The sequence below is a fragment of the Mercenaria mercenaria genome, chromosome 8 (genome assembly GCF_021730395.1).
Source record: "Mercenaria mercenaria strain notata chromosome 8, MADL_Memer_1, whole genome shotgun sequence".
Classification (NCBI taxonomy): Eukaryota; Metazoa; Mollusca; class Bivalvia; order Venerida; family Veneridae; genus Mercenaria; species Mercenaria mercenaria.
In genome coordinates, this window is record NC_069368.1 from 3,626,263 (window position 1) to 4,192,416 (window position 566,154).

Here is a 566,154-nt window from a genome sequence, read left to right on the forward strand (position 1 = left end):
CATTATATATTTCAATGAACTGTCCTAGTGCCCTAGTTTTACCTCAGGTGACTCTGTTTCAAATTTATTTTAGATTTCATTGAAACAGACAGAATTTTGTGAATATAAGGTAGAAAATGTGAACTCTATGACTTGACCTAGTGACCTACTTTTTGATACCAGATGACCTAGAAATCATGATCTGTTGATATGTATATATGATATATAATTTTTATTACTTATGAATTTATGCCTAAATAAATCTGAAATAGCTGAATCATACTTAATGATTTTTTATTAATAATTCATATGTACATACCATCTAGCAACAAAGTCACATAATGCTGCTGAAAACTTTTCCTCTGGCAATGTAGGTGACTTCTGCAATGTAAGAAAACACAGTCATGAAAAATACATAGTTTTCCTAATTTAAACTCATCTTCTTTTCTGGAGAGCATGACAAAATCTTAAAACCTGAACAAATTTGAGCATATAATTCACAACTAGATCCCAAAATGTGCTGAAAACGGGTTCTGTAAAAAAAACAGCATTAATGAAAGGTTTGTTTCCATTGTTTGTGATGTCTTTTCTGACAGTACTTTAACTCTTTTATAACTAATTATAACCTAACATGTGTTTATTTTATTGAATCCTTACCATTATTACTCTCTCCACAAGTAACAGGATACTAAAAGACAGTATCAAGAATCACCAGATTTATTTCTGGGTGTGTCGGGTGGGGATGGGGGCTGAAATATGAGGGAAGGGGATTCTGCAGTACCTTTTTTATCTCCGTGGAGATGGGGTGGGGGTGGCTGATGGGATACTAAGAGATGACATCAAGAAACACAAGTAGCTTAAAGAAACATGACAACCATAGTGACCCAAAGTTGCTCACATGACCTTGACTATTTGTGTTTGAAAGTGAACCATGAATGGTAACATGTATGTACATACCTCTTCAAGAATTGTATTGCACAGCCTTAATACCTGAAAGAAAATATGGGAAGGTTAAATAACTTGAAAATTTATTCCAGCAAATAGTAAAGTGAGATTAAACAAGACTAATGCCTAGCCTATCAATAAACATCAAATATACATGAAGGACAATGCCAGTAGTGGACGGCAGGCAATGTTCTTTTTCATGATGTAATGAAATGAACTGTACCTTTTATTTCATATGCTCAGTTACAACTGGACTGTTATGGCAGGGTGATCTGGACTATTTGTTCCTCGAGGAAGGGCAGCTTGTTATCAAAATAATCAAATGAATTCAATAATTTTAATTACAACTGAAACAAGGAGCTGCATTCAATGAATGCTTGCTGCCCCCAGTGGCATCCTTGTCAATACAAAGCAACCTTAGTCCAAAACGAGGTCAAGTTCAAGGTCAAACTGAGGTCAGGTGATGTCTGAAGATGAGGAATGGTCACAGGTAACATCTGCATTAGTATCAATTCATTCTTGTAAGGGGTATTGATGCTAGACGAAATGGTCCCATTTCGTTAACCAAGAGATGGCCCATATAAAGCAACCTAAGTCCAAAATGAGGTCAAGGTCAAACTGAGGTCAGGTGATGTCTGAAGATGAGGAATGGTCACAGGTTACATCTGCATTAGCATCAAGTCATTCTAGTAAGGGGTATTGATGCTAGACGAAACGGTCCCATTTGGTTAACCTCGTATGGACGGACGGACGGACAGAGGAACGGACAGGACAATCACTATATGCCTCCCGCATCAGTAGATGCCGGGGGCATAAAAAGAACCAGGGTTCCTATGCTAAAATGGTGTCAGACTTTGAGGAGAGAAAATTTAAACTCATTTAATGCCACTGTATGCATTAACTGCAATGATGTGGCTGGTTTCTATGAATGGAAAATTATACATTCATATTTTGATAAGATGTAGGTGTGCAAAAGATACTAAACTGGTTTTCTATCAGTATCACAATAAAAGTTACTTTCTATTCATGTGGTATGCAACTGTAATTCAATTATTTACAGATTTATTCAATGTATTCTGGGCTGTATTTATTTGTAAGTCTGTGAATTGTACAAACTGTCCCACCAACAAAATGTGACAGGGGAGTAAACATGTAATATTGAGTTCAGTAATTAAAACTTGTACTTTATATCAACTACATTAGAACTGATTTATGATTTTTACATCTTATAAAATTTCCGTTTCAAATAAATGATATAATTATGATTTAAAACTGGTGGCATGCCTCTTTAAAGATTCAGTACTTTGTTAAAATAACTTACATTAACATTTCCCTCTTCCAGCATCTGCAATTTAAACGAGAAATAGTTTATAATCATTGTTCAGAAATTATTTCAAGTACAGGTAAGTTAACTTCAAAAGCTAGTCTATTTTAACAATAAAACATCAACAGCATGGAAATTTAAAAATACTGTTCAAATGAATAACAATTGTTTTTTAACTTAAATTATAAAGGTATTTCATATACCCTGTATAATAAAGTAGAAAAAGTTGCTAAGTTCAGGATGTAGTGAAATACATGCTGTATTTGCAACAGAAAACTTGTACAATGTATGTATATGATGAACGTATTTCTCGGACTCAGTGTTGCACAACAGGGGCAGCAGTCTTGTAAAAAGGTTGTACAAGTTGACTGAACATGTCGTACAATCAATACAGTATATACAAGTATATATTTATATTTTGTTGTTACTTACTTTGTCAAAAGGAAACTCTCCAGCTGCAAGCTGTAAATAAAATCAGATAAATAAATTGAAAATTTCTCTATCACATACGAACCATTTTCATGCACACAAAATTTTATATAAAACATGTAAATCTGGGAATTTCAAACCAGTACTAAATATCTGTACACAAAGTTTGATATAAAATATGTAAATCAAGGTAACTAGTATTAAATTATCTTCAACTCGCTTATCTCAATATTCCAGTTATCTCAAAAACATTTTCAAGTCCCGTCACAAATATACATGCACAAAATATCAGTCAAATTATGGTTATTTCAAGGTAAAATCCTTGATCACTTGGAATTCCAGATACCGAGTTTCATCTGTATTTGTGCACAAACTTTGACATGAAATGTGTAAATCTGGGCAACCAGTTTTAATAATAAATATTTGTAAACACCTACCATATGTAAATTAAGGGTCTTTAACATTTCAAAAATGCTAGTGTTATTTAATTCAAATTAACGTTTTTGTACTTGATAAGAATACTTTACAAAGTTTCATATTCACATAGGCTTTTGTAATATTGAAATTACTTTGAGTGCTATTTTTTTTTTTTTTTTGAAATGAGCATCTTACGTGATGCTTTTGGAACTTAATGTAATAATATTAGCTTTTTTATTGTTATTTCATGCCATTATTTGGGGAAAGTAATATTCATTGCATCCTCTAGTACACTACAGTCTGTGGCTATATGTTTATTCTGGGAATTAATTTTATATTTCTAGTTAGTGATCAAATGGCCTACCAAACAACAGACAGCCAGACAGACAAACCAAAGATGACAAAAACAAAATACCACCACTTTTTTCAACTGATTGTTTCCAAAATGATTTCTGTATCAAAAGATATTAAAGGAAGACAATTTGGGAAATTTTCAAAAGTGAAAAAGGGGATTCATATCAGAGTTAATGGACCTGATTATGTTAACTTATCTTTTGCGCCTAAAAGCCTGCTGCAAGTTTGAAAATGATATCTTTATAGATTCCAGAGATATCATAGGAAAATACATTGGGATGGGATGGGATGGAAAGAGATAGAACAAGGTACTTCCTATATGGTCACAAAACCTAAGTTTAGTTGGGTATAATTACGCATGTAGTAAATTTCACAAACAGAGAATCTATCAGTGTGTAGAAAACATTACCTCATACAGTGTAACGCCCAAACTCCAGACTTCAGATGGTGCACCATAATGCTCAGCTTTTATTCTCTCTGGCTGCAAGTCATGACATAAACAACTGTAGTCAAGGTCTTATATATTGCTTTATGGAATTTGTTTAAAGGTTACAATGACAAACCACCATATCATTGCTTATATGATTTAAAGTCATGGTTATATCCTGTATAAAACGTTCAGAAGTTTTACAATAGGTGCCCTTCAGGCATTATATACGGCAAGTGCTAGTGTGTGACAACCAACTTTCTACAAGTCTTTCTGGCAAAAAAAAAAAACAACTTAAAAAGAAACACTCATATGTAATGAGATGAGCAAGAGTTTCAAAAACAACCATATGTAATTCTGTTCATAAACCTGTTTAAAACCATCATGAGATAGTTTGCATACATTTATATATTCAATTTAACATTAGATAGTTGCTGCAGAAAATAAGTGTTAAAAAGAAAAAGTAACTTACTGCCATATATGCATTTGTTCCAACATGACTTTTTGTAATTGATTCAACAAGCTGAAATTAAAAATCAAACAAATATCAAAATATTACGAGACTCAAATACCGGTATATCATAACAACAAGAGAAGTCTCATGACAACATTCTCCACTATTACAAGGCTTGTCAATAGTTTTGGACTTTCTATCAAAGAATAGGTATAAGATATTGGACTTTATAAAAACTTTAACCAACATTAAAATGGGGCATAAATCTTGAAATTTGGTAGGAAGAGTACAAATGAACACAGTCACTATGAGCAAGTACAGCAAGTTCTGGTCAAATATCTTAAGAAATGAAGTAGATATTGGACTTCATAAAAAACCTTAACCCAAGTGGATGTTGACAAGTGCAATAGCCCTTCCTACTCTTTGAATACTAAAGTTAAAACTAAAAGCTAGGACACTGCTAGATTAACATTATTATACTTCATTATAGGGGGCATGCCTTCTGAGTTACTGTAACATTTTTCAATTTAGAGAGTAATTTCTGTAAATAAGAGATTATATTAAGTGGAAGAACGTGACAGAGAGAGTTCTAGGCAGTGTTTATGACATGTTGTCTGTCAAATATATAGAAAAGCAGTCATGCAGTAAAAACTAATATAAAACTGACTTTAATTGAAAATTACATCAAACCCATCTTAACAACTTGTTAATAATGATATAAAATATTAAGATTTTTTAAAATTGACAGAACCCATGTCCCTTTCAGTTTGTGTTCAGACCTTTTTAATTTATAATTTACACAACTCTAAGTTGAAAATTTACTCTAGTTTGAAGAAGTTTTAAACTTTTTTGTGTCACTCTCATTAGTGCACTTCCTACAAAGTATCAGTGATCACCATGGTATTCAGACCAGGACTTTCAGTAGGAAGGTGGCAACTCTTTTCCACAAACTGCATTGTCTACTTTTCAATAAATAAAAATAATTAAAACCCATAAGAGATTTTTGACTTGACAAAATTAGACACATCTGACAAAAGCATACAACAAAATAGCTTATAAACTTACTTGAGTACTGACTCCAAAATCACATAATTTAACATAACCATCTGTGTTGACTAGAATATTTGAGGGTTTAATGTCTGAAATATACAAATGAAAGTGGTATTTTTTAAACATTATTCATTGTAGAAAGCATCGTATCATACCACAGTGAAAGTCAAACTTTGTTTACTCAAACTTGGATAATTCCAACATCACTCTTCACTTGAACTCTTATCAGGTCCCGGCCAGATCCCTATATTGCTAGATGGCTGAACATTGCTGATAATTCAAACAAATTCTGCCAGTTCTTTTGAGTTAAAGAGAACTAAGTTTGACTGTACTGCTGAATATTTTTTTTATTTTTGGTGATAAATATTACAAGAGGGCCCTGACGCCCTGAACAGCTCAACTAACCTAGTTCTTAATTATTATAACACCTTAAAACTGCAAACAATCTGACAAAGTTTCATGAAGATCAAACAAAAATAAGGCTTCTATAGAATGTTTACAAGGATTTTCTATAACTTGACCTAATTACCTACTTTTTTTATCTCAGGCAACTATGTCCTGATCTTGACCTAGATTTCATAGAGACAAACATTTCGACAAAGTTTAAAAAGATCAAATAGAAAATGTGGTCTCCAGAGTGTTAACAAGGTATTTCTATGATTTAATCTAGTGACCTATTTTTTAACTCTGGTAAAAATGTTTTAAATCTGAACCAGACTTCATAGAGACAAACATTTCGACAAAGTTTAAAAAGATCAAATAGAAAATGTGGTTTCCAGAGTGTTAACAAGGTATTTCTATGATTTAATCTAGTGACTTTTTGTTTAACTCTGGTAAAAATGTTTTAAATCTGAACCAGACTTCATAGAGACAAACATTTCGACAAAGTTTAAAAAGATCAAATGGAAAATGTGGTCTCCAGAGTGTTAACAAGGTATTTCTATGATTTAATCTAGTGACCTATTTTTTAACTCTGGTAAAAATGTTTTAAATCTGAACCAGACTTCATAGAGACAAATATTCTAGGAAAGTTTTAAAAGATCAAACAGAAACTGTGGCCTCTTAAGCAGAAAATGTGACCTCTTGAGTTTTATTGAAAAGGTTTTTCTACTATCTGACCTGGTGAATTGTTTTTGAATTTAAGTTACCTAGTTTTGACCTTGTCCTAGATTTCACAGACAGAAACATACCAACAAAGTTTCATAAAGGTAAGTTACAAAAGCTGGCCTCAAGAGTGTTAACAAGGTACCCAAGATGATCCTGTTACAAAAACATCCAAGACTTTACTAAGGGTAATACCCTGACCTAGTTTCATGAAGACTGGGCTACAATTATAACCTCTAGAATGTTAACAGTAAAACTTGAGGACACATGACGAACAACGCACATCACACAACAATGGACAACGGACACAATGTAATCACAATAGCTCACCATTAACACTTCGTACTCAGATGAGCATATAACAAATAAACCAAACAGTTAAAAGTCAAATACTAGTAGTTGACAAAAACATCTTACAATATCATGAAGTTTTGACATGCTCAAAACGAAGACTCTCAACTGACTCTGATGGTGCTTTGGTAAATATGTTTAAGTTATACTCATTTTCTATATTGGTAAATAAAGCAAGATTATTTTGCTAACAGAAATTTCATTTTGGCATGACTGGCCTTCTTCAGCAGACTGAATAGGTTGACTATGTAAGAATAATGACATATTTGCCATTTTAATATCAAAAATGAATGGTGTAGAAAATGGGTTTCTTTCAGAAAAGAAGAAACACACAAACCTCTATGTAATATTTTGAGACTCCACATGTATATAAGACCTTGGACCATATTGACAGCCATACGACCAAGTATTGGTTCAGGTATCTGACCATAGTTGTCTAACGACCCACCTTAAATAAACAGGTAGTGTCTGTTATTTAAAGAGAAAGCAAAAATTTGTTATGAAAAGGCGGATCAGTAGATATCTAATCTCCATGACTTCTGATATTTGAAGATTTTAAAATGACAACTTGGACAGGACTAAATTTGAACAAATTCAAGAAAGCTGTTTAACATCAAATATGTTTAAAACCTGCAAAGTGGTTCACAGGAGAAATTTGTTTGACTAAGGTTTAGCAGATATATGAAAAGACACAGTGTGATCTGAATAGCTTGTTTTACTATGGTGAATAATGTATATATTCAGAGATTAAAGCTGAGTTTATTATTTAGTTCCATTTTATTTTTGATTTTATTATTATTCTTCAATAGCATGCAAAACTCAGAACAAAGATGATAAAACTGAAAATCTATATGTACCAGAATATATTAAAACATAATGAAACTATATTACCATCCATGAATTCTGTACAAATAGAGATCCTATTCTCTATAAAGAAAGCACCATAGAATCCAATGATTGATGGTGAATGGCACTGTAAGTAAAAACAATATATAAATTAAGCATGAATTACCATCCTTTCAATGACAACTACACATGTCTTTCTAAATACAGAGAATTGGATATTTCAAACCATTCACATAAAGAAAATAATAATAATTAAAAACATTGATATCATAACCAGACTATACTTATTATTACAATAGTAAGGCTAGAGAAAATAAATTTTTCCAAACTGAAAGGATCTTAAGTGTTGGTAAGGGACATCAAATTCTACAGGTAATGGGCCATCACTCAAAAATGTTTGTGTCCAGGTCTAAGTTTCACGTGAAGAAGTCAACTAAAGATTCATGTATATTTATTTTTAGCTCTAGTGACCCTTTAAATGGACCAAATGCCCTCATCTGCAAAGATTTGGGTGATGACCATAAATTGATAATGCAGATCAAATCTGATGAAAATCCAAGAAGCGGTTCATGACAATAGGTCATTTATAGATATTTCTTGTTTTTAAGTTTTAATAGCCTCTAAAAGGGTCAAAGCACAATTGAACAAATTTGGGATATGACCTGATAATGATGTTTAAGACCAAGTTTGTTAAAAAACAAATTGGCAGTTCTAGAGAAGTTGTTTAAAGGAATTTCTACTTAGCTCTAGTATCCCCTACAAACCCCAAGAGTTCCCATCTGAATAAAAAAACTGGGTAAACTTTTTTTCTATTAGTAGCTCTTGCAGCCCCTAAAAGGGGCCAAGCACCTCCATTTGAAAAAATTTGGAAGTAAACCTTATAATGGAGCTATAGATCAAGTTTGAGGAAGATTTATCATGCCAGTCACAAGAAGAAGTCATTTAAACGTTTTCTATTTTTAGCTCTGGTGGCCATAGTTTTCTTATAATGGTGCTATAGACCAATTTCAATGAAAGTCGTTTAAAGGTTTTCTGTTTTTAACTCTAGCAGCCATAGCTTTCTTTTGTTAATTTAAAATTCATTCAGGTGATAATTATGTCACTTTTTTTGGTATTTTTTTAATGGAACTGGGAAAAATGGATTATAGAGTCTATATGACAATGTCAGAGAATTGGACAATATTCAGTCCCATGGAAAAGGTCGGCAATTCATCTTTCTAACTTGTTTGCTGAATATGTCACTTAATAATGTCAAGAAACACCAAACACGGTCCCTGCTATTTCAGATTTTGTGACAAGGAACAGTTCTCGTTCATGAAATTATGATCATCACTAAAAAATATAGAAATTGGCAGGTTTCAATTAAAGTCGATAGGAAGACACTTATTTTTATTTTGCCCAAGTAGAAGTTGTTTCACAGTTTTTCCAGTTTTAGCACTAGTGTCCCAGAGTCGGTCAAGATGAGCAATTTGATCTAATTTGCAAGAAGAGGACCATGCCAGGAAACTTCATGTTACATTCAATTCATGTGAGCTAAAATTGGTAAAAAAGGAATGAAAAAAAAAAAAGGACATAATCATCAATGCATAATTATGAAAGTTACCTTATATAAAATTTCTAACTCTAGAAGAATTTTCTTCTGTACTTCTATATCAACATCTAGCTGTATAATCTGAAATGTTCAATTAAAAAAATATAAGCAGCATATCAATGGATAATCATTGGAAAGCTAAACAATAACACTAAAAGGAAATGTTCCTTAAAAAATATTTTCTTTTAAAGTCAATTGAACAGAATGCCACATGGTCATATTCTAGCTCAATATAAGAAAGAAGCCTAATTCAGCTGCACATCTGCATTAGTTTACACAAAGGGTGGTGCTTGACTTGAGTGTGTGTGTGTTCGGGTTTAATGTCTTTTTCAACAATTTTTCAGTCATATAAATGATGGTCCAGCTGTGTAGCTTACTCTCACACATGAAACAATTAAGCCAAACAGTAAGATGTTCCATAAAAACATTACACATTTCGATACTAATGACAAACTTACCTTTACTGCCATAAGTCGCTGAGTTGGAATATGGAAAGCTCTACAATATAGAAATATTGCAAAAATTATTATAACGAAATAACCCGCTATTAACAATTTTAAAAGGACTTCAAAGTTGGGCTCCTCAATGCTTTCTGGTTTTGCCACTTGTAAGCATCAAAGACAAGTTAGAGTGATTATTATATGGCCAGGCAGTTTATTCTCCTTACAAATGAGTGAGGAAAGAATGAAATTTTTTCAATCAGAGCTGACCTTTACTTGCCTGAAAGAAAGCAGGTGCACCTGTCTAGATAATTAAGATAGTATCTGAATGTAACTTGTAAAGTTTATGGCAACAAGATGAAGGATGTTTTATAAAACATTACTAGATAAAAATCCAGTCTTCCATGTTCAAGGGAGCACCCACCCAGCTTTTCCTACATTTCTATAACATTAGGGAGAGGTAAGAAATTTGGTAATCCATGGTAAGCAGACTTTTGCTTCCAACATTCTTAATTGTTGGGTTTAACGTCGCACTGACACAATTATAGGTCATATGGCAACCTTCCAGCTTTTATGGTGGAGAAAGACCCCAGGTGCCCCTTTGTTCCTTATTTCATCACGAGCGGGCACCTAAGTAGAACCACCTCACATGAAGAATTCAATGCCCAAAGTGAGGGCTCAAACCCACATCAATGAGGAGCAAGTGATTTGAAGTCGGCGACCACAGAGGCCCCCTTATGATATAATATCATGATCACCACCTGAATAGGAAGGATATTTAGTTTGTTGACAAATGCTGTGTTAGTGGTAAGAAATACATCTAGAATACTGTCTTGTCTAGTGTTTTCAGCAACCATTTAAGGCAAGTTATGAACAAAGAATCGTTCTGTACAAATAATAATAGTGGTTCTAAAACTTATTTGATAACAATTTATAAACTTCAAGGGTGATATTGAACTCAACACCATCTTTACAGTAACTGAATGTCACAGATTGACTTTTCAGAGATAGAAAAACTGTATAAATGATCAATGGATCCTTGTTGAAACACTTACTTGTAGACATGTCCCCCATTGCCACTACCAATGAGAGCAATTTGTTGTAAATCATCTGCTGTCATCCTTCCACAAGTTAGTATTTCTTTAATGTTTTCTGCCCTACTTTGGTTCCCAGCTCCATAATGGCCAGGACTCACTTGATGCATTTGTATGGAACCAGGACTGGTTCTCTGCTGACTGGGACTAATATTTTGCATATGCGGAGAACCAGACAGCTGTTGCCCAGGATGGAGTGTATGAGGATGGGAAGAAGTATTTAGGTTAGGAGGGGAACCAGCCATCTGACTGAAGCCCCTGGCACTAAGCTCCATTGGTTCCTCACTGTGTTCCATAGGCTGATCACCTGTGGTCTCCTTTTGTAGACTGAAATAAAATATATTCCCTAAACTATATGTATTTCAAAATGTACACTTACCTCGATACCATTTTAATAAGGTATGACAGTCTACATCTTAGCAGGAAACGAGCTTTGGCTATAGAAACCTTCAAATGTTTGTACAAAATTTCTCCTTCCTATCTTCATGATCTTGTTAGCTTTAAAAATGATTCTTATTCTTTCAGGTATGTAAATACTTTACTAGTACCAACTGTAAAATCCACTACCTATGGTAAGAAGTCGTTCAGGTATGAGGCAGTGCAGGTGTGGAACAGCCTCCCGAATGAAATCAGACAGGTGGATAACTTCAAAGAGTTCAGGAGACTGATCCGCACCTGGGCTGGACCATCCTGTAAATGCTCCCTGTGTATGTAGTTTGTTTAGTTTGCTTGTTTTTTGTATCATTTCTAAATGCCTGCTTGTGTTTATTTTTTGTAATACCCAGCTTGTTTTAGTTGTCTTTTAATTTTTGCTTTATTTGATCCGCACCTGGACTGGACCTTTCTGTAAAAGCTCCTTATGTATGTAGTTTGTCTTTAATTTGCTTGTTTTTTTTTGTATCATTTCTGAATGCTTGCTTGTGATTCTGTTGTATTACCCAGCTTGCTTTTAGTTGTCTTTCAATTTTGCTTCATTTTGTATTTGTGTTTTAGTTTTTAGCCATACTATGTAATGTTTACTTACTTTGCCTTAGATGTCTTAAACTATCAGTTATTTTGTGTTGTTTTATATAACTTTTGTGCTGCCATTATATGCCTTTGTACACTATCTTTGCTGAAACCTAGTCTTAATATGTATCCTTTTGTGATTTTTTCATATAGCTTCTCCTAACATAGTTTTTATGATATGTGTTTTACCTGCATGATCTCTCTTTAAATGTGCTCTTTAACTTAATTGTTTTTATGTGCTAAATATTTCTTTTACAGGTATTTATGTTTTTCTCGTTTTGTTGTTGCATGACTTTGTTTTTGTCGGAAAATAGCTGTCTAGCTAATGTTTCTTTGTTTATACTACCCGACTTAAAATAAAGCTTCTTGTATCTTGTATCTTGTACATGCATACATTACAATACATTATGATAAATATTTTTGTAAAACAGAAATAAAATCTAACTAGCTCACCATACTTTGACTTTTGACCTTGCATCAGTTTGGTAAAAATCAATGAAATGATTTATAAGTTGTTTTATGGGTTTTTTTTTCTATTTTAACCCTTATCATGTTGGATCCAACTGATTCTGCCTTTGCAACCAATGCAGATCATGATCAGCCTGCACATCCATGCAGTCTGATCATGATCTGCAGTTTGCTATTCAGTTGGAACATTTATGGTATACACCCCTTTTAACAGTTAATGCTACTGTCCAAAATGAATGATGGACCAGTACATTATAGAAATTTAGCAGGGTAAAGGTTAAGTCATTTCTACTTTCAGTTCTGGCAGCCCCTAAACGCAGTCAGTTCAAACTGAAATGTTCTATGACCAAGTTCAGTGAAGATCCATCAAGCAGTTCATGAGATGTTGTTCAAAATTTGTTTCATATCTTTAAGGCATGACCTCCAGATGGTACAGCAAAAACAAACAAAAAAGATTTTTTTAAATGTCAGAAAATTATTGGATTACTTCTTTAGAAATTCACATTCACTGACAGATTATAAGTTATGGAAACACATACAAATTTGTTATATCTATTAACTTTTGAATCAAAATTGAAAAGTGTTTGTAATCAGGTACCAGAGATACACTGCCTTAATTATAAAACTTTATATTTGACAATTGTTAAGTACATATTCCTCGGAGGTGCATTAGTCAAGACTGCAGGAAAAATTTTATTGCCATGATGACCATCGTTCGATTCAAAACCTGGACATTTTTGTCCTTGATTTGGCATTTTTAAAGATAGTTTAGAAACAACAAAGTGCCATCGCTCATCCGTCAGTGCTGGACAATATGCAAGAAAAGAGTTACAGTTCTTGGCCTTCTTACTCATCTTAATTGATGAGAAGTTTCAAAGCTATAGTAAGTATTCAAGAAAAGGTGAACTTAAACAAAAAACAACCAAGAAATACTGATTTTCCAGGAAAAAAAGGCCCATAATTCTGACAAAATGTAAGAGAGAGTTATGGTTCCAAAATACAAAGCTGAACCATGAGCTCAATACCACAGACCATGTTTTCTGTAATTCTGATCAACACATTTACCACAAGCGACCATGATAGCCCTAGATTGCTCATGCGAGTTTCAGAGCTTAAAACAGGCTAGACCTCTCTTACGTCTATAATTTGTATATTATATTTACATGTAACCTATGTTTGAACAGAATGCCATATAAAATATGCAGATACCTACCTTTTAGCTTGAAACTGCTGAACATTTGTTCTAGGAGTTTTAGAACCTTTCTGTGTTTTAATCTGAAAGCAAGAATGAAAATATCACAATACATGCCTGCCCCAGCAAACTTACCTTGATTCTCAAGTACTACATTTACTACCAGGGGTGTTTCAGAAAGTTTCAGGACAAGTGCCGTAACATTCTTATTTTTTAATATTTTTACACAATTCTTTAAACATACATAACTCCATATACCTTTTGCTCATTCTTAGAAGCAAATTTACAAAATTAAAAATAGCACGCTGATTATTATTACTACAGCAACATTAGGTAAATGTGAGCAGGGCAACTAAATGTATAAATAATTGCAGAAAGTCTATGTCGTAATGTCGGACACAATACACATATCAAATTTTCTTAAAATATTCCCCAGAGTACTTCACACACACTTCTCGTGTCTGTGAACCTAAGATTTAAAGCAGCTGTTGAAGTTTTCTGTTGGTATTCTACTGATACACTCCCAAACAACAATTGGTTTACATTTCCAGTGAAGGAAGCGATCACAACAGGAGTGCTTTTAAAAACAATTTTAAGGAAGGTCTCACTTAACTTCTGTCACATTTGTCATGCTAGTAAACATGACTGGCCTCTGGAATTTATTCCAGTTATACCTCTCATCCATTACCAGGGCTTGGATCATGGCACAGTCTGAAGCAGACATTTCAATGCCTTACAAGCTACAGTGATTTACTAAGTTAAGAACATACCCTCAGATCAAATCTATTTCTGTCTTTTGGTGTCTTTCCAACTGAAATATAAGAATAATTTGTTTGCCTCTAAATTTGTCTTATTTATGTTCAAGAAAATTGTATCAAAGAATATGATATTTTTTTTGCTCATAAATTATGAAAAACAAGCAAATATTTATTAAAATTATCAGTACTGTTTTGTTTTCCAACACAAATTTAATGTTTCAAGTAAAAATTAAACTGAACCTTGCAAAGTAGTATATACAAGGTATTTCTGTAGTTTCCTGTTTTTTAGGATTCAGTTAACCCTTATCATGCTGTACCGGATTGATTCTGCCTTTGCGACTAGCTTAGGTAATGATAAGCAAGATCTGTTCAGTCTGATCAAGATCTGCACTGTTCGCTACTCAGTCAGTATCTTTTTGGTAAGCACCCTTTTTAACAGTTAATGGTACTGTCCAAATTGAAAGATGGACAAGTTCATTATAGAAATTTAGCAGGGTAAGGGTTAATGAGAAACCATTGTATGACATTTTGTCCTCTTTGTGGAAATAATTCAACGAAAATTCAAAATGTTCCCATTGTCAAATGTTGTTTTCTTAGAAAGGAATAGTGAGATACATTGCAATAGGTTTATTCAAGGTTCTACTGTTTTATTTTGTTCACTGTGTGGAGTATACACAATATCTGATGGCATTCACTCCATGACCCTTCAACTACTTTATTTAGTAGATTTCATAGAGACAAACATTCTGACAATATTTTATGCAAAGCAGACAAAGTTTCTGACAAACCATTAACCATGTTTTTTTTTCAATGATTAGAACTAGTGACATAGTTTTTCAATCATGTGACCAAGTCATATAATCTTTTCTTTCCAAAACAGGTGTATAAGAACATAACTGGAGCACTTGTCAGACTGGAACATTTAACAACCGTTCCTATGAATGCTTGGGGAAAAGCCCTTTCCCTGAAATGACCATTACAATGTAGTAGTGTTATCCTTTCTCCACAGTATGCACATAGATTTTTCTTTTCCATTCTATATAAAGATCACACAAACTCTAACAATATTCAAATGCAAGGTCAACCTATATCATACTCATCAAATGAGAAATTATTAGGAATTCATGTTGATGAACACCTAAACTGGAAATGTCAAGTTGAACAAACCCTAAAAAAATGCAATACCAATTTATATCTTCTCTTACGTATAAAACAATACCTAAGCTTACATTCTCGAAAGTTATTTTACAATGCCTACATTCTACCACACCTAGATTATTGCTGTACCATTTGGGGGAACTGTAATGATGAGCTATTAAAAACTGTTCTAAAATTCCAAAAGCGTGCTGCAAGAATTATTCTCGACAAAGATTTCAATGCTCCATCATCAGAATTATTTCTTGAACTGAAATGGATGACATTTCCTGACAGAATAAAATACAAAAAAGCTATCCTAGTATATAAATCAATAAATATGCAATCGCCGGACTATCTTACTTCAAAATTTAACCACAACCAAAACCAAACATGTGATCGTGAACTTAGATCAAATCAAAACAATGAACTAAAGGTACCAAAACCAAGAATAGAATTTTTTCGTAAATCTTTGAGCTACTCTGGACCCACAATCTGGAATAACATACCCAATCATATACGCTCATCTGATACTCTTGCAAAATTCAAACAATCCTATCTTCAATGGCACTTTTCTCACCCAAAATTACCATCAGAAAATACTGCCTACCAAATTCTTTAAGTTTCTACATGTACAGACTTTTAATGTAAGTCATTAACTTTACTTAGAATATTTTTGTCTGTTTATACATGTATATAATTTTATTTCAGTTCATATTGCTTTTTTTGTAATTGTAGTTATGGATTATATCTCATAACAGTTGCTGTCATGTTCTGTAAAATTTTCTCTTATTATTGTTTATAATCATGTTTATTGTACTTGTACATATTTATACAGTGGACCATATTGTAAATTGGCTCTGCCAAATATGTCATCCACTATAAATAAAGTCGTTACTTACTTACTTACTTACTTACTTACTATAGTAGCTCCGATTTTGGAAAGATTTCTTACCTGACTCCCATTCCGTGCAAATATCGCCATTCAATTTACCACTATTTAGTGTTTCTTTTACCACACACTACTTATTTTTTACCATAAAATATGGCTGAACACAGTTCCCTTCATAAAAAGGTAATTAAGCTGCAGAAAACTTCTCTAAAGTATACTCTATCTTTGGTGCAAGGGTAGAATGCCTATTCTTGTAGGTAAATATTAAATATTTATATAATCTCACCTCTTGGATAAATAACTAACGGTTCCATCAGGCCTCTTTGGATATCCTCCTCAGTGAGTTCACACATATACTACAAAAAGTACAAGAAGGCTATATTGGCTTTAAGTCACTCACCTGACCGTGACTGTTTGACCTTGAGCATATGTCATGAATGATAACATCTGTGCCACCATTTAAAAAATTTGGGAGCAAACCTTATTATGATGCTACAGACCCAAGTTCACTGAAGATCCATTAAGTGGTTCATGGGACGAAGTTGTTTAAAGGTATTTCTATTTTTAGCTCTGGCGGCCCCCAAGAAGCCAAGCAAACCTGAATGGGGTAAATGGCAGGATGCTATTGACCAAGTTTGGTGAAATTCTGACCAGCAGCTTCAAGGAAGATGGTTAAAGTAAAAATGTTGACACAAGATAATTGACAATAAATGCTGGACCATCCACCTACATATATACTACATGTATTCACCCCAATTACCCTCAACAAAGTTCAGATGAGCTAAAAGTCTGATATACTTGAAAATGTCTAAAAGAAATGCTATGAAGTGAGTAGTTTTTATATGAAAGATATAGTACAGCTGGATTTAGTGGTGTTCAGCCCCATGAGCATATTACAGATTATTAAAGATCATATTACCATCTTACACACTATCACAAGCGTTTAAAGAATGTGCTACCATCTTTAACACTAATATGTGCATTTTAAAACTGCATTACCATCTTTAGAACTATTAAGTGCATTTTAAAACTGTGTTACCATCTTACATACTATTATTAGCAAAAGACTGTCACCATCTTACACATTATTATGAGTATTCAGACAGTGTCAACACTTCATACACTAGTATGAGCATTTAAAGACAGTGTTACCATCTAATAAACTATTAAAACATTTTGAGATTATGTTACCATCTGAAACATAGCTTTCAGTTCTTCATCGCTCCTGACTGTAATCTTCTCACCATCTTCATCAATGTCTGAAATATACATGTACATACTGTTAAATTGTACTACATTTGAGACAGTATCATCAAAATTGAGGAACCACTACTGAATTTTCTAAGTTTTCCCCAGAACTTTATTACTAGACACTCCAACGTTCTACAAAAGCTGTGGGTGAGTAGAAGTTACATGTAAGTATTTTGTTAAAAAATAAAACCAAGTGGGCTAAAACACATGTAAGTCGCTCACCTGACCTTAACCATTTGACCTTGAATACATGTACAGCACACTGAATCATGAGTTTAGCATATAAAAACATAAAAAGGGTCAAGTGCCCCCATTTTAAAAAAATTTGGGAAAAAAAACCCCTCAAAAATGATTCCATATACCAAGTTTGATGAAGATCCATCAAGTTGGTTATGAGAAGTTAATGATTTTTTTTATTTTAAGCTCTACCTATCCCTAAAAGGGGCCAGTGCCTCCGTTTGAAGCAGGACCTTACAATGATGCCATAGACCAAGTTTGATGGAGATCCATCAAATGTTTCATGAGAAGTTATTAAAATGTTTTTTTTTCTATTTTTAACTGAAGTGGCCCCTTCAAGGGACCAAATTCCCCCATTTGAACAAAACTGAGAGAGGACCTTATAATATTAGAGCTGCTTTTGAGAAAAGCGCATGTCTCCAACAACTGCCTAATCACCTGAATAGTAGTATATGAGTCAACCATGCACCAAGATATCAACTGCCTAATCATCTGACATGTTTAGGTCTTGAGGCATAAATGACTGCTATACTGTATAATCATTTAATTTTGCGGGCACAAAATTTCGTGGTTTTGGTTACAACGGCAATTTTGTGGGGATATGAATTTGTGGATTTCAACTTTTGAACATAATTTGAATGGGAATTTTACTTGTTTGTTGGGATTAAATTTCGTGGATTGACTTAACCAAGAAAGCAACAAAAATTAGTCCCCCACAAATATTAATGACTTCACAGTTATACTATTCACATGATTAGTAGTATATGAATCATTTCAATGAGCGATTTTCGGTACTTCAAGGGTCATAATTCTGAAAAGCCTGGACCGACTTGGCTAGCAACGACTTTGGTCAAGGACTTATTGTCAAACACATTTTGTTCAAGTTTGGTGAAAATCTGATAAGAACTGTTCGACTTAGAGCGCAGACAATATGTGTGACAGACAGACAGACACACGGACACACAGACAGGAGTAAATCAATATGTCTCCCACACCAGTGTGAGATGGGAGACACAATCATGCTACAAACAAAGTTTGATGAAGATCCATCAAATGGTTTATGAGAAGCAACTGTTGCTTAAAGGCTTTTTTTTCTGTTTTTAACACTAGTGGTCTCTAAAAAAATTGTTAATGCACCACATGTATTTAGATTTATCTGCACCATGATGTACCGTCCAAATTTCTCCAACCAAAAAAAAAAATCATTCTAATCTGATCTTTATCATAAGGTATGAGCTTATCTACATCTACTGTGTACTGCCCAACAATCAATAATCATATTATTACACATATATTCATGTAAATCACTTATTTTTTCCCATATGAATTCAGGAATGAACTTTGCAAAAGTTAAACTTACACTGAAATGCTGTTGTTGTGGTCCCTGGTAAAATTTTCGAAATCACTTCCTGTAAATTAAAGAAATAAATTTTAACAAGGGCTGTATGTATACACAAAATTATGCATCCTATGATAGCATGTTAAAAAAAATGACTGGGTGTTTGTTTTCAGTCTCAAGAATGTTAATTGTCACCTTAACTTTTGAACCCAGAAAACAACCAAGGTTATCTACTTACCGCGATATCAAATTTCCCACTTGAACACCTCAATCTCCCACTTTGGAATGCAAAAACTCCCACTTGGCATTCAGAAAAAGTTGGGATGTCTGACAATGTATTTGTAATGATTACATCTCTGATAATGAATTTATGTTGACATTAAAGCATAAAATTTCCTCACTGACATTTTTAATGTATATTTTGTGTTTTGTTTCTGCAATTTAGTCATTTTTAGTGTCATTGGCAGTCTATTGTGTACTGAAACCAGTGTCATGGTTAATATCTCCTCGCACCTGTCGCATCATATTTCCGAAGATTTAAGTCTCTTATTTAAAAATATGAGTTATAATCAGCCGGATGACAACTATAAAATATCAGATCATAAAATAAGTCATCCCGATATGCCAAATGAGTAAGCTAATATATCTAGTAATTCTAGTTCTAGTGGATACTCCCAATCAACTAAAATTAAGACGGGAAGGCTAATGTAATGAGTAATGTAGTGTTACTTGGCATCTGCAACGTTGTTGAGCTCAAGATCATGTGAAACACTCATGATCTAACTGAAATACACCATGTGACTTCTGATGCTGATACCAAAAGAGAGGTGCACGACAGACTCGTACAGGTGTAGAGTTTTTAGTTTTACTTCAGATTTTTTTAGGACTTGGTCAAACAAGAAGTAGTCATGCAATTAAGAAAATAAATTGATTGAAATTTTAAAAGAATTTATTCCTTTTAGTTCTCAACGTCACTTGTCACAATTGTACACTGAAAATAATTTGTAGAATAAAATACCATAGCCTGGTGAAAGGTAATTTCCTCAGGATGAACCATCCAGTCAATGTCTTGATCTTGTTCAGTTCTTATTCTTAAAGTGAACTGTGGGCTTTGGTTCATGATTGATCTTTTCTTGATTAACAGCTTGTATCAATCAAAATTCTATTTTCATTTCTTAATTTGTTTTGATTCCATGGGCGCTGCCATTTTTTTTTCACAGTGCGTTTTATCGACACGCGATGATAACTAATTGTAGGTGTTATTGACGTACCAGTACCGTACATTCATTTCCAGTCATGGGTCATCTGTAGACATGAAATTATAATTGTAGAACTTCTGTGTGTGTGTGTGTGTCAGATTTTAATTATCTTGACTTTTTTAAATATTGAAAATAGGTGCAAACAACTTAGACTCAAAGATATTTAATGATAAATGTCCGACATACCTTAAAGAAAAAATTAAAAGATGTTAGGAACAGCACCAGTATAATAATAAAGGTAGCAGTTCAAATTTTTATGTACCAACTGTAAATGGTTTTATAACTTCAACTTTTTACTATAATAGTATTTTAGACTGGAACTAATTACCACGGCATATTCAGAACACAAAAAGTAAATATGCTTTTAAAAAGAAAGTAAAGAAACATCTAATGTAAAATATGAAGTCGGCTGAGGATTCAAGTTACATCTATTTTTAAAGTGTATAATAGTCAATTGTAGACTTTATTACGATATTCCAATCCAATCGAATCCAATCGAATACAATCGAATCCTATCCTATCCCATCCCAGCCCAGCCCAGCCCAGCCCAGCCCAGACCAGACCAGCCCATCTATTTGTCATCAGGAAAACCATGTATTTAAAGTGACGGACAATAGTGAAGGTATGACAATGAAATACACACTTTTCGACAGAAATAAACTGAAATATGCTCTTACAACCTTCTATATTATAATGGAAACCTTTTCTCGTTTTCTTAAAACAATGAAATAGAGAAAAGTGAAAACTTCACAGGTCGCTCAACACGACAAAAATGAAAATGTTACAGGCTCGGTTTGATTGAGCCTGTTCATGGACTTTTTATTTCTCCTTATAGATCTTTATGACTACTGATAACGTTTAATGTATTTAACATGTTTTTTACTCTTTCAGATGCTCAGAAGCTTAGCTGGAAGCAGAAAAAAATAATCTGAAATATCTTATAGCTTACTGCTCAAATACATTTGTCAAAAAAGTACATGAAAGAATTATATTACGTTAAATAAGAAATCCGCTGCTCAAGATCACTCGTTCAATAAAATGTGTTGTTTGCGTGGTTAAGTTGGAATCCATGTTACAAAATGTAGTTATTTTATTAATTTTGGGGTATATGACAGGTTAATTTCTTGTAACGGACCTAAAACATTTTTTCTGTGCTAAACGAAGCATGACTGCCGCTCAGGAAGGTCATATTCGGATGCCTCCATATTAATGTGAGGGCATCAGGGATGTGCCTAATTATAATTGTAATTTAATTAATTATAATTAATTACAAATTTTGATCTAAGTGAAAATAATGAATAATAAAGCACAAACTAAATTAAAGTAATTGAAATTAATTAATTACTGACCTAGATTTGGGTTGTAATTTTCAATTAAATCTAATTACTTTGGCTTTTTTTACTGATCAATAGGCGTGTGAAATTTTCACAGTGAAAGTAAATAGCTGACAGGTATTGTTGTATCGACAATCAGGTGTAAGAGGTGTTAGTCCCTATTCAGTTCTCTTAAGTGTGATCACTGGGTGAGCATAAATAGTCACTAAACCTAATAATTAGTAATGTACAGAAAAACTGATATTGAAACTTATTCTGTTGTGGTATTACCTTTGTGAGTTGCAGGATACTGTCTCATATGAATGTCAATGTGTACATTTGCTGATACGAACTGAATGACTGAATTTCAATATGTTTTCTTGCTGACATTTGCTGATATTAACATGCATGTAAAAAGTAAATTATTTGATTTGCTGTTTTTATGCACATTTTGTCAAAAAAAGCTTTGAATTGTAAATAATTATGTTGAATAATAAAAATTGTTTTGCAAATGACTGAATTGTAAGAGATAAAATAATTAATTATAATTAATTACTTTTGGCAAAATAATTGGAATTAATTAATTATTTTTGAAAATAATTAGGCACATTCCTGGAAGGCATATAGCGTTGCTGCTGTCTGTACTTTCGTACGTCCGTCCGTACGTCCCGAAAGTTTGTGTGTCCAACTCCTACCACGCTATCAGCCTGATTTGCTTCAAACATTCACAGATTAACAAACTTTATGTGCAGATGACCATACAGGAAGAAACTTTTGCTGTGACTATTTTTACCTCAGTTATGCCCCTTTACACTTTTCCTATAAAGAATATAAAGAAAAATTGTGTGTCCAACTTCTAAAATACTATTGAAAGTATATGCTTGCTTCAAACTTTCACAGACGAACAAGCTTGATGTGCAGATGACCGTTTAGGAAGGAACTTAATTTTGCTGTGACTATTTTTACCGGTATAAAAAACATTTATGTTGGAGCATACTATAAACCACATGAACTTGACGAACTATCATTGTCTGAACTGTGGTCATCCTTAAGTAAAATCCCGAAGGATAGCATAATATGGCTCCTCGGAGACTTCAACATGCCTGATATCAACTGGGTCAATGAAACACTCAAACCAAATTGTAAAAATAGAAGTCTCTATGAAGATTTTATGGAAAAACTGTCCCACCTAAATTTGGAACAGATGGTAAAAGTCCCAACCAGGTTGTCCAATACCCTTGACCTCTTCCTTACCTCCCACCCATCCCATGTCCACCTCGTCAAGACACTTCCCGGCCTTGCAACCTCTGACCATGATATAGTATTTCATGAGGTCAAAATAAACAGAGGGCGACCTATCCAGCCAAAGAGACTAATAAAACAATATCGGAAAACTAACTGGGAGGCGATCAGATCTGACATGCGCTCATTTAGTAGTAGTTTTATTAGTAAGGCCTATACAAACCCTGATGAGGCTTGGAACTCATTTAAGGACAGCCTAAATGAATCTTGTATCAAGCATATCCCTACTAAAATATCCAAATCCCGTGCCGACTTGCCTTGGTTAACTCCCAGAATTATCAGGCTTATCCACAAGCGTGATAAACTCTATCACAAACTCAACAAATCCCCAAATCAAGCTAAGAACCTGAAACTGAAGTCCCTAAAATCCTACATACAAAGGCAAATAAGAGCCTCCTACTGGTCATACATGGAAAACGTCATCTTTAGCCATGATTCCCAACCTGGTAGAAATAAGAAATTCTATAGCTACATCAAACATAACAAAAAAGAAAATGTCGGCATAGCTCCACTCAAATCAGATGGTTTCACCCATACTGATCCTGTCACTAAAGCAAACATCCTTAATAAGCAATTTGAATCAGTTTTCTCCCCACCTAAGCCCCTAAGCCTTAAACATTTGTGCTCCAAACTGTTAACATCCCCTTCCTCCCTAATGGACCAAATAAATGTGACTCCAGAGGGTGTTGACAAGCTCCTTCTTGGCCTATCCCCACATAAGCGTCGGGGCCAGACGAAATATCCCCCCGTGTTCTCAAGGAACTTCATCAAGAAATCGCCCCCGTCCTTTGCCACATCTTCAATTTATCCCTAAATACAGGCATTGTCCCTCAAGACTGGAAAAAGGCAACAGTTGCACCAGTCTTTAAAAAGGTCTCAAATCAAAACCAGCAACTATCGACCAATCTCTCTGACCTGTATTGCATCCAAACTCCTTGAGCACATCGTGGTTTCAAATCTTATGTCCTTCTTTGACAAACACAATATTATCAGCCAGTTCCAGCATGGTTTCAGGTCGGGTCATAGTTGCGAAACTCAGCTTATTAATTTTACCCAGGAACTTTATAGTAATTTAGAACAAGGCCAACAAACTGACGTCATCGTAATGGATTTTTCTAAGGCATTTGACAAAGTTGACCATTTGAGGCTAATTTACAAGTTACAATCCCTAGGTGTTAGTCCCCAAATAACTAATTGGGTCAAATCTTTCCTCTCTAATCGTACCCAGAAGGTCGCAGTTGAAGGTCACCTGTCCAGCGAACTTCCAGTCCTGTCTGGAGTTCCACAGGGGTCTGTCCTTGGGCCTTGCCTTTTCCTTGTATACATTAACGACCTGCCTGACTCAGTCAAATGTAAAACCCGTATGTTTGCAGATGACACCATCGTTTACCTCACTGTCAAATCAAATAATGATAGCATAGCCCTTCAAGAAGATCTCCATAAATTAGAAACATGGGAAAGAGTCTGGCAAATGGAATTTAACCCCGACAAATGTGAAGTCCTTAGAGTAAGTAGGAAGAGAAATCCCTTTATATATCCCTACAGGTTACATAATACAGAGTTAAAGTCCACCTCATCAGCTAAATACCTAGGAGTAACTATCTCCAATGACTTGAACTGGTCACTACACATAGAAAACATAACTTCTAAGGCAACCTCTTCCCTTCGATTTATTCAGAGAAATGTCAAGACAGATAACATAAAGGTCAAAGAAGCTGCATACACCACCTATGTCCGCCCACAGCTAGAATACTGTTCAACTGTGTGGCATCCCTGGCAGAAAACCCTCACCCATAAACTTGAACGAGTCCAAAGGTCAGCAGCTAGGTATGTTATGAATGATTACAACTATACAAGCAGTGTAACTGAAATGTTGAAATCCTTAGAATGGAAAACTCTCCAGTACCGTAGGTTAAACTGTTCATTACTTTTGTTTTACAAAGTAAGGACCCAGACCGTTGCTATTGACCAAGGTTACTTGTCCCCCATTAGAAACCTGAACTACTTGATCCCTTATTCCAGCACTCAATACTTTGCTAACTCTTATTTCCCTAGAACCATCCGTCTCTGGAACTCCCTCCCCACATCAGTCAAAGCTAGCCCCAGCCTCAGTATCTTTACAGAGAGGCTGGCGGCGGTCACTATGTAATTCTTCCATTCTGTCCTATTTTAACTGTAGCATACTGTCCTTTTATCTTTTACTTTTAATACTGTAATATACTAAATTTCTTTAACAACTGTTTCTCTGACAGCGCCGACCAGTCATAATCGGAAATCGATTGTTGGTTGTAACGATGTAGATGTAGATGTAGATGTGATGGCCCTTTGATATTTTCTATATAGAATATAAAGACAAATTTTGACTGTCCAACTTTTCAAACGCTATTGAAAGGATATGGTTGAAAGTTGCACAGATGAAGGATCTTCGTGTGAAGATAACCATAAATAATGGACATTTTTCTTATCAATGTTTTTTTTTTTTTTTTTAGAAATACGGCCCTTTCTTTATTTCACAAAATGGTCATAGTAAAGAAATCTGGTGTGTTCAACTCTTCATACACTTATTGAAGGAATGGATTCAAAGTTGCACAGATTCACAACTTTATCTGAATACAATTTGCTTCAAACTTTTAGTCAAACATTCTCTATGTGAAGATGGTCTTTACTAAAAACTTCGCTATTTAGAGGATGGCACAATATGTGGTGGCAACCATGTCCAATGGACAAAATTCTCGTTTTATTGAGATATACAGACATTAAACAGAAAGAATGTCGAATATCTGTTTAAGTTGTTACATCATTAAAAGATAAATAAATTGACACATTTTTCAAATGATGAAAGATTCATTTGATTTTTAAGGTGCGAAACACTAATGACGTAAGTTCAAACGTTCACACGGTGGTGTCAAATGTTGAACTCTAGAACAGCACCCTGTCCAGTATGATATAGGTGAGCCTCTCATAGCGAAATCAATGGATTATGTATGTTTTTTTCACTACATAACAGAGGCAAATTTTCGGCTACTTTAAAATTATAAAGCATATATTTCACAATTCAATAACGGCCTCCGCACAACGTAAAATTCCGCTCCGGATTTCACATACCGGGTTTTATCCTCATAAGCTATTTTCACGCGGATTAAATATTATGCGCCGTCCTAATATGGCGGCTAAAGCAGCAGTCGCACTGAAATTAAAAGCATATTTACACCAGAAAACAAAATTTTGAAGTAATAACATCAGGTGTAAAACAAAATTTTGGAGTAATAACATCAGTTTATCATATAACTTAGTTACATGCAACTTCTGTACTGTTAATTTACATGTGCTAATGAGATAATCTTTCTATTACGATGTCTTACAAACGTCTGATGACCATAAATGGAGGCTGAACACCACTAAATCCGGCTTTTCTTTATTTCATATAAAAATTCACTTATTTTATAATATTTTTTTAAAAATGTTCTGGCATATCAGATTTTCAGAGACATGTAATCCCATAATGAACTAGCCTTACTCATTTGACTTATCGGGATCACAGGCACGGGTCCAGTGTATATTTTTTTTGTTTAATATAAAAAAATCTGGTTTTTTTTCACACAAATATACTTTATATATGTTAGTCAAATAAAAAAAAAAATTGATGACAAAAAATACGGTCACAGTATTATATACATTGAAAAGATGAACTATACGAGCGTAACGCTATGGGAAATACTAAACTGACTCCAGAAATTGCTTTGAAATATACAATACAAGTCTCTAGGAGCGAAATATTTCAAATATCCCCCACGATTTCAGCTGCCAAACGAAGTGATAAAAACCAGGAACATGTCCGCTGTTCGGATTGAAATCACCGGGGATAACTGAAATATTTCCCTCGTAGAGATTTGTACTGTTTATTTCAAAGCAATTTATGGGGTCAGTTAAGTTTTTATGGAAGGCTTTAAATGTTTCGAAGGTGCAATCATGCAGGTAGCGGCTGCAAGTGTATAAACTCCGATTTTGAAATGTTCTACAAGTTTGCCGAGTAGCTTCCCATAGCGTTACTGTTGGAACTGCTGAAGGAACTTGATATGAGTAAAGCAATGGACCCAGATGATATTCATCCATTTGTTTTAAAGAGTTTGGCTGATATATTTGTTAAACCACTGATTATAATATTTAAACATTATGAAACTGGAACTATCCCCAAAGCATGGTAGGATGCAAGAATTTCACCAATATTTTTCGTCTTTTGGGATTAAGGGGAATATTCTCAAATGGATTCAAGACTTTTAATACAATAGAAGACTATGTGTATCAGTTAAAACTATTTATTTGATGGACACCTGTGAGTTAAAGGGAGTACATCAACCTGGAGAAGAGTTTGTAATGGGGTGCCCCAGGGCAGTGTGCTTGGGCCAGTGCTTTTTATTATGAATGTGAATGATGTCAAAGGGAATGTAAAATCCAGCATTAAGATTTTTGCTGATGACACTAAGATTTATGCAAGTGAATCAGATATAATCCAGGATGACCTTAATTCTGTCATGAAATGGGCTGAAACATGGGAATTGAAATTTAGTGTTGAAAAGTGCAAAGTAAATCCATTGTAGGCATGCAACTCCTCAAAACAGGTATAAAATGTGTGTGTGTTCGAGATTAATGTTTTTTTCAACAATTTTTCAGTCATATAAACGATGGTGTCTACTTGTAGCAGTGAGCACAATGCCCAACTTTATAGTGCTGCCTCACTGGAATATCACGCCGTAGACACGTGGCATGATACCCCACCCAGTCACATTATACTGACACTGGGCTGACCAGTCCTAGCACTATCCCCTTAATGCTGAGCGCCAAGCGAAGAAGCTGCTAGTATCATTTTTTACGTCTATAGTATGACGCGGCCGGGGATCGAACCCACGACCTCCCGCACTCGAAGCGGACGCTCTGCCACTAGGCTACTGAGGCGGTAGGTGTAAAATGAGTAACAACGTTATTAAAGTGGCACAGGAGGAATGTGATATTGGTGTTATGTTTGAAAGAGACATGAAGTTCAGTAACCATATTTCAACAAAAATCAATGAAGCAAACAGCATATTAGCCCAGATCAGCAAGTGTTTGGAATTTATTGATGAATACACCTTCATGGAGTTGAACACTGCATTGATTTGCCCTGGTATTGAATTTGCAAATTTATGTTGTCTGGCACCCATACGTCCATTCTACAGATAGAGGAGCAACTTGGACAGCAGAAATGTCCCCACATCTGATGTTCCCAAATATAATCAGATTTGGTTTTATTTAGTTGTTTCATGCCTTTGGAGTACACATATTAAATATTTTAGTTGAACTATCGACAATTTTTCGTTATTTCATTGATTTTACAAAGATTGCTGTAAATCAGTGACAGATACATTACAGTGCGAATTTTCATTCAAAAGAATATTTTAATATAACACATAACAATATTTGTGTCCGTTATTTACATGTTCAGACTAAATACTCTTTATAGTTTTATAAGAAATGAAGTTATTTATATATTATGATTGAAAAATTAAATCAAATTGTATGAAAAAACGTAATTTACACAAACATCAGCTGTCATAAAACGCACTTCATATTGGATTATGAAATAAGATCTATATCATCAAGTAGATTAACGTACTAGAATTGATGAAGGAAATATACTATATGAACAATATAACTGTTGGTTCTTAGATATATCCGAAAATAGTCTACCCATTTCGTATAAACGTATCTGTCGCATTTTTAAATAGCTTATTTGGCATTACATTTGCTTTATATTTCATATAGTTTGATATGATTCTATTTGAAAATAAAGAAATATAACATAAAATGTTTATGTTTTGTATAGAAAAACTTTAATTTGAACATCTAACATAAAAAATAGAAATTGTAACGTATCTGTTTCATTCAACATTTATGATATCTTATTAACTCCAGATATCAATAATAAAATCGTAATCAACTATTTTCTATAACTTTAAGTTAAGGTGATGATTATTCAAACAATTCAAACATTTTTACACTTTTATAGCACAGTCGTATAACGTATCTGTTGTTTGTAACGTATCTGTTTTTAATATGTTATCTCAAGTGAAAAAATATGAAATCTGGACTGAAAGATAAGTACTTTAACTCGGATACAAAGTTAAACACATGTTCTACCACACTGTCCAGTAACATTTCTAGATAAATGCAATATAAATGTATGCTGAATGAAACACTTCGTAACGTATCTGTTAAAAACAAATTGAAACACAGTGGCAGTTGAACATCATCTTATTTTATTTTCTACAGTATGTTTATTTCGTTAATAAATAAATGTTGTTTTGATAATCATATCATTAAACATTCAAACTGTCAATAGTAGTTCCGGAACATGCATTACGCCCATGGGTATTTGAAGTGAATAGATGTTATAACGTATCTGTTGTCCAAAGTGTCGACACAAAAGGTATATGATCAATATACACATGATTGACACATACTGAAAAAGGCGATATTTTGTCCAAGATATATATCATTAACTAATCATTTGAGCATAACAGTTTAGTAATTGTCCTGATATTTAATTTTCAGTACCATGCAATTTAATTTAACCCTAGATCGCCGACATAGATTTTTGACCTTATGTGCATGTGTTTAACGTCTGATTTCGAAAATTAGTTATCTCTAGTGGACATTTCAGTGCGATTTTAGACAGTATAAAACATACCTCCTTCATTTTGAAAGCATTAAATAATGATAATACCAAGAAGTACAAAAAGTTTAACTGTGCCGACATGTTTAAATTGGAGTTGCTCCTCTATCTGTAGAATGGACGCATATTTACTCAAGGACATAGACAGTCTATATAGAAAGATTTCAAAAGAGAGCAACAAATCTTGTGCAATCTTTGAAAGACTTTACATATACAGATTGGTTGAAAAAATTGAAATTACCCAGTCTTTCTCATCGCAGATTCACGGGGGAGGAAGTGTCACACGAAAGATGGAGTTCTACTGATAACCTGTCATGTTTTCTTCTGATAACTGTTATGGAGTTCCTGGAAAACGTTACAGAGTTCGTCTGATTTCTGAATGACGTGCCAAGAAATCGTAGGAAAAAATGGTTATTATTTATCTTTAAATAGAGAGAATGGGGTGTACAACTAAAGTTTGATGATCAAGGTTGCCTGATGTCTTGTGCTATGCGTCAGAAAAAACTGTTTAGTCTAATAATCAGCGCCACTACTTTGAAAAGAAGACATTTTGAGTAAGATATCGAAATCGTTTGCACATTCATACATATTATTCTTCTTATTCACGGTCTTCATCCGTAGCGCATGCAATAGAATAATTTTAGTGCAAAGTTGCGAACATATACCACTTTCTAACAATTTTATGCCCAATTTTTCAAATGTTACGGAATTCTGGTGATAACTCTGAAGATATCACAGAGTTCTTATGATAACTTTTATTACTGCCAGGGTGTTTCTTGAGCTATGTTAAGATACTTTTTAGCTAATTTTATTATTTAAAAAGGGTGTTAACGATGTTCTAACGTAATATATTTATCCAAGGCACAGTATTGTGGTTATATAATGTACAGTATGAGTCTTTTGATCATCAAACTTTAGTAATGCAGATGACAAACCAGAACTCCACAAGACAGCAGCAAAAACATCAAAGCATAGACCATGCAGATCTGTACATGGAATGTAAGAAGAAAAGAAGTTACCTGAGTGTCGAAATAGAAGGCTGAATTTCAGTAAAAGATACTAGGTAAAGTGCAGTTTTGTAACAGGCTTGTAAAGGAACTGGGAAATATTGATAATAGAAAAAAACTTCAGTAAGAGATATTTTCAGCATGCAATAATGGCTGTTTTAGCCAGTATTTTTAGATTTACTCTTTCATATACTAACTATGCCGTCATTATAAGGTCCTCTACCAGTTTTGGTCAAATGGGAGTGCTTGATCTATTTTAGGGGTGGCTTATAGAGCCAAAACTAGAAATACCTTTATCAAACTTGGTCTGTAGCATCATTGTAAGTTCCTTCCCCAAATTTATACAAAATTGGGGTAGCCTGCCCCTTTTAGGGGACACTAGAACTAAAAACAGAAATGCCACCAAAAGGCTCCTTCTCATGAACTGCTTAATATCTTCACCAGACTTGATTCATAGCATTATTATAAGGTCATTCACCAGATTGTAGGGGCTGCTAGAGCTAAAATAAAAATACCTTTAAACGACTTCTTTTAATGAATGGCACGATGGATATTCATCAGACTTGGTATGTAGGATCATTATAAGATCCTCTCATATTTGGTTGGCCCCTTTTAAGGGTTGTTATGACTAAGAGTAAAAATACCTTTTTAATGACTACTTCTCATGAACCACTCAATAGACTTCATAAAACCTAGTCTGCAGCAATATAAGGTCCTCTAAAAAATTTATTCAATTTGGGTTGCTTGGCCCCTTTTAGGGCCAGAATGGTTAAGGTCCTCTTCTCTTCTCAGGGACTACTACTTAGGCCCATTTGGGCCTCTCGTTATATTTTTTTATTGATATGATATTATGTATCAAGATCAATCAAGCAATGTGAGTGGACACTATTTGATTCCAGTGGCGGGATTATCTTTGACAATTACAGTTTTGCTCATTTAAACATGAAATTATCACATTAGCACATAGTTCATGATCTAACATGTAATATAGAACTTTGGACAACTAACCAAAAACTGTTCAAATTTCATAAGAATAATTTAAATGATTCTGTAAAAAGATGTTTGGAATTTAAATAGGCATAGTTTAAAAAAAATGTGGTTTTGATATTCTTTTAAATTAAATATGGTCAGACACAACCATACGTAATAGTTCAGTGTTTTCATCTTGAAAACACGACGAGCCTCAACTGGCATAAAATCAACAGTTATTAAATTGTTTCAAATCAGTAACTGTCACAGATTTGTAACAATAAAAGTAATAATAATAACAATAGTAATATGAGCCGCGCCATGGGAAAACCAACATAGTGGGTATGCGACCAGCATGGATCCAGACCAGCCTGCGCATCCGCGCAGTCTGGTCAGGCTCCATGCTGTTCGCTTTTAAAGCCTATTTGAATTGGAGAAACTGTTAGCGAACAGCATGGATCCTGACCAGACTGCGCGGATGCGCAGGCTGGTCTGGATCCATGCTGGTCGCATACCCACTATGTTGGTTTTCCCATGGCGCGGCTCATATGTAGTTTCTAGAAGCCAGTAAAGGCCATTATATTGTTTCCATTTGCACTTAAATTCTAATAGTCAATAAGATAACAGTGTATTATATTACATTTAAATACCAATGTGTATATTGTCTCCTTTTACACCCTAGAAATATTAAATACCACTATTTCTTATTGATATTGCATAGGTAACAATGAAAGTACTCGTGCTTATTTAAGCATGTATAAATATGTTTATTGAAAAACAATCCAAGGGTATACATGTATGAGTGGTTGTAATCTGAGCCCCATTTCTATAGTGTCAAGTTGCATTATCCTTTCCCATACCAAATGCAGGTTTAGCTTATAAATTACAAAATCAGCAAAAAAAAAAACCCTTCAGAAATAAAAACTTTTCAGTTGAATTCTTTTAGACTAAGTCTCGCATTAGGATTCCTACTTGGTTACACCTTTGCAGTTGAACAAAAAGTAATTGTGAAATATTGTTGTGACATGAAGGAATTAAAATGAGTGGTAAGTAGCATTACTTGTTTCAAGCAGTAAATACATAATTGTATTTCTTAGTGTTATTTGTCCCCTACTGTTGGAAAACCAGTTTAGAGGACTATAGGATTGCACTTTTTCATCTGTCTGTCTGTCTGCAGTTTTATGTCCATTCCATAACTCTGTCATTCCGCAAGGGATTTTAATACTACTTGGCACAAATAATCTCCATGATAAGATGACACCTAGCCTTCTGGCTCAAAGGTCAGTGTCACACTAAGAGGTTAAGGTCAACAGGGTTTTTCCTGTCTGGTCTGTAACTCAACAAACCAAGAAGTGATTGTAATTTTACTTTGCACAAAATGTAATGTACCACATAATAAGACGATGTATCATGCACAACTTTCAGACTCTTACCTTAAAGGTCAAGGTCACACTTAGCAGTCAAATGTTAACTTGGCCTGAACAGGGTCTGTTTCGTGTCTGGTCCAGAAATCTCGACATCCATCAAGGGATTATATTACTTGGCATAAATGTTCCCCATAATGAGACTGCACGTCATGCATAACACCTAAAATCTGAGCTCAAATGTTAAGGTCGCACTTGGAGATCAAAGGTCAATAAGGGTTTTTTCCCTGTCCAGTCCTTAACTTTGTCATGCAAAACAGAATTTAAGTATCAGTTTGCACAAGATTAATAATCCTGTGGATGAGTCGACATGTCATGTCAATACCCGGACCCTTAGTTGAAAGGTCAAGGTCACACTGAGATCAAAGGCCAACAGGGCTTTTCTCCTGTCTGGTCTGTAACTCAACAATGCTTGTAAAGAGATTATACTTGGCTCAAATGTACCCTATGATAGGACGACATGTCATGCACAACACCCAGACCCCGAGCTCAAAAATCAAGGTCACACTTGGCGGTCAAGAATTGATAAGTTTTTTTTCCTGTATGGTTAATAACATCCATGAACATTACTTGGCACAAATGTTTTCTATAATGAAACAAAGTGTCTTGAGTGCACCCTTATCCTTAACTCAAATGTCAAAGTGACTGTCAGAGGTCAGACATCAATAGATTTGGCTTTTTCTTTTCTGGCCCATAACTCTTGTCATCAATTAAGGGATTAAATATTACTTGTTGAATTCTATATGATCTATAGCATGAAACTTTGTGCACTTGTTTACTATCATTAGATTAATAAGTAGGTCATGAACCATAACTTTCTGTTACATTTTATCAAAATTATGGGCCTTTTTAACTTAGAAATTCAACATTTCTTGGTTGTTTTTTGTTAAAGTTCACTTTTATAAATACTTACTATAGCTTTGAAACTTCATACATTTTTTTTTGTCAGTGACTAAGATGAGTAAGTTGGCAAAATAACAAATTGCATATATAGTATGATATTGTTAATACATCATTGTAAGATATCGGATCATAATATGTTATACTGCAGTAGAGAAAATTAGTTACCTTCCAGTAGGGGACTTTGTATTGCATGGCTATACTTCATTCACTTGTTTATAATGCCATTTTAAGTAGATAGTTAAGACTTATTTTTTTCAACAAACAAAAGTAATAGTAAATTTTTCCATGCAGCCTCTGCAAGACCTTCAGGGGAGTACGTAGCCGTTAGCCGGAACTATGTCAATGAGCAAGAAGTCGGTTTCATTTCTACACACCAGTCTAGAGACAGTCATCAGCATGAACACGTGACACTAAATGAAATAGAGCTTATTGAAAGAGTTAAGCTGACCTCAAGTGAACTAGAAGTAAATAAGTTGAGATCAAGTGGAAATTTCAATGTAAGCGATTGCATATCGTATCCAAGCGCTGAAGGGTCGCATGAACTTGAACAACAAAAGCTCATTGGTGATGAAGATGCCTCGAAACTGCAGGATATTAATGATTATGTATCAGCTGTTGACCCGGACACGGATGATGCCACAATGTTTTATGAAACACAAACTGATGAAACTACCTTGATTAAATACGCAAAATTAGCTGAAGGTGGTCTGGATGAAGAAACTAAACTTGGTAACAAGCTAATGCAACATATTATCTATATTACTGATACAAAAACAAAATCACCCCCTGAAACAGCAGAAGAAAATGAGGATGGTTTCCAGACACCAGTAAATTCGGAAACAGGTGATGCTGCAACTGACGAAGTTAAGAAACAGCTGGCAATGTGTTATCATTTGTCCGCAAAGCCAAGTATTTTTCAAAATAAGGCAGACAGAGACATAAAACAGATGAGACCATATTGTCAGGAAAATCTAGATTCTGAGGTTACTGACGAGCCTATGCAGGGAATAATCCACAGATCTGTTAAAGCAGATGAATTTGCTGTTGCAGACGAAGATCTGAGAGATCCTGATTTTGAAAGATTGATTCTCGAAGTTGTGAAGCACTTGCAAGATTGTGACCTAGATGAAATTCTGTCAATGTTTTCAGGTTTGATATATTTTCTGTTAATTAACAAATGAAATGAGTGGAAGTAGGATCATCTGGCAATATTTATCAGATATAAGCATTACCTGATTCTCGCAATTGCTTTGGAACCAAAAGTATTTTACTTATTCTTTTTTGCATTGTCGGTGTCAGATTATCTGGCCAGATTATTTAGCTAAGGACTCTTGATGCATCTGCTTCAGTATAACTTAATACCCTATTCCTGCTCTACTTACAACATGAATTGTTTAATTGGTGCTAGAGAGGAAAATGAATACATTCTAATTCTACCAATTTGAATAAGTTGGAGTCTAGTGTTTCGCTTGTTTTTTTTTTCCTGTACAGTTAGGCTTTTTTTCTTTGGTTTACGAACTGACAGGATGACACTTGGCCGTAGGTAGACTGGGAAAAAAATGCAGAAAAGATTTCTTTTTCCCATAGGAAAAGGACCTTTTATATTGGCAAGTCATGTTTACATGTATTGTTGTTGAATATAAGGATAGAAGCCATTCTTAAGCTTTAAAAAATGATCACATATACTTAAGTTTTTGATTTACAACATCAAGGAAATGTTACTAAGACATGGACTAAGATTCAAAGAAAGCTTCACTCTCATATGTACATCATAAAATATGCACAAAAATATCTGCAATTGTTACATTACTTGCTAATTCATTTCTTGTTCTGTTTATATGATTTTCAGGCAGTGGTATACTCGAAATGACTGGACTCCTGCCCCCTGCTCAGCTAATGCAGGTCCTACAGAAACATCGGCTGATAAGCCGTGATAACCTGCACCACATACAGGGCATTATCATGCGTTTGGATGATACAGATCTTTATATCAAAGCAGTACAATACATTAAACATCACAATGACATAGTCTATTTCTACCAAGACCAAGATATTCCAAGTGAGTGGATTTCATAATACACTTGTTTTAAGCTTGTTTAGCCATTTGCTGGCTATGCTTTTGGGTTACTGCTGTCGCTTTCACTTGCATGAAACATCTTTTTTGAGGTTCATTTCTTTCTTTGCTTGTTCTTTACAGTTCCAAGTCATATTGGCACAATGTTATATGGGGACTTCTCTGCTTTTATCCCTTATCATGCTAAGCATGACTCATTTTGCATTTGCAACCAGTGCAGACCAAGATGTGCAGGCTGATCTTGGTCTGCACTGTTCGCGTTTCAGTCTGTATCATTTTTTTAAGTACCCCTGTTAACAGTTAATGGTACTGTCCAAATTGAGTTCATAATAGAAATTTAGCAGGGTAAGGGTTAAAGACAGAGGTAGGTACCCATAGATGAGCATTTCATGTCTTGTATTAGTATTTTAGTATATACTGTTGTTTACTGTCAACTGGTGTAACTAGATGTGGACTTGGTGTTTTTTTTCATTTTCTGGTTCGTAATGATTATGGCGTCCATTCAGTTTTACTATGTTATTATACTGCTTAAGCCGTTGCTATGGGAACATATTTAGTTACCTCTCACATACAGTCAGTCAAACTGAGTATGCTATTACAGTGCTTGGTTGCAGTCTATGCTTTAAAAGGGTCTTCTTGCAGATTTTATTTTATTCATTTTCCATAATATATTTTCAGCAAAGGGTTTTGGGAAAGTGCAGTGTTTTATCAGTGGACGAGACTTCACTAGGCTTACAAGAGAAGATTTGGAACTTGTTCGGTTCAAGGTAGCGAGCTTAGTTTTCATGCCTGCCCACTACGTATACATAGTGGGGATCGAACCTGGCTCAAGAATCATGGTAACCCTAATGTTACTGGAGAGATATGTACAAGAACTTTCTGAAATGGCAAAGGAAGGTCTACCAGAACTGGTTCTTGTGCATGTTGATGCTATACAGATCTTTGGCAAGACTTACAGTACGACAGGTAAACATCAGTCTACATATAATGCTATTCAGCTGTTGCCATTTATACATACAGTCATTCAATCAGTTCCGACACATGTTATGCATTTTTGCTTCAAATTCTACACCTGCTATGGAAACACTTCTTTTTCTTAAACGGGATGAAAGACGATTATTTCAGCTACAATTTAAGCCCAACTTGAACAAAATTGAGCATTCAAAAGTATGCTATCTCCGTATGTAAACAGCACATCCAATTCAACTGGTTCCGTTACCTGTCAATCAGTTCCGATCTCGTATCTATTTATAGATCTTTGTGTTATCTGGGGGTCATCTTAAAGTAATTTTTAACTGTCATTTGTTATCCACGAGCCGCTCAATTCATAACATAATTTCATGTAGTAAATGTTCTGGGTGAAATAATTAAAAACATGATAGAACTAATGATTTTATAATTTTTATATATTTAACATATCAACTGCTTTTTGACTTGTAACAAACAGAAAAAACAGTACAATTAACCAACAAAGTTATATAACTTGTTCATTAAATATCATCACATATATTTAGTAGAAAAATATATTAGGGCAAAAAAGGTTATGTGCATGTTACTGTCTTGTTAAATCCTATTTCCCATAGATATTTCTCTTATATTTGTCAAAGGTTTGAATACTGATGACAACAGTAGAAAGTTTAACTGAACCTTTAATTTCTATCACCTACATTTTTGGCTATAACTTTAACAGTTCATATGCATTATTGAAAGAAGCACTTTTCTAAACATGTAATTGTACAAAGTAGATAACATGGCGTGTTTATTCATTTTTATATTACATTAAAAAAGCCATAAGCCTCTAGTAATAGCCACGATATCTTTGTCCACTCAGATTGCAGGAGTTATTGGTATAAATCTATAGTCACAGATGATACCAGTATATCCTTACCTAAAAATGCTCTGCATTCAAGGAGAAAATGGCTTCATTTCATTCATAATATACCGTAGTGGTAACGCAATATCAAGAGTAAGGTGTTGAAAGTCATTAATATAAGCTGCAATCTAAGTGGAACACATTAGTATAGACTTATTTATATTATTATAAAACATTAATTGTTTAAAAAAAAACAGCTTAAAAGACTTTGCAGTCTTAACTGCAGGACTCTACAAAGTGCTGATTTCTCTGAGCTTTTCCGTGATCTACCGAAAGTGCATCTGGCTGGCTATTGTAGCTGCAAATATAAATAATATCATACCAAGAGTTAAATGGAATATTTCAAATATAAAAAAAAATGCCAACTAGAGATATGCAATGCAGCATTGTATTTTCTTTTCAACTTGAATTTTATCTTACACATAATGTTAGTCTACTGAGCAGTTATACTGTGTGTCACATGATAACTGATGTCGTTAAAACCAGGCTACACTAATAACATAGAGGCTGAAAATATATATACACACAACTTTTCTGGTAAATGACATGACCTGGTCCTTAAGTGGTTGCTAAGTTAACATACTTTAAAAATGTGATTGGAATAATCTTATAGAGTTTATATGACTTATGATTAAAAATAGATTCTATTCTGTTCTAATCTATTCATCAGACAGCATGTTCTTTAACAGTAAATGTTAAAAGACAAAATAATACAGCACAACATAACTTCCATAAGAATATTATAATATATATTTTGCATTTGGACTGAGTTTAATGACAAAAGATATCCATTAACAGCAGAGCATGCTACAAAATAGCACTAAATACAGCGTGTGTGACAAGTAAAGATAACGTCTATACGGCCGCCAACATATATAGCACACGTGCCGGAATTGATTAGCGAGCGGCCTTTAAATGATGCTGTTTTACTCTCTTAAATGAAACTGCCAAATCATATTGACGAATGTTATCAATAGAATGAATATAAATACACAAAATGATACCAACCTTTTGGTATTTATGATTTTAGAACAAAAGAAATCGCTCTCCAACTTTCAAGCTCCTCAGAATCTCCATCGAAGAAAACGCAGCATCCATAACCTCGTTTTAAACTGCAAGTGCTTGTTGACCCAGATTTCATACAAGTTTTGTAAACATGCGTTCGTTTGGCGAGGAAATGGTTACTTTATATGACCCAATAGCAAAAATAGAGTTTTTGAACATACTCATACTGTGCCAAGCTTAATTTCTGAAAGTGTGTCAGAACTAATTGAATGCCGGAACTGATTGAATGACTGTATTTAACAGATTTGCAAATGGAAAAATGTTTTGATAATTACAAAGTATTTTGAAATTTGATTGATCGCCGTAGGTTTGAAAAATAACTTGCGCAGTGATCCTACTAACAACCCGAAACCAAGAGAAAACAGCCAGTTCTGATTATGTTGTTTATTATTTCTTCAGCAAAATTCATTGCTAAATACCCAGATTGTTTGTAATTAATGGCAACATTACCTTACTTAGCGAAATACTAAAATTGTTTGTAATAAATGGTGAGATTGGCAGATAACATCAGTTTGAATGCTTCAGTAAAAACTTGGCAGCAAACTATCACAGTTTTAGCTTATTTTACACAAAGATATAACTGTATCAACTTACATGTCGGCTACAGTGTCTTTGCGAATCAATGTCTTGGAAGTTGTCCAAACGTTCTCCAGTTATACAAGAAATAAAACACACAGCTGACGACCTCCCGCCTTTGCTCACTCCTGTCTGCTTCATACTGTATAAAGGACCAGATTGTCACAAGCTTCTTGGTCATGTGGGAATACAGTATAACCTCTAGAGAGGGAAAACCGATCAAATAATTTTGTTGTGATAGTTGTTGCTCTGGAGTTTGAATTGAATTGAATTGACAGGTACATGTACCAAAAATTTTGTTTAGACAGGAGAGAAAATACCTGCCTTTCAAAAGAGTTGCTTGATATTTAGATGTTACGTTGATATTTCTATGTGCGCATGTCCAACCGGAAGCTAACGTGATGATGTATGACGACGTTTACGACAAACTAAATGTGTTTGTATATCCATTTTTCTGAAAACAAATCATGAGCCTGTCTCCAGTCTGATGTTTTATGGTTTAATAATGCAGAAATAATGAATAAACTGCACCAGAAACGCTTCAAAACATAATTGTTGCCTTAAAATGACGTCATTGACGTCATGACGTTATGTGTCAGTTACTGCGCAAAATAAATAGCTTTTATTTTGAAAGTACGTAATTCTGTGCATTTTCTTTATTTGAACTATTTTCAAACAGTCATTATTTGCTTAAATATTTTTATGAGTCTTTTGCTCTGAATAATAATCAATATTTTGATTCTTTTATGTAGTTCTATTGAAATGTTATGTGGAATGAAAGAAAATGGATGATGGTAACCAATGTTATTTGGAATATAGTTGGGTTAAAGGTTTATAAAATACTTGTTAGGCCATTTTCAAATAAAAAGACTGGCAGTTTGATTTGTAATATCTATTTTTCAGTTTCCGTTGATAATTTGTTACTTATGTACTAAAACTAAGCTCTAAACTTGTTCAAATTTCAGTATAAAAATTGTGGTTTCTTGAATTGAATTGATGTTACCATGGAAACGAAGTCCGTGACCAATATATCTAAATGTAAAATTCAAAAGCGTTGACACTGGTCTATTTAAGGAACACAGCTTCGGCTTTTTATTTTCATTTCAACAATATTTATGAGAATAATAGCAGTATGCTGAACGATTTTTCCATGAAAAATTCCAGACGAAGGGTACTGCTGTAAGTATTTTAAGCTGTGAAATTTGTTTGAATAAACGCAGATAACATGAAAATAAGACTTACATTAGAAATAATATGTTTTAAAACTACATTAACAAAAAAGATAATTTTATTCAATATTTTTTATAAGAAATTACGACAAAAAGCAAGATATTTGTTATTTTAAACATCTCTGTTGCCATGATTACTTTAAACTTTAAGAAAAATAGGGTACCATGTAAAGTGCTTGGTATTTTGCTTATAATATTACCCAATATTCCATGTTCGTTATTAACAGAATGGCACTGAAGCCGTCGAAAACCCCGTTTTTATACATAGTTGTTTAAAAATGAGAGAAAATGCATTACCATGGAAACACGAGCCCCGCGACATATACATTTAAAGCATATATTAGAAAGCTAACGCACATACTAGTAAAATTATCAATTATGCAGACTTCTACGGATAACTAAAATACACTGAAAAGTGTTAAATATCCGTATTTTCCTTCTTCTTTCAATATAAAATACCTTTGGAGGGTCATGTTCTTCAAACCTGGATAGAAATTGAACTTGAAGGGACAGAGATAAACGAAATTGAGATTGTAGCAGTTAAAACATCATATTACACGAAATACAAAAAATTGCTGCGGTTCAACTAATTTGAATTTACTCTGGTAACAAGGTAACCTACCTCCTTAAGAAATTACAATAAATCACACTTGGGATCTTGTTATTTCGATTCTAACACAACATACTAGTATCAACAGAGTTACGCGCCTGGATCGGATAATATCACTGCACATGCATGGGTTATCTGAAAATAACCGTTGACTGATGTTCTTGTTTGTGTATATAGATTATTAAACTTTGCTTTGATATCGAACAATGTTGAAATGACTTCCACTTGAATCTGTTCTTATTTTTGTCGAGCCCGCTTGCGGAAGCGAAGACAAAGTTTGTCCAAATGGCTGTCCGGTGTATGTGCATGCATCTGTGCATGCGTCCATCCGGATTTGTATGTCTGGACCATAACTTTGACCTGCATGGAGCAATCTTGTTTATATTTGGCATGAATGTAAACCTCAGTGAGACGGAGTGTCTTGCGCAAACCCCAGGTTCCTATCTCAAAGGTCAAGGTCACACTTAGAGGTCAAAGGTCAAATTCAATAATGACATTGTCCGGAGCATTTCTTCTTCATACATGGAGGGATTTTGATGTAACTTGGCACAATTGTTCACCATCATGAGATGGAATGTCTTGCGCAAGAATCAGGTCCCTAGGACTAAGGTCAAGGTCACACTTAAGAGGTCCAAGGATACAAGAATGACAAATTTGTCCGGAGCATTTCTTCTTCATGCATGGAGGGATTTTGATGTAACTTGGCACAAATGTTCACCACCATCAGACGGAGTGTCATATGCAAGAAACAGGTCCATAGGTCTAAGGTCAAGGTCACACTTAGAGGTCAAAGGTCAGATACAAGAATGACATTGTCCGGAGCATTTCTTTTTCATGCATAGAGGGATTTGATGTAACTTGGCACAATTGTTCACCCTCATGAGATGGTGTGCGCAAAAGTCTAGAATTACTTCCCTTTGTTGATACTATAAATAGCTTATATTGTAACTTTTTTTTATTACTGGTCATAGGGAAAAATCAAGACCACTTTTCTGTAGTACAACATGCATGTTACATCCAGTTTTGAGGTGTCTTTTGACCTATCTCTACTGATAAGGATTTTTTTGTGGACTTAGAGTATTTTTTTTTTTTTTTTTAAGATTTACTTCCCTTTGTTGTTACTACTTATATTGTAACTTTTTGCAATCTTTTTTTTTATTTGGTATAAATGTTTGCCTCAATGAGACAGAGTGTCATGTGCAACTCCCAGTCCTTTTGACAGCTGACGGGCTTGACATGTTGCCCGTGGGCATCTTGTTCTGAGCAAGTAGAAAGAACAAGCAAATTCAGTGAATTTATTTCTTTTGTCAAAAAAATTGTTTTGTGAATGAGGCTGACGTGAGTATATTTTGAAAGATATTTTATTTCAAGATATACACATGCACAAGTTATGAACAAAAGTATTGTGAAACAGTTTGTTGTTTCTTATTTTTTTTTACAAAATCTAGTGGAAAAACTCAGCTCTGTAGATTGCCTCAGTTGACCCAGCTGTAAATGGCAACACGCAATAAAAATATCGAAAATTTTAAAAACACTTTTAAGACAGGAAGAAAAGGTTAGATATTTTCAGATATATAACAAGAGGAGTATTTTATACATTTTTCCTTTTCCATTCAGCTAAATTAGGCGTAAAAAAAAAAATTGTTTGTTTCCGGTATCCCGACCTACCCTAAATTTTTGGCCCGACCCTAATGTTTTTTTGGAGAATAATTTTTTCAACTTTTGAACAGAAAGTTGCAAAACTGCACTTTTTATGCTTTAAACATGGTCAGTGATGCTAGAAATCAACTTAATAATGCTCTAAAGGCATGACCCCCTTATTTGTATTCATTTTTTGACACAAAAATAATTTCCGAAAAGTCTCCCTTAAAAAAAAAATTCAAAAAAAAATAAAAAATTCCGACCTACCTACCCTGATTTTTTGAGCATGTTACTGGAAACAAAGAATTTTTTTTTTAGGCCTTATTGAAGTTAAAGAAAAAATATTATAATTAGCCCTATGAAAGTAAAAGAAGGACAGATGGAACCAGTTTACAGTCAAACTTGTACTAGCGACCATGCGTGAATAGCGACCACCTGTAGACAACGACCGGTCTCTGGTCCCCCCCGTTGAAAAATACTCATAAAAAGGCCGTGAATGGCGACCACCTTGGGACCGCGACCGGCCTGATTCATTCCTAAGGATCATTTTTGCCCCCCAATAACGACCAAGCTGGACCGTTCCGGAGTGAAAATATTTGAAACCCGCCGAATTTTTACGACTTTCGCCTTCTACCAAACATAATAATTACTGCTTGATTGAAAATTTGCAAGTTTGCAGCGGACGAATTAATACATAGAACATAAAGAAAGCAAGAAGCTGTAGAATTACTTTTTATCAGCATAATAACGGCTAACTGAGAAGTGACTCTTCCCCCCGAATAAAGACCACCTGTGAACAAAGACCACTTTTGCTTGTTCTGAAGAGTGGTCTTTGTTCACAGGTTTGACTGTATATATAAATAGGTATAAAGCAGTCAAGTGGCAATCTGAAAATTGTGTGTGAGAATATACTTTTCTACATAGATATTTCTTTAGAAAAGAAGGTAACTTAGTATGTTTGAATGTTTCAGTTTTTTTCTATCATCGTATTAGAAAAATGAAACTTAGGCCTTAATGGATGTGCTTAGGGAATGTGCTTTGTCCCTTTCTAGTATATGACAGAGCAAATAAACAGGGTTACCTTTATGTAGTGCCCAAAACTAAAAATAAAAAAAGGAAGAAAAGAAAAAGAAAAGTAAAAAACTTGATGGCAGCCATTCCAGGCTTCTTTATTATTTCATTAAAGTCTTTCTGAGAATGTTGGTTAAGTTAAGTAAAATGAAAAAAAAATGCTTGAGAATAAACTAAGCGACAAAAAGCCCATCACCAAAGCATTTTCCCGTGATTTTATTATCATGATACAATATATCATAAAAGAGAACTGTGTTCAGTATGAAATAATTGATAGCTGTGTAACCCATAGCATCACAAGAAACACTTAGTTTTAAAATAATGTTCTGAATATTACTTTATCTACATACACTTATATTTTATTTAAAGTCTGATCTGTTGAAAAAGATAAAGTTGCACTGTTTTAAAGGTAAGTAACTGCTGACTGCCAAACACTGTTAAAATATATCAGAGTTATCCTCCTGTTAAAACAGAAAGAGGAAGTAAAGGAAATTCCCCACAGATTGTAACTACGCAATTAAAACTAACAAAGGAACTTGAAGAGGTTTATAATCAATTTGCTGACATCAGACCAAAACTAAGGTATGTACTTTCACAAACTTCAAAGTTTGTTTGAATGTGATATGTTTGACAATTTCATGACAGAACGATTTTATAACATTAGGGATAATTTTGTAACAAGATGAAAGTAGTACATTAATAATTATAGCCCTAGCTATCAGGCTATATTGATTTGAAATTGAATTACGTCATATTTCACTATAAGTGCCTTGTAAGATGGCACTTTTTCGTGTGAAGGCTCAACCACTCATACTTGGTGCCAATTGAAATAAATCAATAACTGTAGAAGCTATTGTATACATTATCAAGTAAAATTGCTATAAATAGACAAGAATCAATATAACCATCTAGTCTCAAAGAGAGATATATAGTCAACAAAATTACATGTATATAGGTTACTTCAATTTATTTGCAGAATGTTTCAAGCACCAGATAATACATATACTGTGTCAGAGAGACTGTCAGAGGTTCTTGCTGATATAGGAGTGGATGAGAGAATTGTATTGAGAAGAAGAAGAACATTTATGCTGAGAGAATCTATGTATAATAGTGCAGTACAACTACTGGATAAGAATCATACAAAGTACTATTTAGGTAGCCAGTCAGAAGGAACAACTACACCAGGACTTGACTCAGACACTGACATTCTTGTATCTATCAATGGCATTATGATAGTGCAAGACTGGAGTGAGTGGCAACCTGGTGTACTTAATCTACTGATGATTCAGGATGACACTGTATCACCTGGTTACTGTTTGCTACAGTGTCTGAGAGACAATGCTCCTCTTCCATACAATGATGTACCTGATGAACACTATTTTAGAGACAGGACTGGAAGAATACTACTAAGTAATACAGTCATTTCTCCACCAGCAGCAGTAGTAGATTTTATAGGTGTAAACAATGGTCCAGCATATACAGACCCTGGACAACCGGGGACTACTGAAGTAGACAATGTTCCTGCTTTTCACTGTAATTCATGGCCTCTACAAGCTAGACAATGGTTAGACAAGCAAGGTGTAGGTCAGTGGCCTTCAGATGATATGAAGAGATACTGTAGCAACACCGGGTGTTTTGTTGTTGGAGTTGGTAGCAAGGGCAGTGAAAATGAAGAGCTTGAATGGAGAATATCAACATCTTTCGCAGAAAGGTGTTTAATGTTTAGTCTCAATATCACACAGATTCGGTGCTACGTGTTGATGAAGATGATATTAAAAACTTACATCAAGCCTCTCTATGAAGGTACCATTACCAGTTTCATGTGTAAAACAGTTATGTTCAAACTAATTGCAAATACACATTCTAATTTCTGGAGAGAAAATAACTTACTGGTTTGTCTATCATTTTGTTTATTTGCCCTATACAACAGTGTGTTGAATGAAAACTGTCCACATTTCATTATACCAGGTAACAACTTGATGGCAGGACATATTGCTCAAGAATCTAAACCTCACATTCTTGAAATACTGCAGTATATCATAAACAGTGAAGGAACGGCATTACTGAGGATCGAGTGTGATGCTCTTGGTGCTAGGCTTCAGCTGAAGTTGAATAACTTATCCTTATTCAGTAAAAGATGCTTTACTTCAGGATTCTTATTAAATACAACTGCGCAGATTATTAATGATAGTATAAGTGAATGTCTACGTTGTATTAGCAACAGCAGTAATGAAGTAGCTATACAAACATTGCTGAAGTATATTTTCAAACTTGTTATTATTTCTAACCAATGTCAAGGATTGGAGAAAAGAGTTTGTAGACTTCTTGCACCCTGTTTCTGTACAACACTGGGATCTACCCTGGCATCCCTAAACATTCAACAGTACAGCGGTATATCAGTAGAAGCTCTTACCTGGATCACACTGGGTCTGAACACAGATGTTTCATCTAGTAAACTGAAGCTAGCATCCATGTTTTACTGTATAGGGGATAGTAACAGAACAGAACTTGTGCTCAGAGATATTGAAGGAAGCTATAACCAAAACATTGTCGAGCCTATCTGTAATTGTCATTATTACATCAAACAAGCTTATAGAAGAGGATTCAATGCAATATCTGACAATCATAATGAAGAAGCTGTACAATATGCTACAGCATTCTGTGTCAGATTTCTGCCCTGTGAAACTAACTGCATTCCAACTGAGCTACAGTACGAAATGTTCAGATCTACAGAAGAGGACCTTGCTTTCAGAAGTAGAATAGACTACTGGATGGACTGGGCGGTGATGGACTCTCTCCCTTACCTGTTCTTTCTACAATACAAGACCTACAGCTATCTTGGAAGACAAGATGACAAGGAAAGAGCACTTTCCAAACTTATCAAGACCATTGAACAGGAACCAAACCTTGGTCATAGGGAAACAGCCCTAAATCTACTTGGACAGTGTATGGAACAAGAGGACCGACCAACTGATGCTTTACGTTGTTATTCTTTATCCTTAAAACTAAGGGGAAGAAACAATGTTGCCAAGATCCATATATGTAGACTTCTATCTACTATAGTAAATCACCGGGCAGGAACAATGTTTTGAAAGATAGTGTCAACTGAGTGCAAACACTTAAAATAACAAATATTTTTTCCGAAACTGACTTCTTCTCATTAATGGATTCAGAATATTGATTTACATGCCCTGTAAAGTAAGCATGGTCACTTTCAATTATATTTTGATGATTTTGTAGAAACTGGAAAACAAGATGTAAATTCTTTGTATCAAAGCAATCTAATGTAAATTACATTAATTTTGTGCTTTGTCTTAAAAGTATATTTTTTTAAGGTAAAGACAAAGATAAATATTATTTCCCATCGCTTTATGAAACAATTTAGATAAACTCTGTAGAACTTTTTAGCGACCCTATTCTAAGTACCATTTATACCTTACCCCCAGCAATTTGCTGGTATCCATTTACGAGCCCACCTGCTTAGCTCAGTTGGGAGAGCATTTGTCTATGGATTGCGGGGTCACCGGTTTGATCCCCGGGATGGGTGTATTTCTCCGTGAAGATTTGATAAAAGACATTGTGTCTGAAATCATTTGTCCTCCACCTCTAATAATTCATGTGGGGAAGTTGGTAGTTATTTGCGGAGAAAATGTTTGTATTGGTACAGAATCCAGTTACACTGGGATAGGTTAACTGCCCGTCGTTACATGACTGAAGTACTGTTGAAAAAATGATGTTAAATCCAAAACAAACAAAGGTCAGCTGAGGCAATCATAATAATGCGTCATGCCCAAGGACACACTGCAGTGAGAGTAGCCAGGCTTCGGGCATTCACCTCCTCAGGAAAGCATCTTAGCCCTCTCGACCAATGCGTCCACTGATGCATTATATTATTCTAATGTTATCACTTAGTAAGAATTTATAACATTATTCTGCAAATAATAGAATGAAATGGAACTGAATGTTGTGTTTTTGTAATGTCACAAGATGTCTGACTTCACTTTACTTTAATTATGCACATCAGATGTTTCCAACACTGAGATTAAAGTTTGTTGCAAATTTTTTTTTGTTGGTTAAACATCGCGCCGACACAATACTAGGTCATTTTGCAACGTTCTAGCTTTCACAGTGGATAAAGACCACACATGCCCCTCCAGAACCACCGACATTCTGTAAACAAGCTGGATGACATTTTCACATGATGAATTAAGCACCCCTAGTGAGGCTGAAACCCACATCGGTGTTGGGCAAGTGATTTGAAGCCAGTGATGTTAATCACCTGGCCTCAGAGGCCCCCCACTGCAAAAATGTCCCCTTGCTTGGTAAAGAGATATTCCATATTCATGAAAAAAAAAAACAACAAATATCTTTTTCTGTGCCACATCAGAAAACATTAATTTTCTCACAAGTTTCAAAATACTATTTTACGTCGGAGGGTAACAGTGTTTTATTTATTTGAACCGATCTTTTATGTTTGAAGTTATGAAGAAAAATTTACAACCAGTCTGATTCACCAATAGGGGTTAATTATGTCTCCCACCACACAGTGGTGTGGGAGACATATTGATTTACTCCAGTCTGTCTGTGTGTGTGTGTGTGTGTGTGTGTCTGTCACAAAGCTTGTCCGCACTCTAAGTCGAACATTTCTCATCCGATTTTCACCAAACTTAAACAAAATGTGTTTGACCATAAGACCTCAGCCAAGTTCGATAACTAGCTAAATCGGCCAAGACACTTCGGAATTATGGCCCTTGACAATAATTTATGAATCACCTAGATGCATAAAAATGCTGAAGTCTTCATTCTCAAACATGCACCTAAAACCATTCATCTTGTCTGCACTCTAAGTCAAACATTTCGTATCCGATCTTCACCAAACTCGAACAAAATGTGTTTGCAAATAAGACCTTGGCCAAGTTCGATAACTAGCCAAATCGGTTAAGACACTTCGGAATTATGGCCCTTGACAATAACTAATGAATCACCTAGACTCATAAAAATGCTGAAGTCTTCATTCTCAAACATGCACCAAAAACCATTCATCCAAGTCAAACATTTTTTATCCGATCTTCACCAAACTTAAACAAAATGTGTATGACCATAATTCCTCTCCCAGGTTCGATAAGTAGCAAAATTGGCATAGGCACTTCAGAATTATGGCCCTTGAATTACTGAAAATCAGCCATTTTACTCTTCAAAGGTATATTTGTTGTGACTAAACACTGACTTAGTGTTTAGATGATTAGGCAGTTGTGGGAGACATGCGCTTTTCTCAAAAGTAGCTCTAGTTCACTTTTGTCAATAGAAAATCACCTAGGTTATCATATTTTCTATCAATTTAGAAATAGATCTTTTTCTGACAAACATGACTGTGGTATTAGAAATAAACATTTCAAGGCATTAAATAATGAGAATCAGTATGTTTACATTTCAAACAGGAGATACTAAGTAAAAGAATCAGTACGTTACATTTCAAACAGGAGATACTAAGTAAAAGAATCAGTATGTTTACATTTCAAACAGGAGATACTAAGTAAAAGAGCGTAGCAGTAGCAGTAGTTTTCATAGTTGTATTTCTATGCATAATTAGCAGGTATATTTAAAACTTAAATCAAAATACTGATGCATTGAACCTTATTAATCTCCTAGTGGTTGAAAACCAGTTTCGGGGACTGTAGGAATGTGCTTTTCCGTTGTCATTCTGTTATTCTTTCTGTCCATCCACAATTTCGTGTCCAGTCCATAACTGTGTCATTCATAAAGGGATTTTAAAATCAAGTGAGAATCTAGGTGATAATTGTGTGTGAGAAGAATATTTTTCTACATAGATATATTTTTAGAAAAAGAAATTATTTATTTATTTATTTATTTATTTGGGTTTTACGGCGCACCAACACAGTATAGGTTATATGGCGCCAAACAGGAGTACAAATGTTGGTTTCACTTAGTAAGGTTGAATGTCTGAATTTTTTTTCTATCATCTTCTTAGAATAATGTAACTTGTGCATTATTGTTTGTTTTCTTTTCAAGCAAGAATAAAAACACTATTACATTTACCTATTATTATGTTATAATAAATTTGTAAGACTACTTCTGCTTGTACACTTGCTAGTCATTTGATAGAGCAAATAAATGGGGTTGCCTTTAAGTAGGGCCCAGTACTAAAATAATGACAAGGAAAGAAAAAAATCTGATGGTAGCCATTCCAGGCTTCTGTATTATTTCATTAAAGTCTTTCTGAGAATGTTGGTTAAATAAAATGAAGAAAGAAATTGCTTGAGAATTAACTATGACAAGAAGCCCATCATAGCATTTATTCACTTCATTTTATGATGATACAATATATCATAAAAGAGAACTGTGTTCAGTATAAAAATAACTGATAGCTGTGTAACCCTTAGCATCACAGCAAACACTTAGCTTTAAAAAAATGTTCTGAACATTACCTTATCTACATAGATTTATCTTCTGTTTAAAGTCTGATCTGTAGGGAAAAAAATAGTTGCACTGTTTTAAAGGTAAGTAACTGCTGACTGCCTAACAGTGTTAAAATATATCAGAGTTCTCCTGGTGTTAAAACAGAAAGAGGAAGTAAAGGATATTCCCTACAGATTGTAACTAAGCAATTAAGACCAGCAGAGTAACTTCAAGAGATAAATTACCATTTTGCTGACATCAGACCAAAACTAAGGTATGTACTTTCACAAACTTCAAAGTTTGTTTAAATGTGAAATGTTTGACAATTTCATAACAGAACATTTTATTACATTATGGATAATTTTGTAACAAAACGAAAGTACAGAGTAGTACATTAATAATTATAGCCCGAGCTATCAGGCTATAGTGTTTTGAAATTGAATTATGTCATATTCCACTATATCTAAATGCCTTGTAAGATGGCATTTTTTTCATGTGGAGGCTCAGTCACTTATTGGCCAATTGAAATAAATCAAGAACACATGTAGAAACTATCGTATAAATTATCAAGCAAAATTGCTTTAAACAAGACAAGAATCAGTATAACCATTTAGTCTCAAAGGGAGATAAGCAGTTAACAAAATTACATGTATATAGGTTACTTTAATATATTTGCAGAATGTTTCAAGCACCAGATTATACATGTACTGTGTCAGAGAGACTGTCAGAGGTTCTTGCTGATATAGGAGTGGATGAGAGAATTGTGTTGAAGAGAAGAAGAGCATATATGCAGATAGAATCTATACATAACAGTGCACTACAACTAAAGGATAAGAAGCGTACATTGTACTATTTAGGTAGTCAGTCAGAAGGAACAACTACACTGAGACTTAATTCAGACACTGACGTACTTACTTGTAAAAATAACTTTAACATAGTACAAGACAGGAGTGGCTGGCAACCTGGTGTACACAATCTCCTGATGATCCAGGATGACACTGTATCACCTGGTTACTGTTTGCTGCAACGTCTAAGAGACGATGCTCCTCTTCCTTACAATGATGTATCTAATGAACATTATTTTAGAGACAGGACTGGAAGAATATTACTAAGTAATACATTAATTCCGGCAGCATTAGCAGCAGCAGATTTTAAAGGTGTACACAATGGTCCCGCATATACAGAACCTGGACAACCTGGGGTTAGTGAGTCAGACATTGTTGTTGCTTTCCCATGTAAAACATGGCCATTACAAGCTAGACAATGGTTAGACCAGCAAGGTGTAAGTCGGTGGCTTTCAGATGATATGAAGAGATACTGTAGCAACACTGGATGTTTTGTTGTTGGAGTCGGAAGCAAGAGCAGTGAAAATGATGAGCTTGAATGGAGAATATCAACATCTTTAGCAGAAAGGTGTTTAATGTTTAATCTCAATATCACACAAATTCGGTGCTATGTGTTGATGAAGATGATACTAAAAACTTACATTAAGCCTCTCTATGAAGGTACTATAACCAGTTTCATATGTAAAACAGTTCTGTTCAAAGTAATTGCAAATACACATTCTAATTTCTGGAGAGAAAAAAACTTACTTGTTTGTCTATTATGTTGTTTATTTGTCCTATACAACAGTGTGTTGTATGAAAACTGTCCACATTTCATCATACCTGGGAACAATTTGATAGGAAGACATATTACTCAACAATCTAAACCTCACATTCTTGAAATACTTCAGTATATTATAAACAGTGAAGGAACGGCATTACTGGCAATTAAGTGTGAAGATCTTGGTGCAGGGCTCCAGCTGAAGTTGAATTATTTACTCTCATTCAATACAAGGTGCTTTGTTTCAGGATACATATTAAAAACAACTGCACAGATGGTTGATTCTAGCATAGATTTTTGTCTGGATTGTATTAGCAACAGCAGTCATGAAGAAGCTATACAAAAATTACTGGAGTACATTTTCAAACTTGTTACTATTTCTAATCGAGGTCAAGGATTGGAGAAAACAGCTTGTAGACTTCTTGGACCATGGTTCTGTACAACACTGGGATCTACCCTGGCATCCCTAAACATTCAACAGTACAGCGGTATATCAGTAGAAGCTCTTACCTGGATCTCACTGGGTCTGAACACAGATGTTTCATCTAGTAAACTGAAGCTAGCATCCATGTTTTACTGTATAGGGGATAGTAACAGAACAGAACTTGTGCTCAGAGATATTGAAGGAAGCTATGACCAAAACATTGTTGAGCCAGTTTGTTGTCATTACATCAAAAAAGCTTTTAGAAAAGGATTCCATGTAATATCTGACAATCATAATGAAGAAGCTCTACAATATGCTACAGCATTTTGTGTCAAATTTCTGCCCTGTGAAATTAACTGTGTTCCTACTGAGCTACAATACGAAATGTTCAGATCTACAGAAGAGGATCTTGCTTTCAGAGGTAGATTCGACAACTGGATGGACTGGGCAGTGGTTGATTCTCTCCCTTACCTATACTTTCTACAGTATAAGACTTACAGCTATCTTGGGAGACAAGATGACAAGGAAAGAACACTTTCCAACCTTACCAGGACCATTGAACAGGAACCAGAACTTGGTCACAAGGAAACAGCCCTTAATCTACTTGGACAGTGTATGGAACAAGAGGACCGACCAACTGACGCTTTACGTTGTTATCTATTATCCCTCAATCTAAGGAGGAGAAACAATGCTGCCAAGTTCCATATATGTAGGCTTCTATCTACTATAGTAAATCACCAGGCAGGAACAATGTTATGAAAGATAGTGTAACCTGAATGCAAAAACTTAAGATGAATATTTTGTCAGAAACTGATTTTTTTCTCATTAATGGGTTCAGAATATTGATATACATGCCCGGTACAATTAGCATGGTTTTATACATGTGCTTTTTTGTAGTATATTTCTTTATTCTAATAATATCACTTAGTAAAAATTGTATTACATTATTCTGCAGATAATAAAATGAAATAGAACTTTATGTTGTACATGTGTGTCTTTGTAATGTCACAAGATGTCTGACTTCACTTTCGTTTCTGTTTCCAACACTGAGATTAAAGTTTGTTGCAAGGTGCGTATTTCATCTATCTTATCTTGTCTTGAAAGGAAACAATTGTCACAGTTTAAAAAGCTATTTTGTTGGTTTTAACATTGTGGCAACACAATTATAGGTCATTTGGCACCTTTCTAGGTTTTACTGTGGATGAAGACAACAGTTGCCCCTCTGCATTATTTCATCATGCATGGGCACCTGGGTAGAACCACCAACCTTCCTTAAACAAGCTGGATGACTTCCTCACATGAAGAATTCAGCTCCCCGAGAGAGGCTCAAACCCACATTGGTGTTGGGCAAGTGATTTGAAGTGATTCGAACATTGGAGTTGGGCAAGTGAACCACTCAGCCACAGAGACCGCCCAGTTTAAAAAATGTCTCCTTTCTTGTTAAGAGATATTCCATATTCATGAAAAAAACAACACTTACCTATTTTTGTGCCACATCAGAAATTTTTTTTTTTCACAAGTTTCAAAATACTTTTAACTGTCAGCTTTTCATCAGACTGAAAAATACCCCCAATACACTACCCTTAAGTACAGACAAAGGGCCTGTTTTACAAATTTTAAGTTTAAAGTGGCCATAATTCCGCCACAAATTAGTGAAGTGGAACCAAAATCAAACTTGGCCTTTGCTTCATAATCACTCGCCTGTGTGACAAAAGTGAATTCCATTCATTCATTGTTTTAAAAGTTATCTAGGGAAGTGAAAATATTGCAAAATTTAAAGACAGAAAAGACGTATAATTCTGCCAAACATTGGTTTATAATTAAAATTGAACTTTGCATGTATTTTTATGATCATATCCCTGTATACTTAAATAAATTCAGTCCATTTGTCTTACATAGAGGAATTGAATGAACAACACAATTTCAAGACAAAGAGGGGCCATACTCCGCCAAAAAGTGGTGGATTATAACCAAAATTAAACTTGGTCTGTTCTTTATAATCATATGCCAAAATCAAGTTTAAGTAGAACCAAATGGAAATTGATATTTTGCAAAATATTAAGTCAAAAAGGTTTAAAGATTTTAATTCTGCCGAATATTATTGGATTTTTTTCTTGACCTGTATTTTATTAACATTTTAACTTATGTACTTGAGTTAGGTCCATGTTTTGGAAAAAAAAATTGTTCGAACATCATTAAATCATATAAAGAAAGCATTGTTTTATATGAAATTTTAGCAGCATATACAACAGTTATATTATTCTACAAACCCATTCTCAATTTACTGATATATGTATTGAATTCCGGAAAGGGATTGTATGAAGGGGCCATACTTCAATGCCTTTAAAAACTGACCATTTTTTAAAAACTGTTTTTATATGCCTGTCTCTGAAAGAGAGTATTGTGTGAACACCCGTGGCAGTGGGTGGGCAGTCGGCGTTCAAAAGCATATCTGCTCTCTGAGTAAGCCAAACAGTTATCAGCCGATCTTCACCTAAGTTTGTGGCAATGTTTATGGGCATAATATCTTACGCAAAAATCTGTAAATTTAGCCTTGTCTGCCCACTAAGTCAAACAGTTTTCAGCTGATCTTCACCAAACTTTGTGACAGTGTTTGTGGGCATAGTATTTCGGCCAAGTTTGATAATCAGCAAAATCACCCCAGGCACTCTTTGATTATGGCCCTTGAATTACTTGAAAATTGTGAATTTAGCCTTGTTTGCTCTCTAAGTCAAACACTTTTATACGATCTTCCACAAACTTATAGATAATGTTTGTCTGCATAATATCTTGGCTAAGTTCGATAACCAGCCAAATTGCCCAAGGCACTCTTGATTTATGGCCCTTGAATTACTCGAAAGAAATAGGCTAGTCAGTCAGATTTTTCCCTGGGGAAAAAAAACTGACTAGTCAGTTCTTTCCTCCTAGTAAAGTTATAAGTACTTGTTTCTTTCAGTATTATTATTAGGGATACAAGTTTCTATTCATTTTCCATTTAAATTTTAGATAAAACAGGTACTGTTTTTCATTTGAATAAACCTAGATGATTCTTTTTTGTAACTTTACTCAATGTTAAAGAAGAAATTGACTGGTCAGTTCTTGCCCCCCTAGCCAGTACTTGACCTGTCAGGTTGGGAAAGAAATTGATTGGTCAGTTCTTTCCCACCTAGCTAGTACTTGACCTGTCAGGTTGGGAAAGATATTAACTGGTCAGTTCATTCCCCCCTAGCCATATTGACCTGTCAGGTGGGGGAAGAAATTGACCAGTCAGTTTTTATCCCATAACCAGTACTTGCGTTGTTAGTTCTAAAAGTCTCGTTAGCCTAGTGGTAGAGCATCCGCATTGAATATGGGAGGTCATGGGTTCGATCTGCGGCTGTGTCATACTAAAGACTTAAAAAATAGTTCTAGTAGCTTCCTCACTTGGCGCTCAGCATTAAGAGGATAGTGCTAGGACTGGTCAACCCGGTGTCAGTATAATGTGACTGGGTGGGGTTTCATGCCATGTGTCTACGGCATGATATTCCAGTGTTAGCACTACTTAGTTGGGCATTGTGCTCACTACTACAAGTAGACACTGTCATTTATATGACTGAAAAATTGTTGAAAAAGATGTTAAACCTGAACACACACACACACACACACACTTTCCCCTCAAGCCAGTGTGGGGGAAGAAATTGACTAGTCAGTTCATTCCCCCCTAGCCAGTACTTGACCTGTCAGATGGGGGAAGAAATTCACTGGTCATTTATTTCCCCCCTAACCAGTATTTGCTCTGTTAGGTGGGGGAAAGAATTGACTAGTTAGCTTTTTCCCCATGAGAATATCAAGAGTAATCAGTTGCAATTGAGGGAAATGACTAGTGAGGGAAAAATCTGACTGGGGAAAAACTGAACGTTACACAGTGACAGTGTCCAGATGACGACTCAAGAATGCTTGGACCTAGGATCATGAAATTTAATAGGGTAGATGATCATGACCAGCAGATGAACCCTATTGATTTTGAAGTTAGTAGGTCAAAGGTCAAGGACACAATGCCCCAGAACAATTAAACAGTTTCCGGACTGTAACTTGAGAAATGCTTGGGCTTATGATCACGAAACTTGATTTTGAGATCAGTAGGTCAAAGGTCAAGGTCACAGTGACCCAGAACAGTAGAACTTTCTTATGCCAAATAACTGGAGAATGCATTTGGGCTAAGATAATATTTGATACAGTTTAATTGATTTGAAGTCAGTACATCAAACATCCAGTGCACTGTGACCAAATAATTTCTGTTCCTTGGGCATCAAGGGGCATTTTGTTTTCTATCAGCTCTTGTTTATCTAAATTGCCAGTTCAAACTATTACAACATTAAATCAAGCATTGATTTGTATTTTTAAGCAGAATAAACAACCTTTTGATTATCCCTGATATAGGTGCTCCTCTGTTGGTTGAATGGTTGCATCTGCTTGATGGCACTTTAATTTCATTGGAGTCAATTAAAAATTCAAAATCACATTATTCCTATGAAAATGAGGTATGCTTAAGATATTCTACTTTGAAGAAGTGCTAAAATCGAAGTCAGGAAACATGGTTGCAAGAGTTATCTACTCATGGAACTCAAACTTATTAGATTAGATTCAGCTTCTTCTGTCTAGGAATTGCTAAGTGATCAGTCTATATCAAACTGGATACTTATATATTGTATTTTCTTCTACGTTTAAGAGAGATTCACATCTTATACTCAAGTGATCCGCTATTGGCGAGTTGACTGTAACTTAGCGGACAACCAAAGTTGTCAAGAAGAGGCCATAACTATACAATTTTTTTTTACTGTAACTGAAATCAAAACTGGCCTGTATTTTATGATAATGATATACCTGTGTACCAAATATGGATTGAATAAATTCATCCTTTCAATACTAATTGAAGGATATATATTCATATACAAACAATTAAATCTTAAGTTATTGGAATCAGAATGCTTGTCTCTTGCACAAGAACTGTTCTGGAAAACTGGTAGGTCTACACCACATTTTACATAAAGACATGTGCTTATTAGCTCACCTGAGCACAAAGTGCTCGGGGTGAGCTATTGTGATCGCTCACCGTCCGGCGTCCGGCCGTCTGTCCATCCACATTTTCCTTTAAACAACATCTCCTCCTAAACCACCAGGCCAATTTTGATGAAACCTCACAGGGATGTTCCATGGATGGTCCTCTTTAAAAATTATTCAAAGAATTGAATTCCATACTGAACTCTGGTTGTCATGGCAACCGAAAGGAAAAACTTTAAAAATCTTCTTCTCAAAAACCAGGAGCCCTAGAGCTTAGATATTTGGTGTGAAGCATTGCCTAGTGGACCTGTACCAAATTTGTTCAAATCATGACCCCGGGGTCAAAATTGACCCCGCCCCAGGGGTCACTTGATTTTACATAGAAAAATCTTAAAAAATCTTCTTCTCGAAAACCAGAAGCCCTAGACCTTAGATATTTGACATGTAGCATTTCCTAGTGGACCTCTACTAAAATTGTTCAAATCATGACCCCTTGGTCAAAATTGACCCCGTCCCAGGGGTCACTTGATTTTACATAGGAAAATCTTCAAAAAAATTCTGAAAATAAACCAGAAGGCCTAGAACTTAGATATTTCACATATAGCATTGCCTAGTGGACCTCTACAAAATTTGTTCAAATCATGACCCCCAGGGTCAAAATTGACCCCACCCCAGGGGTCACTAGATTTTACATAGGAAAATCTTAAAAAATCTTCTTCTCAAAAAGCAGAAGCCTAGAGCTTAGATATTTGACATGTAGCATTGCCTAGTGGACCTCTACTAAAGTTGTTCAAATCATGACCCCGGGGTCAAAATTGACTCCGCCCTGGGGGTCACTTGATTTTACATATGAAAATCTTCAAAAAAATTTCTTAAAATAAACCAGAAGGCCTAGAGCTTAGATATTTCACATGTAGCATTGCCTAATGGACCTCTACAACATTTGTTGAAGTCATGACCCCCAGGGTCAAAATTGACCCCGTCCCAGGGGTCACTTGATTTTACATAGGAAAAATTTCTAAAAATAAACAAATAGGCCTAGATTTTAGATATTTGACATGTAGCATTGCCTAGTGGACTTCTACAAAATTTCTTCAAATCATGACCCTCGGGGTCAAATTGACCCCCCCCCATGGGGTTACTTGATTGTACATAGAAAAATCTTCAAAATTTTCTAAAAATAAACCAGAAGGCCTAGAGCTTAGATATTTGACATGTAGCATTGCCTAGTGGACCTCTACAAAATTTGTTCAATTCTTGACCCCCCCCCCCCCCCCCCCCCCCAGGGTCAAATTGACCCAGCCCCAGGGGTTACTTGGTTGTACATAGGGAAATCTTCATAAATTTTCTTAAAATAAAGCAGAAGGCCTAGATCTTAGATATTTGATGTGTAACATTGCCTATATTACTCTGGTGAGCGATCCAGGGTCATCATGACCCTCTTGTTTTGCATAATCCTATGATAAAACTTCTGTTACACAATAATACCGGTGCCCAGCTTGAAAGAATGAAATGTGAACACATGCAGTCATGAACATTGAACCACGATCTCAAGTTTTATTATTTTGTTATTATTCAGTGTTCCCAGAAGCCCCCAAAATGGGGATTTTCACCCCAAGAATGGTACTTTGCACCCCCAATTTTGGAGACAGCTGTTATATATCTCTTATTGAGGGGGTGAAAAAGTCCAAGAAAAACTCAGTTTTCACCCCAAACTTGAAATGCCAGTGGGAACACTGTATTATGTTTTAAAAAACTGATGTAACATGACTACTCTTAAACATAAACTTAACAAAATATTGCAGTATTTTAACAGGAAAAACACAAAACTTGAAGTTATTATATGTTTTCAGGTACAACAGCAGTAGAAAAATATCACAACAGTGGACATGCTTCTTTCATAAGTGTCTATCAACAACTGAGAGACAAGTCCAAGCGTCTCGAAGAACGAGATGAAGAAGTAACAAAACTTCAAGAGGAAGTAGAATTCATGCAGTTGGAACTGGAAACGATGGGATCGGAACTTGAAATGCTGACAGAAAAGGCAGTCCGGGAATCAGTAACAAGACGGCGCATCCAAAGCAGGCCAATAAATAAACACCCCAGGACCCGATCTTTCCCGCTAAGTTACAGGGATAAACTAGATGACAAAAAATTTGCACTAGCCTTGGAATCTGCTGTAATCACAAATACAGTACAATGTCCGGGTGATAATGATAATGTTAGAATGAGTCTGAACATCTGTAAAACAGACATAATGACACATAGCGCCCACATTAAAGACAAAGAATCGTCCGCTATAGTGTTACAGGACAAGAAACATGAAATGTTTCAACAAACAGATGACCTTATGGGAGAAATTGAAGTGATTCTTAATGAACTTGTTTGTACTAGTTGTTAAGTGAAATAAGTTCTATGATAAATGAGTTTAATATGCCCCACTTTGAAGACGGAGAGGTATTTTTGTTTTGCAGATGTCGGTCAATGTCACATGTGTCACAGAACAGCTAAACGGTTTCCAGATGATAACTCAAGAAATCTTAGGCCTAGATTCATGAAAGTTAAGAGGGAGGTTGGTCATGACCAGCAGTCTGACCCCTACTTATTTTAAGGCTAGTAGGTCAAAGGTCAAGGTCACAGTGACCCAGAACAGTTAAATGGTTTCTGGATGATAACTCAAGAACGCTTGGGCCTAGGATCATGAAAATTGATAAGGAGGTTGGTCATGACCAGCAGATGACCCCTATTGATTTTGAGGTCAGTAGGTAAAAAAGGTCAAGGTCACAGTGACCCAGAACAGTTAAACCGTTTCTGGACGATAACTTGAGAATGCTTGGGCCTAGGATGACGAAACTTCATAGGGAGGTTGATCATGACCAGCAAATGACCCCTATTGATGTTGAGGTCAGTAGGTCAAAGGTTAAGGTCACAGCGACCCAGAACAGTATGATAACTCAAGAACACTTGGGCCTAGGATCATGAAAGTTGATATGGAGGTTGATCATGACCAGCAGATGATCCCTAAGGATTTTGAGGTCAGTAGGCTAAAGGTCAAGGTCACAGTGACCAGGAACAGTTAAACCATTTCCTGATAACTTTAGAATGCTGGAGCCTGGGATCATGAAACTTAGTAGGGAGGTTAGTCATGACCAGCAGATGACCTCTATATATTTCTAGGTCAATAGGTCAAAGGTAAATGTCAGATTTACCTAGAACAGTAGAACTTTTGTGTTTAGTGACCAAATAATTTCTGTTCCTTGTGCAATTACTGAATGCATCAAGGGGGGCATTTTATGTTCTATGAGCTCTTGTTCTGGGTGATATCATCAATGCTTCAATTATCTTGTAAAACTGTGTGATGTTTGGGAGGTTGGCTGTATTATGTACCATACTTCTCATTTTATTAAACAAGAGGTTCATGATGACCCTGGATTGCCCACCTGAGTAATATGAGCCGCATGTTTCAAATGTCAAACTGATGCTAAAATGTTAAGAAAGTAGGTCAGAAGGTTACATTCATGGTCACTGAAAGTCTGTTTAAAGATCGGTGTGCAAAACTGTACCTGTCATCCAAATATCTTAAAACACAAGAATGTAGGTCAGTAGGTCAAGGTCACAGTCTGGTGTCCCCTAATTACTTTGGGTCATCAGGAAATTATAATTAAACAATCTAGGAAATATGATTTGATGATTTTTTAAATATTTTTTCCTATGTAACTCTTAATCACAAGTGACCCCAGGGTCGGGCCTGTTGTCACCCCAGGAGCATAATTTGAACAGTCTTGTTAGAAATCCACTAGAGGACCATTAGATGATGTCACATGCCAAATTTCAAGGCTTCAAGAAGATTTTTAATTTTTATGCCCCCAAAGGGAGGCATATTTGTTTTCAACTGTCCGTCTGTTCGTTCGTCACAACGTTAACTTTTTGCATGAACGCCTACTTTAACTTTTGCATGAAGGCACTTTACTGGCGAATGACTGCACCCAGGACCTTCGAACTTCACATGTGGATAGTACTTATTGAGTTCATGACCCATACTGACATTGGGGTCACAAGGTCAAAGCTCAAGGTCACAGTGGTCAATGTTAACTTTTTGTAGGAAGGCACTTCACTCGCGAACCACTGCACCCAGGACCTTCAAAACTTCACATGCGGATAGTACTTATTAAGTACATGACCCCTACTGACATTGGGGTCACTAGGTCAAAGGTCAAGGTCACAGTGGTCAGTGTTAAATTTTTGCATCAAGGCTTTTTACTCGTGAACCACTGCAGGCAGGACCTTCAAACTTTACATGCTGATAGTACTTACTGAGTACACAGCCCCTATTGACTTTGGGGTCACCAGGTCAAAGGTTAAAGTCACCAGGTCAAAGGTCAATGCGCTGCAGGGGCATTTGTCACCATTAGTGACAGTTCTTGTTTTCTTTTTGGTTGCCATAGCAACCAATTAGTGACAGCTCTTGTTTTCTTTTTGGTTGCCATAGCAACCAGAGTTCTGCATGGAATTCAGTTTTTGTTTTTAAGAATTATAATAAGATCAGGTGTAATATTTTCACTTGTGGCATAGAATTTAGAGTGAAAATGTAAGATTTGGTGTTTACAAATGAAATATACTTTTATCTTGGCAAACAAGAAACAAATTTTCAATTTTAACTTGACTATTTGAAGAGCTACTCATCTCACCCTGGCATTGGCCTCAGCATCACACCATGGTTAAAGCCTTTTGCATGCATTTACATATACTTTTAGCTATCATTAATTATTTTAAAGGCATATAGCTTTGAAAGTTATTTTTTTCCTTTTCTGGGTCAGTTACCAACCTCACTAGGTCAAGTCTCATAACTCTTGACTTGTATTTTGGCCAAATTATGCCCCCTTTTGGACTTAAAAAATTCTGTTTAAAGTTTTGTATGCAAGTTACTGTCTCCAGAACTAATGCAGATATTGAATTAAGACATCAGATTTGTCTTAGGGTTATAAAATTAGGTGATAGTATCAAATTCCTATAACTCTGACATGCATTTTGGCCAAATTGTGCCCCTTCTTAGACTAAGAAGATCCTGGTTAAAATAAAAACTCTGAAAACCAGACCCTACAAGAACCGGAATCCTCCGAAATTTGGGCGATTTTCAATGTCCCAAGTTTTTCTCTTATAAATTCAATTGAAAAAGCACTCTGAATATGGGAAACTATGAATTCTGAAACTGGATTTTTTTTCATAGCCACAAAGGAATATTATATAATAAAAAAATCCTCTGAAAACCAGACAGAACGTGTCGAACTTTATGTGTATTGTATGTTTGAATTGATTTTAAAAAACATCTCAAGCAGGTGACAATTTTTTGTTCTCCAACTAACAATTACAAATGTTACCGAAGTAGATGTAAAAAACATTTAATTGTGTGTTTGTGTTTTGTATATTAGCTATGATATGTAAGCTTATGAAGTGCAAAACATCTTCATAATCTGATAGGAAGATGTTTACTGATCTATTGTTGTACAGGTGATTTTTCATAAAATTACATTTTTTCAGAATAAGGAAAAGATAAATATTCTTATTAATTATTATATAACGATATACACATGATGCATATTCCATGATTTACAGGAGCTAGACTATTATCTCCATGATCAGAGAAGCATTTCATTATAAAGTATCATTTTAAATGTTTTTCTGATAGAAATGATTTGGTTTTAATATATAACAGAGAGATACAGTGCAGATTTAAGGAAAACCTAAAAGATATTGAACATAATACGGTCAGATGAAATAAATAAGAATATACATATATAAACCCTCTCCCAAATTTGTACAAAATTTGCTGAATACTGGAATCTTCTGAAAACTGGACTTTTGACATGCTCCAGTCAGGGTCCGGTTTTTAGGGCTTTTACTGTAGCTATTAGTTTAAGGCAACTTTAAACCTGTAACTTTGAAACTTTTTTTTTCTGGGTCAATAACCAACCTCACAGGATTAAGTCCCATAACTCTGACATGTATTTAGGGTAAATTATGCCCTCTTTTGGACTTAGAAAATTCTGGTTAAAGTTTTGCATGGAAGTGCATATAGCTATTATTTAAAGGTACATGTTGTTACATTTTGAAACTTATTACTTTCTTTTTCTGGGTCAATAACCAACCTCACAGGATCAAGTCCCATAACTTCAACATGCATTTTGAACAAATTATACCCCCTTTTAAAAAGATAAAGGAAGCCCTAGTTAAATTTTTGAATGCAAGTTACTGTCTCAAAAACTGGGACTGGATATTGAATTGAAACTTCACATGTTTCTTTGGGTTTATAAAAGAGTTCAGAGTAGTAACAATAATTTATGCTCAAACATGATAACTCTGTGCTTATGCATGATATAGATTTGTTTCAGTTTTCATAATAAATGTCTGTGATATACTTTTTTCTATTATTAATTATGAAATTGTGCCAAAATTAAATTTACACCCATTGATTTATTTTTACTGATGACATGTCTGATAAATTATGTCTCCCATGACTCCCCTGAGTTGCGGATGTATTGTTTTTCCCTTATCTGTATATCTTGATTGTCGCAAAATCTTGCCTGCAAAAGGCTTCAAAACCACTGGTTAACCAGGTTTCCAAAAAAACGTAACAGATGTCGGCAGGTGGGCTGGCGGGCCTGCTGCATCAGTTTTTGGTTTCCGCTCAATAACTTGAGTTAGGAGTGACAGATGTCAGTTAAACTTGGTATATAGGAGCTTGCATGGAGACAGAATTTGGGATTGCATATGGTCACTTGGTTTAAGGGCAAGTTCACTTTTGCGAAAAAACGGTTTCGGCTCAATAACTTTAGTTTGCATTAATGTGTTGAAATTAAACTTGGCCTGTAGGTAGCTTATAGAAATACCAAGGTTGGGATTGTATATGGGGTCATTGGCATTAAGTTCAAAGTCAGCATAACTTAATTAATCTTCACACTTAGAAAATTCCATGGCAACGCCATGGTCCCATTGAGATCCATTTTTTTTTTCTTTTTTGGTGATAAAAGATGTCATTTAAATGACACTGGGTCAAGGTCACAGTTACTAAAAAAAAATTTTATCAAACACAAAGGTTAGAAATGTATTTGGGGCACTTGTGTCAGGGTCAACGTCAATGTAACTAAAAATAGAAATATGGGGTTATAGAAATTGTTTGTTTTTTTTCACTTTGGTCATCAAAAAGCTGGTCTGAGTTTATAACTTTAAATATTAGAACTGGCTTTGGATTGTATTTTTGGTCACTGTTACTAAAAGAAAAACAGTTTATGCTCAATATCTTTAGTTAGGGTACACTTACTGTCAGTAACTTTGAGTAAAGGTAGCTTTTATCAAATAATCATAAACGTCATGAGCATTTTGCTCTTGTGAATTCATATGATCACCCTTTGTCCGTTAGTCTGCGTCAACACTTTACTTGGCCATCTCCTTTGAAACTACTGGTCAAAATTACACTCAAACTACCAAGTTTGTTTAAATCAGAACATTTGACTGCATCTGAGGGCTGCTAAACCTTAAAACAACTTTTTTTTCAAGGACCACTGAATGAATGGTCTTTGTAGAAAAAAGTTCTTTTTATGAAAATGTTATCAAAAGTGTGATTTTCCCATAGACTCTAATTAAAAAAGCTTGTGTGAGGTTAAAAGTTTTCAAATAAGTCTGGCAAAAAGTCGAGCATAAAATCTTTTCTTTTCTTTTCTTTTCTTTTCTAAGTGTTTTCTGAAGTTTTGAAAATTTAGGGTTTAAACAAATTCTAAACTGTAGAAATGTTTTTGATCTGAACATGCAGCAGAACTATCTGAATATCAGCTATAAAATCATGAAATAAGTGGTGTCAGTGTTTTAAAAATGATCCATATTTGCACAAGGGCATATCAGTATTTTAAAATGTGTTAGTCTGAAGGGTAATAGATTCTTTATCTCGAGTTTAAACAAAAAAGTTATTGCAGTTGTTGCAGTCTAGTATTTGAACTTTATATTTTAAAGCTATAGTTTACAAGAATATATTAAACAGTATTTATCCCAAAAAAATTGCCCTTATCAGTGTTTTGTATTACAGGTAACTGTTAAAAGTAAGATAGGACAGGTGTAGCACATTTCATCACATCTTATGAATTAAGGAACTCTATCAAACTTCCTTTGCTTCTAAAGGATCCTGTGATAGATATACTAACTCTTACCCTGCTAAATTTCTATAAAAAACTTGTCCATCTTTCAATTTGGACAGTATCATTAACTGTTTAAGTGGGTGCTTACCAAAATGATAGGCTGACTGAATGGCGAACAGTGAAGATCTTGATCGGACTGCACAGATGTGCAAGCTGATCATGATCTACACTGGTCGCAAAGGCAGAATCAATCGTGTACAACATGATAAGGACTAATAATGACCCTTGTTGTGGACCATAGCTTTTATTTAATCTCTCCCCCCCCCCCCTCTTGTTTTTGCCCTGTCCGTCCTTCCGTCCGTCCGTCCGTACGTCCCACTTCATTTCCGAGCAATAACTGGAGAACCATTTGACCTAGAACCTTCAAACTTCATAGGGTTGTACGGCTGCTGCAGTAGATGACCCCTATTGTTTTTGGGGTCACTCCTTCAAAGGTCAAGGTCACAGGGGCCTGAACGTTGAAAACCATTTCCGATCAATAACTAGAGAACCACTTGACCCAGAATGTTGAAACTTCATAGGATGATTGGTCATGAAGAATAGATGACCCCTATTGATTTTGGGGTCACTCCGTCAAAGGTCAAGGTCACAGGGGCCTGAACATTGAAAACCATTTCCGATCAATAACTAGAGAACCACTTGACCCAGAATGTTGAAACTTCATAGGATGATTGATCATGAAGAGTAGATGACCCCTATTGATTTTGGGGTCACTCCGTCAAAGGTCAAGGTCACAGGGGCCTGAACATTGAAAACAATTTCCGATCAATAACTAGAGAACCACTTGACCCAGAATGTTGAAACTTTATAGGATGATTGTACATGCAAAGTAGATGACCCCTATTGATTTTGGGGTCACTCCGTTAAAGGTCAAGGTCACAGGGGCCTGAACATTGAAAACCATTTCCGGTCAGTAACTTGAGAACCACTTGACCCTGAATGTTGAAACTTCATAGGATGATTGGTCATGCAGAGTAGATGACCCCTATTGATTTTGGGGTCACTCTGTTAAAGGTCAAGGTCACAGAGGCCCGAACATTGAAAACCATTTCCGGTCAGTAACTTGAGAACCACTTGACCCAGAATGATGAAACTTCATAGGATGATTGGTCATGCAGAGTAGATGACACCTAACGATTTTGGGGTCACTCTGTTAAAGGTCAAGGTCACAGGGGCTTGAACATGGAAAACCATTTCCAATCAATAACTTGAGAACCTCTTGACCCAGAATGTTGAAACTTCATAGGATGATTGTTCATGCAGAGTAAATGACCCCTATTATTTTTGGGGTCACTCCGTTAAAGGTCAAGGTCACAGGGGCCTGAACAGTGATAACCAGTTTCGATCAATAACTTGAGAACCACTTGACCCAGAATGTTGAAACTTCATAGGATGATTGAACATGCAGAGTAGATGACCCCTATTGATTTTGGGATCAGTCTATTAAAGGTCAAGGTCACAGTGGCCTGTTCATGTAAAATCATTTTTTGGAAATAACTTGAGAACCACTTGACCTAGAATGTTGAAACTTAATAGGATGATTGGACATGCAGAGTAGATGACCCCTATTTATTTTGAGGTCACTTGATCACAGGTCAAGGTCACAGGAGCCTGAACAGTGACTTGAGAACCACTAGGCCAAGAGTGTTGAAATTTAGCGGGATGACTGGACATGCCAAGTAGATGATCCCTATTGCATCCAACCATCAGTGTCTCTTTGACTTTCGCTCCTGACCCCTATTGACTTCTTGCCTATAGGACTTTGCATTGGGGGAGACATGTGCTTTTTTACAAAAGCATTTTCTAGTTCTCACCAGTGATAGGAAATGTAAGCAGCCATCCAAGGTGTAAAACAGTCTTGCTTAAGGCAAGTGGATGCTGAAGATAAGTTGAAATTAGAACAAAAAATCAGTTTGGGAAAATATACTGACTAGCTGCTTGAGGTTTCAGTTACCGCTTAATACTGGTTGCAAAGGCAGGTTTAATTGTATCAGTATATGAATACAGCGAGAAAAGAAAGACCAGTGTAACAGTCAGATTTTTCCCCTGTCAGTTTTTTCCCAGGGAGCATTCGATTCTATAAAAGAGATTTTTTGTTATAATATTCTATATTTTTTTAAGTAGTTCTGGACATTTCAAATACCCAAAGTGATGGTGTAAAATCCATAGAATACACCCTGATTCAGCATACAGATGCAACAAATAAATGGAAACCTTTGTTTTAATTGATAAAATCAGCAGCTTGTCTATATCTTTCTAAAAATTAAATATATAAATACAAATTTTGACACATGAAAAATATCCAAATTAGGTCTTTCATTAACTCAGATCTTTGATAATGGCCACATATCTGAAAAATAAGCAAAGGAAATATATATTTCATTTAAACAAATAAGTGACAATATGTAAATTAAGTTTCATTAAAATCTGCATTGTAGAAACTTTTCTGTATGCAAAATAGTCATCAAAATAATGATTTTCCCATTGGTGCTATTATGAAAACTTAATTGAGGTCTGTATTTTTTAGGTATGTCTTGCAAAAAAAACAACATATGACCCTATTTTTATTGTTAGTAGAATTTTCTTTGTATATCTTTATGTTTTGAAAATTCTTGGTTTAACCCTTATCATGCTGGACATACTTTATTCTCCCTTTGCGACCAGTGTAGATCATGATCAGCCTGCATATTCTTGCAGTCTGATCATGATCTGCACTGTTCGCTATTCAGTCAGTATCTTTTTGGTTAACACCCCTTTTAACAGTTAATGGTACTGTCCAAATTGAAAGATGGACAAGTTCATTACTGAGGTTAATCATTTCAAGCAACATGGGTTGTTATTGAAGCAGATAAAGTAGTGACCGATATATTGTATTCCTTAATATTATACATGTACAATGAACCTTGACATTTATCTATAACTGTTTGGTTAGAACGTTCTAAATTTTATACATCTGTAAACTCCTCCCTTATCAATAAATATACCTTAAACCGAGCTTAAGACTGTATCAAGATACCTGCTGTACTACTAATCCAGTGAGGTGCAAATGAAAATTACTAGATTAAATAATTCTTAGTTATGATTGCAAAACAAATAAGCAGGATTATATAACATTGCAGTAGGATTTACAGAGCATGGTGTAGAAATTGTGATACACATGCATTCAGATAGAAAAAAAGTGGAAGTTTTTCGAGATTTGAACATTTTTTTTAACTGATCATGTTGGCACTGGTGGTTGGAGGTCTAGGGATGACTGGTGTCCTGTATTTATTGCTAAATCTCTGGTGGCCTGGCTGGTACCTTGACTGGTATTATCGACGTAACAACATCAAAGTTGCCAACGGTATTGTTAATGCTTTGTCAAAAGGAAAATTTTTGATTGATATATTTGAAGATTTTGCAAAGGCTACTCCAAAGAAACCATTTATTATTTATAATGATGAGAAGTTAAGCTATGAGTACATTGACAAGAAAGCAAACCAAGCGGGTCGGGCGGCTATGGAAATTGGAATCAAGCCGGGTTCAGTTGTTGCCATCATGATGTATAACGAGCCTGGAATTGTGTGGTCATATCTAGGTGAGAAATTTCTGCTCCTTGTTTTACAATATAAGTTTGAATTTTATGTTTCTTAAAATCTCAACAAGCTGAATTTCTGTTAAGATAGGAAATAACATAGCATTTTTGCTGACCATAAATAACGTGCTCTATGCAAAGTTTATTGTACTAATTGAAGTTTTGTGTTTTTTCAACTATTACTAAATGATAGTGAAATCTTTACAGGCAGTGTAGCTTGTGACATCTAACTTATAAAATCAAACACCTGCGAATATTAAGTAAGTCTCCAACAGTACATGAACATTAAAGTAAAAAGATTTACATGTATTATTTCAGGGTTCATGAACTTATTAGGAGATTTACATGCATTATTTCAGGGTTCATGAACTTATTAGGAGATTTACATGCATTATTTCAGGGTTCATGAACTTATTACGAGATTTACATGCATTATTTCAGGGTTCATGAACTTATTACAAGATTTACATGCATTATTGCAGGGTTAATGAACTTATTACGAGATTTACATGCATTATTTCAGGGTTAATGAACTTATTACGAGATTTACATGCATTATTTCAGGGTTAATGAACTTATTAGGAGATTTACATGCATTATGACAGGGTTAATGAACTTATTAGGAGATTTACATGCATTATTTCAGGGTTCATGAACTTATTACGAGATTTACATGCATTATTTCAGGGTTCATGAACTTATTACGAGATTTACATGCATTATTTCAGGGTTAATGAACTTATTAGGAGATTTACATGCATTATGACAGGGTTCATGAATTACAAGTAGATTCACATATATTACTTTAGGGTACAAGAACATATTAGATTTTTTTTCATTTTATGACTACTAGAAGATTTATATGACGTCATCTCGGGGTACATGAAAATATTATATTTACTTTTATTATTTCAGGGTACATAAAAGTTGTATTAGATTTACTTGTATTATTTGAGGGTTCATGAATGTATTAGATTTACATGTATTATTTCAGGGTTTACTTGTGTATTATTTCAGGGTTCATGAAAGTTGGGTACCAGATTGCTTTCATCAATTTCAACCTGAGAGCCCATTCTCTGTCCCATTCTGTAAAAGCAAGTGGAGCAAAGACACTCATTATTGGAGAAGGTATGTGGAACACACATTGCACAATTTAACAATTATATACTGTATCAAGAGCTGACCAATTTCTGGACAGCAACGCTCTCATTCTTCTTAGGTTTGATATAGCAAGTTCATGGAACATTCATCCTTGTTTGGCAAAGCAATGGACCAACGATAATACAAACTGATGGACACTGGACAAACCTATAGTCTCTCAAATGGGTTTTCCAACATATAAGAGACTAAAAGAAGTGCTATGATTTACAAGAATGCTGCAAAAACAATGAGATCATAGTTGAATGTGAGAAACATTTCTATAAATGCAAGTTAACCCTTACCCTGCTAAATTTCTATAATGAGCTTGTCCATCTTTCAATTTGGACAGTACCATTAACTGTTAAAAGGAGTGCTTACGAAAGAGATACTGACTGAATGGCGAACAGTGCAAAATATGATCGGACTGCATGGATGTGCAGGCTGATCATGATTTACACTGGTCGCAAAGGCGGAATTAATCGTGTCCAGCATGTTAGGTGTTAACAGTTGAGAGGCAAAGGTTATCCTATGATTTGATTCTGATCTCATCTTCCCTGTGTTTTAAATAATGTGTGTCTGTAAAATGCCTTGAATGTTCATTTTCCGCTTTTATATCTTTTTAGGTGATGGTCTTATTGAAGCAGTAATGGACATATTACCAGAAATTCCAGATGTTACAGTGTACGTACGAGGTAAAACTGGCGAGGAAAAACCACCATCATTTATATCGTTTGACCTTGTAATGTCAAGAATGAGTACTGATCATATTGACAAGTCTGTAAGGAAACATGTGCTGCCATTTACACCAAATGTATATATCTATACATCAGGAACAACAGGTAATTTCTTTAAACAGTCATTTTGTTTTTCTAAGGACATGTGTTTGTCACTGAAGACAGTTCAGTTGACAGAATTCAAGGGGATGGGTAGAACTTGAGAAATAAAAGAGTCGTAACATTTTAAGGGATCCAAGGTATTCTCACTCGATAAGCATCTAGAAAAATAAGTTTTTTTTAGATGACATGAAAACGAAAATCTTTGAGAATCTTCTTCAAGGCCTAGGGCTTAGGAATTTGGTATGTAGTATTACATAGAGAGTTTCTACCAAGTTTGTTCATTTGAGTCAGGTGAGTGATATAGGGCCATCATGTCCCCTTGATTTTATTGTTTCTGAAAACACCTGGACATGCCAAGGGTGTGTTCCTGTGTTTAAATTACTGGAATTATATTTAAAAGGTAACTGACTTATGCTAATTGAGAAGTTTCAATGAAAACTTTAAATTAAATGAAAATGTATCCTTTGTCTGTATGTTGACTGCTTCTGCCTAAATTATGTAATGTCACCGGTAGGGTAGACTGCCTGTTTTTTCACCAGGAGGTCACAGGGTCAAATCCTGAGAGCCTAACTTAACTGTCGTCTTCATAATTACGTGCCTGTTTTGATTAACAGTCATTGAGCATAGTGACACAAGTTGTAATACAATGTTTATATCATTCAAATATTGTTGCAGCACTGATGTATTCTAACCTGTCAATTTTATTGTTTTAAGTTGTGAATATTTAGGTACAGACTGCAACATGTTCCAAGTTTTTCAGGTACTATTATTATGCCAAGGGCACAATATGCTATATTCATGTTGATTGATGTTAATTGCATTACAGTCAAACTTTGATAATTCATACACCACCCTTCTCTCGAACTTGTCGTTAGGTCCCGAAGAAATCCCTGCATAATGAATTTTGTTCGCTAACTCGAACAACCGATCACTTGAACAAATTTTGCTGGTCCCGTCAAGTTTGAGTTAACAAAGTTTGACTGTATTTTTAATACATTGATGTGATAGTTTTACACACAGGTATTTGGTAAACACTAACAGGAACCACATTGTTACTGTTCGTAGTTAAAAACTTACTATATCAGTTTGGGCACAAAATGGTCATTCATGTATTTTAATGGCACAATTAAAATGATCTATCAATAAAAACTATTTAATTAATAAGTAATTCTGATAAAACTGAAACTTAATTTGTTTTAAATCTGTCCTGAAAGTGACTAGAACAGCAATTATATGGGCATCCATATAAACTGATGTATTTAAAAACAGACCTTAACCCTTATCATGCTGAACATGATTAATTCTGCCTTTGCAACCAGTGTAGATCATGATCAGCCTGCACATCTGTGCAGTCTGATCATAATCTGCACTGTTCCCAAATCAGTCAGTATCTTTTTGGTATACCCCCATTTTAACAGTTAATGGTACTTTAAAATTGAAAGATGGACAAATTCATTATAGAAATTTAGCAGGGTAAGGGTTAATCACAATTTATGATATGTGTGACAGGATATCCAAAGCCCGCAGTCAGAAACCATCGTAGCTGTGTAGGGTCAGGCCATCGTTACTTCCACGGAATGACCAAGGACGATATACTGTATCAGACGTTACCACTTTATCATTCAGCCGCTTAACTGGTCGGCTTTGGAAAAGTTCTTACTAGTGGTATTTGAAACTGAACTGAGTTGGGGATAAAAGTGCTTTATGGTAATTTTTTGTGATTCAAAAACAAAATATTACAATAAAATTTTTAGTAATTGATGCATCTTTTAGTCTTTCAATATAAAATTCATTATATACCATAAAGTACTTTTTCAGAATCATGTGTGTAAATAATATTCAAGAAGTGCTTGTGAAACTATTATAAATGCTTATGAATACATTACTGTGAAATCATTAATATTCATGGGGGACAATTTTTCATGCATTTTATGGTTAGGTCAATCCGCAAAATTAAATCTGGATGAAAAATTAAATTCTAATTCAGTTTATCTAAAAAAAATGGAATCCACAAATTTATGTCCCAAATAACACTTTTTTTTTCCAAAACCATAAAATGTCATACCCACAAAATTAAATGATTTCATAACTTTTCTTGTGGGAGCAAATGCACTTTTGCACGATACATTTCAAAGGATTTCATCAACAAATTTTTCACTACTTTCAGACACTGGGGCATAGTTAGGACATAGTTGAAGCCATTATCAAAAGAGCTTTTTGTTCAGAAAAGTATTTTAGCAATTTTTATAACAAGTTCATCCATTTTCAATGGGCATAGAATGCTTATCTATGCTGTTTAGTCATAAGCAAAAGTGCCATTTGACCAAGTTGATAGCTTTTTAATCTGTTGTATGATCCCACTACTTTAGCTTCAAGTACTACTGATGTAAGTATCGCAAGGAATGTGACTAAAATGACCAATGTATCAAAAATGGTATGCTTGCTGGATTTTGAGGGGTGGGGGCACGTGTGGGCTTAGATCTGTCCTTTGGACAATTCTGGAAGTATTATTTTTGTAAGCTGCAGTCTGTGAGTAATAGAAAAGGGAAAAGCAAAGTGGTCTGATTGGACATTACATACTATTTATGGATAATGCTTTACATTGTGTAAGTTAACATACACCGACTTGTTGATAAACCAGAAGAAGAAGAATGACTCTTTTTCAATCTTGTGAATATAGAATCTTGCAAACAAACACAAAATTTCAGTTACCTTGCAAAAATATGTGCTTGTACAGTTCTGTTGTTCATGCTTTTTTGTCACAACAGTAACTTTGACGTGCATGAAGCAATCTCTTTTATTTGGCATGAATGGTAACCTCAATGATACAGCATTATGCAAAGACCCCAAAGGCCCTACCTCAAAGGTCAAGGTGATACTTAAGGGTCACATCATTTCAGTCAGCAATCTTATTTTAATTTAGCATCAATGTTTGCTTCAGTAAGATGGAGTCTAGTTTATAAATCCCCTACATCAAGGGTCAGTGTCATACTTAGGGGTCAGCAGTCATTTGCAGCCTTTCTGGGCTATAACCTGTGACATGCATAGCACAATCTTATTTTTGGGGGACATGCAGGTCAAAGTCACACTAGGGGGATCAAAGGTCATATAAAATCTTGTCTATGCACTGATCATAACTTCAACATGCATTTAGCAATTTTTTTGCAGATAAATAATTCTACTGGTGTAACAAAGTATTGCTATCTCATAGGTCAAGGCAACATGAAGGGGTTAAGGGTCATGTCAGATCTCGTCAGTGTGTAACTTCGACTTGTATTAGATTCTGTTTAGCTGGAATGTTTCAGTCATTAAGGCAGTGTGTCAATAAATAATAGACTCAATATATTGTTGCCTTTGTAGCATCAACATTAATTTTATTGCAGTTTTTATCCAGCAGGATTGAAGAGAATGTGCAGCAAAATTTAGATTACAAAATTTTTGTATGCTATATACATGTAGACCCAGTGTATCCAAGTGCTTTTATATATATTCAGGTCTCCCTAAGCCAGCTATTGTTCCACATGTTCGCTGTTTAGCAGCTGGCTGTTCCTTTAATGTATTTGGTATGACTGCAGACGACATCATTTATGAGCCGCTACCTATGTATCATTCTGCTGCACTTCTGGTCGGTTTCGGAAATACTGTTACAAAAGGTTAGGCGCATAATTTCAAAATTGCAAGTTAATCCCTGTAGAAGAATTTTGATTCTCAAGATATTAATCAAGTTAGAGTTATACATTTCATTCAAGGGCATCATATGTATTGTTTTAGAAAAACAGCAGTATATCTTTAAGTCAGACTCCAATAGTAATTGTTGTGGTCTGGTTGGATGATCACATTCAAAGCTTATTAAGTTACAAGTTAAGTAACTTCATTTTATCCTACTTGCAGTACCTGTTTGTTAAAAGGCACCTATCAAAACACTTCTGATAAACAGTAAATCTAGTATATAATTATACTTTGTTTCTGGGTGCTGTATTAGAGTCATGCATGTCCATTGGTCTGTTATGCGTATTCTGTTCCATTCATATCTTCCAAACAGAAGGGAAGATTTTCATAAACCTACCGATGATTGTTTTCCTTACCAAGATGTGCAGGCCGATATTGCAACCCTAGTCACTTAGGTACAAGGTCACACTTAAAGGTCAAATAGCTTGAATTCATGTGCACTCCTTAGAGTCTCAAGAATAGATTTTCATAAAACTAGCATCATTTGTTTACATAATCAAAACAATGCAGAGCACAAGACCAGGCCGCTAAGTCCATAGTCAAATACCTTTAACTGTTAGTAAGATTTTCATAAATATTCTAAGCATCAATTATTCACCTTCCTAAGAAAAAGTGCAGAGCACATGACCCAGTCATTATGTTGAAGATCAAGGTCACACTAGTAGGTCAAATATCTTAGCTTCACCGTATGTGCAGAGCACTCGGCATGGGGTCAATGAGTCAAGGTCAAAGTTATGCTTAAAGGCCATAGATTAAATAACTTGTTACGATTTGTTTCCGCTCTTCTGAACTACTACTAAGAATTTACCATCAGTAAATATTATTGTTAACCACATCCACATGACATGAAGGGTGCACAACACAGGTCACTAGGTCCAAGGTCACACAGAGGTCAAAGATTAAATAGCTTAAATTTGTGTCTGCTCCATCTATTCTAAACCACTGGAAAAATTTTCATAAAATTAGCATCAGTAAATCTCGTGAAGATAATATGCAGAGTGTATTACCCAGGTCTCTAGGTCCATGGTCAAGGTCATACTTGAAAATGAAGGTCAAAGGTCATGATTGCAACATTCTACTTTCCATGTATCAAAGCGCTGCCTTGGGTATTAATATACCTTTAATGATACCTTTAGTTTGATTTGTTTTGAGAAATATGTAGAAGTTCTGCAGAGAAGATATTGCATGGATTTAGGAGAGCAGTGATACTCTGAAAGAATATGTGCATATTTCTCAAAGCAATGAAAATACTGACATTAATGAACTTTTTCGGTAAACAACACATGTTAAAATGGCTTCACACACACAATATGAATTTTTAGCTCACCTGTCACAAAGTGAGGTGAGCTTTTGTGATCGCGCGGTGTCCGTCGTCCGTATACGTGTGTGCGTCCGTCCGTAAACTTTTGCTCGTGACCACTCTAGAGGTCACATATTTCATTGGATCTTTATGAAAGTTGGTCAGAATGTTCATCTTGATGATATCTAGGTCAAGTTCGAAACTGGGTCACGTGCCTTCAAAAACTAGGTCAGTAGGTCTAAAAATAGAAAAACCTTGTGACCTCTCTAGAGGCCATATATTTCACAAGATCTTCATGAAAATTGGTCAGAATGTTCACCTTGATGATATCTAGGTCAAGTTCAAAACTGGGTCAAGTGCCATCAAAAACTAGGTCAGTAGGGCTAAAAATAGAAAAACCTTGTGACCTCTCTAGAGGCCATATATTTCACAAGATCTTCATGAAAATTGGTCAGAACGTTCATCTTGATGATATCTAGGTCAAGTTCGAAACTGGGTCACGTGCCATCAAAAACTAGGTCAGTAGGTCAAATAATAGAAAAACCTTGTGACCTCTCTAAAGTCCATATTTTTCATGGGATCTGTATAAAAGTTGGTCAGATTGTTCATCTTGATGATATCTAGGTCAACTTTGAAACTGGGTCACGTGCGGTCAAAAACTAGGTCAGTAGGTCTAAAAATAGAAAAACCTTGTGACCTCTCTAGAGGCCATATATTTCACAAGATCTTCATGAAAATTAGTCAGAACGTTCACCTTGATGATATCTAGGTCAGATTCGAAACTGGGTCATGTGCCATCAAAAACTAGGTCAGTAGGTCAAATAATAGAAAAACCTTGTGACCTCTCTAAAGGCCATATTTTTCATGGGATCTGTATGAAAGTTGGTCTGAATGTTCGTCTTGATGATATCTAGGTCAAGTTCGAAACTGGGTCACGTGCCATCAAAAACTAGGTCAGTAGGCCAAATAATAGAAAAACCTTGTGACCTCTCTAAAGGCCATATTTTTCATGGGATCTGTATGAAAATTAGTCTGAATGTTCATCTTGATGATATCTAGGTCAAGTTCGAAACAGGGTCATGTGCGGACAAAAACTAGGTCAGCAGGTCTAAAAATAGAAAAACCTTGTGACCTCTCTAGAGGCCATACTTGTGAATGGATTTCCATTAAAATTGGTCAGAATGTTCACCTTGATGATATCTAGGTCAAGTTTGAAACTGGGTCACGTGCCTTAAAAAACTAGGTCAGTAGGTCAAATAATAGAAAAACCTTGTGACCTCTCTAGAGGCCATACTTTTCATGGGATCTGTATGAAAGTTGGTCTGAATGTTCATCTTGATGATATCTAGGTCAAGTTTGAAACTGGGTCAACTGCGGTCAAAAACTAGGTCAGTAGGTCTAAAATTATTAAACTCTTTTGACCTCTCTAGAGGCCATATTTTTCAATGGATCTTCATGAAAATTGATCTGAATGTTCACCTTGATGATGTCTAGGTCAGTTTCGAAACTGGGTCACATGCGGTCAAAAACTAGGTCAGTAGGTCTAAAATTATTAAAATCTTTTGACCTCTCTTGAGGCCATATTTTTCAATGGATCTTCATGAAAATTGATCTGAATGTTCACCTTGATGATATCTTGGTCAGTTTCGAAACTGGGTCACATGCGGTCAAAAACTAGGCCAGTAGGTATAAAAATAGAAAAACCTTGTGACCTCTCTAGAGGCCATATTTTTTATGAGATCTTCATGAAAATTAGTGAGAATGTTTACCTTGATGATATCTAGGTAAAGTTCAAAACAGGGTCACGTACCTTCGAAAACTAGGTCAATAGGTCAAATAATAGAAAAACCTTGTGACCTCTTTAGTGACCATATTTTTCAATGGATCTTTATGAAAATTGGTCAGAATTTTTATCTTGATAATATCTAGGTCAAGTTCAAAACTGGGTCACATGAGCTCAAAAACTAGGTCACTATGTCAAATAATGACGTCATACTCAAAACTGGGTCATGTGGGAAGAGGTGAGCGATTCAGGACCATCATGGTCCTCTTGTTTCATGGAGTCATCTTGATTAATTCTGTGGTATATAAGTGGAGTTTTACATAATATGTAATAAATATATATATTGCACTGCTTTATTAGATAAAGAGTTTTTTAAAATGTAAGGAAGTCTTTAAGTTGAAAGAATAATTCTATTGACATATCTTTATTAGCTTTTTTAAAGAAGAATTGTAATATATTATTCCGTACTGTTATATTTTTAAAATCTGACCATCTCTTTATTTAACTGATAGGTGCCACAATGGTTTTACGAGACAAGTTTTCAGCAACACATTTCTGGGAGGACTGTAGGAAACACGATGTTACAATTATACAATATATTGGAGAAGTCTGTAGATATCTTGTTGCTCAACCAAAGGTATTTGCGTTCGTCCAGTTAATTGCTATTTATCAGAATAAAAGATTTTTTTCTATAAATTTGAAAGAAATTTTGCAAGACAAAAGACACACAAAAGTTCTTTTGCCAAAATAACTATGTCATGGAGACATAGATATACATCTTTGGAGCATACATTTTGGGATTTCAAAGTTTTAAAGAGAAAATGAATTTAGATGTACTTATTTGATGGGACTTTATTTTTCCACTTTTCACACTAATAAAATTTGCGAAAATACTTTTTTTCAGTCCAAACTAGACGGAATACATAAGATAAAATATGCATTTGGGAATGGGCTGCGTCAAGATATCTGGGCAGAGTTTAAGAACTGGTTTAACATACCAAAGATTATAGAGTTCTATGGAGCTACAGAGTGCCCTATTGGATTATCAAACATTACAAACAAGTTAGGAGCATGTGGCCGATCATCACCATATTTGGTAATATTTCTTTTTAAGAATATGATGGATGTTTGTTATTTTCATCGTATTAAAGATAAAAATACATGACACTGTGTGCAGTATTTTCAGGAGTTGTGTAACAAGATGGAAAATTAAAGATCTGGTGTTCACACATGAAAGACGTTAAATTTTGATCTAAAACTCCTGTAAAACAAGCAAACTTTCTTTTTATTTCAGGTTTTGCAGTGGTTTTTAAGCAATTTTTGTGTATTTGACTCTTTTCAATGACAAATTATCATATATGCTTTTGTAAATCTGTAACCCTATACATTATTTCAGAGGCAGTTTACTCCATGTGCCTTTGTAAAGTTTGACCTTGAGGCACAAGCTCCACTGAGAAACAGAAATGGTTTCTGTGTACCCATTGGTCCAGGTGTGTATGCATTATACTGTACATTTAGGCATAGGCAGTTTTAAACAGCAGGTGACATATCATTATCCATTCTAATATGGCTAGCAATGCTGAAATCATCACAACTATATTGTGTTGACCTTGCATATGATATTTAGTGCCTTGATTGTATGCATTTAGAAATAGCACTTTCAAATTTGATCAATATTGTACTTGATATCGTGTTTAAACAAAATGTCACATATCATAATTGTCTTGATTAAACACACACACTGAGTGAATAATTTGCCATCATTTTGCACCCGAATGGAACTCTTTAGCAAGACGTATTACCATTTCTGGTCCTGGCATATATAAACTTGCGGGAAGAAACAGTTCTATCATATTTGGTCTAAATTTTACAATAAAAGACATACATATTGAAATCAAAATAATTTATAGCAATACTGTTTGAACAATAATACACACACCAGTTTTTATATGTCATACAAAATAATTAGCCCAACGTATAACCGCCCATCGTGTAAAAATAGTGTTAAAACAGTTTTTCTGTAATTTTTATGCCCCTGAGGCATATAGTGATTGTCCTGTCCGTCCATTCATTCGTTTGTTTGTCCGTCCGTACGAGGTTAACCAAATGGGACCGTTTCGACTAGCATCAATACCCCTTACTAGAATGACTTGATACTAATGCAGATGTAACCTGTGACCATTCCTCATCTTCACACATCACCTGACCTCAGTTTAACCTTGACCTCATTTCGGACTTAGGTTGCTTTATATGGGTCATCTCTTGGTTAACCAAATGGGACCGTTTCGTCTAGCCTCGATACCCCTTACTAGAATGACTTCATACTAATGCAGATGTAACCTGTGACCATTCCTCATCACATCACCTGACCTCAGTTTGACCTTGAACTTGACCTCGTTTTGGACTTAGGTTGCTTTGTATTGACAAGGATGCCACCGGGGGCATCAAGCGTTTATTGAACGCAGCTTCTTGTTTTCTTAGTGTTCAGAAAGCCAAGCTCACCTATTCACCATTAAACAAGGGGTTGGAAGTTGCCAGCAGTAAGTCAGAATGTAGCTATGTGACCATCATGAAATAGCAGGAACAAGGACGGATGATTCACCAACATAAATATTCTAGATCCAAATCAAGTCACTTCACTGTGACATCATTTAATATATTTGTGGGGGATTTACTTTCATAGTCGTCAACCCACACAATTTAATCCAAACTGACAAATAAAATTTTTTTCTCTATCTTGAAAAACAAGTGCTCTGGCAAAAAAGCCATTATGGCCAAAACCATGGAACTTAAAGCCAAAGAAATATAAATCATTTCACAGAATTATGTTTCAGATTTTAGCAACACTGTCAAGGTGTTCTTAAATAATTCTTTCTCTTACTGTGGACATTACATGTAATCAGTTCATTATTACACTTATAGATGAAGTAGGCCTCATGATTGTCCCACTGATAGAAGGAAAGACATCATTCCAGGGGTATCGTGGGAAGAAAGCAGATTCCGAAAAGAAGTTACTGTATGACGTGTTTCAGAAAGGAGACAAATACTTCAATACTGGGGACCTGCTTAGAGTGGATAAAGAGTATTATGTCTACTTCAGTGATAGGGTTGGCGACACATTTAGGTCAGTATAATGTCACAATCAAAGTATCCAAAGTCTGAAAGGTTAGGTGGACCTGGGTACCTACTGAGAGAAGACAGAGTACTTACTATATTTACTACAGTGAAAGGGCCGGAGACACATTTAGGTCAGTATGTCAGAATCAAAGTATTGAAATACTTAAAGGTCGGATGGACCTGGCGACTTAAGAGTACTATATTGACTTCAGTGATAGGGCTGGAGACACATTCAGGTCAGTGTAATGTTAGAGAAATGTTTTAGTAAATGTTGTCTTACATAGTAGAATACCTAGTTTAGGTGTAATTTAGAAATAATTTTATTTAACATACATGTACCATGAAACTTAATAGGATCCTAGTATTGTGTTTCTTAATAAAAGTGGAATACCTTGATTTAGCTTTGCGTTCTTTGCTTAAATGATTTGATCCTGCATTTGTGAATTTTTATGGAAATAAAATGTTTAAGCGTATGTCCTGTAATGAAAAAGTCTTGATACCTTCTATGAAATGTTTCTTACATTATTACAGATGGAAAGGAGAAAATGTATCAACAACAGAAGTGAGCAATATTCTTACGGATGTAGATTTCATACATGATGCCAACGTATATGGTGTGCTTATACCAGGTATGTCATAAATATCGCGCCACCTTACAAACTTCAAGCATTGGTAAACGTCCAGCACTGACATGTATTAACAGATAATAAAATGGTTGCAACATTGTTGTGATTGTAGAGTTCAAGTAAAGGGTTGTCATCAAGAAATAACGTGGTTCTATCTTTCCTTGTCATCACATGATACCCATTCACCAACAAACCAAATAACTAATAGTATCTTTATGCATGAGAAATATACTGGAGAAATATAAAATTTAACAAATATAAACTAGCAAAAAACTGAAATCGGCTTAAACTTAAACAACTTAATATGAATAGTGTATGGTGGGGAAGGCCGATACCATGGTATTGCATGGTTTCAGAAAAACTGTGAAATCATTATTTGTGTAGAATAATGTCAAAAAAAAAATTAAACAGTTTCGTTGTAGCTCTTTTTAGATGAGCTTCATAAAAGTTTCTGGTTACAGGTACGGATGGACGTGCAGGGATGGCAGCTTTACATTTGAATGATCAAAGTCTAACAACGTTAACTCCAGCAATGTGTGCTTCTCTATCTAAACACGTTACAGATGTACTGCCAGCCTATGCTAGACCTAAATTCATCCGAATCCAAAAAGAACTGACAATGACTTCAACATTCAAACAACAAAAAACTTCCCTTGTGAAGGAGGGGTTTGATGTAACTACAGTTACAGACCCAATTTTCTATCTCAACCCAGGAACTCATACTTACCTGCCCTTGGACCATGTAGTTTATACACAAATAATGGCAGGAAAAGTACCACTATAAGTCAAAAATAATTACTATCACAGTACAATTAGGGGTGTAACGATACGCTAGTCTCACAATAGAATACATATCATGATACAGATGCAATGATACGGTATGTATCGCGATACACATTGAGCATTTCATGTGACAAAATGAAATAGAAACAACAAAGTTCCTACACTTGGAAAGTAGATCTACTTGAAATTTTGTTTTAAAGTTATAGAAACTGTTCTGAATGATACATTTGTTTAGTTACTATCTTTAACACTGATTTTATGCAAGTTTTCATTCGCTGTTTTTACTTTTCACTATCGTGAAACAGGTCTATGATACTATATGCGTATCGCCAGACTAATGTTTCGCGATACAGTGAATTGCGATATATCGTTACACTCTTAAGTACAATACTCTGTTTGTTTATGCAGAAATAAAATATTCAAAGATGAACATACTGTATTGTCTGAACTCTTTCATGGAAGAAAACCATACAATGTCTCCTAGTTTGACAAGCACGAGTACTTCAAAATATTTTTTTTTAAGTAAATATCAACTTCTGGTTATAAATGAGAGGTAGAGGTCACTTGAAGTCTAAAGTGGTTTGAATTTAGAGTATTAAAAGTAAAGATTTCTCCTTTAAACATGGGTATCAACTCAAGTCCCCACTTGGAACTTCCAGCTGAGCCAGGTGTCATAGTTGCATCCCCAGCATATAGTCTTGATGGATTGTTGTTGGAAACCGTACCAATTTAAGAATTCACCAAGCACTGAACCCCAGTGTGGATTTCAGTAGCAACATGGGAGTGAACTATGATTGCCAGCTGTATAGCTGATGGTTGGTTGGTAGTAATGTCACTGACACAATTCCGGTATAGGCCATATGGAGACCTTTGATGTTGCACGAAAACCCTAGTGCACCTCCCTGCATAATTTCCTTACAGTCTGGCATCTGGATAGAACTGCCAACCTTCTGTATGCCAGCTGGACGGCTTCCTCCTGCAAAAAATTATACACCCACATTGCTGAAGTGCAAGTAATTTGAAGTCAGTGACCATAACCACTCAAAGGCCCCTCAAGTTGAACTAAACCACCGCACCAGTGACTCCTTTAAAAAGTAATTTTTAATCAGAATATACATCATCAAGTTTGAACCCTTCTATATACATCAACATGTACATTTTAAGTGGACTATACACATTAACATCCAGAATTTTTAAATGGAACTATATACATCATCACCTGTAGTTTTTGAACTGGACTACACATTGACATGCAGAATTTTTGTTTTGGACATCACACAAACTGTTTACAAAAAATGTATACTTCAACAAGTACTTTTTTCAAAAGGATTATACCTAAACAAGTAGATATTTCTATTTGAACTACATACATCAAGTGGATTATTTGGATCAGACTATACCTCAAAAAGTAGTGTTTTAAAAGGGAAACAATCAAAATCCCCTACACTGAAAAATGACAGGGTGTTACAAAATCCCCTTCAAACTTTTGCAGGGGGTATCATAATCCCCTCTGTGATTTTTACCTATTTCATCAAGTTCAAATACAACTATATACAATTTAAAAGTCTATTACATAAAGCACATAAATACAATGCCTTTAGCAAACATATATAATTTGGAGCACTGATATCTTTATATCTATGATGAAAATCACAGAAGGGATTATGATACCCCCTGCAAAAGTATGAAGGGGATTTTGTAACACCCAGTCATTTTTCAGTGGAGGGGATTTTGATATACACTCGTTTTAAAATGGACTATACCTCAACATAAAGATTTCTTAATTAAACTGTATACATCCACAAGTTGATGGTTGAATGAAAAACAGTATTTAAGTAGATTATTTGAATCTAACTATACAATGAGATTTTCTGATCAAACTATATACCTCAACAAGTAGATTATTAATAAATGAAATATTTTTTTGGTGTTTATGCGAAAAGAATGACAGAATAGGATCGGCAAAAAATGCTAGTGATTTATGTTTTATTTGACAATCCTATTTTGTCTTTTATTTCGCATTAACTCTGAAAAAAATTAATTCATTTCTTATATTTACATTATATTTCCTTTCCATTTGTAAATAAAATGATAATATAAATGCACACATTTTGTTGAATCAGCTTCCAGTCCATACTGTTCACCAGATGGAACACCTGTGAAGTCATCTAAGGAGCATTCTCCCTGACTATACGCAGACATCATCCTAACAGCTGCCCATTATTACTAACACCAGGCAGCATTGACATCACTTTGGCGCCTTTCCTTTTGCTGTTCATACAAACTGAATGTCATAATTTTCAATGGAAAGAATAAGGCAAATGTAAATACAGTAGATTTCCACCTAACGGGCATGCCAAAACAACGTGCACTCCTAAATTGCGGCCACTTTTTCGAAGTACAAAATAAATGTGTTCTTTATTCATTATAAATATTGACCAGTACAGCGGGCACATTGCTAATGTGGCATTGCAGCCACTTTTTTGTTGAATAAATTGCTTATTTACTATGTGCTCACTGACCATAATTACAGGCAGACAAAAAGATGGACCCAGACATCCTTTGTTTATTTAACACATTGACCTTGTTTATTTAACAGAGTGTAAATGATTTCCTGCCTCGGGCAATTTACAACAAGGTACATCAATCAGTACATGTGTATTTCAATCAGGTACACTTAATTGGTATCGCCTGGATGCTTGTTATACAAATGTAAGAGCAAATTCAAGAATTTAGAGATCCACGATGAAATGCTGAAATTATTTTGTTGTGAAAACTTTAATTGTTGAGCAATTAGCAGCAGTTATCCTCATGTATAAAGTATCATTTTAACCCTAACTGACTTTATTGAACATAAAAAATTATGACACTACATGTACATAATTGACCCAAAACATAGATTAAGATCAAACTCCACATCCAAATCAAACATATAAATGAGGGATTTTAAGTATGACACTACATAGTTATACATGTATCTAGAAACATCATTATGACCTTATAGTACAATGGTTGTTGACCGGTCAGTAACATGCGAAATCTCAAATTCACTATTAAGGCCAGACCACTATTAAGGCCACCTTTGGTCAGACGGCTGGGTGCCCTTAATAGAGAGAATCTACTGTATTATATTGGACTATACATCAAGGGGTAGATTTTTTTTAATCAGACTATGTACATCAACAAATAGATTTTCTGAATCAGACTTCACAGCAAAAAAGTAGATTTTTGGATCAGATTAAACAAGTAGGATTTTTTAAATCAGTATCTCAACAAGTAATTTTTTCAACCAGTTCAAACATCAATACGTGATTTTTTCAATCTGGCTTGTGGAATTTTTGAATGAGATTATACCTCCAGGAGATTTTTTCTCAAGGCAGTGGTCGCATAAAAGACTAACTCTTATATTCACTTTTCAATTCCATTATTTTTCTATACAAAAATACACACACAAAATCAGTTAAACTCAGATTTTCTGTCCTTGCAATTCTTCTATTAGCTTCATCACTAAAGATTGTCTGCCAGCTTCATACAGTTGCTGGAAAATGTGTCTCCTTGATCTGAAATCCAATTGCAATGTATTCATCAAATAAAATGCACCTGGAAGCATTCAAACACAGGTTGTCAGGTTTTTAAATGACCTGTGATTCTAGTCAAACACTAACCACAAACTTGCCAGTCTGTTTGTGTATCACTTATTATAAATTTGCTTGTGGTAAAAACTGCAAAAATAATGTTTTGTTGATTTCTGTTTTCAAAGAGAAAAAGCCATGCTGCATATAAACATATGGTACAGTTTTACCAGTCATTTCCATACATAAAACTGTAAAGTTCCAGTAACAATGACAGAAACGAACCTGTGCAACTGTTCAGTGTTCTCCATATCGTGTGACTTCACTGATGCCACTTTTACAATATGTTCAGGTATGTTGGCCAACCTAGCAACATTAAGGCCATAACTTCTTGCTGCCACTCCCTGCACCAACTCATATAGGAAAGTTATCTGCTCTTGGTCATCTAAAGAATAAACAATTGTATGAGAAGCAAGTCAAATGATATAGAGGGATATTTGCTACCGGTCATCTCACAGATCAAACAAAAATTACTTTGTTCAACAAAATCAAACTATTTTTTCTTCCTTCTAATGTGTTTTTAAATATCGGATTGAAGCTCTGGGTGTAGTTTGATTTGGAAAAGGACTTTCAGGAATATATCTCCACGTCATATGGAAAAATAACTTTACCTGTATTAAACAAGAGCTGTCTCCGTAGGATGACACATGCCCCCGATGGCACTTTGAATGAATAGTTATGGCCGATGTTAGAGTTTAGGACCTTTGACCTACGGAGCTGGGTCTTGCGCGCGACACATCGTCTTACTGTGTCACACATTCATGCATAGTTATTTTAAAATCCATGCATGAATGACAAAGATATGGACCAGACATGCCCATCAATGCACTATCATGAAAAATGATCTTTAACATCTAAGTGTGACCTTGACCTTTGAGCTACGGACCTGGGTCTTGCGTGTGACACGTCGTCTTATTGTGGTACACATTCATGCCAAGTAATTTGAAAATCCATCCATCGATGACAAAGATATGGACCGGACACGCCCATCAATGCACGATCCTTTAACGTCTAAGTGTGACCTTGACCTTTGAGCTACGGACCTGGGTCTTGCGCATTGCACGTCGTCTTACTGTGGTACACATTCATGCCAAGTTATTTGAAAATCCATCCATCGATGACAAAGATATGGACCGGACACGCTCATCAATGCACTATCCTTTAACGTCTAAATGTGACCTTGACCTTTGAGCTACGGACCTGGGTCTTGCGCACTGCACGTCGTCTTACTGTGGTACACATTCATGCCAAGTTATTTGAAAATCCATCCATCGATGACAATGATATGGACCGGACACGCCCATCAATGCACTATCCTTTAACGTCTAAGTGTGACCTTGACCTTTGAGCTATGGACCTGGGTCTTGCGCACTGCACGTCGTCTTACTGTGGTACACATTCATGCCAAGTTATTTGAAAATCCATCCATCGATGACAAAGATATGGACCGGACACGCCCATCAATGCACTATCCTTTAACGTCTAAGTGTGACCTTGACCTTTGAGCTATGGACCTGGGTCTTGCGCACTGCACGTCGTCTTACTGTGGTACACATTCATGCCAAGTTATTTGAAAATCCATCCATCGATGACAAAGATATGGACCGGACACGAAAATTTCGGACAGACCGACAGACTGACAGACCGACAGACGGTTCGAAAACTATATGCCTCCCTTCGGGGGCATAAAAATGTAGAACTTTTCTATTGTTCTCATTGTAAGCAAAATCGTAAAGAGAACAGTATTCTTGACAAATTCAAACGATACATCAAAATCAGAAATCTTCACAAAGGGATTTCCCTAAATATTCATAAAACTCTTATTCTATTATAAATGGCCCAACACATTTTGCAAGGTCATTTATCCAATATATTCTATCAACACCAATATTAAATACTTGATTTTACAGTAAGGTTGTTGATCACAGTGAAACACCTATCAGTCAATGGCTCGAGCATCAAGCCTAACTCGAGCAATACATATGGCCGCCAGTCATTTCTTAATATTCTTCATGTTCCAATCAGTGGAAACCTGGATGACTAATTTCATTTTGTTCATCCTTGGTGACTTCAAGCTATCAGCTTTATCTGATTAACCTTTACACTGCTATATTTCTAAAATGGACTGTTCCTTCATTCAATTTGGGCAGTACCACTAGTTATTGAAAGTGGTGTTCACTGAAAATTTACTGACTGAATAGCGAACAGTGCAGAGTATGATCAGCCTGCACCAATGTGCAGACTGTTCTTGGTCTGCACTGGTCGCAAAGGCAGAATCACTTGCCGCCAGCAGGCTAAAGTTTACAGACTTTATACCAACTTACCTGACCCTGTATTCTCGTCATTCAACAGGAATGACATGTGGTAGTTTCCCACTTTGTCTGGGTAAATTGTCTCAAACTCTGCTAATGATGGATAGTGTGTTACAAACAGGGTCATACATCTTGGCTGCAATAACAATAGAACAAAAATATGTGTGCTTAATTTAACCGTTTGTTCCAGACACATGATGAAACAAATGCTTACTTTCTACAGCTTAACTGATACTTTATTAAATTTAAAGTATAAAGTTGTCATCAGAATGCATTAAACAACAATTTCGAGTCACAGGAATACCCTTTACGAGGACTATCTGTTGTCAACAGAATACAGTGAACAAGGACTATCTGTTGTCACCAAAATAGAGTAACAAGGTTTATTTGTTGTCACCAGAATACAGTGAACAAGGACTATTTGTTGTCACCAAAATAGAGTAACAAGGTTTATCTGTTGTCAACAGAATACAGTGAACAAGGACTATCTGTTGTCACCAAAATAGAGTAACAAGGTTTATTTGTTGTCACCAGAATACAGTGAACAAGGACTATTTGTTGTCACCAAAATAGAGTAACAAGGTTTATTTGTTGTCACCAGAATACAGTGAACAAGGACTATTTGTTGTCACCAAAATAGAGTAACAAGGTTTATTTGTTGTCACCAGAATACAGTAAACAATTTCTATTTGTTGTCACCAGAATACAGTAAACAAGGACTATTTGTTCCCACCTGAATACAGTAAACAAGGACTATTTGTTCCCACCTGAATACAGTAAACAAGGACTATTTGTTCCTACCTGAATACAGTAAACAAGGACTAGCTGTTGTCACCAAAATAGAGTAACAAGGTTTATTTGTTGTCACCAGAATACAGTAAACAATTTCTATTTGTTGTCACCAGAATACAGTAAACAATTACTATTTGTTGTCACCAGAATACAGTAAACAATTACTATTTGTTGTCACCAGAATGCAGTAAACAAGGACTTTTTGTTCCCACCTGAATACAGTAAACAAGGACTATTTGTTCCCACCTGAATACAGTAAACAAGGACTAGCTGTTGTCACCAAAACAGAGTAACAAGGTTTATTTGTTGTCACCAGAATACAGTAAACAATTACTATTTGTTGTCACCAGAATACAGTAAACAATTACTATTTGTTGTCACCAGAATACAGTAAACAATTACTATTTGTTCCCACCTGAATACAGTAAACAAGGACTATCTGTTCCCACCTGAATACAGTAAACAAGGACTAGCTGTTGTCACCAAAATAGAGTAACAAGGTTTATTTGTTGTCACCAGAATACAGTAAACAATTACTATTTTTGTCACCAGAATACAGTAAACAAGGACTATTTGTTCCCACCTGAATACAGTAAACAAGGACTATTTGTTCCCACCTGAATACAGTAAACAAGGACTAGCTGTTTTCACCAAAATAGAGTAACAAGGTTTATTTGTTGTCACCAGAATACAGTAAACAATTACTATTTGTTGTCACCAGAATACAGTAAACGATTACTATTTGTTGTCACCAGAATACAGTAAACAAGGACTATTTGTTGTCACCTGAATACAGTAAACAAGGACTATTTGTTCCCACCTGAATACACTGAATACAGTAAACAAGGACTATTTGTTCCCACCTTAATACAGTAAACAAGGACTATTTGTTCCCACTTGAATACAGTAAACATGGACTGTGCTGTATAATCCAAATACAATCATTCCTTGAATTATATCAGGTCATATCAGTACTGTAGTTCAAAGTAATCAGAAAACTGTATAACCTGGTTAATAAAGAAGTTGAGCACAGCATGAGCAATGGCCACACCATCATGTGTACTTGTCCCTCTGCCAAGTTCATCCAGAATCACTAACGACCTTGATGTGGCCTTGGCCATGATATCAGCTGCTTCTTGTAACTCTACCATAAATGTACTCCGTCCATGGTAAATATCGTCTGCTGCTCCCATTCTGAAAATAGAACTTTCAACTTTAGATTCAGGTATTTTGACACTAGTAACAATGGTTTCAAACTGCTGAAAAAGAACTTTACATGTCTGAAGTGCATTGGGTGATATTGTACAGAAACTGTTCTTTAAATGGATCTTACATACTGATATAAATAAACTTTACATCTTGTGTAAAAAAGTTCTGTTTATAAAGAAACTGTACTCATTACAATATTGTTTTTTCTATACAGACGAGTAATCTCCATAGATTATCTGCCAAATTATGTCCCCAGACAATAGTTGCATTGCTAGAAAGAGTATCAACCAAATCAGTGTTGCATTAAACAGAATGCAAGCCGTGACACAACTTCTCTTTTTAGTGTACAATTTTTCTAAAAATTATTCCTTCTTAGCGTCGGTGCCATGTAGGAAAGTTGTCAGAGCCCATATTCATCAACATTTTACGTCTGAAAACAAAGACTTGGGCTTCAAAATATTTTGCAAGGAGATTACTGAAATATTTGCAGGAATTCATTCTATTGCTAGACAGCTCTGCAAAGTTTTAGAAAGTACAGACAAGCTGTAAACAATTTAAATTTACAGCAACTTGAATAATTATCATTCTTTAACATAAATGAATACAAGCCAAGAAATCATGCTAAGTTGCTGCTCAGCCATTTGCACAATGACAACCACCAATCTCATTAGTAAACTGAAATTTTCAATTTGAAAAACCTGGTTAAACAAGAGTGCCAGACTGTCACAAATTACGCCCGTCATCGAACTTAGCCTAATTCAAGGGGCATAACCCAAGTGTGCCTGGGGCGATTTAGGTGGTTATCATACTTAGCCGAGATATTATGCCCACAAACATTGTCAGTAAGTTTGGTGAAGATCGGATGAAAACTGTTCAACTTAAAGAGTGCTAAATTCGCAGTTTTTAGTAAGTCAAGGGCCATAATCGAAGAGTGCCTGGGACGATTTGGCTGGTTATCTAACCTGGGCGAGATATTATTCCTACAAACATTATCAGCAAGTTTGGTGGAGATCTGATAAAAACTGTTCGACTTAGAAAGCGAACATGCTTTGGACACGGACCGCCCGCCAGCCGCCGCCACGGGTGTTCACATAATACCCCACACTCTTTCAGAGATGGGCATACAAAAAGGGCATTCAAATCAATGTCTACAGAAATATTCCTACCTTGTGAAAATGGCATCAAGTATGCCTAGCTTTGCTGACTTGGCTGGTACGAAGGAGCCTATTTGTGCCAGCAAGGATATAACCGCCACCTGTCTGATATAACAGCTCTTTCCTCCCATATTCGGACCAGTTATGATCATCACATGTTTACCACTTGTCTAAAATATGAAAGAATTATCACAATCATTCTAAAAGTTGACTTTTGGGGCAAAAATATACGTTTGTTTCAGAAAAAAAGCTATCATATAGCCTTTATTTACATGCTGACACAATCAACTAGAGATTGTTTTGTCAAAAAAAATGGATGTCTCCCACCACTTACCATGCATAAATTGCAAAATGCCACAAATTAAGGGCCATAACTCCAAGAAAATCGTTGACCCATAACATTCCAACAATGTACCAGGGGTTGGCAATGGTAACTCCTATGAATTTTGGTGGAATTCCATCCAGTTGTATAAGGTTTGGTGAAAATCTGCCCCACGGTGTGAGAAGTTGCCAAAATATCATACAATTTGACAAATAAAGGACTGTAATTCCCTCTAACAAGAGCTGTCCATTAGACAGCCAATGCTTGACTATTCCCATTGTTGTCCCAGAAGCAGGAATATTACCTTAAATGTTAAAATATCTATAGAGTTTCAATTCAATATCTGCATTAGTTTTGGAGATAGTAACTTGCACACAAAACTTTAAGTCCAAAAGGGGGCATCATTTGGCCAAAATGCATGTCAAGACTTATGAGGCTTGACCCAGTTAGGTTGGTAATTGACCTAGAAAAAGAAAAAATAATTTTCAAAGCTATATGCCTTTAAATGATGGCTGTATGTACTTGCGTGCAAAACTTTAACCAAGGTGTGACGCCGAAGCCAGGGTGAGTTAAAAATCACTAAATCAGAACATTGTCAATAATATGCATAATAAGGCTTGGTACTGAACACTCCTGTAAGTCTGGTAGAAATCTGGCCAATAATATGAGAGGTGGCCAAAACATCATAAAGCTTGATGAATCCAGGGTCATAACTCTGCTCTGAATCGCTGAACCAGAAAATGCTGATGATATGAACAACTAGGCTTGGCAATGATCACTTCTGATAAGTTTGGTGTAAATCTTTACAGTGGTGTCGCAGGAGTTTCATGGACAAACTTTGTAACAGACAGACAGCACTTAATCAGTACGTCTCTCTCACTACATGTGGAAGACAAAATAAATTGAAGTTTATTGAATACTTATTAACATCACATTTAGAAGTCAGGTATTGGGGTAAAAATGCCTCAAAATTTAATATTGGGTAAAAAAATCAACAGGTGCTCTGGAGTGATCATCACTTACCCCAGATTGGTTACAATAAGCATAGAAAGTTATTACCTAATTAGTCCCCTACTGGTAGAAAACCATGATGAGATGGCGTGTCATGCGAAAGACCCGGACCCCTGGCTCAAAGGTCAAGGTCACAATTAGAGGTCAAAGGTCAACAGGGCTTTTTTCCTGTCCGGTCCATAACTCTGCCATCCATGAAGGGATTTTAATATTACTTGGCACAAATATACTTCATAATAAGACGATGTGTCATGCACAACTTTCAGACCCCTAGCTCAAAGGTCAAGGTCACACTTGGCAGTCAAATGTTTGCATGTCATAAACAGGGTCTGTTTCGTGTTTGGTCCATAACTCTGTCATTCATTAAGGGATTTTAATATTACTTGGCACAAATATTTCCCATGATGAGGTGATGTGTCATGCACAAAACCCGGACCCCTAGCTCAAAGGTCAAGGTCATAATTTGCGGTCAAAGGTCAACAGGGCTTTTTTCCTGTCTGGTCAATAACTCCAACAGGATGTGAAATTACCGAGACAGTCGTCATTGGCGACTTATTGTTTTCACAGCACAGCTCTTGGATAACAAACAGGATATGAATTAACACTGAGACAGGTATCACTGGCAACATATTTTTTTTCACCTAGCAGCTTTTGTATAACAGGCTGTGGACTTATACTGAGACAGGTATCACTGGCAACATATTTTTTCCACCAGCAGCTCTTGTATAACAGGATATGAACTTACATTGAGACATGTATCATTGGCAACATATTGTTTGTTTTCATTCAGCAGCTCTTGTATGACAGGATGACGTCCACCTTCTATATTCACACATACTTCATCTGCAACAATTTCTGGCCTGAAAATTAACAACTTAGTCTTTTTTATCACGTTTGAAAAAAAAAACATGGCTGTATTTGAGTATTAAACAATTCTGAGGATGCTCAGTTTCTGGACTACTTTTAAGTTCAATTTAAACCTATTCATTTCACATAGATTATACTGGAAGTCCTCAATACATATGCTAATTCTGACTACTGCTTCCAGGGTTTCATACCAGTTCTCACACCTTAGAAATGGATCGAGGGTGACCATCAAATTCCATCCATACCAGAACTTGAACCAATGACCTGCTGACTAAAAGTCTAACACAACTATTGCATCAATGAGCCTCCCTAGCCCTCGAACTACACTTACTATTTGGTTTAATTTTTTAAGCATTTGTATCATCTGTTTTTTTTTCCCGAACATAACAAACTGAAATACCTGACATATCCATGTTGCTGAGCAACTGTTGCAAACGACAACAAACAATCAAGAGTGGAGAGAAGATATACAGCCTTTCTGTATTGTTGGTACCTCTCAGAGAATGAACTAGAAATAAACAAATTTACATGCTTGAATGGAATTCTTCCAATGTGACCGCCATATGTGGTTACACACAAATTAATGATGATAACACTTTGAGAATGTTCACAGTATGTGTGTACTTTTCATATAATTCAACTATCTAAAAGTGTCATTTCAGAAATAAGTTAATAGTTTCTGCTAGTTTGCTTTTACCATGCTAAATTTCTATAATGAACTTGTCCATATTCCAATTTGGACAGTACTATTAGCTGTTAAAAGGGGTACTTACCAAAAAGTTACTGAATGACAGATATGCAGGTGGATCATGATCTACACTGGTAGCAAAGGCAGAATCAATTGTGTCCAGCATGATAAGGGCTAAAGTATTTTTGGACTCTTCTAATCTTATATTTTGAATAATACAGAATCATGGGAAAAATATATTAATAAACATTTAGCACCTAAATGAACAACAATAAAAGTTTTATAATAATAAACATACTCCAGGAACTGTATCCAAGCGTTGTTTGATTCTATCACGAGTTTCTCCCTATACTGCTGTAGAAGTTTGTATTTCTCCACTATAAATGGTGTGTGAAATCTGCTCACAGCCTTTGTACTGAAAATATATCGGGAATTAGTCAAATCATCTTTCACTAAGAATAGAAAAAAAAGAATTTCTTTGTACCTTGAGGAAATGGAATTTTGAATATTTTATGATTTCACACACAAAAGTGCTAAACTGTTGTAATGTACATCCGTCAGAGAAAGTTGATTTTGATTTTAAAATACTCTACCTGTTGAGCAGACACTGTCATATTTTGTAATTTTAACTAATTCAAGGCAATAACTCTACAGATACTTACCAAAACTGACTGATTATCGAACTTGCAATAGATTAATACAGTTACACATTTTGTATAAGTATGGTTGAGATCAAAGTAAAACTATTCTAGTAAATGAGGAGACACTTCTCCCTGTCAGCTTCCCTTGACAGCAACAAAATATCTCCCCACCCAAGATGAAGTCCATGGTCAAGGGGGGATAATAAATTTTAATCACTGCAAAAACATAATCCCACATTTCTCAATCCTGCTAGATTAATCTAGTTCTTGATTGGACAGAAGGGAAAAGGAATTTTCTATGAATGCCTGAGAATGTCACATGATGTTTGTGTAAAAAAAAAAAAGCAAAAACTTGTGATCCTGAACACGTCAAAAAAAAGGCAATATACAATTTTATGCATTTTGTAAAATAGTGATGTGCACTGTTTAGCCCAAGATGACATTAAAATGTAAACTAAAGTAATACAAAAATAAAACTAACTAGAAAATGCTTTTGTAAAAAAGCGCATGTCTCCCCCAATGCAAAGTCCTATAGGCAAGAAGTCAATAGGGGTCAGGAGCGAAAGTCAGAGACACTGATGGTTGGCTGCAATAGGGATCATCTACTTGGCATGTCCAGTCATCCCGCTAAATTTCAACACTCGTGGCCTAGTGGTTCTCAAGTCACTGTTCAGGCTCCTGTGACCCTGACCTTTGATCAAGTGACCTCAAAATAAATAGGGGTCATGTACTCTGCATGTCCAATCATCCTATTAAGTTTCAACATTGTAGGTCAAGTGGTTCTCAAGTTATTTCCAAAAAATGATTTTACATGAACAGGCCGCTGTGACCTTGACCTTTAATAGACTGACCCCAAAATCAATAGGGGTCATCTACTCTGCATGTTCAATCATCCTATGAAGTTTCAACATTCTGGGTCAAGTGGTTCTCAAGTTATTGATCGGAACTGGTTATCAATGTTCAGGCCCCTGTGACCTTGACCTTTAACGAAGTGACCCCAAAAACAATAAGGGTCATTTACTCTGCATGAAAATCATCATATGAAGTTTCAACATTCTGTCTCGAGAGGTTCTCAAGTTATTGATTGGAAATGGTTTTCCATGTTCAGGCCCGTGGCCTTGACCTTTAACAGAGTGACCCTAAAATCGTTAGGGTTCATCTACTCTGCATGACCAATCATCCTACAAAGTTTCATCACTCTGGGTCAAGTGGTTCTCAAGTTACTGACCGGAAATGGTTTTCAATGTGCGGGCCCCTGTGACGTTGACCTTTCACAGAGTGACCCCAAAATCGTTAGGAGTCATCTACTCTTTATGACCAATCATCCTATTATGTTTCAACATTCTGGGTCAAGTGGTTCTCAAGTTACTGACCGGAAATGGTTTTCAATGTTCAGGCCCCTGTGACCTTGACCTTTAATGGAGTGACCCTAAAATCGATAGGGTCATCTACTTTGCATGTACAATCATCCTATGAAGTTTCAACCTTCTGGGTAAAGTGGTTCTCAAGTTATTGATCAGAAATGGTTTTCAATGTTCAGGCCCCTGTGACCTTGACCTTTGACGGAGTGATCCCATAATCAATAAGGGTCATCTACTCTTTATGACCAATCATCCTATCATGTTTCAACATTCTGGGTCAGGTGGTTCTCTAGTTATTGATTGGAAATGGTTTTCAATGTTCAGGCCCCTGTGACCTTGACCTTTGACGGAGTGACCCCAAAATCAATAGGGGTCATCTACTCTTCATGATCAATCATCCTATGAAGTTTCAACATTCTGGGTCAAGTGGTTCTCTAGTTATTGATCGGAAATGGTTTTTTCAATTTTTCAGGCCCCTGTGACCTTGACCTTTGACGGAGTGACCCCAAAATCAATAGGGGTCATCTACTCTTCATGACCAATCATCCTATGAAGTTTCAACATTCTGGGTCAAGTGGTTCTCTAGTTATTGATCAGAAATGGTTTTCAATGTTCAGGCCCCTGTGACCTTGATCTTTGACGGAGTGACCCCAAAATCAATAGGGGTCATCTACTTTTTATGATCAATCATCCTATGAAGTTTCAACATTCTGGGTCAAGTGGTTCTCTAGTTATTGATCGGAAATGGTTTTCAATGTTCAGGCCCCTGTGACCTTGACCTTTGACGGAGTGACCCCAAAATCAATAGGGGTCATCTACTCTTCATGACCAATCATCCTATGAAGTTTCAACATTCTGGGTCTAGTGGTTCTCTAGTTATTGATCGGAAATGGTTTTCAATGTTCAGGCCCCTGTGACCTTGACCTTTGATGGAGTGACCCAAAAAACAATAGGGGTCGTCTACTCCAGCAGCCCTACAACCCTATGAAGTTTGAAGGTTCTAGGTCAAATGGTTCTCCAGTTATTGCTCGGAAATGAAGTGTGACGTACGGACGGAAGGACGGACGGACGGACAGACGGACGGACGGACAGGGCAAAAACAATATGTCTCCTGGGGGAGACATAATTATTGGAGGTACGATAACTGTAATTACAACACAAAACCTAAAGCCCTTTTCATTGATTTTCAAGATTAGATAAAGACATGTAATTAGTAATCTAATGCATATCTATGCCTGTAAGTACCTGAGACAAGAGTTATCATTCTTTGTAAACAAATCATTTACAACATAAACAAAACTTTCATAAAGTATGTTTGTAAAATGACTTTTGGTTATTTGAGACTCTAAACTTGATTTCTATGTTTTATTTCATGTTGTTTTTTTTTCTTCGAAAACTTAAAGGTCCATATCTCTTCTTGAAAAGGTATACAACTGATGATTTAGGAGATACAGACAATGAACCTATTTCTATTTGTTGGCTTTAATTTCACACCAACAAAATTATAGGTCAATATGGCATTTTCTAGCTGTTGATAATGGAGGAAGACTCCAGGTGACCCTCCATGCATTATTTCATCACAGGCAGGCACCTGGGTAGCACAACCAACCTACATGTACCGTAAGTCAGCTGGATGAAAAAAAAAATCTGTTTGGCTTTTGAACTCAGTGACCTGGGTAATGCATGAATCTTGTCGTATGAATCTTGTCGTATTATGATGGTGATGCACATGTATGTGTAGTTATTTCAAAATCCTTTGAACAGTTGGTGATATACCCTATACCCCTTACATACTTACTATTTGGTGTTAAATGATCTTCAAACTGCCTACATCTATATGTAATTGTTGTACCCACATTGACTGCATTTTATTTGTTGACAGTTTTTTACACTAGTCTATGAACACTAGGCTATATTGCTTAAAAAGTAAAATACCCAATATTAGTTAGCTTACCTGCTAATCTTTGTCCAGTCTTTTGGTATAAGAGATATGTTACTGTTTTTTACTTCAACAAGAAACTGAAAGGTAATAAACAAGCTTTTCAAAACATAAAATTTCATTGCCTTCATACACAAAATAAAACAGTGTTCACAAGCTTTTCCTTTGATTTGATCAAGTGACCTAGTTTTTGACCACACATGACCCAGATTTTATCTCAACCTAGAGATCACCAACACAAACATTCTAAGTTTCATAAAGATTAAGTCACAACTGTGGCCTCTAGAGTGTTCACAAGCTTTCCTTTGATCTAGCCTACTGACCTAGTTTTTGACCCCACATGACCCAGTTTCGAACTTGATCTAGAGATCATCAAGACAAACATTCTGACCAAGTTTCATAAATATTGGGTCACAACTGTGGCCTCTAGAGTGTTCACAAGGCTAATGTTGACGGACGACACACAAAGCACGTCGGACAATGAACGGTCACAAGAGCTCACTTTGAGCACTTTGTGCTCTGGTGAGCTAAAAATGAATCATCTTGTCACCAACAACTGTAAAAGTATCTTATTACCTTAAAGTAATGCAGTATAAATAACATTATAATAGACCTTTCTGTGATATCAACATTGCCATAGTCAATAAAAACATCAATAGTCACCTTCAATACAGAGAGACGGGTTAGTTTAAATTCCCTTGGTTTTTGATGTGAGATACACTCAAGAATGCTCCAACTTTTTTTTAATACAGTTGACTAAATTTACTCATTGGGTGTAAATACCTCAGTTCCAAGAACTGTACAATACTCAAGGGCAGGTTGACGTACGGTCAGACGCACAGATCGCCGATGTTCTTGTATCTCCTTGGTTACCTCAGTTATCTTCTCTTTACAATTCATAACCTCGGGGAAATGTGCATCTTCAGAGAACATGTGAGTTTTATCATTTTCCCTGTCAATATCAAACAGAAGAAAAACTTTTATCAATGTTATCATGAAAATACTCAAAATTCTGTGAAACAGTTTAATAAAACATGTCTATATGAACAGTTATGTTTCTAAGTGTTGGTTAAACATGCATGTAGTTGGTGCAGCAGTTGAGATCAACTATTTCTCTTATTATTCATTCAGAGAGAAATTAAAAAGTACTTTTAATATATATTTTTTTAAAACCTAGTAGTCCCTAATATATGGGTTCCCTTTTGCCAAACATTTTAAATATAAAAAAAAATTGTTGTAAACCGTACTTTGCTGCTTTTCCATCAATCATATCAACAACTTCTTTCACATCAGACAAAAAGTTAGGGATTTCATCTATGATTTCAAGGAGTAACTTTGAAGTCACATGACAGGAAGCAGCCTCTTTCTGAAGCTGAAATTTGTCATGAACTGTCAACAATGCTTCACACATGCTGTAGAAATCTGAAGGACTACACTGAAAAGAAAATTATTCAATATTCAATATACCAAAGCAAGCAAATATTTGCTGGATGTTGTCAAAGGATGTAGATAATAATCCTTGATAGCAGATTAATCAAAATAATATATCTCAAATAGTATTATCCCATGTATAAAATAACTGTCCTTCAGATGCATAGTATTATATCACTCAGACTTCGCCCTCATGATATAATTCCTTTGGATCTGAACTCCAAACAATGAATTTATTCAATGACAAGTCACTTTTAAGGACATATTATTTCTTAACTAATGCATATTTTGTATTTAATCTTATTCATAGTCACCATCGGTAACACATTTGGTCCACTCCCAAAGACTATTGTAATTTTAATGGGAGATTAGTGCAGAAGACATTCGAATTCTGGAAGCTTCCCTAGTTTTTAAGCATGCCAGATGTAAAGCACCCATACACAAGACTTTTATCCAAATGTTAGTATTTTTGGTCTGCAGGAGAGGGAGTGGGCTTGAACTCGTGACCCTGATTTCATAGTCAAGACAGTAGTACACCTATACCACTGTGTCTGCTCTTAAGGCATAGTTTATGTTAACAGACTATTTCACTCCATTTTAATTTTAACGGCTAATTCTATCCTTAACCTTAAAAGTTCTACATTTATTTAATACATGTAAAGGTAGATATATGTTTCTTGGTTAAGACTTAGCCAAGTTGTCTGTCAAATTTCAGGTTATGTTAAGCTAATTAATGACATTTAAACCAGGTAAAATCAACAAAATTGTCTAAAACAAAGTGATGTAGTCATATGCAAGAGGCTGGTTAAACAGTGACCACAAGCCTATCCTTATATATCTGACAGAAAATAAAGCCTGTAAGATGCTTTAGAAGCATAGAACACAACAAAGTAAACTAATAGCAGCCACAGTTTGAATGAGTTTGTCCATGACAGGTAATAAATGTGCAACACCTCTACTGACCCCCTAGCAACCACTTAAGTGGATCTCTTATTTGCTGTAATGAAAATCAGTGTATACTAGTGAATTTGTCTGTTTTATGCAAATAACAACCAAGTTAACACTCAAACCTTTTTATGATAAGTAGACGCTAGGCGTCTTTCTACATCTTGTAACCGTGACAACACAGCCCTCAGTTTTTGTACGTCTGGAAAATTTCCTTCTACAATATCAGATACTGCCTCTTGACGTAATTTTATCTCACTGAAAATAAATTATTTTAAATAACCATCTGGTTCTGCAGATTTAATGAACAATAACTTCATTAAAGAATTGCATAATTATTCCAGATATTGTTCTTATTTTCAAAGGTCTCAATATTTTCCATTGTGCCATAAATACATGACGCAGCTTATTCCTGCTCCAGATATTTGCTTAGAGAGGCAAATTCATTTATTTCTCTTTTACCTCTGTCAGGTCGAGCCTCCCCTTACCTGTCAGGTCAAGCCTTCTTTAAATCATCATGCGAGAAAGTCATCAGACTGACTTACAGAAGGTCTTTGATTTTAATTAAGTGCCCGCCCGTGCCCGAGACTGTTCCAACAAGGCCACCTGGGGTCAATTTCAACCATTAAAGCTTGGAAGTTGCTATAAAACCTGTCTCAGCGCGATCAAAAGAAATGAAATCAAATGTATGTTAATGTATTGCATAATTATTAAAGATATTGTTTGTATTTTTAAAGGTTTTAATACTTTCCACTATGGCTTGTTTAGTAATTCCATGATCATAGAGGTGTAGCATTGTCTTTCTAATTGTGTATACTATACAGAAGCTGCATTACAATTAAACTTTCATCTGAGGTCTCTCTTTCAAAGCAATTTTTCCTTAAAATGAATCTTGGGTGGCCATTAGAGAAAATTATCCAGCTGGATGAGAACTGTAGGTGATTCTACTAAGGTGCTTTCCTGCCAGTGCCCGATACTATTCCTGAAGAGGCAACTTGGGGTCAACTTCCATCACTAAAGCTAGAAAGTCACCATATAAACTGAACTTTGTCAATTTGATTTTAAATTAAAAGAAATCAAATAAAATCTTTTAATTAATCAATGACATTCGTGCAAGACATCTAGCACAAACCTGTGAGATAACAAAGGCTTTGAGAGCCATCTTTTGAGCTGCCGGGCTCCAGCTGGTGTAACTGTTTGATTTATAACCCAGTACAGGGAACCATGCTCTCCTTGATTAGTTACATTGTAAAATAGTTCCAGGTTTCTCACTGTGCAACTGTCTAGCTGCATATAGGTAGTCTTGGTGGAAAACTGGCTAAAATTGCTGAAACAGAAAAATAACTTTTTAGTATTGCGAAAAGTCCAACACTTTAATTCGAAGATACAAGCGGGCCATCATGGCTTTACGTCAATCACTTGACCTTGACAACTTGACCTTGAATATATGTATGACACACTGAATCAAGAATAGTACTTTTGTGTTTAGTATCTAAGACAGGTCAAGTGCCCCCATTTGAACAAATTTGAAAGAGTATCTTAAGAGCTGCAACAGACCAAGTTTGACAAAGATCCGCCAAGCAGCTGATAGATATTTTTATCTTTGGCTCTAGTGGCCCCTATTTGAACAAAGGAAATAGAGAAACTTATAATGATGCTACCAATAATGTTTGATGAAGATCCATCAAGCCAATCATGAGAAGTTGTTTCAAGTTGTACTTTTTTGCTCTTTCACTCTAGCCAGGTATCCTCATTTTAACAAACCTGGGAAGGACCTTACAATGATCCTACAGACCAAGAATGATCAAGATCCATCAAGCAGTTCATGAGAAGAAGTTCAGGTGAGCCAAACATATTCTAGTCTATGTTAATCCTGTATTAGAACTATTTACATGCACGAGCCACCAAGTTTCACGACTTCCAGTATCAAGCACTAAAGCACTACAGAAACATTCGTTCAACAAACATGCTAACCTGTATATAAAAGCCAAATTTTAGGAGAGCAAAAAAAAATTACATTTATTTTCAGCTGATTGTATTTTAAGTTGGTCTTTGATTACTGGTAATACTACATTGCAAATGTTTAAAATAAAACTAATGGCCTTCAGAGAGCCAGGTAATCTTTGACCACAGGCAGTATTTAGCACAAGTTTAATTTCATTTAATTTAAAAGCTGTAAATGCTAACTCGGGTAACTGTCATGGTTTCTGTGAGGTTTTGAAAATTCATTATAAACTTATTAACTCATTCAAGGACTCTTGTGCAATAATGACATCATAACATTAAACATTTACAAAATGATTTTTTTTTCAGAGTTCGTGCAAAATGAACGAAAGAATAGGATCTGCAAATCCATAAATCTTGTTAACTTTGGCACCTTTCCTTTTGCGGTTCATACAAAATGAACGTCATAATTTTCAATAGAAGTAATAGGTACAGTGTATATATTTACAAATGAATGCTTAAATCATTATGGTACTACAAGAAACTACTACTGGAAAGGAAGTCATTTGTTCTATTTTCCTTTTTTTTCTTTTTTTTTGTAAAATATGGTATCTATCAATGGCTGCCAATGCAGCCAGGAATATCTGTTTCCAAGGTAACTGTTTTTGAAGTAACAAAGACACTTTACAGTTACCCCTGAGCCCGACATTCCCATACATACCTGCAACAAGTGAAAAATTCTTTCAATACATACCTAACTTCCAGGAGTATTCTGTCGAGTTTGAAATCTTGCAGGTAGAAAATGAGAGCTGACAAACAACATATTACAGGCTGAGGTAAGTTTATCACTGTCTGTATATCACTGGAATCTGACAGAGACTGTTTTATTAGTATTGCTTAAAAGGAAATTATACAAAATTAATTGTTTGTTTTCTTGTTGTCTTTTTTTTTTTTATTATTTAACGTCACACCGACAAAAGACAAAATTAATACAGGAACAAAAATGATCATTGTACAATAAATGCTAGAAATAGTAATATTTGATGTAAAAATAAGGAAAATTCAGACATTTGAAATTGCTTCTATATTGCTCTGGGAGCTTTTCATATTTTGTAGCTTTTATGTTGTTAGGTTACAAAAATTATAACATTTTCTATAAATTTACATTTCCTAAATTTATCTGCCTAAAGGTTAATTTCAACTGATAGACAGCTTCCCTATACAAGAACTTACTGATAATGTTTTCATCACATTTCTTTATTATTTAAAAAAAAAATATAGAGACAAAGAAATTTTCCAACCGTACTGTCTTTAAGCTTTAGCTTGCTGGCCGCAAATTATTTTGCCTTTGCGACCAGTGCAGACCAAGATCAGCAAGATCACGGTCTGCACTGTTCACTATTTGGTCAGTAAATTTTCCGTGAATACCCCTTTGAGTAATGAGTGGCACTGCCCTAACGGAGTGATGGACCAGTCCATTTTAGAAATATAGCGGGGTAAAGGTTATGGACAGTTTTGTTGGAAAGGTTAATTATAAACATTCTCACCAGAGGTAGAATTTTGCCGGTAGAACTCAGATACTCGTGTAAATGCTTCACTAAACCCACACACTGAAGAGTCTATTTTCTCTATTCTCATTCTATCATCTCCATGGTAACTGTAATATAAGCAAAGTGTAACTTAACAAAGAAACTAAACTACCAGTAAACGGAAAAAAATCTAATGAACCTTTATCAATTAAATTTTTACTTTTTCTTTTGTTGTAAAAGATTAAAAAATATTTTAAACATCTGAACAGAAATATTAATCTCCAAGCTTCTGCTTTTTGTTGGACCCATTACTGCTTTTCCAAAAAGTTTAGTTATATATTGTACAAGACTTAATAATCCTGAATTTCAAATGAGTAATGTCTTGTTTCTCCACAGGTGTTCCCAGATTCTCAACAAGAGGTGTCTCTTTTTCTACAAGTAAATGACAACTTCTCCATAAGAAATCGAAGTGAAAGAAAAGAAATTCAGTGTTGTTAAAATCACAAATGAATTCACCATTTATACAATTCAAACCCTTTTCATGCTGGACACGACTCTGAGACTGATTCTGCCTTTGCACCAGTGTAAAACATGATCAGCACATTCATGCAGTCTGATCATGATCTGCACTGTTCGCCATTCAGTCAGTATCTTTTTGGTATGCACCCCTTTTAACAGTTAATGGTACTGTCCAAATTGAAAGATGGACAAGTTAATTATAACAAGAGCTGTCACTAATGGTGACAAATGCCCCCGCAGCGCCTTGACTTTTGACCCGGTGAACTTGACCTTTGACCTGGTGACCCCAAAGTCAATAGGGGTCATGTACTCAATAAGTACTATTAGCATGTGAAGTTTGAAGGTCCTTGGTGCAGTGGTTCGCGAGTAAAGTGCCTTCATGCAAGAAGTTAACATTGGCCCCTGTGACCTTTGATGTGGTGACCCCAAAGTCAGTAGGGGTCGTGTACTCAATAAGTACTATCAGCAGGTGAAGTTTGAAGGTCCTGGGTGCAAAAAGTTAACATTGGCCCCTGTGACCTTGACCTTTGATGTGGTGACCCCAAAGTCAGTAGGGATCGTGTACTCTGTAAGTACTATCAGCATGTGAAGTTTGAAGGACCTGGGTGCAATGGTTCGCGAGTAAAGTGCCTTCATGCAAAAAGTTAACGTTGTGACGGACAAACGAACAAACGAACAAACTAACAGAAGGACAGTTGAAAACTAATATGCCTCCCTTCGGGGGCATAAAAATTTAGCAGGGTAAACGATAAGCGTTATATTGAAAATAATCAAGCATACTAGTCTAGTATTTGCTACCCACCATACAGTCTGAAAGCCAGTCAACAACTTTTCGGTTTCCATGGAAACATTAGAAGGTAAGATGATTTCTGCTGGCTGTATATGGGTCAGCCTGGTTTCCAGCTCAGGACGTGGACCCGTGTCATCAAAGCTGTCATATATAATATCACCAGTGGACGGCTGTACTGCCTGAAACCAACAAATTCTTTCTTTCAGATTGTTCAACTGCCAGTAATCATATACTGTGAATGTTTCAAGTGCAACTTCTATACATCATGTTATCATTAAATTATGCAAGATTTTCGAAATACGAAGATTCTGTGTAGATAAACTTACCAGTTGAGTAAAGATGGAAGCTCCATACAATTTGCAAACTGTTGTATACAGCTTGCCATTTTATGGTTTCTCTGGAGTGAAAATTTTAGCTCAACGGAAATTGGCATTACTGTGAGTTCATTTTCAAGATCAGAGTAATTATGACAAGAGCTGTCCGTAAGACAGCGCGCTCCACTATTCGGCGATTTGACAGTAAAATGAATATATGTCTCAATAAGATACCTCTACTTTTAAAAGGAAGATACACCAAGGGGCATAATTCTGTCAAGAACACAAATAAGAGTTATTGGGATTGTTATCACACAATCACACAATTTTACCCTCTAGTTTTTTTTTCAAAGGGTATTTTACTCCTACATATTTTTTCAAAAGGGTATTTTAGAATTCTAAATGGTTTTTCAGAATTCGAAATTATTTAAAAGGATAATAATAATAACTGTTTGTTTGTATAATTTTCTGATATTCATGTGCTCTGCTGAAGTGCCTTTGTCGACCAATGCTGTTTTCCTGAATATTTTTTGAGCCTTCATTCAGATAGTTTTAACATTTTGTTTACTGCATACATTACATCTTACACTACATCTTAAATTAAGTTACTGACCACTGCGATATATCAACAGCCAGTGATACTTTGACTGTCAATGTTTGTTTTTTTCAGAAACACCCACATGTATGGTGCTTCTGCTTCTTCAACAGTTACCCATAATATATCATAGATCACGTGCTTAGCGATAGGCATTGTCCAAGTCATCTCTTGTCTCACGCTTTAATATACTTGAAGAAAAAAATAACATTATGTTACGATATCGTTTGCGTTTGCTTTTATGAGATGCCATTTTTGTTTGTTGTACTCGATTACAAAAAGGATGTGCTTGATTTATGATAAAATTGGATTACGCTCTTTAATCGAGTAAAATACGTATCCCGTTTTTTCAATGCGTATCAGTACGCGTAGGTTTGATTTTAAATGCGTTTTTTGTAAATTTCAAAACATATTTACGCAAATACGCATCTTATCTGGAGCTCTGGAAAGGGGCATAATTTGGTCAAAAATACAAATCAGAGTTATGGGGATTGTTACCACACATGCAGATGATGATGATAAAGATACATTTTAAGTTTCATGTCTTTATCTTATATTGTACTAAAGTTATATCCTGAAAGCGAAGACTGCCAATAACATTAAGTATGAAAGGGGCGTAATTCTGTCAAAAATACAATAAGAGTTATGGGGATTGTAACCACACATGCAGATGATGATTATAAAGAAAAATTTTTAATTTCAAGTCATTACCTTTTAAAGTACCAAAGATATGTCTATAAACAAAGCTTTCGAAAAAATTTAACATGAAAATAATTCCAAGTATAACAACTTTGTGACCTTGACCTTGGGTATAATGGGCCCAGCCCCTGCACACACTTTGTATGCTGGACAATGTTTATGTGAACTTACAGTAAGATATAAGCAATAGTAACAAAGATATGACGGAAAAACAAAGGTTGCCGAAAAACTTTAACCTTAAAAATAACCAAAGTATAACACCTTGGAGACCTTGACCTTGGGTATAATGAGCCAAGCCCTTGACACACTTTGTTTGTATGCTGGCCAATGTTTATGTGAAGTTACAGTAAGATATAAGCAATAGTAACAAAGATATGACGGAAAAACAAAGGTTGCCGAAAAACTTTAACCTTAAAAACAACCAAAGTATAACCCCTTGGTGACCTTGACCATTGGTATAATGGGCCCAGCCCCTGCACATGCTTTGTTTGTATGCTGGACAATGTTTATGTAAAGTTACAGTAAGATATAAGCAATAGTAACAAAGATATGACAGAAAAACAAAGGTTGTCGAAAAACTTTAACCTTATAAATAACCTAAGTATAACACCTTGGTGACCTTGACCTTACATATATTGGGCCCAACCCCTGCACATACTTTGTTTGTATGATGGACAATGTTTATATGAAGTTACAGTAAGATATATGCAATAGTAACAAAGATATGACAGAAAAACAAAGGTTGCCGAAAAACTTTAACCAAGAAAGGTCACGCCAACGCCGACGCCGGGGTGAGTAGAATAGCCCCCTTATTCCCCGAATAGTGGAGCTAAAAATGTGTCCAAATCATAAAAACTCCACGCCAACAGTATTTCAGAGTGAAGATAAAATAATGTTAAATTATTTTTTAGCTCAACTATTAGAAATTCAATTGTGTCAAAAGCATGAAAATCAATCCAATTCTGAATTACATAAATATGAAAGGAAACAAAACATGAAATATGGGATAATAATAGTATTGTTTTCCATATAAAATGTACTCTAATTGTGTCCAAATCATGATTATGAAACTAGCAAAATAATTTTTTGCTCATTCTGTCTATATCCTTAAGTGCAGTTTTCTACTAAATGAATAAACTGCAAAAATAGCAAGAGCTGTTTAACGATAGCGCGTCTGACTATTTGAAGTCCTTCCACTTAATACTAGCTTACATAAAAACTTTCTAAGTTGCAAAAGGAGGAAACATTTGACAAAATGTAAGCTAGATCTCGAGTTATAAAACTTGGCAATGTGAGGTCATCCCTTGATGCAAAAGGCATGTGGAGAACCTAATAATATCTGTTCAGATAATTCCTGAGAAACCTGCTTACATGCAAACTGTCACAAAATTTCTAGGTTTAACACGAGGACCATGATGGTCCTGAATCGCTCACCTCTTCCAACATGACCAAGTTTTGTGTATGACGTCGTTTTTTCTATTATTTGACATAGTGACCTAGTTTTTGAGCTCATGTGACCCAGTTTTGAACTTGACCTAGATATTATCAAGATAAAAACTCTGACCAATTTTCAAGAAGCTCCATTGAAAAATATGGTCTCTAGAGAGGTCACAAGGTTTTTCTATTATTTGACCTATTGACCTAGTTTTCGAAGGTACGTGACCCTGTTTTGAATTTTACCTAGATATCATCAAGGTGAACATTCTCACTAATTTTCATGAAGATCTCATGAAAAATATGGCCTCTAAAGAGGTCACAAGGTTTTTCTATTTTTATACCTACTGGCCTAGTTTTTGACCGCATGTGACCCAGTTTCAAAACCTGACCTAGATATCATCAAGGTGAACATTCAGATCAATTTTCATGAAGATCCATTGAAAAATATGGCCTCCAGAGAGGTCAAAAGATTTTAATAATTTTAGACCTACTGACCTAGTTTTTGACCGCAGTTGACCCAGTTTCAAACTTGACCTAGATATCATCAAGATGAACATTCAGACCAACTTTCATACAGATCCCATGAAAAGTATGGCCTCTAGAGAGGTCAAAAGGTTTTTTTTATTATTTGACCTACTGACCTAGTTGTTTAAGGTACGTGACCCAGTTTCAAACTTGACCTAGATATTATCAAGGTGAACATTCTGACCAATTTTTATGGAGATCCATTCACAAGTATGGCCTCTAGAGAGGTCACAAGGTTTTTCTATTTTTAGACCTACTGACCTAGTTTTTGACCGCACTTGACCCAGTTTCGAACTTGGCCTAGATATCATCAAGATGAACATTCAGACGAACTTTCATACAGATCCCATGAAAAATATGGCCTTTAGAGAGGTCACAAGGTTTTTCTATTATTTGACCTACTGACCTAGTTTTTGAAGGCACGTGACCCACTTTCGAAAACTGACCTAGATATCATCAAGATGAACATTCAGACCAACTTTCATACAGATCCCATGAAAAATATGGCCTCTAGAGAGGTCACAAGGTTATTCTATTATTTGACCTACTGACCTAGTTTTTGATGGCACGTGACCCAGTTTCAAACTTGACCTAGATATCATCAAGGTGAACATTCTGACCAATTTTCATGAAGATCTCATGAAATATATGGCCTCTAGGGAGGTCACAAGGTTTTTCTATTTTTAGACCTACTGACCTAGTTTTTGACCGCATGTGACCAAGTTTCGAACTTGACCTAGATATCATCAAGATGAACATTCAGACCAACTTCCATACAGATCCCATGAAAAATGTGGCCTTTAGAGAGGTCACAAGGTTTTTCTATTATTTGACCTACTGACCTAGTTTTTGATGGCACGTGACCCAGTTTCGAACTTGACCTAGATATCATCAAGATGAACGTTCTGACCAATTTTCATGAAGATCTTGTGAAATATATGGCCTCTAGAGAGGTCACAAGGTTTTTCTATTTTTAGACCTACTGACCTAGTTTTTGATGGCACGTGACCCAGTTTCAAACTTGACCTAGATATCATCAAGGTGAACATTCTGACCAATTTTCATGAAGATCTTGTGAAATATATGGCCTCTAGAGAGGTCACAAAGTTTTTTTATTTTTAGACCTACTGACCTAGTTTTTGAAGGCACGTGACCCAGTTTCGAACTTGACCTAGATATCATCAAGATGAACATTCTGACCAACTTTCATAAAGATCCCATGAAATATATGGCCTCTAGAGTGGTCACAAAGCAAAAGTTTACGGACGGACGGACGCATGCACGCACGCACGGACAGACGGACGAAGGACATCCGCGCGATCACAAAAGCTCACCTTGTCACTTTGTGACAGGTGAGCTAAAAAGGGGCATAATTTTGAAAAAACAAAAGCCACTTATATACTGTGCGGTCAACTCATGATGCTAAATACATGTGTGGAGTTTGAAAGAAACCTGTTTTTAAATTAGTGTTTACACGCAAAACTTGTGTGATGCTGACGCCGATGAAAGGGTGACAACAATAGCTCTACTAATACTATTTGAAAATTTCTAATAGTTAACTAAAAACTAATTCAAAATATATTTGTGAAATTTATCTTCACTCTAATTTATTGTCAGTGTTTAAAACAAAGAAATAATAAGCACCAGTATCATAACTTGCTTTTTTGTGCAAGAGAGGAAGTTGTATTTGGTGAAGTGAAACTCAATTTTAGTATGAGTAGTACTTCCAGGTCACAGCCGTGTGATTTTGATGTGATTTTACAGTAAGCAAATGTGACAAGAGAAATCTCTCTTAGAAAATACATGACCCTTACTTTTCTCTTCATTTTATATCAGTTTTATCATAACTCTTTAAAATGAGGTAAGGATTTGTTCTCTGAAATGGGACTAGCTATGTTTGGTAGCTCTTTAAAAATAGTCAGTTTTATATAGAATATATAGGGAATACTATTTACTGGTGTGTGACCTATATGGTAAAGATCTTTGTTTTAAGACATCAAGAAATGGCTTCAGTAATCACTTCAGTCAAACTCACCAAGATTCCAACAGGGGTTTTCTGTTCTCCCTTTGGTGCCTCATGTTCACAGACACACATCAGATAGCTGGTTACCGTGGAAACTGGCACAGTACTGTCACCTACATCTCCAGATGTTCTGTCAACATCTTGGTCAATATTAAGATCATTAATTTTCAAAGGTATTGAAATGATAAGGTAAATATCTTGAAAACCAATTAAATACCACAACTTTTAAGCCATGTTTCAGTTACTGAATATAACATTCAGGTCTTTTAAGATAGTATATTTGAAAATAAGATTAACTTCTTGCTTAGTATGTCGGATACATATCATTTGGTTCTTAATCCCACTTTTTAATACCTCTAAGGCTCTAACTATGCATTTGTTCATTTAAGTAGATTAATTCAGAAAAAACTTTTTCATGGAAATAACATAACATAGTGCTACAGATAATAATCTAAACAGAAGCTCTACTTTGTTATGCACTAATAAAACATCATGATGTCATTCTATTATAGAATTTAATTTCCATAGGAGTTTGACTGGTGCTAAAAAGTGTAAACACAAAGATACCTTCTCCAATCATTGTAGATTTGGTATATAAAGCTGTCAGCTGTCGGGTGAATGGCGCATTTTTATTACTACCAGCTGCCTTAAGTGCTGCAGTTTCTGTCTGTTGCACAACTCCAACCTGTAGAAAACAGTTAATACAATATTCTTATATGCCTGTTTCTGTTAAAACATGCTTACACTAAAATTACGTAACAATTACCGGCAATGATGTCAGTGTTTTTGTTGTGGCATGGAAAAAAGGCTACATTAATTATTCAATCTTTTGTTTCATATAAAGGGCATATTAGAATCAAAATAATTTATAGCAAAATCATACTTTACTTAAATTATTAATACATTCAAAATTGGTTATACATCATCCGAATAATTCACTCTGGCTATGCCCTCATAAAACCATTCTGTGGACGTATAACCTCTTTTTCGTGTATGAATAATGTTAAAACACCATTTTTTTATACATTATTTCTTAAATAACCCCTTAGAAAGCAAAATCAAAGTCAAGCAATCTCTACCAGGTTCAAAACTACAAGTCTAAACAATCAGGAAAATAATAGATTTACTAGGGACTTTGTTTGAAGTACAAAAAGGCAAAGCAGACAAGATCTGTCACAGGAACAAAGAACTACAACTATAACTGGAGTAATCAATGCCCTGGATGTAGCTGGTGTTGCTGATAACAATTCTGTCAAAATTCAAGAATCTGAGGACAAACAGAGATAGAGTAAAATTTTTGAATTCATGGGATATTCCTGCCAGAGTATTGTACCTTGTGTCATATTATGTCGGTGATGAAATGAAACAACAAGTTCAAGTTTGAATAAAATCTACTTTATAATTACTCAGATGAAGTGATGTGATATATTTTAAGGAACAAGAGCTATTGTAGGACACCAATGCTTCACTATTCAACAGCTTTGTCATCGAAAAAAGGGCATAATTTTGTAAGAATACAAAGTAGAGTTATGGAACCTGTGCATTGCATGTCAGATCATCACAGTGAAAAAGTGTGTGAAGTTTCTATCCATTCTCATTGGGGTGCCAATACACAGGTGAGTCCAATCACTCTACCTATTCTTCAAATAGTCGAGCTAAAAAGGGGGCATAATTAAAGAAAAATACCAGTTGGAGTTACTGAACTTGTGTCATATGACCTAGATGATAAGGAACAACTCTTTTTAAGTTTGAATCAAGTCCATTTAGCAAAAACATAGATACAGGTGGAAGTACATCAGAACTTCAAACTTCAACCTGAAATTCTAAGTAAATCCAGTAATTAACCTTTCGCCTGCTGGCAGCAAGTGATTCTGCCTTTGCGACCAGCGCAGACCAAGATCAGCCTGCACATCCATTTAATCATAGTCTGCACTGTTCGCTGTTCAGTCAGTAAATTTTCAGTGAACACCCCTAATGAATAGTGGATAATGAATAGCATTAATGGACCAGTCCATTTCAGAAATTTAGCATGGTAAAGGTTAAAGAGATAAAGAGAAAGTGCATGAAATCAAGATTTGGACACAGATTAGGTGCAAACGCAAACACGGATAGTAAAGTAGGATAGCTCTCAATATACTTCATATAGTTGAGCTAAAAATCATCTTTAAATAAACTAAGGCATCACAACTAATTTACATTAATTTAATGAAATATTATGTATAAATTTCTTTCTCAAAGTACAGACAACATCTCATTTAAAGAAAAAATGTTTCTCTTAAGTCTAGATATCTATCCCAAACCCTTTTTCATTGCATGAGCTGAGGAAAGACTCAGACATCCAAAAATCAGTTTAACAACCTGTCTACCAGTATATACAATCTGCTTATATTACAACTGACCTTATATCCTGCTGAAACTATCCTGCTCACATGAACAAACAGTCTGTGTACGGGTATACTGGCGGTGAGGAAGTTGTGATCGTGATGAGCATAGATTTTCAACACCTTTGCAGCTATCTGAAAATGCAAAAAGATAGAGAACAGAGAACAGTTGATACCATCAACCTGAATTTAATTTCAATTTCATAAAAAGTCATAAGTCACTTGTTAACGATTTTCCTACATTTCACAAGTTACTCAACTCCCCTATATGCAATAGATGAAGATAATGAATGACCTGCAACAAAAAGTCTTAAATGGACATCCTAGAGAATAAATTATACCATTGAAGGATGAAATTTTATATCTACAGATTTTGTAGTCTGATGCCTATGACCAGGTTACAATTACATTCATGAAATAGATTTATACCTTTTATCTCTTTTTTTTATAAGTAATCAGATAATAATTTTTTCACAAAAAAAAAGCAAGAATAAATGTAAGTCCTGTATGTTCATTACAACAGCAAAACTATAAGTCTAGATGTTTTTGGTTTTTTTATATGACAGGGATTTTTTTCCTTCTTTACAAAGTACCCCTAAAAGGACCTTTTCCCAATTGAAAAATGCAATCTTTTTTCCCAATTATCATCCAAAAATTCCCCAAATGACCAAATTAAGTTTGCATTTTGATGATTGCAGAAAGAAAACTTATTTACATTGACATTCACCATGATTTAACCATTCAAACAGTTTGTTTGATGATATTTACATGGAATTAAAGGAAGAAGCATTCTAAATGATGTTATTAATTAACTATAAAAATTTCCCCGCATTCTAAATGATGTTATTAATTAACTATAAAAATTCCCAATCTGAGTAAAAACCTCGCAGTTTTTCCCAATTTATCCAGTACCGGACCTTTTCCCAAAAGGGCAAAAAAAATCACTGTATGAGCCGCGCCATAAGAAAACCAACATAGTGTGTTTGCGACCAGCATAGATCCAGACCAGCCTGCGCATCTGCACAGTCTGGTCAGGATCCATGCTGTTCACTAACAGTTCCTCCCTCTAATTCCAACAGGCTTTGAAAGCGAACAGCATGGATCCTGAAGAGACTGCGCAGAGGCACAGGCTGGTCTGGATCCATGCTGGTCGCAAACGCACTATCTTGGTTTTCTCATGGCGTGGCTCAATTATAATTATCTTTGAGCATTACCTCTGCATCTTTTCCAAAAAACCTGTACTTGTATCCACATTCAATAAACAGGACAGCATCCCTGTATTTGTCTCTAAACTCTACATACTGTTGTTCTAATGGTGTATATTTTACTGTCAAACTCCCCGAGGATTTTGACCTTGATGGTTTTTTGCCCTTATCAATTTTTACTGCGGAAAATTTACTTTTTTTTTTCACCAATGTTTCTGTTTTTTCAACATCCTGCTCTTCAGTGTCCTGAGAGATTTCATTAGTAACAATTTCCTCTACTTCTTTCAACGAACTGACATCTGACAATCTAGTAGCACTTTCTCTTTTTAACACGTTGAAATCAAAACTTTCTATATCTGCAGTTTTTGTACTATCTAGATCAACAGCAGAAAAGCTCTGCAACTTGTGCTTTACCCTTGCAATAATTGGACTGTGTTGTGGGGACCTGACATCAGGAGAGTCACTCGCCTCATCAGTTGGTTTGGCATCAAGCTTTGCTTTCTTCTTTAATGGTACTTCAAGAATCTGAATAAAATTTTCACAAGTCAACTTAAATATATTCTTATATGCATAGAAAACCTTACTACATGGCCACTTTTTGACATGCTATATAGTACAACAAAAAACAAGAGCTGTCCGTAAGACAGCCAAGCTCGACTATTCGAAATACTGTCCCAGAAGCAGGAAGATATTAACCAAAATGTTAAAATATCTAAAGAGTTTTAAGTTCAAAAGGGGACATAATTTGACCAAAATGCATGTCAGAGTTATGGGACTTGATGCTACCAGTAGTTTTATAACCCCGAAGACACATGTGAATTTTCAATTCAATATCTGCATTAGTTTTGGAGATAGTGACTTGCATGTAAAACTTTAACCAGGATTTTCTAAGTCCAAAAGGGGGCATAATTTGCTCAAAATACATCTCAGAGTTATGGAACTTGACCCAGTCAGGTTGGTAATTGACCTAGAAAAAGAAAAAATAAGTTTCAAAGCTATATGCCTTTTAGTAATAGCTGTATGTACTTGCATGCAAAACTTTAACCAGGAATTTCTTAGTCCAAAAGAGGGCATAATTTGGCCAAAATGCAGGTCAGAGTTATGGGACTTGATGCTATCAACTAGTTTTATAACCCCGAAGACACATGATAAGTTTCAATTCAGTATCTGCATTAGATTTGGAGATAGTAACTTGCATGTAGAACTTAAACCAGGATTTTCTAAGTCCAAAAGGGGGCATAATTTGCTCAAAATACATCTCAGAGGTATGGAACCCAGTGAGGTTGGTAATTGACCTAGAAAAAGAAAAAAATAAGTTTCAAAGCTATATGCCTTTAAATGATAGCTGCATGTACTCACATGCAAAACTTTAACCAAGGTGTGACGCCGACGCCAGGGTGAGTAGAATAGCTAGACTATTCTTCAAAGAATCGAACTAAAAACAACAGAATTGTCTAGAAAAAAATCCAGAGCTATTAAAAAGAATCCCCTGTCACAGATGTCACCTTCTACTAGCCTTAATTTCTTTACATAATTTAAAAAAAAAAAAAAAAAAAAAAACTGTATTAAAAGTTTTGACATTTCAATTTATTTCTGAGCATTTTCATTTTGATGGACATTTATATATCATATAACCAACATATCTCATAGCTAACTATCTGAAACGACAGCTACTTGATCTACCATTATCAAACAAAGAAAATATGTTACAGGATGCCATTACTGAATTGGCATAATCATTAATTTCAACACTTAATACAGGCTGAAAGAAGATCTTAGATTATGTCTATGGACAGAAAGGTTTTCCAAGGTTCAGGCCCTGTGACCTCGACCTTTGACTTACTGACCCCCAAAAACATTGAGGGTCATCGACTTCATAAGCCCAATCATGCCATCAAGTTTGAAGGTTCTGGATCATGTGATGCTCAAGTCACCTTGCAGAAATAGTTTTCAATGTTCAGCTCCCTGTGATGTTCACCTTTGACTTACTGACCGTAGAAGCAATATGGGTCAGCCCAATCATGCTATTAAGGCTGAAGGTTTTGGATCAAGTGTTTCTCAAGTAATTGAGTGGAAACAGTTTTCAAGATTCAAGCCTTTGTGACCTTGACCTCAAGTGGTTATCAAGTTGCTTTCAATGTTCAGCTCCCTGTGAGCTTGACCTTCGACTTACTGACCCCAAAGACAATATGGGTTATTTACTTCTTAAGCCTAATCATGCTTTCAAGTTCGAAGGTTCTGGGTCGAGTGGTTCTCAAGTTAATGAGTAGAAACTATTTTTAATGTTTAGGTCCCTGTGACCTTGACCTTTGACTTAGTACTGATACAAAAAAGGGGCTTATCTACTTCATAAGCCCAATCATGCTATCAGGTTCAAAGGTTCTGGGTCAATAGGTTCTCAATTTACATGGCGGAAACCCTTTTCAAGGTTTAGGCCTCTGTGACCTTGTCCTTTGACTTACTGACCCCAAAAACATTAGTGGTCAGCTCCCTCATAGCCCATTAATGCTTCTGGGTAAAATGGTTCTCAAGTTATTGGGCAGGAACCTTTTTTAAGGTTTAGGCCCCTGTGACCATGACCTTTGACTGACTGATCACAAAAATGATAGAGGTCATTAAGTCCAATCATGTTTCCAGGTTTGAAGGCTCTGGGTCAAGTGGTTCTCAAGTTCATCATCATCATTATCCCAAGTAATTGCCTCACTCTACAAGAGCATACTCGCAATTTGGCTAAAACTTTGTACACATGCGTAGCAGGCAGGACTGACTTGGCCCGGAGTAAAAGTGTCTCTATGTACAGCTGGACTGGCATAAAGCTATTGGTGAGTATTTACATTGGAGAAGATGCAGCATGTATAGTACATTAAGATGCCGGCCTTGTAAGCTGTACAGCCTGTCCACAGGCGCATTACTTGGCCAACATACAATGCATACACAACGCTGTAGTCTGGTATGATGGTGAATCCTTATAGTACCAGTACAGTCAAGTTTCTAGCTTGGCCCGTGTAGTAAAAGTTCTCTATGTACATTAGGGCTGTCATTGATTGGGTCTTAGGCATATCGACGATGCCGATATATCAGAAGACAAATATCGACGATACATCGATATATCGATTATTAAGTTAGATTAACAATCTATTTGTTCGTATGCATACTATATACCTTCCTGTAAATGCTATTTTTAGTTTTATTGCCTATTTTTCATATTACTGTTTGATTGTGTTGTATTTGTATTTATGAAATAAAAGAAATAAATAAAAATTAATAAAATCGTTCATTTTTATTTTGCCTTCACTTCTCTTTTGCATTTATCCAAATTTACAACTTTGTGAACTTAATAGTTTTTGAGGGTCTGAGTATTTATCTGGATAGCTTTTCCTCTCTGTAAAATATCGATTTTTGAAAATGGGAATCGATAATCGATCGACAAAAAAATATCGTTGATACATCGATATCGTTTCTATCGATGACAGCCCTAATGTACATTGTGATAAAAACTGGTAAAATGGTTGATGAAGTTTAGTTGTTGTACTGGCTGGCCAAGACCGACTTGAAGCCTTCCAGGGTTGTCTAGTCAACAGCGACTTGAGGCAGAGAGTTCCAAAGAATGACAGTAGCGGGATAGAAGCTATGCTAGTAGGTCAATGTGCGAGCTCGGATTTGGCAAAGACGTTGGTTGTGCCCTCTGCTGGATCTGGCAGGAACAAGTTATCTGATGGAAACTGTATGCTCTACCAAAAGATGGATGGGCCAACCAATATGATCAATGACGTGACCGCCAGGGGCATTTAGCAATATACCCCCACTTCTTCAAAGGGGGCATACAGGGTTCAAATTTAGCAATATTTACTACAATTGAAATTAGCTAGTGTATTTTTCGTTCCCTAGCTGAAATGAAAACTAGCTAAAGTTTAACAATAATATTCAATTATTTCTTTAGGATTTTGCTGGCCAAAAATTACTCAATAATTAATCTCTGTAAGTAACCAGTAAGAAAACAAACAAATTTTCTACAAGCTAAAACAGCTAGTCTTACCAGCTATTTTTTTTTAAAAGTGAAAGCCTTCCAAGTTAACCTCGCGTTGTTGCAGTAATGCAAGCTTCCCTAATTTTACATTACTATGTTACTTGAGGTATGATGCACGAGTTTTGTTGAAGAAATAATGTTCGTTTTCCTAAGGCCAAAATTAAAAATATGTTTGTTTGCTGTCTCCCTATCTACCCACTTAAAATGCTGTGCCCCAAAAGTTTTTATTGGACAATGCTGGTCAAATGTTGTTTTTTTTAAGTTGCGATATGTCAAGTCCCGCATCGATTTAAAGTAAGCAAAATAATAAGTAAGAAAGTTTAAATTGTATTATTTAATTTCATCCTTTTATACAACATAGACATATTTGTTTTAATTTTACAGAACAAATATTCTGTACGAAACGCTCATATATATCTACTGGTGAAAGTATAATCCCCCCACAAAAAAAAAAAAAAAAAAAAAGAAATTGCCTACCTACCTACCCAACTTTAAAATGTAGGGTCGGGAGATAGTCAAAATAATTTGACGTTCAGATTGTTTTATATTTGTGACGGGCAATCTAAACGTCAAAACTTTGAAGGACCAAATAATGGAAGTCAAATCACAGTACACAGTCATGTAAAATTATTGGTTTTATATGGCGTGTAAACACACGGTAAACGTTGACAGTGTACAGTACATACAAAGGTTTAAATAACCAGAAAATTCGTAATTTTGGATATTATTTGATAATTTTTACATAGATTAATGAGGAATTGAATCCCCTTTTGATACATTAGGTTTTATTTTAATTTATGGCCAATTCGTGAAATAATCAGTCAGGGGTGTAACTGTTTTAAGTTATGTAACCTATTTCAGTTACTTTTTCAAGCATTTTATAACCTGTATTAGTTACAAAATATAGTTAACTCAGGTAAGTTATTCAAAAAAAGTCTTTTTGCTGTTCTCACAAAGTGACCTTTAAAGTAAAACTAGTAGCAAACTGTGGTTAAACAAATTCTCTTTTAGTCTGAGCATGACCTGATAAGCATAATGGGATATTAAGAGTTTTATAGCTTTAAAACATTTGCGTAAAACTTTATCAGCCTTGCGTAAAAATGTTTACTGCATAGCTGGAAAGATAAAAGGTCAAGGATTCAGGAAATAATTGCATTAGTCTCATTCATAATGAGGAATTGGCACAGGAGGGCTTTGTAATATTTTATGATAACTGAAACAAGTTATGGAAGTTTAAGCAATAACTCAGACGGGTTATAAACTGCGATAACTTGAAACAGTTACATCCCTGACTGATAATCGGCATTTAAACCTATAGCATGTAAAACGTCAGCAGCGATGAAAATTTCATCGGAAGTTGCTTCAGCTATTTTGGTATTTCGAGTGTTTGACGTGAGTGGGGATATTGCCCATATGAAAAAAATAGGAAGTGGCTATTCTTACAGTCCCGTAGGAATAGCCTCACAGGCTATTCTTACGGCTCTCCCGTAAGAATAGCGAAAAGCCCGCAGATGTCTATTCCTACGGCTCTCCCGTACGAATTATGATTCCATTTGTGCATAAACAAACAATTTTAATACAACGAATTTATCGTAAGTGTAAAATAATTATTTAACTGAAATTTGTCTTCTAAATAAATTGGAAATTATGCAATGAATTTATCTTCAGTGTAGAATAATTATTTAACTGAAATTTGTCTTCTAAATAAATCGGAAATAATACAACGAATTTATCTTAAGTGTAAAATAATTATCAAACTGAAATTTGTCTTCTAAATAAATCGGAAAACGATTGTTGGTTGTACAAATTTACAGATGTAGATGTAAATACATACGTGATTAATATTGAAACACTAAAAACATTTACCAAGTGTTTTCAAATAAACCAGTTATTATACATTATTGATCAATGTTTTGTGTATATACATGGATTTTTTCCACATCAGTACAAATCTCTAACCACTTTAAACATGTTTATTGCACTTTAAATTTAGTTTTATACTTGACGTTTGTCACATATCAGCTTGACGTGTTTGCATCAATTCAGACTTGGCATTTTATTTGTAACACTATGACCAAATCGGTTGAAAATATATCAGTTGAATGAATTCAGTACAATGTATTGTAATAACAAGAGCTGTCTCCAAAGGATGACACATGCCCCCGATGGCACTTTGAATGAATAGTTATGGCCGATGTTAGAGTTTAGGACCTTTGACCTACGGAGCTGGGTCTTGCGCGCGACACGTCGTCTTACTGTGTCACACATTCATGCGTAGTTATTTTGAAATCCATGCATGAATGACAATGATATGGACCGGACACGCCCATCAATGCACTATCATGAAAAATGACCTTTAATGTCTAAGTGTGACATTGACCTTTGAGCTACGGACCTGGGTCTTGCGTGCAACATGTCGTCTTACTGTGGTACACATTCATGCCAAGTTATTTGAAAATCCATCCATCGATGACAAAGATATGGACCGGACACGCCCATCAATGCACTATCCTTTAACGTCTTAGTGTGACCTTGACCTTTGAGCTACGGACCTGGGTCTTGCGCGCGACACGTTGTCTTACTGTGGTACACATTCATGCCAAGTTATTTGAAAATCCATCCATCGATGACAAAGATATGGGCCGGACACGCCCCAGGGTTTTTTCTACCTAATTTGGGAACATAGCCTATACCCCCAAAATTGGGAATTTTGACGCGTAAATGTTCCAAATTGGGAAATATTTAGTCCCATAGGATATAGTAAGGATGTGTTTAAGCACTTTCTCATACACTTGTTTCACATTGTACACCCTCTTTAACATACTTCCATTACAATATTGTCCATAATTTGGTCAGTGTTTGTGCAATTTTGATGAAATTTTTTTCAGAATGTAGATTGGGAATTTTTGCACTCATTTTGGGAAAAATACATACTTTTTGACATTGGGAATATAGCCGAATAACGGCTATAAAAACGGCCAAAAAAAACCCCTGCGCCCATCAATGCACTATCCTTTAACGTCTAAGTGTGACCTTGACCTTTGAGCTACGGATCTGGGTCTTGCGCGCGACATGTTGTCTTACTGTGGTACACATTCATGCCAAGCTATTTGAAAATCCATCCATCGATGACAAAGATATGGACCGGACACGCCCATCAATGCACTATCCTTTAATGTCTAAGTGTGACCTTGACCTTTGAGCTACGGACCTGGGTCTTGCGCGCGACACATCGTCTTAGCAGGGTTCTTGTGCCGGACCTGTGATCTTTACCCTGTATATATCGGCTCTTAACCGAGTGGTGCAGAAATATCCAGCTGATCTCTATGGATACGCGGACAACCACAAGATTGCGTTAAAAATTCAAGCGGGAAATTCTCAAAATGAGACAACTGTTCTTCAACAACTCGACAGTTGTCTAAATGAAATCATAAAATGGATGACAACCTTCAAACTGAAAATGAATCAGTCTAAAACTGAAATTATTATGTATGGAACAAGACAACAGTTAGCGAAATTGGACATCACAAGTGTAAACGTTGGTGGGTGTGACGTAAAATGCGTCGATCACGTCAGAGACCTAGGTGTAACTATGACCAATACACTCAACTTTGACCATCACATTCAGAAAAAGTGTCAGATAGCTCATGTACAGTTACGAAACCTTAGGGCTATATGGAAACATCTCACACAGAAGTCAACTGAATCATTAGTGCATGGATTGGTTCATTCTCACATTGACTTCTGCAACAGTTTATTTACAGAAATTCCAGCCTACCAAATCAATAAACTACAGCGAGTCCAAAATCATGCCGCTAGAGTAGTCAAGAATGCTTCCTATGAAAAACCAAGTACCGAACTTCTGAAAGAATTACACTGGCTTCCAGTTAAGGCTAGAGTCATGTTCAAAGTTTTAGTAATAGTCTTCCGTGTCATCAATGGTACAGCGCCAGTATATCTGAGGGAAATTTTTGTACCTACTCGACAACGATACAGACTTCGCTCACAAAGTGACACTAACTTTAACATCCCTAGACGGCGAACAAAACTAGCAGACAGATCTATGGCAGTCGTTGGTCCCAAATGGTGGAACGATCTGCCTAGCTATCTGAAAAACATTCAGTCTGAAGCGAGCTTTAGATCAAAACTGAAAACACATTTATTTAGGCAGTTTTATGAACAATGAGTGTAGTCTTGTTAAAATACAAAATATTCAGAAGTGGTGTAAAACAGTATTTATATATGTCCAAATCTTTAAATCTAAGTTCTAGAATCCTGTTCATATTTTGTATGTATATATGTTAAATGTGTGTTATGTAATTGTAAAGCGCAATAGAATATTTTATAATTTTTGCGCTATATAAATGCCATGTATTTGTATTTACTGTGGTACACATTCATGCCAAGTTATTTGAAAATCCATCTATCGATGACAAAGATATGGACCGGACACGAAAATTGCGGACAGACCGACAAACCGACAGACGGTTCAAAAACTATATGCCTCCCTTCGGGGGCATAAAAAGCTGCCGTAGGAATAACCACTTGCGGGACCATAAAAAGGCATAAGAATAGCCACTTCCAAAAAAATCTAAGTAAGTCTAGAGGCAAACGAGAGTAGCATACCTGTTTTTCAGTATCTGTAATGCTATCATCTATCACAACTACACAGTCAGTTTCTGTCTCATCTCTGTCTTTTCTTTTTGTGTTTGAAGAGAAAAACTTTGAAATTGTTGTCTGAGAGTCGCTTTTATCTAGCTTTCGGGTACTGTGCGACTGCGGTGCAATTTTGTTCTTTCTAAATTTAACAAATCTGTTGGCTGACATAATGAGTAAGCGGATTCTTTCACCTAACAATAACTCACGTTTAACAGATTGTTAAACAGAATATCTAACTTATGCTGTATAATGCCTTATTTAACCGATTCAGCATTTTACAACTTCGCGGAATTTTTTAATACCGGAACCGGAAACAAATATTAGTTGTTTCTATCATCCGTAGCACACCGTACTACACACCGTGCAATGCCGTTTAGGCAGGTCACCACTAAATCCAGCTGTTCTTTTTTCCCTTGCTAGATATAACGTTTTTCAACATTTTCTAGGTTTTCAGATTTTCAGAGACTTATATCCCCGTAAAGAGCTATATCGCAACTGTAGAAAGAAAAAGCTTCAATTTGTTAAATACAACCCGCTGATGTTACTCCTGTTCGCTTTTTTCAATATCTCTTCCCAACACTTAAAGTTCCTATGCCGCAATTTTTATCTAGGATGCGATAGGGGCATGCCGATTCCAATAGAATACTACACATACATACTGAAACGCAAAAAAAAAAAAAGATTAGGACTCTTTATATTTGTTTACTTGTGACTAAATCGGCGTAGGTTTACATTTGATTTGGTAGTAATCAGCCTATAACTCCTCTTTCGGGTATTATTAACAGACGCATAGTCAGTGCAAGAGAAAGCTTTTTACAAATGTTTTGACAGTAAGATGTGAAAGTGAGACAGTGAAACTGAAGATAGTTTAAAGTGTTAGATATACAGACAAGAGTAGTGAAATTTAGGTTTAAAATACTTTGCTACAACTAATTGCATGTTACCATGTATGTGCTTGAAACATATAAATGGGGACAGGAGCACTATTGCAGACGGGAGATTAATCTTTAAGACAAAAATACTTTGGAAAAAGGAAAAGTTATAAAAATTGGAAACTGTGTGCATTTGTCTCTAGACCAGTTAATATGAAGTTGAAGGTCACTTATTCCAATCCTTCTTTGTTTCAAATAAAAAGACCACTCCAGCTCTTATTTACGTACCTTAATAGAACATCACAATTTCCTACAGCTACTTTTCATGAAAGTTCTCTCATAAATTGGCGTAAAATAGAAATGAAATAGTGTTTAGAATAGTACGTAGTGAAATGCTAGTCAGTGGTGGTCTGCCACCCTAAAAGACGCATATTTTGTCTTGTACGCATATTAAACGCCTACCTTCGGTTTCAGCGTGTAAAACTTACTTAAGAAATAATAAGTTCCCAAACGTAGTTTATCGTAGAATAACCCGAGTTTTGAGTTCTTATGCGTAAGAATATATCACGAAGGCCGTAGGCCTGAGTGATATATTGTTTCGCATAAGAACGAAAAACTCGGGTTATTCTACAATAAATCACACTTGGGAACTTATTATTTCGATTCTAACACGACATACTAGTATCAACAGTGTTAGAAAAAATGGTAACTACTTTTTACGACCGTGCTACGCACCTGGATCGGATGACGTCATTGCACGCGAGTGGTTTATTGCAGAATAACCCGAGATAGATTTTGCTCTACATGTATGTAGGTTATTTGCTGGTCGTGTTAGAATATATAATAAGTTGCTGTTCATTGTTGATCTTCTAAAGACGTTTAACACTCAATCCGGATTGATAATATGTTGAACTATTATTATAGTAATAGTATGTAGACCAAATGGAACTGAAATGTTCTAGTTGAGCATGAGTCAGAATAAAACATTTTTTAATTTCCAGAAATTGAATTATTTTTCCACTACAACAGAAGGGGAATTTTGATCTATTATAATGTTGGAACAGCTTTTGCCACCGTTGATCATTGAAGATTGCCAATTAGACCCTGTGTGTTCAATGGTAGTGTACCATGGGTTTTATGGCGGTAAACGGGCTGCCATACCTGGTTTGTTGGGACGTTATGTTGAGCTACAATACCCGGATCTTTTCGTTATTACAATTAAAGATGTTTAATTTACCTTATATTTGTTCACCAGATATGTTTTATGAACCCAATACGCCTTCTTAGACGTTTTGATTTTGTTAGATGGGGATGGATAAGCATTATATTGACGTTAAGTTCCTGTATTCTCACCAGTATTTTTCGCCACTTAAAAGCTCATGCGGAATATGTAATAACATGGTTTTAGCTGGATGGCATTCCATTTGGTATGGGTGTGCCTTGCCTTAGGTGGCACTTTTGTTTTCCGTTTCAGGCCAACGGACCAACGGTCATACTAAGCCCGCGCGCTTAGCTCAGAAGGAAGAGTGTTGGGTTACGGATCGCGGGGTCGCGAGTTCGATTCCCGGGCTGGGCGTATGTTCTCCGTGACGATTTGATAAAAGACATTGTGTCTGAAATCATTCGTCCTCCACCTCTGATAATTCATGTGGAGAACAGGTTTGTACTGGTACAGAATCCAGGAACACTGGTTAGGTTAACTGCCCGCCGCTACATGACTGAAATACTGAACATTGGAAAACGGCGTTAAACCAAAAACAAAACAAAGAACAAAAACGGTCATACTATCCCCCAAAGGCAGTGAGCTTCCGGTTCATTGACTGGATTTATTAGGTTTGATGGACTGGTATTGATTTTACGACTATATATGTAGTACAAAGTAGATTGTAAGGGGATTCTTTGTAATTTTGCTAAGCCTATTAGTAATAGATAGTGTGGCTTTCCTTATCTATCTCCACTTCTTTTCGAGCTTAGTATTTCTCTCTGTCTCCTCCTCTCTCTCCTCAGCTTGCTTGGATTATTGGGGTGTTTGGTGAAGTTAGAGCTGGGATGAGTAAGAGGCTAATCTGGCTTAAACTGTTTACAAGGTATCCAGTATAGCTTACATAGCAAATTAAGCGAGCAGGTACATCAGGGCTACAGCATAAATAACAAATACACAAATAATATCATAATTATGTGAAAAGAAGTTTAAATGAAATGGTCGATGACTGGCGTCTCGGCAGTAACCAATCACTCTGTCATCGTTTCATCAAGAAGAACTCTGTGTTTCTGTGTACGACAGCTAATCGTTCACTCAACTTCAAAAACCAGACAATGAAGGAGAAAGGGCTGGACAGAAAATTTCAGACTATACGATATTATCCAGTATGAAAAAGAAATAACTAGTAAAACTATATGACGACGGGTCAAAATTTACCAACAGACAACTTAAACATGTATATGTATCATTATTTCATGTACCACGCTGTAAAACAAAAATAAAAGACTGATCCCATATTCTATTAAAACATAATGTAACACAATATTTCAAAAGATAATTGTTAAAAAAATCGCCAGTGACACTATATTCAAAACTATATACATATATACTTCTAAATGTTATAACACGCTGTGAAATCCAGATATATAAAATACGATCTGGCATAATTCCCACCCCTGTATTACGTATAAATAAATACATAATGAAGTGATAGTCGGACTGGGTAATTAAACGCGTCATTGGTGACAATATTACTTACTAGTATCAGATAGTCCGTTGAGGACGGATTACACCAAACCGGAAGTGACTACTCAGTGTTACATGTGAAGTAGTCCAAAATGTAGTTCCATGCTATGGATGAAATCTGGTATAATGAGTGACATGAGGAGGTGACAGTTAAATTTTTGGCTTATGTTTATTGCTTATAGTATTGAGAATAGATCTAGACCATTTTCATTGTAAATTTCTTGGAATAAGTTTTATTCTTTGCGAAAAATGTCTACCTACGCGTAACTGCTAAACGGCTGTTTTCATGGGGGCATTTCTAGAGGGTGATGTTTCTCAGAACAGATTATTTTTCTTATATTCAACATAACATGTCAATATTTTTTTGTTTTTGATAAGAAGACATGTTATACTAAATGACCATATATGGTTTTCATATCATTGAAATGCTCTAAAGTGCTGAAAATGAGGTCTGAATGTTTTGTTATTAATATGAAATAAATAAGGACTTGAATTGGTAGAGTGTAACCTTGACAAGTTATCAAATCAATTTTCTAAAGTTAAGTTTCCAGTAGGGACTTTTTTTGATTTACTGGTTTGACATGTTACTACTGTTTTGAACTCGTCCAACAGAATTCAGTGTTGTACTCAACACTGTTAAATAACCTCATATTATATTTTTCATAAACTATAAACAGTGTACAAATAATATAGAAACACTCTATCATCAAGGTAGCGGTATTCTATATAGTGTTCATGGACCATGATGGTGGATTCTATATAGTGTTCATGAACCATGATGATGGATTCTATATAGTGTTCATGAACCATGATGATGGCTTCTATATAGTGTTCATGAACCATGATGGTTCTTCGTATTCATCGCTATCGTCTGCTAGCCTCTCAACTCGTAGACTTTTTGACAACAGTGACTCCTTCTCATCGTCCGAGTCGTACCCAGCAGCGTTCTCCTCGACCACGTTCTGCATATGACCGCGATGTTCTACAGAGAGCGTTAGGTCGTCACCTGCCCACGTCTGTCGTTTTCCGGAAGCAAACACCAAATAATACAGTACACCAGCTAGATGAAGGGATCCGGCGACTATGAAAACAATTTTCCAGTCGCTTGGCTTCTGTCAATAATAAAGAAAATCATGTCTAATTTAAAGTCGTTGTGGTTTTAACTTTTTCTTGTAATATAATATTTATGGCTAGGTCATACACAATTGATAGACATTAAAATGTCTAACCTGCAAAACTTACGTGTTCCAATATTTCTATGCGATGCGCGGTTATGAACTTGTTTTGCTGATTACGGTATAGTTCAGTTACCAAATTAACGTTACACAATAAAGCTAGATTAACGAAAGCCAAGGACTTCATTCTAGACTTCTAATCAGCAAGTGCGCCAAACTATAGTATTGTGGAGGCTACAGTCAAAATCGATCTTTAAATATGCTGAACAAAACAACAAACCAGACATTTGTTCTTTTGCATATAATTTGAAAATTACTAAACGTACAATTTTGAAATTTAGTCTATGCTTAAACAAATTTGCTGTTGATAAGCTCTCACAATTTCAAAAAAAAACAACAAAAAAACATTAAGCTATCATATAAATTCGTTCATTTTGAAAAGTCACAAAAATACACTAAAACATCTAGAATTTACAAACTAGCGACAAACGTTATGAGGGAAGAAAATGACAACAAAATTAATGCGTTGTCATGCCCAATCGTAAAAGAGCATTTAATATGTGTGTGAAATTTAAACATTTCCTGGTAAAAATAAAAAAATACACTTCCTTATTTCTGTATTGCGGATATTTCTAAGTTTCCAAACAGGCATCTTTCATGTGTATTTTTGTGACTTGTTGAAAATGTGCTTTGGTACTAGATCTAACGTGAATAGAATTATACGTTTGTGTAATTTAATACTATTAAAATTTTGATATGTTAATATTGATAGATCGATCTAACCGTCTCCTTAGAAATGTGCTTTTAGTATTTTTTTGATATCTGCAAAATAGCAAAATGTGGGTTAGCTCTTTAGTTCAGGTCCTCATTAAAACATAGATACATACATGTGTCCTTCCCGGCAGTTGTTCGGCTATAACGGTACTAATAACTGATCCAATGGTTCCCAGTCTGGCAATTCCTGTTAACACGCTTGCATACCTGGGGGCCAGATCCAGCGGATTCACCTGGTAACCTGTATGGAAATAATAATTATTTTCATATACTTAAACATACTATGGACTGTGCGAGAAAATTAAGCTAATTGTTATCAAATGCAAATAAACCTAATTACAAAAAAAATAATCCATAATTTCAAATGTCAAAGGTCAAGAATAGAAGAAGGACTCTTCTTGTTTTAATTATCTAATTACGTCTTTCACTAATATAGATCTACGTAAAAGCATATATTTACATACATAATTATGTTAACACACGCACGCAGTATTTATATCGTTGAATATAGATCTGTTTAAACTATGGGTAAAGATAACTAGGGATATGCCACATGTTCTGTACCTCATATGTAGTCAGTCTCACCTGATATGGCTATTCCACTGACCCCAACTCCTACACACAATATTGCTATACCCGCCCCCTTGGATAAGTGAGGTGCCAAACCTAAAGCTAGAAGGCAGCCAGATTCCACGCCAAACCCTTTAGAAATAAAGCAAGAATTCGAGGAATATACAACATTGAAGCAGTAGATATGTACAACTACACCTACTAATGCATAATACTTAAAGTAAGAACTATAAGTTTAACTATTTTTTACACCGCTGACTTACCAATTAAGAAGTTTTGGAAACTTAATTTGGTGAACCTGACAATTTTCTATACATTGTGTACATTGATTTTTATTAATTACCAATGGTTTCAGCTGTTTTCCTGGCTATTGTTGTTGATACAATTTTACGTTTGATGAGTGCGTCTACAGTAAATCCCCCACTCACCACCACTACAGTCATCATTACGTGCGGAATTGACGACCAAATCCCAATCTGAAATAATAATAATAATAAAATATTTCAATTTGCATTGTATATATTAAGATTAGCCTCTCATACACTTGCAGTGGAAACAGACAGATGGAGAAAACCAGAAAGTATCCCTTATGATGACCTATATGTACAAGGTGCAATGCACTTGAGGACGAATATCATTTTGTTATGGACTGTCAGGATTTCTTAAGCCTACAAAAACATGGTCACGAATCTTGTCAGGTTTATTGCATAATAAAACTATTCTATATTCATCAGAGGCAAACAAATAAAGCTTAGTTGGAAACCTCGGTTCATAAATAACACAATTTATTCCACTTTCATGAAAATCGAAGGATTCGGTAATGTTTACTTTATTATGTAGGTGATCTGGGAAGAAGATAGAATAAATACATCAGTATACATTTTCATAGATTTCTTCGAGTCTTAACGTCAGTGCCAATATGCAACAAACATCTGTAAAATATAAATCAGTTATTTTGCACAAACTGGATCTTTATCACTTTACATCCAGGAACAAATTATAGACCGCCGAGTCATGAAATAAAATGCCATGCCATGTATCACACAATCACATATGCCAAATCCATTATACACAAACACCAATATTTATCATAACAACACAATAGTTACTCGCCAGCTAGAATCCATTAAAAATCTTCGAATATAGGATCTGCAGTCAGGACAAAATAAATCAATTTCTACAAAAGATGCTACATATATAGCACTCAATGCAAAGATGTCAAATCTTCCATGATTTCACGGAACTGAAATGTTCAAACAAATTTTATTAAGAATGTAAGCAATAATGGCTAATATATATTTATATATATACATGTACAATAATTTTTGATGATCAAATATTGATATGCTAACCAATTTAACATAGTTATGTACATGTACCAGATATTGTCAAAATTTTTAGACATGTCTTGAGAATATATGTATTATTTTTCATTGCGAACATCAAATTCATTTTGTGCGTGGTTCAGCCTACGAACCAACTGTCCTTACAACAATGGTCAATGGTCTTGCATGTCTGAATGTGGGTCAAAACTTTCTTTTTCAGCAATGTCCTTGGTACATGTTTTAGACTACGGGTCAAAATTCTTTCGAAAATGGCTTTGTATGTGGTACAGACAATGGGTCAAAATTTCTTTCGACAATGTCTTGGTACATGCTTCAGACTACGGGTCAAAATTCTTTTCGAAAATGGCTTTGTATGTGGTACAGACAATGGGTCAAAATTCCTTTCGACAATGTCTTGGTACATGGTACAGACTACGGGTCAAAATTCCTTTCGAAAATGCCTTTGTAAAAAAATGTGGTACAGACAATCGGTCAAAATTCCTTTCGACAATGTCTTGGTACATGGTACAGACAATAGGTCAAAATTTCTTTCGACAATGTCTTGGTACATGGTACAGACAATGGGTCAAAATTTCTTTCGACAATGTCTTGGTACATGATTCAGGCTATGGGTCAAAATTCCTTTCGAGAATGACTTTGTATTTAGTACAGACAATAGGTCAAAATATTCCGGCAATGTCTTGGTACATGTTTCCAAAAAGATGCTACATTGGGCCAAAATTCCTTTCGACAATGCCTTTGTATGTGGTACAGACAATGAGTCAAAATTCTTTCAGCAAGCTGCTACATCTTCGACTTGGCAAATCATTGAAAGTACTTTATGTGGTACAACAATGTCAAATTTCCTTTTGGCGACGTCTTGGTACATGATTCAGACTTTGGTTCAAAAATCCTTTCGAAAATGTCTTTGTATGTGGTACAGACAATGGGTCAAAATACCTTTTGAAAGTACCTTTGTATGGGTACAGACAATGGGTCAAAATTTCTCGACAATGTTTTGGTACATAGTTCAGGTGATGGGTCAAAAATTTCTTTAGACAACGTCTTGGTACGTGGTAAAGGCTTTTGACCAAAATTCCTTTAGTCAGTGTTCTGGTCCACGGTCCATGCTTTTGACCAAACTTCCTGTCTTGGTTCGTTGCTACTACGCGGTTCGGACTATGGGACAAATTCCCTTTCAATAATGTTTCACATTCATTTACGCCTCCGATGATTAACAGACCGAATCACACCAAGTCTGCTATTATTTTGCTTGGTTGCGTTCTATGCTTTCTCTTCTTACAGATTTTATTAACTTTTACATCAGCTGTCTCTAAGTGCCGTGTGGCAGCTGCAACATGCCACCCCAGTGTTTTCTGGTTTGGGAATCAAGAATCGAGTGCTTTCAAGTTTACTTTAACAGAGTTCCGGTTCAGCCGGTGCTTGGGGCGTGAGGTTAGATTTTACTGGTTCGTTGCTACCATGGCAATTCACTTTATTGATATAGCACTAAAATTTCATTTATCGTCTTCTAAAAGTTTGATATATCAATAACGAAACAAAGAATGAAGGTCCAATGTAGTTACATGGATATTTGAGCCAGGCCTGGAATGGTGTCCTTCACTTCTGAACAGTTCTTTCTCCCTGTCGCTGATACCTGGACACGACGCAGGACTATCATGAATGGCACACAACCAAATGAGTGACCACAAGACTCCGACTGCACCTGGGGAGTGGAAATCAGAACGACAACACTGCATTATGCCTGCTGTTATTTCACATCTTGATATCTAACAGAATAAAACTAAATATAAAATTTCAAAAGAAAATTTATCACATTTATGTCAAGTAATTGTAACTGTTACAACTTATCAATGGCGTATACGCAATGCACATACCACTTTCTTTGGCTAAAAGTCGATATGATAATATGAAATTATATTAACTATATGTATTTACGATAAAAGAGCTTTGTAACATATCTCAGTTTCGCTATTCGTCTGATGTTGCTTACCATAAACAAAGAGGGCGGAACCCCAGCTGACCTTGCATATAAGCATCCCTGATGTGATAGCGGCCACCGCTGCACTCAGATATGCCCCTGAATAGTGAAAACAAAAGTTACTATTTCCCTACAAATACTGAACAATTTGAAAAAATAGTAATAGAAATAGTAATGTTTCACAACAGCCAAGAAGGCCAGAATGGTTAGGACGACACTGAACACTAGTGTTGGAAAACAACTTTCAAGGCGACATATTTTTTATACATTTTTTTTTCTAATTTGGTCAATTTCATCAAGGTCAAAGTATACATGCACTCACGTTTATCCGATCAGTTAATTTATAAAAATGTTTATGTAAAAATGTTTATTGGGAAGTTATCACACATGAGTTTTCTTTTTTAGAAATACATAATATGGCTATGAAAATAACACAACCCTTCGGGTGTCCTTAATATTGTTGACTATTCCTTTAGAATATTTATTCAGTTTGTAAAACTATTCCAGAGAAAAAAGTTAACCAAACATTGGTGTGTACATGTGTACGTGTGTGCGTGCGTGTGCATCATCTTACCGGAGTATGAGATCGTAACAAGGACACTTTTCTCCGATTTTGGAGCCCAGGCAGCAATAATACCATTGAAGGAAGGTACGATAGCGCCCTGCAAGAGTTAATTCATATATGATACATGTAACAGCGTTACTGTTGTACCAATATATCGTGCATGCTTTAACAAACACTCGTGAGAACGATCAATTTGTTCGAAAAGTTGTTGCTTTAAGTACTCGAATTCGCACGACAAAATGTGCATTGTATTATTTAACAAGCTTAACGTGCTACCTGTCAATAAAAGTACATGAAAATGCATAAAGTCTGGGTGACTTTCTACATCTGTTTTGTTACCAATGGATTAAATTGATAAGATAAAGCCATTCTCGTTTTATCAAATTTTGTCCTCCGCACAAACTTCAGTTTCGTGGTTATTCGAGATTTCGAGATTATTTACTATATTTCTGCTGAAAGAAGATATACAGTACTAATAAGTATACCCTCTGTTAACGACAACTCAGGAAAGCAGAATACCTCTCTACAAAGGCAGGTATGTCAGTGTTCCCCCATTAGAAAAGAATCTTAGTTAATCGGCAGCCATGTGTCATGATCAAACACACTTTCGCCTTACCAGGGGAGAATCCATCTTTACTAAGACATAGAATGAAAAACACATGTACCTATTTGGTCTTATTTGATTTACTTAAAAAATGCTTTAACGAACGGTAGGGTTGATTTACTAACAGATGTGATTGTAAAAATGTTTCTATAAAACTGGGGCATCCATTGCAGGGTGGTTAAGGTTGCTGATTTTGAATCACTTGCCCTCACCGCTGTGGATTCGAAAGCTCGCCCAAAGTGTGGATTTTTTTTTCATGTGAGGAAGCCATCCAGCTGGCTTATGGAGGGTTGGCTGTTCTATCCAAGTGCCTGTGTGTACCTGAAATATTGTCTGGAAGGGCTCCAGGAGTCTTCTTCTACCATAAAAAAGCTGGAAAGTCGCCATATGACCTGTAATTACTAGTATGTCATTTTGACTTTAAACCCAACAAAAAAAATCTGTAATATGACAGAAACATGGTTTACGCATGTCTTCTAACTTTGGTAAATGCAAATGTACTTACTTCTATAATACCCTGAAGTATCCGAATGAGGGACACAAGCCAGGACTGGTACTGTAGCGCAAACCGGATGGCAATGGTAAGAACACTTGTCAGAAATACCGCAACGCCGCAGACGCTGTAAAATTGTTATTCATTATAAGCCATCACTGTTCTAAACTTCGTAACCCAATTAAAATAAACATTAAAGATTTCTTTCAAATTTACGTTTAAGGAGCTCAGAAGCAATGATCTTCTGTAGGAGTGTAAAATGTTTTGTCAAACAAAATCCTCGCACTTCTTTATCATTGTCACTTGGTTCTAATCAGTCTGAAAATTCGGGATTTTTGCGAGAATGTTAAATTCGCCTAATATATGAATCTGGTTTACTGTAAAACTGTAAAATGATTAAGATACTTTCAATTAACTATATAAACGGTTTTGTAAGAATATTTAGGGTGCATAAACCGTTTAAAAAATGCTTTCACATGCAATTAAACTTTGACTGTTTAGAAAATATGCTTTAGAATAAAATGACGCTGTTGCTATTGATTTTTGAAAATGTTTACCGTCTCGGTGAAAATCTTGCCGCCAGAATTCCACCTGGTACCTGTGTGAAAATGGTCCCAACGAAATAATACGTCTGGAACAGGATCCTGTTTTCCGATGGCCAGTTTTGGTGAAAGTTTGTGTAACTGTTATTACAACACTGTTAGAATACAAAAAAAAATGTTCGGTGTTGTGATTATCTCCTGTTTTCTTTATTATTATTTTTTTTATATAGAATAGGAGACCAAACGTGTTATTCTTATTACTATTACTATTATCATTCTTAGTTTATACTAATTTATTTTAGCTTGATTGTGATGAAAGTGTCATGCAGTGACATAAGTGTTAACAACGGTTAAATTATTTGTTTTAAAATGTTTAAAAATAGTTGTATATTGTAAAAACTTGAATTTTGTGAATAATCTTAAAAGAACAAAAAAATGCATGCTGTAATTATAGAAATGTTTTATTTCTTACTAGATTGATAAAATCTTGCAGTGTCAAAGTAATTGCTTTTAAATGTCTGTTAATTACATTTTATTACATAATCTTTATATCTGTTTAGTAAGATAATAATCTTTTGACACGCAGACAAAGGTCCTTGGCCACGTGAAATCACGTGAAATCTCACTAGGTATCGCGGTATGCGAGATTTGTTGCTAGGGGACATGTAGGTGTCCTGCAATGTGATTGGTTAATTCAAATGTTGTCATGAACATCATAAAATATCAACGATAACAGAAATCAGAAGAGTTTTACCTACGAAATAAGAAGGACACATACTTCTGTGTTTCCTGTCGAGATATCCGACTAGATAATTACAAAGTTTTGATTACTGTAGTTGTGTTTTTAGAAATATATTGTTGTTATGTGGACATCCATATATTGTTGTTGAAAACTGAATAAAAGAAGAAACAGAATCTGGATTTTGCTAATTCCTCAATTAAGTGGACTCAAGCGAAAAATAATAAATACCCGAAAAACTGAATTTTAGCTAAAATTCCCCAAAGAAACTTTACGTGAAACACGCGCAGCGTTACAAAAGCTTCAAGCTTATTTGAACACCTATCGAGTCCGCTTCCTCGAAAACTGGTACTATTGTCATATAAGAAGGGCATGGTCGTGACCCCAGCGGTGCTTAAACCCACGACACTCTGGTGGAGCGGCCGACAGCTTAACCACTAGACCACCGCTCCCATTATTATTATTATTAGTAGTAGTAGTAGTAGTAGTATTTTTATTAATATTATTATTGTTATTGTTATTATTACTAGTAGTAGTTATTATTATTATTATTATTATTATATTAAAAAATGCGAGCACGGACAATACTATATATTGCAATACTATATTTGCAATAGTGTATTTCTCACACCAGTTTTCGAACCCTGCTTGGGATGTAGTGATTCTTTTACTCCCAAGAAACAGTTACTGTGCGGGTAGCCTTACGGTGGGTAAGCGGTTCTACCCAGGTAGCTGGAATTATGTCCGGAGGAGCTTTTACGGCCTTCCCTATTAAACCTGGAAAGTGAACATTTTCCACATGACCTTGCTGGTGTGACTTACAACTAATCAAAGCCCTGAAAGGACTGATAGCCAGTGCTTACTGAGTGATATTTCAACCGACACACCTGAAGAATCAACATTTCCTTGTGCATAGACCGGTCATAATTTGAACAATGTTGGTAGAGGTCCACTAAACAATGCTACATGCCAAATATCTAAGCTCTGTGCATTGTGGTTCAAAACAAGAAGATTCTTAAAGGTTTTCCCCATACAACTCTATGTAAAACTAAGTTTGTCTCAGGGTGGGGCCAACCCTTAATCCTAACCCTAGAGCGGAGTGATTCCGATCTTTCGAATGTGAATATAAAGTTCATAATTATTTCAGAATCTGTTTCTGCTTGTTTTTATTGTTTAAAACAGTAGTCCTCAGCAGCTCACACACTCACACAATATCAAGATTATAAAAAATAAATATGGGACTTTTTTACACGTCCTGAATATTTGTGTGATGCGGTCACATAGAAAAAGAAGGAAAACTCAAACGACACGAGGTTGAAACTTAGTAGTTGATTTAGAGCTATAGCCAGCTGCTTAAGCACTGGCTAAAAAGCAAAGATATTCATTGTTAAGTCCAAGCAATCAGGAAGTTTCATTTATTCACAGACTGTAATTCAGCCACGAACATTTATTCATGTAAAAATATGTTTTCTGATAAAGAGATGTACATTGTTTTGCCATAACAACCGCAGGTATATTTGCGTTGAATTCAAACTTCCTGGTACAGTGTAACTTCCGAAAACCGAACGACCTCCGGACCAGACTAAAAGTTCGGTTTTTGGAAGTTTCCGGAATTCGGAAGTTTGAAAGTTTGTAGACAAAGTGGATGAGGTGCATAATATTTATGTTTTCTTACACGTAGGATAAAGGAGATTATTATTTTAAAGTTTTTAATTTTACAATTTCATATAAAGAAATTAATTAGTTAATCAAATAATTAATTACAACTATTAAGGATAATAAATACATAAATAACAAATATAAGAAAAAACAACATAACTTTAGTAATAGCATTTACGAAAACATTTTCCACTTACATTTTACCATCTTTGGAGTCCCGAGTTTGTCAACATTAAATTTTAATTAATGTTGATAATGCATAGTTTAATCGATGTAACTAAATCATTTAAAACACCTGTCTTTCTTTTGTTCAAACATTAAGAAAGTTTTTAACACTAAACTGAATACAAATGAAAATAATCGCTAATTACTTCCTTACTTTTGCATCAAGTGATCATTGTGAATATATATCGTGTCAAAATCAACACGTGTCGCTAATAGATAAACAAAAGAACATGTTGACAGCGTTTTTGGATTATCAGGTGACACTTTTAATCCAGCAAATATTTTGTTGTTCGGTTTTCGGAAGTCAATTTTAGTGTTAAAATATAAATGGTGCTTCAAAAATCGTCCGGTTTTCAGAATTCGGAAGTTCCGGTTTTCAGAAGTTAAAAATATATAGAAATAAGAACAGAAAAAACGGGACCATGAGTTTCGTACGGTTTTCAAAGGTTTCCGGTTTTCAGAAGGTCCGGTTTTCGGAAGTTACACTGTATATCGGTAATTAATTGTTTTAAGTTCTTTAAAAATCAGGTTTCGTATCATATTCAGAACAATTAATCAGGCTCATTATTATTATAGTATTTCGCAATGTAGAATAAAAAGACAACACAAATAGCTGCAATACAAACTTAGGACTGCATGAAAGAGGTTTTTAACGCGAGAAATCACCTTTAATTTTATTATCCCGCCTTTAGCCTCGTCCAGCCCCAGCAAGTGCGTCACTACCATCGTAAATACTTCTCTGGATCCGATGGATATCAACATTCCTAGAAACGTCATGAACACAACCAAGTGTCGTCTGCCACACGCACAACCCATTTTTCTGTTGCCAAAGTTATTCTAGTTAACTAGCAAAAGACATAAGTCAAAATCACACGCAAGTGTTGACAAGAAACAAGTGTGGCTTGTTATAAGTATGATAAGTCCGTGAGAAAATGTAAACAGCGTCGCTCTTCAGGGCAAGTAGTACAAGTGCAATTAAGATCCGAAACTGAAAGTAGTGTTTGCAATGATTAATTTGTATTTTTCATTTTTTTTTTTTTTTTGTATTCCGGACATTTTATCATTAACATTTTATATATTGGTTGAGTATATATTAGTGACTATTGCGCCATACGGCGGAAGTCCACTTTTTATATACTTATTACATGTCTGCAAAGATAATTCATGAGTAGGATGTTTGCCACGACCCATTTCCAATGACTTCCTTTAACTTAAATAAATTTACCACTATATCCCAGTAGCAAAACACTTTGACCTAACACAAAATAAGATAAATAAAAAAGTAAAACTTACGTTTTATTTCAAATCAAAATTTGTATTTTAACATCCTTTTTATCACAGATAGCCTACTGACTGAGATGTAGTTAGTTAACTTTCATTTTCTACTTCAAGAAGGAAAGTAGACACTTGATACAAGGAAAAGGTTGACTCATGCAAAATCACTGCACACTTCTTGTTGTTTTTATCCTTTTTTATAGAATTGAAACAATGGACTATTTACTATATTTATCTTCCAAAATACGTCAATTTTTCGGGCATTTCTTCGAATCAAAGCCGGTGTAAGGCTATTGTATCCTGTGTCTTATCATTAAAGGCAACCATTCAATGACCATTGTTAGATCTATTTGATGTATATAATTCTTTATTTGTGTATTCTGGCTAAATTTCCAGTAAATGTGAAAAACACACTGATTCATTGTACAGTGGCGGGTTATCCATACCTCAGTCATTCTCCAAGAAGTGACTACGTAATTAAAGTACTCTCTACCTGACTGTACACACTTTTCCAGACGCAAAAGCCACTCAGAAAATGCATTTTCGAGAGCGCTCTTTAGGCATACTGTTTATACACTGGTACAGAGCGCTTCCAACTGCGCTGTGCGTCTCAAAGCAACACCCTTTAAGAATGATTTAATGCATGGGTTCAACCAAAAGTCACAAGAGGAGAGATCAGGGCTATATGGCGTGTAAGTAAAGACTAAGTTTAATTCCCCTTTAAGTATTCCTGTACTACGGCTGAACGACAGGCCGGGGCGTTGTTATGTAGCAGCCTTATGCTACGCGCCCCTGTCCTTTGGGCGTTTTGCTGTGTAGTGGTCGAGAACAGCAGAGAGGACGTTTTCTTTGTAAATAGTACCAGTAACACTACTGTGTTCAAGGACAGGGACTGGAGCCACAAACCCATCGGAGTCAAAGAATAGGGCATACATAACCCGTCTGACGCTTCTGCTCCGCTCAGCAATAACGGTCATCTCGTTATTTTCACCTACGCAAATTTTATTGTTTTCTTTACTATCAGGCTAAAAAGTATATCCACGTCTTATCAACTGTAACAATTTCTTTGATACTCCAAAATTCCTTGTCTTTATATCTGACGAGCAGGGCGGAAGCTTTTTCTATCATCTCCCTCTCTTGGCTCAGGGGTCGATAAATGCGATATCCAGCGTCCACAAACCTTACGCAGGTTTAGCCTTTCTTTTAAAATGTTCATTTTGTCAAAATTATAGCTCTTTTTGTAGTTCGAAAGTTTCAGTTTCTTGGTTAATATTGTTGTTTAGGTCCTTCATTTTTCAAAAGCTATAAGAGCTATAGCTTTTAAACTTTGCACACTTGTTTATTATCATTATGTGACTGTGTAGGCCAAGAACCGTCACTCTGATATGCATTTTGTCAGGATTATGGCCCTTTTTGTACTTAGAAAATTTGAGTTTCTTGGTTAAATTTGTTGTTTAGGTCCACCTTTTCTTAAAAAATGTAAAAGGTACAGCTTTGAAACTTTACACACTTGTTTATCATCAATAAATGACTACGCAGGCCAAGAACCATAACTCTAACCTGCATTTTGTCAGAATTTGGTCCTTTTTGTACTTAGAAATTGAACTATAACTCTTTTCTTACATTCTGACCAGCACTTAAAGACGAGCGATGGCACCCGTATGCTGCGCTTTTGTTGAATATGTTGTATCAAAGAGGTTTCTTTGATTAAGTAAATGCGTTTATGTTTAATTTTTATTATGTCCCAAAATATAGATGTTGCTGAAATCTACCTCCAGTAACGTGTGAAAATGCATGTGCATGTTAAACGCTATCAATGGTATAGTAGAAAATTTTCAGAGTCGACAAAGTGATAAAGGACTTTTAAAAACTGCTTGTTAAGTATTGTTACTTGACCTTTACTATTTTTGGATTTTTTTTTTTCGATAATAAAAGCGTGAAAATCTTGATTTTGGCTGTGAAGAGAGTGTACATGCATTTTTTGTCTTCGTTTTCTTCTCACGTACCGGACCCTACTAGGCCTGTGGGCAAATATATTATGACAAAATGGAATAGAATTACTGTAAGATAATTTATGATAATAATAATAATGATGATAACTGATTAATACCAAATTGGGAAAACAAATTCAAATGGGCCTAAAAAGCGACAATGCTTAACATCTAAGGATGTTCTGGCTTCTATTCTACATGAACTACATGAAAAAATGTCGGGATACTGACAGTAGATAGATAGATAGATAGATCACAGGCGCTTGAAGCTCTATCAATAAATATATGCATTACCATATCCCACCCACCTAATATACTACTTCAAGAGATCTAACCTGCACATATATTTCGTTGATAGAGCTTCAAGCACCTGTGGTTAGATAGATACAGACACTAAATAGGAAAAAGGCGCGAAAAAAAAAATGGTAGTCGCCTAATGGCAGATTCAAATAGTCCTCAGTTTTTTTTTTGCTCTGTAGAGCTATTTTTAATATTTTCTTTGCAGTTTTTTTTTTTTGCTGAAATCACATGACAGATCTATGGTTGACATGTAGGAAGCACTTTCATACTGAAATAACAGCATGACAGAATTGTTCAAGGAAACTTAGATCATACACCACCACTACAATTTGGGGTCACAATTATTACCTGATTTTGCAGTTTGTGTGTTTAATTGCATCAAACATGACCCTCACTTTTCTTTTGATTTTTATTCAGCACTGACAATATTATTCAAGAAAATATAAGTTGCAGAATTTTAAAATGGGTCCTGATGTGTGCTTCTGCCATTGGAAATATGTCAATTTTATACAGAATAAAGAAAAACAGCTATCTATCTACCCATACTGCCACGCCCGCTCTTTCCGAGTATTACGTACAGGTGTTGTAACCTATAATAGATAGAGGTAGGTATACTGAGGTAGGTAGGTAGGTAGGGTAGGTAGAGATAGGTAGGTAGGTAGAACCAGGAAGGTTTGTTTTTGGTAACAAATATACTAGTTTAAAATAACTGTTTCTAAAAACTATGTTTTGTTATGTATTTACCATATGAGCCGCGCCAGGAGAAAACCAACATAGTGGCTTTGCGATCAGCATCCGCGCAGTCTGGTCAGGATCAATGCTGTTCGCTAACGGTTTCTCTAATTGCAATAGACTTTTAAAGCGAACAGAATGGATCCTGACCAGACTGCGCAGATGCGCAGGCTGGTCTGGATCCATGCTGGTCGCAAAGCCATATTGGTTTTCTCATGGCGCGGCTCATATGTATATAAGCATTAAAATATGCTGGTCTGGATCCATGCTGCTCGCAAAGCCATGTTGGTTTTCTCATGGCGCGGCTCATATGTATATAAGCATTAAAATATGATTAAACTAGCTATTTTGGATATGCATTGGATAATATTTTGTTATTTCAGGTGTGTGATGCGTGGTTTCATCGAGAGTGCCAAGATATATCTCAGTCTGACTTCAAACAATGGAGCAATGTTGACGGTGAATTCATTTGCCAAGAATGCCGTCAGTCCGACGGGGAGTTCGACTTCCTGAGAGGGATTACACATCTAGAAAAGGTACAAAAATGGAATATTTAATGAAAACTTAGTAAATACAGTATGCAAAATATGTAAATAACGTCTACATTTATTGACTTACACGCACATATATGCTGATGAAATTAAATAATTTATATTACCCGACGACATTATAAAGTTTGGTTGGCATGGTAACAATGACTATGCATACTTAATTACGTGAATGACAATATTGACGGTATTATAAGGGATAGTCGTCTTATATTTTTTTTTTACATGTTATTTTACCAAAAGCATTATCGAGAATGTTGTTAGATGCGGCTGGCATGGTAACTAAGATTGTTCATACATGTACTTAATAACACGAATGACAATATTGTGTTGTCTAATACATTCACATTGTTTTTATTTGCAGGCGTCCAAAGGTGGTATTGAAGCCCTTAGGAAAGCTGTACTCAGGGAATCCCTTCTTCTGGGTGACGATAGGTATTTATGCGTAACACAAACACCAGATGTCAGCCTCAATAAAGATGACGTAGCTTCAAACCTACTTGAGCTGTACCACCAGATGCAAGGAACGCCTATCATACTATCGTACTTTCTTCATATTTCATACTGATATATTGTACCTACCGACATTTCTTATTCATATTTCAAGAAAATAATTTATCTGAACAAATGCTACCTTTACTTGTTAAGTGCGTATAGGTATAGTGAAAACTGTATTACAGATAATGTACTGTTTAACAATCATTGTTACTGTCTTCATTGATGTTTTGCAAATTGTTAACTGAGTTTATATAACATATACATATTTCACATTTCATTATGAAGAATATTGTACCGACATTTCTTATTCATATTTCAAGAAAATAACGTATCTGAACAATTGCTACCTTTACTCGTTAAGTGCGTATTTGTATAGTGTAAACTGTATAACAGACTGACAAATGTATTGTTTAACTATCATTGGTACTGTGCTTATATTTCATATTGATATTTTGAAAATTGTTTATGTAGTATATACATATTTCATCATAAAGAATATTGCACTTATATATACGATTTGTCGAAAATAAACTTGAAACTACCATATAATTATTAGTTTTGTTTATTGCTTAAAGAAAATTTCTTTGATAAAAGGGTTGAACAAACATTACATTGACTATTCTATGGAATGCATTAATAAAATAAGTCAATGTTTAAGGATTTATCATTGGTATTCGATTTATATATATACATTACGCCTCTACCAGTCTTACGGCCCATCATTACGTAGATATGAGCTTTAACTGCTATCTAGGTAATGTGTTTTTACCATTTATAAAATAATATTTCTCCACCATCTTACTAGAAATATGATAATCTTTATTCCATAAAGATGTTCATTGTGAAAGTATTTTATCACTAGTATTTAAATTTATCCATACATTACTCTTCTACCAGTCTTAGGGACCATCGATTACGCCGCTATATCTTTGAAGGCTACATTGATAATGTGTTTTACCATTTAAAAAACTGATATTACTGATTCATTAATGAAAGATAATTATTTATATTCCATAAAAGATGTCATTTTGCAAGTATTTGATCACTGGTAGAAACGTTATACTTGCATCACGCTGCTAGCAGTCTTACGGGCTATCATTACGTCGGTCTGAGCTTTGAAGTCTACATATGTATTTTGTTTTGCCGTTCATAAAACAATATTTCTGATCCATTATTGAGAGATAAGGATTTATCTTCTACAGAAGATGTCATTTTGTATGTTTAATATCACATTTATTTAATTCATACATACATTACGCTTCTATCAGTATTACGGGCCACCATTACGCCGACTGGAGCTTTGAATGCTATCTAGATAATGTGTTTTACCATATATAAAAAATAAAATCTTTTCAAAATATGATAGAAAATGTTTTATATGCAATAAACTATGCCACTCTTCAAGTATTTTTGCCATAATATAGAGAATAATAGGTTAGTGCCGTAGATGAGAAAGTTTATCTGGCGAGGTGGAGGAGGTTATCGGGTGAGCCGAAGGCGAACCTGATAACGTCCGGAGCCGAGCCAGATAAACTTTCTCCATCTTAGGCACTAACCTATTATTCTATTTATCTTGTCATTACTTCATTTTCCGATATTTGGCAATTTATTTTACAAAAATAAGTGTGCGACAACCGCTTTAATGACGTCATATTCGTAATGACGTGACTTATATAATGACGTGATTACCGGCAAAATCGCAATAACTTCTTCGTTTTTGAATAAAAACTCATTATTTGACCACTCATTTTCTTAGTGCGGACATTTTCAACACAATGATGATGGTTTCGTTGCAAAATTTCTTATGACAACAATATCGATCATAAGGTCACATGATCAACTGACCGTATATCACTGGTCACATGGTCAACTGACGGTATATCAAAAAAGATATACGGCACCCTTATATCGGGTCGAAAATACTGCAAGTGACAGGATAAATTAAATTTATATATACATTACGCCCCATTTTGCACCTTTATGCATCATTTTGCTACATTACTGTACATTACTGTATTAAGGCAGACCCCCTGAAAAACTGTATGACGACAGCGATTATTGTTATGTAGTCGTTCACATCATTTTAAAATGGATGCCCACATCGCTGGTAAAAGTTTTTGTTGAATTATTTCTCGAATTCTGCCGTTCAGACGAAATGTCAGTCGATCTCAGGGCATTACTTTGCAAGGTTAACGTAGTAAATGGTTGTTTCCGAACTTCTATGGACAAAGCTATTGCCAAAGACATCTATGAGAGGCATAGTTTACAGAACTTACTTGAGGTAGTGAGTCATGTTTCCAGGGACACTTCAATAAATAGAATATTTAACGAAAAATATATCGTGATACTCACAGTTCTTGTAGAAAATGGACCTGATAGCTGGATTAGGATTTTTATAGATGGTTTCAATGATTCCACTACTCAGAGTTTATGCATTAACAGTGTTCGTACAATTTCTAAAACTGCTAACGTCCAAGCAAAAACAGAAAAAGAACAAGGTTGTTTTGAAGCAGCAGATTTCACTGATGTGGGGAAAAGGGTCTGTTTAGTTCTAAATTTTCTCCAGACTCTATTGAAAAGGGTGACTTTATGTGGAAGAGGTAATAAAGAACTTGATACTTGGAGATGTTTGGTCCAGATTGGATATTTTTTATTTGGAGTTGCAGTTCAGCATGCTGTTAAAGATGTATGGACAAATTCAAGCTCAGAAACTCTGGCAAATGATAGCATCCATTTGCTTTTGGAGACATTTGGATGCCCTTCAGTTAGTGTACTGCTAGTGCTTGACACTAAACACATGTCACCTATAGATGAAGACCTGCATTACAGCGTACCAGTGAAGAAGTCAATAATTGGTAAATTGCTGCTTCAGTGGAAACCAAACCTGCAGCGTAACACTTGGAGACAGAATCCAGCTGTTTGTTCAAGTTTCTCGTGGTGTCTTCAGCAACTCAAATTCCCATATTTGAGTGATTTGATAGAGCTAGTTCTTCCCCCTTGTCTGTTGTTTGTAGATGATCATGTTGCTCAAAGCAAAGAGATGGGAACTTCTTGTCTCATTCATATCTTGCAAAATGCTACTGGTGAAGAGTTGAGATGGTATGGTCGTGCTGATGTTATTTATGAAGCGTTAAAACTTCAGATGTTCACCACTGAAGACTCGGTCCTAAAGATGACACATGAAGCCTTGCTTCTGACTTTGAAAGTGGTTGTGAAAGAGGATTCAAGTTTAGGTACCACATCCAAGTACGATGAAATATTTTCTCTTATTCTCCAGGCAGCTTCCCATGAAAACAAACTTGTATTACGAAGGATACACACTCATTCACTTCATAAATTCATTGAGTGTTTAGGTATCAATGTAGTAAAATATATGAAAAGACTGCTAGAACTTGTTGAAGAATATTTGGAAGTGAGTGATGCCCCATTTGAACAAGCTAGACTCAACACATTGAAAGCTCTGAAAAGTTTTATCAAGACTGCTTGGCCAAGAATACCTTCACATTCAGAAACAATTTTGAAAATCCTTGTGAAACTAATACATCAGTTATCATCAACCCAAACTGGAAATTCACAGACAGTAGACAGTCAGTTATTGACACTTGCAGTTGAGTGTTTGGAACTTTTGAAAGGACTTGATGAAGCATTCATTTCTCATAGCATGCAACAGCTGCAGGAACTGCCATTTTCAGAAAATGTCCATGTAGTTTTGCAACAGATTATGGCGAAGTGAAAATTATTTAAGACACGCTAACTTGACTAAGTGCTCAGATATGTTTTGCTATATTTTAAAGAACAAATGTATCCATTCAAAATTGTACCTTTTATTTTTTACAGCTTAAAGGTAATCATTCACATTTGGATCGAACACTTGAATATTTTCATTTACACAGGTTTTGTTGTCCCAGTTTTTTGGCAGCAAGTACAAGTTTTTTTATACGAGTGAAATTTTTTTGCTCATGCTTGCACTGTATTTTCAGCATAAACATTAATGCTCCAATTCATGAATGTACCAAACATGCCAGATGCCCATTTCATAACTGACTCTAGCGTATTTTGACATAAATATAAATGTTCTTGCAAAAGAAAAAAAAAAAATGCTTATAATTAAAAAGTATTTCAGCTAGATACCAAACTATACATAATAAATTCAAAAAAAGTATTTTAAAGGGCCTGTATATATACCCCCACCAAACATGTTTAGGTGTGGGGGGGGCTCTATAGGAGTCTGACAGTTTGGCATGTCCCGTCGCGTCCCGAAATCTATATGCCCGGCAGGATTTTAATTTAACCTCACATTATTATTCCTCAAGACCAGATGATGTGTTGAACACATCACCTATGCCTGAAGGTCAAAGGTCAAGGTCACAATTCAAGGTCAAAGGTTAGATATTTGGTTTTTGCTCCATAACTAGCTTCTATGTGCCTAGAAGGGTTTTATTACTAAATGGATTTAGTTCAAACTTAAAATAGTTGTTCAACATCATCACCCATATCATATGACACAAGGGTCATAACTCTTGCACCAATATTTCATAAATTATGCCCCCCTTTTTACTTAGAATTTCGGGTTAAAGTTTTGATACACTTTCACTCTATCTCAGTTATTACTAAATGGATTTGATTCAAACTTAAAGTAGATGTTCCACCTTATCACCCACATCATGTGACACAAGGTGCATAACTCTGACACCAATTTTTCATGAATTATGTCCCCTTTTACTTAGAATTTAAGGTTAATTTTGATGCATTTTCACTATATCTCAGTTATTACGAAATGCATTTGATTCAAACTTGAAGTAGTTGTTCCACATCATCACCCACATCATATGACACAAGGTGCATAACTCTTGCACCAATATTTCCAGAATTATGCCCCCTTTTTGCTTAGAATTATACTTCTATAGTGTTTTGATACACTTTATCTGTACCTCTCTTATTATTTGATATTTTTTAACACAGACTCAAGCTATTGTGTAATATTCATCCACCATTGGAGTCATTAAACACTCCAGTGACAGTTCTTGACAGATTAAAATGTTTTGGTACACAGGTGTAACATCATAAAATACAGGTAAAGTTCGACTTTGGCTACAAACCACCAATTTTTAGCTCGACTATTCAAAGAATAGTAGAGCTATTGGACTCACCCATGCGTCAGCGTCGGCATCCCGATTTGGTTAAGGTTTTGTATGTAAGCTGGTATCTCAGTAACCACTTGTGGGAATGGATTGAAACTTCGCTTATTCACTGTGACAAACTGACCTACATTGCACAGGTTCCATAACTCTATTTTGCTTTTTTACAAAATTATGCCCCTTTTTCGACTTAGAAATTCTTGGTTAAGGTTTTGTATGTAAGCTGGTATCTCGGTAACCACTTGTGGGAATGGATTGAAACTTCACATACTTATTCACTGTGATAGACTGACCTACATTGTACAGGTTCCATAACTCTATTTTGCTTTTTTACAAAAATTATGTCCCTTTTTCGACTTAGAAATTCTTGGTTAGGGTTTTGTATGTAAGCTGGTATCTCAGTACCCACTAATGGGAATGGATTGAAACTTCACACACTTGTTCACTGTCATGATCTGACATGCACTGTGTAGGTCCCATAACTCTACTTTGCTTTTTTTTTTTTAAATTATGCCCCTTTTTTGACTTAGCAGTTTTTGGTTATGTAAGCTTGTATTTCAGTATCCACTTACAGGAAAGGATTGAAACTTCAGGCACTTGTTCACTTTATGAGCTGATAAGCACTGTGAAGGTTCCATAACCCTTTTTTCCATTTTTAGAAAGTTATGCCCCTTTTTCGACTTTTGTATTCATTCAGTTGACAAGGCTGTTGAATAGTCGAGCGTTGTTGTCCTCTGACAGCTCTTGTTTTATGTAGTTATGGCCCCTTTCCAACTTAAAATTTGCCAAACTCATGGTTGCCGGACAATAACTCATGAAAGGCTTGACAGATTAAGATAAATTTTGGTACACAGGTGCAACATCACAAAATACAGGTCAAGTTCGATTTAAATTGAACCTTCTTGTGGCCATGTCTTTCCTATGGTTGCCATTCTTCTGTGACAAGATCATATTGTTGGGGTATTCGTCACTCCTGTGACAATTCTAGTTAGTTTTGTATGAGAGCCATCCTTAAGGCTGAAAGAAATTTTTAGATTGGACCATTTTTGAAAAAGATACAGCATTTTGAAATTTAAGAAAATAGCTGATTATGGAGGCAGCCATTTAAGTGTGTTTATGACCTCATTTACACTCTGCTGAATTCTTTATTTAGCAAATAACCTTTAAAATAGATCAACTTCCAATTTTTCTTGTGTGGAAGATGTAAAAACATGGTAATTTCTTTCTTTATAGCTGGAAAAGGTACAGAAATTATTTCATAGAAATAAGTATAAAATACAGTTTAGATATTTATGTAGCCTGCAGTTACCAGTATTGGTGGGGATAAGGATTTATCGCTTGTGCATTTATCTAAACATAGCTTGAATACATTGAAATGAACTTATTTTGATACATTATTAACTTGTGCATCCTCGAGAGATCCAAATTATTTAAAGCAAGCTTTCATTTTCAAATCAGAGCCTTTTTATTAACATGACCGAGCAGTATGTCTAAATGCCATCACCAGAAACAGTGTACGCATAGTCATATAGTTTTATGATATTAAAATGTTAAGTACATTGAAGTATGTCCAAAAATTAAAGTTGTCTTAAAAGCAATTCTTTCTGATCATGAAAATGAGTATATTTACAGGTATTTATAATATTTGAGTAAAGTGTTAGGTTAATTATAGCACAGGTAGTAGAAGCCACCATACAGTCTCACCGCCCGTTGCATGCAGCTGTATAAGGTGCAGATAATGGTTACATCGGCTGTAGTTACATTGTCCCAGTTGAGTGACCCCAATGAGATACAACTATTCAACTTGAATCTACCCATTTCTGGCCTAAAAACAAGATTCATTTACATCCACATATTAAAACAAATAAAGGTAAAACAAAGGAAATATACAATGAGAAATTTAGGGAATACCCTGTATGCTTATTCTGGGTAATGCATATTATTCGACTGTGCATTTATAAATTCAACAGATGTTGGAACTATGTCATACAAATTATTATTCCATTTGGTAAAAAAATGGAGGAACTGCATGGAGATTTTGTAACTGTGGTAAAAAGTATTAAGAAATTCATTAAAACTTACACATGGTATTTCAAATCACCATCATTTTCTTGCTTAATACATAAGTTTGACCCCTGTTATGTAGTAAGTTTACACAACCAGTGCAAAAACTGATGATACCATAAAACTCCCCGTTCAAATAAAGCACATGCTTAAACAAAATACACTGATTCTGGTGCCCTGTACAACAGAAATTTAATAAATCTGCCATGGAAACAAAATTGCTGCCATTTTGATGAAATATTGAAATGTTATAAGTATCTCATTTTTTTTGGCTGATTTGGAAAATTCTGTCACTTCTTTGAATAATTTAAGAAATCCGAGCAGACATAATTAACATACACACAACATTGCCTTTCCCTTAATTAGAAACATTGAACCGCACACAATGACTGATTAGCATATGACCTTTGGTCACAAGCAGAGTTTTCTCCCTTGATTATGGGTAAAAATAGGGATTTTTTTTACTGTATGTAAGTAACCTATTGAATGATTTACATGAAACTTTTACACAAATGTAGATCAGTATAGGAAGGTGGTGCACACACAGTTTTGTCAGAATCACTTCATTAACCAGAGTTATAGCCCTTTAATTATTTTACAATCCATAAATTCATACCGGTACATAAAAAGTAATCCATTGATGGATTTTCATGACATTTAATACAAATGTAGATCACAATAGGGTGGTGGTACATGCATATCTTTTATTAGGATCTCTCCAGGAACTACAGAGTTACTGCTCTTTTAATTGTTTTAAAATTCAAAAATCCCACAAAACAAAGTAACCCATTAATGGATCTTCATGAAACTATCAAATATAGATCACTATAGGGCAAAGCCTTTCCCCTTTTGTAAAATACAGGATCCAACAAACTACTTCATGTTTCTTTTGCACATAACTTGTGTATATCTGGAAATTGAATATCTTTTAAAATATAGACCCCTCATTCACAAAACAACTTATTCAGCCTTGAATACTATGTTTCACTGAAAGTGATTGTTTTAATAAGTTGTTAACAAAAGGTAGCCGGATAAAATACGCTGCCTCTGTGTTTCTGTATTGCTGAATTTAGAAATAATGTATAGAAAACCGTGTTTCAACGTTATTAATAGACGGAAAGAGGTTATACGTCCGTGGAATAATTTCACGAGCGTGTAGCCTGGGTTAGTTATTCTTGCGACTTATAACCAATTTTGAGTGTATTAATTGAGGTAAAACATGATTTTGCTATACATTATTTTGATTCTAATGTGCACTTAATCTAAAACAGTAGATAAGATATAGTAGCGTTCATTCTTGGTCGCAACAAAAACATTGACGTCATCGAACGTTAACGTGATGTCATTTAAGCGTAAGCGTGTTTTAACAGAACAAGCATATTAGAATGTTTATTTTATCTTGACACACCACTTATACTGTACTTACATTTAAGAAATTATTTAATTTATAGCAAAACAGTGCTTTATCACTATTTATACACAATGGGCGGTTATACGTCGGGCGTAATAATTTCACAAGGGCGATTCTAATATGATCTTTATTGTAAAATTTATATCAAATATAATGGAACTGTTTCTTCGCGCAAGAATGGCGCCAATAGTAGGTCTTTGTTTATACACGCCAGGACCGGAAATGGTAATACGTCTTGCGGCAGAGTTCAGTTCGGGCAGTAATAATTGCGAATTATTCAGCAAAGCGAATAACTAACTCAGTATGTGTGTAAATTAATCAACACATTTGTGCAATGTGACATTTCGTTTAAAACATGTTATTAAGTAAGGCACTATTTCTAGATGCGTACATGGCACTAAATATCACGTTGACGTGACGTCAACATAATATCGTTGTGATGATTAAAGCATTGTTAGTCATATTAGAATTGTAGATATGCGCTCTGTTTTTACTGCAGATGACATTTTTATTTAGAAATTAGTGTTAGCATGGTTAGTGTTTAACTTTTTATGTTACAATTTGCATTTAGGTTAACATTAATTTTGCATCTTATAGCATGTGAAAGAATGTTTATTTTTCAACTGTTGAGGTCAGCAATTTGTCATTTTAGGAAAAATATATAATACAAAATTTGATTTTGGTAAGATAATCATTATACAGCTGCATGTAATACATGTACATATAAATGAAGAAACAAAAAAAAGAAAAAACAAAGAAACAATAAGCTGTGTGCTATTTACATCAAACCGTTTTTAACATTATCTAGAATGCATTTTCTCATATAATTTATTTAAGTTAAAGGGACTGGCCTCCAGATCGATTGACATCAAATTTTTTTATTAGCTCACCTGTCACAAAGTGACAAGGTGAGCTTTTGTGATCGCGCAGCGTCCGTCGTCCATCCGTCCATCCGTCCGTGCGTGCGTCCGTGCGTAAACTTTTGCTTGTGACCACTCTAGAGGTCACATTTTTCATGGGGTCTTTATGAAAATTGGTCAGAATGCTTATCTTGATGATATCTAGGTCAAGTTCGAAACTGGGTCACATGCGGTCCAAAACTAGGTCAGTATTTCTAAAAATAGAAAAACCTTGTGACCTCTCTAGAGGCCATATTTTTCACAAGATCTTCATGAAAATTGGTCAGAATGTTCACCTTGATGATATCTAGGTCAAGTTTGAAACTGGGTCAAGTGGGTTCAAAAACTAGGTCAGTAGGTCTAAAAATAGAAAAACCTTGTGACCTCTCTAGAGGCCATATTTTTCGTGAGATCTTCATGAATATTGGTCAGAATGTTCACCTTGATGATATCTAGGTCAAATTCGAAACTGGGTCACATGGGGTCAAAAACTAGGTCAGTAGGTCTAAAAATAGAAAAACCTTGTGACCTCTCTAGAGGCCATATTTCTCAATGGATCTTCATGAAAGTTGGTCAGAATGTTCACCTTGATGATATCTAGGTCAAGTTCGAAACTGGGTCACTTGGGGTTAAAAACTAGGTCAGTAGTTCTAAAAATAGAAAAACCTTGTGACCTCTCTAGAGGCCATATTTTTCATGAGATCTTCATGAATATTGGTCAGAATGTACACCTTGATGATATCTAGGTCAAGTTCGAAACTGGGTCACGTGGGGTCAAAAACTAGGTCAGTAGGTCTAAAAATAGAAAAACCTTGTGACCTCTCTAGAGGCCATATTTCTCAATGGATCTTCATGAAAATTGGTCAGAATGTTTACCTTGATGATATCTAGGTCAAGTTCAAAACTGGGTCACGTGCGGTCAAAAACTAGGTCAGTAGGTCTAAAAATAGAAAAACCTTGTGACCTCTCTAGAGGCCATATTTCTCAATGGAACTTCATGAAAATTGGTCAGAATGTTTACCTTGATGATATCTAGGTCAGATTCGAAACTGGGTCAAGTGCGGTCAAAAACTAGGTCAGTAGGTCTAAAAATAGAAAAACCTTGTGACCTCTCTAGAGGCCATATTTTTCATGAGATCTTCATGAATATTGGTCAGAATGTTCGCCTTGATGATATCTAGGTCAAGTTCGAAACTGGGTCACGTGGGATCAAAAACTAGGTCAGTAGGTCGAAAAATAGAAAAACCTTGTGACCTCTCTAGAGGCCATATTTTTCATGAGATCTTCATGACAATTGGTGAGAATGTTCACCTTGATGATATCTAGGTCATGTTTAAAAGTGGGTCACGTGCCTTCAAAAACTAGGTCATTAGGTCAAATAATAGAAAAACCTTGTGACCTCTCTAGAGGCCATATTTTTCAATGGATCTTCATGAAAATTGGTCAGAATATTTTATCTTGATGATATCTAGGTCACATGTGCTCAAAAACTAGGTCACTGTGTCAAATAATAGAAATAACGACGTCATACTCAGTTCAACACTGGGTCATGTGGGGATAGGTGAGCGATTCAGGACCATCATGGTCCTCTTGTTTTTTTAGATATCTGGAAATAAATGCTATATTTCTTAAGAAGGCTTTAAAACTTAATTACTGACAAACTATATGTTACGGAAACACATGAGAATTTGCTGTTTTTACTACTTTTTAGGATGAAAATCGAAAAGTGTTTGTATCTCTTTACTCCAGGTAAACTGTCCCGATTATAAATATCAATATTTTGAAGTCATAATTCACTAATTCTGCTATAGCGCTATTGGTTATGGCGACGGGAAAATGTCTTTATTGCCGTGGCGGTCCGGGGTTCGATTCCCGACGCGGTCATCTTTTTTTCTTGATTTGGAGTTTATAAGATATTTTAGAAAGAAAATTTCATATTGTAATGTTCATAATATGACCAAACTTCAATTTCAAAGAAAGATTATTTTTAGCCAAATCTGGTGCCTTTAAGAAAGATTAGCCAGGTTGTGAGAACTCAAAATATGTGTCTGTTTAAATATTATAGGCATTGAAAGCATATAAGATGTATGTAAGACATTATTGAGATTTAACAAAAGTTAAAAACTGTATTTGTAAAAAGATGTGAAAAACTTAAGTTTGTTCATCATTTTGAAAGCAGCATAAGAGTTTACATCTTTCAAAAAACTGTTTTTGCATGTAAACAGATAATATGAATAAGGTAATACCAGATTGCCATATCAAATTAAATACACATTTTAATAATGTTGAAAAGTCTATAGGGTGTTCCAGGTAGTTTGATATGTTTCAGATATATCTGCAGCAACTTTATTACAGTCCTATATTTTGAAAGCTTATCAGTCTTGACCACATATATTTCTAAAATTAATGCCATTCTTTCTCTGAATAAATCCATGTGAAAGGTACAGCAACAACATCAACAACAACAATACATTTTGTACATAAGTAAAGTGATTCTAATACTTAATTGGTGTTTTGTCTACTTTAACTTACCTGATAGCAAAGACTTGCAGCAATAATTATGTTGGAGGGTGCTGTTGTGTGCACTGTTTATCACCATACTATTTTAACCCTTACCATGCTAAATTTCTATAATGAATTTCAAGCCATTTTCCAGTTTGGACAGTACAATTAACTGTTAAAGGGGTGCTTATCAAAAAGATACTTGCTGCATAGTGAACAGTGCAGATCATGATCAGACTGCATGGATGATCATGATCTACACTGGTCGCAAAGGCGAATCCAATTAATTGTGTCATGCATGGAAAAGGTTAATGCTTCCCTTTAGAAAAAATAGAGGTTATATTGTTCAGCTGATTGTTTTCCATCTGTCTGTCTGAAGACCATTTGGTTTCCAATTAATTACTGAAAAACACTTGAGCCACAGGTGCTTGAAGCTTTTAGATATATATGCATTATCATATCCCACCCACTTAATAAGAGATCTAACCTGCATATGTATTCCATTGATAGAGCTTCAAATACCTGTGCTTGAGCTTACAGTCATCAAACTCCAGAAGAGTATTACCTGTAATGAGTGAATTACGCATCATGTTTGGTGCATAGGTCAAAGGTCAAGGTTATCTTGGGCTAACCCGCTTAGTTCAGTAGGTAGAGTGTAGGTCTATGGATCGCGGGGTCGTGAGTTAGATCCTCGGGCGGGGCATATGTTCTCCATGACTATTTGATAAACGACATTGTGTCTGAAATCATTAGTCCTCCACTTCTGATTCATGTGGGGAAGTTGGCAGTTTCTTGCGGAGAACAGGTTTGTACTGGTACAAAATCCAGGAACACTGGTTAGGTTAACTGCCTGCAGTAACATGACAGAAATACTGTTGAAAAATGGCGTTAAACCCAAAACAAACAAAAAAAGCAATGTTATTTTGACGCTGATAGTGGTTTCTCCATAACTAGAGAATAATTGGACCTACAGTCTTTACATTAAATAGAATAATTGCCATTGGTTAGTAGAAGACCCAAAGGGATCAACAGATCAAAGGTCAAGCTCATTGACTATGAAATTGAGAAAGTTCATAAGCCAGAGAATGCAAAGGCCTACAGCTGTCAGTTTACATAAGATGATTGCTTTTTCCATCAGTAACTAAAGACCATTTTGGTATTTGTCCTTCAAACTTTATAGGATGATTGCTTTTTCAATCAGTAACTAAAGAACATTTTGGTATATGGCCTTCAAACTTTATAGGATGATTGCTTTTTCCATCAGTAACTAAAAACATTTTGGTATATGGCCTTCAAACTTTATAGGATGATTGTTTTTTTCCGTCAGTAACTAAAGAACATTGGGTATATTGCCTTCAAAATTTATAGGATGATTGCTTTTTCCATCAGTAACTTAAGAACATTTTGGTATATGGCCTTCAAACTTTATAGGATGATTGCTTTTTTCATCAGTAACTAAAGAACATTGGGTATATAGCCTTCAAAATTTATAGGATGATTGCTTTTTTCCATCAATAACTAAAGAACATTGGGTATATAGCCTTCAAACTTTATAGGATGATTGCTTTTTCCGTCAGTAACTAAAGAACATTTTGGTATATGGCCTTCAAACTTTATAGGATAATTGCTTTTTCCATCAGTAACTAAAGACCATTGGGTATATAGCCTTCAAACTTAATAGGATGATTCCTTTTTCCATCAGTAACTAAAGAACATTTAGGTATATGGCCGTCAAAATTTATAGGATGATTGCTTTTTTCCATCAATAATTAAAGAACATTGGGTATATGGCCTTCAAACTTTATAGGATGATTGCTTTTTCCATCAGTAACTAAAGAACATTTTGGTATATTGCCTTCAAACTTAATAGGATGATTGCTTTTTCCATCAGTAACTAAAGAACATTGGGTATATGGCCGTCAAAATTTATAGGATGATTGCTTTTTCCATCAGTAACTAAAGAACATTTTGGTATATGGCCTTCAAACTTTATAGGATGATTCCTTTTTCTATCAGTAACTACAGAACATTTAGGTATATGGCCGTCAAAATTTATAGGATGATTGCTTTTTTCCATCAATAACTAAAGAACATGGGGTATATAGCCTTCAAACTTTATAGGATGATTGCTTTTTCCGTCAGTAACTTAAGAACATTTTGGTATATGGCCTTCAAACTTTATAGGATGATTGCTTTTTCCATCAGTAACTAAAGAACATTGTGTATATAGCCTTCAAACTTAATAGGATGATTCCTTTTTCCATCAGTAACTAAAGAACATTTAGGTATATGGCCTTCAAAATTTATAGGATGATTGCTTTTTTCCATCAATAACTAAAGAACATTGGTTATATGGCCTTCAAACTCTATAGGATGATTGCTTTTTCCATCAGTAACTAAAGAACATTTTGGTATATTGCCTTCAAACTTAATAGGATGATTGCTTTTTCCATCAGTAACTAAAGAACATTTAGGTATATGGCCGTCAAAATTTATAGGATGATTGTTTTTTTCCATCAATAACTAAAGAACATTGGGTATATAGCCTTCAAACTTCATAGGATGATTGCTTTTTCCGTCAGTAACTCAAGAACATTTTGGTATATGGCCATCAAACTTTATAGGATGATTGCTTTTTCCGTCAGTAACTAAAGTACATTTTGGTATATGGCCTTCAAACATTATAGGATGATTGCTTTTTCCATCAGTAACTAAAGAACATTGGGTATATAGCCTTCAAACTTCATAGGATGATTGCTTTTTCCATCAGTAACTAAAGAATATTGGGCATATAGCCTTCAAACTTTAAAGGATGATTGCTTCTTCGATCGGTAACTAAAGAACATTTTGGTATATGGCCTTCAAACTTTATAAGATGATTGCTTCTTCCATCAGTAACTAAAGAACATTTGATATATAGCCTTCAAACTTCATAGGATGATTGCTTTTTCCATCAGTAACTAAAGAACATTTTGGTATATGGCCTTCAAACTTTATAGATGATTGCTTCTTCCATCGGTAACTAAAGAACATGTTGGTATATGGCCTTCAAACTTTATAGGATGATTGCTTTTCCATCAGTAACTAAAGAACATTGGGTATATAGCCTTCAAACTTTATAAGATGATTGCTTTTTCCATCAGTAACTAAAGAACATTGGGTATATAGCCTTCAAACATTATAGGATGATTGCTTTTTCCATCAGTAACTAAAGAACATTGGGTATATAGCCTTCAAACTTTATAGGATGATTGCTTTTTCCGTCAGTAACTGAAGAACATTTTGGTTTTTGTCCTTCAAACTTTATAGGATGATTGCTTTTCCGTCAGTAACTAAAGAACATTTTGGTATATGGCCTTCAAACTTTATAGGATGATTGTTTTTTCCATCGGTAACTAAAGAACATTTCGGTATATTGCCTTCAAACTTAATAATATGATTGCTTTTTCCATCAGTAACTAAAGAACATTTAGGTATATGGCCGTCAAAATTTATAGGATGATTGCTTTTTCCATCAGTAACTAAAACATTTTGGAAAATGGCCTTCAAGCTTTATAGGATGATTGTTTTTTCCATCAGTAACTAAAGAACATTTAGGTATATTGCCGTCAAAATTTATAGGATGATTGCTTTTTCCATCAGTAACTTAAGAACAGTTTGGTATATGGCCTTCAAACTTTATAGGATGATTGCTTTCTCCATCAGTAACTAAAGAACATTGGGTATATAGCCTTCAAACTTTATTGGATGATTGCTTGTTCCATCAGTAACTACCGGTAAAGAACATTTTGGTATATGTCCTTCAAATGTTATAGGATGATTGTTTTTTCCATCAGTAACTAAAGAACATTGGGTGTATAGCCTTCAAACATTATATGATGATTGCTTTTTCCGTCAGTAACTTAAGAACATTTTGGTATATGGCCTTCAAACTTTATAAGATGATTGCTTTTTCCATCAGTAACTAAAGAACATTGGGTATAGCCTTCAAACGTTATAGGATGATTGCTTTTTCCATCAGTAACTAAAGAACATTGGGTATATAGCCTTCAAACTTTATAGGATGATTGCTTTTTTCCGTCACATTTTTGTATTTGTTCTTCAAACTTTATAGGATGATTGCTTTTTCCATCAGTAACTAAAGAACATTTTAGTATATGGCCTTCAAACTTTATAGGATGATTGCTTTTTCCATCAGTAACTAAAAAACATTTTGGTATATAGCCTTCAAACTTTATAGGATGATTGCTTTTTCCATCAGTAACTAAAGAATATTGGGTATATAGCCTTCAAACTTTAATGAATGATTGCTTTTTCCCTCAGTAACTTAAGAACATTTTGGTATATGGCCTTCAAACTTTATAGGATGATTGCTTTTTCCATCAGTAACTAAAGTACATTTTGGTATATGGCCTTCAAACTTTATAGGATGATTGCTTTTTCCATCAGTAACTAAAAACATTTTGGTATATAGCCTTCAAACTTTATAGGATGATTGCTTTTTCCGTCAGTAACTTAAGAACATTTTGGTATTTGTCCTTCAAACTTTATAGGATGATTGCTTTTTCCATCAGTAACTAAAGTACATTTTGGTATATGGCCTTCAAACTTTATAGGATGATTGCTTTTTCCATCAGTAACTAAAGAACATTGGGTATATAGCCTTCAAACTTTATAGGATGATTGCTTTTTCCATCAGTAACTAAAGTACATTTTGGTATATGGCTTTCAAACTTTATAGGATGATTGCTTTTCCATCAGAAACTAAAGAACATTGGGTATATAGCCTTCAAACTTCATACGATGATTGCTTTTTCCATCAGTAACTAAAGAACATTGGGTATATAGTTTTCAAACTTTATAGGATGATTGCTTTTTCCATCAGTAACTAAAAAACATTGGGTATATAGCCTTCAAACTTTATAGGATGATTGCTTCTTCCATCGGCCATCGGTAACTAAAGAACAATTTGGTATATGGCCTTCAAACTTTATAGGATGATTGCTTTTTCCATCAGTAACTAAAGAACATTGGGTATATAGCCTTCAAACGTTACAGGATGATTGCTTTTTCCATCAGTAACTAAAGAACATTGGGTATATAGCCTTCAAACTTTATAGGATGATTGCTTTTTCCAACAGTAACTAAGGAACATTGGGTATATTGCCTTCAAACTTTATAGGATGATTGCTTTTTCCAACAGTAACTAAGGAACATTGGGTATATTGCATTCAAACTTTATAGGATGATTGCTTTTTCCACCAGTAACTAAAGAACATTGGGTATATAGCCCTCAAACTTACTAGGATGATTGCTTTTTCCATCAGTTACAAAAGAACATTGGGTATATAGCCTTCAGACTTAATAGGATGGTTGCTTTTTCCATCAGTAACTAAAAAACATTTTGGTATATAGCCTTCAAACTTTATAGGATGATTGTTTTTTCCATCAATAACTAAAGAACATTGGGTATATAGCCTTCAAACTTCATAGGATGATTGCTTTTTCCGTCAGTAACTCAAGAAAATTTTGGTATATGGCCATCAAACTTTATAGGATGATTGCTTTTTCCATCAGTAACTAAAAAACATTTTGGTATATAGCCTTCAAACTTTATAGGATGATTGTTTTTTCCATCAGTAACTAAAGAATATTGGGTATATAGCCTTCAAACTTTAATGGATGATTGCTTTTTCCGTCAGTAACTTAAGAACATTTTGTATATGGCCTTCAAACTTTATAGGATGATTGCTTTTTCCATCATTAACTAAAGTCGTTTTGGTATATGGCCTTCAAACTTTATAGGATGATTGCTTTTTCCATCAGTAACTAAAGAACATTGGGTATATAGCCTTCAAACTTTATAGGATGATTGCTTTTTCCATCAGTAACTAAAGTACATTTTGGTATATGGCTTTCAAACTTTATAGGATGATTGCTTTTCCATCAGTAACTAAAGAACATTGGGTATATAGCCTTCAAACTTCATACGATGATTGCTTTTTCCATCAGTAACTAAAGAACATTGGGTATATAGCCTTCAAACTTTATAGGATGATTGCTTTTTCCATCAGTAACTAAAGAACATTGGGTATATAGCCTTCGAACTTTATAGGATGATTGCTTTTTCCATCAGTAACTAAAGAACATTGGGTATATAGTTTTCAAACTTTATAGGATGATTGCTTTTTCCATCAGTAACTAAAGAACATTGGGTATATAGCCTCCAAACTTTATAAGATGATTGCTTCTTCCATCGGCCATCGGTAACTAAAGAACAATTTGGTATATGGCCTTCAAACTTTATAGGATGATTGCTTTTTCCATCAGTAACTAAAGAACATTGGGTATATAGCCTTCAAACGTTATAGGATGATTGCTTTTTCCATCAGTAACTAAAGAACATTGGGTATATAGCCTTCAAACTTTATAGGATGATTGCTTTTTCCAACAGTAACTAAGGAACATTGGGTATATGGCCTTCAAACTTTATAGGATGATTGCTTTTTCCAACAGTAACTAAGGAACATTGGGTATATTGCCTTCAAACTTTATAGGATGATTGCTTTTTCCAACAGTAACTAAAGAACATTGGGTATATAGCCCTCAAACTTACTAGGATGATTGCTTTTTCCATCAGTTACAAAAGAACATTGGGTATATAGCCTTCAGACTTAATAGGATGGTTGCTTTTTCCATCAGTAACTAAAGAACATTGGGTATATAGCCTTCAAACTTTATAGGATGTTTGCTTTTCTAGCTCACCTGAGCAAGTCCGGCGTCTGTCAGTCGTCCGTCAACATTTAGCTTGTGTATGCGATAGAGGCTGTATTTTTCAATTGATCTATATGAAATTTTGTCAGAAAGATAACCTTGATGGAATCTAGGCCAAGTTCGAAAATGGGTCATCTGGGTTCAAAAACTAGGTCAGTAGGTCAAATCAAAGAAACACCTTGTGTATGCGATAGAGGCTGTATTTTTCAGTTGATCTTCATGAATTTTTGTCAGAATGATAACCTTGATGAAGTCTAGGCCAAAGTCGAAAATAGGTCATCTGGGGTCAAAAACTAGGTCACTAGGTCAAAGCAAAGAAAAACCTTTTGTATGCGATAGAGGCTGTATTTTTCAATTGATCTTCATGAATTTTGGTCAGAATGATTGCCTTGATGAAATCTAGGTCAAGTTTGAATATCTGGGTTCAAAAACTAGAAAAACCTTGTGTATGCGATAGAGACTGTATCTTTCAATCGATCTTCATTGAAATTTGGTCAGAATGATAGCCTTGATGAAATCAAGGTAAGTTTGATTATGGAATCTAGGTCAAGTTTGAATATCTGAGTTCAAAAACTAGGTCAAATCAAAGCAAAACCTTGTGTATGCAATAGCGGCTGCATTTTACACCGGATCTTCATGAAATTTGATCAGAATGTTTGGATGAAATCTAGGTCGAATTTGAATATGGGTCATCTAGAGTCAAAAACTAGGTCACCTGGTCAGATTAAAGAAAAACCTTGTGTACGCAATAGGAGCTGCTTTTTACACTGGATATTCATAGAATTTAGTCAGAATGATTGCCTTGATAAAATCTAGGTCAAGTTTGAATGTGGGTTATCTGTGGTCAAATACTAGGTCACTAGGTTCAATCAAAGAAAAACCTTGTGTATGCAATAGAGACTGTATCTTTCAATCGATCTTCATTGAAATTTGGTCAGAATGATAGCCTTGATGAAATCAAGGTAAGTTTGATTATGGGTCATCTGGCGTCAAAAACTAGGTCGCTAGGACAAATCAAAGAAAAACGTTCTGTATGCAGTAGAGGCTGTATTTTTTTCAATTGAGGTTCATGAAATTTAGTCAGAATGATTACCTTTATGAAATCTAGGTCAGTTTCGAATATTGGTCATCTGAGGTCAAAAACTAGGTCAAATCAAAGAAAAACCTTGTGTATGCAATAGGGACTGCATTTCGCACCGGATCTTCATGAAATTAAGTCAGAGTGGTTGCCTTGATGAAATCGAGGTCATGTTTGAATATGGGTAATCTTGGGTCAAAAACCAGGTCACTAGGTCAAATCAATTAAAAACTTTGGGTATGCAACAGGGACTGCATTTTACACCTGATCATCATGAAATTTGATCAGAATGTTTGTCTAGATTAAATCTAGGTCAAGTTCGAATATGGATCATCTGGGGTCAAAAACTAGGTCACCTGGTCAAATCAAAGAAAACACTTTTGTATGCAATAGGGACAGCATGTGGCCAAAAAACTAGGTCATTAGGTCAAATCAAAGAAAATTCTCGTTTGAGACCACATTTTTGGTCCAATCTTAATGAAAATTGGTCAGAATATTCGTTTTCATGAGATCACTAGGTCAAATATGTTTACACTGTTGTGGTATGTTTCTCTGGTGAGCGACCTAGGGCCATTTTGGCCCTCTTGTTTTTTCATCAGTTACTAAAGAACATTGAGTAAATGCCTTCAAACTTTATAGGATGATTGCTTATTCCATCAGTAACTAAAGAACATTGGGTATATAGCCTTCAAACGTTATAGGATGATTGCTTTTTCCATCAGTTACTAAAGAACATTGTGTAAATGCCTTTCATACTAGGATGTTAGCCTGTGGTCAGTAGATAACCCCTATTGGTGTGATGGTTAGGACACATTAACATGGGCACTATAAACAGTTTCAAATCACTATGGTTAATGCTTAGGGATTTAGCTGTCTTAACTGTATAGGATGACTGCATGTGTTCAGCAAATGACCCCAGATGTTTTATGAGTCAGTGACCTTGACACTGAAAATTTTACTCCTTTGAAGGATATTGCAAAAATGTTTTCTAGTATGAAAAGACATGCAGAAAATAATTTTGTCATGTTGATTCAAGGTCAAGTTTAGGAGATTAAGTCAGATAGGCAAGTGTTCATGTCTGCTGTCAATCATTTGAACCAAAAAAAGGAATTTCAAATAATTTGGTCCAAATGCTTGCCATTTTGAGATATTGCGCAATACATATCTCCCAGTCATGTCAGTTAAATGTCTTTTGGTGAGATGTGTTCAAGGTCATTTGGTGAGATTAAAATGTGTCTTTCCTGTATCTTTTAATTTATTTGAAAGGTTTTCAAATAACTTCTGTTCATGTTCGGTAATGGTCCTATGGTGAGTACATACTTTAGCTTTTAGCTTGACTATTCAAATTTTTCAAATAGTAGAGCTATTGTTGTCACCCTTTCGACTACATCCACATCACAAAAGCTTTGCATGTAAGCAGGTTTTTCTTAAACTACTAGGTCTAATGCTTTCAAACTTCACACATGTATTTGGCATCATGATATGACCTCACAGGACAAGTAATATAAGTCTAACTTTTATTTTGCAAAATTAAAAAATATGCCCCATTTTAACTTAGAATTTCAGGTTAAAGTTTTGCATATAAGCAGGTTTCTAAAAAGCTACAAGATCAGATGTTTTCAAACATCACATATATATTTCGCATCTTAAGATGACCTCAAGGGACAAGTATTATAACTCTAGCTTTTAATTTGTCAATATTATGCCACCTTATAACTTAGAATTTCAGGTTAAAGTTTTACATGTAAGCAGGTTTCTAAAACACTTAAAAAGCAAATGCTTTAAAACTTCACATATGTGTTGGGCATCATCAGATGACCTCAAGTGACAAGTAACATAACTCTAGCTTTTATTTTGTCAAAATTTGTCCCTTTTTAGCTAAGAATTTCCGGTTGAAGTTTTGCTTGTAAGTAGGTTTCTCAAACACTGCAAGGCCAAGTGGTTTCAAACTTCACATATGTCTTTGGAATCATCAGATGTACTTATGGGACAAGTAACATAACTCTAGATTTATTTTGTCAAAATGTCAAAATTCTAATCCTTTTTAACTTGGAATTTTAGATTAATGTTTAGCACGTTGGCATGTTTTTTCAAAATCTACTTGGCAACATGCTTTGAAACTTCACATGTGTCTTTATCATCATGAGCTGACCTTATGGGGCAAGTTACATATATAGCTCTTAACTTGTATTTTGATGAAATTATTCCCATTTCTAACTCAGAAATTTTGGTTAAAGATTTGCATGTAAACAGGTTTGTCGAACATTACCAAGCCGATTAATTTCGAACTTCACACATGACCTTGGCATTATGAGATGACCTCATGAGGCAGCTTACATAACTCTAGCTTTAATTTTATTAAAATTATGCCCCTTTTTAACATAGAAATTTTGTTAAAGTTTTGCATGTAAGCATGTTTCTTAGGAATTTTTGACCACAGTCATGACCACACTGGTTAGGCAAAACGACAGTCCTCGCGTTGTTACGTCAGACCGAGCGTATTTGACCGCCAAGGCTCGAGAAAAAATGGCGAATTCAGATAAGGATATTCAGGTGAGGCATATTTCCACACTGGTTAGGCAAAACGACAGTCCTCGCGTTGTTACGTCAGACCGAGCGTATTTGATCGCCAAGGCTCGAGAAAAAATGGCGAATTTTGACACCAATGGTTAAGTAAGGCTTATTTTCTTCCTTCTATTTTCACTTGTATGCACGTTCTAGTTAAATGACTAGTCTTACGGAATATCCACACCATCTGTCCATACGCCGAAATATTCTATATTATTCTATATTACTAGAAAACGAATAGTTTCGTAGTAAAACGCAACAAAGTTTGTTGTGTGATGTTCAAATGACAAACAGACATGTAAAATTGGACACAATTTATCATCGCATTATCAATATCAACGTAATCCAGCCATCTTCGGGTACCTAAACACTCTATATATAAGAGTAATGTTGCTAACGAAATAATTTTTGACGAAGGTATTTCTTATGCCGTTTAAACGCACTTTTTAAAATGCAACGTTAGGAGATACCGATCGCAATACACCGTTGATGTTCGAGAACCACTTTCGTAAATGATTTTTACCTAAAACAAACGCCAAATACTTATCCTTTAACGCCGAAGTCTGAATCCTTTATTCTTCTACTGCATTTCTGTATGTAGAACTTTTTTTTACATCAACCTTACGAGTTTTGTTCTTATTACTCCGGTCCTTTAGCTGCGGTGTTTCTGTATGTATGTATTTACCGGTACTAGAGGGCATAGATGTTTCACATTTCATCGTCTCTTGCAAAAAAGCCCAGTCAAACGAAATCTTTTATTTTACTTGGTTTGCAAATGATCTTCTTTTAGATTTTATTAATACTTTACTAATAAACTATAGTAAACTAAAACGTGTCATCATGACAATGTACGTCGTCCTTCTAATTATAAGAAATAATATTTTTGTTAATCAGTAAAGAAAACTGACTTTTGACAGAATTCTATCACAAATCCAAAAGCTTGACTTTTTCTTTAGCGTGCCTGGGCAAAAAAACAAACAAACAAAAAACACCAAAAAAAATATTTATACATGTCATTCATATCCGAATGTTAGTAATTTTAGTTTGAGACCCAAGTTTCGAATTCATTTTCCCTAGTTTCTTGTTACCTCTTGACCATTGCATCCGCTCTCGCTGTTGTGATATTTTAAGTCGAGGAAGGTACTACTGTCAAGGTAAAGCTAGTGGAACAACAGTAGTTCTAACAAGAAGGTAAAATTCCATGATGGGCATATTAATTGTTCATGCAAGAAAAAGCTGGAAGCAAGAACGTGACTTAAGGCGTAAAACATTAAAACTAAAGTCATTAAAGTGAAATGACAGTCACAAACGCTTTGCTTTATATTTTCAGATTTGTGCCATTGCTTAGCAGATCCATGCAGGGGAACGAAATCGCCTGTTCTGTATGTGTCACGAATTACATTACCGTAAAACAAATGATAAAACACACGTATGTGTTACAGCCTAGTGACAGTGTTAAACATTTGATGATACATGTTGACGAAATAATCGGAAAACATGTTCTCAAGAAAAGACAAACTTGAACGGCAGAAACGACTACATCAATTCAAGTCAACGTGTTGCAGGTGTTCTATGCGGGTATTACGTAAACGTACCCAGTTTGTGGTCGCAATTTCATGGAAAATAGGTGTCGGGATCATTGCAGATGTGTGCATTCATATGCAGAACGACTTGGATACAAGAATGGTATGCGATAAGCAGTTCTTGCATAAAGGACCTCTTACTCTGTAAGAAAATAAACCGCTGACGGAGAAAAGTGAACTTTAAGAAAAAGTGGATTACTATATAATATTATAGTTTACACGTTTTTCTGTAGACTGCATAAAGGCGATAGGAAATCCCTTGATTATACAGTTTGTTATCCGTTCATTACTTTTATTTCCTCACATTTGAGTAGAATTGTTAGTCTAGCTCACTTCTCTTATGAAATAATTGCACCTACCAAGAAAACATATTTTGTGGTTTTGTGCCATATAAATAATTATAAGCTTACAATATAAATCTTTAGAAAAATGTAATATCTTTGTAATTTGATATCATTTGGACAATGAATTTATGTGCATCAGCCCAGATCTTACGTCATTTTTTATTTAATAAGCCTAAAGATGATTCCACGTTTAGCCTCACCCAAGGTCAGGGTCAGTATGATATTTTCAGTATTATTTCATACACGAATCTTTAAATGGCCGACTAATATTCCATGCAAGTATCTATCCTTGTATATCATTCAGTACGCCGAAAACTTTCACTTTCTATGCTCAAGATTAATTATAAGTAGTCAAATTTGTGAAAGTCTTTTTCTTGTTAAGCATTTAATTTTTGGATTCAATATTACGATGTTTTTCTCAAGTATATGATAAAAGAATATCAAATTCATGTACACGGCAGTTGTTTAAGTGTTTTGATAATAAACAGTTTGATATAAGGTTATTGGAATTAACCAGGCCGTACTAGTACGTAGGACAACTGAATTCAAAGTTTCGCCCGCTTAGCTCAATAGGGAGAGCAAAGATGTACGGATCGCGAGATCGTGAGATCGATCCCCGGTGAGTGTAAGTTCATGACATTTGATTGTTAAAGGATAAGTACATATTTGGCGTTTGTTTTAGGTAAAAATCATTTACGAAAGTGGTTCTCGAACATCAACGGTGTATTGTGATCGGTATCCCCTAAAGTTGCATTTTAAAAAGTGCGTTTAAACGGTATAAAGAATACATTCGTCAAAATAAGTTCTGTAGCAACCCATTACAGATGTATATAGTGTCTTCAGGTACCAGAAGATGGCTGGATTACGTTGATATTGATAAACAGAGGACAAAGTGTGAACAATTTTACATGTTTCATCGCCACTAGAACGTCACTCGCTAAACTTTGTTGCGTTTTACTCCGAAATTATTCTGTTTCTAGTAATATAAAATATTTCGGCGAATGGAGATATGGTTTGGATATTCCGTAAGACTGGTCATTTAAGTAAATTGTGCATACGATGGAAAATACAAGGGAAGAAACATGCCTCACCTGAATATCCTTATCTGAATTCGCCATTTTTTCTCGAGCCTTGGCGGTCAAATACGCTCGGTCTGACGTAACAACGCGAGGACTGTCGTTTTGCCTAACCAGTGTGAATATACCAACATATCGATATATATAACCAAATATGTAAATCTTTCGACGATAAACAGTCTATGTGTATGGTTTTCTGTGACATTTCGAAAGCTTTCGATAGAGTTTGGCACAAAGGTCTTTTATTCAAACTTCGCCAATACGGTATTTCTGGAAATATTATTAAATGGATCTCAAGCTATCTTAGTAACCGCACTCAAAAAGTATTTGTCGGCTCTACTTTTTCTAATGAAAAAGTTTTAGAATCAGGCGTTCCACCAACTGATTTAGACTCTAACTCGTACTTCTTAAGAAATAACTCGGACTTTGTAACGCTACCTAGACGCCTAGAAATATACTCAAAATCTGTAATACCATCAGCGATAAAACTGTGGGACGAACAAGATCAAAATATCCGCGAAATAGATACACTCGTAGACATCAAACAAAAATTGAAAGTGGTACACAAACCCCCTACTGTACCAACATTCTTCCTTAGTGGAAACCGAGCTGAACAGGTCCATCACGCCCGTATTAGAAATAATTGTAGTAATTTACATGCAGACTTATTCAATACTCACCTAAACGACACTCCAAAATGTAACTGCGGTCACAATTTCGAAAATGCTGAACACTATTTCTTCCGATGCCGCTTATTTGCTGACCAAAGAATAATATTATTTCGTAATACACGACCGTTTCATCCCATAAATACTAACAAATTATTATTTGGAATAAGTAGTCGTACTGATGAAGAAAATGTTAGACTATTTGCAGAAGTTCAAAAATTTATGAAGAATACTAAACGTTTTTACTAAAGTTTTACTACTGCAGCCCCTATGTTATTTCCGATGTAGATGATGGGCTAACGGGTTGGTTGGGTTGGTGCGGGTGCCGACTGTCGAACAATGAAGAGGAATCGTCTCTTCTTTTTTCTCTTACTAGATGTCTGATTATTTTTCAATCATTAAAATAAATTATTTTTTCTGTGTGAAACAATGATGTGTAGATCTATCTAATCTCTAATATCTAATTAATTTCCTCATCTTCTTTACAGTCATTTTCCCTCCGTTTTCTCACTTCTTTGATAAGAAATTAATAAGTTTTAAAGCATATTCTTTTTTTTTTCATCCATAGTTGAAAAGTTATTATATAGACATATAATCTATCACTTTGATTACAGAGCTGTTAATTTGACTTCATGTGGAACGGGCCGTTTGCTGATGTTGATATAACTCGTGGCCCAATCCATTTGTATATGCACCGGTGTCTGAAGCTCAGTCAATAAAATATATATGCAGGTTAGATCTCTTGAAGAGATCGTAGATCTCTGAAAGAGATCCAGGTTGGCAACTTCACGGCTCGATTCAATTTTTAAACGGCGATTTTGAAGGCAAATGACGTTGGAATTATGGCTATGACACACCATTCCAAAGAGAAAGAAATAAATTTCATAGTATATTAGGTGGGTGGGGTATAGTAATGCATATATCTATTGATAGAGCTTCAAGCGCCTGTGGTATATGTTACTTTTGTGTTCATACTATTGTATATATGCCTAATAACAAATACAATAAAATATTATTGAATTAAACTAAACTCAGACAATCTGTCATTTTGCTTGGTTGCATTCTGTGTGTCTTAAATATCACGATTTATATTTTTATTAGTAATTTGAAAATAAAAATTATTCAGAAAAAAATGAATGGGGACTTTGTCCACCTTGGTCAAACTGAGTTGTGGGATTTTGTTTGTATTCATGATCTCTGTCTTTCTTTAGAAGGATGATCCCTGTCTTTCTTTAGAAGGAGTTAGATACACTGAAGAAGTTTATCACCGAGGTCACCAGACTGAGTATATCATTATAGTTCTTCATAACTAAAACGCTTTGATTTTGAGCCTGACTAGTGGATTTGTTTTTATTAAAACTTTATTTGTAGTTGCATATAATGCCCATGTGTGATTTCTCCAGAAGAATGTATGTCAATTCAGGTTTTGGCGGACGGATAATGCAAGACACTCCAATTCCTGAAGCTTAGTTATTAAACTTGCATTGTATAAACCTAACTACACTTGAATCGAGAAGAGACTGCATATATTTAGTGGTTTAGAACCCAACACTGATTTTAGTGGTTTCTGGCCTTTATGAAATAGCTACCTCCCTTGGATACTCATCATACCGGCGCGGTAATTTGTAAACAAGTAATAATTTAGGTCTACAAAATAATGTTAAAATGAACAGACAGCATCAGGAGGTAACAAAAAAGCATTGTTAAAAGAAGCACAGGCTTAAGAGTCATTACTATTACTTTATCTTTACTTTCATCAGTCGTTTTGAGTCTTTTTTTCCTTCAAGTTCAATTTACAAAACTTCAAAACACCAAAACATTTCAAATTCAGGAAAAATCAGTGTACAACAAACAACAGGCTGACTTGATCCTTTAAAACTTTAGTTTAGTATTAATGTATTGAGCCAGGAGAAAGTCCTTTTTGAAATGCATGGTTACGACATTCATGACAAAACCCTTAAATGAATTAAGAGCTTTTGTAATCCTAAGTGTTACAAGCGGTTATTAATAAAACCCGGACCGGCCCGGCCCGGCCCAAACCACGGAAATAGCCGATTCCGATTGTACGGAAACCACCGGAAACTTACGAACGGAAGGCTAATATAATTACGAATGATATCGTGTTCATATCGACTTACATATTTAGAATTTAGTAAAAAAAAACAACACTGAACTTTATGATGCCCGCGAGGAACTTCTTTGATGAATGGGTTAAGACTGTGTTCTTTCTGGTTGCAAAAACGTCTTAATATAATTTGTAAACTTGTACACAGGAAGTCGTTATACATAGCATTGTTTTGACGAGCTTTCTAATTAGTTCCCGATATTTTGTATCGTTATCATTATATACTATTTTATAATTACGTTTCGTCCAAAAAATTGTTATATTTCGAAGAAAGGATATCCTCTCGGGCATCAAAGAGTTTTTGTTTCACCTGTGCATTCCCAAAGCCTAAATAATTCTTTGTGTCCGGTAACATGCCTAAAAATAGTTAGTAAACAGGCAGGGGGTTTTTTTATGATACTTTTTTGTTCAATGAGACTTTACAGAAATTATTTTTCTGTCAAAAAAAGAAAGAAAATGAATACGAATAATTTCTAATATCACTGACAATTTTTAAAGAATAGAATGAACACTTTTTATTAAAAAGTTTTAAAAAATCTCAAAGACCATAAAACATTTGGGGTCATGTAAAAAATTTAGGATAGGTCGGGATACCGATTACGCACGAAGAATGCAGCGTTGAATATTGAAAAATTTTACACACGGTACCCCATATTTTTAAAATATTCCTGTATAAATATATAGAAACAAATTGTGAGATAGGTTTGTTCACGCAGTATTCTGAGTATCTCCTGAACTTAGTCGACTGAATTGACGTACGATGAAAGTCACACATTGAATATATTGTGGTACATTGCAGTTTTTGGCATAGTCTTTGTACTTTCAATATTCGATTTCATATTCGGCAGGTTGCTATGATGTTTTAACATCTTTTTTTTTTCTCTTTTTTTTCAAGTTTGCAAGTAATCTCTGAATAAACTGACTTACTTAAGTTATATTCAAATTAGTTCAAAACTATATAGAGTAGAATCGAGATACAAAGTTTACCATTTTTTCATTTTTGTACAGATGTCTCGTAATCCGGAGGTCGCGGGGTCGGATCCTGTCAGCGGATTTTGACCGTAACTCCAACAGTCCCTTCTTTCGGTGAGAGTACTGGTTAGTGTCCAGGAAGCAGTCATCGAGTGTATTTCACATTAGTTGGTGAACCAAAACTCGACGCGAAAAAGAAATCTTTTAAATGGGAACAAAATTACCATTTAACTGCACTCAATATATAGAACGAATCACAATGTTTCGTGAAAAAAGACCAAGTAAAAACTTGTTAAGGTTCGTTTGGATATTTACCAATGCTCTACACTTTCAGATTATGCATTTAGATACTTCAAGATTAAACTTCAATGGTTAGACATATCTTGCAAAACTTTGCAATTTATTTAGGTTGATTTGATATATTATTGTATACAGAATACCCTTTCAGTCAGTTTGCTAGTGCTCGGCATTTTTGATACATAACAACAGAAGAATCGTTTGAGCCCGCTAATCATAATTTACAAATAAGTCTGGAAAAAGAAAAAGAAAACTTTGAATGGATGGTGTTTTTCAAATCTCACAAATTTCTTCATTAAGATTTTTTTTGTAAATTTATCAATATCACAGTGTACTGCAGACGATTTATTCTAACATTGCTTACTTTACTATGGTCACGTGACCACACCGGAATGTGAACTGTATTTGGATCTATATTGAGCAGCTTTAATGCTGTCGCATTCTGAGACCCTACGTTTTGTTAGTTTTTTCATTGGTAGAACCAAGCCTATGTAACTATGCAAATTAAACTGTTGCTTTTTTATATACAGAGTAACTGTACGATAGTTTGCAGTTTTTTACGAAGGATCTGAGTGTAATTCTCCAGCTTAAAATGGGTTGTTAAACGACCCATGTGTGGCCAAATCCATAAAGCATCTCAGAAAAGTTTTAACCTTACATATTTTTTCAACTTTACGGTAAAGAAAGTGTAATGAGCGGGATTTTCCAAAAACAAGTTGCATCCTTCATAACTTGTTTAAATAATAGTAAAAGTTGATCTTCACCCGATATTACATTGTATTGAAAGATAAAATTCGTACTTCTTACGCAAATCGCGTCGAGAAATCACATTTTCGCTCAACCCTAAATATAAATTGTTGTGACATTTCTGTTTTTACGAAGATTAATTTATTTTTTGGGTTGTCCATTATATCCAAAAAGTAATTATGTTTCATTTGGTATACCGGGTCCATTATATGTTTTCAAACGGAAATGACTAAGTAGTGTGTTCTTTTTTCACAAATACAATTATGATAAAAAAAATGAATTGTAATATGAGCGAAAAATAAACAGGGGTCTCCTTCTTCGATTTCGCGGTATTGTCTTAATCTTCTCTTACCCTATTTTCACGCGCAGCTATTGCACACTCAATTTTTACGTACAAATGCTTGTATCTAAGAGAAAAATAAGTTAATCACCAAAACAAGTTTACAACAGCATAAACTTCGTTTAAATTATATTCTTATTTTGTTAGCCATTTTCGATTTCTTTCCGATCTTTATTGTTACGCGTGTATACCTGAATACATGTTACACACAAAAGCGGCGTAATGAAAAACATAATATAGTACTTCTTATTAAACATTTTACTGATCGTTCGCCACTCAGTATGTATCTTTTATTTTCTGAAAATGTTCCTGAAATGTTTTTGGATGAAATAAAATTATAAAGTGACTACCAGGTTCATTTTCATGCTGCGGTGCTAGGAAAATTTTGACTGTGCATATCAAAGTCCCGACCAACTTAAAAGTCAGAGTTAGCCGGGAAGAATAATTTCCTATTGTGGCCTTTTAGGATTTTAAGCCCATTTTCGTCAACATTTTATTATACATTTACATTTTAAATACTAAACACTTTCTCTACTGTAACTTACAATTGTCGCATTGAAAAATATTAGTCACGGATAGAGTTATTTCGAGGGATCACCCTCTCAGGAATACATTATTTATTTTATTATACCGAAAAATTAATGAAATGATTTATTTAACATTAAAAAGTTATTACTTACTAAATAATGAAGACAGAATTAAGGAGGCTTTACTAGTAAGCACTTAGAAATTGTCGCGACTTTGCTGTATAAAAATACTTTTTGATAGATATAGTCTTGAGGTTACATAACGCTGTATTTATGGGCATACTTCAACAAAATCAGCAGCAGTAACATTCGAAAAACGGCAATAACTACGGAACATATAATGAGAGCACTTATTTTCTTAGTATTTAGTAGTTAGTTAATTTCCAATCTGATGGTGACAGTTTCAGTTTAATATTTGATGAAAAATTGTTTTCAAAATGTTGCATGTAGAACAAATCATTCAAAAGCAGAAACGAAAAATAGGCCGGTTCACACATGTATGAACACAAGATAAAGTAATTTAATCCTATGTATAAATAAGTGCATCGTCTTTTAATCAGTACGAAAGTATCGATTTTACATAGGGAGACATGAAAATGTAATGTCACATGCGCAGAAAAACAAATAGCGTTGTTGCGCATGCGATATGAAATTAGTTTTTTTTATCATTAAATCTATATTTATAGTCCTTTCCATTGTTCTAGATGTAGTCACATGTTCAACGATAAAAAGTCGTATTTTCTCGAAGGCGGAGCCAAACACACGTATTGACCTCCAGCTGTGACGTCCACACGTTATGCGACGTCGTATACAATTAACCACGAAAGATGACCTAAGGTTGCAGACATTTGTATCTAATGTTTATACTTATGAGTAGGCTGGATTTAATAATAAAACAATTGTCGCCTTTTATGTGTGGTAGATATGTGGATTTATCGACCTGTTAAAGCGATATCAAGTCGATAAATTCGCCCGAGGTTGATGTTGCTTTTATCAGGCCGATAAATCCACATAATGAGCCACGCCATGAGAAAACCAACATTGTCTATTGCGATTAGAGAAACCGTTAGCAAACAGCATGGATCCTGACCAGACTGCGCGGATGTTGGTTTTCTCATGGCGCGGCTCATATCGACCTCACCAAAAGGCAATTATTGTATAATATCACATGCGCAGAAATTGAAAATAACGATTTTGCGCACGAGATATAAAAACGCTTGTAAATAAGATATATTATTCAAGTTAAACTAATGGGAAAATTGCATTGGACATTGTGTGGGGTATAATACTTTAACATCTGAATTGCACACATTTGTAATCCATGCTTTGAAATGTTCATTTTAAAAAACAAAAAGTTAACATTATGTGAATAGTTGTATAAGCATAGGCTGAAATAGTTCGTAGTCCGACCAGACCGGGTTTTCTTTTTAATTCTGTGTTAAAAAGATATGCTAGTATTATTTCAAATATAAAAGAAAGAAATAAAAAATTAAATAATCCAAAAACAAAAGAAAAACGTTAGCAGTAAATTGTTAAAACACGAAAGTTCATTGCTATCACTACCCTCCCATTTCCATATTACATATTTACCTCTTTTTTTATTGTTGTGTTTTAAACAGACTGAGCGGGCATGTTTCGGGGTGGGGGTCCGGTTTGAAACTTTGCGACCGATCTTTCATATTCTATACTCAAGTTCATTCATTTCTACAACTTACTGTAACTCCGGGTATCATCTCCATACATATCACCCGGTTTTGTTTAAAGCTAAATCATATGATTTATCATTTGAGCAACATTTTATGATATTTTTTTTCAGTTTTCTTGTATTTCAGGAACAAAGACTTATTACATAGAGTTATACCTCTTCTGGAAATGTTTACTTTGATACTTTTTATGAAATTTTGTAATTGTCTCCCTTTAATATGAAAAAATGTAAAAAGTGGACTATTTTTTTAGCTTTTGATATAATTTATAGTTTTATATTCAAATTTGAATACTTCAACAACCTGAAACAAATGGCAAGTATGAAAACAGCGCATAGCTTCGAAGTTCATCTATTTTCGATCTGTCTTGGTCCGAGATAGGCAAAAGGAGTATAATAATAATTTCATAAACTTACATTTCTAATTAATTTTCGCAAAATGTGTACTTATCAATGCAAATCTTTGACAACCTTAAAATAAGAGTGTTTATATTCATATGTTCCCTAAGGCAATATATTTTTATTAAATTAATACTTAATATGCTAAAACGCTATCTTGGTCGGGCAACCAAATTTCATAAATACTTCCAGTGCACGGTATAGACCCTTCCGCTGTACTACACAACCTAGTGTCACATCGTTAGGTGTGAAATAACGACGCACCATTAACTAGCCTGTCCAGTTCTGTTGAGTGAAAGTATCCTGCAAACTGCTATCTCGTGTCTGTACGGTACCGACTGCTGAACGTATTACTTCTTTGATTGAATGTGATTCAAATATCTTGTTATTTTAGGTCTTTGCTTATGTCAAGTGCAATACTTCATCAAACATACGTATCATCAATATTAAATACTTTGCTTCTACTTTTGTAATAATAAAATAAAATATACATAAATTTGCCTTGATTAAGATGACGGTATTACCATTCGTAATTATATTAGCCTTCCGTCCGTAAATTTTCGGTGGTTTCCGTACAATCGGAATCGGCTATTTCCGTGGTTTGGGCCGGGCCGGGCCGGTCCGGGTTTTATTAATAACCGTTACAAGCTCAGAGCCCATACCTGTCTCTTCTGGAGTTCTACAGGGGTCTGTGCTTGGGCCCCTGCTTTTCCTAGCTTACATATGACCTCCCACGAAATACCATGTCCAAAGTGTTGTGCGTCTATTTGTAGTCCAAGTAATAGGACGTTTCGGAACAGCGTGATTTTTGATCAGGGCCAGCAAAATCAATTGTCCCAGTTGTCAGAGTCATACATTCGTGGGTCCGTACAACTGAATTTTTGCATTTTGTTTGTCCATGGACAAGTGAAAATTGAGCATCTGCTTCCTAAAATTTGATTGAAATTCCAATTCAGACTCTCAACAGTCAGGGGTGTAAATGTTTTAAGTTATGTAACCTATTTCAGTTACTTTTTCAAGTGTAGGCGTAATAGTTATAAAATATAGTTAACTCGGGTAAGTTATTCAAAAAAAGTCTTTTTGCTGTTCTCACAAAGTGACCTTTAAAGTGAAATTAGTAGCAAACTGTGGTTAATCAAATTCTCTTTTAGTCTGAGCATGACCTGATAAGCATTATGGGATATGAAGAGTTTTATAGCTTTAAAACGTCTGCATAAAACTTTATCAGCCTTGCTTAAAATTTTTTACTGCATAGCTGGAAAGATAAAAAGTCAAGGATTCAGGAAATAATTGCATTAGTCTCATTCATAATGAGGAATTGGCACAGGGCTTTGTAATATTTTATGATAACTGAAACAAGTTATGAAAGTTTAAGCAATAATACAAATGGGTTATAAACTACGATAACTTGAAACAGTTACACCCCTGACTGCTCAAAGCAATATTCAAATCACCCGATTTTTCTTTTGATCCACACTCGCTAACTGCTTACGTAAAAATACATTAAATACTCACCATTGTAATTCAAGCTCCACTTACTGCAGGTACTTGTGAGATTTTCCGGAGATATGCGAAAGCGAATCAAATTAACAGTTACAGGAAAGGCAACTGTACTCTGCCAATCAGCAATGCTGTTACGGCTCATTACCTAACTGAGTTTAATTATCGAACTAATTGTTGATAAAACTTATATGGTGATTCACCCAGGCCCTTCCTGTGACCACTTGATGTCCGTCGTCAGTCGTGCATCGTCCGTCAACAATTTCTAAAAAAATCTTCTTCTTGAAAACCACTGGGCAGAATTACACCAAACTTCACAGGAATGATCCTTGGGTGGCCCCCTTTCAAAATTGTTCGAAGAATTGAATTCCATGCAGAACTCTGGTTGCCATGGCAACCGAAAGGAAAAACTTAAAAAATCTTCTTGTCCAAAACCACAGGGCCTAGGGCTTTGATATCTGGTGTGTAGCATCATTTAGTGGTCCTCTACCAAAATTGTTCAAATTATCCCCCTAGGGTCAAATATGGCCCCACCCTGGGGGTCACATGGTTTATATAGACTTACATAGGAAAACTTTGAAAATCTTCTTGTACAAAACCACATGGCCTAGGGCTTTGATATTTGGTATGTAGCACCATCTAGTGGGCCTCTACCAAGATTGTTCAAATTATCCCCCTAGGGTCAAATGTGGCCCCGCCCCGGGGGTCCCAAGTTTTACATAGACTTATATCTATAGGGAAAGCTTTGAAAATCTTCTTGTATAAAACCACATGGCTTAGGGCTTTGATATTTGGTATGTAACATCATCTAGTGGTCCTCTACCAAGATTGTTCAAATTATCCCCTAGGGTCAAATGTGGCCACGCCCCGGGGGTCCCAAGTTTTACATAGACTTATATAGGAAAAAAAGTTTAAAAATCTTCTTGTCTGAAACCACAGCACTTAGACATTTGATATTTGGTTTGTAGCATTGTCTTATGGTCCTCAACCAAAATTGTTCAAATTTTACCCCTTGGGTGAAAAGAGGCCCTGCACTGGGGGTCCCAAGTTTTATATAGACTTATATAGGAAAAAGCTTTAAAAAATCTTCTTATTTGAAACCATACGACCTAGGCTTTTGATATTTGGTATGATGCATTGTCTAGTAGTCCTCTACCAAAATTGTTCAAATTATGCCCCTGCGGTTAAAAGAGGCCCCGCCCTGGGGTCACTTAGTTATTATGTGAGTTATATAGTAAAAATAACTGATAAATCATCTGATCCTATTTTCAAGACTGTTTAATTATAATTACCTGATGACCCCAAGTAATATGATGTCACTTGACTATGACCTTGACCTATTGACCTACTTTCTTGTTTCAATTACTTCCCTTTTATGTTACTGACCGGTAGCCTAGTGGTAAAGCGTCCGCTTCGAGTGCGGGAGGTCGTGGGTTTGATCCCCGGCCACGTCATACCAGAGACGTTAAAAATGGTACTAGTAGCTTCCTCACTTGGCGCTCAGCATTAAGAGGATAGTGCTAGGACTGGTCAGCCCGGTGTCAGTATAATGTGACTGGGTGGGGTATCATGCCACGTGTCTACGGCGTGATATTCCAGTTAGGCAGCACTATAAAGTTGGGCATTGTGCTCACTGCTACAAGTAGAAAACCTTCGTTTATATGACTGAAAAATTGTTGAAAAAGACGTTAATCCCGAACACACACATATACACTTTTATGTTACTATAAATAGCTTATTTAGTAACTTTTTTTATTATTGGCCACCGAGACCACTTTTCTGTGGTACAACATGGATGGTACCTCCAATGTTTAGGTGTATTTTGACATACCTTGTAAGATTTTTTTTTTCTTTTTGATTAAATTCTTCCCTTTGTTGTTCCTGTCCTTTGGACTTAGATATTTTTTCTGAGGACTTAGATTTATTTTTAATTTCTTCCCTTTGTTGTTCCTGTCCTTTGGACTTCATCAGTCATTTTGCTCCTATCCTCCTCTGATGTTATCCTTAGGGCATGAAACTACTGACCTGATTTGAAGATAATTGTACCCCCACAAAACGAAGTTTGAGTGGTGGGGGGGAGGGGTATATAGGAGTGAGCTTGGCGGTCAGTTGGTCCGTTGGTTTTGCATGGTTTCCAGATGATAACTCAAGAAAGGATTGACCAATTGAAATAATTTTTGGTACACAGGTGTAACATCAGAAAATACAGGTCAAGTTCGAATTTGGGGTCAGTAGGTCAAAGGTCAAGGTCACAGTGACCCTGAACAGTTAAACGGTTTCCGGATGATAACTTGAGAATGCTTGGGCCTAGGATCATAAATTATGGTATACAGGTGTAACATCATGAAATGCAGGTCAAGTTTGACTTTGAGGTCTGTAGGTTAAAGGTCAAGGTCACAGGGACTTGGAACAGTTAAATGGTTTTCGGATGATAACTTGAGAACGCTTGGGCCTAGGATCATAAATTTTGGTACACAGGTGTAACATCATGAAATGCAGGTCAAGTTCGACTTTGAGGTCTGTAGGTCAAAGATCAAGGTTACAGGGACTCGGAACAGTTAAATTGTTTTCGGATAACTTGAGAACGCTTGGGCCTAGGATCATAAATTTTGGTACACAGGTGTAACATCATGAAATCCAGGTCAAGTTCGACTTTGAGATCTGTAGGTCAAAGGTCAAGGTCACAGTGACTCTGAACAGTTAAATGGTTTCCGGATGATAACTTGAGAACGCTTGGGCCTAGGGTCATAAATTTTGGTACACAGGTGTAACATCAGAAAATACAGGTCAAGTTTAAATTTGGGGTCAGTAGGTCAAAGGTCAAGGTCACAGTGACCCTGAACAGTTAAACGGTTTCCGGATGATAACTTGAGAATGCTTGGGCCTAGGGTCATAGATTATGGTATACAGGTGTAACATCATGAAATGCAGGTCAAGTTTGACTTTGAGGTCTGTAGGTTAAAGGTCAAGGTCACAGTGACTTGGAACAGTTAAATGGTTTTCGGATGATAACTTGAGAACGTTTGGGCCTAGGATCATAAATTTTGGTACACAGGTGTAACATCATGAAATGCAGGTCAAGTTCGACTTTGAGGTCTGTAGGTCAAAGATCAAGGTCACAGGGACTCGGAACAGTTAAATGGTTTTCGGATAACTTGAGAACGCTTGGGCCTTGGATCATAAATTTTGGTACACAGGTGTAACATTATGAAATCCAGGTCCAGTTTGACTTTGAGGTCTGTAGGTCAAAGGTCAAGGTCACAGTGACTCGGAACAGTTAAATGGTTTCCGGATGATTACTTGAGAACGCTTGGGCCTAGGGTCATAAATTTTGGTACACAGGTGTAACATCATGAAATACAGGTCAAGTTTGACTTTGAGGTCTGTAGGTCAAAGGTCAAGGTCACAGTGACTCAGAACAGTTAAATGGTTTCTGGATGATAACTTGAGAACGCTTGTGCCAAGGATCATAAATTTTGGTACACAGGTGTAACATCATGAAATACAGGTCAAATTCTACTTTGAGGTCAGTAGGTCAAAGGTCAAGGTCACAGTGACTTGGAACATTTAAACGGTTTCCGGATGGTAACTTAAGAATGCTTGGGCCTAGGATCATGAAAATTGATAGGGAGGTTGGTTATGACTAGCAGATGACCCCTAATGATTTTGAGATCAGTAGGTCACAGGTCAAGGTGACAGTGACCCGGAACATTTAAACAGTTTTCGGACAATAACTTGAGAATGCTTGGGACTAGGATCAGAAAACTTAATCTGGAGGTTGGTCATGTCAAGCAGATGACCCATATTGATTTTGAGTTCCAAAGGTCAAAGGTCATTTAAACCTTTTACGGACAATAACTTGAGAACGCTTGGGCGGAGGATCATGAAACTTCATAGGGAGGTTGATCATGACTAGGAGATGACCTCTGTTGATTTTGTGGTCAGTAGGTCAAAGGTCAAGCAAGTTCGGCTTTGACATTGGCTTAGTTCTGTGATAAGGCCATATTGTGGGGGTATAATTCGTCACTTTTGTGACAACTCTAGTTTTATTTGAAGTAACTTTAAGAAAATTTCAACTATATTTTTTCATAATTCTTTTATTGATCTTGATTATGATTTTTTGACCTTCTTGTCCTTAAGTGCAATGATAACAGGTGAGCGATATAGGGCCATTTTGGCCCTCTTGTTTAAGTATACCATATGCAAAAAAAACCATAACAACATGTATTTCATTACTTCTGCATTTTCACATAATCATATAATCATCAGTATATCATATACACTACACATATGTGTGATATCCATGGTAAAATAACGACTTGTTTCGAAAATATTCAACTACATAAAGATGACGGGTGGCAGACGGTCTTTCGTCGATCAACTGATATGGAAATTGAACGCATCTTTATTTTCCACAATTTACTTTTCATTTCTATTTGAGTGAGATGCTGTTTTTGTAATGCCAAACTGGTGACTTGGTGTTTATAAGAAATAAACCCATTTCCTTACATTGGTATAGCGCAAAATATTACAAAATTGTCAGTACGGTGTTTTGAAAACAACTTTATTGAAACAATAGTCTTCTAGTTGGAAATGACATTACTAAGAAAATGAATAAAATAGAATCGACCATTTTTTCGAATCAAGGACTGAGTGAGTCTGAGACACCACCATAACTATTACTGACTGTGTATGAAACTTCTTGTTAAACTTTAAAGCTGATTTCAATACTGTTTGACTTTTTATAGCATAAGGCTTGATAGGCTGCTGGCTGTCTTAATACAGGTAAATAGATAATTAGTACATTGTACATTATTATACAAATACCAAATGTAAAAGTTTATACAAAATGTACGGACAAGTAAACTAGCAGTATGGACAAGTAAATTTTCAAAGTTACTTGTCCATGGACAAGTAAAATTATCTGAGATTTTGCCGGCCCTGTTGACTGTTGCTGTCACTGTCACGTCCAAACTAATTCTGCATACTTCTGTTAGGAAATCCCCAATGAAAACAGTTGGGAACATTTGCTGGTATTTGTAATGATTACATCTCTGATGATGAATTCATCTTGACATTAAAGCATAAACTTGCCTCACTGCAGGGGTCAAATTTAGCAACATTTTCTACTAGCTAAAAGTAGCTAGTGCCCTTTTTGTTCACTAGCTAAAATGAGAAGATACTGGTTAATAACTTTATTAATATTTTACTGCCCAAAACCTACTGATTAATTTCTGTTAGTAGCCAGTCACAAAAAAATTCTATTAGCTCAAAATAGCTAGTGCCCTTTTTTATCCACTTACAAGCTAAAGTCAAAGCCTTCCATGTTAACTTGATGCAAGCTGCAATCATGCATTATATCAGAGTTTTGTTGAACAATGAAATGTCATTTATAAACATAAATGATACATTCCTTTCATGCAGAAAAATGTACACCTGCAGAACTAACTTTATTCATTCTTTGAAGACATTTGCTTAGTATTTTATTGACTAGCTGAAATTAGCTAGTACATTCCAAGCCCACTAGGTATTCTCAAATTCCACTAGCATTTAGCTTGTATGCTTGTCTAAATTTGAACCCTGCGCTGACATTGCACTGAAACCGCATTGTTAAAAGTTCAGAACGATATTCTCGAATCCCTAGACAAAGGTGGCATCACAGTACTTGTGATGTTGGACCTGTCAGCTGCATTCAACACCATTGACCATAACACCCTTCTTCACAGACTCGAATTTAACTTTGGATTCGCTGATAAACCACTTCAGTGGGTGGCATCATATCTAACAGACTGCTACCAAACAGTATGCATCGATGGCAAACTCTCTGAACCGGTCCTTATGAAATGCAGTGTTCCTCAAGGATCTGTTCTAGTCCCAAAATTCTACATGGTGTACACAAAGCCAGTTGGGTCCATCTGTAGAAACCACGGTCTAAACCACCACTTTTATGCAGATGACTCCCAACTCTATCTGTTGTTTAAACCAGTTAACTAAGCATCAAAGGCAGCCACAATCACACGAGTTGAACAATGCCTAAAAGAAATCATCTCATGGATGAATTCAAACATGTTAAAATTGAATGCAGACAAAACTGAAGTAATTCTTTTTTCGAGTCATAAACACTCCAAACATGTTGAAAATCTAAAACTGAAAGTTGGCGAATCGAGCATAAGACAATCAAAAACTGTTCGAAACCTTGGTGCTACGCTTGATTCGAACATGCACATGGACCATCATGTTAATTCTGTGACTCGTACATGCTACGGCCAAATACGACACATTGGTCATATTCAACCATATTTGACAACTGAATTCACAAAAACCCTTATAAACTCGCTTGTGACCTCACGATTAGATTACTGCAATGCTCTTTTGTACGGCGTGCCAAAATCAACAACGAGCAAACTGCAAATTGTCCAAAACGCAGCTGCACGTCTTATTACGAAAACAACCCGTTTTGAACATATAACACCAATCCTTAAAGATTTTCATTGGCTTCAAATACAAGATACAATCAAATACAAAATTCTCATTCAAACATTCAAGGCCTTGCATGGACAGTCGCCGGTGTATATGAGAGACTAACTGGAAGTGTACGTGCCAACTAGAAATCTGAGGTCAGCAAGTGCAGCAACAATTATCCTTGTGCCACAAAAAAGTCGACTGGTTACCTATGGGGATAGAAATTTCAGGGTTGCCGCTGCAAAACTATGGAACTCTCTCCCTGTCAATCTCAGAAAAGATTCATCACTTAATTCATTCAAAAGAGCTCTCAAAACACACCTTTTCAAAATTTTCTACAACACATAGATACCAACTGTGACTGTTTCTACCCATAATAAATATGCCATTGTTATTTTGTAATACAGAACTACAGCAAGTCATTCGTCACTGACGAAGATCTGTTAACTGTACAATTCATCATGTAATAAACTAAATTGACAATTCATCTTTTATTTCATCATGTCACATTTTAAGGGTTATGACGTTCTATGTGTGTGTTTTTCGCAAGACTTGAGTTTCACTTGAAGTGTGTGGTATTTCTATCTAATACAGTATATGATGGCACCATTTACCAGGAGGTTGAACCACTATATGCAGCCCGTCTGGGCCTACCAGATGTTTAAAGCACTGGTATTGGCAATAGGGCTAAAACGACCTCAAGGGGTGGGGTGTGGTCATGGCTGTTTGTTACAGTAAGGCTGTAAATATTGTCATTGTTCATTTATGATATTGTTGTAATAACTATTATTTTTGGTTATTATGTACAACGCCATTGAATATATTATTTATAAAAAAGGCGTTTAATTAAATTGTTCAGTTTCAGTTTTTTGATTGCATATGTCATCTTTTGTTATTTTCCTACATATCTGCGATCTGTCACATGTTAATTGTAAAGCGCCTTTAAATGTATATTCCATATGAAAAGGGCGCTCAAAAATCTGGTATAATAATAATATAATAGTAGTTTTATGAATGTATATTATGTGTTTTGTTTCTGTAATTTAGTGTCATTGGCAGTCTGCTGTTTATTGAAACCTGTGTCAGGGTAGATATCTCCTCACACCTGTCACATCATATTTCCGAAGATTTAAGTCTCTTATTTAAAATTATGAATTAAATTCAACCCATTTGAAGTTCCTACATGAATTTGAATGTTTAATTTATTAAAGCAAGTAAGTCTGATCAGCATGATCAGTATATTATGACATTTTTGGATTTTTTAATGACTTTGTTTTCCTAACAGTAAAATGCAGATACGGGTAAAGCTTAGAGGGATGACAACCATAAAAAATAAGTCATCCTGATAAGCTAAATGAGTAAGGCTAGTCTATTTGCTGATGACACTGCAATATACATGTACATGTCACTTACCTCAGTCAAACAGTCAAATACCCTTTGAATTGACCTTAGAATATTAGAAAAGTGGGAGTTTGACTGGGATGTGGAATTCAGTCCTGTCAAATGTCAAGTTATCCGCGTCACAAGACGGAAACATCCTATCCCCTCACAATACTACCTGCATAATACACTTCTAGAATCTGTTACCTCAGCAAAATACCTTGGCCTGGATATCTCAAATGATCTTTCAAGGAACGCCCACATAAATAAGTCAGTCAAAAAGGCAAATCAAACTCTAGGTTTCCTCAGCAATAATACAAAGGTCAACTCAACCCTTTAAGTCCATGGCATATCAGACCCTCATCAGACCACAGCTGGAATATAGATCCGAAGTCTGGTCTCATTACACACATACCCAAATAGAACTGGTTCAGGGTCGGGCAGCATGTTGGGCTATGTCCGACTTTGGCCACACATCCAGTGTCACTGACATGCTACACATTTTAAAATGGTGCAGGCTAGATCTCACAGCATTGACTCCTGAATCTCTCTTATGTATAAAATCTCAAAACAACTGGTTGCAATCCCCATGGAAGATTATCTCATCCCTCTAACAAGGCAATCGTGCCATTATCATCCATGCACTGTCTTACAGGTTAATCTCTGTAACCACTGACTACTACAAATACTCCTTTTTTCCCAGGACTTCTGTGGAATAATCTTCCTCTTGAAATTCCCTTCCTTTCAACCCTTTTGTTAAAGTAAAAACTAAAAAGGTATGATCACACTAATAAGTCTGGACAAGAGAGGTTGTTCAAGAGTTCTAGCCATCCATGTTTGAGTGATCCGAGGTATTATTTAGAGGTTTTGCCAGATGATAAGAAAATTTTTTGTTTCAACAAAAAGTATATAGATCTATTACTTAGGGATTTGGAATTCCTGGATTTTTCAAATAGTAGAGCTTTTTAAGCACCCTTTTGTCGGTGTTTGCATGACATCACAAAAGGTTAAAGTTTTTAATGTAATTAGGTTTCTCAGAAACTACTTTGCTAAATGTTAACTTCACTTATGTCTTCAGCATCATGACATGACCTCTGAGGACAAGTTACATAACTTTAGCTTTCTTTTTGTCACAATTATGGCCCTTTCCAGCTTAGAAAATTTTGTTAAAGCTAGTATTAGATCCATGGAAGAGCTTCAAACAAGTGAGTGCGCTGTCATTAGACAGCTCTTGTTTTTATATGTAAGAAGAATAATTGCTTAACAACTATATATCATATACAGGTTCAAATATGGCTGGAGAAGATATTTGGTGACCAGTCTGTACCGTCATATGAGCTTAACCAGTTTACTGTTAGTGTGTTGTACAACTTAATGCACAGAAATGAACAGAAGGAGAAAGATTGCCAGCTCCTTATAGAGGATCTGAGACAAAAGGCAGAGGAATACAATGTAGAAAGTAGGTCTGCCAACTTATATCTGATATTTCTGGCAAACAAAATTGTGCGACATTATTAAGTTATTGAGATTGTGAAGTGTTCAAAATCTTCACAATTTATTCAGTAAACAATGGTGATGGTTTAAAAGTTCCTTAATTTAGTGTGGTTGGTCAAGGACACCCAAATTTCATTTCACTCTTGAAAAACTACTGTCAGACTTGTATTATACAGCCAGTCAAGAGAGTGACACAGTCTGTCTGCTTATAAGTTGAAGTTAATACAGTCAGGTTGAAAAGATAGCTGACTGTGGCTACTTAAGGGAAGTGGTTGCTGAATACAGGTGGCTGCTAATGCGGTTTCAACTGTGTATATATAAAGATAAAAAGAAATAGAGATGACCAATATTGATTTTCATGAGTAAAATGTAAATATAGAGTTTTAGCTCGACACTCGCCCATTTGTCGGCATCTTCGTTGGCGTTCCAATTTGGTTAAGTTTTTGTACGTGAGCTGGGATCTCAATAACCACTAGGGAATGAATTGAAACTTCACACACTTATTCACTGTGATGATCTGACTTGCAGTTCACAGTTTCATAGTTCTATTTTGCTTTTTTACAAAATCATGCCCCTTCTTATCCCCCACCGAAAGCAGAGGAATATAGTTTTGGCTTTGTCCGTCTGGAGCCATATCTAGGAAATGGTTGTTAATAAAACTTCATATACATGTTCATCACTATGTGATTATGCAGCCTGTCAAGTTTCAGTCAGATTGCCCAAGTAACACCAGAGTTATGGCCCTTAGAAGTTTCTAGTGTTAACTATATACAAAATGTAGGGTACTACAAATATGGCAATTTCTGCTTCATAACTTGTGATATATTTGACCTAGAACTATGAAACTTAAACTGAATTTAGATCACCATAATGAGGTAGTGCACACACAATTTCGTCAGGATGTCTTCAGTAACTTCAGAGTTATTGCCCTTTAACTGTTTAAATATCCACATATTTTAACAAACTAACCAGTTGGTAGAGTTTCATTAAACTTCTTCCATTTTTTTCCATGAGCATATATTGTAAACATGTGAAGTTGTGTACCTACACCCGGTCGCCCCCACCGCCTTGGTCACCCCCCTCCCCCTCCATTCCCTATTTTAAAAATTTTCAAACGTTCCATGAATATTTATCAACTTGCAGTGTTGTACCCTTCCCCCACCAGTCACCCCCCCCACCACCCCAATCATGCAGCATCCCCGCCCCCCAAACCCCAACAATTTTTTAATCTCCCGCCACACAACTGGTGGGGGGTTATAGGAATGGTCTCCGTCCTTCCTCTGTCCTTCCGTAACATTTTGTGTCTGCTCACGATCTCTTAAACCTATTGAAGGATAATTATGAAACTTGGATTAAATGATCACCTCATCAAGACGATGTGCAGAACTCATGAGTCAGCCATGTCGGTTCAAGGTCAAGGTCACAACTCAAGGTCAAAGGTTTGAGCCTTCCATTTTGTGTCTGCTCTGTATCTCCTAAACCCCATGAAGGATTTTTATCAAACTTGGGTCGAATGATCACCTCATCAAGACGATATGCAGAATTGATGAGTCAGCCATTTCGGCTCAAGGTCAAGGTCACAACTTAGAGTCAAGGGTTTGAGCCTTCCATTTTGTGTTCATTCTGTATCTCCTAAACCCCTTGAAGGATTTACATTAAACTTGGGTCAAATGATCACCTCATCAAGAACTCATGAGTCAGACATGTCAACTCAAGGTCAAGGTCACAACTCAAGGTCAAAGGTTTGAGCACACAAGTGGTGGGGGTTATAGGAATGGTCTCCGTCCTTCCTTCCGTTACATTTTGTGTCCGCTCTGTATCTCCTAAACCCCTTGAAGGATAATCAGGAAACTTGAATCAAATGATCACCTCATCAAGACGATGTGCAGAACCCATGAGTCAGCCATGTCGGCTCAAGGTTAAGGTCACAACTCAAGGTCAAAGGTTTGAGGCTACCATTTCGTGTCCGCTCAGTATCTCTTAAACCTCTTGAAGGATAATTATGAAACTTGGATTAAATGATGACCTCATCAAGACGATGTGCAGAACTCATGAGTCAGCCATGTCAGCTCAAGGTCAAGGTCACAACTCAAGATCAAAGGTTTGAGCCTTCCATTTCATGTCCACTCTGTATGTCTTAAACCCCTTTAAGGATTTTCATCAAACTTGGGTCAAATGATCACCTCATCAAGACAATGTGCAGAATTGATGAGTCAGCCGTGCCGGGTCAAGGTCAAGGTCACAACTTAGAGTCAAAGGATTGAGCCTTCCATTTTGTGTTCATTCTATATCTCCTAAACGCCTTGAAGGATTAACATTAAACTTAGGTCAAATGATCACCTCATCAAGAACTCATGAGTCAGACATGTCAACTCAAGGTCAAGGTCACAACTCAAAGTCAAAGGTTTGAGCTCTCTATCTCCTTAACCCCTTTTAGGATTTTCATGAAACTTGGGTCAAATGATCACCTCATCTAGATGATGTTCAGAATTTATGGGTCAGTCATGTCAGTTCAAGGTCAAGGTCACTGCTCAAGGTCAAAGGTTTACCCTTTCACTATCCATACCAGTGGCGGGGGATTTAGCTGTCTTTCTGACTGCCTTATTTTCTTCATTTCTTATTTTCCATCAATATTTATTATCAACAACATGAGAAGTTTTGTACTCTCGCCCGGTCATCCCCATCCCACACTCTCCCCCCCCCCCCCCCACCCCCACCAAAAAAACAACAACTTTTTAGCTCATCTGATTTTTTGAAAAAAAATGATGAGTTATTGTCATCACTTGAGCGGTTGTCGGCGTCGGCGTCGGCGTTGCCTGGTTAAGTTTTATGTTTAGGTCAGCTTTTCTCCTAAACTATCAAAGCTATTGCTTTGAAACTTGGAATACTTGTTCACCATCATAAGCTGACCCAGTATAGCAAGAAACATAACTCCATCTTGCTTTTTGCAAGATTTATGGCCCCTTTTGTACTTAGAAAATATCAGATTTCTTGGTTAAGTTTTATGTTTAGGTCAACTTTTCTCCCAAACTGTCAAAGCTATTGCTTTGAAACTTGGAATACTTGTTCACCATCATAAGCTGACCCTGTACAGCAAGAAACATAACTCCATCTTGCTTTTTGCAAGATTTATTGCCCCTTTTGGACTTAGAAAATCAGTTTTCTTGGTTAAGTTTTATGTTTAGGTCAGCTTTTATCCTAAACTATCAAAGCTATTGCTTTAAAACTTGCAACACTTGTTCACCATCATAAGTTGACCCTGTACAGCAAGAAACATAACTCCATCCTGCTTTTTGCAAGATTTATGGCCCCTTTTGGACTTAGAAAATATCAGATTTCTTGGTTAAGTTTTATGTTTAGGTCAACTTTTTCTCTTAAACTATCAAAGCTATTGCTTTGAAACTTGCAACACTTGTTCACCATCATAAGCTGACCCTGTACAGCAAGCAGCGTAACTCCATCCTGATTTTTGCAATAATTATTGCCCCTTTTGGACTTAAAAATCATTTTCTTGGTTGAGTATTATGTTTAAGTCAACTTTTCTCATAAACTATCAAAGCTATTGCTTTAAAACTTGCAACAGTTTTTCACCATCATAAGTGGACACTGTACATCAAGAAACATAACTCTATCCTGCTTTTTGCAAGAATGATGGCCCTTTTTAGACTTAGAAAATCATGGGTAGGACAATATTTCTATTACACAAAAAAAATCAGATGAGCGTCAGCACCCGCAAGGCGGTGCTCTTGTTTTAAATCTCCCATGAATATTTATCAGCATGTGAAGTTGTAACCACACCCACCCACCCCCCCATTTCTTTCTTGATTGTACTCTTTTTTAAAGGACATCTGTTCTTTTATGTCAAATGTACATGTATGTTAAACAACGACACTTGGTGCCAAACTACTGATATACTATATTTTGTTGTAGTTACACTTCACTCCATATAATTCTAAAAGTTATGCTTATTACAGTAAACATATTCCATTCAAAATAATTTCATTAGTCAGGATCAAAACGTAACATACATTTATTATGTGCACTTAAACATTTTGTTTTCTGTTAAATTGATCTTGACTAATGAAATTGTTTGTTTCTTAGTAACATTCTTAACTTTTTGCCGGATACATTTCTTTGCCATTCCTCACCACAAACCCATGTGGCAGGGGATATCAATGCATCGAATTTGCTTGTTCGACTTAGCAATTTTTGGTTATTTTTTTGTATGTAAGCTGGTATCTCAATACCCATAAATGGAAGTGGATTGAAACTTCACATACTTGACCACCGTGACAAACTGTGTTTTGTGTTTTAACAAAATAATGCCCTTTTTTAGACTTTTTTATTCATTCAGTTTACATTATTTATTGACAAGGCTGTTGAATAGTTAAACATTGCTGTCCTCTGACAGCTGTTGTTTAGTACCACATTCACATTTTAATGTAGTTGATATATAATCTGTAAACATTTTAAAAAGGACTTATTTGTTTAGATTCAATATTTTAATAGAATTTCTTTGTATTTAAGGCAGACGGATTGAGAACATTTTACAGTGTATCAACTTAACTGCAGCCAGTCTGTCACAGTCTGGACTGATGAGTTTACGCACTCTAGCAAATCTTGCATTATCCTTGCAAACCAAAGACGCTTCAGATACCAGGCAAGTATATCAAGCTAAAGTTTGCAGTATTTTATGTTCATGTGTACAGAATACTAGTATAGAATGGTTCTGTACCCCCAGAAACAGAGTAATCTGGAGAATACTGGAGTCAAGGTCAAGTGGATATGCAGTTCCTTTCTTTGGGCATATATCTGAAACTATTTAATGGGTTTTCATTATCACAGTCTGGACAGATGAGTTTATGGACTCTAGGCCAACCTTGCATTGTCACTGTAATCCATGAGTTGATGGACTCAAGGTTGGCCAAGCTAATCCATGAGTTTATAGACTGGCTCATGATGCATTATCAAGTTGTAATCCATGAGTTGATGGACTCAAGGTTGGCCTAGCTAATCCATGAGTTTATGGACTCTGGCCTATCATGCATTGTCACAGTAATCCATGAGTTGATGGACTCAAGGTTGGCCTAGCTAATCCATGAGTTTATGGACTCTAGCCCATCATGCACTGTCACTGTAACCCATGAGTTGATGGACTCAAGGTTGGCCTAGCTAATCCATAAATTTATGGACTCTAACCCATCATGCATTGTCACTGTAATCCATGAGCTGATGAACTCAAGGTTGGCATAGGCCAACCTTGCTAATCCATGAGTTTATGGACTCTGGCCCATCATGCATTGTTGCTGTAATCCATGAGTTTGTGGACTTGCCAACCTTGTATTGTTGCTGTCATCCACAGATTCTGGTACAAATTTGAACCTTGAAGCATTTCAGCCAAAAAATAAGTAGATAGGTTCAGGTAAAGGAGGAATTTTAGTATTTATATCCAATTCAATAAAGTATTTTATATTTTACAGTTTCCTGTTGGCACTGCAGCATCTTGAGGATGAGATCAGGAGAACAGAGGAATCTCGCCGAGCACAACAGAAAATTCTCAACAGTCTTGTGCAGAAAACAAAAACAGCTGTTTTGAAATACAGTGCGTTGAAGAAGTAAGTTTATACAATCTTAACCAGATCTTCTACTTTACACCCTGGCTTTGCAGTAAACTCAGTAGAAAGAGCACAAGGTCACAAACGAGGTAAGATTAATGAAAATTGTAAAATCTAATTACTTGGAAATTTAAATAGTATAAGAATCTGAATAGTATAAAAATCTGAATACTTTAAAATCTGAATAGTATGAGATTCTGAATAGTGTAAAGATCTGAATACTGTAAAATCTAAATATTGTAAAATCTGAATACTATTGTCTGAATACTGTAGAATATTTTTTAACTTTATCAAAACATAACATTCTAATGTGATGAAATGAATGTGAACTTGTGCATTCTGTAAGTACTTTTTCCTTGGTACATTATATCAGGGCACTTGAGGATTTAGAAAGAAAAAGTGTAGAGGAACAACCGGAGATGGAAAAACATGCCCGAGACACACAGTTTATCAGGGTTAAAGCTAAAGAGTACAAGTCACAAGTACAGAAGTTAGAGGTAATCATATATATCCTTTTGTCACCATAAGACAGAATTAATGAATTAAAAGTTGAGCTGTTATCTTGCATTTACAACATATTCATAATGGTGTTTTTTTTAGCTCGACTATTCAAAGAATAGGGGAGCTATCCTACTCGCCCCGGCGTCGGCTTGAGCATGAGCGTCACACATATGTTGAAGTTTGCGTACCACCCCAAATATTTTCAAAGTCCATTGAGATATTGCTTTCATATTTTGCATACTTGTTTACCATCATGACCCCAGTCTGTAAAAAGGAGGAGGCAACTCTATCAAGCAATTTGACTGAATTATGGCCCCTTTTCAACTTAGAATAAATGTTAAAGTTTGCGTACCACCCCAAATATTTTCAAAGTCCATTGAGATATTGCTTTCATATTTTGTATACTTGTTTACCATCATGACTCCAGTCTGTAAAAAGGAGGAGGCAACTCTATCAAGCATTTTGACTGAATTATGGACCCTTTTCGACTTAGAATATGCTTATTGTAATGTTAAAGTTTTACTCATTGCTTATATTATACTATCAAGCACTGAGAATAGTCGAGCGCGCTGTCCGCTGACAGCTCTTGTTCTGAAAAGTACTTAAAGATTTATTTTACTGAAGTACATTTTTGTCTATGCAGTAATTAGGAAACAATTTACCTAAAAATAAATAAGATTTTAACACATATTCTGTTAAGTGTTATAATTCAGCTACAGTTCCTTTGTAAACTTTGTATTTCATTTTCGTAGTGTGTTTTTGAAAAGAGTTTTGCAGATCCCAGTATTTATCATCATTTGTGTTTTCCTAGGGTGTTTTTTTTAGAAAAAGCAGATTTAGTGGAGCAGATTCCAGTATTTTTCATGGTCTGTATTTTTTTAGGGTGTTTTAGAAAAGAGTGGTGCAGATCCCAGTATTTATCATGGAAGTTTGGTACAAAGAGCAGAGGTAAGTGATAAATTGTTATTTACATAATTATATGATGTCTTTAAGTATATGGCCACTTAAAGGGCAAAAATTTGTTATTTCGGTTTTTGCAGCCATATAGAGACTTCATATATGGTTTGATTTGATAACAAACTTGCAAAATATCTTAATCAACTATTAATCATCTTGGATTCCATGATGAATCCGTCAGATCCAGTCATAGCTTCCAGAGTTATGGCCCTTGATTGAACTCTGAAAGAGCCAAAATTTGTTAATTTATGAACATGATAGAAGTGACAATTTACATTCGATTTTAACCACACTTACACACAACTTAATTCACAGTAAGATCTCTGTTCCTTTAGAAAACCGGCTAGATACCATCCTGGATTCTATAGTTACTGCCCCAAAAGGGGGCCTATTTTCTATTTTGGCCCTATCAGCTATATAGAGGTTTCATTTGTACTTTTATTTGAAACAAACTTGCACAGAATGTTTACCTTGATTATCTCTAGACCAGGTTCAAAACTGGGTCATGTAGGGTCAAAAACTAGTTTACCAGCTCAGGTCAAAGGAAAAGCTTAACAACCTAGAGGCTACATTTATGACCCTGTCTTCATAAACTTGGTCAGATTGTTTATCTTGATACCTAGGCCAGGTTAAAAACCACAGGTAGTTTACTGAGAATTGTATTAAAACTGAGGTATTTTGGCAGGTGTCACTGTTCATAGTCAGGACTTTCATGCTTTTTCAGTGTCAATTTAAGGTTAAAAGGTAGGACTAGAGCAGGTCTTTAACACTTTTAGGCCACATTTATGATCCTATCTTCATGAAACTTGGTCAGAATGTTTGTCGTGATGACTCCTAGGCCAAGTTCGAAACTTATTCATGTGGGGTCAAAAATTAGGTCACCCACACAAATCAAAGGAAAAGCTTGTTAACGCTCTAGAGGCCACATGTATGATCTCCCTTTTGGACTTACAAAACCGTTTTTAGCTCGACTATTCATAGAATAGTGAGCTATTGCACTCGCCCATGCGTCGGCGTCGGCGTCCGCGTCCCGATTTTGGTTAAGGTTTTGTAAGCTGGTATCTCAGTAACCACTTGTGGGAATGGATTGAAACTTCACACACTTATTCACTGTGACAAACTGACTTACATTGCACAGGTTCCATAACTCTATTTTGCTTTTTTACAAAATTATGCCCCTTTTTCGACTTAGAAATTTTTGGTTAAGGTTTTGTATGTAAGCTGGTAACTCAGTAACCACTTGTGGGAATGGATTGAAACTTCACACACTTATTCACTGTGATGAACTGATCTACATTGCACAGGTTCCATAACTCTATTTTGCTTTTTTACAAAATTATGCCCCTTTTCGACTTAGAAATTTTTGGTTAAGGTTTTGTATGTAAGCTTGTATCTCAGTACTTACTAATGGGAATGGATTGAAACTTCACATACTTGTTCACTATCATGATCTGACTTGCACTAAGCAAGTCCCATAACTCTACTCTCTTTGTTTTTTCAAAATTATGCCCCTTTTTCGACTTAGCAGTTTTTGGTTAAATTTTTGTATGTAATCTGATATATCAGTATCCACTAATTGGAATGGATTGAAACTTCACACACTTGTTCACTGTCATGATCTAACATGCACTGTGAAGGTCCCATAACTCTACTTGGCATTTTTACAAAATTATGCCCCTTTGACTTAGCAGTTTTTTGTTAAGTTTTTGTATGTAAGCTGGTATCTCAGTATCCACAAATTGGAAAGGATTGAAACTTCACACACTTGTTCACTGTCATGATATGACATGCAGTACAGAGGTTCAATACCTCTACTTTGCATTTTACAAAATTATGCCCCTTTTTCAACTTTTGTATTCATTCAATTGACAAGGCTGTTGAATAGTCTTTAGGTTTTGTATGTAAGCTGGTAACTCAGTAACCACGTGTGGGAATGGATTGAAACTTCACTAAATATTGAATTTAAACTTCACATGTTTCTTCAGGTTTATAAAACTAGGTGACAGCATCAAGTCCCATAACTCTGACATTTATTTTGCAAAATTATTTCCCAACTTCTGGTTAAAGTTTTGCATGGAAGTTACTATCTACAGAAAATAATGCACATACTGAATTGAAACTCTATAGATACTATAACACTTAGTAATATTCCTGCTTCTTGGACAATAATTTGAATAGTCAAGCATTGGCTGTCTTACAGATAGCTCTTGTTTGTTTTGTTTGTCAGTATGTTATATACTGATGTTTTTTTGTCAGTAAGTTCAAATTAATCAAATTTCGATATTCTTTAGTGATATTTCTTCTTCCGAAAGCCACAGATTGTTTAGTAAAAAACTATTTAATATGTTTTTTGTTTTGATCATTTACCCTCCTTGTTTAGTTTTATTCTACCAGTAAGAGGCTTGCCACTTTGATTAACATATCATTTGGTATCATGAGTGTAAGTTTGGAAAAAAAAAAGATTTTAAGTGCAATGATTAGTGTCTCGTCTCTGGTTTATATCCTTTTCGTAGCCATAATGTACTAATATTCTTTTCGTAGCCATAATGTACTTAAACGTATAAGCCTCTGATGGTCTTTTCACACTTGACTGTAGAGATATTTGAATGTTATGTATATTACTGGGTGGGAATCAGTATCCAGACAGAAACAGTTTCTGGACAAAGTAAATTATGATTGTATTTTGGGGTTTTTTGAGCTATCGTTTCAGCCATATCATCCAGTTACAGGGTGATATTAGCTGATTTTCGGATGTAGCAAGAGCTGAAGTTTTGGTAAGGTAAGTTTCATCAGTGTCAGCTAATGTTTAAGATACTGACAGATAAAAAACATTGAATACTTTCCAGAAACTGGTTCCTAGCCAGTAAGTGACTGCTATTACAAAATTCAAGTTAAAAAATTGGTGCTTCTTAAAATAAAACAACAAATGTCTTTCAGGATTTTGAAAAATTAAAGCAAGAAATTGTTCCTATGAAGAAGAAACTGGACAGCTACAATGGTTTACCTCCAGTAAGTTTTACTTTGTGGTATACTGAGTTTAACCTTTAGCCTGCTAAATTTCTAAAATGGACTGGCCCATCATTCAATTTGAGCAGTACCATTTATTATTCGAAGGGGCGTTCACTGAAAATTTACTGACTGAGTAGCAAACAGTGCAGACCATGATCAGCCTACACAGATGTGAAAGATGATTTTGGTCTGCACTGGTTGCAAAGGCAGCAGCAGACTAAAGGTTAAGATAATTCTGCATGTTTGATAAACCAGAAGTAATAGTGTCATGTCATTTATATGGAAAACTTAGAATAAAGCCTGGATTCGACATACAGAAATAAAAATCATTTTATGAACTTATGGCAACAGGTGAGTAACTGTATTACAATGGCAACATCACTATCTTTCTAATAGAATTAAATGAAATATTAAAACATCTGATACATTCAATGATTAAAAAATGTCTTAAAGTCAGTACCATTAACTATTAAAATGTGTGCTTACCAAAATAGCAAACAGTGCAGACCATGGTCACACTGCACAGATGTGAAGGCTGCTCTTCGTCTGCACTGGTCACAAAGGCAGAATCATTTGCTGCCACCAGGCTAAGGGTTAATAATTTGAATAATTTGTTACATATTCATGATGCAATCCAAGCACTTATTCAGTTTCTTTGCTATGTTTTCAGGATACTATTCAGGCACATAAGCGATTCTTTGCTATATTCAAGCACATATTGAGATTGTTTACTAATATTGTCTTCAGGATGCTGTTCAAGCCTTCATGAGATTATTTGTGTTATGTTTTCAGGATGCAATTTAAGCACAAATTCAGATTTTTTTGTTATGTTTACAGGATGCTCTTCAAGCCGTAAGAGATTGTTTTCTATGTTCAAGCATGTATGAGATTGTTTGCTATCTTTTCAGGATGCTATTCAAGCACATATGAGATTGGATGAAATAAAAGATAAAGTAGTGAGTAGTTTCATTGACTTTCAGTTTTTACTTTTAAATGTTTGGTAAAAAGTATGGCTTTTGTTTCACGAATAGATATCAACTGTCAAAAATCAAAGGCTGTACTGCAATAGGTGGAATTTCAGTCGCAAGACTGTCACTTTTATGGAAAAGAATACTATGAATCTATCAATATTGCAGATATACATGTACAGGGTATTATTGATGATTTAGAAAGGATTACTACAATACTATCGATAAATACTTTAGATTTTGTTGATAATGCAGCATATTATTCTGATATTATTGCAGTTGTTGGTGGTATCTCCAACTAAAAACATTCACCGCCTGGATAGCCTAGTGGTAGAGTGTCTGCTTCGAGTGCGGGAGGTCCAGGGCTCCAGATAAGATGCGTATTGGCATAAATTACGCTTTGAAATAATGCATATATGCATGTCTGATAATTTTAAAGCATATAAAAATGTATATGAAATAACAGAAATGCACGCAATGACTTTTTATTGGCATAAACAAAATCTGAATCGTCCGGATGCTTTATGTAACAGAGCACAGTTGGCATTAATTCTCCCACATTGAATGTACACACGCATTGAATGGTACTCTATAAACCTAGGTTAAACTATTTTTTACACTCAATGTATATCAAATAGTTGGGAATTAATAATGATGGTACGGTAGTTTATTTTAAAGTGGTGTCAATTTAAAATATCAACCTCCGGTGTGGAATAAACAAAAAATGTCTCTTTCTAAGAATGTATAAGTGGACAAACAAAACTGATCCCCAAAACATAGCTGAAGGTATAATGAATATCTTAAATGATGAATTGAAACTGAACTGCAAACAAATGCATGGGTGTTACACCCAATAAATATATTATAAAACTGATTTCTGGTTTTTTCACATTTATAAATTTTCAGGAGTAAAATTACTTCTAGTCAATTTCAGATTTTACCATTTTACTCACTCACAAAAAATATGTTGAGTAAATACTCATTGGCCAAAAAAATTATCTGGAGCCCTGGAGGTTGTGTGTTCGATCCCCGGCCACGTCAAACCAAAGACATGAAAAATGGTACCAGTACTTCCCTTACTTGGCACTCAGCATTAAAAGGGAGACTGGCCTCTTCTTTCTTACCCTTGTGGCAATGGATTCCATCAGGAATTTTTTTTTGCCGGCTGTATCAAATTACTATGACAACAATAAAAAGACACTTAAAATAGTAACAAAATGGGGGAAATTGATGAAAAAGTCTGTATATTTGAACAAAGCTATACATATATGCTTAAAATGTAATGACAGTTGATAGAACTGTTAGTGATAGTTCTTGCACCTTACTTTCACCATCAGTGTACACTGTCTGGACTGTATCATTATCCATTGATTTTAACTAATTTATTTTAGCTCAATTATGATGAAAGCTACAATCTCATTTAACCAATCTTGGGTCAGCTTCCTTGAAAACCAGTACTAATATGAGAAGGTGTGATCAAGAAATTTGGCTCGAACCCACAATCCACGGGTTGAGTGGCTAAAACCTTAACCATTAAATCATTTCTTGCCCTTAGTCACAGTCCATTATTATTTGGATTTAATGTTACACCTCTATTTTGTAAGAGTTCTTATCATTAGAAGAGTTGCAATCACATAATGAATGAATTAAAAGGGAGTAATTTAATTTGTCAATTTCATTATATTGTTTTGGCCCTGTCTGTCCATCCGTCACATTTCATTTCTGATCAATAACTGAAGAACCATTTGAACTAGAACCTTTAAATTTCATAGGATGGCAGGGCTTATAGAGTAGACGGCCCTATTGTTATTGGGGTCACTCCATCAAAGGCCAAGGTCACAGTTATGTTTCCAGTTCATAACTTGAAAACCTCTAGGCCCAGAATGTTGAAGTTAGTGGGCTGATTGAACATGCTAAGTAGATGATCCCTATTGCAGCCAACCATCAGTGTCTCTGTGACTTACGCTCCTGTCCCCTATTGACTTCTTGCCTATTACGACTATGCATACAGTGAGACATGCGCTTTTCTACAAAAGCAACTTCTAGTTTTTTTTGTTTTTTTTTTTTAATTATTTCAGGCCCATCTTGAAGAGGAACTTACAAAGAAAATTGATGTGATGTTAGTGTGATCTTTATGACACGTCTCGTCACAAAACTGCTCTAAACATTGAAGGAAAATATTGTAGATTTATAAATTCTCATGGTTTATCAGAGCTCTGGAGATTAGATGTTTATGAGGGTATTTTCATAACAAAGCATAAAAAATTGGACCCATGCATGCTGATTATGCATTTTAATCAGTTGAGTTTTTTTTCCAAATGAATTAAGCACAAACAAACAACATGTGTGTTTGTAAAATGCCACAAAGCAGAATACTTGTAAATGTTGAAAAACTGACTTAACTGTAAACCATTTCACATGTTTATAAGGTTAGTTATAACATGCCACCAGATATACCAAGAATGTCAAATTGTTTGGCAGTTCTTGCATTAAGAAGTAAAAATATTTGTTCAAGTAAAATTTATCAATATTGATCTATGGAAAGAACTGTATGTAGAAATGCTCTTGAAACATAGGTAGCACAGTAGAAATCAGCAGTTTTTAAAATGAAGCACTTTAGCTTTGCATTAATATATATTTATATTGTGGATTTATAAATTCTCATGGTTTATCAGAGCTCTGGAGATTAGATGTTTATGAGGGTATTTTCGTAACAAAGCGTTATTACTTTTTAGTGATTTTTATACGCCTGAAGAGATGTGTTATGTTATGGTCCCAGTGTCTGTCTGTCCGTCCGTCAGTTAGCAATTTCGTGTCAGCTCTGTAACTCTTGAACCCTTTGAAGGATTTCAAAGAAACTTGGCACAAATGTTCACCACACTGAGATGACGTGCAGAGCGAATGTTCCGGATGATAGCTTCAAGGTCAAGGTCACATTTAGGGGTCAAAGGTCATATATGACTTTAATGTGTCTGCTCTGTAACTCTTGTACTGCTTGAAGGATTTCAGAGAAACTTGGCACAAATGTTCACCACACTGAGGCGATGTACAGAGCGGACGACGCTTCAAGGTCAAGGTCACACTTAGGGGTCTAAGGTCATATAAAAATGACTGCTTTATGTATATTGCTCTGGATTGCAATGCTTTTGTTTGGCAGATCCTTTTTTTTGTTCACTTACAATAATTTATTTTGATTTACTTCCCTTCCTTGTTACTATAAATAGCTTACTTTGTAACTTACTTTATTATTGAATGTAGGGAAAAACTGAGACCACTTTTCTGTGGTACAACTTGGATGGTAACTCCAATTTTTAGCTGTATTTTGACGTACCTTTACCTGGTAAGGAGTTCTTTTTTTGGACTTAGAATTTTTTTTTGAATGTGAAGTTTCATGTATTACTGTGTGTAAGCTAGTGCATTACCCATGTGTAATTTAATGCATTACTGTTTGTAAGATTGTGCATTACCCATGTGTAATTTAATGCATTACTGTATTAATCTAGTGCATTACCCATGTGTAATTTAATGCATTACTTTGCTTAAACTAGTGCATTACCCATGTGTAATTTAATGCATTACTGTGCTTAATCTAGTGCATTACCCATGTGTAATTTAAAGCATTACTGTGTGTAAGCTAGTGCATTACCAATGTGTAATTTAATGCATTACTGTGCTTAATCTAGTGCGTTGCCCATGTGTAATTTAATGCATTACCGTGTGTAAGCTAGTGCTTTACCCATGTGTAATTTAATGCATTACTGTGTGTAAGCTAGTGCATTACCCATGTGTAATTTAATGCATTACTGTGTGTAAGCTAGTGCATTACCCATGTGTAATTTAATGCATTACTGTGCTTAATCTAGTGCATTACCCATGTGTAATTTAATGCATTACTGTGTGTAAGCTAGTGCATTACCCATGTATAATTTAATGCATTACTGTGTGTAAGCTAGTGAATTACCCATGTGTAGTTTAATGCATTACCATGCTTAATCTAGTGCATTACCCATGTGTAATTTAATGCCTTACTGTGTGTACGCTAGTGCATTACCCATGTGTAATTTAATGCATTACTGTGCTTAATCTAGTGCATTACCCATGTGTAATTTAATGCATTACTGTGTGTAAGCTAGTGAATTACTCTCATGTGTAATTTAATGCATTACTGTGCTTAATCTAGTGCATTACCCATGTGTAATTTAATGCATTTGTAATTTAATGCATCACTGTGTGTAAGATAGTGTATTACCCATGTGTAATTTAATGCATTACTAGGTTTAAGCTAGTGCATTACCCATGTGCCCATGTGTAATTTAATGCATTACTGTGTGTAAGCTTGTGCATTACCCATGTGTAATTTAATGTATTACTGTGTGTAAGCTAGTGTATTACCCATGTGTAATTTAATGCATTACTGTGCTTAATCTAGTACATTACCCATGTGTACTTTAATGCGTTTGTAATTTAATGCATTACTGTGTGTAAGCTAGTGTATTACTCATGTGTAATTTAATGCATTACTGTGTGTAAGCTAGTGCATTAACCATGTGTAATTAAATGCATTACTATGTGTTCCTACTCAACCTGGCATCAGTATCTGTTACGCATCAACATCTTGATTAAAGTTTTGATACATTTTATCTCTTTCATTATGCGCCCCTTTGAAGAAGTAGGGGTATATTGTTTTGCAGATGTTGGCCGGTCAGTCGGTCCATAGACCAATTGGTTTCCAGATGATAACTCGAGAACGCTTGGGCCTAGGATCATGAAAGTTGATAGGGAGGTTGATCATGACAAGGAGATGACACCTATAGATTTTAAGATCAGTAGGTCAAAGGTCAAGGTCACAGTGACCTGGAACAGTTAAACTGAAGCCTGCCCGCCAGCTTAGCTCAATAGGGAGAGCACAGATCTACAGATAGCGGGCCCTGGGCGAAGCTGATGTTCTCTGTGATGATTTGATGAGACACTGTCTTAAATAATTCATCCTCCACTTCTGATTCATGTGGGGAAGTGGCAGTTTCTTGTGGAGAAGAAGTTTGTACTGGTACAGAAATCCAGGAACACTGGTTAGGTTAACTGCCGGTCGTTACATAACAGAAATACTGTTGAAAAACGGTGTTAAACCCAAAACAAACAAACAGTTAAACCGTTTCAGGACGCTAACTTGAGAACGCTTGGGCCTGGGATCACGAAACTTGATAGGGAGGTTGATCATGACCAGCAGATGACCCCTTTTGATTTTGAGGTCAGTAAGTGAAGGTCACATTTTGACCCGGAACAGTAGAACCTTTTTGCTAAATAACTAGAGAATGCTTTAGTCTAAGATCACATTTGATACAGAGGTCTCTTATGACCCATAATTACTGATTCGAGGTCAGTACGTCAAACGTCCAGTGCACAGTGACCAAATAATTTCTGTTCCTTGTGCGGTCACTGTATGCATCAAGGGGTGCATTTCGTGTTCTACGAGCTCTTGTTACTTGATGGATTTGCTTTAAACTTATCAGACCAATGAGTAAAATTATGCGAAGTTAAAGTCGATTCTTAATAAGTTATGTGCTAAAATACATTTTTGTATATTGATTATTGCATGCATGTTGTATACAAACACACTTTGTATGAAATGAATTTGTTGTTATTGTTGAATAAATTTTTTACTTGAAACACATATACCATTGGCTTCAGTTCACATTGTATACATATGCCAGTAGTTGAGAAACCTGGTACACATTTTGGTGTAATGACCCAAAACCTGATGGCTCCAACTACTGTTAACTCAGAACAAATTTTGCTGGTCCCGGAGAGTTCGGGGGATCATAGTTCCGACTGTCTGACCATCTGTAGTGAAAACATGTTTGATAATGTCTCTTAGTCTCCAGTCATCATTCCCAGTGTCTTATCCCATCTCCCCACCCCCACCCCTACCCCCAATACCAACCACACACACACTACCAATATTTATTTAATAGAAACTTAAAAAAAATATTTTTACCCGCCAAAAAATATTCTTGCCCAAAAAAACACTACTGGCACTTTTTCAAAATAATTCCTTAAACATTTTCCTTGCATAACCATCTACCCAAACTGTTCAAGCAAGCAGTTTAACTAATGTGATAACTCTAGGGTCATCATGGCCCTCTCGTTCTTGTGTACCAAACTCCAAAGTATTTATCTAATTCACATCATTGACATAAACACCCTTACCCTTATCTCAGAGGTCACATTTGAGGTCGTCCCGCCCGCTTAGCTCAGTAGGTAGAGCGTCGGTCTACAGATCGTGGGGTCGTGAGTTTGATCCTCCGTGACTATTTGATAAACGACATTATATCTGAAATCATTAGTCCTCCACCTCTGATATTCATGTGGGGAAGTTGGCAGTTACTTGCGGAGAACAGGTTTGTACTGGTACAGAATCCAGGAACATTGGTTAGGTTAACTGCCCGCCGCTACATGAATGAAATACTGTTGGAAAACAGCATTAAATCCAAAACAAACAAAACCCATTTGAGGTCAAAGGTCAACAGATTTTACTAAGAGTTTAAAGTTCAAATTGTTTTATAAAAGGGACATAATTTAATGGAAATTTTCTCAAAGGACAATGCATCATGTGTAATATCATGGAGCTAATAATGTGGAACAACTATTTCAAGTTGGAATTAAATCTAATTAATAATAACTGAGATAGAGAAAAAGTACATAACAATTTGAACTTGAAACTCTCAGTAAAATCTGTTGACCTTTGACCTCAAAATGTGACCTCTGAGGTAAGGGTGTTTTATGTTGATTATATATACTAAGAATGAAAATGGAATTAGCGTTGTAATTTTCCTGTTCTCTGTTATTTGAATTAGATAAATACTTTGGAGTTTGGTACTCAAAAACTAGAGGGCCATGATAACCCTAGAATGTTCACATTAGTTACGTTGCTTGCTTGAACAAATTTGGTAGACGGTTTTGCAAGGAAAATGTTTATGGAATTATTTTGAAATAGTGCAAGTCTTTTTGTGTAAGAATATTTTCAAAAGTTTCTATTAAATAATTATGGGTAGTGCATGCGGGTTGGGGTTGGGGGGAGGTGGGAGAGACTGAGAATGACGACAGGAGACTAAGAGACAATGTCAAACATGTTTTCACTGCATACATATAGGGATAAGTAACCACACATCCCTGGTGACTTGTCACATAAAGCAGCATCGAAACTAATCATATTTGTGTTAGCAGCCTTGTAGTGAAATATTCATGCTTGTTTGTACCATTAAGAATTTAGCTGTAACTGGTCTGGTATATTGTGGTGGTGCTATCTCTAGGCAAATAATGCAAGAAGCATGAGATCATAATGGCAAATTGCAAAACACTTTCGTGCTTCTCAGTAGTAATTTTGCATTTCGCCATGATATGAATGTATTATGCGAGATAAGGATGGCAAAAAAAATTAGCAATTTACCATAGTGATCTCAGGCTTTGCCATTTAGATTTTGGTCTTTACCATTGTGATCTCGGGCTTTGTCATTCTGATTTCAGGCTTTGCCATTGTGATATCAGGCTTTGCCATTGTGATATCAGGCTTTGTCATTGTCATCTTGGGCTTTACTGATGTGATATCAGGCTTTGTCTTTGTGATATCTGGCTTTGTCATTGTTATCTCGGGCTTTCTCATTGTGATTTAAGGCTTTGACATTGTGACCGCAGGCTTTGCCATTGTGACCTCAGGTTTTGTCATCGTGATCTCTGGCTTTGCCATTGTGATCTCGGGCCTTACCATTGTGATCAAAGGCTTTTTCATTATCATCTCAGGCTTTGTCATTGTAACATTGGGCATTACCGTTGTGATCTCATGCTTTGCCATTGTGATCCCTGGCTTTGTCATTGTAATTTCAGGCTATATAATTGTGATATCTGGCTTTGGTATTGTGATCTCGGGCTTTGTCATTGTGATCTTTGGCTTTGTCATTGTGAACTCTGGCTTTGTCATTGTGATATCGGGATTTACCATTGTGATCCCCCACTTTGTCATTATGACCTCATGTTTTGTCATCGTGTTCTCAGGCTTTGTCATTATGATCTCAGACTTTGTCATTGTGATTTCTGGCTGTGTCATTGTTATCTCATTCTTTGTCATTATGATCTCAGACTTTGTCATTGTGATTTCTGGCTTTGTCATTCTTATCTCATTCTTTGTCATTGTGATCTCAGACTTTGTCATTGTTATCTCATGCTTTGTCATTGTGATCTTAGACTATATCATCGTGATTTCGTTTTACCATTCTGATCTCTGGCTTTGCCATTGTGATCTAAGGCTTTGTCATTTTGATCTCTGGCTGTACCATTGTGATCCCTGACTTTGTCGTTGTGATTTCTGGCTTTGTCATTTTGATCACTGGCCTTGCCATTGTGATCTCAGACTTTGTCATTGTGATGTATGGCTTTGTCATTATTATCTCATGCTTTGTCATTGTGATCAAAGGCTTTGTCACTGTGATCTTTGGCTGTACCATTTTGATCCCCAATTTTGTCATTGTGATCAAAAGCTTTGTCACTGTGATCTTTGGCTGTACCATTTTGATCCCCAATTTTGTCATTGTGATCAAAAGCTTTGTCACTTTGATCTTTGGCTGTACCATTGTTATCTCCCACTTTGTTATTGTGATCTTTGGCTTTTTATGCCCCCGAAGGGAGGCATATAGTTTTTGAATCGTCTGTCGGTCTCTCAGTCTGTCCGCAATTTTCGTGTCCGGTCCATATCTTTGTCATCGATGGATGGATTTTCAAATAACTTGGCATGAGTGTGTACCACAGTAAGACGACGTGTCGCGCGCAAGACCCAGGTCCGTAGCTCAAAGGTCAAGGTCACACTTAGACGTTAAAGGTCATTTTTCATGATAGTGCATTCGTGTCCGGTCCATATCTTTGTCATTCATGGATGGATTTTCAAATAACTTGGCATGAATGTGTACCACAGTAAAACGACGTGTCGCGCGCAAGACCCACATCCATAGCAGTAGTATAAGAAAGGATGGTGCGAGCGCAGTTTAATCTAATTTAACATTTAACCCTTGACCTAAACCGACCAATGCTGACCAATTTCAACAAATTTAAAACAAATTTTAACAAATTATTGTTAAAACCTATAGTAAAATATGATTAAACACTTCCACCAAATATTTGCCAAAATCCTGCCAAGTGGCAGCAATGTGGCAGTCGCTGCCAACTTGACAAACTTTTGGCAGAACGTTGACAAACACAAATTCAACCAATCAAAAGCCTGCCATTTTTTTGCCAAGTGGCAGCAATGTGACAGTGTCTGCCAACTTGGCAAACTTTTGGCAAAACTTTGGCAGATTATTTTTATTGATAAAATGTAACTTATTTGATCTTATTTTGAATTAATAACTACATTATTAGTCTTTAAATAATTTTAAATACATTTGATATAGATGAGTTTACAAAATAAAATATATTGTTTGAAAGAAAGAAGATTTACTGATAATATAAATCCTCATTATGTTACAACAAAAAACGGGAGAAAAATGATAAGGGCTACTTGTTCATCTTGTGGGAAAATGAAATCAAAGTTTGTTAAAAGTACAGGGGGTAATTTAGATATTCACAAAGCAATGTTACCTTTATTACCTAAGAAAGGTTTAACACTTCCAGGATATAATTATTGTGGGCCAGGAAATCCCCTAGATAATGGACCCCCTGTCAATGAACTGGATGCAGTATGTATGGACCATGATTTTTGCTATGACTCAAGACTAAGTAAAAGTGAATGTGATAAACAAATGCTTTCCAATTTAAATAAAACTAAATCAAAAACATTTGGAGAAAAGATTGCAAAACATTTAGTTGTGAAACCTATAATTAAAACGAAATACACACTTGGGTTGGGACAAAAACAAAAGTCAAAAAACGGGAAAAGGGGGTAGAGTATACCCCCGAAATAAATTGGAGCGATGAATTAGCAGAAGAATTACACAAACCAATTAAAAGAAAATTTAGGAAACGAAGAGTGATAGTTAATGATATGATGATACTTGGTCAGCTGATTTAGTTGACATGCAAACTTTTTCAAAATAAAATTTAAAGGAGTAAAATACTTGTTAAACCGTTATTGATTATTTAGTAAATATGCTTGGGTTATTTCCATTAAAGAATAAAACTGGAGAATCTGTTTACTGAAGCATTTGAAAAAATAATTTTAAAAGATAGAATTCAGGGACAAAAGTCCCCGAAGACTGCAAGGATTCCACAAAATTTATGGTAGATGAAGGAAAAGAATTTTATAATAAAAAGTTTGAATCATTTTTGAATAAAAATAAGATTAATATGTACCATACATTTAATGAAGGAAAGGCTGTAGTAATAGAAAGAATTAATAGAAGTTTAAAAAGAATAATGTGGAAAATATTTTACAGCAAATAATACTTATACTTATTTAGATAATTTGCAGGATATGGTTGATAAATATAACAAAACAAAACATTCTAGTATAAAAATGACACCAACCGAAGCTAGTAAAAACTTAAAATAAAGGTACTGTTTTACTTTAATTTATATGGTGATTTAAAGATACCAAAGAGTAAAGCAAATTTAAAATTGGTGATCGAGTTCGCTTAAGTAAACTTAAAAGACATTTGAAAAGGGATATACACCAAATTGGACAGAGGAAATATTTATAATTTATAAATTAATAATACAAATCCCAGAACATACACTGTTAAAGATTTAAATGATGAAATAATTCAAGGTTCATTTTATGAACAAGAACTTTTACCTACTACACAAGAAGTTTTTAGAATAGAAAAAGTTATTAGACGAGACTATAAGAAAAAAACAAGCTTTAGTAAAATGGAAGGTTATAGTGAAAAATTTAATAGTTGGGTACCATTTAGCGATCTTGAACAAATTTAATTTAGAAATAAAAAGTTAATTATATAAATGAGTAAAAAAATCTTATTTCTAATATAATGGAATAGAAACAAATAGATCAATTAATTATTCACTTAACTAAACTAGCTGCTGCTTACAGAAAAAGTTATAAATTTGTGGAGAGTAAGTACCGGGTTATATATTACAGCAGGTGTTTTTGGTTGCTCAGCTGCATTAGCACTTGTTCCAGCTATTCCTATATTTGTAGCAGTTGCTGGCGCTGTTCCATCAGTAATTACCATATTTACTAACAGACTAAAACTTGACGACAAGAAAAATTTTTTAAAATCACATCACCACAAAATAAAACAACTTATAACAAAAGCACGGATTGGAAAAGTAAATAAAGAAGAAGAGAAAAAAGTTCTTCAGGATATTTTTACAATACTATTAGAAATGCAGAAGAAAAAAAATTATTCAACACCTCTTGAAATGCATATGAAGGAATTTAAACTTAACGGATATAAAAAGTAAAAAAAGAAGAAGAGCTGTATTAAATTTTACGTGTGTTTTTTAAGAATTTTTTTCTATAAGTATATTATATATAGATGGTTAATAGAAAGGTAGATAGAATGATTATGCCAAAATTATCTAGCACTTTAGGAGAAATAATGAATCCAGATGAAAATTCATATAAGAAAGTTCTTAAAAGAAGAAATGTTATTAAATCAAAACTTGATCAAATAGTTAGCGATGAATATAAAAACCACGTCATTGATAAATTACAAAATGTTATAGATCCTTATCTTCGTAAAAGAACTTTATTTGAATGGGACTGTGGTTGTCTATTAACTGAAGAAGAAAATGCTGAAAGATTATGTGAATGTCCCAGACCAAATAAATATTCGAAACAACCTAAAAAAGTTTATTGCAACCGATTGTGACAACTAATGAAGGAAAAACATATATAAAGCTTATGCAGCATCCAAAGACCTTAATATTAATTTCAGGGTTAATAACAATGTGCTGCAAAGGAAAAAACCAAGTTAAAAGTGTGAATATCAAAAACCAGCGGAAAAAAGATATAAATTTAAATATTTTAATTCATTTTAAACTTTATTTATTTTTTATTTTTTTAATCCTTTTTTCCTTAGTGATTTTTTTTTTCTAAATATAATATATAGATGGAAATTGAGAGATCTACAAAACAATATTATAAGAAATTTGAAATTAAAATTACATATAGACAAGATCCAAAGAATCAATTATATTTAACTATAAACGACTCTTATGAAATACTTAAATCTGAACTTAAAACTTTAAAAGGTATAAAAATAACGTTGTTTTAAAAAATACACTTTTGCGAAAATGGATAAAAACTGATACAAATATAAAATCAGCTTATTTTCAATCAAAGCTTTAGAAATTATTAACACAAACGAAATAAAAAAAACTTTACATCAAGCTTTTGATGAAATAATAAATAGAATTGGTAATGGATTTTCTGAAGGAAAGTGGCTGGAGAATAGAGTCAGTTGATGCTCATTATATAAATAGATATAAGTATAGTCCATGGCTGCTTCAAGTTATTTAGAATTACCAAAACCATTACAAAATTTCAATGAAAGGATTAATAAATATAAGAATGATGATAATGAATGTTTTAGATGGTGTCATTTAGCTTATAAATTTCCTGTTGAAAAAGACCCTCATAGATTTTCAAAATATATAAAAACATATAAACGATCTTGATTATACTGGAAATTAAATTTCCTGTTTACATTAAATCAAATACCATAAAATAGAAGTTTTAAATGAAATATCATTTAATATATTTTGGTTATGAAGAAAATAGTATTTATCCATTGTACATATCAAAATATCAATACGAAGAACACTGTGACATGTTGTTAATTACTAATGATAAAATAAATGATAAAATAACTGATGATGACTGTAAACCCTCAAGAACTGTAGTCCAACATTATGTTTGGATAAAAGACTTTAATAGATTAATGTTTAACAAAACAAAACATGCAAATAAAAAACATTTTTGTAAAAGCTGTCTGCAACATTTTTCACAAGAAAGAATATTAAATGAACACCATACCAAATTGTTTAGCTATTAATGGTTATCCAAGGCGTAAAAATGCCCAAAAGAGGGAAGTAAAGTACAATTTAAAATTATCATAAAGGTTTAGCAGTACCTTTTGTAATTTATGCTGATTTTGAATCAATAACTAAAAAAGTTTTAACTGCTTTACCATCAAACTGAATCTTCATTTACTGAACCATATCAAAATCATATAGATTGTGGTTACGGCTATAAAGTTGTTTGTTGTTATGACGATAAATATACTAAACCAACCCAGATTTATAGAGGCCCTAATGCAGTTTATAAGTTTATTGAAAAAAATGCTTGAGGAAGTGGAATATTGTAAAGAAATATTTAAAGAACATTTCAACAAAGAACTAAGAATGTCTAAAAAAGATGAAAGTGAATTTAAAAAACAAAGTTTTGTCATATTTGTGAAAAAAGAATATAAACGAAAATGAAATCCTGTCCGTGATCATTGTCATATAACAGGAAAATTCAGAGGAAGTGCTCACTCAGAAATGTAATATTAATTTTAAACTAACACATAAAATTCCTGTTATTTTTCATAATTTAAGAGGTTAGACGGTCATTTTATATGCAACAAATAGGAAAATTCAAAAAAGAAATTAATGTTATTCCTAACAATATGGAAAGATATATGGCATTTATGATTTCTGACTTGGTCTTTATTGATTCATTCCAATTTATGTCTCAATCATTGGATAACTTAGTAAAAAATATTCCAGAATTTAAATACACATCAACTGAATTTAATTGTGAAAGTGTTGAATTATTAAAAACAAAAGGTGTTTATCCATATGATTACATGGATTCATTTAAAAAATTCAAAGAAACAGAATTACCTTCTAAAGAAGAGTTTTATTCAATTTTAAATGAAACACATATATCTGACAACGAATATGAACATGCTAAAAATATTTGGAAAAAATTTAAAATAAAAACAATGCGAGAATATCATGATCTATATTTAAAAACTGACGTATTACTTTTAGCTGATGTATTCGAAAATTTTAGAAAACTATGTTTGGAGTACTACAAATTAGATCCTTGTCATTATTTTAGTAGTCCTGGTTTAGCTTGGGATGCAATGTTAAAAATGACTGGAATTAAGTTAGATTTAATAACTGATATTGATATGTATCTTTTTATTGAAAAGGGACTAAGAGGAGGAATAAGTTATATTTCAAACAGATACATTAAAGCAAACAATAAATATATGAAAGATTATAATTCAAAAGAAGAAAGCAAATACATTATGTACCTTGACGCCAATAATCTTTACGGTTGGGCTATGTGTCAACCTTTGCCCTCTGGAAACTTTAATTTATATCCGAAAAACAATTTAAGAAATTAATTGCAAAAGGATAAAACTAACTTATTAGTTTGAATGTGATCTTGAATATCCAAAAGAATTACATAAAACCCACAATGATTATCCTTTAGCTCCTGAAAAAATTATTATACCAGATCAATGGCTTTCTGATTATAGTAAAAATATTAAAACAGAATTTGAAATAGGAAAAAGTAATGTAAAGAAGTTGGTTCCAACTTTAATGAAAAAACAAAATTATGTAGTTCATATAATAAAAATCTTGAACTATATACACCAATTAGGGTTAAAGTAACAAAAATACATAAAATATTAACTTTTGACGAAAGTCCTTGGTTAAAAAAGTATATTGATTTTAATACTCAAAAAAGATCTAAAGCAAAAAATTCATTTGAAAAGGACTTTTTTAAGTTAATGAACAATTCTGTATTCGGTAAGACGATGGAGAATTTACGCAAGAGGGTTAATATTAAATTAACTCATGATGAAAATATTTTATTAAAATACATAGCCAACACCTTCATTTGTTAGTTCAACGATGTTTAACTCTAACCTTTTTGGTATTCATATGAATAAAAGAAAGTTTGTTATTAAACAGACCTTGTTATGTTGGAATGTGCATTCTAGATTTATCAAAATATTTAAATGTATGATTTTCATTATAATTACATTAAAGAAAAGTACGAGAGTAATTGTAAATTATTATTCACTGACACTGATTCATTATGTTATGAAATAAAAACCAAAGATGCGTATAAAGACTTTTATAAGGACAAAGATTTATTTGATAATAGTGATTACGATAACAACTCAAAATTTTATTTCGATAATAATAAAAAAGTAATTGGAAAATTTAAAGATGAAGCTGCTGGTGTAGTAATGTTGATTTGTTGGATTAAGAAGTCAAATGTATTCTTATTATTAGAAACGAAGTTAACATTAAAAAATGTAAAAGGAATTAAAAAAACTTGTTGTTAAGAAAACAATAGTTCATAAAAATTATAAAGATACTTTGTTTAATTCAACCCAAAGTAATCACACCTTTAAAGTTATTCGTTCTGATAAACACAATCTTTCAAGTTATGTTATAAATAAAACATCTTTATCATGTTATGACGATAAAAGATATATTCTTGATAATGGTATTGATACATTAGCTTATTCTTAAATTAATTAAAGTTTTTATTAAAGTTTTTATTAAAGTTTTTATTAAATTATAGAACCATAAATTGTTAACTGAATATTCATAACGTTTAAAGAATTAATATAAAAAGCATCATCCATTTTAAATTCATTTGCATAATTAATAGAAATAGATTCATTTTTTCTATTATTTTTTACATGATAACTTTGAAGAATTACATTTTCTTTATTTTTTAATTGTAATTTAGCTTCTCCTTTATCTAATTTAATTGCATCAACAAGAATAATTAAGATGCAATTAAAATTAATTCTTACATTATTACCATTTTGAACTAAACCAGGACTAGCATTTACAGTTTTCCATTGAAATAATCCACCATCAGTATCTTGAGTATAACATGTTAAAAACAATGGAGGTTTTCTTATTAATTGCCTTTCTATTTGTTTTTCTATTTTATTTACTTTTTCATTTATATTATTGAATATTCCCATTATATTAATTATTCCAGTTAAATAAATGTCCTTTTTTATTAAAATAATTTATAATAGTTTGTTCATTTACTCTTTGATTATGAATTTTTAGTGTTTTATACAATAAATCATACAACGGTACTTTATCTTGTAACATTTTAATGAAAAATAAACAATAATATCCACAAAGCATACTTGTTTTGTCTTGATATTGAACATTGTTGTATTTTACATTTGGTATATACTGAATTACTTCTTTTGGTGGAGGAAGTCCAAATGGGTCGAAGTATATTTTACCAATATAACAAACCCAATGTGTTCCAGGACCAATAGAGTCGTCCAAATTTATAATTCCACATTCAACCTTTTCTTTTAATTTTGGTAAATTATTTCTACTAAATACACCCTAAAGTTTTTAATTTTTAATTGTTTTAACCCATTGTTCAATTTCAAAGTTAGATATTGGTTTGTTTATAAATTTTATTTTTTTTTTACTATAGGAATTCGTCTGTAAGGTCTCCGCTGTGAATCAATCTGTATACCCTGACCATGTCCCTTACCACTTAACAAAGATGTAATCAAAGGTATTCCTAGACTAGCAGCCAACATACCTAAAAAGCCACCGTCTTGTTTTTGTTTTTGTGTTAATTTAATCACTCCAGATCCTACTAGTTGCTTTCTTTGATTAGGTGTAAGATATGGTGATATATTTCTCTTATCATTAGCTACTGAAATCATACCATTTCCAAGTATTTTACTAACACCAGTACTGGCTAGCCCAGACAAAGCACCAATGCCTAGAGGGGCTAATATTTTTGGAGCTATTTTTGCTGCCATTGGAAGAATTGTTTTTCCTAACAAACCAGCCAAAGCTCCTAAAAATCCACCATTTTGACCTTGACTGGACATTTGTTTCTTTGAAATTGTAATTTCTAATCCCTTCTTATTTGCAACAGCTTTTTTAATTTGATTAATTTGTGTTTTTAGCTCGACTATTCATAGAATAGTGAGCTATTGCACTCGCCCATGCGTCGGCGTCGGCGTCCGCGTCCGCGTCCCGATTTTGGTTAAGGTTTTGTATGTAAGCTGGTATCTCAGTAACCACTTGTGGGAATGGATTGAAACTTCACACACTTATTCACTGTGACAAACTGACTTACATTGCACAGGTTCCATAACTCTATTTTGCTTTTTTACAAAATTATGCCCCTTTTTCGACTTAGAAATTTTTGGTTAAGGTTTTGTATGTAAGCTGGTAACTCAGTAACCACTTGTGGGAATGGATTGAAACTTCACACACTTATTCACTGTGATGAACTGATCTACATTGCACAGGTTCCATAACTCTATTTTGCTTTTTTACAAAATTATGCCCCTTTTTCGACTTAGAAATTTTTGGTTAAGGTTTTGTATGTAAGCTGGTATCTCAGTACTTACTAATGGGAATGGATTGAAACTTCACATACTTGTTCACTATCATGATCTGACATGCACTAAGCAAGTCCCATAACTCTACTCTCTTTTTTTTCAAAATTATGCCCCTTTTTCGACTTAGCAGTTTTTGGTTAAATTTTGTATGTAATCTGATATCTCAGTATCTACTAATTGGAATGGATTGAAACTTCACACACTTGTTCACTGTCATGATCTAACATGCACTGTGAAGGTCCCATAACTCTACTTGGCATTTTTACAAAATTATGCCCCTTTGACTTAGCAGTTTTTTGTTAAGTTTTTATATGTAAGCTGGTATCTCAGTATCCACAAATTGGAAAGGATTGAAACTTCACACACTTGTTCACTGTCATGATATGACATGCAGTACAGAGGTTCAATACCTCTACTTTGCATTTTACAAAATTATGCCCCTTTTTCAACTTTTGTATTCATTCAGTTGACAAGGCTGTTGAATAGTCGAGCGTTGCTGTCCTCCGACAGCTCTTGTTGTTAATAGTAAAGGGAAGTTTCCATGTAATTGTTCATGTTTTAATCTAAAATTATATGGAGTTTTGTTGTTGTAGGCTCGGGCTAATTTTTTTTTTTGTCCATCTGTAAGGTTAACTTTATATTCAATATAATTTGATGACATTATATACTTTATATTTATTTTAATTTATATTTATTTTATTTAAACAATAACAAGTTCATTTCCAATAGTATTTATTTCAACTGTTTCTTCATACAATACAATTGCATAAACACGAATATTAGCTGCTGGTGGAATATTTAATTTAGCTGTTAATGTATATGCTTAGGATCTTCTGTAGTTACTTCCTTTTTATATTCCAATAAGCCAGTGGGTAACTTTCTTCTGGTATTGCAAAATGCTCATGGTGTAACATAGCATGCATTGCACAAAACTATGCGTAAGGGGAAATTTGATACACATTTTTCTTTCCGTCATTAAAAAATCACTGTGTTCACAATCATGTCTAGAAAGCTCAAGTACCTCGATATAGCCAATTAGTGTGACTCTGTGGGTGGACCTTCAGGGGAGGTAACTTGAGTCACGGACTTGGCAAAAAAAGTATTATTTTTCATAACGTTTACTATCACGCCTGTTACATTTTGCAACTTTCCTGTTGAAGTATTGTCCATGTTTATTTTCTCGTTCAAATGGGTGTACAATTCAAAAGCTGATTACAGTTTATAAAGCAAACATGTTATTCCTCCACTATACATGAAGAACATTTTCTAACAGAAAAGACAAAAAACAAAGACAAACATCAAACAGGGAATGCCACGTACCAAAAACGCAGCCTACCCAAAACGAAACCCACAGCACGCAGACATACACACAAACATACTCACACACAAAGCCAACACACGAGGACAAAACGAAAAAACAAAGGAACACAGTGGGGCACCGCCTTGAAACGGTCAGTTGCAAAAACACCACTGGGGAGCTTAAACCGGTTTATCGTGCGCACCCAACCTCATTCTTACCCCCACAATGTTCCAAAGTATTCACTAGGAAATATTAACAATTACACACTAACAATTCGGCGTAACAGAAACTTACAGAAACATACATCAACTCAGTGTACAGAAACATACAACAACTCATTTACACCATTATGGAATACACTTGATGTTCGCAATTATATTAATACCAAGAATGAAATAAAAGTTTTTGGTTCGGAAACTTTTTTTCCGTTCTTTTGCGACTTAAGTTATACACACCTGAAAAAATCCACCACATCAAAGATCAAGCTACTGTGATAATAACTAATGTCATTTTTCATAAACGAAAGAAACTTACTTATTTGATGAAAAGATATGTTCTGTAGTTGGAGTAATATCTATATTGTTCTAAACAGAAAAAAAATATATTGCGTACGATCACCGTCATGCAATATTACGAAAAATCATCACAATACCACTTTATTGTTAAATTAATACTTTTTTTAATTCATGTTTTATCGATTGATTTTAATGTATGAGTCAGAATTCTCATTTGCTTATTAAACATTGAATATTTACATTGACTACACTGTTTGGGTTGGTACATATGCCTACAACATTGACAGATTGTCTAACTTCAAAAACGTGCTGCTAGGATACTCCTTAAAGCTGACATTATGGCACCCTCGGTGGACATGTTCAGGGACTTGGGGTGGCTGTCAATCACTAAACGAGTGACCTATCACATATGTTTACTAACTTATAAATTACTTGATAATATGATACCGCAATACATAAATAAATTGATCACAAATGTTTCATATTCTAACAATAGAACCTAAAGGTCGGTCACACAAACGAACATCTCAAAGTTCCTAGATCGAAAACAGCATTATATGACTCCCATACGTGATCAGAAATCAAAACTCTAAGTCAACTGAAAACAAGAGATATCTTTAAAAAAGATAAACGGCACATTTACATTAAAGACATTAGTTTGGTATATTAAAAAAAATACACAGTGGTGCTTATACATACTTTTCTTGCCCGTCCTATGAAAGCGTGCTCAAAACTGTGATATTTACTGTTAGGATTTAACCCGGGGTATTTGAGGCCCAAAATATCATTCATTTGTGTATACTGTTCATTCTTGGACATTGTAAAATTCACGAAACGTCATTCTTATATATATCCATAAAAATATTCATTATTCTCTACACATCTTTTACTGATTGTTTTTTGCTAAGTTTACCTAGTGTCACTGTTTTCGTTTTATTGGTTGAGAGATGCATGGATCAGAAAAAATAGTAACTCGTTGCCTTACCTATTATGTTGTTTTGTTTATCATGGAAGAGGAAAAGTTTAGTTTCTGTGATTTTATCTTTCTTTTAGTTTTATTATGATTGTCGATTTTATGATTGTTGTATATTTTCAGAATCTCAGCTGACTTTTCTGAAGAAAGTTTTAAAAGCTACAAACAAAATTGCCTATGCCGAGGGTTCCAGAAGGAACCTTATAATACAGTGGGAAACATTTATATTGTTCTGTACTTATTTCAGTCTGAATTATTTACCAGCAGAATTATACGTACAGTTTCTTATTTGATCATTTAAATTTACAGATAGTATTAAGAATTCTATCAATGGAGTCAGAACTATACACTTATTATTAGGATACAGTGTTGATCATTTCAATTCATTCTGTTTTGATTAATTTGTCTTTAAAGGGCATAGCGAAGTTTAATTTGCATATAATTAGAAGGGCTGAACCCATGACTCCAGATATTTTAGAAAATATTTACACGGTGTTGGATTTTTCTTGTACATATAATCTGGTATACTGTTGTTTATTCTTGTTTGCATTCTTTCTTATGACAAGAACATCAAACTGTGTTCCTACTCATACAAAACCTAACTTTTTATTTAAGATGTGGAAAGATCTGGATGTAAACTAATTGTTCTTATGAGGTAGACGAAAACCATTCAAGCGGGTGAAAAAGAATTATTGACTTCTTTGACTGTCATAAAAGATTCGGTGTGTCTAGTTAAGGCTTTCATGCATTTCCACTACTGTCCATGAACAGGCTAAATCAAACCGAGCCTGCAACATTTTCGTTTTTGTCGTGTTGAGCGACCTGTGGAGTTTCCACTTTTTCTATTTTTTTTTTCAATCAAATGGTTAATAAAGTACCAGCTTGGGAGGGGTCTCCGTTTTTTAATTTAAAGTCAGGCAAAGTTGTTTTCTATAATTTATTCCTATCAAAATTAAGGTCAGTAACCAGAGATATTGGACTTGAGCCCAAACAGTTTTAGCAACTCTAGCCTTCAGACTTGACATTCCAGCAGATCTCGTTCAGCTTATGGGAGACTGGCGTTCTAATGCGTATAAGAAGTATATTCAGTATTCTCTTCATCACAAATTTAAAGTTTCGCAATTAATAAGTCAAAATATAATCAAGCAAACATAAATAAAATATAATTTTTAAAGACAGTATGTTGTCTGACATCATCTTATAAGGAATTTCCGTCTTAACAGAGGAAATGTTTCTGTGGTCAGTTTGATGTTTCAACCTCCTGCGCAGAGATGTCTGCATAAGATGGTTTAGATACATAGGGTACTTAAAATTTGTAGAATTTTACAACTCATTTTTAATGATAGTCTAGATGAAATTTTGCTGCTATATGCAATTTCATAAAATCTATTTACTTTAATTCATGAGGAATTTCCGTCTAAATAGAGGAATTTTTTCTGTGATCATTTGGATGTTTTACCCTACTGCACAGAGAAGTCGGCATAAGATGATTAGAAGTGTACACCGATTGTTAAAGAACGCTTCATTTGAAAGTAGGCAGCGATTTTGTCAAAAAGGCAGTCGACAGTTGAAATAAACAACTTTTAAGATTGTTGTTTGATGTCTGGGATGTTTTTTTTGTACATCAGGGGATTCAATTGTAAAGTTTTTGCCACCGATTGAGAGAGTTACTGTGCCATCTTTTCCAGGAGCTACAATTGGTAAATTATCATTCTTCGTAAGCAGAAAAAAAGGGTTATATTTTCTGGTCCTTCGGGATTATTGATTTCAACTCATTTAGATATGAAGATTGAATACTGCTTAAGCCGGTGCTAGGGGGCGTGGGCAGTGTTGCATTTTCCATTACTGCTCATGAACAGACTCAATCAAACCGAGTCTGCAATCTTCACTGTTTGCTTGTTCTCGGTGCTTCCGAGGGATCTTCTTTCCCGATTTTATTAATATGTATGATAAGCAATATACGTACGTTTAATACGCATTTTGATTTGATGCTAAGCTTCAAATTAAAATACAAGTACAATAAATGAGGTTCTGTGACTTTAAAAACCTATCAAAATTGCTTGGTAAATAAATGAAGTTGTTTCACACCTAAACATTATACCATTGATATGTATACTCTTTCACTCTTCAGGTGCGTACGAAAGTCTACAAGAAGTTATCTTGTTTTTAAACTATACTGCTCTCGAACAAGATCGCCAGTAACATGCGCAGTCGCTATTGTGCGTATGCTTGTTTAAGATCAATTTAAAACTAGTGGTATATAGAGGAAAATACATCATTTGTAAATACGTTGTTGTTATGCTCGGAAATCTTGAATTATGGTTTCAATTTGTTTTATATTTTCAGTGTAAATAAAAATGTTTGAGCTTTGCACGGTATAAGACTAGTGTTGATCTCATGTGAAAAAATCGAAACAATGAAGGATATATTCACCATAGCAATCACTTTGCTATATCTAGGTAAAATATACTATATGTTCACTGACGTAATTAAATTAAATTTAAAAGACTATATCTATTAAATGAATATATATTCTGCATTATATCCTGTATATATATAAAACTGAGACATATTTGATTTTCTTTGTATTTTTATACATATTTATGCGGTCCCAAATGGAGAAACACTTCGAATATACAGTTTAAAGATCATATTTGCCATATTTATGTGAATTTCACTAAACTGGAATACTAGTTCTTTATTATTATTGTGGAATCAAAACTGTTGTGGTCAGGGAAAACTAAAAATGCGAGAAAAATAAAACATATAATTTTGAAAAAAATTTTTGACGGGTAGGGCGAATATGTTACACATACATGGCTCTTCACTGCAAACAATTTGTATTCTTTTCCATTAGTTTTTTATGATAATAATAAGTAAAATAACGGTTTCACGATACTGATTTTTGAGACAAAAAATAGTCAAAATGCCTTTATATTGAATGTTAAACAGACATACTATACTCAAAAAAAGTAAAAATGCAACGTCTTTTTTCGGCAAATATTTCATTCTTGCAACTTGTGCTTTTTATATACATTAATCTCAAATGTGGTGGTTTCTTGTGTAATATTCAAGCATGACCTTTGTGACATGTGTATGTAGAGCTCATGTTGTAATTCTTGTTCATACAGAATCAATCGAATGGAAATAAAATCGAATGATAATGGATGTAAAAGTAAAATGTGAACCACCATTTCTGCAAAATTGTCAATATAACTCGGCGCAATTTAACTCAGTTATTCGAAAAATATTTAGAGCAGGTGTATGCACCAGGCAGTCTGTGTCGCCGTCATTGATGTAACACATTGGTTAAAGTTTATGTCTAATTAATCACTGCATGTACTTGTTAAAACTTCACACAATGCTTCTTTTTCATCAGTCCTACTGAAATAAACCAGTTAGATAACCCTATATTGAACTGAATATAAATTGCATTCCTTTTTCGACATCCTTCTTTTTTAACCGTACTTACATGTACCCATGTTAAAGAACTCTTTGTTCAATTTATTCAGATTATGGCCCTTATCTGACTTAAAAATATTTAATGTTGAATGCAAGTTGTTATCCTTACCATAATAAAAATCAAATTTTAAAAAAGTAACTCGGTTCCCAGTTATGTTCCTTATCTAAACTTAGAAGTAGTGTAACAGTTGTCTAATAGTTGAGACCGCCTTGTTATTACAAGGAATCGGTAAAACCGAATGATGCTCCCGATGCATGTGCTTGCCCCAATATGGACAATAACGTATTAGAAACAAAACAAAAATGAGATAATAAAAAGAAGAAAAATGAATAAAGGGAGATGATTAAAGCAAGGGACATAGCATTAAGTGTAATTTTTGCCTCTATTAATTTGTGAAGTTTCAATGAATTGCCATTAAGTATGTTTTTTTTTGTAATTTATATGAATAGCAAGCATAAAATAGAAAAAGTGGAAACTCCACAGGTCGCTCAACACAACAAAAACGAATATGTTGCAGGCCTGGTTTGATTGAGCCTGTTCATGGACGATAGTGGAAATGCTTGCTACCGTCCACGCCCTCTAGCCCCGGGTTGAGCAGAACTCAACCTTTACACATGGTAAAAGTACAAAACACAATTTAGAGACATCCGTAGATGTGTTCATACGGCGGTGCACACGGAACCGTCAATGCTACACTAGTGTGTAGTTCCCAGTTAAAATAATGGGTTTGCCCTAAACGAGAAAACAATGAGCAGAACTAAACAAACTGGAATTTAGAAAGGGGATCTTGGGTTATGGAGCCTGCATATCACAGGAACTGCCAAAAAACAAAGTTATAAAGCAGATACCATATCCAAGGGGGGATTAAACAATACCCAAAGCTATTTTAGCACTGGCCGACTCTGAAGAGTCAGGGAATTTGATTCACGCGTTCATTTTTTTTATACAAAAACCGCTTATATGCGGGATTCTTTACAAATATAACCATCATTGATATTGAATAACAAAGTACATGTGTCCATTTCATTCTGAAATAGGCTGAACTAATTCTATTAAAACAAAACAAATTTCATAGGTCCTTGATCTTCTTTTTCTTTTTAATCAAAATAAGAGACGTTTCAAAAGTGTAAAGAGAAGTGACTATGTGGGCATCTAACGTGAGCCGTTTACTATCTGTTGGTACAAAATACAAAATGTTAAGCCCTCTGTACCTATTTCATAAACCCACTTTCCGAATGCGTATCTGGTTGCTAAATAGGCATTACGTGTTCAAAAGTCAATGTGGTTTTTCAGGTACATATTGTAGTAAAAATACTTACAATATTAAAATTTTCTTATCAGCTGTTCAATATCAGTGTGACATTTACTCTAACGGACACACTTACTCCAGTACTGGTGTCATATGAGATGTGATTTAAGTTGAAAGCCTAGTTGCACTCGACACACTGACCTCCAGGTTGATTCTAAACCATCTCTGCACAGACACAAATCACCTATCTAATTTAGGTTAAGATTAGCACTGAGTTGTCTCTTTCACTAGCTGAAATAAGTAATCAGATTGCTGTAGTGAGTAAATACCACTCGAAATAGGTTTTAGAACCAAGATGGTCCCAATGTTTAAGCATATTATAAATTTCTTTACATATAGCTGAGCAAATTATTTGATTTATTCGGGAAAATACTGCATTTGCTGATGCAAGCATGAAACTTGGCACAAATGTTCCTCTAATGGTACCCTTTCGAAAAATAAAAGTTAGCCACCTCAAAATCAAGCCATTTCGAAGAACGAGAGCCGCTTCGTATTAGCTCATCTGAGCCAAAGGCTCAGGGTGAGCTATTGTGATCGCTCACTGTCCGGCGTCCGTCCGTCCATACTTTCCTTTAAAAAACATCTCCTCCTGAACCATCAGGTCAATTTTGATGAAACTTCACAGGGATGTTCCTTGGATAGTCTTTTTTAACAATTGTTCAAAGAATAATATTCCATACAGAACTCGTGTTGTCATGGCAACCGAAAGGAAAAACTTTTAAAAAATCTTCTTGTCCAAAACCACAGGGCCTAGGGCTTTGATATTTCGTATGTAGCATCATCTAGTAGTCCTCTAGCAAGGTTGGTCAACTTATTACCCTAGGGTTAGATGGATGTTTTAGGTATGCTTTACATTTTTACATCAGTGTTTAGGTTTTGCAGTTGGCGTTTGCAATATGACTTCTTCTCTGCGATATATGACCATTTTGTGTCGATTCGCCGTAAAACCCAACTCACTCACTCACTCACTAGGGTTAGATATGGCCTCGCCCTGTGTCACATGGTTTACAAAGGGCTTACAATCATTACTGTGCAGAAACTAACGAACAGACAACAGTAGTCTGGCTACCGGCTAGATGATCTTTTTATTTTAGAAAAAAAAATAATTCTTTTATATATTCTGATTCATCAGTCTTGGCTCTGATTATCTAGTCTGGTAAACTGTGGTCAGAGCCTTGACAGATTTCTCATGATAAACCGTTAGCTGACCGATCACAAGTATGGCACACTGCAATAAATTTTTCCTGTGGATAGGGATCTTAATCAACATTTAGGTGGTCAGCACATGAGCTGAGATTTAATTTTGTGTTTCAGTTTAATCTGGCTAGTTTTAATCATACACCAAAAATCAGAAAGGTCTGAATTGCCCTCATTCTTCAATTATAATCATGTTAAAACAACAATTCCTAAATGAAAACATATGAAGTCTTATTGGTTAGATCAATAATTAATTAATAAACTAGAAGTGCATTATGTTATTTGATACCAGTAAAAAACAAAGAAACATATCAAACAGGGAATGCCACGCACCAAAAACGTAGCCTCCTCAAAACGAAACCCCCAGCACGCAGACGCGTGCACCACACACACATACACATACACCCAAAGCCAACACATAAGGACAAAACGAACAACACACACGCACACAAAGCCAACACATAAGACGAAACGAACAAAAAAAGGAACACAGTAAGTCTTATCTAATAGCACAGTACATAATAAGAAAAGTCAATTATCCTTTCATTAACAAAAGTTTGACCTACATGCTTGTAAGAACAGAATAAGTAAATATACTCAACAGTGTATCCTCAGCAGCAAGTATTGTATTGCTGAAAGTGCAAAAGATATTTTTTGTTTTAATAGAAAAATGATATTTAAGAATGATGTTAGACAGATATTGAATAATGTTGAACAGAATGATAAACTGATATTAAGTTAAAGCAGGACATAGGCAGAATGAATATTTTAACAACGGATTCAGCTAAGTATAGCAAAGGCATTAGATGTTGCAAAGCTTGCACATTTGTTACTGTGATAATTTTGATTTTTTAATAAATGAAGAAGTTTTCTATGTGTGAGAATAGAGGCACTGTATGTGTGTGACTTTTGCAAAATAGACATCAATTTATCAGATTTTAACGGCATTTTTTAACTCTGCACGTAGGTGTAAAGCCCTAATATTCCATCGAAGCTTTAGATGAAATTAGCAGAAGATGGTATAAGTGATTTAAAAACCTAGTTATTTAGTTTAAAATTCAAGACGTAACAGTATCTGTTATCATAGTTACTATTCCGTTTCAATTATGCAGTGGTATAAATTTACATATTGTTACAAATGCTGCTGCTAGTAGCTACTGCAGGCCCTGTGCACATGCAGTTTTAAAACATAATTCAGGTTGAAATTAAAATATATTTTATACAGAAAGAGTTAAATGAAGTAATTTCTTTACAGAAAATAAGAATACCATATAAAGTTGAAAAAAGTATGTGTAATATACTATACATGTATTTTATGATGTGTTTTGAATATTGTATTAAAATTTTCTAGTTTGTAAATTTCGTAATCATTCAGATTTGGTCAGTTTTTAGGGACAAAAAACATACTGCAAAACATGTTTTTGAATGTTATATCCCTATTATTGATTTTAACTGGTTTCCTGGCACTTTCTGCCTTGAAAAGGAGACTTTGGAAACAATTTTCTCCTTTTTCCAGATGTTTTCTCTAATATATTTTTTTTCCTTTTTCATGAGAGTTGTACATAATAAAGCAAAGAGAACCGAGAAAGAGAAATTCAAAGCAAACTACAAATGTATTTACAGATCATGTTTTTTATTTGAAAATAAAGAAAAATTATTTTAGAATAATGGCTTTGAAACAGATCAGTGATAGGCAGATATATTTTTCAGTTGTTTCATAAAACACCCATATCATTGTTTTGGTTGCTAGAACGTTGACAGTTTTTTCCTGTTCATTAGGAGCAGTTTCACTTCTTCCCACAGTATACATGATTTCTGTTTTGTAGAAGGTGTTAGTTCTATTCTTTAAACTCTTTCTGCCGGGTATTCTTAACCATTGTAGATTACAATCCGCATTTCTTTATTTTAGCCATAAAACATGAATTATTATATAAAATCAATCATCTGTACAACATCTTTTTTTAATAAATCATTCAAATTAAAAAACAGAATATATAATATATAAAAAGTATAAACAACACCATTAATCCACTATGTATCAATTATTCATTAGGTATTTTTCATAGTTCAATAATTTTTACCAAAGTGCTCCCTATAGTCTACAGACCAAGGGGTTGTTTATAAACATGAGTGAATGGAATAAATATCCCAGAACCACCAGGCCATGTAACACGATCATTTTCAGCTGTAATAGCTTGACCTGAGATAAAGGTCGATCTCCAGGATTCAGGAAAGGCTCAATCCACATTAAATTTTGCACAGACCGTATGTTTTGAGAAGAAAAGGGACATAATTATACAAAATTTGAATAGCCTCAGCAGTTATCTCCTATGAACTAAACGTACGGTCTTAACACAGACTAAGACAACAGGTGCTCTTACATTTGAAGAATGGTGTCCACATGCAAAGGCGAGTCCCCAGTTTTCTTTCTGGCATCTCGTGTTGTCAATGGAGCTGGTTATAGGCTCTTTAGTAAGGGCATTTCGTGAGGCAAATTTCATTCTGTACCGCCAAGCCCATTCCGTGGTAATATCTCTTTTCTTTGCCAACAACATCAACTATGCACGTTGGCTTTCTATACATTTACTTGGAAAGTCGATATCCATTCCTGTATCAAGAGTTCTGTGCAGGGAAGTTTGTCGTCTTTAAGTCTAAGCGACCATTTTCTGCAATGGCGATAGATCAAGCACACGAACAGACCAATGCAGTAATCAAGAGTGAAGGAGGTGCAATAGGTGTATCTTAAGATCAGGCATCCCTGAGAAGTTGGGCTGTAGCTCGGCCTGAGGTAAGTCGTATTGCTGCTAAATATGATTCCGTATCTGGGGGAAAAGATGCGAATGAATCTGTAAGTCATGAACAAACGGTTCAAGGACAGAGAAAATTCTTTGCGAAGGTACAGACCCTGTACGGTGTTCTGAAAAAATGGGTAATCCTTTTCAAGAAGATACGGCAGACCTACTTACATTAGATACTAAGGTTGTTGCAAAAGCTAGTGTAGCAAAGATTGTTCAAACTCATTATCAAAATGACCGAAGTCGTTTTAGGAGTTTGTAAAAGGCTTGGAAAGAGATAAAGAGAATACATTCTATGAACCAATAAAGAAGAACAAACTGGATTTCTTTGAACAGAAGCCTGAACCAGCGGCCGTAGATATAAAGAAGAAAATGTAAAAAGATGACTGCCGCTTATTTTCCAAACTCTTCATATCATGTCAATTCCGAGAATGTGATCTTCATGAATTTTTCAGACATGAAAACCAGTCCTTCCAAGTTGCTCCTGGTGACAATGGAAAACTCCATAGCTGCCAAAAGTCTCAGCTTGTATCAATTCTTGAAGCAAATATCCAAATTCCAGATACAGTACCAGAAGCTTCGAGTATCATTAATGATGGCTCAGCTTTGGTAAACTCGTTGCCACCACGGACCTCTAAGACATTCGCAGGCTATACAGCTCTTGACGTTGTCCCCAAGATACAGGCCTACACCTCTAAATATCAGAGAAATGAGTCTGACGCCATAAAATCATGAGGAAGCCGATACACAGATGTTCATGCATGCAAGATATGCTGTTGTGGAGGGTCATAAACAACTTGTTACTAAAGCTACAGACACAGATGTTGTTGTCATCGCTATTCATGTATTTTCTGAGCTGAACGATCTTGGCCTTGAACAGCTGTGGGTAGCTTTCGGACAGGAAACAATTTGAGATGGATTCCCATATATGATGTCATTCAATCAATTGGCCATGAGAAAGCAAAAGGTATTGCTTTCTTCCGTGCGTTTACAGGTTGTGATGTAGTGTCAGGTTTCCAGGGAAAAGGTAAAAAATGTTTGTCCGGAAGTGACAGATGTCGTTAAGAACCTAAGTGTATTTCGGCCAATGATATCTAATGAGGCTTCTTGAAACGTTTGTCATTTCAATGTATGACAGGTCAAGTTCTATAGCAGATATTGATGGCGTCAGACTGGACATGTTTACCCGAAAACAGAGGTCATATGATGCTGTTCCCCCAACTCAAGCACACAAAGAGTGCTGCATACCAAGCTGGTTGCATATGGCGACAGGCACTGTTTCGCTAAATGGAAGTCGAGAATCCTGCTGACTTGGGATGGGAGAAAACAAAGTGACCTTTGACAGATACTCTGGACAAAACTTCCACCAGTTGCAGGTAGCTGTAAAGAACTGACTAAATGTGCATAAAAAGAATGTTGTGGAAGGTGTTGCTATTGTTTTGGACTCCAGTGTATAGATCTATGCAACTACAAATGTGACAGCTAATTGGCCAAATGGCTTGAGAATGCCTTCCAGAGGAAACAAGTAAGGTAGATCTGCATTGTTTTACCTATGACACAAAGCAGATCGTTTGTTCTTTTTTTGTTTTTGTTTTGGGTTTATCATCGCACCGACACAACTATAGGTCATATAGATCATCGACCTTCTGTAAACTAGCTGGGTGGCTTCCGCACATTAAGAATTCAACTCCCAGAGTGAGGTTTGAACCCATAGCGGTGAGGGGCAAGTGGTTTAAAGTTAGCGACCTTAACCACTCGGCCATGGAGGCCCCGATCCTTTCTTTATCACAATTGATGTGTCAACTTGGATTGTTACAAACACATTAATTTTAAAAATGTCCGCATTTTATAAAGTTTGACTACAAGTTCTTATCAAGCAGTGACGGCCATAAAAGGACATATTAAAAAATTCCATGTAGAGACACAAAAACTTAACGTTGAAATATCTAATTTAAAAAGTGGGATAATTTTATTAAAGTTCATGTCCAACGTCAGCTCCTAAAGTCGCAGGCGAGACAAAAACTGTCCTCCAACACTCTTAATATGTTATTTGACTATAACATTAAAATTAATTTAACTGAGAATGTTAGTGTTAATGGCAAATTAGTACTTTTTACATGAAACGGCGGCCATCTTGAAAAAATTACGCCATTTTGGATTTTGAAACCAGTCTCTTGTGTATCAAAAATAGGTTTTGCACACTGAACACATCTTAAAGACAGTTTTTCCTCAAAATTGACAAAAACGTACTTGGTATAGGTCTGTTCAAGTTAAAAATCAACTTCCCGCGGCGGCCATCTTAAAAATGGCCGCCATTTTGAATTTTCAAGTGGGTAACGGTCTTCTTGAAAAAAGTAGGCTCAGACGAATACACATGCCAAATTTCATGCTTGCATCACCAAAGGCAGTGTTGTTTCACTAATCTGCCCAGATAATATTTATCTTCAGACATATTAACAATACGAATCCAAAATTTAATATATTATTTTGAAGCACAAATATTCATAGGAAACTGTGCACAGTCACCTAAAACAGCAGCATTACAAACAAACAACGGTGCAGTCATATTTCTCTTGCAAGCATATACATGAACACGTTCTACATAATCCCTGACTTCTAAACCCGCTATTTTTGAATACAACGATTTTGGTTTTATCAATGTTAATCCTCAATTTCGACTCTAAACAGTATCGATGTAAAACAGTATGCTGCCACTGTAACCCTCTTAACAGTATCAGATACTAAGGTTACATCATGAGCAAACATCAACAAGAAGATTTCAACATCATTTGGTGAAAGTTTTATAACATGAATCTCACTTCTTCTGATAACATTTATAAATAAACAAAATAGAATTGGACTAAGTTTACAAGCTTGTCTTAAACCGAGGGGGCATTTGAATGTTGTAGTACATGATGCATAACTTCTTACACATGCTTTAACGGGGTGATAAATACTTAAACTGATTTCAAGAACTACCCTATTATCAGAGTCAAATGCCTTTTTAAAGTCAACAAAAGCCACATACAACTTTTTACGCCTCATACGTTGGTATTTACTAATTATAGAATATAAAAACAAAACCATTATCAATAGTAGTGTATCCGGAACAAAAACTAGCTTTCGCTTCAGTGATTATTTTAGATGCATTACAGTAGAATATTACTCGTGTAGTCAGTACACTTATTTATTACATACTTATTCGATAAGTCCGTTCAGTTTAAATGGAACCTGAAACGTCAATATTTTTCCATATTGACGTTCAAATTTCATATCGGGCTCGGGCGACATTTGTGACGTGTCGTCACGTTTTAAAGTTCTTTAACGACTATATTTTCAATTTCACCCAGGCTTAATAACAAATTTGTATCATTTATATAATAATTTTAGGTGTAGATGCGTATGTAATAAAATGATTATTAGATATCCACTCGTTCTTTCGTGGAATAATATTGCACTCATAAAGTCGCGCAATATTTCCTCTGCAGAACTCGTGCATATTTCTCGATACAAATCTAATAACCTGTAAATACACTTTACTACAAATATCAACAGGAGCAATACCTCTATAGTTATCAGGGTAACCATTTTTATGAAACGGAATTATTTTCGACTTAGTTGATGGGAAATGACCTGATCTATGTATTGTATTAAAAAGTTTCCTTATATATGGTAAAAAGATTTCTATTCCATAAATAAAATGTTCAGCTACAAGATTTCCCATAATTGCCAGAACAGCCTCAAATACGCTATGCTATAGAACACTATATAAGGTAAGTTATTTTCTAGCAATGACAGCCCCAAAATGCTTCCGTAGATTTTACGTGTATTACTAAGTACTTCAATGTAGCTTTAATGCTGCAAGAGTTTCACAGGTGTTTTCCTACCAACACTGTTAATATTACCCCCGAGAACAAACGACGGATTAGCAGTAATGAATTTCAATGAATGAATGTACACTTCACTGTTTCAATAGCTGTTCTATTGTTCTGTCAATGCTTTAATGTTTATCAAAAATAAAGCATAGAAGGTAGATAGTATATCTACCAAATTATAGTCCGAAACACCACTTATACATCCATATATAAATTTCAATATATTTACTCCAATTTAGACTTTAAAATTCGTGAAAAATGTTCATTCTAAAAACAACCTCTGCCCGACAACATACACTACACTAGACTGGTTATTACCTTGTCATATCATTTTAGGTGGTTTGGTGAGCGGACAATTGAGAAATGAATCGAATGTTGAATACATAAACAATGAAACTACAATAACGACTTTCGACACTGAACAAACATATAGATGGATAATAGAATATCCGAATGGACCTTTTGTGAGGATCGTCTTCACAAATGTATCACTGGAAAGTAATCAGGTATAGTTGGTTAAAAAGTTTTTCTTCGAAGTATTTCATATAAAAGAAAAATTTGTTTGCAGCGGGTGGGGGGCTGTATAGGAATCACTTTGTCTCGTCCGTTCCAGTCTTGTCCCGTCCCATCTAAAGAACGAAAACAGATATAAAATTAGATAGATAGATAGATTTATTTCGATAATTGAGCAAACATAACATAGTTACAATACATGCATATAATAAAATTTATAATCACATATAAAAGTTGTCATATGAAGTAATGTGTTATGAACTATGTCAGTCACATCAATATCAAGGATGACACAAGAAAGAGAAAAAAATCTCTTATTTCCATTGTGGTCCTTGGTACCAATGGTCTGACATAGAGAGGCATGAAACATTAACATGAATATATATAAAAAAATTACCGAGTTCATTATTATAAAATAACGTATATGTTATGCATATGTAATTATAATTGCTCAATTTATGATTCTTAATTAAACGAAAGACATATGAATAAATAGACACCAATATCACATCAATATCACAGTACATTGTAAAAATATAATTTCTTAAAAAAATGCATTACAACCAGGGACTAGATAACAGAAAGAACACATAAGTTCAGCAATGAAGCTTATCGTTAAGAAAGTGGTCCTTTACCGCCCTTTTAAAACTAGATATGTTGGGCAATTGTCTTATGTGGGGAGGCAGCATGTTCCATAACTTGCAGCCCAAGTAGGAAAAAGACTTTAGGCCAAAACCTTTAACTTTCGGTGGCACAAATGACCCATTTTGGCTAGATCTAGTTTGGTATGCGTGAACAGAATCCTGTTTAACGATATGATGACCCATATAATCAGGGGATTGACCATTTTTTATTTTAAAAACATGACAAAGAGTAATTTGTTCAACTCTTCTGGAAACGGGTAACCAGTCTAGGGAAATAAAATGATGTTGTTCAATATGACATCTGTGTTCCAAGTTCAATACAAATCAGATCAATTTATTTTGTGTAACCTGTAGTTTGTCCTTCCAAGATTTTGTTAAACCAGGATACCAAAATGAACAAGCATAGTCAAAATGGCATTGAATAAGGGATAAAACCAAAAGTCTTTTAGTATGTTCATTAAGATAGGCCTTCTTTCTATAAAAAAATTTTAACCTGGCATTAGCTTTCTTAATAATGGAACTAGCCATAGATTTACCAGTTAAACTCTGATCTAAGGTTGCACCCAAGTATTTGACAGCTGAGGTAGGATTAATAATTTGACCATTACACTTTATATTAAGGTCCCTATTAGTCCTAAGTTTAGGCTTGGAACCAAATATAATAGTTTCAGTTTTACCCAGATGTAGAGACAATTTATTATCAATTAACCATTGACTAACCATTTCAAGATCTTTTGCTAGATCTTTTTCAATAGATGACTTAGTTTTACCAGAGACCATTATAGCAGAATCATCAGCATAGAGTAACAGTTTATTTTTAACCACTGCAGACATATCATTCACATAAATTAAAAACAAAAGAGGTCCTAGTATTGACCCTTGCGGAACACCACACGTAATTTTACAAGGCTTAGAAAAGGTTCCAGAGACATCTACAAGTTGTTGTCTGTCAGATAAATATGATCTGAACCAACGTAATACATCAGGGCCAAGACCAAGGCCTTCAAGTTTCATAAGAAGGATAGAATGATCCACAGTGTCAAATGCCTTCTGGAGATCAAGTAAAATCATGCCTATGAGATGACCTTTATCCATTTCAAACTTGATATAATCAGAAAGATGTATGAGACATGTATCAGTTGAAAATCCTCTTCTGAAACCAGACTGAAACTTGTACAATAAATTTTTGTCATTGAGATACTTACAATACGTTTGTAGTAAAAATACTAGGTAACATAACTCTGACTTTTGATTTGACAGAATTATCTGCAATTGTCACTTGGAAAATGTCCCAAAATTCATTGACATTTAATTCCGTATTTCTGAAACCTATTCGTGCATTTTATTGAAATTTCACACAAACGTTTGATGATTTGATTACGTAAGTTTACACTGTCCTCTGTCTTTTATTTTTACAAACTCATTCCCCCTTTGACATTCCTCCAATGGTGGGGGTAAGAGTTAAGTTGGGTACGCACATAAAGCGGTTTAAGGTAGAATGCGCCTAAGTTGCTTTATTGGGTTCCGTTTCGCCATTTTGTTTTATTAAAAAATCAGCATGTTCCTTATATTTTTTCATATTTCTGTACTTTTTTCCACTGCAAACCTTCAAACACGACCATTGACGTCCATTTTTGATGAACCGTGATTTCATGTCCGTCGGATAGCTTTCGTTAATCGTCCTGTTCATTCTGCAAGTATCGATTTGCTTGTTACTCATCATATTTTCATTAAAAAATCTTTAGAATGATGTATAATTTGTGGAGATCAGTTTAACGCTAAAGACGAAATTTACGTTACAGTGACGTCAGAGCGAAACATATATAACGTTGAGTTTTGAATAAAAAGTCTGCTTAAATCTTGTCTCATGTAAAACCCAAACGGTAGCATTTGACCAAAAACTAACATGATGAAGAAAACTTATTTTCCGTCGATTGAAGGAGTAAAATTATGTGGTCACCGTATTCATTTTCGCGTAAAATTATATACACTACCCCTACTCCCAAATCACAACATAGCTTAGTTTAGGTGTTTATCTGATATATCAATTTTCAAAAATTTAGCATTTTACCCTCTCATTAATCAGAGGCTCACTACAGACGCGAAACGAATCGTGGTACGTGAAAAAGGGGTCATTATAACTGTAAAACTGGTGCCTTTAGTGCAAAATGGTTTCAATGCAGAATGTATTACATACGCCAATAGGACAACTTTGCTTAAAATTCTGATCATGTTTTTACTTTTGAAAATAGCTTAAAATCTATTTTCTATATAATAATGATTTATTTTTCATCGTTTTCTTATTTAAAGTACCGGTAAACAAGTTTTCCGTTGTAATACACTGCTAAAATTATTATTTATGTATATGCAATTGTGTGTATAGTTCGGAGTTTTCACACTTGAAACAAAGCACAAGCATTATTATTTTAAAATATCATAGATAGATATTATACAACAGGTTCAAATATTTTCAAGTTTTCAGACGTATGACCTTTGACTTTGCCGAACCTCCACGGAAGTAAAACTTGTTTGCATATTGTTTTTCTTGATATTGTCCCTAAGCATGCACGCACAGCCCAAGGTCATACATTTTTACTTTTTCATTTCTACTTCTCCAGCCTTGTAACATCTGAGCATAGGATTAGTGGTCCGAGAGCTCACGGACTTTTATTGCAACAATTGAGGCCAAAAAAAGTTTATACATTTTTGGAAACAATATTTCATATCCTCCATGAAAACCCATTTCTTAAGTGTCAAAGCCGTGCCTATCTATATTTTGTTCACTTCTGTTTGTGATAGGGGAGGTAAAACTCATTTGTTAAAATTTAAGGGGATAGGGTAAGGTTTACGACTACCAGTTTTTTCACTGTTTAATTACAGTAACTATCTTATTGTCAGTAAATGTATATATGTCAACCAATGTCAGCAAAAAGAAATTCATATTGCAAAATAAGTGCTGAATGCCATATCTATTTTCAAAACAGTTTTAAGCACCTACCTGTATAAAATGGTTTTAATGTCTATATGCCAGGCAAAGTCAGCAGTGCAGATGTAACCCCAAAACTGCCAAGGGTAAAGTTATAGCAAAGGTCAAAGGTCACATTTATGTGAAAAATTGCATGAATAGCTTCCTGTTTGACATAAAAATGCTATTTTTAATCATTATTATTAATTACTCGTGATTTATTTTAATGTATATTTGTCCCACAACGTCAGTTATAAAGATATAGTCTGAAATCAGACAAGTTCAAATGTGATATTAAGGGTCAAAGGTCATTTTCATGTAAAAGAATGAAAAAAGACTCTTTAACTTTTCTTCTTGTTGATAATATTTCGTCAATATTAGTCAACGATATCAGTTCATTGTAATGTATAAATGTTATGCGATGTCTGCTATGCACATATAATTTCAAAACATTCAAGGTCAACCATAATATCAAAGGTCAAAGAAGTGAGTAAAATGATGCAATAATATCACCTGTTTGTAATAATTTTCATTGTTTAAAAGTATTTGTTTTGTCATTTTAGTGACTGATCGTTGTTCATTTTACTGTATCAATATCAGGCGATGTCATTGAAGAGAAAATAAGTCAAGATCAAACCTGGAATTGGAGGGCAGGGGTCACTTTTGTATAAAAAATCACAAAATTTACCATACATACTCATTACTTTGATCAAAAATAGCTTGTTGTTATAATTCACTGTTAGCAATTTATTTTAATGTATAGATGTAAAGCAAAGTCAGCAATGTAGGTCTTATTCTTATAAGTCAAAGGCAAACTTATTATCAAATGTCAAAGGTCAAATGTGTGTAAGAATTCGCAAAATAACAAGAATTTTGCAATGATTTTTCTTTATTGTGTAGGTTATTTTTGTCTGACAATATAACTGTTGAAATAATAATGAAAAATAAGTCAAGGTCAAACCTGACATTTAAGGTCAAAGGTCATTTTCATGTAAAAATTCAAAATACAGCCTTTTTAATTTCTTCTTCGTTACAAATTATCTTGTCATTTTGTTCATGGAAAATAATTTTGTCTAATGTTATTTGTAAATCAATGTCAGCAAGGCAGATCTAATTTCAAAAACAGTGATTGGTAAAGGATATCAAAAGTAAAGGTAAGATATGCGTGAAAGATCGCAAAAACAGCATTTTTGCAATACTTTTCATTGTTTAAAGGTATTTTGTCATTATTACTATCTGATGGTTATTCCTTGAAGTTTCATACATATATATATATATATATATATATGTGTATATATGTGGGTCATTGTCAACAATGAAGATATCATAAGCCATGAGTCTAGATCAGCCCTGATGTTAAAGATTAAAATTCAGTTTTGGGTAATAAATTCAAAAGGTAACACTGTTATTTTATTTCTTTATTCAAACATATCTTGTCATAACTTGATATTAATTCATTGTAATGTTAGCCTTTACTTACTTACTTCCTTCCTTACTGCCTTCCATCTTCTTATGGCCATTTTATATCTTATGATTAGATGCGGCAATGAACTGCACCGTATTCTGCAGGTCGCAGGCATCTCTCCATCGCTTGGACTCAAATAGGATGTCTGTTGGCCAAACTTTCTGGTGTGCTTCTTTCAGATAGAAACATCTCTGCGGAATGTGAAACGGTGTTTGTTCCTCTGATCCACACTGACATTTAGCTTTTTCTGCAACTCCCAGCTTCTTCATATGTTTTCTCAGGCCACAGTCTTCAGTGCACAGACGGAATACCGTTAATTAGCTGTTTAGCTTGTGTAGACAGTCCTGATATGGCAGGTAACCTCCATTTGTGTTCTTCCAATCTGACGCCAAGCTGTTCTTCCATAGAGTCTGAGCTTCTCTGTACGAAGTTGGGGCTGTATTTACTTGGTTGCTGCTTTTGCAAGTTTGTGCACAGCGTCATTTCTAGCTAGGCCCACATGTGCAGGAATCCATCGAAATGCTACATTGTTGCTCTGAGGCAGGAGATTGATGTTTTTCAACAGCTGTCTGATTAAGATGTTTGATGGAACTGCTGAGAGAGCCTGAAGAGCTGACTTTGGGTCTGTTAGGAATATATTGTCCCTTTTCTCCTCGCTCATACAGTTCGAGTGTCGCCGATGTGAGGGCTTGTATCTGGATCTGTTGTTGGAGCATCTCTTGCCGACTGGATGAGAGGGTATGAAGTAGGAGCTGTCTGAAAATTTGATGTAGGCACCACTCCCAGCTTTCTGAACTGCCTTTTCCACTGATCCATCGGCATATGCTTGGATCCAAGAGTGAGCTGGATAGCGTTGATTGATCATTTCTGGCGTAAGAGATTGTTGGTAAGCCTGATGTTGCTTTCCCTTTTCTTCTACTCTACTCCTGGTACCTCCAATCTGATCTTGGGCGCACATTCTCTGGGAACCCATTCATTTGGCTCGAGCGGCTCTGCCTCTGTGTCTAGTGCTGCTGTTTTCCCTTTTTGTAGTTCTTTGACGATATTGTTAAGACTTTGTCTTTTCAGTCTGTTCTTGGTTCTGCTCTTGTGTTTTGAGTGGAGTGGAGTCTCTTTGCCTTCTCTGCATGCACAAAAGCTTTGTACTCTCGTCTTGTCTCTTATGGCTCAGGGTTGGCTGTCTTTCCCGTGTATTTTATTGCAGTTGTCTCATTTCCCCGGGATTATCCTCACACCTGAAATTTAACGTTGTCCAGTTTATCTTTACTGGTTTTGGAAGCAGTTACACATGAGGTTGATACGTACTCTGCTATGGGCCGTACGTTGTCTGTGTAGACTTGCAGAGGATCTTTGCATTTACTCCCCAACTTGTTCCAGCCATTTTTTTCATAATGGCGAGTTTTTGAAGGCCCTCTGCTTTGACCTTTAATGTCAGATTTGACCTTGACTAATTTTTCGTTATTATTTCAAGAATGATATCATCTGTTATCTATACTTTAAAATGAATAATAATTAGTTAATAGTTTTGAAATCCCCACCCCCACACTCAAAAAAATGAAAAATCATTGCAAAAATACTGATTATTTTGGCTAATTTTCACGCGAATTTGAACTTTGACATTTAATAATAGGTTTAGCTTTGTCTTATTTGGATAAGACCTACATTCCTTACCTTGATTGACATATATACATTAAAATAAATTGCTAACAGAAAATTCTAACAAGCTCTTTTATTTTTGAATAAAGTAATGAGAAAGTATGGTAAATTTGATCTTTTACACAAAAAATGACCCCTGACCTTTAATACCAGGTTCGACCTTGACTTATTTTCTCTTCAATGACATCGTCTGACATATATACAGTACAATGAACAACGATCAGTTACTAAAATGACAAATCAAATACTTTTAAACAATAAAAGTTGTTACAAACAGGTTATATTATTGCAACATTTTACTCACTTTTTTGACCTCTGACCTTTGAAATTATGGTTGCCCTTAAATGTTTTGAAATAATATGTGCATACCAGACATCGCCTACTTTTTATACATTAAAATGAACTGATATTGTTGATTAATATCGAAGAAATATCATTAACAAGAAGAAAAGTTAAAGAGCTATTTTTTCATTCTTTTACTTGAAAATGACCTTTCACCCTTAATATCACATTTGAACTTGTCTGAATTTAGACGATGTCTTTATTACTGACATTGTGGGACATATATACATTAAAATAAATCACGAACAATTACAAATAATGATCAGAAATAGCTGTTATATTTCAAACAAGAAACTATTCATGCAATTTTTCACACAAATTTGACCTTTGACCTTTGATATAAGCTTTACCCTTGGCAGTTTTGGGGTTACCTTTGCACTGCTGACTTTGCCTGACATACAGACATTAAAACGAATTAACTTCTGTGACTAACAATGTGAATACTTATTAAAAACGTTAGAAAAAGTAAATGTAACATTTTTCATATTTTTGCATGAAAATGAACTTTGACCTTCAGTTATCAAGGTTGCCCTTGACGTTTTGCAATAAGATTTGCATTTCTTACTTTGGCTGATACATACACATTACATATATAAAGCTGAGTGACTTATCGTAACAAACTACTTTTTAAGAACAAAAATAAATTTCAAATATACCAATTTTTTGTGATTTGTACATACATTTGACCTTTGACCTTAAATATCAAGTTTGCCCTTCATTCCTTTTTGATAATTTTTTTTACTGACAATCATATAGCTACTGTAATTTAACATTGAAACAACTAGTAGACGTAAACTTTACCCTACCCCCTAAATTTTTACAAGTGAGTTTTACCTCTCCTATCACAAACATAAGTGAACAAAATATAGATAGGCACGGCTTTGACACTTAAGAAATGAGTTTACATGGAGGATATGAAATATTGTTTCCAAAAATGTATAAACTTCTTTTGGCCTCAATTGTTGCAATAAAAGTCTGTGAGCTCTCGGACCAAGTTGCCACGGGCTTGCCCGGTTAATTACATGCTCCACGCAAATATTCACTTACTTTTACGGCAGAATTATATGGTTTTACAGGTCTGGAGTTAATTTTTTTATTATTTTGAAATTTTATACCACAAACGCTGTTTGAAATAAATCATAATAGATCTTTTAACATATTTTATTAACTATCACAACAGCAATCTTTACGTGCCGTGTGGCGGCTGTAAAAAGTCTCCCCGCACTTGGATTCAGTGTTGAAATGTTTTCTGGTCCTTTGGGATCATGGAGTCCATTCAATTGATATGTAAGAGTTCCGGTTAAGCCTGTGCTAGGGGACGTGAGTGTAGTTGCATATTTCATTACCTCAAATGAACAGACTTAATCAAACCGACTGCTTAGTTAGCATTCTTTTTTTTTACAGATTTTATTATTTATTACCACTATTTTAACTTTTTCAAACAAGGTTTCGGTGGGGATTTGAATCACATTTAGTGAAAGCTCTAGTTTGTTCTGTTCTGTTTTATTCTATTCTATCTTAACCTTTTTAATCAGCACATAGAACGCTTAAAGCAGATCTGCATGTTCGGATAAATTTTATTCTATAATAAATTTGATTAAAACAATTTTTGTTAAACGGCATACTAAAAGGATGTGGCCAATACAATGAGTCATACGGTTGATTCTTGCTAATACACTGATTTGAAAAAAAAAAATGAACCTAAGTCAAGTTTTATAATGGCAGTATATAGGAATTGTTAAACAGATGTAGAGGACGTAATAACTTGAGTTTTTGCCGCTACCCGTCGCTTTAGTGATTTCTCTTACCTGGCAAAATACAAACGGTCGAGGGAAATTTTGACACGGAATAAGTCAAAGTCCGTGCTTACTTTAACATGCGCTATAGATGTCCAAACGCATTTTTGTTTTATTCAGTTTTTTAAGGATCTGTTTCACAGCGAAACCCTCATTACTTGCTTAACCCGAGAATGAATTATGGTTTGAATGTTAATAGTTCTTATTGTGTTTGTAAACTAGCTTCTCCTTTATGACGGTTTGTGACGTCCTAAATACTTAAAGATCGGAATGTTGAATCCATATACCAGCTTCTGAATTTGAATTTTAGGCCATCTCAATGAACATAACGTTAATCTGTTGTGAGGAGTGCATTTATATGCAGAAACATTATGATTCTACTAAACAAATAAGTCAAGCAGGCTTGTTAGATTTGTAAATACACAATAGAATCTAACATCGTTTGTGGTTTAATAGTTAAGGTATTATAAACTGTAGACAAACATATTTGTTAAATATTCCCAACTGCGAAATAAACACAAATGTCAAATTAAATTTCAGTATAAAATTACAAACAATGTCAAGCACTTTGTATTTTACTACAAATATATAAATAATTCATTCATTTTCTAAGAAATATTTATCTCGATATTGAGTATTGTCTATTCTAGATTGCCAATGTGTAAACTTTCTTTCGAAATATTACGTAGGATGATAGATTAACGTAGACTTACATAACACATAATCAGCTCCATATAATAATAAACAACAAACACATAAATAAAGCATAACATTTAGTCTTTAAATTTGCACAAACAAACAAAATGCAGAATATTGTAGATTGTATTGCCATTGGCAACGCAAATTTTTAAAAAATATTACCAAGTAAATGTATTTTTGCTAAAAGATGCCATACAAAACTGACGGGATTCCCTTAACATATTTATTAGAAATGTATTTTCATCGGTTAGCAACTATATAAACATGCATTTTTTCTCTCGATTGTACTGCATTAACAAATATCTAAATATGCTTGTACAACAATCGTTTAAAGAAAGTAAAAATGCATAAAAATCTTGATTATTTTCAGATTCATTTACATAGAAAATATTGAATATTATATTTTCGTATCAAATATTCTTAGTAGATTGCGTACTAACTGATTTTATTAACAATAATAAAAAATTTAACGCCAAAAACTGACAAACATGTCGTTATGTAGCAACGTCATTATGGCGGGTGGAAGAGTGCTGAATTTTTTTTAGCTCAATTCTCAAATACTGATGGCATCGTTGATGAAAAATGCCATACTAATGATGCTTAAACATTTGTGAAAATATAGAAAAAAGATAAAAATGAAGCGAAGTTATATAATACAAAGTTCAATAAACGACTGTAGTGTGTCTTCTAGCCGTAATGGCCCTCCTAAGTTCATAATGGCATTCGGGCTAAACTCATCGGGCAATTATAAGATTGTGCGTGCGTGCGTATGTGTGTTTGTGTCTTGGGAGGTGCCCTACAGTACTAGTGTTGGTTTATCTTACTTGTCTGTTTGTTTATTTGTGTCTTTTAGTTGTGTGCGTATGTGTTTGTCTGTTGTATGTGGGTGTCTGCGCTGCTGTGGTTTACTTTGTAGGGTTACTGCGTTTAAGGAACGGGGCTTTTCCTTTTGAATATTCATATTTGTCCCACTTTCCCCCTACACCCGATCCCCTTTTTTTCTACCCCTTACTCCTTCTCACCTTTTTTCTGTATTTTGCATATAATTATGCATGGCTCTATGGCAGTGTTTGGGGTGCTATGTGCTTCCGGGAAATCCACTCTTACCTTTACTTCTTAGATAATACCGATGCTTGTACGTGGTAAACATAATTTGATTAAGCATTTGCTATCAAGCAATACATGGTAATATGTTGTGATAATGCTGTGAATGCATTGCCATTGACCAATGTAATATAAATAACATAACTGTATATCCGCATTATATCTTAACTCTGAATAAAAGTATCTAGTATATATTAATTTATATCTTTTTAATACTTGTGAATTGTTCCGTAGCAAAATGTAGTTTTATTCTTAAAAAAATATTTCATTCTTCTTTTTGCAAAGACAGTACGCAAATAATTATTCTATAAAATACTTGTATGCATTCTTCCACAGTGGTTACTTTTGACTTCAACTCTGATTAACAAGATAAAGTTCAAGCTTGATACCAAAAAAATAGATTGTCTGGATTTTGCAATATACACAAAATTTTATTGGCAACTATCATGTATTGGTTCTCTGTAAAAAAAAAATAGCAAAGCTCTGTTATTGCATATTTTCTGAAAAATGGTCCTGCAGCTAACTGCCTAACATATCAAGAATCAAATTGATACTTAATTATCAATATTATGAAGCATAAAAATGTACCGGTTATATGTTATAGAAATTTGTTTAAGAGGTCCTACAGAATTCGGTCACAGACCTAGGAGTTGTTGCATGGATAATTACAGGGAAACGGCGTTCCTATATTTAGAGTTTTTGTGTGAGTTGGGTTTAACGTTACGCCAACACAATCATAGGTCATATGGCGACTTTCCAGCTTTGATTGTGGAGGAAGACCCCAGGTGCCCCTCCATGTATTATTATTTCATCATGGGCGTGCAACTGGGTAGAACCACCGCCCTTCCTTAAGCCAGCTGGATGGCTTCCTCACATGAAGAATTCAACGCTGGCCCCCGAGTGAGGTGGGACCCCACATCGGTGAGGGGCAAGTGATTTGAATTCAGCGACCTTAACCAATCAGCCACGGAGGCCCCTTTTATATTTAGAAGTTGTATATTAAAATTATTTAGTCTAAATTGAATGTACAATTATACAATTATAGTTATGAGAAAAGGTAGTAAAAGGAATAGTTTGTATATTCTGTTAAACATAGTAACCTTATCGCAGGATTGCTCCGACAAACTACTCATTAGTAAAACCCCTAACAACACAAGATCGCAAACAATTGATCATCGTTACAATGGGAGAGTATTTGTTGTTGAAACGAGTGAGACCTACTTGACCATGACCTTCTTGCCATGTCAAGTGCAAAGAAAGACGATTAGGGGGTTTCGAGCAATAATTACAAAACAAGGTAAAATATGTTTTCATGTTAAATTTCATTTACTGAAGGATGTGGTATTCCGTGTCAATATGGAAAGACCTGTTCTCTTTCGTGGCATTCTCTTTAAATAAAAGTTTTAGCAACTGAAAACATTGTATGTGCTAGACTTTATCTCTTTTTTTTTAATAAAATCTTAAAATAAATATGCCGTGATCTTGAAATTTGCTTCTCCAAATCCGTAAATGTTTATTACCGATGATTTTCTTTAAAAATGTGTTTTTAATATTAAGAGCTTGAAAAGCATGCGTCGCGTAGTTGCAAAGTTTGCGTTTACATGTCAATGCACTTCCCCTAGTATCTAAACAAATATCCAAGCTTTAAAGTAATTTATGACATGAGTAAAATAGCAGGGCATATATGAATTGACCTATTGCAGTAAGTAAACAGTTTTGTAACGATTGCAACATAGTGTAAAACTTTTCATACACCCAAAAACATCATGAGAGAGTTTTGAAATTCGGTTGAAAAAGGTTTGGCAAATAACAGTAATCTAACTTAAAGGCAGTATAACCCTATTTAAGGCGAGTTATTCTTTTAAAAGAAAAATAACGTATCCAAATTTTAAACTGTCCAAAATTTTCAGACAAATAAACTTAATCATTTGCTTTGCACTTGTCTATTTGTCTAAAACAATCGATCACCCGTAAATTATGTTGAAACTATTACAGGAACATTTCTACATTTTATCTCGAAATTGAATCGCTTTTATTGTCATAATTATTATTATCATAATTATTATTAGTTACATTGCAATATCAACAAAACACATTGCAAGTTTAGTTGTCCAAGTAAGAAAGACTGCCAAAAATCTTGTAAATAATATCGCTTTACTTACTATTGGTATTTATATAAGATGAAGCATTCATAAACAAACAAGACAGAACAGGATATATTATTCCATTTAAGACGTTCCTGCTTGTGTTGCGAAAAGTTCTGTAGAGACGTGGATGAATGAACATCATATATGTAACAGACCGACGATGATGCTCACTTCAATGTCGATATTAAACTTCCCATTTCTGCACACAGAAGAAACATGGGAGATAATTGTTGCTCGCCACCATACTATTCAATTACATTTTACTGACTTCTATATCGAATGTTTCACGGGTAAGTCACTGTAAGTTTTCAAATTTTAAATAATTATAAAGTTAGTAAGTTTGTTAACAGATTGTTGACTGATTTCTACCCTCAGCTTGTGGGAAATAAAAAAAAATAGAAAATGAATCAATTTCGACGATGGTAATCATAAATAAACGATATGTTAGACCATAGACATACGTACTATGTATGACCCAGGTAAGTGCCTTTTATATTTTTTCAGCAATAAAATTGGTCCAGTTGCAGATGTGTCTATGTCTCCGATTAGGTGACGGACTATGTTTAACATTTCTAGGTTAAACAGCTGATCAGACTTATATATCACATGCATATACATTTCCTCTGGCGACATTGCCACAATAATTCAAACACCATTGATTTTGAATGTGTTGAATCTGATTTAAGGGATTACTACATATTTTAAACTAAATACATACGACTGATGATGGTCAGTTACAATGTAAACTTTATATGCTTGAACTGTACTTCCCTGGTCTATTTCCGTCAGTCTTTCGAGTCATATCGTGTAGATGTTCACCCTATATGTATTTCTTTTCATCGAAGCTGCAGACTAATTCCTTGATGTTCAGCTCATATTACTTATGCTGTCATCTATAGCACTAACTACCCTAAAAGTATAGCCAATATGCATTGGTTCTAAACTTACCTAGTAACGTTGTAACTCTTATATCTATAGGCTGGAACTCCTTGTCTAAAAAGCTCAATAGCTCTGAGAGCATCCATCCTTCGTAACAAAGTAGTTGGAACATCTCCGCATCTAAGCTTATATACTGTCGCCTTAAGCAGTCGAATACCACAAAGGTATACCTACTTGCTCTGGCTCTAAAGATAGCCATGGTACTGTGGCACTTGAACTCTTCTTCTGTGTGACACTCGAACATCTTATATATGTCATAAGGAAATCTCGTACCGAAATAAATTATTTATTTGATAATCAACGAATCTACACTAAAATCGCTGGATACCAAATACTTTCTCGAGTGTATGCAAAAGCGTATTTATAATCACCGTCAACTCATATGGGCAACTCTTCCAGAAGACAGTAATTTTCAGTTTGAAGATAATGATCCTGCAAGATATAGATATGCTCATCCAGAATAACCATTCCAGGACACACATTTATGGGACTTATCCAAATGTTAGTAATTTTAGTTGGAGGAACGGAGACCCAAGTCACGACCCCTGGTTTCGTAGTCAAACAATGTTACAGATCATTGTGTCCGCTCTTAATGTATTCCCTGCCAACTATACTTTTATTTATACCGAAGCGATCATTTGCTATTTACAGAGGAAGAAAATCTGACTTAAGTACTTGATCTTCTAAACGAAGATCTGAGAACGACCCATTCACATACGTCTTCTGTATATTTTGGATTTCAGTATTGCTATTTTTATTTTAACCAATCAGACGACTTGTTCGAATGTCAAGGAGTAAGTAAAATATGCAGTTATTCCAGGGTTCGAACCCAGGACCCTTCGCATACAAAGCAAGTGGCCTACCGACTGAGCTAACCGGCTATCTGACACATTACGCCATAAGAATTGTAAATATCAAAAGTCAAAGCTACAGGTAGATTTGCAAAAAATTGTAAGATAAGCTCTGATTGGCTAGCGAAAGGGTCGTCAGAACGAGGCTATGAATAGGTCGTTCTCAGATCCTATGCGTAGCGTAATAGGAGATGTACTTTAGTCAGATTGCAGAGGAAGATTAGTTTAAATCAAGTAAAATATCCTATAAGCACATTTACAAATCTTTTTGAAAAATGAAAAAGTTTTAGATAGGTATCGACTTTTTTAAAACTTTATTTTCTCGGTTACACAACATATAGATACCGAACGCTAAAGCATTCGGTCGACAAGATATTCTTACCCTTTTATTTGAGTAATATATATTCTAACTCGAGTTTACAAGTAAATAAATAGTTTGGCCTCAATTTCAAACGACTTTGAATCACTTGCCCCTCACCAATGTGGGTTCGAGCTTAACTCAGGCGTTGAATTCTTCATGTGAGGAAGCCATCCGACTGGCTTACGGAAGGTCGGTGGTTCTACCTATGCCCGCTCGTGATGAAATAATGCGCCTTGGGTCTTCCTCAACCATCAAAGCTGGAAAAACGCCATATGACTTATAACTTTGTTGGTATGACGTTAAACCCAACAAAATAAATAATAAAATACAATGTCGTGTTATTCTAACATCGGGCTCTTAACAGACAACATGTAAAACAGGTCTTTACTTCGTAGGAGAAGGCGGTGTAACGGGTTTATTACATTTAGGCTTTAAAAAGACCGACAGTTAAAGATACTAACCACAATGATTTTTGCAGTGTAGACATAAAATAAAACATTTACTATAAGATGATATCGGTAATTACCGTAATCCATGGACTTGACACTTGTGATATTCCCTTCTGCCTATTGACCTCAGTGAGTAACACCTTAAAACTGCCTCAATAACCTATTTGAGCCTCCACTTTGGGTGCGGGAGGTCGTGGGTTCGATCCCCGAAAACATGAAAAATGGTACCAGTAGCTCCCTTGCTTGGCGCTAAGCATTAGAAACGAAACTGGATTCTCTTCTTTCATACCTTCGTGACGATTGATTCCATCAGGAATGAGGAGTCGAAAGTGATTAATGTAATTTGTAGAACTTGCTTTCAATCGACTTAAAATAAGTTAACTAATAACACCTTGGTCAGATCAACAAACTTGGATATGCACGTAATCACCATACAATAACTGTTCAATATTTTACAATTGAATGGTAATAGTTTGCTGGTAAAATACTAGCCCTTTCAGCTGAACAATCAAAAGCTGATATTGAAAAGATTATTGGCAGTGCAGTAGTATGCCTATAGTTGCCGAAGTTCTTGCCATGTCGGCAGTGTTGAATACAAAACAACGCTTGAAGTTTATAAATAACACAGAAGTAATTGTTAAGTAACTGAAACGCCAGCCCAGTTTGTAGTGACAACAATAACGGGTTATTCAAGTCGTAACATAGTCAACCAGATTGTAGCACATTAAGTTTTGAGCTCTTCACAGTTCATTGGAACATTTTTACATAGATTGCGCTGCAAAACCGTTTGTTCAGTTCTAAACTGGGAAGAACTATATATACCACAACATCCTTTGCACCGCTCATGCACCTCTACGTGCTATTATTTTGAGTTTGCGCTCGTACTCAGCAATACTGCTTTATACCCGTAATTACTTTGTGACTTATGGCTAGTGTGTGTGTGTTCGGGTTTAACGTCTTTTTCAACAACTTTTTCAGTCATATAAACGACAGTGTCTACTTGTAGCAGTGAGCACAGTGTCCAAGTTTATAGTGCTGTCTCACTGGAATATCACGCCGTAGACACGTGGCATGATACCCCAAACAGTCACATACTGACACCGGGCTGAGGTGTAAGGGAAGGACAAAAGTAGGTCTATTACTTCAGCTAGTCTCTTCAAGAAATATAATTTTCTCTTTAAAGGCAAAGAAAATCTCCTATATAAGTGACCCCCCCACCCTCCCAACCAATGCCAGACATCTTAATCCCTAATAAACAGGATCCTGTCTGGTCCGGTCTGATAAGGGTCCATAAAACCCCTGTAACGTGTAACTCAGAAATCATGCAATACGAGGAGACTCGTGAAAATACACAATAGAATAGTCCGGGAGAGTGCAGCTATATAATACATAGCGGTAATTGCATAAACAATTTACAGTGTTCACCTACCTTAATAACGGATAATGACGTGAATGGTGATAAATCTACAAATCTGAGACTTCTTTCATTAAATGTATGTGGACTTGTATCAAAACAAATTATACCTGAATTTTGTTCCTTAATAGACAGTTATGATGTTGTAGGGTTTCAGGAAACAAAAACTGATTCCTTGGACTCTGTATGTTTTAACAATTTTGATGTATATTTTAAACACAGAAAGCAAATTTCGAAAAGAAAGTCTGGCGGGCTATGTTTGGCAGTTAAAAATAAATTGAAAAAGTACGTATCAGTAATTGAGAACGAAAATCATTTTGTGCTATGGTTTACTGTTTCACATAAGTTTACAAATGATGGTGATATTTTATATGGTGTGGTTTATTTGCCACCTGAAAACTCAGAGTATGCAGTCGATGATCCATTTGCGGAGATTCAGGCTGACATTGATACTTTTTCTTCTCGGTATGATAAAATATGTTTGTTTGGTGATTTCAACTCACGAACTAAAACATTGCAAGACTTCATTCTTACAGATTTTGATATTTTGCATGAAAATAATCTTGATGATCTTTATTACGATTTGCAACAGCAAATGAACTATTTTTCTTGCGGTAATGTATCGCTTGAACGCAATAATGCCGATAGTGGTGTTAACAATTATGGTTATAAATTTGTTGACTTTCTACAGCGAAATGATTTTTATATTCTAAATGGAAGAACATATGGCGATACGAATGGGAGTGTTACTTGTAAAAATGTCAGCACAGTCGATTATTTTATTTGCTCAGCTATTTTGTTTCAACATGTTGAGAAATTATCCATTTTGGACTTCTGTCCGCTCTATTCAGACGCACATAATCCAGTTTGTTTGAAAATGAGTTTTACAAGTACGGAAACAATTTCTGACCATAATTTAACTAGAAATGCCAGTGTAAAACTATGGGATAGTTCTAAAACAGAATCTTTTGTTAATAATATTGACAACGATAAAATTAACGAAATATATACAGAGTTGTGTGTTTTAGAAAATGCCGAACACATCACAGAAGAAAATCTAAATATTGTGGTCACAAATATAAGTGATTTATATGTAAAAGCTGCAAGAAAAAGTTTTGGGACTACAAGTAGTGCAAGGAATATTAATGAAGCACAAAGTAAGCCCAGTTGGTTTAACCGTGATTGTAAATTGTCTAGACGTAATTTTCATAGGGCAAAATTTTTGTACAAATTAAGAAAAACTGATGAAAACAGAACTAATATGAGAAATGAAAGTAAAATGTATAAAAAAACACTTAAACGGAATTTTATGAATTTCAAAAATAAGAATATTGATAAACTGAGAAAAGTAAAAAAAGCTGATCCTAAACAATACTGGAAAGTTCTAAATGGAAAAATGAAAAATAATGTAAATGCTAATTTAAATGATTTATATAACTATTTTAAAAACTTAAATTGTGATGACAATATTGATGACGCACGTTATAATACAAATATTGAAGTAGAAAATGTTGAACAAATAAATGAAGAACTAAACAAAGATATAACTGTACAGGAAATAGAAAATGCTGTAAAATCACTGAATAACGGGAAAGCCAGTGGTTTAGACGATATTTTAAATGAACACATTAAAAATTCGTTCTCTATTATGAAAGATTTATTTGTGAAACTCTTTAATATTATCTTCCAACATGGTATTATCCCAAAAATTTGGACAATAGGAGTTATTAACCCGATATATAAAAATAAAGGTGATGTTTCTGAGCCATCAAATTACAGACCTATTACACTGTTAAGTTGTTTGGGCAAATTATTTACGGCAATATTAAATATACGTTTACAGAAGTATACACTTGACTCGGATATTATAAATATGTACCAATCTGGGTTCAGAAAGGGTTATTCTACTATTGATAATATGTTTATTTTAAATACTTTAATTGATCTGTTACGTAGACGAAAAAAGAAACTTTTCTGTGCCTTTGTGGACCTGAAAAGTGCCTTTGATACAGTATGGAGAGCAGGTCTTTGGAGTAAAATGTTTGCCTGTAATATTAATGGAAAATTTCTAAAAGTGGTGAAAAATATTTACGCCAATGCAAAGTCCTGTATTAATGTTAATGGGGAAAAGTCCAGTTTTTTCTCTTGCTCAATCGGCGTTCGTCAAGGCGAAAATTTGTCGCCTTTGCTCTTTTCTTTGTATTTAAATGATCTGTATGATTTTTTTGTAAATAGTGGTATAGCTGAAGGTATTGACTGTATGTCCAACCAACTTTATGATGATGTATTGATCTTTGTTAAACTTTTTGTTATTCTGTATGCAGATGATACTGTTATTGTGTCAGAATCAGAAAGGGATTTACAAAATGCTTTAAACATATACGCGGATTATTGCAATGAATGGAAATTAAAACTGAACACTGCTAAAACCAAAATTCTGGTATTTTCGAAGGGAAGACATATGAATTATACTTTTAGTTTTAATGGACAACAGTTAGAAATTGTTAATGAATATAAATATTTAGGTATTTTATTCAGCAGAAGTGGTTCTTTTTTCAATGCAAAAAAGTTAATTGCTAAACAAGGAACAAAGGCAATGTATAGTTTCATTAAGAAGGCAAAGTCTCTCTACCTACCTATTGACATGCAAATAGATCTTTTTAACAAAACTGTCAAACCCATTTTATTATATGGCTGTGAAATTTGGGGATTTGGTAATATTGAGGTAATTGAGAGAGTTCAGTTGAAATTTTTGAAATATATTCTTGGACTTAAGTCATCAACACCCAGTTCTATGATCTATGGTGAGACAGGTGTTAAACCGCTTAGTATAGATATTGAATCTAGAATTATTACATACTGGGCTTATTTGGTTAAACCTGTTTATCCAAAACTATCTAGTTTGTCTTACAATATTATGTTAAGTCATTTTAGGTACACAAATCCTGTTCCAATACGCATGTTTGAATGGATTAAAAATGTTAGAAATATTTTTATAAAATGCGGATTATTCAATATATGGGACACTCATGATTTTGTAAACTACACCTGGTTATCAGCCACCATTAAGCAAAAATTGTCAGATTTATTTTTAAACAAGTGGTATTCCGATGTAGATAGCTCAAGTAAATGTAAAATTTACAAATTATTTAAAACTGATTTTAAATTTGAAGACTATTAGTTAAAAACACCATCAAAATTACTGAAGTTTATGATAAAATTTAGAACTAGAAATCATAAGATGCCAGTTGAAACTGGAAGCTGGAATGCAGTTGATTATAATTTGAGAATATGTAATTTATGTAACACCAGTATAGGAGATGAGTTCCATTATTTATTTGAATGTCAGTTTTTTAGGTTAAGAAGAAGACATTTTCTTAAATCGGAATACTATACACGACCAAATGTAAACAAGATCAATAGATTAATGAATATTGCAAGTATAAATGTGTCTGAATACAATAAGCTATGCAACTTTGTAAAGGAAATTATTGCTAAATTTATGTAGATGTCACACTGAGAATATTAATGCCATATCTATTTATTTTATAGGCTACTTATAAGTTAGGCTAAGAAAAAAAAAAACGTTGTTCTCTCCCGATAATCATATATTAACTATATATTATTAATCATGTTTTCTATTATCTACTATTGTATATGATAACGATTATTTGTTTCTATGCCTTTTTGTTGCCTCACATGTTTAAGTAATATTATGTATACCTCATGTTGTCATGTATTGTGACCTGGGAGAAATAAAATGAATTGAATTGTAGACTTGACATGTAGTCCATGTCAGAGGATCATAAATTTTATTGATATGTACAGATAATTAGTTATTTCCTGTGTTTTGCATTTTATTGATTGAAATGCAGCATTTTTCAGAATATACACAATTATTTTAGTTGATAATATACTAATTGTACTTGCTCAATGCTCAGTCATGTTGAGTAATGTCCTGACCAATTAGATTATAACTCTTCCAGCAAAGCAAATTCTCACCCTTTTAGAAAATTCTCACCTTTATTTAATAAAAATTAAAATAATTATTTAAAACTGAATGAGAGAAATGACAAGTATTTTTTTATTCAATTATTATGATATTTTTATCATTTAAACAATATATGGGCACAATGGATGAACAGAATGTTTGGCTGGAGACCTTTATAATGAGACACTATGAAATGTGTTATGTGAACTGAGTTATAAGAAAACTTTTAATTGTAGAAAATTCTGTTTATAGTATAAGAATTGTGATTTGGGAATATATAGTTCCCTGTGTGTGGTCTAAATACATTTTCTTTTATTTATAATAAAATCCAGCATATAGAGATATCGTTGCTCAAAATACACATGATTTATTAGTTATAAAAGGTGTCTGAATGCATTTTCTTTTATTTTTCATAAAAATCCAGCAATAATTAGATATTATTGTAATAAAACTTGACTTTTAAAAAATAAAAATACTGTAGTATCTTCTTACTTTGTTTGTTTAGCCCTAATGTAATCAGGCTTTCTAAACTCGTTATAAAGGTGAGAACTGGTTTGCTATAAAGGTGAGAAATATCACATGCAATCTATTTACTGCACAGTAGCTATACGGTAGCTTACTATGATAAACAGAAGCTAGTCTCGCATACCAGAATCAGTGTCTTTAACATCAAAACTAGATGCCCATGGGCAACATGTCGAGCCCGCCCGCTGTCAAAAGGACTGGGAGTTGCACATGACACTCCCTGTCTCACTGAGGCAAACATTTATGCCAATTAAAAAAGAAATTGCAAAAAGTTACAATATTAGTTGTTTAAAGTAACAACAAAAGGACGTAAATCTTAAAAAAAAATTCTAAGACCACAGAAAAATTCTCACCAGTAGAGATAGGTCAAAATTTACCTGAAAATTGGATGTAACATGCATGTTGTACTACAGAAAAGTGGTCTTGATTTTTCCCTATGACCAGTAATAAAAAAGTTACGAATATAAGCTATTTATAGTAACAACAAGGGAAGTAATTCTAGGATCTTGCGCATGACACTCCATCTCTTGATGATGAACAATTGTGCCCAGTTACATCAAAATCCCTCTATGCATCAAAAAGAAATGCTCCGGACAAAGTTGTCATTCTTGTATCTAACTTTGACCTCAAAGTGTGACCTTGACCTTAGACCTAGGGACCTGGTTCTTGCGCATGACACTCCGTCTAATGGTGGTGAACATTTGTGCCAAGCGACATCAAAATCCCTCCATGCATGAAGAAGAAATGCTCCGGACAAAGTTGTCATTCTTGTATCCTTTGACCTCTAAGTGTGATCTTGACCTTAGACCTAGGGACCTGGTTCTTGCGCATGACACTCCGTCTCATGATGGTGAACAATTGTACCAAGTAACATCAAAATCATTCCATGCATGAAGAAGAAATGCTCCGGACAGTCATTTCTGAATTTGACCTTTGACCTGTAAGTGTGACCTTGACCTTTGAGATAAGAACCTGGGGTTTGCGCATGACACTCCGTTTCACTGAGGTTAACATTCATGCCAAATATAAACAAGATTGCTCCATGCATGTCAAAGTTATGGTCCAGACAAACAAATCCGGACGCACGCACGCACGCACATACACCGAACAGCCATTTGGACAACTAAGTCTTCGCATCCGCAAGCGGGCTCGACAAAAATGAACTGAAAACATGGTATCTTAATACCCTTTGTCCCTCGAGCAAGTTTGACTGTATACTATACGCCTTTCTTTATCTTTGGTATTATTCCATTTTTTTAAAATTATATATTTTGATACATAATTATTAAATGATTTTGGAACAAATGTCAATCTGGTATGACATTTCAGAATTTTGTATACACCGTATTTTCGTTTCAGGAGAAAGGTTTGCAATCAAAGAGTACACGTCGGGTGAGGAAAAGACGTTTTGCATATCAGACATTCAAAATATTGCTATAAAATCGAAGACAGAACACATTGCTGTAATATACAAAAATGACGAATATATTTCGACAGTCAGAACGGAAGGGTTTCGGCTCCAGTATTCAGCTGTAAACCATTCATTAGCATATATCACAGATAGGACGGACGTTTCACTGGGTAATATTAAAGTCTTTAATCGTTGACTTTTTCTCTCTCCGTTATGGGGCTGTAAGCGGTGCTTAAAGGCAATTGTTGTCTTTTCGGGCCGACCTTTTACCTCTAAACAACATTTGTAAATGGCAACCGTACATATCATTTGTCAGTTATGATTTCATTTTTTCAAATAAGCGATTAGATTCATAGCTTTTACATGAATTTACTTCTTTCGATGCGTAAGAAAATCTCGTTTCATTTCTTTATAGAAAGGGTTAGTTTGTTAGTTATTTTTTTAATTACCCTTTAATACATTACACAACATATGTAAGTACATAAATATTTTACTTATAAACTGTTTGGCTGGTCACCATGCTCTGTCCACTTACTGCAAAAACAGTTTACCTGAAGCAGGATATTCTCCTCCAAACCAGCAAGCAGTGAAATATCATTTTTTATATTTTACCATTGGCAGAAGACATAAAATGAAACGAATAGCTTTCTTTAAAATACTATTTTTTTCTCAGAAGTGTAAAATGGTTGCTATCTGGAGATAAAAACTAGTTCCAAACTTAGAAAACCTGGGATCTACTTTCCAGATTTTATTTACTTCACAACAGCGGGTGTTAAGTGCTGTGTCGCCCCGACTTCATCTCAGTGTTGTTATATTTTCTGGTCCTTCGGGATCATTGATTTCAACTCATTTAGATTTTAAGATTGAATACTGCTTAAGCCGGTGCCAGGGGGCGTGGGCAGTGTTGCATTTTCCATTACTGCTCATGAACAGACTCAATCAAACCAAGTCTGCAATTTGCACTGTTTGCCTTGTTTTCGGTGCTTCCGAGGGATCTACTTTCCAGATTTTATTATCTATATCAAATAATATCAAATAGTGATAGACAAACCTTGTTAATACGTCAAAACATTTACCTGAATACACGAAGCTTGGTTAGAACGTTTGCCTTTATGAATTCTATTTGAAGCTTAAACTGGCTCATCTGGCGTAGAAAAAATAGGTGAGTTGGCATTGCCTTAAACAAGTGCTATCGCCTGGTAAAGTATTTATAAAATGTTATAATATACATCTAGGTGCTATGTTAAATGTATAATAATGATATTTTTTCCAAATCTTTAAATTGCTATTATTGTAATATTCTAAACAACATTACTTCATTGAAGACTATGCAAATTTATGTAAAATAGAAAGCATTAACTGTATTTTATATCATACATATTAGATATGAATTAAATATCGATTTATGACTCTATATTTCATAAATGTGTACTTTAAAAGCCCGTTCTTTGTTAGTCAGTTCGCCAAAGCTTTCGTGTCAGGACCATAACACTATTATCTTTTACGTTTTTTAAGACTTTGCATTACATACTCGTTATAACATTACGATATTTCTCATAAGGACAACGTTTCCTAGTATTATGTTTATATGTTCCATTTTGAGTAATCTTGAGATTTAAAATAACTTGGTACCAATTATCAAATCAGGACTGTCACAACATAGCTCCAAGGTCAACATTGTCTTTCATTAAGAAGTTACAAGAAACTTTGTATAAATATTTATCAAAACATGCTTTCGAATCATTTTCCCTGCACCACTCAATCCCTCGCTTGGGGTGAAGAATTCTTTCATTAATATCTTTAGAAAATTATGTATTGACTTCTAAATTGATTTAACATAGATATTCATTTCTGCTGATTTAAAATGTGTGATCACCATCCCCACATCCACATTGATCTGTATCCACCTTTGTGTATATATATATATGTATATTTGTTCACATGTTATTACAAAATGTATGTTTTGTAATCTGTGTTTATCAAATAAAAGATCTGTTCTGTTCTGTTCTTTTCTGTATTAGGAGAAGACCGGGGTCTTCTTACACCATATAAAGCTTGAAAGACGCCATATGCCTTAAGCTCGAAAATAATGATATCAGATAATGAACAAACATGACAATATCTAGCGTTTACAGTTCAAAATGACATTTTATTTAATCTAACTTAACCAATATAGTCGATTTCTGCACATAAAGTCAATGCGATAAGTGGCCTCTGGTCGCTAGTAAAGGCCGCTGACTTCAAAACACCCGCCCCTTACCACTGTTGGTCTTAAACACTGCTTGAAATTAAATTTTTTCTTGTGTGTAAGGAAGATATCAAGCTTGCTGGCGAAATGGTAAGGGATTCTATTTAAGCACCTATCAATACATTAAATAATGTTCAGAGATTTTCTACCATCGAATTACTTAATTGTCACCTATATTGTGTTTGGCTTGAAATGAAAATAGAAAATGTTGAAACTGCACTGTTCGCTAAACACGACAAAAATGAAAATATTGTAAACCATACAAAACAAATGAAAAATGAAACCGACCTCGTCCAATGTTAGTTAAAATCAGTTCAGGTAAATTATGGCTTAGAGCAGACACGAAAATTCCCCTTTAAACCTATATAATTTTGGTCATGACATTGACCTTAAATCGACAATAACACACGTCAAAATATTTGAAAATACCAACAATAGTTGCTTGACCGAGCTGTAAAACTAACATATTAAGTAACATAGTAGACATAGTTATAATAAATACAGTACGGATTTTTTCAAATACTACCACAAAAAAAAACTTATTACAGCATCTTACTTGAAAAGAAAAATTAACAACATTTCTAGTTAAATAACTATATCCGAATATTCCCAATGCCCTAGGATTAAAAGCAGTAGAAGTTTGAATAAGTTATTCCCTTCAACAGTTTCACAAAGATTTACAACTCTAAAGCATTCTTACTTTATTTGAAAAACAACACATTCCATTTTAATGATAAAATTTACCGACAGATCAAAGGCAATGCCACTGGCATAAAATTTGCACCAAAGTAAGCTATATTAGTGATTCAAAAAATACTTGATAAAAAAGAAACTGGAAAATATTTTAGATAATATTTTTATTGTATGGCCAAAATTGAAAACGGTTACAAAAAGAACATTAATTTATTCAAGAAGAATTGAGAAAGACAAAAGCAAACAAGATAAAATTAATACCTTATGTATCAACACACAGTACGAAAAGTTTGCAACATAATTAGAGAAAATCAAAGAAAACTTAAGGATGATACTGCATTTTATTAATTATTTCACAAAATAAAGTCCTAAAAAGTACAAGACAATCAGCCAACATTACGAAACTACTAACGTCATTTATTGAGCCCAGATATAAAGAAACTTTTCTACCAGCCAACCATCATATTGCGGTATGCTCAAAATATTTACTTAAGATATTCCGAACTCGGCAGAGCCTCGTTACCTGATAAACAGTTATCTTCGAACCGGATCTACAACCAGTGAAAAAAAATGTAATAGTATCACTCCTGCAGATCCTAACGGGTGAAACCGTTTGAATTATATTGTTTTATATTACTGAATTGGATAAGGATAATTAAATATGTAAAAAAATAAATTAATCTTTTTTTTCCCGATTGAATATCCGAATTGTCAATAAATACTTTTTGGATATGGTCTTCGACAACATGAATCGTGTCAAACATCCGTAGTCCTCCGAACCAGCCGTGTAAATTGATCCTGCGCAAATCGTTTATGTTTTTCTAGTAAGAAAATGTGCCCTCATCCAAGCCCTGGTGATAAATGAGGGGCATTATTGGAGTAAAAGCCGGAGGCAAAGCATGTATACTAGCATGACAATGCGACGATAGTTTAGTGAGACGCACTTTAAAAAACTAAAACAGAAACGCTAATCACGTGACCGCTTCCTTCACCAGAAGTGTAAACCAGCTGATTGTCATAGTTTAAAGAAACACTTTGTTGGCTAACCAAACACTCACAAAACAACAGGGTTGGGAACCCCAAAAGCTGTTGCTAATGTAAAAAACAAGAGGAGGGTGTATACATGCTTTGCCTCCGGCTTTTACTCCAATAATGCCCCTCATCCATCAGCAGGGCTTAGATGAGGGCACATTATTTTCGCAAAAGCCTTCGGCTTTGCATGTATACTAGCATCTTTAAAGTTTGTCAACAAAGTTAAATAAAGAATGTAAAAACATTATATATAACATTATAAATTCATATTTTATTATTACTTATTTCAAAAACAGCTAACTGCTGTATCATTAACATTATATATTCAAAACACACAGTTCTTAATTTCACATACATTAATTTCCTTTTCAGAAGTTCACAGTTCATCGTTCATCCAATAAAACCACACGTGCAAACGATATATCAGAATTCTGCACTACCGATCTACGATAAAATTTATAAAAATTCTTATCTGATTTCCAGTCAGCTGTATCCAAAATGTACTTAAGTGAGCACTGTCCGTATGCTGCTGAAACTGATGCAGAACGAAAAGAGTGTGCCTTAAATATAGTAGTGTATGTACCCGAGAGCTCTAGTACTGTCTTCAACCATCTAGCGACAGTGCTAGTAGAAACTTTATCATATAAAACATACGATATAAATAGTTGACTAGATTTTCTAATCAACTTAGTAACGTTAATATAATGTGACAATGTATGCATAACGCATAAAGTTTCATCATCAATATGTTCAAACTTCAGTAAAAAATCATTAGATCTACCTGATCTTGATGTTTTTAACAAACCTGGAAGATAAAAAGTCACCTCTGAATTCCCATAACGAACATTGTCTAAATCCAACGACACAATAGTCTGTGCTCTTGGTGCAAAACACAAAGCTATTAAAGCTACCAACTTGAAAGTCAACATTTTCAAAGAAAGTATGCTCAAAGGAAACAAACTTTTCAAGAACTTTAAAACAACAGTAACATCCCAGGTGAACTTATATTTGGATCTAGGGGGTGTTACAATGAAAGATACCCTTCATAAATTTAGATAACAAAACTATTTAAAAACTACTAACTTCAAAAAAAAAAAAAAACAGCACGTTCTATTAAACGAAAGAATTGTACGTCTTCACCTGTCGTACGCAAAAATCAATATGACAATCAGCTGGTTTACACTTCCGGTGAAGGGAGCGGTCACGTGGTTAGCGTTTACGTTTTAGTTTTTAAAGTGCGTCTCACTGAACTATCGTCGCAATGTCATGCTAGTATACATGCAAAGCCGAAGGCTTTTGCGAAAATAATAGTTATACTTGTTATCTCTCGCAAAAAGAAACCAAGATTGGACGTTTTTAACATTCAGATGTTTACGTGTAGAGATCAACCATACTACGTTTTGCTGACGCTCACTGATTGATACATACAAGCGATAAAGTAGCATCCTGTCAAGCGTTATATGATACGTACTCATTATCATAATGCTTCCATGTTTCTAGAGATGGTACCGTATAGCGGGTTATTTCTGCGGTCAAAATATTCTGCGTTTTGGTCCAAAAAATTGATCAATATATTTTTGCTTGTTTTATTTCTGCGTTTTCACATAAATGGAAGAGGAAATTTTGCGTTTTCGATGATAAGGAGGAGGTAATTTCATGCATAATGCGTCGTCGTGAGAATGATTAGCGCGTTTAAAACAATAAACTAAATTAGTTCAGCAGAGTATATTCCAATGTTAGCGCGGTCAGATGGTGTGTATGATGAATATTTTTCTTTAGATTTAAGGGTCCCCTCAGTTCCAAAAGTTCCCGGGGTAGACAGAGAAGTGATTACATCCTTAATTTATCATTCCTAAAGCACACTCTCATCAGTCAAATCCTTTGGTCAATTATCATTTTCAGGAACAACAGATGTTTTCATCGTAAGGTATTTATTCTATCGATTTTTAAGTCCGACAAAACTTGTACAAACTACAACTGCAAACTACGGTACATCCGGTGTAAAGGTTATATAAAGGTTACTAAAGTATAGGTAGTAAGATATTCAAAAGGCACTATTAAGAACAATTCACGTGAAAATCACTCAGTTTATTTTATTCACGTTTTCTGTTGGATTAACAGTTAGCACTTTGATTGACCATCTCACTCAATTATACCTTAATCGGTAATTGGTAGATGACGACGGTAATTTTCAATAATTAGATATTGTGAACTTCGGATTACCTCTGGTAACAAAGCAAGGAAAAAAAATATGAATAAAAATGCAGATTGTTTTGCGGTTTCAATTTTTGCTTGGTAAATATTCTGCTGGAAATATTTTTGCGATTATACCGAGAGACCGAAAAAACGCAGAAATATCCCACCCTTAGAAATAACCCGCTATAAAGTATTAGTATTATTATATGAGTATGAATGGAAAATCTAAACATAAAAATGTATTCAACCCTAAAAACTGTTTTAAACACATTATTTATTTTGTTTTGCAGGTATGGTTGAACCAACTCGGATGTTTGGATATTTTACAGGTAGACTATTTTCTTTTGTGATTTTTCGTTTTACGAGATATATACACAGTTGCAAACTAAAACAAACTGCATACTATCAGAAAGTCTTTTGAATGGCGACTGATTTTGTAAGATATGGTTGTAGATATATAATATCTCGAAACATAATTGATGACGTTAACGGCTACTAAAAATAAACGTTCTTACTACTAACGTAATTATATTTGACAGTTTTTGGTTGGCGGATGAATGAAGAAAATTTCCCTGCAATTCATGATGCAAAGGTTATAGTTGAATATATCGCATCGAATTGAATGTTACCCTACTTATTGTACAAGATTAAATCTTCTTGAACTATGATCGAAACTGGATAAAAAGAAAATAAATGACACCTAAGAATCAATATTATTAGTGTCTTTTAAATTGATGTTAATACAAGTATAATCAACGCATCATATTTGTCCATTATAACTATGTTACATGATCATTAAATCATTAACAGCTTTTGATTTGGATCTGGTATTTATGCCATGTACATGTTATTATAGAAATAATATATTTGTGCTGCTGTTTTTGGAAAAAAGGTGTTAAATTCCAAAACTGCAACTCCTTCTTTTTGTGAATAATAATCCCTTAAACTGGGCGTTTCTTCGATTCAGTACAATATAAACGCCATTTGCAATCCAGACAGAATCTTGAACTGTTTATCAATGGAACGATAATTGAAAATGTAACAAGTCAAGATATTCTTGGAATCTGTGTAGATAATAATATAACGTGGAATGCACAAGTTTGCAATGTTGTGAATAAACTTAACTCAAAGGTTGCACTTTTAAAAAGAATTTCGTACTTTTTGACCGATGAAATGAAGATGTTATATTATAATGCATATATTATATCAACCATGGACTATTGCAGTACTGTATGTGGGCTTGCCCGTAAATCAGATACTGATAAAATATATCATATACAAAAGAGGGCAATTCGTGTAATAACAAAAAACATTCTCATACAAAGCCACATATTTATGGAATTCCATTCCATCAAACTTCAAGATAATCTGTTAACGTTTAAACGAAAAATTAAGGATTATTTATTACAAGATCAAAGATACTAATACTGAGTTGTTTTTTTTTTTTTTTTTTTTTTTTTTGGGGGGGGGTGTTTTTTTTTTTATTGATTGATTTATTTATTCATTTTTCCCCTCAAATCTTCATCAATTATCATGCATTTTATGTCGTATAGGGTAGCTTTTAAACTTCATGATATTGATGGATGAATGTACATGTATGCAAAATGAATTACACTGATTTATTCTCCTGGTAAAATCATTTCAAATCGAGTTTGTTTTTAAAGTGTGATTGTCGTTAAAATTGTGCTACTGATACTATTATTGTAGATATTGTGTTTTAACATTTATGTAGAAGGCCATATTGGAAATAAGTTGTATGTTTACTATGTACTCTTAATATGTCACCTTTTTAAAATAAAGTTATTATTATTATTATTATTATTCCAATCGTTACAAAAATCTAATAAGCATAATTTCATCGTGCGATATTTGTTGAAACGTTTAATATACTTATAACAAAATTTCACAAAATTGTGTACACTAGGATTGTATGCACCAGGTATAGAATACATTGCCTTCAGCTCTCATCGAGTGACTCATAACAATTGTATATCTGTACATAGAACTTTTGAAAACTGTCTGTAGTCATAGTAAATTGGGGACAGTATTACTGATGTAAGTATTGTCGAAAACGGATATGAAATTTTCCGATTTACAAACCTGATCTTTGTTCTTTATAATATTTCTATGCCACAGAGCATATTATGTTTATTTTTGAATGAATTCTAAATGCCAGTAAATCTAAACAAAATATTTCAAACCCGAAACATTTCTGTTACTTTTATTTTCTTTATAATCTAACAGTATATACTTATATTCGCTCGTTTAAACACCAAAATAAAAGTATTCTAAGTATTATAAGTGTTCTGCTTATATAAGAAATCGAAAAGGAGTAAACCGTGGAAAAAGACTGAAATGGCTATTAAGAATAGTTCAAATAACGAGGAAATGACTCCAACGGAGCAAATGTTAACACTATTTGGAACAGAAGCATGCTTATTACGAAGAGTCTGCGTGAAACGTGAAACAACAATATCTGGCAAATCCCGAAAGACGAAAGGTACCACGAAAATCATATTATAAAAGGAGCAAACCTTAGGAATAAAGAGAAAGATACATAATTCAACATAAAAATAAAATATTTTCGTGATCTTCGCGTGTCTTGTCAATGAGTTGGGCAACTGCGTAGCTTTTCATGTTTCCATCAAAACTACAATTGCCATTCAGCCAAACACCTAAGGGTTTGCATGTCAAAAAAGTAAAATAGTGATTCCTTTGGCATTAAGTCACACCGACACAATTTAAGGCCGAAATGACAACTTTCCAGCTTTTTGTGGAAAAGAAAGACTTCAGGGGCCTATCGGGCGTTTTTTCAGGAAATAACGGTCACCAAGGAAGAACGATCGACTTTCCTAAATCGGTTGGATGGCTTCTTCACAGCAGATAAAATCTACAACCCAATCGAGGTATCAAGTGGCAATTGATTTGAAGTCATCGACCTTCATCAATCGACCGAAAAGGCCTCTTAAATAGCGATGAACAAAAATTTTTGAAAAACATGCTTAAGGGATTCCACAATCAACTATCATTTTTTCTGAAAGAAGTATAGAGATGCTGTGGGATCGTCAAAGGGTAAAATTCATATGGGATGTAAGAGAAGGAGTCCAATTTATAGATACAGGAGCATTTGCAACAATAGCCGCGACCTCAAAATAATATATGTACAGGCACCTCCAATCTGACTAAAGTACTTATCCTATTACGCTACGCATAGGATCTGAGAACGACCTATTCATTGCCTCGTTCTGACGACCCTTTCGCTAGCCAATCAGAGCCTAACTTACAACATCTTGCAAATCTACCTGTAGCCTTGACTTTTGATATTTATAATTCTTATGTCATAATGTATCAGATAGCCGGTTAGCTCAGTCGGTAGGCCACTTGCTTTGTAAGTGAGGGGTCCCGGGTTCGAGCCCTGGAATGACTTCACATTTTTCTTACTCTTTGACATTCGAACAAGTCGTCTGATTGGATAAAATAAGAATAGCAATACTGGAAATCCAAAATATACAGAAGACGAATGTGAATGGGTCGTTCTCAGATCTTCGTTTAGAAGATCAAGTACTTTAGTCAGATTGCAGGCACCTCCAGTTGTTTTGATGGAAAAATTGTAAACCTTGACGACCTGATGTTAGTTATGTTATCAAAATAAGCTGTGGATCCGTTATAGCCTCAGTCAAAGATCAGTTAAAAACATGTGATTTTTTTTAATTACTTCGATGAAGTGGCGCTCAGTGAAACATAGCTTGATAGTATTTGATAAAACGCGTATTTGCGACCTCTCGAAATACAATTCAATTAAACATGTATCTTACTACGTAAAGAGACGCGGAGTTGGGGTATCTCTGATCCATATGCCATCCATTACACATCGAGGCTTCAATAAACAGTTTAATAAGGCATTGTGAAACAAAATGGAGTTATTTCGAAAAGGAGGAATATTATCTGACAATGAGAAGTAGTGTTACGGTGATTGTTGTAAAATGTCTATAATATGAAACGATCTGCTGAAATGAATAAAATGCGGAGGCAGAAAGATTTCTGGAAAATGTTCTAAAACCGTAGCAGATTCGGACGCGGCGACGTGCCAGTAGAACTTTGTTTTAATTTAAAGAATATTGCTTTTGAAAAGCAATCAGTTGAAAATGAAGAAACGGTGCAATTTGTGCAAAGTTTTGATGTCAATGAAAACTCTTCAAAATTTCTATGAATTAGACAAGCGAGTGTCGCGTGATGAAATTTTAGCGGCAGCTGGTCTTAATTTCTAAGTCGTCCGCTGGAATGACTTATTCAATAAAAGTTCCCAGAACAATGGTCTGATGGAATTATTGTCGCAGTTTATTAGAATATACCGTGATAATTCTTATAAATTACAGGGGCATAACACTGGTTACTTGTTTCGTGAAATAATTTATGACAGCTGTAATTACCAGATGCTGTCATTACAGATGCGCAGATCTGTTTCAAGTCGAATTTTGGCAAAACTGACGCTTTTTTCTTGTTAAATGAAATTAAACAGGATCATATGCGGAACTGTTCTAAGCCCTGCTTTTTTTCTAGATCTCCAAAAGGCACTGACAGAACATCTTTGTGGTTGAAAATGATAGACAGTGACATTGATGGTAAACTTAACTACTGCAAGTAATTCGAAGTTTATATATTAACATTAAATCATGTGTAAGACAATGTAATACTCTTTCAGTGGTCCTAGAATATGACGTGTGTCTATTCAAAGGAGAGATTTGCCCACCATTTCTCTTTTCTCTATTTATAAACGAACCAGCAAATGAGCTAAATCCGGGGATAATCTTTACCGAATATCGTTATATCTAATCCTTTTCGTATTAATCATGTCCGAAAGCAGTGAATTCTTCAGGGTTCAATAAACAGTTTAACAAAATAGAAAAAGTGGAAACTCCACAGGCATTATAAAACAAAATGGAATTTAACGGGAAAACGAACGTAATTGTATTTCGAAAAGGAGGAAGATTGTCTGACAATGAGAAGTGGTGTTACGGTGATGAAGAAATAGGAGTTGTAGACACTTTTAGTTATTTAGGAATGGTTCTCATCCCTTGAAGGTCATTCCGTACAACCAGACAAGGGCCTAAATGCTGTATGATCATTGTTTTACCAATATAATGTTTAACCTATTTGACTCATTTGTAACATCGGTACTCTCTTATTCCAGTAAAGTATTGGGCTTTTCAAGTGCTGACTGTATCGAACGTGTTCATAGGATAATTTTTCTGGTCAGTGAACGTGAAAAATATGATGCATAAACTTGGATTTCGCGAGGTCTGGGTTTACAACAGATCTGTTAACATTAACCTGTTTGTGCCTGTTTTAAAACAAAGGCCTTGTGGTACATTTATATCTAGCTTGAGTGAAAACAATCATGAATAAATACCATCTTTATAAATGTATAAAGAATTAAAATGAACGTTTGAAATGCCCGACTATCTTGAACTGTTAAACAGTTTAAAATATATATTTTTGTGTTATGATTAAACTCTCCGTAGTGTTAATCTGTGATCAAAAACTAGGTTAGATGAATTGAACGTATAAGAGCGATCAGAGCAACACTACAAAGCGGTTAATCGTTGAAAGATAGTATTATAGCTGAGTGCTTAAAATACCGATCAACAAGATGCTTTATATTTATTTAAATGAAAACATTATAAAAAGAAGAAGGTATTCTATATCATTAAGATTTTCATTCATACGTAGACGATTCCTTTTAACATAAAAAGATTATGATAATATTTATAATTGTATTTTATCGCATGAACGAAAAGTACGATTTAATCATATTTAGTTGTGTTTTATAACTTTGCTGTGATCAAAATACATTTGCAGATTTTGTTCAGGATAACTTTTGTGTATAAAATACACACAGTTTAAATATCTATTTTCGCAAGTCGATTATTCGAGCAGAAACCAATGCAAAAGAACAGTAGGATGAACTACCTTTCTTTAGATGAGAATTATTTACGAACTACCACGGTGCAAAATCCAAACCCTATCACAACGTGAAACCTGAAATTGTTAAACATTTTATATCTTTTATATGCATTAATTTTTTATTATAGTCTCATCTATGTACATATAATACAAGAAAATTATATATCAGCATTACACAGTCATTCAATACATTAGAATTATAAGATACTTATCCTTTTTTAGCTCACTAAGAGCCATGCTCAGGTGAGTTATTGTGATCGCTCGATGTCCGGCGTCCGTCGTCTGTCAGTCGTCTGTCAACATTTAGCTTGTGTATGCGATAGAGGCTGTATTTTTCAATAGATCTTCATGAAATTTAATCAAAATGTTTGTCTTGATAAAATCTAGGTCAGTTTCGAATATGGGTCTTCTGAGTTAAAAAACTAGGTCACCAGGTCAAATCAAAGAAAAACCTTGTATTCGCAATAGGGGCTGCATTTTACACTGGATATTCATAAAATTTAGTCAGAATGGTTGCCTCGATAATATCTAGGTCAAGTTTAAATACGGGTCATCTGAAATCAAAAACTAGGTCGCTAGGTCAAGTCAAAGAAAAACCTTGTGTATGCAGTAGGGACTGCATTTTATATTGGATCTTCATGAAATTTTATTAGAATGTTTTCCTCGATGAAATCTAGGTCAAGTTTGAATATGGGCCACCTAGGATCAAAAACTAGATCACCCAGTTAAGTCAAAGAAAAACCTTGTGTATGGCATAGTGACTGCATTTTACACTAGATGTTCATGAAATTTTATCAGAACGTTTGTCTTGATGAATTTTAGGTGGAATACAAATCGGGGTCATCTGGGGTCAAGAACTAGGTCACCCGGTAAAATCAAAGAAAAACTTTTTGGATGGAATAGGGGCTACATTTTAGGTGGGATGTTCATGAAATTTAATGAAAATGTTTGCTTTGATGAAATTTGGGTCAAGTTCAAATATGGGTCATGTTGGGTCAGAAACTAGGTCACATGGTCATATCAAAGAATAACCTTGTGTATGCAATAGGGGCTGCATTTTTTCAGTCGATCTTTATGAACTTAATCAGAATGTTTGTCTTGATAAAAGCTAGGTTGAGTTCAAATATGGGTCATGTTGGGTCAAAAAGTAGGTCACACGGTCAAATCAAGGAAATACCTTGACTATGCAAAAGGGGTCGCATTTTAAGCAGGATATTCATTAAATTTGATCAAGCTGCTCTCAGGTGAGCGACCTAGGACTATTTGATCCTCTTGTTATACTATGTCTACCACTTTTAATGTTATTAGAACGTTAAAACAAAGATGTTGTTGTTGCCAATCGTAAATCAAAATTCAGCTTACATCACTTGGAAACTAAAATGAACAATGATAAATTGCATTAAAGCCCAATCAAGAAAGAAAATCTATTTAAAATGTTATAACAGGTTTTGGCACTTAATCTACCTAACCTGGAATCACTGAGAAATATTTTCAACTTATTCGTATCTGAAATTGTTAAAACTATGTAATATATAAAAATGTATATATGTAGGTACAGCAGACACTGTTGTCATTATCAACATTTTAAGGTGTAAATAATGGCATATTATCATTGTGTCTTGTTATAAGACCGCATATCCAAGTTCAAAGACTAGTTTCACAAAAGTTCATACGTTTCATGCTACGTTCTCTATTAAAGGTGTCGTTAATTCAGTTATCATTTGTTTTAGTTTCTTTGGCGTCTAAGAATAGACGAATATTTTTAATAAATCTACATCAAAATGATGTTCACTCTACTCTTAAGTTCTAACTTGGCCTTAGTGCGCCATGGATTCCGTAGACAACGAATCGCACTTAGCAGTGGCATGAAATCATCGTGCGAATTCTAAAAATTGAATAATTCTGAATGGTAATCATTGCAGATGCCGCTTAAATGATTACGAAAAGTCAATAACATTTATGTACCAGTGTCATTGACATAAAAGAATGGCATGTTCTGCTTAAAACATTGTAGGCTGAAAACACGTGCGGCAGACGTTGAATGTTGTGACTGCAGTCTTATCTCAGATGCAAGCGTTTATTCCAATCTCTTGTTGGAAAATGAAATCATTTATCCTAATCTGTGTGATTTTAAGACCACCAATATTTGATTTTAAGTTTGGCAAGTTCAAAGCAGGGAACGGGCAATTTTGTGCAACTTTCATTTTAGACTTATTTAGTACATACTCTTACCTCTACTACTGAGGCATTTATCTTTGCAGAGATGTCTACCAAAATATATACACTTATTATAATATAAGGTGATCACTTTCGTTTTCTCCAACTACTTAACGCAAATATTTCATAACGTGTTAAAATAGAATATAACAAAAAAAAAAGAAAAATAGGAACTTGTAAGACAAAGTCATTCCTCCTGTTGGAAGAATTTGCAAGCTAAACAATGGTCAGTGCATGTGTGGAAGTCCCGATGGTATTACCCAGAGACTTGATCCAGCACATTAATAAAAAGATAATTTCTATATGCTTCCGTTTATAATTAAAGATGTGCTGGAAAACACAGCTTGCAGTAGATACTGTGCAGTGTATTGTGTATTTTCAGTCCATACAGCATTCGCTTCATATCTGCAGTATATATTCAACACAGTTTAAACATTTGAAACATAATCGACGAGTGCAAGATACTTTTGCTGTATTGCAGCATATCTGCAGTATAGTTGCAGCATAATTTAAATATTTGAAACACGGAGTTCATTTTTTTACATTTGCAATGGAACGAGTGTACAGAATAATTACAGCAGTACAGCAAATATACTTAAGATATACTTCAATATTGAAGAATACTGAAAGTGTACTGGAAATATGCTGCAATTCTGTACGTGTGCGTGCGTACGTACGTGTGTGTAGAGGTGAGGTATTGAAACATAGTGATATATAGTGATTTACATAAAACTAGATAAGAGAAATACTGCACAATTCAAGCCCAAAATGAAATGATATTTTTATACGCCCGAAGTATTATGTTATGACGCCGGTGTCCATCTTTCTGTCGTCCGTGCGTACGTTACCAATTTCGTGTCCGCTCCGTAACTCTTGAACCCCTTGAAGGATTTCAAAGAAACTTGACAGAAGTGTTCACCACATCGAGACAAGATGGAGAGCGCTTGTTCTAGATGGCTCGCTTTAAGGTCAAGGTCACACTTAGGAGTCAGATGTCATGTAACTATGTTTTGTGTCCGCTCTGTAACTCTTGAACTGCTTGAAGGATTTTTAAGAAACTTAGCATAATTGTTCACCACATCGAGACGACATGTAGAGCGCATGTTTTGGATGACTAGCTCCAAGGTCAAGGTCGCACTTAGTGGTTAAAGGTCATACATTCTTGCGTATATTGCTCCGCATTGCTGTGCTCTTGTTTTTATTTTGTGCAGTTTGATGTTTTCGTATCTGAGTTCTTACCTTTCACTACGTAAAAAAAGAAAGATAAATCTTTTTACTTTACTAATAAATCTTTATCGGCAGCTTTTACACAGGCTCTACACTATAGATTATATACATGGTAAAAAATCATTTCAGGCCTAATTACCTGACGTTCTTTTCTTTCTTGGCAAATTTTGTTATCAGTTGATAAATGCATGATACATTTTTATTGCTTAGGATCTTCATTCAAAAGACAACAGATGTCAAATGTTTTCAGTGTCCAATTGTAACACCAGTATACTTAAAAGAAACGAAGAAAGAATGGCCTACTTTGAGCCCAAAGTGTCATTCATTCTTTTTTATCTTTAGTAGTTTGATATGTTTTCGTATCTAAGTTCATACATTTTACTACGTAAAAAAAGAATGATAAATGTTTTCTTTCCTAGTTAAGTTTTTATGTCCTCTAACTAAATAATGTAACTTGCAGTTACAAAAATAATTCTACTCAATATTATTACACAGAGTGCTTTTTATAGCTATCAATTTAAGTGTGGCATATTTGTAGAGGAATAAGACAATTATTTCTGAGATTTGTGGGGCAATGAGATTTAAAATCACAGTTGAAAAAATATTTTAGACAGAAGAAACAAACATTGGTCTTACTGTAAAACCATACACAGTTCTTTGCTTAATGTTACATTATTTCAGTACAATATTTTAGGTAGTAAAATCATTTGTAAAAAAGAAATGATGTCAAGGCATTTTGTACATACAGCGCACTTTTTTCTGCCACAGTCGGTCTACTTACACCGGTTTGCAGTATCTTAAATGTACAGCTTTATTTTATTTGTTACACATTATGTTTACAAAATGCTGTCTTTATAGCGTGTTCAGAAACCTATATGAGATGTTACACAATATATCCCTGGAAAGGACCTACAAACTGGGATAATGCAAACAAGCACTGCAAGACGAACAATCTTCAGCTTGTTTCTGTACAGTCAAAATACGAAATGAAGTACATTAACTATGTTTTACGGGACTTCGTATACAACAATAAGTGGGTATCGGATACAGTGAAGAATTATACGGCACATATTGGTGAGTTAAAAAACACACATTACAAAATTTCTAACCGGCAACTTTCAACTCGAAATATTGGACTTTATTTTAAGTTCCGCCACACTCAAGTGACCAACTTTTTCCGTCCTTATAATCTTCATTAAAATCGTTCTGATAATACAGGTATACTACACGATGATAAGTTCGCAGTTTACGCCTTCACCGAATTGGGGTGTTTTCGTAACTTCAGTTGCAAACCTTTTCAGTCGTGTATCTTTTCAGTATAATTTTAAACAGATAAATAACGTATCTTACATTTTAGAAACAAAAGTATGGCTTAAACTAAACTAATATGTCAAGTACAGCTATATTAATGCAATAGATTGTGAAGACATGAAATACATTGTTTGGTCTAACATATGTCACTGTCAGTTGGTAAGTAGATACATACATTTCTCTTTTTTATGCAAATTATGTATATTTATCATCATGGAAATGCAAACGTATACACTTTTTCTGTGGCTGGCTTTAAAGAAATTATATACAGGTGAACTGTTTCAATTTATCGAAACAGTAAGAAAAGGTTATAAGCCTGCGGAATAATTTCACGAGGACGTATAACAAAGTTGTATTGTAGGGATCTATTTAAACATGATTCTGCTATTATGTCCATTCTAATATGTCTTTTATGTAAACAAGTAGACGGACTTAGGAAGTACTTTTTCATGGCACACGTATGGCACCATATTTAGCAGATCAACATGATGTCAACACATAACGTGTTTAACAGAGTCAAAATACTGGATGAAACACGTTCCGAGTGTGTAGACCTCTACTGAGTTACGTTATTTTCTGCGCCTAAAAATCGATAGTGTATATGAATTAAGTTTAACTACGTTTTGTTATATCACTGCTTGTCATGATGTTTTTTATGCCCGCACTTTGGGGGGCATATAGATTTGCCCTTGTCCGTCCGTCCTTCCGAGAATGTTGTGTCGCGCCTAGCTCCAAAAGTATTTGACGTAGAGTCACAAAACTTTACAGGAATGTTGGTCAGCATGTGTATATGCGCACCTGGGGTTTCGCGTCCGGATTCATTCAGTCATGTAGAAGTTATGGCCCCTGACTTTGTGAAAATTGGTCATTTTAGTGTTGTGTCGCTTCTAGCTCCAAAAGTTTATGGCTTAGAGTCACAAAACTTTACAGGAATGTTGGTCAGCATGTGTAGTTGTGCATCTGGGGTTTCGCGTCCGGATTCATCCAGTCATGTAGGAGTTATGCCCCTGACTTAGTAAAAAATTGGTCATTTTAATGTTGTGTCGTGCATAGCTCCAAATGTAGTTGACCTAGAGTCACCAAAGTTTACAGGAATGTTGGTCAGCATGTGCAGTTGTGCACCTGGGGTTTCGCGTCCGGATTCTTTCAGTCTTGTAGGAGTTATAGCCCCTGACTTAGTTAAACTCATGGTAGCTCCAAAAGTATTTGACCTAGAGTCGCCAAAGTTTACAGGAATGTTGGTCAGCATGTGCAGTTGTGCACCTGGGGTTTTGCGTCCGGATTCATTCAGTCGTGTAGGAGTTATGGCCCCTGACTTAGTTAAAAATTGGTCATTTTAATGTTGTGTTGTGCGTAGCTCCAAAAGTATTTGACCTAGAGTCACCAAAGTTTACAGGAATGTTGGTCAGCATGTGCAGTTGTGCACCTGGGGTTTTGCGTCCGGATTCATTCAGTCGTGTAGGAGTTATGGCCCCTGACTTAGTTAAAAATTGGTCATTTTAATGTTGTGTTGTGCGTAGCTCCAAAAGTATTTGACCTAGAGTCACCAAAGGTTACAGGAATGTTGGTCAGCATGTGCAGTTGTGCACCTGGGGTTTCGCGTCCGGATTCATTCAGTATTGTTGGAGTTATGGCCCCTGACCTGGGAAAAAATTGTCATTTTAATGTCATGTAGTGGGGGCATCTGTGTCCAATGGACACAATTCTAGTTTCTATCTTAAAAGTACTTGTTCATTAGTTATTTTCTAATTTGCTATTTTGGCTTTTGCAGCCATATAGAGACTTAATTTATGGTTTAATTTGGTACAAACTTACAAAAAATCTTGGATTCCATGATGAATCCGTCAGATCCAATCATAAGTTCCGGAGGTACGGCCCTTGATTGACCCATGAAAGAGCCAAAATTTGTTAATTTTTACCTTGTGAATACGGTAGAAGTGATATTTTCCGTTCTAATGTAACAACACTTACAGACAACTTAAGTCACAATAAGATCTCGGTTCCTTTCGAAAAACTGCTAAATTCCATCATGGCTTCTTGATTAACTGCCACTTTATGCTTTGATTTGATACAAACTTGCACAGAATGTTTATTTTGATGATCTCTAGGCCATGTTCGAAACTGGATTGTGTGGCGTCCAAAAGTAGGTCACTAGATCAAATCAAAGGAAAAGCTTGTTAACACCCTAGAGGCCACGTTTATGAGCCTATCTTCTTAAAACTTGTTCCGAATGTTTGTTTTTTTATGATTCCTATGACAAGTGTAAAAGTTAATAGGTAAGGGTAGATTTCTCGGAAGCACAGAACACTAAAAACAGTCTCAGAGCCACGCATTTGCAAAGTAGTCCCACAACAAAAAGAAGCTGTAACGGAAAAATTGAACAGACGGGATGCTTCAAAAATCCAACAAGTATATTTAAATTTTATGCAAAATATAGACAGAGGGAGAGGAAGGGGTAAGTGGTAGGAACGGGGTAGGGAAGGAGATTGTTGGAGAAAATAAAACCATATACAAAGGGAATTCTACGTTCCTAAATCACAGTTACACTACAACGTAAACCACAATAGTGCAGACATTTATGTACCAAAGATAAACACACACAACCATACCCAACTAACTTACATAGATAAAGGTGGGCACGTAAACTAACTCATAGATAAGGTGGAGTGGATTCCAAAACAAGGGAGCACTGTTGCAATGGGAAAGGATGGGGGCGATAGGGGGAGTGAGGAGAAGGAGGATAACGCTTACAACAAACAGGACAACATAAGCAACACAAAATACATTTATTTATTTGGGTTTTACGACGCACCAACACAGTACAGGTTATATGGTGCCAAACAGGACTACAAATTTTGGTTTCACATCTAATTTACATCAAAATAAAAACACGAGGTATGGAAACACAAAATACAAGACATACAGAAAATCAGTTGAAAGTAGGGGCACCGCCTTGGAACGAGTCACCAATGAAAAAAAAATGGGGGTTTAAACGTGTTAATGGGCATGCCAAACTCGCACTTACTCTATTTTCAACAAATTAGCAACACATTGTAAATAATAATCCGCTGAGAAAGGCTCTAACATTCGCGAAAAAATACCAGATCATATTAAATAAAACATAAAATTAAGGTACATCTGAGGTAACATAACACCAATGTACTCGACAACTTGTCTGAAGTCGGAGCAACAAGAGCCTAAGTTTTAAGGGCACGACTAAGAACACTGCAAGACAAAATACCACTCCCTCCGTCCATTTTATGTAGGATTTAGGAGAAAAGCATCATGGAGTCTTAGATGTGTCAGTCACCTAAACATGCACTGTGCTTCCCTATTTTCGCATCGTATCCTCTTTTGATAAATTTTTACACATTTTACAAATATCTGATTGAAATAAGGACTATAAAATTTGATTAATAATAACGATAATACTACGGTTTGGTAAACAGATTTATATGGAGTCAAAAACTAGGTCACCCGGTCAAATCAAAGGAAAAGCTTGTTAACACTCTTGAGGCCACATTTATGACCCTATCTTCATGAAACTTGGTCAGAATGTTTATCTTGATAATTCCTAAGCCAAGTTTGAAACAGCTTGTTAAAGGTCCATTACTAAGGGAAAGTGAGTAGGCAATTTTTTTCATAGCCAGTGCATAGACTTCTGCAAGACACTAAATAATGAAGATTGGCAGGTCAAAATTTACAGAAGGTCTTTGGAACTCAAAGAAATGTATGTGCATTATGTTGAAATTTCAATGAATCGACAGAATGACCCCCAGGTCTTTTTAACTTTCTTCATACTTCATAGAAAAATAATTGTACATATACTGCGATTTATTTCGAATTTCTACATACCAACTTTCATTTTCCAATAAAATGAAATAGTTTCTGTGCCTTTTAAAAGAAATTAAAATGTTCACTTTCCTTAGTATTGGACCTTTAACACTGTAGAGGCCACATTTATGACTCTACTTCATGAAACTTGGTCAGAATGTTTAACTTGATGATTCCAAGACCAAGTTTATTAGGTGAGCGATATAGGGTCATCATGACGCTCTTGTTTAGTTTTGATTCGAACATTCCAACTGGTTTAAAATGATTAGCATATTAAAATTCTGAAAACTACTGAAACATGTACTTGAAGCACATGTCCTTCCGGCACCAACCCGAGCTTTTAATAAGAATCAGTTCGAGTTAGCGTTGTCTGTTTTCATTTAATAGATACATGCGTTTGTTGTAATTGTATGTCAGAAGTGTATAATCAAATTTGATTAATAATAATGGTTTTTTGTTTAAGTTTGGGGTGGGTCACTTATTACTGTATGTCTGTAATTATGTTAATATCCAGTACTATGCAGTCAGCTTTTCAGGAGATATAACATACTTAAATGCGTCTTTTTGATACGGTGGCGACCAATAAATTCTGCCACTAGTGGTCTTCAATATATAGAAATATCTTACTAAACAACGCTGGAGTTTCATGTACTTGATAATGGATGTTTTCTCAACATAACTGTGAGATATGGATTTAATCCATGTATAATGTAATTGACCAAGTTACTAGTATCAATTGTTGAATTATACACACTCATATCGATATACAGTGACCATATTTCAATGCTATAATGGGTACAAAACGGGACTTACACTGAAGTCCCGGTTTCTAAGTTGGTATGTCCTGAATTATGCCTTATCCATGGTAGTTCTGTAGTGACGTTCAGGATAGTTTTTCGTTAGGTTAAAAAATTTCATGATGGTGGGGGTCAAAATAGTCTTCAAGACAGTAATCGTTCAGGCAGCAACAACAAAAAACGAAACAAAACACGCTGCTACCATTATGATTATAAACAGGCACTGCAAGCGCATTCATTCCATTTCAGGCAGCAATAAAATTTGAATTTAAACCTTGCATTGCTTATAGAAGGAATTATTATTTATTTTACATTTTTGTGGAATAATTCATAGGGAAATTATTGTATATTTTGAGAAAGTAGACTTCAATCGGAAATGAATTATGCAAAAATGTATAAGATGACTAAATTGATTGTTAAAATTACTATACTACCATGTATACAACCAGGTATTTCCATCCTTCCCGCTTAGCTCAAGAGCGCATTTCTACGGATCGCAGGGTTGTGAGTTCGATTCCAAGGTGAGGTGTATATGTTCTCCATGACCGTTTGATAATAGACATTGTGTCAGGAGTCATTTCCGCCTCCACCTCTGAATCATACGGAGAAATTGGCAGTTACTTGCAGGGGAGCAGGCTAGAACTGGTAGAAAATCCCGAGACACTAGTTAGGTTTACTACATGACTGAAATACTGTTGAAAAAAGATGGCGCTAAACCCCAAACAAACAAGTCTTTAAATTAAAGAAAGGTAATAATTACTCGTGTAAGAATCTAGGTCGCTGACCTCGAATCACTTGCCTCTCACTAATGTTAAATTCTTCATGTGCGGAAGATATCTAGCTGGCATACGGAAGGTCGGTGGTTCTACCCAGATACCCGCTTGTGATAAAATAATGCACAGAGGGGCACCAGGGTTCTTCCTTCACCACCAAAACTGGAACGTCGCCATATGACCTATAATTGTGCCAGTGCGATTTTAAAAACAACAAAAACAAAACAAAACTTAAGATATTTATTCGTAACTACAATGTTCCTTATTATAGAAATGACGATAGTATGTTCTAACATGTACTGTGTAGACATCAATGGGACGCCTCCATATATCGTGCGAAAGAAAGTATGTCGTTTTCCATGAAAATCCCAACTTTGTGGGTAGCCATGTCAGGCGTTTTAATAAACGTAATCAATATATTACAAGTAAACTTCTTCAGTAAGGCTACCGTTATTACAAATTGCGTAAATATTTTGCTAAATTTTACTATCGCAATTCTGATTTAGTTTTAAAATTCAATAGTAATCTGCGAAGGTATTTCTAAACCCGTTTTTTATGGGGATGTGGTTTACAAACTTCGTAAGATCTTGGGTCATGGAAATTTTCCAAATGTATTTGGTAAAATTATAAAACATTTTATTAAAAGAGGTTACGACCCAACTGTTTTGAGACGTACCGCATGTTTAGTGTTCAACCCATTTACAGTTGGACACTACGCTTCCCTCTTTGATTTTGTCTGACGGAAGAGGGGGAGGACTCTATGATAAGCAGTTTTTAAATCCCACCAGGACTGAACTGTTTTGATATCTGTCTTCTGGCCTGTTTCGTCGGGCCCTTAAGGGTGTTTCTCTTGTTGCACTGTCTTTTGAAAAGGCATTGAGTACATACGTTTTTGGTTCTTAAGGTTTGTTTTTTATGTATTTATACACGAGCATGTTAGTGTTTTACGTGCCATGCCTTTTTGTTTCCATTACGTGTGTCAAAGATTCACCTGGAGGGGATTACTTTTATTTACACAGTCCCGTGTCTTCGTCTTGTCCTTATGTGTTGGCTTTGAGTGTGTGTGTGTGTGTGTGGTGCACGCGTTTGCGTGCTGGGGGGTTCGTTTTGAGGAGGCTGCGCTTTTGGTGCGTGGCATTCCCTGTTTGATATTTTTCTTTGTTTTTTTGGAACATGGTGGGGGTAAGAGTGAGGTTGGATGCGCACCATAAACCGGTTTAAGCTCCCCAGTGGTGTTTCTGCCACTGACCGTTCCAAGGCGGTGCCCCACTGTGTTCCTTTGTTTGTTCGTTTTGTCGTCATGTGTTGGCTTTGTGTATGTGCGCGCGCGCGCGTGTGTATGTGTGTGCGTGCGTACGTGCGTGTGTGTTTGTGGTGTGCACGTTTGCGTGCTGTGGGTTTCGTTTTTGGGGAGGCTGCGTTTTTGGTGCTTGGCATTCCCTGTTTGATACTTATCTTTGTTTTTATAAGAAAATAGGCACATGACCCACATCTTTACACACATTAAATAATGAAAGAAATAAACACTTTGTACGAGAATACATCTTTCTTTGTAAGTAACATTTTATATGTATTATTTTCAATTAAATCAATATTTGTAATAAATTTATAATTAATTAAATTACAATTGTAATTAGGCACATCCCTGTTATATTTATATTATTTTGTCCACGCGGTGATCATTTTAGAGGAATAATGAAAGGTTGGTCACATGCGTGTACACAAGTACGTAACTATACTAAACGAACAGAACAGACCTTTAGGATTTCAACTGGTGAAAATGTACACTTTTTCTTTGGTTTGCTTTTATTACTCTTATCTTACGATTTATATCAACGTTAATTTTACTGGTGTGAAAATAGATATAAATTCGCAATATGAAGGTGTCGATGCGTCCAGTGGTACAGAGAAAAAAGTATACATTCCCTATTTACTTTATTGTGCCCCGTATTTTACTAATTTTGATAAAGTTATGGTTGTAATAATCATGACTCTTCCTTTCATTAACTTATAATTTTGGTCAGGCATTAATAATCATATCTTATGTACTTATGTTTAAGACGCCATTTTTGTTTCGACGCTTTATTATTTTTGACTCTTTTTTACACCCTCTCAGCCTTTTCAAATTAAAAGTTTAAATAGAAAACAAAGTTCTGATCAGATCGTAACAAATTTCTGATTTAATGCTTATTTCAGACAGAATGTCCTTGATAATAAGTTTAGTATCTTAACACTCGAAAACCAGCCATGCAAATGTTTTACAACACACCAGGTTGATTCAGAATTTTTATAAGAGTAACACTTATCCACATTCAGTGCAATAATGAAGTCAGTTTAATAGATCTTCGATATTTTCATGATTACTGACAAAGATGATGTTTCAAGTAATAAAAATGATGAAATATCATGGTGGTTCGATAGTAACTAAAAGAGATACTGCTGCGTTTTTGGTACGTGGCATTCCCTGTTTGATATTTTTTTTTTCATTATTTCACTGAATGTGCCTAAGTGTTACTCGTACAAATATTCTGATGTTTTCATATTTTCTGGTTGTAAATAATAATAAAGAAAATTATCTGAATGACTAATGTTTCAGTGTCAAGACACTAACTTTGTATATGTAACAAGAACATCTTTTGTCTGAAAAAAAAACAAAGAAAAATATCAAACAGGGAGTGCCACGCACCAAAAGCGCAGCCTCCTCAAAAGGAACCCCCCAGCACGCAAACGCGTGCACCACACACACACTCAAAGCTTACACATCAGGACAAAACGAACAACACACACACACCCAAAGCCAACACATAAGGACAAGACGAACAATAAGCATACACACACGCGCGCACACAAAGTCAACACACAAGGACAAAACGAACAAACAAAGGAACACAGGAGGGCACCGCCTTGGAACGGTCAGTGGCACTGCGGGAGAGTGTAGGCAGACCTTGACAACCCATATGCCGCTAACTTTGAAAGAAGAATGTCATGGGGGAGGCAGTCAAAGGCCTTAGATAAATCCATCAAAATAGCCGCTACATATTCATTGTTGTCAAGAGCCTGTCTCCAGTCCTCAAGCAGTCTAAGAAGAGTTGTCTGGCAACCATGACCTTTTCTAAATGCACAAAGAAGGTTATCAAAAATGTTATCAAAGTATGCTATAAGTTGTTCAGCTAATACCTTTTCAAAGATTTTGGATGGTACTGGTAAAATATTGACGGGTCTATAATTTGATTTTGTTAAAACATCATTTTTCTTAAATGGGGTGGGGAGTGGGGGGGGGGGGGGGGGGGGGGGGGGGATGAGGGTAACTTGAGCTTGCTTAAAAACAAAGAAAAATATCAAACAGGGAGTGCCACGCACCAAAAGCGCAGCCTCCTCAAAACGAACCCCCCAGCACGCAAACGCGTGCATCACACACACACACACTCAAAGCTTACACATCAGGACAAAACGAACAACACACACACACACACACTCAAAGCCAACACATAAGGACAAGACGAACAATAAGCATACGCACACGCGCGCACACAAAGTCAACACACAAGGACAAAACGAACAAACAAAGGAACACAGTGGGGCACCGCCTTGGAACGGTCAGTGGCAAAAACACCACTGGGGAGCTTAAACCGGTTTATGGTGCGCACCCAACCTCACTCTTACCCCCACCATGTTTCAAAGACATAGGACAGTGTAAATAAAAGTAATCCCCTCCAGGTGAATCTCTAACACACGTAATGGAAACAAAAAGGCATGGCATGTAAAACACAAAAATGCTCGTGTATAAATATATAAAAAGCAAACCTTAAGAACCAAAAACGTATGTACTCAATGCCTTTTCAGAAGACAGAGCAACAAGAGAAACACCCTTAAGGGCCCGACGAAACAGGCCAGAAGACAAATATCAAAACAGTTCAGTCCTGGTAGGATTTAAAAACTGCTCATCATAGAGTCCTCTCCCCTCTTCCGTCAGACGCAATCAAAGAGGGAAGCGTAGTGTCCAACTGTAAACGGGTTGAACACTAAACATGCGGTATGTCTCAAAACAGTTGGGTCGTAACCTCTTTTAATAAAATGTTTTATAATTTTACCAAATACATTTGGAAAATTACCATGACCCAAGATCTTACGAAGTTTGTAAACCACATCCCCATAAAAAACGGGTTTAGAAATACCTTCTCGCAGAAGTGTCTTTAAATTACTATTGAATTTTAAAACTAAATCAGAATTACGATGATAAAATTTAGTAAAATATTTCGCAATTTGTAATAACGGTAGCCTTGCTGAAGAAGTTTACTTGTAATATATTGATCACGTTCATTGAAATGCTTGACATGACTACACGCTCTGGCAAACCGAATTAATTGAGAAATATATACCCCATAAGATGTAGCCTGAGGTACATCCCCATCCAAATGGGGAAAATTTACAATACTAAAATTAAAATCATCCCTCTTGTCATAAATTTTGGTATGTATAATATTGTCATAGATAGAGAGATGTAAATCTAAAAATGAAGCATCAGTATCCGAATTGTTAGTTTTAATTAACTGAAGCTCCCTAGGATAAATAGTACCCACCAAATGACCAAAAAACGGATTATCCATATTAAGAATATCATCCAGATAGCGTGATGTATTATTAAATGCAGTTATAATATCTGCTTGCGTATCTGGAGAAAGGCTCAACATAAAGTCTCTTTCATAACAATATAAAAACAAATCTGCGACAAGGGGTGTACAATTTGTTCCCATGGGAATACCAACAACTTGTCTAAAAACTGCATTCCCAAACCTGATGTAAATGTTGTTCAATAAAAAGGAAAGGGCTTTACAAACTTCGTCAAAGGTCCACATAGTATAATGTTTAATAATATTGCTAGTAAAAAAAGCTTTATCAAAATTGCAAGCGATAAATGTAGCATTCTCTCTGGCAAAAGTCTTTTGAATTAGGACAGTTAATTTGTCATTTATTAGGTTATGTGGTAAAGTGGTATACAAAGTAGAAAAATCGTATGTACTGACTGTAGATATATAGGGCACTTTTCACGTGCTCGGTAATCAGCTGGCCGCTTACGCACGCCTTTTTGACATTTCACAGGATCCATACTCTTTATCAATTAGTTTTAACACTTCATTGATTCTCATTACCTGTGTGCACTCGCCGTGACGTAATTTGCTGATCAAAAAATCGTCGAGGCATGTCAACAGGGAAATTGGCGGGATTTAGCAGAAGACTCAAAGGCTAGAAGGGCACATTTTAAGGGCAGCGTGGCGGCAGTAAAAAAGGGCAGGGCGGGGCGCCCCGCTGCGTCGCTCTAGAAATAACACTATACCTGTAATTATTAATTTTGAAACCAACTTTCAGTTCTAAAAATTGTTACAATCTGATTCGATTTCAATTTTTTTAGAAGGTAGAAGAAGTGAAGATACAAAGTCAAAAATATAGAGTCGAAGAAGAAATGGCGCGCTGAATTTTAGGAACAGAATAATATAAATACTGCATTAATAGCATCGATGATAACTGCATACACGTATAATGTGACATACATTTGAGTTATTCCTCTAAAATTATCATGTTCAACCATCACCGCGTGGACACATTGACATAAATATATATTATATAATGATTTATCACCGGTATTGAAACCATTTCTTCAGATGCTGGAGAAGTAGATCGTATTTGTAAATATTACTTACAAAGTGAGATGTATTTTCGTACAAAGTATTTATTTCTTTCATTATATAATGTATGTAAAGATATGTGTCCTGTAACAGTTTTCGTAATACGAATTTTGGGCGATTTTATTAACAAAAACAATATTATGTTTTCTTTCGTATGATATAAGCAGGCGTCCCATTGATAACACGACAAATGCTAGAACACAGTCTCGTGATTTCTATAGTAAGGAACATGAAAAACTTATCATGCTGTAGTTACTAACAAACTTATCATGCTGTAGTTACTAACAAACAGCTTAAATGAGTAATTTGTATCTTTCTTTAATTCAAATACCTGGTTGTATGTTTGTTTCTGGGTTCAGCTCCATATTTCTTCAACAGTATTTTAGTCATTTAACGGCAGTCAGTTAACTTAACAAGTGTTTCTGGATTCTCTACCAGGACTAGCCTATTCTCAGCAAGTATCTGCCAACTTGTTATAATTCAGAGGAGGAGGTCGAAATTACTCCTAACACAATGGCTATCAAAGGATCGCAGGGTCGTGAGTTCGATCCCTGGGAGAGGCGTATGCTCTATGTGACGCCTTGATAATAGGCATCCTTTTTATAGTCAGAGCAAAGCTTAAATTCCATTTTATTACTGCATGAAATATGAGAAATGCATTTGCAGTCATTTTATGATTATGTTATAAATACACGCACCATTTTGGTATTTTAATATGTAAGAAGTACACATTCTAAAGTTCAGTTTTAATATTTGACCTGTCTGATACATTGAAATGACCCTTAAAATGACCATTGTATACGACAGTACCAAAATAGTCTGCAGTTAACTTATATATAAAGATTAGCATATATCTCAGGCATTAGTACACTTTGCCACCGGAGGTCACTTTTTCAGATATATAGACAGACTATAATAAATAATTATATCAATATGCATATATTTTTATCAATTTTATTAATGAAATACTTAACGGCGTTTAAACCAATTTAGGGGATTAGATGAAAATGAAAAGAGTGCAGAGCTGCCTAGAGTTTAATTATAAATGCACTTATTTGATCTTTGACCAATTATACTGTAATGAGAAACCACAGAAGGCGACAGCCACTTTTTAATTCCATGTTTGATCCCAAGGAACACTTTTATACTAATATTCGAGCATTAATAAAAATGCCATCAGAAGTCATATTTTCCTCAGATATTGGCACACTATAAACAAGTGAATGAAGTATTGCCATGCAATACAAAGTCCCCTACTGGAAGGCACCTAATTTTTTCTACTGCAGTATAACATAATGAACTGATATCTGTCAATGATGTATAAACAATATTGTACTACATATACAATATGTTATAACATTATAACAACACACTTGGATTAAAATGTGCATATATAAAAACCCACAGTTGTTTTCATATTGAATTTTTTTTGGCTGATTATAAAAATGTTATCATGTAAGTTATTTATAGTAACAACAAAGGGAAATTAATCTTTAAAAAAAAAAAAAAAAAAAAAAAAAGTTAATAATATAAGTCCACAAGAAACTCTTTACCAGGTAGAGATAGGTCAAAATACACCTAAAAATTGGATGTAACATGCATGCTGTACCACAGAAAAGTGGTCTCGATTTTTCTCTACTGCCAGTAATAAAAAAGTTACAATAAAATCTATTTATAGTAACAACAAAGGGATGTAATTCTAAAAACAAGGGTGCCTCATGGTGGTGAACATTTGGTCCAAGTTACATCAAAATCCCTCCATGCATGAAGAAGAAATGTTCCATACAAAGTCATTCTTGAATTTGACCTTTGACTTCTAAATATGACCTTGACCTTAGACCTAGGGACCTGGTTCTTGCGCATGACATGTTGTCTCATCCAGGGGAATATTTGTGCCAACTGATATCTAAATCCTGCTTTGCATGACAAAGTTATAGACCGGACAGGAAAAAAATCCTCTTGACCTTTGATCTCAAAGTGTGACCTTGACCTTTAAGCTAGGGTACTGGGTGTTGCGCATGACATGTCGTCTCATCATGGGAAACATTTGTGCCAAGTAATATTAAAATCCCTTCATGGATGGCAGAGTTATGGACGGGACAGGAAAAAAACTCTGTTGACCTTTGACCCCCAATTGTGACCTTGACCTTTGAGCTAGGGGTCCGGGATTTGCGCATGACACGTCGTCTCATCATGGGGAACACTTGTGCTAAGTAATATTAAAATCCCTTAATGAATGTCAGAGTTATGGACCGGACACGAAACAGACCCTGTTCATGCTATGTTAACATTTGACTGCTAAGTGTGACCTTGACCTTTGAGCTAGGGGTCTGAAAGTTGTGCATGACATATCGTCTTATTATGAGGTACATTTGTGCCAAGTAATATTAAAATCCCTTCATAGATGGGAGAGTTATGGACCGGACAGGAAAAAAACCTTGTTGACCTTTGACCTCCAATTGTGACCTTGACCTTTAAGCTAGGGGTCCAGGCTTTGCGCATGACACGTCGTCTCCTCATGGGGAACATTTGTGCCAAGTAATATTAAAATCTCTTCATGGATGGGAGAGTTATGGACCGGACAGGAAAAAAGCCCTGTTGACCTTTGACCTCCAATTGTGACCTTGACCTTTGAGCTAGGGGTCCGGGATTTGCGCACGACACATCATCTCATCATGGGGAACATTTGTGCCAAGTAATACTAAAATCCCTTCAAGGATGGGAGAGTTGTGGACCGGACAGGAAAAAAGCCCTGTTGACCTTTGACCTCCTATTGTGGCCTTGACCTTTGAGCTAGGGGTCTGGGTTTTGCGCATGACACGTCGTCTCATCATGGGGAACATTTGTGCCAAGTAATATTAAAATCCCTTCATGGATGACAGAGTTATGGACCGGACACGAAATTGCGGACGGACGGAATGACAGAATGACGGAATGACGGAAAGACGGAATGACGGAAAAGAGCATTCCTATAGTCCCCAAAACTGGTTTTCAACCAGTAGGGGACTAATAAAACGCGCTACTCACAGAAATATATAGGTTTCCAGAAGGTATAACTCTTATTTAGACATTCAGAAATTTAATAAAGGGAGGTCAGAAAATGAATAAATGTATAAACTTTTATTAGTAAACCGTACCTATATAAGTAAATCTTTAGATCTTATATTTAATACAATTATAACAATATGGAATAGAGAAATTTTAGGAAAAATATAGGATGAAGGAGACGTATACTTTTATATAGATAAACCTGTTTAAATTTTAAATGTAAATTTCTAATCATGATTAAAAATATTTATGTTTGCATCACGCTCCGTATAACAGAAAGGGTCACACGCTTTGCACTATACATAGGAGTGCTGAAATTGTGTAACAATAAAATGCGTATTATTCTTTGATATTATATAATTAATTCATTAATATTTAACAATAATGAAAAGCTAATACCTTATATTATAACTGGTATACTGTCATATATACTGTCAATATTAACAAAGTAATAGCATATCTAACCCCATATTTACTACTAACATCATCAGCATTTAATTAACACATAATTTGTAAAATCTGAGTGGAACAATGCACATATTAGGGATATTATTTTGTGTAGTTACCTTCGAAATATCCCCCTTTAGCTAGAACATATCGTTTCAATCTTTTAATCCAATTCTTAGAACAATTTTTATACTCATCTTTGGGGACATCTATAAGTAACTGGTAAACTGCAGACCCCAATGCACTTCTGGACCTATATCTCCTACAAGTGTTTTTTTTTTCTCAATTTCGGAAAGAGGAAAAATCGCACGGGGCTAGGTGCGGGCTGTAGGGTAGGTGCATTAAAGTTTTCAGACTTCTAAAACTGAACGACAGTTGTGAATTGTGGGCTGGAGCATTATTATGTAAAAATGGACATGCTGCAGACCAGATTTTTTTGGACGTACTTTTCTCAATTTTTTTTCAGAACCACATTCTTATAGAAGCTACCAGACATGCATTGTCATTTACACACTCGTACGTTTCTGCTCATCGGTGAGCATATGGGGGATCCAGCGAGAACTTATCTTCTTAATCTTTAAAATTGTCTTCAGAATGATGGGACAGATGCTAAAATAACAAGGATAAATATCCAACACGGAAAGCCACGTTCCAAAAACGCAGCATCCCTAAACGTAAACCCAGCACGCGGACGCTACGACCAACAAACACATCCACACAAAGTAAACGCACAAGGACAAAACGATCAAATAAAGGATCACAGTGGTGCACATAATCCCATTTTTGCCAGCTGTCTGACAGTGAAATGCGCATCTTTCTCAACGATGGACTTAATCTTATTAATGTTAGATTTGGTAACTGCAGACCTGGGTCTTCCTGAATAAGGGGCATCTTTGACTGATTCCTGACCGGAACTGAATTTTGTAAACCACCTATAAGCTGTGGAAAATGACATTTGTTTATCCCCATAAACAACTCATAACTCATCATGACACTCAATGCCAACTTAAAGTGGGCCTTTATATAACCCCTGATTTCAGCAACATTTTCTATTCGTTTTCTAACCATTTTCAATGCAGTGTCTATGAATACACCTGGAAGCAATCGAAATTGCAAATGAACTGGTTTGTGGATTCCAATTGTATTTATATGCAATGTACATTGATGAGCAGTCATCCGTTTTGTACTGGTTTTAAACAGGAAAATCTCGTGATATTCATGTTTACATGGATGTTTTTAGATACGTTTTGCATTACTCATAGTGTTCTTTACATTTTTACATGGATGTTTTTGGGTATGCTTTACATTTTTACATCAATGTTTATGCTTTACAGTTGGCGTTTGCAATATGACTTCTTCTCGACGATATATGACCGTTTTGTGTCGATTCGCCGTAAAACCCAACTCACTCACTCACTCAAGTTTACAGTGCGTTTGCAAAAGTTTACTTGTATTCACTCCATAAGACACCTAAACTGACATTTTTATTCATGCCCATTGGCTATTATATCGGATAAAGTTTGTAATAGTTAGCACAGTGGAGACTTACAATCGTAGATTCTGCATGTAGATTAAATAAAAGGGGTAATATTCTGACACACAACCGTGTGTAATTAAGGGAGAATTGAATGTCAGAAACATCCCTTGTAATATCTAGTGTAAGCTGGGCTAGGCCGGTTCATAAAAGATGGTCTAGATGACTAAAACAACATAAATGACAGTTGAAATTGATTAGTCTTCGGCGTTCGAAAACTGCATTACAGTGACACTGTTCATTCACAAAAATATATATTTTAGCAAATCAATATTAGTTTACAAATTACATAGGTAACATTAATTTGCATATCATTAAAACAATGCGGGACATGCGAGTATGATACCTTTCATCAAATCTGTTTGACTGCAGTGATTTTTCAATGAACCGGAAGTTTACCTGCTTCTTGTCTAACATACCAAATGCTCAACCGATATGCCCCTTTTGACGAGCTCACCGCAGTCGAATACTGTTCTGTTTATCAGCTGACGACCCTTTTCTTTGTAAACAGCAACATACGCATATGTGTATTATCTAGTTGTAAACAAGGCAACCTAAAAGACAGTTGAATTCCCCGCCCTGGTATGGATAGTGAAAGGGTAAACCTTTGACCTTGAGCTGTGACTTTGACCTTGAAGTGACATGGCTGACTCATGAATTCTGCACATCGTCTAGATGAGGTGATCATTTGACCCAAGTTTCATGAAAATCCTAAAAGGGGTTTAGGAGATACAGAGCTCAAACCTTTGGCCTTGAGTTGTGACCTTGACCTTCAGTTGACATGGCTGACTTATGAGTTCTTGACGATCATTTGACCCAAGTTTGATGAAAATCCTTCAAGGGGTTTAGGAGATACAAAGCGGACACAAAATGGAAGGCTCAAACCTTTGACCTTGAGTTGTGACCTTGACGTTAAACCGACATGGCTGCCTCATGAGTTCTGCACATTGTCTTGATGAGGTGATCGTTTAATCCAAGTTTCATCATTTTCCTTCCAGAGGTTGAAGAGATACAGAGCGGACGCAAAATGGTAGACTCAAACCTTTGACCTTGAGTTGTGATCTTGACCTTGAGCCGACATGGCTGACACATGAGTTCTTCACATCGTCTTGATGAGGTGATCATTTGATTCAAGTTTCATGATTATCCTTTAAGGGGTTTAAGAGATACAGAGCGGACACGAAATGGAAGGCTCAAACCTTTGACCTTGACGGAGACCATTCCTATAACCCCCACCACTTGTGGCGGGGGATTAATAAGCTGACAATTCTGACATTTACTGAGTCCAAAATATTTATCTTTGTAGTGAAAGTGTGAGTATTCATAAGAAAACATTTTAAAAGCCATACCAACTGAGATATATGTTTAGCGTCCTTGGTAGGGTAGCTGTTAAAATAAACACCATTCCTGATCATGTTAAAGCAACAATTTAGAAGGTTGAAGGTTGTATAGATTGCTAATGTGCATGAATAATATACAATGATGCATCCCTAAATAGATATTAATGTCAATCTGTACACATCAAATTTAGTTTGTAATGTTTTTATTATATACTTTGTTTGCGGTCATTTCAAAAGAAAGATGTTTTCAAAACTGCTCAAGTTTAATCTTGTCGCTTGATACTGATATATTTTGATTCAGGCCTGAGATACTACGAAAGAAATGGAGAGAAGAAATATATCTGGGAGAATACTTCACCGGTTACATTCTCTGCTTGGTATGTTACATTCTCTGCTTGGTATGTTACATTCTCTGCTTGGTATGTTAGATAGTATTCTCAAAGATTGTCTACACGAACATGTCCTTCGAAGCATCATCGTTTTTACTATATGTCGTAAAATTGTCACTGGCACCAGAATGTGAAGAAAACAACCCATCTCCATGGTATAGTATGGCAAACGTCGTTGACAAACAGACTTTGCGCAAAATTTTCTGTAACGTTGACAAAAACTTAAAACATGTGTCTCTGCGATCAGAAACATTGAAAAAAAGTATGTAGTGTATCCATTTGACGATATGTGAAACTTCGAACAATCAATAAAATGGTTAATACTTTCTACATTGACTTATTTTATATCTTGTAACCTGATCTACTGGTTTAAATTCAAAACGTAATGCCAAACGCTTTTAATTCAAGACTCTTCATAAGCATTAATATCACCAGCGTGTTTACAAGTATATATATATATATCCAATGTCAAACTATTCACTTCAGGAGACAAGGACATCCCAAAGCAGGCAAAGAATGTACTCGAACAAACTTTCTATTCTTTGAAGAAAATACCTGGGAATCCGAACATTGTACGGAGGAAAAGGTTCTGTTTATTGTGTGTATGTCACCAATTGCAGGCAAAGTGGATACAATCAGTAAGAAATAACATTTTATTCTAGTGACTATTAAAATAAGTAGATATTTATAGTTTATTAGTTTTGAATCAAGAGAGAAGCGGATGAGTTTAGTTTCGCAATATAATGCCGATAGAAAACGAGTGCATTTTTATCAATGCAAACCTATTAACGTTATAACATATATTAGTATTATTTAAATATTATGTACAATTTTGATGAAAACAGAAAAAAATAAATAAAATTTAAAAATATAACTCAACAACACACGTTAAAATGACATCATGCACCCGATCTGAAATTCAGACGTCAGTATGGAAATTATTGAGGTGTCCGGTCCTGCTGTAAATTAACGGAGAATAAAACAATAGGTTCATTGACTCTAAAGCGCTCACCTGTGTAAAAGGCTTCAAATGTGTTTGTATTAGAACAGTTAGGTTTATTCTATGTTAGCTTATATTGTATACATTTCACAAACTTGTTTGAACCTAGGGATATAATTTGAATTATTACGGTAGAAATTACAAATCTGATATCACATGGCAAATATCAAGGCCCTAGTCACATTGATTCAGATAAGAAGAATTTCAAAGTTTCTTATATTAAAGCCTATAGTAAGTACATGTCAAACACAGGGGCCTGGCCATTCTTTTTATTTTTGGGTAATCATTTGGACAAGTATGGTAAAGTGTCAAACCCTTATATCAAATGCCAAATATCAAAGCTCTAGAGAAAAGGATTTTTAAAGTCTGATAGCTAAAAAACCTACTTTTAACCAAAACGACTCATATGTTCAATGAACCGGAGCCATTTGAATAACGTTGAAAGAGGTCTACCAAGAGATCATTTGTGTAATGTTCCATCAAAATGCATTCAGTGGTTTTGTGGAAGATACTGTTTAAAGAAATCGTTGATGAAACCTGACCACGCCCTTTGGTGGCCATGTTTTTTGACAAATCAGAAAAATTTGAACAACATTCGTAGAAGGTCACATAAGAACCATTTGTATTAAATTATTATAAAATCCGACCAGCAGTTTCACACAAGAAGATTTTTAAAGTTTCCACTATATACATGAATATGGATGAAGTGACCAACCCTCTGGCGGCCATGTTTTTGACGAATCAGAATAATTTGAACAGTCTTGGTAGGGGGTCATATAAGGACAATTGGTGTAAAATTATTTTAAATTCGGGTTAGCAGTTTCACACAAGATGTTTTTTTTTATTTCCACTATATACATTCAGTGAAAAGTGACCACGCCCTCTGGCGGCCACGTTTTTTGACGAATCAAAATAAGTTAAACAGTTTCCACTATATACATATAGGGAAGATACAACGCCCCCTGGCGGCCATGTTTTTTGACGAATCGGTATTATTTGAAAATTCTTGGTAGAGGGTGACATAATGACTATTTGTGTGAAATTATTTAAAAATCGAACCATTGGTTTAAGAGATGTCGTTTGAAGATTTTTCTATTTTTAACTCTGGCGGCCTCTATGTGCAACCAAGCGGAACTGTTTGAACAATTTTGGTAGAAGACGATCCAAGAAACATTCATGCCAAGTTTCATAAAAATCCATGTAGTGGTTTTTGAGATGTCTTATAAACACAATTGTTGATGACGGACTGACGCACGACGGTCGACGGACACAGCGTGATCACAATAGTTCACCCTGAGCATTGCTCAGGTGAGATAGAAAACGAGTATATAATAATTTGAAATATCGTTGCAAAATAAATAAGCTTTGATATCTCGAACTCGCTTGTCTCGAAATGACGAAGACCTTTTGATGTCGCATCTATTTTCACAAAGGTTAATACCGGTAGGGGACTGCGTTGCAACTGCAATACTCGGTCACTTGTTTAAAACTAAAATTCAATGATAGAAAATAAAAAATCTGGAGAACAAAATAAAAATAAAAACTGAAGTAGCACGGCTCACTTGACATCTTGTGGTGCCCAGAAAATATATGCAACCGCGTTTGAAAGGTGTAAAATTCAGCTTATGAGAAAAAGCTTTTTTAATGACTTCAAACATAAGTTTTGAATATTTATATTGCTGGGTCTAGGTAATGGTGATTTGTTTCTAGATGTCAAATGTTTTAAATACTTCATTACATGTATTACGAGCTAGAAACATTAAAGTAAGAATTATAGCAAGGGAAATACATAGAATTTTATTTTTGAACTAGATTTCTAATAATGAAGTGGAGGAGCGGTGGTCTATTGGTATAAATTAGTATAAACTAATAATGAAGTCTTTGAGTATAACAACAGTTCGATCCCTTATCTATTGTTTTTAAAATAGAGAAAAGTGGAGACTTCACAGGTCGCTCAACACGACAAAAACTAAAATGTTGCAGGCTCGGTTTGATTGAGCCTGTTCAGGAATGGTAGTGGAAATGCATGCTACCGTCCACGCCCTCTAGCCCCGGGCTGAGCAGAACCCAACATTTACACATGCTATAAGTACAAAAAGCAATTTGGAGACATCCGCAGATGTATTCAAACGGCGGTGAACATGGAACCTTCAATGATACACGTGTTGAGGCATGTAATTCCATGAAGAGCGGCGTTTGGTCCCTAGATAAAATGAAAAAAAAAGGGTTTGCCCCAAACGAGAAAACAATGGGCAGAACTAAACAAACTGGAATTCAGGAAGGGGATCTGAAGTTATGGAGCCTGCGTATCACAGAAACTGTCAAAAGACAAAATTAAAAAGCAGACACCATATCCAAGTTGTGATTATACAAAAAAAAAACGAAAAATATCAAACAGGGAATGCCACGCACCAAAAACGCAGCCTCCTCAAAACGAAACCCAAGGCTATGAAAGCGGGAGTATTGGAACGACCCGGGCCGAAATGGTCACGTTGGGAAACTAAACAGTACCAATAACACGATATAAAAGTCGTGCTGAACGATCTAAGAAGATCGAAATATAACAGCCCTGATTGAATGTACTGGGAGACTTTTTACGGCCGCCACACGACACAAAGAACGCTGCTGTGATAATAAAATAGAGAAAAGTGGAAACTTCACAGGTCGCTCAACACGACAAAAACCAAAATGTTGCAGGCTCGGTTTGATTGAGCCTGTTCGTGAACGGTAGTGAAAGTGCATGCTACCGTCCACGCCCTCTAGCCCCGGGTTGAGCAGAACTCAACATTTACACATGCTAAAAGTACAAAAAGCAATTTAAAGACATCCGCAGATATATTCAAACGGCGGTAAACATTGAACCTTCAGTGATACACGTGTTGAGACATGTAATTCCATGAAGAGCGGCGTTTGGTCCCCAGATAAAATAATGGGTTTGCCCCAAACGAGAAAACAATGGGCAGAACTAAACAAACTGGAATTTAGGAAGGGGATCTGAGGTTATGGAGCCTGCGTATCACAGAAACTGTCAAAAGACAAAATTAAAAAGCAGACACCATATCCAAGGGGTGATTATACAATACCCAAGGCTATGAAAGCGGGAGAATTGGAACGACCCGGGCCGAAATAGTCACGTTGAGAAACTAAACAGTACCAATAACACGACATAAAAGTAGTGCTGAACGATCTGAGAAGATCGAAATATAACAGCCCTGATTGAATGTACGGGGAGACTTTTTACGGCCGCCACACGGCACAAACAACGCTGTTGTGATAATAAAATAGAGAAAAGTGGAAACTTCACAGGTCGCTTAACACGACAAAAACGAAAATATTGCAGGCTCGGTCGGTTTGATTGAGCCTGTTCATGAACGGTAGTGGAAATGGATGCTACCGTCCACGCCCTCTAGCCCCGGGTTGAGCAGAACTCAACATTTACACATGCTAAAAGTACAAAAAGCAATTTGGAGACATCCGCAGATGTATTCAAACGGTGGTGAACATGGAACCTTCAATGATACACGTGTGATTTTAATTTTAGTATTGTAAATTTTTCCCCATTTGGATGGGGATGTACCTCTACATCTTATGGGGTATATATTTCTCAATTAATTCGGTTTGCCAGAGCGTGTAGTCATGTCAAGCATTTCAATGAACGTAATCAATATATTACAGGTAAACTTCTTCAGCAAGGCTACCGTTATTACAAATTGCGTAAATATTTTGCTAAATTTTATTATCGTAATTCTGATTTAGTTTTAAAATTCAATAGTAATTTAAAGACACTTCTGCGAGAAGGTATTTCTAAACCCGTTTTTTATGGGGATGTGGTTTACAAACTTCGTAAGATCTTGGGTCACGGTAATTTTCCAAATGTATTTGGAAAGATTATCAAACGTTTTATTAAAAGAGGTTAGACCCAACTGTTTTGAGACATACCGCATGTTTAGTGTTCAAGCCGTTTGCAGTTGGACACTACGCTTCCCTCTTTGATTGCGTCTGACGGAAGAGGGGGAGGACTCCATGATAAGCAGTTTTTAAATCCTACCAGGACTGAACTGTTTTGATATTTGTCTTCTGGCCTGTTTCGTCGGGCCCTTAAGGGTGTTTCTCTTGTTGCTCTGTCTTCTGAAAAGGCATTGAGTACATACGTTTTTGGTTCTTAAGGTTTGTTTTTTATATATTTTATACACGAGCATTTTTGTGTTTTACATGCCAAGCCTTTTTGTTTCCATTACGTGTGTAAGAGATTCACCTGGAGGGGATTACTTTTATTTACACTGTCCCATGTCTTTGGAACATGGTGGGGGTAAGAGTGAGGTTAGGTGCACCATAAACCGGTTTAAGCTCCCCAGTGGTGTTTTTGCCACTGACCGTTCCAAGGCGGTGCCCCACTGTGTTCCTTTGTTTGTTCGTTTCGTCTTATGTGTTGGCTTTGTGTGCGTGTGTGTTGTTCGTTTTGTCCTTATATGTTTGCTTTGGGTGTGTGTGTGTGTGTGTGTGTGTGGTGCACGCGTCTGCGTGCTGGGGGTTTCGTTTTGAGGAGGCTACGTTTTTGTTGCGTGGCATTACCTGTTTGATATTTTTCTTTGTTTTTGTTTTTTTTGAGGCATGTAATTCCATGAAGAGCGGCGTTTGGTCCCCAGATAAAATAATGGGGTTGCCCCAAACGAGAAAACAATGGGTAGAACTAAACAATCTGACATTTTTACAGACTAACTGGTAATATCATACACTTTACACATCAATTTTCCGCGGCCAAGTGTTTATGGTTGAAAGTATTATATCAGTTATACTAGTAGTCTCTGTAGGTCCTTTATCATTCAGCCATGCATTGCTCTGATATTGCCATCAATAAATAACAGTATTACATTATAAAATGCACAATAACTTGATGACAGTATCAACTGCATGTCTTATTCCCATGTTCATTTTAATCTAATTTAAAATTTAACATTTTTTCTACCACAACAGCGGTTGACTCATTTAGCTCAGCGATGGAAAAAGGTGCAATGTGAATGTTCATTCTAAAATATCTGCATATTTTCTTCTTATTTTGTTATAATTTTTTATTATTTTCCTTTTTATCAAATCAAATTATAAATATTGACAACTGTTAACAAATTTAAGGTCACCTTGACTTTATGACTTATATGCAATGAATTCACTGATAATTGAATTACTTTGAAAATTTCTAATTCTTTATTTTAAAACTGTAAAACGTGTGATAAGGGACGTGGATCGTTAAAAGAAATAAATTCTTTTTGAGTTTCCATCATATTATTTACTTTATTTACATAGTTAATTATTTTCGGTACGTTTGACCTAATCTTTATCAAATCTAAAGTATAAGCTCTTCCGCGGCCGTCGTACGGCTCTCTTTTACCTAGTGCCTACGTCATAATTCACATGGTGTATTTCGTTATGCTTGAAAGATCTTGAGTAGTTCCTATGATTTTGAGGTCAACCATGTAGCGGATGCCGAGTGGAACTACTCATATTATTACATCCGCCCCTACCAAACAAGTGGTTTACCCCGGGGGAATTTCTACATAATTCGCCCTTAACAGTATTCAAAGAGCTCCCCTGGAGCAAACCAAAATACAGAAAAATTATGCTAAAAAAGTCCATAGTTAAATTCCTTCATTTATAAAACTAATGATTCCACATAATCACTATTTATGTTTAATGCACAGTTTGTCAATTCATCTCTGCGGAAATCCGTCTGCCATGCAGCAAAGAATACCTCCTCTCCTTCCAATACCCCTTAAACAACGAGGTGGAGCTCGGGCGACAGCCTGGGCAATGACCTAGGGCTGAGGCCTTGCCTCGTTCTGTTGAATGTTCGCTTGTGCAGCCGCCTCAGTTATTCGAACAGCTGTTGTTTGTACTTACTGGTGGCAAGCGGGACGAATGGCTTGCCAAATAACAACTGACTCTGTTTGTATTGCTTTGTTTGCTTCCAACAGCGGCGTCGAGCCTTGGTCAAATTTGCTGCTGGCGGCGTCTATGGCAATTCTTACCGCCAGCCCTGTTATGTCCGATGGACACCGAGAAGATCCTAAGTATTGATGGACATGATAGTGGGTTGTTAGATATGTCTTATGGGCCATGACTTCTTTACACGAATTCAACTGTTACATTATCTTTCCTGAAAAAGACCCAAAGACTCTCCTTTGAAAGGCGCTAGCTTTCCACCGCTCTGTCGATATCTGTCGTCTTATTACACCCTAAAAACGATCTGGTGACCTAACTTGGGGAGGCTGCGATTCTGGTACGTGGCATTCTCTGTTTGATATTTGTCTTTGTTTTTTGCACCTGATTGTGTCGTGCACTAGACACCAGGACAAGTTCTAAAGGTGTCCGTGAAATGATTACAACTCGAGTAAAACATGTTTTGCTACAGGTAAAAAACCTTTATATACCGTAACAGAGCAGTATTTGTTTCCGAAATTTTGTGAAGAAACGAAAAGATTTATGATGTAGGACTTTCCCATATTTACTGAATATACATGACTTACATTACAATACACAGCTTTCCTATGTCTACACGCACTTAATTCCGAATATGATAATACCTTGTTTGGCCTTTATTGATCAGAAATCCTGGCGATTCTACTTAATAATGTTAATGTTTTCTTACTTTTATGGATAGTTAATATGTACAGGTGCTAGTACAGGTACTTTTGCAGAGCAGTATACCTCGTCAGTCTGGTTTAACCTTACTATAGGCATTGAAAGTAAAATGATAATTTTGCCGTCAGCGAAGAATGTAGTACCCGTTAAGTACTGAAAGTAAATAAAATATGAAAAGTAGATTCCTTTGTAATGCCATACATCGTCAGCTCGGCTAATCAAGGACACCAATTTTGGCAAAGCCTTCTGAATTTGCTCGGGAAGAATTTGTAAGTTAATTATAACACGTGTTCAAATTTAACCCAAAGATAGTATACCTAAGCGTCTTGTAGATTAGTTAAAAGTGCTTGAGTATTTTCCAGTAGTATTCGAATTTTTTTATTACTAAACTCGATCTTGTATATGCTTCAGATATACGGCGATTCTTCATCAATCTTACGTGGTTAAGTATTGCCAAATGAAGTGATTTTAGAGTCTAACTTACTAGAACTTCAATGTTTGATTTCACGGATTAGGATTCTACTTTCATTTATTACCATGACGCTATTTTGTACTGGATGTGTAACAGAATGCTGCGTTCGTGCCATATTTTAGACTCGAGTTCTGATTTCACTAATTTCTGCTTCACTGATCAAATAACCAAGACAAAGCATCTCTTATAAATAGAATAAAAGATCTACGCGTGCGTTTTTTATGTACATTTGTACCATATACCGTATTTGTCCTACAGCATCAGTGATTTCTCGTTTCACCTGCTGCAAGTATTCTGTTTCCTCGTACAGTCCTCGAAAAGAATTACGAAAAGTTTCAAATTCTTCATTATCAGCAAGAGAGATCGAAAGTACAAAAACAAAGACAAATATCAAACAGGGAATGCCACGCAACAAAAATGCAGCCTCACTTATCAGTGATGTAAAGTTTTTCATGCCGAGTTCAAAATATCCCATAATTTGATCGATTCATCAAAATCAGTCACAAATGACAGTAGCCCCTTCGCCCTACTTCTTGAAATTTCATTAGTCATATAGGAAACATTATCTCGAATAAGTAATGTCTCGGCGGCATTTACGGCCGTCAAATACCACCTCGGACAATTGAGCATAGTAAGTACTGCCAGAATGTTTACTGTAGTAATTATTTTGTCCTGAAATGACAAGTGAAAAAAAAAACAAAAAAAAATATCAAACAGGGAACGCCACGCACCAAATACGCAGCCTCCCCAAAACGACACTTCCAGCACGCAGACGCGTGCACCACACACACACACTCAAAGCCAACACACAAGGACAAAACGAACAACACACACGCACACAAAGCCAACACACAAGGACAAAACGAACAAACAAAGGAACACAGTGGGGCACCGCCTTGGAACGGTCAGTGGCAAAAACACCACTGGGGAGCTTAAACCGGTTTATGCTGCACCTAACCTTACTCTTACCCCCACCATGTTCCAAAGACATGGGACAGTGTAAATAAAAGTAATCCCCTCCAGGTGAATGTGTTACACACGTAATGGAAACAAAAAGGCATGGCATGTAAAACACAAAAATGCTCGTGTATAAATATATAGAAACAAACCTTAAGAATTGTTTACCCAATAAAAGGATAAGTAATTGAAGCCTAATCACGGACTTCGGAAACCACTACTTAATTATCCTTATATCTGTCAAGACTGAGAACGAATATTCTCTCGCTTCTTACTCCGTCTATGTTTACTTATGTCTATAAGTACCATGTTCAATGTCAATATTCACGTCTGTTTCATCGGAAGAATCTCGCTCGACCATAGCACGTGATCTCAACCTTCTACGCAGCTCAGTTAGAGGAATATCTTCTCCAGAATCACTGTCTGAGCGTTCTCTGCAATACCTGTTTTGCCGGATGACCTTGTTCATCATTTGACGAATCTGAGTCTGAGCCAGAAGCAGATGAAATTAGAGGGGAAAAAAAACATAACGAGCTGAGCGCTACTTGGCTACTCCTTTATCTGTTAGTATTTCCAATTCATTGAGACTTGCAGGTCGGGAGATGTCCGCTATGAACCTTAGTAGTAGAACCTATAAGTATATTTATAACGGTGTAACAGGTGAAGTTTGGTCAAGTACCCGAAGGACCTGAAAATAACCGAGCCTGCAACATTTTTGTTTCTGTCGTGTTGAGCGACCTATGAAAAAAAAAAATATATCAAACAGGGAACGCCACGCACCAAACACGCAGCCTCCCCAAAACGACACCTCCAGCACGCAGACGCGTGCACCACACACACACACCCAAAGCCAACACATAAGGTCAAAACGAACAACACACACGCGCACAAAGCCAACACATAAGACGAAACGAACAAACAAAGGAACACAGTGGGGAACCGCCTTGGAACGGTCAGTGGCAAAAACACCACTGGGGAGCTTAAACCGGTTTATGGTGCACCTAACCTCACTCTTACCCCCACCATGTTCCAAAGACATGGGACAGTGTAAATAAAAGTAATCCCCTCCAGGTGAATCTCTTACACACGTAATGGAAACAAAAAGGCATGGCATGTAAAACACAAAAATGCTCGTGTATAAATATATAAAAAAACAAACCTTAAGAACCAAAAACGTATGTACTCAATGCCTTTTCAGAAGACAGAGCAACAAGAGAAACACCCTTAAGGGCCCGACGAAACAGGCCAGAAGACAAATATCAAAACAGTTCAGTCCTGGTAGGATTTAAAAACTGCTCATCATAGAGTCCTCCCCCTCTTCCGTCAGACGCAATCAAAGAGGGAAGCGTAGTGTCCAACTGTAAACGGGTTGAACACTAAACATGCGGTATGTCTTAAAACAGTTGGGTCGTAACCTCTTTTAATAAAACGTTTGATAATCTTTCCAAATACATTTGGAAAATTACCGTGACCCAAGATCTTACGAAGTTTGTAAACCACATCCCCATAAAAAACGGGTTTAGAAATACCTTCTCGCAGAAGTGTCTTTAAATTACTATTGAATTTTAAAACTAAATCAGAATTACGATGATAAAATTTAGCAAAATATTTACGCAATTTGTAATAACGGTAGCCTTGCTGAAGAAGTTTACTTGTTATATATTGATTACGTTCATTGAAATGCTTGACATGACTACACGCTCTGGCAAACCGAATTAATTGAGAAATATATACCCCATAAGATGTAGCCTGAGGTACATCCCCATCCAAATGGGGAAAATTTACAATACTAAAATTAAAATCATCCCTCTTGTCATAAATTTTGGTATGTATAAAATTGTCATAAATAGAGAGATGTGAATCTAAAAATGAAGCATCAGTATCCGAATTGTTAGTTTTAATTAACTGAAGCTCCCTAGGATAAATACAGTGTAACTTCCGAAAACCGAACGACCTCCGGACCAGCCTAAAAGTTCGGTATTTGGAAGTTTCCGGAATTCAGAGGTTTGAAAATTTGTAGGCAAAGTGGACGTGGTGCACAAGAGTTATGTTTTCTTATATGTAGGATGAAGGAGATTATTATCCTTTATAATTTTACAAGTTTATATAAAGTAATTAATTAATTGATTGATTAATTGATTAATTACAAACATTAAGGATAATCAATACATAACAAATATAAAACAAGAGCACCGCCTGCGGGTGCTGACGCTCATCTGATTTTTTTTTTGTATAATAGAAATATTGTCCTACCCATGATTTTCTAAGTCTAAAAAGGGCCATCACTCTTGCAAAAAGCAGGATAGAGTTATGTTTCTTGATGTACAGTGTCCACTTATGATGGTGAAAAACTGTTGCAAGTTTTAAAGCAATAGCTTTGATAGTTTATGAGAAAAGTTGACTTAAACATAATATTCAACCAAGAAAATGATTTTTCTAAGTCCAAAAGGGGCAATAATTATTGCAAACAGCAGGATGGAGTTATGTTGCTTGCTGTACATGGTCATCTTATGATGGTGAACAAGAGTTGCAAGTTTTAAAGCAATAGCTTTGATAGTTTAAGAGAAAAAGTTGACCTAAACATAAAACTTAACCAAGAAATCTGATATTTTCTAAGTCCAAAAGGGGCCATAAATCTTGCAAAAAGCAGGATGGAGTTATGTTTCTTGCTGTACAGGGTCAGCTTATGATGGTGAACAAGTGTTGCAAGTTTTAAAGGAATAGCTTTGATAGTTTAGGATAAAAGCTGACCTAAACATAAAACTTAACCAAGAAAACTGATTTTCTAAGTCCAAAAGGGGCAATAATTCTTGCAAAAAGCAAGATGGAGTTATGTTTCTTGATGTACAGGGTCAGCTTATGATGGTGAACAAGTATTCCAAGTTTCAAAGCAAAAGCTTTGATAGTTTAGGAGAAAAATTGACCTAAACATAAAACTTAACCAAGAAATCTGATATTTTCTAAGTACAAAAGGGGCCATAAATCTTGCAAAAAGCAAAATGGAGTTATGTTTCTTGCTATACAGGGTCAGCTTATGATGGTGAACAAGTATTCCAAGTTTCAAAGCAATAGCTTTGATAGTTTAGGAGAAAAGCTGACCTAAACATAAAACTTAACCAGGCAACGCCGACGCCGACGCCGACAACCGCTCAAGTGATGACAATAACTCATCATTTTTTTTTCAAAAAATCAGATGAGCTAAAAACAACATATCTATAATAATAGCATTTACGCATTTTCCACTTAATTTTACCATCTCTTTGAGTTCGTCAATATTTAATTTATGTTGATAATGCATATAACAGTTTAATCGATGTAACTAAATCAATTAAAACACCGGTCTTTCTTTCATTCAAGCCTCAGAAAGTTTTTCACACGTAAGATATTTAATTCATAACGTTTTCATAATTGAACACAAATGAAAGTAATCGCCGATTACTTTCTTACTTTTGCATCAAATGATCAATGTGATTATAAAGCATGTCAGAACAAACGACTGCTGCTAAAAGATAAACAAAAGAACATGTTGACAATTTGCCACGGGCATTTTTGGATTAACAGGTGACACTTTAAATCTGGCACATATTTTGCTGTTCGGTTTTCGGAAGTCAATTTTAGTGTTAAAATAAAAACGGTTTTTCAAACATCGTCCGGTTTTCAGAATTCGGAAGTTCCGGTTTTCAGAGGTAAAAAATATATAGAAATAAGAACAGAAAAAACGGGACCTTGAGTTTCGTGCGGTTTTCAAAGGTTTCCGGTTTTCAGAAGGTCCGGTTTTCGAAAGTTCCACTGTAGTACCCACCAATTCACCAAAAAACGGATTATCCATATTAAGAATATCATCTAGATAGCGTGATGTATTATTAAATGCCGTTATAATATCTGCCTGCGTATCTGGAGAGAGGCTCAACATAAAGTCTCTTTCATAACAATATAAAAACAAATCTGCGACAAGGGGTGCACAATTTGTTCCCATGGGAATACCAACAACTTGTCTTAAAACTGCATTCCCAAACCTGATATAAATGTTGTTCAATAAAAAGGAAAGGGCTTTACAAACTTCGTCACAGGTCCACATTGTATAATGTTTAATAATAATAAAATTCTTGGATGTTGAGTTCTGCTCAACCCGGGGCTAGAGGGCGTGGACGGTAGCATGCATTTCCACTGCCGTCTATGAACAGGCTCAATCAAACCGAGCCTGCAACATTTTCGTTTTTGTCGTGTTGAGCGACCTGTGAAGTTTCCACTTTTCTATTCTATTTGATTGAGCCTGTTCATGGACGGTTTTGGAAATGCATGCTACCGTCCACGCCCTGTAGCCCCGGGTTGAGCAGAACTCAACATTTACACATGCTCAAAGTACAAAAAGCAATTTAGAGACATCCGCAGATGTATTCAAACGGCGATGAACATGGAACCTTCAATGATACACGTATTGAAGCGTGTAATTCCATGAAGAGCGGCGTTTGGTTCCCAGATAAAGTAAAGGTTTGCCCCAAACGAGAAAACAATGGGCAGAACTAAACAAACTGGAATTTAGGAAGGGGATCTGAGGTTATGGAGCCTGCGTATCACAGAAACTGTCAAAAGACAAAATTAAAAAGCAGACACCATATCCAAGGGGTGATTAAACAATACCCAAAGCTATGAAAGCGGGAGTATTGGAACCACCCAGACCGAAATGGTCATGTTGAGAAACTAAACAGTACCAATAATACAACATAAAAGTCGTGCTGAACGATCTGAGAAGATCGAAATATAACAGCCCTGATTAAATGTACGGGGAGACATTTTACGGCCGCCACACGGCACAAACAACGCTGCTGTGATAATAAAATAGAGGTCCAAAAAAATGCAAGTCCAAAAAGAGGAGTAAAAACAAAGACAAATATCAAACAGGGAATGCCACGCACCAAAATCGCAGGCTCCCCGAAACGAAACCTACAGCACGCAGACGTGCACACCTCAAACACACACCCACATACACACACAAAGCCAACACACGAGGACAAAACGAACAAACAAAGGAACACCCACACATACACGCACACACACTCAAAGGCAACACATAAGGACAAAACGAACAATAAGCATACACACGCGCGCACACAGTCAACACACAAGGACAAAACAAACAAACAAAGGAACACAGTGAGGCACCGCCTTGGAACGGTCAGTGGCAAAAACACCACGTGGGAGCTTAAACCGGTTTATGGTGCGCACCCAACCTCACTCTTACCCCCACCATGTTCCAAAGACACGGGACAGTGTAAATAAAAGTAATCCCCTCCAGGTGAATCTCTTAACACACGTAATGGAAACAAAAAGGCATGGCATGTAAAACAAAAATACTCGTGTAAGAAAATATAAAAAGCAAACCTTTAGAACCAAAAACGTATGTACTCAATGCCTTTTCAGAAGACAGAGCAACAAGAGAAACACCCTTAAGGGCCCGACGAAACAGGCCAGAAGACAGATATCAAAACAGTTCAGTCCTGGTGGGATTTAAAAACTGCTAGGGGGCGTGGGCAGTGTTGCATTTTCCATTACTGCTTATGAACAGACTCAATCAAACAGAGTCTGCAATTTTCACTGTTTGCATTGTTCTCGGTGCTTCCGAGGGATCTACTTTTCAGATTATATTTATCATAGAGTCCTCCCCCTCTTCCGTCAGACACAATCAAAGAGGGAAGCGTAGTCTCCAACTGTAAACGGGTTGAACACTTAACATGCTGTATGTCTCAAAACAGCCGGGTCGTAACCTCTTTTAATAAAACGTTTTATAATTTTACCAAATATATTTGGAAAATTATCATGACCCAAGATCTTACGAAGTTTGTAAACCACTTCCCCATAAAAAACGGGTTTAGAAATACCTTCTCGCAGAAGTGTCTTTAAATTACTATTGAATTTTAAAACTAAATCAGAATTACGATAGTAAAATTTAGCAAAATATTTACGCCATTTGTTATAACGGTAGCCTTGCTGAAGAAGTTAACTACTAATATATAGATTACGTTCATTTAAATGCTACACGCTCTGGCAAAAAAGAAAAACAAAGACAAATATCGAACAGGGAATGCCAGCACCAAAAACGCATCCTCCTCAAAACGAAACCCACAGCACGCAGACGCGTGCACCACACACATACACACACACAGAATCAGAAAGCAACACATTAGGACAAAAAAGAACAAACAAAGGAACACACACACACACACACACACACACACACACACAAAGCCAACACATCAGGACAAAACGAACAAACAAAGGAACACAGTGGGGCACCGCCTTGGAACGGTCAGTGGCAAAAACACTGCTGGGGAGCTTAAACCGGTTTATGGTGTAATTGAATATAACATTTCTTACAGGTGTTTTATATTTATAACAAATAATAGGAACTTCGGAGTTTCTGAAATATTTAGGCACAGAATCAATGACACGTTTTTCACGAAATATACTGGGTACATCGATGGAGTCAATACCTTTATTGATGAAATAAATTTTAAGAAAATGTCTCTCATGGTCAGATTTGGTGTCAATATGTGGACGGAGAACATGTTGTGTGTAACTTTGAATAAGACATGATACAGTGTAAAACGGATCTGTTTGAATAACATACTGGTCCGCTTCCTCGTCCAGCAAGTCCAGGTTGGGCAGTAATTCTAGTGAGCGCAGCAAGTATTATAATTGCAGCAAGTCGAGGAACAGTAAATCCAGGAATCACAATTATTGCAGTAGTACATTACTTGGAAGATACCTGATATATTGTCACCTTTGATAGTAAACCCAAAAACTTGACACCACTATCAGCTAAAATTGTATATGTTTATAGACACTGGATGTTTTCCACTTACATCTATGGCACATTTTGCCCACGTGTATTGTGGTGTGTCGGTTTCTTGAACTGCTGGTGTGGGATTCGTTTTGAGGAGGCTGCACTTTTGATGCGTGGCACTCCCTGTTTGATATTTTTCCTTGTTTTTTTTTTTTTGGTAATTGTGTTTTTGACATATTACACAACTTGTGTTGTAAGAATTTATATGTTTATATAAGTTACTCCAGTAATACTTAGATTGAATGGCATTAAACGTTTTATTTATACCCATATGCACTAAGGTTGTGTGGTATTGTGCTATAAATGTTTGATATAGGTGTTGTGGTATACATAACCTATGAAAGGGATCAGTATTTGATATGTAGTACACAGTATTACCTTAAATCGCGTATTTTCGAACTACAGATTGTGGAGCTTGGTCATTTCTATGATATTGCTTGACCTTATTCAAGACCTTATCCTTATCTTGTTCTTCAACCATATTTAGTGACGAGTCATCATAAACAGGCTTGTTAACCTTATCTTCAAACTGGGGCTTACAGCGTGCAAAATCTTTTGGTTTGAACCTGTTTGTATTCAATGCACTTATTTGGTACATCTGACCACTGACTTCAGGATTTGCTAAGGGTGAATTATCAACCTGAGCAACAGAAGTTGGCACGCGAGAAAGAAAATTAGCGATCGATTTCCTGTGCCTGCAAGATACTCAATCTTACAACAACAATAGACAAACCCCAAATCGATACCGTACGGTTCTGCATGTGTGATTCCAACAAATATTTCAATCGCTTATGGTCACATTTAATTATACACTCTTTACTATGCAAATATATTTCAGTCGTTCATGGTCACATTTAATTATACACTATTATACTAATATGCATTATGCAAATAATGATCTAGTTTCTAAAGGGGCCTCCGTGGCCGAGTGGTTATGGTCGTTGACTTCAAACCACTTGCCCCTCATCGATGTGAGTTCGAGCCCCACTCGGGGCGTTGAATTCATCATGTGAGGAAGCCATCCAGCTTACTTACGAAAGGTCTGTGGTTCTACCCAGGTGCCCGCTCGTGATGAAATATTGCACGGAGGGGCACCTGGGGTCTTCCTCCACCATTAAAGCTGGAAAGTTGCCATATGACCTATCATGTGTCGGTGCGACGTTAAATCCAATCAAAAAAAAGTTTCTGAAGACTATGATAATTGCATAGGCCTCCATCTCAATAACAGACCTCCAACTTTGTGTATCACTTAATCTGTGTGAGAGATAATAGATATGACGTTCAACTACCTGATCTGATTTTTGGACATTTTGTGTAAGACATGCGTCTATACATTTATCACCAATTGTGTACAACGTAAATGCTAATCGTGTATCCCAAAAAGCTGTGAGAGGTAATTCAAGTAGAGCAGATTTCAAAGCTACAAATGCTTTCTGATACGCTGGTTTCCGTAGTGGAACCTCCTCCCATATTTTCATGGAAGAGCAATGACTGCTTCGGCTATCTCGGAGACTTTGGGAATAAAATAACGGTAATAACTACAAATGCCAATAAACATCCTCACTTAACGAACGTTAGTTGAAGGAGGTAAAGCTATAATCACATGTACTTTTTTGTTTCTGGTTTAATACAAACCAAGATAATTTGTATCAGAAAGCTACACATCTTAAACTTCAGCCGCAAATGATACGTGCGCAACCTATCAAATATATGAGGCAAATGCTGTTCCAATGTATCAGAGTATTTCAGAGCATTATCAAGATATCATCCAATACGCCATTGTGAAGTCACTTAACCCTTCAAGGACACGATTCATTAATTCTTGAAACATTGCGGGAACTATTGTCTACCGAAATGTCGTGACATTAAAGTGATTAAAGTGAAAGGAACATCTGTGACAGTTAAAAGCCGTCTTTTCCTTGTCACATTCATCCATAAGAATCTGTACTGACCCACTTTTTGAGTTAACATAGGTAACGAATTTTGCATTTGCAAATAAGACCAAAACGTTATCAATGTCAGAAAGCGGATATGAATTTGACTTCGTAACTTTATTCAGCTGCCTAAAATCAATACTGAAGGTTTTGTTCCATTTTTCTTATTAGCCCCTAACAACTGGAGATGACCACGCTGGCAGACATATTTCAATAATCTTACCGTCTGTGTAAATTACAAAATAGTCCTTGTAAGTTGACTTGATTTCATGATATTTGGACTTGAATATTTCAGGGTTTGTTTCAGACTCCGAGTCTGCAATTTTCAGTTTGCCTTGTTTTCGGTGCTTCCGAGGGATCTACTTTCAAGATTTTATTTCTAACGACAGTTTTCAGATCGAATAGAACTGTAGGGGCATGAAGGGTCCATGGTGATGTATCTGGAATTAAATATTCTTTATAACCATCGAATTCAAAAAAAAAAACAAAGAAAAATATCAAACAGGGAGTAGTCAGTTTCATTCATAGAAGATTTTATGCGAAATTCAAACAGCTCGATTTGTTTTGTTTTTCCTCATATGAATCGGAGTACATTTTTGTACTCTGGTTTTAAAATAATTTCATTAGCAGCATTGGATTTGCTGTTAGCTAATCTTAAAGCATATTGCAATGAAAGTTTTTCTCGGCGTGTGTAAAGAGATGGTTCCTTTGCTTCTCATATAAACTTTCAACTGGCGATGTTCGGAATGCACCGAGAGCAATACGAAGACCTTAATTAAGTATCATGCAAGGCTTTGTGAATCTCTATCAAATACCTTTTGTGATAGGCGTGTCACAAAGTGAAAATGTGCATATTTTACTATTTCAGGGTCCATAACTCTAAAAATAGGGGTCGGAGCGCAAGTTTATATCATGACTAAGACTCGCTGGAATTGTTTTGGTCACTAGTGATTCAAAAGCCTTTAGGGTCTTTTTTTTCTAGTCTAGCTAGCTAATTGTATGCGGCTCGAGACATTGTGCATGTGGGTTACTTATGTGGGCTTCTGACACAACAAGCAGTTATTTCAGACTCTGCAAAGGACGTCAATCATTTTGACCTTCTATCACTGAAAGGGTACCTATTGATAATTTAAATTTGCTGCTCAGTTAAAATATTTGCAAATGAAGATGCAAATCCAAATTTGTTCTGTCTGTACATCGTCTTTAATTTTGTTTTTTTTTTCCATGTGCCAAACATTATATACTCTACGTCGGTTGTCATTTTTAAAGACATTTCTTGCGTTTTGTTTTGTGTTTTTTGTTGTTGTTGAGTATATATTTTGTTACAGAAACGCCACATTCCCTTGCAACAAAACATGACTATGTCTAATAAAGTTGAGAATAACAGGACTGTTTTTACACATTAGTGCAGAGCTAGGGGTTCGTTTTGAGGAGGCTGCGCTTTTGGTGCGTGGCACTCCCTGTTTGATATTTTTCTTTGTTTTTCAGTTTCAAGAAAAGCACGAGACGCAATTCAAGACCAAAATAAGGAAAACATTATTTATTGACTTACAACTTAAATTACGTGCCACATTATATAGCGCCCATGTTTTGATTTCTTTTGAAATATTTGTCTTGACCTTCCTTTACTGTGAAATTATGTGTCAATATCTAAGGAAAATGTGACTCGCTTGACAGTTTTGTTAAATACGTGTAAAATAGTGATCCTTAGGATCAAACGAGGCTGGCACCTTCTAGGGTATCTCATTTCAGTATAATTGGGTCAAATGTCAAATGAGTGCATTTACAGATAAACTATGCCGTTGTACACTCGTTATATTTTATCTAACATCTAAATTGCTTTAAGTATTTGTCTGAACACTTTTAATATATATACTAGCGGAAAAAAGAAACTGTGCATGGGTATAATATGCTATAACTTAGAAGGTTTACAAGAAATCGCAAAAAAAATTTAAACATGGTTTTATCTGACCTATATTTAACACCAGCTCAGTTGATATGGTTATTGCATCTGGAGCGTCTTGGATAGATATCAGTTTTCAGAGACGTTCTCTAAACAAAGTTCAGCTCATCAATATCGTGTATGTCCACCCTTAGAATCGATACATGCTTGGCAACGACGCCTCAGTGATGCGACAAATGTGCTGAAAAATGCCTGGGGAATACCATTCCAGATTCTTACTAGCGCACGTGACAGGTCAGGTAACGTCAACGGCTGATTTTGGAGGCCACTTAAGCGACACTGCATCTGATCCCACACGTGTTCTATAGGCGACAGATCCGGTGACATTGCAGGCCAGGGCAGCACATTCACATTGTTCTGGATCAAGAAGTCGGTGACGACCCGCGCGCTGTGAGGGCGAGCGTTATCATGTTGCAGCGTGGCGTTACGTTGCTGCACAAATAGAAGGACGTGAGGCCGTATGATTTCGTCACGGTATCTGATGCCTGTAAGTGTTCCGTCTAAAACCACAAGAATTGTTCTGCCACGGGATGAGATGCCACCCCACACCATGACACTACCTCCGCCGAATGGACGTCGTTGAATCACACAAATGTCATGGAAACATTAACACCTAACACGGTACACTCTAGAACGACCATCGCTGTTGTCGAGATGAAACCTGGACTCATCCGTGAATAAAACATGTGCCCAGTCCTGTTGCGGGAAGTGTATGTGTCGTCTACACCAGGCAAAACGTGCTACACGGTGACGATGCTGGAGAACAGGACCTATGACTGGACGTCGTGGCCGTATGCCTCGTTCACGCAATTGATTACGTACCGTTCAGGGACTAATTTTTCTAAGGCCAGGAATGCTTGTAGCCGTCAAAGTAGCAGTTCTGAGTCGTTCACGGAGATGTACCACCCGGATGTACGTATCCTGGCGATTAGACGCTATGCGTGGACGTCCTGACCGATGCCGGCCTCTAGTTGTCCCACACTGTTGGTACCGTCTCCACAAGGCGTCTACAGTATTTCGGTGCACACCAAATTGTCTGGCAACGTCAATATGACGTACACCAGCTTCAATCATACCTACGGCGCGGCATCTGTCAGTTTCATTCAACCTTGGCATGGCGTATCAAAGACGTTTTTCAAAATTATCCTGGTTTTGTGTCTTACAGGTATCAACATTATGCTTTTACATAGGTTTAGGCAACAAAAAATTGACTGCTGTCCGAAAAAAAACAACGTGAAAACGAAGACAGTGGCCAGACAGACAAACTACTTGTGCAACTCATGCACTGACCTGTGTAGATGACCGAGAGGAATACACAGCTTACCTGTGTAAAGTTTCAAGCTTTAATTTATAAAATTGAGCGATACATGAACATTTTACACATGCACAGTTTCTTTTTTCCGCTAGTATAATAAAAATTATAACAATATTAAGAAAAAATTCTATGCATATTGACATATCTAAATAAAGTCTATTTATCTGACAAGAGCAGTGGCATCCGATAGCAAATTGTGTTCATGTTTGACATATTTTCATCCTTGTTTTTATCTTTATTTTTGGGTGAAATGCAGAAAAATATTTGATTCTGTCGTATCAAAGGATCATTCAGTGTCATCTTAGGGTCCCATAAATGTCAAAGGTTAAAACTGAACTTTAGTTAACGTACTTCCAACATATTAAAAACTTATGTCTCTGTGTGTGTGACCGGGTTTAAGCTCCCCAGTGGTGTTTTTGCCACTGACCGTTCCAAGGCGGTGCCCCACTGTGTTCCTTTGTTTGTTCGTTTTGTCCTTGTGTGTTGACTTTGTGTGCGCGCGTGTGTGTATGCTTATTGTTCGTCTTGTCCTTATGTGTTGGCTTTGAGTTGTGTGTGTGTGTGTGTTGTTCGTTTTGTCCTGATGTGTAAGCTTTGAGTGTGTGTGTGTGTGTGGTGCACGCGTTTGCGTGCTGGGGGGTGGTGGGGGGTTCGTTTGAGGAGGCTGCGCTTTTGGTCGTGTTTTTGTACTTTAACATTTTTATTTCTGCGAACCCCCTTTCAATTCTAGAGAAATATATTGGGTTTAATTTAAAATACTTGTATAATGTAAAATCAAAGTTTTACTAGGCATCGACCAAATGTTCATTTCATTTATTGTAACAAAATCTCTCTTTAGTTGGGGAAAAAAATAAAAACAAACTGAAACTGGTAGACTATACTGTCAGTACATCAATCATTAGCCGACTCAGGCCCTTCAGGCGTTTGATTTGTCTAGACAATATCTTGATATTCATTGACAAGAACTGCATGTCATTTACTGCATAACAATACAATCATGTGTAGCTCGGAGAGGCCGTATGTTCTCCGTGACGATATGATAAAAGACATTTGTCTTAAATCATTCGTCCCCGACTTCTGATTCATGTAGGGAAGTTGGAAGTTACTTGCGGAAAACAGGTTTGTACTGGTACAGATTCACCCAGGAACACTGGTTAGGTTTACTGCCCGCCGTTACATCACTGAAATACTGTTTAAATACGGTATTAAACCCAAAACAAACAAACAAACAAACAAACAAACAAACAAACAGACAGACAGACAGACATATTTAATAATTGCTGTTGTTATATCATTCCCCCCCTGAATATTTTGGTGCTGATATCTTTCTGTACAGGTCTGCTTTGTATCTTTCAAATCGCTGTGGTAACCATTATGAGTCTACATACCCTTTCAGTAACGTCATTTCATAGTCAAGGTCATACATTTAGATTAAATGTCTGATACGGACGACATTGAGCACGCTCTTCATATTTTTTTATGCCCAGATTTCTTCCAAAACATATTTTTGTCTATGAACTATTATTATGTATCAATTCATCCTTCCATTTAAATGAAGCCTTTTCGGAGACATGCGCTTTTTAAAAAGCAACCCCTTACTTTGTCTTCCTTTGAAGACAATTTTTACAATGTCAAAATGAACGCTATGGATGAATATAGGCTTAATACACATTTTAATATATATTTTATAAAATATAAAGATATGCATCTTTATAGAACAAAACAGTAAAAGAGTTGAGAATGTCAAAGTCTGTAAAGTAAAAGCTAATGTGGTTTGCATAAATCCACATGAACACTGACGGCAATGAAACCTATATTTTGTCTTAATAATGCTATTAAATTTACCTGATTTTCTGTACAATGTTCTATACTGTCGCAGAAAGCTAAAGCAGACGCGTACTGGCAAGAGAAACACGTTAAGGTAGACATTGCTGGAAAAGTCAGAAAAAAAATGTGTTTCAATTTGCAAGAGGACTTTTTGCATTTTATAAACAAAGAGTCGTTGATACTCTATCTCGGCCTACTGTAACAAATATAAATCAACAGATTATAAAGACAAAAGTTTGTGAGCTTTCAATCTCTTTGCGTAAAAAAGACAGACAGAAATACAGAGTAAAATTTTCCCAATGCCTTTGGTGTTATACAAAAATTAAATATTCGTATTCTGACTCTTTGACATCGTTTTCCAATCGACTTATTATAGTGTGAAATAGGGGTTAAAGGATAACAAGAATGCTCGAAAAGAAATGAAACGAATACATCAAGTATTTGCAAAAGAGTGCAAGAAATATAATTATAAACAAAACAACTAACGCACCAAGTTTCTAAGGAATTGTTCATTAAATTGTCGCAATCAAGTTTTATTTGGAACAGAAAAATGTTCCTTGCATTCTTACATGCAAGTGTTTCATATTTATCTTGCTATTCCAGGCTTCATGCTATATTATTGTAATGACTGTTTAGAACTTAAAAGAAGTATATTTTGTATCAGTATTGTTTTTAGAAAGAAACGGGATTTCAGGGCGGTGATAATGCTTTAACGTTTACAAATTACTTAAGAATTTAGCAATGTCTTAAAAGTACATTGGCATTTGTGACAACGGCCACTATCTTCCATTCAAAGTAAAAAAGAAGATTCGAAAGAATGTATACCGAAACATAATACAACTGAAATGAAATTAAATGCAGTAAAATGTCTTTAGCTACAGAAGTATTAGTCAAGTAAGTTACCGTGAACAAAAAAAAAACCAGAGTTGTCACATGAGTTACGAATTATACCCCCACAATATAGCCTTGGCACAGAACTAAGCCAATTTTAAAGCCGAACTTGCATAACCTTTCACCTACTGACCTCAAAATCAATACAATACAGGTCATCTGCTGGTCACGACCAACCTCCCTATGAAGTTTAATGATCCTCGGCCCAAGCATTCTCAAGTTATTGTCCGGAAAGGTTTTAAATGTTGTGGGTCACTCTGACCTTTGACCTCTGGAACTCAAAATTAATAAGAGTCATCTGCTGGTCATGACCAACCTCACTATGAAGTTTCATTATCCTAGTCCAAAGTATTCTGAAGTTATTGTCCGAAAACTATTTTAAATGTTCCAGGTCACTGTGACATTGACCTGTGACCTACTGACCTCAAAATCATAAGGGGTCATCAGCTGGTCATAACCAAACTCCCTATCAATTTTCATGATCCTAGGCCCAATCGTTCTCAAGTTATCATCTGGAAACTGTGACCTTGACCTTTGATCTCTAAAGTCGAACTTGACTTATATTTTATCATGTTACATCCGTGTACAAAAAAATATGATCCTAGACCCAAGAGTTCTCAAGTTATTAGCCATAAACCATGTAACTGTTCCGAGTCACTGTGACCTTGACCTTTGACCTACTGACCTCGTAGTCAAATTTGACCTGTATTTCACAATGTTACACCTGTGTACAAAATTTTATGATCTTAGGCCCAAGCGTTCTCAAGTTATCATCCGGAAACTGTTTTACTGTTCAGGATCACTGTGACCTTGACCTTTGATCTACTGACCCCAAAGTCGAACTTGACCTGTATGTTCTGATGTTACACCCTTGTTCAAAAACTTATTTAATTCGGTCAAGCCTTTCACGAGTTATCGTCCGGAAACCATGAAAACCAAAGGACCGACGGACCGACCGACAAGCTCACTCCTATATACCGCCCCACCTCCCAAACTTCGTTTTGTGGGGGTATAAAAAATTGTTTTATGTAACTAGCATGTATGAGTACACAGATGAAATGTATCGCGTTTAATATTTACTCATTTCACAGTTTGTGCCGGTATAACCAATCTGACATAAACAGCTTCCACTGTCCAAGCATGTTCCTCCATTTCGACAAATTCCTTCTAAAAAAGAAAATCACAATCTTGATTAACACAAGCCCTGTATTGGTTTTTGTTCAACAAATAAATGCCATTTTAAGGCATGTGGCGTTTCAGTATTAACAACTGCTGTAATTAAAAATTATAGAAATTATATGTTATTTCGCATTGTTTTAAATGTTCAAAAATCAAAAACAACTTCAACTCATAACAACTCATAACAAAATCATAAATATGTACAAACGACAGGAATGCATGAAAAGGATGATATATACCCAAAGATCCGTCCAAAGGTATTCATAAACTTAAATTAATTTTTGTAAAGCGAAACAGATAGAGAAAACTAGCATCGGCCAATCAATTATGATAAAAAAATCCAAACTCTTTCTTAATGTAACTCCTTGAAATAAAAACGTGTTAGATCATGATTATAGTCCATTTTCATCACATATGAACAGAACATATCCAATTTGCCATTGCTTTATGTATAGTAATAAAAACTGTAAGAAGATCCTTTGGAAAGCATAGAACACAACCAAGTAAAGATATTGTAGACACTGTTTGATCGAGTCTGTACATGAGAAGTAATGGCATATGCAACACCCTCACGCATCTACGGTGGCACAGAAGCGACACGTGTTAGTATAAAAAACATCTGCGTACGTACTAGTATAAAAAAATCTTCGAACATATAGTCCGAGCTGCGGTGGTCTAATGGATAAGGCACCTGTCCCGCAATCGGGAGGTCGAAGGTTCGAGCCCTGTCAGAGGCGGGTCTTGTTAATGAAGAGAGACCGGTTGGTGAGCCGCCAGCTAGTTAAATAATGGTTACCGATTGCCTACCTGCCTGGTGCCTGGCATTAAAAATAGGAATCGGGAAGTAATGCTGTTCAATGTATGAAGGTGTCTCATAAGCCAACTTGGCAGTCCCTTGACACTATAACAAACAAACACTTTACTTTTACTTTTATAGTTCACTATAGTTTCCTGTAAACTAATATGTGCACTGATGTTTTTATACTAGTACGTGCGCATTTACTAGTTAAAATACGTGCGCACGTGAAATAACATCTCCGTCACCTTTGTGCCAACGTACGTATCCCCTAACGCCTGCTTAACCGGAATTCTATTATAGTAAAATTATATGGACTACCTGAACCCAAATGACCAGAAAATAAAACAACACTGAGTCCATGCTCATAATTCTGTTTAAAATTTGTTTTCTGAGCGCATAACGATTTATAAAACAAAGAAAGCAAAATAAGGATCTTTCGACTAATTCAATTAGGAACAATGTTTAGTGTGTCTAATTAATTAATTGTCAAACGCAGAATGAGGCCATTGTCAGTAAGCAAACAATATATGAAATGTGTGACTTCAGGTCAGTCTTTAAAACAATCGTAAAGCAGACTAAACTATGTAAAGTTTGGACAGATACTTCTTACAAAAGCACGTCGTAAAACAATGAAAATGTCTTTGTAGTTTCAGTAATATTTGAAAGGTGAAAATAATATCTTAGCAAAAATATTTGCGATGCCAATATTACCTTACCTGTTGCAGTAAAGGAGTATCCGAGATAAAAGCCTAACCCATAAAGTTCCCGTAAACTATATAGAAAAACTGAGAACTTTATGTCTGAAGATACGTGTTCGAGTCTGTGATTTCCGTTTGAGAGTTCCAATACCAATACTCTGTAACAGTACAATTAATATTTATTTAATCTCAAATCAAATTTTAAATCTTTGAATCATTAACTAGGAAGATTGAAATATAAAGCTTCTATTTCAGGCAATAAAATGTTCAACAACGTAACACTTTATGATGTTTTTTCCATGTCGCTTACAATTATGATAAATGATAACAAACCACATCATAATATTGTAAAAAGAAGCCATATACCCATCATATATGTGTTTTACTTTTAGTGTCAGATCGGATGATTTTAAAGATAATTAAAAGTAGACAGCGCCCTATATGAACGCTACATATGAATGTACCACTGTTTGTTATATGGCAATACATACAGTATCCATCACATCATATTTTCTGTAGCAGAAAGTAGGAGAAATAAACAAAAAGTCGTTTGTATGCCCTAAGTGCACAAATCATCAAACCTCGGGTAATTTTTTACAGGTAATATCGTTACCTTGCATGCGAGAACAAATGAGAAACATTATGGATATTGTTTGTTGTTTTAGATGAATAAACATTTGAGATACGGTCGGTCAGTACCGTAGTCAATACAGTAAATTACAAGAATGAACTTATGGAAAAGACATCATTACCAAAAAGGTAAGATATACACATACTGACCGGATAAGCATCAAAGAGGAAGACAACGAAATCGAAATGTTTGTATCATTAGGCCACACCAAATTGATAAGTTGTTCGTCGGATTTTTTTCTGAAAAATTTGAGGCGGCGAGCGAAAAAATAATTTAAATATTTTTTTTTTGGTTTTTGAGAAAATCAGGAGCGAGCAAAGAGCGAAGAAATATATTTGTCTTCATTTGGCTCTCGACTGACTAATAAAAACCTTAAAATAGAATGTATAGCCCTTTTAAATTAAAAAGTAAGTCCCCAGGGATTGAGAAAATCTGACCTGCAGACGCACAACAAAGCGAACTCGTGAAAAAAGGTAATAACATTGTCATACAGTACACTGTAATCAAATAATGCATGCTTTTGAAAATGCTGTTAGAAAATATGTAATAAACAACAATGCATAACCTTACACCATACTTATCACATAAATATGTGACTTGAATATTTACTGCTATGAAAATATAGCATTCTTAACTGACTTTACAAAGTTTTTGATACATCAAAATATCTATGTGAGTGTTACTAGATCTATTAAAGCTTCTGGATTTGAAACTTAGAACAGTTATTTACTGTCAAAGTACACCAGGAGAAACAATACTCGAAGTCTGAATCTAGACAGGGGTTATGCCCCTTTTTTAAACATAGAATATTTTTAAATTAAGTTTTTATAACGACCATAGCTTTGTACTTTAATTGCTTCTGACTATTATGCCCCTTTTACTGGCAAAGCTCTGATTCAGAAAAAATCGAGCATGATGTCTTATGTACAGCTTTTTTCAACTTTAAACTTTCATAACATATTAAATTTGTTGAAACAAAAATCTCAATTAAAGTCTGAAATGAAGATTAACGTGCATTAACATTAGTCTACTAAAAGATTTGGGAAAATTTGAAAAATCCGAAAACTGTTTTTCTGAAAACCCAACTCGTAATGTAAAATTCCTTACCCCACCACTTTCGTATGCAAAGCTGATCATTTGGACAGGAAAAAACAGAAAACAGATAAGTGACATGCATTAATAAATTTTTTACCCTTACCAAAATAATGTAGATTGATGTTATCAAATAAATTAGTACGTTTTTCTTCATCCAGTTTTCAATGAAATAAATCGAAATTTTTGTAGCAACTAATTGGTAAATTTGAAGAAAATTGGCGTAACTGCATAAAGGGGAAAAAACTTTAATGCAATTAAAATATAAGTGTTATGATTTATTAAGACGATGTGGCGTAGTATGTAATTTATTTTTGATTAAAATCTATTTGAGAACAATCTGGGACGGGATTATAAGCATTTATAAAACTTTTACGTCCGTAAAAAGTACGGCACCAAAAAATTTTGGATTGATTTTTTCAATGGGGCGACGCAAGCCCCAAAAAAAAAAAAAAAATAATTTTTTTTTGTGTTTCTGAAAATATACGAGCGGCAAATCCGATGAACAACTTTTTAATTTGGTGAGGCCTTATATTCAATTAAAAATGATAAGTCTTTAAAAATGTGTTTAAAAGTAAGGTGTTTAATGTTTTACCTGTAATTATCAAAAGGTCTTTGAGGTACCGCAGCTATATAACTTTGTATCGAAGATAAGTTATGTCCATCCAACTGTAAACCATACATGTCGCCACTTTTTATAGTGATTGCAATTCTGCATACAAAGTTATAATGTTTAAATGGACAAGGAAAGTTATAGTTGTTGCTAAAATGATTTACAGCTGGCACAGATGCCATAAAAGCATCACCGATATCATTATCGTTATGTATGTATTTCATTGAAATTCCATATTGCACAACATTTACTGGTTTGTCTGATAATACCACCAACGCATCTGGTCCGAATATGACTTCATGAAATCCTTCAAAAGTGAGATTTCTGTTTACAGTTCTGTTCCTTAATTGAATTTTTATTATGGTGTTTATTGTCTCAGCATATATACGAATCAATGATAGAGATTTCGGTTTCATATGCGGAACTATAAATTGACGTCCCCAGAACGCGACGGGTACTGGTGATATACTCATTGAATCAGCATTGGTCCCACCGGCTACAATCGTTACGGAATTTACATACACAACGGTTATTGGTTTATCACTTGACACTTTAGCGTGATTCGTGTATTTTGCGGAATATAAAGTATAGGAATCTACGTGATTCAGCGTGTGTTGGCTGCTGCTATGATTGGAAAGAAAGTTTTCCACATGTATATTTGTACCATCGTTAGCAGTTGTGACAACCAGTATGTGGGGCTTCCTGTAATGAACAGTTATCCATACAGTGTAAAAATATCTAAGACGATATCTGATATTGATTATTTGTACACAATTGTCAATGAACTTGTATACCTTAAAAGCAAAGATATATTGTGTGTCCGTCTTTTGTTCTTAATTTCAAGTATTACCAAAGTCATTTAACTTGTAGAGTAACACACAGTGGGTGAGTAAAGCACATAAAAGCAAAGAGAGAGTAAACATAATTTCAGTTTTCGTTGTTGTAATGGAATTTACAGAAATGTACTTTATAATTGTATCATATTCTGTTTATGAATTACAAGGACAAAAGAACGATTATGATGAGTACAAAAGATAGCAGGACAGTTGATACTTAGGAGAAGAAAATACCTTTAGTTGTAAATTAAATGAAATAACAGCCACCATTTTCTCTTTAGTAAATCCATATCATGTCCAACATCTACACTTATTAACTACAAAATGCACTAATTTCTGTCCCTCTATATTATACCTTAGATGAGATTACATAACATAACCATAGCAACTAGAAGATCTGGTGTTATGGTACATCGGATGGATTAAAACCATATGTTTCCTGATAAAAGAGGAGAAAGCCTACTGAATGGCTCTGTAAGTTTGATAACTCGCTTCAAAATTGCAACCCATTTAATGGAACACGTTCCGTTAGCGATCCATTGCAACCATTTCTTGATTGTTTCAATGGATCACTAAGGAACGCACTAACAAACACCAAAAAAAAGCGGTTTTGATAGTGTCTATAACGTGTTTTTATATTGTTTATTAGAACAAGTTTTTGTTTTGGTAACATTGAAAATATGCAACACAGCCTTTGAGAGTACACTTACTTCAAAGAAATTAAGAGACAGTCATGTTTTTGGCATTCTATGTTCAAAGAAATTATCAAAAAACATTTAAACTTAAGCTGAAAATTTCCTATCCAGCGTCCAAGGGGCTTGGGGCCTGGCGGCCTAGTCAGACATGTATTTCAAAAAACATTTTATTGGTCTTTAACTTACATATTTACTTTCATGCAAAAAGTCACTAGGCCGTATATTTAATATGAATAAAACAGCTGAAAATAAAAGAATATTTATTGATTTAGAAATTCGATTATAAGTACTGTAGAATTACAAAAAAGAGAAGTAATAAAACAGGACAATTGACAATGAAAATGAATGAAATGAAAAGAAAACAGCCAAGATAATTTTTGAAGATGTCCAAGCATAAAAATGATAGAATGATGTTAGCTTGACTGATTTTTATGAGCATTTTTCTTTATAAATTTAACGGCTGAATTTATGATAGATGAAGATATTGGATGTCAAGCATTATTGAATGAATTTGACAGTAACGCAGATATTGAGGTGACTTTTAAAGAGTTTTCGTTATATTTATCCTATATTCCAAATTATTCTTTTATAATAAATACAAGAGTCTGTCGGGCCGCTAGGCCGCTGGATAGGAAATTTTGAGCTTAAATTAAAAACTTTTGTGTGTGTGTGTGTGTGTGTGTGTGTGTGTGTGTGTTGATTTCTTTGAACATAGATTAACTACAAACATGACTGTCTCACAATTTCTTTGTACAAGTGTACTCCCAAAGGCTGTGATGCATTTTTTCAAAGTTAAGCAAGATTCTTTTTATGCTTTCTTGAGTTTAAACGTATGCATTAATAGTTTCTTTATATTTAACGTATTATACTTTTATTGATATAGATTCAGGAAAACTAGCAAGAGTCTTAATCATGATATAAACTTGCGCACCTCCTATTTTTCATTTGGGTTCGCCCACTATTTTTAGATACGGCCCCTGAAATAGTCAAAAATGTACATTTTCACCTTGTGACGCACCTAGCTCAAAAAGTATTTAATATAAATGGTTGAAAACTAGCGTAAGTCTTTATCATGATATAAACTTGCACACCTCTGATATTTTGGCTGGCTCCAACTCTTTTTTTTTAAAGTTATGGCCCCTGAAATAGTAAAAAATGCACTTTTTCACCTAATTATGTGCTTAGCTCGAAAAGCATTAGATGTAAATTCAGGAAACCTTGCTGGAGTCTTTATCGTGATGTGACCTTGCACACTTGGCATTCTTCTTGAGAATCTTAGCTCTTATTACAGAGTTATGGCCCTTCAAATAGCGAAAATAGTGGATTTTTTGTTTGTGATGCTCATAGCTCAGAAAGTATAGGGCCTAGAATAATAAATCCTTTTCATAAAATGTCTGTTGAGGCTATACCCGATTAAGACTGCAAACATTTGAATTTTTGCCCCTTATTTGTGACAAATGTACCAGTGGGGGCACACCATGTGCCCTACAGACACATTCTGGTTTAATTCTATGAAAAGCGGCGTATGAATCCCTAGTCAAATGATGGGATTTGCCAAAATAAACCAGCAAACTAACAAATAAGTAAAAGTTGTTTAAAATTTGCAACACAGTGTGAAACATGGTCAACTTTAAGAATATACCAAGCAAATGCCATTTTTAAAACATTACTATTAGGGGTCCAATACCTTAAGTCTAGTGCCCCCATTTAACAATAAATGGGAAAGAACCCTTAATATGATGATGCTACAGACCAGGAGGTTTGATGAAGATCCATCCAGCGGTTCATGAGAAAAAGTCGTTCAGAAGAATTTCTAATTTTAGCTCCAGTAGCCCTTAAAAGAAGCCATGCCCTCATTTAAACACAATTAGGAGAGGACCTGATGTTACAGACAAAGTTTGACGAAGTTTCAAGTTTATCCCTCATCAATATTATAGAGGATAGGCCTATTTGTTTGTTTTGAGTGAATATGGAATATATCTTACTGAGAAGTGAGAAAATTTCAAATATTTTCAAGAGCATGTAGGGCGTGTGAAAATGTGAACATTTTCTCACTTCGAGGTGAGATATATTCAATATTCAGGAAAAACAAACAATTTTCTTCTTATTTTATGCGCAGTTACATTGAGATATGCATTTTGCAACAATTTTTAATCTCGGCGCGGGAAACAGAGTGCGTAAACAGACATGACGTCAGACGTGTTGTGACATTAGACGCACACAACATGCATTTTATTTTAATTTTTGCTGCATAACGTTATGAAATTCGCGACTAATTTTCATCCTGTTTTAAGCAAATGATTTAAAATTCATACACAATGTATCAGGGGGCAGAGCTATATCTCTCACAGAGTGAAATATAGATTTCATATTTTCATGGTGTAAGTGATGAGATATAAAAATATTTAACTGATAGAATACAGTATTTCATTAGTTAGCATAAAATAAAATGCAGAATTACAGTGATTAAGGTTAATTATAAACATTATTATTATTACATAGTATAATAATTATTTTAGTTTATCTTAATGTTTATTTAGTTTTCTACTTTTGCTTTTAGAATTTATTTCAATATGCACAAATTTAGTTTCAGATATTATCTGATTATTTTGGGGCCTCGTTTAGAAATTATTTTACTACATTATGTGCACATTTTTTATTAAACAAATATTTTATAATTTCAGGACCCGTTTAAAATTTATGTGTAAATTTTGTTTGAAACATTTTTGTCTCATTGAAGGGCCTCATAGTTTTACCGGTGAAGATTGTGTTGAATTTTAAGTATACGGAGGCCCTGCTGTGGTGTCAGCTTTACCTACAGCCTTGCAAAAAATTCCAGGCTGCCGGCAGGCAGAACCTGGTGAATTTACCACAAGGTGCAGATCTACTTATTTTGTATTTACCCAGAAATACATATATATTTTCAGTCTCTGTTTACTTAGAAAAAGGAAAAGTGATGTCAAAGTTTTTTTTCCGTGTTTATGTATAAGATTTCCAGTTTTGTATGTTAATTTTTGACTCAATTTCATTCGTGTATTGATGTTTATGTGTATGTAATAACAAGATCATTAACTGACCCAGTATAGCAGGCCCATTTACCAGTCATCTTGTTACAAAAAAAAACATGTTTACTTATTTTCACAGAGCTTCTATTAATGGAAAGATGGACCTGACAGAGGTCGCGGGTTTAGGAGATCTTATACATGCTGAAACTGAGGCTCAGCGAAGACAAGCATTCCGACAGATGGAGGGGGACCTCAGCAAACTTTATAGCAAGTGGAGGACAGCATTTATAAAGGTACCGCTTTTCTTCATTATCCAATCTTTCGGCTCACCTTAGCACTAAGTGCTCGTGGGGACTTTTTAGGAACGTTGGATGGCTGTCCTCTGTCTGTTCATCCAAAAATTTGTTAAAAAACAACTACTTCTAAAACATCTAGCAAGTTTTAAGCAAAGTTCATAGGAATACTCTTTCAGATTCCTTCAGATGTAGGAAATCATTGTAGAATTTCTGTTCACCGGAGCTAGTTTTCTTTGTATGGCTATCAGTGCCATTTTTGGAAAACAAAAGATAAAAAAAAAAGAATCTAGCTTGAAAAGTTTTGATTTGCCGGCTGGTAGTATGGATACACCACTTTAAACAGAAATTAAACGTTAGGAAATATTTTTAAACAAGAATTTTTGGTCTTGCAAATTGAACTAACATATTACAGTACTTATTTTCAGTGTGCAGCAGACCTTGAAGCATTTATTGACTTCAGTGAGGATCAGAATATAGACGACCATGTTCTACAGCAAGGTAAGCAGAAATTAGAAAAAAAACATACAGTTAAACAATTATTATAATATGTGTTAGGGACTAATTTTCATGCATTTCATGTTTGTGTCTTTCCACAGAAATAACTCCCCACAAAGATAATTTCTGTTCTTTTTATTCCTTAAAATGTGATTTCTGTTCTTTAGTAGTGAGTATTAAATTTTATACAATGTATTCATTTTTTAGCTAAATATTCAAAGAATAGGCAGAGGTATTGCACTTATCACTTTGTCAGTGTCTGTATCCTGATTATTGGAAATGGATTGAAATTTCACACACTTATTCACTGTGATGGACTGATTTACATTGGGAAGGTCCTGTAACTATTTAGCTTGACTATTTAAAGAAAAGGTAGAGCTATTGGACTCACCGGTCCCATGCATTTGTGTCCACATCGGCATTCCGAATTGGTTAAGTTTTTGTGTGTAGGCTGGTATCTCAGGAAACACTTGTGGCAATGGATTGAAATTTCACACACTTATTCACAGTGATAAACTGACTTACACTGCAAAGGTTACACAACTAGATCTTGCGGGGTTTTTTAAAAACTATGCCCATTTTTATAAATTTTTGGTTAAATGGATTGAAAAAGTGGAAAACCACAGGTTGCCTAACAAAGGAATATGAAATAGATCTAGTCTTTTGGATAGAAGTATTGATTTTATATTTAAAATTGATATGTTATGTGTGTAACATTAAGTAGAGTGAACATCCTCTTCTTGGTGATGGGGATGGCAATTATGTACTTATTGTAGGGAGTTTGTTGTATTTTGTACAGAAATATAGTTTATCAAATTTGACTTTATAATTCTGAGTAATTCTGATGAACAACGATTGATCAATGTTCACATCACTGAAGTTTCTAATTTGAAAGTTCGTATAGATGACCAGCAAATTAAACTTCCTACTATGTACTTTATTCCAAAATTACTTAAACAGCCATATAAAGCTCGTTTTATCGCTAATTCAAGCTCCTGTACCACCACAAATATTTCCAAGTTATTAACATCATGCCTTACTGCTGTTAAAGCCCATGTGAAAAGATATTGTGACAAAGTATACGAAAACTCGGGTAAAAACTTATTTTGGTCGGTAAAAAATTCTGGCGTAATCCTGGATAAATTTAGAATTACAAATTACAGGGTGTCTTCAGTCAGTACTTACGATTTTTCCACTCTTTATACGACTTTGCCTCATAACTTAATAAAGGAAAAACTTACTGCCCTAATTCAAAAGATTTGCCAGGGAAAATGCTACTTTTCTTGCTTGCAATTTCGATAAAGCTTTTTTTACTAGTTGCATTGTAAAGAATTTTACTATGTGGACCTGTGACGAAGTTTGTAAAGCCCTTTCCTTTTTATTGAACAATATTTACGTCAGGTTTGGAAATGCGGTTTTCAGACAAGTAATTGGTATTCCCATGGGAACAAATTGTGCACCCCTTGTTGCAGATTTGTTTTTATATTGTTATGAAAGAGATTTTATGTTGAGCCTTTCTCAAGATACACAGGCAGACATTATAACTGCATTTAATAATACATCACGCTATCTGGATGATATACTTAATATGGATAATCCGTTTTTTGATCAGTTAGTGGAAAATATATATCCCAAGGAGCTGCAGTTAAATAAAACTAACAACTCGGATAATACTACTTCATTTCTAGATTTACATCTCTCTATATTACGACAATTTCATACATACCAAAATTTATGACAAGAGGGATGATTTTAATTTCAGTATTGTAAATTTCCCACATTTGGCTGGAGATGTACCACAGGCTACATCTGATGGGATATATATTTCTCAGTTAATTCGGTTTGCAAGAGCGTGTAGTCATGCTGAAGATTTCAATGAAAGTAACTTATTTATTACAAATAAGCTTCTTCAACAAGGCTACCATTATTATAAATTATGTAAATACGTCTCTAAATTTTACTATCGTAATCCAGATTTGGTTTTAAAATACAATAGCAATTTAAAATCACTTGTGCGGGAAGGTATATCAAAACCCACTTTTTATGGGGATGTGGTTTACAAACTTCGTAAGATTTTGGGTCCAATTGTATTTAGTAAAGTAATTAAACGTTTTATGAAAAGAGGTTATGACCCAACTGTTTTGAGACACACTGCATGTTTGGTGTTCAACCCTTTTACAGTTGGACGCTACGCTTTCCTCTTTGATTGTGTCTGACGGATCAGGTGTAAGACTCTATGATTGGAAGTTCTTAAATCCTACCAGGACTGAGTTATTTTGATTTCTGTCTTCTGGCCTGTTCCGTCGGGCCCTTAAAGGTGTTTCCCTTGTTGCTCTGTCTTCTGCAAAGGCACTGAGTACATGCGTTTTAGGTTCTTAAGGATTGCATTTTTATATTATGTCTACAAGGGCATCTTTGTGTTTTACATTACATACCTTCTGTTGCCTTTACGTATGTGAGGGTTTCACCTGGCGGGGATTACTTTTATTTACTCTGTCTTGTAACTTTGGAACATGGTGGGGGTAAGAGTGAGGTTAGGTGCACCATAAACCAGTTTAAACTTCCCAGTGGTGGTTTTGCCACTGACCGTTCCAATGCGGTTCCCCACTGTGTTCCTGTATTTGTTTGTTTCGTACTTTTGTGTTCATCTTTGTGTTTGGTGTGCGAGAGTTGTTCGTGTGTGTCTTTGGGGAGGCTGCGTTTTTTGAACGTGGCTTTCCCTGTTGGATATTCTTCCTTGTTGTTTTTTTTATAGGCAGGAGACTAGACTACCAGCTTGTTTTCTAATTGTTTATAGGTAAGACACCTGCTGCCATAGTAACTGATGTGGCAGGTACCACTAGAGATGTGATAAAAACTCATGTAAATATTGGAGGTTATCCTGTGTTACTGAGTGACACGGCAGGACTGAGGGAAACACAAGATGTTGTAGAGAAAGAGGGAGTAAGCAGGGCTGTGTAAAGGTTGAAACATGTTTTTTATTTTGTTGTGACCCCCATGAGTGGTGGGGCATATAGATTTGCTCTTGTCCGTGCGTCCGTCGTTCCGTCTGTGCGTCCGTCATTCCGTCCGTGTGTCCGTACGTCCGTCCGAAGTTTTTGATACGCCTATCTCAAAAAGTATTTGATATAAATTAATGAAACCTTGCATGAGACTTTATTATGATATGAACTTGCGCACCTTCTATTTTTCGTCTGGCTACGCCCCCTAATTTTAGAGTTATGGCCCCTGAAATAGTCTCAAAAATGCACATTTTCCGCTTGTGACACGCCTAGCTTAAAAAATATTTGATATAGATTCATGAAACCTTGCTTGAGTCTTAATCATGATATGAACTTGCGCATCTCCTATTTTTCGTCTGGCTCCGCCCCCTATTTTCTAGAGTTATGGCCTCTGAAATAGTCAAAAATGCACATTTTCCCATTGTGACACGCCTAGCTCAAAAAGTATTTGATATAAATTGACGAAACCTTGTGTGAATCTTTATCATGATATGAACCTTTATCATGATATGAACTTACGCACCTCCTATTCTTCACCTGGGTCCGCCCCCTATTTCCAGAGTTATGGCCCCTGAAATAGTTTTAAAATGCACATTTTCACCTAATTATGTGCCTCACTCAAAAAGTATTTAATGTAAATTCATGAAACCTTGCTTGAGTCTTTATCATAATGTGACCTTGCACACTTGGCATTCTTCTGGAGAATTTTAGCGCTTATTACAGAATTATGGCCCTTGAAATAGCCAAAATAGTGGATTTTTGTTTGTGATGCTCATAGGTCAAAAAGTATATGGTATAGAATAATGAATCCATTTCATAATTTTTTTTTGAGGCTATACCCCATTAAGACTGCAAACATTTGAATGATTTCTCCTTATTTGTGACAAATGTGTGGGGGGCACACCCTGTGTCCTACAGACACATTCTAGTTATTATATGTTTCTGATTATAATATACTGTTTCTTGTTGGAGTGATGTTCTCTTTGGGAGAATGGTACATCAGAAACTTGTTTGTATTTATTTATCCGATGTGTCTGTAAAAGTCTGTTTTATTTAATGGTCATCCACTTTGAAAAGTTCAGCCATTTTAACATAGGAGAGTCCTTTGTCCTATACACCTTAATATCCATAATCTATCCACTAATTCTAGGCATTAGACAGGTAGGTAATTGTTGACCATTCTTTTACAAGCTGACATCCCTCAGTGTGATTCTAAACTTCCATTTTTGGAGGTTAATGTCTTAACATCCAGGCCATGGTGTTTCCTTATAAAAAAGAATGTCTGTAAACATCTTCTACATTAAGAGAGTTACGTAGCTCACATGAACTTTGTTCAGGTTGGGTTTCCAGTATTTGTTCATCTTAATTAGTATACTAGGACATGATCATGTCAAGTTCAATGTAGTTACACTCCACCAGTATTAGGAAAGGATGAATGGATGTGATTCATTTTCGGTACACAGGCATATGATTGTAAAATACATGTCAGACCTGATTTTTGTTACAATCTACATTTATGGTGGAGTTATGGCCCTTTTCAACTTAAAATTTGTAAAACATGTCTTTGTTTCATACAGGAGAGCAGTTTTATTTGGGTGTTATTTAATCTGCCAAAAGGTTGACAACTCTAGTAATTTGAACATTTTTGGCAAATGTTTTTGAGATATAGCAGAGAAATAGAGGATATTTGTTTGTTTTTCTGTGAATATGGAATATATATCACTGAGAAGTGAGACAAAAAACGAAGTGCTCAATGTGAGCTATTGTGATCGGTCATTGTCGGGCGTCGTATGTTAACATTTGCATTGTTAACACTTTAGAGGCCAAAGTTGTGACCCACTACATTGTATTTATGAAACTTTTTGTCAAAATGTTTGTCTTGGTGATCTATAAGCCAAGTTCAAAACTAGGTCATGTTGGGTCAAAAACTAGCTCAGTAGGCCAGATGAAAGGAAAATCTTGTTTACAATTCTAAGAGTCCACAGTTTAAGTTTAAAAGATTTGGCCAGAATGTATATCGTGATGACCTCTAGGTCATTTTAGAATTTGAGTCATGTGGGGTAAAAAATTAGGAATTCAGATTTGGTACGCAGATATGTGATTATTATATACAGGCCAAATTTGATTTTGACTCCACTTCACCAATTTGTGGTGGAGCAATGGCCATTTTCAACTTGAAAAGTGTAAAATAGATCCTTGGTCTGTACAGAAGGACAGTGTATGGGCCGGAGTATTTTTCAATCTGATAAAAGCTGACAGTTCTAGTATTTTGAAAGTTGTGAGCAAATGTTTTCTGATGTGGCACAGAAATAGATAATATTTATTTGTTTGTTTTGTGTATTATGTAATATTCTCTTACCGAGAAAGGAGAAAGTTTTTAAATTGGGTGCCTTCATTGCCAGGTGGTTAACGTCACTGACTTTGAATCACTTGCCTCTCACCGATGTTTGTATGAGCCTCACTCACTTCTTCATGTTAGGAAGTCATCCAGCTGGCTTACAGAAGGTTGATGGTTCTACCCAGGTGCCCTCCCTTGATGAAATAATGCAAGGAGGGGTACATGGGGTCCTCCATCATGAAGGCTGGAAAAGTCATCAGATGACCTATAATTGTTCCAGCGCATGTTAAACCCAACAAAAAAGTTTTTGTGCCCCCCATGAGTGGTGGGGGCATATAGATTTGCTCTTGTCCGTGCGTCTGAAGTTCGTGAGGTGCCTAGTTTAAAAAGTGATCAATATAAATTGATGAAACCTTGAATGAGTCTTTATCATGATATGAACTTGCGCACCTCCTATTTTCTGTCTGCCTCCGCCCCCTTTTTTCAGAGTTATTGCCCCTGAAATAGTCAAAAATGAACATTTTCACCTAATTATGTGCATAGCTCAAAAAGTATTTGATGTAAATTCATGAAACCTTGCTTGAGTCTTTATTATGATGTGACCTTGTGCAATTGGCATTCTTCTTGAGAATCTTAGGGCTTATTACAGAGTTACAGTCCTTGAAATAGCCAAAATAGTGGATTTTTTGTTTGTGATGCTCATAGCTCAAAAAGTATATGGTATAAAATAATGAATCCTTTTCATAAAATATTTGTTGAGGCTATACCGCATTAAGACTGCAAACATTTGAATGATTTCCCCTTATTTGTGACAAATGTACCAGTGAGGGGCACACCCTGTGTCCTACAGACACATTCTAGTTAAAATGTAAAAATTATCTCTCATCGAGATGAAATATGATAAATGAAATAATATGCATTTTGCAACAATCTTTAATCTTAGTGATGAAAACAGATGTGCATAAATTTAAATGATGACGTACATATTGTGACTTTACAAAGACACACATAACATCAAGTTCTATTTCATTAAATAATTTGCAGAATATTGTTATACATTTTTTACTAAGTGATATTATTTAAATAAATAAAATACAATGAAAAGACAGCACAAATACAATTAATATAAAATTGCTCAGATACAATGAATTTACATCCCGTTTTTCAGTTTTTACAAAATCATAAAAAAATAATTAAAAGTGACCATGCTAATTTTACTGGGCATGTATATTAGTATTTTGAACACATTAGTGAGAAAAAAGTCAATTTGTGAAAACAATATTTGTTATCTGGTGTTTGCACTGAGGTGACACTATCTTTCAAAACATTGTTCCTGCCTGGTGATTTACCATAGCAGATAGAAGTCTACATATATGGATCTTTGCAGAATTGTTTCTTCCCCTTAGATCGAGGGATAATAGATAACAATGTAAAGCGTCAATTAGTCGGTCCTCTTGTTCCATACACTGTCCTAGTAGATTTAGGGCTGTTTCCCTGTGTCCAAGGTTTGGTTCCTGGTCAATGGTCCTGATAAGATTGGAAAGTGCTCTGTGCTTGTTATCTTGTCTCCCAAGATAGCGGTAGGTCTGGTATTGTAGAAAATACAGGTAAGGAAGGGAGTCAATCACTGCCCAGTCCATCCAGTTATCTAGTAGACCTCTGAAAGCATGGTCCTCTCCTGTAGATCTGAACATTTCGTACCATAATTCTGCTGGAATGCAGTTAATTTCACACGGCAGAAATCTGACACAGGATGCTGTAGCATATTGTAGAGCTTCTTCATTATGATTGTCAGATATTTCATTGAATCCTCTTCTCCGTGCTTCATGGATGAAATCATAACAAAAACAAATAGGCTCAACAATGTTTTGATCATATCTTCTTTCAATGTCTCTGAGCGCAATTTCTGTTCTGTGATAATCCCCTATACAGTAATACATGGATGCTAGCTTCAGTTTACTAGATGCAACATCTGTGTTCAGACCCAGTGAAACCCATGTTAGAGCTTCTGCTGATATACCATTGTGCTGTTGAATGTTGAGGGAGGCCAGGATAGATCCCAGTGTTGTGCAGAATCGTGGTGCAAGAAGGCTGCAAGCTGTTTTATCCATTCCTTCAGATTGATTAAAAATAGTAACAAGTTCGAAAATATACTTCAGTAATGTTTGTATAGCTACGTCATAACTGCTGTTGCTAATACAAAATAGACAAAAATCTATGTGATCAGTAATACCTTCTGCAGCTAATTTTAATAAGTCTCCTGAAACAATGTCACTTGTTTTGAATAAGGATAAATTATTCAACTTCTGCTGAAGCCTTGCACCAAGATCATCACATTTAATTTGTAGTAATCTTTTTCCTTTACTGTTAATAATATCCTGAAGTATTTCAAGAATGTGAGGTTTAGATTCATGAGCAATATGTCCTGCCATCAAATTGTTCCCAGGTATGATGAAATGTGGACAGTTTTCATTCAACACACTGTCGTATAGGGCAAATAAGCACAGTGATAGACAAACAATTAAGTTTGTTTCTCTCCAGAAATTAGGATTTGTATTTGCAATTAGTTTGAACAGAACTGTTTTACACATGAAACTGGTAATGGTACCTTCATAGTAAGGCTTAATGTGACTTTTTAATATCATCTTCATCAAAACATAGCATCGAATCTGTGTGATATTGAGATTAAACATCAAACACCTTTCTGCTAGAGATGTTGATATTCTCCATTCAGTCTCTTCATTTTCGCTGCCCTTACTTTCTGCTCCAACAACAAAACATCCAGTGTTTCTAAAATATTTTATCATCTCATCTGAAGGCCACTGACCTACACCTTGCTGGTTTAACCATTGTTGAGCTTGTAGAGGCCATGTTTTACAGGGTAAAGCAAGAACATGGTCTACGTCAAAATAAACCCCAGATTGTCCAGGTTGTGTAAATGCTGGACCATTGTATTCTCCTGGAAGATTATATGCTTCTGCTACCATTGATGAAGACAATATTGTATTACTTAGTAATATTCTTCCAGTCTTGTCTCGGACAAAGTTACCATTACATAAAATATGGTGCGGAAGAGGAGCGTCGTCCCTCAGATGTTGTAGCAAACAGTAACCAGGTGGTACAGTCTCATCCTGAATCATCAATAGATTTGTTAAACCAGGTTGCCATTCACCCCAGTTTTGTACTATTTTACATTTATTGTTACACATAAGTAAGTCAGTGTCTGATTCAAGTCCCAGTGTAGTTGATCCTTCTGTCTGACTACCTAAATAGTAATACTTGGAATGTAAGTTTCGTAGTATTCCTGCACAATAACGCATAGATTCTACCAGCATCCATGTTTTTCTTCTCCTCAATATAATTCTCTCATCTACTCCTATATCAGCAAGAACCTCTGACAGTCTCACTGACACAGTATGTGTATAATCTGGTGCTTGAAACATTCTGAAAATATATCAAAGTAACCTACGTACATGAGATGACTTTGTATTGAAATTCTACAGTTCATCGGAAACATTGAGTTATGGTGTGAGGAAATATGTGTGGAATATGACAAACTAAAGCTGTCAAAGGAGTGACGAATTATACCCCCACAATACGGCCTTGTCACAGAAGTAAGCCAATGTCAAAGCCGAACTTCAAAATCAATAGGGGTCATCTGCTGGTGATGATCAGCCTCCCTATTAAGTTTTATGATCCTAGGCGCAAGCATACTCGAGTTATCAGGTGGAAACGGTTCAACTGTTCCGAGTTACTGTGACCTTGACCTTTGACCTATTGACCTCAAAATCAATAGGTTTCATCTGCTGGTCATGACCAACCTCCCTATCTATTTTCGTGACAATAGGCCCAAGCGTTCTCAAGTTATCATCCGGAAACTGTTTAACTGTTCCGGATCATTGTGACCTTGACCTTGGACCTACTGACCTTAAAGTCAAACTTGACCTGTATTTTATGATGTTACACCAGTGCACCTAAATTTAATATTCTAGGCTCAAGCATTCTCAAGTTATCATCCAGAACCGTTTAACTGTTCCAGGTCATTGCGACTTTGACCTTTGCCCTACTGATCTCAAAGTCGAAGATGGCGGGCTATTCAAATCACTCTGCGTCCATGGTCCATCGTCCATCCGTTAACAATTTCTCGTTTTCGCATCTCTTCAGAAACTACTGGGGCGATCTTGACCAAACTTTGTCAGAATGATGTATTGGTACCCTAGTTTTGTCACCCTGAAAATCGGACTGGTTCAACAATTTTTGAGTGAGTTATGGCCCTTTATTTTTATAATTTACACAGATTTATATAGCGAAACATTTTGAAAATCATCATCTTATGGTTCTCTACCAAGATTGTTGAAATTATTTCCCTAGGGTCTAATATGGCCCCGTCCCGGGGATCACATGGTTTATATAGACTTATATATAGGGAAAAACTTTGAACATCTGCTTGACCAAAACCACAGGGTCTTGGGCTTTGATATTTTGTATGTGACATCATCTAGTGGTCCTCTACTTAGATTATTCAAATTATTTCCCTAGGGTCAAATATGGCCCCGCCCTGGGGGTCACATGGTTTACATAGACTTATAGAGGGGAAAACTTTGAAAATCTTCTTGTGCAAAACCACAAAATCTATGGCTTTGATATTTGTAATGTAGCATCATCTAGAGTGTCTCTACCAAGTTTGTTCAAATTATCCTCCTAGGGTCAAATATGGCCCAGCCCCGGGGTCACATGGTTTATAAATACTTATATAGGGATTTTTTTTTAAAATCTTCTTGTACATAACCTACAGCATTCAAATTTGTATCACATGTATAGTTTAAAGTGGCTAGATGAACCTCGACATGAGTTGATCTTGATCTTGACCTAGTGAGCTACTCTCACATTTCTGTAGCTACAGCCTTCAAATTTGTACCACATGTATAGGTTTGTATATCGAAATAAACTTTGACCTTGACATTGACCTAGTGACCTACTTTCACATTTTCAAAGTTACAGGCTTCAAATTTGGACCACATGCATAGTTTTGTGTTCCGAAATTAAATTTGACCTTGATTTTGACCTAGTCACCTACTTTCACATTTCTCAAGCTACAGCCTTCAAATTTGGACCACGTGCCTAGTTTTGTGTACCGAAATTTATTTTGACCTTGGAGTTGATCTAGGTGACCTTCTTTCACATTTCTCAAGCTACAGCTTTTAAATTTGGACCACATGCATGGACCACGTGCACAGTTTTGTGTACCGCAATGAACTTTGACCTTGATTTTGACCTTCAGGTAGCCTTGAAATTTGGAACATTCAAAAATGGCTCAAATGTGGGCGCCAAGATCACTCTGTGATCTCTTGTATGATGTTACACCTGTGTACCACAAATTATTAGTGCTCTACTGGTTGAAAATCAGTTTCATTCCGTCCGTCCTTCTGTCCGTCCGTCTGCATCTTCGTGTCCAGTCCATAACTCTGTCATCCATAAAGGGATATTAATATTGCTTGGCACAAATGTTCCCCATGATGAGACGACGTGTAATGTGCAAAACCCAGACCCCTAGCTCAAAGGTCACGGTCACAATTGGAGGTCAAAGGTCTACAGAGCTTTTTTCCTGTCTGGTCCATAACTCTTTCATCCACGAAGGGATTTAAATATTACTTTGAACAAATGTTCCCCATGGTGAGACAACGTGCCGCGCGCAAAACCCGGACCCCTAGCTTAAACGTCAAGGTCACACTTGGCAGTCAAATGTTAACATGGCTTGAACAGGGTCTGTTTCGTGCCCGGTCCATAACTCTGTCATCCATGAAGAGATTTAATATTACTTGGCACAAATGTTTCTTATGATGAGACGACATGTCTTGCACAAAGCCCGGACCCCTAGCTTAAAGTTCAAGGTCACACTTGGAGGTCAAAGGTCAATAGGATTTTTTTCCTGTCCGGTCTTTAACTCAACAATCCTTAAAGGGATTTTAATATTACTTGGCAGAAATGTTCACCACTATGAGACGGAGTGTCATGTGCAAGAACCGGGTTCCTTGGTCTAGGGTCAAGGTCATACTTAGAGGCCAAAGGTCAGATACAAGAATGACTTTGTCCGGAGCATTTCTTCTTCATGCATGGAGGGATTTTGATGTAACTTGGCACAAATGTTCACCACCATGAGGCGGATTGTCATGCGCAATAACCAGGTCCCTAGGTTAAGGTCAAGGTCACACTTAGAGGTCAAATGTCAAATTCAAGAATGACGTTGTCCAGAGCATTTCATCTTCATGCATGGAGGGATTTTGATGTAACTTGGCACAAATTTCACCACCATGAGGACCCTTGTTTTTAGAATTACATCCCTTTGTTGTTACTAAATAAATAGATTATATTGTAACTTCTTTACTACTGGCCGTAGGGAAAAATCAAGACCACTTTCCTGTGGTACAGCATGCATGTTACATCCAATTTTTAGGTGTATTTTGACCTATCTCTACCTGGTAAAGAGTATCTGGTGGACTTATATGATATAGATTCTTTTTTTTTAGGAATAATTTCCCTTTGTTGTTACTAAAATAATTTATATGATAGCTTTTTTATAGCTTTTATAGTCGGCCAAAAAATCCATATGAAAACAACTGTAGATTTTTGTATATGCAAAATTTTAATCCAAGTGTTTTGTTAAAACATATTGTATATATAGTACAATATTGTTTATACATCATTCACAGATATCAATTCATTTATAATGTTACACTGCAGTAGAGAAAATTAGGTGCTTTCAAGTAGGGGACTTTGTATTGCATAGCAATACTTCATCTGTCAAGCCTTTCATGAAACCATGAAAACCAACGGACCGACGGACAAACACGACCGACAGACTGACCGACTGACAAGCTAACTCCTATATACCCTCCAAAACTTCGTTTGTGGGGGTGTAAAAGAAAACATTTGGTAATGATTTAGCCTGATAGCTAGACTTCTAGTTAATAGAAATATATTAGTACTTTCATTTTGTTCCAATTTTTTTCATATTGTATATAAACTATGCTGCCTGAGAGTAAAATTTAAAATGTCAAACAAATCAGGTTAAACACTCAAAATAAATACAACTGGTGGATTTAATTTGGTATGAAGCATAATGATTATATACCGTTTCTAATGTGCTGTCTTGTATTAAACAGACCACATTAAAATATTTGAAATAAATTATACAGCTTTGATACATGTGAAAGTAAATACCTTTGTTTTTATTTGAAGTCAGCTAATAGTTGATTGTTTGTAGGTTGCTATTTGTTTAAATTTTGTAGTTACAGTCTATATTTATAGATCGATGGGAATATCTTTTTTTACTTCCTTTTTCTGTTTTAACAGGAAGATAACTCAAATATTAAATTAGTATTTACCTGTCAGTAGTTACTTACCTTTAAAGTAGTGCAACTCTTCTTTCTTTATTATTTCTTGCTACAATGAGACTTTTGAATAAAAGATAAAAAGTTTGATATATGTGTTGAATTAATATTGCCAGAGAAAAGTCCATAGAACATGTACAAATGCATTCTGGGAATATTTAACATTTTCAGTATGCTTATTATGTCTCAAATATACAGTTAGGGAGACATATTGATTAAGTACTGTCAGTCTGTTTGTCGGGACAAAATTTGTCCTTGCAACTCCTCCGATACACCAGGCGAATTTACACCAAACTTCTTAAGAGTTATCATTGCCAAAAAAAAAAACAACGATAAATACCAGACAGGGAAGCTTTCAGCGAAGTTATGGCCCTTGACTCATTTTTTTATTATGTTTTGGCCACTCGTCTTATGTGTTTTTGGCAGATTTCCACAAAACCTCACATGAGTGATCAGTGCCAAGCCTCAGTGTTCATATTATGGACATGTCCTGGCTCAGTGATTTTCAGGGGAGTTATCGCCCTTGATTTGTCATATATTTACCTTGTCCGCACAACTGCTCCGACACCACCAGAAGGAATTACAGCTAACTTTCACTAAAATGATTATTGCCAAGCCTAATTGTACATATCAAAGGCACGTTCTGGTTTGCTGATTTTCAGCAGATTTTGGCCACTTCTCTATAAAATAGTTGATTTTCAACAAACCGTACAAGAGTGATTAATGCCAAGTCTTATTACGGTATGTATAGTGTCGGTATATTCTTGTTCATTGATTTTCAGGAGAGGCATGTCCCTTTACTTTTACATTATATGATATTTTGTAACTTCTCTTAGACAATAGTGCAGATCCCACCGAATCTTTCAGAAGTTCTCATTGACAAGCTTATTTATGCAACTCATTGTGCATATTATCGGCATGTTCCGGTTCAGTGATTTTCAGCAGAGTTATGGCCTTTGATTACCTATATTTTACAGTGTTTACACTACTTGCTATATTCCATTGGGCTAAATATCACCAAACCTCACAAGTAATTAGTGAAGCATAGCTGTGCATATCATTAGCATAATCCGCTTTTATGACTTTTAGTTGAGTCTTGACCCTTGATTTGCCGCAGTCTTTGATGTCTAAGCTACTTCTCCATGTCCCTGGTTGGAATTTAACCAAACTTCGTAGAAGTAATCACTGCCAAGCCTGGTTTGGTATATCATAGGAATACTTATGGTTCATTGATTTTCACTAGAGATATGACCCTTACACGGATCTGTCTATTTGTAGCATTTTACAATTTATGTGTGCAGGTGGTGGGAAACATACACTGAAAATATCTTTGGTTAAATCTGAAAAAAAATCTGCTTTTTTTGTTATTAAAGGGTCGATAATACCTTTTTCTTTTCTAGTGCTTCGTGGTTGGTCATAATTTTGGAGGTACTGTTGCTGTTCGTGAGTGTGTTTTGCAGGTTGCTCCGTTTGTGAACCGAAAACAGAAAACTGTGGTGAATGTTTCATAATTACCAGTAGTAAAACTAACAGATTATATGTTTTTCTGTTTCAGAGCCAATGAAGCAGATGTCAAAGTTGTTGTAGATGTTTCTAGCCAGGATTTCATGGATTTTATGAACACAAAAGAATTTTTATCACACAATTTAATTGAACTTGGATTAAACAGCAGTCGTGAGAAAATAAAAAAGGAACACCCTGAGACTGCATTTGAAAATTCAGAATGTAATGTTGGAGGAAATATTCAGGAACTCACCAATACTAGCATTGTGTTTAATAAAGTTGATTTAGTGCAAAAATAACAATATTTCAAAGCTTCTCAAAGCATTTGATGACGTTGAAAGAACTAAAATAAATAGAATGGAAATAAATGGTCAATTAAATGAAATGAGAGAAAATGAAGATGTTGATATCCCTGTAGAAAATCTACTAAGGATAAGTGAGGAAAGATATAATGATACTGACTGTATTGAAATCCATGTAGAAAAACTACACAGGATGAGTGAGAACACTAACGACAAAAGATATGATTGTGATATAGAGATAAAAAGCACAACATACAAACAAGATGGGTCGACTTCACTGTTACCATGGAAACAGGAAAACCAAAGGTATGTAATGGTTTTAACTTTTTAATTCACTCAACGTTTAGAATAGAATAGAAGTCTAGTTTTGCTCTAATGCCTCCTGCCCATACAGACATATTTACAAAACAACAAAATACAAATCATATGCACATTCATACAAAAAGTAAAAGAAAGTGACGTATATCAAATATTGTATTAATTTGACTTTCGTTTATAAAAAGCGTTATATCAGAAAGTACGGTACCTGACATTTAAAGTTTCTTTTTAGCTCACCTGTCACAAAGTGACAAGGTGAGCTTTTGTGATCGCGCGGTGTCCGTCGTCCGTCCGTCCGTGCGTCCGTCCGTAAACCTTTGCTTGTGACCACTCTAGAGGTCACATTTTTCATGGGATCTTTATGAAAGTTGGTCAGAATGTTCACCTTGATGATATCTAGTTCAAGTTCGAAACTGGGTTACATGCGGTCAAAAACTAGGTCAGTAGGTCAAATAATAGAAAAACCTTGTGACCTCTCTAGAGGCCATATATTTCACAAGATCTTCATGAAAATTGGTCAGAACGTTCAACTTGATGATATCTAGGTCAAGTTTGAAACTGGGTTACGTGCCTTTAAAAACTAGGTCAGTAGGTCAAATAATAGAAAAACCTTGTGACCTCTCTAAAGGCCATATTTTTCATGGGATCTATATGAAAGTTGGTCTGAATGTTCATCTTGATGATATCTAGGTCAAGTTTGGAACTGGGTCACGTGCGGTCAAAAACTAGGTCAGTAGGTCTAAAAATAGAAAAACCTTGTGACCTCTCTAGAGGCCATATATTTCATGAGATCTTCATGAAAATTGGTCAAAATGTTCACCTTGATGATATCTAGGTCAGCGTCCAAAGTGAATTACGTGCCGTCAAAAACTAGGTCAGTAGGTCAAATAATAGAAAAACTTTGTGACCTCTCTAGAGGCCACATTTTTCATGGGATCTGTATGAAAGTTGGTCTGAATGTTCATCTTGATGATATTTAGGTCAAGTTCGAAAGTGGGTCACGTGCCATCAAAAGCTAGATCAGTAGGTCAAATAATAGAAAAACCTTGTGACCTCTCTAAAGGCCATATTTTTCATGGGATCTGTATGAAAGTTGGTCTGAATTTTCATCTTAATGATATCTAGGTCAAGTTCGAAACAGGGTCATGTGCGGTTAAAAACTAGGTCAGTAGGTCTAAAAATAGAAAAACCTTGTGACCTCTCTAGAGGCCATATTTGTGAATGGATCTCCATAAAAATTGGTCAGAATGTACATCTTGATGATATCTAGGTCAAGTTCGAAAGTGGGTCATGTGCCTTAAAAAACTAGGTCAGTAGGTCAAATAATGGAAAAACGTTGTGACCTCTCTAGAGGCCATATTTTTCATGGGATCTGTATAAAAGTTTGTCTGAATGTTTATCTTGATGATATATAGGTCAAGTTTGAAACTGGGTCAACTGCGATCAAAAACTAGGTCAGTAGGTCTTGAAATAGAAAAACCTTGTGACCTCTGTAGAGGCCATACCCTTGAATGGATCATCATGAAAATTGGTCAGAATGTTCATCTTGATGATATCTAGGTCAAGTTTGAAACTGGGTCACTTGCCTTAAAAAACTAGGTCAGTAGGTCAAATATCTGTATGAAAGTTGGTCTGAATGTTCATCTTGATGATATCTAGGTCAAGTTTGAAACTGGGTCAACTGCGGTCAAAAACTAGGTCAGTAGGTCTAAAATTAGAAAAATCTTTTGACCTCTCTAGAGGGCATATTTTTCAATGGATCTTCATGAAAAATGATCTGAATGTTCACCTTGATGATATCAAGGTCAGTTTCGAAACTGGGTCACGTGCCGTCAAAAACTAGGCCAGTAGGTATAAAAATAGAAAAACCTTGTGACCTCTCTAGAGGCCATATTTTTCATGAGATCTTCATGAAAATTAGAGAATGTTCACCTTGATGATATCTAGGTAAAGTTCAAAACAGGGTCACGTACCTTCGAAAACTAGGTCAATAGGTCAAATAATAGAAAAACCTTGTGACCTCTCTAGACACCATATTTTTCAATGGATCTTCATGAAAATTGGTCAGAATTTTTAAGTTCAAAACTGGGTCACATGAGCTCAAAAACTAGGTCACTATGTCAAATAATAGAAAAAACGACGTCATACTCAAAACTGGGTCATGTGGGAAGAGGTGAGCGATTCAGGACCATCATGGTCCTCTTGTTTTTTATTGAGTCGGCTAAACGCTGTCAAGCGTTTGACGAGTCCTTGCTATCGCCCGATTGCTCATTCTTAAATGGCCTCACAACACAGCGAAGTGATGTAGTTCCATTAGATTGTCTCTAATTTCAAAGAGTTCATTGATCGAATGAAGTTCGTTTATGTCAATCCTATTTGCTATGACCAATATACGATGTAATCTGTCATATTTATGACTTGTGATTGTGCAATACTCGAATAAAGCCACGTATTTTCTTCCGCGGTAACTCATTAAGCATAAACACGCATAACGATTCTGCGGGATTTGGTAATACATTTGCGCATATGATTATGGTGACGAATTTTATGCCCTTTTGTCACAAAATAGCAAATATGATGTTCACAAATTCAAATAAAAACTGCATATTAACTTATTAGCCAAATTATCCATTTGTTACCATGTCCGTTTCAAAAGATAATCTTTAAAATCATTGCGCAAATAACAAATATATTGCGCTGTGCATTTTATGAATTGCACAGGCTTAAAAAGCTTGCGTAACATCCAGCGAAAGACAAAATATAGTTCCAGAACATACTGCTAGTATTTTATTGAGTGGGTACCTCTGAAAGCATTGGAATGTCTCTTATCAAAGAGTTTACCACATCGATGAAATTAAATTATGACAGCTTCATTTTAAATGACCCGAATAAGATATGTGCAGTACGTTAATTCTTCCGCGAGACTTCGCGGATGAATCCTAACTACATTCTGGACCCTTGTCGGCGAACACGCGTGACCTATTTATAACAACGCTTCTACGACTTTGCGTGGGTTGAATTTTGCAGTCAGTAAACGGATAAATTATCGGAAGAAGAAGCTCTTACAGGTTTGTTTAGTTACTACTGATATTAAAAATGATTTTATTTCTTATTTTTCGAGAAATAAACAAATCGGCGAAACATTAAATTGTAATTTCTTGTAGTTTTTGAAATCGAAAGTAGATCGTCTATGTTTGGCTGCTTTGACGAAACGAAACAACTTTTTTATGAAAAGATTTAAATAAGAGGTAATTTAACCGTAAACTTCAATGTCAGATACTGCCAATTGCTGCTAAATGTCTTCGTATCATCACAATTTGTAAAATATATTGTTGAAACTGGAGAAAAGTGTAATCGTATCTGGATATAATATTTTGGGTAAATATCGAGCTGTGTTATGAAATTTTACAATTCAAGTAACATACATGATAGATATTATTGTAACAGAAATGATTCTAGAATTTATTTTTATTACACCTACATATAATCTATATCAGACTCATATTCTAGTCCTGAGGCATGATCTGAAAGTAAAAAGATGAAGTGACAGTCATACTTTGGATATTGTAATACTAGAAAGAATCTAGGTAATATTTAGAAATTGAAACAGAAGATTTTCAGTTAAAATCGCACCAAAGGCTGTATCAAGGGTCTACATATTCAAAAATTTCTTGTGGTAATACCCCAAATCCTACTTGCAGGAGGGGGTATCCTCCCACACCCTTCCCCCATATTGCCACTTTACAGTTTGATACATTTGCCCTTTTACCACCTGCCGCAATGCCCATTTTAAAATCTGACTGCAGTTTAGAGCGGAAAGAAACACCTCTCCCCACACCCACCCTGCTACCGACCACGTAAAAATGGCTCAAACATTTTTCTGCCCAGTCTGGGCCTGTCTGTCTACATGAATCAAAATGGATAATTGAAAGTGGATGGACTTCGGGATAACAGACATGATTTTTAAGGGGTTAACAAGTCTGAAATAGAATAAATGATAGTTTTAACTAAAAAAGAACTGCATTTATTAATATCGGTTACACCATATATTGACACTCGGCAACATTTACATACATGTATCACTAAACGCAAAAGTAAGTATACTTTAAATTGACATCACTTATAATATGATTGAACAATACCTAACATATGACAAGGCTATCGCCAGGCCCATTATAATATCTGTAAAATATCAGTTCTTTCGTCCATCCGTTACAAATTGTATGTGGCAATCCGCGCTGTAAAATTTTAATATTATAAATTGTCATATTCAAATTTTACCATGTGCGAATATATACCAGCCGATAATTGCCTCTTTTGGCAATGCCGGAGGCAAATGTTTACTGGAAAAATATATAAAGTCATGGGCAGTATCTTAGTGTCAGCTGTCAAATTGTAGTTTGTACTTTCAACATTTTTATATCTGCGAACCACTCTTCAATTTTAGAGAAATTTATTGGGTTTAAATACTTGTATAATGTCAATCAAAGTTTTACTAGGCATCGACCGAATGTTCATTTCATTTATTGTAACAAAATCTCTCTTTAGTTGGGGAAAAAAACTAAAAACAAACTGAAACTGGTAGACTATACTGTCAGTACATCAATCATTAACCGACTCAGGCCCTTCAGGCCTTTGATTGACATTGGGATATTAAATTTGTTTTGGTTTGGACTAGTTTAAAGACCAAAAAATGAAGACTTTATTTTAAAAAATATAAAATGTTTGTTTTATATTTCCTTTTGTTGGGTTTAACATCTTGCTGATACAATTTCAGGTCATACCGTAAAGTTCCAGCTTTGGGGGTGGAGGAAGACCCCAGGTACTCCTCTGTACACCATTTCGTCATGGGTAGGCACCAGGGTAGAACCACCGACCTTCTGTAAGCCAGCAGGATAACTTCCTAGCTCACATGTAGAAAAAGTTCAACACTCCGAATGGGTCTCAAACCCACATCAGTGAGGGGCAATTGATTCGAAGTCAGTGACCATGGAGCCCCCCTATTTTATTATAACAGTATCTTATAATATCTTTCACTGACTGGACATCAGAATATGATCCAATACTTTTATAAATCGAGGTATTCAGGAGTGAAAGATATTTTAATCTTGCATGTAAAACACACAAAATTTCTCTTCATTTTCAATGGTTGTAACCAAATGCTCATTTTGTAGTTCTGTGCCCTTGATAGTTTTCATTGCGAAAGTAACAGATATATTTCACTGCTATATCTCAATAATTCACTAAAAATATGCGATAAAAGTCTAGTATTTTAATGTTTTAAGTGTACATAGAAGAAACAATTCATACATGTATGTCAAATATAAATGCTGTGAATGTGTATTTAGTAACTCTAACATAACTGAATTGCAAGTTAATGTGTGTAATGGTTGGATATAATCTCGAAACCTTTTTGTTCAGGTTCTTTTCCCGTATTATTAGCTCTGATTTTTTGAAAAAAAAAATGATGAGTTATTGTCATCACTTGATCGGCGTCGGCGTCGGCGTTGCCTGGTTAAGTTTTATGTTTAGGTCAGCTTTTCTCCTAAACTATCAAAGCTATTGCTTTGAAACTTGGAACACTTGTTCACCATCATTAGCTGACCCTGTACACTTCATGAAAATTGGTCAGAATATTTATCTTGATGATATCTATGTCAAGTTCGAAACTGGGACATGTGCGGTCAAAAACTAGGTCAGTAGGTATAAAAAAAGAAAAACCTTGTGACCTCTCTAGAGGCCATATTTTTTATGAGATCTTCATGAAAATTGGTCAGAATGTTCGCCTTGATGATATCTAAGTCAGGTTCAAAACTGGGTCACATGCCTTCAAAAACTAAGTCATTAGGTCAAATAATAGAGAAACCTTGTGACCTCTCTAGAGGCCATATTTCTCAGTGGATCTTCATGGAAATTGGTCAGAATTTTTATCTTGATGATATCTAGGTCAAGATCAAAACTGGGTCACATGAGCTCAAAAACTAGGTCACTATGTCAAATAATAGAAAAAACGACGTCATACTCAAAACTGGGTCATGTGGGGACAGGTGAGCGATTCAGGACCATCATGGTCCTCTTGTTTCCTCTTTAGAGGTTGTACTGTATTCCCACATGACTAAGCAGCTTGTGAAAATCCGGTTCTTTTTACAGTATGAAACAGACAGGAGTTAGCAAAGGCGAGAAATTGTCTGCTGTGTGTTTTATTTCTTGTTTAACTGGAGAGGGTTTGGACAACTTCCTAGACGTTCTCAAAGATATCGTAGTTGACATGTAAGGTGAAACATTTATATCTGAGTATAAAATAAGCTAAAACTATGTTAACTATCTGCAACGTTTTTACTGGAGTGTTCAGACTTGTGGTATCTGCTAATGTTGCCATTAATAACAAACGATTTGAGTACTTAGCAATGAATTTTCCAAAAGAAATGATAAACAACAGAATCAAAACTGGCTGTTTTCTAGTGAAATCATGTATCATTGTGATCAGTACATCAAACCCCTAGATGCTTATTTAGTAAAGAGAAAGAAAGCGGCTTCACTCAGATAAATGGATCTCATGGTCAAAATTTCCATAGGCACACATAGTAATAATTCGTGTTACGGGCCTTTCCTTACATTTACAATTTTGATGCCACCTGCTGAGGATGAAAAAACTTTCCATGGCCAAGAAATATACCTGTTGACCATCACGTTTCTTTTTGAACTCGGGTAACCTATAGTCTGACAGTGATTTTTTGCTCGACTATTCAAAGAATAGGTAGAGCTATTGGTCTCGCCTGTGCGTCCATGTCCTGATTTGGTTAAGTTTTTCATGTAAGCTGGTATCTCATGAACTTCTTGCCGGAATGGATTAAAACTTCAGACACTTATGAAACTGACTTACATACAGGTAACTCCTTTTTTCAAAATTATGCCCCTTTTTCGACTTTTTCGAAATTTTTTGTTTAAGGTTTTGTATGTAAGGTGGTATCTCAGTATCCAGCAATGGGAATGGATTGAAACTACACACACTTGTTCACTGTAATGATATGGCATGCATTGCATAAGTTAGATAACTCTGCTTTGCATTTTTACAAAATTATGATATTTTTTCAACTAAGCTGTTTGCGGTTAAATTGTTATGTGTAAGCTGGTATCTCAGTACCCATAAATGGGAATGGTTTTAAACTTCACACACTTGTTCACTGTCATGATCTGACATGCAGCGTACGGTTCTATAAACCTTCTTTGCATTTTTACAGAATAATGCCCCTTTACTTATAACCTTTGGTTAAGGTTTTGTATTTAAGCTGGTATCTCAATACCCGCTGAATGGATTGAAACTTCACACACTTGTCCTCAGTCTTAAGCTGATAAACACTGTCCAGGTTTCAGGTTCATAACACTGTTTTGCATTTATACAAAATTTTGCCCCTTTTCCGACTTTGTATTCAGTCATTTGACAAGGCAGTTGAACAGTCGAGCATTGCTATACTCTGACAGCTCTACTTGTTGTTTTCTTGAAATGCTCCATTGGTAAAACATGCATATATATATCACCCAAAGTGCATCATTCCAAATCATTTTAGCTAGTAATTTATCACGGATTAGAATTTTGATTTATAAACTAAGATAGTTTTCAAATGTATTCAACATATACTACACCAATAGGAGACAACTTTACATGGTGATTACACAACCCGGAATTCCCAATACATTTTCTACCAAACTGAAGCCGTTTTAGTTGCTTCACTCTGACCTCATTAGAAAGCCATGATATTTAGGGAGATCTTGCTCTATGTTCTTATTCAGATCTTTGATTTTGGTCAGTGGTGAAGATGACTTGCAATAGGTTTTTTTCACCATAGTGACACCGTCTTTGATTATCCCATCATTAACATTGGTATTGGAATACACATAACTTGCAATCAAACAATTAATGCATTTTCCAGGTGTGGAAATCCTCTAAACGATCATACCAAGTCAGGCTCGTCACCGCTCTCACCTCACCAAGTGCCTGGCTTACCTTGAGGAATATAACCTCAAGACGGAACATGGGGACATAGTGCTTGCTTCAGAGGCCTTGAGATGTGCACTGAAAGAAATCGGGAAAATAACAGGGAGAATTTCATCAGAAGACATTCTCGAAGTTTTATTCAGAGACTTCTGCATTGGGAAATAAATAAGCTATGGACGAAGTGCCAGGGAAAGTAAGAAAGTCACAGATTGCCAGGGGAGGTAACAAGAGTCACAGATTGCCAGGAGAGGTAACAAGAGTCACAGATTGTGACTAAAAGTTCGAAATATGTCAATAAGTTCTCTACTGTGTTAATCATGAAGTAAATAATTGGATGCAAAGTGGAAGGAATGTTTTGATACTATGTTTGTCTTCCCTTTTAGTGGAAGCGAGACTAAGCAATCCAAATTCCGGCAGAAGCGACAGCGATGGTTTCAACCATTGGGACCAGCTAAACAAAGTTACATTTAATTCTTTTACATCTTGTAGGTTTATCTAGAAACTAGTTTTACCCCCATGGTGAGTCCTGGCCCCCTAGTGACATTGGCCTTGAATAAACTAACATTTTTTAGATTTTTGATGTCTTTGAAAATTCACAAAAATGACAATATCTCATTTCTTTAGTACAGTTACATGCATGCTTTGAAACCTTGTAGAATAGTTCAAAACTAATTTTACAGGCCCATTGTGAGTTCTGGTCCCCGACTGACCTCAACCTTTAAACTACTTAAGTTGAAAAAATTAGCATTTTTAAAGTTTTCAATGCCTTTTTCTCAACAAGAGTTACATATTATATTGCTTTGACACCTTGAAGGATGGTTCAAAAACTCATTTTACACCACATGGTACGTGAGTCTTGGTCTCCCAGTTTTCATGGTGAGCTTTTGTGACCGCTCAATGTCAGTCGACCGTCGTCTGTCGTGGGTCTTTTACTACATTTTCTAAAAAAATCTTCTTGAAAACCACTGGACTGAATTACATCAAACTTCACAGGAATGATCCTTGGGTGGTCCCCTTTCAAAGTTATTCGAAGAAGTGAATTCCATGCAGAACTCTGGTTGCCATGGCAACCAAAAGGAAAAACTTTAAAAATCTTCTTGTCCAAAACCGCAAGGCATAGAGCCCTGATATTTGGCATGTGACATCATCTAATGGTCCTCTATGAAGACTGTTCAAATTATGCCTCTGGGGTAAAAAGAGGCCCCGCCCCAGGGGTCCCATGTTTTACATAGACTTATACATGAAAAAACTTTAAAAATCTTCTTGTCTAAAACCACAAGACCTAGGCCTTTGATATTTGGTATGTAGCATAACCTTGCGGTCCTTTACCAAAATTGTTCAAATTATAACCCTGGGTTGAAAAGAGGCCCTGCCCTGGTGGGGGGGTTTCAAGTTTTACATAGACTGATATAGGAAAAACCTTCAAAGATCTTCTTGCCTGAAACTGCAAGACCTATGCTTTTGATATTTGGTATGTTGCATTGCCTTGTGGTCCTTTACCAAATTTGTTCAAATTATTCCCCTGGGGTGAAAAGAGGCCGCGCCCTGGGGGTCGCTTGTTATATGAGTTTTATAGGAATAAATACCTCAAAAATTATCAGATCATATTTCCTAGACAGTTTAGTTATAATTACCTGATGACCCCAAGTGATTAGGGGTCACCTGACTGTGACCTTGACCTACTGACCTACTTTCTTTTTTAAGATGCAGCCTTGGAATTCAGATGACATGTACAGTTTTGCACACCGATCATAAAACTGACTTTCATTTACCTTGAATATGACCTTCTGACCTGCCTTCTAATTTTTTAGCATCAGTTTGCCATTTTTAACATGTGGCTCATGTTACTCAGGTGAGCGATACAGGGTCATCATGACCCTCTTGTTTATAATTGTTTTGAGTATATTTCAAAGATTCGGGGCCAATTTGGGGTAATAAAATGATAAATAAATAGAATATTTCAGTATTGTTTCACTTAATATTTTACAAAATCATTTTAAAATTTCTTTCCAGGAGGAAATCTGGTTACATTATGTAGATAATTTACCAAAGTTCAGTCTATCTGTTTTGAATAACTATCACAATAGAGGTCTCTAAATGTTGTGTGGTACCTGTAAAAGTAACAACATTTCTGGACTCAATAATTATGAACCTTTGGAACCAGAGAGTCCTTTTAATATGTCTGTATAATAAAGATCAGCTTAAGTCAGTGCTAGGTTGGGTGTTGCACATTTCATTACCTCCCTTTAACAGATTCTATCCAACTCGGTCTTGGTAGCGTTCTATGCTTCCAAAGGATCTTTTTTTTATTCAGTTGTTAATTAATTCATATGTTGTTGTAAAAAAAGTAATGTTTAAAACAAAATTTCAAAAGACCTGCATTGAAAATTTAAAATAACCATCAGATTTCTGTAAAACCACATAAGTATTATTATCAGTATTTTTAAAATATATCTGATTCAGTTTTTTCATAAATTAAACACAGAATTATACAATTACAGAACACTGTTTTCCAAAACATCAGATACCTGAAACCTGTTTATTATGTTATACAGAAATAAATATTGACTTCGTGAAGTCAGCACATTTAACACCTTAGAAGTAAAACTTTGGAAGGTGAAAATTGAAATACTGTAACCTGAACATTCTTTGAATGAACCATTGTTAAAGTCCTTGTAAAACATTTTAAGTTTAAAATCTTATAGAATTACATCAAGAGAAAGTGAATTCGATTTACACAGAGCCAATTTTAAAGTGAAAAAAGCTTGTTGTACACGAAATGAAGCCCCCCCCCCCCCACCCCCTTGGTGCATTCAGTAATTGCACAAGGAACATAAATCATTTGCTCACTGTAAACAAAAGTTCTACTGTTCTGGCTCAATGTGACCTTGACCTTTGACCTATTGACCTCAAATTCAACAGGTCATATGCTGGTCATGATCAGCCTCCCTATTAAGTTTCGTGATCCTACGCCCAAGCCTTCTCAAGTTATCGTCTGGAAACGGTTTAACTGTTCCGGGTCAGTGTGACTTTGACCTTTGACCTACTGACCTCAAAATCAATAGGGGTCATCTGCTAGTCATGATTAACCTCTATCACCTTTCATTATCCTTGGCACAGGCATTGTTGAGTTATTGTCCGGAAACCGTTTTACTGTTCCTGGTCGCTGTGACCTTAATCTTTGACCCACTGACCTCAAAATCAATAAGAGTCATCTGCTGGTCATGACCAACCTCCCTATCAACTTTCATGACCCTAGGCCCAAGTGTTCTTGAGTTATCATCCGGAAACGGATTGATCTACATACTGGCTGACCGACCGACAGACAGACAGACATCTGCAAAACAATATACCCCTCCTTCTTCGAAGGGGAGCATAACAAGAGCTGTCAGAGGAGACAGCGTGCTCAACTATTTCGATGCTGGATAGTGAAACTGGGCATATCTGAGGAAACTGGAGCTGTCACTGGAGTGTTTATTAACTCCAATGGTGAATGGAGATATTGCACAATTGCCTGAGTCTGTGTCAAAAATATTAAGTAATAAGAGAGGTACAGATAAAGTGTATCAAAACACTATATAAGTATAGCCTAAGCAAAACGGGGGCATAATTAATAAAATATTGGTGCAAGAGTTATGCATCTAGTTTCATATGGTGTGGGTGAAAATGTGGAACAACTATTGTCCAATTTATTTGACCTGTCAAAAAATGGACCCGGCTTTCATCATATTCTGTTCGAGCCTATATAAGATTAACATGAAAGCCGGGAACATGTTTTGACAGGTCAATTAAATCGTACAATACTTCAAGTTTGAATCAAATGCATTTCATAATAACTGAGAGATAGTGAAAATGCATCAAAATTAACCTTTAATTCTAAGTAACAGGGGGCATAATTCATGAAAAATTGGTGCCAGATTTATGCACCTTGTGTTAAATGGTGTGGATGATGATGTTGAACAACTATTTTAAGTTTGACTCAAATCCATTCTGTAATAACAGTGATAGAGTGAAAGTGCATCAAAACTTTAACCTGAAATTCTAAGTAAAAAGGGGGAATAATTCATGAAAAATTGGTGCCAGAGTTATGCACCTTGTGTCAAATGATGTGGGTGATGATGTTGAACAACTATTTAAAGTCTGAATCAAATCCATTCAGTAATAACAGTGATAGAGCGAAAGTGCATCAAAACTTTAACCTGAAATTCTAAGTAAAAAGGGGGAATAATTCATGAAAAATTGGTGCCAGAGTTATGCACCTTGTGTCATATGGCATCGGTGATGATGCTTAACAACTATTTAAGTTTGAATCAAATCCATTCAGTAAAAACAGAGATAGAGTGAAAGTGCATCAAAACTTTAACCTGAAATTCTAAGTAAAAAGCGGGAATAATTCATGAAAAATTTGTGCCAGAGTTATGCATCTTGTGTCATATGTTTCAGTTTATTTATTTATATGATATTCATATGATGTGGGTGATGATGTTGAACAATTATTTTAAGTTTGAATCAAATCCATACAGTAATAACAAGAGATAGAGTGAAAGTGCATCAAAACTTTAACCTTAAAAACTAAATGGAAAGGGGAGATAAATCATGAAATATTGGTACCAGAGTTATGGCCCTTATGCCAGATGATGTGGGTGATGATGAGGAATAACTATTTCAAGTTTGAATCAAATCCATCAAGTAATTACAGAGATAAGTTGAAAAAAGCGAAAGTGTAAAAAAACTTTAACCAAGGTGGGGACGCGGACGCCGACGCCGAGTCAAGTAGGATAGCTCTCCTTATACTTCGTATAGTCGAGCTAAAAATGAAATCGTGAATGTCTACTTTAGGAGTCAGAAAGTGGTGTACAACTAAGAGACCAAATGATTGAGAATTTCACAGGCTATTCTTCTATATTCAATGTGGTTCCATTGAAACAAGAAGTATCTGGAAGAGCTGTAAAATAAAGGCTGCCGAAAGACAGTTATTTGAACCTTTGCTTACAAATGGATTGAATCAGTTGGAACATTTGCTACTTAAGGACAAGAAGAGTGTTAAACAAAGGGACCAAGCAGCCAATAGTCTCACTGGGAGTCATCCGTCGAGTGTATGGGACCAGAAGATAGATTGTTGTCTCAGCCATGTAGAAAAATGAATGTAAGGAGTAGCAAGCACTTATTAACAGACGATAGAACTTCTCAGCAATGTCACCGTGCATTAAAAGATTCCAAAAGACTACTATGTTTTTGATGTTGTCTACCTCCAAGCCTGTTCTAAATGCAAACTTCTCAAATGCAGCTCTTGAGTTGGTGATGTAAACTAAAATTGTTTCTATGACACCTTTGACTAGTCCATAAAATATTGCTAATATTTCCATATTTTCAATTTTCATTTCAAAATTCGGTAGGATCTAAATGTAGTTTTATATCCATTTTAGAACATCAACAAATACATCAGAAATTTTAGCATCATTATAAGGTCCTTAACCAAGTGTTCAGTTGGGGGCACTCTGCTAGCGTAAAAAACAGAAATATCATTGAATGACTTCTCACGAACTGCTTGATGGATCTGCATCATACCTGGTCTAAAGAATCATTGCAAGGTCAAATGTGGGGTGTTGGCCACTTTTAGGGGCCACAAGGGCTAAAAATAAAAAAGACCTTTTAATTACCACTTCTCGTGAACTGCTCAATGGATTTTCAATTTGAGACAATTTCCCCCTTTTGGCGGCTTCTAGTTAAAAATAGAAATACATGTACCTTTAACTAACTTCTTCTCATTAATTCCTACATGGGTCTTCATCAAACCTTGTCAGGAGCATCATTATAAAGTCCTTTACCATGTTTATTTGATTGGGGACTTTTGAGCTTAAAATAAAACTAGAGATGCTTTTGAGAAAAGTGCATGTCTCCCACAACTGCCCCTATGAAAAATGTCTAGTTTCTCTAGATGGATTAGATGAGTGGACCTAAGTAGATGGCTTGGACGAGTGGACTCTATTAGTAATTCAAGGACCATAATTCAAAAGTGCCTGGGCGGATTTGGCTAGTTATCAATTTTGGCCGAGATCTTATGATCAAACACATTTTGTTCAAGTTTGGTGAAAATCTGATGAGAAATGTTCGACTTAAGAGTGCAGACAAGCTTTTTCCCACATCTGCCCCTAGGAAAAATGTCTAGGTTTCTCTAGATGGATTAGATGAGTGGACCCAATAAGATGGTTTGGATGAGTGGATTCAATCAGTAATTCAAGGGCCATAATTCAAGTGCCTGGGCGGATTTGGCTTGTTATCGAACTTGGCCGAGGTCTTATAGTCAAACATATTTTGTTCAAATTATGTTCAACTGAGAGTGCGGACAAGCTTTGTGACAGACACACAGACTGGAATAAAAAGTGGTTTTCTTCAGGTGAGCGACTTAGGCCTATTTGGTTCTCTTGTCTTTGTTTTGACTGCTCACAACACATGCAGTCATCAGCAAAGGTTCGTCTTCATAGGTACAACGTTTGTTTGTTTTGGGTTTAACGCCGTTTTTCAACAGAATTTCAGTTATGTAACTGGGCAGTTAACCTAACCAGTGTTCCTGGATTTTGTACAAGTACAAACCTGTTCTCCGCAAGTAACTGCCAACCTCCCCACATGAATCTGAGGTGGAGGACTTATGATTTAAAACAATGTTGTTTATCAAATAGTCACGGAGAACATAGGTACAAAGTATGTCCCATCCAGGGTGATATATAAATTCTTGAAACAAGGGTATTGATTGTCCCAGATATTTTCATTCATAAATTGGTCTATCTTGAGAAAACTAACATTTAGATAAAATCTTGCTTTTTAGTCCAAAATGTGTACTTTAGATATTATTTACACTCGTGCAGGCGAGTGCTTGCTTTGGCTATAATAGGGTTTTTTTGCACCGCTTTTCCCCATAATTTGATATGTGAACATCATCATAACAATCTGTATAAGTCATCTTCCTTCAAATTAACACTGTGATTTGTAGCTGGTTATAATTATACATCTTTATACTTTGGCTGTTTTAAATTGATAAAATTTATCTAAGCTGTCATGTCCCATTCACCATGGCTTTTTCCCTGTAATTTCATAAGTGAACAGTCTGTCATTATCGTCATCACTCTCTTCATTAATCACCTACCTCTAAGTCTTCTTCATGTTAAGACTGTGATCTGTGACTGGCTTTATGTGGTTTATCAGTGGATTTACCATGGTTCAGAGTTCAGATGCACAGGAATGAAATATCCAAGCATCTAAATTATGAATCGTGGTAAACCAGATGATAAACCACAAGACAGCCTTGAATATTCTCATTTTAACATGTTCATTAAAACACGATGATAGAACATTTCTAACCACACTGCCATTTAAAGCAGATAAAACAATTCTGGTTTAAAGACCTCCAGTCTTACCTTTTAACCTTAAATTGAAAAAGCAAGAAAATCCTGACTATGAACAGTGACGTACGCCTGTCAAAATAGTTTATTTTACGTGCTAAAGTGAGGCGCATGGCCGTTAACTGTTACCTATTGTAATCATGGGTTGCATACACGCAACAGAATTTGAATAGCTGTGGAGCCATAAAAATCTATGTGGCCAAATATTAGGTAAAAGCAAACCATTGCGAAAATTTACCAACCCTACAGTAAATAGTGAGGTCGGAGATCATTGCTCAACTAATGGACAAATGAATGAAAAATGAGGAACCATATTACCATTTTCTGTGCATTTATTTTATCTTTTACCTCTTTTATAAGTAACATAAGCTTTTTATCGCTACTTAAATATAATAATGAGTCATGCCCTGTTACATAATGAAGACGAGTAAATTATGGCATCTAATACCACTACACAAAGCATAATATATATAATACATACAAAAGGCAAACATAAAAATATCATTTACTGTGCCAGTAAAGAATTTCTCAGAAATGACAGATACAGAATATATTAGGTGAATGTATTTGGCGAATATATTTAATCCAGTACTCATTTCGATTTCAAATGAAATTCTCGCAGAATGAGATTTTTAAGTTCATGTTATTCAAGAGATGTTTTTTGGAATATTAACATTAAATTCCATTCCTTCCAGTAAAAAAATCATATAAAATACTACTAATATGCAGTTTTATTTTTGTATTTACCAGAAATCATATTTAGCCGATGTACCGTATTATACTAGAACCCTTTACATCATTAATGTATTCCTACACTGATTTCATTATAACTTTATCTTTTTTTTCCACTACACAATGATAAATGTCCGTTGAATTTCCAGTGTTAGGTTATTTCTAGTTAAATTTACAGATATAGCAACTAATAAATTTCTTGAGACTTTATTCTTGTGCATTCATTATGGTAACCTGATCATAAACCTTTATCAAAATATGGCAAACTTTAGACAAATTTTCAATAATTAATGTCATTGCTTTAAAATATTACAAAACTTCCCACATCTGATGCTCAATACAGTAACAGGAACCTTATCACTTCACAATCTTAAATCAATGGGCATACATGGAGAGTCAGTTTTTCCATTTTGTGTTACTATGACAATGCTGAGATTCTTGCAGCATTATGGCAAAATACACACTTTGGTCTTGTATAAACATTCTACACTTTCATAACCTTTTTTCCTAATATAATTCAAAGAGTAAGTCCTTCTAAAATATTGTTTATGTTCTTCAGAATCATCTTGAAATTTCATGATTACATTTGAAAAATCTGAATATAAAACTTTACAAAGCTGTTTATTATACCACTGTTTAGAAAAACAAGAGGACCATGATGGTCCTGAATCGCTCACCTCTTCCCACATGACCCAGTTTTGAGTATGACATCGTTTTTTCTATTATTTGACATAGTGACCTAGTTTTTGAGCTCATGTGACCCAGTTTTGAACTTGACCTAGATATTATCAAGATAAAAATTCTGACCAATTTTCATGAAGATCCATTGAAAAATATGGTCTCTAGAGAGGTCACAAGGTTTTTCTATTATTTGACCTATTGACCTAGTTTTCGAAGGTACGTGACCCTGTTTTTAACTGAATCTAGATATCATCAAGGTGAACATTCTCACTAATTTTCATGAAGATCTCATGAAAAATATGGCCTCTAGAGAGGTCACAAGGTTTTTCTATTTTTATACCTACTGGCCTAGTTTTTGACCGCATGTGACCCAGTTTCGAAACTGACCTAGATATCATCAAGGTGAACATTCAGATCAATTTTCATGAAGATCCATTGAAAAATATGGCCTCTAGAGAGGTCAAAAGATTTTTCTAATTTTAGACCTACTGACCTAGTTTTTGACCGCAGTGGACCCAGTATCAAATCTGACCTAGATATCATCAAGATGAACATTCAGACCAACTTTCATACAGATCCCATGAAAAGTATGGCCTCTAGAGAGGTCACAAGGTTTTTTTATTATCTGACCTACTGATCTAGTTTTTGATGGCACGTGACCCAGTTTCAAACTTGACCTAGATATCATCAAGGTGAACATTCTGACCAATTTTCATGAAGATCCATTCAAGGGTAAGGCCTCTAGAGAGGTCACAAGGTTTTTCTATTTTAAGACCTACTGACCTAGTTTTTGATCGCAGTTGACCCAGTTTCAAACTTGACCTATATATCATCAAGATAAACATTCAGAACAACTTTCATACAGATCCCATGAAAAATATGGCCTCTAGAGAGGTCACAACGTTTTTTCATTATTTGACCTACTGACCTACTTTTTGACGGCACGTGAACCATTTTCGAACTTGACCTAGATATCATCAAGATGAATATTCTGACCAATTTTTATGGAGATCCATTCACAAGTATGGCCTCTAGATAGGTCACAAGGTTTTTCTATTTTTAGACCTACTGACCTAGTTTTTGACCACACATGACCCTATTTCGAACTTGACCTAGATATTATCAAGATGAACATTCAGACCAACTTTTATACAGATCCCATGAAAAATATGGCCTCTAGAGAGGTCACAAGGTTTTTCTATTCAAATATGGCTTTCGTTTTCAAGTTTAGCATTTCTACTTTCATTTTCTTTTCTTCCGGAAATAGCTGAAGGTCGAGTGACATCATTTTCTGTGTTGTCAAAAACATTTATATGCCTGGCGAGATTGCATAAATATGTGCTGGCCATCCTAAGGTTATGAAAAAATACCTCAATATTTCCTAGGATCACATCAAATTGGACTAGCTCGGATCTCTACTCTAGACCGAATTCCGGTATTGTATGTCATGGTATAGGACTTGAATATTAAAACAGGGAGAAAGTATGTAGACGGCCGGGTAGCTCAGTCAGTAGAGCATCAGAACGGTATTACGAGGCCCCGGGTTTGAGTCCCGGTCTGGCTGCACATTTTTCTCACCCTTTGACATTTGGCGCCCAGCTTTAATGGTATTACACTGGTTAGTCTCCTATGCCTGTAATTGCTTATATATACTTAAGTACCTACTGAAAAAAATTCAAGGACGAATTTCAAAATGGTGGGGAAATATGTCACGGTATAGGACTTGCATATTAAAATGCGGAGAAAGTGTGTAGGCGGCTGGGTAGCTCAGTCGGTAGAGCATCTGAAGGGTATTCCGAGGCCCTGGGTTCGAATCCCGGTCTGACTGCACATATGTCTCACCCTGTGACGTGTATAACCAGTGTTTAAAGTAATTGCTCTACTAGTAATAGTTATGACTAGTTGTCATAGAATTGTCATTACGGGTTGTTTTTGTAAATATTTCATCTATAACATTAGCTCTCGCTTAGGTTTAAGGTATACTTGAATATGTAATTTTATCTGAAGAAAAGTCTAATTGAATAAAGATGTAAGTCCCTCAATGAAAAGGAATGACAAATTCTGTTTTAAAGCCTTACTTGATTGCTGGCTGATAGATAAAATCTATAACTCAGTGTAAGTTCTGTAACTTCCATTTGTTGTCATGAATACAGTAGATTTGTTTTGACTGAATAATAACATTTTGGTAGTGACTAAAAAGGTTGTTATCACCTTAGTAGGTTAAATGTATATTTGATGCAGTTTTGTTGGGGTTTTTTTTGGTACAGATGTGTGTGCCATTCCACATCTGAGCACTGTAAGGTCTGGCAGCAAAATAAAGATATATTCAAATGGATCTTGTGCTGTGTCTCACATCTGACATCATACTAGAAAAGGGTATAATCATATCTTTGTTACTATTGCTTATCATGCTTATATCTACTGTAACTTCACATAAACATTGTCCAGCATACAAGCAAAGTAAAGTATGTGCAGAGGCAGGGACCATTATACATAAGGACAAGGTCACCAAGATGTTATATTTAGGTTATTTTTAAGGTTAAAGTTTTTCGACAACCTTTGTTTTTCTGTCATATCTTTGTTACTGTTGCTTATATCTTACTGTAACTTCACATAAACATTGTCCAGCATACAAGCAAAGTTTGTGCAGGGGCTGGGCCGGTTATACATAAGGACATGGTCACCAAGGTGTTATACTTAGGTTATTTTTAAGGTTAAAGTTTTTCGGCAACCTTTGTTTTTCTGTCATATCTTTGTAACTATTGCTTATACCTTACTGTAACTTCACATAATCATTGTCCAGCATACAAGCAAAGTATGTGCAGGGGCTGGGCCCATTATACATAAGGTCAAGGTCACCAAGGTGTTATACTTAGGTTATTTTTAGCTCTAGCTATTCTACCCATAACTCTGACCTTCATTTTGGCCAAATTATGCCCCCTTTTGGACTTAGAAAATTCTGGTTAAAGTTTTGCGTGCAAGTACATACAGCTATTACTAAAAGGCATATAGATTTGAAACTTATTTATTCTTTTTCTAGATCAATTACCTACCTCACTGGGTCAAGTCCCATAACTCTGACATGTATTTTGGCCAAATTATGCCCCCTTTTGGACTTAGAAAACTCTGGTTAAAGTTTTGCGTGCAAGTACATACAGCTATTACTAAAAGGCATATAGATTTGAAACTTATTTTTTCTTTTTCTAGATCAATTACCTACCTCACTGGGTCAAGTCCCATAACTCTGACATGTATTTTGGGCAAATTATGCCCCCTTTTGGACTTAGAAAATCCTGGTTAAAGTTTTACATGCAAGTAACTATCTCCAAAACTACTACAGATATTGAATTGAAACTTCAAATGTGTCTTCGGGGTTATAAAACTAGTTGATAGCACCAAGTCCCATAACTCTGACATGTATTTTGCGCAAATTATGCCCCCTTTTGGACTTAGAAAATCCTGGTTAGAGTTTTGCGTGCAAGTACATACAGCTATTACCAAAAGGCATATAGCTTTGGAACTTATTTATTCTTTTTCTAGGTCAATTACCAACCTCACTGGGTCAAGTTCCTTAACTCTTAACATGTATTTTGAGCAAATTATGCCCCCTTTTGGACTTGGAAAATTCTGGTTAAAGTTTTACATGCAAGTTACTATCCCCAAAACTAATGCAGATATTGAATTGAAACTTAACATGTTTCTTCGGGGTTATAAAACTAGTTGATAACATCAAGTCCCATAACTCTGATGTGTATTTTGGTCAAATTATGTCCCCTTTCGAACTTAAAACTCTTTTGATATTTAACATTTTGGGTAATAATTTCCTGCTTCTGTGACAATATTTCGAATAGTCGAGCTTGGCTGTCTTACGGACAGCTCTTGTTACGGTTAAATGTTTTGACAGCCTTTGTTTTTCTGTCATATCTTTGTTACTGTTACTTATATCTTACTGTAACTTCACATAACATATAGCATAGCACACAGCATACAAACAAAGTATGTGTTGGAGCTGCACCCTTATACCCAAGGTCAAGGTCACCAAGGTGTTATACTTAGATTATTTTTAAGGCTAAAGGTTTTCGGCAACTTCTGTATTTTCTGTCATATTTTATTACTGTTATTTATATCTTACTGTAATTTCACATTAACATTGCCCAGCATACAAACAAAGATTGTGCAGGGGCTGGGCCCATTCTACCCAAGGTCAAGGTCACAAAGTTGTTATACATGGAATTATTTTCTTGTTATTTTTTTTCCAAAAGCTTCGTTTATAGACATATCTTTAGTAGCTTGAAATTAAAACATTTCTTTATTATTATCACCTGCATGTGTGGTTACATTCCTCATAGCTCTGATTGTATTTTTTACACAATTATGCCCCTTTCATACTTAAAGATTTTTGGCAATCTTCGCTCTGTGGATATAACTTTACTGCAACATAAGATAAAGATTTGAAACTTAAGATGTATCTTTATCATCATCATCTGCATGTGTGGTAACAATCCCCATAACTCTGATTTGTATTTTTGACCAAATTATGCCCCTTTCATACTTTATTTTTTTGACAAATTTTGTTTTCTGGGCATAACTTTGGTACTTTATAAGATAATGACTTGAAACTCAAAATATATCTTTACTTTCGTCATCTGCATGTCTGGTAACAATCCAAATAACTCTCATTTGTGTTCTTGACAGAATTATGCCCCTTAGTGTTTCTTCCTTTTAAAGTAGAGGTCTCTTATTGAGATATATATTCATTTTACTGTCAGATCGCCGAGTAGTGGAGCGCGCTGTCTTACGGACAGCTCTTGTTTAAAATTCTATTTTAAATGTAATACTTTGTCACAAGCAAGATCTAATTACATCAAATTTGGCCTCAGTTGAGCGACTAAGGCCCAGTTAGGCCTCTTGTTTTCTGAAGTCTTGTTATAAAACTTACTGAATGATTTTCCAGTCAATAGTCTAAACTGTGATCTTTCAGTGCAGACCTCGGGCAAAACTTTTGACTGTATACCTGCAAGTTATGCAATAAGTGTATATTATCAGGACTCCTTATAATAGTTAATGCTGTCTGCTGTGTTAATAGTTGTGCACAACTTAAATAAGTCATTAACTTAAAAAAAAATAATAGAGTAACTGACAGCCATATATTCAGAGTTGAAATCGTTTGGAACTGAGGATTTGTTATTCGGACATTTAACCACAATATAATTATGATATTTTAATGCAGTTAGAAACGTCTTTGAATTATTTTGAAATTTATTTTATGCTATCCCGGACATGCTAACACTAAAGCAAATATACGTGAATGATGCGGTTCGGAATTTCAGTTTTGAAAATAGTCAACACATTAAAACAACTAAGCAAATGTGATTGAGGCCATTAAGGTTTCGGGATTACAGACAATTAGAACAATAACTATCGGTAATTTCATTACGTCAGTCACCCAATGGATATCTCAAACAAGAGGACCATGATGGTCCTGAATCGCTCACCTCTTCCCACATGACCCAGTTTTGAGTATGACGTTTTTTCTATTATTTGACATAGTGACCTAGTTTTTGAGCTCATGTGACCCAGTTTTGAACTTGACCTAGATATTATCAAGATAAATATTCTGACCAATTTTCATGAAGATCCATTGAAAAATATGGTCTCTGGAGAGGTCACAAGGTTTTTCTATTATTTGACCTATTGACCTAGTTTTCGAAGGTACGTGACCCTGTTTTGAACTTTAACTAGATATCATCAAGGTGAACATTCTCACTAATTTTCATGAAGATCTCGTGAAAAATATGGCCTCCAGAGAGGTCAAAAGGTTTTTCTATTTTTATACCTACTGGCCTAGTTTTTGACCGCACGTGACCCAGTTTCGAAACTGACCTAGATATCATCAAGATGAACATTCAGATCAATTTTCATGAAGATCCATTGAAAAATATGGCCTCTAGAGAGGTCAAAAGATTTTAATAATTTTAGACCTACTGACCTAGTTTTTGACCGCAGTTGACCCAGTTTCAAACTTGACCTAGATATCATCAAGATGAACATTCAGACCAACTTTCATACAGATCCCTTGAAAAGTATGGCCTCTAGAGAGGTCACAAGGTTTTTTTATTATTTGACCTACTGACCTAGTTTTTTAAGGCACGTGACCCAGTTTCAAACTTGACCTAGATATCATCAAGATGAACATTCTGACCAATTTGTATGGAGATCCATTCATAAGTATGGCCTCTAGAGAGGTCACAAGGTTTTTCTATTTTTAGACCTACTGACCTAGTTTTTGACCGCACATGACCCTGTTTCAAAACAGACCTAGATATCATCAAGATGAACATTCAGACCAACTTTCATACAGATCCCATGAAAAATATGGCCTTTAGAGAGGTCACAAGGTTTTTCTATTATTTGACCTACTGACCTAGTTTTTGACGGCACATGACCCACTTTCGAACTTGACCTAGATATCATCAAGTTGAACATTCTGACCAACTTTCATGAAGATCTCATGAAATATATGGCCTCTAGAGAGGTCACAAGGTTTTTCTATTTTTAGACCTACTGACCTAGTTTTTGACCGCACGTGACCCAGTTTCAAACTTGACCTAGATATCATCAAGATAAACATTCAGACCAACTTTCATACAGATCCCATGAAAAATATGGCCTTCAGAGAGGTCACAAGGTTTTTCTATTATTTGACCTACTGACCTAGTTTTTGATGGCACGTGATCCAGTTTTGAACTTGACCTAGATATCATCAAGATGAACGTTCTGACTAATTTTCATGAAGATCCATTGAAATATATGGCCTCTACAGAGGTCACAACGTTTTTCTATTTTTAGACCTACTGACCTAGTTTTTGATGGCACGTGACCCAGTTTCGAACTTGATCTAGATATCATCAAGGTGAACATTCTGACCAATTTTCATGAAGATCTTTTGAAATATATGGCCTCTAGAGAGGTCACAATGTTTTTCTATTTTTAGACCTACTGACCTAGTTTTTGAAGGCACGTGACCCAGTTTCGAACTTGACCTAGATATCATCAAGATGAACGTTCTGACCAACTTTCATAAAGATCCCACAAAAAATGTGACCTCTAGAGTGGTCACAAGCAAAAGTTTACGGACGCACGGACGAACGGACGACGGACGCTGCGTGATCACAAAAGCTCACCTTGTCACTATGTGACAGGTGAGCTAAAAATGGCATATAACAAATTGTACTTTCATTTTCTTTAAATATGCTGGTTTTCCTGTGTTCTAAATATAGTTTTAACCTTTACCCTGCTAAATTTCTAAAATGGACTGGTCTGTCATAACGTTTGGGCAGTGTCATTTATTATTAGAAGGGGTGTTCACTCAAAATTTACTGACCGAATAGCAAACAATGCAGACCATGATCAGCCCGCACATCTTGGCCTGCACTGGTCTCAAAGGCAGAATAACTTGCCGCCAAAAAGTACATCATTTTGCTAAGGCGTAGTCAGGGATGGTTCGACTGGTGCGGCCGCGTTGAACTTTTTTCCGGCAAATTTTAAGTTTTTACTGATAAGATAAAGATACGTTTTCATGCCAATTGTACATTTTCGTGTAATTACAATTTGCCACTTTTTATTTATATGTAATATGTCAGACAGTCGGTACACTTTTCGGAAAGAAATCCAAAATATCTTAAGATTTCTATAAGTTTACGAAGATGTAACTCGAACTCCGAAATGACAAGTGTGCGTTATTAGCTCCGCTATTCAAGTAATAGGTATATAACTTATATAAGGACAAAAAAAATCTTTTTGTCTGAAAGTTCAAGGCTTACGCCTTTGATATTTGGTGGATCTCTAACAAGATTGTTCAAATTATGCCCCTGGGGTGAAAAGAGGACACACACTGGGGTCACTTGTTATATGAGTTATTTAGGAATAAATACTTCAAAAATTATCAGATCATATTTCCTACACTGTTTAATTATAATTACCTGATGACCCCGAGCTATAAGGGGTCACTTGACTGTGACCTTGACTTACTGACCTACTTTCTTGTTTTTTAAGATGCAGCCTTGAAATTTAGATGACATGTACAGGTTTTTGCACACTGATCTTAAAACTGACTTTCAGTGACCATGAATGTGACCTACTGACCTACTTTCTAATTCTTTAGCGTCAGTTTGCCATTTTAAACATGTGGCTCATATTACTTAGGTGAGCGATTCAGGGTCATCATGACCATGTTGTTTTGTAAAAAGATATTTAAATAATTCGTCCTATAACTGATTCTATTTTCTCGTGTAATTTTGTATTATACTTTATTTATTTTTCTATTACTCATTTCCAGAGGCAGGTCATACAAATACAATGTTTACGACATTATTGTTCTTTTTACAGGTCATGTAAACGTAACAAAAAGTCATGCGAATGGACATCAAAATGTTGACACAGATCGGTATTTGAGACTTAAATCTTCAGGATATAACTTCATAAAACTGGCGGATAAATCAAACTGCGAAGTCTTTTCGAATGGCGAGTAAAACAGTTGTGTCTCTTCGTAGGAACGATGATACAATATTTACGTATGCATTCAAATGATGCTGTTCAAGGTAACAAAAAGAAGCTAACATTTGGCAGTGTGAGAAAGGAAATTTACTTCTGCATGACGGGAAAAATGATGTTTGCAAGCATATTTTATCGGAGGCAGCTGCAAAACCACAAACAGGAAACTCTTTTTGAAATTATATTGTGATAGACTGTTTGACTGTTTTCGGCCCGCTTTGGCGAGACGATATTACGATAGTTTTATACGAAAATCTGCGATAAAGTCCGAAAATCTCGCTTGTGGAGAGAAGAATCCCGCTAAGGAAAAAAAATCTTGCGTCGAACCAGCAGCTGTGTGAATACATCCTCGAGAAGAAAGTCACTGCGTCGGGCCAGCTGCAATTTTTTACCATCATCTGAAGATAGTATCTTTCAGGAATAAAGTCTTTTCGCTGGACCAGCTACTCTGCCTAACTGTGACCTCTTTTTCTCTGTCTCTACTTCCGGTGGTGCTCAAACTCCGGAGCTCTAGATCCATAGGCGAACGTCCTACGACTGAGCTATCATGGCACACGATTCCGTTAACAGTGCTGTGATTGTGTCTAATTGTAGAGCGATGTTTAAAAATGTTAAAGTAACTATTTACGACGTTAAATCGGCAACGGCCACATACTAGCGTTTTTATAAAGCTAAGCTTGTTTACATTAAATTCATTTACAATTAATGTGCGAAGCCACTGCTGCAGACGACAATTTATATTGGAAGCGAGACAAGAACAGACGAATACAATACATATCACTTCGCGCTAAGGTAACCACAGAGACAGTTTGCTGAGGTATTGACTCACTAAATACTCTATATGAAATAGGGGGACTTTGAGCTGCTGCAGCGCGCACTGAGCAATGCACACAGCGCGGGCATTTGAAAGGTCTGTGACTTAGTTATTTTTTCTTGAGGAATGTTGTCAGTGCAGTATACAAATTGAAAGAATGACTTATTTTCCGTGACAAGTTCTGTTTTTTTTACGACGAAAATACTACCAAGTTACCAACATATCAAGGATAGGTCTGTTAAATAATTTGAGCCAAAAAGAATGCATCACAAGAAAGGAATGTATTTCTACAGAGCCAAAACTGCGAACTATTAGAATCCGTTATTTTCTGCCATTTTTTCGCGCCATTTACCTACTGAATTGCAATTTTGCACTTTTGAAACAAATATTTTTACAATGCAGAATTGAATTGAATCCTGATTTTTGAAAACGAAGGACATTCAGCTATTAAAATGATAAGATCGTATGCTTGATTTATTGTAAGACCGATTCGGCCTTAATTTGTTCGAAAATTGCAGTAGATTGACAGTTTTCATACTTCAACTGTGTTTCTGTTATGTAATGACGGACAGTTAACCTAACCAGTGTTCATTTATTTTGTACCTGTACAAACTTGTTCTCCGCAAGTAACTGCCAACTTCCCCACATGAATCAGAGGTGGAGGACAATGATTTCAGGTACAGTGTCTTTTATCAAATCGTCACGGAGAACATACGCCTCGCCCGGGAATCGAACTCGCGACCCTGCGGTATGTAGATCGGCGAACCAAATCACATACGTATGAAGAATACTCTCTATATAGATGGAGGAAACAGGCAAAACTTGTCCTATCAAAAAGTCATTTTATGCATATTCTGACACTCTTATTCTATCAAATTGCACATGTACCTACTATCTAACGTCTCCTCTATTCAGTTATGTCATTGAATGCAGGTCTTTCACTAAAAATATCACAAATATTCACCATCAAACAGAGGAACTATTTTCAGCGTAATCACTTCCTTATTGTCGAAAAAGGGCAAATAACTGTGATCTTGTGTCACAGTCCAGAGACTGGTTGTCTGCACGAGTAACAGTCTGGGAGTACTCTAAATTGTAAACCGTGCCAACATAATTCTTGTATTTCTTTCCGGTTTGAAAATGTATATACAACTGGAAACATAATTTTTCTATAAACAGTAATATAAGAAATTGTAAACTTGATTGTCAATATATAGTTTAGGAAAATAGTATGAGACTCAGGGAACAGTGAACAGATTCACAAATATATATCTTAAAGAAAGCTGTTTTAACTTTATTTGGTCACAGATAGATTCACAATTTCCCTACACTGTCAGCATCTATTTGCAGCTAGTCACAGATAGATTCACAGTTTCCTAATGTTTTATGCACTAAGCAAACCTTTTGAAGGTATACATAGTTATAATGATTTAATAGTTTTAAGTCAGTAACTAAGTCATCTTACTCAATGTAAGGTTTTGAAATATTAAAATGTATAAAACTAGTGTATTGATCAAATTGTAACATATTTCTGTATTGTTTTTTTTTTTTTTTTTTTTTTTTTTAAATAGAGTAATATTGTAATTTTGTTATGCTGTAAGAATAAAGAGATTTAAATAAACTATTTGACTTGATTGACATGTAATTTTATCAGCATGGGCGTTTATTGATTTGACTGATTTATAATGTTAATGACAGTTACTATGAGGGTCAGTTTTATTGGTTACTAATAGTTAAAATATGTAAAACATGAATCTATTTTAAAGACAGAAGTCTCGTTGAGATATAAACTTTGGATTTCAAAGAAGAAACGTTGTGGTTTTCCACTAGAACAGTAGAATATTTTGATATTTAATTCTTCTTCTCAAATTGGTATATTCTATGGACATCCGTATGAAAACTTGATTATTGACAACAACAACAACAACACTTTTATTTCCAGTCAGGTTACAACATGGTAACAACATGACAGAACAAAGCAAAAAGATTCAACAATATGTGGGTTTACATGCATAGAAAACTATTTTTCCAGGGGACAGTTAAACATACGAAATGTATTAACTATTCAGCTAACAGACAGTTTTATAATTTATACTTTAAAATATTCATATAAAATTACAGCCGTTCATAAGTAATTTGTAACATAAGGTAATTCACAAAATAATATAATTATTAGGTCTATGCCTATTACAAATATTCGATATACAACTGTAGTCACAAGGAACACAATAAAAAATATCAACTTGTTGGATATATACTCTGTACTTATAGTAAAGATTTACATAAATTTCTATGGGTTAGGAGAGTTGATCAATGCGCACGTGGGAATCAAATATTTCAGTCACGGTATTTTCACAACAGACAGGAATGCTAATAATAGAATTGGGTCTGGGTTCTACGAGGCGTTGATTGGTTAAATTCTAACATGATTATAGTAATGAATATGCAAATTCATTCAGAAACAGAATGAATGGAAAATCATTACTATTATATCTATAAATAAATAATAGTATCTAAAACAAGAGCAGTGGCGCACGATTTTCACAACTTTTTTGTTTGTTTGGTACATGAGCCACAAGAAAGGTTTATACGTCGGCTATTTTATAGTCGCGGGTCATTATGAATAGACAGTGATTAATTGATATTTTCGCAGGTGTCAGCTTGTTTTGACTTGAAATAATTTTTATTCATTAGATAGATATATTCGTGTAAATAGTGTTTTCAGTTGGAATTACGTCAAAGCGACAGAATGACAGTAGAAAAGGTATGCTTTGCTATTGTTACATGTTAATTTTTAAACACATTCATTATCTCTCGAGCGAAAAGAGCAGTATCAGATCTGAAAATTTTTGAACATTGGGTCGAGTATAGTAGTATTTAGGGATAAATTTCTTTCGAAGGTCTAAAAAGAAGGGGCATTTGAGGATGTAGTGAAATTCATCACCTAAGACGTTAAGTTGGCAGTGCCGGCACTTCCGGTCTGCATAAGGAACAAATGACTGCCTCCACCTTCCCATTTCTATTGGCAGCCTATGATTTCCTGTTCTTATATGGAATAATTTAAGACGTAAATGTTTTGGCAACATGATCAAGTATTTCTCCAATTTAATATCGGACTTAAACAGGCGATAGTTGATTCCTTTAGAAGAATTAGATAACTGACTGCTCCAATTTTGAAAGAATTGATCCAATAATTTCCGTCTGATTACTTTCCCAAAATTTTCAAATTTATGTTCTTTTGGTTTTCCCAAATGTATGTATAACCCGTTTCATTTAAGATATTTTTTATAAAATGCATCCATTTGAAGTTAGTCGTTGAATGAAGCATATTTTCATAACATATTCTTGCAATTTTATTCTCGCCACCCATAATCAATTTGCACCAATAGTTAATCATTCTTGTTTTAATTACTATTCCTAACGGATAACGACCTAATTCTCCAAAGAGCATATACAATGGTGTGCTTTTCTTGCTCTTAGTAATCTTTCTTAAAAATTGTTATGAATTGTTTTTATCAAATCAATGTTTTCGAATCCCCATGCTTCAGAGTTATACGTAAGAATCGGGACAATAGTTTGATCAAAAAGTTTCATTTGTAAATCAAACGGTAGGTCAAGATTAAAAATTCTTGAATGGAGAATATGCATAGCTTTGTTTGCTTGGTTTGCCAAATGTTTTCTAGCACCTAAGAAACTTCCAGACGATGAAAACAATGTTCCTAGGTATTTATACTCTTTCACTATTTCTGTAGGTTCGTTATTAATTTTAAAGCAAAAGTTACTCTGTTTAGTGGAGCCGAAAATAATAATTTTAGTTTTGTTCATATTTATTTTTAATTTCCACCTCACGCAGTAGTCATAAAAATCATCTAATAGTTTTTGGAACGAGACAGGATCGTCACTAACAATAATAGTATCATCAGCATATAACAAAACAAAAAGTTTCAGGTAAAGGTCAGTGTGAAGGTGAGGTTGCTCTAGTTTAATTCCTGCATTATTCAGGTCTAAATGGGTCTCAAGGTCGTTTAGGTAGATGGAAAAGAGTGCTGGAGATAAATTTTCTCCTTGACGAACGCCGCAGTTGCTTTTGAAATATGGGGAAATGACACCGTTAACGAACACACAAGATTTTATATCTGCATACATGTTATAAATAATATTATACAATTTTCCCTGAATACCATTTTTGAAAAGCTTACTCCATAGAACCGCCCTCCATATTTTATCAAAAGCTAGTGAAAAATCAATATAAGAGCAGAAAACCTTCCTTTTCTGTGAACGAAGCTTATCTATTAAAAATTTAAGGGTAAAAAAAATGGTCTACTGTTGAATAGTTTGCTCTAAATCCCGCTTGGTTTTCTCTTAGGATATTATTTTCATTTAAAAATCGTGTCATTCTTTCATTTAAAATAGCAGTAAAAACTTTACCCAGACAGCTAAGAATAGTTATAGGTCTAAAATTTTCAGGATTAAAGGGCGATCCTTTCTGTTTATAAATAGGTTTGATTGTACCAATCAACCAAGTGTCGGGCAAAATTCCTGAATCAAATATCTTATTAAAAAATGAACAGTAAATTGGGAGCATCAAGTGTTTAGTACTTTTAAGGTATTCGTTACATATGTTATCCTGAGGAGATGCAGCTTTTGAATTATTACATCTACTTATGACTTTGTCTATCTCTTGTGCTGTAATTGCACAATTTAAGGATTCACTATTATATTCAATATCTGGATCCGTATCAAATACTTGATCTACATCGTGACTTTCGTCATAATTAACTTTTCGGAAATGTTCATGAAATTCTTGGATATCGGGCTTTTTATTACCTGAGGTTTTGTTTAAAGAGTTTAGTAACCGCCAAAAGTCCTTTGGTCGATTTGAGTGCAAGTCCCTCAGTTTACGCTCATTTCTAGTTTTATGCTTGCGGATGAATGAATTCATAATCCGCTTATAATGTTTACTAGCCCTATTTAATAAATCTTTATTTAGGTCAGATTTGTGACGATAATAATTTTTTCGTGCTTGGTTATATCGGCGTCTTGCTTTATTGCACACAGGTCCGTACCAGGGTTTATTTGGTTTACTCGAATAATACTTTGAGGAATAAACATTTTTTGTTGTGAATGTATTACGGGCGGATTCTTGAAACAAGCCGGCTATGTCCGAGGCAATGTCATTGAGTTCATGTTTTGTAACATTTTTCGAGATACAGCTTAGTGCATTTTCTATGCTAGATATTTTGCAAGTATTAATATTTTCAACGAACTGGCTACTTAAAGAGTCCTGCCATTTTGGGGGTTTAGTAATATTCTGTAGCGTTTCGTGTTGGTTTTCATTACTTGGAGTTATTTTACTTTCATTCGAAATTTCGATTGTCAATGTTAACAAAGAATGACCGTCCGAAAATAGTGCGTCGACTTCTAGCACTTCAAAATCTAAAAAATATTCAAAACAATTTACTGTCGCTATTGCTTAATCAATAACCGACGTATATCGGAAAGTATAATTTCCAACGGATTTAGAAGTTCTTAAAACAGGGAAACCTCTCTGACTTTAAACTGTGTGGTATTCCACTGAAGAAAAATTAAAAAGATAATCTGATAACGTGATCCAACATTTGGACATAACAAGTAATGCTTTAAAATAGATCTGTAAGCCGCACAACGTAGATAAGACAAACATTTTTATAAGCTTGTATGACCCATGCAAAGTTGATAAAGACATTCGCTCATCAATTAATGTCAAAATTGGGATCAGCAGATTTTTTTATCAGTTCGATTGGAGATTTAGCGGGGTTTTTCAGCTTATCACTGTTAAGTGTTGTACTTCTTTACTTAAGCTGCTTTTCCTCACGTTGAACATAATGACCTTGGTTATAATCAATTTATAAATGCATTTCAAGGTGATAAAGACGGTTCATCTTGTATTATACAAATTAAAACAAATCATGTCATGCCAGTTTACACTTTATTTATTTTTCTTTCAAACCCCAATTTGGGTAACCCCGTTTATTTCAAATTGTAACATATATAGATACATATAAACACATGATGATAAACGTACAGTTACATGAAATAATAATGTAAATATCAAGACATATTGTTAAACATGTAATCTTAGTGATCTATTATGTATACATATTTTTGTAACTACTTCACATACTAGTTACAGTCGTATATTGTCATATTGAATAGGACAAGTATTTGCACAATGGGGAAAATATTTCATGATGGACCTGTCAGTTCTTTACTTATGGGTGAAACAGGTCTCATAAGCGTAAATACGACTAGCTTCTACTGATTATAAAACATTCCGTACGATTTGTTGTGAATCAACTGTTGTTGTACTTTTAGTAGTTCAACCGCCACCCTTGTTTAAGAGCAACATTTAAAAAACACGTTTTTTTCATCCTCAAGTAATAAGTAAGTAGACACGCCCAGTTTAATCAATCTAGACGCATAATCTACATAGAGCGCTTACTTCACCCGATTTACATTCGGAACATTTTCACGCGTTTCGGGCTTTATCGTATGTTTAACATGGGATTTTTGAACCGTCCAAAGATGTTGGAAATGTTTGTCTCATTGTTTATTTTTTTTTAATAAAAATGTTACTGCTTTCATTGTCTACCACTTTTTTTCCACCCTTGCCTGAAAAAACAGTAATGAGTTTGTACACTGTTCAGACAATTGTGCTTTGTTGAAATTTAACCAAACACAAGTTTACCTGCATAAACGGAAAGCATGATATGTCACCATGCGCGGATCCAGATGGGGGGTGGGGACCGGGGGTCCGGACCCCCTCTGGAAAATCTTTAAAAAAAGGAAAGAAGACAAGAAGGAAAGAAAATGTTTTTGGAAAAAGGCAACATTAGGGCTGCATGTAAAGTATATGCGGCTGCTGCTACATACGACCCCGACATAATTCATATTATTTATCTAAAAGAAACTAAGAATTTTACCTTCAAGAAAGCTTGATTTTATCATTTTCGCAAATTTAACAGGTTAGTCCATAAAACTGTCCTTGAATGCAAAAAATGAAGTGCCAAATTGCAAAATTTCCAGGGCGGGTGGGGGGTGGGGGCAGGGGATCGGACCCCCTCTGAGAAAATTGGCTGTGTCCGTGCATGGTCACTATACCTGTCCAGTACTGGACATTATGGTAAACGCTTCATTCCTGCACAAATGACATTTTCGCAACTTCTGTCCGGTTTGTACAAATTTCTGGCCGCGATAAACCATTTGACTTGTTTACATTTGTTATCAGGCAATTTACAAACAGAAGTAATATTTTACAAAAATGTGAAGAAGTGTGTATGAAAAAAATCAAAAATATAGACAGGAAAAAAAAGAGCACATATTTAACAGAAATATGTGCAAGTTATTTAAGAAAAAAGAAAAGATGAAGAAAAAAGTGGAAAATGGGGGAAACTGATTTAATAAAATGAAAAATCCCTTTGATTAATAACTCTTAGTAGACAGTTATGGTTAGCTCTATTATATTTTACAATTTACACTTTAAATCATAGTTTATGCAACAGTGAAAAACAATCATTATCGCGGCGACATATATTTATGGTGCCACAAGGGGACCCTGGGAGGAGTGATATAACATTGAGTCTAATCTTTTAATGCGACACGACACTCGACACTCGACACACTATACGACCGAAAAAACAACAAGGCATCGCGACATTTTCCCGCGTCATTATGCATTGTTTTGTTGTAAACACATTTAGGTCGTTTTACAAAATATGAAACGACACACGACAATACGACACGGCACCTAAAAGACCTGCTCCAGTCCTACCTTTTATTCTTAAATTGTCAGATGAAAATCCTGACTATGAACAGTGACGCCTGTCAAAATAGAGTCTGTTTTAAATTAGAAAATACCTGTGGTTTTGCGTGCTTAAAGTCTGGCACGTGTCCGTTAACTACATTATCCATTGTAATAATGTGTTGCACACTGGCGCCAGACCTAAAAGAAAATGCATCTGTACATGTTATACCCTACCCTTAGGTATTCTATAAGAACCATGGTCATGAACGGGAAAATGTTCTAACCCGTTTCAATCGCGCATTTCATACCTAACCATGCAGTCCGGTAAATGTGTACTATGGATATCAAACAAGTGGTAATTTATCTTCCATTGTGTACCGGTCACATTTCTTCAATACATTTGTAAAGGTAATTTCAACTTCGAACGCTGCGAATTTTGCCTTTGGGGACATGTTTTCAAAGAACTATACAAGTGACGTACTTTAGGGTTATAATATACCCCAAAAATAAGTCGACAATTCGTTTCTCTGCCTTTCTTTCAATTCACCGGAAGCATTTCGATGTTGACCGGTGCTTTTCCATCATTTATTTTAACAAGCGCCGTGACTGATGCTGACAAAGAGATGCTATTCATTACTAAGAAGCTGCTGATGAAACTGAATGACCATGTTGAAAACCAGTCAATCGTGACCTTCACCTCGGAAAAGAAAGGAGAAGAATTTTGACATTATTAGTTGAATAAGTTGTATTTTGACATATTTATAGCATTTGAAACTGTTAAACATACGTATGTGGTTTAATACAGATATGCTAATGCAGTTTATTTTACGAAAGCATCATGGGGATATTGCCCATATCCTTTTCGCAGCCTTAACGTAATAAAACATATTAGAGTCTGATGGCCCTTTCACGCTTCCATAGAATCAACATTTATTACACAAAATTTATTTTGAAAATATTTCTGAAATGTCTTAGACTAGGTCTGCAGCTCTCAAATATGGTTATATCTTACATCCAAGGCATATACTGACACTCTCAGACAACATCAAAAACAACCTTTTGAGCGATTTGATGAAGTTCCAAAATTATCAGTGTACCCTTGGTCCGTTACGGACCCATTTGGGATTTGTGGTTATTCGAGCTCAAATATCTTTTCGTAGATGAAAAGCTGACATGCTATACTAAAGCCCAGTAATTTCAATTTCAATTCGTTATAAAGTGCTGAAAATTGACTCCCCAATAACAAAACAAAAAAAAAAACAACAACAGATGTCCATGAGCATCCAGACGGGGTGACCCCTGCGCGTTACCCCTGACTATCTACGAATTGAATATGGCTTTCGTTTTCAAGTTTAGCATTTCTACTTTCATGTTCTTTTCTTCCGGAAATAGCTGAAGGTCGAGTGACATCATTTTCTGTGTTGTCAAAAACATATATATGCCTGGCGAGATTGCATAAATATGTGCTGGCGGTCCTAAGGTTATGAAAAAATATCTCAATATTTCCTAGGATCACATCAATTTCACTAGCTCGGATCTCTACTCTAGACCCAGAGTCTAGAATTCCGGTATTGTATGTCATGGTATAGGACTTGAATATTAAAACAGGGAGAAAGTATGTAGGCAGTCTGGTAGCTGATTTGTCTGCACGATAGAGGTTTCATTAATGATTTTATTTTAACCAGACTTGCACATAACTTGTATCACCATAAGATCTCGGTTCCTTTCTTGAACTGGCTAGATCATATTATGGGTTCCAGAGTTATGACCCTTGAAAGGGCCAAAATTAGCTATTTTGACCTTGTCTGCACAATAGCAGCTTCATTTATGATTTTTTTTAATCAAACTTGCACACAACTTTTATCACCATAAGGTGATAGTTCCTTTCTTGAACTGGCCAGACTGCATTATGGGTTCCAGAGTGATGGCCCCTGAAAGGGCCAGAATTAGCTTTTTTGACCTTGTCTGCACAATAGCAGCTTCATTTATGATTTGAATTTAATCAAACTTGCACAAAACTTGTGTCACCATAAGATCTCGGTTTCTTTCTTGAACTGGCCAGATCCCATCTTGGGTTCGAGAGTTATGGCCCCTGAAAGGGCCAAAATTAGCTATTTTGACCTTGTCTGCACAATAGCAGCTTCATTTATTATTTGACTTTAACTAAACTTGCGCACAACTTGTGTCACCACAAGATCTTGGTTCCTTTCTTGAACTGGCCAGATTCCATCATGGGTTCTAGAGTTATGGCCCCTCAAAGGTCCAAAATTTGCTATGTTGGCCTTTTCAACCATATAGAGATTCCTTTTATGGTTTGACTTGATACGAACTTCCAAAATATCTTCAACAACAATAAATCTTGGATTCCATGAGTTATTTTATATCTGATTACCTCCCCTGATTGTAATCAAAATGGATTTATATCAGTAAGACTTATTTAAAATTTCATTATTGTCATTAGTTGGACTGAGACAATCAGGGTAGATAACTATGGACTGATTTCAAATTACCTCCCATTATTTGAAATTAAAATGGGTGTATCTCCGTAACTAATGAAGACACTGATCTGAAATTGCATTAATGTCAACAGATGGACTTGGACAATCAGTGAAGATACATATTGACTGAATTTATGACAATTTACCTCCCTTTATTTTTTATCTAAATGAATACACCTTAGCAGCTTCAAATGAGATTTGTTTGAAACGTTATTTATGCCTTCCATGGTAAGAACTAGTCGTATTAGGTAACTCTTGATGGAACATTTATCGATATGAATACTTTACTAATATATTGTTGTTTAGGATTTTTCAAGATCTTGTAACGTATACATAAAGTATCTTGTTACAAACAGATGTATTAACAAATACAACGTGACACATTCAAATAACACGCACACGTACGGACGCATGCGCGCGCGCACACACACACACACACACACACGCATATATACACAAGCGTACACATAGTTACACTCGCACACAAAAACATAAAAAATACATATAAATGTTTGATTATTGCATAGAGAAACTAAGTATGTTCGTTAATATCTTAAAAAGAGAGGATGAACTAAAGAACTGCATTGTAATCTAACATTTGCACTTGGTCTAAACTGGCATTACTGTACTATTAACGAAGCAAACATTGTCATTAATCATATAATCTTCTATGATTTGAAACGGCACGAACTGAGTTTAATGAAATACAATGAAGAGTTACATTACAGTATTTAACACGCACGTATAATATCCTTTAAGATGATAAATAATCGTAGCCTGCAGATACGGATTAGATTAGATTTCTTTATTTCCTCCAATAGTGGAGAGCATAACGTATATACATGAACAACATGTGTCTAATAATATATATACATGAGAACAATTATTAACACAATTATTTCAAGTAAAAAAGCATAAGCATCCATGGGCTAAAAAATGAAAAAATCGAAAATAAACGAAATTAAAGGTTGAACGCCATGAATACTAGATGCTTTGACAAAACATAATATAGCAAGAGGAGTTTATGTAATTTCTCATTTAACACCACTATATGTACGGCCTAAACGACGAAATCGAAAACGTTAGACAGCTACTAAAGGTGTATATTTACAACATGTATAGAGCTTTTTTGATAACTCCAGTAGAGAAATTAAAGCCAAGATACGAGCTGAATATTGATCCAATTATAAGAAAATAAGCTATATAATTTAATTAAACAGTATACGTTTTAAATTAATTAATTTTGCAATATGGTAATAATTAAAGCAGTATTCATTGCTATCGATAGCGATCTGTGTAAAAAACCAGCACTGATCTTTTGGAGACAAGTGGAGCAAAATCTTGAACTTTTGTATTCCGCACGTGTCTATGAACGAGTCCCACAACTGAGTGCGTAACGATTCATTTCTTGGACAAAAACAGATACTATGTACATTTGCGTCTTGACATAGTAAATCACACTTTCTACATCTCTGTATATATTCAGCTGATAGCATAGAGCCTACGAAGTTCATTAGAAATACACACATAGGTAACAGTTTTGGGTTTCTCTTGGCCAACAACCATAGTTTTGCTGGTTTTCCGGCAGTAAGAATCGGTTCCAGCTCAGGTCTGTTCTCACAAAGTCTGTTCATTCTTAGTCGTTGTGCTTCTAAATAAATTTTTGTATCAATAATATTTTTCCATACTAACTTTGAAGGAAAACTTTTACATACTGATGTAAATAATCCTCAATTTGATATTTACATAAGAGTCTGTATACATCCGGTATAAAGCCGCGTGTTTGACGATCGTAATTCAAAAATCTAGTCAGTCTATGTAGGAATAATTGCTTGGCTAAATATCTACCTGGTAAGCGGCATAGTTGTCCAAAGAACTGAAGCTTTTTCATATCAATAATTGATTCTACCGATTCTACACCGATTGCACTTAATGAGAAATCTGTCGCTGTATTTTGTTTGAGTTGTTGCATAAATCTTATACAGAATCTATGAGCTCTTTCCAATGCAAGAATATCAGTCTTTGAATATGTACTCCACAGTTCACAACCATATAGGGATTTTGGCAAAACAACTGATCTATAAATAGTTCTTGACGTAACTGGATTAAGTAAAACTGGGTGAATTCCACTATTAATAATATTCAGGAAAGTACCACGAAGTTTGGTACAGGCGTCATACAGTGGTTTTTGCGTGGATAAATATTTATCAGTCACAAGTCCAAGGTGTGTATAAAACTCTACATCACAGACTGATTCGTTTCCTAGTAAGAAACTTCGATTATCATCACCAGCATTATTTTCATTAAAAACTATCACAGCACATTTACTGGCATTTTACATATATCTCCATTTCCGTGCATAATTGTAGCAGATATCTAGCATTTTATCAAGACCGTATTTTGAGAGAGAGACCAACACCATGTCATCGGCCACCGTTGGAGCGCAAACATTCATATTATAGATACAAAACCCATATCCACAGTTTTCTAACTGTTGTATTAATTTATGAACACAATGTAGAATAACGGCGAACTTTTCCCTCCTTGACGGGTTCCTTGCAGCACCGGAAAACTACTTGAAGTAAGACCTTGGTACCTTACGCGACTTGTAACATTTTGGTACATGTCTTTAAATGCTAGGAGGGTGGTATTATCAATGTCAGCCTCAATCAGCTTATAGAACAGCCCATCGTGCCACACATTATCAAACGCTTTTTTCCCATCAAGGAAACACACGAAGAGTTTTGAAGAGTTTTCACGTGAATAATGAATACACTCACGCAACACAAATGACGTCATCAAGCACCCCAATTTCTCTTGGAAACCACCTTGCTGTAAACTCAAAGTGTTTAATATTTTCTCTTTACATCTACTTAATAATATGATTTCAAAGACCTTCAAGACCACTGAAGACAGGGTTATTGCTCGGTAATTGTTGGGGTCATCCTTGCGCTTTTTACCACCTTTGTGTAGTGTAACAATAATGCCACGTTTAAGAGAGTCCGGTATATAACTATTCCGTAACATGCCTGTGTATATATTCGCAAGAACTCCCGATATGATATGTTTAGCATGAATAAGGTGTTCATAGAAAATGTTATCATCACCACATGCTTTGCCTTTTGGTAGAGTTTCAATAGCCGACAATACCGCTTCCGGCAACACTCTTACATTTTTATCGGCTGTAATATTGTCAAAAGTATCGTTTACAACAGTTGTAACAGTCATTTTCCACTGCTCATCAAAATCAGTTGATTCTAACGAAGAATACAGCGATTTAAAATACAGCCCCCATTGCTCTGTTAATTGTTTGCGGTCTCTTATTACACTGTCATTAAACTTAATGCCACACGACATTTTCGATTGAAGTTTCTTTTTTCTACATTTAACAATTTTCCAAAAAAGATCCGAATCTACTTCCGCAGTTTTATCAAGTTCTTGGTCCATCAAAGCCAAGTACTTTTGAACACAGTTTCTATGTATCCGTCTAAATAAGCGTTTTGCGTTCTTATAGTTAACAAAGGATACGTTAGCTTTATTGCGCGGCCTTCCTTCACTACGCCAGATATCACGAAGAAATACCATTTGTCTATGAAATTTTGTTAGCTCATCATTCCTGTATGGTTTTAAGAAACGACAGAAGCGTTTTCGCGGTAAGGCTTGCCTTGCATAGTTTACTATTCTTTCTGTGAATAAGATATATGCTGTGTCTATATCACACTTTTCCAAATTTTACACTTCCAAGTTCATTAACTCGCTATCAGATAGCAATAAAGACTGGTATTGCAATAAGCTGTCATTATTAACTTTTTTCCAGTTTATAGCATGGGTAGCTGTTTCAGTTCCGTTAGTACAACATTCTATGTATAATTGGAGGCTAGTGATAATTGGTCTATGTCTAGACACGTTTAAGCAGTGATCATCAACTATTTCACAATGCAACAATAAGTCTAGTATTTCCTTAGGCAAACATATATAGTCAATTAATGAACTAACACTATCATCATAAGACACAAAAGTATGATTGGTCCCACTGCAGCTGGGTAAAGTGTTCTCTGCACATAGATTACAATCTGACAAGAAGTTGACAAAGTATCTATTACGACTATTTAAAGAACTACAGTCACACCTCGCATTAAAATCGCCCATAAAAATAGTAACACCGCTTGCGGAATACATATTATACAAATCATAAAGCTTGTCTACATAATCAATGAACATTCTCAGTGAGTGATTTGTACATGGAAAATACACCTGAAAAATGAAAATAAATTGGTAAGGTGAAATTTGCAACTGAATGCCTACAATACGGTCATCATCAATGCACATAGGAAGTACAACATTATCATATTTCTTATGCCACATTATGGCAACTCCACCTTTGCCTAATCTTCTCTTGTTAAAAATGGTTAAATCTGAGTCACAGACGGCATGATAATTATAATCACTGGATATGCTATCCAAGAAATATAAATTATGTTGAAAAAGCCAATGTTCAGATAACCCACAAATATCAATGTTTCTCTCTTTGAGTATATTATTCTAAAGAATGTTATAGTATAAGTGAACAAATTAAACTGATAATAAAACCAACTCATGGTATTTTATTTTTATTTTTTATAATCTTTTTATATGTATATATATATACATTGTATATATGTGTGTCTGTATGTGAAAATATTTGCCATTTACAACACGCCAAAAGATTTATGAAAATAAATTTTATTTTTCTTTAAAAAATGATCAATTATACTTTAACATATGATAACATATTAATATCCAGATCATATTTTACATATTATGGAAATAAATCTTTTTTGGCCAAAACATCCTACCTAAAAATAATTCTTGGCCAAAACATCCTAGGCCAAAAGATCCTAGGCCAAAACGTCCAGGCCAAAACGTATAGCCAAAACGTCCGTCCTCTATCTGAAACTGTTTCCTTTTTGTCCTCTGCAAAAAGCGGAAGCATATTGTTTTTGTGTTGCCCGTCCGGCTGTCAGTCTTGGTGTTTATAATGCGGATTGTATTTAAGCTAGAATCGCCATATTTTACATCAAGTATTATCCCCCTTGACTCGGTAAATGTAGTTTATGCCCTTGATTTGTTTAATAAACATGAAAATAGTATTCAAGTTAAAATCACCAGATGTCATATAGTGATAATTTAGCGTAGTGCAACTACGCATTGGCGGATCATGATGTGTGTGCAGGGGCGGAGGTGGTGAGTTCTGTGGCCGAGTGGTTCGTGTTGCAGACGTCAAAAAATGATGCGTGTGCGTTATAATTTGTATGCTATTTCTAGGGTACGCCCCCCTCGGAAAGAGATAGATATATCTCAAGTGGTGCAACCCGACGTACATGTCATCTGACTGAGTCTTCTCTTTTGTCACAATATCATCTTTGAAGTCTGTAAATTCTAATCAAATCTCAAAGGAAAATGAAAGATATATAATTAAACCTCCGTTACTGGAGAAATTTCTTGTTCTGCTGCCAAATACACAGAACTTTGAATAGCAATTTAGATGGAAAAGCAAAGGGTAGAATTTTCATTGGCCGAATTATTACGGTCCCCCTCCCATTTTTATATCAAATTAAATATACATGTATCTGTATCGCAGAAATAGGTCTACAACTGTTTGAAAATTTTAGGAAATAATAATTTACGATTTGATAGTAAAACTTGAAAACTTGATAAATATGTTGAACACACTAAAACAAACATTTTTGTCGAAGTTTAATGAATGACTTTTTCGAACCTCGGGCAATATTTTTTCCACTTTTTTACCGGCAAGCGATCCATCAAGTTTCTAATTGCATCTGGTCAAAAATAAATTTCCTTTAAAATGTTTCTTCAAGTTACGAGTTCAGTACAGGAAAATATACTGTTGTACTTTAGACCAGTTAATAGAATAATCTGTGGGCCGACGACTTAAATAAGGTGATATTTTATAAAATTTATCCCTACATGAGAATGAAAAGGGTCCCCATAATACGAACACACAGTTAAAATATATTTGGTCCGTTTTGACATGACTTATCGCAGAATTTTCCATTCTTTCACTTAATTCATTCCTTTTCCCAAATATATGACACATTCCTTTCCCCAAATATATGTCGGAGTGCACTCGCATGAACACTACGAGTTTAATTACAAAAAAAGAGTTATTTTAATTGATACATAGACTAAATGCGTTTATTTTATTAGAAAAGTTCGATTTTAACTGCATGAAGATATTTTTAAACAGCTGACCGTATCGGAAAAGTTTTCCACAAGTTACCCCAGTATTTGCAATATAGAGATATTGCCCGAAGCTATTCGAGACAAAAATGTACTAATTGTGAGATAATTGTATAAGATCATCACCGAGGCATTTGGAAATATATGGATAATTTCACCTTATACTCTTTTTTATTATCTGTTCATACAGTATATTTCTTTTGATTTCATTTTTGTTGTGCGCCTGTATGTTCAATCTGTCATAACCATGATAACAAGTAGTTTAATATGTATAGAAACTATAGGAGAAGGACACAATAAGTTACACTAACTTTGTTTCCTAATCCTCATTTAAACTTTAGAACTGTTGTATCATGTTATGCATACTTGTATAAAAATACTGTTTAAACTAATTTCATCTTTTCATTTAATGACTTATGTAAAACAACATGTGTTTGAAATAATAGAGAAGTTCACTGAAATGGAATTAAAAATGTATTTTAACACTTGTTTAGAACGAAACGATATGACATAAAAAGAAAAAAACTTTTATATTTGTTCTTAAAGGCAAAGCTTTAATCGGTAATTAATGAAGACCAATTAGTAAATATGTTTTGATTCCATTTAAACTTTGAAATGGAAGCAACAAAAGTTAAAAAAATCCACTTGTGATCATACACAGGCATCATGCAGACGACGCGAGCTGCGCATGCGCTTTACCATCTCCAATCTACACGCTGCGCATGCGTATAATGCAAAAAACACGTCTCCCGCTTTCGCCCGCTTACACGGTTTAAAACTAATTTGATTGGCTGCACAATTAACCAAGCGTGTAACGTGAAACGTGTATGAATGGTGCCACGCAAGGGTTTAATCGAGTGCACGGGGAACAAACACGCAGGCGCCACTGTATGTATTACATTTTTGATGTCTGTGGAACTTCTTAAAGGGAGTCAGTGGCGCAGTGGTTAGCAGGTTGGACTACAACGCCAGCGGTCCGGGTTCGATTCCCGGTCGCGGCTGATATCCCGACTAGTGTTCAGTGCTGGGTGATATGCTTAAATTGGTACTGTTTCCAGCAGTATCGGCCTAGACTTGATGCTGGGGAGGTAAATATGACACCTGCCGTGGGTTCGGCTGGAAATAAGTTGTTCCATCCATTCCAGGTGGGGACTTTCGTCGACTACCCACGTTAAAAAAAAAAACTTTACCTTTTCTTCTATACCCTCGGTGCATATCCATATCGGCGGACTCATTGCGAAATCTGCTACATCGGCGGTTTCTTTGCGTCGGCACCGGCTAGTCTTTGCTATAAACAATGTCTAAGTCGGTAGAGGAGGCGAAAATTCGAGCTACCATCCACGATAATTGGTATGCTACTCAACAAGTAGAGCACGAAACATTAGAATGTCTGTACTATGTATTGTAGTGTATACTTTTTAATTATCAGCGATTTTGCTCGCAAACTCGTTGAAATTAGTTGCTGGTGTACTGACATGGAACACTAGCCAGACATTTTTCAGTCTTTAACGAGATTTTTCTTTGATACCATGCATATCAAGCGCACTATTTATATTCATTTTTCAATATTATTTAAAAACCTGACAAATAGGCCGAAATGTAAACGGAATTATTCAAAACACCTTACTCTCGATTTTGTCGGGGCACCGGCGGTCTCTCTGCACAGCAGTTTTTGATGCACAGGCAGGCTCTCTGCATTATGCACAGGCAGGCTCTATGCTAATGACTATTTGGATACATTATAGCTTAATTAATATGATGTGTAGATCTGACATTTATAACTGTCAATCTTCACGCCTTATTCGAAGCTGAAAATGTATGTATTATCGACCCATTATATTACTATATTGAGATACGCCCCTTGCCGGCGGGGGTGGGGGTGGGGGAGGGGATAGAAAATGCCGACTGTATCTCCATGCAAAGGGGTAAGACTCCCCCGAAAATGGAGCCGCCCGTTTGCCGTTGGTGGCGGCCCGTAAGCCGGAGAGGAGGGTCCTGGATGCTGAGGTGCCCCATAGTACCCCGGGGAGGTGATGCATGCTTGTTTACATATGTGCATTCCCTTTTCGGGGCGTGGGTGCCAATACAAATTTTTGGCCTCCAATTCGGTCTAGACGTTTTTGGCGGTCGTATTGGCCCGATACGATCAATAGGCTGGTCATGCCAAGCCCTAGAAAATTTCACTTTAATTACCCTTACACCTTCTTATTCGTCATATCAAATTGCATCCTTTTTCATTTTGACAATGCACACTTACCTATCTTTTTTTGGCAAATTTACGTCACACAAAATCAAATGTACTTTCCTTCTATCGTCATATTTTACTGCGTTCAGCAAACTTCATAGTACGTTCACAAAAAATTATTGAACACGTCATTGCAATATGTATTACAATTTCTATTTCCTAGAAGGCGGTGGTTTAGGGTCAATTGGCTGGGTAAAGTAGCAATCCCTTGAATCCCTTTATTGCATTTTTGCAATACAGCTGGCGATATAAACAAGATTGTAAAATACCTGGCCGAGTATATCACTACGGTATTCCTAGATATCCGCTCTGCTTACATGTTCCCTTGTTGGACTCCGCGGCGGGTGGGGGCTGCGAGTGACGAATCTTAACAATTTCGTCATGGAAAATCAAAATCAAAACAAACGACCGCATACCGAAATAGACTCGAACAGAACGAAAGGCGAGAATCCCTCTCACCGACCATACACATCCAACATGGCATTTCCAAGATTTCTATCAATTCAGTCAACTGATGAAACTTTTAAAATGACATGTCTTTCTCCATTCGTAATCGAAAAAACACTTCAGAGTATAGCTTGTGTACCAAGTCCGTCAAAAAGTTACGCACAGGGGATCTGCTCATTGAAGCAGAAAAAGCAGCACATGCTCACAATTTACTTAAATTAACATCCTTCTTTAACCGGCCATGTAAGTGCATTGCACACCGCACTCTGAATTCCTCAAGGGGGTCATCCGCTGTCTTGATCTTGCTGGAGTTTCGGAGTCGAAAATTGCGCACGGCCTTACTGATCAACATGTCACGGCTGCTAGACGAATCAAAATTAACCGATTAGGAAATGAAATTGACACAAACGCTATCATTCTTACTTCGGCATACCTTTCCTTCCTTCAGTCAAAAAAGTTTAATACCTCATGATAAAAGTTACAACCTATATTCCTAATCCACTTCAGTGCTACTGCTGCTTTAAGTTCGGATACAACGAGAGAAACTGCAAAAGTGATCACGTTTGCCCAAAGTTCCTGTCGAGATGGCAATTCCCGTGACGAGGACAAGTGCACTTTTCCTGTGTGTTGTGTAAATTGCAGCGAGCCACATTCAGCCAGGTCTCGCGATTGCAAGATATGGAAACTCGAGAAGGAGGTTCTACATCTCAAATTCACACAATCCATTGGATTTCCAGAAGCCAGGCAAATTGCAAATGCTAAATTTACATCTCCATCACTCGCACAAACTTATCCATCGATAACTAAATCTGTCGCTAACAAAACAACACAGTGTATTGATGCTTTTACTCAAACAGATTCAGTGACCGTTTCTCAAAATCCAGCCCCAACTTCGGAACCCAGTAAACAACAATCAAATGTACAGAAAAATCCTCAAGTTAAAGCTCCAGCTGCAATACAAAACATCCCTAATTACAAGCCACAACAACAACGAACAAGCAATGTATCTAACAATTCAACAAGTACTTCATCATTGGCAAAGGTGAATAAAATACCTAGACAAAGAATTGAACTAAATACCGGTGTAGTGGGGAAGGAATCTAATGATCCCATTAACCACTACAACCGGGTTGAACATCTAGCAGCAGAATTAGATATGGACGATGAGGAGGATCGACGTTCGTCTAAGCCTCCTACCCTACCTCCTAAACCTTTGACCTACCCTACCTCCTAAACCTTTGACGAAGAAAAAGATTACTAAAATCCCTTCTCCTCAGAAAACTGAATAATGTGAATACCATTTTTCCAGATAGAACATATTTATGTTGAATAAAATAATTCATATGAACTGTCGTGGACTTAAAACTAATTATAGTGAAATTCTCCTTCTTCTATCACAATATAATTCCTCTTTGATATGCCCAGGTGAAACCTTTTTGAAAGGAAGTAACAACATAGCCGTTAAAAATTATTCAACGTATAATTTTAAAAATATAAAGTTCAGAAAAGGCTTCTGGTGGCGCATCCATTTTAATAAATAATGCATGTCCGCATAGACTAATTTGTTTTTAATACTACGATTTAGTCAGTTGCATTACACGTAACTATGGCTCGACCTGTTACATTTTGTTCAATATATATACCTCCTAAATTTAAACTTAATCTTGAAGACCTTGACAACCTAATCAATCAACTACCGCAACCTTTTATTCTGATGGGATTTTAATGGTCATAACGAGTTTTGGGGCTGTTTTGACTGCGATACTAGTAGTCAAATTATTGAATCCTTTATTGAAAGAAATTCTCTCTGCTTACTGAATGATAAATCCAAAACATATCTACATCCTGCTACAGGACACTACTCGTTTCTTGATTTATCAATTTGCCAAACAAGCCTTTTTCTTGACTTCGAATGGAGGGTGTTAGGTGACTTACATGGGAGTGATCATTTCCCCGATTATCTTATCAAGTATTGTTCAACAAACGTCAGATGATTCCACCGACAATCAGTTAAGGTTCTTAGAGCAAAAGCTGGCAGAACTATAAAACAAGCAAAGAAAAGTTCCTGGCATTCATACGTTTCTAAATTTAATTCTAGGTCATCGGTTAAAAGTCTGGGAAATGATTCGTAAAGTAAGTGGAAAATTTAAAACTTCAAATGTTTCTCATCTTAAACAATCAGACCAGTCTATTGCATCTACCAAAGATGACATAGCTAATACTCTTGGTGAAGCTTTTTAAAAAAACTCTTCATCACATAATTATGACCAAAGATTACAAAACATTAAATCAGCTAAAGAAAACAAACCTCTGAATTTTGATTCAAATAATGAGGAAGATTATAAATAACCTTTTGTGATCACAGAGTTACTTGACTCTCTAGACAAATGTCATGTTACTCCAGCAGGTCCAGACCAAATACATTACCAACTTTTAAAACACTTACCACAAGAATCATTTCACCTTTTCCTTGAAATCTACAATATTACATGGAAATCTGGTATTTTTCCAGACTCCTGGAGAGAAGTTTATGTTATTCCCATACAAAACCCCGGAAAAGATAGCACGAACCCATGTAATTATAGACCGATAGCCCTTTCTAGCTGTTTATGTAAAACAGTACAACGCAGTACAACTGATCATCTTGTTCGACTGGAAAATTTTATTCGTGATGCATATATTAAAATTGAGCATCTAGTGTCTGCATTTTTCTATTCAGAAAACGCTTATGACACTACATGGAAATATGGTATTATGAATGATCTTAACGACATAGGTTTAAAAGGTCGTCTGCCAACATTGATATCACAATTTTTATCTGATCGAAGTTTTAAAGTACGTGTTGGTGATACCCTTTCTGACTCTTTTGAGCAAGAACAGGGAGTTCCACAAGGTTCCATTTTATCTGTCATACTTTTTAGCATCAAAATTAATAATATTGTGAAATGTTTGTTACCAGGGACAGACTGTTCATTATATGTTGACGATTTTGTGATATGTTATCGTTCAAAAAAATATACGTACGATTGAACGCCAATTACAACATTGTTTGATTAAAGTTCAAACTTGGGCCATGGGAAATGGGTTTAAATTTTTCCAATCGAAAACTCAGTGTGTCCACTTTTGTCAGTTACGGAAACATAAGTGTGCCGCATATAAAATACTTGAAAGCCAAATGTCTGAAGTCATTGAATCTTTTAAAGGTTTTATTAAGACTTTATAGAACTTTAATTAGATCTAAGCTAGATTACGGTTGTGTTGTTTATGGTTCAGCAAGAAAATCTTATTTACAAATGTTAGATACCATCCATAATCAAGGTCTTCGTATTGCTCTTGGTGCATTCTGAACATCGCCAGTTGAAAGTTTATACGCTGAAGCAAACAAACCCTCTCTTTACACACGCCGAGAAAAACATGAAATTATTTTTAAACCAAAGTACTCCGATTCATATGAGGGAAAACCGAAACAAATAAAACCGTTTGGATTTCACATAAAATCTTCTATGAATGAAACTGACTTTGAATTCGATGGTATAAAAGAAAATTCGATTCCAGATACACCACCTTCATGCCCCTACTGTTCTTTTTGATTTGAAAACTGCCTTTAGAAAGTCTGAAACAAACCCTGAAATATTCAAGTCCAAATATCATGAAATCAATTCAACTTACAAGGACTATTTTGCAATTTACACAGACGGTTCAAAGGATAAATCAAAGATTGTCAGCCTCCTTCATCAATCAAAATTACGTTTGCCAAATAATGCAACAATATATTCAGCCGAGGCCAAAGCTATTGATTCAGCTTTAAATTTTATATAAAAAAAAAACAGTGAAGAAAAAATTTAATATCTTTTTCGACTCGCTTACACTCAATTCATTACCGAAATATGGAAAATCCATTCATTCAAAATATTCTTCTCAGGGTTCATGAACTATCTTTAAAAATGTCTATCATATTTTGTTGGATTCCCAGTCATATTGGTATTCATGGAAACGAGGATGCTGATATTGCAGCAAAGAAATCCCTTTCATTATCACAATCTAATTTGAAATTACCACACACCGATTTTAGGCCCAATATAAACAGATACATTTGATCTAAATGGCAATGGTCATGGAACAATGCTTCGTTCAATAAACGTCATGATATCAAACCTGCTCTGGGGGAATGACACCAAGGGAACAGATCTGTTCGCAGGGAGGAAGTTGTTCTTTCTCGCTGTCGAATATGTCATACCCGTTTGACTTATTCTTAGCTTTTGAATAAAGAAGATCAACCCGAATGTGTACCATGTCAAACACCGCTAACTATTAAACACATTTTAATCGACTGTGTGGACTTTGCTACACAACGTAGTACATATTATGGCGTTCAATCTTTGGAAGAATTATTTGAAAACGTTTCAGTCGGAAATATTTTATCGTTTATAAAGCAGATAGGAATATATCAAAAAATCTAACATTTCATATTTTTATTTACATCTTGCAATATTATTATGTTTGCAACTGATATTTTAACACATACGTATATACATTTTTACATAACTGATTTTAGATATGCTTTATCTTTTTACATGGATGTTTTTAGATATGTTTTACATTATTCATAGTGTTCTTTACATTTTTACATGGATGTTTTTAGGTATGCTTTACATTTTTTACATCAATTTTTATGTGGCGTTTGCAATATGACCATGAACAGCCGATTTACACAAAGAAAAGCTATTTTGAAAAGTTATTTCTCCTTTTAAATTTCTTTCACAAGTCGGTTACATTTGTTTTAGGAGTGTAAAGTTAAAGTTTTTTTTTCCTGTTTAGTTATTTTATCCTTCTTGTGTAAGAAAATATTGATAACGGCCCAATTAACAACAAAACGACTTACCATTTTCAAAAACCTGCACAGTCTGTGTTATCGGAAACACACACACACACGCACACACGCACCCCCACGCGCGCGCGCACACACACACACACTTTAATTTAACACTCGTAGAACAATTGAAACCGAAATTCAAATCTTCCCTGTGACTTTTCAGACATCTTCGTGGTTCCTAATTAAACAAACAAAAAAGCTTACATCTAAACAGAAAAGTTGTCACTTCTACGTAAAAATCTTAAGTATTTAAATATAGTAACATTATGGGTCGATAATAAACTCCAGGCGCCTCGTGAGGCATCTGGTCTTGGGGCGGCGTGAAACATTGAAGGGTGGGTATGGGAAGGGTGTCCCTAGCTCCCAGGTTGTGGGAAATTTGTTTGCAAATTGCAACATAAATGACACGATTTCCATGCATTTAGATACCATATAGCCAATTATATCAAGACTTTTACCAAGAAGCTCTATTTTAGCATTACTTGAAATAATTCTGAAAGTCACTTGTATTTCAAAACGTTTCATTGTCTTGCAAACTGTAGATTTATCATAATGATAAATGACATTTATAAAACGGTACAACTGTATCTAATGTGCTTTACTTTTCAAGCATCAACCATCGTCAGAAAATATTGGACAAACGAACTATTTAGAAAAGGGGTAAATGCAAAAGACAAATTTATAATATGTAATTGCGTATGTATTCTACAGATAACTAACACTTTAACTATTTTTGCTTGACGTGCTGTTGACATTTTACCTGCTTCACATTTGTATGCAGCACAGCTTTTGTCGGATAACTGCACTCTTTAACAAAGCTTAACATTGTCAGTATTGACAATTAAAATCTGTAAGGTTACACTTGCTGTATTAAATGACGAGCGACCGCCCCACCACCAAAAAGATAATACCCCCAAATTAAGGCACAGCCACAGTGGCGGCCAGAGGCCATTTTACTCAAAATTTTACATGCAGATTTTCATAAAAATAAAAGATGACCAAGTGGTAACAATAATTTTGTCATAACTGTGTTCTAAATACATATGTGAACATATGCAAGTAAAAGGATGTGCATTTCACTACTTGAATTACACCTTTATTCGATATTTTGCTCTGACCAAATGTCAAAATTTTGCATTTTTACATGCAACCAACTCAATATAAATTCAACACATGTAAAAAGATAATTACAGCCAAAAGTTAAGCAGACCGTGAAGAACAAAGTCTTAGGAAATTATTTTGAACTTTTACCTGGTTACTGAATTATACACAAAAATGCACACGCACACACACACACACACACACACACACACACACACACACACACGAGGACAAAACGAACAAACAAAGGAACACAATGGGGCACCGCTTTGGAACGGTCAGTGGCAAAACACCACTAGGGGAGCTTAAACCGGTTTAAGATGCGCATACAACCTCACTCTTACCACCATCATGTTCCAAAGGGACAGTGTAAATAACAAGAGGGCCAAGATGGTCCTAGGTCGCTCACCTGAGAAACACACTATAACTGTGTTAACATGTCTGACCTAGTGATTTCATGGAAAAAAAATATTCTGACCAATTATCATTAAAATTGGAGCAAAAAAATCTTGAGTATAAATAAGTATTTTCTTTGATTTGACCTAGTGACCTAGTTTTTGACCCCAGATGACCCATATTCGAACTTGATCTAGTTTCCATCAAGGCCATCATTCTGACTAAATTTCATGAAGATCAATTGAAAAATACAGCCTCTATCGCATACACAAGGGTTTTCTTTGATTTGACCTAGTGACCTAGTTTTTGACCCCAGACTACCCATATTCGAACCTGAGGCAACCATTCTGACTACATTGTATGAAAATCAAGTGTAAAATGCAGCCGTATTGCATACACAAATGTTTTTCTTTGATTTGACCTAGTGACCTAGTTTTCAAACCAAGATAACCCATATTCGAACTTGACCTAGATTTCATCAAGGCTATTATTCCAACAAAATTTCATAGAGATCAGTTGAAAGATACTGCCTCTATCGCGTACACAAGGGTTTTCTTTAATTTAATCTGGTGACCTACTTTTTCACACAGATGACCCATATTCGAACTTGACCTAGATTTCATCAAGGCAATCATTCTGACCAAATTTCATGAAGATTAATTGAAAAAACAGCCTCTATCGCATAATGAAGTTTTCTTTGATTTGACCTAGTGACCTACATTTTAACCCCCAGATGACCCATAATCAAACTCAAAGTAGATTTTATCAAGGCAATCATTCTGACCAAATTTCATGAAGATCAATTGAAATATACAGCCTTTATCGCATACGCGATTTGACCTAGTAACCTACTTTATAACCCAAGATGACTCATATTCTAACTTGACCTAAATTTTATCAAAGCAACCATTCTGAAAAAATACAGCCTCTATCGCATACACAATGTTTTTCTTTGATTTGACCTAGTGACCTACTTTTTGATCTCAGATGACTCATTTTCAAATTCGGCCTAGATTTTATTAAGGACATGATTTTGACTTAATTTCAGGAAGATCAATTGAGAAATGCAGCCTCTATCGCATATAAAAGCTTTTCCTTTGATTTGACCTAGTGACCTACCTTTTGAAACCAGATGACTCATATTCAAACTTGGCCTAGATTTCATCAAAACAATCATTCTGACCAAAATTCATGAAGATTAATTGAAAAATACAGCCTCTATCGCATACACAATGTAATCATTCTGACCAAAATTCATGAAGATTAATTGAAAAATACAGCCTCTATCTCATACACAAGGTTTTTCTTTGATTTGACCTAGTGACCTAGTTTTTAATCCCAGATGACCCATTTTTGAACTCAGCCTAGAATTTCATGAAGATCAGTTGAAAAATACAGTCTCTATCGCATACACAAACTAAATTTTGACAGACGACAGACAGACAGACGACAGACATCGAGTGATCAGAAAAACTCACTCAGGTGAGCTAAAAATAATCCCCTCCAGGTGAATCCCTAACACACGTAATGGAAACAAAAAGACATGGCATGTATAACACAAAAATGTATGTGTATAAATATTAAAAAAGAAAACATTAAGAACCAAAAACGTATCTACTCAATGCCTTGTCAGCTGACAGAGCAACAAGAGAAACACCCTTAAGGGCTGACGATACAGGTCAGAAGACAGATATAAGAACAGTTCAGTCCTGGTACGATTTAAAACCTGCTTGTTATAGTCCTCCCCTTCTTCCGTCACACAAAATCAAAGAGGGAAGCGTAGTGTTCAAATGTAAACGGGTTGAACACTAAACATGCGGTATGTCTCAAAACAGTTGAGTCGTAACCTCTTTTAATAAAACGTTTTATAACTTTACCAAATAGAGTTGAAAAATTACCATGTCCCAAGATCTTACGAAGTTTGTAAACCACATCACCATAAAGAAAACGGGTTTAGAAATACCTTCTCGCAGATGTGTCTTTAAAGGCGTACGCTAGAATTCCCTGTATATGAGATGGGCGAAAATTTTCCCAATAACATAATTTCTTTAAACTTTGGATATTGAAGGACAATCATCTAAGAAACCAAAAAATGCAATAAAAATCATAGGTCACCGGATTCGAAAAAGAGTTATCTGCCCTTGAAAACGTCATTTTTGGGGGAAATGCCGTTTTCAAGGGCAGATAACTCTTTTTCGAATCCGGTGACCTACGATTTTTATTGCATTTTTTGGTTTCTTAGATGATTGTCCTTCAATATCCAAAGTTTAAAGAAATTCTGTTATTGGGAAAATTTTCGCACCATATTCTAGCATACGTCCTTAAATTACTATTTAATTTTAGAACTAAATCAGAATAACGATAGTAAAATTTAGCAAAATATTTACGCAATTTGTAATAACGGTAGCCTTGCTGAAGAAATTTACTTGTAATATATTGATTACGTTCGTTAAATACTTGACATGACTACACGCTCTGGCAAACCTAATTAATTGAGAAATATATACCCCATAAGATGTAGCCTGAGGTACATCCCCATCCAAATGGGGAAAGGTACAATACTAAAATTAAAATCATCCGTCTTGTCATAAATTTTGGTATGTATAATACAGTCAAAAATAGAGAGATGTAAATCTAAAAATGAAGCTTTAGTGTCCGAATTGTCTGACATCTTACCCAAAGCCCCATGATGATCAAAACCATAGCCTTAGTAATGCACTCACCTACAAAAGCAGGAATTCGTCTGAGGTAAAGTCATGTAATCCAGTTAGTTTAGTGGACGTACCAGAACCAGTAGTAGAAATTGAAATTTCAGAGCATCAGGATCAACTGCAGTGTAATCAACTTCAAGATGCTTCTTCAACATCTGTTTCCTCAGTGAACAGGGTCATGTTTGGTCGAGAATTTCACATTTTTTTCTGGTGCAGTTAATGCAGGCACAATAGGTATCAAATACTATAACAAAATAAATTAGATCCCCTGTTCCAGTTGTCCAGGATACAGTGTTCACGTAGTTATTTTATTTTTCTTTTGTTATGTCATAAAATGTCCTAGTGTGTAGTGTGCTTACGATGACACGTGTGCTATTTTTAGAAACGGCATAAAACTTTATCAGTTTTAAATAAAGTATTACTTTTCGTTTTTTTAATCATCATACCTAACATTTTGTTGAAAATTAAAGTTTTCACGGTTGCTTTATACTTTAATTAAAAAAAACAAATATCGGAAAATTCCGTTATCAAATGCAACGCTTTCCACTCGTGGGAGATAAATTGTAACAGTCAATTTAGCCCGAATGACGCATTGAGCTAAAATGTAGTGCTGTAAAATGCAAAGGATTCGAAATAATGAATATGTTCCAATAATTTTATCAGTTCATAAAATATGGGCAGTAGTTCGGATGGGCAATAATCAAATCACGAGTGCGTATTATTTCTTAAAGTTATAATCCTGTTAAAAATCAGTAGATTTGAAGAAAACAGTCTAATGAACAAATTCAGCAGTTAGTTAGACTTGGATGACCAAATATTGTTGAGATACGAATGGATATAAAACCATGAAATATTTAATGACCAGCTGGTCACTAATTCACTCGCCAGGCTTCGCCGAATTCCGTAAACCAACGAAGGCAGTGTCACGTGACAAAAATTTAAATACGTCGAAAACAACAATGGCTGATCGGCCGTGATAGGATTTTGTGTAAAGACGGCGGATAAACGCAGAATTACAAATATTTTGCTTTTCGATGCCATTTCTACAAACAATAGATTAATGTTATAAAATTAAGCCTGTTGTTAAATAAAAGGAAAGGCAGTTTACCAGAAAATGCGATACGAATGTGCTAGACATGTCGTTGTTTTGTTTCTTAAAATAGATTAGCGTGGCTCTTTGTACGGTCCCGTACGAACAATCATTTAGCGCGGCTCGTATTACGGTCCCGTACGTTTCACAATCAATTTGTCTACATCTGCACAGTAATCCCTAGCTAAAGGTTCAGCTCAGAGATGTTTATATAATATGCTGTTATGGATCTCTGAGCTAAAATGAATCCCGTACTGGCACCTAACCAGGAATCGTTCCAGAAGTCTGTCACGCTATAATTTTATCAAATGCAATGGACTCACCTTTTACTATACAATATTTCTAATCAATTTTCCTTTTGATCTGGCATAAATGATCCATGCAACATAATTTGAACGCAAGTTTCAAATTGGTATCCCAGTCTGCAATATTGTGTCCGTCAATGCAGTTGTCACCTGATCAGGGTACTCTTCATTTTGAAAAACCAATAGGCGGTAGAGAATCGTTATTTATTGACATTTTCTGAGAAATTGTATGTTGTTTTATAGATTTTATGTGATTAAATTAAATTCATAAATAGGTAAAACTTTGATACTGATTTTCAAGAAAACCACGTGCTCTGAACTGTTGCCTGACATCATGAGTTTTTCATGAGAGACTGTGCGAGATGTTGCGGTTTGATACTGGTTAGTTAAACAAATGGGGTTTCGCCATAACTTAATGAATGCGACCATCAGAAAATAAAAACAGTGACAGTTAAGTAATGTTAGCCAGAACTAGTCCCCATTGTCAATGACTGACTGTGTCTGGGAGGCGACTGTCTGGTCGACACTTTGATGATTAAGCCTTTATTGAAAACACAAATTAGTGTGAAATATTAAAATCAGCACTATTATATTACAAGTTACAGGTTAAAAGATGATAAAACATATATTTCAGGTTTGAACATCAGTAATCTAGGCCACTCCTGAACTCATTAAGAGTAGCACTAGATTTAGCATGATGTGGTAGGTTGTTTCAAAGTCTAATGGTTCTTGAGGAAAAAATTGAGTTCTTGTGATAATGGGTGCGAGAGGAGGGAATATAAAAGTGAAGGTCCTGAGAGTCTAGCCGGTACCGGTGATCTACAAAAAAAACACACAATGAAATGACGGATTTTATATAAAAGAATCAGGGATGTAGGGATGTGAAATTTCTCCTTGTTTCTAACGTTTGCCAGTACAGTTAACATTTCTGTGATGCTTCATCTACGGACATAGTTGATTTGAACATATCTGGCGGCAGCCTTTTGTACTCTTCAAAATTCAATTCCATATGTTAGAGATTGTTGAATGCCAAACAGTTGAACAATATTCCAATTATGGTTGAACATGTTTTATACGGAGTTTCTTAAATTTGTAAATTTATCATTTATTTGATAATTTCTTTTCATGTATTTTAGGGTCTTGTTTGTCTTTTTTTGTGATCTAACACTGCTGGTTCGCCTAAATATTAAGCATTTTTATAGTTTTAAATTCATGGATATGTAGCTTATAGCGAAAAGCAATTTTTTTAAATTTATTTTTATATACCCTAATCACTTCGCATTATCGGAATTAAACTTCTTTGACCGGGTCTTTTTCCAAAGCTCTAATTTATGGAGGTACTGCTAGAGAGTCTCACAATCCTGCATGATATTTATAGTGAGATAAACTACTGTATCATCAACAACGAGTCTTACGGTGCTTTTAAGTGAGCCTGGCAGGTGACTGATATGTTAAGAAAAGGCAAGGCCTAAGGGCATACCCTTGCGGTACCCCTGATACCAAATGTGGTATATCTGATTGAAGACCATTTGTGTTCGTATTTAAAGGAAATATTTAATCCACATGGATGTTTTTCTATATATACCTAATTGAAATAACTTGTAGACCAGACGATTGTGATCGACTTTGTCAAATGATTTGATAAAGTCCATTACTATTAGGTCTGTCTATTTACTAGCTTCCATGTAATCAAAAATTCTTGACTAAAATTTAATAATTGAGATTCAAACTGTGCTTTGAGCGGAAGCCATGTTGGAACGAATTAAGCAAATTTTATTATCTAGATGATTAATAATATTTGATACTAAAACATGTCCCATCAGTTGGAAGCAATTGCAAGTAAGAGAATAGGTTTGTGATTGCTGGCTTTGCTTTGTAGGCCCTTTATGTATACAGGGACAACGATAGCCGTCCTCCTATCTTGTGGAACACTACCGGTACCAAGTGAAGACATGTAAATTTTAGTCTCATTTTTATAGAGGAGCAGTGTTTAAGCTGTTGGCGGACATTGTGTTGTAAGCTGTTTCTTTTACTTTCCTGTTGTTTTTTCCCCTTCTGATGAATCTAAGTGAATATTTTGCTTTTGATGTGATGTTATCAACATATTCTGACCAAATGAGATACATGTATTTACTTAGTGTGACGCTCAGATATTTAGCAGCGTCTCTAGTTTTCAGCGGGGGAGAGAGAGGAGATAGATAGAGAGAGAGAGAGAGAGGGAGGGGGAGAGAGAGAAGACTTATTATTGTCAATAATTAGTTCCAGTCTCATCAACCGAAATATGAAAGAAAAAGTAAGCATATTACATGATATTCAAACGATGATGTGAACTTCTATAGATGATAGTTTTATTATTCACACTTATTGCCTATGTGTCATACGATGACAACAATATTGCACGCAGACATAAAATTAGCCTTTTTCTATATTCGAAATCATTTCCGTTTTATGTGCGACTGAAAATTAAGGAAAAGTAAAGAAATCGGTTGCAAACATGTCAGTTGAATAATTTCAGGTCAATGTAATACAAAACTGCCGTACGAATAGCCACCTGCGATTTATTTCACTATTCAAACTGGACCGTACGGTTAGCCGCTTCCTTTAGCGTAGTCACGGACGTATCCGAATGATGGCGGTTGTGTCACTGAAACCGAAAGTAACATTTTTTATATCCGTCTCCATCGGTGGAATCTATCAATTTACAAGTAAATTTATCCAACCAATGTCTTCGTGAACGGATGTTTTATGCGTTGCTGTAAAAAAATGACCTTCCTATTACTTTCGCTACGTAATCTTATCCGGCCAGTATTATAACTTTTAGCATAGGCTTACATCGATATCATAAAAAACTTCTATTTATTAAGATGACATTGTCAATGTAGCTTGAATCAGAATATTTCTTACATACAACTTGTGGTTCTGAATTTGACATGAACCTACAAGAAGATCCTTTGAGGGCAGAGAAGAACGTAACCAAAGACGATAATGAAGACTCGGTTTGACTGGCTTAGGAGAGGTTTGTAACATCCAACACCAATCTAGCACCAGTCTAAGCGGAACCATGATCAACAATTTGGCTTATATTTCACACTGAAGTTGAAAGCCTGTAGTCTCAGAACCCAACGTTCTATCCTTGGTGGCGGTTTAGATTTTGGACCGTATATAACCTCGAATGCACGATGATCTGTAACGAGATCAAACTCAAGATCTGTTAGCCAAATACGAAACTTTTCACAACTCCAAACTAAACTCAGAGCTTCTTTTTCTGTCTGAATACTTTTGTTCAGTCTTTGTGAGTGCACGACTTTCGTATTGGATAATTCTTTGCTGACCATTTTGTTCCTGTATAAGCACAGCTCCAAGTGCCATAGGTCCAGCATCTGCTATAACAGTTGATTTTGTTTTTGGATCAAAGTACCCCAATGGTTGTGCACTAGCGTAAAAAACAAAGACAAATATCAAACAGGGAATGCCACGTACCAAAAACGCAGCCTCCCCAAAACGAAACCCACAGCACGCAGACGTGCACACACACAACACACACACACACACACACAAAGCCAACACACGAGGACAAAGTCAACACACAAAGGAACCCAGTGGGGCACCGCCTTGGAACGGTCAGTGGCAAAAACACCACTGGGGAGCTTAAAAAACAAAGACAAATATCAAACAGGAAATGCCACGTGCCAAAAACGCAGCCTTCCCAAAACGAAACCCAAAATACTTCTCATCTTGACAGAGGCTGAGAGTTTAGAACGAATAACAAACCCTGAAGGATGAAAATATAACAACATTGATTGAATGTACGGGGAGACTTTTTACGGCCGCCACACGGCACAAACAACACTGTTGTGCGCATAAAAAGCAAAGACAAATATCAAACAGGGAATGCCACGTACCAAAAACGCAGCCTCCCCAAAACGAAACCCACAGCACGCAGACGTGCACACACCAAAACGAAACCCAAAATACTTCTCATCTTGACAGAGGCTGACAAATATCAAACAGGGAATGCCACGTGCCAAAAACGCAGCCTCCCCAAAACGAAACCAAAAATACTTCTCATCTTGACAGAGGCTGAGTGTTTAGAACGAATAACAATCCCTGAAGGATAAAAGAAAAACCGGTTTATGGTGCGCACCCAACCTCGCTTGTACCACCTCCATGTCCCAAAGACACGGGACAGTGTAAATAAAAGTAATCCCCTCCAGATGAAGCTCTAACACACGTAATGGAAACAAAAAAGGCATGGCATGTAAAACACAAAAATGCTCGTGTATACATATATAGAAAGCAAACCTTAAGAACCAAAAACGTATGTACTCGATGCCTTTTCAGAAGACAGAGCAAACACCCTTAAGGGCCCAACGAAACAGGCCAGAAGACAGGTATCAAAACAGTTCAGTCCTGGTAGGATTTAAAAACTGCTTATCATAGAGTCCTCCCCCTCTTTCGTCAGACACAATCAAGAGGGAAGTGTAGTGTCCAATCTTTTTTCTATTTGCTCAAGCTATATAAAGTTTTGTTTTGATAATCAACAGCATCTCTTTACACACTAATGGGTAATGCACAGAACATGAGCACAGAAACTGACGGCGAAATATCCTCCGCGATATCCATTACATTATTTTACGGGTGTATTCGGTACAATCAGTACAAACTTTCATTGTTTTCTTTCAGCTGTGTCACAAGAATAAACAGGGATTGAATATTTTTCAGTAAAAACAAAAGATTTTCGGTAACCTGTTGCAATTGAACATGAAATAGTTTCACGTAATACAATTATGTAAAATATACGACAATTTAGTGTTGTCATAAAACGATAGGTGGTATGGGTCTTATCATAAACACTAATTAACTTTTGATTAATATAAATGCGCCGCAGATTGGCCGCAAATTGGCAGCATTACCGCAGAAAACGGATGTCCACATGAGATGCTAGATGCTAGAAAGTAAGTAGGTCTGTAAATAACTAATAGTTAGTAAGTAAATAACTTAGAATGTACGTACATATGTAAGTAGGTAAACATTTGTTAAAGTCACATGTGTACAATGTTTCGCAAAGTCTATAAATACTCAATTTAACACAACAGCCGGCCTAAATAATCTATATATCTCTTTGTATACAAATATGTGTATCAGAATGTAGTTTGTTGACATATTTTGAAGGTGCTATATATTTATTATTGAAATATTCTTTTTTCAAACGAAATTAGTTTGTGCGGGCAATGACCTCGCTGTAAAAATGAATTATATGAAGTAGTTTTAAACCTGCAGGTTTATAAATACATACACAGTTGAACCTGCCTCAAAGACTACCTGAATTAAGTAGCCACGTGTCTTACACAGTTTGTCGGCATACTTCCCAATACGACCTTTTAATTCAACATCAACTTGTCTTTAGCAAACACCTGCTTAAGCAGGCAGATTGCTTCTCTCCCCAGACTTGCTAATTAATAAAGGTTTTACTGTAAATAAAAATGAATGCGGGTACTTTAATAAGTGTTCGTGTTCTTGCTGAAATCATGATGCATGATTTGCATATGATGATGAAAATTAAAATGTTAACAGAAAAGAATTTAGCCTCGTTCTTAGAAGAATGGTGAACATTTTTAAGTTTGTTTACATAGATGTCACGAATGAATGGTAAATGTTGTTGATCTGAAAGCGTCGATATGGGTGACATATTTCATAAATTAGCACTTATATTGTAAACTGAAACAACATTCATCTTGAAAATCCTATTTATAACCTACTTCATACTCTAATAGGTTCGATTTGCTTTGATCAACAATAAAAACAAAACATATTTGTTTTCGGATACATAAGTAAATTGTCGCAAACCTAATAGTTTCACCACATTTCTGAGTTCCACTTTATTTCTTTTGTTTCATAAAGTTTATTTTAAGGAACTTCGGCAAACAATTACAAAAAGTCTAATCAGCACTTCACAACTTCAAAACAATCAATGACCTCGTATAAATGCACTCGTTTTATGACTTCAGCCTTTTTGTACAGTCACGAATATCCTAAAATGTTTAAAATTTACAAATTAGCGACAAACATTACGAGGGAAAGAAATTGCAATAAAGATGCCATATCTAATTTGAACAGATCTTTAGGAATTTATATGATATCTAACTAGTTTCAAGTATAAAACTCTGCATTGCGTACGTTTCAGAAACAAAACTTCGTCTTAGTCCTATCGACCAGTACGTGCGACTATACTGTTTTTAGTTATATATTTGTCTGTGTGCAGTAGTCTAAACCCAAGTACACTGGCGAGATATGAAAACGCAACAGACATATGCCTAAATATATATTTTTAAAACCAACACCTTGAAATGTTCAACACAAACACATCTCGACACTCCATTCCCATTGTGTTATTTGTACGGTCTGTTGTGCTGATTGAATTTGAAACCAATGGATATAGAGTATCGAGATGTGTATGTGTTGAACATTTCAAGGTGATGCTTTTGTAGAAAAGAATATATTCAGGCATATGTTTGTTGCGTTTTCATATCTCGTCAGTATATTGTTTATACTCACATTATCATGTTTAAATATATACTATGCAGTAATTGGTAACATTTTATATGCTGTCGGAAAGACGTTATCATGCTGTAATATGCCATTTTTCTTTTCGCAACATGTACACATTTGTATTCTAGCAGACAAAAAACTATTCAAATTGATCTTTCTGCAGACGAGAATCTTGCCAGACTAGAATAATTTTATTCAAGAATCTCGTGCAAAGATGTTCTAAAGTCAAACAAGCTGATTGATTGGTGAGAATGGAGTAAGGTATCAGTGAGGAAAAGTTAATAAGCCCTTGGAAGTAAATAAAGAAGTGATAATGTTCTGAAATCCTTAACCCTGAAAATAAACACTGACAAATAAAAACATTTGTTTGTCCATCTATGTATTTTTGATTAAGTTCCTATCGTCTGCATACCCAAATATAAACTAGGGTAACAACCGGGTTTGCTTTTGGGATTTTGCTTTCTTTGACCTTTGCTTGTCCTACTGGAGTTTTGTTCTTGTTTAATGTAGCGCAAACATACGTTTCCTGGGACATATAATTGTACAGCCTAACCTGTATTAGCGCTCGCCTGTATATAACGTATCACTGCATAAAACGGCCATCGTAAGGTATAAATTATGTACGCAAGTACACAATATGCATAATAAAATCGATAACCAGATTAAAGTGGTCACTTGGCTGGAGTTACCGCTTTCAGTCAGACGCTTTTGTGGCCGCTATGATAAGGCCGGACTGTATTAGCATACAATAATAAAATATAGGCTGAATTGGTGTGTTTACTTAGGGCGATTCCAGAATTAACTGTAGCGGGGGGAGGGGGGGGGGGGGGGGGGGGGGGGGGGCTTCGGACGGCACCCGAATTTTTTATTGATGGGTGGTGGGGTCTATACAAAAATCGTAATTATGGGTGGTGGAGTCCATCAGAAATTAATAATCATGGGTAGTAGGCTTCACAAAATAATATATATGGGTGGTGGGTAAATTGTATAAAAATACAAAATTAAGTGGGGGTGGGGTTTGATCATCTCTCTTAATTAATTCCAGACAGAGTACAAGTCGCTACTTAACCGACTGCGATACACAAGCCGCACATTTTGACCTCGCCGACCGCCGCACATTTTGACCTCGCCGACCGTCAAACAACTGTACAGACATTACCTCTTTGACGTGCACATGCGCAGAGTGATCAAGCGAGTATGTGTCACCATGTGGAAAAACTGGAGCACAGAAGAGGTAGCGAAATGGCTGCACAATGTTGGGTTTGGGGATCTGATTGAGAAATTTCGAGGTATAAAACTAATTCAGGTTGATGTTGGAAAAAAAAATAATTATAGGTGGTGGGGGTCAGAGGAAAATTAATAATTATAGGTGGTGGGGTTGGAGGAAAATTCTTGATTATGGGTAGTGGGGTTGGAGGAAAATTTAAAATCATGGGTAGTGGGGTTGGAGGATAATAAATAATTATGGGTGGTGGGTATTTTCAAAAGTGCCTTCCGACCCCCCCCCCCCCACCCCACCCCATACAGTTTATTCTGGAATCGCCCTAACTTTGATGATGATTAGGTTTGCCGCTTTGGGTATGAAACAAAATACTGAAAGGAAATCGACCTCAGTTAATAATGTAATAATGTCATTGCAACCTTTCATGTATTAATTTATAAAAAAAAATTTCTACCTCATTTTTTTCCACTGAATAGGTTTACGAGTATGTCTTTGTTTTGCGCAAATAATTTGAAATACCAGTATAGACATTTCTTTCAATATATCCATTTTGAATTTCTATTTCCGTATAAGATCTTGATGATTGTATACTTGTAGCTTGTCAACTTCAAACACAACTCTCATTACTGTTATTGTAGCTTAACAGAAATAGAAATAATGGGTTTAATGAGAAATGACGTCATTAATATTTGCTGTTTATTTTAGCAAGTTAAAACAGCCGATTTATTTGGCAAATGTTCAATCATCAACGTAGTGATTATGGCAGAAAAATAATTATTACATGAGTGTTATCATAAGATGAATTTTTAATGATATCTAGATGTTTATCAATAGGACACTGGTGTCACCTTTCCTGGCGCTATACATGTTCTCATGCCTTTAAGTTAATTTTTTAAAATAACTACAACATAAACGTGTAAGATACACATGTGTATTTTTTACTAAGTAAGGGACAATAATTTTAGTATGGTTGAGTGAAATCCCAAAAAGGACAACACGTGTACAACACATGCTACATGTATAAAACAATCCTCAAATGTTTAATGACTCTAGGTCAAATACTTTTGAGATACTTGCGATGCAAGCTTTATGCCCTTATTGCATATTGTTGAGTAAGTCAAGGGCCATTACTCTGGCCTTGCATGGTGAAATTCAAAACAAGACTTACTTGCACAAATTCTGATGATGAATAACATTTTTACTCGGTTTCAAGACTCTAGGTCAAATATTTTTAAGATACATGCAACACAAAGTTTTAAGCACTTGATGTGTATTTTTCACTATGCCCAGGACCGTAACTCTGGTCTGATTGAGTGAAATTTCAAACAAAACACCATTAACACATCTTCACATGCTGAATAATATTCCTATACTATTGCATAATCCTAGGTCAAATACTTTTTACAAACACGCGACATTGTTTGACCATTTTTATGTATGTTTTGTCTAAATCTTAGACCATAACTCTGAAGTGAATGTGTGAATTCACAATTAAAATACAGGTGCACAAGTTCGTATGCTAAACGACATTTTTGTGCTGTTTAATGACTCTGGGTCTAACTTTTTTTTGAGATACGCACGAAGCCAATGCGGACGGATGGACGGACAAGGGCAACTCTATGTGACCCCATCCACCCTAAAAAATTGTGAGGCACAAAAAATGGTAAAATATTCTATATAGTTCCCCTTGCATGATCCATCCCGTCATAGGAGCATTTCTTTCTTGTAAATCATTATGTACTATTATGGGCGATTATCACACTTTTGACGATATAAATTCAATATTGCATGCGCTAAAAGTTTATCTAGATATGCGTCTCTTTTCTCAAGTTTGTAATAAAATACGACCATGAAACGCTGAATGGACTGCATGATACATAAAGGACCAGAAAGAAATGTTAGCTACACTAAAACTTCCTTTACTACATATTTCCTTTACATATGCTTCAGAAGCAGTTTATATAAATCTTAACACAATGAGGCGTTAGACGTTTCGAGAAATAACAACGACAGAAAAAATATTCATTATTACAGTAATAATGAGAATGTATTACACCCGAGGTCAACTAGAAGAATTAAAATAAGTATATTTTAGAAGTAAAGAAAAACAACATCTAACCCTGAATAACGGATAGATATATCGTTCACAGTCGTAGAAATCTTACAAATTAGACAAGCCTGTTTATGGATAGAGTTATTAACGCATTGCGATATTGATTTAAATCTATATCACCGTATTTCCTGTCGTCTATAGAAAGACAATGGTCAAACAATATTCCCTTTATTCCTTGCCGTCTGTAGATTCAGACACTGCTGTAAATGATGAATCATTATATCTGATCAATCTTGTTTATTCTGCAGACCTCGCCTCAAATGTGCAATATCTCATGCTTCTTGAGTAGAAAATTGATAGGCCTCTTTGATCTAAATGTTTCATGTAAAACGATGAAATAAAAGGTTTTGTAAATCCTTTGAGCTCCCTGTTGTTTTTGTTTGCATTTTGAAATATGCATCTTGTTCTATCTCGTCACTTTCCAAACCTTCAGTGTCACTAAGCATAATATTTTATCGACTGTAGGGTTGGTAATAGCTATCGTTTCAAATCATTACTGTTGTTTTTGGTTTGGACTTAGCGAGTACATGTTTGGAACAACTTTATTTATGTTTCCCACATATAGCCGCTAGACCGATAATCAAACCCTGGTACTTTGAAATACCATTCAGAGCTACCGGATGACAGAATATCACTTGGTTCTTACATGCATGCAATACGTATGTATATAATATGTATGGTATATAAGGTTACAAATTCCGTTATCTACCATCCTCGTTTCATATCAACATATCCTTAAGAGAATTCAATGGAGATTGTTATTGTTAAGCATAGACTCATATCGATATCATAACAACATGTGTTTGTCAAGATGACATTGTCAAGGTAGCTTGAATTAATGTTCTATATAATCAGAATATTTCTAACATATAAATTGTGGTTCTGAATGTGACATGAATCTACAAGTAGATTCTTTGAGTGCAGAGAAGAACGCAACCAAACAATAATAATTGACTCGGTTAGACAGACAGACAGTTAGATAGACTCAAGAGAGATTTGAAACGTGCAACACCCATCTAGCACCAGTCTAAGCGGAACCATGATCAACAATTTTATGTGCATCACGATGAAATAGGACAAGAAATATTAATAAAATTGAGCACAAGTACGGAGCTACATATTTGAACCGCTGCACGGCACTTGTGATACTAGTTCATGCATAAAGAGATTTAAAGGCCCCATATACTATTTCATAACTATTATCTACTACTATAATCTAACCGCCTCGATAGCCTAGTGGTAGAGCGTCTGCTTCGAGTGCGGGAGATCTTGGGTTCGATCCCCGGCACCGTCATACCAAAGACGCTAAAAATGGTACCAGCAGCTCCCTTGCTTAGCGCTCAGCATTAAAAGGGAAACTAGCCTCTTCTCTCATACCCTCGTAGCGATGGATTCCATCAGGAATGAGGTGTCGAGAGTGAATAATGTAAGTTGTAGAACTTCCTTCACAATCGACCTAAACTAAATTATGTATAAACTAACTATTATCCAGATTGAACTCCCTAAACCATGTAAACTGATTTAGTGTTGAATAAAGCGACCTGCAGTCATTCAAAAGCTTGGTCAAGATATCTGCGTTCCATGTCAGAATAATATGCACATATTTCTCAAGAAGCGGGCTTATGAAGTAAGACCTAAATGTTTTATTTTATGGAACTTTGATTATACTAAACTGGCACTGATTTAATGAGTTTATAATATCAACATTTTACATTTCTGAAGGGAAGTGCAGTTGACAGGAACATCGATTTTTCAATATAGTTGATATTGCATTAGAAATTACATTTAGATTTAGGAAATGTTACCTTACACAAATTGATTTTGTATTAAGTCGTCTTCAGTAATTGCGATCTTCCTTGTCATGGTATAATACTCATCTTACTACATCTGATATTACGACGTTAGTTGTGTACACTAGTGTTAAAAACCCTGTCATTTCAGACACCTCTTGGGGAACTTTGAAGTGAAATATACCAAGGAAGTGTTGTTATTTACGATTATTTTACATTCAATCTATTACAAAGTGTTAAAATGTACGAACCAACATATCTATATTTATATAAGTTTTTCATTTTATTCGGCTTTTTAGAAAAAAAAAAACATGATTTTTATCCTTTCTGTTGCAGATTTTGAAAATGTTCATAATAAACCTGGAGCTTTTCCATGATATATGTTATCATAATATGATTATGCATTTGTGTTTTATATATTGTGCCTTTTGTTAAAAAAGCATTTTTATAAATTAGGAATTCATCCGGCTGAAACAACATTTTTACCCTGACCTGCGACTCTGGAACACAGTGGGTGGAGAGGGTAAAAAGTGATGTTGTTTGGTGCACGCAATAAACCAGTTTAAACTCATTGGTAGTGTTTCTGCCGCTAACAGTTCCGAGACGATGCAGGCTGTGCTCCAGTGTTTGTGTTTTAGTAAGTGTTTTAGTAAGTGTTAATACACATCCATACTTATATTTCTGTTAGGTTTCTTTTCAGGAAAGGCCCGTTCGTGCAAAAGGGTTATCGCCTTATTTTCATAATTGTCTGATTTAAGATTTTCTTTTCAATGTTTCGCATTTAGTTGCTAACAGATCAGATATATATTGAATACTGGATATATAAAACTATATTTTTGTATTTTCTTTTTTCCAGGATAAACTTCTGTTATTCTGTTTGTCATCACATTCGTAAGATCACTTGATGTCACGTAATCGTAGGTCATTTATACGCTTTCCGTAATGACAACCGGCAAATTACCTACCGTATTCCCCGTATGTGTAATGTCTGCATTGTCTTTGAAAACCGGAAATGCCGGTTAAGGAAATTATATGTGTGTTGAGCTACTTTATGTCTTTAGAATGCCGAATTGCTACTAAGAAACGTAATCACACAGAAATTTCTGAGTGTCATTACAAGTCCATTACCGTGAATGTTCTATTCTAATTTGTAATTAATAGAAATGCACATTATTATGTCTCCCCCAGGAGACATATTGTTTTTGCCCTGTCCGTCCGTCCGTCTGTCCGTCCGTCTGTCCGTCTGTCCGTCCGTCCGTCCGTACGTCACACTTCATTTCCGAGCAATAACTGGAGAACCATTTGACCTAGAACCTTCAAACTTCATAGGGTTGTAGGGCTAATGGAGTAGACGACCCCTATTGTTTTTGGGGTCACTCTGTCAAAGGTCAAGGTCACAGGGGCCTGAACATTGAAAACCATTACCGATCAATAACTAGAGAACCACTTGACCCAGAATGTTGAACCTTCATAGGATGATTGGCCATGAAGAGTAGATGACCCCTATTGATTTTGGGGTCACTCTGTCAAAGGTCAAGGTCACAGGGGCCTGAACATTGAAAACCATTTCCGATCAATAACTAGAGAACCACTTGACCCAGAATGTTGAAACTTCATAGGATGATTGGTCATGAAGAGTAGATGACCCCTATCGATTTTGGGGTCACTCCATTAAAGGTCAAGGTCACAGGGGCCTGAACATTGAAAACCATTTCCGGTCAGTAACTTGAGAACCACTTGACCCAGAATGTTGAAACTTAATAGGATGATTGGAACACAGTGGGTGGAGAGGGTAAAAAGTGATGTTGTTTGGTGCACGCAATAAACCAGTTTAAACTCATTGGTAGTGTTTCTGCCGCTAACAGTTCCGAGACGATGCAGGCTGTGCTCCAGTGTTTGTGTTTTAGTAAGTGTTTTAGTAAGTGTTAATACACATCCATACTTATATTTCTGTTAGGTTTCTTTTCAGGAAAGGCCCGTTCGTGCAAAAGGGTTATCGCTTTATTTTCATAATTGTCTGATTTAAGATTTTCTTTTCAATGTTTCGCATTTAGTTGCTAACAGATCAGATATATATTGAATACTGGATATATAAAACTATATTTTTGTATTTTCTTTTTTCCAGGATAAACTTCTGTAATTCTGTTTGTCATCACATTCGTAAGATCACTTGATGTCACGTAATCGTAGGTCATTTATACGCTTTCCGTAATGACAACCGGCAAATTACCTACCGTATTCCCCGTATGTGTAATGTCTGCATTGTCTTTGAAAACCGGAAATGCCAGTTAAGGAAATTATATGTGTGTTGAGCTACTTTATGTCTTTAGAATGCCGAATTGCTACTAAGAAACGTAATCACACAGAAATTTCTGAGTGTCATTACAAGTCCATTACCGTGAATGTTCTATTCTAATTTGTAATTAATAGAAATGCACATTATTATGTCTCCCCCAGGAGACATATTGTTTTTGCCCTGTCCGTCCGTCCGTCTGTCCGTCCGTCTGTCCGTCCGTCCGTCCGTCCGTACGTCACACTTCATTTCCGAGCAATAACTGGAGAACCATTTGACCTAGAACCTTCAAACTTCATAGGGTTGTAGGGCTAATGGAGTAGACGACCCCTATTGTTTTTGGGGTCACTCTGTCAAAGGTCAAGGTCACAGGGGCCTGAACATTGAAAACCATTACCGATCAATAACTAGAGAACCACTTGACCCAGAATGTTGAACCTTCATAGGATGATTGGCCATGAAGAGTAGATGACCCCTATTGATTTTGGGGTCACTCTGTCAAAGGTCAAGGTCACAGGGGCCTGAACATTGAAAACCATTTCCGATCAATAACTAGAGAACCACTTGACCCAGAATGTTGAAACTTCATAGGATGATTGGTCATGAAGAGTAGATGACCCCTATCGATTTTGGGGTCACTCCATTAAAGGTCAAGGTCACAGGGGCCTGAACATTGAAAACAATTTCCGGTCAGTAACTTGAGAACCACTTGACCCAGAATGTTGAAACTTAATAGGATGATTGGTCATGCAGAGTAGATGACCCCTAACGATTTTGGAGTCACTTTTTGAAAGGTCAAGGTCACAGGGGCCTGAACATTGAAAACCATTTCCGGTCAGTAACTTGAGAACCACTTGACCCAGAATGATGAAACTTCATAGGATGATTGGTCATGCAGAGTAGATGGCCCCTAACGATTTTAGGGTCACTCTGTTAAAGGTCAAGGCCACAGGGGCCTGAACATCGAAAACCATTTCCAATCAATAACTTGAGAACCTCTCGACCCAGAATGTTGAAACTTCATAGGATGATTGTTCATGCAGAGTAAATGACCCCTATTGTTTTTGGGGTCACTTCGGTAAAGGTCAAGGTCACAGAGGCCTGAACATTGATAACCAGTTCTGATCAATAACTTGAGAACCACTTGACCCAGAATGTTGAAACTTCATAGGATGATTGAACATGCAGAGTAGATGACCTCTATTGATTTTGGGGTCAGTCTATTAAAGGTCAAGGTCACAGTGGCCTGTTCATGTAAAATCATTTTTTGGAAATAACTTGAGAACCACTTGACCTACAATATTGAAACTTAATAGGATGATTGGACATGCAGAGTAGATGACCCCTATTTATTTTGAGGTCACTCGATCAAAGGTCAAGGTCACAGGAGCCTGAACAGTGACTTGAGAACCACTAGGCCAAGAGTGTTGAAATTTAGCGGGATGTCTGGACATGCCAAGTAGATGATCCCTATTGCAGCTAACCATCAGTGTCTCTTTGACTTTCGCTCCTGACCCCTATTGACTTCTTGCCTATAGGACTTTGCATTGGGGGAGACATGCGCTTTTTTACAAAAGCATTTTCTAGTTTCAATATCGTTTTCATCCAAACATTTCAAATATTTTGCTGCATTCTTTATGAAGTTTAGGTCAATCGTCAGTCAAAAATAAAATGGATATCAAGAAGATCCTTTGGAAGAAAAGAATGCAACCTAGCAAGACAATAACTCAGTTTCGCGAAAATGACAGTGTTGGCAATACTCAAATGATATGAAGACTTCACAATTAAAATTCAGAAAGTCTTCAAATTCGGCTTTTTTCCACCTGTTACCATTCCATGTGCGAAGGCTTCACCCCAATGGAATGTTGCCGACTATCTACTGTGTTTAAGAGATTGTTTTTTCCTCATTATTTTTGTCGTAGCAGTTTTCCAAGTTTTAAGGTAGTTCTGCACGTTTGAAACAAACTTTGTTCAACAATGTAGAAATTCATTTAACATTTTTTTTTCAAAGCGTCAATGTATCAAAAAGAAATTCAGCCAGTAAAATAGATAAGGTCGAGTGCTTGATATTTGTAAGACCGGTTGGAAAATATTTGTCCGCCGGTATATTTTCACAATGGACTTCTACAGGAAAATTTAACAATGATGACATTTTCACATATAGCAAAAGTTCCATCATGTAGGTTTTATGTTGAATATTCCCTTATTTTCCATCATATGACCAAATACAAAGAAAACTTCCGTGAGCTTAATGGTTAAAAAAATCCAACTATCAATTATAGAGTGCTAACATTGTTGCTTATTTTATGCATGATTTTGAACGTAAAAACTTATCTATTATCATAACAAAAAACGAGGATAACTATTTAACAGGGAAAGCCACCTTCCAAAAACCGCAGTCTCCCTAAACGTTAATCCAGCACGTGTACGTACACAAGCAAACACACTAGGACAAAACGAACAAATAAAAAAAAAAACACAGTGGGACACCGCCTTGGATCGGTTAGTGGCAAAACCACCACTGGTGAGTTTAAATCGGTTTATGTTGCATCTAATCTCACTCTTACCCCTCCCCCACCATGTTCCAGAGTCACAGGAACGTGTAAGTAAAAGTTGTCCCCGCCAGGTGAAACCCTAACATACGCAATGGCAACACAGGGCACGTTATTTAAAACAAAAAAATGCTCTTGAGAAGGACAGCACCAACTGTTTAACACTTGATACACATGATTTAATATATCTCGTGCGGATGAGCATTAGTGTCAGGTGTATGTTATTTATCAACTCGAAATTTTGAGTTAGTTAAACTTCCGAGTTTCTATGTCAAAATTTTGAGTTTGAGTTACTATGTCGAAATTTCGAGTTATTAATAGTTTACGTTGATGTATAGGTCAAGGCTTAGATTAGGTGTCTGGTGTATCCATCGGGTAGCCCTACAGGGTCATATAATTAAGACGACCGGGCAGCGTTTGCTCATAAAAATATCACTATTTAAACCATGTTTAAGTCTTGAAGGTGTTCGGCCTAGTTTGAGCCCATATGGCAAGGAAATATAGACACACCCTACATGAACGTGTAGTAATGAGTCTGACCAAGATTGGGTATCTAGATAGATCTAGCTTTTGAGGAGAGGTCATAGAAGGTGACCGGGAAGTATTCAAACTTAGAATATTTCGCTATTTTGACCATATCTGGAAGGTTTTCGACCTAGTTCGGGCCCCTACCACCTGAATATACTATACATGTATATGAATGAATATATCATAGATACAGTTTGAAATCTGGAGTAGCTCGAAAGGCTATGGGGTAGGTCATACATTGATGTATGGTAGTATATGTTCAAGTCGCTACATGTTGGATACAATATATGGATGTGTAGATAGATGATTCTACTTCAAAGAGTCAAAAGTCGCAAATAACATTTTTGGCCTTTGACTACGGAAGAGCATTAGTGCCAAGTGTTTGTTATTTATTAACTCGTAATTTCGAGTTACTAAGTCGAAATTTCTAGTTACTAACTCTCGAAATTTCGAGTTACGTAAGTCGAAGTTTAGAGTTAGTAAGTCAAAATTTTGAGTTACGTATCTCGAAATTTCTAGTTAATAAAAACACACCTGGCACTTATGCTCTTCCCTAATCTCGGCTATAAGGCATTCTTCTGGATATAATTACCCGTATAGCGGGTTATTTCTACGGGGGTGGGTGCGGGGTTGAATATTTCTGCGTTTCTGCGGTCTCTCGGTAGAATCGCAAAAATATTTCCAGCAGAATATTCATCCAGCAAAAATTTAAAACGCATAAAAAATCAGCATTTTTTCACCAACGTTGTTTCACGCTATGTTACTCGAGGTAATAATTGGCAATTACCGTCGTCATCTATCAATTACCGATAATGGTATAATTAAGCATGATGGTCAATCATAGTCCTAACTGTTATTCCCTCAGAAAACGTTTTAAACGAAATAAACTGAGTGAATTTCACTTGAGTTGTTCTTATCAATCCCTTTTGAAGATCATCCGAACTATACTTTATTAACCTTCATACATCTGTAACCGTTATGCCGATATATCGTAGTTTGCAGTTGTAGTTTGTACATTTGTTTGTGTACTTATATTTTTCAATTCGCATGTTATTATACGGACGTTGAGTGGTCACAATTAATATTACGCTCACCTGAGTTATTATATCATACAATGTATTTATTAAAAGCAAAGTTACTTTACAGCAGTAACCAGTAATTTAGTTTATTGTTTCCATACGCTATCATTCTCACGACGCCCGATCATGCGAGGAATTGTCTCCTTGGTATCGAAAATGCAGAAATTTCTCTTCCTTTTATGTAAAAACGCAGAAATTTAACACGCAGAAATTTCTTACACAATTTTTGGGACTGAAACGCAGAATATTTTGACCGCAGAAATAACCTGCTATACGGTACTTGACGCAGTCTCTTCCATTTAATCAAACGCGTAGAACAACTTTTACAGGGAATGATATTGCAACAAGCTGAATAAATATATAATAAGCATAAAATTATACAAAATGAAAGCTTAACTGGTTTTGCTTCTATATTTGTACCAGGTTATGGTACATGTAAAGCATGTTGGATAACAATACAATTTAATCGTACTTTGATCAAAACTCAATACATTGGTGTTAAAATGATATTATTGTCATGCTATCGGATAGATGTTATCGTAATGTGCCATTTATTTTCACAGCTTGTATATAATTTGTTTGTATTCTAGCAGACGACTTCAGAATACAATCACATTGATTTTGCCGCAGACGACAATCTTGCTAGATCAGAATCATTTGATTCAAAATCGTGCTTCGGTCACACAAACTGATTGATTATCAGAAAATTAAACACTTGAAAGTAAATTAAGAAGTGATAATGTTCTGATGGTTTTTTTTTGAGAATTAAAATGGTAAATTAGAAAGCCAGCATCACGATACTTACACATAGAGATTAATTAAGGTAGTGGGCCCGTTATGACACTCAGCAATTTCTGTTCAATTACGTATTATCCTTAAGAAATTCGGTTTTCATTGGACGTAAATAAAGCTAGACATTCACATTGATTTCCATAAACAACGGAGAATTCCGAACACATATATGGAAAATATGGAAAATACTTAATTCCTATCAACTAATTTTACAATGACATAGTTTCTTATACAATGCATTAATTGCCATATAACAAATCCATGTCTTTTGTTCTAAGCTGTTCTGTACAAAATCTAGCTAGAAACGCCAGTAAAGAAATTTCTTCAATGTTTATTGTTTAACCTTCTATTGTAATATGAGATGTGTTTAATGCTGTAAATTTTGCATGGCAAGAAAATAATATTTCAAGTGACAAAATGACGTCACTGGCTGCGAGTGCATTAACATTTTCAATATCATTCAGATAAGGAAACAGTCTGTAATGTTCCATGTAGTTGTCTTTTGGTTCTACTCATACACATCATCGTCTTGAATATGACAGAAAATATACCTATCAGAAATGTTGCCGTAATATATGTATAATGATTATGCAAATGATAATAAAGACATAGAGTTTGTAAGAATAAATACTGTCATAATATATGCATATTCAGTTATACAAATTATACTAAAGAGATGTAGCTTGCAGGGGCCTCCGTGGCCGAGTGGTTAAGGTCGCTGACTTCAAATCACTTGCCCCTCATCGATGTTGGTTCGAGTCTAACTCGGGGCGTTGAATTATCCATGTGAGGAAGCCATCCAGCTGGCTTACAGAAGGTCGGTGGTTCTACCCAGGTACCCGCTCGTGATGAAATAATGCACGGAGGGGCACCTGGTGTCTTCCTCCACCAGTAAAGCTGGAAAGTCGCCATATGACCTATCATGTGTCGGTGCGACGTTAAATCCAACAAAAAAAAAGAAAAGATATAGATTGCAAGTATAAATGAATGATGTCATAATATATGCGTATTCAATATGCAAATAATACTTAAGACATGTAGCTTGCAAGGATGTCCTAATATATGCATATTGAATTATGCAAATGATACAGTAGGCATGTAGCTTGCATGAATCCTCGTCGTGAGATGATTTCCGTCTAATGAGTCATTACGTATTGATATTGGCGACTTTCACGTTATAATGAAATAGTACCAATTGCATTCAAGGATATCTTGACATGAATATTCTCTTCATGTTTTTGATGAAATACGACTATACAAGCATCAAAGAATGGCTATACTAACACTTTGTGATATCTGATACTTTATCAAATACGACTGTTCGATATCTCTCACGTACCTCAGTTTTAAAAATCTTATCAAAGATTATTTTAGTGTAATATAGTGTAATATAGCTATTGAATTTTACAGTCTTTCAGAAATCCTTTACAGTCATCAGAGTAAAGGGTTTATGTTTATAAGTGCATAGCGTAATTGATTAAAGATCTCCCTATTCCTATTATTTGTCTCCAATAGATGGATGTACAATCGTTGTGGTTCAGACGCTGCTGTAAAAGATAAATCATTATATCTGGACAAACATGTTTGTTCTGCAGTCTTCGAATCAGATGTGCAATATCTCATAATCTGAGTTAGAAAATTGATTGGCCTCTTCGTAAGCTTCATGTGAAATATTTGAAAAAGGTTTGCAAATCTTTTAAGGTCATTCGTTATATATTGTTGTTGTTTGTTTGATCGAAGCACATCTACGTGATATGTAAAATTCTCACGACTATTGTTGTCTATAAAGTAAATAGTTTTCGTAATAATGTTTGACTTGACTTAACTGCATTGGCTGTTTGATTGCTCTAAGTTCGCAAGGAGAGAAACATCTGACGCCAAATCCGCGGCGGAGGGGGATACGGAATACCACTCTATCAATTTTCTATGGCATGGGGTTGGGGTGCCAGATGCGTTTTGGCGGCATGGGTAAAATCGCTGGAAACGTCTGTCCGGTGTGCAAAACAGTTCAATGGAGTTTCTTATTGTTAAGCATAAACTCATATCGATATCATAACAATTTGTATTTATCAGGATGAAATTATCAAGGTAGCTTGAGTTAATGTTCAACATAGTCAGAACATTTTCAACACATAACAGTGCTGCGATGGATGAAACCTCCTGAAGTCAGTCTAAAGCGTTCCATGTAATATTTTATTCTTATTGAACTTTGATTACACTAAATTGGCTTTGACTTAATCAATTTATAGAATTACCATTTCTGAAGGATCTTCGAAGTGCTGTTGATATGAACATCGATTTTTTCAGTATAGTTTACATTGCATTAGACATGACATTTAGAGTTAGGAATTGCTGCCTTACGCACATTGATTTTTTATTCAGTTGTCTTCAATAATTACAATCTTCCCAGTCGCTTTTGTCATGGTATAATACTCATCTTACCACATCAGATAATACGACGTTAGTTGTGTACACTGGTGTTAACAATCCGCGTACGGTTGTCTGTATTTTGTAACTCTGCTGTCATTTCAGACACCTCTTGGGAAAGCTCTTGAAGAATGAACATAATGTTGATATATTGGAGTGAAAAATACAAAAGAAGCCTTGTTATATACACACATGTCGATTTATTACATTCAGTTTATTGAAAAGTGTGAAAATGTGAAAAATGTATGAACTAACATATATTTTAGTCTTTCATTTTATTCGATTTTTTAAACCAAACCATGAGATTTTTGTCCTTTCTTCCGCAGATTTTAACAATGACCAGAATAATTTTGGAATTTTTCCATGATATATATTATCATATTGCACCTTTTGCTACCATTGCATTTAAGGGACAATTTATTTGTCCTGTGATTCTGGAACATGGTGGGTGGGTGGGGGTGTGGTAGGTGGTTGAGAGGGAAGAGTGATGATGTTTGTTGCACACCATAAACTAGTTTAAACTCCTTAGGAGTTCCGAGTGTCAAAATAATTTAAATTTTTGATGTATTGAAAACGTGATACATAAGCACAGATAGTGTTGTCGTCTCAATCTGCACTCTGTTATTGCTTTAATCATAGTTGATGTGTTGTAAATGAAAATTTGGATCATCTATTGCTAATTTGGGTTGCTTATGGTGATAGCTGGATCTAAGCATCACACATCATGTTATATACAATTGTGAAAGGAAACCAACTATTCGTTAGAGCAAGTAATCGTTGTAAAATACTATGTACGAATTCAGACCAATCAGAAACAAGTTCTATAAATAGCACCGATCAAAGCGCACTTCTGCTAGGGTATAGATAGTAGCCGTGATTGATGTAAACACATCGAGTGTTCAACTTATAGTTTTTCCCAGTACCTTGATAAGAAGCTATTGCAGCTACACTGGATAAATTATTTAAAAGAAGACTCTGACGTTCATAGACTAAAGAAGAGTTGCAGTATTGTAACCAAGTTTCGAGCTTTAGGACCAGCGCATAGAAGTTATACCTTTACGGGATAGTCAAATGCAATAGACGATAGCAAATATAGGCTGTGGAAGAGACCTATAGTTTGTTAATCTACTGAGACAGTAGAAGTTTTCCAGCTTACAGACGAAGTTCAGCGTTATTGGCGAAGTACAGCCAATGCATGGGGTTATACCTATATGGTAGTTGAATGCTTCATGTGCTGAGCATCCAGGAGTCAGTGCAAACATATTGAGTTGCAGCTTTAATTCAGAAGACATAGACAACATCTCTGCGATAGGACCCGTATGTTGTTGATTTAAAGACATCGTCTGACGGGAACTTCAACAAAAAGACCAGTCAAGTAAAGTATCTCCAGCCTATAGGAGTTTGAGCTGATTATCATTTGTTGACAGTTGTCCGTTTAAAACATTGAGTGATTTGCCTGGTCCCTGAAATTATCTAGCTCATTATCAAATTATCAAATCATTTATGAATCATTGGTACGCGAATCATTTAGGCGAGGTTGCCAGAGAAAAAGTTTATATATTAGATATATAGGTTTCACCAGCTCTACGTTGTAACAAAGGACATTTTACATAGTTTGTCAGCTAGTCTAAGATTTAGTCACCTTAGCAACTGGACCCATTTCATTGCTCAATCAACTAAAGGCGTAGGCACTTCCCTAGGTCATATAACTCCGAGACGGTGCCAGACTGTGCTCAAATGTTTGTGTAGCCCTTATTGTGCAATTGTCTTACTTTGTCACTGCTATTGGGTTTCTTTTCGGGAAAGCTGCATTCTTGTAAAGTAGATATCGCCTTGTTTTCGTTTAAAATGTTTCGCATTCAACTGCTAACAGATCAGATATAAATCTAATACTGGATAAAAAAACTATATTTTTATCATGTCGCTTATACCAGGATAAACTTCTGTTACTCTGTATGTCAACAATTCGTAAAATATTTTTCTGTCACGTACCGTAGGTTATTCAAACGATTCCCGTCATGACAACCGGCAAATTACTACCGTACTCCCCGAATGCGATTTCGGCATTTGCCGGTTTGTAAGGAAAGCTATATATGTGTTGAGCTTTAGGTCTTTAAAATGCCGAATTGCTACTAAGAAACGTAATCTCACAGAATTGCTGAGTGTCATTATGGTCTATTACCGTGAATGTTCTATTTAAAATTGTATTTAAAAGAAAGGCACTTTTTTTCAATATCATTTTTGTCCAAACATTTCAAATATTTTACTGTTTATGTGTACGAAGTTTAAGCCTAACGTCAACAAAAGACAATGCATATCGAGAAGATCCTTTGGAAGAAAAGAACGCATTTAAGCAAGATAATAGCTGAGTTATTTTTTGTTTGTTCATGAGAGAGACGAGAAATTTAATCTTGTAGTTTATTTAGCAATGGTACAAATATGAAAGAAAAACCAGTTAATCTTTCATTTTGTATATGCTTGATTTTTAGCATATTTATTCAGCGCATTGCAATATCATTCCCTAAATGTAGCTCAGTGCGTTTGATTAAACGGAAGAGACGGCATCCAGAAAACCTAGAACAAGATATGGGAATCTAGTATAACCCGGGTATTAAGTGTTAAACAGTCAGCGCTGCTTCCTTATGGTTAAATTCGATAATAGTTAGTTGTTTTGTTCAAAATAATGCCTAAAATAATCTACGATGTAAGGACTTTAATTGATAGTTTGAAAATTTGAAATAATCAAGCACACGGATGATCTCATTTTATTTGGCAATAGGATTGAAAATAAGTGAATCTACACCTATGAACACTTTCATAAAATCTACATGATGGAACTTTTGTTTTTATGTCAAAATGTCGTCAATGTTCATTTTTCCGATAGAAGTCCCTTGTCAAAATTGACCGACGAGCAAATATGCTTCAATCGGTGTAAGAGAATCAAGCACACGACCCTTTCTACTTTAGTCGCTGATTTTCCTTTTGATACAATGACGCTTTGAAAAAAAAAGCTTTATCAAATTTCCACATTGAAGAACAAAGTTTGTTTCAAACGTGCAGAATTATCTTAATACTTGAGAAATGCTGAGACGAGTGTCGTTATGTCTGGCAGTAAATGTATTGATCTCAATTTACATTTTCAAGATTGGGGGAAGAATTGACAACACTGTAATGCTCACTGGGAACGGTAAAGTAATAAGCATAGACAGGGAAAAATTTAAAGCTGCCAAATATAGCTATTGATTTTGTTTCATTTCTTACATTGATTGATACATTATAGCGCCAAATTCAGGAGAGCTTGTTTTATTTATATAGCAAGAAAAAACACTCGGCATGGTGTAACGAAACAACCGTTTGGTACTATACACAAAAGGAGGCATTATATTATATTAAGTAAATTGTTCCGTCATGCCAATCAGCAATATCCGTGCAATTATATATGATCGTATGCTTTTTCGGCAACCTTCGGTCATAACTGTGATCTGTTTTTTTAAACAACTAGACAAGCCGAAATCGCATAGTGAGAACAGGTAAACAATTGAAAAATGCTAATTGTCTTTACGGGTCTACTACCGTAAAATTACGTTTTATAGCTCCGATTTAGATATCAGATATTATATCAATATTACACATTTTGACGATCTTTCGATATTTAATGATTTAATCTGACTAAGATTTTGCTTGCACTCAATTTAGAAGCTTTCCTTTCTAGCAAGCTAACCAGTGTACGTTTCCACTTTTGCCTAACAAGAAACATACAAGTTGCAACTTCTTTGAAGGTTGATAAGCATGAAATGAAGTTCAATTAATAATTACAAGACAGCGGCGTTGAGCTGTAAAATAAACACAGATAAATGTCCAACAGGAAAAGCCAAATTAGGTTCCTAAGTTACAAAACTGTAAATAAAAGCTATCTCCGCAAGGTGGAGCCTTTGCACACACCATGCTTACAAGTTTAAAATAGCAAAACTTTACATTTTATTATTTAATTGTGGAGACTTCATATCACTGCCATTTTCACGATTACAATATCAATATGCATTTGTAGATCATAGTAAAGCGTGTTTAATCACAGTTTTACAATTTAAATGTATTTTGATTAAAATCTAATAAATTGGTGTTAAATGCTATTATTGTCATGCTGTCGGAAAGATTATAAATTATTTTATCCTAATGCGCCATTATCCTTTCACAGCATGTACATAATTTGTTTGTATTCTAGCAGACGACTTCAGAATACAATCATATTGATCTTGCTGCAGACGACAATCTTGCCAGACCAAAATCATTTGGTTCAATGATTCCGTGCAAAACGTGCTTCAGTCACACAACCTGATTGATTAATGAAAAAAGAGAAAAGAGACATCGGGGAAAAGTTATTTAACACTTGAAAGTAAATTAAGAAATGAAAACATTATGTTTTTTTTGACAATTAAAATCATATAATTACAATCCAAGCGCTATTAAACAAACATATATAGAGGATATTTGTTTGTTTTGAGTGAATATGGAATATATCTCATTGAGAAGTGGGAAAATTTCAAATATTTTCACGAGCTTTGGGTATGAAACAAAGCACTGAAAGAAAACCGACCAAAGTTATTAATGTCATTGCAATCTTTCTTGTATTGCCTTATATAGTAATGCAGGTCTCTGCCTCAATCTGTCTCCGTTGAATGAATATACGATTATGTCTTTGCTTTACGTAAATAATTTCAATTTCTAAAATCTTGTTTGAAATACCAGCATAGACGTTTGCCTTCATATATCCATTTTCAGTTTCTATTTCCGTATAAGATTTTGATGATTGTATACTTGTAGCTTGTCAACTTCAAACATAACTCTATTTACTGTAATTGCAGCGTGATAGAAATAGAAATAATGGGTTTAATGAGAAATGACGTCATTAACCTTTGCTATATCTAAAAAGCAAGTTTAGAGACAACCGATAAGGTTTGGCGGATGATCAATCATAAACTTTGTGATTATTGCAGAAAATAAACATTACACGAGTGTTAACATGAAATATGCTCTTTAATGATAACAAGGATGTGTCTCCATAGAACACTGTGCCCACTATCCTATTATTGGTCATGATAACATTTAAGAATTTCATGTGTATTTTTAACTAAGTCAGGGACCATAAATTTGGTCTGGCTGAGTGAAATGCAAAACAGAACACCAGGTGCATAATGCATTCTGTGTAACAATTTCATGTTTTCTGGCTGCAGGAAAAATGTTTTTGAGGTACATGGGACATAAACTTTAATGCCCTTAATGCATGTTTTTGACTAAAAAAATAAAGAAAAATATCAAACAGGGAATGCCACGCACCAAAAACGCAGCCTCCTCAAAACGAAACCTACAGCACGCAGACGTGCACACCACCCGCATACACACACATACACGCGCACACACACAAGGCCAATACACCACAAACATACACACACATACACGCGCACACACAAAGCCAACATATTAGGACAAAACGAACAAACAAAGGAAACAAACACAGTGGGGCACCGTAAGCCAAGAACCAAAACTCTGGTTTTGCATGCACAAATTCACATGCTGAATGATATACCTACATGATTTGACGACTCTACATCAAATATCTTTTTAAGATACATGCAACACAAACTTGTAAGCAGTAAGTGAGTATTGTTTTACTAAGTCAATGACCATAACTCGGGTCTGGCTAAGTGAAATCCCAAACAGTACATCAGGTGCACAACGTTAATCCTATATAACAATCCTCTAATGTTTACGACTCTAAGTCAAATACTTTTTGAAATGCAGGCGACACACAATTGTATGCCTTTTTTTACTGAGTCAAGGGCCATAACTCTGGACTGATTGAGTGCAATTTCAGACAAAACATAAGTTGCACAACTTCGCATGCTAAATGATATTCTTATATCATAATCCTACTACTTTTTAGATACTTGCAACACGCGTTTTTAAGCCCTATATATGCATACGTCATGAGCCATAGCTCTGAAGTAGCTGTGCGAAATCCCAATCAAATACCAGGTTCACAACTTCACTGGTGAATGACATTCCTGTGAGGTTCAAGACGGACGGATAAGGGCAACTCTTAGTGTCTTGACCCTCTTACAAATATCAGGTGGTGGGGTGGGGGAGGGGTGTGAGGGTCACAAAAATGATATAAATATTATTTACATTTCCCATCGCATGATCCTCTCTATTAAAGGATAATTTCCCTCGTCTGAAATCATTGTGCACTATTACTGGCGATTATCACGTAATTAATCACACTTTTAACGATATAAATTCAATATTGCATGTGTTGAAAGTTTATCTCGACATGCGTCTCTTTTCTAAAGTTTGTGATAAAACATGAAACACTGAATGGACTATATGATAAATGAAGGACCAAAAAAGAATATTAGCTTCCCCAAAACTTCATGGGACGTACTATAAATTTTCTTTACATACGCTTAAGTAGGAGTGTGTATAAATCTTAACAGCGCAAACGAGGCTTAGGTTGTTTTTTTTTTTTGGAAAAAATAACAACGGCAGGAAAAACACTCATTACCACAGTTATAATGAAAATGTATTGCACCCGTGGTCAACACAAAGAATTATAATCAATAAAGAAAAAGATCATCTAAACCTGAGTGATGGATAAATATACCGTTTTCATCCAACCCTAAGTAATGGATAAATATAGCATTCTAAAGCAAGCAAGCCCCAGTGATGTTTAAATAAAGCGTTCTGATCCAAGCCCAGGTAATGAATAAATATAACATTCTGATCCAACCCAAGGTAATAAATTATTATAGCATTCTTATCAATCCCAAGGTAATGGATAAATATAGCATTCTGATGCATCCTAAGGTAATGGATAAATATAGTATTCTGAATTATACAGTCGACTCATATTTCTTGTCGTCTGTCGAAAGACAATGGTTAAAATGACATTCCCCTTATCCCTGTCGTCTGTAGATTCAGACGCTGTTGTACAAGATGAGTCATTATATCTGATCAATCAAGGTTATTCTACAGACCTCACATCAAATGTGCAATATCTCATGATTCTTGTGTAGAACATTGATTAGCCTCTTTGCGTGGCCTTTGATCTAACTGTTTCATGTAAATCATTGGAAAAGAACGTTTGTTGCTCTGTCTTCTGAAAAGGCATTGAGTACATACGTTTTTGGTTCTAAAGGTTTGCTTTTTATATATTTATACACGAGCATTTTTGTGTTTTACATGCCATGCCTTTTTGTTTCCATTACGTGTGTTAGAGATTCACCTGGAGGGGATTACTTTTATTTACACTGTCCCGTGTCTTTGGAACATGGTGGGGGTAAGAGTGAGGTTGGGTGCGCACCATAAACCGGTTTAAGCTCCCCAGTGGTGTTTTGCCACTGACCGTTTCAAAGCGGTGCCCCACTGTGTTCCTTTGTTTGTTCGTTTTGTCCTAATGTGTTGGCTTTTTGTGTGTGTATGTGTGTGTGTGTGTTTGTGGTTTGCGCGTCGGCGTGCTGTGGGTTTCGTTTTGGGGAGGCTGCGTTTTTGGTACGTGGCATTCCCTGTTTGATATTTGTCTTTGTTTTTTTTGTAAATCGTTTGGGTCATTCGTCATACATTTTGTTGTTGTTTTTTGTTTTTAATATGAAATATGCTTCTTTTTCATCTCGTCACTTTTCCCAATAAAGACCATATTTTATCGACTGTTGGGAATTAACATCACCATCTGATTACATCCGTTTAAAATCCTAACTTATTTTCTTTGTTTTTAGTTTGGACTTACAGAGTACATGTTTTGGAATAACTTTAATTACGCCTCACACATGTAGTGGGGGAGACTTTTTTTTTAGTACTGTCCATTTGTCCGTCTTTCTGTCTGTGTCATAAACGGCGAATTTACATCAAACTTCAGAATATGATCTGTCTTATTGTGCATATTATGGATATGTTCCGGTACAATGATTTTCAACGGAGCTACAGCCCTTGATTTGTATCAGTTCATTTTGTCTGCGAAACTACTCCAACACCAACAGTTTGAATTAAATATGTTTAGGTATGTTCAGGTATATCTTTAATTACGTCTCCCACATATAGTGGGGGAGGCATATTGATTCATTGTTTTCCGTCTGCGAGTCAGTCTGTCTGTATGTCTGTATGTATGCCACACACTTTGTCCACACAACTCTTTCGACACCAAATGCAGGATTAACAATAGATCATTGCAAAGCCAAGTTGCGCATATCGCCGGCATGTTCCGGTTCCGTGATTTCAGTGGAGTTATTGACCTTGATTTGTCAAATTTTATGATGTTTGTGCTACTACTTTTATATAATTGGGCGGATTTCCAGTGGTTGTAATTCCACCAAACTTCGAGCGAGTGATCACTGTCAAGCCTAGTTTTGTAAATCGTAGAAGTGGTATTGTTAAGTAAATTTCTCTACCATAATGGCCCTTAGTTTGTCGCATTTTACAATTTCATAGTGTCAGTTGGTTGGTGATATACGTTATTTTTAAAAATAATACTTAGTTTTACTGGCGTTTAGTAGGGTGACTATAGCCAAAAAAGAGGCCTATTTCAAGGGTTAGGTGGTCACAAAAGTATAACAAAGGATGTTATTTACCAAAATGTTGGTAAATGTCTGAAGTTTATGATTCTGTAAAAAATTTTTTTTCAAGTCAGTGCGGGCCGAGAAATCCAATATGGCGTCCAAGATGTCCGCCGATTTTATCAGGTATGACTAATATTAATTTAAATGGATCTTTTCTTTCCAAAACGTATAAAACATTAACATTTTTCAAATATCATACAAAGATTTAGTCAGTTAAAAATTTCTGTCAGAAGAAAGGTATTGGCTGGTTCAAGGTCAAGGTCAAATTCAAGGTCAAACCCGTAATTTAGCTGAAAAATGTATTTTGAGTATATACCTTTTTCATTTTTTATTTTGTTTTTTGATTAATCTGTTACCTATCATCATACTAGGCAACAATAATGCATGTAAAGTATTTTCTACATAGCAGAACTCTCTCCTGTTGGTTACTATGGAGAAATTCAATATGGCATCCAAGATGGCTGACATTTTCGCAAAAATGTGCTCGTAACAATAAAATATTACATCTTATTCCTTTCACTTTATCTAATATAAAATATTTCAGCTAAAACAAGCAGAAAATAAAAACATCTCAAAATCTTCAAGATTGTTTGTTATGGATAAATATAGCATTCTGAATTATACAGTCGTTTCATATTTTTTGTCGTCTATAGAAGAAAATGGTTAAAATGACATTCCCCTTATCCCTGTCGTCGGTAGATTCAGACGCTGCTTTACAAGATGGATCATTATATCTAATCAATCAAGGTTATTCTACAGACCTCACATCAAATGTGCAATATCTCATGCTTCTTTTGTAGAAAATTGACTAGCCTCTTTGCGAGGCCTTTGATCAAACTGTTTCATGTAAAACGTTGGAAAAGAAGGCTTTGTAAATCGTTTGGGTCATTCGTCATACATTTTGTTGTTGCTTTTTGTTTTCAATATGAAATATGCTTCTATTTCATCTCGTCACTTTTCCCAATAAAAACCATATGTTATCGACTGTAGGGATTTAACATCACCATCTGATTACATCCGTTTAAAATCCTGACTATTTTTATTTGTTTTTAGTTTGGACTTACAGAGTACATGTTTTAGTAATTGATTTGGGTTTTATGGCGCGCCAACACAGTATATGTTATATGGCGCCAAACAGGACTACAAATTTTGGTTTTACATCTCATTTACATCGAAATAAAAACATGAGGTATGGAATCAAAATTTGCATACCTGCTGGAATCACAGATTTACAGCAAAACCAAGTGTTAAGACCCTATTAGTCGCCTCGTACGATCATGCAAGGTAAGGCAGTGGTTCCAATTCTTTTCATACATAGATTGTCCCAGAACCACATGTTTTAGAATAACTTTAATTACGTCTCACGCATGTAGTGGGGGAGACATTCTTTTTTAGTTTTTTAGTACTGTTCATCTGTCCGTCTTTCTGTCTGTGTCATAAACGACAAATTTACATCAAACTTCAGAATATGATCTGTCTTATTGTGCATATTATGGATATGTTCCGGTTCAATGATTTTCAACGGAGCTACAGCTCTTGATTTGAATCGGTTCATTTTGTCTGCGAAACTACTCCAACACCAACAGTTTGAATTAAATATGTTTAGGTATAACTTTAATTATGTCTCCCACATATAGTTATGGGTAGACATATTGATTCATTTTTGTCCGTCTGTGAGTCAGTCTGTCTGTATGTCTGTATGTATGCCACACACTTTGTCCACACAACTCTTTCGACACCAAATGGAGGATTAACAACAGATCATTGCCAAGCCTAGTTGCGCATATCGTCGGCATGTTCCGGTTCCGGTTCCGTGATTTTCAGTGGAGTTATTGACCTTGATTTGTCAAAATTAATGATGTTTATGCTACTACTTTTATATAATTGGGCGGATTTCCACTGGTTGTAATTCCACCAAACTTCAATCGAGTGATAACTGTCAAGCCTAGTTTTGTATATCGTAGAAGTGGTATTGTTAAGTGAATTTCTCTACCGTAATGACCCTTAGTTTGTTGCATTTTACAATTTCATAGTGTCAGTTGGTTGGTGATATACGTTTTTTTAAACAAAATAATACTTAGCTTTACTGGCGTTGTGATGTTTATAATGACAAAGGAGGGAAAACATTTGCTGGCACACCGATACTCGGACCCTTGGCCTTTGAATACCCTTCTGTTTTCTACCGATAGAGCTACCGGGCACTTACTATTGTGATAGAATATCACTTAGTTAATATATGCAAGTATCGTAACTATATAGAGTAACAAATTCAAATGACTATCATGTTTTTATCATATCAACATATACTCAAGAGAATTTAATGGAGATCGGTAATGTAAATTAGTTATTAAGATGACATTGTCAAGGTAACTTGCTTGGATTTATATTCAACATAATCAGAATATTTTCAATATGTGATTGTGACAAGAAGATCCTTGAGGGCAGATAAGAACACAACAAAACACAATAATAATAGACTCGGTTAGACAGACTCAAAAGAGATTTGAAACGAGCAACACCCATCTAGCACCAGTCTAAGCGGAACCATGATCAACAATTTTATGGACATTAAGATAGAATAGGACAAGAAACATTAATAACACAAATACGGAATGACATTTAAGTACCGCTGCACGGCATCAAAGACTGCAGTTGTGATATTTAATCTAAGGCCTCATAGTCTTCTATATCGTGACCATTTTCCATTTCTAATTCCCTTTACCCAATAAATTCATTTACACAGTGCCGTGATGGATGAAACGTCCTGCAGTCAGTCTCAAGCGTTACATGTCAGAATAATATGCACAGATCTATTAAATAAGACCTGAATGTTTCATGTTTTGGAACTTGATTATACTAAATGAGCATCGACTTATTATTATTATTATACCAGATTTATATAGCGCCCTTTTCATGATCAATTTCACGTTCAAAGGTGCTTTACATAGTTCAAATGCAGCCACAGAGGTCGCATAATTCATTCTCTACTAGTACAGACACAGAGCGATCTGACCAGAGGGACAGAGTGAGACAAAGACCCCACGACAGAGAGATCGATATCAGATACAGGCTTGTCCGGCTAACTTAGCCTAGCTCGTTGCGAATAGACAGCCTGGTTCTTTAACGTGCCCTGTGTATAGCACTGATACACGCAAGGATTGCCTGGGTTCCTGACCAGTACACCTCTAGTTGGGTGGGAAACACTGAAAAGCGTTTCTGAAAATTCCCGAGTAGCTGCCGGGGATCGAACCCCCGACCTCAGGATTGGAAGGCCAGTGTGCAAACCACTGAGCTATCCGTCCATCTTAACTAATTTATACAATTAGAGTTTCTGAAAGATCGTCAAAGTGCAGTTAATATGTATTTCGATTTATCAGAATCGTCTATATTGCATTAGAAATGTCATTTAGATTTAGGAAATGTTGCCTTACGCAAATTGGTTTTGTTTACAGTCGTCTTCGGTAGTAACAATCTTGTGAATGTATAATACTCATCTTACCACATCCGATATTACGACGTAGGTGTTCACACTGGTGTTAACAATCACCAACATTAAATCGCCCCTATTAGATGTACGCATGTATTGAGTGTACTAAATACTGACTAAAGTTTAATTGCCGACCTGTTAACAACCCGCGTATGTTGTCTGTATCTTGTAACTGGGCTCTCATTTCAGACACCTCAAGAGAAAACTCTTGAAGGATAAAAATAACTTTGATATATTGGAATGAAATATACAGAGGAAGCGTTGTTAGATTTCGATTTGTTACATTCAATTCATTACAAAATGTGATATTGTATAAACAAACATATATTCTAGTCTTTCATTTTATTCGATTTTTAAAGAAATAAACCACGATATTTTTGTCTTTTCTTCAATTTGCAGATTTAAAAATGTTCATAACAAATCCTGAACTTTTTCATGACATATATTATTGTAATATGATTATGCATTTGTTTTTTTTTTATATTGTGCCTATTGTTGAAATTGCATTTTAGGGAATCATCTGGCTTGAGCAACTTTATTTACCCTGTCTTGTGACTCTGAAAAATGGTGGGTAGGGGGAGAGTGAAGTGTGATTATTTTGGTGCGCACCGTAAACCAGTTTAAACTCCCTGTAAATGTTTCCGCAACTAACAGTTCCGAGACGGTGCCAGACTTTGCTCACGTGTTTGTGTTGCCCTTACTGTCCAATTGTCTTACTTTGTCTAAATGTCAATAATTTACACATCCATACATACACTGCTGTTGGGTTTCTTTTCAGGAAACCTGCATTCGTTGAACGTTATTGCCTTGTCTTCATATCTGTATAATCCGATGTTTTCTTTCCAATTTAAAATGTTTCGCATTTGATTGCTAACAAATCAGATACTGTAAAATCATTTAATTTCGTGGGCATGAAATTTCGTGGTTTTGGTCAAAATAGCAATTTCGTTGGGATATGAATTCGTGGATTTCAACTTTTGAACATAAAATGAATGGGAATTTTACTTGTTCGTTGGGATTAAATTTCGTGGATTGACTCAACCACGAAATCCACGAAAATTAATCCCCCACGAACATTAATGATTTCACAGTATCAATCGGATACTAAATAAATAATTTATATTTTTAGTATGTCTTGTACCAGGATAGATAAACTTCTGTTATAATAGTTTTTTTGACATGCAATCGTAGTAGGTTATTCATACGATTTCCGTCATGACAACCGGCAAATTACCTACCGTACTCCCCGAATGCGATTTCGGCCTTTTCCGGTTTGTAAGGAAATATATATATAATGGTTGAGCTACTTTAGATCTTTAGAATGCCGACTTGTAACTAAGAATCACATAGAAATTGTTGAGTGTCATTACGGGTCCATTACCAGGTATGTTCGATTCTAATTCTTATCTAAATGCACATATTTTCAGTATCGTTTTTATCCAAACATTTCAAATATTTTGTTGTTTATGCAAGACGTGAAGCAAAATTAAATGATTATCAGGAAGTAAAATAAAATGATTAAACTGAAGAGACTGCGTCGCGTCATGTATCAAGAAAACCTAGAATAATGTCCTATATCCGTGATACGGAATTCTATCATATCCTTTGTATTAAGTGTTAAACAATCAGCGCTACTGTTTTTCTTAATGTTTATTTTGTTAACAGATTTTTATACTTTTTATGTCACAAAAAATACGCAACAATATAAGGACTCTTGATAGTTGCTAGTTTTTCTAGAAATGAATTCAAGCACACGGAAGTTCCCTCTTTATGTAGCCACAGAAATGTACAACTATCAACACTTTGATGGAACTTTTGCTGTACGTGAAAATGTCACCATTGTTCATTTTTCCGACAGAAGTCCATTGTGAAAATTTACTGGCGGACTAATGCATCAAATAGGTCTAACAAAAATCAAGCACATGGACCTATCTTGTTTCGTGGCTGAATTTCCTTTTGATGCAATGGCGCTTTGAAACAATATGGAATAATGGATTTCTAAAATGTTGAATAAAATTTGTTTCAAACGTGCAGAACTACCTTAAAACTTGAGAAACTGCTGAGACAAGTGTCATTATGTGTGGCAGTAAATGTATTGATCTTAATTTACATTCTCAAGATTGGGGGAGGAATTGACAACACTGTAATGCTCACTGGGAACGGTAAAGTAATTAGCATAGACAGGGAAGAACTTGAAGCAGCCAAATATAGCTAATGATTTTGTTTCATTTTCTACATTGATTGGTACAACAAAAGCGCCAAATTCCGGAGAACTGATTTTATTTATATAGAAATAAAAACTACTTGCTATGGTGTAATGACAGAACATTTTGGTCCTATACATAGTAGGAGGCGTTATTTCTGAAATATTAAGATAATGGATCCGTCGTGACAATCGGCAATTTCCGTGCGGCTACGTATCATTGAATGCTATTTCGGCAACCTTCGGCCATAACAGACACTTGCTTTTTCACACCAACCGAACAATAACGAAATACATACAGAGTAAACGTAATCGAGCAAAAACTAGAATGTGTCTGTAGGACACAGGGTGTGACCCCCACTGGTACATTGGTCACAAATAAGGGGCAATAATTCAAATGTTTGCAGTCTTAATGGGGGTATAGCCTCAACAAACATTTTATGAAAAGGATTCATTAGTCTAGGCCGTATACTTTTTGAGCTATGAGTATCAGAAACAAAAAATCTACCATTTTGGCTATTTCAAGGGCCATAACTCTGTAATAAGCGCTAAGATTCTCAATAAGAATGCCAAGTGTGCAAGGTCACATCATGGTAAAGACTCAAGCAAGGTTTCATGAACTTAAACAAATACTTTTTGAGCTAGGCACATAATAAGATGAAAATGTGCATTTTTTTTACTATTTCAGGGACCATAACCTTAAAAATAGGGGGTGGAGTCAGCCAAAAAATAAGAGGTGTGCAAGTTTATATCATGATAAAAACTCATGCAAGTTTTCAACCATTTATGTCATATACTTTTTGAGCTAGGTGCGTCACAAGGTGAAAATTTGCATTTTGACTATTTCAGTGGCCATAACTCTAAAATAGGGGGCGGAGGCAGACAAAAAGTAGGAGGTGCGCAAGTTCATATCATGATAAAGACTCATGCAAGGTTTAATCAATTAATAAGTAACACTTTTTGAGTTAGGCCTATCACAAGGTGAAAATGTGCATTTTTGACTATTTCAGGGGCCATAACTCTAAAATAGGGGGCGGAGGCAGACAAAAAGTAGGAGGTGCGCAAGTTCATATCATGATAAAGACTCGTGCAAAGTTTAATCAATTAAAAAGTAACACTTTTTGAGTTAGGCCTATCACAAGGTGAAAATGTGCATTTTTGACTATTTCAGGAGCCATAACTCTAAAAATAAGGGGCGGACGCAGATAAAAAGTTAGAGGTGTGCAAGTTCATATCATGATAAAGACTCATGCAAGGTTTAATAAATTTATATTAAATACGTTTTGAGTTAGGCGCATCACAAGGTGAAAATGTGCATTTTTGACTATTCCAGGGGCCATAACTCTGAAAATAGGGGGAGGACTCGGATTAAAAATAGGAGCTGCGCAAGTTTATATCATGATTAAGACTCACGCAAGGTTTCATGAATCTATATCAAATACGTTTTGAGCTAGGCGTGTCACAAGGTGAAAATGTGCATTTTTTATTATTTCAGAGGCTATAACTCTGAAACGGGGGCGGAGCCAGACGAGAAATAGGAGATGCGCAAGTTCATATCATGATAAAGACTCGTGTAAGGTTTCATCAATTTATATCGAATACTTTTTGAGCTAGGCGCGTCACGAACTTCGGACGGACGAACGGACGCACGCACGGACGCAAGACCAAATCTATATGCCCCCACCACTCATGGCGGGTGGGTAGGTGGGGGGGGGCACAAAAATGCCGATTGTCATTACGAGCCTACTACCGTAATCAATCTAATAGATATTACCTTCGATTTATGTATCAGATATTATATCAATATCACAGAATTTTGAAGATCTTTCGATATTAATCTAGTTCCGGTTTTGCTTGCACACAATTTAGAAGCTTTCATTTTTAGCAAGTTTACCAGTGACCATCTCCATTTTTATCGAACAAGGAAACAAACACGTTACAACTTCTTTAAAGGTTGATAATCATCTGTAAATGATTACAAGAGCTGTAAAATAAACACGAACAAATGTCCAACAGGAAAGGCCACCTTCAAAGGGCGCAGCCGCCCTGGAAATAAGAGTGGGTATGCGTAAATGTTCATGTAACTTTTTTTTTTAATGTGGCGACATCTTATCTCTGTTTGCATACAAGCCAAAATTAATTAAATGAGAAAATCTTGGCTCATGTATTTTGAAATGATTAAATCCTTATATTCTACAAGATGAAAAGTAATTTGTTTTAAAAAAAATGTCATATTGAATATCTATATCGCAGTAACAATATTTTCGGATTGTTATTGTTGTTGAAAAAGATGAGGAAAAAATATCTAATCGGAAAAGAACATTCCAAGAACGCTGTTCCCCTCAGAGCGCAATCCCAAAGCAGTGTATGTATGGATGTGTTCATGCAGAACATATACATAAAATATATAGACAAAGTTATAGACAGATAATGAGGAAGAATCCATCTCTTTAAGGAACACAATAGACAGCTTTTGCTCAAGGAATGGTTACGGTGTAAAATAGCCGAATTTTACGGGGTTTTTTTCTGAATTTTTATTGTGGAGACTTTATATCATCATATATTGTCAACTGTCATCTTCGAGATAAAAATATTATGTAATTATAGTTCATGTTAAAAAGTGTTGAATAAGATTTTTACAATTTAATTGCACTTTGATCAAATATTAATACATCGGTGTTAATATACTATGATTGTCATACTATCAGATAGATTATCTTATCGTAATGAGCTATTTATTTTCACAGCATGTACATAATTTGTTTGTGCTCTATCAGACGACTTTTGAGGACAACCATATTGATCTTGCTGCAGACGACAATCGTGCCATACTAGAATCATTTGATTCAAGGATTCCGTGCAAAAACGTGCTTTTAGTCACACAAACCGATTGATTAACGAAACAAGAGAAACGAAACATCGGGAAAGAGATATTTAACACTTGAAAGGAAATTAAAAAGTGATAACGTGCTGATGCTTTTTTTTTGACGATTTGATTTGTAAAAGTACAACCCAAGCACTATATTACAAACAAATAGAGGTTAATTAAGGTTGTGGACACGTTATGACTCTTGGAAATTTTTATTCGATGACGTATTATCTTTAAGCAGTTCGGTTTTCCTTGGCTGTAAATGTAGCTTGACACTCGCATTGTTTTCCGTAAACATCGGAGGATTCCGAACATGTATACGGAAAATACTTAATTTTCCGATTTTCATTACAGGTCCACTACTTAAATGTTTAATACTAACTGAGGCATATGTTTCAAAGTGAGCCGATCAAAGTTTACCGTCCATGTGTTAACTAATTTTACAATGATATAGTTACTTATACAAGGCCTCAATTGCCATAAAATGTATGCCTGCCTTTTGTCGATAGTATCATAGCTGTTCTATTCAAAACCTCGCTTGAAAAAAGCCAGTACAGAAATTTCTTTGTTTTATTTTTTCAAATTATATTGTAATATGAGATGTTCTTAATGCTGTTATTTTGTGCACGACAAGACAGATAATGATGTCACTGACTGCTAATGCATTAACCTTGCAATGACATTCAGATAGTAAAACAGTCTGTAATGTTTGATGTAATTTGATTTGGTTCTACTCTTACATAGCATCGTCATGAATATGACAGAAAACATACGTATCAGAAATGTTGTCATAATATATGCATATTAAATTATACAAATGATACTAAAGACACGTAGCTTGCAGGGATAAATGATGTCATAATGCATGCATATAAAATTATGCAAATGATACTAAAGACATGCAGCTTGCAAGGATAAATAATATCATAACATATGCATATTAAATTAAACAAAGTATAATAAAAGCATGTAGCTTTCAATGGTAAATGATGTCAAAATATATGCATATTGAATTAAAGAAAGGATAATAAAAGCATGTAGCTTTCAATGGTAAATGATGTCAAAATATATGCATATTAAACTATACAAAATGATACTAAAGACTTGCAGCTTGCAAGGATAAATGATTTCATAATATAATTATGCATATTAAATTAAATAAATGATGCTAAAGACAAATCTTTCAAGGGTAAATGATATCAAAATATATGCAAATCAAATCATGTTAATGACACTAAAGACACGTAGATTGCAAGGATCCTCGTCGCTGTTGGATGATTTCCCTCTAGTGAATCAGTATGCGCTAATATTGGCGACACCCGCGTTATAAAGTAAAAGTAACAACAAGGATATCTTGACATGCAGAACCTCTTCACGTGTTTGATAAACTATGACTATACGAGCATTAAACAGAATGGCTATGCTAATACTTGGTGATAACTTTTATTAAATAAGACTATTCAATATTCATCACGTACCTTTATCAGTTTTAATAATCGTATCAAAAATTATTATTATAATGTAGCGTAAAAAGTCTTTCAGAAATCTTTTACAGACATGAAAGTAAAGGGTTTGTGATAATAAGTGCATAACTTAGATGATTAAAATCTCCCTCTTCCTATTATCTGTCGTCCGCAGATAGATTTATTATCTTGTGGTTCAGACGCTGTTGTGAAAGATTACTCATTTTATCTGAAAATCTGAACAAACATGTTAGTTCTGCAGACTCCATATCAGATGTGCAATATCTTATACTTCTTAGGAAGACAAAATTGATTGGTCTCTTCATAAGCTTCATGTCAAATATTTGGAATGGCAGGTTTGCAAATCTTTCAAGGCCGTTCGTTATACATTGTTGTTGTTTGTTTTATTGAAGCAGTTTTCAATAGTCGGCGATGAGTTAAGCTTAGCAGAGTAACCCTAGCGGTTGCATGTTTTTCTAAGTTCCCAGTCTTTGTGTATTTGATTATACAACGGATTTCTATTTTGTGTAATATCTCATCGACAAAATGGGAGGTTCTCAGATCTACATGTGATAATATCTAAAATTCTGACGACAATCGTGGTCTATAGAGCAAAAATATTTGTAATAATTGTTGACTTGACTCAGTTGTATTGGCTGTTTGATTTCTCTCTCTGCACAAGGAAAGGAACATCTGATGTCAAACTGGAAGTGGGAGAGGATACGTAATACCCTCCGATGCTCTATCGGCTGAGGTTTTGTGATGCTTACACAATGATATTTACAGACTTGTAGTTAGAAGCACATTATACTTTATGTGGCTTTTCTTGTTGAATATTCATCCTTGCTTTTTCCCCTTTTCCAAAAAAACAAAAAAACCCTTTGTAACTATTTAATATTATTAGATTCTTTTATTGTTTCAGGATAACTGTCATTGTAGTGTTATTTAGAACGTACCTATATTTGTAACACGATGAAGAAAGAAAGAAGAAAATAAAGCAATGAATATTGTGTCTAAACTTGACTTTCCCTTGGTTTAAAAATACATATACACAAATATCCATAAAGACGTGCGTTTTGTGCAACGTTCAAGCGTTCATGATTAGTTTCTTTTAAAATAGAAAAGTGGGAAAACCATAGGTCGCCCAAAACGACATATATGAAAATGGTACAGGCTCGGTTTAATTGAGCATGTACAAAATATTATTCAGCCTGAAAAGCCTAGGTATTTGATTGAAAGCTATTTCGAAAACACCAGGACCAAAAGGATGAAAACATGTATAAAAACTATGAATGTAATCATTACGCTAGGCCTAGTTCAAATTGCCTTCTTTGTGAAAATAGCAATACGTTCGAGGTATGAAGGCGGTATAGACAGTCCGGTATACGGGTCGCATTTATATCTTGCCAGACAGTTTCTTTCGAGTAATGGACATGACCTCAAGTATACCTGTATGCCATTCATAATATCTAAAGACACAGGCTCATAATTATAAATGGAAATTGTGCTTTAACAGATTAGTATATGAACTTTAACAAATGATTTTTTTTCCGGAAGGATCTGCAAAGTTAGGATGACATGAACTTCTTTAAAATGACTTTACGTTGTATTCGTAATGACATGTAGGAAATGTCATCTCAAACAAATTAGGTTTTTGCAGAAAGTCGCTTTTCAAAATTAAAGTCGGCATTGTAATAAAGGAACACAGTGGGGCACCGCCTTGGAACGGTCAGTGGCAAAAACACCACTGGGGAGCTTAAACCGGTTTATGGTGCGCACCCAACCTCACTCTTACCCCCACCATGTTCCAAAGACACGGGACAGTGTAAATAAAATTAATCCCCTCCAGGTGAATCTCTAACACACGTAATGGAAACAAAAAGGCGTGGCATGTAAAACACAAAAATGCTCGTGTATAAATATATAAAAAGCAAACCTTTAGAACCAAAAACGTATGTACTCAGTGCCTTTTCAGAAGACAGAGCAACAAGAGAAACACCCTTAAGGGCCCGACGAAACAGGCCAGAAGACAGATTTCAAAACAGTTAAGTCCTGGTAGGATTTAAAAACTGCTTATCATATAGTCCTCCCCCTCTTCCGTCAGACACAATCAAAGAGGGAAGCGTAGTGTTCAACTGTAAACGGGTTGAACACTAAACATGCGGTATGTCTCAAAACAGTTGGGTCGTAACCTCTTTTAATAAAACGTTTTATAATTTTACCAAATACATTTGGAAAATTACCATGACCCAAGATCTTACGAAGTTTGTAAACCACATCCCCATAAAAAGAGTTTAAACTAACAAATAAATAGACAAACCCCATACTCTTTTACACTCTATCCTTACAACATGTTTTACTGTCGAGAAAATGAATTAATATAAGTTTTCGCTGAAAACTTGCTTTCAGATCCTTTACATCATTGTGAATTGTGAATGTTACTGTATATAATTATGTACATGATATGTCTAATAAATACTGTTTAAACTAAACCACATCCCCATTAAAAACGGGTTTAGAAATACCTTCTCGCAGAAGTGTCTTTAAATTACTATTGAATTTTAAAACTAAATCAAATTACGATAGTAAAATTTAGCAAAATATTTACGCAATTTGTAATAACGGTAACCTTGCTGAAGAAGTTTACTTGTAATATATAGATTACGTTCATTGAAATGCTTGATATGACTACACGCTCTGGCAAACCGAATTAATTGAGAAATATATACCCCATAAGATGTAGCCTGATGTACATCCCTATCCAAATGGGGACAATTTACAATACTAAAGTTAAAATCATCCCTCTTGTCATAAATTTTGGTATGTATAATATTGTCATAAATAGAGAGATGTAAATCTAGAAACGAAGCATCAGTATCCGAATTGTTAGTTTTAATTAACTGAAGCTCCCTAGGATAAATAGTACCCACCAATTGACCAAAAAACGGAATATCCATATTAAGAATATCATCCAGATAGCGTGATGTATTATTTAATGCAGATATTATATCTGCCTGCGTATCTGGAGAAAGGCTCAACATAAAGTCTCTTTCATAACAATATAAAAACAAGGGGTGCACAATTTGTTCCCATGGGAATACCAACTACTTGTCTAAAAACTGCATTCCCAAACCTGATGTAAATGTTGTTCAATAAAAAGGAAAGGGCTTTACAAACTTCGTCACAGGTCCACATTGTATAATGTTTAATAATATTGCTAGTAAAAAAAGCTTTATCAAAACTGCAAGCGAGAACTGTAGCATTCTCTCTGGCAAAAATCTTTTGAATTAGGACAGTTAGTTCGTCATTTATTAAGTTATGTGGTAAAGTGTTATACAAAGAAGAAAAACCGTATGTACTGACTGTAACACTATTTATGCACGATGGGCGGAAATTATTTGTACGACGTATTACCGCCCGAGTGTATAAATAGTGTTTAAACACGGTTTTGCTATAAATTATTTCGATTCTAATATGCCTTTAATCTAAACCAGTAGATAAAATATAGTAGCGCACTTTCTTGGTCGCAACAAAAACATTGACGTCACCGCACGTTAAGGTGACGTCATTCTAGCCTTAGTGTGTTTTAACAGAGACAAGCATATTAGAATAAGAAATAATTTATAGCAAAAGAGTGTTTCAACACTATTTATGCACGATGGGCGATTATACGTCGGGCGTAATAATTTGACGAGGGCGTAGCCCGAGTGAAATTATTTGTACGACGTATTACTGTCCGAGTGTAGAAATAGTGTTAAAACACGGTTTTGCTATACACGGTTTTGCTATAAATTATTTCAATTCTAATATGCCCTTAATCTAAAACAGTAGATAAAATATAGTAGCTCTCTTTCTTAGTCGCAACAAAAACATCGACGTCCTCGCACGTTAACGTGACATCATTCTAGCGTAAGCGTTTTTTAACAGAAACAAGCATATTAGAATATATCTTATTTTTTTTCTAGAGCTATGTTTTGTATTTATCGCTCTCAGATCATAAACTGAATATTACACAAACGAAAAGATTTTATAATATGAAATATCTTTCGCGAAATTATAGGGAATTTCACTGTTCCTTAAAATCTTCTGTTTTATTTTTTTTTTTTGAAATATATTTGCTTTAGAATCATCATTATTTTCAAATCGATACTTTTCTCCTTTGAAATACTTATTTCTATTTTCAGCATAGAGCAAATAGCTGAACGTCTACGAGATAGAGCAATATGCTAGAACTCACGAAGAGTCATTCATTTCAGAAGAGTCATAATGCGAATACGTGAAACTATCTTTAATATTCATATTCATGCACTTAGACCCCATTCGCATTCACCCATCGAATTTTATAATTTTCCATCGCATTATTTGCATCTTTTATAAAAGGAATGGTTTTATTCTGGGCTTTATGCATGTTTTAAAATCTGCATAATTACATTCAAAATTAATGACGTGCAAAAATTACAGAAAATATTCCTTATTATGAAAGGTCACAGGGATTATTGTGTTTTGAAACAAGGAATTTATTGTCATTTTTACAATATTATTGCTGTTTGTTCCATAAAAGTCATGATTTCATTTTTTGACTGTCAACCTGATTAAGTCATTCGTTTCTTTTCCTTATAAAACTTCTAACAGCTCAATGTATCTGTAGAATGTAGCCGCCCGTCAACAGAAAAAGGAGTTGTTACGACTTTTATAAATGTTTATCAGTGGCACCAGCATTGGAATTTTATCAAAAGGATAAACATTAGCCATATGAGCTTTAAATATTAACAGTTTGTTTTCATTTACGTTATTACGGTTTAGGAGTATATCATCAAAACACAGAAATATTTGATAAACGAACAACATCTTTACCAATATTTTACCTGACCATTACATGCTCTGCCCTACTGTCCCGTACGACGGATACTTAAAATATTCGGAAAAAGTTGTCCCCCTTTGAAAATGAATGTCATTTGTAAAGAAATAAAAATAAACAATTGCTGAAAACTATGTTCCACCTAGTTATGTGAAATTTCAACACTCGTACCTATTACAAATGCATCAAAACGAACATCTGTAACAGTTCTTTGAAAATGGTGATTTTTAAGGCGTTTAACTGCCCGGAAGTGGTGCCCCTTTAGGCAGTCCTTTTCCGGAATTCAATGTTTATATCAGTATGCTGACACTTGTTTCGTAGAAGAATATACATGTTTTACATGCTGTTCAATTTTTTCATGCGAAACAGCTCTTTCTTTCTATTATTTGGTGTTGTTTGATTTTTCTTTCTCAAAACGTAAGGCTAAGCGTTAAGCAATTACACTACTGAGTTTTAAACGTTAGGCTTTGGTCGTTGCAGGAAGCAGAATCTACTGAAGGATTTCATAACAACGTAATTAGATCACGACCTTCTAATCAGCAACATTAACGCATACCTAGTTTAGTTCCATCTACACTTCAACATTCATTTAATGTCTTTATATTTCCCTAATTGGAAATCGAAACTTCCATTTATTTGATTTTACTCAGCAAGAATTTCTGTCATTGTTTTGATCTATATGAATATACGTCATTTCTTTATGAATTATGCTCGACAATATTTTCTTCTGTCACGCAATGTCAATATTTCACAATGTTCTAAGAACAGACCTTGGTCCCGTAAAAGTAAACCCCTATTATACTATTTACGTCATAAGTTGTTTATGAATCACGGTTCAAACTTGTTTTCCAGATGCCAAACTATGGTCGATAAGTCTGCGTCTTTGCAAGAACTGGAATCTCCTCATCCGATTATAAGAATCATGACATATGAAGATTTCAGAAGAAGGCAATCACTGGAAGCTTGAGTTCCAACCAAAGTGAATTGGAAATGCAAGCTTCTCTCGTTCAATGTATTGATCAGAGCTTTTAGCCGTCCCGTTTTATACATACCAAGCAGAAATCTTGGATACGTCGCGAAATATCGGATTCGTTAAAGATGGATTTAGACCTGTGCATATTCTATTCTTTGACTTTAATTTACGCATATAAAACGGATTAGGAGTTTAAATCACAGTTGAAGACTATCAACTGTCATTTTGAAAGTGAAATTAAACTGGTCATTGTTAAAAAAATTCAGTAAACTTAGTGGATGTATGGCAAATAAAAAGAAGGTAAGACACCGCACTGATATATTGTTCATCATGTTGCACATTTTTGAAAGTCTTGTTTTTTCTGTTGATTGATAAATAATAATTCATTTTAAAAATTGTAGGATCAAATTTTAAGACGCAATATGCTGGCCCTACAAATTTAAGTTAACAATCTGTAAATTCTTCTACGAACATAGTTTGATTATCGATATCATTTGGCATCTCAAGGTTTTAGGCTGATTTGATCAAGGATACCGTTACGAAGTGAATACGAAAGTTGATTAGTTTTGGGAAGCAAAAAGCGTGCTTCTTCATTTTAGCAAATGAAACTAAAACGCAATTTCTCATTTGCGCAAATTAAGCCAAAAGTGCTATTATTCATTGGTGCAAATGAAGTCAAAACTTCTGGTTGTTAATTAGAACAAATGTAGTCAAAAGGATAATTATTCATTAGGACAAATGCAGCTAAAAGGATAATTATTGATTTGAATGGATAATTGTTCCTTTGAGAAATGTCCGTAATTTGAATAATCAACAGAACTGACGAATCTTCCAGATTCTGAGCATGCTGTTTGGACTAAGATGCTGCAATTTGCATAAAACAAATATATAGACTTTCAAACGTGTATTAATGATTTCCCATTTGATAAGTCGTTTATGCAATAATCTGTCCGAAAGGAATAAAATATTACTTTTAAAAGTGAGAGTGAGCATTTCAATGCTTGTGTGCTCATCCTCTGTTTATGTTGCACGTAGTTCACGTAAATCAGTTTCAGTTTTAAATACACACTAGATACTGTTTGATTCAGCACCAGACCTTATTTTGAAAACTGGTGAATTTCTAGCACGTCCAATCTACTAATCAATTCTTTTGAAATAAAAGCAGCGCTAAATCTTTCTTACGTACAAATTAGCTTCACTAATAGAAAATAGTTCAATTATCTTGCTGATTGTCGGGAGTTAAGCGCTCATTTAACTGACGTTCTAATGTCATCTTGAAAAATAGTCTACAAGGCTAGCCTTATCAATCCGACTGTACAGAAGAATTATTTTGGCGGTAGTTTTATAAGGCGCCGTTGTCGGTCGAGGTCTGTTGCTGTAAAATAAAGATCTGTCAATTAGTAAACTGCTCAGTTTGGTTACGCCTATATGGACATTGAAATGTCTGAATATGAGTAAAAATTTCAATTTGTGTGTAATGAAAGTTCGTTCCATTTGGGAGAGTAATCCTGCGTAGCAAATGGAAGTGTAGTTTTTAGTCATGTTAAATGTTGATACACGTCACTTAAAACCGCAATTGCCGTGTGTAAAGGTAATTTTAAGAACAATTAGATACTAGTTTTATTAAATACAGAAGTTAATTTACACCAAAAAGCATGGTTGATCCCCAGGTATTTACAGCAAAGGTTATATGCATATTTATTGGACATCGATTATATTGAACAATAGGTAGACCTCATGCGTTATATTGATACATATAAAGAAACATAACGCACCCTTGTAGGAATGGTCACTTTTGAACAGGTTCAATAATTTGAAATTATAATATCCTCAATTAAAAGAATTTAATTTATTACATTTATTAGTAATGATCATTATAACTTTCGAGGTATATATGTTACTGCAAGGGCGTGTTTTGGGGAAATATAAATTATGTTTCGGACCTTTAACATATTGCTGATATAGGAATTTACTTCATCTTACGATCTTAACATAATTCGTTCTGATACTAATTTGCAAAGCAGTCAGATTTTAGATATATTTTAGATATATTGTAACGCATTGTATTTGTTAAGCGTCTGCAAATAGCCTATCCCAAATAAACTTTGGTGACACAACACTGCATAAAAATTGAATGTCATGCATATCTATACAGTAAGGTATCCTATGTTACCATATGTGTTTAACTGGACAATCTTTGAAAATCATTATCGATAAAGTATACATGTTTTTGAAAGTTTGTGAGTCTTTTGCATAAAGTAAAATAAAATCTGATATGCTATAGATTATGTACAGATTTTGTTTTTGTTGGGTTTAACGTCACATCGACACAATAATCAGATGGCGTCTTTCAAGCTTTTGATGGTAGAAGAAGACCCATGTGCACCTCGGTAGAACCACAGACCTTCCATAAACCAGCTTGCTGTCTTCCTCACATGAAGAATTCAACCCCCAAGCAAAGCTTGATCCCACATCGGTAAGGGGCAAGTAATTTGAAGTCAGCGACCTTAGCCCTTCGACTACAGACGCCCCCGCTGTACAGTTGGCATCCATAAAGTTTTCTTAGATTATGTGTTAAGCATTTCACCCTTTAACATATTCTCCATCAGCATAGTACACATTGTTTTGTAAGGCTTGTGATTACCTTTCATAAAAACTGATTTATTTTTGAAAGTCAAATCTGATACGGAATAGATTCCGTCTTCAAATATAGGTTAATCTGTAGAATCGACAGGAGAGAAAGTTCTTTCTCATCAATAGCATTTGGCAAGGCGATGTTTTAAGCTGATTTGATCTAGGATAAAGTAATAAAGAGAGAAGCAGCGAGCTGATTATCTGTTTGAATCTGAAAACAACACAAGCTTTAGTAAATATCTGTTCAATATCAAGAAAATCTATAAATATCCTTTGAAAGCAGAAAACACGACCGAGCAGAATAAATGCCAACTCATTTTGATTCAGTCTGTTGAAATGTGACAAAATGACCAACGCTCTGCAAATCACTAGCACCGAGTTAAGCGGAAATCTGATATACATACATGGTCACAAAGGATCAGAATTTATAAGTCAAAGTACACCTGACGGACGATTTGGAAACGATATTTGCGAGAAATAAATTTAAAATCAATGTTCTAAAGTTTTTTTGTTTTGTTTTAGTCTAACTCTGTGATATCGTCGGGTTAAACGACTCATAAAGAAGCTATGTTTGCTTTAGAAACTTAATTAGTCCGCGCACTAACACTAACTTTCTCAATTATTTCATGTAGTATGTATACGTATATACTGTGATTTACAGACATGACTTTTAAATTATGTTTATTTTTGTCTCTCCAATCCATTATGAAAAACATTGTTTTAGAAAGTAATTAATTCATAGAACTTCCTGTCTACGAATTGATTTGATAATAATTATGGTAATGAATTGCCTTTAAATTACAAATAAATGTGTCCGAAATAACGCCAGACAAATTATTGGCAGTCAATTTTGATTAAACCTGACGTTAAAATGTCATCTTCATAAATGCTGCTTGTGTTAGACGCTCGTTACCAATATAACTGAACTAGTCTGATTCTGCGAACAAGTCCATTCTCCAATTAATAATTGTAGGGGAATGACTTGAGACAAGCTTATGGATTTTGATACTTATATAGTCTGCGTAGAATATCATGTTAACTTTTATATTTGAAGGGAAATGGCACTGGACAGAAATCACGGAGGTAGTCATACCATGTTGCGTTTGTTTCTTTTTTGTAATTGCAGTTTAATGGTTAGGTTTGAATTGTGTAATATTTTAAAATACATTTCCTGTTAAGGTCGGTTGGGTCCGAAGAATGTTGCAATTTTCATTATCTCTTATGAACATTCAAACCAAGTCTTTTTGTGTTGCTGAGTTGAATTTCTTGCTTCTAAAGATTTTGTCATGTGCATCACACTTAATCAAATGACGCACTAGCTCGTCGGATTTTTGAAAATAAATTTAAGAGATATTGTCGTCACTTGATCGTCGGTGACGGCGTAGGTGTCGGCTTCGGTGTTGGCGTTGGTTAAAACTTGTGTTTAGGTCCACCTCAAAAACTGTAAGACCTACAGGTTTGAAGCTTTGCACGCTTATCGCTTGTTTATCATCATTAGGTGACCATGTAGGCAAAGAACCATCTGCATTTTGTCAGGATTATGCCCATTTTTGTACAGAGAATCTGAACTTTAACTCTTTTCTTACAAAATGGTCAGCACTTGCTGCAGAGTGATGGCTCCCGCAGGGCGTGCTCTTGATTTTAACTTGTTATCGATTCGATGGACAATCAATCAATTCTTAAAACGGTGTTTTGGAGGCACAGAAAGCAACCAAGTAAAACAAAAACAGACTCAGCGTTGTTCTATATTCTGCTAGTTTTGGACTTAAAGGCCGCTGTTGTGAATGCTGATAAAGTGTTTAAAATGATAATTGAAAGCATATAATACATATGCACAAAATACTAAACTCTCTTTCAATTGATTTTATTAACTTTCACAACGGCAATCTTTAAGTGCCGTATGGCGGCTGTAAAAAATTCTGCCCGTACTTGGATTCAGTGTTGTTATATGTTCTGGTCTTTTGGGATCATGGAGTTCATCCAATACATGTGAAATAGAGTTCCGCTTCTCTCATGAACAGACCCAGTCAAACCGAGTCAGCTATTCTCCTGATTATTTGCATTCTATGCTTCCAAGGGATCTTTGAACAGATTTTATTGATGAGAGAAAATGATATGTGCAACACTCTTTAGACGCTGTCACCGGCTTAAGCCGAACTCTGTCATAAACAACACTAAATTAACGATGACCCTAAAGGAAAAAACCAACTCGTAACAATAAACTATTGCAAGCTGAATAATGTTTTTCTGTTTACTTATTGGCTCATTAAAATGGAGCAGCAATGAATATATTATGACAAACAACAGATCAGGAATTTCGTCCATTCATCTGTGAGCTTACAAATAAGTGTGTCCAAACAACATGTCAGGAGTTTTGCCCATTCATCTGTGAGTTCAAAATTAATTCAGTACAACATTCCAATTACAAACAACAGGTCAAGAGTCTCGCCCATTCATCTTGTAGTACAGCAGTAATTGAGTACCACGTAACAATGTCATCTTGATAAAACGCTGCTAGTTCTAGATTATTGATATCAAAAAGCTCTGCTATAACTGTCTCTTATACTTATTAGAATCTACATTTATTTCCCTGGAGGGTTTATTTAATATGATAGATGGATGTTGGATATATGGCTTTATTACTTAGGAAATTTGTATCGCCGCTGATGTAGGTTAATTATGAGGCTAGCAAGTGTGCTAGGGGAGTATAATTATTATGTAAATGGTACTAGCGAGTGTGCTGGGTAGAATTTAGTGTTTAAATGATACTAGTGAGTGTGCTTAGGGAGAAGTTATTGTATATCTGGTACTAGCGAGGGTGCTAGAAAGATGTAATCGTGTACATGGTATTAGTGAGGGTGCTAGAAAGATGTAATCGTGTACATGGTACTAGCGAGGGTGCTAGAGAGATGTAATCGTGTATATGGTACTAGCGGGTGTGCTTCGGAGAAGTAATTGCGTATATGGCAGTAGCAAGTGTTTTGTGGAGAAGTCAGTGTGTATGTGGTCTAACTAGTGTGCTTTGGAAACGTTATTGTGTATATGATACTAACCATTGTGGTGTGTATAGCTGAGGGAACGTTCGCTACAACTTTTGTAACATAGTGACTTTCATCCATCGATAATTTTCACCGAACATTATTCACGAATACACTTCTTTAATTATAAAGTATTATGATAATTATATGAAAGCTACGTATCGAATTTATATTCATATTGAATAAAATCTACATGCTATAACAGTTACAGCTCGCGTAGTGAAAACTCTAATTGGTTTTGTCTTTACTCAAAATTATTACTGACAACATTATTAATTAATTTATTGACGTTCAGTATTAAAATAAATTTATCAGACGAAGAAAAATAAAATTATTTGTTTAACAAAAGCATTTTAATGAAACTGGTTTAAGTTGATTTGGTCCTAGAATGACTACGACAATGCTGATTTGCTACTGTAAGCCCGATGATAAATATAATATCCGTTTTCCCATAAATGATTTTTTTTTTAATTGTTTTGTAATGAAGTTAGAATATTTTGCATTTTAATTTTGTTTTTACATTTTTATTCATTTAAGTATACACAGATTGCACATGTTATACATTTTAAACACTTACAAATATTGTATATTAACAATGTATGTTAGAAAAATGAAAATATAAACATACTGTATAACAATACCTTAATATAACCAATATTAATATAGTGTGTCATCTGATATACTTAAAGGTTTTTGTTTGATGAAGTGGGGATAGAAAATTTGGAAAAATTACCCAAACATTTGTGAGCAAGAATGTTTAGAGAGAACATGTTTTTCGATATTATATTCTGCGCTTCTGCATATACATATACATTTGTATATAAATATAAGAGTTCAAGTTATAAAATCATTCCATTTTGTGTTAAATATATCTATTTTGTTTTTCAAAGTTGCTATTATTCGTTCAATGCCAATACGCCGTGTTAGATAAAGTTTGAAAGATTCAATTCCGGGTATATTTTTGTTATACTTGCATTTACTTATAAAATATTTGGCTAATATCAAAATGAAGTTAACAATATTTCTTTTTATAGTACCCGTTTCTTCTTCTAACCCTAATGACACTGTTCTATAACTAAGGATATCTAATTGAATATTTTTAGTTCTGAGAAGTCTTTGTAGATTAACCCAGAATTGTTGTATTATTTGACATTACCAAAATAGGTGCCTCTGTGTTTCTGGGACCATTGAACAGAAATCACACAACCTAGAATTTGTGAGTTTGCATTTGTACAGATAATTGTTATTTGGTATTATTCTCATTAGATATTTATATTGATATTCTCTTAACTTTGAATCGATAGTGCACTTTGTTGGTATTGTAAAAACATGTTTCCATCTAATTTGTTCTCCTAATAATTCTGAATCCCATTTCTTTAGATTTTTGTCGCTACTGTGTATTTGTTTAATTTGTAATTCATACAACATTTTATTCATTTTTATAGTTTGATTAATTTTATCTATTAAATATCCAGTTCCAAGTGTTAAATTGATTGCTCTTCAGCTAAGTGTTTTTCCCATTTTTTGTCTATTGCTCTTCTCAATGTCAAATAGTTAAGAAATTCACCATTTTCAATACCATATATATATTGCATTTGTTCAAATGTTAAGAGATGTTTAGTTCGGAAGTCAAAAATATGTTCCATGTATAAAATGCCTCTTTCCAACCAAGGTTTGTAAAGAAACAAGTTTCCATTTGTCTGTTTTATATTTGAGTTATTCCATATTATTTCTTTCGAGTAGTTTTGTATACATGGTTTATAATTAATTGTGCACCAGGATATTACTATCTCCTTAAGAAAGGTGAACTTGAAATTTAATTTAGCTGCATCCGCTTTGCAAGTGTTATATTTAAATATATGTTCTCCATATTTTTCTAGGTCTTTGTTATAAATTTTATTCCATTTTGCATCACTTTTATAGTGATTCTTTTTACCCAGCTAGCCTTAATTGAATTTATGAAGCAGTCTATATCTAACATTTTCAATCCTCCATTTTCATATGCTTGTATAATTGTATTTCGAGATATTTTATCAGGTTTGGAATCCCACAAGAAGTCAAACATGAGATTTTTAATTCTTTTAATTCTATTTTCTGTAGGATTGTTTAATACTGTAAGTGGGTATACCAGTTTTGGAAATGCGAATGATTTAATTACTGTGATTTTACCTATTAAAGAGAGTTTCCATCTTCTCCATTTGTACAGTGTATGTTGAAATGCATCTATCTTAGGGTCTAAATTAATTTCTAGTACTTTAGTTGGGTCATTTGTAAAGTGAATACCTAGAGTTGAGGCCTCATTTGACGACCAAATAAATTTCTTTGTTTTGCAAAAGGTTATATTTGTATGCCGCAAAGACCCTATCCTCAGTACAGTACATTTTGATATGTGTAATTTTAAACACGATATCTGACTAAACTTTTCAAATGATGTGATAAGATTTTGAAAGGACCTTTCTGTGCCATCTAAGAAAAAACTTGCATCATCAGCAAAAAGTGTTTGTTTCATTTCAGTATTTAGAATTTTAAGTCCTTTTATATTTTTATTATTATTTATATATTGTGATAGTATTTCAATGCCTATTATGAATAGATAAGGTGAAAGTGGACAGCCTTGTCTTACACCTTTTTCTATTTTAAAAAAATCAGAAAAATGCCCATTGTTGGTGATGCAGCTTTTTGCGTCTCTGTAAAACAGCTTTATCCAACTAATAAGTGTTTCACCGAAGTTGAAGTATTTTAAACATTTGAAAATATAGTTATGGTCTATGCTATCAAAGGCTTTTTGAAAGTCTGAGAAAAATATTAATCCTTCTTCATTATCATTGTTTACTTTTTCTATTACATCATATAAGATTCGTACGTTTTCACCAATATATCGTCCCTTAATAAAGCCAGTTTGATCCTTATTTATAATATCATCAAGTACTTTTTTCATTCTATTTGCTATTGATTTCGATGCTATTTTATAGTCTACGTTTAAGAGAGATATTGGTCGCCAATTATTGATATTAGTTAATGGTTTATCTTTTTTCGGAAGAAGTGAGATAATACTTTGTTTCTGTAGTTCAGTTAGTTCTTGCTTCTCAAATGAGTAGTTAAGGGAGTTTAGAAGGTACTTTTTTATATCATTCCAGAAGATTTTGTAAAACTCAGTAGTTAGACCGTCGGAACCGGGGCTCTTCATATTTTTCATTTCTTTGAGAGCTATACTGCATTCGTATTCTGTCAATATTCCTTCACACATTTGTTTTTGTTCATTACTTAACTGTTTATGCATATCCGGAAAAAAGTTTCTGTCATTCGTAAGATATTCATCTTTTCTATACAAATTTTTATAAAAAGAATGTACTTTATTAATAGTGTCTTTTGTTTTTATCAAGACTGATCCATTGTCTTCAATTTTGTTTATTACTTTTTCTTTGGATCGTTTTTTCTCTAGATCTGAAAAATATTTAGTATTCTTCTCGGCTCCTTCAATCCATTCAGCTTTTGCTCTTAGTAAAATTCCTCTAATTTTTTCATCCAAAAAATGGTTTAGGTTTTCTTTTTGAGTGTTTAATTCTTGTAAAAGTATATCACTTCCAGGAGATTTATTTAATTCGTCTTCGATCCTGTTAATATTGTTTTCAATTCTAATTTGTTCATTAGCATTTTCTTTCTTTTTTCGTACAGAAAATCGTATAGATTCGTTTCTAATGGTACTTTTTATTACTTCCCAAAGTGTATTTGGGTTGGCCTCACTATTAATTTGAACCGTTTCGTTTATTGATTTACGTATAATATCTTGGTATTCAGGATTAAGTATCACACTATTATTTAATTTAAAATATCCCGGACCTTTTTCTGTTTTTACTAAGTCTATTTTAACGTGTACGATTGAATGGTCTGACCGATAGCTTGTTGAAATAGTACATTTTGAAACAAGATTAATTAAGTTTTGAGAAACAAGAAAATAGTCTAACCTACAAAATATAGGAGGTTTTGTATTAGAATGCCAAGTATAGCTTTTACTTTCAGGGTTAATAACTCGCCATATATCATGAAGATCATTGTTTTCAATAACCCTGTTTAGCCTATCTGAACTTTGTTTATTCGTGTCACGTCTTCCGTTTAATTTATCCATATCAAAATTTAACACTACGTTAAAGTCTCCACCGATTAGCAGTGTTTCATTGCTGTTTTCTAAAAGTATACTTTCAAAAATATCAAAAAATGTTTCATCACCATCATTTGGACCGTAAAGATTTAACAGGACAAGTGTTTCGTCGTTTATTTCTAGTTTTAATAGTTGTAGTCGACCAGTTATAATTTCTTTATATTCCAAAGTTTTATAGTCTAAGCTGTTGTTTATAAGAATACCTAAACCTTTACTCTTTGTACTATCTCCACTTAAATAAATGTCATGTTTCCATTCTTTTTTCCATATATCTATATCTTTATCTTTAATGCAATGTGCTTCTTGTAAAAAGCAAAATTTCATACTTTTTTGCTTTTAAATATTCAAAAACTTTTAATCGTTTTTCACTAGATGACAGTCCTTTTACATTAAATGTACATACATTGATATTCATTTGTTACCAAAAAAAGTTTTAATATTACTATTGTCATACATTCATATTGTATATGTATACACGCAGAAGCTTTTTCCAGATCTAATAGATGAAGAAATATGCTCACGGGAAGAAAAAAATTACGATAGTTTCTGTATGATGTCATCTGCATAAGATTGTTTAAGTGTGTCGTGGTTGGAAGTAGCGCCTTATTTAACATTTGCAATGAAAAAACTCCATTCTGGATTAAAATCTGCATTTAAAATTGATGAAATCTGATAAACATGCAATGCTATATTAAATATATCAGACATCTTCTAGTCTTATGAACATTTAACAGCATAAATATGCAGGTATTTCTGGTACATAATATATGAAAAGAACAGTACACAAAAGCTGCATTCAGTATAATCTGAAGAAAAAGTCATATAATTTTAATTTGCATTTTAATTTTGAGTTTGGCTTGAACATGGTCTTTTAATGGAACGAAAATGCAGCATGACATTTTGGTTTACTTTTGCGCTATTTATGTACACCATACTGTAAATCTGTACTTTGGGGAAAATTGCTCACAGACATGTTGCCCAGTCTTTTGAATACATTCTTGGTTGTTGAAATACAAACATGTAAATCATCATCTTAGAGAAACACGTTCCTCTAACCTTCAGTTACAATAGCAAAAACTGAAAACGTGTGAGCTGTTTTAGTTTTTGAAAAGTTATGCCGTTACACATATCTGGCTTGTTTTAGAATAATGTTGGTCTTTATTGCAAAATGTTATCAAAACACCAGGACTGACTTGTGAAACACCTTTGCACTTGTATTTCAAGAACGCAGTCCCCTCAAACTGCAATCCCATTGCATGAATGGATGTGAACATAATACACATACAAAGAATGTATAAACAAAGTAAATATATAACCAACGATGATAAACGATTATATAAAGGAACACAATGGAGCATCGTCTTGGAACGGTCAGTGGCAAAACACCAACGGTGAGTTTACACCCGTTAACAGTGCAACAATTCTCATTCTTGAAGCAACAAGTTGAAGCAACAAGTCAAGGTTAAATATCGAAGGAGGCCAGTCTGCAGTGCACGCATGGGTATTTATCTCACTGGAGAAATGTACACAAAATACATAGATAATGTAGAACATAATGAAATCTAATACTGATCTTTTCAATTTCATTCTAATTACTTTGTAAAACAACATAATAATTGATAAATTTTCGATATAAATTTCAAGGACAATTATGGCAAGAATAATTATAGTAAGCTAGCTAGTGTTCTTCAATTTCCAGAAAAATGAACACTGCAATATCACAGTCCTACCAAAAATAATTTCATTTTGTTCTCAATGCAGCTCGTTTTGGAAATAAAAGCGCAATTGATATCGCTCGCGGAAATATTGATGTGATAGATAGAGGGTGGATATATGGTCCTATATAGGGAAACATAGAATGTCATATCAAATAGACTTTAATATAGTCATTTCGAATGTGTTGCCCTTCTTCTTCTTCTTATTATTATTATTACAATTTATATGACAGTTACAACCGGCTCTTAAACATGTTTGTTTTAATATGCTTTATAACGTGTAAGAAGATAAAGTTATTTCGGTACAGTATATTTTCTATCCGTATGGAAACGACATGTGTATCTGTAGTACTATAGAAACGACAAATATCGTCCAAGCTAACTGCATAGTAAAAGACACAATCAATATTTTACCTAAGAAGAACATTTGTTGAGCATTCCACGCGATTTCTGCAGATCAAATAAGGTTGATCGCAAGATGATGATTCATTTTAATGATTCCCACTGTTTTGCGGAACAGCTTGTAAATCATATTTAAAAACGTTATGATATTAGCAGAATCAATATTGTTTCCAACGCCACGGAACAAGAAGACTGTAAGAATCTTATGGGCTTACCGTTATTATAAATTGCGTAAATACTTTGCTAAATTTTACTTTCGTAAATTGGTTTAAAAAATAATAGTAATTTAAAGACAGCGAGAAGGTATATCAAAACCCTATTTTTTTTGGGGATGTGTTTACAAACATATCGTAAGATTTTGGATCATGGCAACTATATACAATAAAATTATAAAACATTTTATTAAAAGAGGTTAACACACTGCATGTTTTGTGTTCAGCCCGTTTACAGTTGGACCACGGACCAGGTGGAGGACGCTATCAGAGGTAATTCTTAAATCCCGTTGTCACTGAGCTGTTTTGATTTCTGTCTTCTGGCCTGTTTTGTCGGGCCCTAAAGCGTGTTTCCCTTGTTGCTATTGTCTTCTGCAAGCTGCATTTTTAGAACGTGGCTTTTCCTGTTGCATATTTATCCTTGTTTTTTTTTTATATGAAAATGTCAAATAAAAGAAAAATTGATTATCTGATATGACGTTTATTCACCCTGAGTTGCGAATTAGAAATACCGACCCGAAGTGGAGAATGTTACCTACCGACTTTTTGGACATTATTATATCTAACCGATAATGGGATTTTGTAATTGAAAAGTAAATGTATACCAGATGATTTTGTGACATCATATAACTGTCGTCTATAACAGTGACGTCACCCAAGTGTAAACGGTTAATCATTTTACAATACTACGACTGTCTTACACTGTGCATGACAGATTCAGTAAACCTAAGCCCAAATAAGGAGGTTACAATGCAAACGTATACTGTTTTAAATATCCTAAAAATGTTTCTGATAGAATTTCTGTCTCCAATTAATACAAATAGGAACGGCTAATAACCTCCCAAGAAAGAAACAACTTAAACCCATACATTTAAATCATGTCAATACCTGAGACAGTATTCCCAGCATATCAATTGGAAAATGACAGCAAAATGCGAAATTTAAATTGCTTTATTTAAAATCGAAAGAAGAGTTAATGTCTAACAAATCTGATAAAAGAATTGTCTTTGAAGTAATTTAGTAAAAACATAACCATGCTTCGTTAATTTAGTAGAACATGCAATTGGCTTAAAACCAGCTTTATGCAGTATTAGTAAAATATCCAACAATTTGAATTATAAACTTTAATTAGTGAAATTCGAAAGGACTTTTGATTTCCTAGTTATTATGTTGTTTCATATTCATTTTGATATTTTAATATCATAACATTTCTCTACTTTTTCAGTAGAAAGTGAAAAAAGACGGTACTTTTATCGAAGTTAAAATATAAAAAACGATTGTACATATATAGTTTATCAACAGACACTTTGTTTCGTGCTTGTTTCTTATAACACTTGTGAGAAAATGGTAATGATATCGAATAAATGCAGAGGGAAAACTATATTTTTGCCTGAAGAATGTAATAAAAATAACTAAAGACAAGACATCTTCTTTTTTTAATATATTTTATTTCGTTTATTTAAGTCTCATCGTTGTAAAATATTGCATATGCATTCTACAAAATTCCTTAAATAAAAGTACAATGTCATTCAAGGTTTAAATTATAGGATTGTTTACAATGTACAATAAAATGTCTTACAGAACATGTTGACAAAAATGTACAAAAAGCCTTTAAGTTTTGAGACAATCATTTTCAGGATATCATTATTTTTCAGGATAAAATAATAATGCCTGAAATTTACCTAAAACTACAATTTGTTGATGGTTAACACATAATTGCGAACTGTTTTACCTACGGTAAAAGATTAATAATTGTCTCTAGAAAAGCGTAGAAATGACTGGATATTGTATTTGAAACAGCACTATGTACATATTAAATGTTCAAACCTTCTATGCGAATACTGCTTTGACTAGAAAACAAGTATTAAAATCTATCGTCAGAGTTAGACAACCTTAAAAAACTTTCATTTGATGAACATATATTATCAAATAAATTGACACTTATACCATTATATAACTGACATTTCATAATTACCTGAAATTCAGACTCTACATTGTTTATGCAGAATGGACATAATTTTTTATACAAGTCTTTCATATCTGCAGGTCCCAAGTCTTGTTTGACCTACTTCACATCTAAACTTTACTAGGGCAGATTTATGTGTTCTAGACATAATCGTTTAACAATATTCTTCAACAATACATAAATCTCCATGTACAATGTTTACATGTTCTCAGTTTTACTTCCACCAACATTATTACTTGCAATATTTGAGTATATTTTATTTTTTCCATCAACTGCATTTTTCTTTACCTTTTCAGTAATACTTTGTTGAGACGACATGGCATTCAGAGCACATAATTCACTACAGCTGATTCTTGATAACATTGCTTGACTCTCTATAATAACAGTTTTTACATCTATTACTGTTTTAACAAATATTCTATGGATTTCCTTTATTAAGAGCACAACACATTGCTATTTTATTACCGTGGACATTCAAGTATGCTGTCACTCACTCAGTTGTTAAACGCTACAAATCTGAATGTATTAAATAAATTGGCTTTGTGTTGTAAAAATGCCTTTAAATTAAAATTCACTACAATAGTTTGATGTCTTTTGAACTGTAGTTTTTAAGTTAGACTTAAATAAAATGTATGTTTTGTTTTGTTCCGTCTGTACAACTGCAGAGTCCAATTATACGAGGTATGGTAGTTTCAGGCGAAAATTACAGTTAAGTAATTCCAGAGGTTTAATTATATCACCTTGTGATGTGAAACTCCAAATATCTGCGAGACTTGATTTTGATAAACTACATAATTACATTTTAAAGTAGCAACAATTACCTAGAGAGGTTTGTTGTATTGCCTAGCAAACCTAATTTATTGCTAACTAGTTAATTCTTGTACTTTCGTTTGATTTTAATTACAGAATTGGCAGCATAATGTATTTTGTTAATTTGCAGGAAGATTCCGCCTAACATTCGTTTTGAATTTACTTTCGGGCTAATTAAGTTTAGTAGGAAAGTAATCAAATAAAACAATTAACTTGGAATAGGGCAAAAAATAAGAGAAAAAATTCTGCTTCAAAATGAACTTCTTGAAACCCGTATGGCACCATAATTGTGCATATTACGGCTAGTGTCACTGTACTAGCGCTGTAATTGGGCTAGTACATTATGTGTAATAGTGTACGCAGGGCTTGGGTTAAATTAAGCTAGAGGCGGATTATATAGCCTAAAATGTGCCAAACAAGAAACATATTTACATCAGCAGAAAATGTTACTTTCGTAGGTTTGTAACGGAAACATTAGACTTGCCTTTTTCATTTTCAAAAACACTCGTATGCTAACCGAATATATGTAATTCTTACGACATCAGAAATAGGAAACAAGTGTTATTTTCAGTCATGACAGTCAAACACTATAATATTGTAGTTTTGCATTTATTTATGTATTTAATAAGCTTGTAAAACGGTACAAAACTCCAAGATATTAATAATGATATCTAAGATACATTGATTGGTCTATGATAAACTAGAAATATTTAGAAGGAATCTATAATCAAAGGATCTTCATTCAAATAAACAACAATTCAGATGTAGCGAAATCATCAAAAACGAAATAATTTTTCTCTCACATTTTTCTCATTTTAAGAGATGTCTAGCATCAGGGACAGAAAGAAGACAGACCGATTATATCTAGGTCTTCCTTTTATTATGTTATTAGTGCCACACTATATGAACCTCAATTATCCGTAGCTCTTTCCGTAGGGAGTTTAGTTCTAGAAAAAATATGTTTCTTTGACATTAATACGAGTAAATGAGCAAAGAATTTGTACAGCTTGTCATATTTGAAGATCTACGATAACACTAGATAAATATGTTCACTGTCTATATTATTGTTTTTTTTTTTATTTTGAAAAAGTTTGTCTCACTGTCAAAAAATCAATATTTAAAGCCTGGAAGCGCCCACACCTTTTTTTTATCTGGAGCAGTGAAAAGGTCCAGTTGATAAGATGACTATGTCTTAGACTAGCTGAAAGTTTGTTGAATGTCTGTTGTATAAAAGTAGAGCTTTTATATATTTTTAATAAACGACCCCATACACGCATAGTCCATGGTCATGCCATTAGTCTAAATTGTATGTTAATTTATTACACACTTTGTTTTATAACTCGCATACATCACTATGTGATTTAATCTTGCAAGTAAATGAGACCTTCAAGTTGTTTCCCTTGTTGCCCTGCATTCTGCAAATGTATTGAGCACATATTGAGCGTCACATATACGAGTATTTTTTTTATTTTAAATATCGTTTTTTCTTAACAGTGCGTGTATTAGGGATTCACCTGATACGGATAATTCTTATTTGCACGTTATGGATTAAGAGTGAGGTTTGACATGCAGTTTTAATCACCTTAAACGTACGTCTTTTGCTAGAACATTTTACAAACTTTACCAAAGAATAAACATACATGAAATATTACTTATTCCGCTCAGATCAAAGCAAAATTAAAGCCGTTGTCATTGCCATTACCACATCGGTACATTTTGTAATTTCTTGGATGAGAAGATTCAGACATTGTCATTAACCGATTACTCAACAATCCTCTTGAAACGAAACATTGTACTTTAAATTGATGAACTTCATGTTTCACATTACATCGTTTGGAAACCTTTACATCTTCATTACGGAATACAATAATTAAACCGTGACAGTACTAAATGAACGTTAGTTTTGAAATGTTTTGTTTTGGCACAGAGTGCATATCGTATTTTGGTTGCCATACATTAGCTTTTTTATACCACATTTCACTTGGCATTAAGATACTCATTAATCGCCTTCCGAACATAGCAACCAGCGAAATTTATAGCACTAAAGGGAACAGTAATTAACAAACAATTACAAGATGGGGTCGTGCAGATTGATCTTGGAGTTCAACAATAATTGAGTAGAGCATTACAATGGCATCGTGATAAAAGTGCTTGAGGTTTCTAATATCAAAATAGCTCTTCTAATGCCGCGTATCTGTCTCTTATGATTATTAGAATCTACATATATTTCCCACGGGAGATGTTAATATCAGAGATGATTGTCAGATATATGCTTTATTACAAGGATGTTTAGGATATTTATAACGCCAAATATTTAGGTTAATTAATTTTGTTAGCGGATGTACTGGTCAGATCGTAAGAAAAGTAATAATTATTTATAGTTATAATAGTTTCATTTTAAAACAATGAAATGTAATGTCCAAACAGATAAAATGCAGAACACATGATTAGAAAAACACAGTTTTCAATGTTGCGCAATAAAAAGTAACGGAATCTGTAACAAATTCAACTCTATGACAACAGTTTGGGAATGCAACAACCAAAAAGGGGAAGCAAACGTATTATTTCAGAGTCATAACACACACTGTAGCAGCCACTTGATGTATAAAGCCATAACGACGCTAAGTATGTTTTAACGTCGTTATTTGTTACATCGAACAGTGCTTCGTGTCATACAGTATGCCAATTTCTTTTGTTGTTTCATTGCTTCAGGTGTTTAACAGCTTAATAATTTTTCCATCTATACGACAACTACAACTAATATTTAACCATGGCTTTTTAAATTGTATTATAATGTTTAATACGAGTAATGTATATTTTGATCTATAGGAGAGTGACGTGTTATTATATCTTTCTTTTATGATAAAGAAGCAATACATTTTGTTCAAGCTGATTGAAAAAATGTCACAGGGGAATCAGTAATATACCTAAGCAGAATGAGATATTACATACTTTTTGTGCATTCGATGTGGTTTCTGCACATAAAATAAGATTGATCGTAAATGATGATTCATTTTTAATGATTTCCTCGTTCTGCAGGATAGATGGAGACCTCTTTATCACATTTGAACCACGTCATAAGACAATTAATTTTTACTGCTGAGCACACAGGAGCGGAAAGAGCATCATTATACAAAAAATATCAACAGATGCACGATATAAGACTGTTACGTAATTGTAAAAAGTCCCTAGTTTAACGGAAGTCCGCAGTTCGCAGTAAACTTTCTGTCTTCTACAAATAACAATTAGAGCTGCGTAGAAATCACCAATGAGACAAACAGATTTAGGCCCCGCATTAAAATGATGTCAGTAATTGAGATAGTAAAATAGTGTATGTACAAGAATGTTCAAAATATATATCATGCAAACAGATCCAAACACAAAATTCAATTGCCTTGCATCAAGAAATAATGTCTAACAAATTTGATTAGAGTACTGTCTTTGAAGTTAAGTAGTAACAACTAAACCAGACTGCGTTGATTAACGAGAAAGTGCAATTGTCTTAACTTCAAATTTATGCAGCACATATATCATACCTAACATTTTACAAAATACGCTAGACATATTCAAAGGGAATTATATTTTTCCTACTTAATTTTTCCTACATTTTTTACTTTGACTTCTACGAATAAAAGTATATAAATGCTGCTATATTAAATATGAACATATCTATGATTGTGTATTCAACTTTGAAATTATGTTGGACGATTCCAAAGATAAATTGAAGCACAATGAGGAGATAATGCTATGACACCAAAAGCCGAGGGAACCGTGTTTTTACAAATCAAAACTATTAAACATCAGTTGATATAAAGATGCGCAGCTGATGTTGTAAAATTTTGAAATGCTGTTTAAATCATTAACACAACTGCTTTTACATAAAGGATCAATGGTCATTAGAATAGATATTATGCGTCTTTCTTGTTTCTTATTATACGAATATGACTATAATTTGCATGTTACGTGATACTTTCGACAATATCAAATCAATTCACAGAAACCTACAGAAAATTCGTTTATTGTTGATTGTGCTTCGCCGAGACGTGATAACTGCACATAGAAATACGTAATGATTCACTCTAGAGCAATTGTCAGGTAATGGCATGCATCATGCAGTTGTAATGTCTTTGGTATTTAGTTGCAACACTGGTTCATTTTTAAAGCAATCACTTTAATTTTTTTTTCAATTTTTAGCCTTTTTTTCAATTCTTTAAACACCCGTATGCTAACCTAATATAGTACGTGTAATTCTTACAACATCTAAAGTAAGAAACGAGTGTTATTTTAAGTTGTAGTTAAACACAATAATATTGAAGTATGCACATATTTGTGTATTTAAATAGCTTGTAAAACGGTACGAAAATCTACTTAAGACTGAAGTAGTACTAAATTATATATATTGACATATATTGAGTGGTCTTAGATCAACTAGAAATGCTTAGGAGGATTTTATTATCAAAGGATTTTCAATCAAACAAAACAAAAATTCATGAAATGGTTATGCGATCCATGAAAGTGCCCACGCCATTTTTTATATCTTGAGCAAGGAAATCAGTCCAGTCGTTAAGATGACTATGTCTTAGACTAGCTGACAAATTTTGTTGAATGTCCTTTGTTAAAACGTAGAGCTGGTGAGACCTCTATATTTCATATATGAACTTTTCTCTGACTACCTCGCCTAAATGATTGCCAAAGATTTTGAAAAGATTTAGATTTTGAACTTAGTAATTTCAGTGTTTAGACAAATCACTAAATGTTTTGAAATAATAACATACAAGTAATACTGTTAAACTTCAACTCCTATAGGCTGGTCTTTTTGTTCAATTTCCTGTCAGACAATATCTCTGAATCTACAAAGTACCAGTACTTTGGCATAGTTGTTCAGGATATGCCTTCTTAAATGAAGCTGCAACTCGAGGATATTTGTCATGACTCCTTGATGCTCTCACATGTAATTATAGGTTATTAGCTTTGTATCGGGAAATATGCACGAATTCTTAGGCGGAAATATTGCGCGACTTTAGGAGCGCAATATTCTTCCGCTGTAGAACGAGTGCATATTTCCTGATGCAAAGATAATAACCTTTTTATTACATACACATCTACACGTATAAATATAATGTAAATATCATAAATTTGTTCAATAGCCTGAATAGGATTGACAATATTGAACTAAACAGAAAAAATAGTGCAACAACAAACACTGAATTACGTCACGCACCCGATATGAAATTCAGGCGTCAGTATATGGAAAAATGTTGACGTTTCCGGTACCATTGTAACTTAACGGGGAATAGAAACGAGTATGTAATAAGCTATCGTATATACAGCATTCAACACCTATAAATGTATAACTACGATGCCTTGTCTGTACTTCGCCAGTAATGCTGAATATCGCCTGTACGTGGGAATTTCTCTACTGCTTAAGCATATTACCAAACTATGTTTCCTGATGCTAGACTTATATATGCTGTCGGCTGTAGCATTAGATTACCGTAAAAGTATAGTTTTTTTGCGCTGGCCCAAAAGCTCAGCTCCTAGTTACGATACTGCAACACTTTTTCCTTTGATGAAAGTGAAACGTTTTCTTTTAAATAATCTATCCGACCTGACAGTACGCTCTGATTTGTGCTATTTATAGATGTCGTTTCTGCTTGGTATATATATGTATGTGATGTTTTACGAGCAATTACTTTCTTTCCTTTAACTAGTGATTGTAATTAATCCTAATTAATCATAATGTATCAAAATCTAAATATTAACAGCAATTCTACTATAAATATAGGAGGGACAGAACGCAAAAGGAGCCAAACACTATCTGTTTTTAATTTAGATCTATTACGTAAAATAAAAACTATTCTGAAACTCATTCGTATCTACTTATATTATTTTATTGAAACGAACTATTATGAGTTGTTTTTTTTCAGGACAGTGTTAACAAAGCTCTGTGTCATATTTTTGATGCTCAGTATATGTTATAAAGCTAACTGCAAATAAAATCTTTAAATGTAAAACATGCAAATGTCAGATTCTTAAAATAAATACAACGAATCGTGTAAAAAAATCTCCAGTTTTCAGGGGGAAATATATGTACTAGTGTATTTTTATGGATTCCTAGAACAAAATGACAGTTTAAAAGGCAAACATTATTTTGTGTCGCTAAGTATAAAATAGAGAGTGTTTAGGTAGTGTACCCATAATGACATTCGGCAAATTACGTATATCGGTATACTCCTTTTTACGGAAAGTCTTGTACGTGTTGAGCTATAGAATGCCGAATGGCTTAACAAGACTGCCTGATCACACGGATATTTTTGAGTGTCATTACGGGTCCACTGCCTTTAACCAATTATGTAAAACGACAGCATACATGTGTAGGTGATGGTCATGCCGTAGGTCAAAACTATATGCTTTGTTTTATAACTCGCATACATCACTATGTTATTCTATCTTGCAAGTAAATGAGACTTTCAAGGTGTTTCCCTTGTTGCCCTGCCCTCTGCAATTACGCATATGTTTGGTTAGGGGGTGTTACATATACGAGTAGTTTTGTGTTTTTAATATCGTTTTTTCTTAACAGTGCGTGTATTATGGATTAAGAAATAATTCTTATTTGTACGTTATGGATTAAGAGTAAGGTTTGACATGCATCTTAAATTGTCATAAACTTACGCTATCTTTTGTTAGAACATTTTACACACTTTACCACAGAATTAACATACATAATATAATACTATTTCCGCTCAGATCAAAACAAAATTAAAGTCGTTTCCATTGCCATTATCACATCGGTACATTTTGTAATTACTTGGATGCGAAGATTCAGACATTGTCATTAACCGATTACTCAACAATCCTCTTGAAACGGAACATTGTACTTTAAATTGATGAACTTCATGTTTCACATTACATCGTTTTGAAACTTTTACATCTTCATTACGGAATACAATAATTAAATCATGACAGTACTACATGAACGTTAGTTTTGAAATGTTTTGTTTGGGCACAGAGAGCATATCATATTTTGGTTGCCATACATTAGCTTTTTATGCCACATTTCACTTGGCATTAAGATACTCATTAATTGGGTAGAGCATTGCAATGTCATCGTGATCAAAGTGCTGCTTATCTGCTGATGCAGCGTAACTGTCTGTCATGAATATTAGAATTTACAGACATTTCCCTCGGGAGAAATTTAATATGATAGATGATTGTCGGATATAGACTTTATAACAATGATGTAAGGATTTATTGTGTTAGTGGATATACTGGTCCGATCTTAAGGGAAGTATTAATTGTGTATAATTATAATAATGTCATTTTAAAACAAATAGATAACATGCAGAAACACACGATTAGAAAAACAAAACTTTCAATTTTGCGCAATCAAAAGTAACAGAATCTTTAACAAATTCAACCGTATGACAATTATCTGAGAATACAGACAAAAACGTATTATTTCATATTCATAACGAACACTGTAGCAGTCACTTCGTGAATAAAGCCATAACGGCGCTATTAATGTTTTAACGTTGTTACTTGTGACGTCGAACAGTTCTTCGCGTCAAATGCAAATACTTCACATGTTAAACAGCTTAATATATTACAACTATTTTGTAACCATGGCTTTTTAATTTGTATTATAACGTTTAATACGAGTAATGTATATTTTGATCTATAGGAGAGTGACGTGTTCTTATATCTTCCTTTTATGATCAAGAAGCAATATATTTTGTTCAAGCTGATTGCAAAATGACACTTGGGAATCAATAATATACCTAAGAAGACTGAGATATTACATACTTTTTGTGCATTCGATGTGGTTTCTGCACATAAAATAAGATTGATCGTAAATGATGATTCATTTTTAATGATTTCCTCGTTCTGCAGGATAGATGGAGACCTCATTATCACATTTGAACCACGTCCTAAGACAATTTCTGCCGAGTACACAGGAGCGGAAAAAGAGCATCACTATGCAAAAGTAGGGACTTTTTACAATTACGTAACAGTCTTATACCGTGCATCTGTTGATTACTTTTGCATAGTGATGCTCTTTAAGACTGTTATGTAAATATAAAACGCCCTAAGAACGGAAATCAGAAGTTCACAGTAAAATTTCTGTCTTCTACAAATACATACTATACCTGGGTAGTAATCACCCCATGAGACAAACAGATTTAAGTCCCGAATTAAAATGAGGTCAATAATAGCTCTATATCAAGTCAAAACAAGAAATCATGTCTAACAAATTTGAGTAGAGCACTGTCTTTGAAGTTAAGCAGTAACAACTAAACCACAGTGCATTAATCAACTAAAAAATGCAATTTATTTAAGATCAATATCATGCAGCATTTGTATCATACATTAACATTTTGCAACCTAAACTAGACATATTAAGTGGGGAATTTTATTTTTCCTACGTTTTTACTTTGACTTTAACGAATAAATACGATATAGGTGCTGTCATATTTAATTTGAACATATATGTTATTGTGAACTCAACTGAACTTATGTCGGACGATTCAAAAGATACAATTCAGCGTTATAAGGAAACCATCCTATGAAACAAATACGAGAAAACGGTGATTTTTGCTAATCAAATTTATTAAACATCAGTTGATATAATGTTGCACATCTTTGAAATTCTTTTTTTAAACATGAACACAACTGGTTTTTGCGTACAGAGTATACGTACGTAATGAATCAATCGTCATTGAAATAGATATTATATCTCGTGCCTGTTTCTTATAAAACACATATGACTAATTTGCATGTTACGTGATAATGTCAACGATATTGAATCAATGCAGGGAAAAAATGTTTGCATGCAGGAAAATTGGTTTGTTATTGGTTGTTCCTCACCAAGTCGTGATGACTTCACGTAGAAATATATAATGATTCACTCTAGGGCAACTACCACGCCATGACACGCAACATGCAATTGTAATGTCCTTAATATTTATGTTATGCTTCATTAAGTGGTGCAACACTGGTTAATTTATATCATTTATATCCGTTTTTGTGAGTGGTGCCAAACGTCAATAATATTTCAACACCAACAATAGCCTAGAGTTCTGATGCCCCAGTTATAGTGTAAATTCCGCTATTCTTTACTATGCGGTGTTGCCGAGTTGATGGCAGCTGTTAAAATCTTCTATATTTAAGTTTTTTGTTTTATTCTACGGGGGATAACGTCTTGGCAAAACACACTCATTTGCAAAACGATAGGTGAAAAGATTGTTCCGGACATGCCATATAACATGTTGTGTATATCTTACAACAGGAATGATTAAAAAAATAGAGAAAAGTGGAAAATCTTACATGAGATGGTGAACTTTGAACGCATAAGAAAGCCGAAAGATAAATACCTTAAATAATCATAGCTTAAAGGAATGTTTAGGGCACATCTGTATGTATTGGTACGGCATGCATAATTTTCATGACACGCAGTTTAGCATCAGTTTCAAAATTCAACGATTTTTACAGCTTCTGTTATTACTCTATGACATTCGTTAAATACCGTAAGATATCGTAAATTAGTAAATTAAGGTATTAGGCCCATAATAGAGTACCTTCTTTTTGAAGAGTATTCAATTTCTATCATAAACCTACTTTGACTGAAATTTTCAGGGGTGCGTAGGTTCAAGCCCCACTGGGACCAAATTTTTTTTCCCTATTTTCCATTTTTTTCTTGTAAGTTTTTACTTCATTCAAGACTTGTTATTGATCTATTGTAGAAAAGTGGAAAAAAAATCATTCGATAAGCGATTTCTTGCTGTTAAAAGTGAATTTACCTCTGAAACAGAAGGGGTAGAGTTAGACATCTTTTAAAAATACTGAGTTACATGCGGTAAAAATCTCTATTTTGCCTTCATTCTTTAGATTACATATTGTGGAAGAAATGTAATAAGGTTTTACTTCTGCCTCAAGGTTATTTTTAATGAAGTGAGCAAAATTCAAAACAGACTCACAGGATTCGACCTTAATTTTTCAATGTTGGAGTTAGAATTCTGTCTCATTAAATATGTTTACTCGAGGCACCCTAGAAATAATGATACTGACAGTTTTTATTTTAAGTTTTATAATTGTTTACCAATAGTTTGATGTTTCTTTCATAAAAAATAATGGTATAATGAATTCTCTGCAAACGTTTTGGATAAAGGCCACTTTGAAATTTGTCTCTACTTGAGCTTGAGGAAATACCATAAATTACACAAAATCTATAGAAAACGGCACAGTAAAAGTTTTAAAAACATTGCAGTTAAGTGCGAAGCACGGTCAACTGTAAGAATATACCCAGCAAATGCCATTTTTTTTAAACATTACTATTAGGGGCCTAATACCTTAAATAACTTTCTGCACAGGCTGTAACAGTAAAAGCGAAACATTAGATCACTAGTAATTTCTTGAATGATTAAAACGTAATTGAATTGATTGATTTAACAACAAATAAGAGACACAAAATGCACTTTCCTTTATTATCACTTCTCATAAAGACAAACATATTTAAATTCCTTTTTAATTAGTCGCAAAGGTATTGGACAGTTTAGAACAGAAAGCGGGATATATAAATCATGAATTTATTTTCTTCGGAGTTCATGCGACCTGATTGATTGAATATAATCGATAAATCCATTAATTGGCGATTCCAATACTATCCTGATATTGTTTAAAGCTTGCGGATATAACAAGGAAGCGATATAAACAAAAGGTGTAAGGAAAGTTCGTTCCAATCGCATAGCAAAAACACGGAAAATAAGACATGTACAGGTTTTCAGTCATATCAAATGCTTATAATGTTGTTCAACGAAACGTCAGTATACTACAGAGTCATTGATATTTGAGCCGCGCCATGAGAAAACCAACATAGTGGCTTTGCGACCAGCATGGATCCAGACCAGCCTGCGCATCCGCGCAGTCTGGTCAAGATCCATGCTGTTCGCTAATAGTTTCTCCAATTCCAATAGGCTTTAAAAGCGAACAGCATGGAGCCTGACCAGACTGCGTGGATGCGCAGGCTTGGCTGGATCCATGCTGGTCGCATACCCACTATGTTGGTTTTCTCATGGCACGGCTCATTTATTCTGGCTTGATGTACAACAGGGCATGTCTAAACTAGCACAACTGTAGAGTCATCTTGATATGTTAATATCAAGTAAGTTGAAAATCTAAAAGAATAATTTTGTTCTTATCAATTGATTAACAGGTATGGGTTTGGTGTCACACAGGAAACACGCTGAAATAAATTTCTGTCATACATAACACCTCTTCTCAAGCTTTATATTTATAACAGTTTAATTCCAATGTTTAATTTATTATTTTTTTATAAGTCATATAATCTATTTAGCCTCACCAGGTCCTGTTTCATTTCTTTTAAGAATTCTGAAACTTATTCTGACAAGAGCGCTTTACATTACCATTACTGTCTTTCCTAATTACTTGACAAGCAGTGCATTATCATCAATCCTGTAAATGCATTCGAATCAATATATCCTTTGACGTAAGCAGTCACAGTGTTGTTGTTGTTGTATCTTTCTCTACAAATGAAATAAATTAAGAAATGTGTAGGCTTACAAAGGCTCGAAATGTAAACAACAAGTGTATTATTATTATTATATCATATGTTGGTTTTCTATGAATACACATTGCATGTCATACTGGGCTAAAGCAAATAGTACGAAGAAAATGTTAATTGATTATGTTTCACTCCTAGATCAGCTGCTATGATTCTTATCTGAACGTTCATTTATTTGTAGCACTATCAGTTTAATACTTTATTAATGCCAAATCGAATACTGATGAATATATTCACTGTAACAAAAGGATTTCTTGCATTTTCATCTTGGAAATCAATGATAATAGAGTATGACATTACAATGTCTTCTTGATAAAATTGGTGTTAGTTTTAGATTGCTGATACCAAAATTGCTCTACTGAGATGCTGCGTAAAAGTCTCTTAAATTGTTTATAATCTACATCTAATTTCATCTGGGGCTATTTACTGTGATAGATGGATCTTTGATATATGGCTTTATTACTAGAAAGTTTGTATTGCCCCTGATGCAAGCTAATTATTTCGCTAGCGAGCTAAAGTAAGGAATGTTTGTATGTAACTGAGAAAATGTTTCTCTTTTAAGAAAATTAACTAATGTAACGTTGTGACTTAAAAAAAACACAGGATATATTTGATAGAACATTATTTGTGAATATGTTTGATATCTTTACTCATTAAAAGCCCATAATGCTTTTTTTATAATATGGCTGCCACATTCTTGTTAAAAACATAACATGTCTATTTCTGTTTAAATCCTATTTTCGATAATTGTTTCTCTATATTTTTGCCAAAGGTTTGAAAATTGAGTAAAAGGGTAGAAAATATAATTGAATCAACGCTAACTGTACATGCAGCAGGAACATCAATATCATACTTTTGGAGAGTGGGGTCATATATTGCACACTTGTTGCGCATTTGCTACCATATCTGCTGGTCAGTTTAAACTGATTGCAAATGAAGATTTATTTTTAAGAATTCCGCCGTTTTATAGAAGAGTTAAATCACATTTTAACTACGTCATAAAGACAATCAGTTTTTTTTCTGCTGAAGGATCAGGCACAGGAAGAACATCTGTTTGTTAAAAATGATCAAACGGTGCTTGTTATAAGACTATTTCAAAATGGAAAAGTCCATACTTATTAAAACTTCTGTCTCAATTAGTTGTCTCGGAGTCTTCCATGATGCATACATATTAAGGTCTTGCGTTTAAATAATGTAAAAAATTAAAGGTTCTTGTACATGTATGCTATCAATAAAAAATCATGCGAACAAATAATTAGCACAAGAAAAAGATAACAGTGAAATTTTATGCACAAGTAAAAAGTGCTAAATTTAATTGCTTTATTTTCAGCGCCAAAACAAGAAATAAGTTTGAAGGCATTTAGCGTAGTAGTTTCTAAGAAACCTGCTTACATGTAAAGCTTAATCTTGAAATTCTAAGTTAGAAAAGGGCCTAACTTTAACAAAATAAAACCTAGAGTTATGTATCATGTCCTTGGAGGTTATCTTATAATGTTAATAATATGTGCGAAGTTTGAAAGCGTTTGGTCAAGAAGTTTCTGAGAAACATGCTTACATACAAAATTTCAACCTGAAATTCTTGGTTAAAAGGGGGCATAATTTTGACAAAATAAAAGCTAGAGTTACATAATTTGTTTTGGGAGGTCATATTATGATGCGTTTTCTTAGTAGTTTCTGAAAAACCTGCTGACGCGGACGCCCATGAAAGGGTGATTTCAATAGCTCAACTTCTTGAAAAATTTCAAATAGTCGAGCTAAAAATCGAGGGTTATTACATTAATTGTTCATGGCCAAGACGTGATAACTGCACATATAAATAAAGAATGATTTTTCATGTAATGGCTTGGAGCATGCAAAGATAATGTCTTTAATATCTATTGTGTTTTATGTCGAATTCTTTTATAGCGTGCCGCTTAGACGTTTGACGTTGGTGTAATATTGTAACCTACAAACTGTGATTTTGGTGCATAAAAACGCCACTCTTAAAAATACTCTTAAAAATACTTTTTCTTTCCATAACTGGAGATTTTATTGGGATATGGGAAAATAAAGTAAAGGACGACTGTCACGGTAAATACGATATATGGTGTATGCTCACTGAGGAACGGAATTCATACGCATTCATACTTGATAATTTTATTTTTGAGTCAGTGCAATGATAACGTGAAAATTTGTAAGACAACAGAAAATGCTTAACTGTATCTATAGGAAATTAAAACGTTCCACTTAGCATAAATGCCTACAACAGGTGATATATGTACTCTAGTTTTGTTTCTATCTAAGTGAAATCATATTGTCTCCGGATAAATCAAGTTTGCAGATATTTGACAAAGCTTTTATTACATTACTTAAACTTCTTGAAATTAAACCATATTTGCAAACACTGTAACAAATTGTATTGAATAACAAAATACCCAGGGATTTTAATTCGTGGTGTCAAGTGCGAATCATGGGAAATGTTTGTCATTAGAAAACGAGTTCGTATAACTGGATACACGGCACAAAAGTTTACGTTGTAATGTATGTTCAGTGTATACATCCCAGATATATTACATCAAAACTATATCTTGTTACATACAGCAAATAGTAAGCATGCCATAAAACTATATGTTTGCATTCAACAAATTAGATATTAATCATTGTCGGATATTTGCCATTACGCGGTAACAGCACATTAATAATTAATAATGATTCGCCGGTGGGAATTATCCCGTAACAGCACGGATCATGTCACTCACAATGCCTTTATCCATTTTCTTTCACATAATATCCAACAGTTACAGCAATACCTCTATGCTGTGTCATGCCAAAAGAAGACAATTAGTTCGTTACTATTATAAAAAGTAGTTACATAAAAAACAATGTCTATATTTGGTGATTTTAAAATGTATTAGTCTAATACATTTGTATACTATTTCAATTTTATGTTTAACTTGTAATGAAATAAATTGACTATTGCGCTTTGGTTTTATAGAACAGATGTTGTGTATGAAATGTTTATGTCATCGGAGGCAGGACACAAGACTTAGTGTCATTTATTTTGTAGAGCATAATTTTATTATCTATTAAACAATGCAAATATCCATACATATACTTTATGCGTTTGCTTGAAACTCTGATAAAGCATTTTATTTTACATATAATCGATTACTCAAATAATTGCTAAATTATATATCACATACCTTAGTTCGTCTAAAATTTAGAACTAAACAATATATTTCAAACGTAAACATGATAGTTGTACACTAAAAGTTATTTTTTCCCTAATTTGCCATTTATATCAGCATCTTTAACATAACAGCACGATTATATCTTGGTCTTCATTCTGCCGTACCATATTAATCTAAACTGCCTTTATGGGCTCTTCCCATAGGGAGATTAATTCTAGAAATAGATATGTTTCTTGGACATTTATATGAGTAAACGAGCAATGAAACCTGTTCAGCTCGTCAGTCTTGAATTTTTTTTGTGATAAAACCTTTAATATGGAGTCATAAAAATATGTTCTCTGTCTATATTATTTCATTAGAAAACACACGCATGGTAAATGTCTCAGGCGTATTCATTTATATACTTTTATTGCATTGCACTAGCATATTGGAATATCTAGGATTCTGTTTACTTGTTATTTCCATATCATGTTTTCGGTACTTGGTATTAAAATATGTTGAAACGTTAATGCTTATAAAACCATTGGGAATAAAATATTTAAAAATCTGGTACAAAGAATATCCCGATGAAACTCTTTCTAGTTTTAAACAAACAAAGTTAAGAGGTACGTTTTTCTGATTTCCTAACACAAAACGACAGAACAATAGACAGTATTTCATGTTGTTTTGACTTAATTTTTCAAGCAAAATGATATTTCATTTTTTACCAAAACAATATTCTCTGTTCTTCAATGAATTTGAAAATATGTGTATGATTCTGTGGATTGATTTTAGGTTACACCGACAAACTATTTTACATATGGGAATTATTCTGTTTTTAAATTTGAGAAATTCCCAGGTGCCCCTACAGGAACTATTTAAGGCACGGACAGGAACCTGACCTTATTATGCTAGCTTCGAACACATAAGGCGGAGAACATAATTTAAGAAGCAGAATCAATGATCATTATATTAAGAAAGATGAGAAAGAACGTACTTGATGTTACATACTTTAAGATGTTGATTAGGTAATATACTTGAGCTTAGGTTCATTGAACATCAATTTACGGCTTCCTTAAACTAAGCACACATGGACATGTAATATGTCCTTGTTTGTCTTTCACATGAGGAAATGCAGTCGATGTTGTCATGAGCAAGAAATCAAATTTTAGAGAAAAACAAGGACAAATATCCAACAGAAAAAGCGACGTTCCAAGAACACAGCCACCCCAAACCGCAACTCTGACACATCAATACAACATGGTATTGCCTTGTTTTTTTTCCGTATTTTTTTGCCATTTTGCGATATACGAGTATACCCACCGTTGATATTGATGTATATTATTGTAAAAGTTGTACTTTTACGAACATCCATCCAAACATGCGATGTTACAATTATCGGTATATTCATCAAAATCTTGGCATAAAAACTATCGAAATGTTGACAAAATTCATTGCTGTTTGGTATGAATATTTCATAATGATAGTATCGTGTCGTGCTGTGTTTCATCCGTCTGTGGCAAGATGTCATCACATTTCCTATTTTATGACACAAACGTGTTGCAAATCCTCCCAATCCTAATTCCATTATTGCTGAATAAACTATGCAAAGATATGGTATGTATGCTGAAACTTGGTTCTTTTAGTATGTTCATGGATGACTATTGGATGTAGGACCAGAAATCATAATCTTTGAGGAACATATAATCAGAAAAACAATTTAAAGAATGAATAGTTATAAACTCTTAGCATTGTTTCAAATATATCAACGATCACCATTTTGGTTTAAAATTCCTTAAAACTCAGACAGAGGTAAAACTGGGAGAGGTGATAGAGTGCTTAGTGATAGTGGCTTAAACATGGTAAATTTGACTGATAATAGTGATTAATTCTGTTGAGAAAATAAGATATACATTGCCATATTTAAAGTGCAAAAAAAAACAAAAAAAACAAGGATGACCTCTGGAAAGACTAAAATGTGCAGTTAATTTGGTTTAACACTGACAGCACTGGCAAAATTTGTTCGAGTTGTCGGTGGTTCGGGCCATTGAACAATTTACATTATACAGCCGGTACCTTACGATGAGTTGGAGCGGAGGGTGGTGTTTAAATTATCAGAGTTCGAGCGATAATGAATGGAAATCTCTGTTTTTGTAGAAATGTATTTGATCTTCGGTAGTACCATTACCGTAGAATTTACTGTATTTGAAGAGCCAGCAAACATGATTCTACACTCTGGACCCTTTTCTATCTTCTTAATTACATCTGGAGAATGTAAACCACTGGTCAAAACGTTGGACTATTCTTCTGGGTAATTTTCAAATGTAACTACCTTTTATTTTAGCTAAATGTATTCTGCTACCGATCGTTATAACGCTTCATTCATTAAATTCTTAATAACGGACAAACTTTTTACGCAGAATCAAATCTGAATCTGACACCCCATAACAAATTTAAATCGGTTTCAAATTGTAGAATATTTGGAATCGATACATAAGATGGATGATTGTTTTCCGTGAATGTTCCTGGTTCCAAAACGAGATTTAATATCATTTTTATGTTTCAAAATGCAAGTTCTATTCTCAAAATCAATACAGAACAAGACAAATTGTTCGATTGCGAGTCATAAATGTAAATGCTGATGTAGATATAAACGATATTAGAGGAGCTTCTGGAGTCTCGCGACGTTCATGACAAAATACATTAAGCATATTTAGCAAGAAGCTAACGTTATGGATCTCAGTAGAGTATTGTTTTTGTGTGAAAACTACAAATTACAGATGTACATGCAAGGAATAGCTGTAAATTCTATAGCTGTCCATGATCATGGTTATGGATAAACTGCATGGCTTTTTTCTCTCGAGTTTACGTACACATTGAGATTACTTTAAATAAATGCTTTAATTATGTAAGATATGATGAGCACGGCTAAAGAAATACTACGAGTGACATAACTGTTAATACCAGTAATGCAATATGTATGCCTCTATATATAAGAACAAGAAAACGAAGGAATACAAAGAGGAATGAATAAGATGATTAATACAATTGTGTTTCATTAGGAAAAGATACAAACTGAGTTAAGATGACTTGTTGCCATATCTTAATATTGCACAAGTCATATGTCTTTATACTGCATGTACAGATAACATCACTAGTTTGCTTTGAAAATGGAATCGTGGATAATTTTAAAATACCAGGAGGTAATAACTCAATGTTATGACAAATGCATACACAAACGAATTGTTACGAAATCATAATATTTTATGAACTATATCTGGTTTACTATGACAGTTTAGAGTACCTACATAGAACACTTATTATATTTACTTGCACATTCAAGAAAACAAATTACCGTTTTTTCTTTTTATCAGAAAATGTTTTTCACACAAAAGTTAACACGCCTTGATTAATGTCTTTTACACGTGTTCAGTAGGTTAATGTAGTGAAACAGATGATGCTAGTTTATTTTCTCATATCTTATTTGTATTTGTCTTTAAAATACAGTTTAACGTCAAGGTTTTCGTTTGAGATACATCAGATTAACTGGGCACGAGGGGAGGACTTTTCATGAGCAGGCGCAGTGAAACAGTCTGCTATTATTTTGCTTTGTTGCTTATAATGCTTCAAAGGATATTATAAATTTTTATAGATATACAAATTAAGTATGATATCAAAGAGCATGTTGTTTTTCAATTCGATATGAAAAGACAATAATGTAATACCCTTTATATATCACTTGCTGTACTGAGATGACGGCGTCCCAAACTCATCTCGTGAGCCATATTGACTTAAAATGATTTTAATGTAAAAATATATTTTTACCTTTGCGATACCGCGTAGTATACACTTAATTGACCGGCAAGTCATTCAATAATAGTTTAATTATAAGTAATATTTCTACGCCTGCAAGTACAGACTCTATGAAGTGATTTCCTTCTAACAGGTAACATAAATATGTATTTTTACTACTATAGACGTGTTAATGACTTGAATAATTACAATCACTGGATAAACAGTTTTAGGAACAAATCGATTGTTTCATTATCACCGGTATGTTTTTGAACAAGTACTAGTTATTTCTCGCCTTGTAAATAAGCACACGCAAACGTTTTTTCCCCGCCATTAAATTCATTAGGTCAAATGAAAACAACATATGCAACTAATATAATATATATAATATGATATTTTCATCATATAGTACAAGACGTTTTTGTTTTGTAAATTTAAATGCATCCCCACTTGAGAGAGTTGTTTCTTGTCAAAAGTAACCCGGGAATCCTTGGAAACCACTTCCAGTTACTCCAACAGTCCACGGACTACTGTTAAAATACTATCAAATTGCAAAGCTTGGAAAGAAAACAAATGAACACAATTTATCATTTTTCAATTCACCGTCTGACACTGATATAGCAGCTAAACACTATGTGAAATGTATTCTTTCCTATTGTAGAAATACAAGGACTGAAAATTTGGTATTTGCAAATCTATTATGATGATGTGTGATATATTCCCTGAATTTATTCTTAAAACAAGATATTATTCTTGGCAACAGACCAGAAAGAAAATCCACTGTGCATGTTATGCCCTATCCTTAGGTATACTTTTAAAACCATGGTCATGTATGGGAAAATGTGGGTGCGCATTTCTCACCTAAAACAGTAAAAGGGTTCTATGTATCTTCCTTCGTGCACCAATGATTCATATCGCAGATACACTCCGCATATCTTATGCTTCCGCCAACGTTACAGAAAAAAAACCTTATGAACTTCCGGTTTAGTCGACATGGCCGTGTGCACATGTTAGGTGAAATTTAAACAAAGAAAAAAAGTTAAATATTCAGTTATACAATAAAACTCGAAATGATGAATGAAAATCATCTTGGAAATTATTTGAATTTGAAATCATACTACGGTGTACATTTGTATTGTTTAGTAAAAAACAAAGAAAAATATCAAACAGGGAATGCCACGCACCAAAAACGTAGCCTCCTCAAAACGAAACCCCCAGCACGCAGACGCGTGCACCACACACACACACACACACACACACACACACCCAAAGCCAGCACGTAAGGACAAAACGAACAACACACACGCACACAAAGCCAACACATAAGACGAAACGAACAAACAAAGGAACACAGTGGGGCACCGCCTTGGAACGGTCAGTGGCAAAAACACCACTGGGGAGCTTAAGCCGGTTTATGGTGCACCTAACCTCACTCTTACCCCCACCATGTTCCAAAGACATGGGACAGTGTAAATAAAAGTAATCCCCTCCAGGTGAATCCCTTACACACGTAATGGGAACAAAAAGGCATGGCATGTAAAACACAAAAATGCTCGTGTATAAATATATAAAAAACAAACCTTAAGAACCAAAAACGTATGTACTCAATGCCTTTTCAGAAGACAGAGCAACAAGAGAAACACCCTTAAGGGCCCGACGAAACAGGCCAGAAGACAAATATCAAAACAGTTCAGTCCTGGTAGGATTTAAAAACTGCTTATCATAGAGTCCCCCCACCCCTCTTCCGTCAGACGCAATCAAAGAGGGAAGCGTAGTGTCCAACTGTAAACGGGTTGAACACTAAACATGCGGTATGTCTCAAAACAGTTGGGTCGTAACATCTTTTAATAAAACGTTTGATAATCTTTCCAAATACATTTGGAAAATTACCGTGACCCAAGATCTTACGAAGTTTGTAAACCACATCCCCATAAAAACGGGTTTAGAAATACCTTCTCGCAGAAGTGTCTTTAAATTACTATTGAATTTTAAAACTAAATCAGAATTACGATAATAAAATTTAGCAAAATATTTACGCAATTTGTAATAACGGTAGCCTTGCTGAAGAAGTTTACCTGTAATATATTGATTACGTTCATTGAAATGCTTGACATGACTACACGCTCTGGCAAACCGAATTAATTGAGAAATATATACCCCATAAGATGTAGCCTGAGGTACATCCCCATCCAAATGGGGAAAATTTACAATACTAAAATTAAAATCATCCCTCTTGTCATGAATTATGGTATGTATAAAATTGTCATAAATAGAGAGATGTAAATCTAAAAATGAAGCATCAGTATCCGAATTGTTATTTTAATTAACTGAAGCTCCCTAGGATAAATAGTACCCACCAACTGACCAAAAAACGGATTATCCATATTAAGAATATCATCTAGATAGCGTGATGTATCATTAAATGCCGTTATTATATCTGCCTACGTATCTGGAGAGAGGCTCAACATAAAGTCTCTTTCATAACAATATAAAAACAAATCTGCGACAAGGGGTGCACAATTTGTTCCCATGGGAATACCAACAACTTGTCTAAAAACTGCATTCCCAAACCTGATGTAAATGTTGTTCAATAAAAAGGAAAGGGCTTTACAAACTTCGTCACAGGTCCACATTGTATAATGTTTAATAATATTGTTGGTAAAAAAAGCTTTATCAAAATTGCAAGCAATAAATGTAGCATTCTCTCTGGCAAATGTCTTTTGAATTAGGGCAGTTAATTTGTCATTTATTAAGTTATGTGGTAAGTTATGTGGTAAAGTCACATTGCAGATTTATGTTACATGTACACGTTCTAACTTATACGTGTAGTTAAATGACGACTGACATTCATTTCCATATCAGCCAATCAGAATAGTCTTGCAATCCGCACCGGAACTACAATAAGAAAGTTCATCGGAGTTTTTTCTATAACGTTGATGAAAATATAAAATATTCGGAGTGTCTCTGCGATAAAAATATTAAAGCAATGTGACCGGTATATTGTATAGGCGTCTATGGTATTTGAATGTGGCTCTAGCGGATGGACTTTTGTCTTTGTTGTTTATTCGATATAACCTCTATTTCTTCACAAAACTTTTCAGTATACATAAAGAGAATTGTAAGGTACAGACAACTTACGACTAGGCATAGATGCCACAGTACATTTTAGATACTTTATATATCTTAAAATCATCTGTTACTATTTCAAATATTGGAGATAACATCATTCCCTTTTTGTACCCAATAAATCTAAACTAAAGAGCTTTATTCAATATTCATAAACAACCAAACTCTAAAGTTGTATTTTACAGATATCTAAATATAGACGTCTTTTGCAGCAATAGTTCTATTTTTGTACCTCACAAGATTCCCAATAAATCTAAACTCCAAGAGCTTTTTTTCCATACTCATAAACAACCAAACTCTAAAGTTGTATTTTACAGATTGTCTTTTGCAACAATAGTTCTCTTGAAGGCAATCATTGGTATTTCGTATTGTTTTGTATCAATTTTATGTTCAGTGATTTCTGTTTAACCTTTAGCTTGCTGCCGGCATATGATTCTGCCTTTGCGACCAGTGCATCCGTGCAGTCTGATCATGGTCTGCACTGTTCGCTATTTTGAGTAAACTCCAATTCGAATAATAAATAGTATTGCCCAAATTGAAAGATGGACAAGTCTATTATAGAAATTTAGCAGGGTAAGGATTAACATTCTTTACGACAGTCGATGTTAGAATGTAAACATGATTGCTCTTTAGCACGTTGAACTGAAATAACAACAGATTCTCTCTAAGTTATTACACAATGGCATGGAAGCAAATCAAATATTAATAAAAAACTAACTTAGTTCAAATAATTATAAGGTAGCAATAAGGAATGTGCTCTTAAGCACATTGAACTTAGATAACTGCAGGTTTTGTTATGACACTATAGCATGAAAACAAACGCATTTATTCATCTTTTCTAAGAGGAAATCCAATACTTGTTTTTTTCAGAACCAGCTTATAAATTATTGGGAAGAGAAGGTCGTGTTATTGTCACGACTTCACATTATTCATAATAAAATCTTATTGAAGATCTTTGAAAGTACAGAATGCAACAAAGCACAATAGTCTGTTCATGAGATGTAATCAAGCGTCCAGCATTTTTCATTCCCTCATAAAGCGGAACTGTATTACACATAAATATTTAATCGACACAATGATTCTAAAGGACCGGAAACATGGCCAGCTTTTAACGAGAATTTTCAAGGATTCTCTCCTTTAATTATTGACTGTGTTAAAGCAATTCCCTTCATATTGGATTTTCTCCCTTACATTACATAAAGTCATGACCCAAGTCAATAATTCTTTGTCATGGATTTTGCATTGATCTAAAAGTTTGCTTTGGGTTATACATGGTAATTAAGGTCGCATGTTACTTCATAGAAAGCTACAAAACATGTAGCCAATTTTTACAAATCATGTTGTTTATAGGTTCATATGTAAAAAAAATTCTAGTAAAGATATAAAACATTTATGTAAAAAAGAAACTATTATGTTAGCTTATGATATTGCGAAGTTCGTGTTGTCATGTAAAAGAAAATGAAAACATTAAATAATTTCTTTTCTTTTCTTTTCTTTTGAAACGTTGAATGTCGCTAAACAGTGATCCGAGAATTATTTCATAAACGAGCTTTCCCACAAAAACTTGCATAATAGTTTTTCCTCGAGAAAAACGAAACGTGTGTGAAGATACATGTACATGTATTCCGACTTTGTTTGAATGTTCTTGTCCATATAACGGTACTTTTGTTTAACTTTCACGCCTAGAAGTTTACTCTTTAAAACGTGATAAAATAGAGTAATAAACTAAACAATACTGTTTCTGACAGGCAACGGCAAAAAAAAAAAAAAAAAAAAAAAAAAAAAAAAAAGGAGAAAAAACGAGCAATTTAACAAACTTAGAAAACACACATGTTAGTAAAACACGCACACACGTGTTTTATCAACTGGCCTTGATCCTAGGTTTTCCATAGAAATCAGGAAAGAAAGAATCTATTAATTATGAATCAAGTTTCTGATTTTTGTGCCCCCGTGAGTGGTGGGGCATATAGATTTGGTCTTGTCCGTGCATCCGTGCGTCCGTCCGTGCGTCCTTTAGTCCGTCGAGTTCGTGACGCGCCTAGCTCGAAAAGTATTGATACAATTTGATGAACCTTGCATGAGTGTTTACATGATATGAACTTGCGCACCTCCTGTTTTTCGTCTGGCTCCGCCCCCTATTTTCAGAGTTATGACCCCTGAAATAGTCAAAAATGCACATTTTCACCTTGTGACACGCCTAGCTCAAAAAGTATTCGATATAAATTAATGAAACCTTGCACGAGTCTTAATCATGATATGAACTTGCGCACCTCCTATTTTTCATCTGGCTCCGCCCCCTATCTTTAGAGTTATGGCCCCTGAAATAGTCAAAAATGCACATTTTCACCTTGTGACATGCCTAGCTCAAAAAGTATTTGATATAGATACATGAAACCTTGCATGAGTCTTGATTATGATATGAAGTTGCGCACCTCCTATTATTCATCTGGCTTTGCCCCCTATTTTCAGAGTTATGGCCCCTGAAACAGTAAAAAATGTACATTTTCACCTTGTGCCACGCCTAGCTCAAAAAGCGTTTGATATAAATTCATGAAACCTTGCATGAGTCTTAATCATGATATGAACTTGCGCACCTCCTATTTTTCATTTGGGACAGCCCCCTATTTTCAGAGTTATGGCCCCTGAAATAGTCAAAAATGCACATTTTCACCTTGTGACATGCCTAGCTCAAAAAGTATTTCATACAGATTCATGAAAAATTTGCAAGAGTCTTAATCATGATATGAACTTGCGCACTTCCTATTTTTCATTCGGGTCCGCCCCTTATTTTTAGAGTTATGGCCCCTGAAAAAGTCTAAAATACACATGTTCACCTTGTGATGCACCTAGCTCAAAAAGTTTTTAACATAAATGGTTGAAAACTTGCATAAGTCTTTATCATGGTATAAACTTGCACGCCTCTAATGTTTTGGCTGGCTCCACCCCCTATTTTTAAAGTTATGGCCCCTGAAATAGTAAACAAATGCACTTTTTCACCTAATTATGTGCCTAGCTCAAAAAGTATCAGATGTAAATTCAAGAAACCTTGCTGGAGTCTTTATCGTGATGTGAACTTGCACACTTGGCATTCCTCTTGAGAATCTTAGCTCTTATTACAGAGTTATGGCCCGTGAAATATCCAAAATAGTGGATTTTTTTGTTTGTGATGCTCATAGTTAAAAAAGTGAAGGGCCTAGAATAATGAATCCTTTTCATAAAATGATTGTTGAGGCTATACCCCATTAAGACTGCAAACATTTGAATTATTGGCCCTCATTTATGACAAATGTACCAGTGGGGGCACACCATGAGTCCTACAGACACATTCTAGTTCTTATCAGCTTTGATGTAGATCCGAACTCATCTTTTTTGAAATTAGCTCTGATTCACCTTGTCTACTTATCTATAGTGTCTAAGTTACCGTCTTGTATAATCATTGATATACATAAATCAAATATGCTATCAGATATGTGCTTGTACATACTATACAATGTAATCATGAAATCAAATTTATCCGTGTAAACTAAAGTCTTCAGCTGTAAAGGTGGTTATTTTGCAAGCTTTCCACGAACAAATCGTGACAAAAATGTAGGTCGTACTAAAGAGATAATCCTACCGTGCAAACTCACGGAAAGCACGCTATTATAAATATATATATATATATTTTTCAAGCTTGGATTTAATTTCTAAAATAGAAATGATATTATGCGTCTGTTAATTTCACCCTTTCTTTGCAAAGCGTGGAAACCATGTTGTGTCTTTTGTTTAAATAAATGTACACATTCTCTCCCCACTCACCAGCTTTCAAGGAGCGCCTAAATTACACCATTTCATAAGAAAACTATTCCTTGGCGTAGTTTTTCTCCTGTCGTCGAATGTTTCAATATTCCAAAGAGTTTAGCTTTCAGTCAGAAAAACTGTAATTTATGTTGATTCGTATTGTTCTCATAAACAGTTTGGTGAAAAATCAAAGCTCTGTTCTATTCTGCTCTGTTCATTTTTTTCTATTTTTTGACTATGAGACAATTATGAACATTATTATTTCAAAAGACTATATTGAATCGTACGTCAATTGTTGGTATATGCAGTTGGGTAAATCGTTACACCGTTTAAGTTACATCAGAACTTTAAGAAATCCACAAGTTTTTATTTCTTGATACACTTTGAAGTTAAATGGAAGCAAGAAGTCTTTACCCTATTACACTTTTAATTATAATATTGTATTGTTTATAAAGTCACGAATACCTACATATGTGATAATAAATTGTCATGCTTTGGAAAATATAATTTATTTGCCTCTAAAGTAAAAGAAATTGAAAAATTTAGTGATTTTCACTATATGTTCAATATAAGTGATGGTGATACTTTTTAAACACAATTGGAAGCAAGAAGATGTTAAGTCAGAATAAATATTTTCATATCAAATTGAAGAAAAGAAATTGATGTATACTGTCATATCTGGTAAAATATTCACAAACCAAAACACATATTTGAAATTTATCATTGAAAATAAATTTCCTATATAATCTATTGCTCAAAGTAATATCAGCACGGAAACCAATATTGAATATCGGATAATTTTCAAGGGGGACAACCTACTACAATAAGCCAGTCAAATATAATAAAAGCTGGGGATGTTAGAACAGCATTGATACAAATCAATTACGGGTAGACGTTTTACGGCCACCACACACCATTTATATTTCACTGTTTGTAGCGGTTTGTTTGTTTCGTTTTCAAGTCAACATGTAACAAGTGTCTACTGTTTACTTGCATGACATATGCTTTAGGGTGATTAGTGCCACTTGCAGAGGAAAAGTTTTATTGCGTTTAAAGCATGTCAACCTAAAACTTAACCTGTATCAACTTGACGGGCAAGGTTGCGCATCACTAATATACTATTTGTATACGTTCGGATCTTTTCTCATTATAATTCTGTCTTTTTGCGATATATTTATCTTTTGGTCTTAATTGTGAGTTAATTGAACTATCTAGATCTATTAAAAAATGTTGCCATGCGACGTCATTGTAAAATTGATTACGACGTCTATGAAAACATACTTTCAATGGAGTCCCAAAATTGCCGACTGGTCAGATATTGTAAAATTAATACGAAGTGAAAACTGACCTCTCCAAGAAGGAGAACATTATCTTAATGGTATCAAAATACTGTCATATTAATTTACTGACTAATTATAAGATAAGTGATCAAGTCTGATTTGCCGATAAATGAGGGTAATTGATAACCATAGCAAAGTTATCTGAAGCGTTTGTAATCAAGCAGGTTGGTTTTGCGAAACACTAGCTGTAGACAATTCAAGTACAATACCAAGGGTTGTTTTTTACATGCACTAAAATTTGCATCGTAAGCTATGCCTAAATAAATGTCGTTTAAAGTACAGACGATATTAAATTTGTTATCCTGTCATACGTTAAATCACTCTGTATGTAACACCTTTATATATTTCTTTTACAAATGCGAGGGAAACGAATGTACAGGTAGAACTATGACAGAAAACAAAATCTCTAAGGAAATTCTTCGGAAGCATAAATCACAAAGATATGACAACACCGTGTATAAAGCGACATTTTACAGACACAATAGGGCACATAAAGACTGCTGAATAGATCTTGTCATAGTTATATCCAAGACAGACATTCTAGCATCTTTGTCAAATGACGAGAGCCTGGTCGATGAATAAAATACCACATAATTAAATTATCAGGAAGACACTGATATTTCTAAACTTGGCCCATTGCGCAACCAACATCAAACAATTTTAGTCAAAGTTAGCATGTCATTAAAGCACCGATTTCCTGAATAACTGTTATTTATGTCTCAGGGTTTGATTCATTTTCTACGTCATTTGTATACATCAAGTTTCAATTTCTAGGGTTTGAATCAATACAGGACAAGACAGGGGAAGAGAATTTACACGAAATGCTTGAAATAGTATACATTTGTTATTCTAGTTTAATAAAAATTGCAATGGTAAAACACCCATACATTGTTTCGACCTTGCTCGCGTTTAAACTAGCAATTGGCTATTTTGAACAAGAACGTTGTCTGGCGATTTTTTCTACTGCGTTTTTGATTTACAATTGGATACTTGCAAAACAAAGATTGTTTTACGGACTTACTATTACGTTTAATATCGTAAGCCTATTGTTCTGTGTCATAATTAATAATTAATCCGATATAATAGTATCATGGTAATATGATTTATATTAAAATACTAACATACTCGGAATATTAAACTCTGTTGAAAACTCTACTGAAATATTCTATGTGTGTTCAAAGACAAGATCCAGTTGTGCTTGTGTAATTATATGAACAAGAAAGATAAGCCCTTAAGTGGGTTAAAGTTCCAAGTCGTGTTTGCACTTCTCGTTCCATTACGGTGTCACACTGTGTTCCTTTACTGGATTGCAATACGAAGCAAATCTATTTCTGTTAACATCATAAAAAGCTCTACTTTAAATAGCTCACGCTTTTTTATTTCGGATCATCAATAAGATTGGCTGTTAGATTTTTTGCAGTTTTAACGGTTAAATCAATGAGATTTGCATGATACAGCAGAAGGCGTTCCAGAAACAGAGATTTATTTTTCTCCCATTTGACTTCAAAGAAATCGTTCCTCTTTCAGAGGAGCCGACTCCATTGACAGTTATCTGCTTTTATAAGAAAACATTTTGTACGGTTACAGTTTGAATTATTGAAACCGAGGTTGTTTTTGTTATCAACAGTGTCTAATTGAACAGAATCAATTAATTGTTTTTGTCATTAGGTAGTCAAATGTAAACATATATATCTGTAATAACACATTAAGTACATAAACCCTAAGAAAATGTAACATTCGTACTACGTCACCGACCTTTTGGAAATGAGAAACTCAGCTGAAATGACATTTTAAAGGGGAACTCTTTCCTTCATTATAATACAGAAATGTGGGGACAACTGCCTGACAATAGTGAGCTCGAAAATAGTTGTTCGTAGTTAATGTTCGATTTTACGTAACAGATGAATCTAAAAGTAATTGTTAATAGTAGCTGTTGTTGGTATTGAGTTATTACTGTTGTTATAACTGTAATATCAGTTGTTGTTATTGTAAAAACTCAACACCAAGGATTAGGGTCAAGGTCAAAGTCGTGTAACGATTCGATCTACATATTGATACAACAACCTGTAAACAGTTTATCGAGAATTGCAGCTGTTTTATGCAAAAAAAACAAACAAAAAAACATGGAGTCTTTTGAAATATCAGTTTAATATCCAAAAGAATTATTTTTCCTGTGTAAGATTCTGGTTCTTTGCGATTTTTTCCGAAGTTTCACAAAACGTTGCTTTATGCTTACTTAGAAATTCCGAACGTTTTAAAACAGTCCGTCGTTATCGCAAAATTGAAATTTTCAAGCGATTTGGTGAATACGATTGCTAGATAATACTCAGTTAAATATGTTTTAGACGATAAATCTAAAAGAAAATAATTTGAAAATTTTAAACTGTCCTAGTCCCACCCCCGAGTACTTCATGATGGTATATTTCACAAATGATGTAGTCTTATGTATAAAGAGAAGTAAAACCTTTTAAAAGGCAGATCAAATAATAATTACCAATGTCTAGATGCTAATGTAATAAAGCACTTTCAAACGAGAACCTTCGTACTTACGCTAAAATAAATTAAGTTATTGTCGTTTATAGAAGAAATCGAAGCCTGGTACGTTCGCACAGAATGCTGTTAATCTCAATTTGTTTTCACATAAAACAGTCAGGCTGGAAATAAATTTCTATTACCGAGACATTGCTCCCTTCAAAACAGAAAAAATGTATTCATTCGCCGCGGCACTGCTTTTTCGCCAGTAAACATACTACTATAAGGGAGAACAATTAAACTGTCTTCCATTATTTTCCTTAGAGGAGTCTTCATAGCCGACATGTTATGGACTTAACCCTTATCATGCTGAACACGATGGACTTCCAAATCGTATGCGTGTCACTGCTTTAATTCGAAAACGTGGGACGTATAACTGTTAAAAGGACTGACTTGTGTAAATTATGTGGTTCTATAAGGTGTCCGCCTATGTCTGAAATCTGAAATAATGCCAGGTCTCCCCCAACCATCAAATGCTAGAAGTTGCCGTATGACCTTAAAATATGCTGGGATGGATCGCAAACCAACGTTTTATTTCAACTGAATAATTCATTTGTAGTTTCTCGTTGTAATTCAATTTGGATTTTGTTAGTGTATTATTCTTTTATATTTACTTTTGACAAACCTCGCAAATACATTACGAAGAAAATGAGATTCCCATGACTGAAAAACTACACAAAATATTTGCACATGGTATGACATAATCAGTAAAATATGTAGAAATTGCCGGATGACTGGGAAATGCCTTGTACTGTTCATAAACAAAAATACTTAAGTGGAAAGCAAAGCATTTCATGTTTCATATAATTTATTTTTTGAAAACATACGGCTCAGATGTTTTCAGACAGTTATTCTCTCTCTGAATCGGCTGAAAAACTTGAACTTGTTGTCAAATTGGTTAAAAGAAACTTATACATTTGTTATAGTTTCTGTGGTATTTAAACATCTTTTAACAAATGGAATTTTCTGAATTTTCACCCAGCAATATATCTGTCAGTTTGTCTAAAGAATGATTATAAACAATATTAACACTGTATACGCTGATTACAGTTTCAACGCGTATTACTTAGTACAAAAAGGTGTGTTGAGTTTACATCAATAGCTGCATAATACATTATTGAAATTGCTAGAAATCAGATCCTTACACTCCCGTGCTATAATCGTTTACATGCAATCAAACAACTAAACAAGAATCATATTTGCTATGAATGAAATTATAAGCTCAGTCATAATGTCTGCCATATTTTTGACAATTATATTTTGTGTAAACGCATTCCATTGGTCTAGTTTCAATTTATAATATTAATTCAGCTTTGGCAAGGATTCAAAAAAAGAACGTCGTCGGTAATCCCTTGCACCATAGCTATAGAACTAGCCAGTACCGCCTAATTTAACATACTTCTGAGATGCGTGTAATAAACTTTGCGAGGTGATGTTTTATGCTTTGTGAATCATCAGGCTCCCCTTTTCATTGTGCACTGACCTTTGCAAAGTGAGGACCCTGTTCCAACTTGCTTGTGCCTTTTATCGTTTGTGGTAGTCGTAACCGCTTCTTATTAGATGAATGTTATTATAACAAAGTATTTTTTCTTTGAGCGTGTCATGATAGCTGCTTTAAAACTTTTACCATCTAGTATGTATTTCAACTGCAGCATTATTATAATTTCAATTTGTGAATTTCTCCATTGCTGACGTGCGAGTCGGACTGCGTATTATGTGCAACCAAAACTTCTGTTGTTTTTTTATTTAGACGATGAATTTGTCGCGGACACATAGGCCATACATTGTAACTACAATTTGATGATAACCGAATAATTACAGAATACCTATCTGTTGAAATACGTTATTCACAACACTAATAAAAACGGAATCATTTGTTTAGTTCAGGATTTAAATACTTGAAAGCAACTTCTTTCAAGTCGAGTCTTGTTTTTCGAACAAAACAAAACTTATCAAATCTTAAATGTGAATGTATGATTTAGCCGCAAATAATCAAGTCATAATAACTTAATGAATTTAAGACTGACCAAACAACTCTCTTTATGCAAAAGACACGTTGCTATTCTTCTATGCTGCATTGACTTGCATGTAATACGAAATACCAAATTGATACATCTAAATCCAAAGGCATGACTTGGCATCCGTAAATAGCCAGACCTATAATAACTTTGCAAAATTACCACAGAGTGACTAAGCAAATCTAACTATAGACGACTGATGCAAGAGCATGTTTTTAAAATGCGAACTGAAATAAAATCTGTTAGATCCTTTGGAAATATTGTACACGCAAAGAATATAGTAGTAGAGGTTATGAAACGTGCAACACCCCCGCTGAAAGCTAACTCCATTATACAGATACATGGAATTCACAATCAGAAAATCAAACAGCACCAAGCCAAAGTACGAGTGACTTTCTACGGCTGCCATAAGGCACATTAATCTCATCTGTTGTTATAATTATTAAAATATAAAATCCCGCAAGCTTTCTTCGTGTAAATTAACTAGTAGGGAACGAAGACGTAAATAATATATCATTTCTGTATGAAATAAGCCCATAAATAAGAGAGGAAAAAGGATTGATTTACTGTCACATTTATGCAATATTCATGGGACTGGCATTTATTTGTCATGCTAACAATATTTTCTCTTCAAGTCATATTTAAGAATACTTTCTCAGACAAGATTAGCATGTATTTTTCATTAAGTTTGGTGCTAGTTGTATCCTATTAAGCCAAGTCAGATATATTTGCTGAGGATTTTCTAGATTTGAATAAATAATTTAGCAAAACATGGACATGGTATATCTTTAAACCTCTCAGATATTTATTTTTAATACGATGCGATGAAGATATATTTACTCTGTACGGTCTGTGTAATGGTAATGAGTTATGCTGTGGCATAAAACATAAAATCTCTCTTTTAAAAAGAAATAGTTTACAAAATGTATGAAACTTTACAACCATATACCGAGAAATGCCCATATTATCATTTATAGTCTAGTCTAACAAGGCATCTGAAAACTGTGTGTTAATTTAAGCAGTTTATTTTACAATTGTACTGTACTCAAGAGGAACATTTGATTGTTTTTCCTTTGCCTCTCTTCCTATACAAGAAAATTGTGCTTTCTGTCAGAGAGAAGGTGTAAGTGGAATGTTGCGGTCGTGAAAAGGTCGCCAAGAACTTCAGTTGAGTGTTTTTATCATTTCTGCTCCTTTTTTTTATCATAGCGTCAATTCAGTGCTATTTGAAACTGAGTTCCGCTTAAGAACTATGCTAGGGGACTTTACTAAAGTTAAGCATATAATTACTTCCCTTGTCCCGTAGTTGTGATCTATGCTTCAAAACAGTGTTTTGATATGCATGTATTTGACTATTGATTGATAAATCAGGAGTAATCTTCAATTCCGACATTTACTGCATCCACTGGTGGGTACCTGGGTAGAACCACCATCGCCTGTAAATCACCTTGATGGCTTCCTCATCGAAAAGAATTCCATTCTACATTATCTAAGCAAGATTTCGATGCTACAGCAGCGAAGACGAATGATTCAAAGACAGCGACTTTACCTATTTGGAAACGAATGGTCCACTTATTGTGTTAAAGGACCGAAAGTTCTTGGATCAATTCTCGTTTAAGATTAACGATAAAGACATCTCTTTAATGTTCTAGATTTTGATCCATTATCCATCCCATTTTCATGTCTCAAATTACATGTTCTGGGCGCCGAATCAATAAACAAGAAGACAAATTGTTCGATCGCAAGTCAAAACTGTAACTATGTATAAAAATACGGAATGTTTTAAGACAAAAAGTGGAGTATCTCGATCTTTATGGCCATATACAATAAACATATCCAACAGCGTTTCCGCTTTTTGTTATTTCTGATTAAGCAGTAAAAGAATGCGTTGGCTAGGAGAGAAAATGTTTAGGTTCTTTAAGGATTTTCTTTTGCACATTTTAGATTATCGAGAAGTTGGCTTTCTTGCATTGATATCGATCGTAGTTTAAATAATCTCACTTTTTACTGCAAAAAAGTTAAATGAAGTACTGACTATTAACTTGCGAGAAATAAACAAAAGTAGTCTTAGAACGTTATAATGCCATAGAGTGCTACGGATTTTAGGAAAAGGCAAATAGCTGATGTAAGTAGCATATAATTTAAAATGCATAGTTAAAGTTTTGGTAAATCTCTTTATTGTATGTAGATAGTGTGTAAAAACAACAAATAAGAAAAAGTACCTTTGTTCAAATATTACACAAAAGGAATTAAAGAAGTGATATACATTCAAGAGGAGTTGCGTATACCATGAACTAAAGACTGATACTGGGTAAGTAATTGTTTGGTACCGTAAGTTTTTTAAAATGAGATAATACTTGAATTGCTTTCCTGAATATGTATAAACAACAATATGTGAAATACGTTAAGACAATATTTTATCGTAAGTAACGAAAATATTGGAAACCAATATTATTTCAGGCTCGATTTGATGGAGCCTGCTCATGAACGGTAGTGAAAAATCATGCTATCATCCACGTCCTCTAGTCCCTGGTTGAGCATAGCCCCGGGTTTAGCATAACTCAACAATTACACGTTACTAGTACCAAAATACAATTTACAGACATCTGCAGATGTGCTCATATGGCGGTGTTAAGGAACCTTCAGTGATACACTAGTGTGCAATTCAATAAATGTAAAGCAATTCATAGTTAAAATAATGGACGTGCCCTAGACGGAAAAACAATTTGATAGAACTAAAGTAGTATTTAGTAAGTAAAACCGAGGTGCCTTCATATCATGGAAACTGTCATAAGACTTAAGCATAATACATAAAAACGCATAAAAGCAAAATAATAATAATAATAATATCGCAACCACGTTGTAAGTAGCACATTTATATGATGAAATTCTATGTTAATGAAACTTTTTTCCCTCTCCGTGTGCGAAAGACTGGTTTTGAATGGCCCAGTCGACATGTAATTCAAAATGTATAGAATGTTAGTAGGCGCTTTGATTACCAATTATATGTTTGCCAGTCAGACAAGGAGGAAAATGGCATTTGACACGTTCAGAAGACGTTCAACATTTAATTGTTTACTAAGGAATTAATTTACTTTCCGTGGAATCAAGTAGATTAATGATTTCCAATACTGAAGCATTGACATCTATGAAAAATAAGGGAAGTTCAAATAAGGTTCATTTACGAAGACAGAGTTCTCGAATTATTTTTATTATTACCCACGTCAGGTTAAAGCTTGAAATTGAATTAAATGATGCACATGATTGTACTAGCATAAGTTAAGCAATGTAAATTTTCTTACCATATTTTTGGAAAAACGGACATTTGTGTAATGGCGCGTGTGTCCATCCATCTATCCGCCCATCATATTGAAGATATCAAGGTATTGACTTTTAACTTGGCATACAGGTTATTGGCGATAAGACGATGTGCAAAAAAAAAAACCCATAAAACAGACCGGTAAATCAAATGTTAAAGTCATAGATGGAGAACAAAGGTCAAATTTGTGCCTTATATTTGTGTCCGCAGAATAGCTATAAATTTGTAAAAATGGCATACAGGTAGATGGTGATGACACAATGAGCAGAGTGCATAGATTAAAGGTCAAGGTCAAAAATGGATCTTAAAGGTAAAATTACTCCGTCATATTTCGTGACCGGTGCACAACTTAAAAAACTGTTTATGGTATTGCCTTCAATTTTGGCATATAAGTAGGTGGCGATAAGATAATGTGTAGAGCGGTAGGTCAACGATCAAGGTCACAGCGAGGTAAAATATGTCAGTCATATTTTGTGTCTAGAGCGTAACTTAATATCCATTCAAGCTATTGACATTAAAACTTTGCATACGATTTGCAGAGCACGTGAACTTGGTCGATAGGTCAAAGATCAAGTTCACAGGTTGAGTTCACATGCAAAACTTGTACTTTTTAATGTATGTTCGGGGTACAACGTCCTAAACTATTCGCGACTTTAAACGTGGAAGAAAGGTGAGTTGTGATGAGACAATTTTAGGACTGCAACAATGTACATTACTCGTCTTATATTACAAAAGGAGTCTTTAAGTATCTTGCGGCGGCCGTAAAATGTCACCCTGTTATAGGATTCCGTGTGGTAGTCTTTTCAAGTCCATTGAGATCAGAGTGTTCATACAATGCTTACAGAGTTCCACGTGACGGTTGCTGTACATTTGTTTGCCTCCCGTGAGGAGATTCAATCAAAACTAGTCTGCTATAAATTGTTTGATTGCATTATATGCTACAAAATAATTTCGTATAGATTTTATTAGATTTTCCTATATAAGAATTGAATCCAACAAGGACTAAATTTCGCGACATAACAAAAAACGCAAACTTAGTGAAAATTATACCCTCGATGATATTTATAGACCTTAAACATATATATATATATATACTACAAAATCTTTCCATAAACTGTTTTATGTCAACAAGTTGTCAAATGAAAACAGCTTTGTCTGTAAGGAAAGTATATCAATCATTATTTCTTACGATACGGGTAAAGAAATGTAACATAGGATAACAGAGAAAAATCAACCTCTTTAACGTATTTTGCAATCTGTCAAAATCCGAAGATAAAAGCCCTTGGTATTAACTAAAATAAGTAGAACCTTCCGTCCGAAGCAAAATTTCTTGTTTGGAATATCAATTTTAGCAGTACTCTTCACAGAAGATTTTAACTTATGAAAACGTGTACATATTCGGACTGAAAATTGAAACAAATATAACTATATAACTATTAATGAGAGGCATTGAACACTTAATTGGCTTTGTACAGACTCGACTCAATAACCAGACTTGCTATCATTCTACTAGTTTCCACAAACTGTTGTAGATATATTTCCGATCAGCTAAATGACATGCTTTTCAGTTATATTTATCATTTATTTCCACGGCACGGGGTTGGTCATGATCAGAATGAAAACGAATGATTTATACAGAGTGTTCTGCAGACACTGAATACAAATTATGCGAATAATGTTTGCTGTTCGGAATTGGAGGAAAACGACGCTTGACACGTTCGGAAAGCTTTTTACCCTGTAATTGTTATTTACTAAGGAATTAATTTGCTTTCAATAGAATTAAGTAGATCAATGAATTCCAATAGAGAAGTATTGTTATCCACGAGAAATAAGGCAAGTTCAAACACAGATTTGCGAATTGTCTCCTGGGACGTTTTGCATGAAACAAACCATTCAGAATAATTTTTACAACCCATATCAAAAATTATGTATCAAGCAACGCATTTTATTTTTTGCATCTAGCACCAAATTACAATTACATAACGTGCTCCATATCCGGTTAACGTCGTACGAAATAATTTTATCATATCCGGTCCTGGCGCATGTAAACGGAAGTGCTGACGACCTACTATTTGACGCCATACATGCGCCAATTAACAGTTCTATCATATTTTATCTAAATTTTACAATAAAAGTCAATAAAAGTGACACTCTACGTTATAGATAGAGTTTATGAAGTGAATTCTTCGTGAAAAAGAAACCGATAGGGAGGGAAACGGAACGTAGCTGAGTGACCGACCAAGGTTTCTTTTTCTCGAAGACTCTATCTGACAGTTTGAAATCTACGTTTGACCAATCAGAATTGCAGTCAGTCGTGTCTACCTTTGACTGACACCCCTAAGTAACAAAATATGTCGGCGTCCTTTTGACATATGATGAAGGGGCTGTCATTGGTAAGCATGCGCATTCAGTCGACGCTGTTCAGCTTGTAGAGCCGTTCTTCGAAAATTATTGCTACAGTCACAATGGTCTTCAGGAATAAGAAGCCACATTTAAAAAAAATAACTCACTCTGATTGGTCAAAAAAGTAGGTTGCACACTATTTTATTCTCTACGCTCTGACTGTTTTCCCCTAATTCTTCCTTATTAGATAGTATTTTCTAACAGCTATCACGTGACTTTATCACCTAAGTAGAAATAGTTACAAACTTTATCGAAATGACACAAACACTATATGACGTATTCGTAAGTAAGTGAAAATTGTCACAATGTGGCAATAACAATTACGACGTCTGAGTGTATTGACGTCGATATCATATATTAAAGCATACAATGAAAGAAGAAATTTCCGACTTAACTAGAAACCTTAATTAAGTAAGCTCATGTTATATTGCCACAGGTTATTTTGTGTCAGATTTGTTTTCTATCTGTTCCTACAAAATCTTTTTATTAGAACATTCTGCTTTTCCAACAGATAAGCATAAGTTTAGAAATATTTTTTTGTTATGATAAAACGGAATTTACATACAGGAAGGAGACATTGGGCAACATAATTTGTAACTTCGTAGTTTTGCAGTTTTATGTTGTAAGCGTGTTGGATTGTTATCTTCAAAAGGACGGTCCAAAAATGTACGATGTAAACATAAAAGTTTCACATTTATTTTGAGCATGATATATTGATTCTACGCATCAAGTAGATTATTTATCTTTCTTTTTTCTGTTGCCACCTTTTCGGGCATTTGCACGTGTGCAAAATAGCTACGACATATGTTGACGATCTTTCATCAATTCGACAAAACTGCATTTCAAAATGTCAAACATTTAAAATCATTTACAGAGTGTTTTGCAGCCTTTTCCGAAATATTTCTACTCGCATCAACTACAAAAATATAAAATTGCACATTTATTTTTTAATCAATGTTCTATTAAATCAACCTCAAACTCTCAATAGAGTCTAATTCTAGAACACGAATTCTCTGTGTTTATTAGTAATAAAATGTGCACTTTGTCTTTTATCTCAAGTTTTCATTTTATCTTTAGAGACATAGCGGGACGAACGTAATGCTCATATTATATCTATTTAGGAAGCAAAACGTAGTAAAAATTGCACTGATGCCTAGTCCCTTGTATAAAGAGCTGGGTGCCTGTTCTTTCATGTAACACAATATACCCATGCGCCTGTGGTACATGCTCTACTAATACTGTTAAACAAGGACAACGACAAAATTAGCCAGGATCTAAGAACTTACTTCCTCCTAGCGAAATCAAAACCCTTCAGCAGTTTAGGTAAAAGAAGTAGAGGTGAAAGTCATGTACAGAAATATACAAAGACAAAGCACAACAAATAGACAATAAGGACAAACCAAACGCATCAATGAACACATTGAGATGCCGCCTTAGAATGATCAGTGGCAAATAGACGACTCATTATTTCTTGAATAAGATTAAAAGTGGAAGTTTGAATACATCTTGTTTAATTATTAACAAAAACTCGTATAGACCAGTATGATGTTGCAAATTGTTCGCCATCGGTTTGTAATGGAAGTTAGTAGTAAAACAACGTTACAAAACTTAATTTATATAATAGAATGACCAAGAAGAGTCAACTACGAAGAAGAAATCCAACTAACTGTCACAGGACGAATATTTGTAACAAGAGCAAAACCAGCTTGTCTGTCATTTAGCAATAAAATAAAATTCTGTTAATTAAACGCACTTTTAAGTGTTATCAAAGACTATTAACCAGAACAATCATACAGGAATCTGATCTCTACGGACTCCACAGAAGTTTTGCTTTAGCATAAAATGTATGAAGAAAAAAGGTAGTTCGTCTTTTCCCATGGGAAATGTTACAGTTGTTTTACAACAGATACATAAAGTACAGAGACGATAATATCATGTAACTACCACGTGCATAAATTATTCAAACTATTCTCGTATATTTGACTTTTAGATGAATGTATTCTTTCGTACACTTGATTTAGAACGATTTGTTAAAAAACCTCGATGGTATACTTTTCAATTGCTATTTTTTTTTGTCTAAAGTCACAACGACAGAATTAAAGGCTATATAGCATCTTTTTCAGCTTTTGGTGGTTGAAGAAGAACCCAGTTGTCCCAGTGGACACTATTTTAGGCGCGGACTAGTACCTGGGTAGAAATATATCGTACGCAAGATGGATGGCTTCCTCACATCAAAGATGTCTGCACCCCTACGAGGTTTTGAACTCCAAACGTTCTGTGATAAGTGATTCGAATTCATATTTCACACACAAATTTTGATGCAATGTATCTTAATATCTCTAAAAGCCTAAACGTCTTACTGAATAACTTGTCGGTCAACAGTCTAAACCAAACTTAGACCCCGGGAATATACAATATATAAAGGTCCTGTTTTTTATGAGGAGTCACGTAATTATGATATAATTTGAATCATCAATTTAAAATGTTGTTATAAAACAGCTTTTATCCGACTTCATACAATTGTCTTACATTTGGTGCTGCACCAGTATAAAGTCGCCCTGTACTTAGAATCAGTAATGTACTTATTTCTGTTCCAGTTCATTAAATGCCATTTTCTGAAAGAACTCTGCTTGAACCACCGGCGCTATAGGCGTTAGAGTGGTGTTGCACATTTTATTACCTCTTATGATCAGACTTACTTAAAGGAGCCTGCTTATATATTTTATAGTTGTGTCAAAGACTTAAATCTGAAGGATGCATAAAATCAATGTCCAAGATTTGATTTTGATTCATTTTCATAATTTACATATCTAGAGTTACTGAATCAATAAACAACAAGGAAAGCTCTTATATCGCAAGTCTCAGCTGTATATATGGATAAAGATTTGGACGGTTTTAAAAGAGTTTGTGGCGTCTTGTGGCATTTATGACCATACTGTACATTATGTATAAACTATACAGTGATAGCAGTGATAAAGTATTTCCGCATATGCTAGGTTCTACATCAAAGACATTTAACTCCCTCATTATAATATATATGAATACCTCTTACAGGAAACTTGTATCCTGTATACGCACTGTAAAATAAAAAAAAAAAACATTTTTCAGTGAGAAACTTTCTGAATAATGAGGAGATATTTTGAAACATGCTGTAGACGCCTTGATTTATTGGTTTCTGCAGGTGTTCACTAATAAATTAATGAAAGTGTATTTCCGTTTTTCTTACTGCAGAAAGTTTTTCATTCAATCAATATTTGCCATATGTTTTTATAGATATTTGGGCATATGCATATTGTTGAAATTGTAACACAAAGAGAATAGCAATTTTCCAAGATCAGGGAACAACATAGCAGTGTATGTAAGGATCTGTAAACAAAGGAAGTTTCAAGCAACAAGCTTTTATGAATATTTTGTTTATTCTAATATTGTATTTATAGTGTTATTTACCAGAGTTAGGTAATGCTGCGACTTTTTCAGCTTTTTTTATGGTGGAAAAAGCCCTTTATGCACCTGTGGACATATATCCACCACGGGCGATTTATGTAGATTCACCCACCGTCATGAGCCAGATAGATGGCTTCCTCACAGGAAGAATTCTTCACACCAAACGAGGTTTCGATCCCTTATTATTATGATGAGGGGCAAGTGTTCCATCTCTAAAATATTACGTTTGTAATATCTTCGATGTTAAGAAACATTAAAAATTTACCTGAGATACTCGAATTATTACTTTGTTATAAATCAGATTAGACGGATGTCATTGTAGCCCTTAATTTAGCTATTTTGCTACCTTTTGAATAGATAAATATGCATAATTTGTTTCTTATAGAATAACGATCAGTAAAATCCGTTTAAGCACTGGGGACATTTCAAAACGATATTGTTGCAAAACATTGTCATGATAACACTTACATATTATAGCGAAATTTTACATTTGAAAATATTAACAACTGCTGCACAGTATTACTGCAAACATAAAATAAACATGTGTATGTGTATTCATGGTGTTCCATCTTCAGTTTAAGATACTACACATTGATAAATGTGTTAGTACAATATATGTAATATCTGGGTAAATGTCTGGCCAACATTTTAATAACCTCTATGTTATGGACCAGGCAGGGAAAATACCTGTTGACATCTGACCTTGATTTTTGAGTTAGGGCTCTAGGTGTTCTGCATGACAAGTTGTCTCATTCTGGGAAACATTTCTGCCATGGACCACGCAGGAAATAAAACCCTATTAACTTCGTCCTCTAAATGTGACCATGACCTTTGATTGGGGACTTGGGTGTTGCGTACGAAATTATGTCTAATTATGGGGAGCATTTTTGTCAAGTAATATTAAAATCATTTGATGGATGACAGTTATGGGCCGGACAGACAAAAAAACCTGTTGACTTTTGACCTCTGAGTTTGACCTTGACATTTGGTAAGCGCATGATACGTCATCTTATTACGGAATACATTTGTGTCATGTAATATTAAAATCAAAGTTACATACTGGACACGAAACGTAAGGACGGACGGATGGATGGACAATTACTATATGCCGCCCCAAGGGGGAATAAAAAGTGATAATATGAAATACCGTTTGAAAAATAAAAATAGACAAAAGGCTGTTTTACTGTTAATAGGTATGACATATAATTCTGATTGCAGCTTACATACACAGTCAGTTGATATAGTAAAGTTTTATGATTTTTCTAGAATTCAATTAATACAAAAGGATAAAATATTTAATTGGGAAATGTGTATAGTATATCTTCAAAGATGATATGAATCTGGTCACGTCTGTTAACAAGATATCACTTCTATCATTTTGAGATGTTATTGTACAAATCAGGTCTTGTACCATATAGAGCACATATTGATATGCTAATATATTTCTTAAAGAAATTTAATATAATCTTTTGTTGGTCTACTATGATATATCATACATTATATTATGTTTTATTGGCTCTGATTAAGAAAATAACAGTATTACCAAGCGTAGCCTTAAAGCTGAAGCAAACTTGATAATTCAATAATACTTCAAATAGAACAGACGTGTTATTTAAGATCAAATAATGGCTAAATCAATATAAATGGCAGTATAAAAGACTTAACAAAGTAATTTTCATCTTAATTGTTAAGACGACAAAAGAATAGTTTCTTTTTATAGCCCTCTCCAAATCAAAAGTGCAGTGCTATTACTTTTCAACAAAAGGTTCTATAAAACAAATGTTTTCGTGATGAATCTTTGAATCAAGGTTATTTACGTTAATAAAATACAAAACAGACACAAAAGTTGATAATGAGACACCCGCCTTGGAACGGCCAATAACCTATATTAAGGAAACCGTGGGTTTAAACGCGTTTAGGGCATGCCAAATATTTCAAACAATCTAGACAAGACAGTGTAAATACACTCCGCTGGGAAAGGCCAAAATACCAGATTATATAAAGTAAAACAATATAAGGTATAATTAGAAAATTAGACGAGACTTACCTGGTAAGTTGAAGTATAATTTGAATTCTATTTCGTTAAGAAAATAAAATTTCGTCTAAAATGAGTATGTAACTTCGCGCATGCGCAATCAGTGTGCTTCCGCTAATGGCGCAGAGAAGTTTGGGCGTAGCTCAAACGTGTATATTTTTGACTTTTTTATCGTTCACAGCGCACGTAGTGTGCTATTTTTTGTAGTGTTTATTAGTCTGACTTTTTCTTTCGTGCGTGGCACGGAAATTTATAGTAATACTATTTGGAGTTATATTTTATTTCGTTTTGAAATTTTTTGCACGTGGTGCAATTACATGGATTATGGCCGATTCAAAGGAGAAAAAGAGTCAAGTCAAAATAAAAAGACCGATAGTACGAAGGGAAAATGTAGCTCAGCTTCTTCCGGGAAAGGAAAAGCTCCTGCTAAAAGAAGTGCCGTACTTGAAAATGTAGATAATTCAGATAGTTCGGACGTACAGTCAGCACAGTTACAAACTGGTGCCATTTTGGAGTGCTTAAAATCTATACAGAATTCACAGCAGCTTCTTGCGACAAGAATGGACGATTTTGAGAATGGCTTTGATTTTTGTGATGATTATGATGATCAGTTTGACTGTGACTCTGAGACACAGTGTCAGTGGGGTGCACCTACACCCAAGAAATCCAGGACCGTAGGTCTCGAGTCCGTAAATGATGGTGACAATCACAGTTTGAATACAAATAGCAATAGTAGGTTTGCTTCCTTGTCAGGAAAGTTTAAGCCACAAGAAATTTGTAGTGCCGATGTAGATTCTGTATTAGCAGAAAATGTGTTTACATTGATGTACTCAACAACTTATTTTGAAGTCAGAGCACCAAGAGCCTAACTTTTAAGGGCACGACTAAGCAAGCTGCACAAAGGGCCAAACATGTAAGGACACGACTAAGTAACCAGCAAAATAATATCTGACTCGGTTTGACTGAGTCTTAGAGGTTATAAAAGTGCAACACCCTTTATATCCACTAGCACCGGCACAAACGCGGAATTCTATTACACAGATATTGAATTGTCTCCGTGATCCCAAAGGACCAGGGAACATGACAACAAATAATTCAAGCGGGGAGAACACCCTCTAATACCGGCTTAGAACTACCTGTATATCATCAATATCAATGAATGGCAGCTATGTTCCCAAAAGGACCAGAAAATAAAACAATAATGAGTCTAAGTACATGTATACATTTTACGACCGCCACATGACACTGCGCAAAGCCTCCTACATCATTCCTAGATTATTGTAAATGACATAAGTAATGCTAACGTTATTCCCGAATAATTTAGATGTCGCTTAGTAATATAGATGATTTATGTGTTAGTTTTAGCGACGGTGCATATTTACATCCTCCAACAAGCCGACAATTTATAGGAACATAAAATAATTGGCGACAAATTATACGAACGTTTACAATGATTTGTAAAATGTATATAGAGGTATAAGATGGATAACATTCAAGTACTCATCACTAATTTACCTAGATTTCTAGGTTGCGACAATCTTTGAAATCAAATAAAATTCCCATCAAAATACAAAAACAGCTGTTTTTGCCCATAAAATTCGATTATTTCATATGTGTTTTGAAATATCTAGGATATATTGTTTATTTACGACCTGATTTAGCTTTTGATAGACTCATTTGAAGAGTGATAGTTTTTCCAATATTTCAACGTTGCCTGACACGAGTTATCTGCTCCTGTCCAAAATAATTGTGGATCTGAGCATACCATTATTCTTCCGAGCAGAAACAAACTAACCCTTACCATGTTAAATTTCTGTAGTGAACTTGTCCATCTTTAAATTTGGACAGTTAATGGTACTGTCCAAATTTAAAGATGAACAAGTTAAAAGGGTACCTACTAAACAGATACTGACTGAATGGCGAACAGTGCAGATTTTGATCAGACTGCATGGATGTGCAGGCTGATCATGATCTACACTGGTCGCAAAGTTAGAATAAATCGTGTCCATCATGATAAGGGTTAATTAGTCCATTTGTACCAGAAAAATAAACTCACCTGTAACTTGATCTGCGGATTCATCTAGCCATACTTACCAGATCCAGAATAAGGCCCTTGGCAACAGGTACTCCCAACAAGAAGAGTAGTAATCTTAGAATTTATTTCAAAGAATATTAAATTGAAATTAAAGGATCATAATGTATTTGTTTAGTTTATACTAATTTATTTTAGGTCGATTGTGAAGCAGGTTCTACAGCTTATACCTCATTCCTGATGACATCCATCAGCACGAGGGTATGAGAGAAGCGAAATCAAGCGTCCCTTTTAATGCTGATCTGAAAGCAAGGGAGCAGCTACTGGTAAAAAATAATACGTCTTTGGTATGATGCGGCCGAGGATAGAACCAACGTTCCCAAACACTCAAAGCGGCCACTCTACCACTAGCTAATTGACCATTTTAATATGTCAATTTCTTGTTAAATCCTGTTTCTGATAATTGGGCGCTCAACATTTGCCAAACGCTTGAATATTGAGTAACACAGTTGAAAATATTATTGATTTCACTGTTTATTATTACCTCCCATTATGTGACAGTCGCTTTTCCTATTTTTAACATTTAATTTAAAGAAAATTTAAAGCCTTTTTTAACTTCAACAGCGAGTCTTCCATGTCTAAAAATAACCAAAATTACTTGATCAGAACAACTTCTTACGAATTTCAAAATCTAAAAGCTATAGGCACTTGGTTTGTTCCGCATACTTGCAATTTTATCTTCTACAAACATTCAATTTCAACTATTTTTGTTTTTAACATATACATTTTATATAGGACTAAAATTGATAAGAAATAATATCCTACGAGATAAAAGCTAGGAATGGTTATTTGACTTATTTTAATTCCTTCAAAAAGCATTTAGGACAGTAATTATATTCACAGAAGATAAAAGAAGGATTAGGTATGTTTCTGCAACTACAGCTTTTATCAAGAGTCATTGCCCCTATTGGCAGTGTATTTTATACGACTACAGGCATTAACATTCAATAACATACAATAAGATTCAATTCTTAATTGAAGACACAAGGATTTTTTTTTTCAAATATTGTACATCTTGTAGGAATTTTTGTGTATTTAATCGTGACCAACACATTGTATATTTCAGAATTGACACCTTCTGTAGATATCGTTTTCTAAAAAGCAGTAGATTTTTTATCATTCGTGATCGGTTCAACTTTTATCATTAGCACGAAAATAATGCAGCTGACACCTTCTGTTTCTATCATGTACTTAAAACTGTATAATTTGTATTTCGTGATCAGTTGAAGTTTACAACTAAGCGAATGATACCTTCTGTTATTATCATTTCCCATTAATCATTTATAATGAGCGGTGGTTGTTGTTTTCCTGTGAATGTTAATTGTTCAACTGATACCGTGCGATTAAATATCATACATTATATCGCAGTGTCTGCTTATTTTTTGCTGATATTTCAATATAATTTATCGTTTTCTTTATTACAATGAGGAAAAAAGCTGGTTACTTCTAAAATTCCCTCAGAACATGTTATTCTTGTAAATATCTACTTTCTCGATTAATTTAGTTTAACACGCAATAAGTCTTCAGAAAAAATCACTTCTGCAGACGATTTTGGAAAACATGAAAAGAATTCAACTACAAAATTATGAAGTTTTGTTATACTTCATTTAAAAAAATATATAAAGCAGAACCATGTTTTATACACGTCTCAACGAACAGGTTAGAAGTATTATGTTTAGGATCTACTATTAGAATCAGTAAAACATTAGGTTGAATGGAACGAACTCAAATGCGCATGCACATGTTTGGTAAATCCGTTGAGCGAATACCAAACTGAAAAATGTAGTTTCAAACAAAATAATTTATTATGCTTTTTATTGGTAATTGCACCATGTGCTCCTCTTATATATTTGATCTATTCCAGTTGATCAAAAGCAAATTTGAACACGAACAATTATACCCTTCTTATATGAGCAGCCTGAAATTCTGGCTTATCAATAAATAAGTATTAACTCCCATTTTCATTTTGTGTTAAAATTTTGCAAAGTGTGTATCTTGTGCACATGACAGCTAGTGCAGCATTTTGAAAATGCTGAATACTACTTAGGGGCCTTATATATGCCTCAACAAAACGTCTTTTTGAATAAGAGCTCTGTAACATTTTTAAGCCAATGTCAGGTTGCAAATGAATTTATGTTTAAAATGAAAACAGTTTGCGTACAGACTTCTGGTTTCTTTTAAGAGCGCTGACACAGATCAATCGATTTATACAAAACACGTTTTGCCCATTTGATCAAATGGATGATTACCAAGTGTAATTATCCCATCATGCTGTTACTAAAATAGCAACTAATAAAAATATTTCGCCGTTGCATATTATTATTTTTGTGCCAAACAGAACGAATCCTGATATTCCGGGAGTTTAAAATTGTTCCACTATGTACTATGATATGTTTTACAAAAAAGCTTAATGGTAGTTCTGCACGCTCAAATCAACGTACAATTGGATTAAACTACGACTTTTAAAAATATCAAGATTTACTATGAAGCAAGACAGAACCGTATGCTTGTTTTATGCTCCCCGAAGAGCGAGCATATAGTTCCCGCTTTGTCTGTCCGCCCGTCCGTCACACTTTTGTCCGGAGAATAACTTGAAAAGTATTAATGGTATTTGATTGAAGATTCATAACTCTACTTTAACTAGGTTTTGAATTATCTCTGTTTATTATACAAAATAAGGCTTGTCCGGAGCATTACTTGAAAATTATAAATGGCATTTCATTGAAACTTCACAAAATGATAGAGCCATTGACGGAAAGTGCAGTATCAAAGAACCATAACTACCTTACATAGTGTTTGAATTATCTCCTTTTAATCAATTTTCCATTTTTTTTTTAATTATCTCCACTTTTTTGTTTTTAATACGTTATTCCCCCTATTGGGACAAGCACATGCATCGGGGAGCATCATATGGTTTTACCGATTCCTTATTTTTTGTTAGACTGATGAAAAATCAAGATTCTATAATGAAAGTCTACGGGTAAATCTTAGTTTGATGACAATTTTTCAAGCACAAGTTTTAACAATGTAAATTTTTATAAAATTTCTCAATTTTCATGATTATAGGTGAGATATTGCCCATCATTGAAGAGATGGATAATTTTCAAGCTATTTTTCCTGACTTATATTGTCTTTTTCATGTCTCTTTTTTGTCATAAACCTAATCTTTAGAAAGACAGAAATATTGCCGGTTTTATTTATTACTTCAAAGGATGCATTTAATTCATGATTTAACTTAAGCTTCTGTAAGTTAGATCCGGGCTTTATCTTATGTTTTATGGATAGATCACGTTTACACCACCACTTCCGGACCGCCTCGGTAGCCTAGTGGTAGAGCGTCCGCTTCGAGTGCGGGAGGTCGTGGGTTCGATACCCGGCCGCGTCATACCAAAGACGTAAAAAATGGTACTAGTAGCTTCCTCGCTTGGCGCTCAGCATTAAGAGGGTAGTGCTAGGACTGGTCAGCCCGGTGTCAGTATAATGTGACTGGGTGGGGTATCATGTCACGTGTCTACGGCGTGATATTCCAGTGAGGCAGCACTATAAAGTTGGGCATTGTGCTCACTGCTACAAGTAGACACCGTCGTTTATATGACTGAAAAATTGTTGAAAAAGAAGTTAAACCCAAACACACACACCACCACTTCCGCTCTTTTAAAACGTTCAGAACCACCTTAAAGGACAAATATCCGGTGGCTAAAAACTCATTTCAAGAAAACATGTAGAAAATGAAGTTTCTTCATGGTGACAGATTCTTTAAATGGAAGCGGAAACATTCTGATATAATACCTGTAGCAGAAATTGCTGATTCCCAGATGGTTTACAAGTTTAACAGAAAATGATGTTTCTTTAAGCACATGCTCAGATGAATATTTATAATTCTTTATGAAATGAGAAAATTTTGCGTGTGATGTACTGAAATGAACTTTAAATATTTACAAGAATGATCAGAGCTAGTTATGTGCGTTCAGATAAGCAGAAAGTTCAAATAGTTTGACCACCACCTTGACACTAATGACATCATATCCTTTCGGCAATTTTGTTTTCTTATTGAAAGTTTCGATATTGTGAAAGAACTCCAATTTGCAAAGAAGTACTCATAAAAATATTTTGAATATAAGTATTGTGTAACTCATTATGAATGTGTTCGACTAGTTCTACATTATTTGACTTTCTGAATTTTATAACCTCTATTCACAGACATATTTTTTTTTTTTGGATTTTCATCTATTATTATGTTTGTGCATACATTTACCAGCGGTCTACCAGACTACCTTGTACTTGTTATAACTTTAATACCACTTCTTTTAGGCAAACATGATATCTGGAAACAAAAATGTCTGGATTCAACATTAAGCAAATTGCCTGAGTTCATTGAATTACACACCTACGCTAAAAACTGTCAACAGCAACCATTTGCTAAATGACGAATGGATAGGTGGGATAAAGAAAAATGATAGAATATTTCCTTTTCATTGCACTGTCTGAAAGATTGAAAAGTACATTGTGTAACATGCAGTAAATACTAAAACGTTTGTGTCACGGTACGGACTTGGTCACGTAAGGAGAGAATATACACTCAGTTCCAAAAGAAAGTGTGCACTTAGTTTTCTGTTATTTTTTCTCGGTTATTTTCATGAAAACTTATAATCTTTGATACCAAAATTTAAATCAGTTCGTAAACAAATTGGTGTACATTTTAGATTTTGAGTTTTACCTGAGAGTTAGTGTATGAAAAAAATGAAACAAAAACGTCGGGGAATTTTTTGAAATATTTAAACTTGAAAAGTGCACACTTTCTTTTGGAACTGAGTATATGTCAGGCAACCAGTTAGTTCAGTCGGTAGAGCACTTTCCTTGCAAGCAAGGGGTCCTGGGTTCGAGCCCCGGATTTACTGCACTTTTTTCTCACCCTGTGACATTTGGTGTCCAGCGTGGGGCCTTTGCATACTTGGTTGGTCAGTCTTACCACGCTTGCAATATTACGCACCTCCGGCATTGGAGGACGGATTTCCAAATTGTGGGGATGTATGTCTAGGTAAAGACTTGGTCACGTAGAGTCGGTAGAGCATTTGCCCTGTAAGCGAAGGGTCACGGGTTCAATCCCCAGACTGACTGCACATTTTTCTCACTCTGTGACATTTGTATATAATTTAAATAGCAGGACAATGTCTCCGATCATGAAAACTCGTGACAGAATAATGGCATACTAACATAGGAACCCTTTGTTTGTCAAAGATGTTTTGTAATTTGAAACAAAGGCCAATTTAACTTAATGCATTGCGTTTCCGATACTCCTCTAAAATGTTTTCTGTTCACGAAATACCTTTTTAGCTTAATGCAAACGGATAATAAGTATTACCACTTCAAAGATAAATTTACTAGCGGGTTACCTGTAAGAAACTATAATGGATTCTACGTGCTTTTGAAAGAAGAAATAAAAACAGGTGTAGTCCTCGATTTCGATAAAGATATCTTGCATTGAAATATACTTCGATGCCAGTTAACCTGCTAGAAAAAGTTATTTTATTTAAAGTTTAGATTATAAATGGTTTTAAACATTTGAACAGTTTTGAATCGTGTGAAACGGTTCACCTTGTGATAGAAATATGATGTATTGTATGATTCAAAAGGTGAAAATAAGTACAGAAAGAAGAATACAAATATTAACTTTCTTAGAAAAAGGCAAATACATTAAACCGAACCATTAAGAACATAACTAAATCAGAAAACGGTTAAATACAAGTTAAAGAACTAGAAATGAAGCCGTCTATGTGCAGTTAATGTCGAACCTTTTGTTCGTTTTAGCATAAAAACTCATCTGTCTATTTGTGCGTCTTTCTTTCTGTCTGTCTGGCTTTCGACTAGAGAAGAAACGATAAAGACATGGAATTAAGACTGAGGATAAAGCGCCACTGCAAAACAGTTATCGTCGAATGCTATATCAAATTGTTTGACATTTCCCCGAGTGTTACATAGAACTCTGAATAACCAGAACAGAGGGCAGTTCAAATAGCTCTCTAAGAAAAACACAAGACCCGGCCCCCCCCCCCCCCCCCCACGCCACACACACACACACACACACACACTCCGTCAACTCCATTTTAACGGCGAGAACTGTGTACCAGTAGCTTACTGGAGCAACATTCCAGTGATGAAGGTGAATTGTAAAACAGCTATAAGAATGTACGGGGAATATTGACCTGATCAAATCTTTCAATTCTGTGTAACAGTATTGGAGAATTATTTTATCTTATTGATATTTTTGTGGAGCATACATAAATCACAAGAAACAGAGTTAACCAGCCAAATAATAGGTTCAAATTAAAGGAAATTTGGATTCCAGTTCATTGTAAGTTTGTTTACGATTTTGATTAGAATTGTTGCAATATGCAGAAGTAAAACGGGAATTTATCAAAAGGTTTTGGTGTAACATTATTGTTGAAAGACTTGCAAGACTAAGTTGCAATAAAATATTTTTATCATTAATAATTGATATTAAGTAATATTACATTTTCAGTTCAAAGTAAATCAATTGCAAGTATAAACAGGACTGTCTGTTTGGTATTTCGATATATTCTTAAAACAGATTCATTCATGATAAAAGGAATGATTACATGACTCGTTATATATATCGCCGGTCAATAGTTTCTGCTCTTGACTGGTCTGTAGTTCAATACATGTTTCCTGGGCTATAGTCAAAACCTTTTTGAAATTTATTTTTGATGTATTACTATAAAACAATTATTGAATGACTTGCCAGTCGAAACGATTAGCCGATCGGACGTTCGAACCTCAGGCAAACAGTTAGTCCGGATATCAATAAATTATAGATAAAGGAATAATTGCACGATTTCATTCCATCACAAAACCATTTTACTATTACAATATGTAATTCCATTTACTTCACAGGGAGGTTTTTGCTAAAGATACTATTTTGCTTTGTTTGTTTTTGTTGGATTTAGACCTTCCCTTAAGCTAGCTGGAGTGCTTACCAATATGAATAATTTTACACTCCAATCGAGTTTTAGAACTCACATAGGAGATAGCCAAGTGAGTCAAAGTTAGTGGCCTTAATCACTAGGCCACGGAGGCACTGCTGACTTGACCGATCTCAGTCATGATTTAAAGGTAGATGTAACTTTGTGTCTGATTATTGGGTGAAAGTTGACTGTGGCAAAACCATACATACACATTTCAGATATACATTCCTAATACTCTTCCAAAAGCGAATGCCAAATTTAAAACAAACAACTCTCAGTGTTTCTTTTTGAAATGATAATTGGAAGTATCTAATTATCCGTTTGTTTTAACCTCAGGAAGTTTTGAGTTTTATTCAGTCATTTTTCTCAATATTTTTTCTCATTTTTTTTTCTAAATTATTGAAGATATTGAGTCCGTAAGAATGTTTGTTGGTACTTTGATTTTAATTATTGACCGGTAACTCGTTCAGTCTGAGTATTAATGAATGACAGAAAGAGAAATAATTGCACGATTTTATTCCATCACATATTTGTTTACTATTATTACATGCCATTCACATTAAGGATGTTATTTACTAAAGATACTGTTTTGTTTTGTTTGTTTCTGTTGAGTTTAGACTTTCCGTAAGCAAGCTGAATGACTTTCTCGCATGAACACTGCTATACCCTAATTGAGTTTTTCAAGTCATATAGTAGATGGACAAGTGTTTCGAAGTCAGCGGCCCTAATCACTCGGCCAGGAAGAGGAAGACTTCACTGACTTATACAGTCACAGTCATATGATTAGAAGGATACATGTAACTTTAGGTGAAAACGGACATTTAGAGTGAAAATCGAGTTTTGCAGAAATCAATTGTACCCATTTAGGACAATTATTCCTAGTACGTTTTCAAAAGCGAAGGCCACATTTAAAACCAATTATTCTCAAAATATCTTTATTTTTCTATGATTTATCTGCATAATTGAAGATATTGATTATGTTATAAAGTTATGTTTTTCAAAGATTCACTGGTTATTTATTTTTCCTGCCTTTTATTGCTCGACAATCACTTTGTAAACCAAAGACATGTCTTATTCATGATTTGTTTTATATCTTATTGATCGACATATCTTCTAAAGGACGCCTGAATGACTGGAATATTATGAAAAAGGAGAATAACATTTATGGCTTGTCTTTGCTGCCAATACAGTCTCGTATGAATAAGATGTCTGATTTAACCTTCAGCAATCGCATGACTATATATCATTTCCAACTAAGGAGGCATCTAGGTTTAAACCGTACCTTTGATAGTAATATTTTGATAGACATTTGCGTTAATTCTTTAATATTTGAGAAGCATACTATTTGTTAGAAAAGTTGATCACTATTTTGCCATATTATCAAATGACCTAACAATTGAAACCTCGTGTAACGGTTCAGTGTCATTGAATACATGTTCATGTTGTATTTCTTTGAACGTAGAAGCATCATTTTTATGTTATACCAATAATAACAAAATCATAAATGTATCAGTTATGCCAGTTGTTTAATGTGAGTTGTTGCAAATGGTTAGGATTGAGTTACTTATGCCGTTGGTCAAAAATGAATTAAGTATTTCTTCGGTTCAAGAGTATGATATTTATAGTTCATACTGGGGTTTAATGACAATTACAAATTAAATGTAAGTGGTCGGAAACTTTTTCAACAAAAGCTATGTTACTCATTAAGGTTCTGCAAATAATGAAGGTTTGTTATGTATTAGTATTTGTGCAAAAAGTGCTGAAGTTTCTTTCAAAATCAAAACCGCTTGTTAACCAGGTATGCGGATAAAATATTCATTAGATAAGTGTGTTAACAAAATACTGTATACGGTTCATCTTCGAGCCTACATTCGGCGCTATTCAAGCCAATATTTGCATTTTGCTGTTTGTTTCAAGTAACATGTTTCAATGAAATACAAATGTTTATTCCTACCAATTCAGTACAAGCACTTCATTTTAATGAAATGTAAGGCCAAACACTTACCGACCTATGTAAGATTAGATCATTAAATCATTTGCTAAATGTATGGATATTGAACTTATACAGAACATATTTGAGATATTTTCCGAACAGTTCAACAAACGTATTTGTATTTTATTAAAATACATTACGTGAACAAAGACCTAGGGACCTATGAAAGACTAAATCAATTCTCGCTACTTTTGAAAGGGTTTTGTTCTTTTTAAAGTATACTTTTTTATTATTAGCAAACAATATATGTAAAGCAAATACGTGCAAAAGGATTTTAATTTTACTTGAGGGCATTTATTGGGGAACAAGAGAAACAGGTGCATTCTTTGATCTCGTCCGATGAAAATTTACCACATTGAAATATACTTCTCGCAGTTTACAAGAGGCCAATTAACCTGCTTGAACAGTTGCATCTGGCAGGTAAGTTGTTTTCTTTAAGGTTAAAACACAGACTAATTATCTAAAAATATTGTGAAATGTTTCTCGTACAGCGTGGTGTACGTAAACGTTATCTCTTTGTACGTCTTTATTGATGTATTCAATGATTGAAAAGGTGAAAAAGAAAGAAAAATAAGTAAGAAATAAAAACAGACGGGTTTACTTTCGGGCCAAAGGGCAGTCAATTTATGTAAACTGAAACTATAACAACACTATAGATTTATTTTGGCTTTCTCCTTTTAAAATATGGTTACCAGGTAATACAGATGCTATATTAGAGGTCTTCCTGGACAAATATATACCCTTTTTTGAATGAACTGCCCCTCAACGCTGTGGGTTTGAATCCACATTTGGATTTTAGGAGGCTATTTAGCTGGCTAATGGAAGGTTGATAGTTGAGGAGGTTATTTAGCTGGCAAATGGAAGGTTGATAGTTGTGGAGGCTATTTAGCTGCCTATTGGAAGGTTGATAGTTGAGGAGGATATTTAGCTGGCTAATGGAAGGTTGATAGTTCTACCCAGGCGCCAACCCATGCCAGAAATGTTGCTCGCCGGACACCCGTGGTTTTTCTCTACCTTTGATAGCTTGAAAGTCGCAATATGACCTAAATTGTGTCTGTTTCCCTCAAAACCAAAGGAAACCAACAGAAACCATTATATTAGCTATATTAAATGTTATCTTTATTCAAATATCTCAAGTATCTGTGTGTTAGTAGATATTGTGAACCTCAGCAATACAATATCAAATTTGCCAATGAATTACAGATCTAATATCTACATACTTGCTAGTATTAGGCCCGTCCTATCATGTGATGTTACATGGTTTCTAACACCTGCAGTATGGAAATTTTACATAAAGAAACGCATGTAGGGTATAATAGATATGTTGCAGACATAATATGAAGGAATAATGGACTACCTTGAAACATTTAGCATTTCAATCGAAACAAAAGTCACATATAGCAATTTGAGCCTCCCGTAATTAGATGAGTCTGTATTATACTGATACAACATACACATTTTTATCGCTAATTGATTCTATAGCGATTTCAACTTTTATAAAAATATTGAATTTTTATCATTATTTTTGATATGAGTGGCATAAATATTATAACACTGGGCATCGAGAAGACATGCACTTTATCAAAATATTTGTGTAAGCGAATGACTTAAATTGTTCAGCTAGTTTCATTTTTGAATGTGTAGCCGTATCAATTACCTGGCTAATTAAAGAATTGTATGTCTTCTTGTATATGTGAAAAGATAAGAAGGAGCTGCACCATATTGTGTATTTGTCAATTTTTTGTTTCAAAATTACTGATTTTTATTACCTCGAAGTAAATTCATTTCACTTGTTGATGGATATATCCAGCCTTTCATGGTTCGGCAATCACTTTGTTAATCGAAAGATTGTCTTATTTATGATATTTCTTTATCTGATTAATCGGCATATGAAAAACGAAAAACAAATGACTTGTTTTTGTTGCCAATACAGACTCACATGAATAAGATGTCTGTTTTAGATTTCGGCAGTTCATATGAAAATGTATCTTTTCAAGGTTAGACTTTGCATAAAGTTTTGTTCAGCAAACGTATATTGATTTATCTACGACAAGACTTCGCTTAATATTGCTCAGTTTAGAAAGATACCTTATAGCGTTAAGCTGTATCCTTTATAGTAACAAACGACTTAAAATCGGCAAAATGTAACTTGATATATATCATGTCACCGTAAAGTTTAATTACATAACGAAGTGTAGACTGTATAGTAAAAGGATATTTTGTTATTAATAAATTTAACAAATATGTAAACAAGAATACATTTTCTCAGATAAATGAATATTATCACAATACGTTATCAGGTTATTTGAAATGTCAAACGAATTCAACTTCATTTGGAACACACTCACACAATGCTTGTTGAAATAACTAGTGTCATCTAACATAAATGGAAACACTAATTTTCAACAAACCATATCAAATACAGGTAGTACAAATACAAAAATGAGCCGTGCCATGGGAAAACCAACATAGTGGGTGTGCGACCAGCATGGATCCAGACCAGCCTGCGCATCTGCGCAGTCTGGTCAGGATCCATCCTGTTCGCTAACAGTTTCTCCAATTCCAATAGGCTTTAAAAGCGAACAGCATGGAGCCTGACCAGACTGCGCGGATGCGCAGGCCGGTCTGGATCCATGCTGGTCGCAAAGCCACTATGTTGGTTTTCCCATGGCACGGCTCATATGTTTTTTATTGAAAGTCCCCGACTTTTTATTAAATGGAAGGTCTGTTCATTAAAATCAGTGTTGACTTTTATTCTTCCTAAAAGTAAGCGTATCTCAAAATATTTTATTCAAAGTCTACAAAGCGATAATATCAAATAAAATTCAATAATTTCTGTACGAGAACTATCCTGGACTGACCGCGGCTTTAGAATTCTACGTTTGACGCCAATACCGGAACGTTTTAAATTACGTCAACGTCACCCAAGTTTCGAAATCAACTTAACTTTTAATCATTTAAACTTACGACTTAAACGGATATTGGATGACGACAACCAAATTTCCATATATCCAAATAAAACCAATCCGAATATGAGGTTCATGAGCGGAAGTCATACTTTGTTTAAAACAGAAAAATTACCGCATTAAAAGTTTGTATATTGAGCATATTTAAAAAATATATGCATTAGGAATATCTTCTAGGATCAATTTTTCATGTCCATTGATGAAGCTTTTTTAAAGTCCTTGCAAGTATATGTTAATGTTTAATCATTCTTGCATAATAATTTTTATTTTGCACTAACATGGAACGTTTACAATGCACAAATCTGCATTTAACCAGTTTTAATATCACATATCAGGATGATTCACTGATGATGTAATTTGTATCTAAATTGCATGTATTCATGCTTTCTGAACATCCAGCATAATTTCCATTTATTTGAACTATTCTCGCATTATTTGATCACTCCTGACCCACAATGAAATGATTAAACAGACTGTGTTACTCAGGTCCTTCGTTTCATTAGACATAGATGATCTTACTTTGAGGTACACATATTTGTTTATAGCCTAGACACTTTATATCATTAGTCCAGAGTTAGTTATTGTCAGTGGTCAAGAATGTATGGCTTATGTAATTTGACAAGCCGGAGTTGTGTATGCAGTCATTGTAAGAAAGATAAGTTTGATAATGTAATTATTTTAGACAGGGAATTGTATGACACAGATATATTAAACTGATATCAGAAGCCTTGAATCATTTTCACTAAAGGTTATATATGTATTAGTACTCATGCAAACGGTGATGATTTCCCTTTTAAAGAATATGTAAGAAATGTGCACTTAGTGAAAAATATAACTCTTTCAAATTAACACAAACATGCAAAATTCCGCAACTAATACAACATGTAAATCTGAAGTTGGAGCTTAGTTCCTAGTTCTAAGTTCCGTTTAAGTATAACTTTACTGAAGTTCCCAGTCCCATTTCGTGCCGGTAACAGTTAATTTCTGAAAAGTGACAGTATCTTGTCCGTTTATGATGCTTTTCATCTTTTAATCGGAAGTAGGGCGTTGTAACTGGTTTCGATTTATTTAAAGGTTCCCTGTGCTGCTGTCTTAAGCATGACTTTAGTCTGATTCCCTAAATTTCTATTAAGACAACCCGAGCCTTGTTTCAGTTTTCTTAACAGAACTAGGAACAAGAAACTCGGATTAAAATGCTTCCATATCATATTTCTGCTAAAATACTTATCAAGTCAATCGAAATCGACATTACATTTACAAGTAACAAGCAAATTCAATGAATTTATTTTCACCAACAAACAGGTTGTTTTCTCTGGGTCAGTTACTTTCAGAGACATACGCAACAAAAAATCGGACAGAGGGATGGACGGGCGAACAAAGGGCAAGTCTTAGTGCCCTCCACTTCTCCCCACCACCTCCAAAATAAACATCAAAACAATGCAGGGATGGGGTCACTAAGGAAATATTAGACATAACATGACTTCACATAACATTTATGTTATTTGACATGTTATGTTAACTGTTTTCGAGCAAAATAAATATTGCAGTTATACAGTCAAGTATATTTTCATATCTGCACCTACATGTTAAGGATTTGTATGAATATTATGTCGAATGTTAGTAATACACAAGAGGCTGTTATTTAAGTGCAAGCGTTGCATTAACATTCATTTGCTCTTATAAACATGAAATTGATTGCTGTTTGGCATATGTCTTATCGAAATAACGGAGTTGTGAACTGAAATGCTGTTTGCGGTTCAAAACTTGGGCGATGCCGTTCTGTCGTTAATTAGGCAGTGAAGTATAATCCCCGATTTGTCCAACGAATGTAAAGTTTGTAACAAAAATGTATTGTCGGGTTCAACGTTAAGGAGCAACTTTTCAGCTTCTTATAATTGAAAAAAACCACAGCTACTTCTCTGGGCATTCTTTCAGGCAGGGAGTGCACTTGGTAGGAAACACGACCTTCTGTATGTCAGCTAGCTGGACGACTTCCTTAGAAGATAAGTTTCTGCAACCAAGATAGGTTTTGAAACTGGTGAGTGGCATGTGATTTAAAGATAACATAAATATTTAACCACTCGGACATTGAGTCCCCTTTATGATAAAGAAATTGTGTAAAATAAAGTGAATGTTAGTACTTAAAACACAGAAAGAATAATCTGTTCTCAGTCTATGAATAGTTGATGCTCTTGAAAATACTTTAATCTATTGACTTAATTAGGCACCTTTTGGTTCTTTCAAACGTCTGTGAAATAAATGTATTGTATTGTAATGAAATGCTTACCAAGAAGAAAATGTGAGTTTAAGTCAATTCCCTGTTTGCTAACAATAAAACCGCAAGAGTATTTTTAATTCTAGTACATTAGCAAAACTTGAAAAGTGAACACGATTAAAAGGCAAGTGCAAATAAATTCTTAATTTTACTACTACAAAGAGAATTAAGCTTATTGGGTATTTGTGTAAAATAATACATGGTATTGTTTGTGTTGTAAAAACAAAAATAATCAGTTATTCCGATAAAGATATCCTAAATCGAAGTATACCTCTAAGTTTAGAAAAACCAATTAACCTGCCTGAACATTTCCATTATGTAGGTAAGCTGTTAACTTTAATGTTAGTACACATACCAATTATCTAAAAAGATTGAAAAATGTTCCCACAAGTGTAAAATAGGACGAAAAATAAGTAACGAAGTAAAAACAAAAATGTTTACTTTCGGGAGAAAGGGCAATGTTTTAATGTAAACTGAATCTATAACAACACAAGGGATTCGTTATCAATCTCCCTCTGATAGAAAAGAGTTACAAGTTAACAAAAAAGGAATTCGACCTGCTGAAAATATTTCACAACAAGAACCAAGTCACTCACAATGTTATACGTTAGCAATAAATTGATCAAAACATCTGCAAAAGTACGTGAAATTCCAATGTATATTAAGTAATATCACACTGTGACGTTTAGTTAGCGTGAGCATTATCAAATATATGTTTAAATAAATGACTTAATGTATTCAACTAATTTTCCTCAAACATGGTGGTAAAATGCTTAAATCTACCGTCCTGATTTGTATATATAATCTACAAGAAAGAGCTGCATCTTACTGTCTTTCTCTCATTTCTTCAACAAGTCTTGCTTTGATTCTTTAATGATTCAAGATAGAGATTCTGTTCAGCAGTTTTGTTTTTCATTCGATTCATTTGTTGCTTGATTTTCCAGCTTTTCATGGCTCGACAGTCACTTTGTTATGATATGTTTTATAACTTATTGATCGCCATATCTTCTAAAGAACGCCTGGATGACTGGAATATTATAAAAAACGAGAATAAAATTTATGGCTTGTCGTTGCTGCCAATACAGACTCGCATAAATAAGATGTCTGGTGAAACCTTTAGAAATTTCATATGAAGATGTAACGTTTCCATTTTATGAAATATCACAGGTTGTTGTAAACGTTTCTGTGTACAATGTAATTTACATTTGCTGATGACTGGTTCGGATTGACGTTGTTATAATTATATCTGCTGATCAATCTGTTCTTAGCAGACAGACAACTGTTTCAGAAAAGTAACATTCTAAGGTGTGTACGTGTGGAATAAAAGTGTTGTTGTCTGAGATTATCTGGTCAAATGTTAAGGACTTGTTACAGTTTCTTTAGAACAGACCCAGTTGTCTGGGATTTGTTTCTTCACAATATAAAAGAAAACCGGAGGACAAGTGAGTAAAATCTGTTTGGGTTTAATTGACTTGAATTCTAACATAACTAGGCTTTTTGTCTCAGTCAAACAAAGAATGAAGTCAAATGTTGTAAATTTTGCAATTCAAATAGTTTACCGTACAAAAACACATCCCAACCTTTCACTGCACAAAATTAAGTAGTTTTCGATCGGTGCCTCACTATGCTCTTGTCCAAGTTGTCTAAATGTTTGATTTTGACTTTATGTTTTGGTATATATATTACAAAATTTCTCATCAATCTATACTCGGCTTATGGTCAATAGTTCTTTGAACGTTGCTTTTATTTATCCTTTATTCTCTTTTTACAGAGAAAAATTCCATTTATACTCATTTATAAACCATACATTTCTACCTTTGCCATTTTAATATTGTAGTTTCCTGTTGAATTTTGAAATAATTAAAAAATATTGATTACGTCTTTACTGTTTACTATAAGATTCATATGCTGTTTGATTGAAGAGTATTTTATGCATCGAAAATCGTTTAGTTTACGAATGGCTTTTTTATGATTATGTTTTGTATACTGTTGACTGTCCAGACATCAAAAGGCTGCCCGAATGGCTGGAATGTTATGAAAAATGAGAATAAAATTTATGACTGGTCCTCGATGCAAGTATAAAAGCGTATAAGTAGAACTTTATTTCATTAATAGCACCTCTAGCTATTCCATACAAACCTGTATGAACTTGTAACTTTATCGTGTAAATGTTGTATTCACGTGTTGTCCTTTTTCAATTTTCAAAGCTTCATATTCGAAAGCTAATTTGTTTAAATGTCACCACTGAATATTATCAGAATTAATTAAAAACCCAAGTAATATTTTCAGTGAATAAGGAAAGCTGTGAACCGATGACATTTGCAGTGGATAAAGGAGTATTACGATACTATGTCATATATCTCTTGCAATGTTTAATTACATCTCAAATGTCATCGCTCAGATAGTGATGGTATCTTATTAATTGGTATTTCGTGCTATATATATAACGCATTTATAAAAAGGTAAAAGTAAAAGCTATAGCTAAGGGTTATAAAATGTTCTACCATAATAAAATGTTTCTTACAGAAATGGCATAAAATCTGTTAAAATCATCACGTTATTTCTTTTTTACCTGTATTTTACAGTGTTTCATTTTTATGTGATGTAATTTAACGTACACATTTATCTTCCGAACCGCTTGTTCAGAGGATAAATATTTAGGTCCGTTCTTTTTTTAGTGAATTTCCATAAACTTTCTCCTTGCAAATAATCCTACCTATCTAGGTATTGAAAAATATATAAGCCCCAATTATATATGAATCTTTGCGAAAAAAAACTGTAGAAGCTGTCAAATACATACAAATTGTTTTATTTGCAACTTGTTACTAATAATACAATAAACTAGATGTATGTCCATAGGAAACTGGTGCCCCCAAACATGTCATTGTATACATGCATACATATTTTTGACTAAGTCAAGGGCCGTAACTCTGGTCTCTGACTGTGTGAAATCCCAGTTAAAACACCAGGTGTGCATCTTCACATGCTGAACAACAATCCTTTGAGGCTTGATGACTATGACAAATGATTTACGAGATATGCACAGTATGAATTTGGAGGTAAGGCTAGGCGGATAAGGGCATATCTAAGAGCCCACACCCCTCCCCCCTGCAAAAATGTTAGGGGTGGGGGCACAAAGACTGCTAACTATCAAGTTTTTAGCAATGTTCTTTTCAACCGATAGCATCAGGTGCATAGAGTCAAATACCAGGTAGGAGTACTATGGTGGTAATTAATGGTTTTCTAGTACTTATTGCTACACTGACAGATATTGAAAGGCCTAAAAAAGTACGTGAACCTTAAATGACACGAAAAGCCTAGAACAGACATATAAATCATTTCCATTTTTTCCTATCTTTTCGATATATTTATTGTATTCCTTTAAAATACGTTAAACGTGCAGAAACGGATACTAATTTAAATCACCTCTTTGGAAAAATATTTTGTTCCAATGCGATTACATTGACTGCCAAAGGCTTTTAGCGCTGTTTTCAAATATTGGTACTACATAGAGCATTCTACATACAGATTTCCTGCTAAAATATTTATAAACTTGTTTGAACGCCTTGTAAAACAAGTACAGACAGGTGTTTGCTTTGATTTTCACGCGATAAAGATATCCCTCTTCAAAAAGTACTTCTCCTTCAAATTTGTAAGACTTAATTAATCAGCATCAACATTTGTGATTGCCAGGTACTGTTCCTTAAATAACTGATTGATATTTTCCGTGGAAAGGGTTTGTTAAAGGACAATGATCCAATGAAAAGTAACAGCGTATCCATCAGAAGGCTTCTCCCCAAACCGAAACCTATAGGAGTAATATGTATGGATAATTTTGTACATAACAGAAATGTTAACAAAATACAGTATAACATTCTGTCAACGAAGACAAAAACTAGAACAAAACTCAAAAGCTAAAGAGTTTGTGATGAAATAACACTGGACAGTCTAAACTGCTTAACTGTGTTCACAAATCGTACCCTTAATCTCTTGTAAAATGCAAGTTTTACATAAACAAATTAATTTGGATTATATCAGATATTGCAAAGAATTATTTTATACGCATTTTAATGTTAAATTAATGACAGTGGGGGGAAATTATTCATTAGGGAACTGGACATTCAGTTTTAAAACAATATTTAAGTCATTTAGTCTTAAATGCAATTTTAATTATTTTACACTGGTTTAGTTATATTAAGTACATTGATTTTATATGTTTTCTGTTTTAATTAATCGGAAGATTGGCAAATAATACTGCAATTCTCGCACACGTACACTCGAAGAACCCGTTAACAGTAGAATTTACTTTCTTGTAAAAAATTACGTAAAACGATGAATTTATCAATTTGTCGGTATATCATATTTTATTGATCACAATGTCTTTAATAGGATGTCAGAATTAAAAAGTGATTGAAATATAAAAAAGAGAAATATAAATATACGACAAGTCTTTCCTAGCAATACAGAACCTCTTGTATATTCAACCTTTTGCCATTTTCATATGAACCCGTAAACCAATCTATATAAGGTTAAAACGCCATGCATTGAATAAACTGTACAATATATCATTCCGTCCTTAATTTTTCAGAAAACGCAAGTAAAGTGCTACCAATTAGATATAATAGATAGATCGATATTACAGCGCCTAGAACCATCTTAAGCGTAATTCTAAGAATAGTTACTTGATTTGACTCTATACCCTAAAGGATTAGAAAATATAGCAACATCATCAAAAGTATGAAGATAATAATATGCATTCAGAGAACTGAGGTAGAATATATCCTTTTTACTTTGCTTCCGTACCAGTTTCAAGGTCTCGTCTTATCCCAGACAATTATGTAACAAACATCAGTTCATGCAGCAAACAGAAAGTGTTAGTTAATGTGCATGATGAGTGTGCTGGTGAACTCAAGAGGATAATATAATTATATATTGCTATATTTTGCAATGAATCCTCGTTAATTATTTATGAATGGTCGACATTGCAAATTAGTCTACACGGACCAGTATGATGCAGCAATGAAAGTATGTTTCTTTAAACAAAGAAAGTGGTCGTCTAAACTCATTTTATAGTATAAAATAGTTATCTCATCTCGTTTAAAAGAAAAATAAAATATTCATCTAAACTCGTTTTACTTTACAATAGATAGACAGAACGTGATTATACATGTACTTCCAAAACAATCTGTACAGATATTATTGTAATCAGAAAATGCATTACAAACGCATAGTAAATAATGATGTATTTATCTATATAGATCTTGTGTATCAATCTAAATATCACTTGAAGGGAAAGTGTCTATCTATCTTAATAGAATATTTATAACAGTCTAGGAACACTGAGGGCACTAAACTTTGGCATTTTATCATTTTCTTAACGAAAAGTATGGTTGGTATTTTTACCAGCCTTGTTTATACTGCGGCTAATGTCATTTTGAAATTGACTGAACATGAACCTTTGGTTCAGTACGAGATATACTATGAAATCATTAATATTCATGGGGGACTAATTTTCGTGGATTTCGTGGTTGAGTCAATCCGAGAAATTTAATCCCAACGAACAAGTAAAATTCCCATTCATCTTATGTTCAAAAGTTGAAATCCACGAATTTATATCCCCACGAAATTGCCGTGTGGCCAAAACAACTAAATGTCATGCCCACGAAATTTAATGATTTTACAGTACTTCTCCCTTATAAAGGTTGAGTGATTTTAGTTTTACAATCCTTTTGCCACTCAGCTTTATGTGTTTACTCTTCTCTTCTCTCTCCCGATAAAGCAAGATTTTAACATACAGTGAAATCATTTATTTTTGTTGGCATGGAATTTCGTGGTTTTGGGCAAAACGGCTATTTCAAGTGTTAATGAATTCGTGGATATAAAATGAATGGGGACATTACCTGACGCAAGCACGAAATTCACGGAAATTAGTCCCCTAAGAACATTAACTATTTCACAATATAACGTAGTTAAAAGTTAATTACAATAAAACCTAACCTAACAGTTTCTATAATCTGTTGAAAATATATTAGTCTACAAAATTAATAATAAAACTAAAAGGTTCGAAAGTACAGTACATACTGCACAGTAATCAGACTATGGGATGACAAGTGTTTCTGCAATCATGCTGTGAACATTCTTTACCATGATAACAACAGACAGACTTCCAAAAGCATTTAAGGTTTTTAAAAACAGGCAAGCACTTCAGAAACTTACATAAACGTCAAGAAGTGCCAATAATATTTCATTTAAATTGATTTCTGCTATAAAATCTTTCATTATTATATTCTCAAAATAAAGTCTAAGAATTCTATCAGAGCTGTATCATTTGCTACAAACGCGAAATACTTTGTATCAGTATGTTCAATGTAGAAATAACGAAGTTCATTTCCATTTATTTTACATTATGTGATAGACTTTGTATTGGCATTTTCTAAGTCGAGATTAATCTCCTTTGAAAAGGGAAAAGAGCCAGGCAGCCAAATTATGACTTGTAATAGTGTCAAAATATAGAATAAAGAAAGATGAGAAATTAAGAGTATTAAAACCTTTATCAGAAACATGTTCACCTGTATAGAATATATTTATACGTGTTGTAGAAACAGGGAACTACAGGTGTATTGATGAAGATACCTCTTAAAATACTTCTCAATATAAGCACGAGGCACATTTGACAACCAAATCAGGTGAATTTGGTAAGTAATCAATTGTCTTTGTATAAAGCTAATTGTTAACTTATATTGAATTGTCAGAAAAAGATGTATGTTTTCTTGGGCAGAGGGAGCAAAACTCAGTATTCATTGTTACATTCAATAAATGAAAGTCGGAAAAGAAAATAAAACTGGTATAAAATTGAAATCTAAGTATTGAGGTTAAAATGAGTCTGTGATAACAGTTATCTTATAATGTAGCTCTAGTAGAAAGCAGAGTCATGAATTACAAATTTGCTTTCATGAACGTGTCCCACTGAACTTTTCACCAAGGTTCTTGTAGAAAGTAAAACAGAATCACGCAGAGTCAAGCAATTATCGTTTATTTCATTCTTAAAGATATATATCATACTTTGCAAAGTAATAAAAACAGAAAAAAGCCAAATTCCAAAAACATAGCCACTACCCTCCCCTCCCAACAAAGATAAAATTTTACAACAGAGTATAGATATAGATATATTGACCACAGGTACTGTCTTGAAAGAAATTGCCGAGTCGACCGAATTGACAAAACTAGTTTATCTGTTAATATACGCTACTTGTTTTATTACATGCTTCATATATGATAAAATCTTGGCCAGACCAAAGCTAGAAATAGTGTTTGTGCAAACCTAATGGGTTATCAAATGAGCCTCGTGCTATAAAACTCTGGTATGATATAAATAGTACAACAATAGATGATAACACTTTGGCCAGACCAAAGCTAGAACTAGTGTTTATGAAAGATGCGTGTATCCTACTTAATAGGCATTCAGGCATCTGATCATAATTTTTTAAGCTTTTATGTCAAACAAGAAATAGAAAAAAATTGCCATCCATATCTCTCATTGTGATTAAATGATAAATGTTCAATGGCGGTCTCAGCTTCTTGCCTCATGCAGTCTGGCTGTGTGTAAATCTGGCCATAAAACATGCTTTGTACTGGAAAAACGGTTAGTAAAACAAGGACGTACTTATTTTGTTAATATAACTTGAAAGTACCAACTTGCATTTTTTGTTTTATGTCGTACCTGTACTGTCCATTTCAGTTTTGAAATTGTGTCTCCCACATGTAGTAGGGGAGACATATCGATTTAGCGCAGACCGTCTGTCTGTCAGCCTGTTTTTCCGTCTGTCTGTCACAAACTTTTTCCACGCAACTCCTCTGACACCACTTGATAGTTTTCCACCAAACCTTACAGAAGTGATCTGTGCAAAGCCTTATTGTGCTTAGAGTCGCCTTTTTCCGGTTTGATGATTTTGAGCAAAGTAATTGCCCTTAAATTGTATGATGCCTTGTCCACTTCTCTTATTTTATTGGGCAGAAATCCACCAAACCTTACAGGAATGATCAGTGCCAAGCCACATTGTGCATACTGTCGGCATTTTCCTGTTCTATAATTTTCAGCAGAGTTGTGGCCTTTGATTCATCAAAGTTTACGATGTTTTGACCGCTTCTCTTACAGGAGAGATCAATGCCAAGCCTCGTTGTGCAAATTGCCGGTATGTTCCGGTTCCGTGATTTTCAGTGGAGACATGGACCTTAATGTGTTATATTTTACCTTTTTCCAGGCAACTGTTTCTATACCACCAGGAGGAATTACACCAAACTTCACAAAAGTGATCATTGCCCAGCCTTGTTCTGCATTTTATCGGCATGTTCCGGTTCGGTGTTTTTCAGCAGAGTCATGGTCCTTGATTTATCGAATTATATAATGTTTTAGCCACTTTTCTTATATCATAGAGCGGATTCCATCAAATCTTACAAGAGTGATCAGTGCCAAGTCTAATTATGCATATTATCGGCATGTTTCGGTTCAGTGAATTTTAAGGTTGTTATGGTTCTTTCTGTCGAATTTCATGATATTTTGGCAACATTCTCTTACATCATCAGGCAGATTTTGACCAAACCTTACAGGAGTTTGACCAAACCTTACAGGACAGGAGTTATCAGTGCCATATTATCATATTATCGGGATGTTCCGGTTCAGTGATTTTCAACAGGGTTATGACCATTGATTTGTCATACTTTACAGTGTTTACACTACTTGCTGTATACAAGTAGGCTGAGTTTCACCAGTTGTGCATTTTATCGTCAAGTTCTGATTAAATTATTCTCTGCGGACTTATGACTCTTGATTTGTCAAATTCTTTGATCTGTGCTACTTCTCCGATAAAACTGGTCGGAATTCCACCAAATATCACAGGAGTTGCCACAGCAAAGTACCTGGTTGTATATATATTTAGAATGTAGTGATTCAGTGATTTTCCCTGGAGTCATGGCCCTTAATGTTTTGCATTTTACAGTTTCTGTAAGTGGCGGGAGACATACGTTTTTCGTGAAAAAATCTTTTATTATTTACATGTAAATACATATGCCAATTGGTAAAAATAAGTCTGGAATAAGTACAAGAAACACAATTTACAAAGTCAATAAACACTTACTAATTGCCAATTTCCATACAATTTCCCTGATTGTCATATCAGAGACATTATAAGATCATTTAAAATTGTGAGAATATTTTCCGACAAAATTAGTGTGCTTGTTTGTATATGTATTTAATGCATTTTCTCCTACTACTAAGACTATGTAACGGGCGATAAGTTGAACTTTGTCCACTGTTCTATTTGCTTCCCCATAAAAAAACTTGCCAGTCTTATCACTTGTGTACGATGAAAGTTACAAACGTATTTCGTCTGCTACAGTGTCGTCGATTACTTTTCCAGGGTATCTTATACTCTAGTCATGATTTGCAACTACTGGGAGATAACTGGATGACCTTTCTTTATGCATATTTTCTAAAACTGAGCTATTTAAAGCGATAATTGAAAGACAACAAAATAAGTGTCCAAAACTACATTTTTAGTCTGCTATAGGAGTAGTTCATGACACATTTTATTGTTTTCTATTGTATAAAATTACTATCAGTCTGCAGGTTTTCCATACCTGCGAAATGGCTATATTTAGTCAATATAATAAACAGTATTGTTTCAATTCAAAGACTCGTTATGTGTTTTGTATAATGCAAAATGTCAAACTTGTGCGATATTTTTTGTTGCATGTAACTGAAATAACATGACAATTCTGTTGAAAAAATAGTAGTTTCTTCAATTACAGCATTACTGTGGTTAATTAAACAAATGTTCAGCCTTTAATAGCGGAAGTGTTGAGAAGTTAAAAAAAGAAAGATAGTGGTTTTACACTAATAAATCGAACTCTTTCAGGGCGTAATGCATTTTAGGGAACAATATATCATTCTTGATTGACATCGCTTAGTAAATAAAGCTTTGCAATACTTTACTAGTGTAAAAGCACACAGATGCTTAGGTATAGGAGTGAAAAACAAATTGATTCAAGCAGTGTCTTTGATGAAATATCTATACATTAACGTAAAGAAACGATATGCGGAGTTGTTTGAAAAGTACGCTGAGAACAGTTTGCTATTTATTGATTAGACAAAATATCAGCATATCTAGATAACAGGGATGAGTATATAAATACAAATATTTGCATTTCTTTAATTAAACTAATTTCACTAATTTTGCAGGTTTTAATTTCCTCCCGACAATCAATTTATTAAAATGTTTTATAACCTATCGACTCCTATTTCTTAAATAATACGTGATAATTAAGGCACTTTTATGAAAATTGAGAAGAAGCACTACAGCGGTACAATGACGTCAATAATCGTTTAGGTTAACTGCTCATGCGTTACGGTCTAATAAAAAATCACGTTAGTAAGGAGTCACTGAGTAATAGGTCATGCCTTAATCTTTTGATATGTTATGTATCCATCTAAATATCTTTTAAAAGGTCAATACGTTAAGTTTGTTTACCAATCAAAAAGCGTTATGACTATTTATCAGTCTAACTGTATTAGGTTTTGTACCAATTTAAAAGAATTATGGCTGTGTACCAGTCTAAATACATTAAAGATGTGTACCAACCTTGATGTAAATCTCAATGCAATAAAGGTGTGTACTAAATCGATTAAATCCATAAGCATTAAAGCTGTGTATCAGTCTAAATAACCAGAATAAATGCGTTGAAGATGTGTACCAGTATTGTTGCATTAAAATTATTTTGAATGCAAATATTTCTTTACCTGATTGAGTTTGGGTTTGAAATAATTCAGTATTAGTTTCCTACTATTTTTTACTTTTGCACTTTTCCACATTTGCATATTCAAATTACTGTTGTATACATATTATTGTCCATCGCTGAAGTTGCATATGTCACTGACATTGGTAGTTACTCCCTTGTCCTGATTTCATTATGAAGCTCTTATAAAAACACATAAATATATCATAGTTCCCGACGGTATTGTTAATTCCATAGAATTGGCTTGAGTTGTTTATGTCATTACTTTAGGTTAAGTTTTATAGATTCAGGATAATATCAAGTCACCGCTATCACTCATTTGGATTGGGACATTTATATCATTGACCGCGACAAAGCTTAATAATGTGTCATAATTCATTGCTCAGTCGTTAATCACATTTCCTGTAATGAATGGTATAGAAAAGTGCAGGATATTAATGTCACTGGTAGAGAATGTGTGGTGAAATAAATGTCTAAATTTAGTATTCACAGCCGGAAAATACCGTTTTCTACGGTGGCATAGAGGGGACATAGGAAATATTTTATTCATCACGTGCGCACGTGTAAGCTAACACGTGCGCACGTGATAACTATCACGTTCGCACGTGGAAGCTAACACGCGCACACGTGATAAAAAATATTTCCTATGTGAACGTGATAACTATCACATGCGAACGTGATAAATAAAATATTTCTTATGCGAACGTGATACCTATCAAGTGCGAACGTGTTAGCTACCACGTGCGAATGTGATAGTTATCACGTGCGCACGTGTTCATTAGCACGTTCGCACATGGAAGCTAACACGTGCGCACATGATAAATAAAATATTTCCTATGTCCCCTCTATGCCACCATAGTTTTCAGCATTGGAAAGTTAAATGCTCCACAGGCTTTAACATGATTGACCGGTTTATGGTCGTTTTAAACTGTTCTCAACTATCTTTGAATACACTACACATTACTATCATTTGTAAAAGATAATGCAGCAAAAGAAAGACTAACCTTTTGGTATTTTTTTGAGAAAGCATCAAGCGTATAAAAAGACGATCTCTAACATTACACACATCATTGTGTTTCTTGTATTAGGTATTTATGGTCTATAATCTTTGATGTTCTTATGAAATTAATTTACAGTGTATTAGTAGAACAATTTCTTCTCAATTTACGCTGTTTACAGATATTGTGCCTACTCCATTAGTTGCCTGACATTTCTATTCTAAGTTCAGATGTCATTGCGAAATATATCGATTTGATATCGCAGAATGTCGTTCAAAATTACATTATTTTCCAATTGACATAAAACACTGCTCTATTTGTAAAATTAATAATGTCAATCAGAATTCAAAGAAAAAGTAATTTTAGTTGATATAGTCTCAAATTAGAAGTAAATATTAGCACCTGTTTCAAAGAATATTGCGCATAAAACAATTATATACGTCATTGCAACGCAATTCGAAACGTATGCTTATCATTCAACCTTTTATACATCCTTTGAATTAATATTTGCCTTAAGTCAGAAGGTTTATCTTTAGATCAATTAAAACTTCAAAGATCTTAATTGTATGTGTATGTATGCACAGTCCGTCAATTTATGGACCTATGACAAAAGACTTGTGGCATCAATTGACCCTGCTTACACTTCTGTGATTGTCCTTTCATATGATAAGGGAAAATAATATCACATAACTTTGAAAAAAGGATTATATTTTCATATCACGTATTGAAGTTATAATAATAAATGGTATAATAACTGTCAAGCATAAGATAATGTAATTTTCGGGAATTATAATCTTTGAACACTATATAGCACAGAGTGAATAGGTTTTTTTTATTTCTTCCCTTTTGTCATGATATTTTAGAACCTAATATAATTTCATTATTGATTTATATTGCGCAATAAATAAAACAAACATGTTTTACTTGCATAAAAATGACAGGCGGCAAATGAAACCTTCTGTGTTTATTTTTATCCAGCTGAGCAGTTTTCGAATGTTGTTACATTTTGGCAATTGATTTTCATTAATATAATTTAGATGAAGGAGTTAAACAAAACCTTTTCCCGCAGTTTAGCTTGATAAGTACGCTGTGAGCAGATAAACGCTTAGACCGACCGTGCATTCATTGTAGTTATAGCTCTAAATTGCTGCTTTGAAAATTTCAGCTATTAATAATAAAGTGCTTTTATCACTTAAAATATGCACCGTGGTATATCAGCGGAAACACTTGTACAAGTCTCTATTTGAATTCTTTATGTTTTCAAAACAATAAAGTACATACAAATTGGCAGCATAGATAGGAACAGGGCAAAATAATATCAGACTTTGTTCGACAATGTATTTTTAAGACTAGCAATGAAATGTGTAAGATTAAAACTGAATGACCCAAAAAGGCCAGATATTATCATAACATTCAGTCATAATGTAAAACCTCAACTGTATACTCGAAATATGTGTTATCATTTTTTTACTTTGACGATGGAAAAGTGTAATACATTTGTCTTTTGTTTCTGTTTGGTTTAATGTCGCATCGACAAATAACGGGCGAGCAACTTGGTAGAACCATCTACTTTCTGTAAGTCAGATGGATGGCTTCTTTACACGAAGAATTCAACGCCCCGATCTTCAATGACCCGAATTTTTGTAATTTATCTTACGACTATCTTGTCGCTGAAACACGGAGGCTCCGAAATGTTATACAATGTTTTTTTTTTCGCATTTTATTTTTGTAATTTATCTTACGACTATCTTGTCGCTGAAAGCGGAAACGGAGAAAAAGTTTTTCATTTAACTATGCAATTTAGCGAAAACTTTTACATAAAGGTACATCGACCCTAAATACCGATATATGGTAAAAATACGAAAAATGTACCCGTAATCGTAAATTACAGCACAAAAAAGGCTTTTGAATTTTAAGCGAATATAAAAAGTTATAGCCACTTCAGTGACAAGGTTTCACACATAAAACTAAATTTACGATTTATCTAGTTAACTGTGTTGAACAATATTCAAAGGAATTCAAAAATTCGTCCTCTGTTACCGAATTACTGAGCTTTACTTTACAAATGCATTTTTTTATACATCGTCTTACTTTTTGTGAAAATATTAATTAGACATTTATGCACATTTGATGCAAAATGCTTGAAAAACTTAAGAATAAGAAGTGAAAACAAAAATAAAATGTATTTTTCTTTTCTGCTCGATAAAGGGTACTTTCCGAAATTAATACAAACTAAGGTGGTAAAGTGGTTACTTATATATATTTGAACGTTCTATCTAGGATTACTTTCCTGATTAAAATGTCGTATTCAAATTTTCGAAATTCTGTTGCATCACTAGAAGTATATAACATCAGTATTTCCAACGATAGAGGTAATTTGTAAAACAGCGTTAAGAATGTAAAAACTTGTGAGGAAATTTATTGACCAGTTCCAAGCTATCAATTCGGTTCCCTACAAATATATCAATATATTTATAAAGGATGTGTAGATTTCGAGAAACTAATAATTAATCACAATTTATGTTTATAAAGAATACACACTTCAGAAGGAATATCTGGAATACAGTTTAAAAGTAAGTTTTTTATGTTTATCATTACAACGGGTAGTTATTTTGTATAGGTTAGGCTTAAACTCAGTATTGTTATATTTTCTATTGCTTTAGGACCATGGAAAATATTCAATATTGATAATAGAATTCCGCTTAAGCCGGTGCTAGGAGCGTGAGGGGTGTTACTCATTTTATTACCGCTCAAGAAACCGAGTCGACGCGATCTTTTCTTCCACCGGATCATCTCGCACATTTTATTGTCAGTTTGCACCTAAATGAAAAAACAATAACAGATTGCATTTATATATAGAAGTATACAGCATCTAAACATTACTACATATGTATCACAAGAGTTTTGATATAGGTGCCTTCAGGTCACTGTGAAATTTCAAAACCAAATAAGAATTTAATAAATACAGTTAGCAGTTTATGATATCGGTAGCCCTGTTTATGGCTTTTTTTAAAGTAAAATATTGATTGTGTTCATTTGAATTTTCATTATAAAAAGATTTGTCATACTGATGGAAACTCGCCATATCTTATTGATTTACTGTTGCTTCAAAAGGACGTCCGAAAGAGCTGGATATAAAGAGAATGGAGTAATACATTGTCCATAGCTGGAATGCAGAATCACGTAAATGTTATGAATTTTCAAATTATTAACATTTCTTAAAATGTATAACATAATTTATGTCTCATACAAGGTGGCCTCACCTTAGATTATACATGTTAAGGGCATGTCATATAGTTTATTTTCGTTGACAATTATAAAATAAAGAAACCTTGTTTCAACTGTCAAAACTTTGATGTTGGAAATATTATGTTTGCCATATTAATGATGTTTCATTTATTGTTTACGTCGAGCAATGTTATTGTGTACGTGTGTATATGGTTAATTCGGTTTTCTGTTTATGTATGATTTCATTATTTTTTTGTTTACATGTCTTGCTTTTGTTGCCTTTTGTGTTAGGAATTAACCTGTCGTGGATAGCCTTTATTTACACTTTCCAGTAATTGTTTGGAACGTGGTAGGGATGTATACATAATTAACTGATTTCAGTTCTGCCGGTGCCAGTTACGCCGAATAATTTCTTCGAATGCGGTTATCCTTCGTTCTTTTTCCTACTAATCTACATTGCTCTGTTAAATTGCTCATGTTTTAAATGTAAATGGCAAACACTGAATAAGGTACTCGATCATTTATTATTTAGATAATATATGTTGAGATAAACTTCGAATTTCATTGTATTCAGATCGAAAGATGGCGTTTAAAATCAAAACGAAATAATAAGCAAATACCCGAACCAAAGCAATTTGCGTAAAGACCATATATTAGACACGTTATCATTACATGGAAAGAGGCGTATTGACGATCCGAATGTTTATACAGCGTTTGAATAAAAATTGAAACTTCAATCAAAATGTTTATTTTTGAATCAGTTACAACTTAGAAGATCTAAATTGCATATGTATGTCTGTACCTAAAATATCTCTCTCTGTATATGTGTGGAGGGAAGGGGCTTTCTCTCACACTGTCCTGTACAGCTAGAGGATGAAGTTCAGAGTAACGAAGCTCAAAAGATTATTAAAATGACACTTATCAAATTGATATAATTATTTCAGATCAGAATTATTTTGGCATATTAAGCCATATTTACATGTATATCTTGTGTATCTGTCATCAGAAAATAATATAAGCTTGTATAGCTACCTAAGCAACATATCTAACTTAAAGATAACTTCAGGAACATTAAGCACATAGAACTTTGGTATGCATCATTTTGATTAAAGATATTTAGTATTCTAACTATTTCTATATCTTTGTTGATGTTTTTAGGAGAGAATCGCCAACTATTAAACTATTTGATATTCGTATTAAAGTGAAAATAATACAAGAGCTGTCGAAAAAACAGAAATGATCGACTATCAAACAGCCTTGTCAGTCACTAAAGAAAGTTAATTTCATGAACATAAAAGTCGATCAAACCGAGCCTGCAACATTTGAGTTTTTGTCGTGTTGAGCGACCTGTGGAGTTTCCACTTTTTCTATTTCATTTGTAAAAGTGCATTACAGAGTTATGGAATTTATAAAGTATATGGCAGCTCATTATAGTGGATATGTGTGTGAAATTTCAATCCATTCCCACAAGTGGGTATTGAGATACAAAAACGTAACCAAACTCTGCATAATTTTGTAAAAATGCACTGTAGAGTTTCGGAGCCTATGTACTGCATGTGCCTCATAATATAGGATACAATATACAAAGATTTTCAAAGTATTTTAAGATCGCTGTGACTGTATTTAATAATATTTGGATTTATGCAAAATTATCCTGAGATATATCAAACAATTAGAGAGTGAGCGAGAATGAAAAGAAAACAATACAATTGCATAAAAGTATTGTTTTGTCTTTGCGAAAATTGAATCAGCTTTTATTTGTTGTAAGCTCAATAAACGTTCCATGTAAATTTACTATGAAGAAAATTGGTTTGCCATACCTGCAAAATGGTACTATGTAATGACCAAAACTAACAGTTGGTATTGCTTGGCGGAGACAATGAATTTTGCGTATGTGCGTATGTGCTAAAATACGTGACAAACCTATCCAATATAATTCCCGAGACTGGCGTATAGACAACATGAATGTAAAGTCTGCAACACCGTAATGGATGACAAAGTCTGTAAATAATTGTTTTCTTATGAAGATTCATTTGATTTGTTTGTATAGTAAAATAATTGCAAAAAATATATTAGAAGCAAAGTGGAGCTTAATATAAATATAGGGGCAAAAATTACACTTAATGATATGTCCCTTGCTTTAATATTCTCCCTTTATTTAATTTTCTTCTTTTTCATTATCTCCATTTTTTGTTTTGTTATTCCCCATATTGGGACAAGCACATGCATCGGGGAGCATCATTCGATTCCTTGTATAATATATATAAGAATGACTTTTCATGAAACTTGCAATGTATGAGAACTCATGAGTGGGAAATATGAACAGTAAACACAAATGAATGATATTGTGGATGGCGGTGGTCAGAGAAATGGAATGCACAAATCAGGAAATAAGGAAACAAACAGTCATCTTACCCCTATTGCCGGATACAAGTGCTTAAAAAAGCCTTATGATACGCCCAGACGAGCTGCATATAGAAGTTCAAACCCCCCGGTTAATGGTGCCATCACTTATTATCTCAAACAAAGAAATACTATACACTACCCTACCCATAGAGCCTGTACCAGCAAGTATAGAAAACATAAAAATTTAGTTTGATTCGGGAACTAGAGTATATTAATTGAATAAAAGCGTTTACATAGTTTCATTTTAAAGATACAGTTTAAGGTGTTTTTAAACTGACTTGGAGTTTTTCAATTTTTGATTATGTAGGGGAGTTCATTTCACATCTTGGGGCCACCAACCGAGAATGACCTATCATATAATGCTGTTTTCGATCTAGGAACTTTGAATTTGAAAATTGTTTTTGGTTTTCTTCTTTTAAAATATGGTTTCCAGGTAATACAGATGCTATATTAGAGGTCTTCCTGGCCAAATATATACCCTGTCTGAATGACTTGCCAATCACCGCTGTGGGTTTGAATCCACATTTGGATTTGAGGAGGCTATTTATCTGGCTAATGGAAGGTTGATAGTTCTGCCCAGGCACCAACCCGTGCCGGAAATGTTGCTCGCCGGTCACCTGTGGATTTTCTCTACCTTTCATGGCTTGAAAGTCTCAATATGACCTAAATTGTGTCTGTTTCGCTCAAAACCAAAGAAAAACAACAGAAAACATTTGCTATATTGAATGTTATCATTATTCAAATATCACAAGTATCTGTGTTGTTAGTAGATATTGTGAACCTCAGCAATACAATATCAAATTTGCCTATGAATTACAGATCTAATATCTACATACTTGCTAGTATTGTTTCTAAAACCTGCAGTATAGAAATTTTACAGAAGGAAACGCATGTAGGGTATAATAGATATGTTGCAGATGTAATGGATTGTCTGGAAACATTTAGCATTTTAAGTGAAACCAAAGTCACATGTAGCAGATTGTGCTCCAGTGATTTGATGAGTATGTATCATATTTATAAAATAAAAATAATAAAGTTTTATTATTATTTTTAATATGAGTGGCATAAATATTATGACACTGGTCATCAAGAAGACATACACATTATTACAATATTTGTGTAAGCGAATGGCCAGTTGCATTATTGAATGTGTTAAAAGTTACCTGGCTAATTTAACAACTTTATTGTATATGTAAAACAGTAAGAAGGAGCTGCATCTTAGTGTTTATCGGTCGTTTTTGTTTTCAAAAAAAAAAAAAAAAAAAAAAGACTGGCTTTATTTAATAATTCAAATTACTGATTTCTTTGAAATGTATTCATTTCTTTAATATGATTCACTTGTTGCTTGATATATCCAGCCTTTCATGGTTCGGAATTCACTTTGTTAATCGAAAGATTGTCTTATTCATGATATATTCTGATCAACCGACATATGAAAAACGAAAAAAAAGAAGAAGGCTTTTTTTGCTGCCAATACAGACTCGCATGAATAAGATGTCCATATGAAAATATATCTTTTCATTTAAAGTTTGTTCAACAAACGGATGTCGATTTACCTACAACTAGATTTAGCGTATAAATGTTCAGTTTAGAAACATCCGTAGTAACTAACGACTTAAAATAGGCAAAATGTAATTTGATATACTGGTTAGGAACCATTTTCCGGACAGGACCAGTTTCCCGGACACATGCAATATCCGCTTTATTTCGTTGTTATTCATGTTATTGTTTTATCTAGAACATTTAGATGTTTGTTCTTCATGTCTACAACAAACCATTATTTTATAAGGTATAATGTTTGGGTTTTTGATGATTACTCACCTGCGTTTACGAAACAACTTTCTGTCTTAACGGGGCATGAAGATAGCATTGCGCATGCGCAGTAGTTCACATATGCCGAGATATCAAGTGTGGAAGAAATAATCAACCTACATAATGATTGTCTGCTGATAACTTGTTCTACTTTTAATTTCACGCTAAATGTTACGTAAAATGCAGGGCTGTCGATTTTTGCACTAATTTGATTCTATTTCTATTGGAATTATCAAGGATTCGTGTTAGACGAAATTCGAGTTTTTTATAGTCAACCTCGGTTTGCTTTCGTAGCTGCTATTGAACGTCGGGTTATGTTTCAAGTGCAATTTTGAAGAGATGAATGATTAAAAATGTGTAGAAATAGTTTAATTACTTATTTTGGTATCAAATTAACAACAAAACACCGTCAAAATATTTGTCCGGAAATTGGTTTACCTGACGGGAAAAATACCTTATTTTAGTGACCCCATTTGAGGCCCCACGGAACCCATATTTTACGTCACAACGCGATGCTGATTACAACATCGGATGCAGAAGGGGCTGAAGTTTGTGCAGTGTGGACTTCATTTATGTCAAATATTTTTTTAAGAATTAATGGAGCCGAAATATGAAAATGTGTCCGGAAAATGGTTCCCAACCAGTATGTCATGTCGCTGTAAAGTTTAGTTACATGACTTTTTTAAAGAAATGTCGACTGTAAAATAAAAGGATATCTTGTTATTAATACGATTAACAAATATATAAACAAGAATACATTTTCTCATATAAATTGATATGAATACAATGCGTCATCAGGATATTTGAAATAGCACACAAATCCAAATTCATTTGGAACACACTCACACAATGATTGTTAAAATCATTAGTGTTATCTAACATAAATGGAAACACTAATTTTTATTGAAAGTTTCCGAGTTTTTATTAAATGAAAGGTCTGTTTATTAAAATAAGTATTGACTTCTATTGGCGTATCTGCACACCCTTTATTGAAACTACAAAGCGATAATAAAAAAAAAAAATCAGGATGATTCATTTTACTGTAATTTGTATCTAAATTGCATGCATTCATGATTTCTGAACATCCAGCATAATTTCCATTTGTTTCAACTATTCTCGCATTATTTGATAACTCCTGACCCACAATGAAATGATTAAATAGACTGTGTTACTCAGGTCCTATAGATGATCTTACTTTGATGAACGCATATTTGTTGTATAGCCTAGACTCTTTATATCATAGGTACAGAGTTAGTTATTGCCAGTGGTCAAGAATGTATGGCTACTGTAATTTGTCAAGCCGGAGTTATGTATGCAGCCACTGTAAGAAATATAAGTTTGATAATATTATTACTTTAGACAGTGTATTTTATGACAAATATGTATTAAACGGATATTAGAAGCCTTGAATCATTTTTATTAAAGGTTATGCATATATTGATATTTATGCAAACGGTAATGATTTCCGTCTTAAAGAATATGTAAGAAATGTGTACATAGTGAAAAATATCTTTTTCAAATTAATTCGAACATTCAAAATTCCACAAGTAATGCAACATGTAAGTCTGGACATTGAACTTAGATTTAAGTTCCGTTTAAGTACAACTTTACTGGAGTTCCGAGTCCCGGTTACGATTTATTTCTGAAACGGGACATGACACGTAACAACACAAGTTTAACGTTTTAAGTATACTTTATTTAGTAACCCAGTGGCAGTTTTAAGGCTAACTAACTTAAAAACATTTCTTGTTTAATAAGGGATAAACTAATTAGGGTTAATGTCAATGCACTCTAGTGAAGTTGTATTACCGGCCCATGTAGCTTCGCTTTTGAACATTAATCAGTCGAAGGTGAACAATCTGAAGTCATAACTTGCCCCATTCCCTTCCCCGACAAATCTACAATTAATTATGATAAAAAAGGCCAGGGATATTTACAATGTCAACAGGTAACAAACAACTTCTTATTCATATTTTTTTCTTTTGTACAATACACAAATGTTGATAATTTTAGTTTGAACAGAGTAAATCTCGATTTAATCAATAATTGTAATCCAAAATATTGTGTAAGTAAACCCAGTTTATCCCAAGACAATACGCTGTCCTAGATTCTTTATGATATTTTAATCTTTAATCGGAAGTGAGGAGTTGTTACTAGTTTCGATTTAGTTAAAAGTGCCCTGTGCTGCTTTCTTACGCAGTACTTGGGTCTGATTCCCTATGTTTTTATCTTAAAAAATATGTCTTGCTGTTGAAACGGTTGAGTTACTTTGAAATCGACATTACATTTATATGTTACAAACAAATTCAGTTAATTAATTTTCACCGCCAAATAGGTTCAAATACTTTTAGAGACATACATAACGTAACTTTTGCTGTTATAAACATAAAGCTGATTGCTGTTTGGCATATGTCTTATCGAAATAGCAGAGTTTAGAACTGAAATGCTGTTTGCGGTTCAAAATTTGGGCGATGGCATTCTCTCGATAATTGGGCAATGAAGTATAATCCCCGATTTGTCCTACGAATGTAAGGTTTGTAACAAAACAGTATTGTTGGGCTTAACGTCATGGGGCAACTTTCCAGATTTTGATAATGGAAAAAGACCACAGCTACTTCTTTGGGCATTCTTTCGGGCAGGGAGTGCATTCCATATAGTGTAAAAACCACTCGGACAACGAGTCCCATTTATGATAAAGAAATTGTGTAAAGTAAAGTGAATAATAGTACTTAAAACTGATACTAAATAGTCTGTAAATATTTGATTGTAAAAAAAACTTTAATCTATTCAATTAATTGGGAACTGTTTGTTTCTTTCAAACGTCTGTAAAATAAACGTATTGTATTGTAATGAAATGCCTACCAAGAAAAAAAATTAAGTTTATGTCAATTCCCTGTTTGCTAACAATAAAACCGCAAGAATATTTTTAACTCTAGTACATTAGCAAAACTTGAAAAGTGAACACGCATAAAAGGCAAGTGCAAATTTATTCTTAATTTTACCACTACAAAGAGAATTAAGCTTGTGGGGTATCTGTGTAAAATAATATATGGCATTGTACGTGTTGTAAAACAAGAGAAATCAGTTCTTCTGATAAAGATATCCTATATCGAAATATACCTCTCAGTTTACCAAAATCCAATTAACCTGCCTGAACATTTCCATTTTGCAGGTAAGATGTTTTCTTTAATGTAAGTACACATATCAATTATCTAAAAATATTGAAAAATGTTTCCACAGGTGTGAGGGTTGTAAGAGCGATCTCTTTGTTCGACATGACTGATATCCTGAATAATTGAAGAACGAAAAATAAGTTCCGACGTAGAAACAAACATTTTACTTTCTAGAGAAAGGGCAAATGCTTTAATGTAAACTGAATCTATAACAACAAAAGGGAAATGTTATCAATCTCCCTCTGATAGAATAAAGGCACAAGTTAAATCCGCCAATTGTTAAAAGTTAACAAAATAAAAAAAGGAAGTCGACCTACAACAAGAACCAATTACAAAAGCTAAGTAATATCACACTGTGACGTTTAGTTAGCGTGAGCATTATCAAATATATGTTTAAATAAATGACTTAATGTATTCAACTAACTTTCCTCAAATATGGTGGTAAATTGTTTAAATTTACCGTCCTGATTTGTATATATAAATCTATAAGAAAGAGCTGCATCTCATTGTCATTCTCTTATTTCTCCAACAAGTCTTGATGATTCAGGATATTGATTCCGTTCAAAAGTTTTGTTTTTTCATACGTTTCGCTTGTTGCTTGATTTTCCAGCCTTTCATGGCTGGACAGTCACTTTGTTATTATATGTTTTATAACTTATTGATCGCCATATCTCCTAAAGAACGCCTGGATGACTGGAATATTATAAAAAACGAGAATAAAATTTATGGCTTGTCGTTGCTGCCAATACAGACGCATAAATAAGATGTCTGGTGAAACCTTTAGAAATTTCATATGAAGATGTAACGTTTCCATTTTATGAAATATCACAGATTGTTGTAAACGTTTCTGTGTAATTAACATATGCTGATGACTGGTTCGGACTGACATTGTTATAATTATATCTGCTTATCAAACTGTTTCAGAAAAGTACCAGTCTAAGGTATGTACATGTGGAATAAAAGTGTTGTTATGTGAGATTATCAGGTCAAAGGTTAAGGACTTGTTACAGTTTATTTAAAACAGACCCAGTTTGCTTATTTTTCACAATATAAAAGAAGACCTGAGAACAAGTGAGTAAAATCTGTTTGGGTTTAACTTGAATTTTAACATGACTCGACTTTTTCTCAGTAAAACAAAGAAGGAAATCAAGTGTTGTAAACTTTGCATTAAACAACGGTTGACGAACGGACATGTGTGATAGCATTATCACGTCACTTCTGACGTAAATTGTCAGATGACCTTTTACTCGGATAAATGAGCAGCATAATTTTTATCATAATACATCATACCAGAATGTAAATGTACTAGGTTCGTTTTGTCCTCGTGTGTTGGCTTTTGTGTGCGAGTGTGTGTTTGTGGTGTGTACATCTGCGTGCTGTGGGTTTCGTTTTGGGGTGGCTGCATTTTTGGAACGTGGCATGCCCTGTTTGATATTTGTCTTTGTGTTTTGTAGTCAGTTCCTATGCATCTGAACAATGAAGATCTTGATTATGTAATTAACAACTGTATCGTGACTCTACCAGATTCAGGTATTTTCAGTTGATGGCGGATATAATGTTTTAATTTACTTTAATATCTTATACTACCATTGGCATGATAGCTTAATATCGTCTATTAATTACTATCTAATTTTTAGAATGTCGCAAATAGTGAAAGATGAATGATAAAATAAATCATTGTTTTGTTTATTCTGCAAGTCCCGCTATTCATGAATGTATTTAACTTTTGCTATAATAATTAGTTTTCACGCCTAATATATTTTTTGCTGGTAAAAACCGAGATTTCCACGTTACATATCATTGAATGGCCAGTGGTAGTGCTAGGTCCTTTTGAAAGTTGTATTTAAGTCAGCGGTTCCCGATTGTAATCCTTTAAACGCTTTGTTTTCTCTACATTTAACTTTTTCAAATGTTTTTATGCATACATTGTTTCAGCGTCTGGATTTGTTGCTGTGTGTCGGGAGCGTACATGGACCGTGGCTTTCCATATTGGATCTTAGTTTTTTGACTTTGTCAAATCTGCATGTTCCAAAAGCAGCTTTCATTAAGGTATTGCACTAATAACATGAAGGCGTGTTTGGTATCCTGTTACTCTCATCGAATTAACAGAGTTGTACACTCAAATACAGTTTGTGGTTAAAAAATAAGTATGATAAAATGCCAGTGCTAGACTGAAGCGATGCAGGTTTTGACATAGACATTATTGCAATTTATTCTTATAGCAGTTTAAGCAAGTGCACTACATGTAATTTTGACAGTGCCCTCAACAGCCATTTTCTGTGACATGTCTTTAGATTTTGAACGGTATGTTAACTGCAAAACTAACACCTAGCCTAATATATTGAATTATATTCGCTGCATCCTTAAATAAATACTACATGGTTTCATCACATTTTTGTTCATGCATGTGCATAAAGCTAATCACTAGACAAAATCATGGAATAGTTCCATAATGAGCTACTTGGTTATCATCCACCAAAACGGACACAATTATTTGTTACTACCTATATGAAGGAATGAAATATTCTTATTAAAGAAGAAATCGTTCTCCTTTCTCTAGTCTTAGAACAGGTTACTCGAAATTAATATATTATTTTACATTGAGTCACTCTCGAATTCTTTTCAATATCTTTCAATTATTAAGTTCCGCTGACGATTACATTTCATTACCTCTCATTAAAAGAAGCAATTCCAATTTATTCTTTCTTCCATTGGTTTGATTGGTTGCTTTCTACGTTTTCAAACGATCTTCTTATAGTAGTACCGTAACGAATATCATTGTAAATGCCCAATAAAAACACGTGCGCACCTATGGACACCTGGAACGAACGCATTATCAGTTTGTTTCAATTTGTTATATATAGAACTGCACGAGCTGAATTTCAACAGTTTATTGGAAAAAAATTCCAGCGGTAAAGGTTAGAAGGAAAACAGCAACAATCTTATAAATGTTGTAGAAGAAAACATTGACCGCATTGAAGCTTTCGTTTCTGAGATTTATCAATCTTACTAAACAGGAATACACTGATCTGCGATACTTATAATTGTAATTTCAATACAGGTATAATTAGGATTATTTGGATTACCGTTTGAAAGTAAGTTTTTACTTGTATGTTAAATATTTTGTTTTTATTTCAAGAAATTAAATATACAGTTTGCCGAAATAATGTACATGTAGAAGTAATTTCGAAATGTTAAAAATGTATTAATGCTAGCGAGAATGATGAGTTTTGAAAATACCTTGGACTTTCGAAATTAAAACAACATAACGGAAATATGCGTACACTTGTCTTTGAAGAAAGATATGAAATTTTGCCATGTTATCAGATTTTTTGTTCACTTTACACTTTTACATTATTATGGATATTATTAGTTTCTATGCCTATTGATTTATCAGAAAATATCAGCAATCCACTACCTTAGAGAACTAAAATTCAATGTACAAGTTCACTGTTTTTGAGGAAAACTAATGAACACATAATAAGATGTCAGTTATATAACACAGAGAAACAACAAAATTAACGAGCACCAGTGTTTAGTACACTACCAGAATCGATAAGAAGTCTTCTTTTTATAGCTTTAAAGCATCGCATACTCAAACTTTTATCAACGATTTTGTGTTCTTGTCAAAATCTATGAAAATATCTCTTTAAAGCATAGTTGCAATTAAGAAAAGTAATGATAAAATCAATTTGATAGAGTCTGTTCTAGTGAGGTAATGAAATGTCAATACCCCTCATTTCTGTAGCACATGCTCAATCAGAACGAAACAGTTAATACGTACAAAACACATATGCCAACCTTTCTATTGCTGTTGTCCCAGTTGTCTAAATGTTTTACTCTGACTTTTTGTTTTTGTCTATATATTATAATTTTTCTCATCAATCTCTACCCGGCTTCATAGTTACTTGTTCTTTGAACTTAGCTTTAATTTATCCTTCATTTTACCAAGAAGAATACATATTTTTTTCTTTTTTTTCGGTATGTCATTAACTTATCTATTTCTTCTACCTTTGCCAGTTTAATTTTGTAGTTTCCGGTTGAATTTTAGAAAAATTAAAATAATTGATTACTCTAAGATTTATATGTGGTATGATTGAAGATTCTTTTATGCATCGACAATCGTTTTGTTTATCAATGGCTTTTTTATAAGTATGTTTTATATACTATTGATTGCTCCGTTCAAAAGGATGCCCGAATGACTGGAATATTATGAAAAATGAGAATAAAATCTATGACTGGTCTTCGATGTAAATATAAAAGCGTATGAATAAGGGAACTATATTTCACTTCAAGCTATTTCATACAAACCTGTATGAACTTGGAACTTTATCATGTCGTATTCACGTGTTGTCCTTTTTTAATTTTCAACACTTCAAGCTAATATGTTTAAATGTCACCACTGAATAGTATCGGAATTGATTAAAAACCCAAGTAATATTTTCAGTGAATAAGGAAAGCTGTGAACCGATGACATTTGCAGTGGATATTGGATTATAATGACATGCATTCAATGAACTATGTCATATATCTCTGCAATGTGTAATTACATCTAAAATGTCACCGCTTAGATTTTGCTGGTATTTAATTAATTGGCTTTTCTCGTGCATTATATATAATGCAGTTATAAAAGGTAAAAGTAAAAGCAATAGCTAAGGGTTATATTTTTTTTTACCATAATACAACACTGATTCTTACAGAAATGGCATAAAATCTATTAAAATCATCACGTTATTTTGTTATCATCACGTTATTTTGTTTTAACCTGTATTTTACAGTATTTCATTTTTATGTGATGTAATTTAACGTACACATTTATCTTCCGAACCGCTTGTCAAGTTAATAAATATTTGGTCAGGTCATTTTTAGTGAAATTCAATAAACATTCTCCTTGCAAATAATCCTACCTATCTAGGTATTGCAAAATATATAATCCCTAATTATATATGGATCGTGGAGTAGCCGTCAAATACATACAAATTGTATGACATAAAAAATGTTTTGAAGCCAAATAAAAGCGAATTCAGATCCACTATTTAAATTGAAATTTAGATCAAATGTCTTTGCTACTTGTTACAAATAATATACTAAACTAGATATATGTTCATAGGAAACTGGTACCCCGAAACCTGTCACTGTATACATATTTTTGACTAAGTCAGGAACCATTTTTCTTGTGTGACTGTGTGAAATCCTAAGTAAAACAACAGGTGTGCATCTTCACATGCCGAATAACAATTCTTTTAGGCTTGATGACCAGGACAAATGATTTAAGAGATATGCACAACACGAATTTGGACGTAAGGACGGGCGGTTAAGGGCAGATCTTAGGGCCCAGTCCCCTTCTCCCGCAAAAATGTAGGGGGAAGGGGGAGCACAGAGACTGCCAGTATTTGCGACTAACCATCAAGTATTTAGCAATGTTCTTTTCAACCGATATCATCAGGTGCAAATACCAGGCAGGAGTGCTTTTGTGGTAATTGATGTTTTTCTACAATTTATTGCTACGCTGACAGATATTGAAACACCTAAAGAAGTACGTGAATTTTAAATGACACGAAAAGCGTAAAACAGACATATGAATCGTTTCCATTTTTTCCGATCTTTTCGATATATTTAGTGTATTCCTTTAAAATACGTTATACGTGCAGAAACGGATACTAATTTAAATCACTTCTTTGGAAAATTATTTTGTTCCAATGCGATTACATTAACTGCCAAAGGCTTTTAGCGCTGTTTTCAAATACTGGTAGTACAAAGGGCATTCTACATACAGATTACCTGCTAAAATATTTATAAACTTGTTTGAACGCGTTGTAAAACAAGTACAGACAGGTGTTTGCTTTGATTTCCACGCGATAAAGATATCCCACTTCAAAACGTACTTCTCCTACAAATTTGCAAGACTTAATTAATCAGCATCAACATTTGTAATTGCCAGGTACTGTTCCTTAAATAACTGATTGATATTTTCCGTGAAAGGACAAGGATGCAATGAAAATTACAACAACGTTTCCCCCGGAAGGCTTTTCCCTAAACCGAAACCTATATGAGTGTATGGATATATAATTTTGTACAAAGCTGAAATGTTAACAAAATACACTCTATAAGATCAAGTATTACATCTAGTCAACGAGGACAAAAAATAGCAAATGAAAAAAAAAAGAACAACGGAAAATAAAACAGATAAGTAGTTTGTGATGAAATAACATTGAACAGTCTAAACTGCTTAACTGTATTCACACATCGTACCCTTAATCTCCTATGAAATGCAAGTTTTACAAAGATAAATATATTCGGGTTATATAAAATATTGCAAAGAATTATTTTATGTGCTATTTAATGTTGAATTAATGACGGTGGAGAGAAATTATTCCTAAGGGAAATGAACAAATATTCAGTTTTAAAACAATATTCAAGTCAAATAGTCTGTAATGCATTTTTACACTAATTTAGTTTTATTTAGTACATTGGTTTCATATGTTTTTTGTCTTATTCAATCGGAAATTTGGCAAAGAATATTGCAATTCTTGCACACGTACACTCGGACCCGTATATACAGTAGAATTTACTTACTTGTTGTAAAAAATTACTTAATAGGCACTGTTTTGATGAATTTATCAGTATATCTTATATTTCATTGATCACAGTGTCTTCAACAGGATGTCCGAATTAAAAAATGATTGAAATATAAAAAAGAGAAATATAAAATATACGACAAGTCTTTCCTAGCAATACAGAACCTCTTGAAAAAAATGTATATTTAATCATTTGCCATTTTCGTATGAACCCGTAACTTAATCCAATTTATATAGGGTTAAAAGGCCATGCATTGAATAAACTGTGTAATGTATCATTTCCTCTTTGATTATTTTTTCAGAAAACGTAAGTAAAGTGCTACCAATTAGATATAATAGACAGTTCGATATTACAGCCCCTAGGACCGCTTTAGCGTAATTCTATGAATAGTTAATTGATTTGACTCTATATCCTAAAGGATTAGAAAATATAGCAACATGATCAAAAGTATGTTGATAATAATATACATTCAGAGAACTGAGGTAGAATAAATCCTTTACTTCGCGTCCGTACCAGTTCCAAGGTCTCGTCTCATCCCAGACAATTATGTAACAAACATCAGTTCATTATGCCATTCAGCAAACTGAAAGTGTTAGTTAATGAGCATGATGAGTGTGCAGGAATACTCAAAAGGAAAATATAATTAAATATTGCTATATTTTGCAATGCATCTTCATTAAACATTAATGAATTGTCGACATTGTAAATTAGTCTACGCGGACCAGTATGATGCAGCAATGAACAATGAAAGTATGTTTCTATAAACAAAGAATGCTCTCATTTTATAGCATAAAACAGTCATCTTATCTCGTTAAAAAGAATAAAATAATCGTCTAAACTGTTTTACTTTACAATAGATAGACAGAACGTGATAATACTCCAGAAACAATCTGTACAGATATCATTGTAATCAGAAAATGCATTTCAAACGCATAATAAATAATGATGTATTTATCTATATAGATCTTGTGTATCAATCTAAATATCACTCGAAGGGAAAGTGTCTTTCTATCTTAATAGAATATTTATAACAGTCTAGGAACACTGAGGTCACTGAACTTTGGCATTTTATAATTTTCTTAACGAAAAGTATGGTTGGTATTCTAACCAGCCTTGTTTATCTTGCGACTAATGCCATTTTGAAATTGACTGAACATGAACCTTTCGTTCAGTACGAGGTATACTTCTCCCTTATAAAGATTGAGTGATGTTACTTTTACAATCCTTTTGCCACTCAGCTTTTTGTGTTTTCTCTTCTCTCTCACGATAAAGCAAGATTTTAACATACTGTGAAATCATTTATTTTTGTTGGCATGGAATTTCGAGGTTTTGGGCAACACGGCTATTTCAAGTATTAATGAATTCGTGGATATAAAATGAATGGGGACTTTACCTTTCGTTAGGAATGCATTTCGTGGATGACACAAAAACATTAACTATTTCACAACTTAGTAAGACGTGAATTACAATAAAACCTTACCTAACAATCCGTAATCTTCTGAAAAGATTTTAGTGTACAAACAATAAGACTTAAAGGTTCGAAAGTACAGTATTTCACAGTAATCAGTCTATGGGATGACAAATGTGTCTGCAATCGTGCTGGGAAACTTCTTTACTATGATAACAACAGACACAATTCCAAAAGCAGTTAAGGTTTTTTTTTAAAAAAAAAAACTAAACGAACAAACAGGTAAACACTTCAGAAACTTACCCTGACATAAACGTCAAGAAGTGCCAATAATATTTCATTCAAATTAACTTCTGCTATTAAATCTTTCATTTTTTTTTGTATTCTCAATATAAAATCTAGGAATTCTATCAGAACTGTATCATTTGTTACAAACGCGAGAATACCTGGTATCAGTATGTTCGATGTAGAAATAACGAAATTTATTTCTAATTATTTTACATTGTGTGACAGACTTTATATTGGCATTTTCTTAGGCGAGTTTAATCTCCTTTGAAAAGGGAAGAGAGCCAGAATGTCAAATTCTTGTAATAGTGTCAATTTATACAATAAAGAAAGATGAAAAATTAAGAGCATTAAAACCTTTATCAGAAACACGTTCACCTGTATAAAATTATTTAAACGTGTTGTAGAAACACGGAACTACAGGTGTATTGATGAAGATACCTCTTAAAATACTTTTCAAAATAAGCACGAGGCATATTTGACAACCAAATCAGGCGCAATTAGTTAGTAAGCAATTGTCTTTGTATAAAGTTAATTCTTAACTTATATTGAATTGTGAGTAAAAGATAATTATTTTCAAAGGTAAAGGGGACAAAACTCATATCCTAGTCAATATTAATTGTTACATTCAATAAATGGAAAAGTCGGAGAAGAAAATATAAACGGTATAAAATTGAAATCAAAGTATTGAGGTTAAAACGAGTCTGTGATAACAGTTATTTTATAATGTAGCTCTAGTAGAAAAGTAGAGTCATGAATTACAAATTTGTTTTCATGAACGTGTCCCTCTGAGCTTTTTATTAAGGTTCCTTTACAAAGTAAAACAACAGAATCACGCAATCAACGTTTATTTCATTCTTAAAGATTTCTTTCACACTTAGCAAGATAATAAAAACATAGCCATGTTCCAAAAGACGCAGCCACTACCCCTCCCTCCCCACGAAGACAAAACTTTTCAGCAGAGTAAAGATATAGATAAATTGACCACAAATACTGTTTTGAAACAGATTGCCGAGTCGACAGATTTGACAAAACTAGTTTATCTGCTGTATGCTACATGTTTTATTACGTGTTTCATATATGATAAAATCTTCGCCAGACCAAAGCTAGAAATAGTGTTTGTGCAAACCGAACTGGTTGGAATGACCAGTGTCAAGCTTCATTTTGTATATTGTCGGCATTTTCCAGTTCGATAATTTTCAGCAGAGTTGTGGCCCTTGATTCATCAAAGTAAACGATGTTTAGACCACTTCTCTCACAGGAGAGATCAATGCCAAGCCTCGTTGTGCTTATTGTCGGCATATTCCGTTTTCAGTGATTTTAGCAGGATTACCATTGATTTGTCATACTTTACAGTGTTAGCACTACTTGGTATTTACAAGTGGGCTGCATTTCACAAAAAACAAACAAAAGACAAACAGGGAATGCCACGTACCAAAAACGCAGCCTCCCCCAAAACGAAACCCACAACACGCAGTAACCAAACCTCACAAGTGATTCATGTGAAACTTAGTTGTGCATTTTATCGTCAAGGTCAGAATAGATTATTCTCAGCGGACTCATGACCCTTGAGTTGTCAAAGTCTTTGATCTGTGCTACTTCTCCTACACAACTTCACCAAAAATCACAGGGGTTACCACTGCAAAGTGTCTCGTTGTATATATATATTTGGATGTTGTGATTCAGTTATCTTCAGTGATCTTCCCTGGAGTAATAACTAATAACCCTTACGTTTTAGCATTTTAAAGTTTCTGCGTGGTCAGTGGCGGGAGACATAAGTTTTTCGTGAAAAAAAACTATTCACATGTAAATATATATATCAATTGGTAAAAGTAAGTCTGTAATATAAGAAACACAGTTTTCAAATAATCACTTTCCATAAAATTTTCCTGATTGTTAGAGACATTATAAGTTCATTTAAATTTGTGAGACTGTTTTCCGACAAAATTGGTATGCTTGTTTGTGTATGTATTTAATACATTTTCTGATACTACTAAGGCTATGTAATGGACGATAAGGTCGTACAAATATTGTCTACTGCTCTATTTTCTTCTCCATAAAAAACGGTCAATCTTACCATGTGTGTACGATGAAAGTTTTCAGACGTATTTCGTCTGCTACAATGTCGCCGATTACTTTTCCCGACTATCTAACTCTCGAGTCATGATTTGCAACTACTTGGAGATAACTGGATGGCCTTTCTTGATGCATATTTTCTAAAACTGAGCTATGGAGAGACAACAAAATAAGTGTTCAAAATACATTTTAGTCTGCTATAGGAGTAGTTTTCATGACACATTTTATAGTTTTCTTATGTTTGTATAACATTACTGTCAGTCTGCCTAGCTATGATATATCACAAAAATCTGAATATATTAATTATTCTTTCAAGCTTAATAAACGCTGCAAATAAACCGTGGAGAAAACGAGTTTTCCATACTTGCTAAATGGTTGTATTTAATCAATAGAATTAACAGTATTGTTTCAATTCAAAGTTGTAAAACTTGTGCAATATTTTATGTTGCGTGTTACTGAAATAACATGGCAATGCCATTGCAATGCCATTGCAAAGAATAGTAATTTTAGTCACAGCATTACCCTGGTTAATTAAACAAAAGTTCAGCATTTAATAGCGGAAGTGTTGGAAATTTATAAAAAGAAAGAAAGTGGGTTTACACTAATAATAAAATCTGTAAAAACATCCCCTGGAAGCAACAAACCAAGAAGAATGATAGCAGACGACTCGGTTTGATTGAGTCTGTTCATGAGAGGTAATGAAATGTGCAGCACCTCTCACGCCCCCCCCCCCCCCCCCCCCCCCAGCACCAGCAAGGGGCATACTGCATTTTTAAATGCAATACTTTACAAGTGTAAAAGCACACAGATGCTACGGTAAAAATCTAAATGATGTTCTGCTCTTCATCCCGGCATGTGTAAGAATGTAAGAAGTTTGTTTTACATTTAGTTATTGATTGTCATTTATATTGTAAGATGTAGGAGTGGAAATCAAATTGATTTCTTAGACGAAATATCTATACATTAATGTGAAGAAACAATATGCGGATTAGTGAGAACAGTTTGCTATTCATTGATTAGACAAGATATCGGCATATTTAGATAACAGGGATAAGTATATAAATACAAATATTTGCATTTCTTTAATTAAACTAATTTCACTAAATTTGCAGCTTTTAATTTCCTCCTGACAATCAATTTATTATAATATTTTATAACCTATCGACTGCTATTTTTTCAGTAATACGTGATAATTTAGGCACTTTTATGAAAAACGAAAAGAAGCACTAAACAGTACGATGACGTCAATAATCATTTAGATTAACTGCTCATGCGCTACCATTACTAAGTTCCTTAGTTCTAGTAAAGAATCACGTGAGTAATGAATGTTCCATGGAGTCACTAAGTAATAGGTCATGCCTTAATCTTTTAATATGTTATGTATCCATTTGAATATCTTTTTAACAGGTCAATACGTTAAGTCTATCAAAATGTGTTATGACTGTGTATCAGTCTAACTGCGTTAGATTTTGTACCAATTTAAAAGCATTGTGGCTGTGTACCAGTCAAAATACATTAAAGATTTGTACCAATCTCGATGCTGCATGACTGTGTACAATCTGAATGCAGTAAAGGTGTGTACCAATTGGATAAAATTCATAAGCATTTAAGCTGTGTACCAATCTAAATAAATTAAAGCTTTTGTACAAGAATAAATGCGTTCAAGATATGTACCAGTGTAATTGCATTAAAGTTATTTCTGACTGCAAATATTTCTTTACCTGATTGAGTTTGTGTTTGAAATAATTTAGTTTTAGTTTCCTACTATTCTTTCTTTTTGCACTGCTCCACATTTGATTATTCAAATTACTGTTGTTCAAGATTTACAGATACATATAATTGCCTATCGCTGAAGTTGTGTCACTGATATTGGTATTTACTCCCTTGTCCTGATTTTATTATGAAGCTCTTACAAAAACACATAAATATATCATAGTTCCCGACGGTATTGTTAATTCCATAGAACTGGCTTGAGTTGTTTATGTCATTACTTTAGTTACTTTAAGTTCAGCATTTATATCATTGGCCTCGTCAAAGCTTAATAATGTGTCATAATTTCATTGCTCAGTCGTTAATCACAGTTTCTTTTATGAATGTTATAGGACAGTGCAGGATATTCATATCACTGGTAGAGAATGCGTGGTAAAAAATATGTCCAAATTTAGTATTTACTGCATCTCTAAAGTTACCTGAAAACAGCATTTTCAGCATTGGAAAGTTAAATGCACCACAGGATTCAACATGTTTGACCGGTTCATGATTGCTTTAAACCGTTTTTCTTTGAATGCACTGCACATTACTATCATTTGTAAAATGTAATGCAGCAAAAGAAAGACAAACTTGTTGGTATTTTTGAGAAAGCAACAAGTCTATAAAAAGCCGATCTCTGACACTACACAAGTCATTGCTTACTTTATATTAGGTATTTTATGGTTTATAATCTGCGGTTTTCTTATGAAATGGATTTACAGTGTATTAGTTGAACAATATCTTTCCAATTTACTTTTTTTTTACAGATATTGTGCCCGCTCCATTAGTTGCCTGACATTCTATTCTAAGTTCAGATGTCTTTGCGAAATTTATCGATTTGATATCGCAGAAAGTCGTTTAGAATTACATTATTTTCCAGTTGACATAAAACACTGCTCTATTTGTACAAATTATGTCAATCAGTATTCAAAGAAGAAAGTAACTTTAATTGATAAAGTCTCAAAATAGAAGTAAATATTAGCACCTGTTTCGAAGAATTTTGCGCATAAAACAATTATATACGTCATTCCAACGCAATTCGAAACGTATGTTTATCATCCAAACTTTTATGCAGCCTTTGAATTAATATTAACCTTTACTGTAGTCAGAAGGTTTATCTTTAGATAAATTAAAACTTCAGAGATCTTAATTGTATGTGTGTGTTTTGTACACAATTTGTTTTTAATATGGGCGGTAAATGCAACTTCTGGATTTTTTTTTAATCAAGCTGAGCAGTTTTCGAATGTTGTTACATTTTGGCAATCGATTATCATTTAGATGAAGAAGCTAAACGAAACCTTTTCCAGCAGTTACGCTGTGAGCAGATAAAAGCTCGACCTTGCATTCATTGTGCTGCTAGTTTCAGCTATTAATAACTAAAAAATGCTTTTATCAGAGGTAAATCAGCGAAAATACTTGTAAACCGGTTTAAGCTCCCCAGTGGTGTTTTTGCCACTGACCGTTCCAAGGCGGTGCCCCACTGTGTTCCTTTGTTCGTTTCGTCTTATGTGTTGGCTTTGTGTGCGTGTGTGTTGTTCGTTTTGTCCTTATGTGTTGGCTTTGGGTGTGTGTATGTGTGTGTGGTGCACGCGTCTGCGTGCTGGGGGTTTCGTTTTGAGGAGGCTACGTTTTTGGTGCGTGGCATTCCCTGTTTGATATTTTTCTTTGTTTTTTTTTTTGTACAAGTTTTTATTTGAATTCTTTATCTTTTCAAAACAATAAATTACATAATAAATTGGCAGCATAGATAGGAACAGGGCAAAATAATACCAGACGTGATTCGAAAATGTATTTTTCAAGACAAACAATGAAAGATTTAAACTGAATGACCCCAAAAAGACCAGAAATTATAATAACGTTCAGTCATAATGTAAAAACTGTATACCCGATATATATGTTTTCAGTTTTTTTACTTTGACGATAGAAAAGTGTAATACATTTGTCTTTTTGTTTCTGTTGGTTTTAACGTCGCATCGACAAATACCGGGCGAGCATCTGGGTAGAACCACCTACTTTTCGTAAGCCAGCTGGATGGCTTCTTCACTTGAAGAATTCAACGCCCCTATCTTCAACGCCTCGAGTGTGGCTCGAATCCACAAAGGTGAGGGGCAAGTGATTAGAAGTCAGCGATCTTAACCACTCGGCCACGGATGCCCAAAGGTGTTATACAACTGTTTTTTTACGCATTTTGATATATTTATTTTTGTAATTTATCTTACGACTATATTGTCGTTGAAAGCGGAAACGGAGAAAAGGTTTTTCATTTAACCATGCAATTTACTAAAAACTTTTACATAAAGCTACATCGCCCCTAGATACCGAGATATGGTAAACATACTCGTAGTAGTACAATCTACATTACAGCACAAAAAAGCTATTGAACTTTTAAGCGAATATAAAAGGTTATAGCCTCTTAAGTGACAAGGTTTCACACATAAAACTAAATTTACGATTTATCTAGTTAACAGTGTTAAACAATATTCATAAAAATTCCAAAATTCGTCCTCTGTCACCGAACTACTGACCTTTACTTCACAAATGCTATTTTCTTTATACATTGTCTTACTTTCTGTGAAAATATTAATTAGACATTTATGCACATTTCATGCAAACGCTTGAAAACTTTAAGAAGAAGAGCTGAAAACAAAAATGTGTTTTTCTTTTCTGCTTGATAAAGGGTACTTTCCGAAACTAATACAAACTAAGGTGTTAAATTGTCTACTTATATATATTTTAACGATGTATCCAGGATTATTTTCCTGATTAAAATGTCTAATATATTTGACTTGTTTAAGACGTTTAGGTTATCGGAACACATACGAAAACCAAGACTCGACGATTACTCGTATTCAAATTTTCGAAATTCTGTTGCATCACTGAAGTGTAGACCAGCAGACCAACAGTACACTGTGAGCAAAATTCCAATGATAGAGGTAATTTGTAAAACAACGCTAAGAATGTAAAAAAGTTGTGAGGAAAACTATTGACCAGATCCAACCTTTAAGGTAGTTCTGCACGTTTGAAAAACCGGAAGTGATGGCGTAACGTCACTTATCCGGAAAACGTAGAATAATGCCTGGATTCGGCGTACGGAAACGAAAATCAGTTTATGAATTAAGGGCAACCTGTGAAAAATGTATTAAAATGGCACTGTTACTATCTTTCTAAAGTTAAAATATGATATTAAAACATCTTAAACGTTAAATAATTCAAAATAATGTCTTAAAATTAGCTTAAATAGGCGGTTCACTTTAATCATAGCCAAATATCTCAAAAATAAGCACACGGACCTATACATTTTATTTCACCATATTATAGGCCATATGTTTATTTATGACTGTGAGAAGTTTCATTAAAATCTACATTGTAGAAAGATTTCTATTCGCGAAAATGTTTTGAAAATTGCGATTTTCCCATAGACTCCCATTATGAAAACTTGTGTGAGGTCGAAATTTTTCAAATCAGTCTAGCAAAAAATCAAGCACACGACCCTATCTTTTTTATTTGCTAAATTTTCTTAGTATATTCCGATGTTTTGAAAAATCAGAGTTTAATCAAATTCTACATTGTAGAAAAAATTTCGATCCTAACGTGCAGAACTACCTTAATTCGGTTCTCTGCAACGTTATCGGATATCGATATATTTATATAGGATGTGTAGATTTCGAGAAACCAATAATTAATCACTATTTATGTATATATAATACAAACTTCAGAAGGAATATCTGGGATACAGTTTTAAAGTAAGTTTTCATGTTTATCATGGCAACGGGTAGTTATTTTGTATAGGTTAGGCTGTGAGTCCTCAGTATTGTTAAATTTTCTATTCCTTTAGGACCATGGAAAATATTCAATATTGCTAATAGAATTCCGCTTGAGCCGGTGCTAGGAGCGTAAGAGATGTTACCCATTGCATTACCGCTCAAAAAACCGAGTCTTCTAGTTGCTCGGATGCGTTCTTTACTTCCAACTTGCAACGGCTCATGATTTTATTATTAATTTGCATCTAAATGAAACAACAACAACAAAGAAAAAAGAAAAAACAGATTGCATTTATATATACAAGTATACAGCATCTAAACATTACTATATATGTATCACAGAGGTTTTGGTATAGGTGCCTTCAGGTCACTGTGAAATTTTAAAATCAAATCCAAATTCCTTTATTAAGTTAGCAGTTTATGATATCGATAGCCCTGTTTGTGGCTTTTTGAAGTAAAATATTGATTATGTTCATTTGAATTTGTCTTACTGATGGAAACTCGCCATATCCTATTGATTTACTGTTGCTTCTAAAGGACGTTCCGAAAGAGCTGGATATAATGAGAATGGAATAATAAATTGTCCATAGCTGGAGTGCAGAATCACGTAAATATTATGAATTTTCAAATTCTTAACATTTCTTAAAAACTGTAACATTTCAGTATATATGTCGCATACAAGGCGGCCTTGGAAATATTATGTTTGACATATTAATGATGTTTCATTTAATGTTCTACCTCCAGCAATGTTATTGTGTACGTGTGTACGTGTGTATATGGTTAATTCGGATTTCTGTTTATGTATGATTACAATCTTTTTTTTTCTTCTTGATTTTGTTTACTTGTCTTGCTTTATGTTGCCTTTTGTGTTAGGAATGGAATTTACCTGTCGTGGATACCCTTTATTTACACGTTCCTGTAAGTATTTGGAACGTGGTTGGAATGTATGCATAATTAACTGATTTCAGTTCTGCCTTTGACAGTTCCGCCGAATAATTTCTTCGAATTCTTCGTTCTTTTTCCTACTTATCTACATTTCTCGTTTAAATTGCTCATCTTTTAGATTTAAATGGGAAACGCTGAATAGTACTCGATCAGTTATAATTTAGATAATATATGTTGAGATAAACTTCGAATTTCATTGAATTCAGATAGAAAGATGGCGTTTGAAATCAAACGTCAGTTTTGTTGATTTATTATACTTTTCTGTTTCAAATAATGTTATTCGAAAATTCAAGAAAGGAAGATTATTTCAAATGATATTGCTTGAAATAAAAAAGAAAATAATGGAACCTGTTTCAAAGCAATTTGCGTAAAAAACATATATTAGACACGTCATCATTACGTGGAAAACCTGTATTTTTACAAATTGTATCCAATTTGTATAGGTCCAATAGTTCATACATCTGAGACACAATATGAATAATGTGATATATCATGTTGACTGTTAATTATTTAACAAACCTGAGAAAATGTTATTGATGAGATATTTTTTTTCTCTATTCAAATCTGCGATAATCATAGCAACACAACACTTTGACAATATTTCTTTATTGCGTTAGGTTACTATGCAACAACAGGCAATATAAAAAAACCCATAAAACCATACATATGGGTAACAGCAAAAAACTTGTTGTAGTGAGCATTGAAGGATAAAATCGTGAGCTGACCTAGGTGAGTAAATACAGAATGTCATTGAATAAGGCTTACTACTCTTGTCAGTAAAGAGACACAAGGAAGGTGTTCAATGTTAGGAGAATTGTCAGAGAGCAGGTATTAACAATTCAAACAAATAGGACTTTAAGTCATTTGTCTAGACAAGATTAACGTGGAATAAATTTTGATTTATACAAACATTGTGTTACTGCACGTGCCTCATTATATACGATACAATGTAAACAGATTTTTAAGTATTTTGGGATCGCTGTTATGTATAAGTTGTCTGTATTTAATAATATTTGGATTTATGTAAAATTTTCCTGAGATTAACTGGATTTTTTTTACTCTGAAGCTACAACAAACAAGTAAAGAGTGGGCGAGAATGAAAAAAACAATATACTAGTAATTGCATAAAAGCATTGTTTTGTCTTTGCGAAAATTGTATTTAGTTTTTATTTGTTGTAAGCTCAATAAACGTTGCAAATTTACCATGAAGAAAATGGGTTTGCCATACCTGCAAAATGATACCATGGAATGAACAAAACTAACAATTGGTATTGCTTAGCGGAGACAATGAATTTTGTGTACTTGCTAAAATGCGTGACAGAACTATACAATATAGTTCCCGAGACCGGTATAGACAACATGAATGTAAAGTCTGCAACACCGAAATGTATGACGAAGTCTGTAATCTGCTATTATTTGCTGATAACGCCACTTTGCATATATACGATGACCCATACCGAAAACAAACTGTATCGTTAAACAGTATTGTTTTCTTATGAAGATGCAAAAATATATTTGAGGCAAAGTGAAGCTTAATATGCATAAATTTTTAAAAACATTTGACTGAAACCATGTAGAAATTATTCAAACATATGGTGTTGCCATTAGTTTTCTTTTAACCAATAGTAAATGTTCAATATAAATGACAGAGGTTTGGTTAAATTGTAAAACACAAGAAAGACAGTTTTGAACATTTAAATCTTGATTCGTATTGACCAGTAAACACACACACAAAAAAAACACAATATTTTATCACAAAATTACTGACAGTCGCTTCAAGAAAATGCTAAATGCTGTTCTGTATTTCATCCAAGTAGATACATTGTCGAACATGTTTGATTGCCACAGATATTTTAAGGTGTAGGAGGGGAAAAATTGATTTCCAGCAGTATTCGTGGTGTAATATTCAGGTATTTACAATAAAAATGATACTTGGTTTTTCTTGATAAGTATACCGTGAGCAGTAAAATTCTCGGTGCGAAACACTTGCTTTAGATTTAGTTGTTAAACATAAAACAGTTATATGTGTTACAAAATGAAGTGCTCTATCGCTTCTAAAACTTTTAGAATTATATTATCGACCTTAAAAAATTACCATTAGGCTGTATGTATTATTCATTTGCCGTGCTATTTATATTTTTAATGTACAAATGTTTTCATCTCTGATAACAGTAACACTGTCAGGGATATAATAATAACTAGTTTCAAATGTGTTTGTGTAAACTTGGAATTGTATACAGAGGATAGTCGTACATGTGTAATTTTGTCAAAAGGTTGCAGTGCGTTATCGAAAATATAATATGAGCCGTGCCATGTGAAAACCAACATAGTGGGTTTGCGACCAGCATGGATCCAGACCAGCCTGCGCATCTGGGCAGTCTGGTCAGGATCCATGCTGTTCGCTAACATTTTCTCTAATTGCAATAGACATTGAAAGCGAACAGCATGGATCCTGACAAGACTGCGCAGATGCGCAGGCTGGTCTGGATCCATGATGGTCGCAAACCCACTATGTTGGTTTTCTCATGGCACGGCTCAATTATGAAAATTAATGGTAATGTTCAAGTTTACAAAGGAAACCTCAGATTAGGACACAGACCCAATATGAAAAACAACGTCAAATAAAAAACACAAAGTAGTATATGTATAAGTATACACATGATAGACACCCGCATTGTATACATAGAGAACATAAAACGAAACAAAACATGTAAAGAAGACAGTCAGACCCACATTGCAACTGGCAGAAGCAAAACACCACTTGGGAGTTAATGATTATTTAATTTAGTCTCCACCGTTTTCCAATATACATAGGTAGGGTAAATTACATTGTATTCATACTGAAGTCCAAATATTAGTTTTAACATCCTTATGCAGAGTTAAACATCAGTTTAACGAAGTATTGAATAAGAAATAAAACTTCCTGCTAGAAACAGAAAGCATAAAACGAAACTATTTTGATTAAATGGAGTCCAAACGTCTTAGTAGGATTTCTTTGTTATGTTCATTTTACTGTTTGTTGGTATAGGTAAAATGTTCTTACATTGAGAGGTAAGCGGAGAATCCGCTGATCATAAGTCTCAAAACACAACTCATCACAGCTTTGAATTGACCAACGACAAGTTTGCCTTGTTAGGTGGTTTATTATCTTAGGGCATCGTAACCCGCATTTCAGCGTGAGCACTTCTTGTCCTTCTCCTGTATGAAATATACGTTTATTATACATAATATTGGAATAAAACAGGTGTATTTGTTCAATTCTGTCTGCTAAAGATAGTTCACTTAATTAATAAAATTTAGAACAAACAAGTTAAGTGATCTCAAAGGTATTTTGTAAGTAAGAAAATCAGAAAATATTAAACCTTGACGAGTATTTTACTGTAATGGTGTTATAAGTCTAAAAGAACTGAAAATGTTTGATAGAAGATTAAAAAATATTAGAGAAACAGGTACTTTCGGGTGAAGATCCAGATATATAACAACAAATACTATGTTATTAATTAACTTTTTTCTAATTGTAGAGCTTGAGAATAAATGGTCAAATCCCATTTGTTTTCTCTAAAATCAGTGTTCAGCTCGACTACTGAAATAAAAGTTAGAGCTATTGGACTCACCTGTGCGTCAGCGTCGGTGTCCCGATTGGTTAAGTTTTTGTATGAAAGCTGGTATCTCAGTAACCACTTGTGGGAATGAATTGAAACTCCACACACTTATTCACTGTGATAAACTTACTTACACTGCGCATGTCCTATAATTCTATTTTGTATTTTTACAAACTTATGTCCATTTTTCTACATCTGTATTCATTCAATTGACAAGGCTGTTGAATAGTCGAGCGTTGCTGTCCTACGACAGCTCTTGTTAAAATTGATACTGTTTAGCTCGGAATACATAATAATATCACGAATATACAAAAACGCTCCAATGGACGATTGGAAAATTTGCTGCTTGTTTCCTTTACTCTCCATCTTGGATGTTTTGTCAGGTCTGCAGTATGTATATACACAATATTTGATGTTCGTATTGAACTTCAAGAGTTTACTGTGAGCGAAATTCCAACGATAAAGGTAATTTGTAAAACAGCTAGAGGAATGTAAAACTTGTGTTGAATATATTGACTGGATCAAAGATTTCAGTTCGGTTCTCCGCAACAGTATTTGATTAATATCAATCTCATTAGTGTATCTGATTTAATGGGTAGATAACGAGAAACTAATAATTGATCACTACATATATTTAATACAGATTACTGAAGTTATATTGGGATTATAATTTCAAAGTAAGTATTACACTAGCATTTTGTGTATTTGACGTACGCTTTACTTGGCGGTTTCAAAATAGCCTTATTCGTTATGTTAAGGTTTCACGAAACGTGTGTGGTTGTGTTTTAAGATATGATGCAGGTGAATATTTATGAATATTTTGAATTCACAAGTGGTATTATTCGCGAATATTAACAAATATATGTGTATATATATCGTTTACACAGTTAGTCATACATCATTTTACTTTGAAAAATTTAATAACAGCTTCTGTTGTTGTCTGATATTTAATGCATGTCATTTTAAGAAATCAAAAGTGACAGTTTTCACTCACTCTGTGTTACTCTGTTTTACTGCATCCAAAGCAAATGAACATACTCCTTGCATGCCTATTGTTATTTGTTGAGAAAATGTTAAACATTTGAGTAATGCCCTGTCCAACTGGCTCAATCTAAATATCGTTTACACAGCTAGTCATACGCTGCTGTGGAGTTTTGTTTTGGGAGATTGTGTTTTTCGAACGTGACTATTTCAACTGGATCATTTTGCACTCCTTTCTTTGCCTGTTATTATGTCTTATGTACAGTTGAGGTTTAAAAATGTGTTTATATGTAATATTGAACATGCATGTACATACGGCTATATATTTGCGGTTTGAGGAAGCTGTGTTCTTGGATGTGGCTTTTATTATATACTGAACTTTATTTCAGAAAATGTAATATAAGTTTTGCTTTGGTAGGCTTGCTTGCTTTTATTTGCAATGCCTTATAGCATTTTAGCATTTAGTCTGGTCTTATGAACAGACTCATGAAGTAGTCTCATGAACAGCCTCAATCCAGCCGAGTATGCTATTACTTTGCTTGGTTTCTTTTTATGTTTCTAAAGGAATTCATGTAGATCTTAATAATATTCCACTAAAGATTATAAATGCGATCGTACATGATAAAAGTTTTTAACATTGTGGGGATTAATACAAAGTTTACACGTTTAAACTTACAAATGGTATTAAACGACTGAACGTTCTGATGCGGTTTTCTAAATGTTCCCCCAAAATAAACTGTTGCCTTAGCTAGTTTTAATATTTTACTGAAAGGTTTGAAAAAAAAAACAACGATAGTACAGGTATTAGTACATGCAATGCTCTTAAAGATATACGCAACATACAGATTGGGAGCATCAAGACCAAAATTAGAGGCAAAAGTTGAACCAAGCAAATGAATCTGAAACTGAAATAATGGTGACAGTCTCAAAACAATTATTAAACAATTATTTAACAACATGATAATACAAATATAACTGAACAAACATGTAAAATGGAAGAAATTTATATTAAAACTGTATATTTGTTCTTATGATGCACTTTGTTATCTTCGAATCACGTTTCATTTACAATAATGTAAAGAATGTATAATAAATTTCGCTGAATTTGATACATGATTTCTATTTAAAAAGCTATTCTGTTTAGCTGAAACTGTTTTAAAAACACACATAACATTTCGTTTTTACGTTAAAATACTGAATAAACCTTTTAATAACATAATTTTACGCTTAACAAAAACACATTCTCGAGTTGCGTAGTAACAAGTACAGTATCAATATATTTATGCATCCAATGGATCTGTCTAAATAACATTTATCAGGAAAATGCATTAGGACTGTGCTTGGTATTTAATATCAGATTAACCCTGATTACAGGAGCATGCAGCACATTGAACTCTGGGTAAATCAACAAGTTATTTATAGCAGTTTGTGTTGTAATGATTATTGCTATCTGATTAAGCAATATGGTTTTACAATTAATTTAGCAATATTTTCTCCTACTATTCCGTAATTTGTTGATTCATGCTATTGTGTCAGATTATATCATTTATATTATTTGTCCAGATTTACAGATATATGTAATGGAGTTGTTGATATTAGTATGTTGACAAAGTTGTTTACATTTAGGAAATATATAAAGTACATCATTGGTCCAGACTTACATGTGTATAAAAAGGATGAATATCAAACACGAAACACTCGCATTCCAAAACGTCAATATTCATAGCTGAGTTATTGAGGGCATTGGTCTGTTTTGTATTGTTTATGTCACAGACCAGTATGAAGTTGATTATGGCATAGGTCAGAATAAAGTTGTTTATGTCAATGGTCAGAGTGAAGATATTTATGTCATACTCATAGATCAGTATAAAGTTGTTTATGGCATAGATCAGTGTCAAGTTGTTTATGTCGACGATCCAGACTGATATATGTGTGTCGCTGGTCAAGAATCGGGCGGTCATGTCAAAGGTTTAGATGAAGTAACTGGTAAGTCGCCTTACAACAGATAAAAGACTATGGTGTTTGTAATGCTGAGGAGGCGCATATCGCATTAAAGGGAAGCTTTCTAATTAATATATTAATCAATTAATTAATTGATTCCTGTTAATTTGTTTAGGTATGTTTTTTTATCAATATTTAGTGTTTTATTGAATTGCTTTATTTATTACACAACAGATAGAGTACAGGTCCATTTAATTTCCTGATAGCAAGACGGAAATGCGGATTTTGTCAGTTAGATATAGCGATTGAAATTAGAATAACTTCTGTTGAAACAACCCATTGCTCTGTGAATTAATAAATGTCATTCAAAATTGAAGGAAAATCTCTAATAAAAAGAATGTATGCACACACATGTACCACCTGTTTCGTCCAAAATATGTCAGATAGAAGCATTTTCTTATCACCAAACCCGCATTTAGTGGTATAGTTAAGAAATGAAATGATTTTTTTCGGTGATCCTATTCTGTCGTTCATTTTGCATAAACACCGAAAAAAATCATTTCATTTCTTACATTTACATTATATTTCCTTTCCATTTGTAAACTATATAATATTATGAATTGCATATAATTTGTAGCATTTAGCATTAAAATCAGCTTCCCGGCCATTATGTTTGCCAGACGGAACAACTGCTACGTCATCTAAGGAACGTTCTCCCTGACTTTACGCGGACGTTGTCAAACAGCGGTCGGTTATCACTAAGCAGCGATGACGTAACTTTCGCGCCTTTTCCTTTGCTGTTCATACGAAATGAACGTCAAAAGTTTCAATGGAAAAGAATAGGGCGAATGTAATATTTCTATTTTCGGCTTACAGAGTTTTTGAAAAAAAAAATATTGCGGCAAATGTAAGTGATAAAATGTGTGTTGTATTAATAGAATCTGCATATATTTTCTATAAATGTCGTTTGATGTTCAAACATGAGTTTACCTTTATATAGAAAGTAGGGGACAGTATGTCTATATAATATCTATATAATGTCATATAAGACGTTGCATTCTGACAGTTTGAATTTTTCAAATTTTAACAATTGAAGTAAAAGCTTTAACTTCTGTAATTGATATATGTACGGCAGTACCTGGGTCACTAATGTACATGTCTGCCACATTAGTGTGTAGTATGTACTCCGTAAGAAGAGTTTCATCAATTTCATTTTAAATGCTTGTAAAATACTAAAATTCAAATAACTCTCAATTCCTCTGAAGAATGTAATTTTTATTGTTTGATAACTGGAAAAGAATTTATTTCTTATGCCATCAATATATTTGGAAATAGTCTGCGAAATTTACCGATTTTGAAAAATAAACTTACCAGAAGTATAAAGTATTGTTTAATAATTGATAGCGAAGTAATCAGTTTCCTCTTACCTGTTTTACGCCTAGTTACGTTTAATTATCCATAAAGAAAACAAGCTTTCTATACCTGCAAAACTGTTTAATTTAATAACAAAACGAACAGTATTATGTAATTTTGGGGGTTGCTCACTGTCTCTCTTTTCGGTGATTGATATAACACATACTATAATACAAACAAAAACATCCTACATAAATGTTAAAACTGTATGTGTGTGCGTGCGTACGTGCGGGCGTGTGTGCTTGTGTGTGTTTTGTGTTCGGGTTTAGTGTCTTTTCAGCAATTTGACAGTCATTTTCTTGTAGCAGTGAGCGCAATGCAAATCTTGATAGTGCTTCCTTACTAGAATACCATGTCGTAGGCACACGACTTGATACTCCATCTAGTCATATTATACTGACACCGGGCTGACTAGTTCTAGTACTATCCTGTTCGTGCCGAGCGCCAAGCGAGGAAGCTAATAGTAAATGTTTTACGTCTTTGATATGACGTGGTCAGGGAGCAAGCCCATGGCCTCCCGCAATCAAAAGGGCGTTCTACAACTATTCTACCGAGGCGGTTGACTACAAAACTGAAGTAATCATAGTGAGACTAGAAAGAAATGAATGATTAAGCTGTTTTAACTACACATGTATTAAGTGTGTACTCCTTTAAACATAATGCATGGTACAATTTATACAAAATAACATTTTATTGTTAATTAATGTAGTAATTGTTCATATTTTCATATCAGAAATTTTGTTATAGTATACCTTTAATCAACAGAACCTACTTAGTTATATTACAGACATATTTCGAACAAACTGCTATGGGTTTAGTAGGCAGCATATAAGTGCCCTGGCCTGGAAGAAAATATTGGTAAATATACGTGAAACATGTATATGTAAGGCTATGTATTTGTAACTATTGCATTATACTTAGCAAATTCAAAATTAAGTTTGAAATGGCAAAAATATAAACGGTTAAAGCTAAAATCAAATAATACATTATAAACAACACGATATGAACCCGAAGAGGTTTTATTTGTTGGCATATAATATTTAACTATTCCAAAACATGATTGAGAATAGAGAATAGCCTTTTACTACTTATCTATGTGGCATAATAAATAAGTCTTTCACAATATCTCACAAGCATAAAAGTGTAAAACTGACATATGCTACCATATCTCCGTTCTGCTTTTCATCCAAGCTGAAATGTCGAATGTCTTTTACATTTAGCAATTGATTGCCATTGATATTAAAAGGAGTAAGAGTAATAAGAATTGCTTTCCAGCAGTGTGTTTGATGTAATTTCCAGGTATATGCGTAAAAACAATATTCGGTTCTGCTTAATAAGTAGTCCATGAGCAATAAAAAGCTTAGTACGGAACACTTGTTTCTTTTCAGTGATATAGCATTTAAAATAGTAGTCCCTTCAGAATGTAGTGACATGAAATTGTGCAAATACTGACACAAGATTTATTTTGTTTTTAATGTTTTTAATGGGTTGTATGGAAGTGTAGGTTGTCTAATGTATAACTTAAACCATATTTAATTGTATTACACACAATAATGACCTACACATAGAAACCAGGAAGTAGTGCTATTACATTTGAACAACCAGATCTACCGTAGATATAGGAAATATGATATTAGAAATAATAAACAGCAGAAAGGTGTCTTAATTCAATAATTCAATAATTTTGCGGCGAACATCGATTGTAGCACAATGAATATCTCAACCATTTAGTTTTTAACAAGGCTTACATGTTTGGGTAACCTACTATGCCCAAAAGTTTTAATGCATTTTATACATTTCCTTCTTGAGGGAATCATTTTAGAGGGTTTTGAAAAAATAACGACTGTTTCAATTTTACGACATTTTAGTATGGTTTAAGGTATAACCGCCAACATCTACATATATAACGGCATATATCAAAATTGTTATGTATAGATAGACAAGTTTATTCATTTATTCTTATATCAAAATGTTGTTTTTTACAATCATAAACAAACAGTCTACTAATACATATTTAGACTGTTTTATCAAGTGTTTATTTTTCTGTTTAAAATGTCTACTATAGTTGCTTAACATGAGACGCTTGAAAGAAGGTAGAATCGTCTCATGTACGATCATAACGATTGCATGTATGGTATTTCTGAATACTTTGTGAATTCTGTCTGAACAACTTGAAAAATTTCCATATTCTTATTGAATTGCAAGAAGAGAAGTGTGTGCCAAGAGTTTACTGTTAGAAAAATTTCCGGTGATAGAGGTAGTTTGCAAGAATGTAAACTTGTGTGAGAATTTATTGATCAGATCAAAGCTTTCAATTTGGTTCTCGGAAACAATATTGGATACATATTAATCCTATCGATGTATTTGAGAAAAATGCGTTCACTGTAGATGGAAAACCAATATTTGATCAGTATATATGTAATGAGGAAATCTGAAGAAATATTTGGAGTACACACTCAAAGTAAGCCCTTATATTTATCAAAGCATGGTGGTGTTTTTTTTTTCATTTATCCCGGATTTATTATGCATTTATAAGTAATGAAAAAAATGGATTGCCTATTCAGATATATACAGGTATATAAAATTAAACTATTTATCGTCCACTTACAAGCAAGGTGCTTTTAACATATTTATACATCTTACGTTTAATACCGCATAAACATATTTCAAGTAACATACTTTGTCTAATTCCTTAGTTTTTCTGACTCTTGCATTAATAATACAAGATCTACATTAAAGCAAGAGGGGCATCTGGGGGCTACGTCCACCATCAAAAGCTGAAAAAGTTGCCATATGACATATATTGTGTCGGTTTGACTTTAAACCAAACAAAATAAAAAAAAAATGGAATCTAATTTTTTGCGTTGGATTTAACGTCACAGCGACACAATTTAGCTCCAGCCCCCACCTGCCCCTATCATATAAAGTTAACCTCGTAACTTGTAACACAGGGCCAACTCGCCTAATTTGATGATTATCTTCATAATTAGTTTGCGAGCTGTTAGATTATTAAATTATAAATACTTCTCAAAATTCTGATAAAAGGAAAAAATATCTATACGTTCCATTGGCTATGCAACTCTTTCTAACCATAGGGGGTAAATTGTAACAGCATATGACCCGAATGACGTATTACGCTGAAAATGTAGTACTGTTAAATGCGAATTATTTGCGATGTTAGAATCGAAATAATAAATATGTTCCAATAATTTTATCAATTAATAAAACATGGGCAGTCGTTTGGATGCGAATGATTAAATCACTCGTGCTACGCACTCGTGATTTAATTAGTACGCATCCAAACTCCGGCCCATATTTTATTAACTGATAAAATATAGGAACAGATTTATTATTTCTTAAACATAAATACGTTATAGCAAAGACAAACATATTTTATTATATTCTATTTATAAACCGACCACGGAATCAGTCTGGCTGCATAATATTGAGTAGTAAATGTGATTCATATTAAGCGAGACAGACATAACATTACACGGAAACCTGCTTTGAATGACACGATTCGTCAGTCCAAAATGATGCCGTATAAGACAGGTTTAAACGTAAAAATATAAAGATACATAATACATAATTAACAACTGCGTAAGTGATTTTACATACAAAATGTTAAACTGCTTAGTGGACTCAAGTTTCTCCACACATGACATAAATTGTATTCAAATTTAGTGAAACATGTTTTATATATAAGAATTCACTTAGCACGATGATTTTTACAAGCAGTATGCATGAGCTTTTTAAGCATTCGCGCAGAAAAAAGCTGTTAATAATCAATATAAACATCGAGTGAATATATTCGAATTACTTTTAATAGAAGTTAGGTTGATTAATCACGAACGTGGGAACATTAAGAATTTTGAACATGGGGTATACACAAAATTTATTGACAGAAATTTGTGTTATTCCGATTATTGCTTCATCGTTGTCCAAGACTTGCATTTATATAAATATACAAGAGCACTTCTGTGTTTTACATTACATGCCCTCTGTTGCCTTTGCGTATCACCAGGCGGGGATAACTTTTATTTACACTCTCCTGTGACTTTGGAACATGGTGGGGGTAAGAGTGAGGTTAGGTGCACCATAAAACGGTTTAAGCTCCCCAGTGGTGGTTTTGCCACCGGCCGTTCCAAGGTGGTACCCCACTTTATTCCTTTATTTGTTTGTTTTTTTCCTTGTGTGTTAACGTTGTGTGTGTGTGTGAGAGAGTGGGAGGAGGGGGGGGGGGGGGGGGGAGAGGGAGTCGTGTGTGCGTCCGCGTGCTGGGTTTACGTTTGGGGAGGCTGCGCTTTTAAAACGTGGCTTTCCTTGTTGGATATTCATCCTTGGTTTTAGTATACCTGAAGTTAATAAAGTTTTGGAAGCATAGAATGCAACCAAGCAAATTATAAACGGACTCCGTCTAATTGAATCTGCTCATGAGAGGTAATGAAAAGTGCAACTTCCGCATGCCCAAAGCACCGGCTTAAGCGGAACCCCATTACGCAGGTATTGCATGATTCCAAAGGACTAGAAAATATAACAACACTGAATCTGAATACGAGAAGACTTTTTACAGCCGCCACATGTCACTTAAAAATTGTAGTTGTGATAGTTAATAAAATCTGTGAGAAGAGCATTGGAAGTATAGAATGCAAACAATCAAAGTGATAGCAGACTCGGTTTGACTGAGCCTGTTCAAAAGAGGTAACGTGCTGCACACACATCATAATCTCAGATCGGATTATCACACAATTACCCCAGAAATAATTATTACACCATAATCTCAAATTTAATCATTACATTAACATCTCAATTTTTTATAAATGATAAAGTCATAACTCAAGATTTAATTTTGCACGAAATTGTTATAAATTCACATTTGTGTGTCCTGACGGAATTGTTTGTTCCAAAAATACGGACTGGGTTGTTTATATCAATAATGCAGATTAAGCTATTTACATTCAGGATTTATGCCATTGCCTCATACTGTTATGTTTATTTGATATGTTTCGCTAAGCTGTATGTATTTTATTCGTCATTGTTGCGTAAGCTTTTCGAATAGTTTTTGGTATAGGTCAGTATAACTTGGTTTATGTCGTTGGTGACTGTTGCATCGTAGATCATGATATAATGATTTTTGCCATAAACATTGTTTATGGCATTTATGGCATATATCAGTAAAGTGTTGTTTATGTCATAGTTTTTTGTGTCGATGACCCATACAGAGATATATATGTCACCTGTTAAGTATGTGTGGTCATCTCCAAGGTCCAAAATTTACATGTTTGTTGCGGTCATTTGTAAATGAAAGAGCAACAGACTCCAGACTAGTTTGTTTGTAACTTTTATGAAACATCAAGTAAATAAATGTCAAATCTAAAGTTAAAACACATTTATATTATTGTAGATATTAA

At 34.8% G+C, this 566,154-nt stretch overlaps 12 protein-coding genes across 16 annotated transcripts in view; 7 read left to right on the forward strand and 5 right to left on the reverse strand.

Moving 5' to 3' along the window:
• The window catches only part of LOC123523187 (dual specificity mitogen-activated protein kinase kinase 5-like), a 22,675-nt gene extending 2,363 nt beyond the window's left edge, over positions 1–20,312 (reverse strand). Inside the window, exons 1-18 of the mRNA XM_045300872.2 lie at positions 20,103–20,312; positions 19,106–19,154; positions 17,449–17,516; positions 16,544–16,613; positions 14,244–14,284; positions 13,495–13,556; positions 10,767–11,132; positions 9,730–9,769; positions 9,284–9,352; positions 7,726–7,807; positions 7,172–7,282; positions 5,395–5,468; positions 4,348–4,398; positions 3,858–3,929; positions 2,681–2,710; positions 2,246–2,269; positions 937–969; positions 299–360 (exon numbers count right to left, since the gene is read on the reverse strand). Of these exons, the coding sequence (XP_045156807.2) occupies positions 299–360; positions 937–969; positions 2,246–2,269; positions 2,681–2,710; positions 3,858–3,929; positions 4,348–4,398; positions 5,395–5,468; positions 7,172–7,282; positions 7,726–7,807; positions 9,284–9,352; positions 9,730–9,769; positions 10,767–11,132; positions 13,495–13,556; positions 14,244–14,284; positions 16,544–16,613; positions 17,449–17,516; positions 19,106–19,154; positions 20,103–20,204 (1,406 nt within the window). The 5' untranslated portion in view covers positions 20,205–20,312. The remainder of the gene's footprint in view (positions 1–298; positions 361–936; positions 970–2,245; positions 2,270–2,680; positions 2,711–3,857; positions 3,930–4,347; positions 4,399–5,394; positions 5,469–7,171; positions 7,283–7,725; positions 7,808–9,283; positions 9,353–9,729; positions 9,770–10,766; positions 11,133–13,494; positions 13,557–14,243; positions 14,285–16,543; positions 16,614–17,448; positions 17,517–19,105; positions 19,155–20,102) is intronic.
• Positions 20,313–32,482: 12,170 nt separating this feature from the next.
• Positions 32,483–64,065, forward strand: LOC123523184 (uncharacterized). Its single transcript, XM_045300870.2, has 5 exons — positions 32,483–32,689; positions 34,262–35,119; positions 35,820–36,029; positions 36,723–37,010; positions 59,449–64,065. Exons 1-5 carry the CDS (start codon positions 32,683–32,685, stop codon positions 59,994–59,996), a joined length of 1,911 nt encoding a protein of 636 aa, XP_045156805.2. The 5' UTR covers positions 32,483–32,682; the 3' UTR covers positions 59,997–64,065.
• On the forward strand, positions 43,897–53,704 carry LOC123523185 (uncharacterized). 3 transcript variants are annotated; one of them, XM_053549252.1, is made up of 2 exons: positions 43,897–44,691; positions 51,205–53,704. In XM_053549252.1, exon 2 carries the CDS (start codon positions 51,206–51,208, stop codon positions 53,312–53,314), a length of 2,109 nt encoding a protein of 702 aa, XP_053405227.1. In that variant the 5' UTR covers positions 43,897–44,691; position 51,205; the 3' UTR covers positions 53,315–53,704. The 3 variants fall into 3 exon arrangements, with proteins under 3 accessions (XP_053405227.1, XP_053405224.1, XP_053405225.1); XM_053549249.1 differs by lacking the exon at positions 51,205–53,704 and adding an exon at positions 45,086–48,071 and having other exon boundaries at positions 43,900–44,691; XM_053549250.1 differs by lacking the exon at positions 43,897–44,691 and adding an exon at positions 50,663–50,800.
• Positions 64,066–68,614: 4,549 nt separating the features above from the next.
• LOC123523183 (long-chain fatty acid transport protein 2-like) lies at positions 68,615–83,103 on the forward strand. The gene is made up of 10 exons (XM_045300868.2): positions 68,615–69,358; positions 70,373–70,483; positions 71,119–71,334; positions 74,826–74,984; positions 78,656–78,780; positions 79,048–79,239; positions 79,540–79,633; positions 81,066–81,267; positions 81,792–81,889; positions 82,348–83,103. Exons 1-10 carry the CDS (start codon positions 69,001–69,003, stop codon positions 82,668–82,670), a joined length of 1,878 nt encoding a protein of 625 aa, XP_045156803.2. The 5' UTR covers positions 68,615–69,000; the 3' UTR covers positions 82,671–83,103.
• Positions 83,104–83,225: 122 nt separating this feature from the next.
• On the reverse strand, positions 83,226–123,943 carry LOC123565548 (DNA mismatch repair protein Msh3-like). 3 transcript variants are annotated; one of them, XM_053549255.1, is made up of 21 exons: positions 123,588–123,943; positions 114,944–115,459; positions 113,748–113,864; positions 111,916–112,033; positions 111,361–111,488; positions 105,768–105,934; positions 104,465–104,574; positions 103,672–103,786; positions 102,106–102,300; positions 101,099–101,231; positions 99,845–100,032; positions 99,381–99,549; positions 98,613–98,677; positions 94,955–95,071; positions 94,369–94,476; positions 93,847–93,961; positions 91,781–91,938; positions 90,413–90,599; positions 88,626–88,749; positions 86,527–86,686; positions 83,226–83,645 (listed from the first exon to the last, which is right to left on the reverse strand). In XM_053549255.1, exons 1-21 carry the CDS (start codon positions 123,786–123,788, stop codon positions 83,585–83,587), a joined length of 3,252 nt encoding a protein of 1,083 aa, XP_053405230.1. In that variant the 5' UTR covers positions 123,789–123,943; the 3' UTR covers positions 83,226–83,584. The 3 variants fall into 3 exon arrangements, with proteins under 3 accessions (XP_053405230.1, XP_053405228.1, XP_053405229.1); XM_053549253.1 differs by lacking the exon at positions 83,226–83,645 and adding an exon at positions 86,068–86,229 and having other exon boundaries at positions 123,588–123,942; XM_053549254.1 differs by lacking the exon at positions 83,226–83,645 and adding an exon at positions 86,078–86,269.
• A 3,035-nt stretch (positions 123,944–126,978) lies between these two features.
• On the reverse strand, positions 126,979–139,349 carry LOC123523181 (vesicular glutamate transporter 3-like). The gene is made up of 13 exons (XM_053550312.1): positions 139,187–139,349; positions 138,560–138,738; positions 135,286–135,425; positions 134,741–134,855; positions 133,641–133,728; positions 133,079–133,165; positions 132,651–132,790; positions 130,979–130,982; positions 130,619–130,671; positions 130,083–130,215; positions 129,755–129,871; positions 129,283–129,410; positions 126,979–128,332 (listed from the first exon to the last, which is right to left on the reverse strand). The coding sequence occupies exons 2-13, from the start codon at positions 138,707–138,709 to the stop codon at positions 128,042–128,044; spliced, it is 1,446 nt and encodes a 481-aa protein (XP_053406287.1). The 5' UTR covers positions 138,710–138,738; positions 139,187–139,349; the 3' UTR covers positions 126,979–128,041.
• A 5,968-nt stretch (positions 139,350–145,317) lies between these two features.
• Positions 145,318–155,255, forward strand: LOC123523180 (TELO2-interacting protein 2-like). Its single transcript, XM_053549256.1, has 2 exons — positions 145,318–151,171; positions 151,563–155,255. Exon 1 carries the CDS (start codon positions 145,330–145,332, stop codon positions 146,968–146,970), a length of 1,641 nt encoding a protein of 546 aa, XP_053405231.1. The 5' UTR covers positions 145,318–145,329; the 3' UTR covers positions 146,971–151,171; positions 151,563–155,255.
• Positions 155,256–170,935: 15,680 nt separating this feature from the next.
• Positions 170,936–204,008, forward strand: LOC123565892 (HAUS augmin-like complex subunit 1). The gene is made up of 9 exons (XM_045359661.2): positions 170,936–171,028; positions 187,078–187,252; positions 191,815–191,947; positions 192,768–192,902; positions 193,276–193,399; positions 194,286–194,351; positions 197,298–197,369; positions 198,278–198,325; positions 200,416–204,008. Exons 1-9 carry the CDS (start codon positions 171,008–171,010, stop codon positions 200,464–200,466), a joined length of 825 nt encoding a protein of 274 aa, XP_045215596.2. The 5' UTR covers positions 170,936–171,007; the 3' UTR covers positions 200,467–204,008.
• A 16,708-nt stretch (positions 204,009–220,716) lies between these two features.
• On the forward strand, positions 220,717–310,847 carry LOC123523156 (uncharacterized). Its single transcript, XM_045300827.2, has 10 exons — positions 220,717–220,947; positions 231,464–231,633; positions 243,422–243,608; positions 244,545–244,748; positions 254,348–254,569; positions 260,859–260,897; positions 270,835–271,050; positions 289,046–289,121; positions 289,620–289,771; positions 308,465–310,847. The coding sequence occupies exons 1-10, from the start codon at positions 220,905–220,907 to the stop codon at positions 308,521–308,523; spliced, it is 1,368 nt and encodes a 455-aa protein (XP_045156762.2). The 5' UTR covers positions 220,717–220,904; the 3' UTR covers positions 308,524–310,847.
• Positions 310,848–311,122: 275 nt separating this feature from the next.
• LOC123523148 (uncharacterized) lies at positions 311,123–321,222 on the reverse strand. Its single transcript, XM_053550313.1, has 5 exons — positions 321,203–321,222; positions 317,967–318,686; positions 315,667–315,806; positions 314,053–314,139; positions 311,123–312,185 (listed from the first exon to the last, which is right to left on the reverse strand). The coding sequence occupies exons 1-5, from the start codon at positions 321,220–321,222 to the stop codon at positions 312,019–312,021; spliced, it is 1,134 nt and encodes a 377-aa protein (XP_053406288.1). The 3' UTR covers positions 311,123–312,018.
• Positions 321,223–322,587: 1,365 nt separating this feature from the next.
• On the forward strand, positions 322,588–347,856 carry LOC128559138 (tRNA modification GTPase gtpbp3, mitochondrial-like). Its single transcript, XM_053550314.1, has 6 exons — positions 322,588–322,813; positions 323,242–323,314; positions 326,109–326,268; positions 337,598–337,772; positions 337,858–338,153; positions 346,128–347,856. The coding sequence occupies exons 1-6, from the start codon at positions 322,640–322,642 to the stop codon at positions 346,324–346,326; spliced, it is 1,077 nt and encodes a 358-aa protein (XP_053406289.1). The 5' UTR covers positions 322,588–322,639; the 3' UTR covers positions 346,327–347,856.
• LOC128558926 (uncharacterized) lies at positions 329,591–335,944 on the reverse strand. Its single transcript, XM_053549257.1, has 2 exons — positions 335,873–335,944; positions 329,591–332,095 (listed from the first exon to the last, which is right to left on the reverse strand). Exon 2 carries the CDS (start codon positions 332,092–332,094, stop codon positions 329,971–329,973), a length of 2,124 nt encoding a protein of 707 aa, XP_053405232.1. The 5' UTR covers position 332,095; positions 335,873–335,944; the 3' UTR covers positions 329,591–329,970.
• Positions 347,857–566,154: the final 218,298 nt, after the last annotated feature.

Excerpts from the sequence above, each read along its gene's own strand:
- LOC128558926 (XM_053549257.1), bottom strand. The coding sequence starts at position 332,094 with ATGTTTCAAGCACCAGATTATACACATACTGTGTCAGTGAGACTGTCA.
- LOC123523185 (XM_053549249.1), top strand. The coding sequence starts at position 45,087 with ATGTTTCAAGCACCAGATAATACATATACTGTGTCAGAGAGACTGTCA.
- LOC123523181 (XM_053550312.1), bottom strand. The coding sequence starts at position 138,709 with ATGGGTTGTGCGTGTGGCAGACGACACTTGGTTGTGTTCATGACGTTT. Across the intron at positions 130,216-130,618 it reads TCGAAGAAATCTATGAAAAT|ATTGGGATTTGGTCGTCAAT; the intron begins GTATACTGATGT and ends TTATTATTTCAG. Across the intron at positions 129,411-129,754 it reads CAGTGGAATAGCCATATCAG|GTTACCAGGTGAATCCGCTG; the intron begins GTGAGACTGACT and ends ATTTCCATACAG.
- LOC123565548 (XM_053549253.1), bottom strand. The coding sequence starts at position 123,788 with ATGTCAGCCAACAGATTTGTTAAATTTAGAAAGAACAAAATTGCACCG. Across the intron at positions 111,489-111,915 it reads ATCTACAATGATTGGAGAAG|ATGTTGACAGAACATCTGGA; the intron begins GTATCTTTGTGT and ends ATATTGACCAAG. Across the intron at positions 95,072-98,612 it reads GACTGGACAAAGATTAGCAG|TACAAAGGCTGTGAGCAGAT; the intron begins GTAAGCTAACTA and ends ATATATTTTCAG.
- LOC123523184 (XM_045300870.2), top strand. Across the intron at positions 35,120-35,819 it reads AATTCTGTCAATGTTTTCAG|GCAGTGGTATACTCGAAATG; the intron begins GTTTGATATATT and ends TATGATTTTCAG. Across the intron at positions 37,011-59,448 it reads CAAGACTTACAGTACGACAG|GTACAACAGCAGTAGAAAAA; the intron begins GTAAACATCAGT and ends ATATGTTTTCAG.
- LOC123523148 (XM_053550313.1), bottom strand. The coding sequence starts at position 321,222 with ATGGGGGCACTAGACTTAAG. Across the intron at positions 318,687-321,202 it reads ATGGGGGCACTAGACTTAAG|GAAGCCCCACATACTGGTTG; the intron begins GTATTGGACCCC and ends TGTTCATTACAG. Across the intron at positions 314,140-315,666 it reads ATACTCCTTTACTGCAACAG|AAGGAATTTGTCGAAATGGA; the intron begins GTAAGGTAATAT and ends TTTCTTTTTTAG.
- LOC123523156 (XM_045300827.2), top strand. The coding sequence starts at position 220,905 with ATGAAGGATATATTCACCATAGCAATCACTTTGCTATATCTAG. Across the intron at positions 271,051-289,045 it reads GAATTATACGGCACATATTG|GCCTGAGATACTACGAAAGA; the intron begins GTGAGTTAAAAA and ends ATTTTGATTCAG. Across the intron at positions 289,122-289,619 it reads CCGGTTACATTCTCTGCTTG|GAGACAAGGACATCCCAAAG; the intron begins GTATGTTACATT and ends TATTCACTTCAG.
- LOC123565892 (XM_045359661.2), top strand. The coding sequence starts at position 171,008 with ATGAACAGACAGCATCAGGAG. Across the intron at positions 192,903-193,275 it reads AAATACAGTGCGTTGAAGAA|GGCACTTGAGGATTTAGAAA; the intron begins GTAAGTTTATAC and ends ACATTATATCAG. Across the intron at positions 194,352-197,297 it reads GTTTGGTACAAAGAGCAGAG|GATTTTGAAAAATTAAAGCA; the intron begins GTAAGTGATAAA and ends AATGTCTTTCAG.
- LOC123523183 (XM_045300868.2), top strand. The coding sequence starts at position 69,001 with ATGTTGGCACTGGTGGTTGGAGGTCTAGGGATGACTGGTGTCCTGTAT. Across the intron at positions 78,781-79,047 it reads ATCTTGTTGCTCAACCAAAG|TCCAAACTAGACGGAATACA; the intron begins GTATTTGCGTTC and ends ACTTTTTTTCAG. Across the intron at positions 79,634-81,065 it reads CTGTGTACCCATTGGTCCAG|ATGAAGTAGGCCTCATGATT; the intron begins GTGTGTATGCAT and ends TTACACTTATAG.
- LOC128559138 (XM_053550314.1), top strand. The coding sequence starts at position 322,640 with ATGTTTACTTATTTTCACAGAGCTTCTATTAATGGAAAGATGGACCTG. Across the intron at positions 337,773-337,857 it reads TTGAAAATTCAGAATGTAAT|CTTCTCAAAGCATTTGATGA; the intron begins GTTGGAGGAAAT and ends AATATTTCAAAG. Across the intron at positions 338,154-346,127 it reads TGGAAACAGGAAAACCAAAG|TCAGGCTCGTCACCGCTCTC; the intron begins GTATGTAATGGT and ends GATCATACCAAG.
- LOC123523180 (XM_053549256.1), top strand. The coding sequence starts at position 145,330 with ATGCCCACATCGCTGGTAAAAGTTTTTGTTGAATTATTTCTCGAATTC.